This window comes from Papio anubis, chromosome 1 (genome assembly GCF_008728515.1).
Source record: "Papio anubis isolate 15944 chromosome 1, Panubis1.0, whole genome shotgun sequence".
NCBI lineage: Eukaryota > Metazoa > Chordata > Mammalia > Primates > Cercopithecidae > Papio > Papio anubis.
In genome coordinates, this window is record NC_044976.1 from 43,299,091 (window position 1) to 43,819,538 (window position 520,448).

Consider the following 520,448-nt stretch of genomic DNA (forward strand, 5'->3'; position numbering starts at 1 on the left):
GCTGTGGTACATTGAAAACTAACCCATCCTGAGCTCTCTGATTCCCCCTTGGTGGTGGTGGGGGTGCTCCAAGCTAGAGGATAAGACATACACTAATGGGGAGGGGGCTGTCTCACGCTGGATCAGTGACCTGCTCCGATCCTGCTCCCAGGGTGGAGATCTGCCCAGTGTGGAAGAGGTAGAGGTGCCTGCTCCACCCTTGCTGCTGCAGTGGGTCAAGACGGACCAGGCTCTCCTCATGCTGTTTAGTGATGGCACTGTCCAGGTAAGAGCCTATCCAGGAGTTTCGGGGAAGGTCTGGGAGGCCCAGGGTGCTGGGGAGGAAGCTGGGTCTGGAGCCTAGGTCCTGACCACTGTCATGCTCCTGTGTGCAGGTGAACTTCTACGGGGATCACACCAAGCTGATTCTCAGTGGCTGGGAGCCCCTCCTTGTGACTTTTGTAGCCCGAAATCGTAGTGCTTGTACTTACCTCGCTTCCCACCTTCGGCAGCTGGGCTGCTCTCCAGACCTGCGGCAGCGACTCCGCTATGCTCTGCGCCTGCTCCGGGACCGCAGCCCAGCCTAGGACCCAAGCCCTGAGGCCTGAGGCCTGTGCCTGTAAGGCTCTGGCCCTTGCCTTTGTGGCCCTCCCCCTTCCTTTGGTGCCTCACTGGGGGCTTTGGGCCGAATCCCCCAGGGAATCAGGGACCAGCTTTACTGGAGTTGGGGGCGGCTTGTCTTCGCTGGCTCCTACCCCCTCTCCAAGATAAGCCTGAGCCTTAGCTCCCAGCTAGGGGGCGTTATTTATGGACCACTTTTATTTATTGTCAGACACTTATTTATTGTTATGAGCCCCAGGGGGGCCTCCTCCTAGGATAATAAACAATTTTGCAGAATTGGACTCCCCCTCACTCGCAGTAGAGCCCGTGGACCGTGGCCACCGCGAAGAGCGAGGTGTTGGTATAAGAGACCGAGGCCAGCCCATCGCGCGCCACGTCCCAGAGTGCGCGGCTGACCACGTGAATGCCCTGGCCCGCTCGCGGCCCCAGCACCACGCTGCACACCAGCTTGTACCGCGGCGGGCTAAGCTCGCGCAGGCGAACGTGCACCTGCTCGCAGAGCTCCTTCACCAGCCTCGCGGCCTCAGCACTGGAGTAGCACGCGTCGCGCAGCCCTGCGGACAGTGCCGCCTCCAGGGCACGCTGTGCGCGCGCAGCCTCCCAGCGCTCCCCGGGCACCGGCTCCGTGCGGTAGGAGGGCGCCACCTGACGGGCGGGCGCCAGAGGCAACCCTGAGAAGCTGACCCGTGAGCCCAGAGGGGGCACCGGGCCCAGGGATGGCCGCCGACCCCCAGGACCCGCGCCTGGCCCGGCCAGCGAGTTACGACGGGAGAAGGACGTGGCCAGGCCCAGCATGGAGCCCCGGCGAGAGGCCGGGCCAGGACCTGGACCTGCCGGTCGCTCCTCATCAATGCTGGGCAGGCGGCCTCGGGGCCGCACTGGTGAGGGTTTCGGCCCGTAGTCTTTGGCATTCTCCTCCTCCTGGCGTCCCGGCGGCAGAGGCCTGCTGGCCATGGACCTGCTGGCTAGAGGACCCACACTCAGGGTGGCCTTCCCTGGGCATCTGTCTACCCACCCCAGCCTCCTGCTCAGTGATGTCAAGGGTTTTTACCTTCTACTCCCTTCTTACCTGTGTTTTAGAACAAGTGGATCATATAGTCCCAGGCTGCCTGGGTTCCTAGGTGCTGAGAAGGTTAAAGGTTGTTAGACACATGAGCAAGGGACAGGAGGCTGCTGGGACTGGGATCCTGGGCTAGTCCCTGCCTGCTGAGCTCCTTCTCTGGGCACTATGGAGGTTAGCCAGGTACGCTCAGAGTCTTAGAGACTGCCAGTTCTCCCTTCCACCCTACTTCTCTGGAAGGAGAAGCAGGCCTCTGCCTCAGCCTGGACCATGGAGGCAGTGCCTCCAACCCCTAACCAGGAAAGACTGACAGATCACCTCTTTCAACCCCACAGATCCTTCCAGCCCTGGGGGTGTTGAATCCAGTCATCTTCCACCCAGATCTACTCTAGGGTGGCTGGCACAAAGGTCTCCCCTACACCTGGCCCAGGCTGAGGGCAGACGACTTGTGAAGCCCCTTCCACCTTCTGCCTTTGGCCTCTGATCCCACTTCCTCCAGAATCAGTTCTGGGATGGCTGCCCTCTGCTCCCGAAACTCCCTCAGGCACCTGAGTCACCTGCAGGCTTTGGCTTCTGAGTTCTGTCAGGCTCCACAGCCCTGGCCCCACTGGCCTGAAGGGCAAGTGGGAGGGGAAGGACCTGTGTTGTGGAGTTGCCATGGGTTGCTGGAGCAAACACTCCTCCCTCTAAGGATCCCTCCCTCCAGTCCGGCTCTGGCTTAACCTGAGAGCCCTGTTAACGATGAGCATGTGCTGCGCGTGGGGTCATCAGGGAGAGCGGCCGACAGGGTCTTGCAGCTCAGTGGCAAACTTCCTAAGCGCAGGCGACAGAGGGGCAGATGTAGAGGGAGGCTGTGGTCAGAAAGGCTTCGTCCTACCCCAGGGCGCTTGAGCCAGGGCCCGTTTTCTCCCCTTGTGGAGACTGGCCATTATGAACAAGTCACAGAGGCCTAGGATAGGGGGAGATCTTGAGGCTGCGGGGGCGGTGGCTCAGGAATCCAGAGTCTGGGCCCACAGGAAGGAACACGTCATGGCTCTGTTGACTCCCCGTCAGTCAGCCTCGACAAGGACAAACATTTCCGCTCCCGGCGCACAGTTAGGGTGGGGCTTGGATGACTTCCTCAGTTCAGGGCTATGTGCGGGGGAGGGGAGGTCCATTGGCTCAGCTGGTAGGAACCAGGCCTTACAAAGTGGCAGTGACTCGGCGGTGAACACCGAGTCCAGCCTCGTGACCCTTGCTGACCCAAGTGTCCTGGGGCTTGTCCCTAGCTGGCTACACCTCTTGTGTGCCCTAGTACCTAGATTTCCCCAGAGGCTGTGACACCTCTGCCAGAGCTGACAACTCATGTGACTCCCCCTCTGGCGGGGACGGGACTGTCCCCTCCCAAACAAGCCAGGTCTGGGCCCTGACCCATCTATGGGGGCGAGGATTTTCCCTGTTGAGTGGGGGATTCCCAGGCCTGGCTAAGCAGATCCTGACCCTGTGTGCCTGTGGAGGAGGGAAGGGTTATGAGGGTAAGGAGTTTGAACTCTGAACCTAGGGCAGGCTCGGCTTCGGGGGCTAAGACCCTCCTACGGCGCTTAGTGCCCCCTAAGGGCTGAAGTTTTCCTTGGGCCTGCCCGGGAGATGGGTGGAGTCTCTTCTCAGGCCCGCTCCAGTTTCCATGGAAACCCACAGGCTTCCCACCCCGCGGCTGCCTGGGCAGACTCCCAGCCAGGGCCTCTTTCGCTGCCGCCAGCCAGCCAGCCTCTTCCCAGGACCATAGGCCACTCCAGCCTCAGCTTCTCCCGGTCCCCTCCCTGTGTCTGTTCCTGTCCCTGAGCCTCTGGCCCCTGATGCCTTCAGTAGTTTGGGCCCCTCCTGCTCCACTCCTAAACTTCAGCTTCTCAGCAAACAGGCCTCCCAAGTCCCTGCTTCTCCCTCTCGGGCCTTGCTAGCCTCACCAGCTCTAGGACCTGGCCAGGCCTCCTAGGCTCCCTCCTCCACCCCCACCCCTTCTCACCATGGAGCCCCTGGGACTGGTCGTGCATGGGAAAGCTGAACCTTTTTCCGCAGCACTCCGAAGCCTCGTCAACAACCCACGATACAGGTGAGGGGTGGGCCCTGCCTGCGGGTTTTCCTTAGCTGGCTCTGAGGGCCCCAGGACTCTAAGGAGGCCCTGGTGAGAAGAGGCTGGGAATTAGAACTTGGCCGTCCTCCCTGGTGAACTCACGCTGTGGGGAGGTCAAATGTGGAACATGGCTGCTGGTCACTCAGTGTCTGTGAGACCCTGAGGGCCAGAGGCAAGGCTGGCAGGGTCCTGGGGGCTAGAGCCTGGAGCTGCTGTGTGAGCTCAGGCAAAGCCCTTCCTTCTTTGGACTTTGAGCTCCTGGCAGAAGAGAATGATTCTCAGCCCCTGGGATCCTGAGAGATGGTGGGTCATGATTCCCCTCCTCCCTCCACTCACTCAGCTTGGTGTTGAGGCCTCCCTGCTTGAAGAAAAGGAACAGATGACCTGTTCTGGGAACTGAGGCTTCACAGGAAGAACAGAGCTCGAGGAATTGAGCCATAGTCCCTGACAGGAAGCCTCGGGAGTGCTGGCTGCTCCCTGCTGGCCAGGATGCCAGTGGTGTCTGAAACCAGGGGTAGAGTTTACAGGAGGCCGGGCTGCTCAGGAGAGCTAGAATGAAGCTCTCTGTCCTCATGGTCTCAGATCTGAGCTCTTCCCCAAAGGGTGGTGACTTCCATCACCCTGCTTCTTTGGGGTCACAGTCTGGTCTGGGTAATGTGAACGCCTCAGGCTTTGGACCTGGGACTAAGAGGCTCTAGGAGGCTCCAGCCTCATCTGCCTCCTATCCCCTGCCTTGTTTAGAGGCCCAGAGCTGGGGCCGGAAGTGATCATGAAGATGGAAACTGTGGTCTGGCTCATGATGGTGCATCACTGCTGTGTCTGTTTGCAGTCAGTGCGCACTCTGTGCCCCACACCCCCACACCCGCCTGTCTGGAGGAGGGCTGAAAAAAGCTGAGTTTGCAGCTGGTGGAGGAGGAGCCAAAAGAAGCTTCCCTTCCCCCAAGACTCAGGCTGGGGATGAGACGGAAAGGTGGGATCAACCGTGCTTCTGTTCGTCCAGATGCCCCTCAGTAATCAAGCATAGTCACCTCCTCTGCGACCTGAGGTTTAGGATTATTGTCCCATTTCATGGGTGAGAAACCTGAGATTCAAAGATAGGAAGTCACCAGGTGGAGCTGGGACTAGAACTCAGGGCTTTGGGTCCCAGACCTTCTGCTGGAGGGACCAAGCCCTGTCTCTTACATTCTGGATAGGAAACTAAGACCCAGAGTGGGCAAAGGCACAGCCCAAGTTGCACTCCAGGTGCTGGCCTCCTCTCCGCTGGCTCTCTGCCTCTCTCCCACAGTGATGTTTGCTTCGTGGTCGGTCAAGAACGGCAGGAGGTATTTGCCCATCGGTGCTTGTTGGCCTGTAGATGCAACTTCTTCCAGCGACTTCTGGGCACAGAGCCAGGCCCCGGGGTGCCTAGTCCTGTGGTGCTAAGCACTGTGCCAACTGAGGCCTTCCTGGCAGTGCTGGAGTTCCTATATACCAACAGTGTCAAGCTTCACCGTCACTCTGTGAGCCCGCTGACCAGGGTCCTGGGTGGGAGAGGCGGGGGGTGCCAGAGGCAAGAGTTTGCCCATTACACTGTGGGCATAGGGCAGGGGAAACTCCCTTCCACTCCCCCCACCACCCACTCTACAGGTGCTAGAAGTGCTGACAGCGGCTGTGGAATATGGGCTGGAGGAACTGAGAGAGGTGGGTTTGTGTGCCAGGTCCATGTCTCATTTCCCTTGCTTCTCACCGGCTCACTTCCCGCCCTGCCTCACACACACTCTGGCCTAGAGAGGAACGTGTGCCCACACAGAGAGAAGTATGTATGTCTCTCCCGTGTAAGTAGGGCATGTATGTGTGCCTGTGTGCAAAAGGATCCATGCATGCCTGCCCTGTGTGTGCTGTGGCCAAGAGGGGGTGATTATGGCTAGTGCTGTAGATACAAAGATGTCAGCCTTGATCCCTGTTCTCCAGAGAGGGAGAGGAGACAGACACATGAAAACTCTTATCTGGGTGGCATAAGAAGTGTGATAGAGGCTGGGTGCGGTGGCGCATGCCTGTAATCACAGCACTTTGGGAGGCTGAAGCGGGTGGATCACTTGAGCCCAGAAGCTCCAGACCAGCCTGGGCAACATGGTGACACCCCGTCTCTACTAAAGGCACAAAAATTAGCCAGGTGTGGTGGCGTACACCTGTAATTCCAGCTACTTGGGAGGCTGAGGCACAAGAATCGCTTGAACCTGGGAGGCAGAGGTTGCAGTAAGCTGAGATCGCACCACTGCACTCCAGCCTGGGTGACAGATCGAGAGTTGCTCTCAAAAAAAAAAAAAAAAAAAAAGTGACAGAGAAGGGTGAATGGTGCCAAGACTGTATGGGGGACCTCTCCAGTCCCACCACTAGGGAGAGGAGAAGACTTCCTGGAGGAGGAAACATATGCGTTGGATCTGGTAGAACAAATAGGATTTTGTTCCTAGGGGAAGTGGGAAGATGGCATTCTAGTCACAAAGGCACCAAAGGAGCCAGTGAGACATTTGGTGTGTCTGTGTCTGGACTGTGAGGAGAGGGCAAGATGAGACTGCAGAGGACGCCAGGGCCTGATTCATGTAGGGCCCTCAAGCTTTTGGACTTCTTTTAAGCAGAGGGCAGTGGAGATTCACTGAAGGTTTCCGATAAGGGAGTGAAGAACTGGAAGCTCAGGGGAGAAGGGATTGGAAGAGGTGGAGAGGACTTGCTAGTCCATTCAGGAGGCGAGTGTAGCAGTCAAGAGATAAGAGATGTCACGGATGAAATTCAAGTTTCTGCTAAAAATAGAAGTATCCTTGAGTCAGGAAGGGAACAAGTGGAGGAAGATAAGCATCCTGAAAGAAGGAGAGAATTTTGCATGGCTTTTATCTGGTCTTGCTTAGTGGCAAATGTGCTAGAAGGTGGGTGGCTGGGCTTGGTTTTGCTAGTCTCCAGTTCCTGTGAGCCTGCTCTCTCAGGCTCTAGCAATTCCCTGCCTCCCTTGGCCTGGGAGGTCAGGATGGGGTCTGGGGCTGCTGGGTGACTCACCAATCCAAGCCTGCTCACTGCTTCTGGGGTGGAACTAGTGTCTTGGAGCAGGGACACCGCCACACAACCCACATTCATTTCTGTTCCCAGCTGTGCCTGCAGTTTGTGGTGAAGGTGCTGGATGTGGAGTTGGTTTGTGAGGCCCTGCAGGTGGGTGCTGCTGGACAGGCATGGGAGGAGTCTGGCTGTGTGTGTGGAAATGGGCTCCCAGGTGCTGGGAGCCTGGGCCTGCTGTGTCTGGCCTTGAAATAACTTGGGTACATGGTGGTGGTGGCGGTGCTCCAAGGAGGTTTACAGGATGAATTCTGTGCCTAGATATGTGGGATCCTGGGTATATCAGCAGGGTCAGGTGCAGGAGCAGGTGTTGAAGGGGCTGGAGGTCTTTGCTGGTCTTCTCTCTATCAGCGCTGGGGAATGGTTCTCAGCTGGACTTGAGGTAGGGGGAAGGGTGGCTGTAGACTTTAGAAGCCAAGTTGGGTCAGGCACGATGGCTCACACCTGTAATCCCGGCACTTTGGGAGGCCGAGGCGGGCGAATCAAGAGGTCAGAAGATTGAGACCATCCTGGCTAAAACGGTGAAACTCCCATCTCTATTAAATATACAAAAAATTAGCTGGATGTGGTGGCATGCTCCCAGCTACTCTGGAGCCTGAGGCAGGAGAACTGCTTGAACCCGGGAGGCAGAGGTTGCAGTGAGCTGAGATCGCACCCACACTCCAGCCTGGGCGACAGAGGGAGACTCCATCTCAAAAAAAAAAAAAAAAAAAAAAAAAAAGCCAAGCCTAGGCCCCAGGTGGGGTTTGAAGGCCATGGCGTGGTCTCCTCTAGGGAAGAGCAGGTTGTACAGTGAGTCCACGTATGTGTATGTGTGTGTGTGTGTGTACCAGGCTTTCACTGGGTCCAGTTTCCTGGAAGGCCGAGGGCCCTGTCAGCCTCCCCAGCTAGGGCTAGGGTCAGGCTTGCAGTGGTGGGTCCCAGTGAGCAGGTTGGGCTACACGGCCTCTCCAGTCTCCAACCTGATCTCCCTCATTGTGCTCGCAGGTGGCCGTAACCTTTGGCCTGGGGCCGCTGCAGGAGCGCTGCGTGGCTTTCATAGAGGCCCACAGCCAGGTACTGCTCCCTTCATACTCCTCACCCCACGCACCGCATTCTGCTCCTCCCTGACCCATTTGCCGGCTTGCAGGAGGCCCTCAGGTCCCAAGGCTTCCTGGAGCTGTCAGCGGCCGCGCTGCTGCCCCTGCTCCGCAGCGACAAGCTCTGCGTGGACGAGGCTGAACTGGTCCGCGCGGCCAGGAGCTGGGCGCGCGTGGGCGCGGTGAGTGGGGCTGGGGGAGCGCAAGGGCACGGAAGGAGGTGCGGGCCACAAGCCCAGCGAGCGGGTGGCAGGACAAGTGCCTGACTCAGGGCTGGCGTTCGCAGGCGGTGCTGGAGAGGCCGGTGGCCGAGGTGGCGGCCCCGGTGGTGAAAGAGCTGAGACTAGCCTTGCTGGCCCCGGCGGAGCTGAGCGCCCTGGAAGAGCAGAACCGGCAGGAACCACTCATCCCGGTGCGGACGCGGGGAACCGGCCCAGCTCCACTCAGCAGGGGGTACAGGGCGCTGGGAGGGGGCAGGAGCGGCCCGGCCACGGTCCTCGGGGCGAGGGGCCACCGCGGGACTGCGCACTGACTGGCCTTGCTGTGCAGGCGGAGCAGATTGTGGAGGCGTGGAAATGCCATGCCCTGCGGAGAGGGGATGAGGCCCGGGGCGCCCCGTGTCGCCGCCGGAGAGGCACCCTGCCCCGGGAGCATCACCGCTTTCTGGACCTGTCCTTTAAATGATCCAACGCCGGGACTCACGGGGAGCCTTGGACCCGCCCAGTTGAGCCTGCCCCAAACTACAGCTCCCGAAGTGCTCGGCGTTCGGAGCGGGCTTCCGTTCCCAGCATGCCCAGTAAGCCGGGCGCCGGAAGAACCGTTGTCTGCCACGCGCAGCCTCTTGTGCGGGGTCAAACCCGAGTGGGCGAGGTGGGTCGGGGCTGGGTCGGGCAGGGCTTGGGCTGGGCCTCCCTGCGGGGGCGAAACTCGAAAACGAGGATTTCCGTCGCTCCACGCCCTCACTCTACACCCTGCCCCTGGGGGCATTGTCGTCTACTAGTCTGTTCTGATGACTCCCACATATCTATCTGTTCAGCTCAACTCTTTCTCTCTCTCTTTTCTTTCTTTCTTTCTTTCTTTCTTTCTTTCTTTCTTTCTTTCTTTCTTTCTTTCTTTCTTTCTTTCTTTCTTTCTTTCTTTCTTTCTTTCTCTTTCTTTTTCTTTCTTTCTTTCCTTCCTTCCTTCCTTCCTTCCTTCCTTCCTTCTTTTCTTTCTTCCTTTCTTTCCTTTCTTTCTTTCCTTTCTCTCTCTGTCTTTTTTTCTTTCTTTTTCTTTCTCGCTCGCTCTCTCTTTCTTTCTTTCTTTTTTCTTTTTCTTTTTTTGAGATAGTCTTGCTCTGTTGCCGATGCTGGAGTGTAGTGGTGCGATTTCGGCTCACTTCAACCTCTACCTCCCTGATTCAAGCGATTCTTGTGCCTCAGCCTCCTGAGTAGCTGGGATTACAGACATGCACCACCACGCCCCGCTGATTTTTGTATTTTTAGTAGAGACGGGGTTTCACCATGTTGGCCAGCTGGTCTGGAACTCCTGACTTCATGTAATCCGCTGGCCTCAGCCTCCCAAAGTGCTAGGATTACAGGTGTGAGCCACCGCGCCCGGCTTCAGCTCCTTCTTTCATTACATTCCTGCCCCCCTGGAGATCGCTCCCGGAATGCCCCTCAGACACCACAGGCTCAGTGTGAAATTGATCTCCCCAGCTTTCCCTTATCGTGTTTCTCATTTCCGTGGGTGCAAACGCCAGAAATCTGGATCTCATCCTTGCCTTATCCCTCTTCCTCACACCTGCCTTAGGTCTCTTTTACCTTGTAGGACACCTTTCCAGTTGGTTCAGTTCTCACAGCCCCAGGTTCAACCTGTCGCGTCTGACACATCTCACAGCCTTCCTGCTTTCACTCCAGCGCCCCCTCAGTCCATTTCCCACAGTGCAACCAGACCGGTCTTCGATTGTCAGTCCTATGGGACTTAAGTCCTGGAACATCCCATTGACCTCCAGGACAAAATTCAATCTATTTCACTTTCAGGGCACTCAAAACTACTAGTGAGTGGTTCCTCACCTCTTCTCTCAAATACGATCTTTGCATAAATTCACTTATCCTGGAGGTATTAGTCCTCTAGCTCCATACTTACTCAGTTACTGCAGACCCGTCTGCCACCTCCTTCATTCACCATACATCTTGTTTTCCCGAGGATGTGAATCTCCCTCAAGAAAGATCCCTGGGGCCTGGAGTGGTGTCTTACTGGTTTTTGCTTCCTCAGTCTCTGTCAGATAATCAGTGTTATGTAAATGTTAAGTAAATGACTTTATTTATTTATTTATTTATTTATTTATTTATGACGCAACCTTATTCTCACCCAGGCTAGAGTGCAGTGGTGCGATCTCAGCTTACTGCAGCCTCAGCCTCCCTGGCTCAAGCAATCCTCCCACTTCAGCCTGCCTAACAGCTGGGACTACAGGCATGTTTGATCACATTCGGCTAATTTTTTTTTTTCTTTTTGTAGAGATGAGGTCTCCCTATGTTGTCCAGGCTGGTCTCAAACTCCTGGGCTCAAGCAGTCGTCCCACTCTGTCCTCCCAAAGTGCTGGGATTACATGAAGCACCACCACACCTGGCCTATTTCCTCATTTAAATGCCACTTTATTCCATAAAAGAGTTTTAAAGGTGCTGCAAAGCAAGATACTATCAATCTAAAATGAGAGACAGTTGACTATTTAGAAGAAGATAAAGTTAGATTTCTGTCTCAGGGACTTCATATGAAAATATGCTGTACAGGAGGAGGCCAGGCACTGTGGCTGGCACCTGTAATCCTAGAACTTTGGGAGGCTGAGGTGGGTGGATCGCCTGAGCTCAGGAGTTTGGGATCAGCCTGGGCAACATGGCAAAACCCTGTCTCTAAAATACAAAAAACTAGCCAGGTGTGGTGGCACATGCCTGTAATTCCAGCTACTTGGGAGGCTGAGGCACGAGAATTGCTTGAATCTGGGAGGCGGAGGTTGCAGTGAGCTGAGATTGTGCCACTGCACTCAGCCTGGGCAACAGAGTGAGACTCTGTCTCAAAAAAAAAAAAAAAAAAAAAAATATATATATATATATATATACATACACACACACACACTCAAAAAAAATATATACACACACACACATGTGTGTGTATATATATTGCACAGGGATTAAAAATAGTTATTTAGCATTATCTCTCAAGACAGAAAATGTGCTTAGTAGTACCATGTCATGACAGCATTGGTTGGATAGTAGAAATTGAAAATCATCTATATGTCCATTACCAGAGGACTGGTAATATTAACTATGGTATATTCCTATAATATTTTAAAAATCCATGATCTTTGGTGAAAAAAAGCACAGAATAGACCAATTACAGCATGATTCCTCTTGTTAAAAGAAAAAAGGTAGCATAGTGATTAAGAGCGTGTCTCCTGGAGCCAGAATGCTTGCCTATGAATCCCAGCTCCGCCACATATTGTCTTTGTGATTAACCTTTCTTTGCCTCAGTTTCCTTGTTTATAAAATGGAGGTAATGGAACCTATTTAGTGGAGTTTTTAAGAAGATGAAATTAATTTTATAAAATACTTAGAATTGTAGTGTTACAGATTAAATTCTGTATGTGTGTTTAGAAACATATTCATTCATTTGTTCCCCAACTATTCACTGAGTGCCCACACACTAGACATTGATTTAGGGTCATGGAATAAATACATCAGAGAACAAGTCAAATCTTTGCCTCATGGAGCTAACATTCTAAGAGGAGAAACATGCAGTAAACAAGTAAAGAAATATATGATCTGTTCAGGGAGTAGTTTGTGCTATGAAGAAAAGCACCTGTTTTGGTTAAAAAAATAGCTATGTGGTGGGAGTGGGACTATTTTGTACAGGGCAGTGATTGTAGACCTCTGATGAGATAACATTTGACGAGAGATCTGCAGGGAGCCATGTGTCATGGGGAAAGGCATTGGAGGGTTTTGTGCAGGACAGTGATGTGTGATCAGATTTACTTTAAAAGAATAATTTGGGCTGGACATGGTGGCTCCTGCCTGTAATCCCAGCACTTTGGGAGGGTGAGGTGGGCGAATCACTTGAGTCCGGGAGTTTGATACCAGCTTGGGCAACATGGCGAAATCCCGTCTCTACAAAAAATACAAAAATAGGCCGGGCGCGGTGGCTCAAGCCTGTAATCCCAGCACTTTGGGAGGCCGAGACGGGCGGATCACGAGGTCAGGAGATCCAGACCATCCTGGCTAACACGGTGAAACCCCGTCTCTACTAAAAAAATACAAAAAAAAAAAAAACTAGCCGGGCGAAGTGGCGGGCGCCTGTGGTCCCAGCTACTCGGGAGGCTGAGGCAGGAGAATGGCGTGAACCCGGGAGGCGGAGTTTGCAGTGAGCTGAGATCCGGCCACCGCACTCCAGCCTGGGCGACAGAGCCAGACTCAGTCTCAAAAAAAAAAACAAAAATTAGCCAGTGTGGTGGCATGCGCCTGCAGTCCCAGCTACTTGGGAGGCTGAGGTGGGAGAATTGCTTGAATCTGGGAGGTGGAGGTTGCAGTGAACTGATATTATGCCACTGCACTCCAGCAAGACCCTGTCAGAGAAGAAAAAAAAAAAAAGTTTGGCTGTTATGTGGAGGACTGGGATAGAGAAGGGCAAGAGCGAGATAGAAGAGTGGTCTAGGGAGAACGGTTAGGGGCTATTGCAATTATCCAGCAAGAGATCTTGGACCAGGATGGCAGCAGTGGAGGTGGTAAAATATGGTTGGATGAAACATACGCTTTGAAGAGGACCAGCTGATGGAAGGGAGTCAACAGGACCAGCTGATGGCTGTAAACTAGGGGGTCACTAGCTATCAGATGGCATTTACTTAAAGCCATGGAAGTAGATGAGCTCCCTTATGGAGAGGGAATAGGAAGGAGGTAGACCATTCTATCAAAATTCTCTTTCTACAGGGCACTTCTCACTGAGATATTATTCATCTGGGATTTATGTTATTTATTCAATTTGTTTTGTGTTTGGTTCCATTAGAAAAGCTCCATAGGGGCCGGGCGCGTTGGCTTATGCCTGTAATCTCAACACTTCGGAAGGCCGAGGTGGGCGGATTACCTGAGGTCAGGAGTTTGAGACTAGCCTGGCCAAAATGGTGAAACACCGTCTCTACTAAAAATACAAAAATTAGTTGGGTGTGGTGGTGCACGCTTGTAGTCCCAGGTACTCGGGAGGCTGAGGCAGGAGAATCGCTTGAATCCGGGAGGCGGAGGTTGTAGTAAGCCGAGATTGTGCCACTGCACTCCAGCCTGGGTGACAGAGACTATATCTCACAAAAAAAAAAAAAAAAAACCAGCTCCTATCTCGGGATAGAACAAGGAGTTTGGTTGGCGAGATATACCGTTCCTGAACCTCTAGCCACACTAAGGCTTAATTAATGACCCGACGACTTGAAAGTGCCTTCCACTGTTTATCTCTTAAATCTGCAACGAAATGCAACAAAAACGCGAGAAATAAAAGAAGCCAGTCTTACTACACACTGCAGAAACCAATAAACCCCAAATGCAGCTCAAAACCAGGTGTCACGCAAACTTCTGTTTTTATCCTTTTATTTGAGACGGAGTCTCTGTCGCCCTGGCGGGAGTGCAAGTGGTGTGATCTCAGATCACTGCAACCTCCGTTCCGGGGTTCAAGAGACTCTACTGCAGTAGCTTCTTGAGCAACTAAGGTTACAGACGTGCACTACCACACGCGACTAATCTTTCAGATATGTTGTGAAAACGAGATTTTATTAAATTGGTAACAATAATCTAACTTTTAACACTTAAAATTTAGCCTCGTGAAACACGAGGCCTCAAAAAATTTTTTAAAGACTCAAAATTGTTTTCCTCCACGGAAATCTTTAGTAAAAGGCGAAAGATTTGTACGATTTGAAGGAAAACTAGAGTATACTAGTAACTATAGCTTCGAACCTCGGGGGGAGAGCTAACACTTAACACAGTTATGGTTGTTGGGTGCTTGCGTGGTACACACTCCCTGCATGTAGTTTATGCATAAAGATGCTGTAAGAGGCATCATGCCCTAAAATAGTGCAGAAACGCCCGCACGGAGGGAGTGCAAGCATCGTGAGTGTATCTTTTCGTGGTGCACCATGGGTATGCAAATCACAGCCGGCTCCGGGCTGTTCCGCGCCGCCGGGGCTGGGTCCCCGGGGCGGGACCCCGGGGACCCGTGGATCACTGGTCTCCTTTGCTCTCCTATTCTCCTGTCTGCTGGCCCTCCTGGGACCCGCACCCCGTGGGTGCCGAGTCCTTTGCGGAGCTGGTGTTTGTCCCAGGGGTTAAGGTCCTGTCCCGCCGTCCTTACCCGCAGTAAGCCTCCGGGCTTAGGGAGAGGGACGGGGAAACAGACGGGCATAGACACTCAGGGGCAGTGGGAACTCACAGGAGGCACGACATTACCTCTCCTGGAGGAGATGGCATCCGATCCAATTCACCTCGAAGGGTGATATGGAGTCACGTCAAGGGGATGTGGGAAAGTGTTCTAGGCAGAGGGAATGGCGTATGAGAAATTACGGACCCAAAGACCAGTTCAGCCTGTCCAGACAGTGGCGCTCCGTGTGTCTGATGAAGGGGTACTGGGGTGGGAGGTACAGGCTAGATCTCGGGCCTGGGAAGATGAAGATGAGGAGGCTTAGTGAGGCTGGCTAACTTGCCCAGGGTTACTCCGCTGGTAAGTGGCACAGAGGGCTGACCCCCTTTGCACTATTCTAACCTGGTGAGCTCTCTCTGCTCCACCTAGAAGGCCCTCCTTGGTGACCCAAACACTGCTGGACCCAAATCCAGCCTCCCTCCCTTGGGCCTGCTGGTTGCACCCCCTACTCTAGGTTCTCTGCCAACTACCCACTTCTCTTGAGCTTTTTAGGCATGTTGGTGTGAATTCAATTGCAATAGGCGTTTCCTTTTTTTTGTTTCTTTTTTTGTATCTTTTGGTCAGAACATGATTTCCTGGCCTTTGTCCAGGTGGGGTGGGATGTGAGAAGGCATTTTTGGTGGGGTGGGATCATTCCTGGTGAGTGGGTGATTGGAGCCCAGGGTCTGTGTGAACTAGACCATGGGTCCTAAGCTATGGCTGGGAAAGGGCAGTTGCAAACCTCCCCACGCCTCTGGGTGAGGCTCTGTGCTCTATTCCAGGGCTGTGGCCACTCTTCAAGGCCTGTGCTCAGTGGGGCTGTTCAACCTTCACAGAACAAACAGCTTAAATTGTGTCCTCACTAGCTGCTAGCACTTTCGTTTCTGGGCAGTTCCTGCAACTGATCCACTGGCTGACTGGCCAAAGATGCCTCTCGACTGTCAGGCCAACCACCAACTTGCAGAGGCCTTTGCCTTGGAGGTTGCTCTGGGAACTGGCTCCTTTCCCTTGGTCCACAAACCTCCTGAGAAGCTCCCCAGACCCTGTTGCCCTCTCTCTGCTTCAACTGACCACTTTCCTGATCTGCCTCCACCTCACCTTCCAGCTGCTGCATGGCCTTGCCCCTCCGCCTTGCCATTTCCCGTGTGGGTGAAGCAGGTAGGTGGAGGTGAGTCTGGAGAGGTGGGCGGGCTGGAATATGGTGGCTTGGAAAGCCACACAGTGTGGCTTTTTTTTTTTTCTGCTCCCGATCTCCAGATTGAACCCAGTAGGATTTCACACCAACAAAATTTGTTATTGTTTTGTATACTAAGCATTTAATCCAGATGATGTTACCAAGTATGAGACAAAAATCCAGAATCTGGGGTCTTTTCCACCCAGAACTAGAGAAGCTAATACCTCAGGTCCTGGCACCAAAGCCCCTTCCAATAGCGAATGTTCACTTGCAAACTCCCCACTCTGTCCAAAAAAAAAAAAAGCACTGAAGTCATTTGAGATGAGTTCACATAGAATATATTTCATTCTTTAAAAAATAAAACTTTCAACATAGCTAACATCTATGTACACTACAAAAATAGACATTTTCATATAAATAATGGACATGGTAGGAGGTGGGCAGGGATATGAAGAGCCTGCCCAGGAGTCACCAGGCGGTGGGGCCAGGACTGAGGAAGGGTGCTGGAGGGTCTCTCAGGCTTGGTCAGCTGAGCGGGCAGCGGTGTGGGGTGGGAAGGGGGACAGGGCTGCACTGCAGCCTGAAGTGCTGGCTTTCACTCTCAAGTGACACAGACAGAGGTTCACACAGGCCTGGGTGTGCAAGGCGCTGGCTGTTCTGTATGGATATCAGGGAGGCCCATGATGGCTGGGTCGGGAGAGGGGGTGCAGCAGCAGCAGGGCCCTCCAGGGGTCCATCCTGCGTCTAACACCTGACCCAGTGCTTCCCAGTGACCCCACGTGGCCCACACATGGTCTCTGTGCTTCAGCTGCTCTTTTCACCCAGTGGCTGGACCTGGTCCCCTGGAACTGAGGTGGTAGCAGGGGACCAAGGATGCTCATCAGAGGCTGGATGGACATAGGCACCAGGTAGGGGGGGTGGGTGGATGGCCACGGTCATGGAGGTAGTCACTCTGGCAAAGCTCTGGGGCAGGGAGGGGGATGCCCCCCACCTAAGCCCGCCTCCCTGTGGAGCTGGTGGACTCAGGACCTCTGGGCTTTCCTTGTACATCTGTATCACCTGTGGGGAGACACCAGCCACAGTAAGCCCACGGGCCCCTGGGGCTCCCGTCCCCTTCAGCATCTCCCTGGGGATCACCATGACTGTTGGGAAGCTGGGGTCCTTGTTCGTCTCCAGCAGGATATGAGAGCTGGCAGGTAACAGGATGTTGAGGCCTGGGGCAAACTCTGCACCTTGCTCTGGATCCTAAAAGGCTAAGGTGGGTCCCATGAAGAAACCAGGAGGGCTGAGGGGCAGGAATATGGTGTCTGGGGAAAGAAGGAGGCTGCCACCTTCAGCTCGTGGCACCTGTTGGGGAGGTACCTGTCTGTGGACCACACGGCTCTGTCCCTTCCCTTGCCTATCCCTACCCCATCCCCTGGGCTGGGAGCAGAGGGATGGAGCCGAGGGTGTGGTCACCTCTGGTGGCGGGCCCAGGATGGACAGCAGCACAGGCAGCAGCACAAGTCCATGGAGGAGGCCCAGGAGCGTGAGCACCGTCAGCGCCGCAAAGAAGTACCTGGGGGCGGGGGGAGTCAGCTCAGGCCTGCCCTGAGCCCTGCCTCCCCGCCCCCGAGCCCTCCCTACCTTACAATGAAGTCAAAGTGGGAACCAGCAAGCATGAGCAGACCCAGCAATGTGGAGATGGCCCCATCAGTCACAGGGGCAAATGTGTGCTCAAGGGCACGGGCGGCCCGCAGGTTCCGGCTGCCCTGGGTGGTCAGAAAGCCCTGGGAAAATAGAGTGGTCCTGGAGCTGCTCCTCTGCCAGTCATGGCCAGCTCAGCCATGTCCCCAGCTGTAATTGTCTTCAGAGCTCAACAATACCTTGGCCCACCGAAGGCCAGGTGAACTAAGTTCATGGAAACTGTACAGGGAGCATGCGTGAGTCCTTTTAGGTAACACCGTATGGATGGGTTTGGTGAGCTTAGACACAGAGACGTGTAGAAAATAGGGTACAGCCTGGGTAACAGAGTGAGACCGTGTCTTTTTCTAAAAACAAACAAGGCTGGGCGTGGTGGCTTATGCCTGTTATCCCAGGCCGAGGTGGGTGGATCACCTGAGGTTGGGAGTTCGAGACCAGCCTGGGAAACATGGTGAAACCGTGTCTCTATAACAAATACAAAAATTATCTGGGTGTGGTTGTTTGCGCCTGTAGTCTCAGCTACTTAGGAGGCTGAGGTGGGAGGATCGCTTGGCTAGGGAGGTGGAGGTCACAGTGAACCGAGATTGCACTGCTACACTCCAGCCTGCACAACAGAGTGAAACTGTTTCAAACAAACAAACAACAAAAATAGGTTGGGCAGACTACAGCCTGTTACTTGTGTTGTAAATGAAATTTTGTTGAAACAGCCATACCCATTGGTTAATGTATTGTCTAGACAATTTTGTGTTTCTATGGCAGAGTTGCAGCAGAGACTCTATGGCCTACCAAGCCTGAAATGGTTACTATTTGGTCCTATAAATAGAAGAAGTTTGCCAACCACTAGTCCTTCTAGAAGAGGGATGCCAAAGTGATAACAGTTATTTCTCAGAGTAGTGTTTCAGAGGATTTCTAATTCTTCTTTTGTACCTTTCTGCATACTGACTTTGTTTTCAAGGACCATCTATTGTTCTTACAATCAGAATAATAATAGAGATATTTGGTGGGGGGAAGGGAGCTGTTTGTGGAGTCTGGCTAGTCTGTGGTTCCCCCCTTTCCTCTGTCAGAGAATATGCAGCCCTGGGTAAGGCCCTCCTTGGTTCTGGCATCTCTGTATCTCTGATATCTCTGTAGAACCCCTCCATGAAGCCCACATTGCCATCCGCTACCATCCCTTTTTTTTTTTTTTTTGAGACAGGATCTTACTGTGTTGCTCAGGCTGGAGTGCAGTGGTATAATCATGGCTCACTGCAACCTCAAACTCTGAGGTTCAAGTGATCCTCCCGCCTCAACCTCCCAAGTGGCTGGGACTACAGGCACGTGCCACCATGCCCAGCTAATTATTTACTTTTTTTTTTTTTGAGACAGAGTCCTGCTCTGTTGCCCAGGTTGGAGTGCAGTGGCGTGGTCTTGGCTCATGGCAACCTCCGCCCTCCCGGGTTCAAGTGATTCTCCTGCCTCAGCCTCCCCAAGTAGCTGGGATTACAGGCGCTCACCCCCACACCCAGCTAATTTTCGTATTTTTAGTAGAGACGGGGTTTCACCATGTCGGCCAGGCTGGTCTTGAACCCCTGACTTCAAGTGATGTGCCCACCTCGGCATCCCAAAGTGCTAGGATTACAGGCATGAGCCACCACACCCAGCCCTTATTGTCTATCTCTATCCCTAGAATATAAGTTCCTTGGAGGTAAAAAACTGTATTGCTATTATATCCCTTATTCTTTTTTATTTTTATTTTCCAAATTCTTTTCCTTTTTGAGATTGAATCTTGCTCTTTTGCCCAGGCTGGAGTGCAGTGATGCGATTTGGCTCACTGTAACCTCCGCCTCCTGGGTTCAAGTGATTTTCCTGCCTCAGCCTCCTGAGTAGCTAGGATTACAGGCATGTACCACCACGCCCGGCTAAATTTTGTATTTTCAGTAGAGATGGGATTTTGCCATGTTGGCCAGCTAGTCTTGAACTCCTGACTTCAGGGGATCCTCCTGCCTTGGCCTCCCAAAATGCCCCAGCATCATCCCAATTACAGGCATGAGCCACTGTGCCCAGCCCAAATTCTTCTTCTTCTTCTTCTTTTTTTGAGACGGAGAGTTTCACTCTTGTTGCCCAGGCTGGAGTGCAGTGGCTCGATCTCAGCTCACTGCAACCTCTGCCTCCCAGGTTCAAGCAAGTCTCCTGCCTCAGTCTCCAAAGTAGCTGGGATTACTGGCATGTGCCACCACGCCTGGCTAATTTTTTGTATTTTTAGTAGAGACGGGGTTTTACCATGTTGGCCGGACTGGTTTCAAACTTCTGACCTCAGGTGATCCACCTGCCTTGGCCTCCCAAAGTGCTGGGATTACAGGCGTGAGCCACCATGTCCAGCCAGCCCAAATTTTTTTTTTTTTGAGATGGAGTCTCGCTCTGTCGCCCGGGCTGGAGTGCAGTGGCGCGATCTTGACTCACTGCAAGCTCCGCCTCCTGGGTTCACACCATTCTCCTGCCTCAGCCTCCCAAGTAGCTGGGACTACAGGTGCCCAACACCATGCTCGGCTAATTTTTTGTATTTTTAGTAGAGACGAGGTTTCACCGTGTTAGCCAGGATGGTCTTGATCTCCTGACCTCGTGATCTGCCTGCCTTGGCCTCCCAAAGTGCTGGGATTACAGGCGTGAGCCACCGCGCCTGGCCCCAAATCCTTAAACAGTACCCAGCACATAGTAGGGGCTTGAACAATATGCGTTGAATACTGAATCAGCTGACTGGTCCCTCCCCAGGGTGCCTGTGCTCACCAGAGCCATGTGGACTGTGAACTCAACACCGATGCCTACAGAGGCCACGAGGATCACCACGGGGATGGCGCTCAGCTTGATGCCCAGGAAACCCATGATACCAAAGAGCTCCACCGTCATCATCGCCAGGACCAGCACCTGGGGGAGACAAGGCTCACGGAGGGCTCCTGGCAGGAGGGAAGACAGGCTGGGCAGGGAAGGGTTCGGGTGCCGCTGGGTCTCTCTGTCCCCACTCCTGCAAGCACTCACTATGAGGCCAGCCGTCCAGGGGTTGAGGAGCAGCAGGGCACAGACGAGGAATGTGCACACCAGCAGGATGCAGACTGCCAGAAGGAAGCAGCGTCGCAGGCCCAGATACTGCTCCCAGAAGAGGAAGGGGGAGCCGCTGGGGTAGGCGTGCACCCCAGCCTGGCCGGCCTCTGCACATGCTGCCCGGGCCCCCTCGATGGCCTCCACAAAGTCTGCAGTCTTCTGGAGGCCACGCAGCAGGAAGGGGAACTGGGCAAACTCCAAGGGCTGAGCTGGCGGGACTGCGGAGGGGAGGGAAAGGGAGAAGAGGGAGAGGGACGGGGCAGTGAGCACGGGGCAGAGCGGGCAGGGCCTCAGGCTCAGGGCTTGTGTGGGTGAGGCTGAGGCTCTTGCTGAGCTCCCCCCAGGACTCACTGCGAAGGTTCTCCCCCGTGGTGTCGTATTTGTCGTGCAGCCATTCAGGAGGTGGGGGGTAGAAGTTGGCCTGTGAGGCTGCCAGACCCAGGGGGTCACTGCTCACCCACACGGTCAGCCCCATGTAGAAGAGCTCGGGTGGAATCAGTCCCTCCCTGTCTACCAGCTTCCTTGTGGTCAGCTGCAGAGGCAGAGAGGGCTGAAGGCCTGGGCCCAGGAGGCCTGCAGCCCCTGTGCTACTCCACCCCTCCAGCCCTCTCCCAACCTGGCTGAAATCCAGAGGCTCCTGGGCGTCTCCAGTCTGGATGAGCAGCTTGTAGGCCAGGGCCCCATCCTCAGAGCCATTGCGGTACGAGTGGCGGGTGATGCGCCCAGAAGCCCAGTCCTGGTCAAAGGCAGCCTGGATTCCTAGGGGAGACCAGGATAGAGTTCTCTTGGCTAGTGGCCCCAGGGCATTTCTCCCTGCAGCACCCCTCCCTGCCAGTTTTCTCGCCTCTCACCCTGTAGCCAGCTGCGGTAATAGTGCAGCCAGGTGCGGGGTGCCTGGGTGGCCGGTGGGGGCAGCACTGCCTTGAGGGAACTGAAGCGCTGGTGCAGATCAAAGAGGGCGCGTTGGGAGTGGGCGTAGTCAAAGCCACCCTGGGTCACCAGGGCCACCTCGTACAGGGAGAAGTACCTGAGCTGGGCGCTCAGGAAGGCATGCTCCTTGGTGCCCCGGGGCACCACATCCGTCAGGGCCAGGCCGTCTTGCACCAAGGTGGCTCCGTAGAGGCTCAGGCCCAGAAGAGCGCCAAAGAGCACCAGCACAATGGCCTGTGGGAAGTGGCAACTAAGCTGGAGGCCCCAGGGCTGCCCCCAGCTCCTCAGGGGTGGACTGAGCCCTCTGCCCTTCTGGACCCACAGATGCTAAGTCTCTGCCCTGCTCGGCCCAGTCTTACCTTGGCATGTGACTGCAGCAGCAAGGGGGCAAACTGGTAGCGGGCAAAATGGGCAAGATTCCAGCGGGCACAGGGCAGGGACTTGCAGGCTGCCTTCTGCCTTGTCTCCTCCTCCTGGCCTAGAAGGTCCCGTGTGGACCCTCCAGGGCTGAAGACCTCAGAGCCCAGTGGGTCAGAAGGTGGGGGCACCAGGTGGGCTTGGGGAGGCAGGATGGTGACCACATGCTGGCTGCTGGCTTCACAGTGTGTAAAGGCTTGAACTGTGGCAGTGAGGTGGGCAATGCCCACTGGAACCGTCTCGTCCTTCAGCTCCTGGGGCAGGATCTGAATCACCCGAGCAGAGCAGGGACTGGAAGAAGTAGAGAGTGGATGACAGGTCTGTGCCTTGAAATGCTGGTGAGGGGACAGGCTGGCGTGGGTCACGGGAGGAAGGGGCTGGGGTGCAGGCAGTACCTGGAGAAGCAGCAGAGCACATCGAGGCGCTGGCAGTGGCGCCGCCGTAGGTCCAGGCTGAGGATGGCTGGGAAGACAAGCATCACGGCTACAAAGGTGCAGCCAACCACTATGGCCGCCTGGGGGACGGACAGGAGGGGCATGAAGGCTGGATGAAGCTTGGCCTCAGCCCCACACCCACCCTGAGTTCGCCGCCCATGTAAGAAGCCTCACCTGTAGGGAGAAGGCTCGCAGCGCGGGGATGGGAACGAGGGCAGCCATGAGGAAGGCGGCCATGTTGTTGATGGATGTGAGTACAACACTGGTGCCCGTGCGCTGCAGACACTCGCCCATGCGCTCCTGCCAGGACAGAGTGGGGACCTGCCCTCAGGTCACAAAGGAGGGGCTGTGTCAAGGTGGAGTGAAGGGGAGGCTCAGGAACTTGGGGTGCAGAGGTGGGGCAGTCATAACACAGCAGCTAGCATTTACTGGGTACCATGTACGTGTGGTGGGCTGTTCTAAGCATTCAGCTTGAGTTACCTCACTGATCCAAACACAACTTAGGACACAGTATTATTATTTCCCCTGTTTACAGATGGGGACAAGAGGCACTGAGGTTCATTAGCAGCCCAGGGTCACTTGAACCAAGAGGCTCTTAACCAGTAAGCTGAGCTGCCTCAGATGAGCCCTGGGGGACAAGGCCCCACCTGGAGAGGGGTGCCAGGCAGAGCCTCTGTGAAGGCGTGCGCCAGCAGGAATACGTCATCCACGCCGATTCCCAGAGCCAAGAAGGGCAGCACCTAGAGGGGCAGAGGAGCGGGCAGCTGAGGACCCGTGAAGCCTGGTGACTGGCACTGAATCTGCCCTGCAGTCCAGGCGTACCTGGGTAGTGGCAGCATTGAAGGTGATGCCGAGCAGGGCACAGAGCCCAAGGCCTGAGGCCACCGCCAGGGCCACCAGCAGTACCCCGGCAAGGCCCACAGCACCCTGGGACTGGGCACAGTCCCACCGTAGCATTGTCACACAGGCATAGGCCAGCTGTGGGGAGAAAGGGCAGTCTCAGACAGGGGCTCCCAGGGTGGGCACTGGCTGGAGGTGGAGTGGGGCAAGGTGCCAGGTGCAAAACCCACCATGAGCAGATAGCCTCCCACCACACGGGCAGCGCTGACTTCAGAGAACGCATGCAGGATGTCGTCCAGGGTGGTGGAGGAGAAGGCGTGGATCTGCTGGGAAGCGTTCTCAGGCAGGGCCTCCTGGGCCAGCTGGAGAAACAGGGTAGATTGGAGGGGGCAGGAGGAGGGAGTGGCCTCAGGGCACCCACCTTGTCCTTGTCCATACCGACCTGCACAAAGCGCCGCTGCCAGGCTTGTAGCACTGTGCCAGCCTGCTCCTCACTCCAGCCAATGTCATGCGTCTGATAGTCACCCCGGAAATGCTCGTACAGTTGGCGGGGACTCATCAGCAAGAAGGTGCTCTGCAGGGCCTCTGCCCTGGTGGGGGTGCGGGAGAACCAGGGGTCAGAGCTGGCCCAAACACCTGGTGAGGGATGTGCAGGGCCTTTTGCCAGAGCTGCCTGGCATTACAGTATGGGTTCTCATGCACGGAGTCCCCTCATCACCTCCCAGAGGAGACCCTACCTCAGCAGCTGTCCCTGGGGGTCTCTGGCCATGCCTCCCAGCAGCAATTCCTCCTGCCAGTGCATGAATTTGTGGGAGAAGCCATGGCAGCCCCCACTCAGCTCGTGAGCCACGTTGGGAGCCTGGAGGGGAATAGGAGGGGTTAATGCTCAAGGCCCTGGCTGCGGATAACTGAGTGTCCCTGGGCTTCCACCTCCAGGAACCAAGCCACTATGGAGCTCCGTGGGCCTGGAGTGTAGGTAACTATTCTGAGCCTCTTGACTGCTCTGCAGAAGTGAACAGCTAGTATCCCGAAGACAGGAAGCCCGAAGGGGGAGCAGAGGCCTGGAAGTAGGCTTCTGGGAGGAGTTGGTGTAACTGGCGGATTCGGGGAAAAGTACCACATTGGCAGGACCATAAAGAAACCAGGGAGACCAGGTATGATATTCATGCTTACCTACTGTGTTCTTAGTTTCCCTGTATTAGTCTATTTTGACAGAAAGTCCAGCCTTGGCCAGCGCAGTGGCTCACGCCTGTAATCCCAGCCCTTGGGGTGGGCTAACAAAAATTAGCCAGGCATGGTGGTGGGCACCTGTAATCCCAGCTACTCAGGAGGCTGAGGCAGGAGAATTGCTTGAACCAAGATCCAGCTACTGTACTCCAGCCTGGACGACAGAGTGAGACTCAAAAAAAAAATAAATAAATAAAATTTTAAAAAGTCCAGCCTTATCTAGGCTCAGAAAAGGAAAAAGGGATTCATATACCACTTGAGGGCTCCGTAGGATAACTGAATGGGAATGGAACACTGGGGGCCTGGCACTGCGGGAGCAGGGTAATGCCAGGAAGTGAGGGTCAGGGCACAGAGCAGTCAGCTTCCCCGGAACATAGGAGTGTATGAGGGAAGGAAAACAGTCTTTCTCTGGCAGACCTGGTTGGAACCCACCTGCCTGCTGTGATGGTTGGGGGCACTAGGTGGGCAGTGGAGGTCATCAGGGTGTAGACAGGGCCGCCCCACGTAGGCCTGGCCCACCTGTGCCTTGTCTAGCAGCTCCCGGAAGCCCTCAAGGGAGGCAAAGGGACCCAGCTCCTCCAGCAGCTGCTCTGGATCCAGGTTGGTCCACTGGATATCCGGACGGCCACTGAGGGAAGAGCCCATAGTTGGTGAGGGTCAGAGATGAAAACCCAGGCTCCAAACTGCTGCTGGGGCCCCATGCTGTACCCCACCCTCCTCTTATCTGCCCATTTGTCCCTCCATATGGAGGGTGTGCAAGCCTCAGCTTCTCAGAACTGCCAGGCAGCATGGGCCCACCAGGGTGCCTCAGTGAGCGGTAGATGAGTACAAGGGGCTGAGACGGATATCAGGGCAGGGTTACCTAATACACAGAAAGGGCCTAGAAAGGCCCCACTGAGTTCCTTACCAAGCTGTGTGCTTGGTTCTAATATATAACCAGCAGGCACACGCCTGTAGCAGGTTTTCTTTCTGGCCTGGGCAACAGCTTAGCAAACACCTAGGTAATTCCCCCCAACAAAGCCTCTTTCTGGGGATCTTTTTCTCCTTTGCTCAGATCTTACAGATCTTTGTGTTTAGTTTTGTGTAAATAAGTCAGGTCTTCCTTCCTTCAGAGGGAAGGAGAAGGGGGATGTTGAGAGAGCCCTGGGGAAGCCCGTGCTCTCTGTTGCTGGCCTGGGAGCACTTAGGACCTTGGTAAGGTTTTGATCATCCTCATTCCCCCAACCCCTCCTTTCTGCTGGGAAGAGTCCCCAGCGGGAGATGAAGCAGGGCCCCAGGAGTGGCACTCACGGCAGGTAGGCGGAGCCCCCTTGGAGTTTGGCTCCCTCCCAGAAGCAGTCGAGGGGAGTGAGGATCACGCACGGAAACAGCTTCTCAATCATCTGCCAGGGATACCCCGGGCCACATCAGTCCTGCCCCACAACCTTTGTAGGATGCCCTCTGCAATCCCCCTCCTTAGTTTTAAGGGGGCGGATTGCAGGCTGTGGAGCTTGCTCGGTCTCTCTGAGTCCTTCCACGCCACAGAAAAGGTTCTGCCTCTACTCCCTCTTAGGACACTTACCCGCTCAATCATTCCATTTTCAATAAGGGGAACTCCTGACTTGTAGCAGATTTTGTTCAAATCCCAGGACCTGCAATAGCCAGGGGCATAGGAGATCAGCAGAAGAGGGGGATTTCCACTCCAGAACCCCCACAGCAAGCCTCAACCCCAGCTGCTCAGGGGCTCAGCCAGACTCACTTCCCATAGAGTGATACTTGGACTTTACTGGCAGTGAGGGCTGCCTGGAGGTGGAGGCCAAGTGCTTCGGGCGTGAGGATGTTCTCTCCCTCCTGCCGTGCGGTCTGTATCAGCATCTGAGAGGTGTATGCAGCCTCCTCCCCCAGCTTCTCCTTGGTGTAATGCAGCTCCTGGCTCACCCGGCTGCCCACTGCAGGAGCAAAGAGAGAAAGCTGGGGGGAAAGGGCCTAGGTGCATCAGAACTTGGGAAGGGGGCTTCTAACTCTGAGGCCTCCCCAGACAAGTGGGAGAGGTGGAGCAGAGAGGAGCCCTTGCCTTATCCCTGAGGGCCTGGTCATGGCCCAGGCTGACTCCCCAGGCTTCTGGGTCCTGGAGCTCTGCCAGGGAAGTGGAGAGGCCTCGGTTGTGTGGCTCTGTGGATTTCCTGTGTGGTCTAGGGCTTAAGCATGAACCAGGTTGGCTGGGTTTTGGGCATAAACTTAAAAATGACAATCAGCATGAGCTGGCCGTGGGCTGCGGGGGTTGTAGAGGCATCTTGGTAAGGGAACCCTCAGTCCCTCTGTGCTCTGGTAGGGAGGACAAGGAGGGCCAATGGGGCCAATAGGGAGGCTGCTGCTGGGAGGGTTTCCTGAAAGAACAGGTGTAGGGCTGGGGCTGGTTCTTAGTTCAGGTTGCTCTGGGCAGTGATTTATATCCACACACCTTTCTGCAAAGTGTCCTGGGGAGAGGGCAGGGATAGGAGTGTCTGGTAATAATGGGTGATAATAGTGGGCCCTGTGTTGGTGTGGGGAAGGTGGGGGATGGGACAGTCATTCAGTGTGCTGCTTCTGCTCAGGCAGGAAGTGCATGGAATCAGCTCACAAACCCTGGCAGGGGTGAAATCAAAGTGAGCCCAGGGGAGGAAGGTGTCCAGATCCCTTTCACCGCCCTCACTGTCCAGACCACAGGGAGTCCCGGCGCCAGGTCTGCCTTAGTGTCCTGGATCTTAGCGCCCCTCCAGTCCTGCGTTATGCTGGCCACAGGCTCCTGCTGTGTAACTGGGACCTGGGGGAGGTGGGGACATTGTGAGGGGATATCACTTAACTATGATGTGGGGGAGAATGGGGGCCAAATTTACCTCTGGAGGCTTTGTGGATTTGGTCCAATCTCAGACCCTGCGCTGTTTCCATCTGTCTGGGGGTCTCCTCCTGTTAGTCTTTGCTGCCTGCTGGGACCCACACATACTGCTTCTCTGAGACTCAAGTCCCATCTGAGATCGTCATGTTTCCCAATCTCTTTTCCTTTTTCTCTTTTTTTCTTTCTTTCTTTTTTTTAGACAGGGTCTTGCTCTGTTGCCCAGGCTGGAGTGCAGTGGCCTGATCACAGCTCACTATAGCTTTGACTTCCTGGGCTCAGGTGATCTTCCCACCTCAGCCTCCCGAGTGGCTGGGACCACAGGCGCCCGCCACCGTGCCTGGCTAATTTTTAAATTTTTTGTAGAGAGAAGGTCTCATCACTATGTTGCCCAAGCTGGTCTTTTTTTTGGCTCACTGCAACGTTCTGCCTCAGCCTTTCAAGTAGCTGGGATTACAGGCGCCCATCACTATGCCTAGCTAATTTTTTGCATTTTTAGTAGAGACGGGGTTTCACTATGTTGGCCAGGCTGGTCTCGAACTCCTGACCTCCCTTTTGGGAGGCCCTCCTCGGCCTCCCAAAGTGCTGGGATTACAGGCATGAGCCACCGCTCCCGGCCCCAAGCTGGTCTTAAATTCCTGGGCTCAAGTGATCCTCCCACCCCAGCCTCCTAAAGTGCTAGGATTACAGGCGTGAGTCACTGCGCCTGGCCCTCCAATCTCTTTTTCAAACCCATGTAATCTTCTCACTCACAAAAGCCCCAAATCCTTGGTAGCCCCCAACACATACTTACCCATATGCTCACATGTGCCCTCGTGCCCCAAAAGTCACATTCCTGGCCTTCACCTCACGAAAACAGTCTTCCTGTCCTGCTCCCCACACTGCCAGTTCCTTCTCTTTTTTTTTTGAGACAGAGTTTCACTCTTGTTGCCCAGGCTGGAGTGCAATAGTGCAATCTTGGCTCACTGCAACCTCTGCCTCCCGGGTTCAAGTGATTCTTCTGCCTCAGCCTCCCGAGTAGCTGGGATTACAGGTGCCTGCCACTATGCCCAGCTAATTTTTGTATTATTAGTAGAGATGGGGTTTCACCCTGTTGGCCAGGCTGATCTTGAACTCCTGACCTGAGGTGATCCGCCAGCCTCGGCCTCCCAAAATGCTGGGATTACAGGCGTGAGCCACCATGCCTGGCCTCTCCTTCTCTGACTCTTCCCTACTCCCCACTCCTTTGCCAGGCCTATACTGCAGTGTTTATTTCACCAGGATTAGGCCGAAGACTGCCGCATGGAGGGGAAGAGGAGGACAGAGATAAGCTTTCCATAGTAAGTGGGTTTGCTAAGAGGAAGGAGGCATGGGAGGAGGAAGGAACCCAGAGAGATCTGACGAGAAACCAAGAGAAAGAAACATGGATAACTTAAAATGAAGCATCAAAGACAATAAAGACTCCTCAGGGGAGAAAATGGGGAAGAGAAAAAGATAAACCTTAGTTGACAAAGATAGATATGGACAGATGAACTGGGATGCATTGTGGTGCAGGAAGGAAGAGACGATAATGCTTAGTCTGTTCCTTGGGCTAATTACTTATTCTCTCTGGGTCTCCAGCTCCTCATCTGTCAAATGGAAACAGTGACTACCTTGGTAGAATTAGCATCAGTGCAGGCAAAGTACTTAGGAAATTGCATGGCACACAGTAGGTACAGATGTGGAGTTATTTTTCAATGGTTGCTGGTAGAGAAATGATGTGACAGAAAAATGAGAAGGAACTGAAGGAAAGAAAGACTGCAGGTGACAGGGGAGGAAATAGGACAGAGGAGGGAGAATATCAAGATTGATACGTTAGGCCGGGCGCGGTGTTTCACGCCTGTAATCCTAGCACTTTGGGAACCCGAGGCGGGTGGATCATGAGGTCAGGAGTTCACGACCAGCTTGGCAAACATGGTGAAACCCCGTCTCTACTAAAAGAAAATACAAAAAATTAGCCAGGCGTGGTGGCGGGTGCCTGTAGTCTCAGCTACTTGGGAGGCTGAGGCAGGACAATGGCATGAACCCAGGAGGTGGAGCTTGCAGTGAGCTGAGATTGCGCCACTGCACTCCAGCCTGGGCGACGAAGCGAGACTCCGTCTCAAAAATAAATAAATAAATAAATAAATAAATAAATAAATAAAAGATTGATACATTAAAAAAAACTCGTCCCTTTTTTTTTTTGAGACAGGGTCTTGCTTTGTCACCCAGGCTGGAGTGCAGTGGTGCGATCACAGCTCACTGTAGCCTTGACCTCTTGGCTCAAACAATCCTCCCAGGTCGCTGGAACTACAGGTGTGTGCCACCATGCCCAGCTAATGTTTGTATTTTTTGTAGAGACAGGGTCTCCCTATGTTGCCCAGGCTATTCTCGAACTCCTGGGCTCAAGTGATCCTCCCGCCTCAGCCTCTGAAAGGGCTGGGATTACAGGTGTGAGTCACTGTGCTCGGCCATACTTTTATGTCTTTTTTTTTTTTTTTTTATTTTTTTATTTTTTGAGACTGAGTCTGGCTCTGTCGCCCAGGCTGGAGTGCGGTGGCCGGATCTCAGCTCACTGCAAGCTCCGCCTCCCGGGTTCACGCCATTCTCCTGCCTCAGCCTCCCGAGTAGCTGGGACCACAGGCGCCCGCCACTTCGCCCGGCTAGTTTTTTGTATTTTTTAGTAGAGACGGGGTTTCACCGTGTTAGCCAGGATGGTCTCGATCTCCTGACCTCATGATCCGCCCGTCTCGGCCTCCCAAAGTGCTGGGATTACAGGCTTGAGCCACCGCGCCCGGCCACTTTTATGTCTTTACCAATGAGAAAATATAACTGGTTAACCAATATGGAAAAAGAGTCTACCTTATAAGTAATCCTCTAAATGCAAATAAAAACATCAATAAGTTACTATCTAACAATTTAGCAAAAATTTTAAAATTGATAGCACTCATTGCTGGTTTACAGGAGTACACTCTAACCCACTATGGGAGTGTAACATGGCATACTCTTTGGGGGAAAGCAACATTGCAATATGTAGATTCCATAATATTTGGTCCAGAAGTTTCATGTGTAAGGGCCTATATACCATGGTAGGGACTTAAGCTTTCTCTGGGTGAAATGGGAGTCATGGGAGATTTTGGGCAGAGAGGATCTGACGTTTTCATCACTTAACAGTGTATTTTTGTGAATACACGGTTGTAAGAGGTGCCCACGAGAAGAAGTCAGGAAAGGTGTCCTGGACCAAGTGTGTGCAGGGAACTGTCAAAGACTCCATGTTTCGGTACTGCTAAGAGTGAGCCAGGGAGGAGCCAGCGGCAATGCTGGAGAAGCAACCAAGTCCAATTATGGAGGGCCTAGAGTGTGTGCTATGGAGTTTATATTTGATTTTACAGAATCTGGTGGAAATCGGTGGAAGGGCACTAAGAAGGGGACTGACTTGGCCAGATGGAGATTGGCCACAGGGTGGTGCTGTGGAGGCAGATTTGAAGGTGAGGCTGTCAGCACCTTCCTCCTTTCTAACAGACCCTGATTTCCGTGGCCATCCTCAGAAAGGCCTAGCGATTAAGGACAGCTGGGCTCCTCCCCAGCATCAGAAGGTGAAACTTGATTAGTTTAAGAAGCCGGGCCAGGCGCGGTGGCTCAAGCCTGTAATCCCAGCACTTTGGGAGGCCAAGACGGGTGGATCACAAGGTCAGGAGATCGAGACCATCCTGGCTAGCACGGTGAAACCCCATCTCTACTAAAAAGTACAAAAAAAAACTGCTGGGCGAGGTGGCGGCGCCTGTAGTCCCAGCTACTCGGGAGGCTGAGGCAGGAGAATGGCATAAACCCGGGAGGCGGAGCTTGCAGTGAGCTAAGATCCGGCCACTGCACTCCAGCCTGGGCGACAGAGTGAGACTCTGTCTCAAAAAAAAAAAAAAAAAAAAAAAAGCCAATCAGTAATTCCATTGCCTTTGCCACGTGAAGGATTTCGGCATAGGATGCTACACAGTTCTTGCTAAAGAGAACAAATGAGAAGTTGGCTGGGAGGCTACTAATAAATTTTTCCTCACTTTCAAAAACAGATGCAAGATCAGGCATGGTGGCTCATGCCTGTAATCCCAGCACTTCAGGAGGCCAAGGCAGGAGGATCGCTTGAGACCAGGAGTTCAAGACCAGCCTAAGGGCCGGCTGGGTGCGATGGCTCATACCTGTAATCCCAGCACTTTGGGAGGCCGAGGTGGGTGGATCACGAGGTCAGGAGGTTGAGACTAGCTTGGCCAACATGGTGAAACCCTGTCTTTACTAAAAATACAAAAACTAGTCAGGCATGGTGCGTACCTGTAATCCCAGCTACTGAGGCGGCTGAGGCAGAAGAATCGCTTGAACCTGGGAGGCAGAGGTTATAGTGCGCTGAGATTGATCCACTGCACTCCAGCCTGGGTGACAGAGCAAGACTTCATCTCAGGGGATGGAAAAAAAAAAAAAAAGAAAGAAAAAAAAGACCAGTCTGGGCAACATAGTGGGACTGTGTCTCTACAAAAAACAAACAAACAAAAAAATTAGCTGCACATGGTGACATGTGCCTGTAGTCCCAGATACTATGGAGAAAGAGGCAGGAGGACTGTGTGAACCTAGGAGTTTGAGGCTGCAGTGAGATGTGATTGTGTCACTGCACTCCAGCCTGGGTGAAAGAGTGAGATCCTGTCTCTATAAAACAAAACAAAACAAAACCAAAAAGACGTGCGAGACAAGAATGACTTCTTTTTCCTGACACTGCAGCAGCTACTTTGAGATAAGCCTGAGGACAAAAGTCCAACATGTTGAAGATGGCAGAGGAGAAAGAAAGAAACTGGGTGTTTGCTAATGTCCTTGGGCTGCTGAATTAACAAAATCAACCAGGCTTCCTGTTACAGAGAATAATAAATCAATCTTCTTTCTTCCTTCTTCCCTCCTTCCTTTCCTTTTTTTTCTCTTTCATGTTGCTAAAAGCAATTCTATTATTTTATTTTATTTATTTATATATATTTTTGAGACAGAGTCTTGCTGTTACCCAGCCTGGAGTGCAGTGATGCGATCTCTGCTCACTGCAACCTCCGCCTCCCAGGTTCAAGTGATTCTCCTGCTTCAGCCTCCCAAGTAGCTGGGATTACAGGCACATGCCATCACGCCTGGCCAAATTTTGTATTTAATCAGGAGTGTATTGCCAGGGATGGAACAAGACCTCAACTAGAGCAGTAACCACAAGGAAGAAAGGATGGGTCTGTTATGAGAGAGGTTAAGAAGCAAGGATTTACTAGTTTACTAAACAAGTGGGTGAACGGGCCGGGTGCGGTGGCTCACGCCTGTAATCCCAGCACTTGGGAGGCCCAGGCAGGTGGATCACGAGGTCAGGAGATTGAGACCATCCTGGCTAACACGGTGAAACCTCGTCTGTATTAAAGATACAAAAAATTAGCCGGGCGTGGTGGCAGGCGCCTGTAGTCCTAGCAACTCGGGAGGCTGAGGCAGGAGAATGGCGTGAACACAGGAGGCAGAGCTTGCAATGAGCCAAGATTGTGCCACTGCACTCCAGCCTGGGCAACAGAGCAAGACGCCGTCTCAAAAATAAATAAATAAAACAATTGGGTAAACAAGAACTGAGGATGACTCCTAAGGTTTTAGCTTTAGATATTTAAGTGGGTGGTGATTCTACCAACATAAGGCCATCCTCTGTCTTCTACACAGAATGGCAGCTCTTGTTGCGCAGGCTGGAGTACAATGGCGCGATCTCGGCTCACTGCAACTTCTGCCTCCCAGATTCAAGTGATTCTCCTGCCTCAGTCTCCTGAGTAGCTGGGATTACAGGCATGCACCACTCCTCCTGGCTAATTTTGTATTTGGAGTAGAAGCAGTGTTTCAACATGTTGGTCAGGCTTGTCTCAAACTCTTGACCTCAGGTGCTCCACCCACTTCGACCTCCCAAAGTGGTAGGATTACAGGCGTTAGCCTCCATGCCCGGCCTTTGTAATTTTCATTTTAGAGAACAATCTACCTCTGAACCCTTGACTTTACAGTTGGCCAGGAAAGACAAACCAGTCACATTCCAAGTCTCACCGTGGCAAAGTTAAGGAGGTCTGGAACACTGGTCTGGAACACTGAGAGCCAATGTTTGCTTTCTTCCTCTGCTTTCTGTTTCTGTTTCTGTTTCTCCTTCTCCTTCTCCTTTCCTTTTCTTTTCTCTCTCTCTTTTTTTTTTTTTTTTTTTTTGAGATAAAGTCTCGCTCTGTCGCCAGGCTGGAGTGCAGTGGTGCAATCTTGGCTCACTGCAACCTCCGCCTCCTGGGTTCAAGCGATTCTCCTGCCTCGGCCTCCGGAGTAGCTGGGACTACAGGCGCAAATCACTGCACTTGGATAATTTTTGTATTTTTAGTAGAGATGGAGTTTTACCAAGTGAGCCAGGCTGGTGTTGAACTCCTGACCTCAGGTGATCCACCCACTTCGGCCTCCTAAAGTGCTGGGATTACAGATGTGAGCCACTGCACCCTGTCTGCTTACTCTTTCTTTGAGAGTGGGTCTCATAGTGAGACTCCATCTCTATGAAAAAAAAGACTGGCCAGGCGCGGTGGCTCAGACCCGTAATCCCAGCACTTTGCGGGGCTGAGGCGGGCGGATCACAAGGTCAGGAGATCAAGACCAGCACGGCCAACATGATGACACCTGGTCTCTACTAAAAATACAAAAACATTAGCGGGGTATGGTGGCGCAGGCCTATAGTGTCAGCTACTCTGGAGGCTCAGGCAGGAGAATTGCTTGAACCCGGGAGGCAGAAGTTGCAGTGAGCCGAGATCGCGTCATTGCACTATAGCCTGGGCAACAGAGCAAGACTCATTCTCAAAAAAAAAAAAAAAAGAAAGAAAAAAATGATCACTGCTTTTACCTCACCCCCAGCCATTACAGGACAAGAATGATATTCTGAAATAAAGGAAAAAAGCCTAGGAATTGGCTACCATCCTCTTATAAAACCTTCCCCCAAACAACAGCAAAAAACTGCTGGGGTCTAGCCTATCCTATGCTGGAGTGTAGGAGAGATGAGGAAACATGGAGGTTCAAACAGTGCTTAGATGGGGAAAATGTGGGGAATGGAGAGGGAGGAAGGGAAGGGAGACTGCCTCTGCTGTGGCAGGAAATCCAAGAGTCATCTGGGACCACCCAGGCAGCAGTGGTGTGGGTGGGGGTACGTGTATGTGCATGTATGCACATCTGTGTCCTGGGGCTGGGGGCAGGCAGGCAGAGCGAAACATCTGCTCTGGACCCCAGCGCTGGCCTAGAGTGTGTATGGATGTGAGAGTCTGCAGGGCTGTGGGTAGATAGGGTGGGGACAGCGTGTGGGAGCCCAACAGGCAGGCAAGCTCTGAGAAACATCTGCTCTGGATCCTAGGACTTGCCAGTATTTGAAATAACTCAAGGGTGTGAGACTCCAACGTGGGCTCTGCCTTTGGGTATGGGCCAGGGCTGAGGGAGCCTACAAAATGCAAACTTCCCAGGGAAAAACAGACTGGAGTTTGACTCCTATCAAAGGGCTGCCATATGAAACCAGCCCTCAGTAAAGAAGAGTCATGCTGAAAAAAAATTTTTTAATTAAAAAAAAAATTCTTTTGTTGGGACAGAGTGTCCCTCTGTCGCCCAGGCTGGAATGCAGTGGCGCAATCTCGGCTCACTGCAACCTCCACCTCCCAGGTTCCAGCGATTCTCCTGCCTCAGCCTCCCAAGTAGCTGGGACTATAGGCGCTTGCCACCACATCTGGCTAATTTTTGTATTTTTAGTAGAGATGAGGTTTCACTATGTTGGTCAGGGTGGTCTTGAACTCCTGACCTTGTGATCTGCCCGCCTCGATCTCCCAAAGTGCTGGGATTACAGGCGGGAGCCACCACGCCCGGCCTGCTGAAATTATTAATAAGAAATCATTCTGGCCAGGCACAGTGGCTCACACCTGTAATCCCAGCACTTTGGGAGACTGAGGTGAGCAGATTACTTGAGGCCAGGAGTTTAAGACCAGTCTGGCCTACATGGTGAAACCTGGTCTCTACTAATAATACAAAAATTAGCAGAGCATGGTGGCGCCCACCTGTAATCCCAGCTACTTGGGAGGCTGAGGCACGAAAATCACTTGAATCCAGGAAGCAGAGGTTGTAGTGATCTAGGATCGTGCCACTGCACTCCAGCCTGAGCAACAGAGTGAGACTCCATCTCAAAACAAAACAAAACAAAAAATAAAACTGCCCCCTGCCCCGCAAAAAAAAAAATCCCAAGAAAATCATTCTTTTATGCTTCCTTAAGAAAGCGAGGATTTGATCCCATCTGACCCTGGCTGTTGCCTCAAAGTGTGGATTCTGTATTGCTTTTCCATTAAATGGGCCTGGGTGCCTAAGCCCTCTCCCTGGAGGCTTGGCCAGATGATTTACTCAGTTTCCCCAGCCTTCTAGTTCTAACTTTTCTGATACTCCTGGTCATAAGTGATTTCTCCCTGCTTTCTCTTATACAACATAATCACAGGATGCTCTGTATTGTATTTTAGTTATTCCAGCACATATTTTACTTTCCTTGCTACTGAAAAATGAATCTTGTTTTAGCTGCTTTTGTAAACCCTGATGCATTGTCAAAAACACACATAGAAAGTTAACAATAAATGCTAAATAAACACATACAAAATCACAGACAAATATTCTATACAGCCAATTCACAGGGTCTACCATCTGCAGATGTCCATTTATGGTTGTGGGAGGGAACAGTGTTCCTAGATGCCCAGGTGTACAGACTCTGACCAGCAAGAGCCCCTCCAGCCCCAGGGCCAGGCCTACTAGAGCTCGGTAGCCAAGCTCCTCACCCGGTTCTTGTCTTGGGCTCACCATACCTGAGCAGCTATGGCCAGTGGCCACAACTTACCTTCTACCCAGAGCTGTTCCAAGTTTGTCTCAATAATGGCCACGCGGAGACCTAATGCCAGGGCCCCAAAGGCCAACAGTCCCAGAAAGAGCACTTTGCCACAGTGTCTCTGGATCCCGCAGCCCAGAGAAAAGAGCAGGCCCTGGAAGTAAGCACGAAGCCAGAGTGGAGCCTTCAGGCTCCCAGCTAGGATCTGGGATGGAAAGAGAAGGGTCAGCTAGGCATCACTGCAACAATGCATGAAATCCTTCCCTTCTCACCCTGTATATCTGCTGCCCAGCCCTAGCTTCTTGATTTCTGGATGTGGGACAGGGAGCACCAACGCAGACACAGGCCCACACTTGGAAGATGTAACACCCACCACCTCCAGCACACACCTGAGGAAGGCATAGGCCTATTTTCTTTTTTTCCGTTTTCTCTCTTTTTTTTTTTTTTTTTTAAGATGGAGTCTCGCTCTGTAGCCCTGGCTGGAGTGCAGTGGTGTAATCTCGGCTGACTGCAACCTCCGCCTCCCTGGTTCAAGAGATTCTCCTGCCTCAGCCTCCCAAGTAGATGGGACTACAGGCGCCCGCCACCACGCCCTGCTGATTTTTTATTTTTAGTAGAGACAGGGTTTCACCATGTTGGCCTGGCTGGTCTCGAACTCCTGACCTCAGGTGATCTGCCCGCCTCAGCCTCCCAGTGTTGGGATTACAGGTGTGAGCTACCGCGCCCGGCCGGCATAGGCCCATTTTCTGAGAGCAGGATACATATGTACACACACCTGTCGTCGGGTGCACAGAGGTGAACCCACAGACATTTATTCTCACTGGCCAGACGAGGGGGAGACACAAGCACAGACACACCGACACACACGCACAACTTGCTTGCCGTGCTAGCTCTCGCTAGTGTCAGACACCCAATGACACTCGGCACTTGAAGACATCACAAACCTTGCAGAGGCCCGAGTGACAGACCTGGCCCCGCTTTTCCTTCTTCCAGCTCCCCCTCTACTCACCTGGGGTGCTGCGGTTCGAGCTGGGGGTGTGTAACTCGGGGGCAGCTCTCTGAGGGGCGGCGATCGAGTCATGCTGGCGGGGATGGGGGGCGTGGGCGCCCCCAACCCGCGTTATCTGGGCGCTCCCATAGGCTAGCCCGGTCTCCCAGTACCGCTGGGCCCCGCGTGGGGATTCAGTGGGGCCGCCAAGGCGCGGGCGTGGGAGAGACTGTGGGGTGCCGGTGTTAAGGCGGCTGCGAGGGAGGAGTGCAGGGAGCTGCGGGCCCGGGGCGCGGCGCCGGGGTTCACCCGCTCTGTGGGCCGTGGGCCGCGGCGGCTGGAGGAGGAATGGGTTCCGCGCGCAGACGGAATTGCTGGCCCGAGACGCACAGCAGGGTTCGAGGTGGCGACTGCAGTGCCCGGGAGGCGGCTGGAGCTCCAGAAAAGGGAGCTGGCGGGGGCGACGCCCTCCCATTGGCTGAGGGGCCCGCAAATTACACTAGCCGCGCGGCCGGGCCCGCTGCTAGGTAACGGCGCCGCAGGGGGCGGGGCAGGAGACCACCCAGGCTGGGCCACCCTGCGCCTCCCTCCCGCCCGCGGGACCACAGGGAGGAGGAGGGAGGGAGATCCCGGGGAGGCGCAGCGCTGCCAAGTGTAAGTCCAGAGGCTGACGCTAAGAAAGGGCGTTTGCGGGCTCTGTTAGGGCTACACTTTTTTTTTTTTTTTTTTTTTTAAGACGGGGTCTCACTCTGTCACCTAAGCTGGAGTGCCGTGGCTCCATCTCGGCTTGCAGCCTCCGCCTTCCAGGCTCAAGCCATCCTCCCACCTCAGCCTCCCGAGTAGCTAGGACCACAGGCATGCACCACCACGCCCGGCTTTTTGTATTTTTGGTGGAGAACGGGTTTCCGCCATGTTGCCCGGGCTGGTCTCAGACTCCCGAGCTCAGGCTATCAGCCCACCTCAGCCTCCCGAAGTGCTGGGATGACAAGCGTGAGCCACCGCGCCTGGCCTAGGACCACACTTTCTTTTTCTTTCTTTTTTCTTCAGGCTTAATTCACTTTATTTTTCTTGTATAAAAACACTGTGTTGTAGCCACAGCTGGAGCCTGGATCCTCTGCACGGAGACTCTGGTGTGGGTCTTGACGAGGTGGTCAGTGAATCGTGATAGAGAGTCTTGGTGAATACAGTCTCCTTCCAGAGGTCCGGGGTCAGGTAGCTGTAGGTCTTAGAGATGGCATCAAAGCGGGTAGGGCCACACTTTCTTTCCGACCCAATCAAAGCCCAAGATTTCTGTTCACTCTTCCCGGCCTCCATTCTTGCCCTCTTCAGTCCACTCTCTCCACTGAGACCAGAGTCATTTCTCTAACATACAAATCTGATAGCTCCAAAGCACAAGGCCCACTTGGAGCACAGGGCCCTGTGTGATCTAGCTAGCTAAAGCCTCCTCTCCCATAGTTCCCTCACATCAGTGTTCCCGCCTTCCTACCTTTGCACATGTTTTGGCCCTTTTGTCTTGGCAGATAATCTTCAAAAAACTGAACTTGAATCACTGCTCCCCTCCCCCACCCTTTTTTTTCTGAGGCAGGATCTCCCTCTGTTGCCCAGGTAGGAGTGCAGTGGTGCCTTCACAGCACACTGCAGCCTTGAGCTCCCAGTCTCAAGGGATCCTCCCATCTCAACCTCCCAAACGGCTGGGACTATAGGTGTGCACCACCACACCCGGCTAATTTTTGTAATTTTGTATAGACAGGGTTTCGCCATGTTGCCCAGGTTGGTCTCGAACTCCTGGGCTCACGTCATTTTCCCACCTGGGCCTTCCAAAGTGCTGGAATTATAGGCGTGAGCCACTGTACCCAGCCTACACCCTCTTTGAAACCTTCCTTGATTCATGTCTCTCTCCTGGCAGATAATTGCTTATTTGTGCTCTCTATAACAACTCAATTTATATATGTATAATTGCATTTATGACAAAATAACTTATGTACTTGAAAGTCTGCCTTCTTCACCAGACAATAAATAGGTGCTTAATAATTGTTGAGTGAGTCACTAAGAGTTGCAGAATTCAGGGTGTAAAGGATTGGAAAAAGGGAAGAATAGAGGCAATAGTCCCTCTATTAAACTTTCAACTATCCTACTTGAGTGTGCTGTTTCTATTGGGTTCCTGACTGATAAACCCCAAGTGGCAGAGTTGGGTAAAATCAATATTCCAATATGTAAAGTTTGGGAAAGAGAAAAATAATCTACAATAAGCTTATTTTTCTAACACAACTACTATTATCTCTGGCCAATTTCTTGGTCAGTTCTTCCAGACTTTAAAAAAAAATCATTACATCATAAATATTTCATGGCGTGAACCCGGGAGGCTGGAGTGCAGTGGCCGGGTCTCAGCTCACTGCAAGCTCCGCCTCCTAGGTTTATGCCATTCTCCTGCCTCAGCCTCCCAAGTAACTGGGACTACAGGGGCCCGCCACCTCGCCCAACTAGTTTTTTGTATTTTTTTTAGTAGAGATGGGGTTTCACCGTGTTAGCCAGGATGGTCTTGATCTCCTGACCTCGTGATCCGCCTGTCTCGGCCTCCCAAAGTGCTGGGATTACAGGCTTGAGCCACCACGCCCGGCCACTACATAGTTTTTATAATCAATCATTTGGAGAATATCCTCAGGACAGATTCCCAGAAGTGGGGTTGTTTGGGTCAAAGAGTATGTACATTTTTATGGCTCTTGCTACATACTGCTCAACTGATTTTTGAAAGCTTATGCTAGTTAACATCATCTCTAGCACCTCAGTCCTGGGGAAGAGGAACATTTAGGTTGAAGGGGTGAACACCTAAGGGGTTTGCCATTTCCATTTGTCCATTCACCCAGAAAAATGCCTATGGAGGAACTAATATATGTATGGTGCTATTGGCCAAATAGTAACTATACATGAAAAGCAGCCTACCTGAATAGTACTTTCTTCTCCCTGTTATACAGTGTGTCCTGCTGAGGATAAATTGGCATGGTAGCTCACGCTTGTAATCCCAGCACTTTGGGAGGCTGAGGCGGGAGGATTGCTTGAGGCCAGGAGTTCAAGCCCTGGCAACATAGTGAGACCTCATCTCTACAAAAAAAAAAAAAAAATTAGCTGGGTGTGGTGGCGCACACCTGTAGTCCCAGCTACTTGGGAGGCTCAGGCAGGAGGGTTGATTGAATCCAGAAGGTAGAGGCTGCAGCGAGCTGTGATTGTGCCATTGCACTCCAGCCTGGGCGACAGAGTGAGACCCTGCCTCAAAAAACAATAATAATGATAACATAAAAAATTTAAGGTTAAAAAAAAAGTGTATCCCTAGCAAGTCTCTGAAATAGAAACAGCTAGAAAGAGCCTAGCAAGTCTCTGAAATAGAAACTAAACAGACACTTAGTCTGTATGGGCTCCTAGTTTGCTCTTGGGCTCTTGGGGCAACAGCTGAAGACAGGGAGAAGCCTGGAATCAGCACTGGTTGTCATCAGGAGTGCAACTCCTGATGCTATGCTTTAAGTAGCTCTTGATCTCCTTCCTTTTTTACCAGACTCTGCAAGACATAAGGTCCTTGGAGAAATAGATTTGTAACCACTTGGGCCTTGGGACTGTTTTCATCATAGGCCCATCACTGCTAACAATTGTGGCAAAGTCGATCATTCTATGGATGCTTCCAAGGCAAAGTCTGTTATTAAGGAAACCTCTTGCCTTATAGTTGAAAGACAAGGGTGGGAGAAATGGGTCTACAGTTTCCAGCCTTTCCAACCTAAGGCCTAGTGCTGTCTGGCTGCTCCAAGCTACAAAATGACTTCTCTTCTCCCAAACAAAATGGTTTCCTGAGCCCAGCTAAGCCTAAACTAGAGATATTCTCCAAATAACAGGAGAAAAGCAATCTAATTAAATCTCATTACTGACTCATGAGACAAACGTGTCTTGGGATCTCTTTTTAAAATTTTTTTTTTTTTTTTTTTTTTGAGACGGAGTCTCACTCTGCCGCCCAGGCTGGAGTGCAGTGGCCGGATCTCAGCTCACTGCAAGCTCTGCCTCCCGGGTTCATGCCATTCTCCTGCCTCAGCCTCCCGAGTAGCTGGGACTACAGGCGCCCGCCACCTCGCCCGGCTAGTTTTTTGTATTTTTTAGTACAGACGGGGTTTCACTGTGTCAGCCAGGATGGTCTCGATCTCCTGACCTCGTGATCCACCCGTCTCGGCCTCCCAAAGTGCTGGGATTACAGGCTTGAGCCACCGCGCCCGGCCTTAAAATTTTTTTAATGAGACAGGGTCTCACTCTGTCACCCAGGCTGCAGTGCAGTGGCACAATCTTGGTGCATTGCCACCTCCACCACCCAGGCTCAAGTGATCCTCCCATCTCAGCCTCCCAAGTAGCTGGGACCACAGGCACGTGACACCATGCCTAGCTAATTTTTTATATTTTAGTAGAGACAGAGTTTCACCGTTTTGCCCAAGCTGGTCTTGAACTCTGAGCTCAGGCAATTCGCCCGCCTCGGCCTCCCAAAGTGCTGGGATTACAGGCGTGAGCCACCGCGCCCAGCCTTGGGATCTCTTGTGTGTCCATTCCTTTGCTGGGTTCTGGTGTTGCAGGGTACCTGCTTTTGGGCGGGTCACCGGCTCTGTCGCCAGGCTGGAGTGCAGTGGCGGGATCTCAGCTCACTGCAAGCTCCGCTTCCCTCCAGTTCTACGCCATTCTCCTGCCTCAGCCTCCCGAGTAGCTGGGACTACAGAGCGCCCGCCACCAGCCCGGCTAGTTTTTGTATTTTTAGTAAGAGCCGGGGTTTCACCGTGTCAACCAGGATGAGATCTCGATCTCCCGACCTCGTGATCCGCCCGTCTCGGCCTCCCAAAGTGCTGGGATTACAGGCTTGAGCCACCGCGCCCGGCCTGGGTACCTGCTTTAAAGTTCATAGCCTGAGGGGGAGCACAGAGACCACAGGGGAAACCACTGAGTTGGGGGTACTCAGGGATGTTTCCAGAAGTGAAAGGAACTGGATGGGGGAGGTGGGAGGATGACAGAGTCTAAAACGAAAAGGAATGGCTCATGGTCTGGATCTTTTGTTTGCTGGTTGTGAGATCTTGGGGAAGTCACATAATCTCTGACATTAACATAAGGATTAAATGAGATAATCCATATGGCTGAGGAACAGTGCCAGGAAAAGTGAGGTGGACCACACTCACACACACACAGTGCTGGGTAAAGTGACCAGTCTGGCTTCAGGGGTGGGTTCATGTGGGAGTTAATTCATGGTGGACGCAAGGCAGGCTTTCTTTCTCTGGCATTCCTCTAGGATTCTCACTCACCAGCTTTTGACGGCTTCTGTTATCTAGGCCAAGCAGAGTCAATGACCCTGAGATGTGGAGGAGGGAAGTGGGGGTCCTGGGCAGCCCCATCACCACCTGTTACATTTAGGGGCCAAGCCTGGGTGTGTATGCTCCTTCCCTGTGGGCAGGCTGAGGCCAGTAGCATCTATCAAGTTATTTGTGTGTCTGAGATGGATTTTGCTCTTGTTGCCCAGGCTGGAGTGCAGTGGTGTGATCTTGGCTCACTGTAACCTTCACCTCCTGGGTTCAAGCGATTCTCCTGCCTCAGCCTCCTGAATAGCTGGGATTACAGGCGCCTGTCACCATGTCAGGTTAATTTTTTGTATTTTTAGTAGAGATAGGGTTTCATCATGTTGGCCAGGCTGGTCTTGAACTCCTGACCTCAGGTGATCTACCCGCTTTGGCGTCCCAAAGTGCAGGGACTACAGGCGTAAGCCACTGTGCCTGTCGCACTTATCAAGTATTTGGTACCAGGGCTGCAAGCAGAGATTAGGGAATGGTCCTTCACTTTAAGTGTGGGGGAAGGAGAGAGGCTAAGAACAAATGCAGCCTCTCTCCATTTATCCATGGCAGAAAGCCCCCTAATGCAATCATCCTGGGTAGTGGCAGATGGCTCAGGCCAAGGACAGGTCATACTGGCTTCCAATAGAATGTGTTCTCCTGCCCAGTCTCTCCCTCCGTGTCAGCTTCATTAGAGCAGAGCTTTCTAGACTTTCTGTCCGGGTGGTCCTTTCCATGGGCCTCCCCCTTCTTCAGACATATTTAACTACTTAGAAAGCTGCATACAAAGGCCTGGTTTATGTACCTCCTTAGGAGTAGGGATAGCTATGGATAAAGAAAGTGTATCCCCTGCAATTCTCTGGAAATAGAAACAACTTCTCAACTAGGCCATGAAGGCCCTAGATACCTGTTGGGGCTTCAGCTAAACACAATTTCCCTCCCTCCATTGGTTATGGAAGTGGGATGGTAATAATAATGTAGTAATAGTAATGTAGTTAAGAACTGGGAAGAAGTTTGACCTTTGGCCTTGGGAAACAGCTTGGAGGGCAATCTTGGCACTCTTATAGGCTCACAGGAGCTTATGGCCCCTCACTTCAAGTATGGGGAAAGGAAAGAGGCTAAGAACCAATGCAGCAGCTCCCCATTTATCCATGGCAGAAGGCCCCTGATGTAATCATCCTGGGTAGTAGTAGTCTTCTCAGCTCAAGGAACTCTTGCCAGCAGGGAAGGATGAGTTGTAACTGGGGGATGGATTCCTGGAATAGCAGCTGTCAAGTTATGTCTGAGACGGCAAGCTCCTGGAACTCTGTTTCTCAGCACATCCCCAGGGCCCTCCCTGATTCAGCATTCGAGGTCCCATTTCTCCTCTTGCTCCACTCCCCTCACTGAGCATCACTGGGAGGGGCAGGGCAGGCTCTATTAACTCTTCTGCCTGCCTGGCTTTTCTGATTTCTATCCATAGAGAGGTGGCCGGCCAGTGGACATTCAGTTGCTCATTATGTTTCGGACATACTCAACCCCTCTGTAGCTGCTACCAAAAGAAAACAAAAACTGTCCCTGCCTTCTGGCAGACAAACAGAGCAAAGAGAAGAAAAATCGAAGCATCTTGGGCACCCAGCCAGTCCTGAAACTGTCAGACAATAGCAGCAGTGTCCTGAGCTGGGGGCTGCTCCCAGCTGGGACTCAAACTCAACAACACCTTCCTCTGGGAAAGCTTTTACCTTTTGTTTTCTCCAGCTCCTTCCTTTCCTTGATGCAGAGGCCGTTCGATGGACTTGTGCAAAGGGAAGGCACAGGAGAGGTTTTTCCTCTGTCTCACTGTCAGGGGTTCTAAGGCCTCCATGGGGAAGGACAGGAAAGAGTGTATAGGAGGGCTCTGAGACAGTTTAATCAATGCCCTTTACTCCTCCACCCCACTTTCCCTCCCAACCCTTTTCTGTGGTCAAGGGCTTCTTGGGAGACCCAGGCCCTAAGGGGAAGAAAGTTCAGGGAAAGAGGACAAAACCTGAGAACCAGAAGGGCCTTTAACAGTCAAGCAGTCTAACTTTCTCATTTTGCAGATGGAAACACTCAAGGTCAGAGAGGAGAGAGTGATTTGACCCAAACCAAACAACATTACAGAGGACAGATTTTCTTCCACCCAGGCCAGGACTCTGTCTCCAGCACCATCTAGGCCCCACCAATTTAATTTTTGTTCCAAAGGGGACCATGCTGGGCACCACCACAGCTCTTTATTCCCACATCCCCCTCAGCCCTAGTGGTTTCAACCACTTCTGCCGGGCCATTTCAGCTCCTGCCTGATGAGGGCAAACTTTCAGGAGCCTTGTTCTGACCAGTGGGAGGAATGTGGAGCTCCAGGGCTCTCAAGAAGGCTGACAGAGGTGGAGATCCCCCAGGGTCGAAATACTCATCGAGTCTCTCACAAGTTCTGTGACTAAGATAGGCAAGATTACTCAAGTAAACTTGAGAGCCTTGAGGTTTTTGAAGCAATGCAGAAACCAGTATTTCAAATAATTCTTTCTAATTACTGCCACCCACAGTGAAGACATCAAGAGAAATCTTTACTTTGATAATTCTAGGAGGTGAAATCTCACCCCAGGAACCACTTTTATCTTCCACCAAACACCTGCACATTGTAAAAGCAATGCAGGGAGAGAGCAGAGTGAATGTGTTTGGAAGCAGGGGTGGTGGAGGGAAGGTGGATATGCCTCTAGAAGGGCTGTGAATATGGAAATTTCATTCCTCAATTATCTGAAGCAGGAGAGTCTGCAGAATTAGGATATAAAGGAGTGCAGGTGGAGGACAGTCAGAAGGAATTTCAAGTCATGATACAGGTTTCTGGCTCTTCCTTCCCAGGTTGGGCAAACCTCAGTGAGGTGAGGTGCAGCGGGGTCTGACTTGGCTCAAACCATGGCTCTTCATGTTATCTCTACTAAAACCTGTGGGAATAGACTTGTTGGCTAGGCAGGGGCTGCCCCTGCTTCTGTTCAGAGTCTTCAAGGGATATTAGTTGAACTGGGGAAAATGGCTAGAGGCTGGGAGGTGAGGGAGTGAATGGTGAGCATGGAGGGTGGGGCTGTGGGTGAGGTGGGGGAAGGGGCTGGGAATCTGTATGGCAGGTATGGGAGCAGAGTCTTGGGCTGATGCTTAGCGTTGGCACTGCCAGCAGCTAGGCCTATGGGTCTAGAAAGGCTGATTAGGATAAGGGACTGAAGTACTCCCAGGTCCTTTTAGGTGGGGGATACTTTCAGGACTGGGCTGGGTCAGCCGGTCAGAAAGCAGCCTTCCTAGCAGCTTTACATCGGACAGCTGCTGCCCCCACCTGATGCACCTTGGCACATAAGAGTTAGGCCACTGTGTCTGTCCTGTCACATACCCTTGCTCCAGATGATCTTTACCATCTGACTCATGAACATAAACACTGTGTACACCCGGAGCCCACCTGACGTGGAGCTTCGGACTGCTCCACAAGTCTCCAGCATGCTTTTGGAAGCCCTTCTTTATTAGGAAATAAATACAGAGTGAAACATGTGGGCCACATGTGATTTTGGAGGCCAAAAGGAAGGCGGCTGACTTGCTCAGAACTCAGATCTCCATGAGCTGGTCACTCCCCACGATCACCTCGTTCACTCGTTTAGCTACAAAACAAAAGGGAAAACGTTTCCTGAGAACTGGCAGCAAGATGACATTTCAAACCCAAACCCAACTGCTTTTTTTTTTTTTTCTTGGGTACAGTTTCACTCTTGTCACCCAGGCTGGAGTGCGAAGGCGCAATCTCTGCTCACTGCATCCTCCATCTCCCAGGTTCATGCGATTCCCCTGCTTCAGCCTCCCGAGTAGCTGGGATTACAGGCACCCACCACCAGGCCTGGCTAATTTTTGTACTTTTAGTAGAGATAGGGTTTCATCATGTTGGCCAGGCTGGTCTCGAACTCCTGACCTCAGGTGATCTGCCAGCCTCAGCCTCCCAAAGTGCTGGGATTACAGGTGTGAGCCACCAAGCCCAGCCAAACCCAACTGCTTCTAATTCTGTGTTCACAAAAATTTATTTCTCTACTATTGTGGCTCTGTTCCTGAGAAACTCTTGGGAATAGGGGTATGAGAGAGGGAGCACCTTCCTATGCAGGAGGATGGGACCAACTTTCTACATACCTGGCTATTAATAGGAGAGCTTTAAATAGGAGAACTGAAACTGGGTCTTAAAGGGTGAACAGTTTCTCCAGGCAGTGAGGGAAAGGAAGATATTCTAGGCTGTGAGAACAGCAAGGGCAAAGACAGTGAGATGGGAGAAAAGGGACCATGAAGTACTGTGGTGTGGCCAGAGGATAGGAAACGAGGGGATAAGAGTAAGAAATGAGGCTAGGCCGGGCGCGGTGGCTCAAGCCTGTAATCCCAGCACTTTGGGAGGCCGAGACGGGCGGATCACAAGGTCAGGAGATCGAGACCATCCTGGTTAACACGGTGAAACCCCGTCTCTACTAAAAAATACAAAAAACTAGCCGGGCGAGGTGGCAGGCGCCTGTAGTCCCAGCTACTCGGGAGGCTGAGCCAGGAGAATGGTGTAAACCCGGGAGGCGGAGCTTGTAGTGAGCTGAGATCTGGCCACTGCACTCCAGCCTGGGCGACAGAGCTAGACTCCGTCTCAAAAAAAAAAAAAAAAAGAAATGAGGCTAAAAGGATAAATGGAGATAGTCAAAGAAAGGGCAATACCTTATATATAATACGGAAATAATGACACCTACTGCATAGGGTTGTTGTGAGAATTAAATTAGTTAAAGGTAAGTGAATGCTCAATAAGTTGTGGCTATTACTATTTCTATAAAGGTCAAATCCATAAGGCCCTCCATGACATCTTTGCCTACCTCTCCAGCTTCATTTCCCACTGTTCTCCATTTTATTCTCCATTTTACCAATAAGCCATACTGTTTTAATATGCCCCCCTCCTTTTTTTTGAGACAGGGTTTTGCTTTGTCACCTAGGCTGGAGTGCAGTGGGACGATCTTGGCTCACTGCAACCTCTGCCTCCTGGGTTCAAGTGATTCTCCCACCTCATCCTCTCCAGTAGCTGGGACTACAGGCATATGATGCGACACGTGGCTAATTTTGTTTGTTTTTTTTTGCGTGTGTGTGTGTTTTTAGTAGAGACGGGGTTTCACCATGTTGGCCAGGCTGGTCTTGGAACTCCTGGGCTCAAGTGATCCGCCCCGTCTCGGCCTCCCAAAGTGCTGGGATTACAGGTGTGAGCCACTGCGCTTGGCCCTGTTTTATGCCTTTGAACTTTGGCACATGCTGTTGCCTCTGCCTAGAATGCTTCCTCCTCCATTTTTTCCCATTGCACTCTTATTACCCTGTGTGCCCTAATGTAGTACCTGTAATATGTGATGCCTTCCCTTTTGAACTGTCCATTTCCTACTTTGTGAAACCACTGTACCTAATACAGTGGTTAATACAGGTACCTAATACCTAATACCTAATCTCTATTCCTACATCATTATACCATTCTCCTCTACTTCACTATAAGAACATTGAGGGTGCCAGGCATGGAGACTCACGCCTCTAATCCCAGCACTTTGGGAGGCTGAAGGGGGCGAATTACCTGAGGTCGGGAGTTCAAGACCAGCCTGGCCAACATGATGAAACCCTGTCTCTACTAAAAATACAAAATTGGCTGGGCATGGTGGTGCATGCTTGTAATCCCAGCTTCTCGGGAGGCTGAGGCAGGAGAATTGCTTGAACCCATGAGGCGGAGGTTGCGGTGAGCCGAGATGGCACCATTATACTCCAGCCTGGGCAACAAGAGTGAAACTGTCTCAAAACAAACAAACAAACAAACAAACAAACAAACAAACAAACAAACCAAGAACGTTGAGAGGAGAGATGGAACAGTGTAGTTATGATTATATCCCCAATGTATAGCATAGCTACTGCCCCATGATGATTTTAGAGGTTTTGGGTAATGACAAAGATAGGATATGGTCATGTAAGTGGAGAGCTAAAGCTGAATGGAGACGAAGGTTGGTAGAGAAGTTCAGGGAATCATGAAGCTGGAGAGCTGATGAATACATTTAAGTTGTCCAAGATGTTGTGACAAGTGAGGGAGAGGAGAGGAAGACTGCGAACCATAGGCTAAAGCTCTTAATAAATGTAGGGAATTACCCTGGAAGCTGACCAATGACAGGGTGAAAGGTAAGAAGAGTTATAGAAAACTTTCAAGGAAAAATAACTATAGAAAGGAGGCAGTGAGCCAATGACCTGGAAGGGGCAGGGGGAGCTAGGGAACAGACTATATCTGGCATGTTGGGGTTGATGTATTTTCACAGAGATTCAGTAAGCTGGAGGAAACCTGTAGGGGCACAACAAGCAGAACGAGGCCAGGTGCGGTGGCTCACTCCTGCAATCCCAGCACTTTGGGAGGCCAAGGTGGGTGGACTGCCTAAGCCCAGGAGTTTGAGACCAGCCTGGGCAAGACACCACCTCTACAAAAAATAAAAATATTAACTGGATGTGGTGGCACATGCTTGGGGTCTCAGCTACTCAGGGGCCGGGGTGGGAGGTCGCTTGAGCCCAGGAGGTCAAGGCTACAGTGAGCTGTGACTGTGCCACCTACACTTCAGCCTGGTGACAGAGCAAGACCCTGTCTCAAAAAAACAAAAAACTAAGCAAAGCTAGTGATGTTTGGTCAGGGATGGGAGTAGGCTCCAGTAAATACACTGGAAAATCTCTGGGCTGGAATCAGGTTGGGAAAGATCCCAAGGGGAAAAATACAAGGGAGGATGATAAGTTGGGAAAATAGCAATGGGATAGAAGGGAAAAACGTCACAAATAAAAAGTGCACTGTTGGGAAACTGGGAAGGCTTCCTGCTGGCCAGGAGGATTTGACCTATGTCAAGTATACGTCAACCCCCTGACCTATACCAGGTCTACCTTCATGGTCAAAGAACTGATCACTCTGGCCACAGGGAAGAGATCCCAGTTCTCTCACTGACTGTAAGAAGAGACTCAGATGAAACATGCTTTTAGCAGTTAGTGGATTTTTTTTTTTTTTTTGAGATGGAGTCTTGCTCTTTCACCCAGGCTGGAGTGCAGTGGTGTGATCTGCGCTCACTACAACCTCTACCTCCCAGGTTCAAGTGATTCTCCTGCCTCAGCCTCCCAAGTAGCTGGGACTACAAGTGTGTGCCATCATGAACAGCTGATTTTTGTATGTTTAGTAGAGATGAGGTTTCACCATATTGGCTGGGCTGGTCTCGAACTCCTGACCTCAAGTGATCCAATTCTTCCAGTTGCCACATAAAATGGTTTCAGACCCAGTCTGGGTTCTCTCAGCTGTGTCAAGGTTTGGGGGCTGCCATGCATTATCCTTGGGTCCTGCATTCTCTGTGCTTTGACCGCTGGTTAAGGTCCTAGCTTTGATGGCCACCTTGCTGCTTTTCCTGGTGGTTTGACAGGCTATAAGAAGACCTAACTGACCGGGCGCGGTGGCTCATGCCTGTAATCCCAACACTTTGGGAGGCTGAGGTGGGCGAATCACCTGACGTCGGGAGTTCGCAACCAGCCTGACCAACATGGAGAAACCCCGTCTCTACTAAAAACACAAAAAATTAGCCGGGTGTGGTGGCACATGCCTGTAATTCCAGCTACTCAGGAGACTGAGGCAGGAGAATTGCTTGAACCTGGGAGGCGGAGGTTTTGGTGAGCTGAGATTGCACCACTGCACTCCAGCCTGGCCAACAAGAGTGAAACTCTGAATAAAAAAAAAAAAAAAAAAAAAAAAAATTGACAGTGATGTCAACTGCTCTCTAAAGATGTCTTTATCAATTTATGTTCTCGCCCGCAGTGTATGTATGTGCTTGTTTCCCACATTCTCACCAGCCTTTGGCATTATCGGTGCTGGTGTGAGAAGTAAAAATGGAATCTGTGATTGTAATCTGGTTTACCTTTGGCTTCAATCCTCTGGCCACTTCCAATCAAGCAGTCCTTGATGTCTGCACCCTTCTCGATCACAGCATTGTTGCAGATGACACTGCCTTGGATGTTGCTTCTGTAACACAGTAGCCAAGTTAGGGAGGACCCAGGGCTTGCATCACCATCCTCATTACTACTGGTTGGGGGTTCTGGCTCCTCCCTAGGCCAGGAACAGCTGGGCAGTCTAGTTAATAGCTACCTACCTCAAGTTATGAGTGAAAGACAGAATGGTAAGCCAAGGGAGGACCTGGCTTCAGAGAAATCCAGATTTGGGACTATGCTCGTAACGATCTTTCTCTAAGGCCTGAAAAGATATTCTGACTTCAGTTCCTTTTTTTTTTTTTTGAGACAGAGTTTCACTGTGTCACTGGGGCTGGAGTGCAGTGGTGTGATCATAGCTCACTGCAGCCTCTAAAACTTCTGGGTTCAAGTGATCCTCCCACCTCAGTCTGTAGCTAGGACTACAGGTGCACACCACCATGCCTGGCCAATTACTTCAGTTCTAGGATCCCAGAACCTAGAGGTCTAAATTCCATCCAACCTCTTCTTTGGTCTGGGGCTGGTCCTTAGGCTGACCCATCACTGCTACTTCTCATCTGAGAATATATACCAAATTTCATTTGAAGCTCAGAAATCGCAAATCCTCCTAGGAGATCATCTCTGGAAACAATGGGCTCCCTGCCGGGCACGGTGGCTCACGCCTGTAATCCCAGCACTTTGGGAGGCCGAGGCGGGTGGATCACAAGGTCAGGAGATCGAGACCACGGTGAAACCCCATCTCTACTAAAAATACAAAAAATTAGCCGGGCGTAGTGGCGGGCACTTGTAGTCCCAGCTACTCGGGAGGCTGAGGGAGGAGAATGGCGTGAACCCAGGAGGCGGAGCTTGCAGTAAGCCGAGATCGCGCCACTGCACTCCAGCCTGGGCGACAGAGCAAGACTCTGTCTCAAAAAAACAAACGAACAAAAAAAAACAATGGGCTCCCCACACTCTCACCACAGACTCTGGTTAAGCAAAGCAATACTCATTCAAAAAAAAATTTTTTAGGCCAGGTGCAGTGGCTCATGCCTGTAATCCCAGCACTTTGGGAGGCCGAGACGGGCGGATCACGAGGTCGGGAGATTGAGACCATCCCAGCTAACACAGTGAAACTCCATCTCTACTAAAAATATAAAAAAATTAGCCGGGCGTGGTGGCGGGCGCCTATAGTCCCAGCTACTCGGGAGGCTGAGGCAGGAGAATGGGGTGAACCCGGGAGGCGGAACTTGCAGTGAGCTGAGATCAAGCCACTGCACTCCAGCCTGGGTGACAGAGGGAGACTTTGTCTCAAAAAAAAAAAAAAAATTTTTTTTTCTTTGAGATATGGTCTCAGTCTATTGCCTAGGCTGGAATGCAGTGGCGTGATCTTGGCTTACTACAGCCTCCACCTCGTGGGTTCAAGCAATTCTGCCTCAGCCTCCCAAGTAGCTGGGACTACAGGGCCACCACACCCGGCTAATTTTTATATTTTTAGTACAGATAGGGTTTCACCATGTTGGCCAGGATGGTCTTGAACTCCTGGCCTCAAGTGATCCACCTGCCTCGGCCTCCCAGTGGGCTGGGATTATAGGGGTGAGCCACCGTGCCTGGCCTAAACAATTTTTTAAGAGATAAGGTATCATTATGTTGCCCAGGCTGGCCTCGAATTCGAGCTCAAGCAATTCTCCTACCTCAGCCTCCCAAGTCTCTGGGACTACAGGTGTCCATCACTATGCCTGGCTAAAAAGGATTTTTTAAAAACCAACTCCATTCCACATAAAAGACTACTCCAGATCCTAAAGCATACCCCAAGAGCAGCACCACTTGCTCATAGCATTTAAATGTATTTAAAAAGTATCCTCCTAGGCCAGGTGTTGTGGCTCACCCCTGTAATACCAGCACTTTGGGAGGCTGAGGTGGAAGGATCACTTGGGCCCAGGAGTTCAAGACCAGGTTGGGCAGCATTATGAGACTCTCTACAAAAAATAAAAAAGCTAACTGCATGGTGGTGCATGCCTGTAGTACCAGTTATTCAGGAGGCTGAGGCAGGAGGATTGCTTGAGCGCAGGAGGTAGAGGCTACGGTGAGCTGTGATCGCACCACCGCACTCTAGCTTAGGTGATAGAGGGATATCTTGTCACAAACGGAGCATCTTCTTGGCTCTTAAAGACTGCCAGGTTGGAGGAAGGGTCCTTTTGAAAATTATGACTAACGTGGCTGGGTGTGGTGGCTTATACCTGTAATCCCAGCACTTTGGGAGGCCGAGGTAGGTAATCACCTGAGGTCAGGAGTTCGAGACCAGCCATGGCCAACATGGTGAAACCCCACCTCTACTAAAAATACAAAAATTAGCCAGGCATGGTGGTGCGCACCTGCGATCCCAGCAACTCAGCAGGCTGAGGCAGGACAATCAACTGAACCCGGGAGGTGGAGGTTGCAGTGAGCTGAGATTGCAACATTGCACTCCAGCCTGGGCAACAAGAGCGAAACTCCATCTCAAAAAAAAAAAAAGAAATTTATGACTAACCTTTATTGCACATCTACTCTATGCCAGGTATTGTGCTAAATAAATACTCTCTGTACATTATAGGAGTGACTTTTACAAATCTAGTAATTTCTTTTTTGAGACAGAGTCTTGCTCTGTCGCGCAGGCTGGAGTGCAATGGTGCAATCTCAGTTCACTGCAACCTCTTGTGTCCCAGGTTCAAGCAATTCTTCTGCCTCAGCCTCACCAAGTAGCTGGGATTACAGGTGCCCGACACCACGCCTTGCTAATTTTTTGTATTTTTAGTAGAGGCAGGGTTTTGTCATGTTGACCAGGCTAGACTCAAACTCCTGACTTGAGGTGATCCAGCCTTTTTTTTTTTTTTCTTTTGAGACAGAGTCTTGCTCTGTCTCCCAGACTGGAGTGCAGTGGCATGATCTGCCTCACGTAAACCTCAAGTGATCTGCCTGCCTCAGCCTCCCAAAGTGTTGGGATTACAGACATGAGCTACTGTGCCTGCCTGGCCACAAATCTAATAATTTCTTTTATTTGAGACAAGGTCTCACTTTGTCACCCAGGCTGGAGTGCAGTGGCGTGATCTCGACTCACTGCAGCCTCCATCTCCTGGGCTCAAGTGATCCTCCTGCTTCAGCCCCCCAAGTAGCTGAGACTCTATAGGCACATCCCATCATGCCTGGCTAACAAATCTAGTAATTTCATCTGAAAATCACCTGAGCAGTGTAAAAAATAACAAATAAAGCCACCCTCAGTGACCTGGCCCCCATCAATTATTTTGGTAGCTCTTGGATAGGTATTTAACTAGAAGAAAACCCGGCTGGGTGTGGTGGCTCACGCCTGTAATCCCAGCACTTTGGGAGGCTGAGGCGGGCGGATCATGAGGTCAGGAGATCGAGACCATCCTGGCTAACATGATGAAACCCCATCTCTACTAAACACATACACACACACACACACACACACACACACACAATTAGCCAGGTGTGGTGGCAGGTGCCTGTAGTCCCAGCTAGTCAGGAGGCTGAGGCAGGAGAATGGAGTGAACCTGGGAGGTGGAGCATGCAGTAAGCAGAGATTGAGCCACTACACTCCAGCCTGGGTGATAAAGCAAGATTCTGTCTCAAAAAAAAAAAAAAAAAAAAAAAAAGAAAACCCCTCCTAGATGATTCTGGGAGTACTATTTTTATCTCTGATGCAGTAAAAAAGAGCAGCTACATTTTGCAGATGAGGTAACAGATTCAGAGAAGTTAAACCATTCACCCAAAACCATATAATGGCTAGTAACAGATTTCAAATCTAGGTTTGCCTGACTTCAGAATCCATAATTTAATCATAATGCAATAGAAAGAAATTAAGAAAATACTAGAGGAGACCTAGAACTGTCTTATTCTGAGCTGATAAGGCTCAGTGGAAGAAGCACTTTCCTAACAAGGGAATCATCAGTACCCCTGAGTCAGAAATGGGAAGAGAAAAAATGGGCAGCTGGAGGGGAGAAGGAGGAGGATAGAGAGGGTGTAAGTACTCTTTTTAACAAAACAAAACTAAGGAAAAATTCCGAACCCAAGAGGCCTGAGGGGGTTGGAAAGAGGACATTCCAAGGACTAAAAACACTGATACACAGACCATTAAAAAAGATTCTTCCCAAATGCCAAAACTTAGTAAAATGCATAAAGAAATACTAGCACTTTATGGCATTTCAGAGTCTTCTTTATCTCTGTTCTCCTAGGAGGTTAAAGCCTTTTGGAAAGTAACAAAAGGCCAAAACCACAGCACCTCTGTGGTGTAGGCTAGAGATGGGCAGAGACAGCACTAGTTTGCCCTTTGGCAGACTTGGGATACACTCAGTGGGTGGGCTTTAAGAGAGCTTCCATAACTTTCCAACTTGCCCAACTTGCAAAGCAGTCCAGTAAGCAGTTAGGGTGGTTCCTGCTTTTTGGGGAAAATTCCTCCAAAAGGGGTAATAAGGAAGTACAGAAAGCTTTAGATACAGAGGCTCCTGGGACAGAGCTGCCTTTCAGTTGGCTACTAGTTTATCATGGAAAAGTCTTATTTCTTTTTCCAAGGTGGTAGTAGGGGTATGCTTCCTACTTAGTCATGAGAGCCAAAGAATGTATGCTCTGAAGCTGGGCAAGAGGTAAACATAGTCAGCAGACAAGAAACAGCCAAGAGGAACTCAAGCAGCCATAATTAGAGACAGTTAAATGTCTATTTTGGAATCTGGGATATAAGTGGGAGAGATTTCTGGAAGGAAGAGACAAGAATAACTGAGGTCAGATTTCCACAGCAATAAACAGCCTGGTTTTCCTTAGGCTCAGTGGATCTGACTGGGGTCTTCAGGAACCTCCCATATTGTCTGTCTCATCCAGTTTATGTGTAACTCTTTCTGAGACACATAAACCACTGCTGTGGAGCCTGCAGATATGATAGGGAAAGTGGGGTGACCAATGGAAAACTGTGGACTCTCCTGAAGCTCCTGGTAAGTGGATCGATGGAAGGCTTTGAGATGAATACCTGACAACAGCTTACTGGGTGTGAAGCTCTTTTGTGACCATATGTATCCTCAATTGTTCCCCAGTATTATTGTGCAGCCAAAATCACCTCCAATGGCAAGGCTGAGGTATTTTGGAAAAATTTCAACCCAACACAGTTTCTCCCCATCCAAGAAGAAACTCCAGAATCAAGGACTTTACTGGGAGTGTATCTGTTCATGCTACAGGGAATGGAAAGATAGGACTATATCAAACAAGCCCTCTCCAGGTTGCCAATTGGCAGCAAGGACTCTGTCTTTTTTGTTTAGTGCCTAAGGAGAGAGAAGAGGTGAGTTCTATAGTCCAACAAAAGAACTTGCTTCAGACTAGAACTACAGCTTCTGCATCCTAGTTTTAACTCTCAGGTTGGCACGAAGCACTCCTCCGTGCTAATGTCTAGCTGTGTTCTCTAAGACGCTGCTCAGTGATGGCTAAGACTAATGGAGACTTGGTCCTCATTTCTCCTTGGTGGGTTCAAATTTCAAGCACAGATGCAGGTTTTGCAAAATTACTCCAAAAATTGTAATGCTTCACTGGAAAGGAGGCCATGAGAAAAACAGAGTTCTATAGTAAGATCACTGCTTGGCCAGCCACACCACACTATACTATGTGGTGGCGTATCACATATGAGGAAGAAGGCTTACTGGGAAGCAAGACTGCCTCCAATTTCTTGCTCCTCTTCTGGCTTTAGGTAGGACTTTTCTTCAGTTCTTTCAAGGGAGGAAAGGGAACTCCCATATATGTAATGTCTAATACATCTCAGTCATTATATACAGCACTTTGCACCAATTTTGTTTTATTTATTTATTATTATTATTATTATTATTTTTTTTTTTTGAGACGGGAGTCTCGCACTGTTGCCCGGACTGGAGTGCAGTGGCGCAATCTCGGCTCACTGCGATTCTCCTGCCTCAGCCTCCCAAGTAGCTGGGATTACAGGCATCTGCCACCATGCCTGGCTAATTTTTTGTATTTTTAGTAGAGATGCGGTTTCACTATGTTGATCAGGCTGGTCTCAAACACCTGACCCACCCACCTTGGCCTCCCAAAGTGCTGGGATTACAGGCATGAGCCACCACACCCGGCCTACACTCATTTTATAACTGAATCCTTTCAGCAAACTTGTAGGGATGGTGGCATTTATTCCAATTTTTACAGAGAAAATTGAGACTCACAGATATCAGGCAATGTGCCCAGGCCTAAAGTGACAGTCCACTGTATCACAGGTTCCTACCTCAGATATTGACTTAGAGAACATTCGGCAAAGAGCCATGAAACTTCTCAGTAACTCTGAGGATGGGTAGGTTCTTTTCTTTTTTGAGGATTAGTTGGCAGGCTTTCTAAACTACTCATGACCCTGGGGGAAAGGGAATAAAACTGAAGATACGTGTAGCTTTTCCAGGCCTGTGACTAAGGTCTGCTTTAGGCCAACTCAACACTTGGGCCCAAAGATTATGGCTGAGTCACCTATATCTCTCTAGGTACTGGGAGCCTCCTAACCTAAGCCCTTCTAAGCTGGTCCAAGAATCTCTCTACAGGAAGAGCCATGTGTTATTTTTATTAAAAATTATTTTTTATTATTTATAATTTAAAACTTTTTTTTTTTTTGGGAGAGATGGAATCTTGCTATGTTGCCCAGGCTGGTCTCAAACTCCTGGCCTCAAGTGATTCTTCTGTCTCAGCCTTCAAAGTGTTGGGATTACATGTGTGAGCCACTGCATCCGGCAACTATGTATTATTATTATTATTATTTTTTGAGATGGAGTCTTGCTCTGTCGCCCAGGCTGGAGTGCAGTGGCCGGATCTCAGTTCACTGCAAGCTCCGCCTCCCAGGTTTACGCCATTCTCCTGCCTCAGCCTCCCGAGAAGCTGGGACTATAGGCGCCTGCCACCTCGCCCGGCTAGTTTTTTTTATTTTTTTTATTTTTTTTTAGTAGAGATGGGGTTTCATCGTGTTAGCCAGATGGTCTCGATCTTCTGACCTTGTGATCCGCCCGTCTCGGCCTCCCAAAGTGCTGGGATTACAGGCTTGAGCCACCGTGTCCGGCTAACTATGTATTATTTTTAATGAAATATTTTACGTATAGAAAAAAGCCTAGAGAATAATATCAAGAACACTTGTGCATCCACCAAACAGCTTAAGAAACCAACAATCCAACTTGCTAAGCGTCTTTCTTTCATCCCATTTCCTTCCTTCTTCCACCAGGGTATCCATTGTTTGACTGTGGTGTTTATTGTTCCTAAGCATTTTTACTACATATGTTAAACATACAATATTGTTTTGAATGTTTTAAAATTGTACATACATGTTACCATTCTCTGTGTATCCTTCTGCAACTTGCTTTCTCCAACATCATATTTGAGATTTATCCAGGTTAATTGAGATAATGAGATATAATACTTGAAGAAATGATCGTACCTTTTCCCTGTTTTCTGGTCACTCTTGCTCTTGAGTCCTCTAGATTAAAATGTACTGGCTCCAGTGAGCAGGCTAAAAATTTCTTCCTTTTAGTTCTGTATGCCCCCCCTTCACTATACAAGGTTTAGTGGTGAGAAATGGCTCCCTCCTAAGAAATCTAAGTCCTTATATTCCGTAAGCAGAGGCTAGGGAGCTTAGGGGAAATCAAAGTAAAGATGTAACAGCCTTAAAGAGTTAAGCTGCAGAATTCTTCATCTAAGAAGATGGGTTTAGTGCAAATGGTTCAAAGGTAGGGAATGAACTAAAAGCCATTAGGAGTCCCTTTAATCCAGGGGATCTTCCCAAAGTGTCATAATTTGGTGTCTTCAAGAGTATGACAGAAGTGCTGGGCGTGGTGGCTCATCTTGTAATCCCAGCATTTTGGGAGGTTGAGGCAGACGGATCACCTGTGGTCAGGAGTTCAAGACCAGCCTGGCCAACACAGCAAAACTCCATCTACTAAAAATACAAAAATTAGCCTGGTGTGGTGGTGTGTGCCTGTAGTCCCAGCTACTCAGAAAGCTGAGGTGGGAGGATAGCTCGAACCCAGGAGGCAGAGGTTGCAATGAGCCAAGATTATGCCACTGCACTCCAGCCTGGGTGACACAGCGAGACTCTGTCTCCAAAAAAAATTCTTTTAACAATTATGTTCTTTTCTTCAACTCTAATTACCTCTAATTAGACTTATATTTAAGAGGATTCACTTTTATACCTTAAACTATCCATTTTCATTTCTTCCTTGGCTATACTATGCCTTCAAGTAGAGTTTTCCGGAGGGTTCTTGGGTGACACATGTCCTGAGCCCTGGAATACTTTTGATGCTTTTACTTAGCAACCATAACTGGCTACAGGATGCTTTTGTGTTTTCTTTCCTTGTAGGGATGAAATATGGAAGGTTATAAGATTCTTAGGTCACAAACGTTTCCCTTCTAAATTCTCTAAATGTTGTTTCACTGTCTTCTGGCCTGAAATATTATCATAGAAAACTCTGAAGCCAGGCTGGGTGTGGTGGCTCATGCCTGTAATCCCAGCACTTTGGGAGGCCAAGGCAGGCGGATCACTTGAGGTCAAGAGTTCGAGACCAGGCTGGTCCAACATGGTGAAAACCCGTCTCTACTAAAAATACAAAAATTAGCTGGGTGTGGTGGTGCACACCTATAATCCCAGCTGCTTGGGAGGCTGAGGCAGGAGAATTGCTTGAACCTGGGAGGCGGAGGTTGCAGTGAGCTGAAATTGTCACTGCACTCCAGCCTGGGTGACAGAGTGAGACTCTGTTTAAAAAAAAAAAAAAAAAAGAAATGTGTGAGGCCAGCCTGATTTTCTCCCTTCTATGTGGCCTAACGTTTTTTTCTTTCAGTTCTGCATGCCTCGGTATTCTGAAAAAATGATGTTTGATGTTTTTTCTTTGGTTCACCCATGTTCCCATTCCTTCTCCTTATGTTGAATCTTGGTGTTCTCTTTGGGTTTAATCTAAATTTCATTGTATCTGGCAGATATTCTGTAGTCAGTGCACAGGTATGTGTAGGTTATTTCATTTTATTATAGATGAGGCTTCCTTCTGTGGTTTTGTTTTTTAAATTTGGTGAGCTTTAAGGAATGAAGCACTCATCCACAAATTTTTTTCTATATTTGTGACATTCTTACCAACTTTTTTTTTGAGATGGAGTTTTGCTCCTATTGCCCAGGCTGGAGTGCAATGGCATGAACTGGGCTCACTGCAACCTCCACCTTCTGGGTTCAAGAGATTCTCCTGCCTCAGCCAACCGAGTATCTGGGATTACAGACCTGTCCCACCACACCCGACTAATTTTGTATGGGGGTTTCTCCATGTTGGTCAGGCTGGTCTCAAACTCCTGACCTCAGGTGATCTACGTGCTTTGGCCTCCCAAAGTGCTGGGATTACAGGCATGAGCCACTGAGCTCGGCCATCACTGGTACCAACTTTTAAAATTTTTATTTATTTATTTTCTTTTTCTCCCTCTCTATAATCATGTGCAATATTTTTTTTCTAGAAGCAGAGAGGGATCTCTTAACAGATATTTAGCCAGTTATAGTAGAGGGGTTAAATCAGAGATCTCCATTTTTCATTCAGTAAATGCTTATAAGATATCTACTATGTAAAAAATGCAGTATTAAGAAGTTAGGGGAGGCCGGGCACGGTGGCTCAAGCCTGTAATCCCAGCACTTTGGGAGGCCGAGACGGGCGGATCACGAGGTCAGGAGATCGAGACCATCCTGGCTAACACAGTGAAACCCCGTCTCTACTAAAAAATACAAAAAAAATAGCCGGGCGAGGTGGCGGGCGCCTGTAGTCCCAGCTATAGGGAGGCTGAGGCAGGAGAATGGCGTAAACCTGGGAGGCGGAGCTTGCAGTGAGCTGAGATCCGGCCACTGCACTCCAGCCTGGGTGACAGTGCGAGACTCCCTCTCAAAAAAAAAAAAAAAAAAAAGAAGTTAGGGGATATAAAGACATATAAAATTATTTCTATATTTAGCCAGGCACGGTGGCTCATGCCTGTAATCCCAGCACTTTGGGAGGCTGAGGTGGGCGGATAATGAGGTCAGGAATTTGAGACCAGCGTGGCTAGCATGGAGAAACCCCATCTCTATTAAAAATCCAAAAAATTAGCTGGGCATGGTAGTGCACGCCAATAGTCCCAGCTACTTGGGAGGCTGAGGCAGGAGAACTGCTTAAATCTGGCAGGTGGAGGTTGCAGTGAGCCCAGTTCGTGCCACTGCACTCCAGCTGGGGTGACAGAGTGAGATTCCCTCAAAAAAAAAAAAAAAAAAATATATATATATATATATATATATATATATATTCAAGGAATTTATAGTCTAGTTGAAGAGGGAAGAAAGATGCAGTAAGTGCCACAGTACCACGTGAGCATGAATAAAGTGTTATGGGTGCACAGGGAGCACAGAGGTGGGGGAAACAGTTTATGGCTATGACAATTTTTTTTTGAGATGGAGTCTTGCTCTGTCATCCAGTCTGGAGTCCAGCAGTGCAATCTCGGGTCACCACAACCTCTGCCTCCCAAGTTTAAGTGATTCTCCTGCCTCAGCCTACTGAGTAGCTAGAATTACAGGCATGCACCACCAGGCCCAGTTAATTTTTGTATTTTTAGTAGAGACGGGGTTTCACCATGTTGGCCAGGATGGTCTCGAACTCCTGACCTCAGACGATTGGCCCACCTTGGCCTCTCAAAGTGCTGGGATTACAGGTGTGAACCACCATGCCTGGCCGGCTATGACATCTTAAGAAAGCTGCATGCAAGAGTTGGAATATGCATTGGATCTTGCAAGATGGGTAGGATTTTTACAGGAAAGAGCTCCAAAGAGAGGCAATTCAGGCAGAGTGAATGTCAGAAATAAAGGGAAGTAGGAATGGGCAGGGCAGTCAGTCAGTTGAGTTGAAGGGTACACTCAGGGTAATGATGAGAAGTAGTAATTTCTTACCTGGCGCTGAGGGCTACATTTGGTAACTGCAAAGAGCATCTAAAACCTAGGTGAGAACCTGGCTTTCTAGCCGGCCAGCATGTGAAGATGCACTCTAGACTGCTGCTTGAGTCATGTGCCTTGGATTAGGGGGAAATGCAGGAGAGGTTGCTTGGGACCAGGGGACCAAAGATGCAGAACACAGGGCTGACACTCAAGCCTTGACAATGAAGTGTTCACTACACTGCAGATTCCTGAGCATCAGCTGTCATATAAAATGCCAGAACATGAGAAAGATGGGCAGGAGCTTTCTCTGAATAGTCTCGCCTACACCTTCTCCAAGGTGGTCCTATTAGCATCCCTCAAACCCTGAAGACCTTGGGCAGGTGTCCAGAAAACCTCAGCAAGCTTTCAAGCCTCAGCAGCCCACCACTGTTGGCAGAGACAAGCACACAACGAATATGAGAAACTCCCTTCTGAACAATTTTATGCTCCTACTCTGCCACTTAGCCAAGATGTAATAGCAGCAAGGTAATCAAGTCTCACTTGACTGCAATTTAATTACCTTTCCCAGATTTACCATAAGTAATTAAAACGAAGTGACCCCAAAATAATGGGACAAAGTTCGTATGGGATGTAGGATGTCTGATCTTATCAGCAGGAGCTCATTCGCAGGATTGGGTAATTGTTAATGGCCTTCCCAGTCATTAGCCTTGCGTGGGCTGCCTATAGCTTTACCTCAACTTTTTTATTTAAAAAAAAAAGAAGTAGCCAGCCTAGGCAACATAGAGACTCTGTCTCTAAAAAAAAAAAAAGAAAAGAAAAAGAAAAAAAATTAGCCATGTAGTGGCACACGCCCGTAATCCCAGCTACTTGGGAGGCTGAGGTGGGAAGATCACTTGAGCCCAGGAGGTTGAGGCTTACAGTGAGCCATGATTGCGCCATTGCACTCTAGCCTGGGTGACAGAATGAGAACTTGTCTCCTCCAAGACAGCAAATGACTATGAGATATGCTAGGCCTTTTCTCTGAACTTCTTTTCTCACACAGAAAGCTGTAGTGTCTTAGGGAGTCATGGTTTCCTCACCAAGTCTCTTCATGTCAATTAGGACACTAACACTAACACTGGACTTTTTTTTTTTTTTGAAACAGGGTTTTGCCATGTTTCCCAGACTGTCTTGAACTCCTGAGCTCAGGCAATCTGCCTGCCTCAGCCTCCCAAAGTGCTGGGATTACAGGTTGCAGGTGTGACCCACTGTGCCTGGCCCTGCCCACCCACAGAAGGGCAGGGAAAGGTTGCTAATTAGAACATATGGGGAAATTTATGCCATTGTCTTCCTTGGAAGGTCTGAGAGAATGGAAGCCACAAAGCCTCATGAGTTACTTGGAATCAGGTGATCAAATGGATGAAGGCAAGTGTAGTTCTGGTTTAGAGAATGGTGATGTCTGTCAGTCCTATCCAGGAGTCTGGAAGAGGACGTGGTGTAGCACGGGTGCAACAAGAAAAATGTCTGGAATGCTACATTTATTCATCTATAAAAATTCAGGAGTTCAGCTGGATGACTTCTAAGGCCTCATCTCACACTAGCATTCTAGACTCAGTACTGGAGCCAGACCATGAGAAATCATGAAGTTCCGATTTCTTTTAAAGGTAAGAGGGAGCTTTCAAAAGGTTTTTAACAGAACAAGGATGTGATCAGAGATATTCTTTAGAAAGACAATGTTGGCAACATGCCATCCTTGTGAAATGGGATAAAGTAGTAATATAATAACAACAACAATAATAAATAAATAAAAACAGCAACTAACTATCCTAAATGCTTTGTATGACAGGGCACAGTGGCTTAGGCCTGTAATCCCAGCACTTTGGGAGGCTGAGACAGGCAGATCACTTGAGGTCAGGAGTTCGTGACCAGCGTGGCCAACATGGTGAAACCCTGTCTCTACTAAAAATACAAAAACTAGCCAGGTGTGGGGGTGCGCACCTGTAATCCCAGCTACTTGGGAGGTTGAGGCAGGAGAATTGCTTGAACCTGGGAGGCGGAGGTTGCAGCGAGCTGAGATCATGCCATTGCACTCCAGGCTGGGCGACAGAGTGAGACTGTCTGGGGGGGGGAAAAAAAAAAGCTTTATATTTACTAACTAATTTAGTATTCCCAATAAACCTACACGGTAGTTCACTTTTACCCCATTTTATAATGAGAAAATCAGGCACAAAGAGGTAAGGCCATTTTTTTTTTTTTTGAGATGGAGTCTCGCTCTGTCACCCAGGCTGGAGTGCAGTGGCATGATCTCAGCTCACTGCAACCTCTGCCTGCCAGGTTCGAGCAATTCTTCTGCCTCAGCCTCCTGAGTAGCTGGGACTACAGGCGTGCGCCACCACACCCAGCTAATTTGGCCAATTCTTTAAGAGGTGAATAAGTGACAGACCTAGGATTCAGTTTGTCAGTCTGACTCAAAGCTCATGTTCTAATTCATAAGAACAACGGGGGAAGGGTAAATATAGAAGACAAAGAATGATGAAGACAGGAAAAATAAGTTAGAGAACACCACAATGTAGTGGTGTAGTGGCTCATGCCTATAATCTCAGCATTTTAGGAGGCACTCAGGAATTCAAGCCTGAGCAACATAGTGAGACCTGGTCTCTACTAAAAATAGAGTGGCGCATGCCTGTGGTCCCAGCTACTCAGGAAGCTGAGGTGAGAGGATCATCTGAGCCCAGGGTGTCGAGGCTGCAGTGAGCCATGATCACATCACTGCACTCCAGCCTGGGGGACAAAGAGAGACCCCATCTCGAGAGAGAGAGAGAGAGAGAGAGAGAATATCACAAGAATGATTCGGGAAGGAGACAAAGACTTTATCTCTGGGTCTGACCTCTTCTCCTGAGCTCTAACCACAAACTGAATACCAGACATCTCCACATACCTGATGCCCTACAGGAACTTCCAACCTCTTGTGCCCTACACAGACCTTGTCTCCCATAAATCTGTCCCTCCTTCCTCATCTCAGTTGAGTACACCACCATCCACTCTTTCCCTAACTGGAAACCTGGGCTTCACCTGTCATCTCTCCTCTTCCTTACCCCACATGTCCCCTCCTTGCTCATTCCTTGTCAGTCTCCTTAGATTCCTTTTCTTATGTCTAAAATTGCTTGCTGTTAGTTCCCATTCCCCAAGGTTTTGTTTTGGTTTATTTTCTTTTCATGTCACACACTCTCCCTGGGTGATTTCATCTACTCTACTCCCATGGCTTCAGCTATCAGTTCTTTTTTTTTTTTTTTTGAGACCGAGTCTTGCTCTGTCACCCAGGCTGGAGTGCAGTGGTGCAAACTCTGCTCACTGCAACCTCCACCTCCAGGGTTCAAGTGATCCTCCTGCCTTAGCCACCCGAGTAGCTGGTGTTACAGGCGTGTGCCACCACACCCAGCTAATTTTTGTATTTTTGGTAGAGATGGGGTTTCGCCACGTTGCCCAGGCTGGTTTCGAACTCCTGGGCTCATCCGCCCACCTCAGCCTCCCAAAGTGCTGGGACTACAGGCATGAGCCACCATGTCCAGCCTTCAGTTATCACTTCTGTGCCTGCCACTTCCAAATTTGTACCTCAAGCACAAGCTTCTTTCCTAAGCTCCAGCCCTGTAGATCAAGGCCTCCTGCACACCACGATGCATTCAACTTGTCCCAGATGGAATTTATACTTTCCCCACCTCCCAGCCTGCCAATCTTGCTCTTCCTCTACTAATTTCTATCTTGAATAGCACACCAGAAATCTTATTGCTCAAGCAACAAATCTGTTTTTTTCCTTAATTTCTCTTTGACCTCATATATCTAGGCAGACACATGTTTTATAGTTTTTAATCACCTTATTGTCTGTCGTCTTCATCTCTACTGCTATTTATTGCCTTAGTTTAGGAGCTCTTCTGTTTTACCAGAATTATTTCAATGGCCTTTCTGCCTCCATGTTTACCCTCTTCAGGCCAACCTTCCTAATGTAGCCCAAATAATCTTCCTGAAATGCTGATTTAATCATGCTGTTCTTTTGCTTTCAGCTCTTAAATTACCATTACGTATCAAACTCCTCAGGGAATAATCCATTACTTGGCCCTTGTCCATCTGCATGTATAGCCTTCTCTCTTGTATCCATCCCTCTCTGAATTATATTCTGGACATGGTGAATTGTTTATCATTCTTTCATATAACAAATACATTTACTGAGTTCCTGTAGGCCCTCAGGATATAAAAGTGAATAAGAGAGATAAGGTACTTACATTCTGAAACTAATATTTTACTTGTGAGAGACAAGTAAAGATAGGACTAGATAGTGATGGTGTTATGAAGGAAATAAAACAGGTTGATGTGATGGCGGTCAGTGGGACAGATTATTTCTAACAGGGTAGTTGGGGAAGGTTCCTCTGAAGAGGTGACATTTGAGTTAAGATCAAAATAAGGAGATGTTTCTGGAATAAGATATACTCTTTCATAATTCACAATCTTTTTTTTTTTTTTTTTTTGACAGGGTCTCACTGCAACCTCTACTTCCTGGGCTCAGTTGATCCTCCCACCTCAGGGGTTATAGGTGCACACCACCATGCTCAACTAATTCTTGCATATATATGTATTTTAAGACAGGCTCTCAGTCTGTTACCCAGGCTGCAGTATAGTAGCACAATCTTGGCTCACTGCAGCCTTGACATACTAGACTCGGTGGATCCTCCCACCTCAGCCTTCCAAGTAGCTGGGACTACTGACGTATGCCACCACTCCTGGCTAATTTTTTTTTTTTTTTTTTTTTTTTTGAGACTGAGTCTGGCTCTGTCGCCCAGGCTGGAGTGCAGTGGCCGGATCTCAGCTCACTGCAAGCTCCGCCTCCCGGGTTCACGCCATTCTCCTGCCTCAGCCTCCCGAGTAGCTGGGACTACAGGCGCCCGCCACCTCGCCCGGCTAGTTTTTTGTATTTTTTAGTAGAGACGGGGTTTCACCGTGTTAGCCAGGATGGTCTCGATCTCCTGACCTCGTGATCCGCCCGTCTCGGCCTCCCAAAGTGCTGGGATTACAGGCTTGAGCCACCGCGCCCGGCCTCCTGGCTAATTTTTATAGTTTTTGTAGAGATGTGGTTTCGTCATGTTGCTCAGGCTGGTCTCAAACTCTTGGGCTGAAGTAATCTGCCCACCTTGACCTTCCAAAGTGCCGGGACTATAGGTATGAGTCACCGTGGCTGGCCACTTCACTTTTTATGTATCTAGAATACCCTTGGCCAGGTGCAGTGGCTCATGCCTGTAATCCCAGCACTTTGGGAGGCTTCAGACCAGGAGTTCAAGACTAGCCTGGGCAACAGAGTGAGATCCCTATCTCTATAAAAATTTTTTTAAAAATTAGCTGGGCCTGGTGGTGTGCGCCTGTAGTCCTAGCTACTCGGGAAGCTGAGGCAGGAGGATTGCTGGAGCTCAGGAGTTTGAGGTTGTAGTGAGCTGTGATCATGCCACTGTACTTCAGCCTGGGCAAGAGAGGGAAACCTTGTCTTGAAAAAAAAAACAAAAAACAAAACAAAAAAACACCACCTCCAAAACCACTCCTTTCTCCAGCTCAGGTGGCTCTACTCATTGTCTAAGATTCAGCTCAAGGGTCATTTCCTTAAGTCTTTCCTGACCCTTTCCTCCCTTCTGACCTTACAGATCTTTACCACAGCACCTATCACTTCTTACTGCACATAGTATAAATTCCTTGAGGGAAGAGATTAAGCCTTATGTCGTTTTGTTTCTTTCATTGCCTAGCACAATCTTAATCATAGAGTGGGTCTGTTAGTATCTGATAAATCAGTGAAATGCTTGAGATGGGTCTCTATTAGTGGTGTGCTGAAGCTGGCTTGTTTCAGCTTGGGAGAGGCAATTATTAGCATCTCTTCTCAACTCAGCGTTCAGTGATATCATTGGCTATAGTGGAATAATTTACACCACAGAAATTAGCAAATGTTTCGAATTACGTCACTTATTTTTTCCTTTGGAGAGCTGGTTGTCAACAATTTATCAGCACACCACTGGTAGCAGCGTACCACAAAACTCTGGATATTTTTGGCCAATTGATGTTAGCAGTTTAAGGCAAATACTTCTGAAGGTTTTGTTACGAAAAATAGCAGTCCCCTGCAACTCCTATTCATTTCTCTCTTCCCAGAGGCAACTCTTTTAATTCTTTCTGCTGAGTATTTTGGTATTACTTCCATGCCTCTAGGTATTAACATAATTGTATTACTAGTTCTTTATTTTTTCAGCTTTAGGCATTATCAATTGACTTTCTACAATGAAAAATGAGAATTTAGCTCTCCTTTCTCCCTTACCCCCATTTCCCTTTCCATCTTTCATCCTTTCAACAGAGTTATAGCATAACTTTGGCCAGTAGTCAGGTTTACTTTATTATGACTATGTAAATTCTATTCTGTAGCTGATCCACAGCAAACTATGGTCTTTTCATTTCTTATACAGGTTATGTATCCCTTATCTGAAATACTTGGGACCAGAAGTGTTTTATTTATTTATTTATTTATTTATTTATTTATTTATTTATTTATCTGAGACAGAGTCTTGCTCTGTCACCCAGGCTGGAGTGCAGTGGTGCAATCTTGGCTCATTGCAACCTCTGCCTCCCGGGTTCAAGCCATTCTCCTGCCTCAGCCTCCTGAGTAGCTGGGACTACAGGTGCACACCACCACACCTGGCTACTTTTTTTTTTTGTATTATTTTTAGTAGAGATGAGGTTGGCCAGGCTAATCTTGAACTCCCGACCTCAGGTGATCCACCTGCCTCAGCCTCCCAAAGTGCTGGGATTACAAGCGTGAGCCACTGCGCCAGGCCAGAAGTGTTTTAGATTTTGGATTTTCCTTTTTTTGGATTTTGGAATATTTGCATTATACTTACCATTTCAGCATCCCTAATTCAAAAATTGGAACTTTCAAATGTTCCAATGAGAATTTCCTTTGAGTGTCAAGTTGGTGCTCAAAAAGTTTCGGATTTTGGAGCATTTGATTTTGGGTTTTTGGATTAGGGACATTCAATTTGTACAACTTCTTCATTTTCCCAGAGTTAATAACTGTCTTGTTTTTGTTAGTGTTGTTTTTTCTATGTTATCCCCAATTCAACTTCAAACTTTTAGCCAGTTGTCTAAATTGCCTTTCAAATGTTTGTATGTATCTGGTATTTTATCAGTTGCATCTTGCTGAATAGATCTTTTCTGGATTCTTGGGTTTTGTTCCACTTTGGATTAACTAATCCCTTTATGCCCCATTTAAAGCTGACATTCTTATCTCTGTTCACTGTTATCCCATGGATTCTTTTTGCCTTTTTTCTGAGTTGAATCTCTTGTTTCTGATCTTTCTCTTTTTGGTTTATTTTCCATTTTGGAGGAATAAATTTCCTAGTAAAGTTGAGACTTTTCATATCTGAAAATGTTTTTATTCTATTGCCCTCCTGATTAGCACTTTGCCTGGGTATACACTTTTCGGTTAAAATGAACTTTCCTTCAGAATTTTGAAGGCATTTTTCCATTATCTTTGCCTCAAGTGGGTACATGGGGAAACATACCCTTCCTCCACAGTGACTGAGTTCATGAGAAGGCAATTGGTAATAGTCACTCTATCTTTTATGAGACAGGATGAACCAATGACTGAGCGCTTAATGGATGACTTCTCTCCAATCTGTGTCTCTGGCCCGATGAGGCTGTCAACTCCAACCTGTAAAAGGCAAAATATAAAACTCTGTCCATCCATCTCAACCAACTGCAAACCACCCTCCAGATCTTTCAAGCTGCGATCTAATGGGATCTTTCCATAGAGACACTTCAGTAAGAGGGGCCATCATCAGTATTTCTCAGGGCCACAAGGTCATACAACACCTCTGAGACCAACTCAAAACTAACTGAAGCATGGGCCCTCCTCCCTTGCCAAGAAAACAAAACAAAACAAAACAACAGACACACATACACACTCATGCATTTGTGTGTACAGATGTGCTCTCTTAAAGAGAGTGCTCAAATCAGAATTAGAAGGGGGACAGATTGAGAGCTCCTGTGTCTGAGTCCCAGCACTATAATGGACCCTTCCTTACAACGTCATTACTTGCCCAGGCAGTCTTGTTGAGTGAGATTTTATTCTTAGAACCCAGCTGTGATTTCCCTGGGGCTAACGAGGTTCAGGACTTGAAGGCCTCAATCCGGCTTCTCAAGGACAAGTCTCAGTGCTCCCAAAGAACATCCCACCCCTGCTCTGGCCACACTAGCACTTACCAGGTGTTTGCTGACAATCTGGGCTGATGAATGGACCAGTGGTTCTTCTGGACAGAGAGCAGACAGCAATTTGGGCACCTTAAGGACAGAGATTTGGTCACCAAAGATCAGAAAACACCTTAGGTAGAACCCAGGGCTCAATCAGAGATATGGGGAGTTCTCAGCCATAGCTTCCTGTCTGAGTGAGGGAGAGCAGGAGGCTGCTGCATTCCCCCTAGGATGAAGATAATTCATGCTGCAGCTTCTAGATGGCCTTATTGTCAGTCTCTTAGCTGTGAATGCTCCTCCTTGAAAGTAATGCCATGTCCCTTGGCTGGGAGGCACTGAGACCAAGTCTTTGAGTTACCCACGTAGCACCTCTTGGAAAAGGAGTCCTGATCAGGTTAAGGAACACCCTGAATCCTGATCACAGGCATCCTGGGTTCCGGGTCACCTCCTGGACCACTGTGACCATGCATGAGGTAAGGATGAGATCCATTTTAGACAAATTCCAAAATAAGGAAAGACCCTGAGAAGGCATCCATCCACCAGCCAAAAGAAAACATGAAGGGGAAGTTCACACTATTCCCTCTCCAGTGTGAGAAACCTGGAAAGGTTAGAGGAATGGGGGGCTTTGGCTACTAGTCCATTAGGAAGGCACAGGTAGTGTGCCTGTCTGTGATTCTCCAGCACAGACAGAATGCTGGTCAGAGCACTGTGCGTGGCAGCCACACTAGCTGACGGAGGCCTTGTCAGCATGGCTACACTGGAATGTGAAGGTTAATTCTGAGTCCCCAGCCCTAGGATCTCTTCTTCCACACTCCACCCAAGGCCCTTCAGGCCTGTCTGCTGCATAGCCCCTGTTGGCACTTCAGGGGATACTTTTCCCAGCATGCTCACTCGAGAGCAGGGCCCCTCTTTCATGATGTGGACACAGCAGTGATCTGGACAAGTCTTCCCACTCAGGTTATCCATGAACATCTTTCCAGACCAGCCTGAAAGACTCTAGTCATGGCTAAATGTGGGACTAGCTATGATTTCTCATAAGCTTTCTGGCTTGGGATTCCCTTGGATCTGTAACCAATCCAGGTTGAGGCTCACCTGAGCTTTTATCTGGTGTGGGTCCTACAGATTCCTGAGCCAGGTTTTCTTCAGGGACTCAATCCCAATTTTCTTTTTCTTTTTTTTGAGACAGAGTCTCACTCTGTTGCCCAGGCTGGAGTGCAGGGGCACAATCTCGGCTCACTGCAACCTCCACCTCCCAGGTTCAAGCGATTCTCCCTGCCTCAGCCTCCGGAGAAGCTGGGATTACAGGCGTGTGCCACCATGCTTGGCTAATTTTTGTATTTTTAGTAGAGACAGGGTTTCACCATGTTGGCCAGGCTAGTCTCGAACTCCTGACCTCAGGTGATTCACCTGCCTCGGCCTCCCAAAGTGCTGGGATTATAGGCGTGAGCCACTGCGCCTGGCCTCAATCCCAATTTTCAACAATTTATTTTATATTATTCTGCGCCCCACTGCCACCCCGGTCTGCACCTGCAATTATACTTTCATAGGGTTCTACCAGGTGCAATGTAAATACCTAATCTTTTCATTATGTCACCTCTGTTATCCTTGAATGCCACCGCAATGTAGTTCCCTCAATTATTTATCTTTTCCTATCCTCTTTTTTTTTTTTTTTTTTTTTAAATACAGAGTCCCACTCTGTTGCTTAGGCTGGAGTGCTGTGGTGTGATCTCAGCTCACTGCAGCCTCCACATCCCAGGCTCAGGTGATCCTCCCACCTTAGCCTTCCAAGTAGCTGGGACGACAGCCACATGCCACCACTTGGCTAATTTTTGTAGTATTTTTGTAGAGACAGGATTTTCTCCATGTTGCCCAGGCTGATCTCGAACTCCTGGGCTCAAGCGATCCACCCGCCTCGGCCTCCCAAATTGCGAGGATTACAGGCGTAAGTCACTGTGCCCGGATGCTTTTCTTATTCTCATCTAAACCATCTGCTGCTCTGCATTTCCTTTTCCTAGTCTCATTATCCCTCCCTCCAAAAACCTTCCTCCTGGGCCTACTATACAATACAGAGTTCCTCTACATCTTCAGCCTCTTTACTGTACCCCTCTCCACCCTCTGCCTTCATTAAGTCCTGGCTTATCTTTGAGGACACTGCTTCTCCTTCAGTGGAAGCTATTTGTTCCCTGTATCTCACAAACTTTAAGGTTAAAAGGAGGGGCTAGCAAGAGACTCCTCATTAATGCTGTTTGCAGATAATTCTCTCTCATAGTCATTCCTTTCCTGAGGCTTTGCCATCTGGCCACTCTACACTCTGCTCCTTCACCTTCTCAGGGAAGCCTCCTCCATATGCCTATGTTTACTTCATCAGAGTAATGATTACAGAGTATTTACCTGCTTATTATGAAGTAAGTACCGCAGATATCCCCATGTTGAACAGAATAGGAGGAACCTGCTGACCCAGAGTCCAGAAGTTAGCCTTCCTGAAGATCTTAGCCTTTCCCTGGAGCCACAGAGGCCCTGACTATGGACCAGGCCCCCTGCTTCCTTTTTTGCTGCACCTGAGTACCCTAGTAGTCTCCCTTGACATGCCAGGTCTTGCTCAACCTTGGGAATGACAGGGATTCTTAACAAGTTACTATGTACCTAATGAAGAAACAGACAAATGGCTCAGTCGGTTTCTAGGACAAGAGCCCCACGATTTTCTTTCTAAACTTATGCTCTCACCTGTCTGTTTGCTTCCATGTAGAGTCCCAGTGTGCTCACTCGAGAGCAGAGCCCCTCTTTCATGATGTGGACATAGCAGCGCACCTGTGATCTGGACAAGTCTTCCCACCTGTCTCCTCGACAGGCATTCCAGCAGGCATCATAGGGAGCCAGGTTCAGTGTATTGGTTTCTTTTATAAAACTGTAAATATCTTCAGAACAAACACCCACACCAAGGAAATAAATGAGAGAGAGGTAACAGAACAGATATAGACTCAGTCAAGTTGTTTTTTGGTTTTTTAAGAGACAAGGTCTTGCTATGTTGCCTAGGCTGGTCTCAAACTCCCAGACCCAAGCGATCCTCCCACCTCAGCCTCCTGAGCAGCTGGGACTACAGGTGTGCACCACTATGCTTGGCTCTGAGTTAAGTTTTAAAAGAGGTTACAGCTCACACTTCTCCCTTTGGAACTCACCCACAAAACATGAGCCCTGAGGAAATCCCACTAAAATCTGTAAGAGAAAGTCAAACTAAAAGAGGCAATGTACTTCCCTAAAATATCATATGATATAAAAATGCTTAATATGAGGTCCTAAAAGCATGTGACCAGTAATCAAGACCACTAGGGAAAATAAAACAGATGGCCCTTGTAAATCATGAAATAACACAAGCCAGCATCGAGGCTTTAGTGGCCAGCCAGATTGACTTTGTGCTGCTAGTCTCTATTGCCATATCTGGTAGCTGTGCTATGACAGAAAGCACAGAACTTGGAGCCCACTGTACCAAGGCTCTAGTTTTTCAGCTCTCACAACGACTCTTTGAGATCTTTTACTTTCTGATTAAAAAACTGGGGCTCAGAGAACTGAGTAACCTGCCTTAAGACACAATGCTAGTAAGAAGGCAGTCAGATTTCAAATCCAGAACTGTCTGATGCCCAGTTCTACAATCCTAATCATCATGCTGTACTGTCAGTTTATTAATTTGAGAAATACTTTTTCAGAACATCTACTATGAGCCTACGACTGGGCCAGGGATTAGGGATATGAGAGCATACGAGACAGCTCCGATCTTCAGATCCTGGCATGGAGACACCTGGGCTGGCCTGCGGTTGGACTGCAGTTGTACATTCTTTCACCTTCCTTCCCTTGATAAAACAGGCTGAGTTTAATCAGGAACAGGGCTGCCTAGAGCCTAGAGAACAGGGGAACTAAGAAGTGGCAGGTGGAGTTTAAAGGCAAAATGGTCTAGTGAGGAACACAGCCAAACCAGAGCTATGAATCAGAGAATGGGGCTAGAGGCACGATTAGCCTGTTGCTGAGAGCATAGTGGCAGGATCTGCCTGAGCAAGCTTACCCAGAGCTCAGGGAGTGGGTTGGCAAGCCTGTCTTGCCTAGTAGGCTAGAAAATAGTCTGCTGCCTTGAGACAGGCATCTTGGGCTGGGCTAAGCTGCCAAATCACTCTTTCCAAAGGTGCTGCTACCCTTGCCCCTCTTACTGAACCAACCCAAGAACTGACCTAAGGACTTCAGCTCCTTTTTCTTTAGATCCTCTTCTTTTTCTTCTTGTCCCTGTTGTGAGGAAGCTGAGGAAAACTGTTTTCTCACTAGATACGGAATCAGTTCACTCCGGATAGAAGTGATTGACCTAGGAAGAAAGAATGGCCAAATATGAGAAACCTGACTGTCTGGAACATACCGGGATCAAAAGCTCTGTGCATACAAGGAAAAACCAAGTCCTTTCCTGTCATGGCACCTTGGGACTGTCAGAGATCAAATGTGGCATCGACTTGGAAGTTCGGAGAAGGAGAGTGCTTCCTGGTGGGTACTGAGACAGGATGTTGGTTCTAAATGACCAGGAATCTGTACCAGGGGAAGAAGGGACCTGATCTTTAGTATAGCATGTGTTTTTTATTTATGTTTTTATTCATACTTAGCAATGGAAAGCAGAGAGGTGAGAGACTAGTACATGTTTTCCAGTGTTCTCTCACACTATGACCTTATTAGAATTTTATATTGCTAATTAATTTATGTAGCATTTACCAAGCATGTGCCAGTTACTGCGCTAGGCCTTGGAAATATATCAGTTTTGATCTCAAGGAATTCATAATCCAATGGACAGTAGCCTGCATGAGTTTAAGAGGAAAGGCAGAAGGAGATGAAACTAATCAGGTGGGGCCAGATCATGAAAGCTTTCTGTGGTGAAACCACCTTTGCAAAAATAACAGTGACAAAATTATGACTGAAAGAGATCTGACCTAATCAACTCCATCTTGCTGTTAACCTCCAAACTGCTCTTGCTCATTCCTGGGCATCGGCTGAGCTAACTTTGGAAGAAAGCTTTTTTTTTTTTTTTTTCCTGAGACAGGGTCTCACTCTGTCACCCAGGCTGGAGTACAGTGGTGCGATTTCAGCTTGCTGCAACCTTCACCTCCCAGGTTCAAGCGATTCTCTCACCTCAGCCTCCTGAGTAGCTACGAAGCTGGGATTACAGTTGTGAGAGCCACTATGCCCAGCTAATTTTTTTTTTTTTTTTGAGACAGTCTTGCTCTATCGCCCACGCTGGAGTGCAGTGGCATGATCTCAGCTCACCGCAACCTCTGCCTCCTGGGTTTAAGTGATTCTTGTGCTCCAGTCTCCCAAGTAGCTGGGACTACAGACACATGCCACAATGCCTGGCTAATATTTTTGTATTTTTTGGTAGAGATGGGATTTTGCCATGTTGGCCAGGCTGGTCTTTAACTCCTGGCATCAAGTGATCCGCCTGCTTCAGCCTCTTGAAGTGCTTGGATTACAGGCATGAGCCACTGTGCCCCACGTTTTTTTTTTTGAGATGCAGTCTCGCTCCGTGGCCCAGGCTGGAGTGTGGTGGTGCGATCTTGGCTTACCGCAACCTCCACCTCCCAGTTCAAGTGACTCTCCTGCCTCAGCCACCCAAGTAGCTGGGATTACAGGTGCCGGCCACCATGCCTGACTAATTTTTGTATTTTTAGTAGAGATGGTGTCTCGCCATGTTGACCATGCTGGTCTTGAACTCCTGACCTCAGGTGATCCACCTGCTCTGGCCTCTCAAAGTGCTGAGATTATAGGTGTGAGCCACCATGCCTGGCGAGAAATTTATTACAGTTTATAGTTTAAATGATAGTCCTTCTCAAAATGAAACCACCTTTATAAAACTAATAAAAGGGCACAAGTTTAGGATTACAAGAGGGGCCTGAATTCTTATGATTACCAGTCATTGTTGCAAAGGTCACAAGATTTGCAACTTCCCCAGTTACTCCTGTAAATAACATCACTATTGTGGAACCTAAGATTGGCTTTTTAGGATGTCTTTTCTGACTTTTGCATTTCTGATGACTGGATGACTCCACTGGGACCACTGACCCCTCTGTGGCCCCCACCCAGAACTGGACTCAGCGGAGGACTGTCTTCCACACCCCTGTGATTGCATCCCCAACCAATCAGCAGCACCCATTCCCTACCCTGCCTACCAAACTATCCTTGAAAAGCCCTAGCCTCAGAATTTTGGGGGAGGCTGATTTGAGTAATAATAAAATTCTGGTTTCCCATTTAGCTGCCACTATGTGTATTAAACTCTTTATTGCAATTGTCCCATCTTGATAAATCGTCTCTATCTCGGCAGCAGGTAAGATGAACCCACTGGGGAGTTACAGTGGCAGTCTAGAAAGTCTGGACTGAAAAGCCAGTGGTAATTTTTTCTTTTTAGACAGGGTCTCGCTCTGCTGCCCAGGCTAGAGTGCAGTGGTGCAATCACAACTCACTGCAGTCTTGACCACCTGGGCTCAAGTGATCCTCCTGCCCTGGCCTCCCAAGTAGCTGGGACCACAGGCATGTGCCACCATGCCCAGCTAATTTTTTTATTATTTGTAGAGGCAAAGTCTCACTGTGTTGCCCAGGCTGGTCTCAAACTCCTGGACTCAAGCAATCCTCCCACCTTGCACTCCCAAAGTGCTGGGATTACAGGTGTGAGCCACAGCACCCGGCTGCCAGTGGTAGTTTTTTTTTTATTTTTTATTTTTGAGATGGAGTCTCGCTCTGTCGCCCAGGCTGGAGTGTAGTGGCCGGATCTCAGCTCACTGCAAGCTCCGCCTCCCGAGTTCACGCCATTCTCCTGCCTCAGCCTCCCGAGTAGCTGGGACTACAGGCGCCCGCCACCTCGCCCGGCTAGTTTTTTGTATTTTTGGTAGAGATGGGGTTTCACAGTGTTAGCCAGGATGGTCTCGATCTCCCGACCTTGTGATCCGCCCGTCTCGGCCTCCCAAAGTACTGGGATTACAGGCTTGAGCCACTGCGCCCAGCCGACAGTGGTAGTTTTTAAGTAAGAAAGTGACCTGATCAGTTTTCTCTCTTAGTAAGGTAATTCTGGTAGCAGTGTGGAAGAAAGCCTGGAATAAGGAAACTGAAGAAAGGGAGACCAGTTACAATATTCTGAGAGATGAGATAATGAGGCCTGAGAGAGGGGTTAAAGTATGGGCAGCTCTATAAACCCGACTTGCTGAATACTTCCCACCACCTCTCCCAGCCCCCATTCAAAGAAGCTCTGCATGCTGACACAGGACCACACAGATGGAGTGTAGGTAGGAAGGCAAGACAGAGGCAGAGGCTGAGGAGGATAAGGAAAATTATGAACCCTGGAGCTATACAGTTCACGGTTTTTGTAATTTTTAAAGGATCAAGTCAAATATCTTTGAAAAATTCTGTGTTAAGCTATGAGCTCTTGTGTTGAATTTCAATGTGATTTTTCTTCTGATCCTTTGATGGAGATTTAAAAATTTCCATGTGAATGCGAAGAATGAAACAACACTTACTCTTAGCTCTTTTTCTCCCCTTTTAATGCTTCAAACTAGTGTGGGCAGCAAATGTTCCTCTTCCATTGGAAAACAAGTCAGTTCCCTTTGAAGAAATGACAAAGCACGGACAGCTGGGGGATTTCAGGGCCATGATATTTACATTATGGACCAAAAAGAACTGTCACTGCAAGACGCAAGCAGACAAGCCTTGGCACGTGGCCCCATCAGGCAGAGCCATTTGAGAGGATCTGTGATTTTGAAGAGAGGCTATGAAACAGCCCTGCCAAGTCCCACCCACCTCTGCTGAAGCTCAACATTAGGTCAATCCCCATAATGCAGTTGGCTTAGAAGCATAATAAAGGAAACAATTACTCTTCCTGCTTCCTAAAGTGGAGGCAGCTCAGAGCTGTGCCAAGAAATGTTACAAAGCTACAGTGAACCATTGTGAACATCCTGGGCCTAAAGGCCACAAGCTGGATACAGTGCCCTGGGTCAACCTTACTTTCTCCTTTCCCTCTGATACACAGCCTTCCTAGAAACACCTGTTTTATCTTATGAAATCATAAGCTCTTCTCAAGCAATCACAAAGGAGAACAATAGACTTGACTACTAGCCGTAAACAAACAATCCCACCAAATAAAAAGATAAAATAATTGCTATGAATAGGGCAAAGAATATTCTTAATAAGCAGATATAAATGTTCAAAAAACACATAAAATATTTTCAAAGAAGTAAAAAACTAAAATAAGATGCAGTTTCTCCTCCAACTAAATTAACTGATTTAAAACAATTTTCATTACTGATAAGAGTGCTTTGAGAACAGTTACTGTCACATAATGGGAGTTGAAGTATAAAGTGATAAAATCTCTGAAAAATAATTGGCAACACTATAGCAAAAGACTTTAAAATATTCATATAATTTCACCCAAGTCTATCCTCAGAAAAATACATTACTCAGTAAATATTTGCTGAATAGATGAAATCATCAGATTATAAATAAGAATCTTTCAAAAAAAGGTATTCCCCTGTTATTTATAAAAATGGAGAACAATAAAATATTCAACAATGAAAGATCAAAATACTTCTATAACAGAATGTCATATAGGCAAAACTGTGACTGTAAAGAATTTTTTTTTTTTTTTTTTTAAGACGGAGTCTTGCTTGGAGTGCAATGGCATGATCTTGGCTCACTGCAACCTCTGCCTCCCGGGTTCAAGTGATTCTCCTGCTTCAGCCTCCTGAGTAGCTGGGATTACAGGCGCCTGACACCACGCTTGGCTAATTTTTTTTTTTTTTTGTATTTTTAGTAGAGATGGGGTTTCACCAGGTTGGTCAGGCTGGTCTCAAACTCCTGACCTCGTGATCCGCCCACCTTGGACTCCCAAAGTGCTGGGATTACAGGCATGAGCCACGGTGCTCAGCCAAGAATTTTTTTTTTTTTTTTTTTTTTCAGACGGAGTCTCGCTCTGTCGCCCAGGCTGGAGTGCAGTGGCCGGATCTCAGCTCACTGCAAGCTCTGCCTCCTGGGTTCACGCCATTCTCCTGCCTCAGCTTCCCGAGTAGCTGGGACTACAGGCGCCCGCCACCTCGCCCGTCAGCCAAGAATTTTTTAATGGTAGAAAAAAAAATGCTTATAATACTCAATGAAAAAAGCGAATTATTTTTTTAGACGGAGTCTCACTAGAGTGCAGTGGCGTGGTCTCGGCCCACTGCAACCTCTGCCTCCTGGGTTCAAGCGATTCTCCTGTCTCAGCCTCCCGAGTAGCTGGGATTACAGGCACCTGCCACCACACTGGGCTAATTTTTTGTATTTTTAGTAGAGATGGGGTTTCACTATGTTGGCCAGGCTGGTCTCAAACTCCTGACCTCATGATTCGACCTGCTTCAGCTTCCCAAAGTGATGGGATTACAGGCGTGAGCCACTGCACCTGATCCAGATTATTTTTAAAGTGTGACTTCAAGCATGTATTCTCACTATATATGAAAATAAAACAATGGAAATACACTAAAATGTTCACAATAGTTATCTCACAGTAGTGAAATTATGAATGTTAAAGCAAACTAAATATGGCCTGAGAAGGACTTTGTACTTCTATATTTGAGTGCTTGTGGACAAACTGCATCCTAACTTAATAGGTAGACGAGACTGAAAACCTAATTTAGGAGGATGTGCCTATACCAACAGCTGAGAATTGGCCAATCCCAGCAGCCATACTTCAACCACCCATACACTGCTGAGTGTTCAAACTGTGTTCAAATAACGCAAATGCTGAGCTGTAACCAATCCAGTTGTTTCTGTATCTCACTTCTGATTTCTGTACATCACTTCATTTTTTTGTCTAAAAATTGTCAAATGCCTCTGACCATGAGGCATCCTTGGAGTCTTTCTGAATTTGCTGTGCTTCTGGGGGCTTCCTGATTCATGAGTCATTAATAGATCAAATAAACTCCTTTAAACTTAATTTGGCTTGAGTTTTTCTTTTAACAGATGGTGTCAGAAGTGGGATCTGAAGTAGAGCTTTAATGACCCCCAGGAGCTGAGGGAACAAGCAAGGTACCTGCAAGGACCCACTTATGTCCACTGATCTCTCAGAGTGACCGGGGATTGTGGGTAAGCTCTCTCTCTCAGATTTCAGAGCTCCAAGGATTTGTGTTTTGAGTTATCCAAGTTTATTTGAGCAAATTTCTTGATCCAAACTGGGTCCAGGATTGGATTTGATCCAGTAATTAGCTGGCTTGGATCCAGTTAGAAGCTTCTTACATCTGACTGGGTCAGAAAGAAACTGGTTGTAAATGGTAATATTATAGGGGTTGTAAAATTTGGCTCTTAAAAATTCACAGGGATGTTTGTGTTCTACCCCTTTGTTTCATTTTTCTTGTGTGCTTAGGTAGGAAAAATCATTGGCTAAATTCATCAAGGGAACCTGAGAGCAAAGTGAATATTTTAGGTAAAAACGGGATCCTTAATTTCTGGAAAACTGAATTCCTTCCAGCTTATACATTAGCTGGTAAGCAGTGAAGTCTTACAGAAATGGCGAAATCTTACGAAAGATAACTTACAGTAGAACGTTCCAAATGAACAATGCACTGAAGTGCATCGAGACTCATCTAGTGATGCTTATTGATATGCAGACACTTCTAAAAATATTTCAATATTTTTATTTAAAGACTTTACGAAGGCTGGGCACGGTGGCTCACGTCTGTAATCCCAGCACTTTGGGAGGCCAAGGCAGGTGGATCACTTGAGGTCAGGAGTTCAAGACCAGTCTGGTCAACATGGTTAAACCCCATCTCTACTAAAAGTACAAAAAGTAGCCAGACATGATGGTGCAGGCCTGTAATCCCAGCTACTCGGGAGGCTGAGGCATGCTTGAATTCAGGAGGCGGAGGTTGCAGTGATCTGAGATCGCACTACTGTACTCACTCCAGCCTGGGTGACAGAGCCAGACTGTCCCCCCCCCCCCAAAAAAAGAGGCACCTAAATGATTGATTACAAAATTAGATTTGCTAATCTTTTAGCTTAGTTACTATATGATCCAAAGGAAACAGACTGCAGCACCAATTGGCTGACTTTGGATATGTAATGGGGGTACACCTTACATGAGTAAAGGATGGGACTGGGTGAGAGGCCCTCCCCTCAATAAAGTCCCTCTTGGTTAAAAATGGATAAAGATGACAGGGCCCAACCGGGGGCAAGTTTGGGCCTTGCCATTTCAATATTGGGTGCTAAGCATCCATATGGTGGCTAATGTCTATGTTTTGTCACATGTGTTTTGCTATGTCCAGAATGGAAAATATTAGAATTCAGGTCCACCATGCAGCTGTTTGGGTGGCAACTTGCAAAATTGAAAGGAATTTGTCTGTGGTTCCATGATTTTCCTTTGTGATGCAGCTTGGCCCCCAGAGCGATGCTGTGGCAAGCAGTGTTGCTAGGGCTGCTCAGGGAAGGGGAACCCAGAAACAGGACATGCTGGCAAAGGGGTAAAAATTTCTTACCAGTGAGACTTCTGGCCTCTCTCTCTGCAAATTGGCTGATGAATAGTAAAAATCACTGTTTATCTCCTCTGTAAAGTTTTGATTAATGAGAAAAAGAATTCTAAGGCTAGTAATTAAGTCATAATGAATCTAATGTATTTTGTGCTATGAATTTGTCTGTGTTGTTCTGTCATGAAGAGGGGTACCTTAGGATAGAACAGGGGCTTAGGACCCCATAAACTGCTCAAGATGGCCAGCAAGCTGGTCAGTAATAAACTTTGCTGCAGGTCCTTGAAACAAACAAAAAAACTGGGTGAGGTCTCCATTTTGTTCTATGTCCTTGGGAACTTGACCTTGTAACCATGTGGCCATACTTTCTCTCAGTCTCTTCCTTCCAGGGAATAGGAATTCTGGGATTCATGTCATAGCTACCTCTAAAAATTATCTTGAGTAGTTAAAAGCCTTTGCAAGCACAAAATTAACTACTCTAGGCTCTTTCTGGGAAGAGCGGGAAGAGCAATGAAAACTCCTAGTGCTGTAGCTCAGCAGCTAAGGCTTTGACTTTTCACAGTGATGCCCTGGGTTCAATTCCTGGCTTAGGGAATGAGTCCTTTCTGGTTTGACATGTGCGTGACCTTTACCATTAGTTGATTATCTTCCCCTCCACAAACCATCTTGAATTCTCCTTTCCCTAAGCACCTGTGAAGTTACCTTTGGTCAAGTTCAAAAGCCAGAAATATTGTCAGTGTGGCCTGGCTAGAGTCGGGTAATAAGAAATTTAAAAGGGCTTTTTAAAAGAGGCTTATAGCTGGGAGTGGTGGCTCACGCCTGTAATCCCAGCACTCTGGGAGGCCAAAGCGGGTGGATCACTTGAGGTCAGGAGTTCAAGACTAGCCTGGTCAATATGGTGAAATGGCATCTCTACTAAAAATACAAAACACTAGCCGGATGTGGTGGCGCATGCCTGTAATCCCTGCTACTCAAGCTGAGGCAGTAGAATTGCTGGAACCTGGGAGGTGGAGGTTGCAGTGAGCTGAGATTGTGTCACTGTACTCCAGCCTGGGTGACAGAGCGAGGCTCCATCTTAAAAAAGGAAAAGAAAAAAAAAAAAGAAATTAAGCTGACTTTTAACCATAGTGCTTTTATTTTTATTTATTTTATTTTTTATCTTTTTTTTTGAAACGGAGTCTTGCTCTGTTCCAGGGATTCTCCTGCCTCAGCCTCCTGAGTAGCTGGGATTACAGGCACATGCCACCACGCCTGGATACTTTTTATATTTTTAGTAGAGATGGGGTTTCACCATGTTGCCCAGGCTGGTCTCAAACTCCTGACCTCCAGTGATCGACCTGCCTTGGCCTCCCAAAGTGCTGGGATTACAGGTGTGAGCCACTGCACCTGGCCAGTCAGCTTAATTAAAAGTGGATATTCAAGCTCTAACAGACTGGGACTCCTTGCAAAAAACAGAGCAGGTGTCACAGACCTCATTGTGGGAAAAAACTCTGTTTTCCTCATGAAACCCCAGGAATGGGTGGTGGATAGATTCCTCCGAAAATCTAAGGCTAAATATACTTTTAACAATGGCTAATGGCAGTTATTAGGGAATATGTGGCTCTTTGCACATTTACATCAGAGAAGCATGCTCTTGGCCACCTAGAAGTTATGGAAATGTCCCCACTCCCCACTGAGAGATAAGACTTCCATGGGAGCTGGGCTGATTCCCTCTTTTTGGGATCCAGGATCTGGTATAAAAATGGGACCCATAATTTTTGGGGGTCTGTTTTTGTCTTTCAGCTGTGCCTGCTTATTAGGCCCTAGAAACTGCATGTTTTCCTAGCCCTGTTTCTTGAAGGGCTCTACCATGAGGCCAGTAATCCAATTAAGAAACTGACAAATGAAAAATCTTACAACTACCAGATCTTCTTCTGTCTGTCTGTGTAGTTTATATATGTGTTATGTGTGTGATATTTATGTAAAAGAGCTCTAATTAATTGGCATAAAGAAAAATAAGTGCTTAAATATTTTGAAAGAAAAATAAAAACTGTAATGCCTTTTAGTTTATGTAACTTTAGTAATCTTTGGGAAATAAAAAATGTTAAAGATTATCGGTAAAACAAAGACATTTGGTCTAAATTAGGCAGGTCAGATATTAGGTTTGCTAAATGCCTTAAGGTCACAAACTGCTTTGATTTTTGAAAATTCCTTCCAAAGCATATGTTTTTTTCCCCAAGGTATAGGCTCTGGGTCTGGGGGGTTGCAGTATGGAGATCTACCTGTCTTGCACCCACCCAAGATCACGATTCTGTCTATAAGTTGCCCTAATAATGGCCAAAATAATGAAACCCCGTTTCTACTAAAAATACAAAAATTAGCTGGGCATGGTAGCACATGCCTGTAGTCCCACATACTCGGGAGGCTGAGACAGGAGAATTGCTTGAACCTGGGAGGTGGAGGTTGCAGTGAGCAGAGATTGCTCCACTGCACTCCAGCCTGGTGACAGAGTGAGGCTCTGTCTCAACAAAAAAAAAAAAAAAAATTCCAATACTTGAAAAAACACATGATTATTAGTTCTAGTCAAACCTGATACTTCCATTATTTTGCCTTGATCTGAGATCAGGCCCTCCTTGTGACCACAAGATTCCAGATGCCTAAAAGTGATGTCCATGGCAAAAGAAAAAGTTTGGCTACTTTTGCATTCTGGCTTTTCTGTCTTTGTAAGCAAATCAAAAGAGACTAAGAATTGCCCAAATGTCTCACTTCAACTCAGTCCTTCAAAGAATTAGGAAGGAGGGAGAACAGAAAACCTACTTTTATAGGGCCTGGAACTCAAGTCAGCCAAGCAGAGGACTAAAAACTTGGGTTTTCTTGCCTCTTCTCTCAGTGGAGCTATAATTGGGAAGAAAAGGCAATTGCTGAGTTAACCCTGTGCTTTGTTCTCAGTTTTTTTTTTTTTCCTCCAAAGAAAGCTGGAAAGTAAACACGAAATTATCTTAAAGGGTCCTGATTTAAAAGCTAGATATTTGGTATACAGTTCTGTGATACCCTTTTTTCCTTGTTGACAAAATACTGACGTCTTCCATAAGAATAAAATTTCAATGCTGGTGCACAGGACTTGAGAAAGAAAAATATGTTCAAATCCTACTCCTACTGGCTGGAGAGGTCAAATCAATAAACTTTTTTTTTTTTTTTGAGACAGCCTTTTGCTCTGTTACCCAGGCTTAAGTGCAGTGGCGTGATCACAGCCTCAAATTCTCTCCTAGGCTCAAGTGATCCTCCCACCTCACAGCTTCCAGAGTAGCTGAACTATAGGCACATGCCACCACACCTGACTAATTTTTCTATTTCCTATTTTCTGTAGAGACGGGGTCTCACTTTGTTGTCCAGGCTGGTTTCAAACTCCTGGGCCCAAGTGAGTCACCCACCTCAGCCTCCCAGAGTGCTGGGATTACAGGTGTGAGCCACCTCACCTGGCCAATCAACATTCTATTTATTCAGTTTATTCACAGAGCGCCCAAAATGTGCCAGGCACTCTTCTAGACAGTAGGACTACAACAATGAAACAAAACAGGCAAATCCATGGCCTCAGATGCACTTGACAGTTTGGTTGCCTTTATATTTACTGAGCATCTATTAGTGTGTCACAAGATGAATCAGGGATGAAGTCTGTCCTCAAGGACTTCAAAAAGATGGAAAAGACAGACATGTAAATACAATTTAATGGGATGCATGTAATAATTAAAGACTATACAAGATCAGAAGAGGGAATGGTTAATTATGCCTGATGGAGACAAGCAGAGAATATTATTATGGTAGCACAGTAAGGATATCCAATCTAAGTGGTAGTAAAAGGGGAAAAAATTGAGAGACACTTCCTACAGGAATAACATCTAGGGATGTTTCAACAAATATTTAGGAATGTGCCAGAGAACAAAGATAGATGGAAAGGACATCAATTAACCATTATACTTACAGGGAGATTATTCTTAAATCTTCATCAAACCAAACATACCTTTCCCTCTGGTTTTAGATTTTCTGGCTCCATGATGATGCTTCTTTGTGGGAGTGCTTTAATTATATATATTCTTCCAGTTTTTAAGTCCTCTTTAAAAAGGTTGTCTTTCCTACCATAGGCTGACCCATGATACCCTCAGATAGCACAGGCTAGCTCAACTGGGGACTCTTTATTTATAAGTCAATACAATGTGCTGTGCTGCTAGAACTTTGTCCCTTCCCCAGCAGCTGATGATTTCTAGAAGTCCCAGAGATAAAAATGAATGCAACTAAGAAGTTCAAAGAGACTACCTTGATTTATTCTTGGTAGCACCTGCATCTTCAGATATCAGTATGCAGTCACCCAATAACAGCCCTGTTGAGAAGGTGTGTAAGTCACATACTCTTAGCTTAATCTTGTTGTTATTGAAGTAAAGGACACATCATGAAACCTCTGGGACATCTAAGGACATGTAAGGAAACCAAGTACAGCCAAATTAATGGATGCCCGAACTGAACAGTAAGAAATCAAGACTAGGCCGGGCGCGGTGGCTCACGCCTGTAATCCCAGCACTTTGGGAGGCCGAGGCGGGCGGATCACAAGGTCAGGAGATCGAGACCACAGTGAAACCCCGTCTCTACTAAAAATACAAAAAATTAGCCGGGCGCGGTGGTGGGCGCCTGTAGTCCCAGCTACTCAGGAGGCTGAGGCAGGAGAATGGCGTGAACCCGGGAGGCGGAGCTTGCAGTGAGCCGAGATCGCGCCACTGCACTCCAGCCTGGGCCACAGCGCGAGACTCCGTCTCAAAAAAAAAAAAAAAAAAAAAAAAAAGAAATCAAGACTACTACTGTCTACCTCTCATGGCACTATCTGGTCCCTCATCTCTGCTTCTTACCTCCACTCTGCTGTCTTGTGCTTACTCGTGGCTTTCTAGCTATTCCACACTTTTATCTTTTTAAATTTTTAACTTTTTTTAGAGACAGGGTCTCTTTGTGTCTACCAGGCTGGAGTGCAGTGTGCCATCATATATAGCTCACTGTAGCATCAACCTCATGGGCTCAAGTGCTCCTCCTACCTCAGCCTCCTGAGTAGGTGAGACTAGAGGTATATGCCATCATGCCCAGCTAACATAACTTCATTTTGTGTGTGGCTTTAATTATTACCATGATTCTGACCTTACCATGGCTGCCTATCCACAACTCTTGACTTCACTTTGTGGGTCCTATCCTTACTTCTCTGCATCCCGACATAGCTGAGGCAAGGAAGTTGTGACTGCTCTGTTATTCTTCCAAGTGTGAGTCATGTGCATGTGCGCATAAGCATGTTAGCAATGGAGATACCCAACATCTGTGGTGGACGTTGCTGGCAATCAATTAAATAGTGATGGATTTTGTTGAGGCTGTGGCTGCATGACATTGAGCAAATGACTTTTGAGCATTTTCTTCCTCTATAATATAATACCTAATGAAAGAACTATTGTAAGAAGTGAATATATGTGAAAAGCACCCAGCATAGGGCCTGGTACACGATAGGTGCTGTTAAATCTTTTTCTTTCCTCTCTCTTCCTGCTCTGAAGGTCCAGCCCCAAGACTATAAGCACTGCACGGCAATATCAGATTCTAACACTATAAGAGGGTGACTGTAACCGTGGATACTTCTGGACAAGAAGGAAGTAATCAGTCTCAATTCTCCCTGTTAAGGAGACTAACCTTTAAGTCTCTTAAAGAGAGAAAGATAAATTTGCGGGGGGGGTGCGGTTGGGAGAGGTTCTGTACTAAAAGAAAATCAAGACTAATCCTGGTATATATTGCCTGGCATATATTGCCCATGGCTTTAGCTCACAAAGTTGGCATACTGGCATATTGCTTGAGGCCTTCATAGGGTCAGTGCCAATCTAGGGCCCTGACTCAGGTCTAGGAGCAACTCCTACTAAGGCAAGCAAAGAGCTGGGCCAATACCTGGGCTTCTAGATCTCCTAAGAGATCAGCTTCTTTAGGCTTAATCCAGCTGACATTGTAAAAGAGGGAGGAACACTCAGTTATCAAGAGGTATTGGCTGGGCGCGGTGGCTCAAGCCTGTAATCCCAGCACTTTGGGAGGCCGAGACGGGCGGATCACGAGGTCAGGAGATCGAGACCATCCTGGCTGACACGGTGAAACCCCGTCTCTACTAAAAAATACAAAAAAAAAACTTAGCCGGGCGAGGTGGCGGGCGCCTGTAGTCCCAGCTACTCGGGAGGCTGAGGCAGGAGAATGGCGTAAACCCAGGAGGTGGAGCTTGCAGTGAGCTGAGATCCGGCCACTGCACTCCAGCCTGGGCGACAGAGCGAGACGCCGTCACAAAAAAAAAAAAAAAAAAAAAAAAAAAGAGGTATCACAGTCACAATACTCAGACTAAGCTCTGCTTTGGCCCTGGACATAGAATCCAACACATTTTGAATTAAAATGTTCAACAGATTCTGTGGAACATTCATCTATCATACCACATTCAGAAGTGGATAAAAAACTTGTAAAGTGTGTATAGTTACTAACTTCTCATCAAAGAGAGTACAGATTTTCTTCTCTCTGCAGTTCTCCTTATAGCTTTTCTGCTTAGTCAACTGTGGAAACCCACTTCTCTTCTTTCATTATTATTAATACTAAATTGCTTCTGTTACCTGTCACTACATCTCCTTTCCCCCATTCACCAAGTATATAGTGAATGCCTTACAAATCCAGGTAGCTATCCATTCTCAAAGAATTTGAGTGGAAAATGTTAACATGTAAACAACTAACAAAACCTAAGTGTGACTTTGTAGAAAACATGAAGCTTTCCTACATAAAGAACACAGGGTAGAATATGTTAACTCTCAGAGGTGAAATATAACAAAGGATTGCTATAGCAGTCCTTTCTTGAAGCTGGGTCTCCTAGGTTTACTCTTTCCATTAAAAGGAGTCATCATTTGATGACCAGATGATTATAAATGCCTCCTACTTATCTTGAAGAAATCTCTTTCCCATGCAGAATGGTTTATGTTCACTTGCCAGGTTGCATCATTGCTTATTTCCTTTAAGACTATTCTGTTTAAAGATTTGTACTCCCTGCTCAGCTTTCAAGACCTTCTACATGCTGCTATCTACCACCAACCAATTCAATCCCATCTCCCACAACTTTTCAAAGACCTTCACTATTCCAGCCAGGAACAAAGACTCTCCCTCAAGTAACATTCCAATTTGCCCTGCTGTGCCTTTTTACTTTTTCCAATATATTGAAATATATCAATTTTCAGTATATGCTTTTTGATTGCAGCAATTCTGAGAGGTGAAGGTAGATGTGGGGAGGAAAGAGATAAGGGTCTCCTAAACAGATCTGGAGGTGGGGAAACAGTATGTGCTGAGGCTCTGTATCATTCTCTACTGCAGGAGGTTCTGGGAAAGTCCCATTTGGCAGAGCTTCTGGCCAGGACCTATAGCCGTATCACCAACTTCAGGTTTGTCCTCACCATTGCACTACACTTGCCAGGTGTGGGAATAACTAACTGGTACTGGCCAAATGAGCTACAAATAAGCCATAACAACCAGGATGAGATGACTAGGTTTGCTGTAAAACTGCCTGCATATACAGACACTGAAAGCCACAATCCTCTTTGATAGTATTAAGAAAATATTGTCAGTTTTTTGTAGGTGTGATAATGATATTAAGGTATTTATTAAAAAAAAAAAGAGCCTCTCTCTCTCTCTCTATATATATATATGTATACGTAAAATATATATCTATTTTAAATATCATCTTTATCCTGGAAGGGTCCTTTCATGCTGAAATATATTTACAGATGAAATTATGTCAAAATATTTACAGATGAAATTATATCAAAATGCCTTGCTTTAAAACAATTTACGGTAATGGGGGGAGAGAAATGGTGGCATATATAAAACAAAATTGACAATGAGTTGATAATTGTTGAAACTGTGTGAAGGATACATGGGAGTTCATTATTTTCTTTACTTTTGCATTTATGTGAAATTTTCCACAGCAAATCATTTTTTAAAAAGTCATCCTTTCTAACACAGTTGTGTCCCCTCTGCCCATCAAGGTCTAGGCTCATTTCGTATGGCTTCATTTTTATTTGAGAGTGAAAAATAAACTCTTCAATGGCCAAGAGTTAATTTCATTTTTGGAATACAAACAGCCCAGACTGGTCACTGAGAAATAGGTCTTGGATCACCCTCTAAACTTGGCAACAAGTTACCCTGCTATCTAAAAAGCAAGGTCTCCACGTTCCACCATGGAGCTCAGGCTGTAATTTCTATGAGGGCAGGGCCATATCTGTTTATTTATCATTGATCCCATGGTTGATTTAGCACAATGCCTGCCTCATAATGAGTGCTTAATAAGTATGCGTTGATGGAATGAAAACATTTTTCAGAGGTCAGAAGGGAGCAGGGCAACAGTGTCCTTGGTAGGGGAAACAGAGATATAACAATCCTTGGGAAAGCTTTCTAAAAGTCCAAATGATTTGTTTTACCATTGGCTCTACATGGGCCTCCCCATAGGAACTTAGCAAGTGTTGTGGGAGGTGGGGGGTGAGGGGTAGGACACCGCAAGAAAGATCATACTGGGCAGGGGAACAATCCTCCTTCCTCTTAATATTCTGATATATATTCAAGTCCATCAGCCAAAGGCAGAGCTAGCATTTAAACTCAGGTTCTCAAATTCTTTTCTCCAGATGGTCTGAGATACCTCTTCCTACTGTGGTATCTGTTCACCTAGATAAGTTTCTGCCTTGAATAGCACTGGTGAACTTTCCAAACTTATCCAGCAGTCATCAAGGGAAGCTAGCTGCTCCTATTCTTAACCATGCAGTTATTAAATCTTTTCCCACCTGTTCCTTTGAGGACTGTAGCTGCTTTTCTTAAAAAAAATCCTTGAGATCAACTGCAAAAGGGGTTTTCTCTTTGAAAACTCAAGTCCAGTGATCTGCCAACCACAATCTCTGGAAACTATTTAAGTCCTACAATTCTGTTCTCAAAAAAAAAAAAAAAAAAAAAAAAAAATCAGAAAGTGTGCCACATTTTGTTTCTCTGCACTCATTGAAGTGGACTTCTTTTCTAAAATTGGGGAGAAACTTGCTCTTCTTCTTCTCTTCTGTGGTTAAGTCTCTAGCTCTTTGCTAAGAGGGCCCATCTATAGTATAACTGCCTAGGAGAAGAACATGTAATTAGAGACAAATAGCATAAGGGCTGTGGAGCTCGATCCTGTTGAAGGAGGGAAGAAGAGCCTGGAACTGGGCAGAAAGAGGCACCATGGGTTACTACAAGTGTTACAAAATATTTTGTTGACGTATTATAACACACGCTGCAAAAATACAAGCAGGGGACTCTGTGGTACAGATAAAACAACACTATGTTGATGACATAATTTCATTTCTAAAACAAAAATGAGAACTGTGCTATTGTGCTATTTTTAGAAACTGGTTATCTAAATTATGAAGGTTTAAAACTTAAGGAATTCACAAAGTAGCTAGTTAAGCACTGTAGGTTTGACTCTACCACCCTTTTTCTTACCCATTTTCCATTAGGAAATCCACGACGTATTTTTTTAAACAGTAGAGGTGGGCATCCACAAGATCCGTGTGGAAACGTATTCTAGGGTACCTGCCAAAAAAAATAAGAAGAAGAAGAAGAAAGAAGAGGCTCACAATCAGGTAACATGGTCTCCATTCTATTATTAGGTAGTAGGCACTGGTAAGTTTATGAGGGTCACAGCTATGCTGCCTACACCCCTTTCTGGGGAGACCAGGACAGTGGACCCCAGCCCTGATTCTACCACATAAAAGGTCTTTTCCCTAGAAACCCTATGGCATACTTTCTGAGGCTTTTAGGATTCTAAAGAAATCTGGTGAGATATCATATCATGATAATCTACCTTCTTCTATTCGATCATTAACATTTTTTTTTTTGAGACAGTCTTGCTCTGTTGCCCAGGCTGGAGTTCAGTGGTGTGATCTCGGCTCACTGCAACCTCTGTCTCCCAGGTTCAAGCAATTCTTGTGCCTCAGCCTACCAAGTAGCTGAAACTATAGTTGTGCACCACCATGCCCAATTTTTGTATTTTAGTAGAGATGGGGTTTCACCGTGTTGGCCAGGCTGGTCTTGAACTCCTGGTCTCAAGTGATCCACCCACCTCAGCCTCCCAGAGTGGTGAGATTCACAGGTGTGACCCACTGCACCTGGCCTCTATTATAAATTCTTATACACAATTCTTGTAACAAACATTTTCCCGCTTCTTACCCTAATTATCCTACTTTCCCCAGACCATACCTTAGCCATGCTTTCTTTTGCCTCCATGATTTGGTATGTATTCTCCATCTTTGCAGAAGATGGAGTAAAATTATATGAACAATCCTAACTTCCTACTCCTACTTATTTCTCAGGACTCACCCCAGGATACACTTCCTCTAGGAATCCTTCACTGACAACAGTGAAGTCTGTGCTCCCTCAACACTTGGTATCTACCTCGATTGGATAACTTAACATACAGTAAAGAAACAGACTATTTACTTTCTCTCTCTCCCACTAGACTGAATTTCAGTAGAGCAGAGATTTATCTTCACATCCTTAGCACTTAGCATTATGCCTGACACAGACTAAATGTCCAATAAATAGTTGTTGAATAAACAAATAAATGAATAAATTAGGTCAAATTAAGGCATCTGCCTAGGTGTAAAAAATGCCACGCTGGTAACGTCTGGGGTCACTTTATTTAATAAAAATAAACACCCAGGGAAGAGAAGGGGAGTATGGTTAAAAAAAAAAAAAAGATTCCAGTCATAGATGCCTGGTTGTCGTTTTTCTTCTAACTCTGTGTTGCTTTGCTTTGACTGCCTTGTAGGTTTTTATTTTTATTTTTAGAGACAGGGTCTTGCTGTGGCTGGAGACAGCCACTTGTCTAGGCTGGAGTGCAGTGGTGCAATCATTGCTCACTGTAGCCTCTATCTCCTGGGCTCAAGTGATCTTCCTGCCTCAGCCTCCTGTAGCTGGGACTGCAGGCATGCACCACTATACCTGGCTAATTTTTTTTTTTTTTTTAATTTTTAGTAGAGACAAGATCCCACTATGTTGCTCAGGCTGGTCTTGGACTCCTGAGCTCAAGCAATCCCCCTGCCTTGGCCTCCCAAAGTGCTGGGATTACAGGTATGAGTCACCACACCTGGCTGCCTTATAGTTTTAAGGAAAATTATTATCATGGGATCTAGATACCCCAGAAGCAATTTATCCAATAAGTCATGGTGTACCAATCTGGGCTTCTATTCTTCTGCGAAAAGTGCAATATGAGTCAGAGACTTGGGAATCCCACACCCATACCATACACAAGCTAATTAATGTATACAATGAGGATGAAGAAGCAAGTAAAAGGTACTTTCATGGTTTAACTTTCTGAAATTCTCAAGTTCTACGAAAGTCCTCAAGGAATAGATTGTAGCAAATGTGGGTGTGACTGTAGCAAATACGATTTGTGGTACCAGTGTTTCACTTGAACTCTACATCTTAATATTTCTTTCTTTTGATCTAACCAATTTGAAGAGTTGCAATCTCCTGTTCATTCCCTTGGTTTATAAATTCCTTTCATCATTCATACACTCCATATTATTTAATCTTCACAACTACCTTCTGAGGTAGATGTACTACTCTAATGTTTATAGTTGAGTCAACTTGTACTGATCGAGCCAGGATACAAATAACTTAAAAGTCTGAATAAGTATCTTCTAAACTGTTACCAATCCCTAGTATATATATGGCATAAAATCTATATGGTATTTTATAAATGCTTTTTCAGTTTTAAAAAACTCTCGTTCTTCCATTTTTTTTTTTTTTTTTTTTTTTTGGGGCAGGTCTGGCTCTGTAAGCCCAGGCTGGAGTGCAGTGGCCGGATCTCCATCACTACAACCTCGCCTCCCGGGTTCACCTTCTCCTGCTAAACCTCGGGAGTAGCTGGGACTACAGGCGCCACCACTAAGCCGGCTAGTTTTCTGTATTTTTAGTAGAGCGGGGTTTCACCGTGTGTCAGCCAGGATGGTCGATCTCTGACCTGCGTGATCGCCCGTCTCAGCCTCCCAAAGTGCTGGGATTACAGGCTTGAGCCACCGCGCCCGGCCTTCCATTTTTTATAAGACAAAATGTTCCAAAAATGTAACTGATATACTTAAGGATAGAGATGTAACTAGCTACCAAGCTGGAATATGATGCAGGAACAGAAATGGATGATTTGGAATTTTTTTTTTTTCCTTTCAGGTTAAATGTGTAGTGAATATAAATCTTGGCACTGGGACATTAATGACATTTAAGTTGCCAAAAAGGAGGTTGCCTTATTTCATTTTATTGTTTTTAGAATTATATTAGAAATAAAGATTGATATTTTAAAACAAAACCAAAAACCTCAAAGAGGTACCAATGAAATGTGAATAACTGGCTTATGGCTCTGGGCCAGGACGATGTTTTGAGTCTATATATAATACAGAAAGAAATCAATAAATGGAAGTAAATAAGATATTTATAAATAGTTTTTTTTTTTTTTTTTTTGAGACAGAGTCTTGCTCTGTTGCCGAGATGGAGTACAGTGGCATGATCTCAGCTCACTACAAGCTCTGCCTCTGGGGTTCACACCATTCTCCTGCCTCAGCCTCCCGAGTAGCTGGGACTACAGGCGCCAGCCACCAGGCCCAGCTAATTTTTTGTATTTTTTTTTTAGTAGTCGGGGTTTCACCATGTTAGCCAGGATGGTCTCAATCTCCTGACCTCATGATCCGCCCGCCTCGGCCTCCCAAAGTGCTGGGATTACAGGCGTGAGCCACTGCGCCTGGCCAATTTTATGTTTTAAAAAAGAAAATATGGCCGGGTGCAGTGGCTCATGCCTGTAATCCCAACACTTTGGGAGGCCGAGGCAGAAGGATCGCTTGAGCTCAGGAGTTCAAGACCAGCCTGAGCAACATGGTGAAACCCAATCTCTATAAAAAATACAAATAGCCAGGTGTGGTGGCATGACATGTATCTGTAGTCCCAGCTACTAAGCAGGCTGAGGCGGGAAGATTGTTTGAGCCTGAGAGATTGAAGCTGTGGTGAGCCATGATCATGCCACTGCACTCCAGCCTAGAGGACAACAAAGTAAGACCCCTTTGTTTTGTCTCAAAACAAAACAAAAAACAAAACAAAAGACCATCATTTGCCAACCATAGAAAAAGTCCATTGCAAATCACTTAAACCAGGAGCTGGAGGTTGCAGTGAGCCGAGATCGTGCCACTGCACTCCAGCCTGGTGACAGAACAAGAACTCATCCTAAAAAAAAATAAATCCACCGCAATTTTAAAAAGTCCATTGCAATAAAAAATTTATCGGAATCCTTTCGATGAATAAATAAAAGTGAGAAATTATATAAAAATTTAACCTTCATGATCTGCCCGCCTCGGCCTCCCAGAGTGCTGGGATTACAGGCATGAGCCACTGCGCCTGGCCAATTTTGTGTTTTAAAAAAGAAAACATGGCCGGGTGCAGTGGCTCACGCCTGTAAAGTCTATAAGACCTCTGAAGAACCACACATTTTTTCTTCTCTTCACCTAACTCTTTAAATTAAAAAAATGATTTTTATTTTTAACTTTTTCTTTTGGAGATGGAGTCTCATTCCATTGCACAGGCTGGAGTGCAGTGGTGTGATATCGGCTCACTGAAACCTCCGCCTCCCGGGTTCAAGCAATTCTCCTGCCTCAGCCTCCTGAGTAGCTGGGATTACAGGTGTGCACCACCACGCTGGCTAATTTTTGTATTTTTAGTAGAGACGGGGTTTCACCATGTTGTCCAGGCTGGTCTTGAACTTCTGACCTCAGGTGATCCATCCATTTCAGCCTCTCAGAGTGCAGGGATTACAGGCGTGAGCCACTACGCCTGGCCTGAGCACAATTCTAAAAGTGTTACTCTGTGTGTGTGTGTATTTGTGTGTGACATGGTTTGGCTCTGTGTCCCCACACAAATCTCATCTTGAACTGTAATCCCCACGTGTGGAGGGAGGGAAGTGATTGGATCATGGGGGCGTTTTCCCCCCATGCTGTTGTCATGATAGTGAGTGAATGCTCACAAGATCTGATGGTTTTATTTATTTTTTGAGATGGAGTCTTGCTCTGTCGCCCAGGCTGGAGTACAGTGGTGTGATCGCAGCTCACTGCAACCTCTGCCTCCCAGGTTCAAGTGATTCTCCTGCCTCAGCCCCCAAGTAGCTGGGATTACAGGTGCCCACCACCATGCCGGCTAATTTCTTTTGTATTTTTAGTAGAGACGGGGTTTTACCATGTTGGCCAGGCTGGTCTCGAACTCCTGACCTCAAGTGATCTGCCTGCCTCGGCCTCCCAAAGTGTTGGGAATACAGGTGCGTGCCACCATGGTTGGCTAATTTATTTTTTATTATTTTATTTTTAGTATAGATGGGGTTTTGCCATGTTGGCCAGGCTGGTCTCCAACTCCTGACCCCAGGTGATCGACCGCTTGGGCTTCCCAAAGTGCTGGGATGACAGGTACGAGCCACTGCACCTGGCTGAACTCAGAATTTCCGCTGTCAATTTCACCTTATCCAAAATTCTCTCCAAATTCTTTTTCTTTTTTTTTGAGACAGAGTTTCACTCTGTCACCCATGCTGGAGTGCAGTGGCGCCATCTCGGCTCACTGCAAACTCTGCCTCCTGCGTTCACGACATTCTCCTGCCTCAGCCTCCCAAGTCGCTGGGACTACAGGTGCCCGCCACCACTCCTGGCTAATATTTTGTAATTTTAGTAGGGATGGGGTTTCACCATGTTAGCCAGGATGGTCTCGATCTCCTGACTTCGCGATCTACCCGCCTCGGCCTCCCAAAGTGCTGAGATTACAGGGGTGAGCCACCGCACCCGGCCTGTACTTGTGATTTGATTATCTTCATTTGTTCAAAAGTTATCCTTTCTAGCCAGGTGCCTTGGCATTGCACCTATAGTCCCAGCCACTTGGCAGGCTGGGGGTGGGAAGATCACTTGAGCCTGGGAGTTTGAGGCCAGCCAACACAGTGAGACCTTGTTTTTTTGTTTGTTTATTTGTTTTTAAAAAGTAGGCCAGGCATGGTAGCCCTCACCTATAATCTAAGCACTGTGGGAAGCCAAGGCAGGAAGAATGCTTTGGCTCAGGAGTTCAAGACCACCTGGGCAACATGGAAAGGCCCTGTCTCTACTAAAAATTTAAAAATTAGCTGGGTGTGGTAGTGTACACTTGTGGTTCCAACTACATGGGACGCTGAGGCAGGAGGATCACTTGAGCCTGGGAGGTCGAGGTTGCAGTGAGCCATGACTGCGCCACTACACTCCAGTCTGGGCGCCAGAGGGAGACCCTGTCTCAAAAGAAAAGAAAAAAAAAGTACATAATGCAGTACTATAATGCAGTGTAATTGTAATAGGGAAGATGAAATTACTTCTGAAAAATGATTTTTGGAATTAAACACTCCTATGAATCTACCACTGCAGACTGGGTATGATGGCTCACACCTGTAATCCCAGCACTTTGGGAGGCTGAGGCGGGCAGATCACTTGAGGTCAGGAGTTTGAGACCAGCCTGCCCAATATGGTGAAACCCTGTCTCTACTAAAAATACAAAAAATAGCCAAGTGTGGTAGCATATGCTTGTAGTCCTAGCTACTCGGGAGGCTGAGGTGGGAGGACTACTTGAACCCAGGAGGTGGAGGTTGCAGTGAGTTGAGAGTTTGCCACCACACTCCAGCCTGGGCAACAAGTGAGACTGTCTAAAAAAAAAAACAAAAAAAACCTAGATGCAGTTGTTCACACCTGTAATCCCAGCACTTTGGGACGCCGAGGCAGATGGATCATCTGAGGTTGGGAGTTCGAGACCAGCCTGGAGTTCGCCAACATGGTGAAACCCCGTCTCTACTAAAAACACAAAAATTAGCCAGGTATGGTGGCGCACGCGTATAATCCCAGCTACTCATGAGGCTGAGGTAGGAGAATCACTTGAACTTGGGAGGTGGACGTTGCAGTGAGCTGAGATTGTACCACTGCACTCCAGCCTGGGCGACAGAGTCAGACTCTTTCTCAAAAAAGAGGAATCATACAGTATTTATCCTTTTGTGACTGGCTTATTTCATTTAGCATAATGTTGTCAAGGTTTATCTGTGTTGCAACATGTGTCAAAATTTCCTTCCTTTTTAAGGCTGAATACATTCCCTTGTATGTATAGACCACATTTTGTTTATCCATTCATCTGTTGATGAACATTGGGTTTCTTCCACCTTTTGGCCATTGTGAGTAATGCTATAAACATGGGTGTACAAATATTTATTCAAGTCTCTGCTTTGACACATACACTTCTTAAAAAAATTTTTTTAAGGAAATAAAATTTCGAATATACATAAAATTCAGGATAAATTCTCATATATCCATCAATCAGGTTAAATAATTTTCAACATTTTGCCAATCTTTTTTATTTTTATTTTTGCTATAGTACTTATCATGAGTTGAATTGTGTTCTCCACAAAAGATATTGAAGTCGTAACCCTCCAGTGCCTGTAAATGTGATCATATTTGGAAACAGAGTCTTTGCAGATGATCGAGTTAAGATGAAGTCTTTTTTTTTTTTTTTTGGGGGGGGGGCCATCAATCCAATATAGGTAGTGTCCTTATAGAAAGGGAAATTTGGACACAGAGACAGATATGTAGAGGGAAGACGAGGTAGAGATATGGGGAGAATGTCATCTATAAGCCAAAGATGCCTGAGGCTACTAGAAGATAGGAAAGAGGCATGAACAGATTCTCCCTTACCACCCTCAGAAGGAACCACCTGCTGACACCTTGGAATTTGGACTTCTGCCCTCCAGAACTGTAAGACAATAAATTTCTGCTGTTCTAAGTCACCCAATTTATGTACTTTGTTATGGCAATCCTGGCAAACTATACAGTATTTTAAAGCAAATGCCAGATATTGTGTCATTTTACCTATAAATATTTCAGTATGTGTAGTATATATTTCTAATTGCTAAGAACTTTACAATATAATTTTGATGTCATTATCAATGATATAATAATGTCATCTAGTATCCTATCTGTATTGATTTGTCTTTTTCCATCTGGTTTATCTGATTTGAGATCCATTAAAGTTCTCACATTACATTTGCTTATTTTATTTTATTTTTTTTTGAGACGGAGTCTCGCTCTGCCGCCCAGGCTGGAGTGCAGTGGCTGGATCTCAGCTCACTGCAAGCTCCGCCTCCTGGGTTCACGCCATTCTCCTGCCTCAGCCTCCCGAGTAACTGGGACTACAGGCGCCTGCCACCGCGCCCGGCTAGTTTTTTTGTATTTTTTAGGAGAGACGGGGTTTCACCGTGTTAGCCAGGATGGTCTCGATCTCCTGACCTCGTGATCCGCCCGTCTCGGCCTCCCAAAGTGCTGGGATTACAGGCTTAAGCCACCGCGCCCAGCCTGCTTATTTTATTTTTTTGAGATGGAGTCTTGCTCTGTGACCCAGGCTGGAGTGCAGTGGCGTGATCTTGGCTCACTGCAACCTCTGCCTCCCAGGTTCAAGCGATTCTCCTACCTCAGCCTCCAGAGTAGCTGGGGTTACAGGCATGCACCACTACACCTGGCTAATTTTTGTATTTTTGGTAGAGATGGGGTATTACCATACTGGCCATGCTGGTCTCGAACTCCTGGCCTCAAGTGATCCGCCTGCCTCAACCTCCCAAAGTGCTGGGATTACAGGCATGAGCCACCGTGCCTGGCCACATTTGCTTATTTCATTTTTAAAAATTCCAGCTGGGTGAGGTGGAGCATGCCTGTAGTTCCAGTTATGGGGAAGGCTAGTCTGGGCCTGTCTCTCTCTTTCTTTCTCTCTCTCTCTCTCTCTGTGTGTGTGTGTGTTTGTGTGTGTGTGTGTGTGTGTGTGTGAGAGAGAGAGAGAGAGAGAGAGAGACAGGGTGCTCTGTCGCCCAGGCTGGAGTGGAGTGGAGCAATCACAGCTCACTGTAGCCTTGAACTCCTCAGCTCAAGCTATTCTCCTGCCTCAACCTTCTGAGTAGCTAGGACTACAGGCACGCGTCACCATGCCCAGTTAACTTTTCAGATTATTTGTAGACAGGGTCTCACTATGTTGTCCAGGCTGGTCTTGAACTCCTGGGCTCAAGGGATCCTCCTGTCTTGGCCTTCCAAAATGTTAGGATGACAGGCATGGGCCACCATGCCTGGCTGAGACCTTGACTCTTAAAAAAAAAAAAAATTTCCCTTTCTTATTTCCCCATGAAGCCATTAATCTGTTAGATTGGGTCACCTGTCTTATAGAACATTCATGTTCTGAATTTGGCTGATTGCTTTATTTTAGTGTCTTCTAGCTTTATTTATTTACTTATTTATTTATTTAGAGCTGGGATCTTACTCTGTCACCCAGGCTGGAATGCAGTGGCACTATCTTAGTTTACTGCAGCTTCCAACTCTTCAGTTCAAGCAATCCCCCTACCTCAGCCTCCCAAGTAGCTAGGACCATAGGTGCAAGCTGCCACACCTGGCTAATTTTGTATTTTTCTATGGGGCTTCACTATGTTGTCCAGGCTAATCTTGAGCTCCCAGCCTCAAGTGATACTCCTACCTTGGCCTCTCAAAGCGCTGGGATTACGGGCATGAACCACTGCACCCAGCCTATGTCTTAAACAAAACAAAACAAAACAAAACAAAACAAAACAAAAACAGCTTTATGGAAGTATAATTTACATACCATAAAATTCACCTGTTTTAGACATACAATTTAATGATTTTTAGAAAATGTACAGAGCTATGAAACTATCACTACAATCCAGTTACAGAACATTTACTCAAACGATATCACATGACTGTTTATAATCAAACATTCCCCTTTCCACCTCATTAAAGACCTTCTGCACAGCAAAAGAAACTAGCAACAGAGTAAACAGACAACCCACAGAATGGGAGGAAATATTCTCAAACTATGCAACTGACAAAGGTGTAATATCCAGCATCTATAAGGAACTTAAATCAACAAGCAAAAAACAAGCCCATTAAAAAGTGGGCAAAGGACATGAACAGACACTTCTCAAAAGAAGACATACAGGCAGACAACAAACACATGAAAAAATGAGGTGGACTCTTAGTTCTGTTCCATAGATCTGTATGTCTGTCCTCAATATCACTAATCATCAGAGAAATACAAATCAAAGCCACAATGCGATACCACCTCATGCCAGTCAGAATGGCTACTATTAAAAAGTCAAACAACAACAACAACAGATGCTGGTGAGACTGTGGAGAAAAAGAAATGTTTATACACTGTTGGTGGGAATGTAAACCAGTTCAGCCACTATGGAAAGCAGTTTGGAGATATTTCAAAGCACTAAAAATAGAACTACCATTCAACCCAGCAATCCATTACTGGGCATATATCCAAATGAAAAGACATTGTTCTACCAAAAAGACAAGTGCCCTGGTATGTTCATCACAGTACTAGTCACAATAGCAAAGACATGGATTCAACCTAGGTGCCCATCAACAGTGGACTGGATAAAGAAAATGTAGTGCAATATGTATCATGAAATACTATGCAGCTATAAAAAAGAACAAAATCATGTCCTTTGCAGCAACATGGATGTAGCTGGAGGCCATTATCCTAAGCAAAGTAATGTAGAAACAGAAAACCAGGTATCACATGGTCTCACTTATAAGTGGGAGCTAAACATTGGATACACATAGACATTAAGATGGGAACAATAGGCTGGGCGCAGTGCCTCATGCTTGTAATCCCAGAACTTTGGGAGGCCAAGGCGTGTGGATCACTTGAGGTTAGGAGTTTGAGACCAGCCTGGCCAAAACGTGGTGAAACCCCATCTCTACTAAAAATACAAAAATTAGCCAGGCATGCTGGCAGATACCTGTAATCCCAGCTACTCAGGAGGTTGAGGCAGGAGAATTGCTTGCACCCGGGAGGTGGAGGCTGCTGTTAGCTGATATCATGCCAGTGCACTCCAGCCTGGGCAACAGAGTGAGAATCATCTCAAAAAAAAACACAAAAAAACAAAACAAAAAAAAACGGGAACAATAGACATTGAGGATACATAATGCGGGGGAGGGAGGAGAGCAAGAGTTGAAAAAACACCTGTTTTGTTCTACGCTCACTACCTGGGTGATGGGTTCAATCACACCCAAATCTCACCATCATACAATATACCATGTAACATACTTGCACATCTAAGTAACAGTTGAAATAATAATTAAAAAAAAAATCCCCTTTCTTGTCACATCTCAGGCAATCACTAATCTGCCTCCTGTCTCTATAGATTTATAGATTTGCTTTTTCTGTCACTTAAAAAAAAACTGTAGCCATTCTATTGGGTGTGAAGTGGTATCATCAAGGTTTTGGTTTGCATTTCCCTATGACATGATGTTGAGGATCTTTTCATGTGCTTGTCAGCCATTTGTGTATCTTCTTTGGTGAAATGTTCATTCAAGTCTTTTGCCTATTTGGAAATTAGGTTGTTAGTGATTTTTTTGAGTTGGAAGAGTTCTTATCTTTTCATTTCCTTATTTTCTTTCTTTTCTCAGAGACAGGGTCTTGCTCCATCACCCAGACATGATCAAAACTGCAGTCTAGAACTCCTGGGCTCAACTGATCCTAATGCCTCAGTTTCCCAAGGAGGTGGGACTACAGGCTCATGCCATGCCTGGCTAATTAAAAAAAAAATTTTTTTTTGACATGCAGTTTCACTCTTATTGCCCAGGCTGGAGGGCAATGGTGTGATCTCAGCTCACTGCAACCCCTGCCTCCCAGGTTTAAGCAATTCTCCCGCCTCAGCCTCCTGAGGAGCTGAGATTACAGGCGTACACCACCACAACTGACTTATTTTTGTATTTTCAGTAGAGATGCGGTTTCGCCACGTTGGCCAGGCTGGTCTCAAACTCCTGACCTCAGGTGATCCACCCGCCTTGGCCTCCCAAAGCGCTAAGATTACAGGTGTGAGCCACTACGCCCGGCCCCTTTAAGATTTTTTATAGAGATAGGGTCTCACTTTGTTGCCCAGGCTTTTCTCACACTCCCAGCTCCAAATGATCCTCCTGCCTCAGATTCCCAAAGTGCTGGGATTACAGGCATGAGCCACTGGGCCTGGCCTCTTTTTTTTCTTCTTGAGACAGAGTCTCATTCTGTCATCCAGGCTGGAGTGCTGTGGCGTGATCACAGCTTACTGCCCCCTCAACCTCCCTGAGCTCAGGTGATCCTCCCTCCTCAGCCTCCTGAGTAGCTAGGACTATAGGTGCATGACACCACACCTGGCTAATTTTTGCGTTTTCTTTGTAGAGACGTGTTTTGCCATGTTCTCCAGGCTGGTCTTGAACTCCTGGTTCAAGCGATCCACTTGGTTTGGCCTCCCAAAATGCTGGGATTACCTGCATGAGCCACTGTACCTGACTCTCATTTTCTTAATGGTGTCTTTGGGGTTCAAAATCTTTAATTTTTAAGAAATAAAATTTATAAAACTCTTACAGTTTTAGCTCTCATGTTAGGTCTGTAATCCAAGTAAGGATCAAACTGCTCTAGCACAATTTGTGTAAAAATCTATCCTTTTCCTGTTGAGTTGCCTGGAGATCTCAGGTGAAAATCAATGACCATAAACCTAAGGGTTTATTTTTGGACTCTTAGTTCTGTTCCACAGATCTGTATGTCTGTCCTTATGCCAGTACCATACTTGTTTTTTTTTTTTTGAGACAGAGTCTCGCTCTGTCGCCCAGGCTGGAGTGCAGTGGCACAATCTTGGCTCACTGCAAGCTCTGCCTCCCGGGTTCACACCATTCTCCTGCCTCAGCCTCCCGAGTAGCTGGGACTACAGGCGCCTGCCACCACGCCCAGCTAATTTTTTTGTATTTTTAGTAGAGACGGGGTTTCACTGTGTTAGCCAGGATGGTCTCAATCTCCTGACCTCGTGATCCACCCGCCTCGGCCTCCCAAAGTGCTGGGATTATAGGCATGAGCCACCGAGCCCGGCCTTGACATCATACTTGTCTTGACTACCATAGCTTTATAGTAAGTTTTGAGCTTGGGAAGTATAAGTTCTTCAACTTTTTTGTTGTTTTTCAACATTGTTCTGGATATTCTGTGTTCTTTGTATTTCCATATAACTTTTTTTTTTTTTTTTTTTTTTTTTTTTTTTTTTTTTTTTGAGGCCGGTCTCCGCTGTCGCCAGGCCTGGAGTGCAGTGGCGTGGTCTCGACTCACTGCAAGCTCTCCTGGGTTCCGCCATTCTCCTGCCTCCCAGCCTCCTGAGTAGCTGGGACTACAAGGCGCCCACCACAGCGCCCGGCTAATTTTTTTTTTTTTTTTTTGAGGCGGGGTCTCACATCACCAGGCTGGAGTGCAGTGGCGGATCTCAGCTCACTGCAAGCTCATGCCTCCGGGTTCCGCCATTCTCCTGCCTCCAGCCTCCCAGCTGGAGTACAGGCGCCCGCCGCTTCGCCTGGCCTAGTTTTTGTATTTTTTAGTAAGGCGAGTTCCCGTGTCAGCCAGGATGGTGATCTCTCCTGACCTCGTGATCCCGCCCGTCTGACCCTTCCCAAAGTGCTGGGATTACAGGCTTGAGCCACGGCGCCCGGCCCGACTAATTTTTTGTATTTTTTAGTAGAACAGGGTTTCACTGTGGTCTCGATCTCCCTGACCTTGATCCGTAGCCTGGGCCTCCCAAAGTGCTGGGATTACAGGCATGAGCCGCAGCCTTGACCCCCATATAACTTTTAAGATGAGCTTGTCAATTTCAGCAAAAAAATCCAACTGAGATTCTAATTCGGTTTGTGATAATCCTATAGATCGGTGAGAGCTGCCCTCTTAGATCACTTGGGCCCAGGAAGTCGAGGCTGCAGTGAGCTATGATTGCACTACTGCACCCCAGCACCTGAGTGACTAAGCAAGACCCTGTCTCAAAATAATTTAAAAAAAAAAAAAGAAAGAAAAAAAAAAAAAGAAATGTTCCCAGTCGGGCACAGTGGCTCATGCATGTAATCTCAACACTTTGGGAAGCCAACGTGGGAGGACTGCTCAAGCTCAGGAGTTCAAGACCAGCCTGGGCAATATAAGGAGACCTCGTCTCCACAAAAAATAAAGAAATAAAAATCAGCCAGGCATGGTGGCATATGCCTGAGGTCCCAGCTACTTTGGCGTCTAAGGTGGGAGGACTGTTTGAGCCCAGGAGCTTGAGGCTGCTGTGAGGCATGAATGTGCCACTGCACTCCAGCTTGGGCAACAGAAAAGAGACCCTCTCTTAAAATAAAATAAAATAAAATAAAATAAAATAAAATAAAATAAAATAAAATAGATCCCAAAGAAGCAGCCGCCTGCTTTGGGCAGATTACTTTTAAATTTCAAGGAGTTCAAGAACCAAGCTGTACCTGTGTTTCAATATTTATTTACCCAAGTTTGTTCCAAATATTAACAACACATACTGTATGTCAGGGACAAAGCTTTAGGATTTCTAGGGAAGCTGTAAGAAAGACTAACACACAGCCACTGGTCTATGAGATCATGCAGGACTGCATACTTTGAACTCTTCTGAGATTTGCTTTAATTTAAAGAAAACTGAACACAAAGATGTATATACCATGAACATTGTACAAAACATCTGTGAACTATAGAGCTAGGGAATAAAAAAAGCAGTTCAGAAAGGTAGCCTTGAAAGAAGGAAATATGTCCATGAAAGACAAAATTAGTACTTCAAATGTCCAAAGCTCTTAGTGACTCTAAAAAAAGGTCTTTAGTTAACAACAAGATCTTTAATTTTCCCCCAAAAGATCTCCAGGGATTTTCAGATCCTGATTCCCTTCAAATCTACAAAGGTCCCTAGGCTCAGGGCAATGCCAAATGTTCTTGAGGTCTGCTCCCTTCTTCCCCGTTCCCAGCATCATCATGTGTGTGGGAGGAACTGAGTTGTTTTTATCCTGCTCACTGCATAAGTACAGCAGAAGCCAACTGGGAGTTCTATTCCCCAATATGCTCATTGTACAATGCTTAGCTCCTAGAAGGGTGGGTAGAAAAGAGCTGACAGGCAAAGAAGCAGTTTATAGTAGCTGCATGTTTAAAAACTGAAATTCATCTAGACACCCTGTGTGAACACATTTAGATTTTCGGCACTGCTGTGAATGAGATCGTAAGAATTTCTAGCCTAGTGCGAGAAATGGTGTGCATGTTGATATAGTCCACAGTGACTCAGTGAGGAAGGAAAGCCATCATTAATTTAAACTGAGTGTGTTGGCTAGGTGTAATGGCTCATGCCATAATCCCAGCACTTTGGGAGGCCGAGGTGGATGGATCACCCGAGGTCAGGAGTTTGAGACCAGCCTCCCAACATGGCAAAACCCCACCTCTACTAAAACTACAAAAAATTAGCCAGGTGTGGAGGCACGCACCTGTAATCTCAGCTACTCAGGAGGCCGAGGCAGGAGACTCACTTGAACCTGGGAGGTGGAGGTTGCAGTGAGCTAAGATTATGCCACTGTACTCCAGCCTGGGAGACAGAGCAGACTCTGTTTCAAAAAAAAAGGAAAAAATAAAAAACAAAAAAACCCAAAAACTGAGTGTGTCTTGCCAGCTTATATGGCTGCACAGAATGACTTTTTCCAAACCAAGCTAAGTTCAAAGTTTGGGAACCAGAGAAAGGTATTGGGTGAGAACAGAATGAAGAAAACCCAGTTGCACAAAAAAATGTCAAATACAAGAGAAACTTAGTTTTATCACAGGCTTCTCTTTGCCTAAATATGAATGTTAACAGAAAGGAAGTGTCATGGATGGCTTCTGAATTCAGATGCCAGTGGAACTGGAGCTTGAAACTAGAGACAACAATTCGGATGAGGATAAAAGCTTCCTACAGTAACTTAACTATCTTGCAGTGTTCAATGCAACAACATAACTCCTCTATTTGAAGACCTTCAGATAATCACCTTCTACTTTATTTGGCAATCTTTTTTTTTTCTTTTTTTTAACTGAGATGGAGTCTTGTTCTGTCACCCAGGATGGAGTGCAGTGGCACGATCGCGGCTCACTGCAAGCTCTGCCTTCTGGGTTCACACCATTCTCCTGCCTCAGCCTCCTGAGTAGCTGGGACTACAGGCGCCTGCCCCCACACCCGGCTAATTTTTTTGTATTTTTAGTAGAGACAGGGGTTTCACCATGTTAGCCAGGATGGTCTCGATCTCCTGACCTTGTGATCTGCCCACCTCGGCCTCCCAAAGTGCTGGGATTACAGGCGTGAGCCACTGCGCCCAGCCAGATTTGGCAATCTTAAACATGTTCCAACAAAGAAGTGTCTTCTCTCCCACTAAAAGAATCAGAGCTAATTCACTGCTTCCTAATCACTGCAATTTAGAAGAAACTAGAGACCAAGATATGCTTGAAATAATCAAGTATGCTCAGAACTAGGGAAAAGGGAATGACCTACGGCTACTACTTACTAGCTACCTTTAATTTTAACAAGAGATGCTGGGGCAAGCACCTGTGGTGTGGCTATCTGGTATTTGCTATATAGGAAGGCACTAGCCATACCATCCCAATGCCTGATCTTGGTCTCACTGTAAGTGGTAGGAATAACAGATTCTTGATTGTTAGGAGTGCATATGGAGTTATCAAACTAGACGTCTGCCTGTTCAGCAGGGTAGGCTATCTCACCATAGCCCTGAGGTGCTCAGGCCCTCTCAAAAAAAAAGCAGTTGTGTTGAGGTGAAAACCCTGGACTCAAAGCAGCAGAGTCTGCCAACAGTGGAAGGATTCTTAAGAGTTCCAAGTGCTGCTCCAGGTCCAGTTTTTAGGTGACCTTGTGCGTTTGTTCTTGTTCTTGTCCACATCCAGCTTTCCTTTCTGACTGATGGCCCGGCTGACTGATAGTGATTTCAGGCTCAACACTAGACACAGAAACAACAGCATACATACACTACTCTATGAGCTTCCATTAATTGTGTAATAAATTCTTTATTTTCTATGACTCACAGCATTTCTGTTTCTCTGATATAAAAATTGCTACTAGAAGTGGTCCTGGGGAAAAGAAAAAAAAAAAACCAGAATCTTGAAGATGGGTTTGCTGAACTTGTTCTGTGTTATTTGGAATTGGTTCTCTGATTTGATTAGATTTAAAGGCCTATCAACTAATTGGATGAGGCCCACCCAGATTAGCCAAGATAATCTCTCTTACTTAAAATCAATGGATTGTTGCTATTAATTACATACAAAAATACCTTCATAACAACACCTAGATTAGTGTTTGACGGAATAAATGGATACTACAGACTAGCAAAATTGATACATAAAACTAACCATCACACAGACTAATGAGAGCCACATGTCTAATAAGTAACACAGGAATTGGCAAAGCCTTCCTAGGCAGAATCACACTGCTGTTCACCCTCACCCATCTCAACTCAGCGTGCAAGAACCTGCTGAGATCTAGAAGTCTCTCACTCCCCAAGAGGTGCTCAAGAAAGCACTCTGCACAGCACCACTGACAAGAAGCTTCTACTCAAAGATAAGCCCAAGAGTGTTATGTCTCTCAAGTTATCCCTCAAAGCTGCCTGGCCCATACAACACTGGGTGAAAACTGACACATTCATTTGCACTCCACTCTAGTCTCACTGGTCTAGCCAATATGACATTTCAGCAGGTCATGCCCATCATGAGGTAGAGTCTGTTTTCTCATCTCATGAATCTAGGCTGGCCTTGTGACAGCCTTGACCAGAATTCTCCCAAGTACACTAAGCAATATTCCTACTGTCTTCAGGCCTGGTTCTAAGCTGGTTGTGTAGGAGATGGTCATGGCAAAGGTTCATTGAAGGATCACTCAAGAGTTCATGCCTCAAAGCTTTGTTTCAGCTTCTGCATGGCTAGAGTTATACTAAATTTAAATATATATACATTTGAGATGGAGTTTTACTCTTGTTGCCCAGGCTGGAGGGCAGTGGCACGATCTCGGCTCACTGCAACCTCTGCTTCTCAGGTTCAAGCGATTCTCCTGCCTCAGCCTCCCAAGTAGCTGGGATTACAGGCATGCGCCACCACACCCGGCTCATTTCTTGTATTTAGTAGAGACAGGGTTTCATTATGTTGGTCAGGCTGGTCTTGAACTCCTGACCTCAGGTGATCCACCCACCTCGGCCTCCCAAAGTGCTGGGATTACAGGCATGAGACACCGTGCCCGGGATAAAAGATATTATAAAACAACCTAGCTCAGACATTCCCCACCCTTGAGGTTCAACAGCTGGGTAAGTAACTTTCTCCTAAGTACCAGGTATGTACAAGACACTAAGTTGACATCTATATATTAATGCTTACAAATTTATATCTGAAGCATAGTCCTATCCTCGGAGCACTGAGTCTATACATGACCTCCTCCTGTTTACCTGGATCCCCAAATGAACTTTGGATTTCCCTGCTACAAACCCAGTGCTCCCTATCTCATTACTATCCTGCTGCTCAAACCTGAAATGTGAGTCTTTTTTGACACCACTCCACTTCTCAACCCCAAGGTTCAAACACCAAGTCCTCAGATTTTACCTGCTAAATCCTTCTCTAATTTATCTACTTTTCTCCAACTCTTCTGTCAATACCCTAGTTCAAATACCATTACTTCTCCCTGGATTACTACAATACCCTCCTTTACTTGGTCTCTCTGCATCCTCTCTTACCCAACTCCAATCCCTTCTCCATATCGCATCCAGAGTTATCTTTCGAAGGCAAATTTGATTGTGTCATTCCCTAATAAAATGCTTTGGTAGTAGCTGGGCGCGGTGGCTCATGCCTGTAATCCCAGCACTTTGGGAGGCCAAGGTGGGCGGATCACGAGGCCAGGAGATGGAGACCACCCTGGCCAACATGGTGAAACCCTATCTCTACTAAAAATACAAAAATTAGCTGGGTGTGGTGGGGCATGCCTGTAATCCCAGCTACTTGGGAGGCTGAGGCAGGAGAATCGCTTGAATCAGGGAGTTGGAGGTGGCAGTGAGCCAAGATTGCGCCATTGCACTCCAGCCTGGCGGCAGAGTGAAGCTCCGTCTCAAAAATAAACAAAAAATGCTTCGGTAGTTGGGACTATAGTAGATTGTTTTAAAAATGGTCACAGCTGGGCGCGGTGGCTCACACCTGTAATCCCAGCACTTTGGGAGGCTGAGGTGGGCGAATCACCTGAGGTTGGGAGTTCGAGACCAGTCTAACCAACATGGAGAAACCCTGTCTCTACTAAAAATACAAAATTAGCCGGGCATGGTGGCGCATGACAGCTACTCAGGTGGTTGAGGCAGCAGAATTGCTTGAACCTGGTAGGCGGAGGTTGCGGTGAGCCGAGATCGTGCCACTGCACTCCAGCCTGGGCAACAAGAGCAAAACTCCATATCAAAAAAAAGAAAAAAAAAAAGGTGACCACAATTATTCCCCTCTCTGTACCCGTATCCTTTTGTAAAGTGACTTTGCAGCTCCTCCCATCATGAGGTAGAGTCTATTTTGTTATCTCATGACTCTGGGCTGGGCTTGTGACTGCTCTGATCCAAAGAATGTGGTGCAAATGATGCTGTTCCAGCCCTTTCTCCAATACACAAGGTTAAGAAGTCTCATCTCTGCCCACAAAGACTCTGTTGCCAGAGCACATTCAAACACAAGATGACACTCTGGCTCCATTAATGTCCTCTTTCAACAAATTTACTAGGATTCTACTATATGTCAGGCCATGTATTAGACCTTAGGTCTACAAAGACAAAATACAACCACTATCCTTATGTAACTTATAATCCAGAGCAATACAGGGTTATAGATGTTACCACAGAACTTTCCTCAGGATATAGGGGAGCACAAAGGAAGAAGGACAGTTCTGCCTATAACAGGAAAGATTAGAAAAATCTTCACAGAAAAATGATACTTGAGCTGAGTCTTGAAAGAAAAATGGGTACTTAGCCAGGGAGAGAAGAGTAACTTTGGCTGAAGGATTACCAGGAATGGTGAAAAGTAAAAGGACAGAGGCATTAAAAGGAATGCAGAAGTTAAGAGAACTATAAGCAATTTTTCATAGCTACTGATAGAATGTTGAGAATGGGGTTGTGGTAGAGAAAGATATAAGGCTGGAGGGGTAAGCATGATTAGATAACTGAGGGCTTTAGGAATTTGTGCTTTATTCTATAAGCAATGTATTTATAGGTTTGGGGTAAAGAGATAGCAGAAAGCAAAGTTGAAAATTCTGGAGAGTGTTGAAAAATCTAATGGCGAAAAGGTTCCAGGAGTGGCAGAAGAAAGGGGGTAAAAGGCATAAATTGAAGGGACTGGCCCCAAACTTCTTCCAATGCTGGAGGAAAGGAATCGAAGGTGGGTCTGAATAAAGGCAAAGTCATGGATGGGGTAGCTGGGGAAATCAGCAGGCCTGTGTTTTGACAGGAGAGTGGTGATGGCAGAGAACAGCTTCTGAGAGGAGTGAAAAGCTGGCCCAGGACAAATGGAACAATGCAGAGTGATTCTGAGGGTTCAGCTAAGATAGGAGCCATGAATTTATAGTGCTGCCAATTTATATCCGTACATAATATTTCTCCTAAAGACTTTGGACTTGGAGAGAAATGCCTGAAGGCACAGGACCTAGACTGGATGAAGAAGGAAATGAAGGAAGAGAGAGAGAGAGAGAGAGGGAGAGAAAAAAGAGAGGGTAGGAGTGGTAGTAGTAAGGGACTAGAAAGATTTGAGGCTGAAATGAAGGAAACAGGATTCTGAGTAAAGATGGCAGATTAAACACAAGTGTTAACTCATCCTCCTTCTGAAAACTCATTGAAGTGTCAGTACAGAATTTTTTTTTAAGACATAAACCCACAAGGACAAAGACCACAAGAAGAGATGATGACAAAATTTCGGAAGCTGGAAAACCAAAGGATGGTGGTGGTAACAGATTCAGCATATCCAAGAAAGCTGAATCCTAAACCATCTATAAGCAAAGCTAAGAAGCAACTTGATTTGTATCTCAGGAGCCCTGAAATGATCACGAATTGGCAGCACAGCTTTTACCCACCCAGGCAGGAGATTGGAAGATTGTTCTCTGAAGTCTATACAGCCAGCTCCAAAGAAAAGACTTAAAGATATTGACGTGGGTTCTCTTATAGCCATATCATTTTATAGAAGTAAATTAAAAGTACAGAAGAGTAACAATACACTGGACAAGATACCTTGGGAAAGGTTTGTGATCCTAATTTCCACAAGCCCCTTTCCCCGCCTATACTTGCCCCCACCCCAAACTGCAAATCAGAGATGTATTTTGGGAATTAGGGCTGGTTAGTAGCAGTGGAGGTACTAATTTACATAAATAGTATTTCAAGACTTCCACACCACTGGGAAAATAATCAAGGGTTTAAACCATTTCTCACCATCTGTAGTCCCAGAAATACATATCTGGCCATGATCTTTGAGGTCTTGACTGAAGTCCTTGACTCCCCAGATATAAATGTCTAAACCTTCCAAGATGACCTTGTGAACATTTTATTCCATTTTAAAGATATCCTTTAGGAGCTTGTTTTAATATTTTCATTACTCTTCCAGTAAAAAGACTTGACAACTATTCAAAAGAAAACAATGTAACATTGGGGAAAAGCTACATGATTTTCTTATTAAATATTTGGCACAAATATCTTTTACTTAATGAACTATTAAAAACATATGTCTGTCAGAAATAAAGCAGGAATTTTAGAGCTGGTGGGGGGGGGGTTTCTTTAAAGACCAACTAAGCCAATTTCAGCCGGGAAAAACTGAGGCTTAGAAAAATAAAGTTATTTGCTCAAGGTCACACAGCTGGTTTTCTCCAGCCTAGATTGCAAATTCTCTGAACTTGAATTTTCAATATCAAGCTCTTTCTACCAGTAACATTGTTTCCCACTACATGTAATGCCTCTCCAAGTCAGAAAGGCATCAATCAGACATGTAGGAAAGGTGTTGTGCTTTGTTTAAATCCAATGAGGCCCTTTGGAGTAAAGTTACTAGTACTGACTGATGACTAAATAGCTTGCTGCGGGGGCTGCCTCTGCATCTGACCATATTCTAACAAGTGTCTTTGAAATCAAGCAAACATTTTATCCCTCCCTGCCCCCCAGTAATGCTTTTTTTTCTTTCTATTTTTTTAAGAGAGAAATGGGTCTTGCTATGTTGCCGAGGCGGGTCTGAAACTTCTGGGTTCAAGCAATCCTCCCACCTCAGTCTCCTAAAGTGCTGGGATTACAGGTGTGAGCCACCACACCCAGCCTCTCTCTCAGAAAGAGAGAAAACTGACAATGACATTCTATCATTGTCCTTTCCTCTCTTTTTTTAAATTTTTAAAAAAAATTTTCATAGGTTTTGGTGGTATTTCGTTACGTGAGTAAGTTATTCAGCGGTAATTTGTGAGATTTTGGCGCACCCATCTCCTGAGCAGTATACACTGAACCCAATTTACAAAAGTTAAAAAAACTTTACAAGAAGTTTCTGATTTTCCTATACACATGAAGGCCTTATCCATGATAACTGGTGTTTGCCCACTAGGAACTAGCCTCCATCTTTAGAAATTCAGCTTTTTAAAAAAGATAAAAGACAGCAGGAAGTACTGTATTCTTATAATCAGAAAGTGCTTGAAAATTTGAATCTAATTAGCTTTTAACCAGCATCTCACTGAGGCAGGAGGAGCACAACACCCCAGAGGGTCATAGGAAGGAGAGAACATTTTTATGCGTATTTATCCAGCCAGCAACCCTTTTATAACTACACACCAAAGATCCTGAATCACTGGGGTGTGGATTACAAATTAAAATAACAAGGAAAACAATCTGCCAACAAATAAAAATGCAACCTACTCTTAGGAAACTGACAGAAGATCTATCTGGTCTCAGTGACTCCAGTGCTTAGTCAAGGCCCTGAGCTTGACATCTATGAAGGAAAAAGACACATCCACCTGCTTTTCATTATCACCTCACCTCTGACTATGTCCATCTTCTTTGCTGCCATCATGCCCAAGCCTTGCTCTTGTTGTCGAATATAATTACAATTAAGGCATTTACTAACACTCCATTGTATGGAGCCATAAACTAGTTCCCAGGGAGGTTAAACAGAAAGCAGAAAACAACCTCCACCAACCCTTTAGTTGTAACCAGAGAAACAGATGACTCTTGCTTTTAAGAACTTAATGTCTAAGGCTGCTATCTCTAATACAGAACAAAGCATAAACATCAGTGCTTGATGGATGCATGTGAGTCAGGTCCTCATTTCACATAATAATTGCTAATCACAATTAGTTTTCCTTTCTGTATTCCAAAGGACATAATTCCTTGAGAGTCTTGAATTTAGCAATGTAACACTGTGATACTTTTCAAGTCTTATACCTTAAATCTATCCTACACACTTCTGTCAGATTATTTTTTTTCAGAATCCTATATTTGAATAATCATTTCCTTCCTCAAAAGTCTTTAATAATTCCCTGGTATTCAAGGCCCTCTATTTTTAGACCAACCTAACATCTCAGCCAAGTTTCCCAACATGAACCTTCCATTCAGGTCAAATTGTCCTTCCCCACCTTTGCTCATGGCATTCTCTGTATATAGGATTCAGCTAGCTTCCCATGTCCCTTTCCATATCTGGACCAAATCAATCTTTCAAGTCCGAATTATTCTATTCGGTTTCCCTGACCACCTCAGCCCCTAGGATTAGATACCTCCTTTGAATTCTTAGAATACTGTCTGTTGGCCATAACTGTTCAGTATCTGATATTCCTTGCTATTGTTTGTTAACCTTTTACATGCATAATTCTATCTTCCACCAAGGCTGATGAGCTATTTGAGATAAAGTCCCCTGCCTCAAGGAGAAAGTCTTCTGCCTTAAATACCAAAACAGTGGTTTGACCAGATTTGAAGGATGTGTGCCTGAAAAGTAGAATGTCCTCATGAATAAGGACCAGTTCTGTCCCTAACTGGAGATGACACTGAACAAAACCCCTTCTTCCTCGCTTTCAGAATCACTGCCTGAAATATAGAAGACTGGACTAACTAAATGACCTTCCAGCTGTGGCAGTTTATAATTCTAGAAATATTACTTTGGGGCAAAAGCAATTGCGTTTTTTTAAATGGCAAAAACTGCAACTACTTTTGCACCAACCCAATAGCTACAAATAAGATCATATTTTTTAATACATTAAGAGATATTTATTGTTTAATTGCATCTTGTGGCGAGCTTTTCTGAAATACAAAAAAACTCCCTCTGCTTCCTACGTTTTGATTTTGATAAATGGATTTAGGAAAAAAAAAATCCAAAACAAAACCCTTACTTCTTTCTTCACAGAATTCCAGAGCTAGTCAGCTATTTCCTGACCACTGTAAGAAACAAGCTGTGCTCACAAGGCTCCATCACAGATATTCTTTATGGAGAAAAAAAAGAACCTGAGTGGGGTCAGCAAACTACAGCCTGCCAGTTAAATGGCCCTATTGCCTGTTTTAATGGGAAAAAAAAAAAAATTCTTGTACAGATAGGGTCTCGCTCTGTCACCCAGGCTGGAGTGGAGGGGCATGAAAAAAGTTCACTGTAGCCTTAAATTCCTGAGTGCAAGGGATCCTCCCGTCTCTGCCCCCAAATAGCTGGGACTACAGGCACGCGTCACCATGCCCAGCTAATTTTTCAAAAACTTTTTGTAGAGATGGGGGTCACAGGATGTTGCCCAGGCTGGTCTCAAACTCCTGGCCTCAAGTGATCCTCTTGTCTCGGTCTCCCAAAGTGGACATCAGAGGTGTGAGCCACCACACTCAACCTTACTTGCTTTTAAAACTTTTTAAATTAGGAATTTTTTCTTTTTTTTTTTTTAGACAGAGTTTCGCTTTTGTTGCTCAAGCTGGAGTGCAATGGCGCGATCTCGGCTCACTGCAACCTCCGCCTCCCGGGTTCAAGTGATTCTCCAGCTTCAGCCTCCCAAGTAGCTATAGGTGTGAGCCACCATGCCTGGGTAACTTTTTGTCTTTTTAGTAGAAATGGGTTTCACTATGTTAGCCAGGCTGGTCTCGCACTCCTTACCTCAGGTGATCCACCCACCTCGGCCTCCCAAAGTGTTGGGATTATAGGTGTGAGCCACCGTGCCCAGCCGGAGTTTTTAAAATACAGAAAAGTATAAAGAAAAAAATAATAATCATCAATACTTCCACATTCCAGAATTGTTACTATCTCAGCTAAATGTTGTTTTTAAAAAAGAAACATCACATTTATTTTATGAAAAAGGATGTACTTATCTTACAGAATTCAAGGACTTTAGAGAATTACTAAGAGTTTAAAAAATTCTCCCTCCCTCCCTCCCTTCCTTCCATTTATTTTTTTGAGACGGAGTCTCGCTCTGTCACCCAGGCTGGAGTGCAGTGGTGCGATCTCGGCTCACTGCCAGCTCCGCCTCCCAGCTTCATGCCATTCTCCTGCCTCAGCCTCCCAAGTGGCTGGGACTACAGGCACCCGCCACCATGCCCGGCTAATTTTTTGTATTTTTAGTAGAGATGAGGTTTCACCGTGTTAGTCAGGATGGTCTCAATCTCCTGACCTTGTGATCCGCCCGCCTTGGCCTCCCAAAGTGCTGGGATTACAGGCGTGAGTTAATGTGCCTGGCCCATTATTTATTTTAAAATTTTATATATATTTTTTGGCCAGGTGCGGTGCCTCATACCTGTAATCCCAGCAGTTTGGGAGGCTGAGGCAGGTGGATCATTTGAGGACAGGAGTTCAAGACTAGCCTGGCCAACATGGTGAAATCCTGTCTCTACTAAAAATACAAAAATTAGCTGGGTGGTAGTGGCGCATGCCTGTAATCCCAGCTACTCGGGAGGCTGAGGCAGGAGAATCGTTTGAGCCTGGGAGGCGGAGATTGTGGTGAGCAGAGATTGCACCACTGCACTCCAGTCTGGGCGACAGAGTGAGACCGTGTCTCAAAAAAAAAAAAAAAAAAAAAAAAATTTTTATTTTTTGAGATAGGGTCTCGCTCTGTCGCCCAGGCTGGAATGTAATAGCATGATCACAACGCACTGCAGCCTCGACCTCCCAGGTACTTTCTCTCAAGAATGATGAAAATTCACTGCAGCCTTGACCTCTCAGGCTCAAGCAATCCTCCTGCCTCAGCCACCTCAGCAGCTGGGATTAGAGGCACGTGCCACCGTGCTCAGTGAATTAAAAAAAATAATTTGTAGAGATGAGGTCCTGCTATGTTGCCCAGGCTGGTCTTGAAATCCTGGGCAAAAGTGATTCTCCAGCTTAGGTCTCCCAAAGTGCTGGGATTACAGGAGTGAGCCATTGTGCCTGGCTTTAATTCTCATTACCCAGGAGTAATAATCATTATAGACACTTCTTTATGTACATATACAAATAGATAGATGTACTGTTATAAAAAACAAAATGCTATTTTAAAAATTTTATTTTATTTTAGGCCGGGCGCGGTGGCTCAAGCCTGTAATCCCAGCACTTTGGGAGGCCGAGACGGGCGGATCACGAGGTCAGGAGATCGAGACCATCCTGGCTAACACGGTGAACCCCGCCTCTATTAAGAGCAAAAACTAGCCAGGCGAGGTGGCGGGCGCCTGTAGTCCCAGCTACTCGGGAGGCTGAGGCCGGAGAATGGCTGAACCCGGGAGGCGGAGCTTGCAGTGAGCTGAGATCCGCCACTGCACTCCAGCCTGGGCGACAGAGCCGGTGACTCCGCCTCAAAAAAAAAAAAAAAATTTATTTTATTTTAATATAAAAGCATCACCATGCTGTGGCTCACGCCTGTAATTCCAGCACTTTGGGAGGCCGAGGCGGGCGGATCAGGAGATCGAGACCATCCTGGCTAACACGGTGAAACCCCGTCTCTACTAAAAATACGAAAAATTAGCCGGGCGTGGTGGTGCGCGCCTGTAGTCCCAGCTACTCGGAGGCTGAAGCAGGAGAATGGCGTGAACCCGGGAGGCGGAGCTTGCAGTGAGCCGAGATCGCGCCACTGCACTCCAGCCTGGGCGGCAGAGCGAGACTCCATCTCAAAAAAAAAAAAGTATTCAATTTTAGTGGTATTTAACAAAAGAAAAAGTAAAAATGAAGGAAAAAGTAAACTTAATATATCTTCACCATTAAAGATACTATTTCTTAGAAGATCTCGTGCCTAAAAACAGATTAAGAACAAAAGATTAAGAGGCTGGAATTATTATGGTATTTTTTTTTTTTTTTTTGAGACGGAGTCTCACGCTGTCGCCCAGGCTGAAGTGCAGTGGCCGGATCTCAGCTCACTGCAAGCTCCGCCTCCCGGGTTTGCGCCATTCTCCTGCCTCAGCCTCCCAAGTAGCTCGGACCACAGGCGCCCGCCACTTCGCCCGGCTATTTTTTGTATTTTTTAGTAGAGACGGGGTTTCACTGTGTTAGCCAGGATGGTCTCGATCTCCTGACCTCGTGATCCACCCGTCTCGGCCTCCCAAAGTGCTGGGATTACAGGCTTGAGCCACCGCGCCCGGCCCTATGGTATTTTTTTAGGTTTGTTAATTTTTTCTAACTTCCTACTATGAAAGATGATGTTGTTAACATTCAGCAATGTTTTTCTTTTTTTTCTTTTCTTTTTTTTTTGAGACGAGTCTCGCCTGTAGCCCAGGCTAGAGTGCAGTGGCCGGATCTCAGCTCACTGCAAGCTCGGGCCTCCGGTTCACATCTTCCGCCCTCAGCCTCCTGAGTAGCTGGGACGACAGGCCACCACCCCGCCCGGCTAGTTTTTTTGTATTTAGTAGAGATCGGGTTTCACCGGCTAGCCAGTGGGAGATGGTCTCGATCTCCTGACTGATCTCACCCGCTCGCCTCCCAAAGTGCTGGGATTACAGGTTTCTGAGCCACCGCCACCGCAGCAATGTTTTTTCTTCCCACACTTTTATCTCTTGATTTTGGCAGTTTGTTTATATATATATATATATATATATATCTTTTTTTTTTTTTTTTTTTTTTTTGAACGGAATTGCTGTTACTCCAGGCTGAGTGCAGTGGCGATCTGGCTCACTGCAAGCCCGGCCTCGGTTCACACTTATTCTCCTGCCTCTAAATCGAGTAGCTGGGATTACAGGTGTCCGCCACCACGCCTGGCTAATTTTTTGTATTTTTAGTAGAGACGGGGTTTCACTGTGTTAGCCAGGATGATCTCGATCTCCTGACCTCAAGATCCACCCGCCTCAGCCTCCCAAAGTGCTGGGATTACAGGCGTGAGCCACCATGCCCGGCAATGGCAGTTATATTTTTATGTTGTCCAGGTTCAAGATATTTAAATTACATTCTGCAACCATAATTCCTATAGTTGTTGTGTGTCAGTTCTACATATAAATGGGCTAAATGTTAACGACCATGGTTTCTCTATTACCATATTCTTTATTTTGACTCAATTCTTGGCATTTTATTTTATTTTAATTTTGAGACAGGGTCTCTCTCTGTCGCCTAGGCTAGAGTGCAGTGGCGTGATCTTGGCTCACTGCAGCCTCTGCCTCCTGTGCTCAAGCAATCCTCTCACCTTGGCCTCCGGAGTAGCTGGGACTACAGGGATATGCCACTGCACTTGGCAATTTTTGTTTGTTTGTTTGTTTGTTTCATAGAGATGAGATCTCACCATATTGCCAGGCTTATCTTGAACTCCAGGGCTCAAGTGATCCGCCTACCTTGGCCTCTAAAAGTGCTAGGATTACAGGCTGGTTGAAGTTTTATTTTCAAGAAGGGCTCAGGCCTGGCATGGTGGCTCCCTCCTGTAATCCCAACACTTTGGGAGGCCAAGGTGGGAGCATCACTTGAGCCCAGGGGTTTGAGACTAGCCTGGGCAATATGAGACTTTATCTCAACAAAAAGCAAACAAAAGTTAGCCAAGTGTGGTGGTGCACACCTGGCTCTTTTAGTGGTGGCTACTCAGGAGGCTGAGGTAGGAGGATTGATTGAGCCCAGGAGGCAGAGGCTGCAGTGAGCTGAGATCACGCCACTGTACTCCAGTCTTGAAGAAGAGCAAGATTCTGTCTAAAAAAAAAAAAAAAAAAAGAGCTCAGGGCTCATATGTCACAAGTCTTTTCATGCCTGAGAATGTCTTCCTACTGCTTTCATATTTGAATAAAATCTTCATTGTTTATAATATTCTTTTTTTTCTGGTTATCTATCAATCTGCATACTCAGTTTATAATATTCTTGAGTTCCACTTTCTTTCCCTGAAAAGTCTGTGGACAGGATATTGTTCCTCTTGTATTAAATGTTGGGAATAACTCAGAGGTAAGCCTAATTTTTTCCTCCATGTAAATGATTTGCTTTTTGCCTCTGGATACTTGAAGAATTCTTTCTTTATCCCCAAAGCTTAATAAGTACATAAGGATATATCTGGCCAAATTATCTTAGAACACACTATACTCTTAAAATCTGCAGATTTGCCAGGCATGATGGCTCACGCCTGTAATCCCAGCACTTTGGGAGGCTGAGGTGGGCTGATCACTTGAGGTCAGCAGTTTGAGACCAGCCTGACCAACATGGTGAAATCCCATCTCTACCAAAAATACAAAATTAGCCAGGCATAGTGGCACATGCCTGTAATCCCAGCTACTCGGGTGGCTCAGGTAGAGAATTGCTTGAACCCGGGAGGCGGAGGTTGCGGTGAGCCAAGATCGCGCCATTATACTCCAGCCTGGGCAACAACAGCAAAAACTCCATCTCAAAAACAAACAAACAAACAAACAACAAAAAAAAACTGTAGATTTTACTTGATTCAGAAATTTTTAATGTATTATACCTTGTTCTTATTTTTAAAAATTAAAATTGAAGTTACATATGCACATAAAACGGCAAGTCGTTTCTCAAGCTTTTAAGGAAAAAACTGACCATCTATTCCCTTTCCTGCCCATTTTATGTTCCCCAGATATGCCCATTTTTAACTCTTTTAGCAGATCCACTTAGTATTTATTTTTCCACCAATAACACTTTTTTTTTTTTCTTTTTTTTTTGAGATGGAGTCTTGCTCTGTCTTCCAAGTCCAGGTTGGAGTGCAGTGCAGTGGCACAATCTTGGCTCCACTGTAACCTCCGCCTCCCAAGTTCAAGCGATTCTCCTGCCTCAGCCTCCCGAGTAACTGGGATTACAGGTATTTGTCACCACACTCAAATAATTTTTCTAATTTGAGTAGAGAGGATTTCACCATGTTGACCAGGCTGGTCTCGAACTCCTGACCTCAAGTGATCTGGCCATCTTGGCCTCCCAAAGTGCTGGGATTATAGGAGTGAGCCTCTGTGCCCAGCAATAGCATAGTTGCTTTTTTTTTTTTTTTTTAAAGACAGAATTTCACTCTTGCTGCCCAAGCGGGAGTGCAATGGCGCCAGCTTGGTTCACTGTAACCTCTGCCTCCCAGGTTCAAGCAATTCTCCTGCCTCAGCCTCCCGAGTAGCTGAGACTATAGGTATGCGCCACCAAACTTGGCCAATTTTCTGTATTTTTAGTAGAAACGGGGTTTCACCAAGTTAGACAGGCTGGTCTCAAACTCCTGACCTCAGGTGATCCGCCTGCCTCTGCCTCCCAAAGTGCTGCCAATAGCATTCTTATACTGGTATTTCTTGGGTTTTCCATTTCAGGAATAATCTGATTTTCCATTGTGGAAAACAGGACTTAACTTATTTTCATCATCAACCCTGCTCCCATCATATACACCCATACTTCCTTATGCCTTTTACCTTCCCAATAATTGTTATATTATTTTGGTCAGCTCAATAATCGATGCTTAAATTATTATGACTTCAGCTCCATGTATTAGCTACTAACTATAGAAGAGGACGATTTCACTCTTCCCTCATGTGTCCAACATACTAACCTCCTCTCATCATTCCAAAGTAATTAAATCATAATTTGGGTTAGACTGTATCAGTGATTGCATTAGCATGCATATTTAAATATTAGTTACAGGCCAGGCTTGGTGGCTTAGGCCTGTAATCTTAGCATTTTGGGAGGCTGAGGTGGGTGGATCACTTGAGGTCAGGAGTTCGAAACCAGCCTGGCCAACATGGTGAAACTCCATCTCTGTTAAAAATACAAAAAAAATTAGCCAGGCGTGGTGGTGCATCCTGTAATCCCAACTACTTGGGAGGCTGAGGCAGGAGAATCACTTGAACCCAGGAGGCAGAGGCTGCAGTGAGCTGAGATCAGCCACTGCACTCCAGCCTGGGCAACAGAGTGAGACTCTGTCTCAAAAAAAAAGAAAAAAAAAAAAAACAACTAGTTACAGCTGAACCATGCAGTCGCTAAGAATTTTTTCACCTGCACATTTTTGTAGTTTGCCTTGGTGTGAATAATCGCTTTCTTGATTTTCTAGGTGCTTACCAATACAACTCCAAACTAACTACTAAGTGCTCCAAATCATCTCAAAATGTTGAAACACATCACATTGTGTCATTTTCATCAGAAGAAATATGATCATCTTGAATAAATCATTCCCAAGTTTTCTGACCTATTCCAGTCTGGTCTGGTTGCCATTTACACTGGGTGTACATGTGTTAGCCTGGAATCTCCCTTCATCATCATCGTGGGGATTCATTTTATCTTAATTGAATGTCTTTTTTTTTTTTTTTGAGACGGAGGCTCACTCTGTCGCCAGGCTGGAGGGCAGTGGTGCAATCTTGGCTCACTGCAATCTCCGCCTCCCAGATTCAAGTGATTCTCCTGCCTCAGCCTCCTGAGTAGCTGGGATTACAGGCATGCACCACCATGCCCGGCAAATTTTTTTTTTTTTTGTATTTTTAGAAGAGATGGGGTTTCTCCATGTTGGCCAGGATGGTCTTGATCTCCTGACCTCGTGATCTGCCCACCTTGGCCTCCCAAAGTGCTGGGATTACAGGCATGAACCACCACACCCGGCCTGAATGTCCTTTTTCCTTCCTTTCCTTCCCTTCCTTTCCTTCCTTCCCTCCCTCCCTCCCTCCCTTCCTTCACACCCAGCCTGAATGTCCTTTGTCCCTCCTTTTTTTCCTTTTTTCCTTTCTTCCTTCCTTCCTTCCTCCCTCCCTCCCTCCCCCCCTCCCCTCCCCTCTCCTTCCTTCCTTCCCTCCCTCTATCCCTCCCTCTCTTTCTTCTCTTTCTTTCTTCTCTCTCTCTCTCTCTTTTTTTTTGAGCAGAGTCTCCCTCTGTCGCTCAGGCTGGAGTGCAATGATGCGATCTAGGCTCACTGCAACCTCTGCCTCCCAGGTTCAAGCATGAATGCCCTTTTTCTTATATCCTGTGTCTTCCTCTTTCTTAGTTTATGCTAAGGTTTTGGTGTTACATAAACTCTAGCAGCTTTCCTTTTTTGATTTAATTTTTAATTTTTGTGGATACATGCTAGATACATATACTGATGGGTTACATGAGATATTTTGATACAGGCATACAATATGTAATAATCACATCGGGGTAAACAGAGGTATCCATTACCTCAAGCATTTATCCCTTGAGTGACAAACAATCCCATTATACTCTCGTAGTTATTTTAAAATGTACAATTAAATTGTTTTTGATTATAGTTACCCTGTTGCACCAGCAAATATTAGGTTTTATTCATTCTTTCTAACTAATTTTTTGTACCCATTAACCATTCCCCCCTCCCCCCACGCCCCCACACTCTCTACCCTTTCCAGCCTCTGGTAGCCAACCTTCTACTCTCTATCTCCATGAGTTGCATTGATTTTTAGCTCACACAAGCAAGTAAGTGAAAACATGTAGTTTGTCTTTCCGTGCCTGGTTTATTTCACTTAACATAATGACCTCCAGTTCCATCCATGTTGTAGCAAATGACAGGATCTCATTCTTTTTTATGTCTGAATAGTACTCAATAGTGTATTTGTACCACGTTTTCTTTATCCATTCATCTGTTGATGGACACTTAGGTTGCTTCCAGATCTTGGCTATTGTGAATAGTGCTGCAATAAACATGGGAACGCAAATATCTCTTCAATATACTGATTTCCTTTCTTGTGGGTATATACCTAGGAGTGGGATTGCTGGATTGTATGGTAGCTCCATTTTTCATTTTTTGAGGCGCCTTCAAACTGTTACTCATAGTGGCTGTACTAATTTACATTCCCATCAACAGCATATGAGAGTTCCCCTTTCTCCACAACCTTGCCAGGATTTGCTACTGCCTCACTTTGGGATAAAAGGCATTTTAACTAAGGTGAGATGACATCTCATTGTTTTTATTTGCATTTCTCTGATGATCAATGATGTTGAGCACCTTTTCATATATCTGCTTGGCATTTATTTGTATGACTTCTTTTGAGAAATGTCTATTCAGATCTTTTGCCCATTTAAAAGCCCAGATTAGGTTTTTTCCTATAGAGTTGTTTGAGTTCCTTCTATATTTTGGTTATTAATGCCTTGTCAGATGGGTAGTTTGCAAATATTTTCTCTCATTCTGTGGGTTGTCTCTTCACTTTATTGATTGTTTCCTTTGCTATGCAAAAGCTTTTTAACTTGATATGATCCCATTTGTCCATTTTTGCTTTGGCTGCCTATGCTTGTGGGGTATTACTCTAGAAATCTTTGCTCAGACTAATGTCCTGGAGACTTTCCTCAATGGTTTCTTGTAGTAGCTTCAAAGTTTGAGGTCTTAGATTTAGGTCTTTAACCATTTTGATTTGATTTTTGTATATGGAAAGAGACAGGGGTCTAGTTTCATTCTTTTGCATATGGATATCCAGTTTTCCTAGCACCATTTATTGAAGAGATTGTCCTTTCCCCAACGTATATTCTTGGCACCTTTGTCAAAAATGAGTTCACTGAAGGTGTATGGATTTATCTCTGGTTCTTTATTCTGTTCCACTGACCTATACGTCTGTTTTTATGCCAGTACCATGCTGTTTTGGTTACCAAAGCTCTGTAGTATAATTTGAAGTCAGGTAATATGATTCCTGTAGTTTTGTTCTTTTTGCTTAGGATAGCTTTGGCTATTCTGGGTCTTCTGTAATTCCATGTAATTTTTTTTTTTTTTTTTTTGAGATGGAGTCTTGCTCTGTTGCCCAGGCTGGAGTGCAATGGCACAGTCTCAGCTCACTGCAACCTCCGTCTCATGTGATTCTCCCACCTCAGTCTCCCAAGTAGCTGGGATCACAGGTGCCCACCACCACGCTCAGCTAATTTTTGTATTTTTAGTAGAGATGGGGTTTCACCACATTGGCCAGGCTGGTCTCGAACTCCTGACCTCAAATGATTCACCTGCCTTGGCCTCCCAAAGTGCTGGGATTACAGGCATGAGCCACCATGCCCAGCCAATTTCATATAAATTTTAGGATTGCTTTTTCTATTTCTGTGAAGCATGTTATTGGTATTTTGATAGGGATTGCATAAAATCTGTAGATTGCAGCCAGGCGTGGTGGCTCATGCCTGTAATCTCAGCACTTTGGGAGGCTGAGGTGGGTGGGTCACGTGAGGTCAAGAGTTCGAGACCAGCCTGGGCAACATGGTGAAACCCCGTCTCCACTAAAAATACAAAAATTAGCTGGGCGTGGTGGTGGGCGCCTGTAATCCCAGCGACTTGGGCAGCTGAGGCAGGAGAATCGTTTGAGCCTGGGAGGTGGAAGGTGCAGTGAGCTGAGATCATGCCACTGCACTCTAACCTGGGATATAGAGCAAGATGCTCTCTCAAGAAAAAAAAAAAAAATCTGTAGATTGCTTTGAGGAGTAATTGTAACAACTACATTGTAATAATACTGATTTTTTTCAATCCATGAACATGGAATATCTTCCCATTTTTTGTGTCCTCTTCAAATTATTGCATCAATATTTTATAATGTTCATTGTAGACATCTTTTGCTTCTTTGGTTAAGTTAATCCCCAGGTATTTTATTTTATTTGTAGCTATTATAATAGAATTTTCTTGATTTCTTTTTCAGATTCTTTTTTTTTTTTGAGACTGAGTCTTGCTCTGTTGCCCAGGCTGGAGTGCAGCGGCACCATCTTGGCTCACTGCAAGCTCCGCCTCCCAGCTTCAAGCACTACTCATGTGTCAGCCTCCCAAGTAGCTGGGACTACAGGCACATGCCACCATGCCCGGCTAATTCTTTTTCAGATTCTTTGCTGTTAGCACATAGAAATACTACTGATTTTCATATGTTGATTTTGTATCCTGGAACTTTACTGTATTTATCAGTTCTAATAGTTTTTCATGGAGTCTTTAGGTTTTTCCAAATATAAAATTATATCATCTGCAAACACAGATAATTTGACTTCTTCCTTTCCAATTTAGATGCCCTTTATTTCCTTCTCTTGTTTGACTGCTTTAGCTAGGACTTCCAGTTCTATGTTGGGTAACAGCAGTAAAAGTGTGCATCCTTGTCTAGTAGCTTTCTGAAAACAGATGCATGGAAAGCAAATGTCTAAAAAGTTCTCATGACGAGTTGATGGGTGCAGCACACCAACAAGGCACAAGTATACATATGTAACAAACCTGCACGTTATGCACATGTACCCTACAACTTACAGTATAATAATAATAAATTAAAAAAAAAAAGTTCTCATTCTACTCTCATATTTGATCGATAGTTTGATTAGATAGAAATAAGAATGTTAAAGGCATTGTTTATAGTTGCCAGTGTTGCTGTTAGGAAGTTCAAAGCTATTTTAATTCCTTTGTATATGATATCCTCTCTCCTCTCCGGGAGCTTGTAAGGTCTCTTTGTTAGCAGTTATAAAATTTCACAATGATAAACTTGGTATGTTTCTTTTCTCCATTTTACTGGGAACTCAGTTTCCTTTCAGTCTAGAAATCCAGCTCCTTTTATCCTAAGAAAAATTAAAAAATAATTTCACTGATGTTTTCTTCCCCCTTCATTTCTTTCTTTCTAGAAATCCATGTTCTAATTCAGAGGCATTACTTCATTAATTACATTTAATCACCTTTGTATTTCATTTCTATGAGATTCTAATTTCTTTCTTTTCTTTCATTCCCTCCTTTCCTCCCTCCCTCCCTTCTTCTCTTTCTCCCTCCCTTTCTTTCATTTTTTGAGACAGGGTCTTGCTCTGTCACCCAGCCTGGAGTACAGTAGTACAACCATGGCTCACTGCAGCCTCAACCTGTTAGACTCAAGCGATCCTCCAACCTCAGAGATTCCAATTTCTTTTTTTTTTTTTTTTTTTTTTTTTTTTGAGACGGAGTCTCGCTCTGCCGCCCAGGCTGGAGTGCTGTGGCTGGATCTCAGCTCACTGCAAGCTCCGCCTCCCGGGTTCACGCCATTCTCCTGCCTCAGCCTCCCGAGTAGTTGGGACTACAGGCGCCCACCACCGCGCCCGGCTAGTTTTTTGTATTTTTTAGTAGAGACAGGGTTTCACCGTGTTAGCCAGGATGGTCTCGATCTCCTGACCTCGTGATCCGCCCGTCTCGGCCTCCCAAAGTGCTGGGATTACAGGCTTGAGCCACCGCGCCCGGCCAGAGATTCCAATTTCTTAAACGATTTTCTTTTTTACCTAGATCACTCATATCTGAAACCATTCCTTTTTTCCAACAATTTGATTTTCAGTGGTGTTTATTCCATTCTTTTGCTATTTTAAAATGTATTAACTCTGTAATTATTTAAATCTGGTTTTGTTTTTTTTTTGAGACCGAGTCTCACTCTGTCACCCAGGCTGGAGTGCAATGGCACGAGATTGGCTCACTGCAACCTCTGCCTCCCCAGTTCAAGTGATTCTCCTGCCTCAGCCTCCCAAGTACCTGGGACTACAGGCACATGCCACCACGCCCGGCTAATTTTTGTATTTTTAGTAGAGACGGGGTTTCACTGTGTTAGCCAGGATGGTCTCCATCTCCTGACCTTGTGATCCACCCGCCTCTGCCTCCCAAAGTGCTGGGATTATAGGCATGAGCCATTGCAACCGGCCAATCCTCTTTTTTTTTAGTTCTATAATATCCTCTTTTTTATCATCTCATTGCTGAACTTTTATTTATTAAATTCATGTTTTAATAAGTAGTTTTATGGTTATGCAGTTGCATAGTTTTAAGAAAATTTCTTTTATTTCATGAGCTATATTCTTTTCAGGATAGCTTCTTTGTCTTTTACAGGATATTTTTCTTGCTTTCATTGTGTTTTCTGTAGCATATTTGTACAGCTGACATTCTGATTCTTTTGATCTTATTCATGCTTGAGTCACGGCTCTGCCTGGATGTTTTATTTGTTTTGATATAACACAAATGAATTGTCTCTTTTCCTTCTGTATCTGATATCAGTTACCATGTAAGTACTGGTGTGGAGAAACTGGGGATCTTAATCCCACTTGGTGGGATTATAAAACAGTGAAAATGCCATGGAAACAGTATGTAGCTTCCTCAAAAAATTAAACATCATAGTTCTCTATCATATGATCCAGTAATCTCACTTCTAAATATATATCCAAAAGAACTGAAAGCAAGGTCTTGAAGAGATGTCTGTACACCCACGTTCACTGCAGCACTATTCACAACAGTCAAGAGGTGGCAGCAACTCAAATGTCTGTCAGAAGATAAATGGATGACAAAATGTGGTACATACATACAATGGAATATTATTCAGTCTTAAAAAAAAGGAAATCCAGTTATATGCTACAACATGGACAACATGGACATTATGCTAAGTAAAATAGGTAAATAAGTAAAATAAAAAGACAGTCACAAAAAGACAAATATTGTATGATTTCACTTACATGAGACATTTAAAGTAGAATCATAGGTAGCAAGGACTTGTGGGGAGGAAAAAAATGAGGAGTTGTTGTTTGATGGGTATAGAATTTCAGATTTGCAAGATGAAAGTTCTCGAGATCTGTTTCACCACAATTTGAACACATTTAACACTACTGAACTGTTCACTTAAAAATAGCCAGTTAGGGCCGGGTGTGGTGGCTCATGCCTGTAATCCCAGCACTTTGGGAGACTGAGGCGGGTGGACTACGGGTCAGGAGTTCAAGACCAGCCCGGTCAATATGATGAAACCCCGTATCTACTAAAAATACAAAAATTAGCTGGGTGTGGTGGTGGGTGCCTGTAGTCCCAGCTGCTTGGGAGGCTGAGGCAGGAGAATCGCTTGAATCTGGGAGGCAGAGGTTGCAGTGAGCCCAGATTGCACCATTGCATTCCAGCCTGGGCAATAGAGCAAGACTCCATCTAAAAAAAAAAGTCCACTTAGAATGGGCCGGGCATGGTGGCTCATGCCTGTAATCTCAGCACTTTGGGAGGCCAAGGTAGGTAGATCACTTGAGGTCAGGAGTTCGCGACCAGCCTGGCCAACATGGCGAAACTCCATCTCTACTAAAAATACAAAAAAATAGCTGGGCATGGTGGTGCATACCTGTAATCCCAGCTACTCAGGAGGCTGAGGCAGGAGAATCACTTGAACCCAGGAAGCAGAGGTCGCAGTGAGCCAAGATTATACCACTGCACTCTAGCCTGGGTGACAGAGTGAGACTCCATCTCAAACAACGAAAAACAAAAACAAAAAACAAACCAAAACAAACCAAAAAAACAAAACAAAACAAAACAAAAACAAACAAAAAGCCAAAGGTTAGAATGGTACATTTTATGTTGTGTTTTTTTCACCGCTTTTTTTTTTTAAAGGGGGTTTTATAACATTGTCAGAAAGACAGTCTTGTTCTTCTCACAGCTGCTTTGCCTGACTCTTATGCAGGATTTGGCTCTACCTTGGCAAGAAAAGACAGAGAAACAGGCTTATGCAGTGAAGAAAAGCCTTCATCTTGTCTCATGGGAAAAATATTCACATACTTTTGTCAATTTCACACAGTATAGTCTAGTTTTCATTCCCTTTCCCACCCACTGGGTGGTTTTATTTTGTTTTAAGACAAGGATAATTGCCAGAAGAAAACACCCTAGGGCTTACTTCTGTAGGATGGATCCCTTAATGACCAGCTCTTCATCCAAGTCTGCTTCATTAGCCATGAAGAGCAGCCTCTTTCCTGTGCTGTCCACTCCAATGAAGTCACGCTGCTCCACTGAATCATACAAAAGAAAAAAAAAAAAAAGTCAAATAAAGCCATTTGCCCTGCCTGCATGAATAAGCCAGGGAACACAGTATCTGCTCAGTGGTCTTGGAACCAACACAGGATTGAAGGATGGGTGCAGTGGCTCACGCCTGTAATCCCAATACTTTGGGAGGCCGAGGTGGGTGGATCACCTGGGGTCAGGAGTTTGAGACCAGCCTGGGCAACATGGTGAAACACTGTCTCTACTAAAAATACAAAAATTAGCCGAGTGTGGTAGTATGCCCTGTAGTCCCAGCTGCTTGGGAGGCTGAGGCAGAATTACTTGAACCTGGGAGGTGGAGGTTGCAGTGAGCTGAGATCGTGCCACTGTAGTACACTCCAGCGTGGGTGACAGAGTGAGATTCCATCTCAAAAAAAACAAAAACAAACAAAAAAAACCCCACAGGATTGAGATGAGAGAGGAGCCATAATAAGTGTGTTAGGCCATTCTGCGTTACCATAAAGAATCTGTGACTAGGTAATTTACAAAGAAATACTTATAATTTATAATTGTCTCATGGTTCTGCAGGGTATACAGGAAGCATACAGGAGGTTTCTGCGGAAGCCTCAGGGAACTTTTTACTCATGGTAGAAGGTAAAGTGAGAGCAGAATAGTCACATGGCAAGAGAGGGGAATAAGAGAGAGCTGGGGGCAAGATGCCACATACCTTTAAACGAGAACTCACTCACTATCACAAGAACAGCACCAAGCCATGAGAGATCCGCACCCATGACCCAAACACCTCCCCCGAGGCCCTATCTCCAAAACTGGGGATTACATTTCAATATGAGATTTGGGGGAACATGCAAACTATACCAATGAGTGTCCTATAGCACATGTCATGGTATTTAAAACATGGGTGATCAAATTTGTTTTGTACTGCTCTAAAGGATATTATCAAGTTAATTGGTGAAGTTTAAATAAAGTCTGTATATTGAAGTATGGTACCAACGTAATTTCCTGTTTTTAGAGACTATCATTTTTGGAGGAGATGGAGGAAATACATATCGACATATTTAAAGACAAAGGAAAATCATATCTGCAACTTATTCTCAGATAGCTCAGAAGATAATTATATATATTATATTATGTATGCCTTATATATATATATAGAATATATATTACAAAGAAAGAGAGATGCTGGGCAGTGGTTCATGCCTGTAATTCCAGCACTTACAGGCATGAACCAGGAGGCTGAGGCAGAAGCATCATTTAAGCCCAGGAATTCGAGATCAGCCTGGGCAACACTGCAAGACCTCATCTCTACAAATAATTAAAAAATTAGCTGGGCATGGTGGCACGTACCTATAGTGAGGAAGCTGAGACAGGGGGATCCCTTTAGCCTGGGAGGCTAAGGCTGCAGTGAGCCATGACTGCTGTAGTACACTCCAGCTTGGATGACAGACCAAGACCTTCTCTCAAAAATAAATAAATAGGCCGGGCATGGTGGCTCACGCCTGTAATCCCAGCACTTTGGGAGGCCAAGGCAGGTGGATCACCTGAGGTCAGGAGTTCCAGCCCAGCCTGGCCAACATGGTGAAACCCGTCTCTACTGAAAATAAAAAAATCAGCTGCTGAGTGTGGTGGCGGGCGCCTGTAATCCCAGCTACTTGGGAGACTGAGGCAGGAGACTCACTTGAACCCAGGAGGCAGAGGCTGCACTGAGCTGAGATCACGCCACTGCACTCCAGCCTGGGCAACAGAGCGAGAGTCCATCTCAGTAAATAAATAAATAAATAAGTAAGTAATGTTACTTTATTTATTTAGGGCACTTCATTTTTTTTTTTTTAAAGAATTTTCTCTCTGCAAATAATAACCCAGGTCTTCTTACTGTGAAAATGGGAATAATATTATTTAAAGTCATTCACATTCAATCAACATTAACTACAGGCAGTAGATTCTATGCTATGTATAAGGCATTTAAAAAAGTGTATATTTTATTATGTGTGAATGGTTCTTGGTAGACAGTGATCTTACAGGCTGCTATATTATTGCTATTTTCTATGTCATACTTCTCTTCCCCAACTAGATTATAAACTTTTCAAAGGCAGGCTTCTGATTCTTTTATATCTCCCATAACATCTAGTACAGTGTTACATACTTAATAATATGTGCTACTAAACTGTACAGTATCTATACCTTACAGAAACATTTTCACATAGTGACAAAATAGCAGAATGATTAAGAACAGAAGTTCTGGAGCCAGAACACCTGGGTATGAATCCCAGCTTAGCCAATTATCAGTTTATGTTACAGCAATTTACTTAACTTCTCTGTTCCTCAGTTTCATCTATAAAATGGGGATAATAATAGTGTTTGTCTCATGGGTTTATTATGCAGATTAAGTGAATTAATATTTGTAAAACATTTACAATAGTGTTATTAACTAAAACATTAAATAAAATGTTAAGTTTAAAAATTAAACAAAATACACCTTCTAATTCTCACAACAACCAAATAAAGCAATGCCTCAATACCTCTTTATAAAGGAGAAACAGAAAGTTTAGCTCTAGAAAAAATGAGATCTGTAAAGATGAATTTGCTTCCTACTGACAGACAATGGCTGCTAAATAACAGAATATGTTTCACTGTTGGCTAAAGCTGCCTGTATACCTATAACCAAATATACTATTCAATTGTGCAATATGTTTAGTTCAGGTACTTGAAAGTATTTAAAGTCACCAATCAGATGGTGTCTGGTCATCTTATATGCAGTGTTTGAATATAAATGAGGAAAAACAATTATAAAAAAAATATATGTTAGGGTTTTTTGTTCAATAACCAAATGAGGCCGGGCGCGGTGGCTCAAGCCTGTAATCCCAGCACTTTGGGAGGCCGAGACGGGCGGATCACGAGGTCAGGAGATCGAGACCATCCTGGCTGACACGGTGAAACCCCGTCTCTACTAAAAAATACGAAAACTTAGCCGGGCGAGGTGGCGGGCGCCTGTAGTCCCAGCTACTCGGGAGGCTGAGGCAGGAGAATGGCGTAAACCCGGGAGGTGGAGCTTGCAGTGAGCTGAGATCCGGCCACTGGACTCCAGCCTGGGTGACAGAGCGAGACTCCGTCTAAAAAAAAAAAAAAAAAAACCAAATGAAATCCAAAAAAGGAAGAGCAAATGCTGCCAATTTGAAGCTAAATTTTGCAGAGAATTTCAAATGCCACATAGCAGCTTAGACATATATCAATTTATACATTACATGGAAACTTGAGAATGTAACAAAGTCTGTAAGGGTCTCATTATGAGTCAGCCATTTAAAAAAGAAACACGGAGATGTTATTTTTGGATATAATTTGGAATGCTTTCCCTACCCAAGTCCTAAGGCTCACAGAAACCTTGAATCACTGATGTCCTGGGAGCAATAATTTCCAGCCAGCCAATTTTTCAGCTATGTTGCACTTTAGTCCCTTTTCTCTCCCTCTCAGACCCTCCACCTTGTATTGCTTCTTTACAGCTATCATAGTAACTGGGACTTCAGAATGTGATACAAATTATAGAAACTTGGAAAGGTTTCTTTCTGTTCTGCTTTAGCAAAATATGAATTTCACTTTGGGAGCAGAGCAGGTAATTGTAGAATGTCTTCCTAAGAAGAAAGGCTACACAAACTTAAGAAAGCAGATAAAACTGAACTTCTATTAAAAAAAAAAAAAATCTGTCATATTCAAGTATTCACGTTTTTTCCCCTAGTTGACTTTTACTTCTCTGACTGATTCTTCTGTCTCATCTACAGGCATTTTGCTTATCCATTCATTCATTGATTCATTCATTCTACCAATAAATATCTTTGTACACCTACCCTATGGCAGGTGCTATGTCTAGAGCTGGGAATTCCAACTCATTTTATAAGGCCAGCATGATCCTGATGCCAAAACCAGGCAAGGATATCATGAGAAAGGAAAAGGCAAATTTACTCATTAGCAAGTCAAAATAGTATGTCAAGAAGATTAAAAAGGCTCACAAACTTGTTGGAGCTCCTCCTATCCAAAAGTAAGGTTAGTTCCTTATCCTTTATATCTGGGCTTGCTCAGTAACTAGCTTTGAACTAACAGAGTGCAGCTGAAGTGACAGTGTGTGTTCTGAGTTTAGGCTTCAAGAGACTTTGTAGCTTCTGCAGTCATGCTTAGAACCTGCTGCTGCTACCTTGTAAACAAGCCTGGGCTAACCCCCTGGATGGTAAGAGACTAGTCGAAAAGAATATCCAGCTGTCAAGGCTGAGGCTCTCTATGTATATTTTTCTTTTTTTTTGGAGGTGCGGTCTTGCTCTGTCGCCCAGGTTGGAGTGCAGTGGCACGACCTTGGCTCACTGCAACCTCCGCCTCTTGGGTTCAAGCAATTCTCCTGCCTCAACCTCCCAAGTAGCTGGGACCACAGGCATGTGCTACCATGTCCAGCTAACTTTTGTATTTTTAGTAGAGATGGGGTTTTGCCATGCTGGCCAGGCTGGTCTCGAACTCCTGACCTCAGGTGATCCACCCACCTCCCAAAGTGCTGGGATTACAGGTGTGAGCCACTGGGTCCAGCCAAGGCTCCATACATATTAATGAGCCCAGTTACGGGAGACTAAGATAAGAATGATAGTTGCCTCCTGGTATTCACATCCTTGTATATCCCTTCTTGAATGTGGGCTGGCCTAGTGACTTGCTTCTAACCAACAGAACGTGGCAAAGGTAATAAAATGTTACTTCTATAATTAGGTTACACAAGATTGTGACTTCTGTCTTTCTAGAAGAGTTTTTCCCTTGCTGGCTTTGATGAAGTAAGTTTCCATGCTGGAAAGGCCCAAGTGATAAAGAAAGGAAGGTAGCTTCTGGCTAATAGCTTGGTGGAAACTGAGGCTCAGTCCAACAGTCCTGAGGGAAATGAAATTCTCCCAATAACCAAGTAAGCTTGGAACCAAATCTCTTCCCAGTTGAGCCTTCAGATGAGACTCCAGCCCTAGCTGATATCTTGACTGCAGCCTTCTGAAAGACTCTGGTGGACCCAGCTAAGCCATGCCTGGATTCTTGGCTCACAGTATTGTTTTAAACCGTTAAATGTGTGGCAACTTTTATAAGTAATTGTTAATACACGAGCTGATATCACTTGAACAGAGATGAGCCATCTCAGCTACACTTAGGCCAAACTGCCAACCTACAGACTCATAAGCAAGTAAATGTTTGTTGTTTTAAGCCACTAGAGTTTAGGAACGTTTGTTATGTAGTAAAAATTAATACAATGTGTAAAAGGATAATAAGCCATGACCAAGTTGGGTTTATCCCAGGTATCATCATCATATCATCAGAGAAAAACCATATAACCACTTGATAGATGCAGAAAAAGCATCTGATAAAATTTATATACTTAGGCCAAGAAACTCCCAATAAATCAGAACTTAGAAAGGAACTTTCTCAATCTGATGAGAAGTACCTATAAAAATGTATAATAGGCTGGGCATGGTGGCTCATGCCTATAATCCCAGCACTTTGGGAGGCCAAGGCAGGTGGATCATTTGAGGCTAGGAGTTGGAGATCAGCCTGGCTAACATGGTAAAATCTCATCTCTACCAAAAACACAAGTATTAGCTGGGCGTGGTGGCACATGCCTGTAATCCCAGCTACTTGGGAGGCTGAGGCAGTAGAATCGCTTGAACCCAGGAGGCGGAGGTTGCAGTGAGCCAAGACTGTGCCGCTGCACTCTAGCCTGGATGACAGAGAGAGACTGTCTCAAAACAAACACACACAACTATAGTAATAAACATCATTTTAACTGGAGGGATGTTGAAAATATTCCTTTTAAAATCAGGAATGAGAAAAGGGTGCCAACTAGCATCATTTGTACTCACAATTTTATTGGAGGTCCTGGCCAGCACAGTAAGACAAGAAAAAGAAACTAGAAACTTAGACTATGGGGTGGGGGTGGGGGGGTCTACAGCCATATCACCCTGAAGGCATCTGATCTCATCAGATCTATGCTGGGTCAGGCCTAGTTAGTACTTGCATGGAAGTCTGCTTGGGAATACCATGTGATAAAAAAACAAACAAACAAACAAAGAAAAAACTATTGTGAGATCTTTGTCAAAGAATACAAAATTTCACTTAGATAGGAGGAATAAGTTCATGAAGAGACCTAACACAACCTGGTGACTAGTAAGTAACAATGTATTGTATTCTTGAAAATTCCTAAGAGAGTAGATTTTAAGTGTTTACACTTGAAGCACTTTGGAAACAAAAAGATCCTATAAGCTCCCCCTCCCATCCCAAGAAAAAGAGAGGAAAACAATGTTTCATGCAAATAATCAAGAATCAGAATGATGTTGGGCTTCTTAATAGAAAAGCTAGAAGAGAGTAAAACAAAACAAAACAAACAAAAACCTTCAAAATTCTGAGGGGATATGATTTCCAAGAGAAGTTTATATCCAGCCAAAATATCAAACAACTATGTGGGCAGAATAAAGACATTTTCAGGGATGCAAAAGCTCAAAAATTTACTTCTTACAATCTCTATCTCAGGAGGCTTCCAGGGGATATGTCCTACAGAAAATGTGGGTATAGAGTAAGAAAGAAGAAAACATGAGGTTCAAGACAGTGAAGGCTGAACCTAAAATGACAGCTCTACAGCAGGGCAACTAACTCAGATTAGAAAAGCTTTAGGAGAGGTACCTTGAAGAATTTGAAATTGAGAGGACATCTAGTGTGTTGCAATGTAAGGAGAGCAAATTCACACAACTGGAGCTTGGGTTGAATTAGTAATATATACAAAGAAAATAAGCAAATGAAAAAGCAATACAATCTTTAGGAAAACAAGGGGAGGAAAGAGAAAAGTAATCATATACTACAAGGCTCAACTGTGAATACTATTTATATAGTCATGATAATATAAACATAAAATATTCAGTTAATTAACAATACAATATGAATAATTATATTAGGAAATTGGGCCGAACACAACGTTGCATACACGTATCGGGGGCAGAGCATGTGGTAAAACAGAACCAAATCTTTACATTCTACAGTAAGAAGTGAACAGATAATTCTTAAAGCTAAAAAAATTAAGATACAGCAAATAAAAGCAGGTTATTTGGAGATATGGAGTTAAATGCCAAAAAATTAGCTAAAAACGTTGAAAGTGGCATCTCTAAGTAGGGTGAGGATAGATAGGGTGAGGGGCTGCTACTTATTAATTAGATACTCTTTAAATTTTGGGCATATAAAACTTTGATAAAGACAAAAACTAAATTCAAAAAAGAAATAGAAAACACAGGTTATGAAATCAGAAGGCATGAGTTTGAGTTCTGGCTCTTACCACTTACCACTGATGCTATCTTGAGCAACTGTCCACATAATGCTGTTAGGCCATAAATAGGTTAAAAAACAAAACAAAAACTTGGTAAATTAGAAAATTATGGCCGGGTGTGGTGGCTCACGCATGTAATCCCAGCACTTTGGGAGGCCGAGGCGGGTGGATCACCTGAGGTTGGGAGTTTGAGACCAGCCTGACCAACATGGAGACACCCCGTCTCTACTAAAAATACAAAATTAGCTGGTCATGGTGGCACATGCCTGTAATCCCAGCTACTTGGGAGGCTGAGGCAAGAGAATCACTTGAACTCAGGAGGCAGAGGTTGCAGTGAGCCAAGATCGTGCCATTGCACTCCTTCCTGGGCAACAAGAGTGAAACAGGCCGGGCGTGGTGGCTCATGCCTGTAATCCCAGCATTTTGGGAGGCTGAGGCTGGTGGATCATGAGACCAGCCTGGCCAAGACGGTGACACCCCGTCTCTACTAAAAAATACAAAAAATTAGCTGGGTGCGGTGGCAGGCGCCTGTAATCCCAGCTAGTTGGGAGGCTAAGGCAGGAGACTCGCTTGAACTTGGAGGGCAGAGGTTGCAGTGAGCCAAGATTGCGCCACTGCACTCCAGCCTGGGCAACAGAGTGAGACTCTGTCTCAAAAGAAAAAAAAAAAAAATTGAGTATGTGGGAATTTCAAGTCACTTCATTCTTATTTTTTAAATTTTTTATTATTTTTTCTTTTCTTTTTCTTTTTCTTTTTTTTTTTTTTTGAGAAGGAGTTTTGTTCTTGTTGCCCAGGCTGGAGTGCAGTAGTGATCCCAGCTCACTACAACCTCTGCCTCCCAGGTTCAAGCGATTCTCCTGCTTCAGCCTCCTGAATAGCTGGGATTACAGGCACCCACCTCCACGCCCAGCTAATTTTTGAATTTTTAGTAGAGACAGGGTTTCACCAAGTTGGCCAGACTGGTCTTGAACTCCTGACCTCAGGCGATCCACCCGCCTCAGCCTCCCAAAGTGCTGGGATTACAGGCGTGAGCCACCGTGCCCGGCCCACTTTAAGTTTTTTTTTTAATGGGGTGGGATTTGGAAGACTGAGAGGAGAAAATAGTTAACACAGAAGCCCAAACAGGTTTTTTTTTTTGGTAGTACAGCTTCAAGAGAAATAAAGAAAGCTGTAGCAAAAGAAATACTGTACTGGCTCAGAACTGCCTGCCAACATCTGTTAGTGCAGAGGGAGCTAAGCTGATCAAGAGGTGACAGCCAAGTAAGAGTTTTCACTCATGGTTCTGAAGTACATTAACATGTACTGATTCCAGTCTGGGCCAAGGCTATATAACTCTGAGAAGTGAGGAGTTTGGGAAATACTACAGTGAATTGGATTGGTTAAATAAAGTAGTTTCCTAGAACATTTTCTTTTCTTTTTTTTGAGACGGAGTCTCGCTCTGTCGCCCAGGCTGGAATGCAGTGGCGTGATCTCGGCTCACTGCAAAGTCCGCCCCCCAGGTTCACACCATTCTCCTGCCTCAGCCTCGCGTGTAGCTGGGACCACAGGCGCCCGCCACCACGCCCGGCTATTTTTTTTGTGTGTGTGTATTTTTAGTAGAGACGGGGTTTCACCGTGTTAGCCAGGGTGGTCTCAATCTCCTGACCTCGTGATCCACCCGTCTCAGCCTCCCAAAGTGCTGGGATTACAGGAGTGAGCCACCGCACCCGGCCCCTAGAACATTTTCTATTTCAAGTATTCCAAGAGATACAGTGGGACTATAGAGACAATAGTCAATAATTTGTGTCATTAAATCATAATAGTATTAAACAATTACATAGAGGAATGTACAGGGAAAAAAGCCCCCTAACAAACATATTATCTGCAATAAAGCAATATAAATATATTATCTTCTCACTGAAATTGAGAAAAGGAAAGTTAAGTTTCTAACAAGGGATGGAAAACAAATTATTTTTACATATTATTGCAACTTTAAGACATACATGTATATATGGTATCACTGAAATTCTCTTCATATGTGTTGCCTTTACTGTTTGAGAATGTAAACAATTACAGACGTGAGGCTTTTATAAATTCTTTTTTGGTTTTTTGGAGACGGGAGTTTTGCTCTGTTGCTCAGGGTGGAGTGCAGTGGCGCAATCTCGGCTCACAGAAACCTCTGCCTCCCGGGTTCAAGTAATTCTCCTGCCTCAGCCTCCTGAGTAGCTGAGACTATAGGCATGCGCCACCATGCCCAGCTAATTTTTTTGTATTTTTCGTAGAGATAGGGTTTCACCATATTGATCAGACTGGTCTCGAACTACTGACCTCAAATGATCCTCCTGCCTTGGCCTCCCAAACTGCTGGGATTACAGGCGTGAGCCAGTGCGCCCAGCCTGTAAATTCTTTTAAAAACACAATAGCTAATCTAATTTTCCCCATCAGGTTCCAAGTTTCTTAAAATGCCCTATGATTGGGGAGAGTACAATGAACACTTGTTTGTGTCTCCTTGAGGGGAGGGATATTGTGGCATTTTGGGCTTTTTTTCCATTTCTATAGCCTTGGTGCCTAGTTCAAGAGTTGGCATAACACATACCCAGTAACTGTGGTAGGCTGATCTCTTCACCCTTTCACTCAGGAAGTAGTATCAAGCAATGGTGAAACAGTGGCTGAATAATAATGGTATCTACTGCTGAAAAAAAAGGAAATGAGGTTTCTCAGAGTTTAGAACCCCATTTCCCAGCATGGCCTTAGCTGGGTTTCTGGGTCTTGCTTACACTTCTAACTTGTCCATTTTTTTCCTGAGAAAAAAAATTTTTTTTCCCAAAAGTTGGTACCTTCTAGAAAATGCTAGAAACACAGGGCTGTTTGAATCACTAGAAAAGTTACATGTGGGCCAGGTGCGGTGGTTCACGGCTGTAATCCTAGCACTTTGGGAGGCTGAGGCGGGTGGATCACTTGAGGTCAGGAGGTCAAAACCAGCCTGGCCAACATAGTGAAACCCTGTCTCTACTAAAAATAAAAAAAATAAAAATAAAAAAAAAATTAGCTGGGCATGGTGGTGGACGCGTATAATCCCACCTACTCGGGAGGCAGAGGCAGGAGAATTGTTTGAACCCGGGAGGTGGAGGTTGCAGTGAGCCAAGATCCCGCCATTGCATTCCAGCCTGGGCAACAGAGCAAGACTCTGTCTCAAAAAAAAAGTTACATGTGAGCCTTCCAAAGAGGCTTGTCTAGACATTTGCCACTATGAGTTTCCCTTCAAACTTACAAGCTATTATGGTAAAAATGCAAACAAAAACACTCTGATATTCTGTGGCTTTTAAAGCACTGCCATTTTACATGAAATAAATATGTGATATAAAATGTTTACAAAGTTATTAAATGAGATTTGTTAAGTTTCAGTACCAAATTACAACAGCGATTACAAATTATTAAGCATCTACTATCTTTCAGGTAATGAATGGGCCACATGCCTTATAACCATGATACTTAATTCTCACAAAAATCCTGAAAGGATTCAGGCTCACTTTATAACAGAAGAAAATGAAATTCATGAAGATCAAAGTAATTTGCCCAAAATCCCACAGCTTTTGAGTACTGAAACCCAGTCTGAACTCTAGACCTTGTGCTCTTAACAATCATGGTACAGTGCTAGGTATTTATTTAAAAATCTTGAAACCATTTCTAAACACAAAATTAATAGACAATGTAGTTAGTCTGCTAGATCCATATTGCTAAAAGCATTACAAGCTCACACACTCTTATAATTATCTACTCATGAATTCAACTACAGCTCAGATTAACATCTTTAGGATTTTAAACTGCTAGTGCTCAGGTCTACCTTCACTTACCTGGGTGGGGGCGGGGGGGGGGGCAAGAAGAGCTGCCTTTATAAGCAGGCCATTCAATAATATTTATTGATTGCTCACCATGGGCCATAACTGGGCCAGGTGCTGGGAATAAAATAAACAAAAGAGATACGATCCCTTCCCTTATGGAGCTTATAGTCCAGTAGGGGAAAGAGTAAATAAGAGAGCAAGCTGCTATATGTAGGCCAACAAAAGGATATAATTTATATTAAAAGGTCAGGAAAGGTCTTTCTCAGAAAATAACTTGAAGGCTAAGCTGGATTTGGAATATACGTGTTGGGAGGAGATAGGGGCTAGAGAGCATTTCAGGCAAGGAAGCTGTGTAAAGACCTGTAGCAGGAATGAAATACTCTAAAAAGTCTAAACATGAATTTGATCCTGCCCTCTTTAGTATTTACATCTCCTATAAATCTTCTGAGAAGAAAGTGGCAAGGGGAAGAAAGGTGGCTCCAGAAACATCTAGACATTAGTCATTCTCCTATAAGTCAGTAAGAACACCATTTGAGGAAATTGGGTAGAAGATCTAGACTATTAAACCGTATCTGGGAATCAGTGGACTGCAGGCTGTTCTGGCACACAACAGCAGCCAAGAGGCATGCCAAATACATAATCTGAAAAACTTAGGATCCTTTAAAAAATGCTTGTGATGGAAATGCATAGCATGCTATGGGAGGAATTTAAAACTCAGTTATTTAGGTGAATCTTAGCCTTCAAATGTAACAAAATATAGGTATTGAGGAGTTTAAAATTTCATGTTAAGAATGAAAATTTGAGCCAGAAGTGATGGCTGGTACCTGTAATATCAGCTACTTGGCAGGCTGAGGTGGGAGGACTGCTTGAGGTCAAGAGTTTGAGACCAGCCTGGGCAATATAATGAGACCTAATTTCTCTCTCTCTTTTTTTTTTGTTTGTTTGTTTGTGACAGAGTGAGGCTCTGGAGTGCAGTGGCATGATCATGGCTCACTGTAGCCTCGACATCCCAGGCTCTAGTGATCCTCCCACCTCAGCCTCCCAGGTAGCTGGGACTAGAGGCTCACATGCCACCATGTCCAGCTAATTTTTAAAACATTGTTTGTTGAGATGGGGTTTCACCATGTTACCCAGGCTGGTCTCAAACTCCTGGGCTCAAGCCATCTGTCTGCCTCAGCTTCCCAAAGTGCTAGGATTATAGTCCTGAGCCATGGTGCCCCCTGTCTCTTTAAAAAAAGAAAGAAAGAAAGAAAGAGGCCAAGTGTGGTGACTCATGCCTGTAATCCCAGTACTTTGGGAGGCTGAGGCAGGGAGATCACTTTTGAGCTCAGGAGTTTGAGGCCAGCCTGGACATTGTGAAACCCCGTCCCTACAAAAAATACAAAAAGTTAGCCAGGCATGGTGGCGCGTGCCTATAGTCCCAGCTACTCGGGAGGCTGAGGTGGGAGGATTGCTTGAGCCCGGGAAGCGGAGGTTGCAGCAAGCCAAGATTGAGCCACTGCACTCCAGCCTTAGCAACAGAGTAAGACCTTTCTCAAAAAAAAAAAAAAAAAAAGAAGAAGAAAAAGAAAAAAAGAAAGAAAAGGAAAGAAAAATCTTCTTAAAACATTAATCTAATCTAATTATGACATTACTTTGTTTACTTCAACAACTCCCCCACTGTTTTGGGCAAGAATTCAAACTCTTTCATCTGATATCTGGCTCTTCTCTAGTCCTATCTGCTTCTCTGCCTCCTATACTCAGACTCCAGCTATAGAAAGTTACCAATGTACATCACACTTTTTCAAAGAGGATAAAGGATCCAGCTTAAAGGAACTTTCACTGGCCAAACTGACAATTTAAGCATGAAAACATTTTTAAATGAATGGTAGGTAGCTAATAGTTAGTTAATTTAAAATAGAATTACATTGTAAATATAGTTAACAATAGAGTATTGTACATTTCAAAATTGCTAAGAGGGTAAATTTCAAATGTTCTCACCATGAAAAATGTTAAGTATTTGAAGGATGGATATGTTAACTTGTTTGATTTAATTATTCCACATTGTATACATAAATTATAACATCGCTTTGTTTCCCATAAATTTATACAATTATAAATTGTTAATTTACAATAAAAGAAAGGGAACTGTGAAAATCTGTGCATTTATAATGATACTTAGATAAAAACTATATATAAAGTGTATTAAAAAGTTCTATCAATGCCTATGAAAAGGGAGAAAATTTAAAGAAAAGTTCTAATGACAAGAATAAGGATAAGTTTATTTTTTAATTGATTTTTATAAATAAGAGTACAGACAAAGGAAACAAAAAAAATTCATTATAAAACATTTATCTGTTTATAAAATCTGGTTATATATTTATTTCTATCTGTGTAGGCAGAAAAGAATGAATACAGGGAATTGTAAGTAAACCAGAGCTTGCAAAAGCAGAAACCATATGAAGAACAAAAAGACTGATCAGCATGAGTACCATTACATAACAATAATGTAGAAAAAGTATCCAACAACTAATCTGCACCAGTGATCATCTGAACACAAAAAGCAACTAGAAACAAGTTTCAACGTTATACTGGAAAATTATAATTTAACCAAACATCCTAAAAAGGAGAGCTAAAAATATTAACTAGAGTATTCAAATCCTAAGTATGAAGGTTCTAAGTGGCTCTATTTATTAATAATAGTAAGAAGTTAATAAGCTATACATAGTCTAATAATTGTAACAAAATATGCCAATATATAATAATGACAAAATAGTGGGTTACATAATGCTGGCAAAGCAAAACCTAATTCCAGAGGCAAACTTCAAGGAAAAAAACACATCATTCAGGAAAAATTCAAACTCATAAAAGGACTACTAGAATCCTCGGCAAATAAATATCAAAATAAGTATGTTATAATTAAAATAAGTATGTTATAATCCTAGGAAGATAAGCATGATCAACAACTATCGGCCGGGCACGGTGGTTCATGCCTGTAATCCTAGCACTTTGGGAGGCAGAGGCGGGTGGATCACGAGGTCAAGAGATAAGAGACCATCCTGGCCAACATGGTGAAACCCCATCTCTACTAAAAATACAAAAATTAGCTGGGTGTGGTGGCGTGTGCCTGTAGTCCCAGCTACTCGAGAGGCTGAGGCAGGAGAATCACTTGAACCCGGGAGGTGGAGACTGGACTGAGCTGAGATCTTGCCACTGCACTCCAGCCTGGCAACAGAGTGAGACTCCATCTCAAAACAAAAACAAAAACAAAAACAAAAACACAAAAAGAAAAAGAAAGAACTATCACATTTATTAGTCATTCAGGGTGACTGAAACGGTGAAAAGAACCAGCCACACTAAATTTGTGATAGTAACTTTAATTCTTTTCCTCCCAGCCGAGACAGAGTCTTGCTCTGCTGCCTAGGCTGGAGTGCAGTGGCATGATCTTGGCTTACTGCAACCTCCCCATCCTGGGTTCAAGTGATTCTCCTGCCTCAGCCTCCTGAGTAACTGGGATTACAGGCACATGCCACCATGCCCAGCTAATTTTTGTATTTTTAGTAGAGACGGGGTTTCACCATGCTGGCCAGGCTGGTCTCAAACTCTTGACCTTGTGATCCACCCTCAGTCTCGGCCTCCCAAAGTGCTGGGATCACAGGTGTGAGCCACTGCACCTGGCCTATTTTTAAAAGTTAATTTTAAATTAGATTTGTCTTTGTTTGTTTCTTAGATACATGCATTCAATTATTTGAGTCTTAAATACAATGCAAATAGTTCTGAATGCTCCCCTCTGCATACGAAAGGACATTAAAGAATCTAATCAATAGTTATAAGCATTTTCCATTCAGGGACTGTGTCTTATTTGACTTTATGTCATCAACTCCTAGCACAGCATCTGTGGTGCAGAGTAGATTCTTAATAAATATTTTTTCAGGGAAAGCATGAATGACAATACTAATTATGAAAACCCAACAAACAAAACAAACCCCAATCTTCTTACCTGCTTTTTTTTTCCCCTTTTGACCAGGAACAGGTTCTAAGCTATCTTGGCCTTTTCTCATCAACATAGCAAGTGATGCATCATAAGCTCTAAACAGGTCCACAACCTCATGTAAAGCAACATCTGTTATCAGATCACAGCTCAGGACCAGCACATCTGTCTGTTAAATGGAGATGGGAAAAGTCAATATCATAAACGACGATGGATTACACAAATCATCACAAAACAAAATTATGATGGCTTAAAAACACACAAATCAGAGGCCGGGCGCGGTGGCTCAAGCCTGTAATCCCAGCACTTTGGGAGGCCGAGGCGGGTGGATCACGAGGTCAGGAGATCGAGACCATCCTGGCTAACATGGTGAAACCCCGTCTCTACTAAAAATACAAAAAACTAGCCGGGCGTGGTGGCGGGCGCCTGTAGTCCCAGCTACTCGGAGGCTGAGGCGGGAGAATGGCGTGAACCCGGGAGGTGGAGCTTGCAGTGAGCCGAGATCGCGCCACTGCACTGCAGCCTGGGCGACAGAGCGAGACTCCGTCTCAAAAAAAAAAAAAAAACACACACACAAATCAGACAATACTCTTCAAACATTTTTCATAGCCAAACAAGTGAAATAAATGGGGTTGTTCTCATTGAATTGTGCTGGTATAGGGTCTGGAATCTCTACCTCTCCCTTGTGTACCTCAGGAACTGTGTGGGCAGTCCCTGAGACACCTCTGGAACCCTAGGTTCTAAGAAACAGTCTGAAAACCACCACATTGTCTATTTCTATGACTATGGAATATATGATCTTATATTTATACATCTCTTTATAGTTTAAAAAAGCATTTTCGCATAGTTTGATGATTTAGTATGGCAAAGAACAATCACTTTACTACAGTACTAGGAAATAACAGAATGAACACAATACAATGCCTCATTCTCAGGAACTTAATATTCTATAGTAAATAATTACAATATAACCTCAGGTATGTATAAGGCATCCATTCAATCTTATAATAGGGTAAGAATGACAGAAAGGCACTGTTATTATTAACATTACTGGCCTCTATTTTTATAGATGAGAAAAATAAGGCCTATTACCAGTGTCTGACACACAGTAGGCATTTAATAAGTGTTTAACAAATGAATGAAAAAATCAATGAAGAAAAGGTTTTCTCATAGTGGTGGGCTTTCTGTGTGTGTGTGTATATATATATATATATATATATTTTTTTTTTTTTTCCAGACAGGGTCTTACTCTGTCACCTAGGCTGGAATGCAGTGGTGCAGTCACAGCTCACTGCAGCCTTGACCTTCCAGGCTCAAGTGATCCTCCTGCCTCAGCCTCCCAATTAGCTGGAACTACAGGTGTGTGCCACCACTCTTGGCTAATTTTTACATTTTTTGTAGAGATGGTGTCTCCCTATGTTGCCTAGGCTAGTGACAAACTCCTAGGCTCAAGGGATCCACTCACCTCGGCCTCCCAAAGTGCTGGGATTACAGGCATGAGCTACCATGCCTGATTATAATTCTAATAACTAAGATTAATCATAATAAAAACTAATAATGATAACTAATGTTTACTGAATGCTTACTATTGGCCAGGAATTGTGATAACACTTTGCAAACATTATTTCTTTTATTATTTTTTATTTTAATTTTATTTTTAAATTAAAAAAATAGAGAGAGGGTCTCACTGTTTCTCACTATGTTGCCCAGGTTGGTCTTGAACTGGTGGGCTCAAACAATCCTACAATCCTTCTGTCTCAGCCTCCCAAAGTGCTGAGATTACAGGCGTGAGCCACCGTGCCTGGCGGAAAACATTTCAATCTTCACAACAACCATATGCAGTAAGAACTATATATACACACATATACACATACATATACATATATACACATACATATATATGTGTGTATATGTATATGCACATATATATATATATATATATATATATATATATATATATTTTTTTTTTTTTTTCCTGAGACAGGGTCTTGCTCTGTCACCCAGGCTGGAGTACAGTGGCATGATCATGGCTTATAGGAGCCTCAACTTCCTGGGCTCAAGTGATCCTCCCACCTCAGCCTCCCTAGTAGCTGGGACTACAGGCATGCACTACCACACCTGGCTAATTTTTATTTTTATTTTTAGTAGAGACAGGGTCTTCCTATGTTTCCCAGGCTGACTCAACCCTGGGCTCAAGCACCCAGCTCATGGTTCTTTCCAAAGTGCTAGGATTACAGGCGTGAGCCACCGTGCCTAGCCCAGAACTGTTATTATTAGTACTTTACCAACGAAGAAACAGATTTATAGTAGTTATGTAACTAAGATTTAACAATTAGTAATGGCTATTTGTATAACTGAAGAATCTGTATTACTGAATAGTATTAAAGAAATATAGTTTAGGCTGGGCACAGTGGCTCACGCCTGTATCCTAGCACTTTGGGATGCCAAGGTAGGCGGAGTACCCGAGTTCACGAGTTTGAGACCAGTCCGAGCAATATAGTGAAACCCCATCTCTACTAAAATACAAAAATTAGCCAGGCATGGTGGCACATGCCTATAGTCCCAGCTACTCGGGAGGCTGAGGCAGGAGAATTGCCTGAACCCAGGAGGCGGAAACTGCAGTGGGCCAAGATAGCACCACTGCACTCCAGCCTGGGTGACAGAGCAAGACTCCATCTCCAAAGAAAGAAAAAAAGAAATATAGTTTAGGGCCAGGCACAGTAGCACATGCCTGTAATCCCAGAGGTGCCTCAGGCAAAGGCAGGTTCTGATTTGCCCTTTGTGAATCAACCAGGGCAGCTCCTCTTTTATTAATTTTATTTTCTAGGCTTCTGGATAAGCTTTGTCTTGGAAAACCAATTCTGCTACTTTAAAAAAGTCTAGGCTAGACAGAGTGGCTTACACCTGTAATCCTAGTGTTTTGGGAAGCCAAGGCAGGAGGACTGCATGAGCCCAGGAGTTCAAGGTTAGAGTGAGCTAAGATCACATCACTGCACTTCTGCCTGGGTGACAGTGCAAGATGCTATCTCAAAAAAAAAAAAAAAGGCCTGGCACAGTGTCTTGCACCTGTGAGCCAAGCTACTCTGGAGGCTGAGGCAGGAGCATCACTTAAGGCCAGGAGTTTGAGGCCAGCCTGAACAACATAGTAAGACTCCATCTCTAAAAATATATCAAACATTTTTTAAATTAGCAAATAAAATTTTTTAAAAGTTAGCCAGGTGTGGTGGCACGCACTTATAGTACCAGATACTTGGGAGGCTGAGGCGGGTGGATCATGAGGTCAGGAGATCGAGACCATCCTGGCTACCACAGTGAAACCTTGTCTCTACTAAAAATACAAAAAATTAGCTGGACATGGTGGCGGGCGCCTGTAGTCCCAGCTACTCAGGAGGCTGAGGCAGGAGAATGGCACTAACCCAGGGGTGGAGCTTGCAGTGAGCCAAGATCACGCCACTGCACTCCAGCCTGGGCAACAGTGCAAGACTCCGTCTCAAAAAGAAAAAAATAAGTTCCCATAAACATCTCTTTAGGAAAAAAAAAAAAAACCCTACACCTGCAACTCCCCATGCTAACAGCAAACATGAACAAATCAGACCACATACATAAAACTAAAGAAGACACAGCCTGAAGAATCCTACTTAGAACAATGCTTAGAAAGACAAGGAGACAAATCATTACTAAAGACATCCACAGAGTTGTCATTACCACAATACAGAAGTTGCCCCATTTCATCAGAATGAAAATGACAATTTGCTGAGGGAAAAAAATCTCCTTTCTATTTTTCTAAGTTTCTCTAAAAAGATGGCTGTTTTTTTGCAAGTTGACTGATCTACAATAAATTGAACTATTAAGTGTACTCCAAAATCAAGAAAATGACTCTAATGCAAATGCCTCAGAAGTGGTAACAATGTTGTCTTGGCAAATAAATGCTGTTATCATTCAATAGCTGCAAAACTGTTTAAATCTGTCAGTACAATGAATGCCAAACAAGTCCTGCATAATTGTGAACAGGCTGTAGGCTCATTTCTCTCTTTGCCTTTTGATGACTTTTTGCTAAACTGAATGCGAAATCCCCAAGGATTGCAAGGAACAGACCCCTCCACTAAATGTCTGGTTGCCATCTGTTCTTAGTGTGAAAAGAAAGGCGTGGGTCTGAAAGAACAGGGCCTAGCATACAGATGGAGGTGCTGTTCCATCAGTCCCTCTCCTGCCTCTGTTCCCAGAGAATGCACCAAGTGAGAGTCACTTGAGACCAAACACATCTCATCCTCTTTGCAACTCCACCACTTCCAAAGGAAAGTGTTTGTTGTCTGATAAATTTCCAAAGCTGGAAATCTCAGAAGAAGAAAGAAAGGAAAGCTAAATCATACTTATACCTTCATAATACCATTTTTTTTTTGAGACCGGGTCTCAGTCTGTTGCCCAGGCTGGAGTGCAGAGGTATGATCATAGCTCATTGTAACCTCAAATTCTTGGACTCAAGCATCCTACCACCTCAGCTTCCTAAGTAGCTGGGACTACAAGCATCATATGCCACTATGCCTGCTAATTTTATTTTATTTTATTTTTTTAATTTTTTAAAAAAATTTTTGTAGAGATGGGGTCTCACTATGTTGCCAGGGCTGGTCTCGAACCCTTAGGCTGAAGTGATCCTTCTGTCTCAGCCTCCCAAAGTGCTGGAATTACAGGCATAAGCCACTGCGCCTGGCCTATGATTTTATAAAAGCTGTAATAGAAAGAAATGATCATTGTTTTTATTTTTACTCTAAAATGTAAAGCCCATTCTAGGAATGCAAATGGACTTCTAGTAACTAGAGCCCAGAGAGAGAAAGTAGAAAAACTGATAAGACCCAGATAAGTATTTTTGATCATGTGTGACCACAAGCCATGAACAAACATGGACTGTTTGGGCTGTGAAGCAACTGTATGTCAGAAATGCAGTTACTCTGAAAGTTCCCTGAACATGTCAACACTCAGCTGCCTGCGTTTCATGGACCCACTTCTTTTCTAATGCCAACAGTATGCCTCTTTTGCAGAGACCAACTGGCCTCTCCAAAGACCTCCCTACCCACTATTCCAACAGTCCTTGGTATGCCTCATCCCAAGCCTGCTCCTCTAGAGAAGCCAGGGCAATGTCAAGGGCAGAAAGCACAACTCAGAAGGAAAGCAGATGTGTGCACTGTTGACAATATAGAAACACGCAAGGTTTCAAGGGAAGGCAGCAGTTTAGTGTTTAAAGTGTCCAAGACACCCAGGAATTCAAAATCCAAACTGCCGCCAGTTAGTCTTGACTAAAGTAAACAAATTAAGCTCAGAAAACCCAATTACCAAGCCATGGCAAAGCCCAGAAATCTCTCATTACAAGAACATTTTCAATCAAGTCAAAACCACTGAGTAAAATTAGCTGGGAAAAAAAAAAGTTAAATCAGAACACCGGATGTGTGTGTGTGTGGCTGTAGTGGTGGGGTGGGAGGTGAGGAGAGCTACTGGGAATAGCCTCTTTTCTTTTCCTGGCAGCTGTTCCATGACAGATTGTTATAAATAACACAGTCTGGCAACTGATTTCTTATGACAAGGAGAAAGAAAAACACATTTACTCCCTTGGAAAAAAACTGTCAGGGCAAGGTAACTACCATACTTCTACTCACCCAGTGCTTCCACAAATAATGGCTATGATCCAAATCACCAGCCTGCATGCCACCCCTGCCCATATGGAACTCATCAATTCAGCTACTTGGTGTGACTACGAAGGTTACGATTTACATTTTCCTACGTGGTCCAATCCCAATCAAATCCCCAAGAGTAGTTTGTGTGTTTTTTCTTTTCTTTTCTTTTAGACAGGGGGTCTCCCTGTATTGCCCAGGCTGGTCTCAAACTCCTGGGCTCAAGGAATCCTCCTGCCTCAGCCTCCCAAAGTGTTGGGATTACATGCATGAGTCACTGCCCTGGCATAGTTTGTGTACTTTAATAAACACCAAAGGTTAACTGCAATGGAGACCTCAGTTTTGGTTTAAAATGCTTGGAAAAGATTCTAGTCTATAGTCCTCAAAGTGCAAGGCCAAGGGCCAACTGCCACATTGTTTTCACTGAAGCTGGGGTAGTAGGTCTAGGAAAGGAAACGACCAACTCAGTCAGTAAGAAAGAAATGTGATAATCCTTGGGCTCACAGCTAAATATTCTTACCATATTCCTTAGTTTAATCATGGTGTTGCTACCATCCAGAATTGATGCCAGAAATCCGCGCATAGTCCAGGACGGAAGTCCTCCCTCTCCTGCCTGTCCCCTACTCTTCCCCTATTGCACTGCCTTAGTTCAGCTCTCAAAATCTTTTTCCAGTCTCTTGGCTGGTGTCTCTCTTGCTCCAGTTTTCCTTATTCTAATCCATACTCTAATTTCTACTGCATATGTCATTTTCCTGCTTAAAGACACCCTAAAACGGTGTTTCCCAAACAATAAGTTGAACTTATTGACACTTACTTTAAAATTTTTAAAAAAATATACAGATCTAGCCCGGCGCGGTGGCTCACGCCTGTAATCCCAGCACTTTGGGAGGCTGAGACAGGCGGATCACGAGGTCAGGAGATCGAGACCATCCTGGCTAACACGGTGAAACCCTGTCTCTACTAAAAATACAAAAATTAGCCGGGCGCGGTGGTGTGCGCCTGTAGTCCCAGCTACACAGGAGGCTGAGGCAGGAGAATGGCGTGAACCTGGGAGGTGGAGTTTGCAGTGAGTGGAGATCGCGCCACTGCACTCCAGCCTGGGCAACAGAGCGACACTTCGTCTCAAAAAAAAAAAATACAGATCACTATATGATATGCTCTTCATATAATATATATGTAAAGATAGATATTTAAAAAGGAAGAAATAAAACATTTAAAAACTAGAAATTCTAATATTTTCCTCTAGTACTTAATTCTGTCCACCACCTATTTTGGAGATTGCTGCTCAATAAGATTAAGTTGGAATTCCTTAGTATGACATTAAGGGTCTTCAAAATATGACTCCACCTACCTAATTCAGTCTTCCCTCACACAATTCCCCTCCACAGAGCCAATGTTAACTTTTTTTTTTTTGAGACAGAGTCTCGCTCTATTGCCCAGGTTGGAGTAAAATGGCATGATCATGGCTCACTGCAACCTCTGCCCCACAGGTTCAAGCAATTCTTGTGCCTCAGCCTCCTGAGTAGCTGGGATTACAGGTGCGTGCCACCATGCCCAGCTAATTAGTACAGACAGTATTTCGCCATGTTGGCCAGGCTGGTTCTCAGACTCCTGACCTCAAGTGATCCTCCTGCCTTGGCTTCCCCAGGTGCTGGGATTACAGGCATGAGCCAACGCACCTGGCCGCCAGTGTTACTTTGATAGAGTCGACTGCCAATAATGCATTTCCTAGTCTGTCTTCCTACTCTATTATATATTTATCCATCAAAATTCAGGTATTATCACAGTTACTAGAAAGGACAATTATCTTCCCTAGAGATGATGCATTTTCTGATCCATTACAGACCTTAAATCACTAATTGGATTACATACATATTTTTTTCCATCTAGACTTTGCCCTCCATAAGGAGCCCTTTTATCTTTGTATACCCAGAGTTCAACCCAGTGCTGGCAAACACGCATGAGTAAATGTCAGTACTTTTCCTGTTATCTCCTTCTCTTTAATTTGACTCAAATATTAAAACATCTGATTTTAAATGTTTAGAAACAGTATACATTCTGACAGAGGTGAGTGCTCCCTTTGTAGAGACTGACTATTCAGAGTTAGGACAGGGGCCACAGAGACAACTTTGCAGTTCCCCAACGCAAGAAGGTAGGAAATGAACCTGCTACTTCCCAAGAAGCAAAAGGCAGAGATGTCTAAGGAAAGAAATCAAAAGCAGCTGTCCTGGAGGGCACGGCTGAAGAATGACGATATGCTTGCTAGGATTTACAACTTAAAATGAAGGCTCAACATTTATGGTTCTAATATTCATAATTCATTCATATCCTCAAAGGAAATTTTCCTCTTCAGATTAAGAACAAATAGAGGAATTGTATTCTTCCTTCCTGTGTGAAGCTAGGAAAGAAGCACCTAAGAATATATTAATTTTTAATTCTGTTCAAATGAGTTCCCTATAAAAATGCCTGTCACTTCTCTTCCAGGATTTAGATTTATGCAATTTAATTTTCATCTCTAAATGCACTGACTTGGAATAGAAAAAAACAAGAGTTTTTTTTGTTCTCCCAAATGAAACTTTCACTCTAAAGGGAAGTTCATTAACAATGAGAAAAATACAACTAATACATCTTTTTAAAACTTAGGGTTGGCTGAGCATGGTGGCTCACGCCTGTAATCCCAGCATTTTGGGAGGCGAAGGTGGGAGAAGTGTTTGAGGCCAGGAGTTTGAAACCAGCCTGGGCAACATAGCGAGACCTTATCTCTACAAACAATTTTAAAAATTAGCCAGGCATGGTGGTGCAAGCCTGTAGTCCCAGCTATTTGAGAGGTTGAGACAGGAGGATCATTTGAGCCCAGGTTTCAGACTGCAGTGAGCTATGACGGTGCCACTGCACTCCAGCACCCGTGACAGAGTGAGATCCTGTTTCTAAAAAATAAACAAACAAAAATTCAAAACATAACAATGTAAGCATGTTATTTAGCGACATACAGATAAAAAACAAAGTAGCTAAAAGAAGAGAACCTTTAGGGTTAGGGATATGGGGTGGGGGTGGTCAGGGGACTATATTTTTAGGAACAAAGCTTGAATTACTGAATTATTTAAATTATTAAATTATTAATTTATTAAATTATATTGAATTATTTAAGTGATATGTACATATAACTTCAATAAGTATAAGGTGTTTATTTACTTATTTATTTTTGAGACAAGATCTTTGCTCTATTGCCCAGACTGGAGTGCAATGGTGCAATCTCAGCTCACTGCAACCTCCACTTCTGGGGTTCAAGAGATTCTCGTGCCTCAGCCTCCAGAGTAGCTAGGATTACATGCATGTGCCACCGTGCCTGGCTGATTTTTGTATTTTTAGTAGAGACAGGATTATGCCATGTTGGCCAGGCTGGTTTTGAACTCCTGGCCTCAAGTAATCCACCCACCTCGGCCTCCCAAAGTGTTGGGATTATAGGCATAAGCCACTGCACCTGGCCAGTATGAGTTTTTAAAAAAAGATATTAGGACTATTTTCTTATCTCTCTTTTTAAAAAAAATTACTTCAGTGACTTTAACATCCTGTCGCCTAGGCTAGAGTGCCATGGCACGATCTCGCCTTACTGCAGCCTCCATCCCCTGAGCTCAAGTGATCTTCCTACCTCAGCCTCCACGTAGGCACACGTCACCACATCTGGCTAATTTTTTTTCTTTTTTGTAGAGACAGAGTCTTGATGTTGCCTAGACTAGCTAGTCTCGAACTCATGAGCTCAAGTAATCCTCACACCTTGGGTCTCTCAAGGTGCTAGGATTACAGGCATGAGCCACCACTCCCAGCCTTGTTTTTATATTTATGTAGTCAAATTTAATAATCTTCAATTCATCTGGATTTTGAATAATAGTTAGAAAGTTTCTTCCCACATTTAGGTCATAGAGAAACCTACTTTTGTTTCCTTCTAGTACTTGTATAGTTTCACTTTTTTACATTTAGGTCTCTGATCCATTTGACGTTTGTCTTGTGTACCGTATGAACAGTGGATCTAATTTTATCCTTTTTCCAAATACTTATTCAGTTTCCCATCACCATTTATTAAAATATTCATTTTGCCCTTGTTATTTAAGTTTCATGATTATCATATACTAAATTCCCAACCCAAGTCAATTTATATACACACATATATACATATACGTATATATAGCCATAAAATCTTATTGATCATATTGTTAAATTTTCTATATCCACTTTTATTTTTTATCCACTTCATCTGTCTTTTACTAATAGTAGTGTGTTAAAGCTCCCTATTATTAGTGTTTTCTATTTTTTTTTTTTTAATACTTTAAGTTGCAGGTTTGTTATATAGGAATACATGTGCCATGGTGGTTTGCTGCACCCATCAACCTACATCTACCTTAGGTATTTCTCATAATGCTATCCCTCTCCTAGTCCCCCCACCCCCGACGGGCTCTGGTGACTGAGAACATGCAGTGTTTGGTTTTCTGCTCCTGTGTTAGTTTGGTGAGAATAATGGTTTCCATCTTCATCCATGTCTCTGCAGAGGACGTGAACGCATCCTTTTTTTATGATTGCATAGTATTTCATGGTGTATGTGTGCCACATTTTCTTTATCTAATCTGTCATCGATGGGCATTTGGGTTGGTTCCAAGTCTTAGCTATTGTGAACAGTGCTGCAATAAACATACATGTGCATGTGTCTTTACAGTAGAATGATTTATAATCCTTTGGGTATATACCCCATAATGGGATTGCTGGGTCAAATGGTATATTTCTGGTTCTAGATCCTTGAGGAATCACCACAGTTGAACTGATTTACACTGCCACCAACAGTGTAAAAGCGTTCCTGTTTCTCCACCTCCTCTCCAGCATCTGGTTGTTTCCTGACTTTTTAATGATCGCCATTCTAACTGACATGAGATGGCATCTCATTGTGGTTTTGATTTGGATTTTTCTAATGACCAGTGATGATGACCTTTTTTTCATATGTTTGTTGGTCACATAAATGTCTTTTGAGAGGTGTCTGTTCATATCATTTGCCCACTTTTTGATGGGGTTGTTGAATTTATTGAAGGCCTTTTCTGCATCTATTAAGATAGTCATGTGGTTTTTGTTATTGCTTCTGTTTATGTAAAGGATTACGTTTATTGATTTGCATATGTTGAACCAGCCTTGCATCCCAAGGATGAAGCTGATTTGATTGTGCTGGCTGGAGGCATCATGCTACCTGACTTCAAACTATACTACAAGGCTACAGTAACCAAAACAGTACGGTACTGGTACCAAAACAGATATATAGACCAGTGGAACAGAGGCCTCAGAAATAACACTACACATCTACAACCATCTGATCTTTAACAAACCTGACAAAAACAAGAAATGCGGAAAGGATTCCCTATTTAATAAATGGTGTTGGGAAAACTGGCTAGTCATATGCAGAAAACTGAAACCGGACCCCTTCCTTACACCTTATACAAAAATTAAATCAAGATGGATTAAAGACTTAAACATAAGTCCCAAAACCATAAAAACCCTAGAAGAAAACCTAGGCAATACCATTCAGGAGATAGGCATGGGCAAAGACTCTATGACTAAAACACCAAAAGCAATGGCAATAAAAGCCAAAATTGACAAATGGGATCTAATTAAAGAGCTTCTGCATAGCAAAAGAAACTATCATCAGAGTGAACAGGTAACCTACAGAATGGGAGAAAATTTTGCAATCTATCCATCTGACAAAGGACTAATATCCAGAATCTACAAGGAACTTAAACAAATTTTTTTTCCTTATGGCTGAAACTCCATGACTTCATCATTTTTAATTATTTTTTTCTCCTTCTCACCTTAGTCACTCAACCACTTTGTTATACCCTACTCCTTGGCATTACCAATAACTGCACCAACTCCAAAATCCTTAGGCTCACATAAACATGCATCTATTTATTTTTTAGAGATGAGTTTCTCACTTTATTGGCCAGGTTGGAGAGCAGTGCAGCAGTCACAGCTCACTGCTGCCTAAAATTCTTGGGCTCAGGGGATCCTCCCTCTTCGGTTTCCCAAGTAGCTGGGACTACTGGTGCACGCCACTGCGCCTGGCTAATCTAAAAAATATTTTGTAGTGATGAGGGAGTCTCACCATCTTGCCCAGGTTGGCCTCAAACTCCTGGGCTCAAGTGATCCTCCTGCCTTGGCCTCCCAAAGTGCTGGGATTACAGGTGTGAGCCACTGTACCTGACCTAAACATGCACGTCTATATTAAGGGAGTAAGGAACTTAAGGAACTTATTTTAAATGTTTACAAAGAACTTGCTTCCAGCTGTCATTCAATCATTCATTCATTCATTCAGCAAATAATATTGGACAAACTCTTTGTGCCAGGCCCAGATACAGTTCTTGCCTCACAGTATAGCAACAATATGACAGATATTTTTTAATCCCTATGTAAGTACAGAAAAATGACACCGGATCCAATCTTTAAAAACCAGACAGCTGGGCACAGTGGCTCATGCCTGTAATCCCAACATTCTGGGAGGCCGAGGTGAGCAGGCTGCTTGAGCCCAGGAGTTTGAGCCTGGGCACCACAGCAAAACCCTGTCTCTTCAAAAAATTAGATAGGCATGGTGGTACACACTTGTAGCCCCAGCTACTGGGAAGGCTGAGGTGACAGGTTCACCTGATCCCAGCAAGCTGAGGTTGCAGTGGGTCGAGATTGTGCCACTGTACTCCAGCCTGGGCAAGAGTGAGATCCTGTCTCAAAAAACAAACAAACAAAAAAAAAAAAACAGAAAACCAGGGAGGAAGTTTTGTTTTTTGTTTTTTTTTTTTGAGACAGAGTCTCGCTCTGTCTCCCAGGCTGGAGTACAGTGGCTGATCTCAGCTCACTGTAACCTCCATCTCTCAGGCTCAGGTGATCCTCCCACCTCAGACTCCTGAGTAGCTGGGACTACAGGCACATGCCATCACACCTGGCTAATTGTTACATTTTTTGTAGAGACAGGGTTTTGCCACGTTGTCCAGGCTAGTCTCAAACTCCTGGGCTCAACCAATTCACCCGCCTCAGCCTCCCAAAGTGCTGGGATTGCAGGCATGAGCCACTGTGCCTGGCCAACCAGGGAAGTCTTGGTGGTGCAGATGATGCCTAAGTTAAGAGCCTATGTAGCTACAGGCTACTTCAAATGAACTCCCTGGTCATGGTGACAGAATGCTTACTGACTTCCCATAAATTGTACTGCACCATTCCACTACTCGGGCTGTAGTGTTACTTTATGATTCAGAGTAGAATAAGTGGCCCTACTAAGAGCTTCCAAAAATCTAAGTCATGCGGGCTGCTTATTATCCAATGATAGAGTAAGTTTGTGATGACAGTCTGTGTTATCACAATTGCTAGCTAGTACCTTTTCTCTCTACCCTATAGCCCTTCATCCCCTGACAGGGTCCTAAAGGAAGGAAAATGACTCAAAAGAATCAGGCTCAAACACAGGGCTTGTAAGTTTTTTGGCTGTCAAATTAAGTACAGGGCTACAGAAGTCCTATCCCACAGATCAGAGTTCCAACAAGTAACAGTCTGTGAGAAAGTAAGATGAAAACATTTCAGTGTTGTAGATACATATACTAGGTTAGTAAAGTCAAAAGAAAAGCTCCACTGAGATTTCTTGGCCAAAAAAAAAAAAAAAAAAAAGGCTCTAAAATTTCTACATCCAACTTGTTTCTGCCAGTAAGGCTGGGCTTTTCACTGTGCCACCAGTAAACTCAAGGAAGGCTTCATCAGGATTACACTGAGGTTGTCCTAAGCAACCACAGCCCACCAAAGCAGTCTTAAGGAATGTTGCCACTTAATAAAGTCTTTAAGCAAGTTGGGACCAAGTTCTCAGATCTTCCCTTGACCAACTGTATTTACTCTTTTCAAGCTGATAGAAATCTGACAAACAAAAATCCCTGGGAAAAATGAAAGGTTCCAGGAAAGAATGACAGAGATTCGTAATTTGATAAAGACATCAAACACTCAACTGAAAATAACTTGCATTTAGCTTTTTGAACATCTAAAAATAGTACATATGCTCATTCTTTCTAATAAGCTGTCTCCAGCATGGGGATTTCATTGGCATAGTTTGTTCTTTGTTGTAACATGTTAGCTGTTTCTTAAGACATAACAATAGTCCTTTTTCTACATCAAAGGACTTAAGTAACTATACCTCTAACAACTAGTGTGTTGGTATCATTATCCCTACTTTCTTGGTTGTGAAACTGAGGCCCAGGGTAAATGAGGCTTGCTTGAGGCCAAAGATTCCTGTCTAGATTAAATAGAGAATTATCAACGCTGGAATTTCTAAATTAAAAGAAGCAATGAGACCAGCAATATAAAACAAATGTTTTAAACATAGGCTACAGAATTCTATTATAGATTTAGTCTGCTTGAAGCCTCTAAAATACACCTCACGAACTTGTTCTCGAAACACTGAGGAATAATCACAGTCTGTTTCTAAAGCACACAAAAACAGCACCAATGGCTGATTACCCCAGAGAGAGCAACAGCTCTAATATGGGTCAGGATCCATGTCCAAGGAGTCAGTCAGCTTTGTTTTACGTGCTGATCACAGACCGTACCTTTACTGAACAACACTTCTTGTTCACATGGCTCTAGACATAGGACAAAAATTTCTCCTATAAGACTGGAATTCCCTCCACTTAAGAGAAAGAGATCAACAAGCAATCGCTGCACACCTGCAAGACAAGGATACTACATGAGTCCTGTTAGGAGATTTGTTCATTTTTAAGTATGTTTTACACAAAAATAATTAAGAGTTTATACCTATTAAGAACCACCGAATTGTACACTTTAAAAGAGTTCTGGGCCGGGCGCGGTGGCTCAAGCCTGTAATCCCAGCACTTTGGGAGGCCGAGACGGGCGGATCACGAGGTCAGGAGATCGAGATCATCGTGGCGAACACGGTGAAACCCCGTCTCTACTAAAAAATACAAAAAACTAGCCGGGCGAGGCGGCGGGCGCCTGTAGTCCCAGCTACTCGGGAGGCTGAGGCAGGAGAATGGCGTAAACCTGGGAGGCGGAGCTTGCAGTGAGCTGAGATCCGGCCACTGCACTCCAGCCCGGGCGACAGAGCCAGACTCCGTCTCAAAAAAAAAAAAAAAAAAAAAAAAAAGAGTTCTGTACATACATACAACTATCTAATCTACATATAAAATTCTACATAACTGAATGCCACAGAAAAGAACACTACTCAAAAAAAGAAATTTTGAAAATACCAGACCAAGTAAACCTGGTAGAATCTTTAGAACAGGTTTAGAGGCTGAGGTGGGAGGATCGCTTGAACCCAGGAGGCAGAGGTTAGAGTGCACCGAGATGGTGCCACTGGACTCTAGCCTTGGTGACAGAGTGAGACTCTCTCTCAAAAAAAAAAACAACAAAAAAATGCTAGGTGCGGTAGCCTAGCCTGTAATCCCAGCACTTTGGGAGGCTGAGGTGGGCAGATCACTTGAGGCCAGGAGTTTGAGATCAGCCTGACTGACATGGCAAAACCCCATTGCTACTAAAAATACAAAAAAATTAGCCGGGCATGGTGGCACACCCCTGTAATCCCAGCTACTCGGACGGCTGCGGCAGGAGAATCACTTGAACCCAAGAGGTGGAGGTTGCAGTGAGCCGAGATTGCGCTACTGCACTCCAGCCTGAGTGACAGAGCAAGACTCTGTCTCAAAGAAACAAAAACAAAAACAAGCAAACAAAAAAACCACAGTTGTGTTCTAACTGTGGCTCAGCAATTAACCGGCGTGGGAGTTGGGGCAGCTTAGTTAAATTTTCTGAGTATCAGGTTTGTCATTTGCAAAACAGAATAATACCATCTACCTTTCAATGTGGCTGTTAGATTAGAAATCCAGACACACATAATACGTATGAAAGATCTTCCTGGTGATCTTCAGAGCCAATGTTCCAGGCAACCCCAAGGAAAACAAAAATTACATCCCCATAATCATAATCAGTTAATAAGTTAACTCCCTACCTTCCAGTGGTCTCTGAGAAGAGAAACCAAGGTTCTAAAGTAACAAATGAATTTCTCAAATGTATTCATTATAAAGCTTTAGCAAATTTAATTATCATCAGAAATGCTCAGTAGGCTATAAACAGATATCTTGTGTGAATAATCAGTTGTTACTACTATTACTGCAAAGCAGAGTTTCTGCTGCTTCTCAGTACCTTTCATTTTCCACCTGCCTTTCTGTGATCCCTAAAGAGTTCAACTCAAAATCAAATTAAACCTTAAATGTATATAATTCCACCTGCCACCAGAAAGAAAATAAACAATCATCCCTCCTCAGCCTCCCAAGTAGCCAGGACTATAGGTACACACCACCACACCCGGCTAATTTTTTTTTCCCCAGCTAATTTTTACAATTTTTTTTGTAGAGACAAGGTCTCACTATGTTACACAGACTGGTCTCAAACTCCTGGGCTCAAGCAATCCTCTTGTCAAGGCCTCCCTAAGTGCTGGGATTACAAGCATGAGCCACCATGCCCAGGCCTGACCCACCATGCCCAGGTCTGACCCATGTAAAAGTTTTAGAGGTATATGCTTACTTACATTGAGTGAGGTCTTCATTTCACACAATTTGGAGCTAAAAACATACCTGCATATTTCAGCTTTGTAGTAATTCCTCAACTGTTAAAGTATAGGATTTTCATGCTTTCTCAGGAGTTATTCTATCCTAGTACTATTAGGAATGTCTATCCCTGCTCATGTCCCCATCATCACAAATTCTTATTCTTCCTACAAGACTCAATTTGAATGTCACATTCATGAGGTGTTCCTTTTTCTTCAACAAGCACATTCAAGCAGTGTTTCCTGATGTTCCTCTAGAGGACACAGAGTACTGTCCTAATTCCTCTTTGCTATGTCCCTAACCTACTCCACTACTGCATCTCAAATAAAAATTCAATTTTGAGACACGTGTCATCTGGCTGTACCTAGCAGAAATCATCCTTTTAATTCTCTGGTTACTCAATGCATTTACTGAGACTTTGGCACCTAATACATAATATTTCTTTCCGCTCGAACTTTAGGCAAGTCACTCAAGTTCCTCGAGACCTACTTTCCCCATTTTTTGAAAATTTATTTTTATTTTTATTTTTAGACAGAGTCTCCCTCTGTCGCCCAGGCTGGAGTGCGGTGGCACAATTTCAGCTCACTGCAACCTTCGCCTCCCAGGTTCAAGCGATTCTCCTGCCTCAGTCTCCTGAGTAGCTGGGACTACAGGCGCCTGCCACCACGCCCGGCTAATTTTTATATTTTTAGTAGAGATGGAGTTTTGCAATGTTGGTCAGGCTGGTCTCGAACTCCTGGCCTCAGGTGATCCACCTGCCTCAGCCTCCCAAAGTACTGGGATTACAGGCATGAGCCACCTCTCCCGGCCTACTTTCACATTTTTAAGATGGGGACAAAGACAGTTTCTATCTCAGAGTGTCGCTGGGGATTAAATGAAATAATGCACACAAGCACATAGCATGTAGGTTTCTGGTGTTGGAAAACTGGTGGGTTAAGACAACCCAAAAATTCTGTCACAAACATCTAAAAATTTTGAGTAAGACATAACAAAAAATTATTTCAAATACATATCTGAACTTATAAGAAAGAAAGAGAAAATTGATGAGGGAAGTTAAAACAGGAGAACTTCAGCTGCCCTAACTGGGAATTTTAAGGGGTACACTGGGCCAAAAGATGTGGGTCTGGCTGGGCATGGTGGCTCACGCATGCAATCCCAGCACTTTGGGAGGACAAGGCAGGCAGATTACCTGAGGTTAGGAGTTCGAGACCAGCCTGGCCAACATGGTGAAACCCCATCTCTACTAAAAACACAAAAATTAGCCGGGCGTGGTGGCACGTGCCCAGCTACTCAGGAGGTTGAGGCAGGAGAAATGCTTGAACCAGGAGATGGAAGTTGTAGTAAGCTGGGATTGCACCACCGTACTCCAACCTGGGTGACAGAGTAAGACTCCGTCTCAAAACAAAAACAAAAATGTAAAGTGGCTGGTCTAACCATTTACTATCCCTTAGGTTCTGTCATCTGAAACAAGAAAAATTTTCCTTCAGACTCTAACTCCATCCCAATCTATCAAGATATAGGAAATATAAAGGGGAAACAGATAAGTAATAGCAATTCCAATAAAAGTATTATATTAAAATGCTATGCAATAAGTATAGAGGTGGCCATGCGCATGGCTCACGCCTGTAATCCCACCACTTTGGGAGGCCCAGACTGGTGGATCACCTGAGGTCAGGAGTTTGAGATCAGCCTGGCCAACATGGCGACACCCTGTCTCTACTAAAAATACAAAAAATTAGCAGGGTGTGGTGATGCAGGCCTGTAGTCCCAGCTACTCAGGAGGCTGAGGCAGGAGAATCGCTTGAGCTCAGAAGGCAGAGGTTGCAAGGAACCGAGATCCCACCACTGCACTCCAGCCTGGGAGACAGAGCGAGACTCCGTCTCAAAATAAATAAATAAATAAATAAATAATAAAAAAGAAGTATGGAGGTGTATAGGGAATAATTAAGAAGGGCAATTAACCCAGACCTGGAGGCTAAGGAAGGCTTCCAGAGGTAATGAAATTTTAGCTAAATCTTGAAAGACAATGAATAAGAAGACATGTCTTGTGCCCCACCTCACATTCTGTGGGCCCAACTCTTTATTCCAGCCATTGCTCTGGCAATCATCTGTGTAACCTGATAGCATTTCACTTTGTGTACTGGTCATCTCTTATTTTTTGTCTTCAGACTTCTAGTAACCACATTTGGAATACCTACAGGAACCTATTCGGCCATTCTGGCGCACATACAAACCTTGAAGTGTGAGGAAATTTATACCCATGGGGCAACCTTTGACCAATGGGGAAAGGAAGATAGTGAATAAATACTTTTCTTTTCTGATCTTTAGCATCTCTGAGGCACAGTCTACAAAGCGCCTTAGAGGGTCTCCGGTGGAACTGAGCCTCAGTTGCCCACAGGAGTAACAAAGTCAATAACACACCCTCAGACACTCAGACTGGTCTTCCCTCTTTCCCTGTTTTCCTCTTTCCAAATCCCACTCATATTACTAATTGTACAAATACCCTTATCTCAGGCTCTGCTTTGGGGGGAAACCGAGGTTAAGACAGATTACCAGGAATTCATTATTTATATAGGAATGGAGGGAACTGAGAGTGTACCAGGTAGATATGCAAGTATCCAAATGTGTAGAATTGCAAATGCATACTACGTTTAGTAAAGTTAACTGCAGTTACCCATATGATTATTGCTACAAATTTATTCCTTGTCCTGTGGCCTCTAAATTTTGAATGCCACCACTATCCATCTAGTTGCTCTTGCTGGAAACCTGGACATCATGTTTGACCCCTCCCTCTCTTTATCCTTCCACATCTAATTAATTAGTCACAAAGTTTTCCTAAATACTCTTCAATTTTTCCCTATCTCTCTATTACTATTGCCATTGCCTTGTTTTGCTCTTTCATTTTTTCTTGCCAGGATTATTGCAATAACCATTCACTGGTGACTGATTCTCTTCATTTATGTAGTGAATATTTATAAATATTAACCTGTTAGTAATCTTTCAATCTGTCCCTATAGGATATAAAGATATAAGATATATACTTTTTTTGTTTGTTTGTTTATCTTTTTTTGGAGACAGGGTCTCACTTTATCACCCAGGCTGGAGTGCAGTGACGTGATCTTGGCTCACTGCAGCCTCAATCTCCCAAACTCAAACGATCCTCCCACCTCAGGCTCCCAAGTAGCTGGGACTACAGGCACACACCACCATGCCTGGCTAATTTTTTATGTTTTTGGTAGAAATGAGATTTTTGCCATGTTGCCTAGGCTGGTCTAGAACTCCTGAGCTCAAACGATACGCCTGCCTCAGCCTCCCCAAGTGCTGGGACTAAAAGTGTGAGAGACCACGCCTGCCTCAGACTCCCAAAGTGCTGGGATTGAAGATGTGAGCCACCGTGCCTGGCCAAAAGTGTATACTGTATTCTGACTTCTCTCCTAGACTGTAAAGCATAGTTAAGAGCATAGGCTTTGAAGTAAGAGAACCGGTTCAATTACTAATTCTTCCATTAAACTCTCTGAAGACTCAGTCCCCTTATCTATTCACGGTAAGATATGAAAGGGCTAGAGCAGTCTTAGCCCTATGAACTCTCAAAACTAATAAACCAACACTCTCTTTAAAAATGAAGGCCGGGTGCAGTGGCTCAAGCCTGTAATTCCAGCACTTTGGGAGGCCAAGGCGGGCAGATCACAAGGTCAGGAGATCGAGACCATCCTGGTTAACACAGTGAAATCCCGTCTCTACTAAAAACACAAAAAATTGGCCAGGTGTGTGGCGGGCACCTGTAGTCCCAGCTACTTGGGAGGCTGAGGCAGGAGAATGGTGTGAACCCGGGAGGCGGAGCTTGCCGTGAGCCAAGATCATGCCACTGCACTCCAGCCTGGGCGACATATCAAGACTCCATCTCAAAAAAAAAAAAAAAAAAAAAAAGGAAGAAGCGTAGCACTAAATAGAAATTGCCAGGAGTATAATCCAAATTAAGGAAGACAAAGACAATCCTCAGAGCACAGGAACCAGAAAAGCCAGATAAAATGGAGATAAAGGAGCAGTGGAGGAAGATCTTAAAGGAGGGGGATCTAGAGCTGTGAAGCTAAAAAAGCAATTCTGACTCACCCTTCTTTTCTAAAAATGTAAAAAGACCAACTTCAGATAAAAATTAGAAACAAAACGATTACAGTCAAATCCCATACAAAGTTATTCTCAAAAAAGATAATAAAGATTAAAATAACATTCCTATAATGAAAGCACATGTAAGAACGACATGCCCACAAAACAGATGAAATCCATAACCTAATATTCCTGGGTTTTTTTTGAGACAGAGTCTCACTCTGTCACCAGGCTGGAATGCAATGGCACGACCTCAGCTCACTGCAACCTCAGCTCACTGCAACCTCCACATCCTGGGTTCAAGCCATTCTCCTGCCTCAGCCTCCCGAGTAGTTAGGACTACAGGCGCATGCCACTACTATGCTCAGCTAATTTTTGTATTTTTAGTAGAGACAGGGTTTCACCATGTTGGCCAGGATGGTCTCGATCTCCTGACCTCGTGATCCGCCTGCCTCGGCCTCCCAGGGTGCTGGGATTACAGGCGTGAGCCACCACGCCCGGCCCTCCATAGCCTAATATTTCAAAATAAGCTAAAGTAAGAAAATGATAAATGTGGCCAGGCGCGGTGGCTCACACTTGTAATCCCAGCACTTTGGGAGGCCGAGGCAGGCAGATCACTTGAGGTCAGGAGTTCGAGACCAGCCTGGCCAATATGGTGAAGCCCCATCTCTAATAAAAATACAAAAATTAGCTGGGCGTGGTAGCGCACACCTGTAGTCCCAGCTACTTGAGGGGCTGAGGCAGGGGAATCACTTGAACCCAGGAGGCAGAGGTTGCGATGAGCCAAGATCACACCACTGCACTCTAGCCTGGACAACAGAGCAAGACGCTGTCTCAAAAAAAAAAAAAAAAAATAGGCCAGGTGTGGTGGCTTATGCCTGTAATCCCAGCACTTTGGGAGGTGGAGGCAGAGGCGGGTGGATCACAAGGTCAGGAGTTTAAGACCATCCTGGCTAACATGGTGAAACCCTGTCTCTACTAAAAATACAAAAAATTAGCCGGGCGTGGTGGCACACGCTTGTAGTCCCAGCTTCTTGGGAGGATGAGGCAGGAGAATCGCTTGAACCCGGGAGGCAGAGGTTGCAGTGAGCCAAGATTGTGCCATTGCACTCCAGCCTGGTGACAGAGTGAGATGCCGTCTCCAAAAAAAAAAAAAAAAAAAAAAAAAAAAAGGCCAGGCACAGTGGCTCACACCTGTAATCCCAGCACTTTGGGAGGCCGAGGTGGGCAGATCACAAGGTCAGGAATTTGAGACCAGCCTGACCAACAGGGTGAAACCCTGTCTCCACTAAAAGTACAAAAATTAGCCAGGTGGGGTGGCGCATGCCTGTAATCCCAGCTACTCAGGGGGCTGAGACAGGAGAATCGCTTGAACCTGGGAGGTGAAAGTTGTGGTGAGCCGAGATTGTGCCACTGCACTCCAGCCTGGGCGACAGAGTGAGACTCCATTTTGAAAATAAATAAATAAATAAATAATAAAAAAATAAAAGAAAAGGCCTCGTGCAGTGACTCTTGCCTCTAAATCCCATCACTTTGGGAAGCTGAGGCAGGCAGATCACTTGAGCCCAGGAGTGTGAGACCAGCCTAGGTAACAAGGCAAAACCCTGTCTCTGCAAAAAAGAAGAAGAAATTAGCTGGGTGTGGTGGCATGTACCTGTAGTCCCAGTCACTTAGGAGGCTGTGATGGGAGGGTGGCTTGAGCCCAGGAGGTCAGGGCTGAAGTGAGTCATGTTTGGCAGCACTCCAGCCTGGGCAACAGAGTGACACCCTGTCTCTTAAAAAAAGAAAAAAGAAAAAAAGACAGAAACTTCACATGAAAAGAACTCACTACATATCTAAAAAATATGATCCAGAACAATCAATAAGATATGTTATACAGAAAAACCACAAGATATTAAAGAAAAATAAAAACTCCTTTGGGAATCCAGACAAAAGGACCAAGTCACTCATAAGGGAAAGAAAAACAGATTTTATCTGGACTGTTTTGACAACAACACTGTATGTCAAAAGACAATGAAAGAATACATTTAGGCTGGGTGTGGTGGCTCACACCTGTAATCCCAGCACTTTGGGAGGCCAAGGCGGGTGGATCATGAGGTCAGGAGTTCGAGGCCAGCCTGGCCAACATGGTGAAGCCCTGTCTCTACTGAAAATACAAAAATTAGCTGGGCATGGTGGCGGGTGCCTATAATCCCAGCTACTTGGAAGGCTAAGGCAGGAGATCGCTTGAACCTGGGAGGCAGAGGTTACAGTGAGCTGAGATTGTGCCACTGCACTCTAGCCTAGGCAACAAGAGCAAAACTCCATCTCAAAAAAAAACATTTAATATATTCAAGGAATACATGTGAGTCACGGATTCTATATCCAAATAAATTGGCTGTGAAACATAAAGGCAACAGATAACTTATTGAACATTACCATGCACCCTCCTTTAGGAATCTATTAGAAATAAGCTTCAGATAAATGACTGGAGACACAAGGAATAAGGACTGGTATGCAATGATCATCAACAGCTGCTAATATCATAAAATGAAAGACAACCAGATAATCATGTGCCTTCAGATGGAAGAACACACCACTACCTTGCCAAAAATTCAAACCTAAACCTAATCAAGCCTCAAGTTCAACTGCCAATTTATAGAATATACATACAAGAAACACTCATTAGCCGGGCGTGGTGGCTCAAGCCTGTAATCCCAGCACTTTGGGAGGCCGAGACGGGCGGATCACGAGGTCAGGAGATCGAGACCATCCTGGCTAACCCGGTGAAACTCCGTCTCTACTAAAAAATACAAAAAACTAGCCGGGCGAGGTGGCGGGCGCCTGTAGTCCCAGTTACTTGGGAGGCTGAGGCAGGAGAATGGCATAAACCCAGGAGGCGGAGCTTGCAGTGAGCTGAGATCCGGCCACTGCACTCCAGGCCGGGCGACAGAGCGAGACTCCGTCTCAATAAAAAACAAAACAAAACAAAAAAAAAAAAAAACACTCATTAAATCAACAAAATGCAGACTGTGGGAAAACTACACCAAAAACCCAGTTTCTTCAACAATTAAATTACAAGGGGAAAAAAAAGAAATGGAGGGAAAATCTATATGTTAAGAGACTTAAAAAACATTTCAACCAATTATAATGTGTAATCCTTATTCACTTCCTAAGTTAAATAAACACATTTGAAAAAACATGCTGAAATTATATTTATGAGGCAACTGAAAACTCAAACACTGATTAAATACTTAATGATACCAAAGAATTCTTATTGATTTGGTTTTTTACTGTTTTTTAGAAGTGATAGTGGTATTTTTAAAAAGTGCCTTTATCTTTACAATATATTCTAAAATATTTACACATAAAGTTACATGTCTAAGATTTGCTTCAAAAGAACATAGGAGGCCGGGCGCGGTGGCTCAAGCCTGTAATCCCAGCACTTTGGGAGGCCGAGGCAGGCGGATCACGAGGTCAGGAGATCGAGACCATCCTGGCTAATAGGGTGAAACCCCGTCTCTACTAAAAATACAAAAAACTAGCCGGGCGAGGTGGTGGACGCCTGTAGTCCCAGCTACTCGGGAGGCTAAGGCAGGAGAATGGCGTAAACCCGGGAGGCGGAGCTTGCAGTGAGCTGAGATCCGGCCACTGCACTCCAGCCTGGGCGACAGAGCGAGACTCCGTCTCAAAAAAAAAAAAAAAAAAAAGAACATAGGAGAAAGCAAGTTGGGTAAAATATAGATAAAATAAGATTTGCTGTAGGTTGTTAACTGTTGATGCTGGGTGACAGATACGTGGGCAATGTTGTTTACTTTTGTACATGTTTTAAAATTTCCACATAAGGAGTTAAAATATTAACTATGTCTGGTCTACAACTTGTGTGTTTAACAAACGGCAATTATCATTATTATTAGTTAACTCTGAATATTTACTAAATGAATGAGTTTAGACATAGATAGGAATGAATGATTTATCAACAAATATGAAACATTATTATGGAGAAAATATGAAATCTAAGAGCATTCATGTCATCAATGTCAGTTGTAAGAGTGGAGCTCACTCACCCAGGGCCTGGGAGAATGAATGAACCAATAATCTCTCTTGATAAGTCAGGGAAAGAGGTTTGGGTAGCTGAAATAAAAAGTGAGAACCAGTAAATCAGTAAAATTGTGGGGTTAGATAAAGCAAAATGAAGTAGAAAATGGTGCCAGAAATTATAAAGCCAAATGAAATATGTGTCCTTTAAGTGAAAAAACATAACTTAGCAAATATGGTATCCAACTTCAATATCCTATAAGCACATATGATGGAGGTTTCCACATTTAAGCAGGACTGCAATACATTTAGCAAATGTAAGGTAAAGGAAAAAGATTATAAGTTAAAAATTATTTAAACAAAAAAAAGCCAAATAAAGTGAATGTACTACTCTGGCCTTTCTCTGAGAACAGAAGTCAAACACAAAGACCTCACAAAAATAGCTGGGAAACTCAATCTGGAGGAAGTGGGTAAAGATAAAACCAAAAGCTAATAAACCCCAAACTTGCAGGGAATGTTCTTATCTTACCTAAAATCTTATTGGAAACAGACCAAAAGAGCCTCTTAATGTTTAGGAGCTCTTTTGTGGGCACAGGGGAAGAAAAAACATGGGCTTAAAGGGTCACTGTGCCACGCATGGCACAGTTGCTCAGTACAACTTTCTCCTTGAGAGAGATAACCGACATCCCTTAGCAAACACTGACAACTTCCTTCTTACGCTGTCTCACTTTCTTCAACCATTTATATGCCCTTCCACTGCCTTTTCTACAAGTTTATGTTAATTCTAATCAGTTAATTCTGAATTTTGGCTTAGCTCAGTTCCTAACAGCTATTTGGGAGTCTATTTACGTTCTTCCAACAGTTAGCCTTGTTGCCTTCTACTCCCGGTTGGAAGGCAAGCTGATATGAAGCCAGGATTTCAGGAGCTACTGTAGTAAGAAAAAACCAAGTAAAGATAGCAAAGACTTGCTGGCCAAAGTCACAGCTTGGAAGATGGCTCAGAGGTAGGATTATATGTAAGAGATGCTGTGTAAATGATACAGGGGAAACAGGTAAGGGAGGAAAAGAAATTAGACTGCAGAAGGACTTAGTAAAGATTCTGATTTTAGGTGCAAGGGGAAGCCCTAAAATAAGGAGTAAAAGATCAAAGTCATGGCCATGCACGGTGGCTCATGCCTGTAATCCCAGCACTTTGGGGGGCCGAGGCCGGCAGATCATGAAGTCAGGAGATCTAGACCTTCCTGGCTAACACGGTGAGACCCTGTCTCTACTAAAAATACAAAAAAATTAGCCAGGTGTGATGGTGGGCGCCTGTAGTCCCAGCTACTCAGGAGGCTGAGGCAGGAGAATGGCGTGAACCTGGGAGGCAGAGCTTGCAGCGAGCCGAGACTGCGCCACTGCACTCCAGTCTGGGCGACAGAGCGAGACTCCGTTTCTGAAAAAAACAAAAAAACAAAAAAAACAAAAAACAAAAAAACAAAGTCATAAGAAAAGGCAGTAACTTGGAGAGTAAAGTACCCCCTTGGTGGTTACTTTCCTTCTCATGCCTTCTCTCCTAATAGTTGACACTATTACTTCTCAAGCCTCCAAGTGTTAGAGGAACTTATTTGCATGGGACTTCCAAGATTTCTAATTCTAAGCTGGGCCAAAAATAACTTTTCTAAAATTCAGAGATTATAGAGCAAAGAAAGTTTACACATCCATTCTAAACTTTTAGATGGTAGCTAATACAGCCCTGCAAAGACCATCAAAAATCCCAAGCTCTTTGCAAATCAAAACTACAGTAAGATACTAACTCATGCTTATTGGGATGACTATTAAGAAAAAAATATGCTGGGCGTGGTGGCTCATGCCTGTAATCCCAGCACATTGGGAGGCTGAGGTGGGTGGATCACGAGGTCAGGAGTTCGAGACCAGCCTGGCCAACATGGTGAAACCCTGTCTCGATACTAAAAATACAAAAATTAGCTGGGTGTGGTGGTATGCACCTGTAATCCTAGCTACTCAGGAGGCTGAGGCAGGAGAATCACTTGAACCTGGGAGGAGAGGTTGCAGTAAGCTGAGATTGCGTCATTGCACTCCAGCCTGGGCAACAGAGCAAGACTCCTTCTCAAAAACAAAAAACAAACAAACAAAAATAAGCAGAAAATACGTATCGGGAAGGAAGTGGAGAAACTGGAACTATAGACTAGGCATGGTGGCTCACCCTTGTAAATCCAGCACTTTGAGAGGCCAAGGTAGAGGATCACTTGAGCCCAGCAGTTCGAGACCAGACTGAGCAACATAGTGAGACTCTGTCTCTTAAAAAAAAAAAGAAAAAAAATATACACACACACACACACACACATATACACACACACATACATATATCTATATATGTAGCCATGCACGGTGGCTCATGCCTGTAATCCCAGCACTTTGGGAGGCCAAGGTGGGTGGATCATCTGAGATCAGGAGTTTGAGACCAGCCTGATCAACATGGAGAAACCCCATCTCTACTAAAAACACAAAATTATTGTATGTGTATAAAAAAATATATATATACACACACACACACGTTTATTTTAATTTATTTATATATATATTTTGAGACAGAATTTCCCTCTGTTGCCGAGGCTAGAGTGCAGTGGTACGATCTCAGCTCACTGCAACCTTCACCTCTTGGGCGCAAGCAATCCTCACACCTCAGCCTCCTGAGTACCTGGGACTACAGGTGTGTGCCACCATGCCTGGCTAATTTTTGTATTTTGGGAGCAATATAGTGAGACCTCCTCATCTCAACAAAAAATAAAAAGTTAGCTGGGTGTGGCAATGTATGACCATGGTTCCAGCTACTCAGGAGGCTGAGATAGGAGCATCACTTGACCATAGAAGGTCAGTGCTGCAGTGAGCCATGATCACACCATGGCACTCCAGCCTGGGTGTCAGAACGAAATCCTGTCTCACAAACAAAACAAGTAAAGAAAGAAAGAGGTTGGAGCCCTTGTACACTGTTGGTGGGAATGTAAAATGGTATAGCCACTGCAGAAAATAGTATGGCAGTTCGTTAAAAAATTAAACACAGAAATAGCATATAATCCAGCAACTACACTTCTCAGTATAAACCCAAAGAACTGAAAGAGGGTCTCAAAGAAATATTTGTACATCCATATTCACAGCTGCACTATTCACAACAGCTAAAATGTGGAGGCAACCCAAGTGTCCATGGATGGATGAATGGCTAAGCAAAATGTGGTATATCCATAAAATAGAATATTCCTCAGTCTTAAAAAGGAAGTAAATTCTGCAGAATGCTGCGATGTGGATGAACCTTGAGGATGTTATGCTAAGTAAGCCAATCATGAAAAGATAAATACTGGAGGTGGAGGCGGGCAGATCACTTGAGGCCAGAAGTTCAAGACTAGCCTGGCCAACATGGTGAAACCCCATTTCTACCAAAAATACAAAAACTAGCTGGGTGTAGTGGCATGCACCTGTAGTCCCCGCTACTCATGAGGCTGAGGCACAAGACATGCTTGAACCCAGGAGGCAGAGGCTGCAGTGAGCTGAGATCATGCCGCTGTACCCCAGCCAGGGTGATAGAGCGAGACTGTATCAAAAAAAAAAAAAAAAAAGACAAATACTGTATGATTCCACTTACATGAGGTACTTAGAGGTAGTCAAAATCATAGAAACAGAAAGTAGAATGGTAGCTGCCACGGGCTAGGAGGAGGGGGACGTTAGTATTTAATGGTAATAGGGTTTCAGTTTTACAAGATAAAGGTTATAGAGATGGAGGGTGGTAATGGTTGCACAACATTATAAATGTGCTTAATACCACTGAACTGTACACTTGATCCAAATTTTCTTCCCATTACCCTAATGGAATTTCCCATCTATTCTCTAAACAAATAAGCAGCTGTACCCCACAAAGCAACACACCCAACATTATTTTATTGGAAGCCCCCACCCTAATCAGAAGCACCCAAAATCCACTTGAGAGAAAATACAGAAAAGTAGGAAAGGAAGGCCAAAAGTGAATGGAAATGCATATATACACTGTACTGGAGGTCCTGGCCAGGGCAATGAGATAATTTTTTTTTTCTTTTTTTCTTTTTTTAAAGAGTCGGGCATGGTGGCTCACGCCTGTAATCACAACATTTTGAGAGGGCAAGGTTGGGGGTATCACTTCTGTCCAAGGAGTTCTAGACCAGGCCTAGGCAATATAGTGAGATCCTGTCTCTATACAAAAAAAAAAAAAAGTCCAGGTGTGGTGGTGCATGCCTGTAGTCTCAGCTGCTTGGGAGGCTTAAGGAGAATCACCTGAGCCTGGGGAGGTCGAGGTTACAGTGAGCTGTGATTGAGTCTCTGCACTCCAGCCTGGACAACAAAGTGAGACTCTGCCTAAAAAAAAAAAAAAGAAAAAAAGAAAGTAGCCGGGCATGGTGGCACATGCCTGTAGTCCTAGTTACTTAGTTACTTGGGAGCCTGAGGTGGGAGGACTGCTTGAGCCCAGGAGTTTGGGGTTACAGTGAGCTATGACCACACAACTGCACACAAGCCTCGGTGACAGAGTGAGACTGTCTCCAAAAATAAAATTAATGTAATTTAATTTTTAAAAAGAATAAAGATTAGAAGGAAAATATAATACTGTTTTTATTTACAGGCAATATGATGATAAGGTCCTAATCAAATTTATAATTTAAAAGATTACAGCACATAATGCCAAAATACAAAAATCAATTGTGTTTCTATACACATGCAATAAACAATGAAAACAGAAAAACTACCAATTACAATATCATTAAAAATATTTACCTAGGAATAAATTTATCAAGACATGTTCAAAATCTCTACATTGGGCTGGGTGTGGTGGCCCATGCCTATTATCCCAGCACTTTAGGAGACTGAAGTGGGAGGACAGCTTGAGCCCAGGAGTTTGAAACTAGCCTGAGCAACATAGTGAGACATCTCTACTAAAATAAAAATTTAAAAAATTAGCTGGGCATGGTGGCATATGCCTGTAGTCCCACCTCCTCGGGAGGCTGATGTGGAGATCACTTGAGTCCAGGAGGTTGAGGCTGCAGTGAGCTTTGATCATACCACTGCACTCCAGCCTGGACGACAGAGTAAGACTGTCTCAAGAAAAAAAAAAATCATCACTGAAAATTACAAAACTCAGTTGAGAGAAACTAAGGGAAACTTAAATAAATACATACACAATTATGTGTTAATGACAGCGATATGTTCTGAGAAATGCATTGTTAGGTGACTTCCTTGTGCAAACATCATAGAATGTACTTACACAAACCTAGATAGTATAGCCTACTACATACCTAGGCTATATGGTATAGTCTATTGCTCCTAGGCTACAAACCTGTATAACATGTTATTACATACCATAGGTAATTGTAACACAATGGTATTTGTGTACTTAAACATATCTAAACATAGAAAAGGTACAGTAAAAATATGGTATTACAATCTTATGGGACCACATATGCAGCCAGTCATTGACCAGAAATCGTTATGTGGCACATGACTATATATACCATGTTCAAGGATCAAAAGATTCAATATTAAGATGTCAAATCTGTAATCCCAGCACTTTGGGAGGCCGAGACGGGCGGATCACCAGGTCAGGAGATCGAGACCATCCTGGCGAACCCGGTGAAACCCCGTCTCTACTAAAAAAATACAAAAAACTAGCCGGGCGAGGTGGCGGGCGCCTGTAGTCCCAGCTACTCGGGAGGCTGAGGCAGGAGAATGGCGTGAACCCGGGAGGCGGAGCTTGCAGTGAGCTGAGATCCGGCCACTGCACTACAGCCTGGGTGACAGAGCGAGACTCCGTCTCAAAAAAAAAAAAAAAAAAAAGATGTCAAATCTGAGCTGGGTGAGGTGGCTCATGCATGTAATCCTAGCACTTTGGGAGGCCAAGGTGGGTGGATCGCTTGAACCCGGGAGTTCAAGACCAGCCTGGCCAACATGGTGAAACCCTGTCTCTATAAACTACAAAAATTAGCCAGGTGTGGTGGCACACACCTGTAATCCTAGCTACTTGGGAGGCTGAGGCACGAGAATCAGTTGAACCTGCGAGGTGGAGGCTGCAGTGAGGTGGTGCAGTGAGAAGGTGCAGTGGAAGTGGAGATTGCACCACTGCACTCAGCCTGGGTGACAGAGCAAGACTCTGTCTCAAAAAGAATACAAAACAAAGACAAAACCATAAACAAACATCTACACAAAGGTCAGATGGGCAGAGATTTCTTAGACTGGACACAAAAAGCAATAACCATAAAAGACAAAATCAGTAATTTGGATTTCATCGACATTAAAAACTTTTCTCCAAGAGACACCATTAAATAAAAAGACAAGCCACAGACTGGTGGAAAATATTCACAACACATATCTCACAAAAGACTTGAATCTAGACTATATTAAGAATTCCTATAATCAATAATGGAAAGGCAAACAACTCAATTAAAAAAATTGACAAAGGCTTTGAGCAGACACTTCATGAACATATATAAATGGCCAATAAACATATGAAAAGGTTTTCAGCATCATTACCATCAGGGAAATGTAAATTAAAACCACAATGAGATACCACTACATACATACCTACTAGAATGGTTAAAATGAAAAAGACTGACAACACCAAGGGTTGATGAAGACGTGAAGCAAACACAACTCTTACAAACTGTTTCATAAAATGGTACAACCACTTTAGAAAACTGGTAGTTTCTAATAAAGTAAACCCTACAGCCGAGAATATTTTCACAAAAAGACCTGCAGAAAAATACTCATAATAGCTTTATGCAAGATAGCCAAAAATTAGAAACAACCCAAATAACTGTCAATAGGACAGATAAATAAATAGTAGTATATTCATTCAATGGAATACTACTCAGCCTAAAAAGCAACAGATTAGTTATACTTTCAATAACATGAATGAATCTGAAAAATATGTTGAACAAAAGAAGCCAGAACAAAACTGTATGATTCCATTTATATGAAGTTTATAAACAAATAAAATTAATATGTAGTGATAGAAACAGAAGAGTAGTTGACTCTGAAGATCGAATACTTACTAGAAAGAAGCACAAAGGAACTTTCAGAGGTGATGGAATTGTTCTAGATTCAGATAATGGTAATCTAGGTGTATATTTAGTATCTGTGCATTTTACTGTGTATAAATTATTCCCCAATAAAAGGGGTGAAAAAGCCGTGTATTTGCATTAATTTTTTGTTTTATAGTACAAAAGTCAGTTGAAAATAACACATCCTTTTAATCACCAGAAATAACAGAAGAAAGTTTGTCTCCCATTTCAAGTAATATGGCAACATCACGATTGAATTTTTTCCAAAGAAAAACAATTTTAGAACAATCTACGTGGATCTTTCTCAGCTTTTGGGCCACCAACCATTGGGGAGACTATGTTCTCGTATCGACATGCTCCTTAGTTTCTTAACCAAAGGTGACTAAAATTCAAATATTACATGGGAAGTCTATGAATTTTTTAACGTTCCTTCGTGCTTCTTTCCAATCAATTCTCAACTGCAGAGTCAACTGCTTCTCTGATTTATATATTAACATTTCTTGTTCATGAACTTCATATAAATATAATCTTTTGAAGCACATTTAGAGTATATCTTTCTTTTTTTTGAGATGGGGTCTCGTTCTGTTGCCCAGGCTGGAGTGCAGTGGTGTGATCTCGGCTCACTGCAACCTCCACCTCCTGGGTTCAAGCAAATCTCCTGCCTCAGCCTCCCCAGTAGCTAGGATTACAGATGTGCGCTACCACGCCCAGCTAATTTTTGTCTTTTTAGTAGAGACAGGGTCTCACCACATTGGCCAGGCTGGTCTCAAAACTCCTGACCTCAAGTGATCCACCCGCCTTGGCCTCCCAAAGGGATTACAGGCATGAGCCACTATGCCTGGCCTAGAGTATGTCTTTTTTTTTTTTAAATAAAAATGTACCATTACTCAAAAACATAGGAAACCAGTGACTAGGACAAATGAATATCTAAATCTTTCCTAGTAACCAAATCAAAGAGCAACTAAAGAGTACATGGCTAACAAAGTATGTAATGTAAAAATATATTAGAAATAAAGTTTTGTAAACTATAATGCACTGGGGGCCAGGCATGATGGCTCACGCCTGTAATTCCAGCACTTTGGGAGGCTGAGGTAGGCAGATCACCTGAGGTCAGGAGTTCGAGACTAGCCTGGTCAACATGGCGAAATCTCGTCTATACTAAAAATACAAAATCAGTCAGGCATGGTGGCGTGCGCCTGTAATCCCAGCTACTTCGGAGGCTGAGGCAGGAGAATTGCTTGAACCTGGGAGGTGGAGGTTGCAGTGAACTGAGATCACATTACTGCACTGTAGCCTGGGTGACAGAGCCTTGCTCTGTCAAAACAAAACAAAACTATAATGCATGTATTGGATATTATTTATCTTCAATAAACAAGAAGAGTCAAAAAATCGCTTTTCACCTTAAGTTTTGGATATATGTAGCGCAAAGAATCTGCAGTTCCCATGTCAGCATCATCAGGAATACACACAATATCTGGCTTCATTTTCATCTTGAATTCTGCACATAGAGCCTTTTGAACATCCCTGGTTGTAACCACAATGACTTCTATAGGACAAAAGAAAAAAAGAAAGAAAAGCAAAAACTTATTCATGTAGACAGTGGTTTCACTATTTCAATTAGATTTGGTCTATTTCTAGGTATAATAACAACTGCTAATATTATAGTGCCTTTTCAATGTGTTTTACCTGCATTCCCCCAATTAATTCTTTTTTTTTTTTTTTTAACAGACAGGGTCTTAGCCACTCAGGCTGGAGTGCAGTGGCACTATCACAGCTCACTGCAGCCTCAACCTCCCGAGGTCAGGCAATCCTCCCACCTCAGCCTCCCAAGTAGCTGAGACTACAGGCATGTGCCACCATGCTTGGCTAATTTTTGTACATTCTGTAGAAATGAGGTTTTACTCTGTTGCCCAGGCTGGTCTCCAACTCCTGGGCTCAAAGGATCCACCAGCCTTGGCCTCCCAAAGGGTTGCAATTACAGGCGTGAACCACTGTGTCTGGCCTCCCCTAATTAATTCTTACAGCAGTCTCATCTTATAAATAAGGTATCTTGGATTAAAAGACATGCTGGCTGGGCGCAGTGGCTCATGCTTGTAAATCCCAGCACTTTGGGAGGCCGAGGGAGGCGGATCACTTGAGCCCGGGAGTTCAAGACCAGCCTGGGCAACATGGCAAAACCTTGTCTCTACAAAAAACTTCAAAAAACCGGAGGTTTAGGTGGGAGGATTGCTTGAGTCTGGGAGGCAGAGGTTTCAGTGGGCCAAGATCACCCCACTGCACTCCAGCCTGGGCAACAGTGTGAGTCTCTCTCAAAAAAAAAAAACAAACAAACAAAAAATCAGGTCTATATGAATGGTGCCCACACTTTAATATATTATATGCTACTTCTCCTTGATATGAAGAATTCAGAAGAACGTTCATCAAATATACAAATGGGAAGAAATACAAAAAACACTTTGGGAAGCCAAGGCGGGTGGATAACTTCAGCCCAGGAACTCAAGACCAGCCTGGGTAACATGGCGAAACCCTGTCTCTGCCAAAAAAAAAAAGAAAAAAAAGAAAAATTATCCAGACGTGGTGGCGTGCATGTAGTCGCAGCTACTAAGAGGCTAAGATATGGCCGGGCACGGTGGCTCAAGCCTGTAATCCCAGCACTTTGGGAGGCTGAGATGGGCGGATCATGAGGTCAGGAGATCGAGACCATCCTGACTAACACGGTGAAACCCCGTCTCTACTAAAAAATACAAAAAACTAGCCGGGCGAGGTGGCGGGTGCCTGTAGTCCCAGCTACTCGGGAGGCTGAGGCAGGAGAATGGCGTGAACCCGGGAGGCAGAGCTTGCAGTGAGCTGAGATCCGGCCACTGCACTCCAGCCTGGGCGACAGAGCGAGACTCCGTCTCAAAAAAAAAAAAAAAAAAAAGAGGCTAAGATGGGAGGATCGCTTGAGCCCAGGAGGCAGAGGTTGCAATGAGCTGAAATCATGCCACTGTACTCCACCCTTGGGCAAAAGAGTAAGACCCTATATCAAAAAATCAAAAAACCCAAATGGGGCCATGCGTGGTGGCTCACGCCTGTAATTCCAACACTTTGGAAGGCCGAGACAGGCAGATCACTTGAGGTCAGAAGTTCAAGACCAGCCTGGACAACATGGTGAAACCCTGTCTCTATCAAAAATAAAAAAAAAATTAGCTGGGAGTGGTGGTGCACGCCTGTAGTCCCAGGTACTTGGGAGACTGAGGCAGGAGAATTGCTTAAATCAGGGAGGTGGAGGCTGCAGTGAGCTGAGATCACATCACTGCACTCCAGCCTGGGCGACAGAGTGAGACTCCAACATTTTAAATCTTCATTCAATACAAAGAGAGAGCTATTAAGCTACCACCCCTTCCTATTGGAGGCAACTCTAATAATGGAACGAACACTGGATCACAAGACTGGGCCTCAGGCTTTGGCACCCTGATTTATTATATTTAAATATAGGACACCTCAAACTCAGTGTGACCAAAGCTGAACTCATTATTTTAATGAAGACAAAATTCATTAAAACCTTTTCCTGGCCAGGCACAGTGGCTCACACCTGTAATCCTGGCACTTTGGGAGGCCGAAGTGGGTGGATCACAAGGTCACAAGATCGAGACCATCCTAGCTAACATGGTGTAACCCCGTCTCTACTAAAAATACAAAAAATTAGCCAGGCGTGGTGGCACATGCCTGTAGTCCCAGCTACTCAGGAGGCCAAAGCAGGAGAATCGCTTGAACCTGGGAGAGGTTGAACCCTGGCAGAGGTTGCAGTGAGCCGAGATCATGCCATTGCACTCCAGCCTGGGTGACAGAGCAAGACTCTGTCTCAGAAAAAAAAAAAACAACAAAACTGTTCCTTCTCTCCTATTCCTTTTCCTACTTAATGGCATAACTATCTACCTAGTAATGGCATGACTATCTACGTAGTTACCCAAGCAAAAAGTAGAGAGGATCACTAGACTTTAAGGTTCTGGAAGTCAGGGCCTGAGCTGTCTTTTCAATTCTGTACCTCCATGCTTAATACAGAACCTAGTACTTACATCAAAACACAATTTAAAACATATATATATTATGTATCAGATAATACAAATATTACCTGGTACATAATAGACTCTAAGTACTGACTATGAGGCATTTAAGGTCTCAATCTGCTCTTTCTGATATCCTTACAGGGTTCGTCTTGGATCACTGTGGACATGAGCTCCATAACGACAACACTTAGTGCTATCCTCTCAACCTTTTTCACACAGCAATAGAGTACTCCTACATTCCTTATTTTAAAAAGCCAGTCTTCAGCCAATGAGTTCTAGTCATCCTCTCTCACTCTCATAATGCTGACAAATCATGGGGATCAAATCCCCTAAAAGTTTTATGAGTTCACAGCTCACTTTGTCATAGCTCACCTTCAAATCCAACACGCTCAAGCAGGTTCAATGGGTACCAAATTAAAGGTTTGTTCCCAACTGGAAGCAGAGGTTTGGGAATGCTGGAAGTTAGGTCTGTCATCCGAGATCCTCCACCTACTGCCATCACTACTGCTTGAAATTCCATTTTTACAAACTGCAAGTACAGAAAAAACAATTAACAGAAAAAAGCCAATGTAACAAAAATCAAAGCACACACAATACTAGCCTATTTTTATTTAGGTTACTGATATCCACTATGTCAAATGCATAATTCCCAACTCTAGCAATCAGAGTAAGAAAAGCTTAGCTGCAGATAAACATTATGTCTACCAATATGTATTCTCAGTTCTATCCTTGGTAAAAGTGGGAGGATATGAATGAAGGGCCCTTGCCCTTGAGTTATTCACAATTAAGTGGAGAAGACAAATTCAGTAAATCGCAATATATGTCATTAGTGCCACAGCAGAAAAATATCCAAGATATAGTGGGCATACAATAAAAGGAACATCTAGTTGTCATTGAAAACACAGGGAAGGTTTTAGAGGAAGTGATGCTTGAGCTGACACTGAAGAAGTAAGAGTTTACCAAGTGGGCTTCTGATGTATGAATTTTTATTCTTTGAAAATATTAGGCTGGGTGAGGTGACTCACATCTATAATCCCAGCACTTTGGGAGGCTGAGGTGTGTGGATCACATGAGCTCAGGAGTTCGAGACCAGCCTGGGAAACATGGCGAGACGCCATCTCTACCAAAAATACAAAAAATTAGTCAGGCGTGATGGCTTGTGCCTATGGTTCCAGCTACTTGGGAAGCTGAAGTGGGAGGATCATTTGAGCCTGGGAGGCAGGTGTTGCAGTGAGCCGAGACTGGACCACTGCACTCCAACCTGTGTGACAGAGTGAGATCCTGTCACAAAAAAAAAAAAAAAAGAGAAAAAAAGAAAACATTAAAAGATGTCTGACTAGAATTAACAGCAGAAACACAAGCATGTTAGGATTCTGAATAGTATGAAATGACTTAAGACTCCAATAATTCAGCCATCGGCTCATCTTATTCCTCCAATTTTTAAAGATATCACTATAAACACAAACGTAGGCTTGTATCTGAACCTAGATTTACAGAACACAATTATAAAAACAAACCAAACGGTTAATTCCTTTTTTCAAACTCAAGGTAATAAACAAACCTATTTGACTTTGAAAAGAATCTCTTTACAGAAACTACCACAGAACAGAAACACAGTAAAAGGTCATAAATCTTTATTTATTTATTTATTTATTTTTGGAGATGGAGTTTCACACTTGTTGCCAGGCTGGAGTGAAATGGCGTGATCTCGGCTCACTGCAACCTCCACCTCCCAAGTTCAAGCGATTCACCTGCCTCAGCCTCCCAAGTAGCTGGGATCACAGGCATGGGCCACCATGCCCAGCTAATTTTGTATTTTTAGTAGAGATGGGGTTTCACCATGTTGGCCAGGCTGGTCCCAAACTCCTGACCTCAGGTGATCCACCCGAGTCGGCCTCCCAAAGTGCTGGGATTACAGGCGTGAGTCACCACGCCCAGCCTATTTACTTATTATTTATTCAGAGACAGAGTCTTGCTCCACTGCCCAGTCTGGAAGTGCAGTGGCAAGATCATGGCTCACTACAGCCTCAACCTCCTGCACCAAAGCAATCCTCCTGCCCCAGTCTCTGGAGTAGCTGGGACTACAGGTGGGTGCCACCATGCCTGTTTTTTTTGTTTGTTTGTTTGTTTCTTTTTGAGATGGAGTTTCTCTCTTGTTGCCCAGGCTGCAGTGCAATGGTGCAATCTCAGCTCACCGCAACCTCTGCCTCCTGGGTTCAAGCAATTCTCCTGCCTCAGCCTCCCAAGTAGCTGGGATTACAGGCATGCATCACCATGCCCAGCTAATTTTGTATTTTTAGTAGAGACGGGGTTTCTCCATGCTGGTCAGGCTGGTCTCGAACTCCCAACCTCAGGTCATCTGCCCGCCTCGGCCTCCCAAAGTGCTGGGATTACAAGTGTGAGCCACTGCACCTGGCTGCCTGGCTAATTCTTTTAATTAATTTTTTATAGCGACAGGGTTTCACTATGCTTCTCAGGCTGGTCTCAAACTCCTGGCCTCAAGCCTCCTGCCTGGGCCTCCCAAAGTGCTGAGATGAGAGGCATGAGCCACTGTGCCTGACCCATCTTTATTGATTTAAACTGAAACTACTTTCTCTGACTTACAACAATGATGTAATTTTAAATGTGTTAAAAGGTAACATTCAGAAGAAACAATGTATTCAACATCAAATTGCCAAATAACTTGTTGCAACTTTACTATAATTATTACTACTCCTGGGCCCAGGGACATCAACATCTAAAGTGCAGCGCTTAATACCTACTATACTCAAGGCACAAAGTGAAGCCTCTTGCATAACATTCACAATGTAAAGATATGGTCATTTAGATTCTAGCAAGCATTGCCTCAGACTGGAATTTAATTTAATTTTGGCATTATATAACATCCACCACATCTAATGTTATTATGAAAAGAGCACTGGATGCTTAAGAGACAAAAGATGGGCTGGGCGTGGTGGCTCACACCTGTAATCTCAGCACTTTGGGAGGCCTAGGTAGGTGGATCACCTGAGGTCAGGAGTTCAAGAGCAGCCTGGCCAACTTGGTGAAACCATGTCTCTACTAAAAATAATTTTAAAAGTAGCCAAACATGGTGTCAGGTGCCTGTAATCCCAGCTACTCGGGTGGCTGAGGCAGGAGAATCACTTGAACCTGGGAGGCAGAGGTTGCGTGAGCTAAGATCACACCAGTCGCACTCCAGCGTGGGCGACAGAGCGAGACTGTCTCAAAACAAATAAAAATAAAAAAGAGCCAAAAGATGGCCGGGCACAGTGGCTCATGCTCCCAGCACTTTGGGAGGCCAAGATGGGAGGATTGCTTGAGCCCAGGAATTCTAGAACAGCCTTGGGCAACATGGTGAGACCCCATCTCTATAAAAAATTAGCCAGGTGTGGTGGTGCATGCATGTAGTCCCAGATACTCGGGAGACTGAGGTGGGAGAATCACCTAAGCCTGGGAGGTTAAGGCTGCACACCACTGCACTCCAGTCTTGGCAACAGAATGAGACCCTGTCTCAAAAAAAAAAAGAGTCAAAAGATGAGTTTGAGTCACGATTCTGTCACTCATAGGTGGTGTGATCAGGGGCCTGACATTTAAAACTCTCAGTGTCCTCAGCTTCCAGAAGGAAGCCTGGTGGTTAGGTTCACAGACCATAGAGTCAGAATGCCTAGGTTTGAATTCTAGATCTACTATTTATTATTAGCTGTGTGAACTAGGGCAAACTAAACTTTTCTATGCCTGTTTTTGCATTTTATGATGGGGATAATTACAGTTTTACTTCACAGAGTTGTTGTTAAGATTAAATGTTATTCTACGTAAAGTAGACAAAATAATGTCCATCCCATGAGAAGCACTGTATTTGTATTTGCTTTATTAGACAGAGACTAGATCAGGGAAAACCTTCCTACTAACTGAACATGCTGCTTCATAATTCTGGTCTCTACACTGCTACTGTTGCTTCCTTGTCTGCCTTCTCTTGCATCTAGCAATCACCTATTAAACTCTGAAGACAGCTCAAGAATCCTCTTGCCTACAAAGCCATTCCTAACCATTCCCATCCCTCCAGAAGTGATTCCTTTCCCCGAAGTGCTTCCACTTTGCCATGTGCAGATTATCTTAGCCTTTACAGGGTTTCATTGCACATGTGTTTAAATGTCTACTTAAGTATAATATTAATGTCTCTTAAATGTCTATATAAGAGTCTAAAAGTGACTTTCTTGGACTGTGTGTGCATCATCACTGTATTCCCAGTCAGACGTCAGAAATCAGAGTGGAATGAGGACCTGTGAACTTCACAACTGTGTAAGAGTCAAACTCAAACATGTGCACAAGGGCATTAGAATCCAGGTCACTAGGAACTGAGGTTCCAGCTCTCAAGGAGGCTCTGGGTGAAGAAAGGCAACCTAGGAAGCATGAATAGTTACCAAGAACATAACTAATCATGTTACCAGGCAGACTGTCAAATGCTCATGTCACTGCCACGACTATGGGTGACGGGAATCCTGGCAACGAGTCTCGCTGCCTCCCAAGCTTTAGAGAGGGTGCTCGCCGCATCTCAGACTTGCCTGCATCGTAGCACTCATGCCTTTTCCAGTTGTAAATAGATACGAAAACTGTAACAGAATTGGTCTGTCATTCCACGTGTGCTGCCTGAAGGCAGAGACCTTGCTGCATTCCTCCTTGTATTTCACTGCCCTGCATCCAAACAACTAAAGGAAGGCTGAATAAACGAATGAAGGGCTGGGGCGAAAGAGTGCAGGCACAGTGCTAAAGGCGTCTGGTGCCTGTCTGGTGCTCGCTCGCTAGCTGTGACTTCAAGCAGAACCTCCCCTCCTCGAAACTTCCTTTCTTTCTTTTCTTTTTTTTTTCTTTCTTTTTTTTTTGAAACGAAGAGTCTCACTATGTTGCCCAGGTTGGAGTGCAATGGCGGGAATTCGGCTCACTGCAACAAACGATTCTCCCGCCTCAGACTCTCGAGTAGCTGAGATTAGAAACTTAGTTTCTCCATCTGTTGCATAAGGTAGTTGGCTCGGATTCTCCCCCAACCTCCCTTCTACTTCGGACACAGCTACACGGTCGGGTCGAGCAGGGAGTCGAGCTGGCAACTTCGAGGCTCAGCACCCCCTCCTACCCCTTGGGGTCCACCTCGGCCCAGTTCGACATGCCCGCCTCCCTCAGATGAGTGGCCCCACCGCGCTGCTCACCCGGGTCAGCCAGCTCGTGCGCGGCCTGGCAGGGCAGAAGTCACAGCTATACCTCAGCTCCCCGCACGCCACAACCGCTCCCAGCGCTCTCCACGCCGCCTCTGACTGACAGCCCAATGGCGCAGGCGCGCGATGGCCGAGAAACTCGATGGAACGCTCTGAGCAGACCCACGGAGAAGGGACGAGCGCCGAGCGATGGATGACGGAGGGGACGCAATCGCCGCAGAGAGGAGGGGGCGGGGCCGGAGGGGGCGGGGCCACCGAGGAGCATTCGACACTTGTCCCACATTACCAACGCCTTTTGAGTATTCCAGCGCAGGGTGCCAGGAACCCAGACGGAGCAACTCAGCCTTTTTCCTCAGGGAGTAAGTCTAGGACTTGGCTCCAAGTACATTCAGTGAAAGAAAGCTCATTGGGATCCGCAATTTTGGCTAGCTAGTGAAAAAAAATCACCGAATGCTCCTGCAGGGGTTGCCAGGGCTTCCTATTTGTGAGACGTATAACAAGGCCACTCACATTAACTTTAGTCATCAAAACTGGGGGCGGCTGGGCATGGTGGCTCATGCCTGTAATTGCAATTTGGGAAGCCGAGGTGAGAGGACTGCTTGAAACCGGGAGTTCAAGACCAGCCTGTGCGAGAGAGACTCCAGTCTCTATAAAAATAAAAATTAGCTGGGTAGTGTGTGCCTGTAGCCCCCGCTGCTCGGGAGGCTGAGGTGGGAGAATCGCTTGAGCCCAGGAGTTCGAGGCTGCAGGGAACTATGATCGGGCCACTGCACTCCTCCTGCCTAGATGACAGAGACAGACCCTGGTTTTTTTGTTTGTTTGTTTGTTTAATTTAGTTTTTATTTCATAATCATAAACTGAATTCTGCAATCCAGTTAGGCATGGAAAGGAACAAGGAAAACGTGGAACCCAAAGGGAACTGCAGCGAGAGCACAAAGATAAGATACTGCGAGCAGGCCGGGTGTGGTGGCTCACGTCTGTAATCCTAGCACTTTGGGAGGCCGAGGTGGGCGGATTGCCTGAGCTCAGGAGTTCAAGATCAGCCTGGGCAACATGATGAAACCCCATCTCCACTAAAAAAAAAAAAAAAAAATTAGCCAGGCGTGGCAGCATGTGCCTGTAGTCCCAGCAACTCGGGAGGCCGAGGAAAGAGAATTGCTTGAACCCGGGAGGTGGAGGTTACCGTGAACCGAGATCGTGCCACTGCACTCCAGCCTGGGAAAGGGCAACAGGGCGAAACTCCGTCTCAAAAAAAAAATACTGCAAGCAAATGAGGTGAAGGGGGTGCTCTCCTGAGCTACAAAAGGAATGGTCTAGCGGTTAAGATAAAACACAAGCCAAACTTGTTAGAGTTGTCCACAGTCAGCAATGGTGATCTTCTTGCTGGTCTTGCCATTCCCGGACCCAAAGTGCCCCATGGCCTCCACAATATTCATGTCTTCTTTCACCTTGCCAAAGACCACATGCTTGCCATCCAACCACTCAGTCTCGGCAGTGCAGATGAAAAACTGGGAACTGTTTGTGTTGGGTCCAGCATTTGCCATGGACAAGATGCCAGAAGCTGTATGCTTTAGGACGAAGCTCTAGTCATCAAATTTCTCTCCGTAGGTAGACTTGCCACCAGTACCATTATTTTGGCGTGTGAGGTCACAACCCTGACACATAAACCCTGAAATAATTCTGTGAAAGCAGGAACATTTATAACCACATCTTTTCTCTACATTGCTCAGAGCACGAAAGTTTTCTGCTGTCTTTGGAACCTTGTCTGCAAATGGCTTGAAGGAGACACAGCCCAAGGGCTTGCCGTGGGCGATGTGGAACACGGTGGGGTTAACCATGGCTGATAGTACAGAGCTCCCGGCGGCGGCTGCTTCTGCAAAGCCAAGACCCTGTTTTTAACAAAACAGTAATTGGCCAGGTGCAGTGGCTCAGGCTTATAATCCTAGCACTTTGGGAAGCGAGGCGGATGGATCCCTTGGGCCCAGGAGTTCGAGACCAGCCTGGGCAACATAGTGAAACACCCTCTCTACTAAAAATACAAAAATTAGCCAGGTGTGGTGGCGCATTGTGGGGTCCCAGCTACTTGGAAGGTAGGAGGATCTCTGGATCCCAAGAGGCAGAGGTAGCAGTGAGCCAAGATGGTATCACTGCACTTCAACCTGGGTAACAAAGAGATGGGATCTCTAAGTAAATGAAATAAATATTTAAAAATGACGAATAGATAATAAAATAATTGCTGTTCTAAGCTCTATGTTTTGGAGTGGTTTATCAAGTTGCACTAGATAACAGGACCAATGGCCATTCTCTTTTTCCCATGCATTCCTGCAATTTCATAATTTTTTTTCAGACGGAGTCTTACTCTGTCACCAGGCTGAAGTTCAGAGGCACGATCTCGGCTCACTGCAACCTCTGCCTCCTGGGTTCAAGCGATTCTCCTGCCTCAGCCTCCCGAGTAGCTGGGACTACAGGCGTGCGGCACCATGCCTGGGTAATTTTTGTATTTTTAGTAGGGATGGGGTTTCGTCAGATTGGCCAGGATGATCTTGAACTCCTGACCTAGTGATCTGCCTGCCTCAGCCTCCCAAAGTGGTAGGATTACAGGCGTGAGCCACTGTGCCAGGTCTGATTCATCTCTTAAATCTTGAGTTGCTTTACCTCCCTGCCAGCTAAAAGGTAGAGTATGATTTCTGTAATAAAAATAAAGGAGCTTGACTTCATTCAACAATATTTATTCATTTATTTTTAGAAATGAGGTCAGCTTATGCTGCCCAGGCTGGACTCAAACTCCTGGGTTCAATGATCCTCTTGCCTCAGCTTCCCAAGTAGCTAGGACTACAGGTATGTGCCATGGAGGAATGACTTCAACAATATCTATTGAGTGCCTAATATATGCCAAGCAGTGTCTTAGATGCTTGGTGTTGCAGATACAGCAGTCAGTGATTAGGACTTGTCGTTTTTTCCAGAAGGAGTTCTGCTTAGACCCTGAGAAAAAAAAAAAAAAAAGGGACTCATATCCTAAAACTAGCCTATCTTTGCCTTGCCATGAACTGATTGATCTGGCCACAGGAGGCCTGAAGTCTGACTACCCCTCTATGGAAACATAGAGATATTCTCTCTTTGGTATTACCTCAACCAAGCTTTGGAAATTACAGCATGGTTTTGAGGTAAGAACTAATTATAAATAAGAAATTATAAGTAAGAACAGCAGTCAGCCCCGTATCTGCCATCCATTTCATATCCTTATGTTTAAACTAGCGAATGTTTTTCAAGGAACTAGAGGGCTTTCTCTTCTATTGTGGAAAGTAGTTGAGAGATTGCTTCAATTTAAACTCACTTTAAATTATTCCCTGAGGGCAATAATTCTCAAATTTTTTCATCTCTGGACTCTTTATACTTAAAAATTACTGAGGACCCCAGAAAGCTTTTGTTTATATGGATTGTATTTATCAATATTTACCATATCAAAAATTCTTTTTTTTTTTTTTTTGAGATGGAGTTTCGCTCTTGTTGCCCAGGCTGGAGTGCAACGGCACGATGTCAGTTCACTGAGACCTCTGCCCCCTGGGTTCAAGTGATTCTCCTGTCTCAGCCTCCAAGTAACTGGAATTTACAGGCATGCGCCACCACGCCCAGCTGATTTTGTCTCTGTAGTAAAGACGGGGTTTCTCCATGTTGGTCAGGCTAGTCTCAAACTCCTGACCTCAGGTGATCTGCCTGCCTTGACCTCCCAAGTGCTGGGATTACATGCGTGAGCCATTGTGCCAGGCCAACTACATTTTCAAAACAAAAAGTTTAGTGAGATGAATGCCATTGTTTCACCTTTTTGAAGTCTCTTTAGTGACTGGCTTAACAGAAAACAGCTTGATTTTTCCATTACTGTGATATATTATTTTGGTTTAATTTTATCATAAAAATGTGACTTCACATAGATACGTAGTTGGTAAGAGAGCTTTTAATAACCTTTTCAGATAATTTTAGATATTCTTTGATACTATACCAAAATTCAACAAGTGGTAGTTTGTTAAAGGTTTGTTGCAATGTAGAATCGGAAATTATATCAATGAACATTTTGTACTTTGTTACAATACTTGCACTTTGAATGGACATTTTCCCCATGCATGACCTTGCAACTTGGTATACTAATAATATGTAAAATATTGGTTCACAGAGTTATGCAGATCTTCCTAACACTGACTCATTATACAATATTTTAAAATCACATTTGTTAATATTACTAACAATCTCATCAGAAAAATTCTTAAATATTGGAAAGCTGGGAAGCTGATGATGACAGATACAAGTTTTATAAAATTCTAATTTTTGGCCAGGCGTGGTGGTTCAAGCCTGTACTCCCAGCACTTTGGGAGGCCGAGGCAGGTGGATCACGAGGTCAGGAGATCGAGACCATCCTGGATAACACAGTGAAACCCCGTCTCCACTAAAAATACAAAATTAGCTGGACATGGTGGCGGGCGCCTGTAGTCCCAGCTACTCGGGAGCCTGAGTCAGAAGAATGGCATGAACCTGGGAGGCGGAGCTTACAGTGAGCTGAGATTGTGCCACTGCATTCCAGCCTGGGTGACAGAGCAAGACTCCATCTCAAAAACAAAACAAAACAAAAAAACAACAAAAAACAAATAAACAAACAATTCTAATTTTCTCTTCAAAGCTCAAATATTATCATTGGCAGCAAATACTGTTAGTGGTTTCCCTTGAAGTAGCTGGCTCACTTTGTTTATACATTGGCAGGCATAGTTGGTCAGTTGTTCTTCTTTCTTTTTTTTTTAAATGAAAAACCATAATATGCCCTTCATTTGCTTTTAGCTATTTCATAAACACCACAAACTGGACACAGTTTGCGATGAAACTTAGAAAAAATTCTTTTTCCATAACATAAACATGTCAATCTTTCCCTTTAGCTCCTTCTTCCACTCTCCCTCCACTGTGCTGAAGAGATATTAAGTTCTTCCAGATTTTTGCTTAACTGGGTGGCTTCCAAACTCAATGGACTCTCCAGGTAGGTAATTCCTGCACAGGGCTTTCCTGTCACTGGATCTATGATTTTTCCAACTTTGACAACAATCTCAGCCAGTTCATGTTTCACATGCTTTGTTTGTGGAACAGGTAAAGCTCTGAGAAGCACAATATCCCCAACTGTGCACTGCTGAAGGGCATCACGAGCAAAGTAGGTTTTCCGCTTATTATAATACTCTAATAAATAGGCATCCAGAACAAGCCTGGTCACTCTCACTTTAGCAGTCTTTTGCACTTTTGTCCCAATCACCTTCTCCACCATCCATTTGGCATGGATGGATGCATGAACTACGGACATTATGTGGCTTTGGTCACCTCTGCCATGACCGTGCAGCCACCTCCACTTGTTCTTTCGATTAAATATAGTGCTCCATGAAAAAGCAGTAGTTCAACTTGCAGCTCAAACTATCACAAAACTGTTTCTCTTGGAGACAACAATCATACTTCTTTTGTATGCACAGAAGGGCTAAATGTGTACTTCCCACCTCATTATACAGAGTATTAAAAAGACACGTACTCAGTAAACTAGGATATTTGGTAGCCAAAAAAAAGAGAGAGAGAGACATGGGCTGGGCATGGTAGCTCATGCCTGTAATCCCAGCACTTTGGGAGGCCGAGGCGGGTGGATCACGAGGTCAGGAGTTCAAGACCAGCCTGGCCAATATAGTGGAACCCTGTCTCTACTAAAAATACAAAAATTAGCTGGGCGTGGTGGCGTGTGCCTGTATTCCCAGTTATTTGGGAGGCTGAGGCAGGAGAATCACTTGAACCCGGGAGGTGGAGGTCTCAGTGAGCTGAGATCGTGCCACTGCACTCCAACTTGGGCAACAGAGTGAGATTTCATCTCAAAAAAAAAAAAAAAAAGACATGTACTCAGGCCAATGTTTAATAAAATTAATATAGCTTACTGCTTAATCAAAGACTTTCTTAAGTGTAACTGACTTTGTTTAATTTTTTTTCTTTTTTCTTTTTTTTTTTTTTCTTTTGAGACGGAGTCTCACTCTTTCGCCCAGGCTGGACGGAGTGCAGTGGCGCGATCTCGGCTCACTGCAAGCTCTGCCTCGCAGGTTCACGCCATTCTCCTGCCTCAGCCTCCCTAGTAGCTGGGATTACAGGCATGCACCACCCTGCTAATTTTTGTATTTTTAGTGGAGATGGGGCTTCACCACATTGGCCAGGCTGGTGTCAAACTCCTGACCTTAAGTGATCTATTCGTCTCGGCCTCCCAAAGTGCTAGGATTACAGGTGTGAGCCACTGTGCCTGGCCAATTTTTTTTTCTTTAAGACAGGGTCTCGCTCTGTTGACCAGGCTAGAGTAGAGTGGCATGATCTTGGCACCTCTGCCTCCTTGGCTCAAGGGATCCTCCCACCTCAGCCTCCCAAAGTGCTAGGATTACAGGGGTAAGCCACTGTGCCTGGCCTTAATGTTTATTCTTACTTTTATTGCAAGTGTATGGGACTAAAAAATAAAATGACTATTGTACAGTTTGGTGCCAATGCTTCGATTCATGCTCAGTAAAGCACCAGAAGTTTTACCCACCATTGCTTTGGCACCATCAATGCAAATATCAATACGATGAAAACCGTAAATATATTTTAGTATTATTATGAAAATAGTTCTGACCTGACAGATCCCCTGAAAGGGTCTTAGGGATTCTCAGGAACCCATGGAGCACATTTGAAAAACTACTGCCTTATGGATTCCTCCTGGCTCTTACTGCTTCTAGGACTTACATTATGGCACTCACCATAAAGGACTGTCATCCTCTTTTCCATGTCTTTATCACACTAGGAGCGCCTTGAAGATAAGTGCTATATCTTATTTGTTCCCGTCTCCCCGGGACCTAGCATAGAACCTGGGACATGCTCAGTGAATAATATTGGATGAATTGAAATCTTACGATTTTCCCTTGACATCCCATTTGGTGGTGGGAAAACTGGGCTGAGAGCCAGGTTGCTGACAGCATCTCTTCTTCTGAACTTTCCTCCTCACTGTCAATTCATATTATTATCCATGCCTAGCCCCATGCTTATTTATTATTATTATTTATTAAGTACACAGGTGATACTTAATAAATGCTTATTAAATACAGGGTATTCCCTGAAATGTTTGTTTCATCTTGACCTCAATTATCCTCATTTCTTCCCTAAGGGATATTTGTGTGTATATATGTGTGTGTGTGTTTGTGTGTTCATATGTGGTGGGGGAATAACTTAACAAGGGCAAGCTCTCTAAACTGTGGAAGACAAAAGAAACCTTTCAAAATTTGGGCCTTGGCTCACAAACTCTCTTCCCACGGTCTGCTAGAGATCTCGCTGGGAATTTGCTGGCCACCTCACAATATCCATCTACTCCATTTGGCCAGAGACTTGTCAGTGGGGCGGGGAATTATTGTTTTTAGAGTAGTGAATGAAAGATAAAAATGAAAAAAGAAATTCCACTTTGGCAAACAATTGCAGGTCCTAAAATATTTGCATTTTGTTGATTGATTGAGACAGGGTCTTGCTCTGTCACCCAGGCTGAAGCGCAGTGGCACGATCACAGCTCACTGCAGCCTTGACCTGCTGGGCTTAAGCGATCTTCCCACCTCAGCCGCCAGAGTAGCTGTGACTACAGGTGCCTGCCACCATGCCTCATTAATTAAAATTTTTGTTTTTAGTAGAGACAAGTTCTGACTATGTTGCTAAGGCTGGTCTTGAACTCCTGGGCTCAAGATATTCCCCCGCCTCAGCCTCCTAAAGAACTAGGATTACAGGCGTGACCACTGAACCCAGCCTTGTGCTGTATTTTTGTACATAAGCCCAGTAATTGCCCAATAGATCCATGATAAGTTAGAGATAAAATGATGCTACAGTATTTAACAAAAGGAACTTGGAAACAGTTTTCATTAATTAGAACTTTAGTATTTCTTTTCAAGCACACAGAATTTTCTTCATTGGTGGTTTTAAAGGTCAGAATCTGGGCATTCATGTTCTAAAATGGTGAGTAACTTTTAAAAAATAAGTGATTTAATCAATTTGGTGATTTTTTTCTCCTTTATGGAAAACGACTTTTCAACTGGCTGATTTTTCCCCTTGTTTTTAAATTGGAGCCTAGCACAGTGGCTCACACCTGAAATCCCAGCACTTCAGGAGGCTGAGGTCAGAGGATGGCTTAAGCCCAGGAGATTGAGGTTGCAGTGAGCCAAGATGGTGCCACTGCACTCTAGCCTGGGCAATAGAATGAGACCTTTCCTCAACAAGCAAACAAATAAACAAGCAAAACCCAAAAACCATAACACTAAAAAAGAATTACCTTATGATCCAGCAATACCACGTCTGGGTATATATCCAAAGAAATTGAAATCAGAATGTTGAAGAGATATCTGCACTCCCATGTTCATTTCAGCATTATTCACAATAGCCAAAATAAGGAAGTAACCTCAGTGTGTATCAGTAGATAAACAGTACACACACACGCACACATCCACACACACATACATACACACATACACAGGAATATTGTACAGCCTTTAAAAAGAAATATCTTCTGTCATTCATAACAGCATGGGTGGAACTGGAGAACATTATGCTAAGTGAAATAAGCCAGGCACACACACACAAAAAAAAACAAAAATCACTGTATGATCTCGCTTATATGTGGAATCTAAAAAAAAAGTTCATTTTGGCCCAGAACCTGGGAGGTGGAGGTTGCGGTGAGTGGAGATCGTGCCATTGCACTCCAGCCTGGGCAACAAGAGCGAAACTCCGTCTCAAAAAATAAGTAAATAAATTTAAAGGTGGAATCTGAGGCACAGGAAGGTTAAGCAACTTGCCCATGGTCAATAGCTAGTATGTGGCATAGCCAGAATATGGATATAGTCAAGCTGACTCCAAAGAATGTGCTCTTAACTAGTACACAACAGTATATTGCCTCCCCATGGTATATATCCAATATAGGTTTTCCATAAAGAAAAAATTTTGAGCTCATAAACATGTTGAGGTCTAAAAATCAAAACAATTGAACCCATAGAGATAGAGAAGGATGGTTACCAGAGGCTGGGAAGGGGAGTGGGGGGATTAGGGGGAGATAAAGATGGTTAACGAGTACAAAAAAGAGTCTGAATGAGTAATGCCTTGTGTCTGACAGCACAACAGGTTGACTATAGTCAATAATAATTTAACTGCACACTTTAAAACAGCTAAAAGAGGCCAGGCACGGTGGTTCACATCTGTAATCCCAGCACTTCGGGAGGCTGAGGTGGGCGGATCGCCTGAGGTCAGGAGTTCAAGACCAGCCTGGCCAACATGGTGAAACCCCCATCTCTACTAAAAATACAAAAATTAGCCAGGCATGGTGGCTGGCACCTGTAGGCCCAGCTACTTGGGAGGCTGAGGTGGGATAATCGCTTGAACCCGGGAGGTGGAGGTTGTAGTGAGCCGAGATTGCACCACTGCACTCCAGCCTGCAGAGCAAGACTCTCTCAAAAAACGAAACCAAACCAAACCAACTAAAATGGTATAAACGGATTGTTTGCAACACAAAGGATAAATGCTTGAGGGGATGAATACCCCCATTTACCCTGATGTGACTATAACACATTGCATGCCTGTATCAAAACATCTCACGTACCCCATAAATATATAAACCTACTATGTACCCACAAAAATTAAAAATAAAAAATTATTGGCCAGGCGTGGTGGCTCATGCCTGTAATCCTAGCACTTTGGGAGGCTGAGGCGGGCCGATTGCTTGAGCCCAGGAGTTCAAGACCAGCCTAGGCAACATGCTGAGACCCTGGCTCTACAAAAAAAAAAAAAGAAAGAAAGAAAAAAAAGTTGGCTGGGTGTGGTGGTGCATGCCTGTAGTCTCAGCTACTTGGGAGGCTGAGGTGGGAGGATCGCCTGGCCTGGAGGTGGAGGTTGCAGTGAGCCAAGCTTATGCCACTATAGTCCAGCCTGGGGGACAGAGTGACCCTGTCTAAAATAAAATCATAACAAAAATAAATAAATAAAAAAATCTGGCTGGGCGAAGTGGCTCATGCCCCTAATCCCAGCACTTACTTTTTTTTTTTTTTTTTTTTTTTGAGACGGAATCTTGCTCTGTTCCCCCAAGCTGGAGTGCAGTGGCGCCATCTTGGCTCACTGCAAGCTCCGCCTCCCGGGTTCATGCCATTCTCCTGCCTCAGCCTCCTGAGTAGCTGGGACTACAGGCGCCCGCCACCTCGCCCGGCTTATTTTTTGTATTTTTAGTAGAAACGGGGTTTCACCGTGGTCTCGATCTCCTGACCTTGTGATCCGCCCGCCTCGGCCTCCCAAAGTGCTGGGATTATAGGCGTGAGCCACCGTGCCCAGCCTATAATCCCAGCACTTTGGGAGGCCGAGGCGAGCTGATCACCTGAGGTCGGGAGTTCCAGACCAGCCTGACCAATGTGGGGAAACCCCGTCTCTACTAAAAATACAAAATTAGCCAGGCATGGTGGCACATGCCTATAATCCTAGCTACTAAGGAGGCTGAGGCAGGAAAATTGCTTGAACCCAGCAGGCGGAGGTTGTGATGAGCAGAGATCGTGCCATGGCACTCCAGCCTGGGCAACAACAGCGAAACTCCATCTCAAAAAAAAAATTATTAAAAAAATTTTGAACTTTTTACATTAGAAAAGAACATACATGGAATTAAAAGGCAAAGGACAGACTATGAAAACATTTGCAACATCTGACATGACAGACAAAGGGGTTAGGATATAACACCTTAGTGACTTGAGTCAGTAGGCTTTGGAGCTGGCAGACTACCATCCTAATCTCCATCACTTAACCACTTATCCTGGGCAAGTAATTTAATTCCTCGTTGCTCTAGGTTTCTCATCTGGAAAGGGGCATAATAATAGTACTTACTTCACGGAGTTGTTGAAAAGATAAAACAAGACAGTGAATGTATGTTACACAGCACAGTGCTTTGCTAAGAGGATGATCAGCAACTACGAAGCTTTTATTATTTTAGTACCACGCAAAGGTTGCTAAAAATCATTAAGAAAAATATAATGAAAACAACAGAAAAATGGACAAAAATATACGAAGGTAGCTCATAAAGAAGAAAAATAATGACTCCATATACTAAACAAAGCAATGCAAATAAAACATAACAATTTTACCATTTCCCAGCACACTGAATTGACAGAAAACATTTTTAAGTGTGGTGAGATTTTAGGAAATCGACATTAGAGGGAATGAAATCGATTCATTCTTTTTACAGGGCAGTTTTGCAGTTTGATGATTTTAAGAAGTTACTCTAGGCTGGGCATGGTGGCTCACGCCGGTAATCCCAGCACTTTGGGAGGCCAAGGCAGGCGGATCACAAGGTCAGGAGATCAAGACCATCCTGGCTAACACGGTGAAATCCCATCTCTACTAAAAATACAAAAAAATCAGCTGGGCGTGGTGGCGGGCGCCTGTAGTCCCAGCTACTCGGGAGGCTGAGTCAGGAGAATGGTGTGAACCCAAGAGGCAGAGCTTGCAGTGAGCCAAGATCATGCCACTGCACTCCAGCCTGGGAGACAGAGGGAGACTCCGTCTCAAAAAAAAAGAAGTTATTCTAAGGAAATAAATAGATATTGCAACGGTATATGCATGAGGATGTTTATTGCAACATCTGTAGTTTCTGGTGTTGAAAATTTGGGGACAATCTTAATGTCCATCTGTAGAGGTTTTAAAATAAATACAAATTATGAAAGTTCCTTACAATGTAATACAATTGCCACCTATAAAAATAATGGTCAGGCAGGCACACTGGCTCACGCCTGTAATCCCAGCACTTTGGGAGGCTGAGGCAGGCACATCACATGAGGTCAGGAGTTCGAGACCAGCCTGGCCAACATGGTGAAACCCCATCTCTACTAAAAATACAAAATTTAGCTGGGCATGGTGGCAGGCGCCTGTAATCCCAGCTACTCGGGAGGCTGGGGCAGGAGAATAATTTGAACCCGGGAGGCGGAAGTTGCAGTGAGCCGAGATCGCACCACTGCACTCCAACCTGGGTGATGGTGAGACTCGGTATTAATAATAATAATAATAATAATTATTATGGTTAAAATGAGTGCCCCCTTGTCCCAGTCGTCATCATTTCCTGCTTTGATTAATCCCTGCCACCTGTCTCCTTCTCAACCCATTCTCTACACAGCCACCAAGGCAAATATAGTTATGTCACTTTCTTGCTTAACGCCCTCAGGGCTGCTCACTATAAAATCCTAAAACTGGCCTTATAAGGCTGGAGTCTCATTTCTCTCCTCCCTTTACACTCCACAGGCTCAACAGGCTTCTCAGTTGACCTTTGTGTTCATTTACATGCCTTGGGAGTTTCACATTTCTTTTTTTTTTTTTTTTTTTTTTTTTTGAGACGGAGTCTCGCTCTGTCACCCAGGCTGGAGTGCAGTGGCCGGATCTCAGCTCACTGCAAGCTCCGCCTCCCGGGTTTACGCCATTCTCCTGCCTCAGCCTCCCGAGTAGCTGGGACTACAGGCGCCCGCCACCTCGCCCGGCTAAGTTTTTGTATTTTTAGTAGAGACGGGGTTTCACTGTGTTAGCCAGGATGGTCTCGATCTCCTGACCTCGTGATCCGCCCATCTCGGCCTCCCAAAGTGCTGGGATTACAGGCTTGAGCCACCGCGCCCGGCCGGGAGTTTCACATTTCATTGAGCTGCATTGGTTAGAACGATTCTGTTTTGGCCCCTAACAATTTTCACTTCTTTGTAGTTTTTACAAAAATGTTAAGTGTTGTTTATGGAACTCTTTGTTTATATATGTCTCTCCCATTAGAGTTTAAATCCCATGAGAGTAACAATTATCACTGCTTTAGCCACTATTTTATCCATTCACCTAGTGTAGTGCCTGACCTAGGTGCTTGATGCCTATTAGTTTATTGAATGGATGAATGAATGGTTAAATGAAATGCAGGCTACGAAATATACAGTGTGAGTAAAAGAGGAACTAAAGACTTCACGTGACCATACCAGGCACAGAAACTGGCTACTTCCTATAGGTGCATGTGGCCTGGGCCCTTTCCTGAAGGGAGAGAAGGAAGAGGTGCACCTCTGACCTGGGAAAAGCACAGCTGGGTGGGAGTGGTGGCCTTGGGGGTTCCCATGCCTTCTGCTCCCTGGGAGGGAAGGGGGTTCACCACCCAAGGTGCAGGGGGCCAGGGGAGGCGGTGGCAGCCAAAAGACTGAGCTATTAAGTTCTGTGTTTTGGGACAGGCCTCAGGGTGTACCCAGTGCAGGCAGAGATCAACCTCTTGCACAGTAAGTTTCCCAACTAGGGCAGTGTCAGGGCGCGCCCTAGAGGACAGGAAGGGGAAGAGTTGCCAGGGCGAGACTCCGCGCAAGCCACTTCTCTGGGCAATCAGCCACCACAAGGTCTCACATTGTACCTGGACTCTGATATGACTGGGACCCTGGGGCTGTGCTTGAGGGTGTGACTGGCCACTGTGGGGGTGTAGGGGGGCTGTTCATACACAGGGTTCTCCCAGATATTCCTTTTCTTTTCTTTTTTGAGATGGAGTCTCACTGTGTAGCCCAGGCTGGAGTGCGGTGGCACAATCTTGGCTCACTGCAAGCTCTGCATCCCGGGTTTACGCCATTCTCCTGCCTCAGCCTCCCGAGTAGCTGGGACTACAGGCGCCTGCCACCATGCCCGGCTGATTTTTTTTGTATTTTTAGTAGAGACGGGGTTTCACCATGTTAGCCAGGATGGTCTCGATCTCCTGACCTCGTGATCCGCCCACCTCGGCCTCCCAAAGTGCTGGGATTACAGACATGAGCCACAGCGCCCGACCTTTTTTTTGTTTTTTTGATACATGGTCTCACTCTGTTGCCCAGGCTGGAGTGCAGTGGCATGATTGGCTCACTGCAACCTCCACCTCCCGGGCTCAAGCGATCCTCCCACCTCAGTCTCCCAAGTAACTGGCACCACAGACACGCACCAAGCCCTGCTCATTTTTGTATTTTTAATAGAGACAGGGTTTCACCATGTTGGCCAGGCTGGTCTCCAACTCCTGGGCTCAAGTGATCTGCCCACCTCAGCCTCCCAAAGTGCTGGAATTCCAGGTGTGAGTCACTGTGTCTGGCCCCAGGTACTTGTTCTTGAAGACTACTCAGGCCTATAATCCTAGCACTCTGGGAGGCTGAGGTGGGAGGAATGCCTGAGGCCAGGAGTTCAAGAACCACCTGCTCAACATAGGGAGACCCCCCATCTCTGCAAAAAATTACCTGGAAGCGGTGGCATACCTGTGGGCCCGGCTACTCAGGAGGCTGAGGTGGGAGGATCACTGGAGCCCAGGAGGCCCAGGCTGGAGTGAGCCGTGATTCCACCACTGCACACGAGCCTAGGCAACAGAGACCCAAACAAACAAACAAACAAAAAACAAAAAGACTGCACGGGGTTGGGGGCAGGGTAATAAAGACGCTACTGCCTCCACTTCTGTCAACAACCCTGACCTGGCTGGTCTGTCAGCCCTCCCGGGTCTCTGTCTTCTATGATGTCAAATTCTTCTGCTTGCTTGGTTCCAGAAGTGGACTCCCTTCCTCCAAATCACCATATCCGTGCCAGAAAATGCCAGGCCAGCCTGTTTGCTTGTTTTCTCTTTTCTGGGCAGTGGGGCCCTTACGTCCCAGGTCCCTGCTCAGCCCCAGATGTGTAACTGTGCAACGTTTGTCACTGAGAAGCCTCTACTTGCACTTCACATTCATCTTCTTGGCTCCAAGCAGGGCACTAAAGTCGATTTCTCTTTGTGATCCCTGTGCCTAAGCCCAGGGCCCAATAAACACATTCTGAAGGAATGAACTCATCCATTTATTCAACTTTCCGGTATGCAAGAACTTCTTTTCATGGAGTGTCACGGAGGCCCTGAGGGAGGAATGGTAAAAGGGGAGGGGTGTGCATAGCTCTAGGAACAGGTTTAAGGTCTAGGCTTTAGAGTTGGGGAAAGGGGAGCTATTACAGATTTCAAAAAGGTCATAACTGGCCTTAACCTGTGCAAAATCTTGGGGGTGAAAGGGCAGACAGGGAGTCAGGCCGGAGGCGATGCAGAAGTGAGGAACATGGGGAGGTCTTGGTAGTGAAGAGTTCACATTGAGTGGATGTGGGTTCTGAGTTAGGGAAGCTGGTGGCACTTTGTGTGTTGAGACTGGGTTGGAAGAACAGAGCTCACCACATCTCTGGTATGGAGGGAGAGGAGGAAAAGAGCAGTATGCGAGGGCAGGTGGCTCAGCTACTGCTTCCTTCTTGGAGCAGGTGACCAAGGAGTTTGGCTATCACTCCCTGCCCATCCCAGGCTTCTTGCTTGGGGAGGGGCCTCCACCAACCTCCAGTGTTTTATGTTTTGAGTCATGGCTGAAGAAAGCCAGAGAGAAAATAGAAGAAAAAAGGTGGAGCTGAAAATGGAGGCAAAGTCCATGAGTTGGGGACCTACATGGCCCCCTTCAAGTAGCTCAGGCCTGGCAGCTTGTGCTGGGCTTGTGGAAGATTCCCTCTTAAGAGGTGAAATACCTCAGGAAGCAAGCCCCAGCACGGGTAGGGCTTGTGGGTCTGCGGGGCTGGGCCACTAGTGTTCACCTGACCACGCCAGCTGCCCGCACGCCAACTGCACACAGGAGCGGGCCACACGGGGTTTTGCTGAGCACGTCAGCCAAACCAGGGCAGGGAAGGTGTCTTCGCCCTGGGCAAGGCCAAGAGGGACACGTGCTGTCCTGACGGTCCTGCAGCCTGCGCACACCTCACTCCTCCCAAGGGCTCATGTCGGTGTCGATGGCCACGCAGTTGTAGGCCGCATAGCGGAGCTTCTCCTCGCATACCTTAGCGCTGTGGGAATGGGGACTTGGTCAGATCCATCCATCACTACCAGGGGTGATGGGGCTCCCCTGGGCCCCAACTTGAGCCTAGGAAAAAACCCACCTGGCATAGTGTGGCAGGAAGAGGGTGCTGGAGCAGGTGGAAGACTCGGGCAGCGCGTCTGTGGTCTCGTAGCTAGGGGCATTGAGGGACCATAGGTCAGGAAGATGTGTTGGGGCACATGTATGTGTGTGGGGAGGGAGGACAGCAAGTGGCCGTGGCACCTTCGGGCCTCCCTCCAGCACTCACCCCAACTTGTCTGGATAGATGTAGATTCGTGCTGGCAGGCGGCTGCGGCCTGTGACAAAGCGCAGGAAGCGGCTCCGGTCCTCTGGAGGGAGAAGGAAATCAGTGCCCGCGTGGATGGTGAGGGAGGGTCTACAACTTCTACCCTGCCTCTGCATCCCAGCAACAGAGTCCAAACCCAGGCGTCACCCTGCCCTCCTCCACTGACCGTTGGTGAAGTTGTTCAGTGCCTCCCAGAAATACTGCACCCGCGAGTCAGATGGCTCGAAGTCCTCAAACCGGGCTGGTGGAGACAAGGCCAGCACTCATTCTTGGGTCTCATCTTGCCCAGTCCTTGAGCCCCAACCCCTGTGCTGTGCTGTGCTGTGCTGCCGTGCCCTGCCTTGCCTTGGGGAACTCACTGAGCTTGCGCAGAGCATCCACAGTGACCTCTGGATCCCCACACACTTTCTTCTCCAACTCTTGCCAGGTCAGCAAGTCCAGCACAGCCTGTGGCACCACCTTCAGCAGACCTGCCTGCATAGCTGCCACCTGGAGAGTGGGTAAAAGGCTTGGCTGGGGAAGAGGTCACACCTCCTGCCTTACACTGAGGGGCATCACTGTAGCCTCTGAGCAGCACAAAGGTGGCACCGAGGAATGCTGGGGGCCAGAGTTCTTGGAGTATTGGTGGCCTACAGGCTGCACTCTGGGTCCCAGGAGCTGGGGCTCAGAAGGGGCCAAAGCTCTCTGTTCTACTGGCCTCTGGGTACTACCTGCTCCTTGCTCTCCTCTAGCCGTGCCTTCTGGACCAGCTGGATGAAACGAGAACGGTCTCCATATCCCACGATGATGCCTGCGCCCCCAGGGATCAGCTCCACCACCTGCTGGTCACTCAGTACAGTGGTGAATGTTAGTTCCTTCCCAAACTTGAACTCAAATGTCTCCTTGTCCATTCCTTCCATCACTTCCAGGAGCTTCACCTAGGGGTTGGAGAGAGGCAGGGAAGTAACCTTTTCACTGTGGAGACAGTCCCTGTCTTTTCACAAGATGCTCACAGGGAAGCAGAGACAGCCAGGCAAGGCAGTCACCATGCAGGCAGCAGGGAATGAGGGTGTCAGTACAAGAGCTGTAAAAGCATCAAGACAACACCTAATCAGCCTTGGAGGCCAGAGGAGGCATCCTGTGGGAAATGGCGTCTCAGCTGAGACCCAGATAATGGCTGGGCTATAAGGGAAGTTAGGGGAGAGAACATCTTGGAGAAAGCTGGAAAGAGCAAAAGGCCTAAGGAAACTATTTGGCTGGAGCCTGAATGTGAACCAAGTGCCTGGAGATATAGAGTTCATGTAAGGCCTTTACAGCTTCTGCATTCTATCCTAAGCCCAGGGCCGAGCCACCAATGAGTTTAAATAAGGAAAGTGAAATGAATTACTCTGGCTGCATGGAGACCAAATGGGTAAGAACGGAGACAGGGACACCAGCTTTTCACTAAGTGATTAGCTCAGGAGGAAAGGTGTCCTCAACCAGGCAGGGAGATAGTAGTGAGATAGGAAAAGCAGACAGATTACAGAGACAGACTTAAGAATGTGGGGGTGAGGGAGAAGAAGGGGTGAAGGATGGCCCTGTGGGCTTTGGGATGGGGAGGAGTGGGACATGGTGTCCTTTTGAGGCAGGAGCCCTAGAGGGGAGCAGTCTTGGGAGAAGATAAAGAATACATTGAGCCTGAGATGTGACCTTGGGGCAAACGTTGAGGGTGCAGATACATATATGGCCCCAGGCTTAGGAGAGGCTGGGGCTAGAGGTCAGGATTTTAGGGGTCACAAGTCTACAGACAGTAGTTGAAGCCATGGGAGTGGATGGATTGAAGAGGGATCTTGTGTGTGGCAAAAGAACACGGTACAGAACAGCCTTAGGGAGGACCAACCTTTAGGGGCTAGGCAGAGGAACCACTGGTTCCAGGCCCTACTCACCAGCACAGAGTCCACAGCTGGGAAGTCCTTGCTCCAGCTCACCTCCTCGCCAGAAAGCTGCTTCCACACAAAACCAGGCAGGGCCAGGACCTGTGTGACAAATACTCCCTACTGTCTTCTCACCCTGAGCTGCCCAGATTTGGCTGGCCTTTCCTCCCAGGGGCCAGGGCTGATCAGATGGGGGTGTGGATAAGGCTACTCACCAGGAACTCCTTGCCCCGAAGGGCAGCCCCCATCAGCTGTCCAATCCATTCATACTTGGCAAAGTCTCGGCAGGAGGGGTTGGGCACATACATGTCCCGGGCCTCACCAGTGCCATTGCCCTGCCCCAGAGACAGAGCTGTCAGTGTGGCATGAGACATACCCTACTTTCCTGGCCCGAAGACTTCCCTGAACATTTTCCACTGGGAACATTTTCCACTAAATGATCCCTTCAAATGTACAGTGGCTCCTCCTCTCCCTGTCCGCCCAGATGTTGCCCTGAGCAACTCAGTCCCTCCTCTGCCCCATTTCTATTTTTTTTTTTTGAGACAGAGTCTCACTGTGTCACCCAGGCTGGAGTGCAGTGGTACGATCTCGGCTCACTGTAACCTCCACCTCCCAGGTTCAAGCGAGTCGCCTGCCTTAGCCTCCCAAGTAGCTGGAACTACAGGCACGTACCACCACACCCGGCTAATTTTTTTTGTATTTTTAGTAGAGATGGGGTTTCACTACATCGGCCAGGCTGATCTTGAACTCATGACCTTGTGATCTGCCCGCCTTGGCCTCCCAAAGTGCTAGGATTACAGGTGTGAGCCACCACGCCCGGCCCCCTCCTCTGCCCCCTTTCTAGCTCAAGCTGGCACCTGGGAGGTCTGCAGAGATGGAAACGGAGATTACCTGGTTGGCCGTGCGTACAAAGAAGGGCAGAGGCACGGGGGTATCCGCTGAGCTAGGGCACAGCTCTTCTGACATATCTGCCAGGCTGTCCCGGAAACCACCGCCTGAAATGACAGATGTCCTCAGCTGGGCACTCAAGAGCCCAGCTCCCATAATGGGGTAATGAATAGGTCCCCCATCATCATTAGCTTGTGAAAAGCCTCTACCACTTTAATAGGACAGCAAGAAGGATCCTTGGGATCCTCCCTCAGGGCCTCACCTTGGTCAATGATGCCTTCTGCAATGAATTTACACTCCCACCACTGGTCATAGCGCATGGGCCACCTGCAAAAAACGTGGGCAGATTTGTCATCGTGCGGGGCCAGGTGCAGCACAATTCATCAGCCCAGAGAGCACCTAGGAAAAGCAGTCATGGCGAGGGATGCCTCGAGGAGTTGTGTGTGCACACAGGTGTCCCGAGTAAGTCCCTCACTCTCATGCCATACCTGTAGTCCAGGGGCTTTTCATATTTGTCAGAGGGCTTGAGGCCTTCATATACCTGGGGGCAAGGAGGAAAGGAGTCACAGGAAAGCAAGACCTGGCCCCATACTCGCCCCAAGAACTTGTTCAGGTTCCTCTTGGCCTAGTCCCCTTGGCCCTTCACTGATCCTATCTCAGCCTGACCCTAGGTGGTGCAGACCTGTGTGAAGACTGCATTCTTGCAGGCAGGGTCTCGAGAGGGGCAGGCACGGTGTTCCATGGCAAGGCGGCGGTTGATGTATAGGCGTGGCATGAAGCTGGGCTTGCTGCTCTCTGAGTCACGCAGGCACTGAGCCACCAGGCCAGGCCGCTGGCGGGACAGCAGTAGGAACTGCTTCACTTGCTAGTGAGGAGAAGTGGCCAGAGCAGGAATGAGTGGGCAGTCAGCCTCTGTCCAGGTCCTGGAACTTTCCTCTCTGCCTGTATCCAATTCCACCATTTTAGTCCAAGTCTAGTCCATTCCTGTCCTTGTCTCCAGTCCCTTCCTTAGTTCAGCCACCAGGGAGAGCTTTCTAAAACAAAAAAATTCTAATACTGTCATTACCTTACTTACTTTTCCAATAGCTCCACTATCCTGGGACAAAGTCCTTGCTTCACAGCCTGGCCCACAGGGCCCTCTGCAACCAGGGCCTGCCTCCTGCCCACATCCTCCCACCCTCATCCCTCTGTCATACTCACACCTACCTGTACACTTTTCTCAAGTCATCTTGAGCTGCTGTTAACTCCCGGTATGTACCTTTCACGCAACCTGCCCTGCCTGTGCTGTCAATAGCCCTTGGGTATTCCACACACTCATCTGGGCAGCAGCCTCCCAAACACTAAATTTGGACCATCTGTTCTGGCTTTCTTCCTGTGTTCCCAGACCCAGCAAAGGTCTTGCCCTAGAGCAGGTTTCAGGAACTCTGCTAAGGCATGAACAACTACATGAGCAGGAAGGGGGAACGCACGGCCGAGATCAGCACTGGGTGGGACGGCTCACCTTAATCTCACTGAAGGTGCCCAGTGTGTGGTCCCAGGCAGGTACCAGGTGGTGCAAGACACTATCGAGGATCTTGATGAATCTGGCATGGGTGGGTAAAGACTGACTGCAGCTAAAGAGTTTGGCATACATTTAAGACCCCCAACTCCCCAACATACAGGGACAGGAGAAGGCAGGACCTGGGGGCTTCTCTGACCCTTGAACAGCTTATACTATGAGACCTTGGGAACCTCCTCCATGCAGACACACAAGGCTCAATGCTGGGGGAAGGGAAGGGCCCACAGGTCCAGGACCACAGCCACCTCTGCAGGAGGACAGCTCTGCGGTACAGTACTTCAGGGTCGGTGCCTTCCAGGCGTGGGTATCGCACCAGACTAGTCGGCTGGAACAGGTCTGCATTCAACCCTAGTTCCCGCTGTCTAGAGGACTTGATCTTGACCCCTCGGAGACGAACATCAATCCCATCATCTGGGGAAAGGGGTCAGAGTGAGGTCATTTACGGCACCTGCTGGCTCCTCGGCCCTCACACCTGGGAATGGCTCCTTGAACGCTCAGCCTTTTGTCACCCTTAACCCTAGAAACTTGGGACCTTCGGGATCACCTTCTATCACCTGACTCTGATTTATCTATTCCTGCTGATTCCTCTGTCTTCCACTATAATGCTGGCATGCCTGAGGGTCCCAACTCAGTTCCTTTTCCAGGTGAGCCCAACCACCTGTATGGCTTTAAGGCAGGCCTATACCTGGCACATCCCAGCTGCTCAGGCCCCAAAGCTCCAAATCTCGGAGTTAGTTCAGCATCACCTTCACCCCAACTCCAAGCCTATCCTCTTCTCTCCACACTCACTATCTGTCTGCCCCATCTCCACATCAGGCTCTCTTTCCCTCCTTAGAGCCTTAAGCCTCACCTCGGCACTCCACGATGCGGATCTCGATGATCGGGAGGTGGACAGTCATGTCCTCCAGGACACAGACATCACCAATCAAGGTCCTGAGGAGACGAGTGTGAGGCACTTCGGATACCTCCTGCCTCAGGCCTTCAGAGACTGCTGGAGTCTCACTCAAACTTAGGCTTCCAAGCTGGGCTAGGCTTGGAACACACCCTACTTCCCTCCCGAGGCCAGTGTGCTCACTCGTCAATGCTCACGTCACTCAGCTTCTTCAGGTTGTCCCCTTCGCCCCCATAGACCACCACCCGCTTTGGCATAAAGTTGTCATCTGTGGTATCTACTGTAAGTAGCAGCTTCCTGAAAGGTCAGAGTGTGAACATGAGTCTTTGTGAACCCACAGGAATGTGGCTCACCCATTCTGTCCTGCCCAGAGCCTACTTACTTGACAATGGTGCCCTTCTTCATGGTAAGCCGTACCCAGTGCTGGCACTGGGACCCGTCGCTCTCCCAGTAGGTATCGGCATTGCTGTCTGTCAGGCAGGATACATTGAACTCCTCCTGGGGAGGGGCAGAGAGGTGGAGTCAGTAGTTACCCTCCCTCCCTGAGCTGGGCTTGTGCTCTGGACCAGGAGGACCAGAGAGAAAGCAGAGTGAAGCTGGGCTAACGGGCAACTGGTATGGGATAGGGGGCCGCTGGGTATGTAGGGGTTCCTACAGACTTCCAAGATGGGGAGCTGAAGTGAGTGTGGCCCGTGGGGACCCTGTTTTGGTCTTGGCCTGGAGGTGGGAGTTCTTTCTGGATCTAGCCTTGAGGGGTGTGACTATATCTTGCCTGGGGTGGGAGGAGCCCCAGCACCCACCGTGTAGGAGGAAACGTCTATGCTCTCCACATACTGCTTCACGCTACCCAGGTTCTCATCCTCCTTGCCCAGGTGGTCATACAAGAAGTGGATCAGGTCCTCGTCGCACTCGTAGGTCCATGTCGGGGGTACATAGCTAAGCAACCCCAAGCCCCTAATTAGACTGGACCCAGACGCAGAGCTCCTTCCTCCCCACCCCATTTCTGCTCACTCACAGTAGCCTTTGTACAGCTTCTGCGTATGCCTCTGCCGGCTGAGGTCTCGATCCCAGGCGATGTGAGTATGTCAGGTCCACCACCTGTTCCCACCTGTGGGCACAGAGTAGGGAGTGGGAAAGGGAGACATCAGCGGGCAGCAGGACACGACCTCCATGCCGTGTAGCCTTCTCTTGGGCTCTATCTCCCGGTCTCCAGACGCCCCACCCGAGCCCCCTTCATGTCTCGCCCCTTCCTGTTCTTAACCCTGCCTCTGCTCCAGTATCCCACCCACCCCAGGGTGTGGCTGAAGCGTTCCCAAGCCCTCCTGGCCTGGCCTTCGGACAGCAAGCCCCGCTCCTTCAAGTGCAGGACCTGAGCACCGGCCGATAATCCACGCCAAAGAGCTGCTGCTGCCGCTGGAGGTGGTTGGGAGTGTCGATGGGTACCAGGCGGGCTCCGCCCTCCGCCGGGCGGCACACCAGCAGCCAGCCTTCCTGCAGCCCGCAGTCGCCCAGGTGCTCTGCCAGCTGCTCCTGCCGGGACGCGCCGGATGGGGACAGCCGTCAGGGAACTGCCCAGCCGCCTGTCCTACCCAGCCCAGGGCAAAGGGCACCGAACGCAATGCCAACTCAATACAGGGGAGGAAAGGGAAACAGCCAGAGGTTTCTCTGGCCCCGGGGGTCTTTTACCTGGTCCTGGGCGGGGAAGAGCTCACCTTTGTCAGCTTCACCCAGAGCCCGTGGCCGTTGCACAGCTCCTCGCCCGTGGTGCGCACGCAGGCGCCGCGCCGGAGCTCGATGCTGTCGCGGGCGGCGCGGAGGGGCCCGGAGCCGGTACCGGGGGCTGGGCCTGCGGCGCCCACACGCAACCCCAGGCCCTCTGCCTCCCACACGGGCAGGAGCACGCGCGACGGTCCCGCCGGGTCCTTGTAAAGCTTGTAGAGCACCTCTTGCGGCACGAAAGCTAGCGCTGCCGGCAGCGGCCGCCCAGCGCGGAGGCTCCGCGCTGCCTCCGCCAAGAAGCGCACGCGGCCCAGCAGCTGCCGCGGGGACTCCAGCACTGCGCCCGGGCCAGGACCCGCCATGGCTAAGTGGCGGAGGTGAGCGCCTAAGGGCGATCCTACCCCGTGAACAGCTGGCGCGACCGCGGACGGAGCTTCCCACCACGCCCTGCCCCGCCTTTGGCCAGCCTTCGCCGTATGTTCTGGACTAAGCGCACCCCCAGCACTCACCGTATTGCACTGTGTACTCCTACACTCGAACATATTACCTACCTCTGTGCCACCCTAACCCAGCCGACCAAACCCAAGATTGGTGATTTCTACCTGATCAATCTCCTTCTCTCCATTTCCTTGCTACTACCATTTTATCTCTACTGCTACTACCCTCATTCAATAACCGTTCTATCTGGCCTGGATCATTGCCAAAATTTTTCTGGTTCTTCGGCCTTCTCTTTTTCCTCCCACTCCCAACGAATTTGCTGGACTCCCTATCCTATAGGTGGTGTGACTAAAATGTTTGAGACAATGGCTCCTTCCCCTGCCACTGACAGGAGTCTTGAGTCATTCGGGTTCTGTTTGTCACTCCTAATCCCAAGGACACTGGTAATCGTTATTCATTTTAATGTGATTACTGATTTCTGTTTTCCCAGTCTTATAGCTTCTTAAACACCGGGACTGTCTTGAGCAGAGCTAACCACTACACCTACTGTAGGTCCAGGCTCTTAGTAGGTAATATAAGTATATGACGATTTCAGTTTCCTGTGCAGCCTGGTTCCATCATCCTCAGTATGCCTGGCTGAATAAGACTATTAGAATCATGAGTGGGACTTGAGCTAAGCCTCCGGATACCCAGACCGTCAGATGAGAACAAATTCCTCATGTCACCGTAACATACAGTTACAGCGGAGTTCTCTTTTGAGCGTTTGTTGTTGCGTCGCTACAGCGGACTTTACGGTGAAAAAAGGTAGGGGTCCTACGGGCAGCAGCCAGGGCAGCCCTGGAGCTGTCGCGGGAGTCTGATCATGTGATCTTCAACATGGCGACGCCCTTGATTCCCTACAGAAAGGGGCGGAGCCTGGACGGGGTGGGGGCAGGCTCACATTCAGGTTAAGTTGCGGATTGAGCTCGCAGTTACAGACAGCTGACCATGGAAGCGAACGGGTTGGGGTGAGTTCTCTAGAGCACGCGGTGTGGCTAGTTGAGCTTCTGAGTCTTCCAACTCAGGACGCTATCCCTGTACTCCCCTTTCCCCACCTTGGAGATCTCCCAACCTGGACTCTGTTAGCTGGGATCCTGAATCCTAAAACCATGGATTTTTGAGACGTTCATCCCAGGGGCCTTAATTCAAGGGATGCCTCAGGATTTCCAACCAGGATCTCTATTCTGGGACCATCAACTCTCATCCCTCTTTATCCCCCAGCCTGGGGATCTCTCAGCCTCTGAACCAGCCCAGTGACATTCCCGTTTCTGAGACTCCGTAGTCCGAAGACCCCCAAACTATCCTTCCTGGGCCTCCATTCCCTCCCCCTAGTCCCTCTAGTTGCTTCGAGCTTGGGAGAGTAGGGACTAAGTGGAGGGAAGAGGCCCCAGGGCGGGCCCTTCTAGAGTTTGTGCACCACCTGATAGGCAGAGAGGAGGCGGAACGGGCGGAAAGCCAGGGTTTGGGAGCTGGCCTGGAGGAGGTAGATAGCGGTCCTCGACTAAATCAGCCTTATGAATCCGCACTTTACCCAACCTCCAGCCTAGCATACTGACACCTACCCCTACCCCCACCTGATCGCCAGACCTCAGGGTTTTCCGGAGCTGAAGAATGACACATTCCTGCGAGCAGCCTGGGGAGAGGAAACAGACTACACTCCCGTTTGGTGCATGCGCCAGGCAGGCCGTTACTTACCAGGTAAGAGTCAGGCCCTGGAAATCTAGATAAAACTCCGGAAGGCGAAAAGTTTTCAAGGGGCAGGGGAGGGCTCTGGAGGGCCTCAAGGCTGAGCCCCGTCTTCCCTCTGTATGCAGAGTTTAGGGAAACCCGGGCTGCCCAGGACTTTTTCAGCACTTGTCGCTCTCCTGAGGCCTGCTGTGAACTGACTCTGCAGGTGAGGGGTGCACAAAAGAGGGAAAGATTTATGCCTTCAGTCTGCCACCTAGCAACCCGTCTCCTGTTTCCTACAGCCACTGCGTCGCTTCCCTCTGGATGCTGCCATCATTTTCTCTGACATCCTTGTTGTACCCCAGGTACCTACTCAAATCTGATCCTGGAATATAATCCAAGGACCCCTTGAAAATCCTTCTATCAGTCCAGTCAAGGTTTACAATAAGCACTTATCCTAACTGGATCGAGGGAAAAACTAAGGTTGAAAGAGATGGAGTTTGGCAGTTTTATTCTCCTTTTCCTTCCTTCTGGAATGAGCTGAACAGAACCTTTCCTCCTGGATTCCATTTTGGGAACCCAGATGTTTTCTCCCCCTCCAGGCACTGGGCATGGAGGTGACCATGGTACCTGGCAAAGGACCCAGCTTCCCAGAGCCACTAAGAGAAGAGCAGGACCTAGAACGCCTACGGGATCCAGCAGTGGTAGCCTCTGAGCTAGGCTATGTGTTCCAAGCCATCACCCTTACCCGACAACGACTGGCTGGACGTGTGCCGCTGATTGGCTTTGCTGGTGCCCCAGTAATGTGGGACAGGGCAGGGACTGGCGGCGTGGGAAAATCACTCTGGCAGGTCTGGGGTAGACAAAGGAAGGGTCAGTCTGGCTTCTGTACATGTGACACTATCTTTCTATCCTTCTGTAGTGGACCCTGATGACATACATGGTTGAGGGTGGTGGCTCAAGCACCATGGCTCAGGCCAAGCGCTGGCTCTATCAGAGACCTCAGGCTAGTCACCAGCTGCTTTGCATCCTCACTGATGCTCTGGTCCCATATCTGGTAGGACAAGTGGCGGCTGGTGCCCAGGTGAGTCCAGAGAGAGAGAGAAATAGGCTGAGATTTGGTCTGTAAGGACGAGAAGCAAGTGTCCTAAACCTGAGAGGGCAGGGGTCTTAATGCCAGGGATGAAAGAACCTTGGCCTCCAGTGATCTAGCTGAGCAGCCAAGCCCATCCTGACACTGGCAGTGGGGCTTAATGCTCTTGAGTATTCAGAGACCAAAGCTAGTGCTGGGATCTGGAGAAAGTAAAACTTTTTTTTTTTTTTTAATTACTGGATTTATAGGGTCAGGCAGTATCAGGGATTGAAGTCATTTGGGGAAAATTGAGGTGGATTTTGTATGTGGGGGGAGCTTCCTCTTTGTTACATGTTTGTCTTCACCATACCCTAACTAGGCATTGCAGCTGTTTGAGTCCCATGCAGGGCATCTTGGCCCACAGCTCTTCAACAAGTTTGCACTGCCCTACATCCGTGATGTGGCCAAGCGAGTGAAGGCCAGGTTGCGGGAGGCAGGCCTGGCACCAGTGCCCATGGTGAGGATTGGGATGGGTTGAGTGAAGGTGGGCCTGTGGAGCTTTCAGGCTAAGTCCTGCATGGACTGGAGTGACCACTGGAGGGCAGCAGAAGTACAGTCAAGAAAGATTAGCAAGGCCCTCTGTAGCCTAAGATCTGCTTTTTTTCCAGATCATCTTTGCTAAGGATGGGCATTTTGCCCTGGAGGAGCTGTCCCAAGCTGGCTATGAGGTGGTTGGGCTTGACTGGACAGTGGCCCCAAAGAAAGCCCGGTAAGCTATGGAAGGGTGAGGCCTTGAGGTTGAGGTGGGGGTGTGGAGCTGCCATGTATGCAGTTACCAGAACGTGGCGCTGGCTTTGCTTCCAGGGAGTGTGTGGGGAAGACGGTGACATTGCAGGGCAACCTGGACCCCTGTGCCCTGTATGCATCTGAGGTAACAGACAGGGCCCCTCTGTGTATCTGTTACTGTGCACTCCTGTGGCTGTGGTTGTATTATTCTGTGTGCTTTTCTTTTTTAAATGTCTGTCTGTCCTTCTCTTCTACTCTGTATGTACAACATAAGCCCTAGGAAGACCGGACTTTTTCTTGCTGTTGTTCATTTGTGTTTATGCTTCATGTCCAGACTAGGGATCTGATAAATTTTATTGAATGACTGAATGAGTTAACACTGAGTAGAAGCATACCTACATATGTGTTTGTCACTAGTATATGTAGGGAGGACAGAAGCTTGCTGGTCCTCCTGTAGCCAGTGCCCTGTTGGTCCCCCAGGAGGAGATTGGGCAGCTGGTGAAGCAGATGCTGGATGACTTTGGGCCACAGCGCTACATTGCCAACCTGGGCCATGGGCTTTATCCTGACATGGACCCAGAACATGTGGGTGCCTTTGTGGATGCTGTGCATAAACACTCACGTCTGCTTCGACAGAACTGAGTGTACACCTTTACCCTCAAGTACCACTAACAGATGATTGATCATTTCCAGGACAATAAAAGTTTCAGAGTTGAACTGTTGTGTAGTTTTGTTTGTGAAAGATGTGTGCCCATATCCTCAGTTCTTCTTAGCTTCTGCTCCTTCCCTGGGAACCCTCTCTATGTCCTCTTCACAAGTCATAAGGGTTAGGTATCACTGAATATGTACCAGAGCACTTAAGGATTCTCACTCCTATCTTACTCTTAGATACCTAAGTCCCAGAACTACATGGGGTAGGGTAGAGCTTTCGTAGCAGTTCAGGTTGTGACATTTGCAGAAAAATGGGTGGGGTCCTCACAGTATACAAAGGCTAAATTGATAGGGCTTTATGTCTGGGGAGGAAGGGAAGTATAATACATCAAAAAGGGGCACAGAAGGGGTTAGAATACTTCAGAGAGGCATGGGGAAGAAGATGGAGTCTAGGTGAGCAAGGAGAAGCTGAGGGACCCTCAGCTTTGACACCAAAATATAGGGAGGACATCAAAGCTCAGAGCTAGGTTGCTTAGGATTAGAGCTTTAGGCAAGTCCATCATCAAGGCAAGAAGTCCTCTGAAACCAAAAGACCCTCTGGCACTCAAGGTTGCTTTATATTATTTTCTGAGCATCCCCTTTAATTTTCTCAAGATCTTGGTGTTTCCACCCTTCCTGGTGGTACCTGCTTCCCAGGACAAGGCTATGAGGTGTCTGTAAGGTCTGGAGAAGGGTCTGGTATGGCAAGAAATTCTTTATCTGTCATTCTGCATCTCCTTGGACCACTAGGAGCCCACTGTGCTGTAGGCTGAACCAGCTCCCCGGCCCAGCCAGGGCAATGCAGAAGGTAGAGATGGGTTTCATTTAATGAAGGAACACAATTTCTGCTTTTAGAAAAATGATCGTTTATGTGATCCATGATTTATTCATAGGAAAGCACTGTGAATTCACACACTTGCTAAAAAAGGGCAACTGTGATACAGAATGAGAGTGGCTTCTCTCTTTTTTTTAACCAACCCATTGGGCTGAGACGTAGGGGCCCTTGGCTGGACAGTAAGACTTGAGTAGCCACAAACGGCAAATACAACTTCTTCGTCAGTTTGGAGTAAAAAAAGTGACAGTTTGTCAAAGAAAAAGTAAAGCAGATGGAGAAGTTCTTAGTTCACATTCTAGCTATACCACCCCTTCCCTATCACACCCCACCCCTAACTCAGGAACTAAGATATGAAACAGTAAACACCAGACACTGGTATCCAACTGACTCTTCTGAATGCCTTTGCTACCTCCTGTAACAATTCCAGGCCGAGCATAGAGGTCAGGAAGGTAGCAGGAACATGATACACTGTGGAGGTCAGCCAGGGCTAAGACAGGGCTGCCCACTAGGGCTAGAAATTAGGAAGGGAGAGGCTAAGAGCAGACCAGCCCTAGCCTCCAAGTCAGCGAGCAATGAGACTGTGACAAAAGCAGGCAGAGGAAGCTTGAGGTAGAAAGGCAGGGGAAGAAAGCAAGTATGGGGTGAGAAGAGAACTGTGGAGCTAAAGCAGCCAATCTGATGGCAGAGGGAGATTGGTGCTTAGAAGCTTGTTTGGTGAGAGAATGAATAGAGGAGGCACAGAGATGGGGAACAAACGTTTAGCTGGTGAGAGAGATTTAAGAGGAACAGGAAAGAGAAATTTGGCAAAAAGGAAGGACACATTCATGCAGATCCTCAAACATGAATACACAGACATCCCTACATGTAGAAATACGCTCGGTTACACATATAAAGACACAGGCGCATGGATAACAAGCATACACACAGATACAAACATGTTTATACACATGCACTCATGTGTGCCCAGATACACATACACACTAAATATGCACAGTGCATTTGCACATAGATGTGCATCCTCACATGTATGCAAAATGTGTATATCCTCAGGTAGAAACCCAGTCCAGTGTGCACATATTCACACAGGTACACAGCCATAGAACTGACACATACACATAAATATATATGTGCACATACAGACAGGCATGCACAGATATATCTATGCACATAGACACATGTACTTAGCCATACAGATACACACACACGATTATAGATGAAACCACACACTCTCTAACACAAAGGTGACCACAGTAGATGAATATTATGAACTCAGCAGCTTCCCAGACCTTCATCTTCTCCCTGCACTTGTTTCTCAGGCGTTCAGCAGGCTCCTGAAGAAGCTGTGTGAGGCAGGAGCTTCAATGTCCTCATAGTTTTGTGAGGCAAAAGTCTAAGTCCAGTCCTGGCCTCTGTCCCTCACTCACCACTGGGCTATAAATGCCCTGTCTGTAGGTGGGGGATTCTGCATAGACTAGACTTGGGATTGATTCTAACTGGTCATTTTTCTCCTTGGCACCCCCACTCTTCCACTGCTACCAGCATACACTCTGCAAGGGAAACCTGAGAAATGGTTGTGAGTCTCCTCAGAAAATAAGCATATCCTCCTACCCACAGCTACTTCAAGTGCCCATCAAATCAAAACCACAATTATAAATAGTTGTAAGTTTACAATAATTAGCAACACATATACTATAGTATTTACAGTCCCATAGATGTGTTTGTTTCTCTGGTTAAGCAATCCCTGAGACGGAACAGTGTTCTGTGTTTGCCAAGGGAGACAGGGCCAATGCTCAGGACACGCTGGATACAGGGGCATGAGGTGGCATGTTGTGGGGTTTCTGGTCGATCTGCAGGGCCCAGCTCCTCCATGAACAGTAGGCTGTAGTGAGAAGCTTGCCAAGGTAGGCATATCAACTAGAGTTAGACCTTCCCCATCCTTAGCCCTGTGGTCCTTTGGCCTCAGCCACAGGTGCTCAGAGTCCTCTCAGGGTGGACAAATGTTTCAGTGTCCTTGGCCTGACGTGATACTACCTGGGAACCCAGGCTGCCCTGGCGGTGAGCTATCTGCTCTCTCAGCCAAAGCGCTCTCGCACCAGCAGCATCAGTTTTTTCTTGCCTTTGTAGATCTGTTTGAGGTTGTCGATGAACTGGGCAAATTGCAGGTGGCCATCCTGGGGCAGCAGGAAGGTCTCCCGAGCCTTGCTTAGAAACTCAATGAACTCTCCATAGTGGCGAGGGCTGATGTGTGTTAGGCGTGAGTGTGTAGTGTTGATATAGGCATTGATGGTGGCATCCAACAACTGGCGCAATGGAGCTTTGTCAGTGGACATGAGCTTTCCAGAGCTGCGGCGGCCTGGGATGCCGGCCAGGCCAGGTGCAGTCACTGTGCAGCGTCGTAAGATGTCTGAAAGCACTGTGGCACAGTGCACACTCTTCACCACCAGGGGGATGAGAGCTGCCAGCTCATTCTTGCCCAGAGAGTGGCTGAGAGCACAAGCCCAGAGCACATCATTGATGGCGGGATGAGTATCCTGGTTGTAGGCCAGGTTAAGATGGCTCATGGCCAGTGAGGCCAGCTTGAAGGCACGGAGCGGGTAGCCACGGAGCTCCATGTAGCGGGCGATGGTGAACAGCTGCGAATGGGTCATGCCACCAGCAGCAGCATCAATGGCAATCTGATAGGCTGCCTCAAAGGCGATGTGGTCTTTCTCACAGAGGGTAAGGGCTGACAGGGCACAGCTCTGTGGATCCTTCATAGCACACTGTAGGGCCAGCGTGCGAGCACAGCTAGCCAGTTCCTCCCGCTGTGGATAGTCAAGACTGAGGCGCAGGATAGTGGTGTGGGATACGGCTGTGGCAGCTACAATACTAGTAGCCTCAGTAGGGGTGAAGAGTGTGTACCAGCTCTGCAAGATGCTCACCAGGGCCCGCACACCTGTCAGGGAGAGCCTGAGCTCAGCCGTGGCCATCTGGGTCCTGATTCAGGTCTACCGAGATTACCATTTGGGGTTTGAACTTGGCCTGCAGCGATGAGTTCTCCCTCCTCAGCAACCCTGAGATGATATGAGGCAAACCAGGGCAAGGGGAGCATCCCAGATGGCCAGACCCTGTTTGGGGTCTCTTTCTATCCCTTCTTTCCCCAGGTTAGAGGGTTGAAGGTTTCTGCAGGTGCTCTTGACCCCTCACAAGGACGGGACAGTACAGCCTGGGGTTTGCTTGCCCTGAGGCATGGGTTGCAGATCTGCCAGGGGTTCTAGCTGAAGTGGGGCCTCTCAGGGTAGAGTCTTGTGCTGGGGCTTTGGGCTTTAGAAAGGGTCCTGAGCCTCCAAGTTGTCTGGGGTTTTTCACAAGCATGGACAGGGATGGGGACCAAACCACTGGGCCCACTACCTCCCAAGGGAGCACTTGAGTAACAACTGAAAATTCATTCTCTTAGACATGTCTCTGATGAGAGAATCAAGCGCTGCTGACATCAGGATATGGTTCAAGCAATGAGGACAGGACTTGGGCTGGCTGAACAGAGGCCACTTTCTCCTACCAGCAGCCCCATCCTTTCTTAGGCCATCAGGAATAGGAATATGAGAGCTCTAAGGATTCACTGTCCTGTCCCAAGAGTAGGGCCTAGAAACCCCTTTCCGCTGGGAGTAGAGGGAGGTGGGAGACTCACCCACTTCTGTAGCACAGGTCACCAACCATCGTACCATCTCCCTGCGTCTCCAGTTAAGGGTTGATAAGGTCATCCGCATCACCTGGGCACAAAAGAGGCCTTTCCAGTGGGCTATGCCTAACTGTTGTGACCTCTCCCTCCCCTTGCCATTCATTTATGCAACAAATATTTTCTGGTGCTTTAAACAGTGGTCTCTCCCTTGATAAATATAAAATACAGTTTAATTTCTTTCCTAGCTCTCCCACCAATCAGATAGGAGGCTTCTCTGATGATGTGCAGCAAAGTCCTTATTATCATACCTTACTTGACTTGCAGAAATGGGGAGGTAGACAGAAGACAGGGACCCCATGGAGCCTAAAGCTGTATCTTGCTTCTGGCCTTAACCTGAAAGTGGAGCCCAATTTATGAAATCCTTGCCTTTTCCCTTGTCTAGAACTTGTGTTCTGGGCACAAAGAAAGAGCCAGACTTGGCCTATGCCCAGTCTCCCAGAGATCTTACCTTCTCCCAAGTGTCACTAGGCCAGAAGTCTAAACTGAGGATGGCCCACTCTTCTTCCATACCTGTAACCCAAGTTCCAGGGCAACGTTGAGCAGGGTGCTGTCAGTACTACTGTCAGTGGGAGTAGCAATCTTGAATGCATCTTGGGCCAGTTTGAAGATGAGGGAGGAAGAATGAATGTGCTTCTGTATTGCTTCCAGAATTGTTCGGAGTCTCAAAGTGTCTCCTATAGATGCCAAGAGCAGGGGCAGGGTCTATTTTAATGTTTTACTAAACAGTCAGCTGATTGCAACAGGTAGTTCAACAGGTGGTTGAAATGGCTGCTATTAATTCATTGAATGCTTCTGAATGCTACCGCCCCTTCTGGGTTATCAAGCTGTCTCCACTAAACACATTTGAGGCTCCTCCCTTCCCCAGACCCCATGTGAGTCCTATTCTCTCCACCTTTTCATCTGTCTCTACTGAATACCCTCTGCCCTCAGGATCTTTAAGTACCAGAAATAATTTTCTTGAACACTTGAATTTCCAGAGCTATACAGTAGACAGAAAGCCACATTACTGCCAAAAAAGAATGCCAGTCCCACTGTCGACTTCTCACTACAGCTCCCTGGAGCAAAAAGGAGCAGGGCCACCACTTCTTATTCAATAGGCAGGGATTCTATACGAAGCACAAAGAGTTAAGGAATATAACATCATATGAAGTGAAGGTTGCTGGATGAAGGCAGTAGTGTATGAAAGACTGCTACATCTTATAAAGGACAAACATGTTAAGTAAAGATAGAACAAAAAGTAGGCCTTATGTTTTGCTTTGTAACTGCTGATAAAGTCAAAGAGGAGGAATGGCGGTATGACTATAGGCTTTGGAATAAAACACACTGGGGACTGAACCTGGTTCAGCCATTTAAGAGTTTAATGACTTCAGGTTGGGCGCAGTGGCTCTTGCCTGTAATCCCAGCACTTTGTGAGGCTGAGGTGGGTGAATCACTTGAGGTCAGGAGTTCGAGACCAGCCTGGCCAAATGGTGAAACCCTGTCTCTACTAAAAAAAATACAAAAATTAGTCAGGCATGGTGGCATGCGCCTGTAGTCCCAGCTACTCAGGAGGCTGAGGCAGGAGAATGACTTGAACCTGGGAGGTGGAGGTTGCAGTGAGCCAAGATTGGGCCACTGCACTCCAGCCTGGGTGACACAGTGAGACTCTGTCTCAAAAAAAAAAAAAAAAAAAAGGAAAGAGTTCAATAACTTCATCTATAAAATGGAAACAATAACCTTTAGGATTGTTGTGAGAATTATAAATAATTTATAATATTCTATGATTCTATTTTTATAAAAAAGATACATAGTGTGTGTAAATATATATGAATAGAAAATCTCCAGGAATATTTATGCAAATGTCTTTTTTTTTTTTGAGATGGAGTCTTGCTCTGTCGCCCAGGCTGGAGTGCAGTGGCTGGATCTCAGCTCACTGCAAGCTCTGCCTCTCGGGTTCACGCCATTCTCCTGCCTCAGCCTCCCAAGTAGCTGGGACTACAGGCCCCCGCCACCTTGCCCAGCTAGTTTTTTGTATTTTTTTTTTTTTTTGAGATGGAGTCTGGCTCTGTCGCCCAGGCTGGAGTGCAGTGGCCGGATCTCAGCTCACTGCAAGCACCGCCTCCCAGGTTTACGCCATTCTCCTGCCTCAGCCTCCCGAGTAGCTGGGACTACAGGTGCCCGCCACCTCGCCCGGCTAGTTTTTTTGTATTTTTTAGTAGAGACGGGGTTTCACCGTGTTAGCCAGGATGGTCTCGATCTCCTGACCTCGTGATCCGCCCGTCTCGGCCTCCCAAAGTGCTGGGATTACAGGCTTGAGCCACCGCGCCCGGCCACAAATGTCTTATTCATAGTTGTTTTTGGGTGCCAGGATTATGCAAGAGATTTCCTTTATTCTTCTATCATCTTTAAAAAGTTTTTTAAGTTAATAGACTACGTCTTTAGAGCAGTTTCAGGTTTACAGGAAATTGATCAGATAGTACAGAGAATTCCCATATATCCCCTATTATTAACATCTTATATTAATGTGGTATATTTGGTAAACCAATATTAATACAGTAATCCCTCCGCACCTGTGGGAGATTGGTTCCATGACTTCCCTTGGATACCAAAATCTGAGGATGCTCAAGTCTCTCATAACCTATCATCATATCCTCCCCTATACTTTAAATCACCTCTAGATTATTTATAATATCTAATACAATGTCTATACATCATTACATGTGGATTCAACATAGTGCTTTGTGCCCAGCAAATTAAAGTTTTGCTTTCTGGAGCTTTGACGAGTTTTTTTCCCTGAATATTTTTGATCCACGGTTGGTTGAATCCACAGATGCAGAACCCACAGATACAGAGGGCTGACTGTACATTATTATTAGTGTGGTACATTTGATGAACCAATATGCATATATTATTAACTCAAGTTTACAGTTTACATTAGGGTTCACTCTGTGTTATACAGTTGTATGGGTTTTGACAAATGTGTGTTATTAATCTGCTATTACAGTGTCATATAAAATAGTTTCACTTCTCTACAAAATCTCCTGTGTTCTATCTGTTCATCCCTTTCTCCATTCCCTCTAAGTCCCTGGCAACTATTGATCTTTTTACTGTTTTCATAGTTTTGCCTTTTCCAGAATATCATATACTTGGAAGCATACAGTAAGTAGCCTTTTCAGACTGGCTTTTTTCTTTTTTTTTTTTTTAAACTTAAAGGCTAGTGTGATAATACAGATTGGCTTCTTACAACATGCAATACACATTTAAGGTTCCTCCATATCTTTGTTTCCCTCAGAGTTTACACCCAAAACTTCCATCTTTTTTTTTTTTTTTTTTTTTGAGTGTGTGTGGCTTGAGAAGCCATGTCTTTTTATTTAGAAATAATAATCAATTCTATGGATATACGACAATTTATTTATCCATCCACCTTTTGAAGAACATCTTGGTTACTTCCAGTTTGGAGCAATTATAAATAAAGATGCTTCAAACATTCATGTGCAGGCTAACTGCGACCTCCGCCTCCTGGGTTAAAGATATTCTCCTGGTCTCAGCCTCCTGAGTAGCTTGGATTACAGGTGCGTGACACCACGCCCAGCTAATTTTTATATTTTTAGTAGAGACAGGGTTTCACCATGTTGGCCAGGCTGGTCTTGAACTCCTGACCTCAGATGATCCACCTGCCTCAGCCTCCCAAAGTGCTGGGATTGCAGGCATGAGCCACTGCGCCTGGCCATCCTCTAGACATTTTATAGTTTTGTGTTTTACTTTTAGGTCTATGATCCATTTTGAGTTAATTTTTGTGAAAGGTCTAAGGTCAGTGTCTATATTAATTTCTTTTTGCATGTGAATGTCCAGATTTTCTAGCACCATTTGTTGAAAAGACAATCTTTTGGTCCTTTCTCAATATCAGTTGACTATATTTGTGTGAGTCTATTTCTGAGCTTTTAATTTTGTTCCATTGATCTATTTGTCAGTTTTTCAACAGTACCACACTGTCTTGATTAATATTACAGTAAGTGTTTCCACTGGGTAGTATCAGGCCTCTGACTTGTTCTTCAATATTATGTTGGCTATTCTAGGTCTTTTGTTTTTCAACATAAAGTTTAGAAAGGGTTTGTTGATATGCACAAAATAAATTGCTGGGATTTTGATTGGGATTGTGTTAAATCTATAAATCAAGTTGGGAAGAACTGACCTAATATACATTCTTTTTATCCATGAACATGGGCCATTTCTATTTATTTAAATCATCTTTGATTTTTTTCATCCAAGTTTTACAGTATTCCTCATATCGATCTTATACATATTTTGTTAGATTTATTCCTAAGTACTTCATTTTTGGGGTGCTAATGTAAATAGTACTGTGTTTTAAATTTCAAAGTCCAATTGTTCTTTGCTGGCATATAGGAAAGCAATTGAATTTTGCATATTAACCTTATATACTGCAAACTTGCTATAATTACTTGTTAGTTCCAGTTTTTAAAAAAATTGATTCTTTGGGATTCATACATAGTCAATCATGTCATTTGTGAACAAAGACAGATTTATTTCTTCCTTTCCAATTGGCTTACAATGATTTCACTTAAGAATTTTTGATCCTTATGATGGGTTTATTGGGACATAACCCTGTCATTAGTCAGGGAGCATCTGTGTATCATTTATTTCCTTTTCCTCTCTTATTGTATTAGTTAGGAACTTCTAGTATGATGCTGAATAGAGGTGGCAAGAGGGAACATCCTTGTCTTATTCCTGATCTTAAAGGGAAAGCATCTAGTTTCTCACCATTAAGTGTAATGGTAATTATAGCTGTAGGTTTTAATTTTTTGTCTTTAAGCTCTTTTGCCCAGACTGGAGTGCAGTACACAATCATGGTTCACTGCAGCCTTGACTTCCCAGGCTCAAGTGATCCTCTTGCCTCAGCCTCCCAAGTAGCTGGAACTACAGGAGTGTGCCCACCACAACTGGTTATTTTTTATTTTTTAGTAGTGATGAGGTCTTGCTATGTTGTCCAGGCTGGTCTTGAACTCCCAGGCTCAAGCAATTCTCTCATCTTGGCCTCCCAAAGTGCTAGGATTACAAGTGTGAGCCACCACACCCAGACGGTAACTGTAGGTTTTTTGGTAGAAGTTCTTTATCGAGTTGAGGCAGTTCTCCTCTATTCCTAGTTTGCTAAGCGTTTTTTAAAATTATGAATGGGTGTCAGTTATGCTTTTCCTGCATTTAATGATGAATGACTTTTCTTCTTTGCCTGTGGAAAGAATAAATTCCATTAATGGAATTAATGGATTCCATTAATTGATTTTCAAGCATTGAGACAACTAACATACCTGAAATAAATCCTACTTATGGTTCATTCTTTTTATACACTATTGGGTTTGATTTGCTAAAATTTGTTCAGGATTTCTGCATTTATGCTCATGAGTCATACTGATCTGTACTTTTCCTTTCTTGTAATGTCTTTATTTAGTTTTGTTTTAGAGTAATGCTGGCCTCATAGAATAAGCAAGTATTTCCTCTGCTTCTATTTTCTGGAAGAGACTTTAGACAATCAGTACCATTTATTCCTTAAATATTTGGTAGAACTCACCAGTGAAATAATCTGAGCCTGGTGTTTTCTGTTTTGGAAGGTTATTATTAATTCAATTTCTCTAACAAATATGGGCCTATTCAGATTATTTATTTCTCCTTCTGTGAGTTTTTGTAGTGTTTTTCAAGAAATTGGTCCATCTAATTATCTAAGTTATCAAATTGGTGGGCATAGAGTTCAAAAAATTTTTTATTATCCTTTTAATGTCCATGGGATCAGTACTGATGGCCCCTCTTTCATTTATAATATTAGTAATTTATATCTCCTCTCTTTTTTCTTGGTTAGCCTAAAGGTTTATCAATTTTATTGGTCTTTTCAAAGAATTACTCTTGCTTTTATTGATTTTTGCCTGCTGTTTTTCTACTTTCAATTTCACTGATTTCTGCTCTAATTTTTGTTATTTATTTTCTTCCACTAACTTTAGATTTACATTGCTCTTCTTTCACTATTTGCCCAATGTGGAAGCTTAACTTATAAACTGATTGTTATTCTTTCTCTATTTTACTAATGTGCAAGCTTAGATTATTTATTTTATAATTATTTTTATTAAAAAAATTTTTTTTTTTTTGAGGCAGAGTCTCGCTCTGTTGCCCAGGCTGGAGTGCAGTAGCATGATCTCAGCTCACTGCAACCTCTGCCTCCTGGTTCAAGTGATTCTTCTGCTTCAGCCTCCTGAGTAGCTGGGATTACAGGCACCTGCCACCATGCCTGGCTAATTTTTGTATTTTTGTAGAGACAGGGTTTGTCCATGTTGGTCAGTCTGGTCTCAAACTCCTAACCTCACGTGATTGCCTCGGCCTCTCAAAGTGCTGGGATTACAGGCATGAACCACTTCACCCGGCCTATTTTTTGAGAAAAGGTCTTACTCTTGCCTAGGCTGCAGTGTAGTCGTGTGATCATGGTTCACTTCAGCCTTGACCTCCCAGGCTCAAGTGATCCTCCCAAACCACTGGGATTATGGGTGTGAATCACCATATCTCGCTCTTTCTTTTCTTTCTTTCTCTGTCTTTTTTTTTTTTTTGGTGGAGTTTCACTCTGTCGCCCAGGCTGGAATGCAGTGGCATGATCTCGGCTCACTGCAACCTCTGCCTCCAGGTTCAAGTGATTCTCCTGCCTCAGCCTCCCAAGTAGCTGGGACTACAGGCATGCGCTACCACATCTAGCTAATTTTTGTATTTTTAGTACACGTGGGGTTTCGCCATGTTGGCCAGGCTGGTCTTGAACTCCTGACCTCAGGTGATCCGCCCACCTCGGCCTTCCAAAGTGCTGGGATTACAGGCGTTAAGCCACCATGCCTGGCTGCTCTTTTCACTTTCTTGATAATGCTCTTTGATGCACACAAGATTTAAATTTTGATGAAATCTAATTTACCTATCTATATATATTTTTTTGTTGCTCATGCTTTTGATGTCATAGCTAAGAATCCATTGGCTTACCCAAGGTCATGAAGACTTATTCCTATGTTTTCATGTAAGAGTTTTAAGGCTTTAGCTCTTACATTTAGGTTACTGGTTCCATCTCTACTTTTAATCTATCTGTGTCTTTAGAGTGGGTTTCTTATAGACAACATATAGTTGAATTTTAAAAAGGTTTCTCCACACCTTTGTCAACATAATTTTTTATCAAAAATTCTCCTTGCTGTCCAGGAATGGTGGCTCATGCCTGTAATCCCAGCACTTTGGGAGGCCAAGGTGGGTGGATCACCTGAGGTCAGGAGTTCAAGACCAGCCTGGCCATCATGGCAAAACCCTATCTCTACTAAAAATACAAAAATTAGCTGGGCGTGGTGGTGGGCGCTTGTAGTCCCAGCTTCTTGGGAGGCTGAGGCATGAGAATCATTTGAACCCAGGAGGCGGAGGTTGCAGTGAGCCGAGATCACGTCACTGCATTCCAGCCTGGGTGACAGAGCGAGACTCTGTCTCAAAAAATAAAAATAAATAAATAAAAATAATAATTTTTCCTTGGCTAAGTGTGGTGGCTCACACCTGTAATCCCAGCATTTTGGGAGCTCAAGGTGGGAGGATTACTTGAGGCCAGGGGTTCAAGGCCAGCTAGGGTAACATAGCAAGACCTCGTCTCTACTAAAAAATAAAATTTAAAACAAATCCTTTAGTTTGAAATAATTTTACGTAAAGAAAAGTTTGAAGAATAGAACAGAAATGTTTTTTTCTTCTCTCTGAACCATTTGAAAATAAGTGACTTGATGCCCCACCACTCCTATCGTGGTGTGTATTTCCTACAAAGACACTCTTCTACACCCGCAAGACAACCATCAAAAGCAGCAAATTAACAGATACATTCCTACCATCTACCACCAACCACATTCAAGTTCCACCAATTGTCCCCAAAATGTCTTTTATAGCAAAAAGATTTTATACAAGTTCACGTGTTGCACTTAGTTTGTCATGTGTCTTAAGTCTTCAATTTGGAAAAATGTCCCCATCTTTCCTTGACATTCACAACCTTGACACTTTTGCAGGCTAGTTATTTTGTAGCATGTCCTTTATTTGGTATTCCTGATGTTTCCTTATTAGATGTACATTTGCACTTTTGGCTGTAACATCACAGAAGCGATGCTGAGTTCTTATTGTTTCCTATCAGGTAATCTATGTTTTTTTTTTTTTTTTTTTTTTTTTTTTTTGAGACAGAGTCTTGCTCTGTCACCCAGGCTGGAGTGCAGTGGCGCAAGTCTCCGCTCACTGCAAGCTCCACCTCCTGGGTTTACGCCATTCTCCTGCCTCAGCCTCCCGAGTAGCTGGGACTACAGGCGCCTGCCACCTCACTCGGCTAGTTTTTTTGGTATTTTTAGTAGAGACGGGGTTTCACTGGGTTAGCCAGGATGGTCTCGATCTCCTGACCTCGTGATCCACCCGCCTTGGCCTCCCAAAGTGCTGGGATTACAGGCTTGAGCCACCGTGCCCGGCTAATCTATGTTTTTGACTTCATCCATTTCTGATGATATTAACTGTGACTAGTTGATTAAAGTGGTGTTGGCCAGGTTTCCCAATTTGTAAAGTTACACATTTTTCCTCTATAATTGATAAGTATTTTGTGAAGAGATACTTTGAGACTATATGAATATCCTGTTCTTCAAATGTTCATGCACTAGCTTTGAATCCATTGATATTTCCTGACTGCAGCTATTTTAGGTATCTCATATAAGTCAAATCATACAATATTTATCCTTTTGTGTCTGGTTTATTTCACTTAGCATGTTCTCAAGGTTCACTCATGTTGTAGCATGTATCAGACTTTCATTTCTTTTATGGCTCAATAATATTCCATTTTCTATATATACCACATTTTGTTTATCCATTCACCTGTTGATGAACATTTGGCTATAATGAATAATGTTACTATAAACACTTGTACAACTATCTGTTTGAGTTCCTGCTTGCAATTCTTTTGGACATATAGCTGGTTCATTTTTTTTTGACTTACCTACCTGTTTATAGTTATGTTTTTAGAGACAGGGTCTCACTTTCTCATCCAGGCAGTGGCACGATAGCTCACTGTAACCTCAAACTCCTGGGCTCAAGCAATTGTCTTGCTTTAGCCTCTTGAGTAGCTGGGACTACAGGTGGGTGCCACCATGCCCAGCTAGTTTTTAAATTTCTTGCAGAGAGAAGGTCTCACTATGTTACCCAGGCTGGTCTCTAACTCCTGTCCTCTAACTGATTTTCCCACCTCAGCCTCCCAAAGTGTTAGGATTACAGGTGTGAGTCACTTTGGCCTTTAATGATTGATTGATTGATTGATTGAGATGGAGTCTCGCTCTGTTGCCCAGGCTGGAGTGCAGTGGCATGATCTCGGGGCTCACTGCAACCTCTGCCTCCCAGTTCAAGCGATTCTTGTGCCTCAGCCTCCTAAGTAGCTGGGGTTACAGGCATGTGCCACCATGCCCGGCTAATTTTTTTTTTCCTTTTTTTTTTTTTTGAGACGGAGTCTTGTTCTGTCACTCAGGCTGGAGCGCAGTGGCGCAATCTCGGCACACCGCAAGCTCCGCCTCCCAGGTTCACGCCATTCTCCTGCCTCAGCCTTCCGAGTAGCTGGGACTACAGGCATGCGCCACCACGCCTGGCTAATTTTTTTGTATTTTTAGTAGAGATGGGGTTTCACCATGTTAGCCAGGATGATCTCGATCTCCTGACCTCGTGATCCGCCCGCCTCGGCCTCCCAAAGTGCTGGGATTACAGGCGTGAGCCACCGCAGCCGGCCCATGCCCAGCTAATTTTTGTATTTTTAGTAGAGACAGGGTTTTGCCGTGTTGGCCAGGCTGGTCTTGAACTCCTTACTTCAGGTTATCCACCCGCCTCGGCCTCCCAAAGTGCTGGGATTACAGGTGTGAGCCTGGCCCTGGCTTTTATTTATTCTTAAGCAAAGTTTGACAGTTTTGTTTTCGAAGGAGTTAGTCCATTTCATCTGTGTTGTTGAATTTACTGGCATAAAGCTGTTTGTAATATTCTCCTATTACCATTTTGATATCTTTAGAATCTGTAGTGATATCACCTTTCTCATTCCTGATGTTGGTCATTTCTGCCTTTTATCTCCTTTTTTCTTGATCAGTCTAGATAGGGATTTCAATTGATTTATGTTTTCATTCATTCTTTTTTTTTTTTTTTTTTTGAGATAGAGCCTTACTCTGTCCTCCAGGATGGAGTGTAGTGGCGTGATTTCGGCTCATTGCAATCTCTGCCTCCCTGGTTCAAGCAATTCTCCCTGCCTCGGCCTCCTGAGTAGCTGGGATCACAGGCGCCCACCACCATGCCCAGCTAATTTTTGTATTTTTTAGGACAGACAGGGTTTCGCCATTGGGCCAGCCTTGTCTCGAACTCCTGATCTCAAGCAATCCACCTGCCTCGGCTCCCAGAGTGTTGGGATTACAGGCGTGAGCCACCGTGCCCAGCCTTAATTGATCTTTTCAAAGAATCAGCTTTTGGTTTCATTGATTATTCTCTATTTCATTGGTTTTTGCTCTGGTTTTTTTTTTTTTTTTGAGACAGAGTCTTACTCTGTTGCCCAGGATGGAGTGCATTGGTGTGATCTTGGCTCACTGCAGCCTCCAACTCCTGTGTTCAGATGATTACAGTACCTCAGCCTCCCGAGTAGCTAGGATTATAGGTGTGTGCCACCATGCCCACTTAATTTTTTTTTTTTTTTGGTAGAGATGGAGTTTTGCCATGTTAGCCAGGCTGGTCTTGAACTCTTGGCTTCAAGTCATCTGCCTTCCTTGGCCTCCCAAAGTGGTGGGATTACAGGCATGAGCCACTGCACCTGTCTGCTCTGATCTTTATTATTTCCTTTCCTATGCTTACTTTGGGTTTTATTTTTCTGACTTCTTAAAGTAAAATCTGGGCTGGGTGCAGCAGCTCACGCCTGTAATCCCAGCACTTTGGGAGGCTGAGGCGGGCGGATCATGAGGTCAAGAGATCAAGACCATCCTGGCAGACACTATTGAAACCTGTCTCTACTAAAGCCAAAAAGTGGCGGGGCATGGTGGCGGTACCTGGTCCAACTACTCAGGAAATTCAGAGCCGGGAGGTAAGCATGAATCTCGCGGTGGTGGAGCTTACAGTGAGCAGTTCCTGCTCAAGCCTGGGAAGCAGAGCGAGACTCCGTCTCAAAAAGTGTGAAATCTGAGGATCACTGGGTTTGGAAAGCAGTTTTACATTATTTACTAAAATGTGTAAGAAAACCTTAGCTACATTCCACTAATTTTGACTTGTGCTTTCATTTTCATATAGTCAAAAGATTTTCTAATTTTCTTGTGATTTTTTTTCTTTGCTCCATGAGTAATATACATGTACGTGGTTTAATTTCCACAAACTTAAGATATTTTCTAAATATTTTTATCATTGATTTTTAATTGTACTGTGGTTGTCTGAAAAAGATTTTCAGTTCCTCTCTCTCTCTGTCTCTTTTTTTTAAGAGTCAGGGTCTTGCTCTGTCACCCAGGTTGGAGTGCAGTGTCATGATGGTAGCTTACTGCAGTTTCTAACTCCTGCGCTCATGCAGTTCTTCTACCTTAGCCTCCTCAGTAGCTGGGACTACGGGTGCTTGCCAGTACATGTGGCTAATTTTTAAAATTTTTTTGTAAAGACAGGATCTTGCTATGTTGCCCAGGCTAGTCTCAAACTCCTGGTCTCAAGTGATCCTTCTGCCTTGGCCTCCTGAAGTGCTGGGATTACAGGTGTGAGCCACTGCACCTGGCTTCATCTTTGTTTCTGAAATATATTTTCATTGGTATAAAATTCTACTTTGATAGTTTTTGGTTTTGTTTTGAGATGGAGTCTCACTTTGTCACCCAGGCAGGAGTGCAGTGGTGAGATCTCGGCTCACCGCAACCTCTGCCTCCCAGGTTCAAGCGATTCTCGTGCCTCAGCCTCCTGAGTAGCTGGGACTACAGGTGTGCACTATGATGCCCAGCTAATTTTTGTATTTTTAGTAGAGATGGGGTTCTCAAACTCCTGACCTCAAGTGATCTGCCCGCCTTGGCCTCCCAAAGTGCTGGGATTATAGGCGTGAGCCACCATGCTTGGCCTGATGATTTTTTTAAAAAAAGCACTTTCAGGGATTTTTTTTTCCCACTGTTTTCTGGCTTACATTGTTTCTAATGATAAATCTGTTCTCATACTTGTTTTTTTGTCCTTTGTCTGTAATGTATCTTTTTTACTCTGATTGCTAAGTAGATTTTCTCTTCTATTATTGGTTTTAAGCATTTTGGTTATGATGTGCCTTGATAGAGTTTTCTTCATGTTTATTATGCTTATCATTCATTTATTTCCTTAGATCTGTAGTCCTCCTCCTTATCCTGCTTGGAATCTGAAACTCCATGCAGGCTACCATCACTCCCCACTTGGCACTCCTCACATGAATGCACATTATCAAATTTGTTGATTTTTGCCAATAAGATCAGTAAAAAATGTTATCTCAGGCTAATTTTAATTTGTATTTCTAATGTGATACCAGACATTTTAGTTGTCTAAAAACCACTTGTATCTCCTTTCCTGTGAACTGTCTGATCATATCCTTTGTTCTATTTTTGTATTTGTTTGCTGATCATTTTTATATTAATTTGTATGTAACTTTTACCTTTTCTGTAATGAGCGGTGTTTTTGGGGGGACAATAAGAAGATACCACATAAACTTATTTTTAATTTTAAAAAATCTTCAAAATCCATGTAGCTTCCTGGTCCAAAATATTCAGGAGCTCATGGTGGCTAGCATTTTATCATAGCTCCTTCTTATGTAGCAGCTTACTTTCACTTCTGTTTGTGGTGAAACCTGCATAGCTAACAGGATGTATGTGAGCTTAAAGGCCTGAGAATCACTTTGGACTGCCTATCTTTTACTAGGGCACTGAAAAAAAACCACAAACTCTTCTATCTGTAAGAAGTTCAGCTCTATCTTAGTCATCACTTCATTAGATCTTCCAGTGGCCCTGGGAGGCTGACAGGTCATTGACAATGATTCCCATTTTATAGATTTGAAACTGAGGCTTAGAAAGGTGAAGTGATTTTATCAAACAGAAGGTTAGATTTAAAAGTAACTTAAAGATGAATTAATTTTAAATATTCGGGATCCTACAATTAGTTACTAGGGTAAAGTTTTGGCTTGGATCCAGGTGCTCTTTCTTTTTTGCTTTTTTTTTTTTTTTTTGAGACGGAGTCTCGCTCTGCCGTCTAGGCTGGAGTGCAGTGGCCGGATCTCAGCTCACTGCAAGCTCCGCCTCCCGGGTTCACGCCATTCTCCTGCCTCAGCCTCCCGAGTAGCTGGGACTACAGGCGCCCGCCACCTCGCCCGGCTAGTTTTTTTGTATTTAATAGAGACGGGGTTTCATCGTGTTAGCCAGGATGGTCTCGATCTCCTGACCTCGTGATCTGCCCGTCTCGGCCTCCCAAAGTGCTGGGATTACAGACTTGAGCCACCGCGCCCAGCCCAGGTGCTCTTTCTAATGGCAGCAAAGTGAGGATCACTATCACTCTAAATGGTCAAGGAGCTTCTCTTCCTCAGGAGACTGCAGGCCAAGCCTTTGACAGGCCATGCTGGGCAGGCAGATGGGTGATGCTGGAGCTTAAGGTCTATCTATGCTCACCTTTGGCAGCAGTCAGCATGGTGGAGGCCAGTTCACACTGCTGTGATTCCAAGTGTCCAAGCGTGAACCAGCGAGGATAACGGCTGGGCACCACAGACACCGTATGGTGAGGGTGGGCTGTGTCGCCTGCAGAAGCTGAGTTTTCTAAAACAGGTAACCTGGAAGACCCAGGAAGAATCATCAGCCACCATCCAGACCCTGGGCTTCTGAACCACCTTAGAGAAGCTTGCTCTTTGCTGGGGAGGAACTGGGGAGAGGAAAGGATTAACTAAGAGCTTTGAAGGTTTTTACACCTGTGGTACTATACACTATATGAGGTGAGTGCCTTGGTACTTAAGAGAACTCAACGCTGAATAGTTTCCACTACAAATGGATGCGAAAGGCAGTTTAAGAGCTACCGGGTTGAGTAGTATGATATACTGTAAGAAGAGAGAAAAGTTAATACATTTTAAAAAAGAATCATAGGGTTGTTTATTTTATTTATTTTTGAGACAATGTCTCTATCACATAGGCTGGAGTGTAGTGGCGCAATCACAGCTCACTGCAGCCCTGAACTCCTGGGCTCAAGCAATCCTCCCACCTCAGCCTCTTGAGTAGCTGGGACTTCAGGTATGCACCACCACGCCTGGCTAATTTTTGTATTTTTTGTTTTTGTAGAGACGGAGTTTCACCATGCTGCCCAGGCTGGTCTCAAACTCCTAGGCTCAAGCAATCTACCTGCCTCAGCCTCCCAAAGTGCTAGGACTACAGGCTTGAGCCACTGTACCCAGCCTGGTTATTTCTAAAAGTATAAGAAATACGTGCCAAGGAATTTCCTGTTTTAGCTAACGTATTGTCCAAGCCTTACAGTCCGACTAAAATTGTTCTTCTGTATAGTCTGCTACATCACAGAGTTAAGTTTAACTGCCTAAACCAAGGATCTTATTCTAGCTTGGAAACAAAATGCCCATAGCTCATTGTTCTCAAGTCTTGGGGTAAATATATTTACCTCTACTTCCCCCAGCTGCTTCTGGGGACCTGTGCTGGGGAACCTTGATTCAGCTGAACTATAGAAGGGCTCAGACCCCTTCTCAGCTTGCCAGACTAACCACTGAACAGGAAGACTCAGGTCTTAAGTACTCCTTATTTATTAACATCTCAGGGGCTTCCTCAAACAATCAACCATGAGTACTGCCAGGGAACCAAGTCACCAACAAGGAATCCAGATATGAATCCTAGATCATATAAAAATATCTGAACTATTTTAAGGTACACTTGGTAGCAGGTCCAACAGAATGACAAAGAGGGACAGAAAAGAAAGTGAAATAAGCAAAGAAAAAGAACACTGGACACTTCTGCTTTGATGGAGGCAACTGGACTGGGAAAGGGCTACCCACCTCATGGCACGTAAAGCTAATTTATAGGACAAGTCTGGATCATGAGGCAGCAGAGCTGAGAACAAATACTTGGCAAAGGTATGCATGGGAACACTCTCTCGGTGGATGACTTCTCCCAGACTGCTGAAAGGGCCCCCTGGAGGAAGATAAGTCAGCCAGTTATTTATCTGTATGCTTCCATTTGCCAGTCTGGACTTGAGCCCCAATATCTCATGCATGTTTGCTAATCATGGGAACCTTCACTACATTTTAATGTCATAAATATTCCTGTACTTGTACTCTATTGAAGAGGGGAGCTCAGGGTCATGGGTCAAAGACACCATGACAAGAGACTCTTTTCTACTTACCTTCCAGCAGTAAGATGCATTGCTTTTGCAGTGTTTGCACTAGCTCATCGTCCAGCTGCAGCTCTTGGAGTTGGCTCAGGAGCTGTTCCTCATTACGGCATACCTTGTCCTGTGCGTAGAGGCCTTCAGGCATTACCCTCTGTTGACCCAGGCCCATCAGTGCAACTTCCAAGGCCAATGACAGGTAGGACTCACTGCTGTTTGGGGAGCCTGCAGCCACAGGTACATGCTGGTACACAGGGGGTCTGCTTTCATTCATATCTGAGGGCAACAGGGCACCAAATTCTTTAGGTCAGGCTTGCTAGAGTCTTCTTTCTTTCTTTTTTTTTTCTTTAGGAGACAGAATCTTGCTCTGTTGTCCAGGCTGGAGTGCAGTGGTGCGATCTCAGCTCATTGCAGCCTCCGCCTCCCAGGTTCAAGCGATTTTCCTGCCTCAGCCTCCCAAGTAGCTGGGATTACAGGAGCATGCCACAACATCTGTCTAATTTTTGTATTTTTAGTAGAGGGGGGTTTCATCATGTTGGCTAGGATGGACTCAAACTCCTGACCTCAGGTGATCTGCCTACCTCAGTCTCCCAAAGTGCTGGGATTACAGGTGTGAGCCACCGTGTCTGTCCTAGTCTACTGTCTTTCCCTCCCATCTTTGGGATACAGCTTGGTCAACAGCTATCACAGGGAAGCTGAATCAGAACCCCAGAATAGTAAGGAAAATATACTGAAAAGAAGGTTACACAGAGCCACAAAGATTCCCACTTCTGTCTTTTTTTATTTTTTTGGAGACAGAGTCTTGCTCGGTTGCTAAGGCTGGAGTGTAGTGGTGCAATCATGGCTCACTGATGCAGCCTCAACCTCTTGGGCTCAAGCAACCCTCCCACCTCAGCTTCCTGAGTAGCTGGGACTACAGGCACATGCCACCATGCCCAGATACTTTTTATATTTTTTTTGTAGAGATAGGGTCTCATTATGATGCCCAGAGATATAGTCTCAAACTCCTGGGCTCAAGTGATTCTCCCACCTTGGCCTCCCAAAATGCTGGGATTATAGGCATAAGCCACCATGCCCAGCCCCACCTCTTTTTTTTGTTTGTTTGTTTTTTGAGATAGAGTCTCGCTCTGTTTCCCAGGCTGGAGAGCAGTGGTACGATATCGGCTTACTGCAACCTCCGCCTCCACGGTTCAAGCAATTCGTCTGCCTCAGCCTCCCAAGTAGCTGGGATTACAGGCGCACACCACCACACCCAGTTAATTTTTATATTTTTAGCAGAGACGGGGTTTCACCATGTTGGCCAGGCTGGTCTCGAACTCCTGACCTCAGGTGATCTGCCTGTCTTGGCTTCCCAAAGTGCTGGGATTACAGGTCACAGCTACCGCGCCCGGCCCACCTCCTTCTCAATATATGAACTGGCTAAGCCAGTTAGGGAAGTATAAAATCTTATCTTTTGCTAGCACATTATGTAATGTTGTAATTGTCTGTTTTTGTTTCTGTCTCTTTCATAGAATGTGAACACCTTAAAGGGATTAGACCATCTTGTTGTTCTAGGTATTGCTATGTGTTAGTGGTGAATGAATAAACCCAAGTGCAAACTCAGGTTTCCAAGATGTAAATGTCACTGTACAGATGAAACAGACCAAAGATGATGATTCACTTTGCAAGGGGTCAGAGGGAAGACAAGGAGCAGTCCTCACTTGACTTGGGGCCATCCCTTATATCTCTACCCAGAGAAATCTGAATCCATACAGTTAAACTCTTACTTTTGTAACATGTGCAACCTTTATTTACTATTATCTCACATGCTCCACCACTGGATGCATAATTTCAGGAAGTAAGCACAGTTTAAAAGTCAAAGTCTTGGTTTCTTTTCTTTTCTCCCTCATCTATCCAATAAGTATTTATGAAAGATTGTTAAATGTCAGGTCCTCCACTAAGTGCTAGGAACACAAAGATAAAGAAGTCATAATTTCTGTTTTTAAGTAGCTGACAGTCTAGTAAAAGAGAACTATTTGTAAATAAATTGTAATGTAGCATGCTAAATACTAAAGTAGATATATGTATACAGTAAGTGAAGGCATAAAAGAAAAAAGAATCAATTTTGTATCTATTCTTGGCTACTCTTTTTTTTTTTTTTTTTTTTGAGACGGAGTCTCGCTGTGTCGCTGTGTCGCCCAGGCTGGAGTGCAGTGGCGGGATCTCGGCTCACTGCAAGCTCCGCCTCCCGGGTTCACGCCATTCTCCCGCCTCAGCCTCCGAGTAGCTGGGACTACAGGCGCCCGCCACCACGCCCGGCTAGTTTTTTGTATTTTTAGTAGAGACAGGGTTTCACCATGTTAGCCAGGATGGTCTCGATCTCCTGACCTCGTGATCCACCCGCCTCGGCCTCCCAAAGTGCTGGGATTACAGGCTTGAGCCACCGCGCCCGGCCGTATTCTTGGCTACTCTTAATAAGGTCTTGAGACTCTATTAAATTATTCTCCTCTAGTTCTTATTTGTAAAATTGATACAAAACCATCATTTAAAAGAAAGTTCAAAGGAAACTAGAAAATATTATTATGCAATTGCAAGGGATACACGGATTCTTGATGGAAGTTCTTTCCCACTTTCAGACTGCTCTAGCTTCTCGCCTCTGACTGCTGAAATTTCTCTATTACTTGTTATTCTTCTTGGATTACATTCTTTAGGCATTTATGATAGGGAAATAAAAGGAACAAGGAAGGCTGGCAAGGTAAAATGTGAAATCAGGACAAGGCCAGACCACAGGGTAGGAAAGGAAGGTGGGAAATGGGCAAGTATGAAGAAACCTCTTAGGGTGCTCTAGTTTGGACAAGAGGGGGACAAAAACTTCAAAAGGAGGTAGAACAGAGTCTGGAAGGGAGAAAAGGGCTGACAAGGGCAGTCTTTTTTTTTTTTTTTTAATGAAACAGGGTCTCACTTTGTCACCCAGATTGCAGTGCAGTGGTGCAATCTTGACTCACTGCAGCCTCGATCTCCTGGGATCAAGTGATCCTAGTGCCTCAGCCCCCAAGTAGCTGGGACTACAGGTGACTGCCATCACACCTGGCTAATATTTTGTAGAGACAGGGTTTTGCCATGTTGCCCAGGCTGGTCTTGAACTCCTGAACTCAAGTAATCCACCAACTTGGCCTCCCAAAATGCTAGGATTACAGATGTAAGCCACTATTCTAGCCAACAAGGGCAGTCTTGGTTTGCCTCAGGCTGACCCCTGTACCTGACATCTCCAGATAGCCATCATCATTCAGGCGGCAGGCCTCAGTCAAAGTGAGAAACAGGCAGCCAATGGGATCCAGGGGGTGGCCCACCCAGCCCTCCAGGTTTGTGATGGTTGTGGTTCCTCTCTGCAACAGTTCTGGAAACAAGCAAGTTAAAATTTTAGACAGTGATAGAGACAAACTGCTATCTGTCCCTGCCTGGGTCTTCTTATCAGTCTCTCCAGCCTTGACCCTGAGAGTCAAATAAAAGCTTCTTTATTGTCTTGCTTTGGGTTGACAGGGCTGGCCTCAAACATACCAGCCAGCTATAAGGTCATGTGGTCTGCATTTGGGTTGCCTGCTGGTAGTGCATACATGGATACAGCTTTACAGGTTTTTGTTTTAAGAGACACCTGAGTCTTCTGAATAGCTGGTACTACAGGCACATGCCACCATGCTCTGCTAATTTTATTTTATTTAAAAATTTATTTTTGAGACAGAGTCTCACTCTATTGCCCAGGCTGGAGTGCAGTGGCGTGATCTTGGCTCATTGCAACCTCTGCCTCCTGGGTTCAAATGATTCTCGTGCCTCAGCCTCCAGAGTAGCTGGGACTACAGGCATGTGCCACCATGCCTGACAAATTTTTGTATTTTTGGTAGAACTGGGGTTTGCTATGTTGGCCAGGCTGGTTTCGACCTCCTGGCCTAAGTGAGCCACCTGCCTCAGCCTCCCAAAGTCCTGGGATTACAGGTGTGAGCCACTGTGCCTGGCATATTTAGTTTAATTTAATTAATTAATTATTTATTTTGAGATGGAGTTCTGCTCTTGTTGCCCAGGCTGAAGTGGAATGGTGTGATCTTGGCTTACTGCAACCTCTGCCTCTCAGGTTCAAGCAATTCTTCTGCCTCAGCCTCCCGAGCAGCTGGGATTACAGGCATGCACCACCATGCCTGGCTAATTTTTTGTATTTTTAGTAGAGATGGGGTTTCTCCATGTTGGTTAGGCTGGTCTTGAACTCCCGACCTCAGGTGATCACCTGCCTCGGCCTCCCAAAGTGCTGGGATTACAGGGCTAAGCCACTGTGCCCAGCCTTTATTTTATTTTTGTAAAGACAGGGTCTCACCATGTTGCCCAGCCTGGTCTCAAACTCCTGGCCTCAAGCAATCCTCCTACCTGGGCCTCCCAGAGTGCTGGGATTATAGGTGTGAGTCACCATGCCTCTCTACAGCTTTACAGTTTAAAAATGGTCTTCTCATACAAGATCTTAATGAGCCTTCTAACTGCCTTATGAGGGAGGCAAACAGGTATTATTCCCAAATTAACAGATGAGAAAACTGAGATTCATAAAGTGAAGCATTCCACACAGCAAGGAGAATGACCTGGAATTCTCTAGCTCTTCCGGGCCTTGTATCCTCCGAGGATCCTCATCAGCTTTGGGCCTAAGGGGGTTAGATGGCTCCTAATTACTATACCTTTCTTCTGATGCTTGTAGATTTCCAGTTGCCGCTGCTGCTGCAACCTCAGAGTATTAATAATGGCCACTGTGAGTCTGAGGGCCTCTTTTGGATAACCATGGGAACGTAGGGCATCAACCCGAGCACAGGCTGTAGGCACATGCTCTACCAAATAAGAAGAAGATATTTTGGTCTAGTTAAAATTTCAAATCAGGAAAATTTACACCTGACAAAGAGGGTTTGTATTCAGTCCAGTCCCTCAAATTCAACCTGACATCTACTATATACCAGAAACTGTGTCTTTATCTTTGAAGATATAAAAAGTTGAATAAATCACAGGTGATATCTTGAAAGAGCTACCTTGCAGCCTCAGCGTGGTCTATGGTGTTGAAAGGGACACACAAGTAGGATAATAAAATGTAGTTTCTCTCTTTGCAAACATATATTATACTATGGGAAACCAATGGAGGTAGCAACTAACTGCCTAATGGGAAAAGTCTCATTCATTTAATTAATCCTACATTTCCTGAAAACCTATTATATGCCACGGAGTATGCTTGGCAAAGGAAGTACATAGATGAATAAGAAATGGTCATTGCTCTCAAAGAGCTCACAAATGATACATAAACGTAATTATAAAGCAGCTAAAAAGAAGTAACATAGGAATATATATAGAGAAAATAATATTTGAGCTGTGCTTTGAAGGACAAGTAAGATTTCAAACAGGTAGACAAACAGGGAAAGACATTCCTGACAAAGCAAACATAAGCAGGGGCATATTGTAAAAGCATAAAAATTATTCAATATATTAATAGCATCCATCTTCAGAGTATGGCAAATAGTTCCATGTAGTTAAGAATTATGTTATGTGGCTTAAGTAGCCTGGAAAAGGTAGAGTCTGGAATATAAACAGCTTTGAATGCCATTCTATGGAGTTTGAATTTACCTTAGGGATAATGGAAGACTACCAAACCAAAGACTTACAAATAGGTGAGTAATTATAACAAGCTTTATGGTTTATTTTGTGCTTTTTTCTTAAAGATAAAATTAAAAATTACAGAAGTAATTGCAGAAAATTTGAAAATACTTATAAAGAAATATAAAATAAAAATCAGAAATAATCACTCTTTCCAGTGTCATGTATATTTACTCACACTTTTCTATTAATTTTTTTTTTTAGATGGAGTTTCACTCTGTCACCCAGACTGGAGTACAGTGGTGTGATCTTGGCTCACTGCAACCTCCGGCATCCAGGTTCAGGCAATTCTCCTGCCTCAGCCTCCTGAGTAGCTGGTATTACAGATGTGTGCCACCACACCCGGATAATTTCTGTACTTTTACTAGAGACAGGGTTTCACCATGTTGGCCAGGCTGGTCTCAAACTCCTGACCTCAGGTGATCCGCCCACCTCAGTCTCTCAAAGTGCTGGGATTACAGGTGTGAACCACTGCGCCCAGTCTAGTAAGTTTTTACTAAAAATGGGATGGTATTAACACTTACTGTTTTGTAACTGGCCTTCCACTTAATAATACATTGTAAATATTTTTCCATGTTATCAAATATACATCTATAACATTAAAAATGATTACATATCATTCTGGTGAATACATGTATATCTATTGAGCTAATCAATCCCCTATTGTTGGACATTTATATGGTTTCCATTTTTTCTCATCTACCTTATTTTTGTACATGCTGTAATGAACCCCTTAGCTATATGCATATCCTTAGTTAATTATGGCTCAGGATAAATTCCTACAGGTAGAATTCCTGGATCACATGGTATGAACATATTTTAAAAGCTTTTGATAAGAAGAAATACCCTTCAGAAAGACTGTAAGTATTTACACTCCTATAAGTAGTGGTAACCTATCTCCATGCAACTTCTCCCACACCAGAAACTAATTATCTTAATTAAAAACGCCTGACCATTTGAAAATCAAAAAATGCTAACTCAGTGTTGTTTTAATTTGCATCTTTGTTAATGAGGTGTATATTCTTTCACATGCTTATTAGATTTATGTTTTAGAAGTGCTGGATCACAGAAGAAAGATGATCAGAGGGAACTTCAGGTGGTGACTCAGTGTGTCTGGCTATTGCTTTCAAGAGAGAGACGGGCATATCTAGATTCAGCAAAATCTTGAGAAAGACAAAGATATGGTTTGAGAGATGGAGGTAGGTAATTGCGAGAAGACAATGAAAATGTATGTCATTGCTGTAAGACTCGGAAAATGAATATTTTTAAAAAAGAATGTCTCTTTTGAAATGGGTATCCTGTGATAAAGTCAGGGACAGGCTGATTGAGGGAAAGCCAGGAAACTATTTCAGAGGAGGGTTTAAACTCACAATGAAACAGCTCTATCCTGTTATCATGAAGGAAGGTAGGAAGGTGGGAAGGAGAAAAGGAAGACTGCTTGGTGACAAATGTAGATTATGTCCTATTTACTAGCATAGGAGACTAAAAAAAAATTCAAATTCAAATTAGTGCTTTTTTTAGCAAAACATGTAATTTTAGAGTAGACTATAATGTTGCTCAATAACTACTGAGTAGACTATTGTTGCTTAATAACTCAGAGAAGCTGTGAACTGAGGCCTAATTGCTTTGTTAGTGCTCTTTGAGATGCATTAACTCCTTTCACCCCTGCCAAAGCTTAGAGGACAGGATGCAAATTCTTATTTGAGGTTGCTGTATCGCAACTGAGTATACATGCAAATGGCTTAGGCTTCACATAAATATCCCTAATAAAAGCCCCAAAAGATCTGTGTGAAAACTGTCCAAATTGTAGTTTGAGTTGTAGGTACGTATGAAGATGGCTCATTTGGGCCTGGCATGAAGTGAGGGTGGCTTTCAAGTTCTTAGAGGAGGGCTAGACTTACCAAGCCACAGTGGCTGGCCTTGGGAATTAAAGAGTAGTCTTTCACTTTCCCGCTGGCAGGCAGGAGCTGTATAAACATCACTGCTGATTATTCGCTGTAGGTGGCTATCCTGCCAATGTAATTCACGGCCCTCAATGGCTCTAGTGAACACTGTTCGTCTTGGTCTGGATAAGGAGTCTGGAGAAAGAAGAACATGCAGCAGTACAGTGACAGGCAATTTGAAGTTTTAAGCCCTGGGTCTTCTTCAGGGTGGGAGGTTGGCTGAATAATAGTATTTTAAAAGAATAACTCTGGCAGCAGTATTGAGAACAGGTTATAAGGTGGAAGGGCAATGAGAGCAGCCACTTGCGATCTCTGAGTATCTGTTGTGTTGCCTCCTTCTTGGATAAGCTTTTAGTGTGTGTGTGCTCTTTATAGGAATAACCTTCCCACAGAGATCTATGGCTTCCTTCCTCCTCCTACAGAAGACTAATTTCTCCTGAGATCCAGAAGCTACATGAAATACAAGAGGAGTAGTGGTGCTTAGCCACTCAATCATGAAGATATAAACTGCTTCTATCGAGGTCAAAGGTAGAGAGAAGCAGCTAGGCAATATCCTTGGCCAATCTGTAACTTGTTTCATACCAAGTTTCCCTTATCAGACCAAGGACTTTCATGAAATTCATATTAAGAGTTGAAAGAGAGCTGAAGTTACAGTGGCTTCTGCTGTAATCCCAGAACTTTGGGGGGCTAAAGTGGGAGGATCACTTGAGGCCAGGAGTTCAAGACCAGCCTGGGCAACATAGCAAGACACTGTCTCTACAAAAAATAAAAAATTTAAAAATTAGCCAGGCATGGTGGCACATGCCTGTAGTCCTAGCTACTTGGGAGGCTAAGGCAGGAGGATCACTTGAACTCAGGAGGTAGACGCTGCAGTGAGCCAAGATTACACCACTGCACTCTAGCCTGGGTGACAGAGCAAAACCCCATTTCAAAAAAAAAAAAAGAGAAAGAGCTGAAGCTCTGTATATTCAGGTACCTTTATTACACTGATATCTGCGGCTTACAGTCTTGTTCCCCAATAAGAAAAAACTGATGAGGCCAGGTGTGATGACTCGCACTTGTTATCCCAGCACTTTGGGAGGCTGAGGCTGGCGGATTGCTTGAGTCTAGGAGTTTGAGACCAGTCTGGGGAATGTGGTGAAACCCTGTCTCTACAAAAAATATAAAAATTAGCCGGGCATGGTGGCGTGGGCCTGTAGTCCCAGCTATTCAGGGGCTGAGTCAGGAGGATCACTTGAGCCCAGGAGGTTAAGGCCACAGTGAGCCAAGATCGTGCCACTGGTCTCCAGCCTAGGTAACAAAGCGAGATCATGCCTCAGAAAAAAGAAAAAGAAAAAACTGGCTAATAAAAGACAAACTTGTTTTCTCACTGGAGGCTTATCATGCCATCTCTCTTCAGGAAAAGGGCTGCAGGGAAACCAAAACTGCAGATAAAAATGTAGGCTCAACTCTTAAGGGTGGTATGTAGGAGGACCAAATGAAGATATCTTGCCATAAACCATGGACTTAGGGAGGATCATGGAAATGATATTTAAGGTAATAAGAAACCATGAGGGAGTCACTTAACTGATGCTTTGCCAGATTAATGGCAATTTAAACTATTTTGGGATCAAGAACTGACGTATTGTACCGTACGGACATTTACAGAGATGCCCAAATGAGGTGTGTACCTACTGATTCTGTGCAAAAAAATTATGAGGGAATGTCAGATAATTCATACTGAATATGAAACAACCTAACATATTCAACCATTCAGGAAAAGTCCTTGGAATCTGGTCATTTCTTTCGAATTTAATATATCCCATTGGGTACAGGCTCAGATGGTTGAAGGATATTATCATTCAAGTAGCACTGACAGTATTTACTGAAATTGCTTCTCCTTCATGTTGTCCTCACTGAAAGCACAATGACTCTTCTACTGGCTGGAATCTAAGCTCATCTATTGCTGAACTGAGAATCCACTGGTCTGCTCAACCCACAGTGGACACTGGGCTCCCAATATATTTTTAAATTGATTAAATCAGCGAATAATTACTGCCTACTATACAGTAGGTACTGTTCTTAGTGCTTAGGACATACAAAGTCCCTGTCTTTATGGACCTTTACATTCAATTGGGGAGAGACAGTTAAGTAAATATATAGTGTATCAGATATATCATACAGTTATAAGTGCTATGAAAAAGTCTAAAGCAGAGTTAGGGAGAAAAGCAAGCTGGGGTTAGGCAGGGGGTTATTGTTCTATTCATATATAGAATGATCTCCAGGCAAAAGGAACAGCAAGTACTAAGTCCTAAGGCAGAAGTATATTTGGAGTGTTTGAGAACAGTGAGGAGGGCTAGTATAGTTGGATGGAATGAGCAAGCAGGAGAATCACAGGAGATTAAGTCAGAGACATATTAGAGAACTCGATCATGGAGGGCCAATGTAGGCCATGAGAAAAAGATGACTTTGGGTTTTTGAGAAAGATGAGAGGCTACTGAAGAGCTCTGAGCTGTGAAGGTATATGATGGGACTTGCATTTTAAAGGATAACTCTGGCAGCAGTATTGAGAACAGGTTATAAGGTGGAAGGGCAGAAGAAGGGGGAGCAATCAGGTGGGCACTACAATAATTTGTGAGAGATGATGGTAGCTGGCAGAGAAATAAAGAGTGGAGATGATGAGCAGTAGTTGGATTCTGCATATATTTCAAATTGGATTTGCTCATGGATTAGAGCTGGGGTGAGAGAGAGTAAAGAATTAAGAATGACTCCAAGGTTTTTAAGAGAGTTGCCATATATGGAGACAGGAAGACTGCAAGAGGAGCAGGTTTGGGTGGGGCTTGAGGGGTAGGAATCCTACTGAGATGCCTGTTAATAGATAAATGGGGTATCAAAAAGGCAGTCTGAATATCAAATATACATGTCTGGAGTTGAGAGGAAAGGTCTGGGCAAGATCTATATATACGAGTTGTTAGTATTTAGATGATTACTAAAACAATGCAACCAACGAAGTAGTATAGAAAGAGGGTGGTGGCCAGGCGCGGTGGCTCACTCCTGTAATTCCAGCACTTTGAGAGGCAGAGGTAGGCGGATCACAAGGTCAGGAGTTCGAGACCAGCCAGGCTAACATAGTGAAACCCCGTCTCTACTAAAAATACAAAAATTATCAAGCGTGGTGGCGGGCACCTGTAATCCTAGCTACTCAGGAGGCTGAGGCAGGAGAACCACTTGAACCTGGGAGGCGGAGGTTGTGGTGAGCCGAGACCACACCAGTGCACTCCAGCCTGGGCAACAGAGCAAGACTCCGTCTCAAACAAAAAAAAAAAAAAAAGAAAGAGAGGTGGTCTGATGACAGATCCCTGGGCACTATGGCATTTTAGGTTGGGAACTGGGGAAGAGACAGTAGAGACTTAGAAGGAATGGCCAATGAAGTAAGGAGAACCAAGAGAGAATGGTTTCTTGGAAGTCAAATGACAAAGAAGTTTCAAGGAGAGTGTGACCAATGTGTCAAACAGTGCTGATAGGTCAAGTAAGGTTATGACTGAGAACAACTAGTAGATTTAGCAACAGTTAGCATTAGTAACTGATACAAGAGCTGCTTCAGTAGTGGTAGGGATTGAAAGCCTGACTTGGAGTGAATTCAGGGAGATTAAGAACAGAAGAAATGGAGATGGAAAATCTGTACTATTCTTTTTAACTGATTTTTCCTAATTCTACCACCTATTTCTACCACCCAGAGATGCACGTGGAGTCACAAGAGTGTTTTCTGTTTTGTTTTGGTAAACAAAACAAAAACCTGTAAAACCCTGTCTTACACAGTAAGACAAAATTCCTACTGGGTCAAAGAATTACTAAAATTGGGATACTAAAGAAAAGCTAGCAAGAATGATGGTGGTAACTGGTGATGCATGAAGAGGGTGTAGTTTTTGGTAATGTCAAGGTTTAGGGTATGATTTTGGGGTTGAATGGCTAAGTTATGGTGGAGGATGAGACTACCGGAAAAGAGGAGATCAAATAATTGAGAGGCCAGGGTACTGAAAGGGTCATCTATGTGGCTACTGAAGTCATCAAGAATTATGATGGGAATCAGTGTGGTGGCTCATGCCTATAATCCCAGCACTTGGGGAGGCCAAGGCAGGAGGACTGCTTGAGCTCAGGAGTTCGAGACTAGCCTGCGCAACATGACGAAACCATCTCTACAAAAAATACACACACACACAAATTTGGCTGTGAGTGGTGGCTCACGGCGGTAGTCCCAACTACTCGGCAGGCTGAGATAGGAGGATCACTGAAGTCTGGGAGACGGAAGTTGCAGTGAGATGAGAACACGCCACTTCACTCTAGCATGGGTGACAGAGTGAGACCCAGTCTCAAAAAAAAAAAAAATTAAACAAAAAGAATTACGATAGGAACAGTGATAGAAAGTAGTATTAGTAAGCCAATAGCTAAAAATCTTCAATGAATGAGAGGGATTGACCCAGAGGTCTACAGATGACAAAAACCAGCAGGGTGGCAGACAGTATAGTTTGATGGCATAAACTTAAACCTGAGGTATTTTAAGAAGGTAGGAAGGAGAATTATGTAGAAATGACCTTGAAGAATAGGCAGGAATCAACTGCTTCTCCAGCCCCAAAGGTAAAGGGATGTGAGAGAGGTATCAATCACAACCTGAGAAGGCTTTAGAAGAAGCAACATCTTCAAAGGAGAGCTAACAACAACAAAGAACCAATATATTATGACAGGAAGAAACTGCCAGACCAGGCTGGGTGCGGTGGCTCACGCTTGTAATACTAGCACTTTGGGAGGCCAAGATGGGCAGATCACTTGAGGAGTTTGACACAAGCCTGGCCAATATGGTGAAACCCTGTATCTACCAAATATACAAAAATTAGCCAGGTGTGGTGGCCCGCGCCTGTAGTACCAACTACTCAGGAAGCTGAGGCAGGAGAATTGCTTGAACCTGGAAGGTGGAGGTTGCAGTGAGCTGAGATCACACTACTGCACTCCAGCCTGGGCAACAGAACAAGGCATGTGTTTGTATGCATTTGACCCTCTCTATGCTATCCAAAGCCACTATCAAAGAGATGGCTTCCTGTGTTGTGGAAGCTAGATGAGTGCCAGGAAAGGGTAAATAAGTGGCAAAATTGTAGCCTTTTCATCTTCCATTACCTTAGTTGTCTTAAATATACTAACAACTAATTATGGTACAGAAGAAGACCAAACAAAAACAATAATTTTCGTGATTTCCTTCTTGAGACTGAAAATACCAAAGGAGTTATTTAAAATAAAAGGAACTGCCAGGCGCAGTGACTCATGGCTGTAATCCCAGCACTTTGAGAGGTTGAGGTGGGTGGATCACCTGAGGTCAGGAGTTCGAGACCACGCTGGCCAACATGGCAAAACCCTGTCTCTACTAAAAATACAAAAATTAGCCAGGTGTGGTGGCTGTCACACCTGCAATCTCAGCTACTCGGGAGGCTGAGGCATGAGAATCGCTTGAACCCTGGAGGCAGAGGTTGCAGTGAGCCAAGATCGCACCACTGTACTCCAGCCTGGGGGATAGAGCAAGACCTTGTCTCCAAATAAAATAAAATAAAATAAAATAAAATAAAAGGAACCAATTGTAAAATCAGTGTCTGATAAAATCTTCTACCAATAAAGGCTCTCAATAGGCTAAAGAATAATCAATTGACAACATCAAATAGATCAATTGACAACATCAAATAGACTGAATTAGTTGAACTAAAACTGATACAAATGCTGATGTCAAGTGATATCTGCAGGCCAGTGGGCTCAAAAGGTGGAGTGTATGGTATCACTGTACTGGAAGTGTCTTAAAATGGGGCAGGAATCCTACCAATAATATGGGAGGATGATCCCACCCAGCTATTTGCTGTATAAAAATTTGAGGAAAACAGAAGTAAGAAAAGTTTTTAAAAGTTTTTAAAAGTTTTTAAAACTGCTTTTTATAGGTCTTTTGTTCCTCCCCTAAGTTAGGTCTGAGCTAAACCAACCCCAACTGAAGCCAAGACATTTAATACATTAGACAGGAAGAACCTGAAGAGTAGACCAGGAGTCATGCAGAGGGCTCTAGGACATTATGCTAGGCACTGTAAGGACACTAGATGTGGAAAAGGATAGCAACTCAATGTCAAAGATAAAAGCTTATCCTTACTTAAGGTTCGGCATTTCAAGATGAATAAAAACACAGGCTTTTCTTATTTAGAATGGCAATTCTGACAGCCAAAAGGCTATCCAGCTACGTTTTAGATTTACCCTCCCACCTTTCGAAGTTCCAGGTACAAAGAGCCTAAAAGGACACTTGGCTCACCTGGGCTGTGAATGGCATTCTGGGGAAGTGCATTGGTGATGTTGGGCAGCTCATGTCCATAGTTTCCATCCTCCAGGGGACAGACATCCAGGTCGCTCCACTTCTGCAGCTGCTGCAGCCAGCAGGATTTCTCCTCCAGTTTGCAGTGTGGATTTAAAATTATGCACACCCATAAAGCCCCTGGAAAATAAAGCAACCCATATTCTTAACATCTCTCCTTTGATGTAAGCCTTAATGTTTCAGTTTCATTTTTAGATGGTAGAGAAACTTTCCAAAGCATTAACTTTTCTTAATGTAAAAAATTCGCTAAGATTTTTAGAACTGGCTTGTTTTTCCTTCCCAACACTTCCTTAAAGTAGAGTGACTGTCTTATTTGAATCTGTGTGCCTGTGATATAAAGACGGACTTAGGCTTGAACTCTGAGCTCAGATCTGCAGTGTAATAAATATTTATTAAGAGCCTTCTATGTTAAGGCTCTGTGCTGGTGAATAAAACCGACACTGTTCCTACCCTTGAGGAACTGTCTAGTGAGGGAGACAGATAAATAAACATAATTCCATTTGAATATGATAAGTATTAAGATAAAGATACGTTCAGGGTATGAAAGCATATGCATAGAGGAAGGGCATTTAGTACAAGGACATGGTTGGAAGCGAGGAAGTCAGAAAAAGTTTTATTTTTTTGCTTAGCTGAACTTCCTGAGCTTCATCAAATCATTCAATTGTAAAACTGAGATCATAAAAATACCTACTTTGTAGGGCTATTGTGAGAATTAAATGAGATAACCTTTGTCAAGGGTCTAGCATATTACCATAGCACATAGTAGAATCTTAGTATTTGCTTATTCAAAAAAAATAAAGTATTTGGACTTGGATTTTCAAACTGCTGATAACTTGTGATGCCTTAAAACTATTCCTTTCTTGGGATTTTTTTTTTCCTTTTTTTTTTTTTTGAAACGAAGTCTCGCTCTTGTCCCTCCAAGCTGGAGTGTGATGGGGCGATCTTGGCTTATTGCAACCTCCGCCTCCTGAGTTCAAGGGATTCTCCTGCCTCGGTGCCCCAACCCCACGCCCCCCACCCCAAGTAGCTGGGATTACAGGCGCCTGCCACCACGCCTGGCTAATTTTTGTATTTTGTTGCCCAGGCTGGAGTGCAGCGGCGCGATGTCAGCTCACTGCAAGCTCCGACTCCCGGGTTCACGCCATTCTCCTGCCTCAGCCTCCCAAGTAGCTGGGACTACAGCCACCTGCCACCAAGCCTGGCTAATTTTTTTGTATTTGTAGTAGAGACGGGGTTTCACCGTGTTAGCCAGGATGGTCTCGATCTCCTGATCTCATGATCTGCCCACCTTGGCCTCCCAAAGTGCTGGGATTACAGGCGGTGCAACTGGCTGCAGTGTGTCTTAATATAAACATCCTTTAGGATGTAGTTACATCCATGGATGGAAGTACATTTGGACACTATTTCAAAGCCAAATAGGAATGTTTTAAAAAGCCATATTAGCCTCAATTTCAGATATTAATTGAAGATGAAAATTAATTTCTGGCTGGGTGCTGTGGCTCACACTTATAAACCCAGTGCTTTGGCAGGCTGAGGAGGGCAGATCACTTGAGCTCAGGAGTTTCAGACCAGCCTGGGCAACATGGTGAAACGCTGTCTCTCCCAAAAATACAAAAAATTAGCTGGGCATGGTGGTGCGCACCCAGCTGGTCCCAGCTACTCAGGAGGCTGAGGTGAGAGGATTGTTTGAGCCCAGGAGGTGGAAGTTACAGTGAGCGGAGATCACACCACTGCACTCCAGCATGGGTGACTGGAAAAAAAAAAAGAAAAAAAAGAAAAAACCCTCATTTCTACTGTTTCAATTCAATTTTTTAAATGTACCATGAAAAAGAAACTATATGATGTGTTGGGTACAGTGGCTCACGCCTGTAATCCCAGCACTTTGGGAGGCGGAGGCGGGCTGATCACCTGAGATCGTGAGTTCAAGACCAGCCTGACCACCATGGAGAAACCCTATCTCTACTAAAAATACAAAAAATTAGCCAGGTGTGGTGGTGCATGCCTGTAATGCCAGCTACTTGGGAGGCTGTGGTAGGAGAATCGCTTGAACCTGGTAGGTACAGGTTGCAGTGAGACGAGATCCTGCCATTGCACTCCAGCCTGGGCAACAAGAGTGAAACTCCGTTTCAAAAAAAAAAGAAAAAGAAAAAAGGAACTAATACTTACAACAGTGACTCTTTAGGGGATTATAGTAACATTTATTTTACAGTTTAACAAGGGCTTTTCATCTATAGTGTAGAAACAGATTTTCGTATTTAATCTTCACAGGTAAAAAAGAGGACCAAAAAAGAAGCTACTAAATCTGGCAACTTTGCCGGGCGCGGTGGCTCAAGCCTGTAATCCCAGCACTTTGGGAGGCTGAGACGGGCGGATCACAAGGTCAGGAGATCGAGACCATCCTGGCTAACACGGTGAAACCCTGTCTCTACTAAAAAATACAAAAAACTAGCCGGGCGAGGTGGCGGGCGCCTGTGGTCCCAGCTACTCCGGAGGCTGAGGCAGGAGAATGGCGTGAACCCGGGAGGCGGAGCTTGCAGTGAGCTGAGATCCGGCCACTGCACTCCAGCCTGGGCGACAGAGCCAGACTCAGTCTCAAAAAAAAAAAAAAAAAAAAAAATCTGGCAACTTCAGAAGAACTCTGGTGATCTTAGGAATCGCAAAATCAATAGGATAATAGGAAGGGAAAACAGATTGGGTGAGATGAGAGGCTTAAGAGGTAAAGAAACAGGGTGCTAATTCTAGTCCTGGAGGAGTTCCTATTTCCTAGGCATTTTGATATTAAGAAGGGGATCCTGGCTGGGCGCGGTGGCTCATGCCTGTAATCCCAGCACTTTGGGAGGCGGAGGTGGCTGGATTGCTTGGGGTCAGGAGTTCGAGACCAGCCTGGCCAACATGGCGAAACCCCATCTCTACTAAAAATACAAAAAATTAGCCAGGCATCATGGTGTGTGCCTATAATCCCAGTTACTCAGGATGCCGAGGCAGGAGAATCTCTTGAGTCCAGGAGGCAAAGGTTGTAGTGAGTCAAGATTGAGCTATTGCACTCCAGCCTGGGCGACAGAGCGAGACTCTGTTTAAAAAAAAAAAAAAAAAAAATCCCTAGAAAGTGAGCACAAGTACTTTCACCTATAAGTTAAAAATGAGTTTTCTGTCTTGTTAATTACGTCCTTATAAATTTGTTTCAATACAATTACAACCCTGAGAAAGAGACAAAGCAAAAAATCCTACCAGTTGCCTGTATAAAACAGCACTCACAGGACTGTTATCAGTATCCAGAAGCATATTTTCCTACAACTTAAAAAAAAGTGGGCCAGGCGCGGTGGCTCAAGCCTGTAATCCCAGCACTTTGGGAGGCCGAGATGGGCGGATCACGAGGTCAGAAGATCGAGACCATCCTGGCTAACACGGTGAAACCCCGTCTATACTAAAAAATACAAAACATTAGCCGGGCGAGGTGGCGGGCGCCTGTAGTCCCAGCTACTCGGGAGGCTGAGGCAGGAGAATGGCGTAAACCCGGGAGGCAGAGCTTGCAGTGAGCTGAGATCCGGCCACTGCACTCCAGCCTGGGCAACAGAGCAAGACTCCGTCTCAAAAAAAAAAAAAAAAAAAAAAAGTGTTGGCTGGGTACAGTGTCTCATGCTTGTAATACCAGTGCTTGCGGAGGCTGAGGTGGGAGGATCACAAGGCCAGCAGTTTGAGATCAGCCTGGGCAACAGTGAGACTCTATCTCTACAACAAATTAGAATTGGCTGAATGTGGTAGCCTGTGCCTGTAATCCTAGCTACTTGGGAAGCTGAGGTGGAAGTATTTCTTGAGCCCAGGAGTTTGAGTTGCAGTGAGTTATGATCACACCACTGTATTCCAGCCTAGGGGACAGTGAGATCCTGTCTCAAAGTAAATCAATAAAAAGACATTTGGCTTGGGCTTGGTGGCTCATGTCTGTGGTCCCAGCACTTTGGGAGGCCGAGGCAGGTGGATCACTGGAGTTCAGGAGTTTGAGACCAGCCTTGCCAACATGGTGAAAGCCTGTCTCTACAAAAGTAGAAAAATTAGCTGGGCGTGGTGGTGCGCACCTGTAGTCCCAGCTACTTGGGAGGCTGAGGCAGGAAAATCAAGTGAACCGAGGAGGCAGAGGTTGCAGTGAGCTGAGACCACACCACTGCACTCCAGACTGGGCAACAGAGTGAGACTCTTTCTCAAAAAACAACAAAAAATTTTAAAAGCATCAAAAACTCTAAGCAAAGGTAGCTACTATGGAAATTAAAATTTTACATAATTATTAAATATTAAATATAATAATAAAATAATAGCTATCACTGATCTCTTTTTATCAGCTAGGGATTAAGGTGTTAAGCACTTTATCTCATTCAGTCCTCTAACTCTGAGGGTCAACAGGTCTTGATTTGGATGTAAAAGACAGAAAATAGGGAATCAAGGATAACCCTTAAATTTTCTTCTTGAGCAATGATGGAATCTTGCTCTGTCACCCAGGCTAAAGTGCAGTGGCATGATCTCAGCTCACTGAAATGTCTGCCTCCCAGGTTCAAGCAATTCTCCTGCCTCAGCCTCCTGAGTAACTGGGATTACAGGCACCCGCCACCATGCCCGGTTAATTTTTTTTTTTTAATTTTTTTTTTTTTTTTTTTAGATGGAGTCTCACTCTGTCACCCAGGCTGGAGTGGCATGGTCTCGGCTCACTGCAAGCTCCGCCTCCCGGGTTCACGCCATTCTCCTGCCTCAGCCTCCCGAGTAGCTGGGACTACAGGTGCCCACCACCACGCCTGGCTAATTTTTTGTATTTTTAGTAGAGACAGGGTTTCACCGTGTCAGCCAGGATGGTCTCAATCTTCTGACCTCGTCATCCACCCGCTTCAGCCTCCCAAAGTGCTGGGATTACAGGCGTGAGCCACCGCGCCTGGCCAATTTTTTGTATTTTTAGTAGAGACAGGGTTTCACCATGTTGGCCAGATTTGTCTTGAACTCCTGAACTCAGGCGATCTGCCCGCCTTGGCCTCCCAATGTGCGAGGATTACAGGCGTGATCCTAGCTCAATGGCGCCTGGCCATTGAGCAACAAGATAATACATCTTGATGCTATATATTGAGATGGCAATAACAAGTGGAAAATAAGGCTTTGGCAGAAAAATTAAGAGTTCTGTGATGTCTGTATTAAGTTGGAGATGTGATGGGCAGCTGGACACAGCCTGGAGCTCAGGGGAAAGATCAGGGCTAGAGACATACATTTGTGATTTACCTGCATCTGGGTAGTATTTAAAGCCATGGGACTGAATATATAATCATTTAGGTAAAGAATGTAAACAGGAAAGTGGATGCTAGGGGGCACTCAATATTTAGAAGGGTTAAGGAAAGGCAGAGAAGCCTGCAAAGGTGACTGAGTGAAAGTCACCAGGAACACAGTGGGGAAACCCAGTGGGTATGCAGTTATGGAGACCAAGAGAAGAGTGTTTCAAAAAGAGTATGGGCATGTGGCTCGTGCCTATAATCCCAGCACTTTGGGAGATGGAGGTGGTAGAATTGCTTGAGGCTAGGAGTTCAAGACCAGCCTGGGCAATATAGCGAGAGCCTGTTGCTACAAAAGGAAGGAAAAATAAAAGAATATGGTCAAGTTTAGTGAAAACCGCTAAGAATTTTGAAGTAAGATGAGAACAGAGAAGTGACTGTTGTATTTAGCAATATGGAAATTACTTGTGATTTCGAGAACAGCTACTTCAGGAGACTGGCAGCAATGGGCAATGGAAACCCAACTGGAGTGGGCTCAAGAAAGAACGGAGGGGAGCAAATGGAAAGAGTGACCACAGATAATTTTTTAAAGAAGTGTTGTTTCAAAGGGGAGAAGAGAAATGGGTTAATAGTTGGTGGGGACAGTTGGATCATCAAAAGAGTATTTTTTAAAATTTGAGATTAAAGATATTAGAGCAGGCGAGGCACGGTGGCTGACACCTGTAATCCCAACACTTTGGGAGGCCGAGGCAGGTGGATCACCTGAGGTCTGGAGTTTGAGACCTGCCCGGCCAACATGGCGAAACCCCATCTCTACTAAAAATACAAAAATTAGCCAGGCATGGTGGTACACGCCTGTAGTTCCAGCTACTCAGGGGGCTGAGGCAGAAGAATTGCTTCAATCCAGGAGGCAGAGGTTGCAGTGAGCCAAGACTGTGCCACTGTACTCCATCCTGCGTGACAGAGTGAGACTCTGTCTCAAAAAAAAAAAAAAAAAAAAAAAAAAGATACTAGAGCATATTTGTATGCTGATGGGAATGATCTTGTAGAGAAAGAAAAGTTAATAATGCCCAAGCAAAGAAATAATTGTAGCAGCAACATTCTTGAGAAAAGGAGATAGAACAGAACCCAGAGCAAACACGTAAGGGTTGGCCTTTCATGACAGCAGAGATACTTTATGGATTTTAACAAAGGAGAAGGCAAACCATATGGGCAGAGACATAGAAAGCATTAGTAGATTTGTAGATGGGGAGATGATGAAACTTCATGTCTGATTGGTCCCAATTTCTCTAGTTCAGAAACAGAAAGTAGTGAGCCATTTCTCTCTATATTTGTAGTTCCTACAAACCCTGCCTAGGTTCTCCATAGGTGTATAGGCCTTGTGATCTGTAAGGAGCCCTAAAAATAGCTAGGGGAGCCCTTAGAATACTTAGGGGAAGCATGAATGCACTGTTCTAGTGTCTAACCTAATAAGCCTTCTCTAAGTGCAGTGGTTCTCAAAGTGTGGTCTCTGGATCAGCAGCATCAGCATCCCCAGGGAATTTGTTAGAAATGCAAATTCTCAGGCTCCACTCCAAACCTACTGAAACAGAAACTCGGGATAGGGCCCAGTAATCTGTTTAAACAAGTACTCTCGGTGATTCTGAAAGGTTTGAGAACCACTGTCTTAACAGAATGCTGAAGGTTTCTCGGAAGGTTGATATAGTAATTTGTTAGATATGAAAATGCCAGAAGCAAGAGTTTTTCATAATGAACCCAAGTATATAACAAGAACTTTAAAAGCACCAGGAGCCAACTCTACTTACTTCCTCCCAACTACCTTTGTCCCAAAGGCAAAGCCCAAGTCCACAGCACAATCCTGTGGTACAGAAATTAAGACATTCAGGACTCAGATGAAACTGACTCTCCCAAGGCTAACTTCAAGTTCTTAAGGAATATGCACTTTGAAAAAATAAAAGGACTTAAGATAGAATTGAGGGAGATGTTACAGAGGGGGATGTCAGACAGATTGGGCTTCCAGTGTTAGAGCTAAAACTTACCAGTGTGTGACCCTGAGTTCAGGGTATGGAAGATTCTGAAAGCAGGGCGAGAAGTATTAGCATTGCAAAACTGGTCTTAGAGGAAGGGAATGCTAAAGAGAAATGATGGCCACAGAGAACTGCCTTGATAAGGGAGAAGCTAGAACAGTGAGGCCATTAGAAGGTCACAGTTCTAATCTAATCTAAAAGTTTCAAGGGGGAATGGACACTACATTGCATTTTAAAGGTTGAGAAATCAAAAAAAGTTGGTGACTGGATGTAGGGAATGAAAGAAAAATGAGTGCTTGGCAGTAAGTTTGGTAAAGTAAGGAATAGTGGTGCCAATAACAGTCACAAGAGCCTTTGTTTGTAAGAGAAAGCCTGAGTTCATTTTTGATTTCTCACTGGAAATGGTCAATGGACATCTACTCATGTGGGACTAAAACTCAGATGAGTAGAAAGAAGCTAAAGGTGAAATGACCATATAAGTAAGCTCTGAAGCTATGATATATATATATATATATATTTTTTTTTTTGAGACGGAGTCTTGCTCAGTCGCCCAGGCTGGAGTGCCGTGGCACGATCTTGACTCACTGCAAGCTCCGCCTCCCAGGTTCACACCATTCTCCTGCCTCAGCCTCCCGAGTAGCTGGGACTATAGGCGCCTGCCACTACGCCCGGCTAATTTTTTTGTATTTTTAGTAGAGACAGGGTTTCACTGTGTTAGCCAGGATGGTCTTGATCTCCTGACCTCGTGATCCGCCTGTCTCGGCCTCCCAAAGTGCTGGGATTACAGGCATGAGCCACCGTGCCTGGCCTGAAGCTATGATTTTTTTTTTTTTTTTTGAGATGGAGTCTCGCACTGTCGCCCAGGCTGGAGTGCAGTGGCGCAATCTCGGCTCACTGCAAGCTCCGCCTCCCAGGTTCACGCCATTCTCCTGCCTCAGCCTCCCGAGTAGCTGGGACTACAGGCGCCCGCCACTGTGCCCGGGTAATTTTTTGTATTTTTAGTAGAGATGGGGTTTCACCGTGGTCTCGATCTCCTGACCTTGTGATCCGCCTGCCTCGGCCTCCCAAAGTGCTGGGATTACAGGCGTGAGCCACCATGCCCGGCCGAAGCTATGATATTTTTTAAAAAGTTACCGAGGGAATATAGAGAAGGAAGAATAGAAGGTCAAGTCCAAGTACTGGAAATTGCCCTGTGTCTTAAAGGTCTGGCTGGGAGTGATACAGAAGAGCAGACTCGGGGAAGCAACAAAAGTGAGGCTGATAAGTATTTGGAGAGCCAGGCTACTGCCATGCAACAGAAGCCAAGCAAAGAGGTTTTCTCTCAACAAAGGTTTCCACCTTCATGGTAACATCTGGAACAGAATGCTTGATGCCAATAGCAAAGCACAATGCTGTGGAAAAAACAAAAGTGAGTTCAGTGTTACTCTGGGTGGCCCTTGTAGAGCCTAAGTCTTCTACCAGTTGGACTTAGCAAGATCCATGCAATGATTGATGGCAAGGGTTCATAAACACTGTTGCCACAGGGCAAGATGGAAGGACGAAGCACTTCTCTGAACGATGGGAACTTACCTAGCTCATCCCAGAGCTGCCTGCACTTGTCTGTCATGTTTGTTCCTTGCTGCCTCCAGAGCGTGAGTCGTGGGTCAGCCATAAACTGCTCAGTTATTAGTGTCAGCATCCTTGCTCCATTGGAATCTCTCATCCGCAGCATTTCTCGAACCTGACACATAAGAAGTGGCAAGGGATTGGTGATTGTGCATCACAAAAAAGTAGGAGGAGAAGGAAGTGGGGGAGGGGGAAGTGAAGATGAAGTATCTGAGTACACCATATCCAAAAGAGCCAGAAAGAAGGCCTCTTGTTCTGTAAGCAAGATCTCTGCATGTACCAAGAAAGCCTGATGTTCACAATGAGATACCATTTCACACCCACTAGGATGGCTGGAATTAAAAAGTCAGATAACAAGTGTTGGACAGGATGCAAAGAAATTGACACATCATACACTGTTGGTAGGAACGTAAAATGATACAGCCACCTTGGAAAACAGACTGGCAGTTCCTCAAATGATTAAGCATAGAGTTACTATATGACCCATCAATTCCACTCCAAGAAAGAAATGAAAATACATGTCCACATGTCCACATAGAACCTTATACAAGAATGTTTATAGCAGCACTATTCATAATAGCCAAAAGGTGGAAACAACTCAAATGTTCACTAACAGATGAATGGATAAACAAAACGTAGGCTATCCACATTTTGAACAATAAATCCACATTTATTGTTCAGCCGTAAAAAGGAATGAAGTACTGATTCATGCTATGACACCGATGAATCTTAAAAACATTATGCTGAGTGAAGGAAGCCAATCATAAAAGACTACATACTATATGAATGATTCCATTCATATGAAAGTCCAGAATAGGGAAATCTATAGAGACAGAAAGTAGATTAGTGGTTTCTTAGGGCTGGGGGAGGAAGACATAGAGGACAAGGGAGGGATAGGTAAGGGTATGGGTTTCTTTTTGAAGTGATGAAAATGTTCTTAAGTTGATTGTGGTGATGGCTGCATATAACTATGAATATACTAAAAAACACTGAACTGAACTTTAACACTTTAAATAGGTGAATTGTATAGTATATGAATTATATCTCACTGAAGGTATTAAGGGGGAAAAAAAAGAAAAGAAAAACAGCCTGCTGTGAGAGCCCCTAGTTTCAAAATACTAAGTGTCTTTAGGAACAGTGTTGAAACTCTAGTCTTCAAGCTTCATCAGGCAGCACTGAATTAAAAGCAGAGGGAAGATAGTTTCCTTGCTAAAATGCCCCAGCAATACTAACTCATTTACAGAGCAGAGCAGAAGGAACAGGACTACCAGGCTGCGGTGGTAGGACTCCCTGGAGGCAGCCTGCTCAAGTCTGGTCAGCCTCTCCCACTAGATTTCAAGTATTCAGTTCAGCTATGTCAAGTGAGCTAGGTATATTGCATGAAGCCTGAAGTGGTGTGCCCAGTCTAACTTAAGCTTCTTTTGTCAACAACAAAAGAAAAACACCTTTTCATATCTTACCTTGGCAAACATTGAGCTGAGTTGCTTTCCAGAGCCACAGTAACCGCCCTGGGAGAGAAAAAGCTTCACTTGTTCTTTCACCTGTTCTTCATCCAAATGCCAACAGTTTTCATCGTCAATGCTGGCCCCAGCTGTGGGGTCAGGGGCACCTATGAAGAATGGGAACAGTGAAATGAATCCCCAGAGTTCACATGCTACACATTCAGCTGGAGGGGCACTTTGTGAACATATTGAAATAGAGATGGGTCATTCTGCTTTAATACGGGTTTTGTCAACTATATAGTCCTAAACAAAATAAATAAATACATAAAATTAATTTTTCAAAAAGCCTAAATTAAAAGATCTAATGCTAGTTGCATGTTCACTTAAGTCTCAGTTATAGCTTCATCTAAGATCTACAGATACCACTGTAGGGGAAAAAAGGCCAGAAGAAATATACAATATGTAAATTGTGCATTTTTTCCCCCAGGAGAGTAACATTTTGTTTCTTCTTTTTGCTTTTCTATGAAGTTCAAATATGCCTTAATAGGCACGCATTATTTTAAAATACAAATACATTCTCTGAACATGAAAAATTCTTTTTGTTTGTTTGAGACAGGGTCTCACTCTGTCGCCCAGGCTGCTGGAGTGCAGTAGCATGATCATGGTTCACTGCAGCCTCAACCTCCCAGGCTCAATCAATGCTTCCACCTCAGCCTCCCAAGTAGCTGGCACCACAGGACAGGGCCACCACACCCAACTATTTTAAAACATTTTTTGTAGAGACAGGGTTTTGCCATGTTGCCCAGGCTGGTCTCAAATTCTTGGGCTCAAGCAATCCTCCCAACTCAAGTCTCCCAAAGTACTGGGATTACAGGCCAAAAAATTCTGTTTTTTAAAGTTCACTAGAAAACCGTCCCCTAAAGCATAGGTAGACTTGCATACAGGGTGATATGATTTTATAAATTTATACAAAATATATTTTCATAGTGGGCTCACCTTGACAAAACCACTTAAAACATAGTTACAGTTATTTACACATCCCTCTCTCCTAGTAGTCTGTTAACTCCTTACTCACAGTTGAATCCCCAGTTGAATCCAAAGCTGTATCACCTACAGCATAGTGCTGATCATGTGACAAGCACTCTGGAAATGTCTGTGAAATGAAAACTGAATCATCTTCTTTCACTCTGTTATAGACAGAGTGCTGTAACAATTTGGTTTTTTGTTTGTTTGTTTGTTTTAAATGTTAACTGACAAATAATTGTGTGTATATATGGGGTACAATGTAATGTTTTAATCTATGTATATATTTTTTTGAGACAGAGTCTCACTCTTTCATCCAGGTTGGAGTGCAGTGGCACGATTTTGGCTCACTGCAACCTCCACCTCCCAGGTTCAAGTGATTTTTGTGCCTCAGCCTCTCAAGTAGCTGGGATTTCAGGCATGTGCCACCACACCTGGATAATTCTTGTATTTCTGGCAGAGATGAGGTTTCGCCATGTTGGCCAGGCTGGTCTCAAACTCCTGGCCTTAAGTGATCTGCCTGCCTTGGCCTCCCAAAGTGCTGGGATTACAGGCGTGAGCCATTGCACCCGGCCTGACCTATGTATACATTATAGGAAGAGTTGATTGAGCCAATTAACATACCCATCACCTCACCAGTTTGTCTTTTTTTTTTTTTTTTGATGTGGTAAGAATGTTAAAAATCTATTTTAGTAATTTTGAAATATACATTATTGGTTGAGTGCAGTGGCTCATGCCTGTAATCCCAGCACTTTGGGAGGCTGAGGCATGTGGATCACTTGAGGCCAGGAGTTTGAGACTAGCCTGGCCAACATGGTGAAACCCGTCTCTACCAAAAGTACAAAAATTAGCTGGGTGTGGTGGCAAATGCCTGTAATTCCAGCCACTTGGGAGACTGAGGCATGAGAATTCCTTGAACCTGGGAGGTGGAGGTTGCAGTGAGCCAAGATCATGCCACTGCATTCCCGCCTGGGCAACAGAGTGAGACCCTGTCTCAAAAAACAAGAAAAACGACAACATTATTATTAACTGTGGTCACCATGTAGTGCAATACATTACTAAAACTTATTCTGTGACAAATTTTTAGAAACCTACCTCCAAGTGACAACAGGCCATAAATCAATACTCTATAGGTGTGGTCATGCAATAGGTTACAAATTCATGTCATGTTTAATCAGTTTGCCTTACTCCTTGTCTCCCTATGTCAGAACTCTGCTTACATAAAATTTGGGTCAGCATAACAAAGCTACTCCTCTGCTATGCTTTGTTGTAGTACATCTTATTCGCTAGGGAATTAGGAGGGCTCACATTATTCATTCATTCCACAAATACAAATTAACACATATGATCTGCCAGTTTATTGTATCTATTCTATGCTTCTTTTCTTCAAATGTTTTGTTCTATACACAGTTTTTTGTTGTTTGTTCTAGACAGGGTCTCATTCTGTTGCCCAGGCTGGAATGTAGTAGTGCGATCATGGCTAACTGCATCCTCAACCTCCTGTGCTCAAGTGATCCCACCACCTTAGCTTCCCAAGTAGCTGGGACTAAAGACATGCACCACTATGCCCAACTAATTTATTTTTTAATTTTTTTGTAGAGATGGGGTCTTGCTATATTGCCCAGGCTGGTCTCGAACTTCTGGGCTCAAGAGACCCTCCAAAGTGTTAGGATTATAGGCATAACCCACCATACCGGGCCAAGTTTTTGAAAAAATAATTTCAACTCTTATTTTAGATTCAGAGGATATATGTACAGGTTTGTTATATGGGTATACTGTGTGATGCTGAGATTTGGGGTAAAAATGATCCCATCACCCAGGTAGTGAGCATAGTACCCAACAGGTACTTTTTCAGATCTTGTCCCTTCCTTTTCTCTCCTCTCAAGTAGTTCCCAGTGTCTATTGTGCCCATCTTTATGACCATGTGTAACCAATGCTTAGCTTCCACTTATAAGTGAGAACATGTGGCATTTGGCTTCCTGTTTCTGAATTAATTTACTTAGGATAATGGCCTCCAGCTGCATCCACATTACTGCCGAGGAAATTATTTTGGTCTTTTTTTTTTTTTGGCTGCATTGAATTCCATGATGTATATGTACCACATCTTCTTTATCCAATCCACTGCTGTTGGGCATCTAGGTTGATTCCACATCTTTGCTGTTGTGAACATATGAGTGCCTGTATCTTTTCAGTAGAATGATTTATTCTCCTTTGGGCATATGCCCAGTAATGGGATTGCTGGGTGGCCTAGTAGTTCTGTTTTAAGTGCTTTGAGAACTCTCCAAATAAACATAGTTCTGATCATAATCACTTCCCCGATCAAAAATATTCAGTCATGCCCTATTCTTACTAAATTATGTCCAAATGCCCTAGAATGGCCTTCAAGGTCCTCTATGCTCAGGCCCTATCTTTCATTTTTCGTCTTGTCTTCCCCTACACTTATGATATGCTTCAGCCAGAAACAGTGTTCCCAGAACTCAACCACATTGGCTTATGACATACTTTTCCTCCTCCTTCCTCTAACCTGTTCTTTGACCAAAAAACCCAACAGTTCTCACTGTCAATATTATTTCGGTTCCAGAGTCAGGGCTGCAATGAGAAACAGAAACCATAGGCCGGGCGCGGTGGCTCACACCTGTAATCCCAGCACTTTGGGAGGCAGAGGCGGGCAGATCACGAGGTCAGGAGATGGAGACCATCCTGGCTAACGTGGTGAAACCCCGTCTCTACTAAAATACAAAAAATTAGCCGGGCGTGGTGGTGGGTGCATGTAGTCCCAGCTACTCAGAAGGCTGAGGCAGGAGAATGGCGTGAACCTGGAAGGTGGAGCTTGGAGTGAGCCGAGACCGTGCCACTGCACTCCAGCCTGGGTGACAGAGCGAGACTCCATCTCAAAAAAAAAAAAAAAAAAAAAAAAAAGACATCATAAAATTAGTGTATAGAGAGGCTAACACTGCTGAGGTTCATGTATTGCTAGTTTACCTGGCAATAGGAGCTTTCTTTTTTAACCTTCTCACTGAATTAGCCATATACTCCATTGCCACCTGACAAAAGTATGCCCATCTTATGCTCATGTGCTCGGCATATAAAGGCAGTAACACTATTTTTTGTATTTGTAGTCTCCTGATATTAATTCACTTACTAATTAACATTCTACATAGTACTTTATTATTGCGTTCATTAAATGTTCTTCATAGCACTTTATTACTTCTCTTGCACCTTGTTTTACATTAGAATTTTGCATTTCTCATATATTCCCAACTAAGTTGAAATTTTTAAAAAATAGGGATTCATTTTTCTACTTCATAGTGTCAGGCTCATTACAGCACTGAGTTAATATTTACAGAATGAATAAATATACATCTCACTGACCATCTAGATTTAAGCACCACACAGGCATATATTGTGTCCTATCCTTCTTTTATATCCCAAAAGTGGCAAAGCAAAACAAATATACTCCTTATCCTTAAATATTTGTAAGTAACAAGAATTTATTCAGTTTTTCCTATGCTAGAGGCACTTTTTATACATATACCCATTAGAATGTGTGCTCCTTGAGGGCAAAAGTTTTTGTTTGCTGGTATATTCACAACACATAGAAAAGTGCCTGGCATATAGTAGGTGCTCAATAAATATTTATTGAATAAATTCCAAGGAATGTTCATAACAACTCTATGAGGCCATATTATTCTCCTAATTTTAAAATGAAGAAACTAAAGTTTACACAGGGTAACTTAGATGTAAAGTATATCAGCCAGGATCTATATATTGGTCTCTCTCCAAAGCCTGTCTCTTTACTACAAGGCTATACTTTGGCCTTCGTCTCATGCTGCTGTGATTCACCAGTTGGTTTTAGGCCCCCTGAAGCTGTAACTGATGGTGTATCTGAAGATAGCCAAATCCCATCTTTCCTTGGCTTATTCTGCTACATAGAATATGGAATTAGTCAGAATAATGCATTTTTCCCACAGTGAGGATAACTAGAGTTCTCATCAGTACAGTGATTCTCAGATATTAATATACAAAATAATTACTTGGGGTTTATGTGAAAAATGCAGGTTATGGAGTCTAACTCCTAACAATTCTGGTTTTCAGGAGCTCCATAGAGATAAAACTGAGATAAACTAGGTCAATCCAAGAACTGGGTTGTTGAGTACCTTGGAGCTAAGGATTGGGGTTGGAATGAACAGCAATGGTGCTCCAGCAGCAGAGGGCAGAGATGGCGTGAATACCAATTCTGTCCCTCGGATGGTTAAGTTAGGATATGAAAAAGCAGGAACAGGATCTAGTCTTTTAGGGGAGTCGGCCTTAAACAACTGGCTGGAAGTATGGACTGATACCCTCTCCTCTAAGGGTTTGAAGGGGTATGGAAAAAAGTGGAGAACACTTGGCACCCAGGTGATAATAGTGGCAGTAGCTGGGGAAGAAATAAGGCACAGTTTATAAATACCTAGAGTGTATCTAAAGAAAACTGCTGGGATAGGGCTAGGATGAGTCAAAACCTTGAGAGTTACTAACAGTACAACTTCATCTAAAACTTCAAAAGGGTTTGTTTATTTTATAGGAGAGAAAGGAAAGTAAATTGTACAAATGTTTGCTGGTCTACAATGGACCCCAGGAGATAAGAAACTGAGCTGCTAAAATGGGTGACAGCAGCAAAAAAGGAAGTGAGTTAATATTTGGGGCATTGAGGTAACAAACTACAAGGAGTTTGTGTGATTGCTGAGGCAAGCAAAGTCATTTGGGAAGAGAACAAACTGGCAAGAGACCCGATGGAGAATTTTCCAAGACACTTTCATTTTCATTTCTAAGACATTTTCATTTATTCAGCCAATATTTATAGAGAGCCTCATATGTACAGAACCTGTGCCTGTGCCAAATACTGGATATATAACGGTAAACAAAGCAGATACAGAGCTTATAGTTGGGGAGAGAGACCTTAAGCAAATAATCACACATACATATTTTTGTGTGGAAAGGAAGAAGAGTCAAAGGCTTCTCTGAGAAAGTGACATTTAAGCTGACACTTGAAGAATAAACAGGAGTTAGCTTGGCAGAGAGTGGAAGAAATACTGTGTACTTTTTGTTAAAAAAAAGCATTACTTTGGTAATTAAATACAACTATAATAAGGGAGGGAGGACAGAAACAGGATGGGAAAGGAGGATATTCTCTCAAGGAGAGGGAATATTATGTGAAAATACAGGCAAAAACCAGATCATGCAAAGTTTTGCATGCCACAGAAATTTGGATTCGATCCTAACAGTAATAGGAGGCCACTGAAGGATTTTAAACAAGAAGTGATATGATAATACCTGCAGTTATAGAAAAGTTACTTTGGATGGTGGTATGAAGAATGGAATAGAGGGGATTAATAGTGGAAATTGAAAGATCAGTTAGATGGCTACTCTAACAATTTACGTGAGAGATTATAGTGGTTTGATTTAATAGGGAGAAGTAGAAAATTATGAAATATATTTCAGAGGTAAAATTAACAGATCTTGCAATGTATTGCATGTGGAATACACAAAAGACAAAGGTGTCAGGAGTAACTACAAGGTTTTCATCATGATTCCATGGCTAGATGGTGGTGCTATACGGTGAATACAGGAGGATAAATAAATTTGGGGAAGAAGATCATAAAATCACATTTGGATATGTTGATCTTGGGATGCCTTTATGACATTAAATAGTTGCATATAGAGTCTAACGCTCAATAGATATGGGCTGAAGAAATACATCTGTGAGGTTGGGCACAGTGGCTCATGCCTGTAATCCTAGCACTTTGGGAGGCCAAGGTGGGTGTGTTGCTTGAGCCCAAGAGCTCAAGACCAGCCTCCGCAACACAGTGAGACCCTGTCTCTACAAAAAATACAAAAATTAGCCAAGCATGGTGGCATGAGCCTGTGGTCCCAGCTACTTGGGAGGCTGACGTGGGAGGATCACCTGAGCCCAGGGAAACTGAGGCTGCAGTGAACTGTGATTGTGCCACTGCATTCCAGCCTAGGTGACAGAGTAATACCCTGCCTCAAAAAAAAAAAAAAAAAAAAAAAAAGAAAGAAAGAAATATATTTGTGAGTCATGGAATGTAGATAATATTTGAAGACAAGGATGTAACTGAGATTGCCTACAGGAATCATATAAAATAAGAAGAGGAGAAAATGTAAGATAATTTATAAGAAATGTCAATATTCAAAGGTCAAATAGTACAGTAGAGGACAGCATTAAGGAATAAACAAGGGCACAAACCATTTAACTAGATAAACTAGGTGTAGAGTTCACAAACTGGCTTCTTCAGCTGTCTTTCACTAACTCCTAGGCAGCATCTTTTCTAAAAATCCTTTCTTTACTTTAAAAATCAAATTAAATTAAAATGCCCTTATATGTTCACTGGTTAGAACATTTTAGTCTTTCCACAGAAAGAGATGAGTATGAAACCACTCATCTTTAGTAACAGTAAAGTAGGCCTAGTCAATGTAAATAATACTTTAACATTATACTCTGAATTTTTTCCTAAGGACTAATAACAGAAATGATGACAAGTGAAGATAAGATAGAAAGGATGTCTTTCATAAATAATTATGAAACAAACCATTGTGTGGGTTCAGCCTTCACGTAAGCATTGAAGCTTATATAATGAGATCTGTCCTGAGGGTGTTTTTAAGTCTAAGGATCCAATTTTTCTTTCATTCTTTTTTTTTTTTTTTTTTGAGATGGAGTCTCACTCTGCTGCCCAGGCTGGAGTGCAGTGGTGTGATCTCAGTTCACTGCAACCTCCGCCTCCAGGGTTCAAGCCATTCTCCTGCCTCAGCCTCCCAAATGGCTGGGATTACAGGTGGTGCACACTACCATGCCTGGCTAATTTTTGTATTTTTAGTAGAGATGGGATTTCACCATGTTGGCCAGGCTGGTCTTGAACTCCTGACCTTAGGTGATCTGTCTACTCCAGCCTCCCAAAGTGCTGGGATTACAGGTGTGAGCCACGGTGTCTGGCCAATAAATAGTAATTTAAAAATTTTAATGTAAGGTGAGCCAAAATCATGCCATTGCACTCCAGCCTGGGCAAAGAGAGCAAAGTCCCATCTCAAAAAAAAAAAAAAAAAAAAAAATTAATGTATTCCATTTTGTTGATCTTTTCCTACTAAAAAAAATTTTCTCTACCTCAAGGACATGAAGGTGTTCTCTTATCTTAGGTTTTACTCTTCTACTTTTCACATTTATATCTGCAATCCATCTGCAACTGATTTTTCTAAGTGTTATCAGGTAGAAATCAAGTTTCCAGTTGAAACTGGAATCTCATTATAGTTCTGATTTGCATTTCTTTGATAATCAGTGATGTTGAGCACCTTTTCATATGCCTGTTTGCCATTTGTATGTCTTCTTTCGGGAAATGTCTATTCAGACCTTTTGCCCATTTAAAAATAGGATTATTAGATTTTTTCTTATAGAGTTGTTTGAGCTCCTTTTATATTCAAGGATTATTAATCCCTTGTCAGAAGGATAGTTTGAAGGAATTTTCTCCTATTCTGTGGGTTGTTTCTTCACTTTGTTGATTATATCCTTTCTGTACAGAAGCTTTTTAACTTGATGTGATCCCATTTATCCACTTTTGCTTTGGTTGCCTGTGCTTGTGGGTTATTACTCAAGAAATCAAGTCCAGTGTCCTAGAGAGCTTCCCGAATGTTTTCTTGTAGTAGTTTCATAGTTTCAGGTCTTAGATGTAAGTCTTTAATCCATTTTTATCTGATTTTTGTATATGGTTAGAGATGGGGGTCAAGTTTCATTTCTTCTGCATATGGATATCCAGTTTCCCATCATCCATTTATTGAAAAAACTGTCTTTTCCTCAGTGTATGTTCTTGGCATCTTTGTAACAAATGAGTTCAGTGTAGGTGTGTGGATTTGTTTCTGGGTTTTCTATTCTGTTCCATTGGTCTATGTGTCTATTTTATGACAGTACCATGCTATTTTAGTTACTATAGCTCTGTAGTAAAATGTTAAGTCAAGTAATATGATAACTCCAGTTTTGTTCTTTTTGCTTAGGATAGCTTTGGTTATTCCAGGTCTTTGTGGTTTCATATAACAAAAAACAATTTTAGAATTGTTTTTTCTATTTCTGTTAATAATGTCATTGGTATTTTGATAGGGATTACATTGAATCTGTAGATTAAGTAGTATGAGTATTTTAACAATATTGATTTTTCCAATTCATGAACATGGAATATCTTTCCATTTTTTGGTGTCTTCTTCGATTTCTTTTATCAGTGTTTTATAGTTTTCATTATAGAGAACTTTCACTTCTTTGGTTAACTCCTAGGCATTTATTTGTGGCTACTGTAAATGGGATTACTTTTCAAATTTATTTTTTAGATGGTTCACCGTTTGCATATACAATTGCTACTGATTTTTTTTTTTTTTTTTTTAGGTGGAGTCTCACTGTTGTCGCCCTGGCTGGAGTTGCAGTGGCACGATCTTAGCTCACTGCAACCTCTGCCTCCTGGGTTCAAGCAATTTCCCTGCTTCAGCCACCTGAGTAGCTGAGATTACAGGTGCCCACCATCACGCCTGGGTAATTTTTGTATTTTTAGTAGGGGTAGAGTTTCACCATGTTGGCCAGGCTTGTCTCAAACTCCTGACCTTACATGATCCACCTGCCTTGGCCTCCCAAAGTGATGGGATAACAGACGTGAGCCACCGCGCCCGGCCTGCTGATTTTTTGTATGTTGATTTTGTATCCTGCAATTTTACTGAATTTATTCATCAATTCTAATAGTTTCTTGGTGGAGTCTTTAGGTGTTTCCAAATATAAGATCATATCATCTGCAAACGAGGATAATTTGACTTCTTCCTTTCCAATTTAAATGCCCCTTATTTCATTCTCTTGTTTGCTTGCTCTAGCTAGGACCTCCAGCATTATGTTGAATAACAGTGGTAACATGGGGCATCCTTGTCACGTTCCAGATCTTAGAGAAAAAGTTTTCAGTTTTTCCCCATTCAGTATATTAGCTGTGGGTCTGCCATATATGTCTTTTATTACGTTGAGGTATGTTCCTTCTATACCCATTTTAAAAGTGTTTTTATCATGAAGAGATGTTAGATTTTATCAAGTGCTTTTTCAGCATCAATTGAAATGATCATACGGTTTTTATCCTTTATTCTGCTGATATGATGTATCACATTGATTGATTTCCATATATTGAAACATCCTTGCATCCCAGGGATAAATCCCACTTGATCATGATGAATGATCTTTTTAATGTATTTTGAATTCAGTTTGCTAGTATTTTGTTGAGGATTTTTTGCATCAATATTCATCAGAGATATTGGCATGTAGTTTTATTTTTTTGATATGTCTTTGTCTGGTTTTGGTATCAGGGTAATACTTGCCTTGTAGAATGAGTTTGGAAGTATTTCTTCCTCCTCTATTTTCAGAATAGTTTTTTTTTTTTTTTTTTTGAGACGGAGTCTCGCTGTGCTCCCAGGCTGGAGTGCAGTGGCGTGATCTCGGCTCACTGCAAGCTCCGCCTCCCGGGTTCACGCCATTCTCCCGCCTCAGCCTCCCAAGTAGCTGAGACTACAGGCGCCCGCCACCACGCCCGGCTAGTTTTTTGTATTTTTAGTAGAGACGGGGTTTCACCATGTTAGCCAGGATAGTCTCGATCTCCTGACCTCGTGATCCACCCGCCTCGGCCTCCCAAAGTGCTGGGATTACAGGCTTGAGCCACCGCGCCCGGCCTGGAATAGTTTGAGTAAGATTGGTATTAATCCTTCTTTAAATGTTTGGTAGAATTCAGCTGGGTCTCAGGCTTTTCATTACTGGGTGACTTTTTATTACGGCTTTGATCTTGTTACTTTATTTGGTCTGTTCAAGTTTTGGATTTTTTCATGGTTCAGTCTTGATAGGTTATATGCATCTTGAAATTTGTCCATTGCTTTTAGATTTTCTGATTTATTGGCATATAGTTGTTCACAGTAACCACTAATGATCCTTTGAATTTCTGTGTTATCAGCTGTAATGTCTCCTTTTTCACCTCTGATTTTATTTATTTGGGTCATCTCTCTTTTTTTCTTAGTCTGGCTAAAGGTTTGTCAATTTTGTTTAACTTTTCAAAAAACCAACCTTTTGTTTTATTGATTTTTTGTATTGTTTTCTTCATTTCAATTTATTTCTGCTCTGATGTTTACTATTTCTTTTTTCTATCAATATTAATTTTGGGTTTGGCTTGCTCTTGCTTTTCTACTTCTTTAAAATACATCACTAGATTGTTTATTTGAAGTTTTTCTTCTTTTTGATCTAGGTACTTATAGCTATACATTTCCCTCTTAGTATCGGTTTTGCTGTATCCCATAGATTTTAGTATATTGTGTTTCCATTATCATTGGTTTTAAGAAATTTTTCAATTTCCTCTTAATTTCTTTATTGACCCACTGGTCATTCAGAAGCATATTGTTTAATTTCCATGTATTTGTATAGTTTCCAAAATTCCTCTTGTTATTAATTTCTAGTTTTATTCCATTGTGGTCAGAGAAGATGCTTATTTCAGTTTTTTGTTTGTTTGTTTGTTTACTGTTTTAAAACTTGTTTTGTAACCTAACATGTGGTTTATCTCTGAGAATAATCCATGTGCTGAGGAAAATAATGTGTATTCTGCAGTTGCTGGTTGAAATGTTCTGTAAATATCTATTAGTTGCATTTGGTCTATAGTGCAGATTAAATCCAATGTTTCTTTGTTGATTTTCTGTCTGGAAGATGTGTCCAATGCTAATAGTGGGATGTTGAAGTCTCCAGCTATTACTATACTGAAGTCTATCTCTCTATTTAGCTGTAATAGTGTTTGCTCTATATATTTGGGTGCTCCAGTGTTGGGTGTATATATATTTACAATTACTATATACTCTTACTGAACTAACCCCTTTATCATTATATTGTCACCTTCTTATAGTTTTTGTCTTGAAATCTATTTTGTCTGACAAAAGTATAGCTACTCCTGCTCCTTTTTGTTTTCATTGACATGAAATACCTTTTTCAATCCCTTTTCGGTCTATGTTTGTCTTTATAAGTGAAGTGTGTTTCTTGTAGGTAACAGATCATTGGGTCTAATTTTTTTTTAATCCATGCAGCCACTTTATGTCTTTTTATTGGAGAGCTTAGTCTATTTACATTCAGTGTTGTTATTGATAAGTAAGGACTTAGTCCTGTCATTTTGTTATTTGTTTTCTGGTTGTTTTGTGGTCTTCTCTTCCTTCTTTCCTTCCTGTTTTCCTTTAGTGAAGGTGATTTTCTCTGGTGATATGATTTAGTTTCTTACTTTTAACTTTTTGTGTATTTGTTGTATTGTTTTTGGCTTGAAGTTACCACGAAGCTTGCAAATACTATCTTATAACCCATTATTTTAAACTGATAAAAAACTTACACCACTTGAATAAGCAAACAAGCCAAAAGAAACCTAATAAAAACTCTACAACTTACCTTTGTCCCCCTGCTTTTTAACTTTTTGTTGTTTCTACTTGTATCTTATTATGCTATGTCTTGAAAGTTGTAGTTATTATTTGTGATTGGTTCATAGTTTAGTCTTTCTACTTAAGAGTAGTTTACACATCACAGTTAAAGCATTATAATATTTTGTGTTCTTCTGTCTACTTACTATTACCAGTGAGTTCTGTACCTTCATATGATTTTTTTCTTGTTCACTAACATCCTTTTTGTACTGATAGAAGTACTCCCTTTTAGCATTTCTTGTAGGCCACTTCTGGTGTTGATGAAATCCCTCAGTTTTTGTTTGTCTGGGGAAGTCTTTATTTCTCCTTCATGTTTGAAGGATATTTTTGCCAAACATACTATTTTAGGATAAAAGTTTTTTTTCCTTCACTTTAAACATGTCATGCCACTCTCTCCTGGCCCGTAAAGTTTCCACTGAAAAGTCTGCTGCCAGACTCCATTGTATGTTACTTTTTAATTTTCTCTTGCTGCTTTTAGGATCCTTTCTTTATCCTTGACCTTTGGGAGTTTGATTATTAAATGTCTTGAACTAGTCTTCTTTGGGTCAAATATGCTTGGTATTCTATAACCTACTTGTACTTGGATACTGATATATCTTCCTCTAGGTCTGGGAAGTTCTCTGACATAATCCCTTTGAATAAATTCTCTATCCCCAATCTCTTTCTCTATGTCCTCTTTAAGGCCAATAACTCTTAGATTTGCCCCTTGAAGCTATATTCTGGATCTTGCAGGTATGTATCACTCATTTTATTCTTTTTTTCTTTTATCTCCTCAGACTGTGAATTTTCAAATAGCCTGTCTTCAAGCTCACTAATTCCTTCTTCTGCTTGATGAATTCTGCTATTAAAAGACTCTGATGCATTCTTCTGTATGCTAATTGCATTTTTCAGCTCCAGAATTTCTGCTTCTTTTGAATTATTTCAATCTCTTTGTTAAATTTATCTGATAGAAGTCTAAATTCCTTCTTTGTGTTATCTTGAATTTCTTTGAGTTTCCTCAAAACAGCTATTTTGAATTCCTTCTGAAAGGTTACACATCTCTGTTTCTCCAGGATTGGTTTCTGGTACCTTTAGTTCATTTGATGAGGTCATGTTTTCCTGGATGATGTTGATGCTTGTAGATGTTTGTCAGTGTCCAGGCATTGAAGAGTTAGGTATTTGGTGTAGTCTTCTCAGCCTGGGCTTGTTTGTACCTGTCCTTCTTGGGAAGGCTTTCCAGATATGTGAAAGGAATTGGGTATTGTGATCTAAGCTGTATCTGCTTTAGTGGTCACCCCAACCCCAGTAATGCTGTGGTTCTTGCAGACCCATAGAGGTACCTCCTTGGTGGTCTAGAACAAGATCCAGAAGAATTCTCTGGGAAACCAGGCAGAGACTCTTGTTCTCTTCCCTTAGTTTCTTCCAAACAAATGGGATCTTTTTCTGTTCTGAGCTACCTGGAAGTGGTGTGACATAAGTACCCTTGTGGTCACCACCACTAGGACTGTGCTTGGTCAAATCTGAAGCCAGCACCAAATTAGGTCTCACCTAAGGTTTGCTGTAACCACTCCCTGGCTATTGTCTGTGTTCACTCAAGGCCCTGAGGCTCCACAATCAGCAGGTGGCAAAGCCAGCCTGGCCTGTGTCCTTCTCTTCAGGATGGTGGGTTCCTCCAGACTCTGGGTGTGTCCAGAGGTGCCATCCCGGAGCCAGGGACCGGAGTAAAAAAACCTTAGATGTTCACCTGCTGTTCCATTGTACTGTGGCTGAACTGGCACTCAAACCACAAAACATAGTCCTTCCTTTCAGGCCTCTGAGCCCAAGCTAAGCCATCGTATCCCCTGTGACCTGCATGTATGTAAGTCCAGATGGCCCAAAGCAAGTGAAGAATCACAAAAGAAGTGAAAATGGCCAGTTCCTGCCTTAACTGATGACATTCCACCACAAAAGAAGTGAAAATGGCTGGTCCCTGCCTTAACTGATGATATTACCTTGTGAAATTCCTTCTCTTGGCTCATCCTGGCTCAAAAGCTCCCCAACTGAGCACCTGGTGACCCCCACCCCTGTCAGCCAGAGAACAATCCCCTTTAATTGTAATTTTCCACTACCTACCCAAATCTTATCAAATGGCCCCACACCTATCTCCCTTCGCTGACTCTCTTTTCGGACTCAGCCTGCCTGCACCCAGGTGAAATAAGCAGTCTTGTTGCTCACACAAAGCCTGTTTGGTGGTCTCTTCACACGGACGCATGTGACAATTGGTGCTGAAGATCCAGGACAAGAAGACTCCTTTGGGAGACCAGTCCCCTGTCCTTGCCCTCACTCCGTGAGGAGATCCACCTACAACCTTGGGTCCTCAGACCAACTAGCCCAAGGAACATCTCACCAATTTCTTTTTCTTTTTTGGGGGGCGGGGGCGGGGATGGAGTTTCGCTCTTTTTGCCCAGGCTGGAGTGCAATGGCAGGACCTCAGCTCACTGCAAGCTCCACCTCCCAGGTTCAAGCGATTCTCCTATCTCAGCCTCCCAAGTAGCTGGGATTACAGGCACCTGCCACCACGCCAGGCTAATTTTTTTGTATTTTTAGTAGAGACGGGGTTTCACCATGTTGGCCAGGATGGTCTCGATCTCTTGCTCATGATCTGCCTGCCTTGGCCTCCCAAAGTGCTGGGATTACAGGCGTGAGCCACCGCACCTAGCCAACATCTCACCAATTTCAAATCAGGTAAGCAGTCTTTTCACTCTCTTCTCCAGCCTCTTTTGCTACCCTTCAATCTCCCTTTCTTGCTACCCTTCAATCTCCCCATCCTTCCAATTCCAGTTCTTTTTCCTCTCTAGTAGAGACAAAGGAGACACATTTTATCTGTGGACCTAAAACTCCGGTGCCAGTCACGGACTCAGGAAGACAGCCTTCCCTTGGTGTCTGACCACTGCAGGGATGCCTGCCTTGGTCATTCACCCACATTCCCTTGGTGGCAAGTCAACTGCGGGGACACCTGCTTTGGCTGGTCACCCACATTGCAGCCCTGGGCTGCTCACCCACCCCCTTCTCTGTGTCTCCACCTTTCTCTTTAAACTTACCTCCTTCACTATGGGCAAACTTCCACCCTCCCTTCCCCCTTCTTCTCCCTTAGCCTGTGTTCTTAAAAACCTAAAACCTCTTCAACTCACACCTGACCTAAAACCTAAACACCTTATTTTCTTCTGCAACACCGCCTGGCACCAATACAAACTTGATAATGACTCTAAATGGCCAGAAAACGGCACTTTTGATTTCTCCATCCTACAAGACCTTGATAATTTTTGTTGAAAAATGGGCAAACCCAATGTTCCTTGGCCAACTCCTTCCTTCCCAACTCCTTGGCCAACTCCTTCAGCTTAGCAGCTGAAGACTGACGCTGCCTGCTTGCCTCGGAAGCCCCCTGGACCATCATGGATGCTGAGCTTTGGGTAACTCTTACAGTGGAGAGGGTAAGTCCGTCCCCCATTTAATTGATACAGGGGCTAGCCACTCCACATTACCTTCTTTTCAAGGGCCTGTTTCCCTTGCCCCTGTAACTGTTGTGGGTATTGACGGCCAAGCTTCAAAACTCCTTAAAACTCCCCCACCCTGGTGCCAATTTGGACATTCTTTTATGCACTCTTTTTGAGTTATCCCCACCTGCCCAGTTCCCTTATTAGGCCGAGACATTTTAACCAAATTATTTGCTTCTCTGACTATTCCTGGACTACAGCCACATCTCACTGCCGCCCTTTTTCCTAACCCAAAGCCTCCTTTGCATCTTCCTCTCGTATACCCCCACCTTAACCCACCAGTATGGGACACCTCTACTCCCTCCCTGGCAACTGATCACATGCTCATTACTATCCCATTAAAACCTAATCACCCTTACCCCACTCAACGCCAATATCCCATCCTGCAGCAGGCTTTAAAAGGATTAAAGACTGTTATCACTCGCCTGCTACAGCATGGGCTTCTAAAACCTATAAACTCTCCTTACAATTCCCCCATTTTACCTGTCCAAAAATCAGATAAGTCTTACAGGTTAGTTCGGGATCTGCACCTTATCAACCAAATTGTTTTGCCTATCCACCCTATAGTGCCCAACCGTACACTCTTTTGTCCTCAATACCTTCCTCTACAACTCACTATTCCATTTTGTTCTTAAAGATGCTTTTTTTCACTATTCCCCTGCACCCCTCTTCCCAGCCTCTCTTTGCTTTTACCTGGACTGACCCTGACACCCATCAGTCCCAGCAGCTTACCTGGGATGTGATGCCTCAAGGTTTCAGGGGTAACCCTCATTACTTCAGCCAAGCTCTTTCTCATGATTTCCTTTCTTTCTACCCCTCTGCTTCTCACCTTATTCAATATATTGATGACCTTCTACTTTGTAGCCCCTCCTTTGAATCTTCTCAACAAGACACCCTCCTGCTCCTTCAACATTTATTCTCCAAAGGATATTGGGTATCCCCCTCCAAAGCTCAAATTTCTTCTCCATCTGTTACCTACCTCGGCATAATTCTTCGTAAAAACACACATGCTCTCCCTGACGATCATGTCCGACTGATCTCTCAAATCCCAACACCTTCTACAAAACAACAACTCCTTTCCTTCATCAGCATGGTTGGATACTTTCACCTCTGGACACTTGGTTTTGCCATCCTAACAAAACCATTATATAAACTCACAAAAGGAAACCTAGCTGACCCCATAGATCCTAAATCCTTTCCCCACTCCTCTTTCTATTCCTTGAAGACAGCTTTAGAGACTGCCACCACGCTAGCTCTCCCTGACTCATCCCAACCCTTTTCATTACACACAGCCGAAATGCAGGGCTGTGCAGTCAGAATTCTTACATGAGGACCGGGACCACGCCCTGTAGCCTTTTTGTCCAAACAACTTGACTTTACTGTTTTAGGCTGGCCATCATGTCTCTGTGCAGCAGCTGCCACCACCCTAATACTTCTAGAGGCCCTCAAAAATCACAAACTGTGCTCAACTCACTCTCTACAGCTCTCATAACTTCCAAAATAGATTTTCTTCCTCGCACCTGATGCATATACTTTCTGCTCCCCGGCTCCTTCAGCTATACTCACTCTTTGTTGAATCTCCCACACTTACCATTGTTCCTGGCCCAGACTTCAATCCAGCCTCCCACATTATTCCAGATACCACACCTGACTCCCATGACTGTATCTCTCTGTGATCGACCTGACATTCACCCTATTTCCCCATATTTCCTTCTTAACTATTCCTCACCCTGATCACATTTGGTTTATTGATGGTAGTTCCACCAGGCCTAATCACCACTCATCAGCAAAGGCAGGCTATGCTATAGTATCTTCCACATCTGTCTTTGAGGCCACCACTCTGCCCGCCTCCACTACCTCTCAGCAAGCCCAACTCATTGCCTTAACTCGGGCCCTCACTCTTGCAAAGGCACTACGTGTCAATATTTACACTGACTCTAAATATGCCTTCCATATCCTGCACAATCATGCTGTTATATGGGCAGAAAGAGGTTTCCTCACTACACAAGGGTCCTCTATCATTAATGCTTCTTTAACAAAAACTCTTCTCAAGGCCGCTTTACTTCCAAAGGAAGCTGGAGTCATTGACTGCAAGAGCCATCAAAAGGCATCAGATCCCATTGCTCTAGGCAACATTTATGCTGATAAGGTGGCTAAAGAAGCAGCTAGCATTCCAACTTCTGAACCTCATGGCCAGTTTTTCTCTTTCTCATCGGTCACTCCCACCTACTCCCCTGCCGAAACTACCACTTATCAATCTCTTCCCACACAAGCAAATGGTTCTTGGACCAAGGAAAATATTTCCTTCCAGCCTCACAGGCCCATTCTATTCTGTCATCATTTCATAACCTCTTCCATGTAGGTTACAAGCCGCTAGCCCATCTCTTAGAACCTCTCATTTCCTTCCCATCGTGGAAATCTATCCTCAAGGAAATCACTTCTCAGTGTTCCATCTGCTATTCTACTACCCCTCAGGGATTGTTCAGGCCCCCTCCCTTTCCTACACATCAAGTTCGGGGATTTGCCCCTGCCCAGGACTGGCAAATTGACTTTACTCACATATCCCGAGTCAGAAAACTAAAATACCTCTTGGTCTGGGTAGACACTTTCACTGGATGGGTAGAGACCTTTCCCACAGGGTCTGAGAAGGCCACCACAGTCATTTCTTCCCTTCTGTCAGACATAATTCCTCAGTTTGGCCTTCCCACCTCTATATGGTCTGATAATGGACAGGCCTTTACTAGTCAAATCACCCAAGCAGTTTCTCAGGCTCTTGGTATTCAGTGGAACCTTCATATCACTTACCATCCTCAATCTTCAGGAAAGGTAGAACGGATTAATAGTCTTAATTTTAAAGACACACCTCACCCAAGCTCAGCCTCCAACTTAAAAAGGACTGGACAGTACTTTTGCCTCTTGTCCTTCTTAGAATTAGAACCCGTCCTTGAGATGCTACAGGGTACAATCCATTTAAACTTTTATATGGACGCACTTTCTTGCTCGGTCCCAATGTCATCCCAGACACCAGCCCTCCAGGCGACTATCTTTCAGTCCTCCTGAAGGCTAGACAGGAAATTCACCAGGCTATTAATCTTCTCTTGCCTACTCCAGATTCTCAGCCATATGAAGACACCCTAGGTGGACGATCAGTTCTTGTTAAGAATCTGACCCCTCAAACTCTACAACCTCGATGGATCAGACCCTACTTAGTCATCTATAGTACCCCAACTGCCATCTGCCTGCAGGATCCTCCCCACTGGGTTCACCGTTCCAGGATAAAGCTGTGTCCGTTGGACAGCCAGCCTAATCTCTCCTCTTCCTCCTGGAAGTTGCAAGTATTCTCCCCTACTTCCCTTAAACTTACTCGCATTTCTGAAGAACAGTAATAACCCTTATGAGCCTAATACATCCCTTCATTCTATTAGGGCTGTTCATCCTTACCCTACTTTTTGCAACAGGGCTTTACGAAGTGACCCCCACTACTCGGACTGAGCCCCAAAAACTAGTCATCCCTACTATCTTCTGTCTAGTCACACTCCTATTCACCATTCTCAACTACTCATAAATGCCTTACTCTTGTTTACACTGCCGGTTTACAGTTTCTCCAAGCCATCATAGCTGATATCTCCTGGTGCTATCCCTAAACTGCCACTCTTAACTCCCTCTTAGAGTGGATAGATGATCTTTGCTGGCAGGGGACCCTCCAATACTTTCACCCTGATGAAGTTCTATTCTTTACTTTTATATTCACTTGTGTTCTCATTCCCACTCTTATGCCACCCTCTACCTCTCCCCAGCTATCTCTAACACACTATCAATCTTACCCACTCTCTCCTAGCCGTTTCTAATCACTCCTTAGCGAACAATTGCTGGCTTTGCATTTCCCTTTCTTCCAGCGCCTACACAGCTGTCCCCGCCTTACATACAGACAGGGCAACATCTCCTGTCTCCCTACACCTCCAAGCTTCCTTTAACCGCCCTCATCTTTACCCTCCTGAAGAACTCATTTACTTTCTAGGCAGGTCCAGCAAGACCTCCCCAGATATTTCACATCAGCAAGCTGCGGCCCTCCTCCGCACTTACTTAACAAACCTTCCTCCTTATATCAACTCTACTCCCCCCATATTTGGACCCCTCACAACACAAACTACTATTCCTGTGGCCGCTCCTTTATGCATCTCTCGGCAAAGACCCACTGGAATTCCCCTGGGTAACCTTTCAGCTTCTCGATGTTCCTTCACTCTTCATCTCCAAAGCCCAACTACATACATCACTGAAACAACTGGAGTCTTCCAGCTCCGCATTACAGATAAGCCCTCTATCAGTACTGGCAAACTTAAAAACATTAGCAGTAATTATTGCTCAGGAAGATACTTACTCTGTATTTCACTCCATCCTTGGCTACCTTCCCCTCGCTCGTCAGACTCTCCTCCCTGGCCCTCTTCTTGTTTACTTATACCCAGCCCCGTAAGTAACAGTGAAAGGTTGCTCGTAGACACTCAACGTTTTCTCATACATCATGAAAATAGAACCTCCCCCTCTACACAGTTACCCCATCAGTCCCCATGACAACCTCTGATGGTTGCCGCCCTAGCTGGATCCCTAGGAGTCTGGGTACATGACACCCCTTTCAGCACTCCTTCTCACCTTTTTACTTTGCATCTCTGGTTTTGCCTTGTACAAGGTTTCTTCTTCCTCTGTGGATCCTCTACCTATGTGTGTCTACCTGGTAATTGGACAGGCACATGCACACTAGTTTTCCTTACTCTCAAAATTCTATTTGCAAATGGGACTGAAGAGCTCCCTGTTCCCCTCATGACACCAACAGGACAAAAAAGAGTTATTCCACTAATTCCCTTGCTTGCTGGTTTAGGACTTTCTGCCTCCACTATTGCTCTCAGTACTGGAATAGCAGGCATTTCAACCTCTGTCACGACCTTCCGTAGCCTCTGTAATGACTTCTCTGCTAGCATCACAGACATATCACAAACGTTATCAGTCCTCCAGACCCACGTTGACTCTTTAGCTGCGGTTGTCCTCCAAAACCGCCAAGGCCTTGACTTACTCACTGCTGAAAAAGGAGGACTCTGTATATTTTTTTTTTTTTTTTTTTTTTTTTCAGACGGAGTCTCGCTCTGTCGCCCAGGCTGGAGTGCAGTGGCCGGATCTCAGCTCACTGCAAGCTCCGCCTCCCGGGTTCACGCCATTCTCCTGCCTCAGCCTCCCGAGTAGCTGGGACTACAGGCGCCCGCCACCTCGCCCGGCTAGTTTTTTTTGTATTTTTTTAGTAGAGACGGGGTTTCACCGTGTCAGCCAGGATGGTCTCGATCTCCTGACCTCGTGATCCGCCCGTCTCGGCCTCCCAAAGTGCTGGGATTACAGGCTTGAGCCACCGCGCCCGGCCGACTCTGTATATTTTTAAATGAAGAGTGTTGTTTTTACCTAAATCAGTCTGGCCTGGTACATGACAACATAAAAAAAACTCAAGGATAGAGCCCAAAAACTCGCCAACCAAGCAAGTAATTACGCTGAACCCCCTTGGGCACTCTCTAATTGGATGTCCTGGGTCCTCCCAATTCTTAGTCCTTTAATACCTATTTTCTCCTTCTTTTATTCAGACTGTGTATCTCCGTTTAGTTTCTCAATTCATCCAAAACTGTATCCAGGACATCACCCATCATTCTATACAACAAATGCTCCTTCTAACAACCCCACAATATCACCCCTTACCACAAAATCCTCCTTCAACTTCACCTCTCCCACTCTAGGTTCCCACGCCACCCCTAATCTCACTCAAAGCAGCCCTGAGAAACATCACCCATTATCTCTCCATGCCACCCCCCAAAAAATTTTTGCTGCTCCAACACTTCAATACTATTTTATGTTATTTTTCTTATTAATATAAGAAGGCAGGAATGTCAGGCCTCTGAGCCCAAGCTAAGCCATCGTATCCCCTGTGACCTGCAGGTATGTTCGGATGGCCCGAAGCAAGTGAAGAATCACAGAAGAATTGAAAATGGCCAGTTCCTGCCTTAACTGATGACATTCCACCACAAAAGAAGTGAAAATGGCTGGTCCCTGCCTTTACTGATGACATTACCATGTGAAATTCGTTCTCTTGGCTCATCGTGGCTCAAAAGCTCCCCCACTGAGCACGTTGTGACCCCCACCCCTGCCAGCCAGGGAACAACCCCCTTTGATTGTAATTTTCCACTACCTACTCAAATCTTATAAAACCTCCCCACCCCTCTCTCTCTTCATTGACTCTCTTTTTGGACTCAGCCCACCTGCACCCAAGTAAAATAAACAGCCTTTTTGCTCACACACAGTCTGTTTGGTGGTCTCTTCACACGGACACACGTGACACTTCCCACTCTTCCTGCCCCTTTCCAAAGGCAGAGGAGCCTCCCATGGTCGCCACTACCACAGGCCCATGAGGAGTACTGCTAGACTACCACTTAAGGCCCAAGGCCTCTCCAGTCAGCTTGTGGTGAATGCTGCCTGGCTTGGGACTCACCCTTCAGGGCAGTGCACTCTCCAATGGCCCTGGGCAGGTCTAGAAAAGCCATCCAAGAGCCAAGTCCTGGAATTGAGGACCCCAAGAGGCCACTTGGTGCTCTAGACCCTGTGGCTGAGCTGGTACCTAAGGTGCAAGACAAAGTCCCCTTTGTTTTTACTTCCATTTTTCTCAAGTGGAAGGCATCTTGTCCCATAGCCACCATAGCTGGGAATGTCCTGAGACTCACCTTAAGCCAGCAAGTTTCAGAGTCTCACCCAAAGTTCTCAATGTAGTACATGGGTATCACTGCTGGTTATTCAGGGTCCCCAGGGCTCTTCAGTTAGCAGGCAATGAATCCTGTCAGGACTAGTTCCTTCCCTTCAAAGGCAGCAGGTTCCTTTCTGGCCCAAGGTGTGTCAAGAAATGTAGTACAGGGAGCTAGGGCCTGGAAAGGGGGCTTCACGACTCTGACTGGTGCCCTATCCTGGTGTGGGTGAGCTGGTATCCAAGATACAAGACAAACTCATCCCCACTCTTCCGTCTCCTCTCCTCAAGCAAAGGGATGGGACCTCTTTTGGAGTTGTAAACTGAACTGCCTGGGGTTAAGGGAAGGGTGATGCCATCACTCCCTCAGCTACCCCAGCTGGTGTCTCAGTAGGTCACATGTCTCCCCACAGTCCACTGTCTCTGGGCCCAGTTCAGCATTGGGACTTGCCTAGGAGATGCAGTCCTTGCAGCCTAGACTGCCTTTCGAGTTTATTTAAGGCCCCAGAGCACTTTAGCCCACAGATGTGAGGCTTGCTGGAACTCAAGTTTGGACTGCTGGGACTGGTAATTCCTCTTTGGCTAGGGCCAATTTAAATGCTCCCTCTATGGGGAGGTGTCAGCTGAGTTTGGTCTGGTTTTGTTTTCTGTTATAATAGGGCAGCACTGAGTTTAATGCCTCAGAAATGCTGCAATTTATGTTTTCCCAATGCACCAAAATGCTTTCCACACCATGCTATGACTGCAGGGCGACTGGGGAGGTGTGGACTGGTGAGTCAAGACTTTTTCCTACTTCCTCAGTGCCTCTTTTAGCAATATGAAGTTAAAACCAGGTATTATGAGTGCTAACCTGATTTTTGGTTCTTATGTGGGTACTGCTTTTGTGTGTAGATGGTTCTTAGATTGGTGTCCTCATGTGAGGAGGTAGGGAACAAATGGTGTAGCCTTCTATTCTGCCATCTTGTTCTGCCTCCTTCCTCAATCTTTTCTTTTTGGATAAGAGAAACTGAAGTCCTGGCCAGGATGCTGTATTCCAGAGAATCCTGGGGTATGGAGTTACCAGAGCAAAACACAAATAGGGCATAGAGTAGTGCTAGAGGCAGAGCTGGAAGGATAGTCAAATCTGAGTAACCAATCCCAAAAAGATAAGGCAATGTCTAGCTACAAACACATATAGGGACTAATACAAGAAGTGGTTTCAGGGAAGTGGGGAGCAGAGCAAAGCTTGGATCTGTTCTTAAAATTCAAAGCAGGCAGCTAGCAGTTTTAGGAATTTTATTCCTGCTGTTTTAGGTTTGTTTTGGTGAGGAATGGGGTTAAAGAGAAAGGAGAAGGAAAATGTTCTAAGTGTTTAAAGATTTAGCAGGGAACAGAAATAGGATTTCAAACATCATTTTTATCTAAAATTTTTGATTCCAAAAATTCTGACTTTCTCCCTCAGTTCCAGGTCCATATATTTAACTGTTTATCAGAATTCTTTATCTAAATGTCCTAGAAGTATCTCAAACTTAAATTTATCTTCCTCCTAAATTCATTTATCCTCTTTTGTTCCCTAATGAATGGCAACATCATTATCAAAACCATCAATGCCATTCTAGCTAGACATTTTGGAATTCACTTTTACTTCTTCTTCTTCACTCCTCCCTCATCCAATACACTTGGGTTTTCAGTCTAGTCCATTTTACCTCTATGATATCTCCTTTTTGTATCATTGCTTATACCAGTACTGGTTAAGAAATAGATCAAGAAAGGGCCTGTAGAATACTATGGAACCTGTTGTAGAAAGCTAATATAAGTATGGGATAAACACGTATACAGAAGTAGTAGTTCCTGGGGAAGGTTGAGAATCACATCTCGAGTTGATTGTGGCAACTGCAGCCTAATTTCAGACAAAAATTAAGATATGGGAATGGGAAGCGTAATGAGGAATATAGGTTTCTTCAGCACAGTAGTAATGAGGGAAGAGGGTTGTTTTGGTGACAGTTGTGGTGAAAAAGACAGGCTAATACTGGTCCTGAACCAAGGCAGCCAGTTCAAGAGGCCAGAGAGCTTGGAAATAATTCTGGGGGAAAAGATAGTGGGAATGAGGCACAAAAGCAGGCCATAGCCCAGCTGTCAGGGTACAGAGCTATTCTTCCCTCTGGTGCTACAGGCCTGGGGGATGGGGGCAGAACTCAGGTCTCAAAAAGGAGGTCAGAGAAGTAGAACAGCCTCTCTGTGTGGGATAGGAAGAGATATAGAGAGCTACTCTTTGACAGTATCACTCAAATAGAGAGAGCTCACTTATTATATAAACACTGCAACTTTGAGTGTAAAGCACGTAACATTTTTGCTAGTTAGCAAGAGCTCCTGAAAGCCTGTCTAACTGTTCTTTCTTTATTCCTTTTAATTTTTTTTTTTTTTTTTTTTGAGACAGGGTCTTACTCTGTTGTCCATGCTGAGGACAGTAGCATGACACTGTTCATTGCAGCCTCGACATCCTGGGCTCAAGCAATTCTCCTGCATCAGCTTCCCAAGTAGCTGGGACCAAAAGCACACACCACCATGCACGGCTAATTTTTTTATTTTTTGTAGAGATGAGGTCTCACTATGTTGTTCAGGCTGTTCTCCTGGACTCCGGCAATCCTGTTGCCTTGACCTCCCAAAGTATTGGGATTACAGGCGTTGAGCCACCATGCCCAGCTCTGACTGTTCTTTCTGAGGTTGTTTGTAGGACTTGATTGGCTCTGTTGAACAACTGGGAAAGGGAGGTCCTTTGGCATGTGGACTACTCTATTACACAGGCCACCCACCCAGTCTCATTGCCTCTTCCACACTAGTAGTTAAGTTATTGTATTAGTCCGTTCTTGCACTGCTATAAAGAAATAACTGAAACTGGGTAATTTATAAAGAAAAGTTTAATTGGATCACGGTTCCACAGGATGTACAGGAAGCATGTCTGGGGAGGCCTCAGGAAACTTACAAGACAAAGGGGAAGCAGGCATGTCTTACATGGCTGGTGCAGAAGGAAGAGAGAGAAGTGGGAGGTGCTAAACACTTTTATTTATATTTATTTATTATTTTGAGACAAAGTCTGGTTCTATCACCAGGCTGGAGTGCAGTGGTGCAATTTTGGTTCACTGCAATCTCTGCCTCCTGGGCTCAAGCCATCCTCCCACCTCAGCCTCCCAAGTAGCTGGGACTACACGTACGCACCACAATGCCCAGCTAATTTTTGAATTTTTTGTGGAGACAGGGTTTTTCCATGTTTCCTGGGCTGGTCTCAAACTCTGGTGTGCAAGCAATCCACCCACCTTGGCTTCCCAAAGTGCTGGGATTACAGGTGTGAGCCTCTGCGCCCGGCCTACACACTTTTAAATAACCAGATCTCATGAGAACTCACTCACTATCATGAGAACAGCAAGGGGTAAATCCATCTCCATGATCCAATCACCTCCCATCATGCCCCTTCTCCAACAGTGGGGATTACAAATTCAATATGAGATTTGGGTAGCGACACAAATCCAAACCATATCATTCTGCCCCTGGCCCCTTCTAAATCTCATATCCTTCTTACATTGCAAAGTACAATCATCCCTTCTCAACAGTCCCCCAAGTCTTAACTCATTTCAGCATTAACTCAAAAGTCCACCGTCCAAAATCTCATCTGAGACAAGGCAAGTCCCTTCCACCTATGAGCCTGTAAAATCAAAAACAAGTTAGTTACTTCCAAGATACAATGGAAATATAAGCATTGGGTAAATACACCTGCCATTTCAAAAGGGAGAAATCAGCCAAAAGAGAGGGGCTATAGGCCCCAGGCAAGTCCATAACCCAGCAGGGCAGTCACTAAACCTTAAAGCTCCAAAATAATCCCCTTTGACTCCAAGTCTCACATCCAAGTCACAGTGATGCAATGGGTGGGCACCTAAGTCCTTGAGCAGCTCCACCCACTGAGAGCTCGGCTCCCATGGCTGCTTTCAAGGGCTAGTATTGAGTGCCTGTGGCTTTTTCAAGTGCACAGTATAAGCTATTGGTGGATATACCATCCTGGGATCTGGAGGACAGCAGCCCCCTTCTCACAGCTCCACTAGGCAGTGCTCCAGTGGGGAATCTGTGTGGGGGCTCCAACCCACATTTCCCCTCCACACTGCCCTAGTAGAGGCTCTCCATGAAGGCTTTGCCCCTGCAGCAGACTTGTGCCTGGACATCCAGGCGTTTTCATATATCCTCTGAAATCTAGGCAAAGGCTCTCAAGCCTCAACTCTTGACCTCTGCGCTTAACACCATGTGGAAGCCGCCAAGGCTTATGGCTTGCACCCTCTGGAGCAGTGGCCTAAGACCTATCTGGGGCCCTTTTAGCCACAGCTGGAGCTGGAGTGGCTGGGATGCAGGGAGCAGTGTCCTAAGGAGCAAGGTAGTGGAGCCTTGGGCCTGGCCTATGAAACAATTCTTCCCTCCTAGGTCTCTGGGCCTGTGATGGGAGGGGCTACCATGAAGGTGTCTGAAATGCTTTTGAGACATTTTCCTCATTGTCTTGTCTTTACTTAAGCAAATTTCTGCAGCCAGCTTGAATTCCTCCCCTGAAAGGGGGAATTCTTTTCTACCATATGGCCAGGCTGCAAATCTTCCAAACTTTTACACTCTGTTTCCCTTTTAAATATAATTTCTAGTTTTAGGTTAGTTTTTTTTTGTTTGTTTGTTTTTGTTTGTTTTTTTTTTTGCTCACGAATATGAGTTGAGGTTGCTAAAAGCAGTCAGGCTACATCTTCAACTCTGCTGCACAGAAATTTCTTCTGCCAGGTACCCCAAATCACCACTCTCAAGTTCAAAGTTCCACAGATCCCAAGGGCAGGGGCACAGTGCCTCAAACATCTTTGCTCCAGTTCCCAAAAAGCACCCCATATTCATCTGAGACCATCTCAGCCTGGACTTCACTGTCAATATCACTATCAGCATTTTGGTCACAACAATTTAACAAGTGTCTAGGAAGTTCCAAACTTTCCTTCATCCTCCTGTCTTCTTCTAAGCCCTCCACACTTTTCTAACCTCTGCCTGTTACCCAGTTCCAAAGCTGCTTTCACATTTGCAGGTATCTTTATGGCAATGCCTGACTTTCCACTACCAATTTTTTGTATTGGTACATTCTTGCACTGCTATAAAAAAATACCTGAGAATGGGTAATTTATTTTTAAAAAAGAAGTTTAAGTGGCTCATGGTTCTGCAGGCTGTACAGGAAGCATGGCTTGGGAAGCCTCAGGAAACTTAAAATCATGGTGGAAGGCAAAGGGGAAGCAGGCACATCTTACATGGCTGGAGCAGGAGGAAGAGAGAGAAGGGGCAGGTGCTTACACACTTTTCAATAACCGGATCTTGTAAAAACTCACTCATTATCAGGAGAACAGAAAGAGGGAAGGATATCTGCCCCCATGATCCATTCACCTCCCACAGGGCCCCTCCTCCAACGTGGGAGATTACAACTGGATATGACATTTGAGCAGGGACGCAAATCCAAACCGTATCAGTTATCGTCCAAAAGAGAAAGGTAGTTTAGGGAAACTCAAAAAACTTTAGAGAAATTCAAAAAATTATTATTATTATTATTATTTTTTTTGAGACGGAGTCTCGCTCTGTCGTCCAGGCTGGAGTGCAGTGGCTGGATCTCAGCTCACTGCAAGCTCCGCCTCCCGGGGTTTACGCCATTCTCCTGCCTCAGCCTCCCGAGTAGCTGGGACTACAGACGCCCGCCACCTTGCCTGGCTAGTTTTTTGTATTTTTTAGTAGAGAGAGGGTTTCACTGTGTTAGCCAGGATGGTCTCGATCTCCTGACCTCGTGATCCGCCCGTCTCGGCCTCCCAAAGTGCTGGGATTACAGGCTTGAGCCACCGTGTCCGGCCCTCAAAAAATTCTTAAGTCAAATGAACCTAGGTTATAAATAACTTCCTTATTCATAAAGTAGAAATTATTATACCCCACAAAGTAGTTTTGAAAGCTAAATGAATTAACATATATAAAGTCCTCTGTGGACAGAAAACCAAACACTGCATGTTCTCACTCATAGGTGGGAATTGAACGATGAGAACACTTGGACACAGGAAGGGGAACATCACACCTTGGGGCCTGTCGTGGGGTGCAGGGCAGGGGGAAGAATAGCATTAGGAGAAATACCTAATGTAAATGATGAGTTAACGGGTGCAGCAAAGCAACACGGCACATGTATACCTATGTAACAAACCTGCACATTGTGCACATGTACCCTAGAACTTAAAGTATAATAAAAAATAAAAATAAAAAATAAAGTGCTTTGCATGATGCTTGGAACACAGTGGGATCTAAAAAGCAAAATGAAAACTGGCTTATATAACTCTTCTTCTTAAAATTTTTCTTTTTCCTTTTTTTTTTTTTTTTTTTTTGAGACGGAGTCTCACTCTGTCATCCAGGCTGGAGTGCAGTGGCATGATCATCTCGGCTCACTGCAGCCTCCACCTCCCAGGTTCAAGCAATTCTCCCACCTCAGCCTCCAAAGTAGCTGGGATTACAGGCATGCACCACCATGCCTGGATGATTTTTGTATTTTTAGTAGAGACAGAGTTTCACCATGTTGGCCAGGCTGGTCTTGAACTCCTGACCTCAAGTGATCCACCCACCTTGACCTCCCAAAGTGCTAGGATCACAGGCGTGAGCCACCGTGCCTGGCCCCTTCTTTAAAATTGTCAATGGTTTTCTATGATTAGGCTTCTACAATCTGGTTTCATTATAAAAACAAGCATTTGTTTCAGACCTGTCTGTTGTTGCTACTAGGTTATAAGCTACTTTAAAAACCATGTCTGTTTTAGACCCTCAACAATCAGCACTACTCCCTGCACATGGTACTTAATAAATTTGTTGAATGAATGAGTGAACATAAACTCTTTCTCCATTAATGCACCCCCAATATATAGTTCATATGCACAATGCTAACACATGCTCCTTAGGATAACTCTTGATGCTAACGTAGGGTCCTGAAATATCAAGGGAATTCTCATATCCATCTCAATTCACTGAATGATACAAATTATTTTGTGCTTTCTTTCACTGTTTGAATACTTCAGGCTCCTAGGGACAGGGACTGCACTGACAAAGTCCATAAACTAGACCAATATATAATACTATCATTCTCTGTTCTTTTTCACCAAAATCTTTTTGAGATACACAGTTGGACTGCTTTAAGAAACCTAGAGTTAAACACAGTTGTTTGGATAGAATGAAATGATTAAAGTTAAGTAACTGCAACTGCAGAAATATCCCAATCTCCTAACATGCAATAAAGCAACAAAGTAGAGGTAAGAGGGTTGCTTTGGTGACAGTGGTGATGAATAAGACTTTTTTTTTTTCAATAAAAAAGTTGTACGATTACCGTTCACTTGGTTGATTTCTGAGTTGGAGGATAGAATCTCATCTGCCAGTTTCTGTGCAGTAGGAAGAACTTCAGTGTGGTGTGCCGTGATTAAATATTGAATAAACTTTTGTAGCTGGTCCCTATTCATCTGGAAAAGGGTTTCAGAGATAGGAAGACGCAATTTGACTTGGTCTGGTTTACGGATCCTGTAGAGTGAGAGCGCTACCACATGGGCACAGTAGAATATGTCCTTGTTCCCACAGCCACATGTTACTGAGGTGATTTTGCATCGATCAAAACTGATTGCAACTTTGTAAGTCACTGCTGGTTCAGAGGCAGTGGCCAGCTCAGTTACTGTGCCACTCAGATGAAAGCCTAAGGAAACAAAAAAGAAACTGTGTTTAGAGATTCTATAGTAATAAACTTAAGATTCTCACTTTACATGTGAATTCATCAATTCATAAATTATGTACTGGGTATCTCCTACACATGTACATGATAGGCTTTGCCACAGACACAGAGGTCAATGAAATTCAGTTACTGCTCTGAAGAAACACACAATATAGAAAGAGTCCCTACCCTGGAGTTCATGAACCTCCTGAACTCATACTGACATGAAAACTTTAGCTTGTATGTGTATACATTTTTCGGGGGGGGGGGGATAGTTCATAGCTATCATCATAGTCTCAGAAAGACTACGAAGGAATCCTAAATAACTTAAAGACTCCTGCAGTAGATTTTCAGCTCTAGGTGGTAGGCAAAGACAAGTCTACAAATAATATCTGTATTATCTAGAGTAAGGTAGATGTCACAAATGAAAGAGAATCCAAAATGCCAAGAGGAAGGACAGAAGGAAGATCAAAGAAGACTAAGGAAAATAATTCTTCTTTAAAACATAAAATTCCACGTGGAATACATAAAAGGCAAGAAATTTAAGACATGAAAGGCACAGCTAGGTGCAATGAAACTACGTAGTGTTACACCTCTACTCACTAGGCACACAGTGACAGTAATTTTGAAATGTAGGAGAATCCATTTTTTTTTTTTTTTTTTTTTGTTGAGACGGAGTCTTGCTCTGTCACCCAGGCTGGAGTGCAGTGGCCAGATCTCGGCTCACTGCAAGCTCCGCCTCCCGGATTTACGCCATTCTCCTGCCTCAGCCTCCCGAGTAGCTGGGACAACAGGCGCCGCCACCTCGCCCGGCTAGGTTTTTTTTTTATTTTTTTAGTAGAGACGGGGTTTCACCGTGTTAGCCAGGATGGTCTTGATCTCCTGACCTCGTGATCCGCCCGTCTCGGCCTCCCAAAGTGCTGGGATTACAGGCTTGAGCCACCGCGCCCGGCCTGAGAATCCATTTTTAACTTAACAAAATTAAAAGATAAAATCAATAGCAAATCAATTCTGTAATATTAATTGTTCCTTATTATTATTTTTATCTTTTAGCTCTGTCACCGAGGCTGGAGTGCAGTGGTGCAATCTCAGCTCACTTCAGCCTCTGTCTCCTGGGCTCAAGTGATCCTCCCACTCTCAGCCTCGAGTACAAAAATAGAGGAAAATAAAGGAAAGGCTAATGAAAAAACGAGCCAGGTGCAGTGGCTCATTTTCGTATTTTTAGTGCAGAGGGGGTTTTACCATGTTGCCCAGGCTGGTCTTGAACTCCAGGGCTCAAGCAATCCGCCTGACTCAGCCTCCCAAAGTGCTGGGATTACAGGCACGAGCCACCATGCTTGGCTATTCTTTACTTTAAATATGATTTTTCTTCTTTGAAAAGAATATGTATTCATCTAATCATTAAGTCATTCAACAAAAGTTTAAGGAGACCTTAAGTACTGAACTGCTAGGCCTAGGGATGCTAACAAAAAAAGAAGATATTTGTGAAGCATCTGCTATGTAGCAGAACTGTTTTGGGTACTTTTAATAATTTATCACAGCAACCTTATAAAATCAGTACTATTTTCCTTATTTTAAAGGTATGTAAACTGAGGTTCAGAAAGTTTAAGTAATTTGCCCAAGGCGCTAGCAAATGTGACAGACCTGAGATTTGGAACCAGGAGGTCTGACTGACTCCAATGTTAATTTTCTTTCCATTGTATGTCATTACCTCTAAAAGGCGCCACAACAAAGTTCTTTTCAAAACCCACAGACATGCTTAGTGTAGTGGCTCACATATGTAATCCCAACGGCTCAAGAGGTTCAGGTGAGAGGATTACTTGAGGCCAGGAGTTGGGAGACCAGCCTGGGCAACACAGTGAGACCCTGTCTCTACACAAAATTTTAAAAAGTAGCCGGTATGGTGGCACATGCCTGTAGTCCCAGCTACACATGTAAGTAAATGGTAACAATATGATGTGCCAAATGCTATAGCACAGACAGGAACAAAGGTGAGACTAATTTCAGAGACTTTCCTGTTTAACTGGACTATACACTGTGAACAGGAAAGCAATTTTAAATAATCTTATATCTGTTGGAGAAATATTTGTCAAGTAATAAAAGGTACATATGTAAGTTTCAGAGCTACCATTGTGACCTGGCAGAATTAACAAATGCAGAGAAAACTTTCCAAAATTCAAGTTTCAGACAGTTATAGTTAATTAAAATAAGACCCAAATTTACAAGTACACTCAAAACCTAGCCAAATTATCACATAAAGGTACATTTATGTCTAATCCAAAGAAAGGTACACATTACTGAAAACATTCAGATTAATTTCCAGAGCAAGAAAAAGATAAAAATAAACTCACTAACTTCATAGCCTCCAGGTTTGGTTAAACCCCAGAGAGGCTTTTTCTCAGCAAAACAAGCTGCAGGTTTAAAAATATTTACTGTCACTTGTTTAAAGCAAAGTCAAAAAGTTACATTCAAATTAATTATAGGTAAAGATTAATTATAGGTAAAGACTGCCTTCACTTAAAAACTAAGGAAGCTGGGCAACGTGGCTCAGATGCCAGCACTTTTGGAGGCCAAGGTGGGAGGATTGCTTGAGGCTAGGAGTTCAAGACCAGCCTCAGTAACATAGCAAAACCCCATATCTACAAAAAATCAAGCTGGGTGTGGTGGCATACACCTGTAGTCCCAGCTACTTCAGGACTGAGGTGGGAGGAATGCTTGGGTCCAGGAGTTTGAGGTTGCTAGACAGCTATGATGGTGCCACTGTACTCCAGCCTGGGATACAGAGTGAGATCCTGTCTCTTTAAGAAAAAGAAAAAGAAAAAGAAAAAGAAAAAGAAAAAGAAAAAAAGAACTAAAGAAGAGAGCTGTAGGGTTGGGAAGCAGCTCCTCTCCAGACCTATACCCACCAGACATTGCCAGCAGAGTAATATATAGCAAAGAGCACATTACACTAGGAATTAGGCCGCTAGAACCTGATATTTACTATGGAGTCTTGGGCCACACACTTTACAACTCTTGAGCCTTAGATATCTTCTAAGTAGTATAATAATACTTGCTCTGCTTACCTCTCAAAAGTACTCTGTAAAACTATAAAATGTCCTACGGATGTGTTACTAATGTTTTAATGCAATTATTAATGGCTCTCCATGTAAAGGGGATAAGAGACAACTTCCCCAATGGCCAAGTTTCACAGTGGTTGAAAACTAGGTACTAAGAAAGTACATTCTTAATTTCCCTTGCGCCATTCAGAAGTATTTAGTACACTGTTGAGAAATGACTTGAGTCCTGATACAAAGACCTCACAGAAGGGCTACATTAAAATTTCAAACAAAATAGTAATGTCAACGTGGAAAAGCCTAGTTACTAAGCCCCTGAGTCTAAAGGTGGCTCATGCCTGTAATCCCAGCACCGTGGGGGGACAAGACAGGAGGATCACTTGAGGCCAGGAGTTCAAGACCAGCCTGGGCAACATAGAAAGACCCTGTCTCTAAAAAAAAAAAAAAAAATTGCTACACGAGCCCAGGAGGTTGAGGCTGCAATGAGCCATGATGACACCACTGCGCTCCAGATTGAGTGACAGAGTAAGACTTTCTCAAAATAAAAACAAACAAACAAAAAACAACCAACCAACCAACCAACCAAATAAACAAAATGATACATAGAAACATTTCTGCTTTATCCGTTCAATGTTTTAGGCACACTTGGCTTGCAGCAGCACAGTCTCTGAGCCTAATTTCTCCTTCCCTTCCTGCGTGAAAACTGAGTAAGAATATTGGTTAGATTTGAGACTGAAATAGTCATCAATGGGTATCTTACTAGGACATAAGGCTCATGAGGTCAGGGCTTTCTCTGCGTATTGTTCATCACTAATATTAAAAAAAACCAACAAACTACCCTGGTTGTATATTTACAAAAACATTGGACCTCAGCTTCTACAGTTTTAAGATGAGAGGCTGGCCTAAATGATCTCCATGGTTTAATCCTGTGCAGATACATTATGATTCTATAGTGACTATCACTGAATTTCCCACAATGTTAGACACAGAACTTTGCATATTAAAGTTATTTAATAAATGGTGGCTGATCTTACAAAGCAAAGCTCTTTTACTTAGCCTTTATGAGGGCTTCCTATGTGTTAGGCTCCATTCTAAGTGCTTTATATGCATTAACACATTTAATTGTCACAGTTTTATGAATTTGATAGTAGGTATGATGGTAAGTTTTGTTTTGTTTTGTTTTGAGATGGAGTTTCACTCTGTCGCACAGGCAGGAGTGCAGTGGTCCGATCTCAGCTCACTGCAACCTTCACTCTCCGGGTTCAAGTGATTCTCCTGCCTCAGCCTACTGAGTAGCTGGGATTACAGGCGCCTGCCAACACGCCTGGCTAATTTTTGCATTTTTAGTAGAGACAGGGTTTCACCATCTTGGCCAGGCTGGTCTTGAATTCGTGACCTCGTGATCCACCCCCTCTCAGCCTTCCAAACTGCTAGAATTACAGGTGTGAGCCACCGTGCCTGGCCCGATGGTTAGTTTTATGTGTTAATTTGACTAGGCTATGGTACCCAGCTATTCAACCAAACACTAATCTAGGTGTTGCTGTGCAGGTAATTTGTAGATGTGGTTAATATTTACAATCAGTTGACTTTATCTAATGCAGATTATCCTCAATTATGTGGGTGGGCCTCATACAATCGACTGAAAAGTCTGACAAGCAAAAGTCTGAGGTTTCTCTGAGAAATAACAAATTCTGCCTCAAGATTGCAGCACCAGGTCCTGCCCCAAAATTTCCGGCCTGCTCTACAGATTTCATACTTCTCAGCTGCCCATATCACATAGGCCAATTCCTTGAAATAAATCCTATGTATGTATGTATGTATGTACGTATCTATCTATCTATCTATCTATCTATCTATCTATCTATCTATCTATCTATCTATCTATATCATCCATCACTGACTATTTCTCTGGAAAATTTTGATTACTATTACTACTCCCATATTTATGTATGAGAAAACATAAGCATAGAAAGCTTAAGTAACTCATTCAAAGGTCACTCTGCTAGGAAGTGACAAAGCTAGGATTCACACCTAGGCAGTCTGGTTCTAAAGCTCAAACTCTTAACTATCACACCATACTACATCTCTATAATATTGTACTATAGGCAATTAATACCACATTTAACTAATGGAATTACAAACTATAAAACAATATAACTAGAAATATTATTAGAAAATAATGGTCAGTTTATTAAAATTCTAAAATTTCAGTTTTTACAGCATTGGTATGGCTTGAAACCACTAGGTTAATCTAGAATTAGAGCTCAAGTATCAATTTAGATTACAGCTGTCTTCAAAATGGATCAATATTAAAACAACCGAGAAACTTTCTGCAAAATATTTTTCAAAGCATTGAAAAATACATGGCTCCCTAGAGGCTTTGGCTAGGGCTCATGATTGATGCTCTTGGGAACATGTTCATTTGAGCTGTGTAAATGTTTGGGCTCTGTCAGCTGTATTAACACTGGTATAGCTCATGCTTCGGACCTAGGCTCATCTGAAAGGCAGAAGGCCATGTAAGTTTCCTTGTTGGGAGTTTCTTTTTCCCCTCATATATCTTAGAATGTAAAAGGGAAGTCCCTTTCAAACATCTATACTCCTTGCCTTATTGTAACCTAGCAACATTTTTTAAAAAGTCTGATTACTCCTGAGAATAAAGCTAAGTAGACTAGGTTTAATGTAGTGTTTCTTTCCCATTGCCAACCTAACAGCCATAAACATGTCCATCAATAATCTATTAATTTAAGCAAACATGTAGAAGCTTTTTCTTTTTTTTTGAGACAGGGTCTTGCTCTGTTATCTAGGCTGGAGTGCAGTGGCGCGACCACGGCTTGCGGCGACCTTGACCTCCTGGGCTCAAGGAATTCTCCCAACTTAGTTTCCCAAGATGCCACTATGCCTGGCTAATTATTTTTTATTTTTTAATTTTTTTGAGACGAACTCTCACTCTGTCGCCAGGTTGGAGTGCAGTGGCGCGATTTCGGCTCACCGCAACCTCCAACTTTCTGGTTCAAGCGATTCTCCTGCCTCAGCCTCCTGAGTAGCTGGGATTACAGGCACGCACCACCACGCCCAGCTAATTTTTTATATTTTTAGTAGAGTTGGGTTTTCACCATGTTGGCCAGGATGGTCTTGATCTCCTCACTTTGTGATCCGCTTGCCTCAGCCTCCCAAAGTACTGGGATTACAGGCACAAGCACCGTGCCCGGCTGCCTGGCTAATTTTTTTGCATTTTTTTGTAGAGATGGGGTTTCACCATGTTGCCCAGGGTGATCTCAAACTCCGGGGCTCAGAAGGTTGGTTTTTAAAAATCTTTACCGGCTAGGTGTGGTGGCTCATGCCTGTAATTGCAGCACTTTGGGAGCCCAAGGTGGGAGGACTGCTTGAGCCCAGCAGTTCAAGACCAGCCTGGCAATCAAACAAAAAAGTACAGAGACAGGGCCAGGCGTGGCGGCTCACGCCTGTAATCTCAGAGCTTTGGGAGGCTGAGGCAGGTGGATCACTTGAGCTCAGGAGTTCAAGACCAGCCTGGCAATATGGCGAAACCCTGCCTCTATGGAAAGTACAAAAAATTAGCCAGGTGTGGTGGTGCACACCTGTAGTCCCATAGCCACAGTCCCAGCTACTTGGGGGGAGCTGGCTGAGGTGGGAAGATCACTGGAGCCTGGGAGATCGAGGTTACAGTGAGCCAAGATCATATCACTGTCCTCCAGAACAAGGCAAGCAAAAAAAAAAAAAAAAGGACAGAAACAGTAGTATGTTGAGTCCCCATGATGCATACATCACTTAACTTCAATAATTATCAACACAAAGACAAATTTCTTTAACCTACTGTTTACCAACTCCTTTCCTACCTCCTCCATAGATTACTTTGAAAGCAAATCTTGCAAATATCATTTCATTGGTAAACACCTCTGATATGAATCTCTAAAAGATAAGAAGTAAAATTAGCAATTCCTTAATATCAAATATTGAGTGTTCAGATTTCCATAATTAACTTTTCTTTTTCTTTTCTTTCTTTTTTTTTTTTTTGAGACAGGGTCTCTCTCTGTTACCTAAGCTAGAGTGCAGTGGTGTGATCATGGCTCACTGCAGCCTCAACCTCCTGGGCTCAAGTGAACCTCCCACCTCAGCCTCCTGAAAAGTTGGAACTTTTCAGGTGCTACCATTCCTAATTTTTTTATTTTTTGTAGAGATGGGGTCTCAATGTGTTGTCCAGGCTGGTCTTGAACTCCTAACCTCAACTGATCCTCCTGCCTCAGCCTCCCAAAGTCCTGGGATTATAGGCATGAACCACTGTGCCTGGTTCTTTATTTTTATTTTTCTTTAATATAGGATGTTTGTTCAAATCAAGATGCAAACAAGGTGCAGACATTTAATTTGGTTATTATGTCTCTTAAACTACAAGTTCTCTTCTTCCCCAACATCCTAATATTGAAAAATAATAGTGAGTTCTAGAGACTTGATAAGATTTGGGTTTTTTGCGGGAATTACTTCACAGGCTGTGTCGCATACTTTCTATTGCATCACATCGGGAGACATACAATGCCTGATTGTCTTTCTTTTCATGCTGTTAGAAATGATCAGTGGGTTTTGGTGTTTTTGACCTGATCTCTCTCTTACAAAGTTCCTTGTCAGCTTTTCACCTAATGGTTTTAACAGTCATTGATGATGTTGCCTTGACTTATTATTTCATTAGGGGTGACTTAATTTTTTATTTAAAGTTTTGACTGCCTTTCTTTGATTCTTAACACTCTTATCTGTAAAATAAAGAAAAAAACCACGTAAAGTGGTTAGGTCAGTGCCTGGAACCTGGTGGGCTCTTAACAAAAACAGTAACAGAAACAACCGCCACAAAAATTGCTTAGAAACTCATGGGAAAAACAACTACTTTATAGATGAAGTTTTCCTAAATATCATCTTTGTGATACTCCTTCATTCACATTTTCCTAAGATACAAAAAGAAAATACATACATTGTGAAGTTATTCTACTTACCAAATATTCAAATGCCCAAGAACTATATAGGCTTTTAAAACAGTCTATTTTATTAGTTATAGGTCTTCAACTGATTAGGATATGGATAAATTGTGGGGAGGAATAAGCAGGTGTAAAGAGAAGCAATATATAATGTTAGATTTGGTAGTGTACCACAGTTAAAACACATACACGTGCGCACACACACACACAAACACACACACACCCCTACCTGCTTTACTAGTGATTCCAGGGGGTCATAAAGGTAAAACATCCCTATTTTGTTCCTTCCTACAGTCTGTTTTTTGACACAAAGCAATCAGAGATGGTGGACCTGATAGATAACTCTGTGTGTGTGTGTGTGTGTGTGTGTGTGTGTGTGTGTGTGTGTAAGAAAATGGACAATCAGGCAGCTGCTTGCCTTGTGGCCCTATCACCTCATACACACACACACACACACACACACACACACACACAAAGCCCTTAAGTGCTTTAACACTGAGCAGGCCCTGCATAAAGCACCAAACATTTTCAAGGAGTTCTCGTTTAGTTTTACAACCAGTGCATTTACCCACCCCTTGCCCCTCGGATCACAAAGCAAGCCTTGCCCTGAGAAGAAGAGATGCTTCATGCCAACTTTCTGTTCTATGGCTTAGACAGCTTCCCTACCTGACCTGTAGACTGTTTAGAACTATAAGAATAAAACTCTACCACAGCTGCTTCTCCATTACATATCACACTGGCTGTGACATCTCCACTTCCAGAAAAATCACTAGCCTTCTATAAATACCTGCTATTATGAGAACCCCCACCAGCATGTCATCCTATAAATGAGCCATGCTTTCTTTGCCTTCAACGTGCTTCAAGTGCCACTTAGGCAAGATTTAAAAATGTATCAAAATGGCCTCACAGGCTCCTAACAACCAACTACTTTGCAGGTGGTCCTTGCAAGAGCTAGACATGCCTAAATGTGCAGCAAGAGCTCTGAGAACCACAAGATCAGTAAGAAACTTAAAAATCCATGGTTTAAAAGAGTTCTGATTCTCCTACCTTCTAAACTGAGGACATGGGAATTGACTGAAATTGTTCACTTAACAGTTTTCTTTCCCAGGATTAAGGCTGGGGAATCCCGGGCATGGGCTAGACTCCACCTTGGATTAAACAGAAAGTACTAAAGACCATTCTTCTGTTTGGACATGTGTGACAGACAGATACATACAAATTTCCCCTCTCCAAATAAGGAAATTCTATGTTCTTCATGGCTTAGCTCAAATATCACCTCTATATAAACTACTTGGTACCCCAATTGTTGAAATGAATCATATTAAGTGAAAAAGCCTTAACATTGATGGGTATGGAGCTTATATTCTAGTTTATATGAGTGAGATTTTACTCAAAATCAAGTAATAAAGGACTTGAGACATAATCATTTCATAGATGAGGAACAAGGTTCAGAGAAGTTATGTGATTTGCCCTAATCTTATTGCATGATTACAGTCATGGTAACATAAATTATTATAAAATGATCATAATTTCACATTCTGAAACAATGTTGGGCTTTAAAAACTAGGAAAAATAAATATACAGCATTTCTTTCAACTCAAGGTGCTTCCTTTTTTTTTTCAGACAAGGTCTCACTCTGTCACCCAGACTGGAGAGCAGTGGTGCGATCTCAGCTCACCGCAACCTCTGCCTCCCAGGCTCAAGCAATTCTCCTGCCTCAGTCTCCCAAGCAGCTGGGATTATACGCCCCTACCACCACACCCGGCTAGTTTTTGTATTTTTAGTGGAGACAGGGTTTCGCCATGTTGGTCAGGTTGGTCTCGAACTCTTGGCCTTAAGTGATTTGCCTGCCTCGGCCTCCCAAAGTGCTGGGATTACAGGCTTGAGCCAACGTGCCCAGCCAATATACTTCTTCTTCTTCTTCTTCTTTTTTTTTTTTTTTTTTAAGACGGAGTCTTGCTCTGTCACCCAGGCTGGAGTGCAGTGGCGTGATCTTGGCTCACTGCAACTTCTGCCTCCTGGGTTCAAGCCATTCTCCTGCCTCAGCCTCCCAGGTAGCTGAGACTACAGGGATGCGCCACCACCCCTGACTAATTTTTTTGCATTTTTAGTGGAGATGGGGTTTCACCATGCAGGCCAGACTGGTCTTGAACTCCTGACCTCAAGTGATCCACTCGCCTCGGCCTCCCAAAGTGCTGGGATTACAGACATGAGCCACCGTGCCCAGCCTATACTTCTTAAATATAGCTAATTATTTATTTTGATCAAAAAAGAAAAATAATTTTTAATCATTAACAGTTTTGGGCACTTACCACATACTAGGTACTAATTTCTTTTACATACTTTATATCATTTAACCCTCACCACAACATTATGTGTTTAATACTATTATTATCCCCATTTTTGTTGGTAAAGAAACTGAGACAAGAGCTAGGATTTAGGATTTGGACCTAGGAAGTTCGGCTTGAAAGTCTAACCTCCTAACAACCACATTTTAGTTCCATTATAAATTTCCAAAACATCAATCTTATTTTCCTAGATCCTCTTGAAAAAATTTAGATCAAGGTTCATTCATTCATTCAATTAAAAATTATTTAACATTTACTATATGTTAGGTTCCAAGGATACATCTGTTGAAAAGACCTAATGATCCTTGACCTTATGAGATTTATCTTCTAGTTGTGGAGAAAAATAATTATTGAATTCTAATTGTGTTAAGTACTATAAAGAAGTAGTATAAAATGATAGGGTAGTATATAATAGGGGGGAACCTGACCTGATTCAGGGACGGAGGTGGTAAGGGATGAGTTTTTGAGGAAATAACATTTTGTCCAGAATTCTATAGAATAAGTAGGAATTAATTAGGTGAAAGGATGGAGAATGGCAGAGTAGTGGTAAAGAAGACTCCAGGCAAGAAAGAGAGAGAGAGACAGAAAGAGAGAGAGAGAGACAGACAGATAGAAAGAGACAGAGACAGATATGCAGAAGTGCTGAGTCATAGAGGATCATGGAATGTTCAAAGAACAGAAAGAAGACCAGCGACAGGAAAGCCAACAGGAAGCGGTAAAGTGACAAGTGATGGAGCTGTAGAGTCAGGCAGGAGCCACTGATCTGGGGTTTATCCTTGGCTTCTCCTTCTGATTCATATACAAAAGGTCACTAAATCCTGTGGATTCTGCCTCCTAAATATTTCTCCATTCTAGTTCCTCCCCTTTAACTCCCCTAATACCACCTCAATTTGAGATCATAATAATCTCTTGCCTGAGTTAACTAATCTTCCTGCCTTTAAGTCTTATTTCCTCTACTCATCTTCCATAAACACAAGCAGAAGGTCTTTCCAATGGGGAAATAATATTATGTCATTCCTATAAAACTGTGAACTCAGCTCTGCACCAAGCAGACCTAACAGACATCTACAGAACTCTCCACCCCAAATCAACAGAATATACATTCTTCTTAGCACATCACACTTATTCCAAAATTGACCACATAATTGGAAGTAAAGCACTCCTCAGCAAATGTAAAAGAACAGAAATCACAACAAACTGTCTCTCAGACCGCAGTGCAATCAAATTAGAACTCAGGATTAAGAAACTCACTCAAAACCGCTCAACCACATGGAAACTGAACAACCTGCTCCTGAATGACTACTGGGTATATAACGAAATGAAGGCAGAAATAAAGATGTTCTTTGAAACCAATGAGAACAAAGACACAACATACCAGAATCTCTGGGACACATTTAAAGCAATGTGTAGAGGGAAATTTACAGCACTAAATGCCCACAAGAGAAAGCAGGGAAGATCTAAAATCGACACCCTAACATCACAATTAAAAAAACTAGAGAAGCAAGAGCAAACACATTCAAAAGCTAGCAGAAGGCAAGAAATGACTAAGATCAAAGCAGAACTGAAGGAGATAGAGACATAAAAAACCTTTCAAAAAATCCACGAATTCAGCAGCTGGTTTTTTATAAAGATCAACAAAATGGATAGACTGCTGGCAAGACTAATAAGAAACGAGAGAAGAATCAAATAGACACAATAAAAAATGATAAAAGGGATATTGCCACCAATCCCACAGAAATACAAACTACCATCAGAGAATATTATAAACACCTCTACGAAAATAAACTAGAAAACCTAGAAGAAATGGATAAATTCCTGGACACATACACCCTCCCAAGACTAAACCAGGAAGAAGTTGAATCTCTGAATAGACCAATAACAAGCTCTGAAATTGAGGCAATAATTAATAGCCTATCAACCAAAAAAAGTCTAGGACCAGATGGAATCACAACCAAATTCTACCAGAGGCACAAAGAGGAGCTGGTACCATTCCTTCTGAAACTATTCCAATCAATAGAAAAAGAGGGAATCCTCCCTAACTCATTTTATGAGGCCAGCATCATCCTGATACCAAAGCCTGGCAGAGACACACAAAAAAAGAGAATTTTAAACCAATATCCCTGATGAATATCAATGCGAAAATCCTCAACAAAATACTAGCAAGCTGATCCAGCAGCATATCAAAAAGCTTATCTACCATGATCAAGTCGGCTTCATCCCTGGGATGCAAGGCTGGTTCAACATACGCAAATCAATAAACGTGATCCATCACATAAACAGAACCAACAACAAAACCCACATGATTATCTCAATGGATGCAGAAAAGGCCTTCAATAAAATTCAACAGCCCTTCATGCTAAAAACTCTCAATAAACTAGGTATTGATGGAACATATCTCAAAATAATAAGAGCTATTTGTGACAAACCCACAGCCAATATCATACTGAATGGGCAAAAACTGGAAGCATTCCCTTTGAAAACCGGCATAAGACAGGGATGCCCTCTGTCACCACTCCTATTCAACACAGTATTGGAAGTTCTGGCCAGGGAAATCAGGCAAGAGAAAGAAATGAAGGGTATTCAATCAGGAAAAGAGGAAATCAAATGTCCCTGTTTGCAGATGACATGGGTGTATATTTAGAAAACTCCATTGTCGCAGCCCAAAATCTCCTTAAGCTGATAAGCAACGTCAGCAAAGTCTCAGGATACAAAATCAATGTGCAAAAAATCACAAGCATTCCTATACACCAATAACAGACAGAGAGCCAAATCATAAGTCAACTCCCATTCACAATTGCTTCAAAGAGAATAAAATACCTAGGAATCCAATTTACAAGGGATGTGAAGGACTTCTTCAAGGAGAACTACAAACCACTGCTCAACAAAATAAAAGAGAACACAAACAAATGGAAGAACATTCCATGCTCATGGATAGGAAGAATCAATATCACGAAAATGGGCATACTGCCCAAAGTAATTTATAGATTCAATGCCATCCACATCAAACTATGACTTTCTTCACAGAATTGGAAAAACCTACTTTAAAGTTCATATGGAACCAAAAAAGAGCCCGCATTGCCAAGACAATCCTAAGCAAAAAGAGCAAAGCTGGGACATCATGCTACCTGACTTCAAATTATACTACAAGGATACAGTAACCAAAACAATATGGTACTGGTACCAAAACAGAGATATAGACCAATGGAATGGAACAGAGCCCTCAGAAATAGTACCACATATCTACAACCATCTGATCTTTGACAAACCTGACAAAAACAAGAAATGGGAAAGGATTTCCTATTTAATAAATGGTGCTGGGAAAACTGGCTAGCCATACGTAGAAAGCCAAAACTGGATCCCTTCCTTACACCTTATATAAAAATTAATTCAAGATGGATTAAAGACTTAAATGTTAGACCTAAAACCATAAAAACCCTAGAAGAAAACCTAGGCAATACCATTCAGGACATAGGCACGGGCAAGGACTTCATGACTAAAATACCAAAGCAATGGCAACAAAAGCCAAAACAGACTAATGGGATCTAATTAAACTGAAGAGCTTCTGCACAGCAAAAGAAACTACCATCAGAGTGAACAGGCACCCTACAGAATGGGAGACAATTTTTGCAATCTACTCATCTGACAAAGGGCTAATATCCAGATTCTACAAAGAACTTAAACAAACTTTCAAGAAAAAAAAAAACCCCATCAAAAAGTGGGCAAAGGATATGAACAGACACTTCTCAAAAGAAGACATTTAGGCAGCCAACAGACACATGAAAAAATACTCATCATCACTGGTCATCAGAGAAATGCAAATCAAAACCACAATGAGATACCATCTCATACCAGTTAGAACGGCGATCATTAAAAAGTCAGGAAACAACAGATGTTGGAGAGGATGTGGAGAAATAAGAACGCTTTACACTGTTAGTGGGAGTTCAACCATTGTGGAAGATAGTGTGGCAATTCCTCAAGGATCTATAACTAGAAATACCATTTGACCCAGAGATTCCACTACTGAGTATATACCCAAAGGATTATAAATCATGCTACTATAAAGACATATGCACACGTTTATTTACTGTGGTACTATTCACAATAGCAAAGACTCGGAACCAACCGAAATATCCATCAATGGATAAGAAAATGTGGCACATATACACCATGGAATAGTATGCAGCCATAAAAAAGGATGAGTTAGTGTCCTTTGCAGGGACATGGATGCAGCTAGAAACCATCATTCTGAGCAAACTATCACAAGAACAGAAAACCAAACACTGCATGTTCTCACTCATAGGTGGGAACTGAACAATGAGAACACTTGGACACGGGGCAGGCAGGGAACATTACACCCCGGGGCCTGTCGTGGGGGTGGGGGGCAGGGGAAGGGATAGCATTAGCAGAAATACCTAATGTAAATGACGAGTTAATGAGTGCAGCAAACCAACATGACACAGATATACCTATGTAACAAACTTGCACATTGTGCACATGTACCCTAGAACTTAAATTAAAAAAACAGAACAAAACTGTGAACTATGTATTTTATATTTCTGCTTCCTAACAGTCTGGCATAGAATAAACATTTATAAAAGTGTTTGCTGAACTGAATTGCTTGATGGTTCTCCACTGATTACAAGATAAAGTTCAAACTTCTTACGATATGATTTCTTTCTATCTCTTTAGACTTGCTTCCTGTCACTCTCCCATATTCCAAACACACCAAACTGTTTGCAGATTCTTGACTATGCCGTTTTCTCCATTTTCTTATCCTTTATGCCTTTGCATGTGAAGTTCCCTATACCAGGCATGACCTTCTCATTTCCTTCTCATGCTAATTCTTGACTCAAATGAGTGCCTACTCTGGGAAGTCTTCCCTCATCTCTTTGGACAGCTAGTTAAGTGCTTCTTCCTGAGCGCTCATTTTTCATCAATCATATCTCCATTATAGTACTTGACATCAATGTAATTGTCTTCACATTTATCTTTTCCCTTTAGATTGTGAGCTCCTTGAATAAAGGAGTTATGTATATCTTTTTCATCTCTATATTTTCAACTCAGGCACATGGTAAAGGCTTAGTAACTGACTGTGTATGGATGAATGAATAAACGAACACTAAACTGAATCTTTTACATATTTATATCTACAATTCACATAGGATTAAGCATGTTTATAAAATTCCTGATTTTGTGATTAAAATAAGCCAGTAATTAAATAATTTTACTGAGCTGGTGAGCAAAGTAACAATAATTTGTATATTTGGTATAATATTGAAACACCAAGATTATTTTCCATAATGTATGTATATAGATTTTTTAATTAATTAATTATTTATTTATGTGGCTGGAGAACGGGGTCTTGCTTTGTAGCCTAGGTTGGAATGTACTGGCATGATTACGGCTCACTGCAACTTTGACCTCCAGGGTCAAGTGATCCTCTCACCTCAGCCTCCCAAGTAGCTGAGACCACAGGCATGTGGCACCATACCTGGCTAATTATTATTTTTTTAATGTTTGTAGAGCTGAGTCTTGCTATATTGCCTAGGCTGTTCTCAAACTCCTGGTCTCAAGTGATCTTCCTGCCTTGGCCTCCCAAAGTGCTGAGACTGGAGGTGTGAGCTGAGCCACCAGCCTGGCTCATAATTGATATTTATGCCTGTTATGCTTCTGCCAGTTTTTATAACCTATTTTCAAAAATATAAAATATAAGCAGTTTTTATCAGCCAACAATTACTAGATATACTTACTATATGACAGATAGTATTCTAAGTGCTTCCCATGTATTAACTAATTAATTAAATGCTCAAAGCAACCCTACAAAGTAGATTGTTATCTCCCTTTTTCAGATAAGAAAACTAGGATAAGAGAGATAGAAGAACTTGTCTAAGATCACACAACCTGTAAAATGTAAAGTTGGGATCTGAACACAGGTAGTCTGGCTCCAGAGCCTGTATTCTTAAGGACTACAATGTATTAAATATGACTCTGCAGTTTAAATTTGCATACAAAACTTTGTAAAGGTAATGAGTAAGTATAATTCTACAAAGACAGAGTCCTGCACTAATAACAAGTCAGTAAACTCTGACATTTGCCTGTTTTCCTGGGCATATGTTCACGGTAACTGAAACTGACAAGTGCTGTGATGCTCTCATAGTTGGAATGAAGGTGGGCTCATGAACTCATCTGTACAAGAAAATGCATCAGGACATGAGTGAATCAATCTGCTTAGAGTTCTAAAGGAAAGCACTTCTCAGTACAGCCCTTTGACACCATTCAAAGCCTTTTGTTTTTCTAAGTGCAAGAAAGGCTCTAGTAAAGCTTGGGCAATTAAAACCACTTTGCTCACTGCTCTTTTGATTCACCAGGCCCCTAGGCAGGTGTTAATGCATGAAAATGAATATCATTTCAGCCAAGAGCAGGGAAAAGAAGAGATGAGGTTTATGAAAAGAATATTTTTTCTTATAGTCAGTTAAAAAAGATATGCAAATATATAAACTAAGTAACTCCTTTGACTGACAATGCTTCCTCTTGAATAAATTTGGTTTTGATGAAACTGCATAGTATAAATGAGACCTTCTCACTTAATTCCTGTCTCCTGGAAGGCCATAGCAGTATACCAGCAGAAAGTAAAGCAGCCACTCTTTCTCTCCTTTTTGTCATTTAGCAAAACAGTAACCAGGAGAATTAGAACAATGAGAGTGACATCTATAAAATAATTTTCTTTCCAGAGAGCCTTTCTCAAAAGCTGGGTAACAACTGCCTAAACAAGAGCACTGGAATGGCTCTATATACTATTGATACAAAGAGATTAGGAATCAGAATGCTTGAGTTGTAATTCTAGTACCCCTCAATTCCTCTTTGCCTCAGTTTCCTAATTATACAAATAGATATAATACTGCTTATCTGCCTATCAGACTCATGTGAAAGTAATTTGTAAAGAACACAGTTCCCAAAGATATCATTCAACAGCAATCCCAACTGGCCCCTAGTAAGTTCACAAGAAGCAGATGGTGCCCAAACACTGGGTGAGGGTGTAAGAGATTGCAAAGTGAGGAGCAGTATTGTTATTTGGGAATAGAAACGATGCTGCCCCATTACCCTGAGAACTACTTGGTTTGTTTGTATTACAGAGGTCACCCTTAGCTTCTCAGAGCAGCTGAGTAAGTTAGAGGGCCCTTCTTGCAGCCATCTGCTCCCCTCCCAGACTCCTCTGGCAAATCAAGTGGTTTTCCTTGTGTTAACCTCCGAAGAACAGCCATTGGCCCCTCTCAGCACCAGCTTCAGCAGCCAGTGGTCTCTGTTCTCCATCTGTACCAGAAACCACAGTTCAAGAACAACGAGGCTTCCAAAGCACAGGCATTCACTTACAGCGATAACCTTGCATTTACCTAGTTTTTTAGTGTTCTTTCACTTATGCCTCTCCAAGGAAATTAGATGTATATTTTAAAAGACTGAGATCTTATTTTTGTTATTTTGGAAAAATTTCGTGTACAAAAAAAGGTAAAACAAGAGGAATCTGTCTGGAAAATTCATTTAAAAACCTAACATGCGTAAAACATAATTACTTTAAAAATAGTTATTCAGGCCAGGCGCGGTGGCTCATGCCTGTAATCCCAGCACTTTGGGAGGCTGAGGCGGGTGGATCACGAGGTCAGGCGATCGAGACCATCCTGGCTAACACGGTGAAATCCTGTCTCTTCTAAAGAAAATACAAAAAAATTAGCCGGGCGTGGTGGTGGGCGCCTGTAGTCCCAGCTATTTGGGAGGCTGAGGCAGGAGAATGGCGTGAACCCGGGAGGTGGAACTTGCAGTGAGCCGAGATCGCGCCACTGCACTCCAGCCTGGGCGACAGAGTGAGACTCCTTCTCAAAAAAAAAAAAAAAAATAGTGATTTAATTTTCCCCCAACAACTCGGTGGCACATAAGATTTACAGAACAAGCTACCTCATATAATGGTGGATAACCAATCAATTCAGAACTGCAGATCAGATGCCTCCTTTTCTTTCTTTTCTTTTACTTTTTTTTTTTTTTTTTTGAGACAGGGTCTTGCTATGTCGCTTATGCTGGAGTGCAGTAGCACAATCACAGCTTACTGCAGCCTTGATCTCCCTGGCTTGGCTTAAGTGATCCTCCCATCTCAGCCTCCCAAGTGGCTGGGACTACAGGCATGCATCACCCCATGCCCAGCTAATTTTTTACTTTTCGTAGAGATGGGATCTCACTATATTGCCCAGGCTGGCCTTGAACTCCTGAACTCAAGGGATCCTCCTGCCTCAGCCTCCCAAAGGGTTGGGATTAATTACAGGTGCGAGCCACTGTGCCAAGTCCAAATGCTTCCTTTTCAGCTCACAGATTTGAACACAGATTGGGAAAAATAAATCACCCTCCTCCAGCATTTCTTTGGAGAAATAATGCGCACATATATAAGGTACATATGTTGCCAAAATGGTGGTTAGAGGCTAATGTCTACCACCTGACTTACTGATTCAAACAGAGAAAAGGGCAACATATAATTGTACACTGATTTCAGAAATTACTCTGTTCCATTACATCAATGTTGGGGGGACAGTCGGGGAGGAGGCAGAATAAAAAGTAAACAATAAACTGATTTCAAAAGGAAAAGGACATAGGCAGCTATTTTTGACCAACCACAGTACCGCATGATCAACCGTTTATTTTTGAGAGCCTTCAAAATAGTTTTCAGATTTATTTTAAAGTATTAAAAAATTACTCATACCCTTTTCCAGAAAGAAAGAGATTTCCTGGCTACTTCTCTTGAGACTGAGAAGCCTTCTTCTGTGAGTTATATTCTGTGCACTGAATCAAGTCATCAAAATATACTGAAATTATATTTAAATGTGTTTTATATATAATATATATTACATATAATGCTCTTATAATAGTGTCTGGCATACCGTAAGCATTCAAAAAATATTATTATGTTAATGTTCTGCCTATAATTCCAGCTAGCTCCTTTATTCAAATACTTAAAAAACTCCTCATTTCAAGCAGAGTCAAACCTCAAATAATCTAAAGAAAAATGCCTATGCATAAATATCATATAAACTATAATCAAATTCTCACAGTAATCAAAAGACTAATTTTCAAGTGATCTTAATCCTCATCTTTTAAAAACTCCATGATATTTTATTTCCAACATGGCCTTTTTAATATGGAGATGAATGCATATTCCCCATTACGTTCTTTATTTAAAGATTTCATATGCTAGTAAGAATGCCATTCCAAACATTTACAGCATTTTGGTCAAGGCCCTCTAGCTCTAGTCTTTTGTTCCATCTTGCAACTTGACCTGTATGAAGCAGCAAGAATGTCAAAACAATTTCAATTAGGACAATGCTTATCATTTTGTTTAGGAACTGGAGCAAAACCATTTTTCCACATTCTACAGTAACCTGATTCCATATAAACACCAATCAGGCAGAAGACATTCTCATTAAGTCTTTACTCAGGGTTGTATATACATTCACATCACCCATGGGATCTAAGGTACAGTTATTCATAGGAAACACCTCTAGCGTCAGCAACTCTTGTGAATCAAAATTATATTGCTGTACAACCCCAATAATTGGCCGGCATCTCCTTGTGTTCTTATATGGCTTTTAACTACTTTGCTGCTCTAACCCAATGGCAGGGAACAAAATTGCTAAAAGAATGTTATTTCTGGGCGCTGTGGCTCATGCCTGTAATCACAGCACTTTGGGAGACTGAGGCAGGCAGATCCCAAGGTCAGGAGATCGAGACAAGCCCGCCCAACATGGTGAAACCTCGTCTCTACCAAAAATACAAAAAATTTGCTGGGCATGGTGGCATGCGCCTGTAGTCCCAGCTACTCAGGAGGCTGAGGCAGAACAATCACTTGAACCTGGGAGGCGGAGGTTGTAGTGAGCCAAGATCCAGCCTGGGCAACAGAGCTAGACTTCGTCTGAAAAAAAAAAAAAGAATGTTATTCCTCACATATACTATTTCTTTAGAAAGATTCCCTGAACATCTTTTTGAATACCTAAACTGTCAATTATGTATTTATGAATTCTCACACTCTATGTACTATAATTTATTTTTCCTTTTTTTTTTTTTAGATAAGGTCTCGCTTTGTTACACAGGCTAGAGTGCAGTGGCATGAAGACAGCTCACTGCACTCTCAATCTCCCAGGCTCAAGCGATCCTCCTGTCTCAGCCTCCCAACAAGTTGGGACCACAGATGTGCACCACCACACGCGGCTAATTTTTAATTTTTTTTTTTTTTTTTGCAGAGATGGGGTATCACTATGTTGCCCAGGCTGGTCTTGAACTTCTGGGCTCAAACAATCCTCCCACCTTGGCCTCCCAAAGTGCTGGGATTATAGATGTGAGCCACCACACCTGCCCTTGTATTTAAACGTTTAAATTTGTTTATATAACAGCCATGATCTGAGCTGAAGCTCAATTTACCCTGGTCTGTTCTCAGAATTAAAGCAGACTATAGCTCAGAAAGTATACAGACATCAAGAAAAAGAAAAGTTACCTTCTGTGAGTTGTGAGAATCAAACTCACTTGGGGAGTCTGTAGGAGAAACAAAAAATCTAGAGGAAGCCTTCTCCCATCTAATCCAGGTCTAGATTCAAGAGTTCATCTATAGTTCATGAAGAGGCTTCCAAGACTAAGAATGTTGGTGAAGAAGAGAGCTCTGGGATGTTTTTGCAAAAATGAATACGCAGAGTCCTGGAGGGTGAATGGAAATACTCTTACCTGCGAGGTAGCTGAAAGATAAAAATCTAAAGAATTCATGTAGATCAACAGCCAACTAAGTTTCTTTGGCTCAAAAGTCTTGGACCACACAGTAGAATCCTATTCCTTGTGCCAAAATATTATGCCAGGTAAAGTAGTTGATCTTTTCTCATGCAAAATTGATAAGAAAAAGAAAAATAACCAAGCAAGTCTCTATGGAAATAGTGCTAAAATTTAATAATCATTTGCGAGAATGAATGCTGAAAGGGATAAATCTCTGATCAGCAAGATGAGGACTCACATTTTTTTTACGGTGGCCACAGTGAGCTCTTTATCTTAATTTCTGTACCCTAATGGAGAAAAACATTGACTTTAAGCTCAGGATGAATGTAATATTCCAACAGCAATCCCAATACATCGATTTGGTGACTGACTGACTGATTTACTCATTCATCAAACATGTAAGCCCTTACAGTACACTAGGTACTAAGCTGGGTATACAGGATACTAAGATGAGAAGGAATGTTGTCTGGTGGGAGAGACAGACAAGTAAACATTTATAATTGGGGAAGTAAATGTTATAGCAAAACTCAGCAAGTGGTAGAACAAAGTAGGAACACTTGTCCAGTCTAGGGGGCTCAGGAAAATCTTCCAGGCAGTAGCAACATTTGAGTTAAACCCTGAAATGTGAGTAGGAAGGAGGCAGATAGTTGTTAAGATCTGCATTATTTGACATGCAATATGAGAATGACTACAGAGTACGTTAAAAACACAAAGGTGAACCAACCAATCCAGACTGAAGAGGGGGCCAGGAAAGGTTCTCCAGAAGTGGGTAAAGGAGACAGACTGTTATACGCAGAAACAAAACAGCAGTGGGAAGGCCTGGCAACAAGAAGCATAGTACAGTATGTGATGCGACGGAATATAGTGAGTGTATTAGTGTCCTGTTGCTGCTATAACAAATGACCACAAAGTTGGTGGATTAAAATAACACAAATATATTATTTTACAGTTCTGGAAATCAGAAGTCCAAAATGGGTCTCAATGGGCTAAAATCAAAGTGTTGGCAGGGCTGCATTCCTTCTGGAGGCTCTAGGGGAAAATCTGTTTCCTTGCCTTTCCAGCTTCTGGAGGTTGCCTGTATTCCTTGGCTCATAGCCCCTTCCTCCACGTTCAATGCTAGCAATGGCTGTATCTTACACTGTATCAATCCAACATTGAATCTCTTTCACTGATTTCCTCTTTCACTTATAAGGAAGTATGTGGTTGCATTGGGCCTGCCCAGATAATCCAGGAAAATATCTCTGTATCAAAGTCAGCTAATTAGTAAATTTATTCTCTCTGCAACCTTAACTCCCTCTTGCTATGTAATATTAACATATTCATAGGTTATGATGGCTTGTATGCTGACATCTTTGGAGAACTAGTATTCTGCCTAACATAATGATTGAAATTGCACATGCTGGAGTCATACTGCCTGGGTTCATATTATAGGATTTTTTTTAAAGCTGATTTATTAAGGTATAATTGACATACCATAATTGCACATATTTAAAGAGTACAATTTGTTAAGTTTTGACACATGTATGCACTCACAAAACTATCTTCGCAAACAAGACAGTGAACCTATCTATCACCCCCAAGGCTATCTTCATACCCCTGGCTCCCTGATCCCCATTCCAGACAACAACTGATCTGTTACTAAACATTAATTTTCATTTCTCAGAATTTTACATAAATGAAGTCACACAGTATGTAGTTATGTTTCTTTTACCCAGCATAGTTATTTTGAGATTCATCAAGTTCTGGCATTTTTATAATTAGTTTTGTGATCTTCGGCAAGTTACATAACTTCTCTGTGCCTGAAGTACAGATAAGTATACTTATCTGTAAAATGGAATAATAATAGTAACTACTTTATTTCATTGTCGTGAGAAATCAATGAGTTTATTTATGTATGTAGGTAAAGGGAAACTGTTTTATATGAGATTTTGACTTTTGATTCAATTTTTAACTATGTTCCCCTGAAAATCTGATAAAGATAAAATGTCGGCTATGTTCCTGAACAACATTATGATTACAAAGGACTCCTGATTGGTAAGAACTGGAAGAATTATAAATACCTAGCTGGAAGTCAAATCTGCGGGCTTCCCTAAGTGTAGTGACTCTTGTGATTTAGCATGACCCTTAAGGGGACTCTGACTACTATGCCTATGGAATTGCTACAAGAGATACTAGTTCCTGTGGAATGTGAAGATTTATACACAGGGCAACTCCTAAATCTATCCAGTGTGGATCTCATTGCTTTGTACCAGAGCATCACCCAGGGAAACAAAGGCAAAGAGTAGCTCATGGACAACTGTGTAGACAGTTCTACAAATTGCTACAAGGTCTCACTGAAGATGAATGTCTTGCTAGCAAGCTTTGGCTCCTGTCCTATGTACTTCTGAGTAGACTGATCTCAAGTGTGGCCTATTATAGGCTTGTAAGTCTGAATGTTTAATTCTAAGTAGATAACCCTCGTAGATGTGGAAAAGTGTAAAGCTCTTAAAAAGTGCTGCTACATGATAGGTGTTAAGTGTTAGCTATTTTCAATTACATATAAACCGTTTAGAGTAATGACGGGCACATTTCTAACACTTGTTGAAAAAATATTGCTATGATTAGTAGTATCAACACCACCTCTATCACCAGCACTGTAATGTGGTCTATATATGGAATTATAAATGGTCCTATATGGCTGAAGGTTAGATTACAAAAAAGAGAATGGCAGAGATGATATTGAAGAAGTAGGGAGGGATGGGATTATAAAGGAAACTGGTAAAGAGTCTTCATTCTCAAGACAAGGAAGAGTCATTTACATTTTATTTATTTATTTTTTAGAGACAGGGTCTTGCTGTGCTGCCTAGGCTGGCCTCAAACTCCTGGGCTCAAGCAATCCTCCCACCTCAGCCTCCAAAGTAACTGGGACTGCAGGTACATGCCAATGCACCAGGCTAAAAGGTTATTTTAAATAAGGAAATGTCATGATCAGATCTACGTTTTAGAAAGATCATTCTTTTAGAAATGTGGAGGATGGATTAAAAGAGAGAAACTGGAACAGAAGCAGAAAGATTAGTTAGGAGGCTGCCATGATTATTTACAGGAGATAAAATGATGGTAAGAATTAAGATAGCTTAAAATATGTCATTGATTGCTTTTTGCTGGTAATACCAAAAGAATATCTCCAGAAATCTAGGCGCCAGACCTCCATTTCCAACCGCCTGCTGGACATCCCCTCAAGAAGTCACTTCAAACTCAATTTGTCCCAAACTGAACTCATCATTGTTCTCCTAAAAATTATGCTCCTCCTGATTTCCCAGAATCTGTTGAAGAAACCATCCTGATCACTTAGTGTTGAACTTTGCTTAGTCTAATGTTCTACAACTTGTACTTTTCCTTGCCTTCCACATACATAGTTTATAAGTTCTCCCAAAATGATTTTAGAAACTACCTGTTCATTCACTCAGCCAACCATTCAAGCAAACAATCAAATAACATCTTTTGAAGAATGTGCTAAATATGAGCAGTGACAATACATAATTAAACACAATCCTTAAGTATAGTGTGCAAGTCCAAAATCAAGAAAGTTCAGGGGATCATGTGATGTCAGCTCCATGGAAGAAATCAACCTAAATAACTATCCTTCAGCATGGAAGGTTGGGGAGAAGATCATTCATGGGGGAAAAAAGCAACACAAGCATTATAAGGAGAGTATACTAGTTTGTCTGGTACAAATTGGACTTGTGTCTATTGTCTCAATATAATTATAAAGAAGCTAGTGTGGTTATATTAATATAAAATAAAATAAACTAAGACAAGGAATGTTACTAGAGATAAAGAAGGACATTTTATAATGATAAAAAGGATCAATAGGAAGAAAATAATTATCATAAATACACACATTTAATAACAGAGCTTCAAAATACATGAAGCAAAAACTAATAGAATTGAAAGAAGATATGGGTAAATTTGCTATTTTAGTGAAGACTTCAATACTTCCTTTTCCAATAATTGATAGGAAAAAACAGATAGTTCCGCTTTTTCAGATGACAGCTGGTCAAGTCTTGCAGACAGCATGTTTGTACTCTGTATCTTTTCCTTTTGTAGCCAAACATATTAATCAATCCTGTATCACTCTGTTCAACGAAATTCCAAAATTCCGTATATTACAGCAATGAGTTTCATTGCTTTCATAACTTATAAAATTAGAAATAAGGAACTGGTTGCAATTCCCCAGATTTTTCTCCCTAGAGAATATAGGAGATTTTAATCAGAACCTGAGCTATTGATATGGTTGTCAGTTTTTTTCATCTTGAGGAATGCTTCATGAGCAATCTCTTTTCTCCTCTTTCTAGCAAATGCTCCATTTATAACACAAGTACATTCTCTTTTCTCCTCCTTACTAGTAAATACCTCATTAATAAGACAAGTACAGAGTCTGAAGCTGGAAGTATAGACAGCAGACTGTGATTTTAAAAAACAAAACAATACCACTTTCTGCTCTATTTACATAGCTTCTTTTTAGTAATGTTAAACTGCAGAAGAAAGCCCTCCTATGAGGCTGGAGTACAACTGAAGGCACTAAGGTATGGTAGGAAAAATCAATGGCCAAATAGTATAACCTCCGAAAATGATAAGCAATTACCTTGAGGAATTAAAAAAATTATTTGACTACCTTCCAGTTTACTATCTAGGACTTTTTTTTTTTTTTTAAAGGATGATATTACTCAGTATGGTCAGCAAGGATATACCAACTGGCAACATAAAGAATTCCAAACGATAAGTTAGAAATTCAGGACACTATGCTATATTTGCTCCTCACCCCTGTCCATACCCACCTTGGATAAGAGAGGAAGAACACAGATAAAAAACACAAAAGAACTTTATTTTAAGTAACTATATTCAGGGTAGACTGTTTACAATAAGCCAAAGGTAACACACTTAGTCAAAACATTTTAAACTTTGAAGAATTCAAGTCATTTATTATGCAATAGTTGGGATCCACAACAGGAACCCACACAGAAGGCAGCCTATTTGTATGAGGGTGAAAGGAAGCTCAAAAGATAGAACAAAGGAATTTTTATAAGCTTGATAACTAAGACCCGAATCAGAAGGAGCAAGGTATAAAACAGTGGGGTGTTAGGGTGAAGGCAGAAGCAATGACTGAAGAGGAAATGTAGCAAGAGTGTTTGCATCCAGTCACTGGTTGAGAAACTCCTTCAACCGCTAGATAGAGAATTCTTATCAGATCATTCAGAATAGAGAGATCATATCCTATATAACTCTGCCTGGTTACATGGTTGACCAGTTAAATTCACTTCAAGAAAGTAACAGGCAGGCCAGTCACAGTGGCTCACACCTGTAATCCCAGAACGTTGGCAGGCCAAAGTGGGAGGACTGCTGGAGCCTAGAAGTTTGAGACCAGCCCTGGTAACACAGTGAAACCCTGCCTACTAAAAATAAAAAAATTAGCCAGGCATGATAGTACATACTTGTAGTCCCTGCTACCTGGGAGATGAGGTGGGAGGATGGCTTGAGCCTGGGAGATTGAGGCTGCAGTGAGCCATATCATGCCACTGCACTCTTGTCTGGGTAACAGAGAGAGACCTTGTTTCAAAAAAAAGTAACGAGGAGCTCATCCTCAATCATTTCCTACACTAGTTTAAACCAACAGGGTTGGGTTGTATGAAGTATAAAGTGGTACAGAGACTGGTTACTGTAACTTAAGTGGCCTTGTTTAAATTCAGCAAAAATGGCAGAAAATATTCAGTAGCTTTAATAAAAGAGAATGGCAAGTCAATCAGTTTGTATGAAAAAGCAGGTGTCAATCATTCAGGTCCAGATTATTCAAGGGTTGCATCTGAGAACAGGTCATATAGTGGTTTGGGTAGTTGTTCATGTGGAAGGTGGAGGTGTGAGAATCACTTGAACCGGGCAGGCAGAGCTTGCAGGGAGCTGAGATCATGCCACTGCACTCCAGCCTGGACAACAGAGCAAGATCTGTCTTAAAAACAACAACAACAAAAAAACTCTTGTTGTAAATCTATAACTACCACTTCAAATCAATATCCCTATCACGATACTCACATTTGAAGATTTGTACTTAAATGCTTTAAAGTACAACTAACCCCACAGGTATTGCCAGACAATCGTTAAGAAATAAACTGTAGTCCAAGATGGTTACTTTTTCTCATCGAAAACAGTAAGCAAAATGAGAAAGTTTAAATGTCTATCACATTGCTAAATGTAACAGTAATTTTCAGATGATGCAGAGAGCCACAAAAGTGAGGAATACTTAATCACTTAGTTTGACACTAAGACCCCGAGTACTAAGAAAAATAAACTCAGGTAAAGTTTTATTTTGGTGGGGTGAGGTGGCCCATGCCTGTAATCCCAGCACTTCGGGAAGCTGAGGCAGGCAGATTGTGTGAGTCCAGGAGTTTGAGATCAGCCTGGGCAACATGGTGAAACCCCATCTCTACAAAAAATACAAAAAATTAGCCAAGTGTGGTGATGCATGCTTGTAGTCCCAGCTACTCTGGAGGCTGAGGTGGGAAGATCACCTGAGCCTGGGAGGTGGAGGTTGCAGTGAGCTGAGATTAAGCCACTGCAGCCCAGCCTGGGCGACAGAGTGAAACCTATCTCAAAAAAAAAAAAAAAAAGAAAAGAAAAAGAAAAAAGTATTTTATTGGATGAATTAATCACTTATCAAATATTTATTGAGCACTACTATGTACTAGACAGTGTTTGAGGTACTGAAAATACAGTAGTAAATAAGAGAAACAGGGCCCTGTCTTCATGGAGCTTATATTATAATAGAGAGGGGCAGGCATTTAATGAATAGACAAAATAACTTCTTATGGTAGTACAATAAAATAATTAAAATGTGATGTACATTCAGGGGTGTAGAGAGGGGAGGAGAGCAGAGTGACCATTTCAGATGATATGGTTAAGAATGGCCTAAGGACATGATATTTTAACTGAAACTGGAAGAATAGCAGCAAACAGGTTCAACAGAAGCCCACCCAGGAATTTCAAACAGGGAAATGATATGATTCTCTAGCACTTACCATGATTTGAGAAAATCTTAATCTGGGCTTAAGGCCATTTTTCCCCCCATTCTTTTCCCCAAGTTTATATTCCTGCTTACCTCACTCTAGTTTCTCATCAGCATCCCAACCCCCTTGTTCTTATTCTAGACCTTCCTCACGCTGCAATAAAAGGTCATTGTATCACAGGAGTCTCTAACTGTGAAATAATTATAAAATCCACCCTTTATGCTACTGTATTTAAGCTCAGAAATACTCAGGCCCATCCCTTTAGACACTGCACTTTTCTAATGCTCTTTTCTGAGCATTAAAATTCAATTTCAAAACTTCCTTCTTTAAAGGTATCTAAGGTGACTATGCAACCTTATTTCAAGTGCTATTATCTTGCCGGGTAAGGATGGTCAACTAGTTGAGTTTCCTCAGGCCTTAGAAGCATACTAAAGAAATATTATAAACTTGTCAATGTATGCTGTTACAAATTAATGGTTTCCAATCTCAGTTTCTCTGAGAAACTCTGACTTTCTTTCACTCATCATCAGTAGCTGTCTTAAATTTTGTCACACTAACTATAAATTACCCAACAGTAGGAGTTTTGTCTTATTATTATTTACCTTTGTATCTCCAAACCTAGCACAGTCTGGTAGTAATCACTTCGAATTTCAAAACTTCTCATTCTCACATCTCTTCTGATGATCTCATCTTACACCTCCCAGAGAAATTAGAAGCTAACAGTCATTTCCCATTCTTCTACCCACAAAATTATCTTTATCACATCCACTCTCTTTTACTCACTTCAGCTCTACTTTGCACAACCGTCCTTTCATTTTACCCAATGGCAAAACCCTAATTCTAGATGAACCCAATTGCCTGTTCTTTCTAAATTCAACCACAGTTGCTGAACATTGCTATCAAAACCCATACAACAAGCCGGGGGCAGCTGCTCACACCTGTAATCCCAGCACTTTGGGAGGTCGAAGTGGACGGATCACTTGAGGTCAGGCATTCTAGACTAGCCAGGCCAACATGGCGACACCTCACTCCTACTGAAAATACAAAAATTAGCTGGGCGTGCTGGCACATGCCTGTAGTCTCAGCTACTCGAGAGGCTGAGGCAGGAGAATCACTTGAACCCGGGAGGGGGAGGTCACAGTGAGCTGAGATTGCACCACTGCACTCCAGCCTGGGTGACAGGGCGAAAAACAACAACAACAAAAACCACACAGCAGTGCAAATTGACACTAATACGTTAATTATAGCTATCAACCTCAAACACACTCTCAATTTCTCATATCATTCCAATGGTTTCCATATTCAGTTCTCTATCTTAGTCCACACAGGTTACTTCTTTCAAGGTATTGCTCTGTTGCCCAGGCTGGAGAGTGCAACGGTGTGACCATGGCTCAGTGCAGCCTTGACCTCCCGGGCTCAAGCAATCCTCCTGCCTCAGCATCCTTCTGAGTAGCTGGGACCACAGGTGCATGCTACCATACCTGGCTAGTTTTTCTTTCTTTTCTTCTTTTCTTTTCTTTCTTTTCTTCCTTTCTTCCTTTCCTTTCTTTCTTTCTTTTCTTTTTTTTTTTTTTTGACGTAGGGGTCTCCCTATGTTGCCCAGGCTAGTGTTGAACTCCTGGGCTCGAGTGATCCTCCTGCCTTGGCCTCTCAAAGTGCTGGGATTATAAGTGTGAGTCGCCATGCCCACCCCACAGGGGCTATTTCGTTCTCCACTACTCTCAAGCTTCCAACCTCCCCGACTTCCCATCTCACTTGTAACAAATGACATTACCTCATAGTTCACAGAGTAACAGAAGCAAGCCCCCAGCATTCTGCTTCTAAACCTATAAACTATTCTTCATCCCCAGCCCTCCTTTCATTTTTCTTCTTGTCAAAATAGATGCTTCCCTCTTAGTTAAGGCTAATTCTTCCACCTCTGCTCTGGATCCCATCACCTTTCGTCTTTTTTTTTTTTTTTCTTTTGAGACAGAGTCTCGCTCTGTCGCCCAGGCTGGAGTGCAGTGGCGCGATCTCGGCTCACTGCAAGCTCCGCCTCCCGGGTTCACGCCATTCTCCTGCCTCAGTCTCCCAAGTAGCTGGGACTACAGGTGCCCGCCACCATGCCTGGCTAATTTTTTGTATTTTTTTAGTAGAGACGGGGTTTCGCCATGTTAGCCAGGATGGTCTCAATCTCCCGACCTTGTGATCCGCCTGCCTCAGCCTCCCAAAGTGCTGGGATTACAGGCGTGAGCCACAGAGCCCAGCCCACCTTTCGTCTTAATTCAACTCTTTGGATTATTTTTTCTTATACAGTAGTCAGTTTTCCTTATTCATTGGCTTCTTCTCAACAGTCCCCTCTGAAGGCTCTTATTCCTCTGCCTATCACTTTAATATTCCTCAGGATTCTGTCTTAAATCGCTGTCTCCTTTTATCCTCTCTCATGATCCCATGGCTTCAGTAACCACAAGTCTAGTCCAAACCCATGTAACCAACTTCATTATCTCTTGGATTTTCCGCAGGGACTTAGACTTAATGTGTATAAAACTTGACTCTTCTTCTTTACCCTAAACCTCTTTCTTTATCCACTCATTTATAGATAGGAATCTTTTTTTTCTTTTTGAGACAGGGTCTTGCTGTTGCCCAGGCTGGAGTGCAGTGGCACAATCATAGCTCACTGTAGCCTTGAATTTCTGGGCTCAAACGAGCCTCCTGCCTCAGTCTCTCAAGTAGCTAGGACTATGGGTATGTGTCACCACACCCAGCTAATTTTTCCTTTGTAGAGACAGTGTCTCACTAGGTTGCCCAGTCTGGTCTAAATGACGGGGCTCAAGTGATCCCCTCACCTCAGCCTCTTAAAGTGCTGGGATTAGAGGCATGAGCCACCACACCTGGCCAAGAATCATTCTTGATGCTTCCTCTTCCTAATCCTTGTCTTTCTCTGTCTATCCAAATTCCATTAATCTCTCTTAAACAGTTCAAATCTCATGAACTCCAAGATATCTTCCTTGATGATCTGAAATTATACTGATTTCTCACTCTGCTAACCTGTTTGGCACCTATTATCTATAGTACACAATTAATCACATTCTGTCTTACTCATTAACTTATTTAATAGTTTTAAATAATATCAGTTTATTGAGGCTAATACCCAGAGAAACAGTATTATCAAGTGTTAAACAAAACAGGTTCTGGAATCAGACCTGGGTTCAAATGCTGACTCTGTCACTTAGCAGCTATATGTCTTGAGAAAGCTGCTTGACCTCTCAGGACCGTAGCTTCTTCATATGTAAAATGGTGACAAAAGTCTGCATTTCATGTCATTGTAAGGATTAAATAAACAAATGTATGCAAAATATTTAGACTAGTGCTTAACATATAGTAAACACTCAATGACAAGTAATGATAGTTAGAACTTACGTAACAGCCACTAGTAACTTCTTCTGGGAAGATGGAGTAGATATACTTTTTCCTATTCTTCCCATGAATACATCCAACAAACCCTGGAGATTATATACAAAACAAACATAAAAAGACTCTCTGAAAGGTGGAGGACAGAAGGCACACTGGTTAGGAACTTCAGGACCCGAGGAATGACACAGTGAGGATTTCCCTGGGTTTTCTTTGTTTCATGTATCTCAGACTTGGAGGTGTGAAGAAGTCTGCAACCAAGAAATGCCAACAGATGCAGACCAAAAAACACATAGAAAACCCCAAAAAATCTAACCCCAACAAAAAAGCCTGCTCTCTCTAGCTAAAGGGCAGCCTAGGAAGACAAAGGCACTTTTAGACAATAACAGTTCTACTCCAGACAAACAGCACAGAGAACACTGAAACCAAACCCCCACCAAGGCTGAGTGGGGAGCCTTCTATATCCGTCAGGCTATAACAAGGTGCCCCCTATGTCCTCCTCTCCCCGCTGCAGTGGTGTCAGATGAAGCCCAGTAGAAAATCAGGACTTTCACTACCCAGTGGTAACGAGGCCACCACCCTTCTACCCCTGGTGTCAGTAGAAGCCATGCAAGGAACAGTAATGAAGGATTCCTAATTCTCTAAGCATGGAGGGGGCTGAGTGGAGAACCAGACTTCTATCTCCACTTAGCAATAATGAGGCAGCTCCCTTCCTACCTCTGCCACAAGAGGTGTCAGAGGAAACCAGCTAAAATGGAAGTTTAAATAAAATCCAGAGTCTTATATATAATGCCCCAAATGTCCAGGTTTAAAATCACTCAATACACCAAGAACAAGGAAAATCTCAACTTGAATTAAAAAAAGACAATAAATAGATATCAACACCAAAGTGACAGGGATATTAGAATTTTGTAACAAAGATTTTAAAGTATCCATTATAAAAATACTTCAATGAGTAATGACAACTGCATGTGAAAGAAATGAAAAAACAGAATCTCTCAGCAGAGAAACAGAAGATGGCTGGGCGCGGTGGCTCAAGCCTGTAATCCCAGCACTTTGGGAGGCTGAGACGGGCGGATCACGAGGTCAGGAGATCGAGACCATCCTGGCTAACCTGGTGAAACCCCGTCTCTACTAAAAATTAAAAAAAAAACTAGGCGGGCGAGGCGGCAGGCGCCTGTAGTCCCAGCTACTCGGGAGGCTGAGGCAGGAGAATGGCGTGAACCCAGGAGGCAGAGCTTGCAGTGAGCTGAGATCCGGCCACTGCACTCCAGCCTGGGCGACAGAGTGAGACTCCGTCTCAAAAAAAAAAAAAAAGAAACAGAAGATATAAAGAACAACAAAGTGGAAATTTTAAAACTGAAAAATACAATAACTGGAAATAAAAAAATGTATGGACTCAACAGCAGATGGATGAAACAGAGAAAGAAATCAGTAAACTTGAAGACAGAACAACAGAAATTACCTAATCTGAAAAACCGAGAACAGACTAAAACAAAACAAAACAAAACAGAAAACACCAGATTATCAGGGACCTGTCAGACTATAACAAAAGATCTAATGTCACTGGAATCCCAAAGAGGGCAGAGCTGAAAAGATACTTGAAATAATGTCGGAAACTCCCCAAATTTGGCAAAATACATAAAGCTACAGATTCAAGAAGCTGAGTAAAACCCAAAGAGGATTATATCCAAAGAAATCCATGTCAAGATACATCATAGTCAAACTTCTGAAAACTAAGGACAAGACAACCAAACAAGTAAACAAAACCCCAGACCTTAAAAGCAGCAAGATAAATAACACCTTACCTACAGGAGAAAACAATTCTGATGAGCAGATTTCTCATCAGAAACCATGCAGGCCAGAAGTAACACAGTATTTTTCAAGTGTTGAAAGAAAAAAACTATAAACCCAAAATTCTATCTCCAGTAAAAACAAAAACAAAAACCCTTCAGAAATGAAGGCAAATCAAGACATTAAAACAAATCTGCTGTCTATCCTAAAACAGTAGCTAAAGGAAGTTCCCCAAACAGACAGGAAATGATAAAAGATATCTCAAAACACCAAGAAGAAAAAAGGCAGTAAACAAAAATATGAGTAAATTAAATAGGCTTTCCTTCTCCAATTGAGTTTTCTAAATTGTATTTGACACTTGGAAAAAAAATTATAACATTGTCTGATCTGCTTCTAAATGTATGTACAGAAAACATTTAAGCCAATTATAAAAGGAGAAAGTAAAGAGATGTAGAGAAAAGTAAGGTTTCTATACTTCACTTGAAGTGGTAAAATATCAACATCAAGTATATTACGATTAAATTATGTATACGGAACATAATACCTAGCATAGCTATTATATAAAAACTGTAAAAAGAGATACACTACAAATGCTATAGACAGATCAAAACTGAATTCTAAAAAATGTTCAAGTAACAACCCACAGAAAAAGAAAGGCAAAAGAAAATGGAAACAGAAATCGGCAATAAACAGAAAACAAAAAATAAAATGAAAGACATGTCAAAACATACATTAAATGAAAATAGTCTAAATATACCAACTAAAAGACAAGAGATTGGTAGAGCAGATATTTTAAAAACACAACCCAAGTATATCCTGTCTAGAAGGAGCTCACTTAAAATATAACAATACAGGTAAGATTGTAAAAGAAAGGAAAAAGATGTATCATGAAAACATTAATCAAAAGAAAGTAGGAGTAGTTATATTACCAGATGGACTTTAGAGCAAATAAAATTTTCAGAAAGTGAGGGACATTACATAATGATAGAGTCAATTAACCCAGAAGACACAGCAATCCTAAATTTGTATGAACCAACATGCTGCAAAACATGTGAAGCAAAATCTGACTGACCTGAAAAACGATACAGACAAATCCACAATACAGTTAATACCTCTCTCAACAACTGACAGAACAACTGTACAGAAAATCAACAAGGAACAAGTATATAGAACTCAACAGTGCCATCAACCAAGAGAATTCAATTGATATTTATAAAACATCTCCTCCAGCAACAGCAGAATAAACATTGTTTTTCACATACTTGTGAAACATATGCCAAAATAGACCATCTCCAGGTAATGAGGCAAATTTCAATGAATTTAAAAGAATGAGAATAATACAGAGTATTATCTGACCATATTTTTTTTAAACAATCAAATTAGAAGTCAATAACAGAAAGATAACAGGAAAATCACCCAACACTTGGAAACTAAACAGCATACTTCTAAATAGTCCATGGGTCAAAGAAGTCTCAAGGAAAATGAAGAACATATACTAAACTGAATAAAAATGAAAATATAACACACAAATATTTGTGGAATGCAGGTAGAGCAATGCTGAGAGGGGAATTTATAGCAGTAACTGCTTTACATTTAAAAAAAAAAAAAAGGCCACGCCTATAATCCCAGCACTTTGGGAGGCTGACGCTGAGGGCAATCACGAGGTCAGGAGTTTGAGACCAGCCTGGCTAACAGAGTGAAACCCTGTCTCTACTAAAAATACAAAAATTAGTCGGGCACGGTGGCAGGTGCCTGTAATCCCAGCTACTAGGGAGGCTGCGGCAGGAGAATCGCTTAATCCTGGGAGGCAGAGATTGCGTCAATGCACTCCAGCCTGGGTAACAAAAGCAAAACTCTGTCAAAAAAAAAAAAAAAAAAAAAGGAAGGCCGGCACAGTGACTCATGCCTACAATCCCAGCATTTTGGGAGGCCAAGGCAGGAGAATCACTTGAGGCTAGGAGCTTGAGATCAGCTTGGGCAGCATAGCAATATCCTATCTCTACAAAAAATTTTAAAAATTACCTGGGCGTGGTGGCAAGCGCTTGCACCCCTAGCTACTCTGGAGGCTGAGGTGGGAGGATCGCTCGAACCCAGGAGTTTGAGGTTACAGTGAGCCTTGATTGCACCACTGCACTCCACCTTGGGTGACAGAGTGAGACCTTGTTTCAAAAATAATTTAATTAATTAAATTTTTAAAAAGTTTAAAAGGAAAAAAAAAATCTCAAATTAATATAAGTTCCACCTGAAAAATCTAGAAAAATTGAAATAAACCAAGCAGAAAGGAGAAAATAATAAAGATAAAGAGAAGAAATCCATGAAAGTGAAAAAAAAAAAATCAATGAAACAAAAATCTGGTTCACTGAAAAGAATAAGTAAAATTGATAAACCTTTAGCAAGAATGACAAAGAAAAAAAGACACAATACCAACATGAGGAATGAAACAAGGAATATCACTACCAGCCCTACAGACCTCAAAAGAATAATAAGTAAATACTATGAACAACTCTATGCACAAACACATTTGAGGACACAGATGAAAAGGAAAAAAAAAACAATTCCTTAGAAAGCACAAACTACCAGAACTCATCCAATAAGAAACATTAACTGAAACAGCTCTAACACTATCAAGAAAATTGAATTCATAATTTTCAAAACTCCCAAGGGAAATCCTTGTGCCCAAATTATTTTACTGGGAAATCCTACCAAATGTTCAAAAATGAATTAATGCTGGGCACAGTGGCTCTCACACCTGCAATCCCAGCACTTAGGGAGGCAGAAGCAGGAGGATACCTTGAGCTCAGGAGTTCAACACCTACCTGGACAACATAGTGAAACTCCGTTCTCCATAAAAAGAAAAAAAAAAGACTTTATATCAATTCTACATAATCGCTTATAGAAATGTAAGAGAAGAGAACACTCCCCAAATCATTTTATTAAAACAACAACAACTTGTTTTAAGAGGTGGGGTCTCACTCTGTCAACTATCCTGGAGGGAAATGGCACAATCACAGCTCACTCCGGCCTGGAACTCCTAGGCTCAAGCAGCCCTACCACTTCATTCTCCCAAGCAGGTGGGATTACAGGCACAAGACACTGTGACCAGCTGCCAAATCATTTTATTAAGCTACCTTTACCCTGATACCAAAACCAAAGACAGTACCACGTAAGAAAACTAAGGATAAATATCCCTCATAAATATGACACAAAAATCCTTAACAAAACATAAGCACTCAGAAGTCAACGATATATAAAAAGAATAGTATACCATGACCAAGTAGAATTCATTCCAGGGATGCAAGGTTGATACAATATTTGAAAATCAATCAATGCAATCCATCATATTAACAGGCTAAAAAAAAATCACCCAGTAATCACAGAATCATATCAGTTGACACAGAAAAAGTATTTGGACAAAATTTAATACACATTAAATTCCTCAATTTGATACAGAGCATCTACAAACATACTTAATGGTGAAAGATTAAATGCTTTACCCTAAGATAGGGAACAAGGCAAGATTCTGCTCTCACTTTTTTTTTTTTAAAGAGACAGGGTCTCATTCTGTCACCTAGGCTGGAGTGCCGTGCTGCCATCATAGTTCACTGCATCCTTGAACTCCCAGGTTTAAGGGATCCTCCTGGGTAGCTGGGCCTACAGGTCCAGGGGCACACCACGATGCCAGGCTAATTAAAAAAAAATTTTTTTTTTTTAGAGATGGGTTCTTGCTTTGTTGCCCAGGCTGGTCTCAAACTCTTGGCCTCAAGTCATCCTTCCACCTCAGCCTCCTGAAGTGCTAGGATTGCAGGCTTGAGCCCTCACTACTCTTACTGTACAAAGCAGTGGTAAATCAGTGAGTTGTCAGATCACATGACATAAGATAAACACATTAAAAATAAACTATTTCTATATACTAGTAATGAACATATAGAAACCCAAATTAAATACTATTTAGAGTCACTGAAAAAAAAAGAAAAGATGAGGGAGGTATAAATCTAACAAAACATATACAGAACTTTTATGCTGGAAACTATAAAATACTGGTGAAAGAAAACACAGATCTAAATAAATGAAGAGACATTCCATGTTCATACATTAGAAGACTCAATATAGTAAAGATGCCAATTTTTTCTAAATCCAATTAACGTAATTCCATCAAAATTCTAGAAAGACTTTTTTTGCAGACATAGACAACATAGACAAGATTATTCTAAAATTTATATGGAAAGTCAAAGGTATTTAAATACAGAAAAAGAAGAATAAGGTAGAAAGAAATAGTCTACACTCTTTCTTTCTCTCTCTCTCTCTTTGGCACCATCTTACTCTGTCATCACAGCTCACTGTGGCCTCAACCCCCTGGGCTCAAGCAATCCTCCCACCTCCAGCCTCCCAAATAGCTGTGACTACAGGCACACACCATGCCCAGCTAGTTTTTTGTTTGTTTAATTTTTGTAGAAACAGGGTCTCACTATGTTGCCCAGGCTGGTCTTGAACTCCTGGCCTCAAGCAATCCTCCCGCCTTGGCCTCCCAAAGTGCTGGGATTACAGGTGTGTGCCACCACGCCTGGCCCACTATTTTAAGAGTTGTTACAGAGGTACAGTAATTAAAACTATGTAGCACTGGAGGGAGAGGCACATAAATCAATGGAATAGGGAATCCAAAAATAGACTCACATAAATGTGCCATAAACAAATACTTGTTTTAAAGTACATTTGTTAATATTAGGGTCCATTCTTTATGTTGTATAGATCTAAGAGTTTGATAAATGCATAATGTCATGTATCTACTATTACAGTATCATACAGAATAGTTTCACTGCCCCAAATATCCCTAGTGCTCCACTTACTCATCCTTTCCCTGCTACTACTCCCCAAACCTCTGGCAACCACTAGGTTTTTTTTCTTTTTTTTTTTACTGTCTAAAGTTTTACCTTTTCCCAAATATCATATACTTGGAATCATACAGTATGTAGCCTTTCTATACTGATTTCTTTCACTTAACAATATGCATTCAAAGTTCCTCCATGTCTTCTCATGGCTTGACAGCTCTTTTTAGCACCTAAAAATATTCCATTGTCTGGAAATACCACAGATTAGCTACCCATTCACCTACTGACATCTTAATAATACTGAGTCTTCCTATCCATGATCATTAAACATCTTTCCCCTTATTTAGGTCTTCTTTGATTTCTTTCATCAGACTTTTATACTTTTCCTCATATAGAGCTTGCTTTTTTTTTTTTTTTTTTTGAGACGGAGTCTCCCTCTGTTGCCCAGGCTGAAGTGCAATGGCATGATCTCAGCTCACTGCAAGCTCCACCTCCTGGGTTCATGCCATTCTCCTGCCTCACCCTCACGAGTAGCTGGGACTACAGGCGCCCACCACCACACCCAGCTAATTTTTTGTATTTTAATAGAGACGGGGTTTCACCGTGTTAACCAGGATGGTCTAGATCTCCTGACCTTGTGATCCACCTGCCTCGGCCTCCCAAAGTGCTGGGATTACAGGCGTGAGCCACCACGCCCGGCCAGATCTTGCCTTTTTTTTAAGATTTATGTATGTTTCTCTTTCTTTTTTTGGTGGGGAGAAGTGCTAATATAAATAGTGTTGTTTTAAATTTCAAATTCCAGTTGTTCATTGCTGACATACAGGAAAGCAACTGACTTTCATATATTTACCTGCTTCCTTCAATCTTGCTATAATCCTGATTTTTTACAAAGGTACAAAAGCAATATAATGGAGAGAAAATAAAGTCTTTTGAACAAATGATACAACTAAATGTCATAAATAGGCAAAAAATAATACAAGTAATACATAGGCAAAAAATAATAGAAGTAATAAACTTTGACTTAAACTTCACACCTTACACAAAAATGAACTCAAAATGAATCACAGATTAAATGTAAAGTTATAAAAGTTTTAGAAGAAATAAAAGAAAATCTTCAGGATCAAGGGCTAAGTAAAGAGTTCCTAGACTTGACACCAAAAACACAATCCATAAAAGGAAAATTTTTTCGTTTGTTTGTTTTTTGTTTTTTGAGAAGGAGTCCTGCTCTGTCACCCAGGCTGCAGTGCAGTGGCGTGATCTCAGCTCACTGCAACCTCTGCCTCCCAGGTTCAAGTGATTCTCCTGCCTCAGCCTCCTGAGTAGCTGGAATTACAGGAGCCTGTCACCATACCTGGCTAATTTTTTTATTTTTAGTAGAGACGGGGTTTCGCCATGTTGGCCAGGCCAGTCTCGAACTCCTGACCTCAAGTGATCCACACGCCTTGGCCTCCCAGAGTGTTGGGATTACAGGAGTGGGCCACCATGCCCAGCCTCATAAAAGGAAATACTGTAAACTGGAGTTCGTCAAAATTACAAACTCTTGCTCTATTAAAGAACCTATTAATGGGACGAAAGGACAAGCTACAGACTGGGAGAAAATATCTGCAAACTAATTATCAAACAAAGGAACACTATTTATAATATACAAAAAACACTTAAAATTCAAAAAAAACAAAAAAAAATGCAATTAGCGAATGGGCAAAAGACATGAAGAGACATCTCACTAAAAAGGATAGACAGATGGCAAATGAAAAAGACGTTCAATGTAACAGGCCATTAGGGAAAAACAAATTAAAACCACAATGAGATATATTACAACACACCTATCAGAATGGCTAAAATTAAAAAAAAAAAAAAAAAATAGCAACACCACCAAACATTGAAGAGAATGCAGAAAAACTGAATCACTTATAAGTTGTTGGTGGAAATGTAAATTGGTACAGTGAACTGGAAAACAGATTTAGAGTGTCTTAAAATATTAAACATACAACTAACAAATGACTTAGCAATTGCACTCCTGGGCATTCAGGAAAATTAAAACTGAACACATAAACCTGTTGAAAGTAGCTTTATTCATTATTCATATTCATATTCAGCTAAAAACTGGAAGTCATTCAGATGTCCTTCAGTGGGTGAACAGTTAAACTGTGTGTACATTCATACCATGGAATACTACTCAACAATAAAAAAACATGCAACTGATAACACATAACAGCACCATGCAACTTAAAATCTCCAGAGAATTATGCTGAGTGAAAAGAGACAATCCCCCAAAGCTACATTATACCATTCCATCTACGTAACATTTACATTTTTGAAACGGTAAAATTATAGGAGAATTTGAAACCAGCCTCGTCAACATGGCGAAACGCAGTCTCTACTAAAAATACAAAAAATTAGCTGGGCACGGTGGTGTGTACCTGTAGTCCCAGCTACTTGGGAGGCTGAGGCACGAGAATTACTTAAACGCAAGAGGTGGAGGTTGCAGTGAGCCAAGACTGGGCCACCAAACTCCAGCCTGGGAGACAAAGCAAGACTCTATCTCAAAAAAAAAATCACTATCACAATTAATCAACAATGACAGTAGCTACGAAAAGGTAGTACTATTATTACTGTTATTATTTTATGGATGACCAAACAGAAGTATAGAGCTGTTTGGTGACTTCTTACAATTAGTAGCTAACAAGTGACATAAAAGTTATATACAGTGTATGGAGAGAACATAAAGATGGGAGCAACCAATTCATGTGCTAGGGTGGGGGGGGCAGTTGACACAAAATTTCACTGAATAACTGAATCTTGACGATACTAAGGAGTTGATCAGGTATTCTAAGCAGAAAGATCAAAAAATTTTATAATTTTATAATAAATTATATATAATTTTATAAAAATTTTATAATTTCACTATGCATGTATGTAATTGCATATCACTATATATGTATATATGTACTTGTATATCAAAACATCATGTTGTATACATTAAATTTATACAACAAAAAATAAGAAAAAAACATGCAAATTTCACTGATGTGTGGTGAGAAGATGCTACTAAAAGAGACGTCATTTATAATAGCTTCCCTGGCTCTCAGTTTTCTCCCTCATAAAATAAGCAGTTAAGATAATTTTATCTCTGAAGTCCCTTCTAGTTCATACAGTCTATGATTCTATGCTGGTAGCATTGAAAGCTGAACAAATTCCTGGGACACTGCAGGCACAGTACTTTTCTCTATGCAATACTAGAATAACTCATGGGAAATGTGTCCCTGTGCCCTAAAAACGAGGATATAGCTACTGTCACTTATAAATTAAATAGCACTGTGATTCAAGTTAAAAAAGACTTAGGAGTTTAAGACATTGAACCACCATTTATAATGTGTCTATGGGAAAATAACTTTTTTTTTCTTTAAGATGAAAAGTTTATTTTGCTTTTTGCCTAGAAGCAAAAGTAGTGAAAATAAAACTATAAAAATAAATACAATTTACATTAATGTAAATAAATAACTTTTAAACTAAATATGGCATATAAAGCAATTGTTTAAAAACTATCCATACTCTGCTCAAATGTATTCTAAAATGTTTGTTTAGGAGAAAGGAAAAAGATGAGTCCTTTAAAAATATTAGACTCAGGCTTGGAAGGGGCTGTAAGTCTTGACAAGAAAAGTTAATGAATAATCTTTTGTGTCTGATGCCAATTAGTGTTTATAACAGTTTCAAGGCTTCAAAGGACAGGAAGTGGTAGAGCAGAGTTCAAGAGAAAATTTCCATCCAGACTGGAAAAAGCAGCAGAGGGTAATCCCAGGAAAACAGTGCATATGTAAACAGAATCATTTCCTTTCTTTTTGGTTTAGACTGGAAAAAAGCATAATGCTGAAAGATAGTGGAAGGCAAGCAAAACCTGAGCTGGGAAGAAAAACAGAACAGAAATAGCTTCTAGTAGACAGGTGCAGTGGCTCACGCCTGTAATGGCCAACCACTTTTATGTGAGATACTTCATATGAACAGAATCATACAATATTTGTCCTTTAGTGGTTGGCTATTTCACTTAGCACAATGTCCTCAAGGTTCATCCACGTTGTAGCATATGACAGGAATTCTTTCTTTTTAAAGCCTCTATTATACATCATTGTATGTATATAACACCTTTTCTCCATTCATTCATCAGTGGACATTTGGGTTGTGTCTACCTCTTGTCTATTGTGAATAATGCTACAATGAACACGGGATTATTTTAAGATTCTGCTTTGAATTCTTTTGGATATATACTCAGAAATGGGATTGCGAGATCATATGGTAATTCTGTTTTTAGTTTTTTTGTTTTTTTGAGGAACCTTCATACTGTTTCCATAATGTAAAAATGCTATTTTACATTCCCACTCACAGTGCATGTGGGTTCCAATTTTTCTGCATCAGTCATAGAAACAGAAAGCATAAAAGGGGTTGCTAACAGAAGAGGTAGGGGGAGAGGAAATTAGTGTTTAATGGGTATAGAGTTTCTGTTTTGCAAGATGAAAAAGTTCTAGAGAACTGTTGCATGACAATGTGAATATACTTAACACTACTGAACTTAAAAATGGTTAAGATGATAAACTTAATGCTATGTGTTTTCTCTTAAAAAACAGATTATGTCACACTGAAATTTTCTAACGGTTTAGCTTTATATAAACAACTGACTGCAATTATTGGTCAAATCTTCATTATCTACGCTTATGGGATGTCTTAACAGCTTGAACTGTGTGATTTACAGCCTCCAATTATACTCTGACATTTCTTGATTACTTTTGAAAAAGTGTCTTTTATTTTCAAAGAGACACATGTCTACTAAGATTTAAAATTAGTGAATTTAATAATCCTGATAAGAAAACTGAAAATAAGACTATAAGCCATTTTTTATTTGACTTTTCATCTTCCATTATCAGAACAAACCAATTCTCATTGTCCCCTGGATACATCTACTCCTCCCATTCACCTACTTCCTAATGGTAGAAAATTTTCAGGATTTTTTAGTTGTACAGCTGTCCAACTTAGAACGACTTCTCAATGTGTGAAGTTTTTTTTTTTTTTTTTTTTTTTTTTTTTTTGAGATGGTGTCTCACTCTGTCACCCAGGCTGCAGTGCAGTGGCGTGACGTAGGCTCACTGCAACCTCCACCTCACAGACTCAAGTGATCCTCCCACCTCAGCCTCCCGAGTAGCTAGGACCACAGGCATGCTCCATCACGCCTGGCTAATTTTTCTATTTTTGGTAGAGATGGGGTTTCTCCACGTTGTCCAGGCTGGTCTCGAACTCCTGAGCTCAAAGGATCCACCTGCCTCAGCCTCCCAAAGTGCTAGGATTACAGGCATGAGCCAACATGCCCAGCCTCAATTTGTGAAGTCTTAGTAGGGCTTTTTATTATTTAAAAACCTTGAAATATTAAAGTTCACAACGGATCATTAAAAACTAACACTTCCTTTCAGCCATCTACATTAATCTTAAATCCATAATTTATTTCATATATTAAATAATACATCAAATTCATAATACATAAAATATAATTTATCATGGTTGCAAAATTTCATAGTGAAAATAAAAGCAACTGGGAATACAAGTGTGAGCCACCGCACCCGGCCAATTTGGGTTTTCTTTAACTTTTTATCCCTTTTTTTTGCTCCTACTACAGACGTGGAGGGTCTTCTTTAATGACTTTAACGTATACATCTGATAAGTACAATATCTGGATTTCCTGGGCCTGTTTCTCTTGTCTTTTTTTGTTTTCCCTCTTGGTGTTTAGTCAAATCTTGTCAGTTTGCATAACTGGTTATTTTATACTGAGTTTCAGTTATAGTATATGGAAAACTGTAGAAATAAACTGAGGCTCTGGAACATGTACCTTCCTTCAGAAATTTACTTTTCTTATTTGACAGGTAATTAAGCTAAAGGAAGATTGTTTTAAGCAGGATCAAGATGATAAAAACTAGGTTTCAGCCCTTTTGAATACTAGTCTATTTTTGGCTCACCCTTACTGCTAGGGTATAATTCTTCAGGGTTCCAATAAAAAGCCTGGGGTGTTTACCAGGGCCTCTCCTCCTTAAAGCTCTCTGCACTTTGCCTTTCTAGCTCCACAAGACTGCTGAAAGCCCTATTCAGTTTCTCAGCCTCTTATCCTTGCTAATTTTGTAAACAGCAATCACCTTGAGTGGTCCTAAATGTTGGGCTCACCTCTCTTAGCTTTTCCCTTCTACCAGATCTTAGCCTCACAAATTCTCATTGCCTTGGTATTTTCTGATGCCTTCAGATTTTTTTATTTTTTAGACACAGGGTCTCACTGTGTCGGCCAGGCTAGAGTGCAAAGGTGCAATCATAGCTCACTGGGGCCAAGTGATTCCCCTGCCTCAGCCTCCCAAGTAGCTGGAACTCCAGACATACACCACCATGCCCAGCTAATTTTTTTTATTTTTTGAAAAGAGAGGGTCTTGCTATGTTGCCCAGGCTGGTTTTGAACTCCTGGCTTCAAGTGATCCTCCTGCCGTGGCCTCCCAAAGCATTGGGATTGCAGGCATAAGCCACAGCACCTAATGCATACAGATTTTTAAAAATATTTATCCAGCCCTTGTGGACCTTCTATTTTAGTAGAAGAAAGGCGATAAACAAAAAATAAGTAAATTGCAGTATATTAGAAGACAAGTGCTATAGAAAAAAAAAGTAGATCAAGGTTGGGTATAAAGGGCTGGAAGGTAAATTGTAATTTTAAATATGGTGGACAGGGTAGGCCTTCTTCATGAGAAGGTAATAACTAAGCAAAAACTTGAAGAAGATGAGGGATTTGCCCATGTGAGTATCTGAGTCAAAAACTTTACAAGCTGAGGCAATAGACAATATAAAGATCCAAAGACAGGAACATGCCTGGCATGTTCAAAGAATAGCAAGGAGGACATTATGATTGGTGCAGGATGAGCTAGTGGGACAGTAAAAGAGAAGTTAGAGAAGTAACGCAGGGAAGGGTGACAGATTAGTTGGAGTCTTGTAAACTACTGTATGGAATTTGGCTTTTACTCTAAGTTAAATGAGGAACCTTTGCAGCATTTTAAGCAGACTACTAACACCCTGGCTGCTGTGTTGAGAATATACTGTACTGAGGCAAGGGTAGGAACAGGGAGGCCAGTTACATGGCTATTGTAAATAATTCAAGGGAGAGATCACATTGGCCTGAATTAGGGTGGTAACGGTGGAAAGTGTTGGAAGCAGTTCCTCGAACACTGGGGGTTTACTTTCTTACCAATCTCATTACTATGAAACTGCCAAAATACGTATCTCCACAAACAGGAAACATGCACAAGGGACCCCTAACAACATGGGATTGAACAACATGGGTCAACTTATACAAGGATTTTTTTTCAACCAAACATAAATAGAAAATACAGTATTCATGAAAATTTTTAAAAAATGAAAAGAAAGGCTGGGTGCGGGGGTTCACACCTGTAATCCCAGCACTTTGGGAGGCCGAGGTGGGTGGATCACCTGAGGTCAGGAGTTCAAGACCAGCCTGGCCAACATGGTGAAACCCCCATCTCTACTAAAAATACAAAAATTAGCCGGGTATGGTGGTGTGTGCCTGTAGTCCCAGTTACTCCGGAGGCTGAGGCAGGAGAATCGCGTGAACCTAGGAGAAGGAGGTTACAGTGAGCCGAGACCACGCCATTGCACTCCAGCCTGGGCGACAAGAGTGAAACTCCATCTAAAAAAAAAAAAAAAAAAGGAAAAGGAAAGAGAAAAGAAAATACAGTATTCATGAGACTTGCAATCCACACATATGGGAGGTCAACTTTTCAAATAAGCAGGTTCCACAGGGCTGACCATGGGACATGAGGATAGAGGCTTCATTATACAGCCATGATTGATTAAATCATTGGCCACTGGTGATTAGCTCAAAACACAATGCCTCTCCCCTCCCCAGGGAGGTCAGGGAGTTGGGTGGAGTGAAGGTTCCAAACCACTAATCTCATGAGTGATTAACCTGGCAACCAGCTCCTATCCTCACTAACATTAACTCACATGTAGATGACAAGGGCTTATTATGAAAAGCTGAAATAATTCATCAATAGCAGAAATTTCTTTTCTCCGTTTTTTTGTTTTTTTTGTTTTTTGAGACTGAGTCTTGCTCTATTGCCCAGGCTGGAGTGCAGTGGAACAATCTCAGCTCACTGCAACCTCCGCCTCCTGGGTTTATGCGATTCTCCTGCCTCAGCCTCTCGAGTAGCTGGGATTACAAGCACCTGCCACCATGCCCGGCTAATTTTTGTATTTTTTAGTAGAGACGGGGTTTCACCACACTGCTCTCAAATTCCTGACCTCAAATGGTCCACCTGCCTCAGCCTCCCAAAGTGCTGGGATTACAGGTGTGAGCCACTGCACTGGCCCTTTTTCCTTTTTTTTAAGAGACACAGTCTCACTCTGTTACCCAGGCTGTGGTGCCATGGCACAATCACGGTACATAGCAGCCTTGACCTCTGGGTTCAAGTGTTCTTCCCACCTCAGCCTCCCTACTAGCTGGGACTACAGACGCATGCTACCATGGCGGCTAATTTCTTTTTCTTTTCTTTTCTTTTCTTTTCTTCCCTTTCCCCTCCTTTCCTTTCATTTCCTTTCTTTCTCTCTCTCTTTCTCTTTCTCTCTCTCCTTCTCTCCCTCCCTCCCCTCTCCCTCCCTCTCTTTCTCTCTCTCTTTTTTTTTTTTGTAGAGACAGAGTCTCAAGCAATCTTCCCATCTTGGCCACCCAAAGTGCTGGGATTACGGCATGAGCCACCATGCCCAGCTTCAAACTCCTGAGGTCAAGAAATTCCCCCTCCTGCCTGAGCCTCCTGAGTAGCTGAGACTACAGGTATATGCCACCATGCCCAGCTAATCTTTTCTTTTCTTTTTCTTTCTTTCTTTTCTTTTCTTTCCTTCTTTTGCTTTCTTCCTTTTTTTTTTTTTTTTTTTTTGGTAGAGACAGGGTCTTGCTTTGTTGCCCAGTTTGGTCTCAAACTCCTGAACTCAAGTGATCCTCCCACCTCAGCCTCCCAAAATTCTAGGATTACAGGTGTGAGACATCCTGCCTGGCAATAGCAAAAATTTTAAATGAAGTCCTTCAGGCGGAAGGAAATAATACCAAATGAAAAATATGCATTTGCACGTAAAAATGAAGAACAGTGCAAACAGTAGCAATGTAGATAAATTCAAATGACTTCATTTATTATTTAAATCTCCTGAAAACACAACTATTAAAAGAAAAACAATAACAATGTATTTTAAGGTTTACATTTTGTATAAAAGTAAATGTGTGAAAACATTAGCACAAAGGCTGGTAGAGAAGAAATGGAAGTATGCTGTGATAAGGTACTAATACTATTAGTGAAATAGTACAGTATCACTTGAAAGTAGATGTTGCTAAAGGTACAACCAAAGGTTGGCAAACTACAGCCTGCAGGCCAGATCTGATTTGCCACCTGTTTCTGTAAATAAAGTTTTATTGGGATACAGCCACGGTTATTCATTTATCTATTGTCTATGGCTGCTTTTGTGCAACAATGGCAGAATTGTAGTTGCAACAGATAGTGTGATCTACAAAACCTGTAACATTTAGGCTATCTGGACATTTATAGAAAAAGTTTGCTGACCTCTGGTATATACTATACACTCTCAAATAAGCACAAAAAGATACAGCTAATATGCCAACAAAGGAGATAAAACGGAATCATGGAAGATAATGAAAAAGGAGGCAGAAAAATAAAAAGAAGAGAACAAAGAGCAGATGACAAACAGAAAACAAATAGCAAGATGGTAGATTTAAACACAACCATATCAACAACCATGTTAAATGTAGGCAGACTAAACAGCCTAATAAAAAAGGCAGAGATTATTACATTGGATAAAAAGGCAAGATCTGATCACACACTGCCTACAACAAGCTCGCTTAAAATATAAAGACATAAATAGGTTAAAAAGATTAGGCTTCTAGAGATTGATAAGATGGAGTAAGCACACTTTACTCTCTCTCTCCCACAGAAGACAGCTTTCAAACCTGGAAAGAATATACGGAGTAGTATTTGAAGATGCTGAAAAGTCATTAGTAGTAGACAGACTGGGAAAGGAGACCAGAATCTGAAGTACCACTAAACCAGCAGTGAGTTTATCCTTTTTTTTCCCTCTAGTATACCCAGCCTGAATTTAACACATTCAAAAACCCAGTAGTGATCACTGGGTGCATACAGAGAGAAATCCAGGAAAAGCCTCTCAAAGAATGGGAAAGAGAACTCCTCATACTCAGAGAGTGTGAAAAATCTCCCATTTTTTCCACTTTCTTTTCTCCATTTTCTCATACCCCAACCTCCGGGCAATCCTATAGTGATGGCAGTGAAAGCAGCAGCAGCAGCAGCTGCACCAGTAGCAACGGGAATCATCAGAAGTCAAAATTCTGAAAAAGGGAGACTTTCTTCTCTTTTGGTGAAGCAGTAGTTTTAAGAGGATGAGGCCAATTCTCACTTTATCTTTTTCCGACCTAGATATGCAAGTATACATCAGAAAGGGGTAACTGTTCTAAGTTCCTGGTGAGAGAACAGAAAAGGATTCTGTTCCTCAGGGAACCAGAAAGTACTAGGGAAATCAAGACGATGAAGAACAGAGATGAAGAACTCAGGAGAGCAAGCCCATAAACTGGTTTATGAACTTCTGGCCCCAGCCCAAGTAGAGAAATGTAAATCTGTCCAATTCAGCATATAATAAACAGAAGTGACATTCACTGGAATTGTAGGCTATAGCAGCCAGGTTGAAACTTGGGGTCTGAACCCAACCAGACAGACTGCCTACTAAACAACAACTATCAATATACTCCATAAGATTTATCAAAAACCAGCTGACTACAAAAAACTCACTTCAAATATAATGATATAGGTAGACCAAAACGATTAAATGTTTACACATGGAAAATGTATGTACCATGTAAACACTAATCAAAACAAAACTGGAATGTTTATAGTAATATGAGACAAAGTAGACTCTGAACACACAAAAAAACAACACAGATAAAGAAGAATATCATGTAACAATAAAAGGGTCAGGCAGTAATCCCACAGTGGCTGGGATTTTGTCTCATATTACTATATGAGAGGTGGGTGTATTGCTTGAGCCCAGGAGTTCTAGACCAGCCAAGGCAACATGGTGAAACCTCATCTCTACAAAAACTACAAAAATTAGCCAGCCATGGTTGTGCATGTCCGTGGTCCCAGCTACTCAGGAGAACAAAGTAAGAGGATCACTTGAGCCCATGCAAGTTGAGGCTGCAGTGAGCCGAGATCGCACCACTGCACTCCAGCCTAGGTGACAAAGTGAGACCCTGTCTCAAAAAAATTAATAAATAAAAAGAATTATTAGAGATAACTACACATACAAATTGGACAACTTTAATGAAATGAACTGATTTTTCACAAACTCAAACTACCAACATTTACCAAAGATTAAACAGATATCTGAATAGTCTTTTTGTTTTTTGTTGTTGTTTTGAGATAAGGTCTTACTCTGTCACCCAGGCTAGAGAATACAGTGGCACAATCATGGCTCACTGCAGTCTTGACATCCCAGGCTAAGAAGATCCTCCCAACTTGGTCTCCTAGCAGCTTGGACCACAGGTGCATGCCACCATGCCTGGCTAATTTTTTGTATTTTTTGTAGAGATGGAGTTTTGCCACGTTGCCCAGGCTGGTCTCAAACTCCTGGACTCAAGCAACTGGGATTACAGGTAGGAGCCATGGTGCCTGGCCAATAGTTCTATATTTACAAGAGAAATTGAATATGTGGCCAAAAACTTTCTGAAAAATAAATCTCCAGTGACAGATGGTTTCACAGGCAAATTCCTCCAAATATTTAAAGAAAAAATATACCAATTTTATAAAATTTCATCCAGAAAAAAGAAAGAGGAATACATCCAAACTCGTTTCATGATCCCAACACTACTCTATACTAAAACCAGACAATAACAGTATTAAAAAAAAAAAAAAAAAAAAGACAAGGAAGAAAACTACAGACTGCTGGACACAGTGGCTCAAATCTATAATCCCAGCACTTCGGGAGGCCGAGGTGGGCGGGTCATACAAGCCCAGGAGTTTGAGACCAGCCTGGGCAATATGGTGAAACCCTGACTCTACCAAAAAAAAAAAAAAAAAAAAAATTAGCTGGGTGTGGTGCATGCCTATGGTCCCAGCTACTTGGGAGGCTGAAGTGGGAGAACTGCTTACACCTGGGAGGCAGAGGTTACAATGAGCTGAGATTGCACTACTGCACTCCAGCCTGGGCAATAGAGTGAGACTTTGTCTCAAAATAAAAAAAAATTAAAAAAAGGAGAAGAAAAGAAAACACAGACCAATATTTTTCATGAACATAGACACAAAAATTCTCAACAAAATATCAGCATACCAACTCCAGAAACATATATAAAAAATAATATACCAAAACAAAGTGGGCTTTCTTTTGTGAATGCAAAGCTGGTTCAATATTTGAAAAGCAATTTATGTAATCTACCATATTAACAGTCTAAAGAAGAAAAAACATATGATCATACAATTTGACACAGAAAAAAGGATTTGACAAAATACAACATCTGCTCATGACTAAAAACAACAGCACCATCAAAACTCTTAGCAAACCTAGAATGGAAGTAAATTTCTTCAACCTGATAAAGGGTATCTACAAAAATCCTCCATCGTACAAAATATTAAATGTTGAAAGGCTCAATGCCTTCTTCCTAATATCAGGAATAAGGCAATGATGTACATTCTCCCCATTCCTATTCAACATTGTACTGAAAATCTTAGCTGGTGCAACACAGGAAAAAAATGTAATAAAAATATACGGATTGGAAAGGAAGATATAAAACTGTCCTTATTCAAAAATAACATGATTGTCTACCTAGAAACTCCCAAGGAATCTACTAAAAAGTACATTTAGCAAGGACTCAGTTACAAGATCATCATACAAAAACCAAACATATTTCTTTATGCTAGCAATATACAAAAACATACATAAAATTTTTAAAACCAATTACAATAACTTCAAAAAGTAAAATATTTAGGTATAAGTCTAACAAAACATGTAGGCATCTATAGACTGAAAACTATAAAACAGTGATGAAAGAAATCCAGGAAGACCTAAATAAATAGCGAGATATACTGTGTTCACAGATTGAGGACTCAATATAGTGAAGATTTCAATTTTCCTAAAATTGATATATAGGTTTAATATAATATCAGTCAAAATCTCAGATTTCTTAAAATACAGACAAGCTGATTTTAAAATTTATACAGAAAGGCAAAGGAACTGGAAGAGCTAAAATAATTCTGAAAGGGAAGAATAAAGTTAGAGGAATCACATGAACTTTAAGAAATACTATAAAGCAGCCAGGCATGGTGGTTTAAGCCTGTAATCCCAGCACTTTGGGAGGCTGAGGCAGGAGGATCATTTGAGACCAGGAGTTCGAGAACAGCAAGGGCAGTATCACGAAATCTTGTCTCTAGAAAAAAAAAAAGAAAAAATTGCCGGCCATGATGGTGCACAACTGTTGTGTCCCAGCTCCTTGGGAGGTTGAGACAGGAGGTTTGCTTGAACCCAGGAGTTTGAGGCTGCAAGTGAGTTATGATCGTGCCACTGGACTCCAGCCTGGGCAACAGCGTGAGACCCTATCTCCACACAAATATGGCCAATCGATTTTGAAAAAGAAAGAAAATCAATTCAATGAAGAGTGGACAGTCTTTTTAATATATAGGATTGGACACTGAACACTAAACATTGAACATCAATATACAAAATGAATAAACAAATCTCAATCTAAACCTCACATTTTGTACAAAAACGTATAAAATTTTTAGAATAAAACACAGCAGAATATCTTTGTGACCTGGGATTAGGCAAAGAGTTTTTATACACGTCACCAAAAGCAGAATCCATAAAAGAAGAAACTGGTAAGTTGGACTTCATTAATATCAAAAACTCTTGCTCTAGCAAAAACGCTATTAAAATATCGAAGAAACAAGCCACAGACTGGGAGAAAATATTTGCAAGACACATATCCAATAAAGGACTTGCATCTAGGATATATAACAAACTCTAAAAACTAAAAATAAGAATATGAACAAGTCAATTTAAAAATAGGCAAAAGATGTGGGTACTACTCTGAAGAGAATATACAAATGGCAAATAAGTACATGAAAAAATGTTCGGCATCATTAGCTCTTAGAAAAATGCAAATTAAAATCATTATGAATATTACTACATACCTATGAAAATGAGTAAAATAAAAAATATTGACAATACCAAGTGCTGATGAAGATGCAGAACCAGAACTGTCACGCTTTGCTGGCGTGAATGCAAAATGGTACAGGCACTCTGGAAAAGCATTTGTCAGTTTCTTAAATATACACTTACTTACCATATTACCCAGCAATCCCACTCCTGGGATTTCTCCCTAGAGAAATGAAAACTTCTGTTAACAAACAAACAAACAAACAAACAAAAACTGGTTATCAACATTTATGGCAGCTCTATTCATAACTGCCAAAAATTAGAAACAACCCAAATATCCTTTAACAGGATAAACAATTTGTAGTACATTTATATAACAGAATACTACCCAGCAAAAAGAAAGAACAAACCATAGATACAGGCAACAACTTAGAGGAATATATCAAAGGCGTTATGCTGAGTAAAAGAAGCCATCTAGAAAGGTAACACACTACATATTTCCATTTATATAACGTTCTTTAAAAAACCCAAAACTATAGTGATGGAGAACAGATCAGTGGCTGCGCCAAGTGTTAAGGCTGTAACTATAATGGAGTGAGTTTTTTGGGGTGATGGAACTGTTCAAATCCTGGCTATGGTATAGGTTACAAAAATGTATACATCTGTTAAAATTCACAGAACTGTACATCGAAAGAAAAAAGTCACCTTTATTGTGTGATATTTTTTAAAATACTATTTATTTTTAGATTTTAAGGAAAAAAGAGAACAGGAAGAGCGAGCAAAGGAGACTGAGATGGAGCTGCTAACAAGGTAGGAGAAAAACTAGGACAGTGTGGTACTCTAAGAGCCTCATGAAGAAAATGAATCAAGGATGACAGTGAACAACTATACCAAAAACTGCTGATATTCAAGTAAGAAAAGGACTGAGAAATGACAACTGGCAATGCAGAGGTGGCTCTGATGAGAATGGATCTGGCATAGTAAACACTGGTTGAAACAGATTTAAGAGAAAATGATTTAAGACAGAAATTGGAGTTAACAAGTATAGCTAACTCTTTAAGTATTGCTACAAAAGACAGTAAAGATATAGGACAATAGCTGGTAGAAGTAGAGTTAAGAGAAGATTTTTACTAAGAAATAGAAGTATGTTTTTATGCCAGTGGGAATATCCAATAGAGAATAAAAAGTTGATGATGTAGTCCAGCTTTTTTCAGCACTTAGAACTATTCATTTATACATATACCTACCATGTTACCACGTTGTAACCATAGTCTGGAAACATAAGCAAATATCATGTCATCAAAAACTTAACTGATTTGAAAAAAAAAAAAGTATAAAATAGAAATGTCTGTTTCTAGACTTTTTTTTTTTTTTGAGACAGGGTCTCACTCTCACCCAGGCTGGAGTGCAGTGGTGCAATCTTGGCTCACTGCAACCTCCGCTTCTCCGGTTCAGGTAATTCTCATGCCTCAGCCTCCTGAGTAGCTGGGATTACAGGTGTACGTCACCACGCCTGGCTAATTTTTGTATTTTTAGTAGAGACAGGGTTTCATCATGCTGGCCAGGTTGGTCTCAAACTCCTGGCCTCAAGGGATCCACCCGCCTCAGCATTCCAAAGTTGTTTCCAGACTTTATAGATTATACACACACATGCAATTGCATACATACATACTCATATTGACTACAAGCTCCATTGGCCAGCTCTATAAATCATCTTACTTTCCTATGAATATGCTTTATAGTACAGTCAAAGTAACTCCCTGATTTCCCAGTCCACTCCTGACTCACTACATGACCATACTTGGTCCTACACTACCCACATTTCTGTTATTAACTATGAACCTAACTGAATTCTAAGTTTTCAAGGCTGAGAAATACAGTTCTGTCATTATAAATGTTCTATGGTTTCCCCATGTCCCAATGGACAAAAATGGTATGTTTTGAATAACAAGTGACATCATCTTTAATAAACGAAAAGATTAGCATTATCAACTTTTTTTTTTATTTTAAAAACAGAGTCTCACTCTGTTGCCCAGGCTGGAGTGCAGTGGTACAATCTTGGCTCACTGCAACCTCTGCCTCTCAGGCTCAGGAGATCTCCTGCCTCAACTTCCTAAGTAGCTGGGACCAACAGGCATTAACCATCATGCCCGGCGAGCATTATCAACTTTCAAAAGGGCTAAACATTATACCTAAACATCTAAATCTTGAAAGTGAGAAATTCTAAATCAAAACATGGCTAAACTTCTATATAGACACTAGTTTAAATAAAATGTCATACTAATTCAAGAGACAACTTTCTAAAAATTTCCCTCCAATTACCACAAAGGAAAAGAGATAGACAGATAGATGTATTTATCAACTTGCCAGCTTCACTTGTAAGTGTAGAATTACCATATAGAAAACGTTTTCTGCTTTGCAGAACACAATTGTGCATTCAAATACAGTTCTAAGAAAGACCTCTTAATCTGTTCCATTGTTAGTTAAGTGGTTATACATGCAGAAAAAAAGGAAGAAACCAGTTGGACATAAATAATATGGAAAGAAAAAAATGGGGATAGGAGAAATAATCTCAACATTTCTTACTTTTCTCCTTTCTAAAAACCCCTTCTTCTTACTCTTCCCTTTTCTCATCACTCACACCCCCAAAAAACACAAGATCCATGCCAAACCCCACAAAAGCTCTTAGGCCTCTCTCAAACATGCAAATGTAATTTTCTACCCAGACAACACACTTCCTTTTTAATGAACTCTAAAAACAATCTGTGAATGCCCACAGAAAAGAGGAAAATTGCAATAAAAAAAAAATAAAAACAGAGAGATGTGGGGGAGGGTCAAGATGGATACGGCAAATCCAGAGTTTAAATAGACATAAAAGATAATGAAGGTGAAAGGAATGTAATCAAACAAAATGGTCTGCAATCTGTCATTTCATATAAATGAGACTCAGAGAAATATATGAATATTCACTTGAATCAAAATCATTCATTACAGGAGTGGTCCTTCAAGTGAAAGGATCTCTGTCAAGGCCCAATGTGGCTGTCATTCTTTTTTCCATTTTGTAATTTAAAAACACAAAAAAATCGTATATGGATAAAAAGAGAAAAAATAATGTTACATATGCACAAACCCATAAAGCCATCAAGAGAGGGAACACATTTATTCATGATATAACCAAATACTACTAATCAAAATTAGACCTTCAAAGAGTGTTCATAAATGATGAGACACTTCAGTCAGTCACATGATTCAGGATCCCTCCAGATGCACATTATGATTCAGATTTGAACACTAAATAGAGTAGGCCAAAGGGTAGGGTGGGAGGACTTGAAGAAAAACATAATGCAAAAAAGGTCATCAAAATGAAAAGTGTCTTCTTGCCACACAATTTGAAGAGAAGTTTCATTAAAAAAAAAATAGCTGTAAACCAATTTAGGCCGAAATAATTGCTACATTTTATAATTTAACCTCTTAATAGTGAATAGAATTCTTCTCCCTGCTTAAGGATCAAATTGGTTGGGCTCTGCACTTGTCTGGCACCATGCTGTGGGCTATTTCCTTTAATATATAACCAATCAAAGATGTATTCAGGCTTTTGTGAGATCCAAAGCTTTGTAACTAACGGCATATTCTAGAGCATCATGAAGTTTCTCTAAAAGGAGCAGACAAAGCTATACACAGTGATAGCTTCCTCGAATAGTTAATATTCATTTCTCAAAGGTAGACACTGAACCCTTTATAATATACCAAATACAGACACTTTTTCTTATAGTACTTGTCCTGTAATATTTATACTAATTTTTTTCTTCCTTCAATTTGTATCAACACACCATAAGATCACAGCTGCTTAAGGAAATAACAACAACAAAACTCTTCAAAATACATATTAATAATTGTGGCTGGGCATGGCGGCTCATGCCTTGTAAGCCCAGCACTTTAGGAGGCCAAGACACCAGGACTTCTTGAGGCCAGGAGTCTGAGACCAGCCTGGGCAATATAGTAAGACTCTATCTCTACAAAAAAAAAAATTTTTTTTTTTTTTTTTAATTAGCAGGGTATGGTGGCACATCTATAGTCCTAACTGAGACTGATGCAGGAGGGTTACTTGAGTCTAGGAGTTTGAGGCTGCAGTGGGCTAGGATCGTACCACATCAAGCTAGCCTGGTCAACAGAGCAAGACCTTGTCTCTAAAACTAAAAGAAAAACAAAAACATGATTGTTACATGTACAAACACAGTAAAATAATCTACCAATAGTAAGTACCAACTGAAAATCATACTGCGTTTTCAGGCTTCATGATAAATGTCATCAACTGAATATATAATTTAGCACAAATCTTTACGGAATGATTATGCTCACATAAGGCATACAGAAACACTATATCATTGTTAAATTTATACCTGATGGATGAAAGTAATTTCACATATTGGCATACATGTTACAAAACACTAACAAGAGACTGATCTATAGCTTTTTAAAACCTTCCTAACAAAATACATTAAGGTAACCAAATTAAATCATGGAGTTAAGGATGAAAGAACATATATAACTGTAGCATATGAGTTAAATCTTCCTTTCATTTATCTATAATAGGCTCATTACCCATTGCATCCACATGGGAATACAGAACACAGAGTTAAATATTTGTTTATATTGAAAAATAACATCTATCTTCATAATAAATCTATTTCAAGTTTATCACATTCTTTATAAAATAATACTTTGTTCATTTTTCCATATAAATTATGCTGAAACAAAAATTAATCCATCAACTTTTAAACTACCATATAAAAGGGACTAGAAGGAACATATAGTCTGAGCATGGTGGCTCACACCTATAACCCCAGCTTTGGGAGGCCAAACTGGGAGGACCACTTGAGGCCAGGGTTTAAAGATCAGCCCAGGAAACATAGCAAGACCACATCTCTACAAAAAAATTCAAATATTAGCTGGACATGGTGGTGTACACCTGTAATCCCAGCTACTCAGGAGGCTAAGGCAGGAGGATTGTTGGAGCCCAGGAGTTCAAGGCTGCAATGAGCTCTGATCACACTACCGTACTCCAGCCTGGGCAACAAAGTGAGACCCTATCTCCTAAAAAAAAAAAAAAAAAAAAAAAAAGATACACGAACGGGCAGTAACCATTTTGAAAAGATAGTTACATCAATCATTAAGAAAATGCAGGCTGGGCGCGGTGGCTCAAGCCTGTAATCCCAGCACTTTGGGAGGCCGAGATGGGCGGATCATGAGGTCAGGAGATCGAGACCATCTTGGCTAACACGGTGAAACCCTGTCTCTACTAAAAAATACAAAAAACTAGGCGGGCGAGGTGGTGGGTGCCTGTAGTCCCAGCTACTCGGGAGGCTGAGGCAGGAGAACGGCGTAAACCCGGGAGGCAGAGCTTGCAGTGAGCTGAGATCTGGCCACTGCATCCAGCCTGGGTGACAGAGACAGACTCCATCTCAAAAAAAAAAAAAAAAAAAAGAGAAAATGCAAATAACCACAATGAGATACCATTTCACACCCACTAGGATGGCTATAATAAAAACACCAGAAACTATCAAGGATTGACGAGGATCAGGAGAAATAGGAACCCTTGTAACATCGCTAGTAAGTATGTAAAATGGTACAGCTACTGTGGAAAACAGTTTGCCAGTTCCTTAAAATGTTGAACACAATTACCATATGACCCAGCCATTCTACTCCTAGGTATGTAACCAAGAGAAATGAAAACACATGACTACTCAGAAATGTGTAATAGCCAAAAGACGGAAACAACCCACTGTCCATCAACTGATGAATGGATAAACAAATTGTGGCATATTTACACAATGGAATATTATCCAGTCATAAAAAGGAATAAACTGCTGATGCATGCTAGAACTTTGATAAACCTCAAAAACATTACGCTAAGAGGAAGAAACCAGACATAAAAGATCACATATTGTTAAGATTCCTTTTACATGAAATATCCAGAATAAGCAAATCCACAGAGACGGAAAGTAGATTAGAGGTTGCCAAGGGATGCATGAAGAGGGAAATGGGGAATAATTACTTAATGGGTATAGGATATTCTCCTGGGATGATGAAAAAGTTTTGAGAGAGGTGGTGGTTGCATAACATTTTGAATGCACCAAATGCCACTAAACTTTAAAATGGCTGTGTTGCGTGAATTTATTCTTAATAAAAAACAAAGGAAAAGCTTCTATATTTTTTCAAATTAGAACTTAAAAGTAGTGTATTAATATCATATATGTTCTGTGAAGAAAAAAAAGAAAGTGTAAAGTAAAAAAAGATCATTAACTATGGTAAAGGTAATAGTGTGATTCAAAGGATACCACTTAAAATGGACAAACCACATAGTAAAACATTAAGTTAAAGAAAAGGTCATTGTGGGCATGATAAAAGGCATAAATAGGCCAGGAGCGGTGGCTCACACCTGTAATCCCAGCACTTTGGGAGGCTGAGGTGGGTGCATCACTTGAGCTCAGGAGTTCAAGATCAGCCTAGGCAACATGACAAAACTTCACCTCTACTAAAAATACAAAAAAAATAGCCAGCGTGATGGCACACGCCTGTGGTTCCAGCTACTAGGGAGGCTGAGGTTGAAGGATCGCTTGAATCTAGGGGGCAGTGGTTGCAATGAGTGGTGGCTCATGCTTGTAATCCCAGCACTTTGGGTGGCCGAGGTGGGTGGATCACCTGAGGTAAGGAGTTTGAGACCAGCCTGGCCAAATGATGAAATCCCGTCTCTACTAAAAATATAAAAATTAGCTGGGTGTGATGGTGTGTGCCTGTAGTCCTAGCTACTCAGGAGGCTGAGGCAGGAGGACAGCTTGAACCCAGGTGGCAGAGGTTGCAGTAAGCTGAGAAGATGCTACTGCACTCCAGTCTGGGCAACAGAGTGAGACTCCGTCTCAAAAACAAAAACAAAAACAAAAACAAAAAAAAAAGGAAACTAACAAGTACTAGTAGAAAACATAGAAAAGTTTCTCTACAACCTAGATGTGGGGAGAAGTTTTCTAATTATTATGCAAAATCCAGATGAATTAAAGAAAAGATTGTTATATTTGGCTATATAAAAATGGTAACAAAAACAAAAATTCTTCTATGGCTCCAAATAACAAAGTCAAAAGACAACAAATTGCTACTTAACTTATAAAAATCAAGAGGACAAATAACAAAAATGGAAGTTCCTTTTAAAAACTGAGAGAAAAAAACAAGATTCCTTCTAAAATGTGAGGCAAAACCCCTCACAAATCCCTTTTAAATACTGAAAGAAAACAATAGGGGAAAGACATGAACAGATAATTTACAAGGAAAGATATTAAAATGCATTCAATTTTTAAATGGTCCTTACACATATGAAAAGATGTTCAACCACACTCATAATAAGAAACTGCAGGCCAGGTGAGGTGGCTTACACCTGTAATCCCAGCACTTTAGAAGGCCAAGGTGGGAGGATCATTTGAGGCCAGGAGTTCAAGGCCAGCCTGAGCAACATACGAAGACCCTGTCTCTACCAAAAAAAATTAGCCAAGAATGGTGGTGTGTGCCTGTAGTCCCAACTACTCGGCAGACTGAGGTGGGAGGACTGCCTGAACCTGGGAGGTTGAGGCTGCAGTGAGCTATCATTGTGCCAGCCTGCTAATCAGTAGTCCACTGTATGAATCTATCATAGTTTGTTTAAGTATTCCCCTAATGATGATATTTCCAATTTATGCTACTATACATGGTTTTTCTGTGGACATGTTTCATGTCTTTTTTTTTTTTTTTGAGACAGAGTTTCACTCTGTCACCCAGGCTGCCAGGCTGGAATGCAGTGGTGCAATCTCAGCTTACTGTAAGCTCTGCCTCCCGGGTTCAAGCCATTCTCCTGCCTCAGACTCCCAAGTAGCTGGGATTACAGGCACCTACCACCACGCCAGGCTAACTTTTGTATTTTTAGTAGAGACAGGGTTTTACCATGTTGACCAGGCTGGTCTCAAACTCCTGACCTCAAGTGATCTGCCCACCTTGGCCTCCCAAAGTGCTGGGATTACAGGGATGAGCCACCATGCCTGGCCAACATGTTTTATTTCTACTGATAAATACCTACGAGTGGAAGTGCTGGGTCATATGTAGTTGCATATGTTGTTTCATAAGAAACTGCCAGACCTTTTTCCAAAGTGGTTTGGACCATTTCCACTACGAAGGTACGAGAGGAGAGGTCTAGTTGCTCCACATCCTCACATTTGTTGTTGGCATCTCTATACTATTCTTACAACTTTGCTATATGTTTTAAATTATATTAAAACAAATACAGTCACGTGCTGCATAACAACAATTTGGTCAACAGGGGTCGCATGTATAATGGTGGTCCTGTATGATTATAATGAAGCTGAAAAATTCCTGTCACTTAGTGACATCATAGCTGTCATAACATCATGGTGTAAAGCTTCATGTGCTTGTGGTAATGCTAGTATAAACAGACCTACTAAACTACCAGTCACACATAAGTATAGCACATACAATTATGTATAGTACATAACACTTGATAATTATAATGAACAACTATGTTACTAGATTAGGTATTTACTCTGTACTATACTTTTTAATCATTATTTTTGAGTGTACTGCTAGTTATATTTTAAAAGTTAACTGTAAAACAATATCGAGCAGGTTCTTCAAAAAGCATTTCAGAGGAAGGAATTGTTACCCTACATGACAGCTCCATGCATGTTATTGTCCCTGAAGACCTTCCAATGGGACAGGATAAAGAGGCGGAAGACAGTGATATTGATCCTGACCCTGTGTAGGCCTAGGCTAATGTGTATCTTTGTGTCTTCATTTTTAACAAAAAAGTGTACAAAGTAAAAATTTTTAAAAATAAAAATAGAAAAAAGCTTACAGAATAAAGACGAAGAAGGAAATTTTTTTAGACCTGTACAATGTATTTGTGCTTCAAGCTAAGTGTTATTACAAAAGGGCGAAAAGTTAAAAACAAATTTTAAAGGTTAAAGTAAGCTAAAGTTAATTTATTATTAAAGAAAGAAAAATGTTTTTAAAACCCTAATCAATTGGAGTACTAAGAGAATATACTTGTCTATGGAGTCATCTTCATTTAAAAAGACCTTACTGGCCTTGCCAAAAGATGGAGTAGTGAAATTTTGCTGTGTAGGGACCAGTAGCATCAGACAATGGGGATAAGTGTTTGACATCTGTACACCTGGCAACAAAGAACAGCAATAGCAGACTGTGAGTCACCAACCAAGATTCTTCCTTACTTAGAAGCAGAAATCAGATACACCTTCTGTCTGGAATGAACAAACTCTCTGAAGTTTTCAGACAATACAGGGGAAAGGAAAATGACTGTATTACAGATAATACATAGGAAAGGATAATACTGATCTCTGCTAAATATAGTATATAGGGATTGGGGTGGTTTAATTTAAATTAGAAAAATAAGAGATAGATTGCATTTTCACTCTGAATGTTGTGAGGCAGATCATACCAGTTGCATGATCATGTATGTAAAACATCTACACGGTATTATTACAATTAATCAGTAAGTGGTAATCATTGTCATTACTATTTGAGAGAGAGAGAAGATGGTTATAAGGTTCATAGTTTGTCTATATGGGAGAATGATTATATATAGGGAAATAGGGAGAAAGATCTGAGTTTGTCAAAAATCTGAGGCTTCAGACATGCTGAGTTTGAGGCAGAAGAAAGGTATCCAAATAAAGATGTTCATTTGCTTAGAATGCATTTACTATGATTTCTGCTTGCTGAAATTTTATCTTTCCTCTATCCACCTTCCATCTCCCCTTTCTGCCCCTATACCCTTAACTCTTTGCAATTATTCTTGCCTTCTGTGATCCTTTAGCACATTTACATTTCTACTACTACTTTTATTACATTGTTTTATATCATAATTATTTTTCTATACATTTGTCTTGCTGACCAGATAGTGAGTTCCTTGAAAGGAGGAAGAAAATGAAGTCTGGTATATTACTTTCATTTATCCCACAAGATCTTGCCCATGATCAGTACTTAATAAATCTATCAACAATAACCCAGGGAAAGACCCCGACCTTTATATAACTTAGATAACATCACCTAAACTTCCACATCGCCATTTGCAAGATGAACAGAAGGAACCCAGGATTCTGTGTAATCCTAGCATGACTCCTGATCTTCCCTTTGCTCAACACTCACAACTTCACTATGCCTTGAGACTTTCAGAACTAATTTCATAATGTCTTCTATGCCCTGTCACTCCAAGGAGTCCAGAGCTTCCAGGTCATCCCTCAGTGCCCAGGTTCTAATCCACATATGTCTCTATGGGCAATGAGACAAATTCTCCACATGCCTCAGCACTACTTAGTTCCCCCACTTCTCTGCTTTATTTTTCACCATAGTATTTACTACCATCTGATTATTGAGTCAATATATATACTTAAAAGTTATATATTTCATATATACTTAAAAATGGTCTATGTCAACCTTTAAGTATAAGTTCCATGAGGGCTGAGATAAAAGTTGTTTTATTCATTGTGGTAACTCCAGAACCTACAGTAGTACCTGGTTCATGGTACGACTTGACAGATGTTTGCAGAATAAATAAATGAATATATATTTCATTTGTTAATTCAGCCGACAAATATTAAGTGCCTATAATATATCCCTAGGATGTATCAGTGAAGAAGAAAGGCATGTTTTCTATAATTATGAAGGATTATAAGGGAAGAGAAGACATTAAACATTACATAAGTATATATAATTATTATATATAATAATGACAAATGTTCTCAAGGAAAGTATAGGATATACAATAGGGATACCTAACCTACTGGGATTAGGAAGGCTGATTCTGAACCAGAACTAAGGAAATACACTGAAGCAAAGACTGAAGGATAAGCAGAAATTAGGTAAGCAAAGAAGGGTAAAAAAGGCAAGATAAGGGGGCGGAGCAAGATGGCCAAATAGGAACAGCTCCAGTCTCCAGCTCCCAGCGCGAGCGACATAGAAGGCAGGTGATTTCTGCATTATCAACTGAGGTACTGGGTTCATCTCACTGGGGAGTGCCGGACAATCGGTGCTGGTCAGCTGTTGCAGCCCGACCAGTGAGAGCTGAAGCAGGGCGAGGCATCGCCTCACCTGGGAAGCGCAAGGGGGAAGGGAATCCCTTTTCCTAGCCAGGGGAACTGAGACACACACACCTGGAAAATCGGGTAACTCCCACCCCAATACTGCGCTTTAAGCAAATGGGCACACCAGGAGATTATATCCCACACCTGGCTGGGAGGGTCCCACGCCCACGGGGCCTTCCTCATGGCTAGCACACCAGTCTGCGATCTAACTGCAAGGCAGCAGCGAGGCTGGGGGAAGGGTGCCCGCCATTGCTGAAGCTTAAGTAGGTAAACAAAGCCCTGGGAAGATCGAACTGGGTGGAGCTCACAGCAGCTCAAGGAGGCCTGCCTGTCTCTGTAGACTCCACCTTGGGGACAGGGCACAGCTAAACAACAACAACAACAACAACAACAACAACAACAAAAAGTAGCAGAAACCTCTGCAGATGCAAGCGACTCTGTCTGACAGCTTTGAAGAGTGCAGTGGATCTCCCAACACGGAGGTTGAGATCTGAGAACGGACAGACTGCCTGCTCAAGTGGGTCCCTGACCCCTGAGTAGCCTAACTCGGAGACATCCTCCACTAGGGGCAGACCGACACCCCACACCTCACACGGTGGGGTACACCCCTCAGAGGAAGCTTCCAAAGCAAGAATCAGCCAGGTACACTCGCTGTTCAGCAGTATTCTATCTTCTGCAGCCTCTGCTGCTGACACCCAGGCAAACAGGGTCTGGAGTGGACCTCAAGCAATCTCCAACAGACCTACAGCTGAGGGTCCTGACTGTTAGAAGGAAAACTAACAAACAGGAAGGACACCCACACCAAAACCCCATCAGTACGTCACCATCATCAAAGACCAGAGGCAGATAAAACCACAAAGATGGGGAAAAAGCAGGGCAGAAAAGCTGGAAATTCAAAAAATAAGAGCGCATCTTCCCCTCCAAAGGAACGCAGCTCATCGCCAGCAACGGATCAAAGCTGGACGGAGAATGACTTTGACGAGATGAGAGAAGGCGGCTTCAGTCCATCAAAATTCTCAGAGCTAAAGGAGGAATTACGTACCCAGCCCAAAGAAACTAAAAATCTTGAAAAAAGAGTGGAAGAATTGATAACCAGAATAATTAATGCAGAGAAGGCCATAAACGAACGGACAGAGATGAAAACCATGACACGAGAAATACGTGACAAATGCACAAGCTTCAGTAACCAACTCGATCAACTGGAAGAAAGAGTATCAGCGATTGAGGATCAAATGAATGAAATGAAGCGAGAAGAGAAATCTAAAGAAAAAAGAAGAAAAAGAAATGAACAAAGCCTGCAAGAAGTATGGGATTATGTAAAAAGACCAAATCTATGTCTGACTGGGGTGCCTGAAAGTGAGGGGGAAAATGGAACCAAGTTGGAAAACACTCTTCAGGATATCATCCAGGAGAACTTCCCCAACCTAGCAGGGCAGGCCAACATTCAAATTCAGGAAATACAGAGAACACCACATACTCCTCGAGAAGAGCAACTCCAAGACACATAATTGCCAGATTCACCAAAGTTGAAATGAAGGAAAAAAACTTAAGGGCAGCCAGAGAGAAAGGTCGGGTTACCCACAAAGGGAAGCCCATCAGACTAATGGCAGATCTCTTGGCAGAAACTCTACAAGCCAGAAGAGAGTGGGGGCCAATATTCAACATTCTTAAAGAAAAGAATTTTAAACCCAGAATTTCATATCCAGCCAAACTAAGTTTCACAATGAAGGAGAAATAAAATCCTTTACAGATAAGCAAATGCTTAGAGATTTTGTCACCACCAGGCCTGCCTTACAAGAGACCCTGAAGGAAGCACTAAACATGGAAAGGAACAACCAGTACCAGCCATTGCAAAAACATGCCAAAATGTAAAGACCATCGAGGCTAGGAAGAAACTGCATCAACTAACGAGCAAAATAACCAGTTAATATCATAATGGCAGGATCAAGTTCACACATAACAATATTAACCTTAAATGTAAATGGACTAAATGCGCCAATTAAAAGAAACAGACTGGCATACTGGATAAAGAGTCAAGACCCATCAGTCTGCTGTATTCAGGAGACCCATCTCACATGCAGAGACATACATAGGCTCAAAATAAAGGGATGGAGGAAGATCTACCAAGCAAATGGAGAACAAAAAAAAGCAGGGGTTGCAATACTAGTCTCTGATAAAACAGACTTTAAACCATCAAAGATCAAAAGAGACAAAGAAGGCCATTACATCATGGTAAAGGGATCAATTCAACAGGAAGAGCTAACTATCCTAAATATATATGCACCCAATACAGGAGCACCCAGATTCATAAAGCAAGTCCTTGGAGACTTACAAAGAGACTTAGACTCCCATACAATAATAATGGGAGACTTCAACACCCCACTGTCAACATTAGACAGATCAACGAGACAGAAAGTTAACAAGGATATCCAGGAATTGAACTCATCTCTGCAGCAAGCAGAACTAATAGACATCTACAGAACTCTCCACCCCAAATCAACAGAATATACATGCTTCTCAGCACCACATCACACTTATTCCAAAATTGACCACATAATTGGAAGTGAAGCACTCCTCAGCAAATGTACAAGAACAGAAATTATAACAAACTGTCTCTCAGACCACAGTGCAATCAAATTAGAACTCACGACTAAGAAACTCAATCAAAACCGCTCAACTACATGGAAACTGAATAACCTGCTCCTGAATGACTACTGGGTACACAACGAAATGAAGGCAGAAATAAAGATGTTCTTTGAAACCAATGAGAACAAAGACACAACATACCAGAATCTCTGGGATACATTTAAAGCAGTGTGTAGAGGGAAATTTATAGCACTAAATGCCCACAAGAGAAAGCTGGAAATATAATTGACACTCTAACATCACAATTAAAAGAACTAGAGAAGCAAGAACAAACACATTCAAAAGCTAGCAGAAGGCAAGAAATAACTAAGATCAGAGCAGAACTGAAGGAGATAGAGACACAAAAAACCCTCCAAAAAATCAATGAATCCAGGAGTTGGTTTTTTGAAAAGATCAACAAAATTGGTAGACTGCTAGCAAGACAAATAAAGAAGAAAAGAGAGAAGAATCAAATAGACGCAATAAAAAAGGATAAGGGGGATATTACCACCGACCCCACAGAAATATAAACTACCATCAGAGAATACTATAAACACCTCTACGCAAATAAACTAGAAAACCTAGAAGAAATGGATAATTTCCTGGACACCTACACTCTCCCAAGACTAAACCAGGAAGAAGCTGAATCCCTGAATAGACCAATAGCAGGCTCTGAAATTGAGGCAATAATTAATAGCCTACCAACCAAAAAAAGTCCAGGACCAGATGGATTCACAGCCAAATTCTACCAGAGGTACAAGGAGGAGCTGGTACCATTCCTTCTGAAACTATTCCAATCAATAGAAAAAGAGGGAATCCTCCCTAACTCATTTTATGAGGCCAACATCATCCTGATACCAAAGCCTGGCAGAGACACAACAAAAAAAGAGAATTTTAGACCAATATCCTTGATGAATATTGATGCAAAAATCCTCAATAAAATACTGGCAAACCGGATCCAGCAGCACATCAAAAAGCTTATCCACCATGATCAAGTGGGCTTCATCCCTGAGATGCAAGGCTGGTTCAACATACGCAAATCAATAAACGTAATCCACATATAAACAGAACCAAAGACAAAAACCACATGTTATCTCAATAGATGCAGAAAAGGCCTTTGACAAAATTCAACAGCCCTTCATGCTAAAAACTCTCAATAAATTTGGTATTGATGGAACGTATCTCAAAATAATAAGAGCTATTTATGACAAACCCACAGCCAATATCATACTGAATGGGCAAAAACTGGAAAAATTCCCTTTGAAAACTGGCACAAGACAGGGATGCCCTCTCTCACCACTCCTATTCAACATAGTGTTGGAAGTTCCGGCTAGGGCAATCAGGCAAGAGAAAGAAATAAAGGGTATTCAGTTAGGAAAAGAAGAAGTCAAATTGTCCCTGTTTTCAGATGGCATGATTGTATATTTAGAAAACCCCATTGTCTCAGCCCCAAATCTCCTTAAGCTGATAAGAAACTTCAGCAAAGTCTCAGGATACAAAATCAATGTGCAAAAATCACAAGCATTCTTATACACCAGTAACAGACAAACAGAAAGCCAAATCATGAGTGAACTCCCATTCACAATTGCTTCAAAGAGAATAAAAAACTAGGAATCCAACTTACAAGGGATGTAAAGGACCTCTTCAAGGAGAACTACAAACCACTGCTCAGTGAAATAAAAGAGGACACAAACAAATGGAAGAACATACCATGCTCATGGATAGGAAGAATCAATATCATGAAAATGGCCATACTGCCCAAGGTAATTTATAGATTCAATGCCATCCCCATCAAGCTATCAATGAGTTTCTTCACAGAATTGGAAAAAACTGCTTTAAAGTTCATATGGAACCAAAAAAGAGCCCGCATTGCCAAGACAATCCTAAGTCAAAAGAACAAAGCTGGAGGCATCACGATACCTGACTTCAAACTATATTACAAGGCTACAGTAACCAAAACAGCATGGTACTGGTACCAAAACAGAAATATAGACCAATGGAACAGAACAGAGTCCTCAGAAATAATACCACACATCTACAGCCATCTAATATTTGATAAACCTGAGAAAAACAAGAAATGGGGAAAGGATTCCCTATTTAATAAATGGTGCTGGGAAAATTGGCTAGCCATAAGTAGAAAGCTGAACCTGGATCCTTTCCTTACTCCTTATACGAAAATTAATTCAAGATGGATTAGAGACTTAAATGTTAGACCTAATACCATAAAAACCCTAGAAGAAAACCTATAATACCATTCAGGACATAGGCATGGGCAAGGACTTCATGTCTAAAACACCAAAAGCAACAGCAACAAAAGCCAAAATTGACAAATGGGATCTAATTAAACTAAAGAGCTTCTGCACAGCAAAAGAAACTACCATCAGAGTGAACAGGCAACCTACAGAATGGGAGAACATTTTTGCAATCTACTCATCAGACAAAGGGCTAATATCCAGAACCTACAAAGAACTCAAACAAATTTACAAGAAAAAAACAAACAACCCCATCAAAAAGTGGGCAAAGGATATGAACAGACACTTCTCAAAAGAAGACATTCATACAGCCAACAGACTCATGAAAAAATGCTCACCATCACTCACCATCAGAGAAATGCAAATCAAAGCCACAATGAGATACCATCTCACACCAGTTAGAATGGCAATCATTACAAAATCAGGAAACAACAGCTGCTGGAGAGGATGTGGAGAAATAGGAACACTTTTATACTGTTGGTGGGATTGTAAACTAGTTCAACCATTATGGAAAACAGTATGGCGATTCCTCAAGGATCTAGAACTAGAAGTACCATATGACCCAGCCATCCCATTACTGGGGATATATCCAAAGGATTATAAATCATGCTGCTATAAAGACACATGCACACGTATGTTTACTGCGGCACTATTCACAATAGCAAAGACTTGGAATCAACTCAAATGTCCATCAGTGACAGACTGGATTAAGAAAATGTGGCACATATACACCATGGAATACTATGCAGCCATAAAAAAGGATGAGTTTGTGTCCTTTGTAGGGACATGGATGCAGCTGGAAACCATCATTCTCAGTAAACTATTGCAAGAACAGAAAACCAAACACCACATATTCTCACTCATAGGTGGGAACTGAACAATGAGATCACTTGGACTCGGGAAGGGGAACATCACACATCGGGGCCTATTATGGGGAGGGGGGAGGGGGGAGGGATTGCACTGGGAGTTATACCTGATGTAAATGACGAGTTGATGGGTGCAGCACACCAACATGGCACAAGTATACATATGTAACAAACCTGCACGTTATGCACATGTACCCTAGAACTTAAAGTATAATTAAAAAAAAAAAAGGCAAGATAAAAAAAATGTGCCAAGACTCGAAAAAGGAACATGTTTTTTGTTTAACAGTTTCACTGAGAAAAAACTGACATGCAATAAATTGTACCTATTTAAATCATATAATTTGTTAAGTTTTGACATGTGTTAAGTTTGACATAAGTTTTGACATACATGAAACCATCACCACTATCCAGAAAATGAACATATCCATCTCCATCTTGGCACACAATTTTTATTTACTCGACTGATATTTATTGGTATCTACCATGTGTCAGGTCTTGAGTATGCATTGGTGTATGATCCCTGCCCTTTTACAGTTCAACAGATGTCTAATTCAAGGAAGCAAGAGAAGGGCAGGGCAACAATGTCTGGGGAGGTAGGCAAGGGCTATATTCTGCTGGTCCATGTATACTATACTTGGGATTTTTATACAAAGACCAATGAGAGGCAAGCAGGCCCAAGACATGCTGAACTTGAACAGGACGTCATTAGAATGTGTTCAGTAGGGCAGTGATATAATCACATTTGTCTTTTCGGAAAGATCTCACTGACAACAACAACAACAAAAAGTGAAGAACAGAGAAGAGAAAGTCAAGAGTGGTTTCTGGGGGAACCAGTTAGGCAAGTGCAATAATCCTGGCAAGAGACGATGGTAGTTTGGCCAAGGTGGTGGTGGCAGATAAATTTTACACTGATTCAAGAGATAATTAGAAAGCAGAACCATCAGGAGTTGGTGATGGGTTAAATATGATGAGTAAAGAAAATGGAGCACATCTATAGCCATCTGATCTTTGACAAAGCTAACAAAAATAAGCAATGGGGAAAGGACTCCCTATTCAATAAATGGTGCTGGGTAGCTGGTTAGAGATATGCAGAAAAATGAAACTGGACCACTACCTTTCACCATATACAAAAATAAATCAAGATGGATTAAAGACTTAAATATAAGATCTCAAACTGTAAGAATCATCTATAAGAAAACCCAGAAAACACCATTCTGGACGCTGGCCTTGCAAAAGAATTTATGACTAGGTCCTCAAAAATATTTGCAGCAAAAACAAAAATTGAGACAAGTGAGACCTAATTAAGCTAGAGGGCTTTTACACAGCAAAAGAAACTATCAACAGAATAAACAGACAACCTACAGAATGGGAGAAAATATTCTCAATCTATGCATCTGACAAAGGGCTAATATCCAGAATCTATAAAGAACTTAAACAATTCAACAAACAAAAAACAAACAACCTCATTAAAAATGGGCAAAAATGCAAACAGGCACTTCTCAAAAGAAGACATACAAACAGCTAGCAAACATGAAAAAATACTCAACATCACTAATCATCAGAGAAATGCAAACCAAAACTACAACGAGGTGCCATTTCACACCAATCAGAATGGCTACTATTAAAAAGTTTAAAAAAAAAAAAAAAAAAAAGATGCTGGTGAGACTGCAGAGAAAACAAACAAACAAAAAAACCACTTGCACACTATTGGTAATTTAATTCAGCCACATGGAAAACAGCTTGGAGACTTCTCAAATAATTAAAAATAGAGGCCAGGCACAGTGGTTTACACCTGTAATCCCAGCACTTTGGGAGGCTGAGGTGGGCAGATTACCTGAAGTCAGGAGTTGGAGACCAGCCTGGCCAACATGGTGAAAAATATAAAAATTAGCCAGATGTGGTGGTGCGTGCCTGTAGTCACCACTACTTGGGAGGCTGAGGCACAAGAATCACTTGAACCTGGGAGGCGGAGGTTGTGGTGAGCCAAAATTGTGCCACTGCACTCCAATCTGGGCGACAGAGCGAGACTCTGTCTCCAAAAAAAAAAAAAAAAAAAAAAAAAAGAATTAAAAATAGAATTACTATTAGACTCCCCAACATTACCAGGTATATATCCAAAAGAAAGTAAATCATTCCACCAAAAACACACATGCACTCATCATGTTTATTGCAGCACTATTCACAATAGCAAAGACATGGGATCAATCTAGGTATTCATCAACAGTGGACTGGATAAAGAAAACGTGTATTGGTAGTCATAGTATTGGAAGTCCTAGCCAGAGTAATCAGACGAGAGAAAGAAATAAAGCGTATCTAAATTGGTAAAGAAGTAGTCAAACTGTCACTGTTTGCATCTGATGATATGACTGTATACCTAGAAAACCCTAACGACTCTTCCAAAAAGCTCCTAGAACTGATTAATGAATTCAGCAAAGATTTAGGATACAAAATTAATGTACACAAATCAATAGCTCTACTATACAACAAGAGCAACCAAGCTGAGAATCAAATCAAGAACTCAACCCCTTTTACAATAGCTGCGAAAACAATAAAATACTTAGGAATATACCTAACCAAAGAGGTGAAAGACCTCTACAAGGAAAACTACAAAACACTGCTGAAAGAAATCATAGACGACACAAACAAACGGAAACACATCCCGTGTTCATGGATGGGTAGAATCAGTATTGTGAAAATGACCATACTGCCAAAAGCAATCTATAAATTCAATGCAATTCCCATCAAAATACCACCATCATTCTTCACAAAACTAGAAAAAAAAATCCTAAAATTCATATGGAACCAAAAAAGAGCCCACATAGCCAAAGCTGGACTAAGCAAAAAGTACAAATCTGGAGGCATCACACTACCTGATTTCAAACTATAAGGTCACAGTCACCAAAACATCATTGTACTGATATAAAAATAGGCACAAAGACTATGGAACAGAATAGAGAACCCATAAATAAACCCAAATACTTACAGCCAACTGATCTTCGACAAAGCAAACAAAAACATAAAATGGGGAAAGGACACCCTATTCAACAAATGGTGCTGGGATAATTGGCAAGCCACATGTAGGAGAATGAAACTGGATCCTCATCTCCCACCTTACGCAAAAGTCAGCTCAAGACTGGCCGGGTGTGGTGGCTCACGCCTGTAATCCCAACACTTTGGGAGACCGAGGTGGGCAGATCACCTGAGATCAGGAGTTCGAGACCAGCCTGGCCAACAATGGTGAAACCCCATCTCTACTAAAAATAAAAAATTAGCCAGGCATGGTGGCAGGCACCTGTAATTTCAGCTACTCAGGAGGCTGAGGCAGGAGAATCACTTGTACACCGGAGGGGGAGGCTGCAGTGAACCAAGATTGTGCCATTGCACTCCAGCCTGAGTGACAAGAGTGAAACTCCATCTAAAGAAAAAAATCTCAAGATGGATCAAGGACTTAAATCTAAGACTTGAAATAAAAATTCTAGAAGATAACATTGGAAAAACCCTTCCAGGCAAAGATTTCATGACCAACAACCCAAAAGCAAATGCAACAAAAACAAAAGATAAATAGGTGGAACTTAAACTAAAGAGCTTCTGCACAGCAAAAGAAACAGCAGAGTAAACAGACAACCCACAGAGTGGAAGAAAATCTTCACGATCTATACATCCTACAAAGGACTAATATCCAGAGTCTACAAGGAACTCAAACAAATTAGCAAGAAAAAAAAAAGCAATCCCATCAAAAAGTGGGCTAAGGACATGAATAGACAATTCTCAAAAGAAGATATACAAATGGCAAACAAACATGAAAAAATGCTCATAATAAATGACCAGAAAAACGCAAATCAAAACCACAGTGCAATACCACCTTACTCCTGCAAGAATGGCCATTATCAAAATATAATTTGTAAAAATGTTGGCATCAATGAGGTGAAAAGAGAACACGTCTACATTGCTGGGGGGAATGTAAACTAGTACAGCCACTATGAAAAACAGTGTGAAGATTCCTTAAAGAACAAAAGTAGAACTACCATTTGATCCAGCAATCCCACTGCTGGGTATCTACCCAGAGGAAAAGAAGTCATTATACAAAAAAGAAACTTGCACATGCATGTTTACAGCAGCACTATAAACATGCAACTGCAAAAATGTGGAACCAGCCCAAATGCCCTGCCCATCAATCAATGACTGGATAAAGAAACTGTGGTATATACATAAGATGGAATACACTCAGCCATAAAAAGGAATGAATTAATGGCATTCACAGCAACTTGGATGGGATTGGACACTATCATTCTAACCAAAGTAACTCAGGAATGGAAAATCAAACATCGTATGTTCTCACTCACAAGCAGGAGCTAAGTTATGAGGATGCAAAGGCATAAGAAGGATTCAATGAACTTTGAGGACTCGGGGGGAAAGAGTGGGAAGTGGGTGAGGAATACAAGACTACAAATTGGGTTCAGCATATACTGCTCAGGTGATGGGTGCACCAACATCTCACAAATCACCACCAAGGAACTTACGCATGTAATCAAATACCACCTGTTCCCCAAAAACCTATGGAAATAAAAATTTGTTAAAAAAAAAAGGAAAAAAAAATTAAAACTCAGAAAAAAAGAAAACATGGTATATATACACCATGGAATACTACACAGCCATAAAAAAAGAATGATACCATGGATGCACACGGAGACCACTATCCTAAGTGAATTAATGCAGAAACAGAAAATCAAATACCACATGTTCTCACTTATAAGTGGGAGCTAAACACTGGATACACATGGACGCAAAGATGGCAATAATAGACACTGGGGATTACCAGAGAGAAAGGAGGGAGGGGGCAAAGACTGAAAAACTAACTATTGAGTACTATCCTCACTATCTGGGTGACAGGATCAATCACACCCAAACATCAGCATCTCACAATATACCCATGTAACAAGTCTACATATGTACCCCTGAATCTAAAATAAAAGTTGAAATTATTTTTAAAAAAAAAGAAAGAAAGAAAATGGAGAAGTCAAAGATAATTCTCAGTTTTCTGGCTGTACAATTAGTTGAATGTGATGTCATTTCCAACACAAGGGACTCTGGAGGAGGAGGACTTTGATGGGAAAAGAGTTCAGTCTTGGACATACTGAGTTTGATGGGCTAAAAAGATACGTAAGTGGACATACCCAGAAGGCACTTAACTATACCTAAGTTGGGTAGAGTAGGAAGATACTGCATACATCGGGGTAGTGTGGGAAGTTAAAAAAAAAAAAAAAAAAAAAAAAAGAACACACGGCAAAGGTAATTGAGAAAGGCCAATTGAGCAAATAAAACAAATGGCATGTAGACCAGAAAGTAAACTATTCTCTCTATTCACAGATAGTATGATCTTGTATGTAGAAAATCTTTTTTTTTTTTTTTTTTTTTTGAGACGAGTCTCTCAAGGGGCTGTCGCCCCAGGCTGGGAGGTAGTGGCGCCGGGAGCCTCCGGCTCACTCGCAAGCCTCCGGGCCCCGGCGCTTCCTTCAGTCCTGCCTCAGCCTCCTGAGTAGCTGGGGACTACAGGCTTCTACCCACCGCCTGCTAATTTTTGTATTTTTAGTAGAGACGGGGTTTCACTGTGGTCTCGATCTCCTGACCTTGTGATCCGCCCGCCTCGGCCTCCCAAAGTGCTGGGATTACAGGCGTGAGCCACCGCGCCCGGCCGTATGTAGAAAATCTTAAAGAATCTACACAAACACTAACAGAGACAATAAGAGAGTTCAGCAAAGTTAAAGCCTCAAAGCACAACCTCAACTGAACTTTACACACTTCCAATGAACAATCCAAAACTGCAAATAAGAAAATAATAAAAATAGAACCTTATCATTATCCCAGAAAGTTCCCTCATGCTCTTACTTGTCAATCCCCATTGTTCTCATTTTTTTAACCATTAACTAATTTTGCCTATTTTAGAACTTCATATAATGAAATTATACAATATGTAGTTTTGATGTAGTTTTGAGTAAGGTTTCTTTTTTCACTCAGCATATTATTATTGTTATGATTACTTTTGAGACAGGGTCTTCCTCTATTGCCCAGGCTAAAGTGCAGTCGCATGGCTCACTGCAGCCTCGACCTCCTGCGCTCAGGTGATCCTCCTGCCTCAGCCTCCCAAGTAGCTGGGACTACAGGCACATGCCACCACATCTGGCTAATTTTTGTTGTTGTTGTTGTTGGTAGAGACAAGGTCTCCTTATGTTGTCCAGGCTGGTTTCGAACTCCTGGGCTCAAGTGATCCTCCCACCTTGGCCTCCCAAAGTTCTGGGATTATAGGCATGAGCCACCATGCCTGGCCAACGTATTATTTTTGAGATACATTCATGTTCTTTTTATGTATCAATAGTTTATTTTTATTGCTGAATAGTAGTCCATTGTATGAATATGTCAGTTTGTTTAGTCATTCACCTATCCATGTACAACTGGGATGTTTCCAGCTTGGGACTATTATGACCAAAACTGCTTTGAATATTTTTATACAAGGTTTTTTTGTTGACATTGTTGAAATGCACTTTCATTTGGCTTGCATAAATACTTAGGAGAATTTCTGGGTCACAGGGTAAGTGTATGTATAGACCTTTTTCCAAAGTGGTTATACCATTTTATATTCCCAACAACAATGTATGTCTGAGACTTCTGATTGCTCTATGTCTTTATCAACATTTGGCTTTTGAATTTTAGTCATTATGGTGGGAATGTAGTATTATCTCATTGTGGTTTTAATTTACATTTCCCTGATGACTAATGATTGTTTTTTCATGTGTTTATTATCCATTTGTACATAACCTTTTGTGATGTGTTTGCTCACATCTTTTGTCCATATCTCACTGGGTTTTCTTTTCATAATTGAGTTGTAAGCATTCTGTAGATATCTTAAATACCAATTTCTGTCAACTATAAGTTTGGTGACCATCATCTCCCAAAGGACAAGTATTTATTGACTGAACTACATATATTTTGTATGTATACTACTATACATATATTTTTTAATTTATTTTTTAATTTTGAGACAGTCTTGCTCTGTCACCCAGGCTGGAGTGCTGTGGCATGATCTCGGTTTGCTCACTGCAACCTCCACCTCCCAGGTTTAAGCAATTATTATGCCTCGGCCTCCAGAGTAGCTAGGATTACAGGTGTGTGCCACCATAACTGGCTAATTTTTGTATTTTTAGTAGAGACAGGGTTTTCCCATGTTGCCCAGGCTGGTCTCAAACTCCTGGCCTCAAGTGATCCACCCGCCTTGGCCTCCCAAAGTGCTGGGATTACAGATGTGAGCCACCGTGCCTGGTCTGAGCTACTTACAGATTTTAAGTAATGTTACAGAACTCCTCTATTTATTTATTTATTTGTTTATTTTTTTATTATACTTTTAAGTTCTAGGGTACATGTGCACAACGTGCAAGTTTGTTACATATGTATACATGTGCCATGTGGGTGTGCTACAACCATTAACTTGTCATTTACATTAGGTATATCTCCTAATGCTATCCCTCCCCACCCCCTCCCCACAATAGGACCCGGTGTGTGATGTTCCCCTTCCTGTGTCCAAGTGATCTCATTGTTCAATTCCCACCTATGAGTGAGAACATGTGGTATTTGGTTTTCTGTTCTTGTGATAGTTTGCTGAGAATGATGGTTTCTAGCTGCATCCATGTCCCTACAAAGGACACAAACTCATCCTTTTTTATGGCTGCATAGTATTCCATGGTGTATATGTGCCACATTTTCTTAACCCAGTCTGTCACTGATGGACATTTGGGTTGATTCCAAGTCTTTGCTATTGTGAATAGTGCCGCAGTAAACATACGTGTGCATGTGTCTTTATAGCAGCATGATTTATAATCCTTTGGGTATATACCCAGTAATGGGATGGCTGGGTCAAATGGTATTTCTAGCTCTAGATCCTTGAGGAATCGCCACAGTGTTTTCCACAATGGTTGAACTAGTTTACAGTCCCACCAACAGTGTAAACGTGTTCCTGTTTCTCCACATCCTCTCCAGCAGCTGTTGTTTCCTGATTTTGTAATGATTGCCATTCTAACTGGTGTGAGATGGTATCTCATTGTGGTTTTGATTTGCATTTCTCTGATGGTGAGTGATGATGAGCATTTTTTCATGTGTCTGTTGGCTGTATGAATGTCTTCTTTTGAGAAGTGTCTGTTCATATCCTTTGCCCACTTTTTGATGGGGTTGTTTGTTTTTTTCTTGTAAATTTGATTGATCTCTTTATAGGTTCTAGATATTAGCCCTTTGTCAGATGAGTAGATTGCAAAAATTTACTCTGATGGCAGTTTCTTTTGCTGTGCAGAAGCTCTTTAGTTTAACTAGATCCCATTTGTCAATTTTGGCTTTTGTTGCCATTGCTTTTGGTGTTTTAGTCATGAAGTCCTTGCCCATGCCTATGTCCTGAATGGTATTACCTAGGTTTTCTTCTAGGGTTTTTATCGTTTAAGGTCTAACATTTAAGTCTCTAATCCATCTTGAATTAATTTTCGTATAAGGAGTAAGGAAAGGATCCAGGTTCAGCTTTCTACTTATGGCTAGCCAGTTTTCCCAGCACCATTTATTAAATAGGGAATCCTTTCCCCGTTTCTTGTTTTTGTCAGGTTTGTCAAAGATCAGATGGTTGTAGATGTGTGGTATTATTTCTGAGGGCTCTGTTCTGTTTCATTGGTCTGTATCTCTGTTTTGGTACCAGTACCATGCTGTTTTGGTTACTGTAGCCTTGTAGTATAGTTTGAAGTCAGGTAGCATGATGCCTCCTGCTTTGTTCTTTTTGCTTAGGATTGTCTTGGCAATGCGGGCTCTTTTTTGGTTCCATATGAACTTTAAAGCAGTTTTTTCCAATTCTGTAAAGAAAGTCATTGGTAGCTTAATGGGGATAGCATTGAATCTATAAATTACCTTGGGCAGTATGGCCATTTTCATGATATTGATTCTTCCTATCCATGAGCATGGTATGTTCTTCCATTTGTTTGCGTCCTCTTTTATTTCACTGAGCAGTGGTTTGTAGTTCTCCTTGAAGAGGTCCTTCACATCCCTTGTAAGTTGGATTCCTAGGTATTTTATTCTCTTTGAAGCTATTGTGAATGAGAGTTCACTTATGATTTGGCTCTCTGTTTGTCTGTTACTAGTGTATAAGAATGCTTGTGATTTTTGCACATTGATTTTGTATCCTGAGACTTTGCTGACGTTGCTTATCAGCTTAAGGAGATTTGGGGCTGAGACAATGGGGTTTTCTAAATATACAATCATGTCATCTGCAAACAGGGATAATTTGACTTCTTCTTTTCCTAACTGAATACCCTTTATTTCTTTCTCTTGCCTGATTGCCCTGGCCAGAACTTCCAACACTATGTTGAATAGGAGTGGTGAGAGAGGGCACCCCTGTCTTGTGCCAGTTTTCAAAGGGAATGCTTCCAGTTTTTGCCCATTCAGTATGATATTGGCTGTGGGTTTGTCATAAATAGCTCTTATTATTTTGAGATACGTCCCATCAATACCTAATTTATTGAGAGTTTTTAGCATGAAGGGCTGTTGAATTTTGTCAAAGGCCTTTTCTGCATCTATTGAGATAATCACGTGGTTTTTGTCTTTGGTTCTGTTTATATGCTGGATTACGTTTATTGATTTGCATATGTTGAACCAGCCTTGCTTCCCAGGGATGAAGCCCACTTGATCATGCTGGATAAGCTTTTTGATGTGCTGCTGGATCCGGTTTGCCAGTATTTTATTGAGGATTTTTGCATCGATATTCATCAAGGATATTGGTCTAAAATTCTCTCTTTTTGTTGTATCTCTGTCAGGCTTTGGTATCAGGATGATGCTGGCCTCATAAAATGAGTTAGGGAGGATTCCCTCTTTTTCTATTGATTGGAATAGTTTCAGAAGGAATGGTACCAGCTCCTCCTTGCACCTCTGGTAGAATTCGGCTGTGAATCCATCTGGTCCTGGACTTTTTTTGGTTGGTAGGCCATTAATTATTGCCTCAATTTCAGAGCCTGCTATTGGTCTATTCAGGGATTCAACTTCTTCCTGGTTTAGTCTTGGGGGAGTGTAAGTGTCCAGGAAATTATCCATTTCTTTTAGGTTTTCTAGTTTATTTGTGTAGAGGTGTTTATAGTATTCTCTGATGGTAGAACTCCTCTCTTTAAAATGAAATAGCCTTGGATTTAAAACCTGGCTCTGCATATAACTAGCTGTAACAATTTGGGCATGTTATTTAACTTCTCTAGGCACCTTTCTGCATCTGTAAAATAGATATAATAATTACCTTTATAGGGTTGTTGTGATGATTTAGACAATGAATTTCAACATGTCTGGTATATAAAAGATCCTTAATAAATGTCAGTTTTATAATGCGGCAGTTGCTGCCTTAAATAGCTGAACTGCAAATCTTAGACTGCAAAAGTCTAAAAATTTAAATTTTCACAATATTACAAATCATTACAATAGAGAAGATATAAAGATTTAGGGCTCCTGGGAACAGATTAATGTGTCTTTCTTTTATTCTAGTTCGCTAACATATGCAAACTAAGGCTAAATCTAAAAATACTCAAATCAAATGAAATTCAGCTGGAGGTGAAATTGTAAAGAAAAAGGTGAATAATTTATATTAGGCTACCATTTATCTCCTATAGCTTAGTGGAAAAGTTAAATGACATGCTACTGCAAATACAACTGTACTGAATCCTATCTACACCAGAATTAGTTGTATTTCACCTCCTACAGAGATTCACATTTTAAAAAGTTTAACCTAAAAGCATTTTTAAGACAATAACTTCAGCATGTTAATATTTTAAGTAACTAAGTTATACTAATAATTTCATATAAGTTAGTGTAAGTTATAGTAATTATTATAAATAAGAGCTATATTACATAATACACAACTTGCTTTAATTGCTTTCTGTTCCCGTATTTATTTATTGCTATAAAAATTTCAAGTTCTGGATCCAAATTCTGCCCACTTAACTAGTCAAGTTAATTAGTTCTTCTAAATGTCACTTCTTTCATTTGTAAAATGGGGATAATAATATTATCTTATATCACTATAATGAGGATTAAATAAGCTTATAAACCCCTTACTTAACATAGAATACTTTTAGCATACAGTAAGTACCAAGTAAATATTATTTATTATTGTTGTTAAAGAATGTTAATCAAAGTTTTTTAAATTTTCTATGACTAGTTTGGGCTTCATATTTTCCAGTCTGGAGAGGTAACTGAGATATGATTATGATTCAATTTTTTTTTTTTTTTTTAAGACAGAGTCTTGCTCTGTCAGGCTCTGTTCAGCCAGGCTGGAGTGCAGTGGCACAATCTCGGCTCACTGCAACCTTTGCCTCCCGGGTTCAAGTGATTATCCTGCCTCAGCCTCCTGAGTAGCTGGGATTACAGGCACCCGATACCACACCCAGCTAATTTTTGTATTTTTAGTAGAGACAGGGTTTCACCATGTTAGCCAGGCTAGTCTTGAACTCTTGACCTCAAGTGATCTGCTCACCTTGGCCTCCCAAAGTGCTGGGATTACAGGCGTGAGCCACCATGCCCGGCCCCTCAATTGTTAAACTGACTAAAAATCACTGATAGAAAGAATATACTTTGCAACTTTCAGATCTCAGTTTAAATGTCACTTTCTTGATGAACTCTACTCTCTAAAGGCCCTTCATTTAAGTTTTAATTTCTAATATAGTAAATATTAATAGGTGTGACTCAAATAAATACTCTTTAGGGGTCTGCTATAATTTTTAAAAATAGAAAAGAGTCCTGAAACCAAAGTATTTTAGACTGATAATAAGGCATTGATTAGAAAATATAATTTTTTTTGTTGATCCAAAATATTTTACATATTTATTGGGTACATGTGAGTATCTGTCACATGCACAGAATGTGTAATGATCAAGTCAGGGTATTTGAGGTGTTCATCATCCTGAGTATTTATCATTTCTATGTGTTGGTAACATTTCAAGTCCTCTCTTATAGCTAATTTGAAATATACAATACATTGTTGCTAACTATCATCACCCCACTCTGCTATGTAATATTGAGGTTTATTTCTTCTATCATCAACCTCTCTTTATCCCACCTTCCTACTCATGTACTCTTCCCAACCTTTGGTATCCATCATTTTACTATTTCCATGAGATCAACTTTTTTAGCTTTCACCTTTGAGTGAGAACATGTGGTATCTGTCTTTCTGTGCCTGGCTTATCTTGCTTAATATAATGACCTCCAGCTGCACCCATGTTGCTGCAAGTGACAAAATTTCATTCACTGTTATGGCCGAATAGTATTTCATTGTGTATATATGTACCACTTTTTTTTTTTTTTTTTTTAAGAAGTAGTTTCATTCTTGTTGCCCAGGCTGGAGGGTAATGGCATGATCTCAGCTCACTGCAACCTCTGCTTCCCAGGGTTCAAGCGATTCTCCTCCTGCCTCAGGCTCCTGAGTAGCTGGGACTACAGGTACACTCCACCATGCCTGGCTAATTTTTTTTTTTTTTTTTTTTTTAGATGGAGTCTCGCTTTGTTGCCCAGGCTGAAGTGGAGCGGCGCGATCTCGGTTCACTGCAAGCTCCGCCTTCCGGGTTCACACCATTCAGCCTCCAAAGTAGCTAGGCCTACAGGCGCCTGCACCACGCCAGGCTAATTTTTTTTTTTTTGTATTTTTAGCAGAGACAGCGTTTCACCATGTTGGCCAGGCTGGTCAACCCCTGACCTCAGGTGATCCTCCTGCCTTGGCCTCCCAAAGTGCTGGGATTACAAGCGTAAGCCACCGTGCCTGGCCTATATACCACATTTTAAAAATCCATTTGTCTGTAGATGGACACTTAGGTTGATTCCAAATTTTTGCTATTATAAATAGTGCTATGATAAACATGCAAGTGCAGGATCCCTTTGATACAGAGATTTACTTTCCTATGGATAAACACCTAGTAGTGAGACTGCTGTATCAAATGGTAGTTCTATTTTAGTTTTTTGAGAAATCTCCATATTGTTTTCAATAGCGGTTGTACTAATTTACATTCCCACCATTAGTGTGTAAGAGTTCCCTCCTCTCTGCATCCTTGCAAGCATCTGTTATTTTTTGTATTTTTAATAATAGCCATTCTATGTGGGGTAAGATTGTATCTCACTGTGGATTTGATGTGCATTTGCCTAATGATTGGTGATGTTGAACACTTGGAAAATATGCATTCTCTTGATTCAAAGTATACTATGGTCTGTCAAACTTCTGGGTGAGTTGTTCCCTCCCCCCACCTTTTTTTGGCTAGATTGATTTTGAGTGGTAACTAAGAAGTGTGCACATTCACTTTTCCCTATTGTAGTTATAATTACAATAAAGTTGCAAAGTCTAACTACGACTTCAGGCTTTTCTTTCTATTTCTTTTTACCATGAACTAGAATTTCATCAACTCAATAAGGGTCACACTAGTTACCTTATGCCTATAGGAACTTACAACTGACAATTAAATTTTTATGGTAATAATGATTACTAATAAACACAGCTTACTTGTAAGATAAAAATATTTCCAAACAGTAAATCCACACTGCCCCATGAAAGTGAAAGTATTAGGAATCACTGCACTGAAAGTATCTATTCAATCCATCTCCCACTTCTAGCTCTAATGCCACTTTTAGGTTAGTCACTCCTCTTCTCTCACTTTTTCTATTACAACAGCCATCCTATGTTCATCCTTTAATTTCCACATTGAGACCAGTATGATGTAGATGAAAATTAAATCTGGCAAATCATGTCACTATACAAGATGAAAGCTGGGCATGGTGGCCCACGCCTGTAATTCCAGCACTTTGGGAGGAGGCCAAGACAGGTGGATCACCTGATGTCAGGAGTTCGAGACCAGCCTGGCCAACACGGTGAAATGCCACCTCTGCTAAAAATTCAAAAATTGGAAGAGGAGGTTCTAAGATGGCTGAATGGGAACAGCTCCAGTCTTTAGCTCCCAATGTGAGCAACACAAAGACGAGTGGTATCTACATTTCCAACTGAGGTACTGGGTTCATCTCATTGGGGCTTGTCGGACAGTGGGTGCAGGAAAGTGGGTGCAGCCTACGGACCATGAGCCAAAGCAAAGTGAGGCATCGTCTCACCCGGGAAGCACAAGGGATCCAGGAATTCCCTTTCCTAGCCAAGGGAAGTTGTGACAGACGGCACCTGGAAAATTGGGTCACTCCCACCCTAATACTGTGCTTTTCCAGTGGTCTTAGCAAATGGCACACCAGGAGATTATATCCTGCGCCTGGCTCAGAGGGTCCCATGCCCATGGAACCTTGCTTACTGCTAGCACAGCACTCTTTGATCGAACTGCAAGGTGGCAGCAAGGCTGGGGGAAGGGCACCCACCATTGCTGAGGCTTGAGTAGGTAAACAAAGTGGCAGGGAAGCTCGAACTGGATGGAGCCCACCCCAGCTCAAGGAGGCCTGCCTGCCTCTGTAGACTCCACCTCTGGGGGCAGGGCATAGCTAAACAAAGGGCAGCAGAAACTTCTGCAGACTTAAATGTCCCTGTCTGACAGCTCTGAAGACAGTAGTGGTTCTCCCAGCACCGAGATGGAGATCTGAGAACGGACAGACTGCCTCCTCAAGTGGGTCCCTGACCCCCAAGTAGCCTAACTGGCAGGCACCTCCCAGTAGGGGCCGACTGACACCTCGTACGGCCAGGTGCCCCACTCTGAGACAAAGCTTCCAGAGGAACAATCAGGCAGCAACATTTGCCATTCTGCAATATTTGCAGTTCTGCAGCCTCCGCTGGTGATACCCAGGCAAATAGGGTCTGGAGTGGACCTCCAGCAAACTCCAACAGACCTGCAGCTTAGGGTCCTGACTGTTAGAAGGAAAACTAACAAACAGAAAGGACATCCACACCAAAACCCCATCTGTATGCCACCATCATTAAAGACCAAAGGTAGATAAAACCACAAAGATGAGGGGAAACCAGAACAGAAAAGCCAAAAATTCTAAAAATCAGAGTGCCTCTTCTCCTCCAAAGGAACACAGCTCCTTGCCAGCAACGGAACAAAGCTGGACGGAGAATGACATTGACGAGTTGAGACAAGGTTTCAGAAGATCGGTAATAAATTTCTCTGAGCTAAAGGAGGATGTTCAAACCCATCGCAAAGAAGCTAAAAACCTTGAAAAAAGATTGGATGAATGGCTAACTAGAATAAACAGTGTAGAGAAGATCTTAAATGGCCTGGTGGAGCTGAAAACCATGGCACAAGAACTACATGACGTATGCACAAGCTTCAGTAGCCGATTCAATCAACTGGAAGAAAGAGTATCAGTGACTGAAGATCAAATGAATGAAATGAAGCGAGAAGAGAAGTTTAGAGAAAAAGAGTGAAAAGAAATGAACAAAGCCTCCGAGAAATACGGGACTGTATGAAAAGACCAAGTCTACACCTGGTTGGTGTACCTGAAAGTGACAGGGAGAATGGAACCAAGTTAGAAAACACACTTCAGGATATTATCCAGGAGAACTTTTCCAACCTAACAAGGCAGGCCAACATTCAAATTCAGGAAATACAGAGAACGCCACAAAGATACTCCTTAAGAAAAGCAACCCAAAGACACATAATTGTCAGATTCACCAAAGTTGAAATGAAGGAAAAAATGTTAAGGGCAGCCTTTGTGGGTCGGGTTACCCACAAAGGGAAGCCCATCAGACTAACAGCGGATCTCTCGGCAGAAACTCTACAAGCCAGAAGAGAGTGGGGGCCAATATTCAACATTCTTAAAGAAAAGAATTTTAAACCCAGAATTTCATATCCAGCCAAACTAAGCTTCGTAAGTGAAGGAGAAATAAAATCCTTTACAGACAAGCAAATGCTGAGAGATTTTGTCACCACCAGGCCTGCCCTACAAGAGCTCCTGATGGAAGCACTAACATGGAGAGGAACAACCAGTATCAGCCACTGCAAAAACAGTAAAGACCATCAATCACAGGAAGACACTGCATCAATTAACGAGCAAAATAACCAGATAACATCATAATGACAAGATCATATTCACACATAACAATATTAACCTCAAATGTAAATGGGCTAAATGCTCCAATTAAAAGACACAGACTGGCAAATTGGATAAAGAGTCAAGACCCATCAAGTGTGCTGTATTCAGGAGACCCATCTCACGTGCAGACACACATAAGCTCAAAATAAAGGGATGGAGGAAGATCTACCAAGCAAATGGAAAACAAAAAAAAAGCAGGAGTTGCAATACTAGTCTCTATAAAACAGACTTTAAACCAACAAAATCAGAAGAGACAAAGAAGACCATTACCTAATGGTAAAGGGATCAATTCAACAAGAAGAGCTAACTATCCTAAATACATATGCACCCAATACAGGAGCACCTAGATTCATAAAGCAAGTCCTTGGAGACCTACAAAGAGACTTAGACCCCCACACAATAATAATCGGAGACTTTAACACCCCACTGTCAACATTAGACAGATCAACAAGACAGAAAGTTAACAAGGATATCCAGGAATTGAACTCAGCTCTGCACCAAGTGGACCTAATAGACATCTACAGAACTCTCCACCCCAAATCAACAGAACATACATTCTTCTCAGTGCCACATCACATTTATTCCAAAACTGACCACATAGTTGGAAGTAAAGCACTCCTCAGCAAATGTAAAAGAATAGAAACTATAACAAACTGTCTCTCAGACCACAGTGCAATCAAATTAGAACTCAGGATTAAGAAACTCACTCAAAACCACTCAACCACATGGAAACTGAACAACTTGCTCCTGAACGACTACTGGGTACATAACGAAATAAGGCAGAAATAAAGATGTTCTTTGAAACCAATGAGAACAAAGACACGATACACCAGAATCTCTGGGACGCATTTAAAGCAGTGTGTAGAGGGAAATTTATAGCACTAAATGCCCACAAGAGAAAGCAGGAAAGATCTAAAATAGACACCCTAACATCACAATTAAAAGAACTAGAGAAGCAAGAGCAAACACATTCAAAAACTAGCAGAAGGCAAGAAATAACTAAGATCAGAGCAGAACTGAAGGAGATAGAGACACAAAAAACCCTTCAAAAAAATCAATGAATCCAGCAGCTGATTTTTTGAAACGATCAACAAAATAGATAGACCGCTAGCAAGACTAATAAAGAAGAAAAGAGAGAAGAATCAAATAGATGCAATAAAACATGATAAAAGGGATATCACCACCAATCCCACAGAGATACAAACTACCATCAGAGAATACTATAAACACCTATACACAAACTAGAAAATCTAGAAAAAATTGATAAATTCCTGGACACATACACCCTCCCAAGACTAAACCAGGAAGAAGCAGAATCCCTGAATAGACCAATAGCAGGCTCTGAAATTGAGGCAATAATTAATAGTCTACCAACCAAAAAAAGTCCAGGACGAGACAGATTCACCGCCGAATTCTACCAGAGGTACAAAGAGGAGCTGGTACCATTCCTTCTGAAACTATTCCAATCAATAGAAAAAGAGGGAATCCTCCCTAACTCATTTTAGAGGCCAGCATCATCCTGATACCAAAGCCTGGCAGAGATACAACAAAAAAAGAGAATTTTAGGCCAATATCCCTGATGAACATCGATGCAAAAATTCTCAATAAAATACTGGCAAACCGAATCCAGCAGCACATCAAAAAGCTTATCCAGCATGATCAAGTGGGCTTCATCCCTGGGAAGCAAGGCTGGTTCAACATATGCAAATCAATAAACGTAATCCAGCATATAAACAGAACCAAAGACAAAAACCACGTGATTATCTCAATAGATGCAGAAAAGGCCTTTGACAAAATTCAACAGCCCTTCATGCTAAAAACTTTCAAAAAATTAGGTATTGATGGGACGTATCTCAAAATAATAAGAGCTATTTATGACAAACCCACAGCCAATATCATACTGAATGGGCAAAACAGGAAGCATTCCTTTGGAAAACTGGCACAAGATAGGGATGCCCTCTCTCTTGACTCCTATTCAACATAGGGTTGGAAGTTCTGGCCAGGGCAATCAGGCAAGAGAAAGAAATAAAGCATATTCAATTAGGAAAAGAGGAAATCAAATTATCCCTGTTTGCAGATGACATGATTGTATATTTAGAAAACCCCATTGTCTCAGCCCCAAATCTCCTTAAGCTGATAAGCAACGTCAGCAAAGTCTCAGGATACAAAATCAATGTGCAAAAATCACAAGCATTCTTATACACCAATAACAGACAAACAGAGAGCCAAATCATGAGTGAACTCCCATTCACAATTGCTTCAAAGAGAATAAAATACCTAGGAATCCAACTTACAAGGGATGTGAAGGACCTTTTCAAGGAGAATTACAAACCACTGATCAATGAAATAAAAGAGGACACAAACAAATGGAAGAACATTCCATGCTCATGGATAGGAAGAATCAATATCATGAAAATGGCCATACTGCCCAAAGTAATTTATAGATTCAATGCCATCCCCATTAAGCTACCAATGAGTTTCTTCACAGAATTGGAAAAAACTGCTTTAAAGTTCATATGGAACCAAAAAAGAGCCCGCATTGCCAAGACAATCCTAAGCAAAAAGAACAAAGCAGGAGGCATCATGCTACCTGACTTCAAACTATACTACAAGGCTACAGTAACCAAAACAATATGGTACTGGTACCAAAACAGAGATAAAGACCAATGGAACAGAACAGAGCCCTCAGAAATAATACCACACATCTACAACCATCTGATCTTTGACAAACCTGACAAAAACAAGAGATGGGGAAAAGATCCCCTATTTAATAAACGGTGTTGGGAAAACTGGCTAGCCATATGTAGAAAGCTGAAACTGGATCCCTTCTTTACACCTTATATAAAAACTAATTCAAGGTGGATTAAAGACTTAAATGTTAGACCTAATACCATAAAAACCCTAGAACAAAACCTAGGCAATACCATTTGGGAGATAGGCATGGGCAAGGACTTCATGACTAAAACACCAAAAGCAACGGCAACAAAAGCCAAAATTGACAAATAGGATCTAATTAAACTAAAGAGCTTCTGCACAGCAAAAGACACTACCATTAGAGTGAACAGGCAACCTACAGAATGGGAGAAAATTTTTGCAATCTACCCATCTGACAAAGGGCTAATATTCAGAATCTATAAAGAACTTAAACAAATTTACAAGCAAAAACCAAACAACTCCATCAAAAAGTGGGCAAAGGGTATGAACAGAAACTTCTCAAAAGAAGACATTTATGCAGCCAACAGACACATGAAAAAATGCTCATCATCACTGGCCATCAGAGAAATGCAAATCAAAACCACAATGAGATACCATCTCACACCAGTTAGAATGGCAATCATTAAAAAGTCAGGAAACAATAGGTGCTGGAGAGGATGTGGAGAAATAGGAACACGTTTACACTGTTGGTGGGACTGTAAACTAGTTCAACCATTGTGGAAAACAGTGTGGCGATTCCTCAAGGATCTAGAACTAGAAATACCATTTGACCCAGCCATCCCATTACTGGGTATATACCCAAAGGATTATAAATCATGCTGCTATAAAGACACATGCAAACGTATGTTTATTTTGGCACTATTCACAATAGCAAAGACTTGGAACAAACCCAAATGTCCATCAATGATAGACTAGATTAAGAAAATGTGGCACATATACACCATGGAATACTCTGCAGCCATAAAAATGGATGAGTTCATGTCCTTTGTAAGGACATGGATGAAGCTGGAAACCATCATTCTGAGCAAACTATCACAACGACAGAAACCAGACACCGCATGTTCTCACTCATAGGTGGGAATTGAACAATGAGAACACTTGGACACAGGGTGGGGAACACCACACATCGGGGCCTGTCGTGCGGTGGGGGGAGGGGGAGGGATAGCATTAGGAGATATACCTAACGTAAATGACGAGTTATGCATACCAACATGGCACATGTATACATGGCACATGTATACATACCTGCACGTTGTGCACATGTACCCTAGAACTTAAAATATTATATATATATATCTATTTTTTTAAATACAAAAATTAGCTGGGTGAGGTAGCATACATCTGTAATCCCAGCTACTCGGGAGGCTGAGGCAGGACAATCGCTTGAACCCAGAAGACAGAAGTTGCAGTGAGCTGAGATTGTGCCACTGCACTCCAGCCTGGGTGACAGTGAGACTGCATCTCAAAAAAAAAAAAAAAAAAAAAAAAAAAAGAATAAATACTGAATTTTTTTTCCTACATGGGTGTTTTTAATTTTTAAAGTTAGTTTTGAAAATAGGAAAATTTCACATTTAAAAATACTTGCTTTCACTTTTAAAAATTAGAAAATTTGGCAACACTGGGCCCAAATTTCCACATAGCAAAACTCAGCTAGAACAGAGGAAAGGACATCTAGGTAAAATGGTATATGTGATTCGCAATTTTCAATTTATCACAGTCCTTATCAAGTCCAATTCATTCATTTTATCTTACCTGCGTGGTTCCCCATAAACAACTGAATTTGTGCTATCTGCTTTACAAAGTAAAACCCAAACTCTTCAGAAAGATACACAAAACTCTTGATATTCTGGCTCAAGCTAACTTTCCACTATCAATGCCCATCTCTTACACACTCATAAACAGGCTCATCTTTCTTCCAACACACCATGTTCCTTTATACGTTGTTTTACACTTCCAACATGTATATCTAGTTTCTTCTGCTTGGAATGCCCTCTCACATTCATTTCCCTACATATCCAAGCATCTGAAGAACTCTTCTAATCCCTCCTCCTTTAAAACTCAACCATACCAAAAGGTGGGAAAACAGACAATCTTATATAAATGAGATAATGCATGTAAACATTGAGCACAGAGACTGGCATACAGTAAGTTCTCATTAAATGTCTTTACAACAACTCTAAGAGGTAGGAATTATTACACCATAAAAGAGATACAGATATCGCTACTTAAAAAAGACATGTAACTTAATCAAGACTAACTTAATCAAGACCAAGGAGCTAGTGATACAGTTGGAATATGAATCCTAAACTCTCTAATTCTAAAGCCCATGTAATCATCATCAGACCATACTGTCTCTTCTTATTCCAATTTAAATGACATAGAACTGCCAGATTAAATTTCCTAATATATTTCATCATGTCACTTTTCTATTCAGGTACCTCCAACAGTTGCCTACTGGAAGCAAATCCAAACCATTCTACCTTTGTATCCCTAACTCAGCAATACAAGCTTAATATATACTCTCAACTAATTCAACTCATATTATTAAATGAACAAATAAATAAGAAAACTTCCATTGTACCAGTGTTCTGCATTAGGTGGTAGAATCTGAATACTTTCTTTAGCATTTCTTACATCACTTAATGCACAGCATTGCACCAAAAAAAAAGTATAGAAGTATTAAAACCTATATTATACACACATACACTAGTTATGAAACATCATCCTCCTTTTAAAAAAAATTTCCACACAGTTAACATCTCACCTCTAAGCTAGTGAAATACTAAAACTCAGCAACATTTCTGTGCGTGTGTGTGTGTGTGTGTGTGTGTGTAAATTGCTATTTTATTTCATTTTAAAGAAAAGTTGCAAAACATTTTAAAAGTTGCAGAATAATGCCTTATTATAGCCTATTTATATAACACTGGATGGCTACACCACTGTACTTATATACTGAAAAAGCCATCTGAAAGCTAGAACAACGTCCAGCTGGACTTTTACCTTTTTTCTCTGAATTTTTATATATTGTTTGATTTATAAATAAGTATGTAATTTTTGAAAAACAATAAAGCTATTTAAACAACTTTAAGAAACAATTATTTTGAATCCTCAACAGTAACGAGATATTCCCTCCCACCTTACTCAAAAACATACTGAGTCACACTGGCAAAGTAAATATTAAAGCCCTAAGAAGAGGTAACTACATAAATTAGAAGACAATTTTAATTTTAGAAAGACATGCTACACAAATGAAGGCTATGAAGTAACTTTTTTTTTATTTTGGAAACAGGATCTTGCTCTGTCACCCCAGGTGGAGTGTGGTGGCAGGATCATGACTCACTCACTGCAGCTTTGAACTTTTGGGTTCAAGCGATCCTCCTGCCTCATACCACCATGCCTGGCTAATTTTTTTACTTTCCTTTTGTAGAGACAGAGTCTTACTATGTTGACTAGGCTGGCTTTGAACTCCTTGCCTCAAGCGATCCTCTTGCCTTGGCCTCCCAAAGTGCTGGGATTACAGGTGCACAGGTGTACACCTGTAAATTTTAAATTAACGACGTTAATTTAAAAATTATTGGTTTCGGCCGGGCGCGGTGGCTCAAGCCTGTAATCCCAGCACTTTGGGAGGCCGAGACGGGCGGATCACGAGGTCAGGAGATCGAGACCATCCTGGCTAACACGGTGAAACCCCGTCTCTATTAAGAAATACAAAAAACTAGCCGGGCGAGGTGGCGGGCGCCTGTAGTCCCAGCTACTCGGGAGGCTGAGGCCGGAGAATGGCGTAAACCCGGGAGGCGGAGCTTGCAGTGAGCTGAGATCCGGCCACTGCACTCCAGCCTGGGTGACAGAGCGAGACTCCGTCTCAAAAAAAAAAAAATTATTGGTTTCTGTTGAGATGGGGTCTTTCTTTGTTGCCCAGGCTGCCAGGCTGGTCTCAAACTCTTGGCCTCAAGTGATCCTCTGGCCTCAGCCTCCCAAAGGGCTGGGAATATAGGCATGAGGCACCACACCTGGCTGAAATGACTTTTTATTAAATCAAAAATGACTAGAATATTAACAATATTTGGCACAACACTGAATTTACAATATTTCACATGATTATTGAAAAGTAATTACATTTATTTCACAATGCAGAAATCTTTTTAAAAATAAATCATATATTTTCACATCTACTTTAGAAGATGCAAATTTTGGAAAAATGACATTTAACAGTGCAGAACTAAGAAAATTCAACATGAGGATTTATACAAATAATTAACTGCCTTATCAGTTACCGAAAAATTCTACCACTGGAATAACTACTCTTTGTTGGTTTCCAGAATAGCCCATATTCCTCCATGTACATTTTCAATTCTCTAAAATCAAGCTTATTTCAAAAAAGTAACACAAACGCCAAATACATTCCTCTGTTGTCTCTTCAACAAGTTCTAGCACTATACCACAGCAACTAAGACTCAAAAAATTAATTTTATATTAAAAAAACTAGTGTATGGTATTTCTTTGTTATAAGGTCAGAAAATCAATTGAATTTGAATTACCTACAGTGGCAGGTATCTGACAAAGATTAATCTAAAACAGATATTGTCCCTGAAATGGAAGTCTACTAACCGTTTTACAGCCTATCAAAATCATGTGAAAGATTCTTGCTACAGCTCTGTTAGTATACTTCTTTCAGCTATAGTTCAGCCTATTTTCGTAAGATAGAACATCATATTATTATAATTCCATAAACCTCATCAGAACCACAAAAGTGCAAAGGTATAATTATAAAGACATAAAGCACTATCAAAGGGGCTTTCTAAGAGTGAACATTAACCAATACTATCAAAAAAATGCTGAGGGAATACTGTAGAGAACATTACATCACCATAACCAATTTTTACTAAAAATGAATAACTCAACAAATACACTTTAACAGAAATTTAACCAACTTACCACAAGTTATTTAAATTTAACCAACTCACCAGAAGTTTTTTTAGCAAAATTTTTACACAATTATTTGGAACTACAATTGTTTCTATAACATAAAAAGTGTAACAAAATTTGAGATTTAAATGAGGCTATTCAAGTAATACTTCATATTTATTCACTCTCTGCTTTAAAGAATCATAAGTTCATTATATGAATTTTTCAGCCCCAATTTTTTCCCTAAAATCTTCTCAAATTCATAGTCCAAAATGCAGAGGAAAATCTATTAATATTATAAGAATGCTCAGTGGTGTGAACTCAGATGTAATGTTCAAAAAAAAAAAGGAAAGATGATCCATTTAGTGTTAGAACCAAAATGTGACTCATGCTTGTGAAACTAAACAAATATGATTCTGGTTGGGGGCTTCCCTATACTTTGTTTTGACCATATTTGTTGAGCAAATATTAATAGTTGTACTCGTCTCTCAAAAAGTTAACTTGTCCAAAAAGGAAGATAAAATATCAACTTCAGTTGGTAATAAATAGCAAATATATTGGTTAAAGGCAATATTATCATAACTGAAGAACCCAGAACCAAATTAGCAGTACAGATATATTCTTAGTGAAGTGAAGTGAAATGAACAAAATTTTCTGGCCGGGCACAGTGGCTCAACCCTGTAATCCCAGCACTTTGGGAGGCCGAGGCAGGCGGATCACGAGGTCAGGAGGTCGAGACCATCCTGGCTAACATGGTGAAACCCCGTCTCTACTAAAAAAAAAAAATACAAAAAACTAGCCGGGCAAGGTGGCGGGCGCCTGTAGTCCCAGCTACTTGGGAGGCTGAGGCAGGAGAATGGCGTAAACCTGGGAGGCGGAACATGCAGTGAGCTGAGATCCGGCCACTGCATTCCAGCCTGGGCGACAGAGCGAGACTCCGTCTCAAAAAATAAAAATAAAAAAAAGAAATGAACAAAATTTTCTTAAAATATTTTATTTTAAAATAATTTATTTCTTAAAAATATTTTACTAAGCAAAATAGCTGAAAAAGTGCTACTTTGTATTTTTGAACTGTTTATTTTCCAACATGATAAAGAATGGCTGTTATAATTGGTAGTTCTGCAGCAAACAAGCTACTTAAGACCTTAGACAAGACACTAATACCAACAATACAGAGCTTTACATTTTAATAGGTACTTCAGATACACTACCTCTTGCAGCTGAACTCTTTGGAGAAAAATATCCTCCCACAAAAGGAACTACAAAGATTGCTACATATCTTTTTCTCCCACAGTATGTCCTTGTCCTACAGGATCCCAGTTTAGAGCAGTTAAACAAAGGAATCATATATATAGTTTTAAAGCATTATGCAAATCATTCTTAAAATCACTCTTCAGAATGTTGTGCCTCTTTTCTTCCTTTGTTAAACCTTACTGCTGCTGGGCATTGTGCTCATGCCTATGATCCCAAAGCTTTCGGAAGCCAAGGTGGGAAGATTGCTTGAGACCAGGGATTTGAGGCCAACCTGGGCAACACAGTGAGATCCAGTCTCTACAAAAAATAAAAAAATTAGCCGGGCATGGTGGCATGTGCCTGTGGTCCCAACTTCTTGGGAGGCTGAGGCAGGAGGACTGCTTAAGCTCAGGAGCTCAAGGCTGCAGTGCACTATGATCACACCACTGTACTCCAGCCTGGGTGATGTAGCAAGACCTTGTCTCAAAAATTATAACCATCACCAATTTAAACAATTTGGTACCACTAGAGAAAATGTTACTTTTGCATGAATACATAATAGGTCCACAATATATGAACTGAATATATTAGTCTCAATAATGGAGTTACTGCTCTGGTACAGCGCCAACTAAGTAATTTCTTTTTAAGTCTGTACATTAAAAGTATGATATTACATAAAAGGCAAGAATGGATGTTACTAAGGCAATAAATATTAGTGTCACACACCAAACACAAAACCTATGTCTGAATTTTCTTATTTATAGACAGAAAAGGAAACAATTTCAGTATATAATTGCTAAATTTAACAGTGTTTTTTTCATTCTTTTCAAACTCTATAGGACTTAAGTTACCCATTTATTTTTCCCTGTGCATAATTGAACAGTGATTAAGATCTTGAACACAGGAGCCGGGCTCTAACCCCAGTTCTCCCACATAGCCATATAAATTTGGACTAGTTTCTTATCAGAGTCTCACTTCCTCATGTGTAAAATTGGCATAATAACAACAGTACATACCTCAAAAGAATATTATATGGATTAAATAAATTATAACACATTAAATACTTGGCAAAGCGCCCAGCACTTTGTGTTAGCTTTTAATATTATTGTTGTTATTATTGTTATGCAAATAAAAAGTGAAACTATATTAAGTGGCAATATTTACACAGTTTTAAAATTTAAAAGGCTGTAAATTTATATAACCAATAAAGACATAATTGCTTAAAAAAACTTTAGCTTGTAATCTGAGTAAGAACCAAATATCATTTAAAACAAAATTAGATGAGTTGTATATGTTTGCACTGATTATAATTTAACCTTTAAAATGAATTTATGAAGGCTGGGTGCGGTGGCTCATGACTGTAATCCCAGCACTTTGGGAGGCCAAAGTGGATCACTTGAGGTTAGGAGTTTGAGACCAGCCTGGCCAACAAGGTGAAACCTCATCTCAACAAAAAATACAAAAATTAGCCAAGAGTGGTGGCATACATCTGTATTCCCAGCTACTCAGGAGACCGAGGCAGGAGAATTGCTTGAACCCGGAGGCAGAGGTTGCAGTGAGCCAAGATTGGGCCACCGCATTCCAGCCTGGGCAAGAAAGTGAGAGCCTGTCTCAAAAAAAAATAATAAAATAAAATAAAACTAAAACATTCAAAAGTGATCTTTTTATAAAAATAATTGGAGATTTTTAATGTAAGCTAAGAAGACCATATTCTCTTAAACAATTCAAAATAAATAGGTAATTGGAGGAGTACTCACTATTAATCAAAGTTCATTCAAGTTGATTATCAGCTGGGTACAGTGACTCACACCTGTAATCCCAGCACTCTGGGAAGCTGAGGTGGGTGGATCACTTGAGGCCAGGAGTTTGAGACCAGCCGGGCCAACACGGTGAAACCCTGTCTCTACTTAAAAAAAAAAAGAAAAAATTAGCTGGGCAGGACATATTAGTGTCACACACCCAATACAAAATACTCTCCTACTCGGGGAGCTGGGGCAGGAGAATTGCCTGAACCCGGGAAGTGGAGTTTGCAGTGAGTTGAGATTGCACCGCTGCACTCCAGCCTGGGCCACAGAGCGAGATTCTGTCTCCAAAAGAAAGAAAGAGATTATTATATTTACCCCTTTTTACTTTGAAACAATCTCAAACTTACAAAGAAGTTGCAAGTACAGTTCAAATAATTTTTAACATTGGAGAGTAAGTTGTCAACATACTGCCTCATTACCCCAGAATACTTTTTTTGTGTATTTCCTTCAAACAAAGATATTCTTCTACAGAACTATAAAAATCATGATAATCAGAAATCAATACCATAACATTATCATATAATGCACAGACCCCATTCAACTGTTGCCAATTGTCCCAAAAATGTCCCGATAAGGATCCAGTCCAAAGTCATACGATGCATTTAGTTTTTATGTCTCCCTATTCTCCTTCAATCTGCAAGGAGTCCTGTAGTCTTTTCTTAACTTTCTGACTTCTGACACTTTTGAAGACTTCAGGCTAGCTATTTTGAAAAATGTCCCTCAGTAGTGCCTGTTATTTCATCATGATTAGATTCAAGTTATGCATCTTTGGCAGAAATATCATAGAAGAGGAGCCATGTTCTTATTGTTTCCTATCAAATGGCACTCAATTTTTGATTTCTCCCATCACTGGTGAGCTTAACTTTGCTCATTTGATCACAGTAGTGTTTGCCTGGCTTCCTCATTTTAAAGTTACCTTTTTCCCCTTATAAAGTATCTCATGGGAACCATATTGCGTATACCAATATACTCATCAAACTTTCAACTTACTCTTTTTAAAAATATTTTATTTTGGAGACAGGGTTTCATTCTGTCACCCAGGCTGCAGTGCAGTAGAGCAATCCCAGCTCACTGCAGCCTTGACCTTCTGGGCCTAAGCGATCCTCCCACTTCAGCCTCCTAAAGTAGCTGAGACCACAGGTATACACCACCATGCCTGGCTAATGTTTTTAAATTTTTGTAGAGATAGGGTTTTGTCATGTTGCCCAGACTGGTCTCAAACTCCTAGGCTCATGTGATCTTCCCTCCTCAGCCTCTCAAAGTGCTGGGATTATAGGCATGAGCCATGGCACCTGGCCTTTAAAAAAAAAAAAAAAATTATTAACACGACCTCATGGGTTTCTATTTCATTCAATGGTTGGTTATATCCATTACTATCATTATTTTGACACTCAATTCATCCCATATTTGGCTAATGGGAATCCCTTCAAAGCTGGCTTTTGTGTCCTTTTTGATATGTTGCTATAATTCTTTAAGAACCTCCCTGCTTTCTGGCACAAGAACATGTTCAAGGCTCATTTGATACTTTCTCTGCCTCAGCCCTAAATTCAGCCATTTCTCTAAGGAGACTTTGTTGTTTTTATTGGAGAAAAGTACTTGGAAACCAAGATATGGACATTAGGTGTGCTTATTGCTATTGGGATATTACTGCTCTAACGCCCTCTCAGTGAACAGAATACCATATATATATTCCAATACATACTAAAAACCATAAGTTCACATGGGTATCTCCAATTATAATCCAATATCCAGAGTTCATTCACGTTTTCTCCCTGGTCTTTATCTTATCGTCTCTTATCTTACCTTATCTAATCTTTCAGACGGAGTCTTGCTCTGTTGCCCAGGCTGGAGTGCAGTGGCGTGATCTCTGCTCACTGCAACCCCCACCTTCCGGGTTCAAGTGATTCTCCTGCCTCAGTCTCCTGAGTAGCTGAGACTACAGATGCACGCCACCACACCCAGCTAATTTTTGTATTTTTAGTAGAGACGGAGTTTCGTCATGTTGGTTAGGCTGGTCTTGAACTCGTGACCTCAGGTGATCCACTCACCTCGGCCTCCCAACATGCTGGGATTACAGGCGTGAGCCACTGCGCCCAGCTGGTCTATATTTTAGCTACCTTTTCTGATAGTGAGAAATTTGGCTCCTGTTATCCTTAATTGATTTACTTAGTTGATCAATATCTATAAATAACCATTCTTTCATTGCCGCCACAGCTCCTCCCTGCCAGTAAGGACACTCTTCTCACTCTGCTCATGTTCAAAAAATCTGCATCTACTGCTGCCACCCCCTGCTATGCCATCCTCACCCCAGTTGAACACTGACACCCTATGGCTCTATGCTCCCCTTCACCCCTATAAAAAAGTCATCCTCAACCCTTTCAGACTCTGACATCTCAAATTATATCCCCCTTCATGTGGATACCCTCCTCACCCCACTTCAGCTCTAGCACTCCATGCTAGGCCACTGCTCCAGCTGGGCTCCAATACACCCTTTCAGGCCACTGCTACTATCCCTTCTTCCCGTCTCACTTCCTTTTCTCTTGCTTCTCCCAGGTTTGGACTAAAGTTTCCAGGAAGGGAAGTCAGAAGAAAAGGGAATGATTAAGGATTCGGGAACTAGAGAGAGGAGGGAATAGAAGAGCAGTATCATTGTATGATACCTTACAATTAGTTACTTTGCTATACAATGATTCTTTATGTTTCTAAAACATATGCAGAAAATAAGGAATAAACACTAAAGAACATAATAGGAAAGAAGAAAAGAATATGATACTGAAAAAGAAAAAAAATTTATTAAATGTACTGAATATTTGTTCTTATTTATTTTACACTTCCAATCAGTAAGAGTTGTTATAGACTATAACAAGGCTATGAACTATGGCCAACCCCCTTTTCCACCTTGGAATTGAAAAACCTATACCATATACACAGGGAATTTACGGTACTTAAGTTTGTAGGTTATACAGAGTGGTAACAGCAATAGAGCAATTCCTACAATTCCTACAACCCAAACTGTGAAATCAATAATGGTGAAAGAGTTGTCTCAAAAACAAAACAAAAAAAAGTTAGACAAATGCTACATTAATGTTTGGGTGGTCAGATTCTACTTTGAAATCTGAAGTTTGCAGATATGCCTATAGATTTTTGGAGTTTACCATTTTCTTATTCTGTATCATTAATATAATATTTTAAGTTACTATATATTCTACCATTTTTCTGTATTTAGCAAGAAATTTGCATTTTTTATTTGATATAATAAAAGTTTTAATGTAATTTATATTAGATTTTGCATTTTTTTCATTACTGTTATATTTTTACCTGACTAAATGGCTGATCTAATTGTATTAGTATTGTGAACAATCATGTGGAATGTTTTGAGACAGAGTACTATATTTGTGAATATAATTTTATGGCTTTTTTCACTTAGTAAGAACCTATCAGTGTGGAAAACTAAGAAAATTGCTCTCTGCTGTATAATCTGGCATTCATTGTAGATTAAAGCTTATTTTTCTTTTTTTTTTTCTTTTTGAGACAGAGTCTCGCTCTGTTGCCCAGGCTGGAGTGCAGTGGCGCAATCTCGGCTCACTGCAAGCTCTGCCTCCCGGGTTCACGCCATTCTCCTGCCTCAGCCTCCCGAGTAGCTGGGACTACAGGCGCCCGCCACCACACCCGGCTAATTTTTTGTATGTTTAGTAGAGATGGGGTTTCACTGTGTTAGCCAGGATGGTCTCAATCTCCTGACCTCGTGATCCACCTGCCTCGGGCTTCTAAAGTGCTGGGATTACAGGCGTAAGATATATAGATATATAGATTATATCTATATACACTAGCAACGAACAATTCAAAAATGAAATAAAGGAAACAATTCCATTTATGATAGCATGAAAAAGAATAAAATACATTAGGAGTAAATCTAACCAAGGAAAACAAGTCATTCTACCAAAAAGACACATACACGCACCTGAATGTTCATTACAGCACTATTCAAAATAGCAAAAACATAGAATCAGCTCAGGTGCCAAACAACAGTGGACTGAATAAAGAAAATGAGGTACATCCCATGGTACATATATACCATGGAATACTACACAGCCATGTACTTCACAACAACATGGATGCAGCTGGAAACTACAGTTTCCAGCTATGTTAATTAGCAGAATGTTAGCAGCTATGTTAATTAATGCAGAAACAGAAATTCAAAGACCAAGTGTGGGAGTGGGGTGAGGGATAAAAGACTATACACTGGGTACAGTGTACACTGTTCAGGTGATGGGTGCACCAAAATCTCAGAAATCACCACTAAAGAACTTACTCATGTAACCAACCACCACCTGTTCCCCAAAAACCTATTGAAGTAAAAAAATTTAAAAAAAAGAAAAAAGAAAAAAAGTTCAAAGACTAAATGTTCTCACTTATAAGAAGGTGCTGAACACTAGGTATATGTAGTTGTAAAAATGGGAACAACAGACACTGATGAATACAAGACAGGGAAGGGAGAGGGTTAGGGTTGGAAAAAAAAAATACCTATTGGGTACTATGCTCACTACCTGGGTAACAGATTCATTTGTACTCCAAACTTCAGCACCATGAAATATTCCTTTGTAGCAAACCTGCCCGTGCCTCCCTAGTTCTAAAATAAAAGTTGAAAAAAGATAAAATAAAATAAAAGTTCAATAAAACATTGTTGAAATAAATTAAGATCCAACAAATGGGGAGACATCCCATGTTCACGGATCAGAAGATGAGATGTTGTTAAGATGGCATGGTAAACAGAATAATGCTCCTCACCAAATATGTCCACACCCTAACATCCAGAACCTGACAAAACAGACTTTACAGATGTGATTAAGATTCTTCAGATGTAGCGATTATCCTAGATTATCTGAGTGGGTTCAATGTAATCACACAGTCCTTATAAGAGGGAGGCAAAAGGCTTAAAGTCAGAGACAGGAAACGTGACAATGGAAGCAGAGGTTAAAATGGTATGGTATAAATAAGAAGGAAGGGGCTGTGAGCCACAAAATGCAGGTAGCTTCTAGAAACTGGAAAAAGACATGGAAAGAGATTCTTTCCAAGAAAAGCCTCTAGATGGAATACAGCTCTGCTAACAACTTGGTTTTATTTATTATTTATTTATTTTTGAGACAGTGTCTTGCTTGGTCACCGAGGCTAGAGTGCAGTGGCATGATCTCAGCTCACTGCAACCTCTGCCTCTCAGGTGCTTCAGCCACCCAAGTAGCTGGGAATACAGGCGTGCACCACCATGCCTGGCTAAATTTTTGTATTTTTAGTAGAGACCGGGTTTTGCCATGTTGGCCAGGCTGGTCTCGAACTCCTGGCTTCAAGGGACCCACCTGCCTCAGGCTCCCAAAGTGTTGGGATTACAGATGTGAGCCATCACACCTGCCCTCAATAACTTGATTTTAGCCCAGAAAACCCCCAGACCTGTAAAATATTAAATATGTGTTGTTTTAAATCACTAAGTTTGTGGTAATTTGTTATAGTAGTAGTTTCCTTACAGAACACTAATAGAGATGCCAAAACTTCCAAACTGATCTACAGATTCGATACAATAGCTTTCAAAATCCCAACTAGATTTTTTTTGCAAAAAATAAACTGATACTAAAATTCATAGGGAAATTCAAGGGAATGAGAATAGCCAAAACAATCTTGAAAAAGAAGAATAAAGTTGGAGGACTCACACTTTGCAATTTCAAAACTTACTAGAGCAAGAGTAATAAAGACAATGTGGTACTAACGTAAGGATAGACGTAAAGATCAATGGAACAGAACTGAGAGTCCTGAAATAAACTCATTTATGGTTAACTGGCTTTCAACAGCATGTCAAGATCATTCAATGGAGAAAGACTAGTCATTTCACCAAATAATGCTGGAACAAATGGATATTCATATAAAAAAAAAGTTGAAGCCCCTTCTGACATCACAAAAATCAACTCAAAATGAAACAAACCAAAATATAAGAGCTAAAACTAGAAAACACTTAGACATGGCAGTAAATCTTCTTGATCATGGGTTAGGCAATGGTTTCTTAGCTATACTTTATCAAAAGAAAGAAAGAAAAAAGCAACTAAAAAAAAGATAAATTGTACTCCATCAAAATTTAACACTTTTGTGCTTCAAAGGACACTATCAAGAAAGTTAAGACACCTCACAAAATGGGAAAATGTATTTGCAAATCATGTATCTGATAAGGGACTAGTATCTAGAATGAATAAGGAACTCTCACAACTTAACAATAAAAAGACAACCCAATTAAAAAATGGGCAAAGGATCCGAATAAACATTTTTTCCAAAGAAGTTATACAAATGACCAACACATACATGAAAAGATGCTCAACATCATTAGTCACCAGAGAAATGCAAATCCAAACCAACCACAATGAGATACTACTTCCGGGCCTCCACCAGGATGGATATAATAAAAAAGATAGACAATAACAGGCATTGGCAAAGATGTGGAGAAACTGAAACACTCATACATTGATAGCAGAATTATAAAGTGATGCACTTTGCAAAATAGTTTGGCAGTTCCTCAAAATGTTATACATAGTTACTGCATGATCCAACAATTCTACTCCTAGATGTATACCCAAGAGAAATGAAAACATGTATCCACACAAAAGCTAGTATGCAAATGTTCACAGCAGCATTAGTCACAATAACCAAAAGGAAAACAACCCAAACATGCAACAACCAATTAATGGATAAACAAAATGTAGTATATCCATACAATGTAATATTATTCACCATTAAAAAAGAATAAAGTACAGATACATGTTACACATTTATGGACCTTGAAAACATTATGCTAAGTGAAAGAAGCCAGTCACGAAAGACTACATATTCTTACTCAATTTATATAAAATGGCTAGAATAAGCAAATCCATAGAGACAGAAAGTAGACTGGTAGTTGCTTAGGACCATATGGGATTGGATTGGGGAGTGATAGCTAAAGGATACAGGGTCTTTTGGGGTAAGGAAAATCTTCTAAAATTGATTGTGGTGAAGGCAGCCCCTACCTGTGAATATAGTAAAAGCCACTGAATTGTATACTTTAAATGGATGAGTTGTACAGTACATGAAGTATATCTCACTAAAGACATTAGCGGGGGAAAACCTGCTGTAAGGTCCCCTCATTCCAGACTACAAAGTCTTCAGGGATACTGCTGGAGACTGGTTTTCAAGGCCTCATTAGGCAGCCTAGACGTCAAAACAGAGGGAAGATAGCCTCTTTAATAAAAACAAAACAAACAAAAACCCTAGCAAGGCTAACCTGTCTTGATGGTCTGCTAGAAGGCATATTTATCACACGGATATATGACTGAGGAAAGTTAAAATCCACCTCCTCAATTCTAATCTCCAAGTGAATAGATAAAAGGGAGTAGGTACTGAAAAACCATTCACTACTAAATGAAGTTCTAAATAAAACTATACTAACATACTGGATAACATTTTGGTTGAGTGACTTTTGTGGCTAATTACCTTGATGCCATATTAATAATATTTGCAAGGGACCGAGCACAATGGTTCACACCTGTAATCCCAGAAATTTTGGGAGGTTGAGGCAGGCAGATCACCTGAAGTCAGGAGTTCAAGACCAGCCTGGCCAACATGGCAAAACTCTGTCTCTACTAATAATACAAAAATTAGCCAGGGATGGTGGTGCACACCTACAATCCCAGCTACTTGGGAGGCTGAGGCAGGAGAATCACTTCAACCCAGGAGGCAGAGGCTACAGTGAGCTGAGATCATGCCACTGCACTCTAGCCTGGTCAACAGACAGAGACTCTGTCTCAAAGAAAATAATAATAATAATAATAACAATAATATTTGCAAGGGACAATATATAATCTGAAAACTTTCGCAATCAGTACTTTAAAAACATATCAAAGAACTATTAATAAAGCATATTCAATGATACTATATTTGATCTTTAAAACCTACATAATAGGCTGGGCTGGTGACTCACATCTGCAATCCTAGCACTTTGGGAGGCCGAGGTGGGTGGATCGCTTGAGCCCAGGAGTTCAGGACCAGCGGGGCAACATAGCAAAACCTTATCTCTACAAAAAATTAGCCAGGCATGGTGGCATGTACCTGCAGTCCCAGCCACTCAGGAGGCTGAGGTGAGGGAATTACCTGAGCCTAGAAGGTAGGGGCTGCAGTAAGCCATGATCTTGTCGCTGCATTCCAGCCTGGGTGACAGAGCTGGACCTTGTCTCAAACAAAACAAAACAAAACAAAACAAAACAAAACAAAACAAAAACAACCTAATTACCTGATTTTAATGTCACATAATGTGCTACCTCAGCAACAGATGGTGTTTATGAAATAAAGCAGATTTACCAGTACAAAGAAAAGTAACATCAGGGAGTAGAGGACATTTAGCATCTAATTTACCACTGGGGCATCTCTTGATACTTCCCTGCCCAATGTTGACAGTAAATGAACAAACGCAGTGGGCAAGGCCTGAGAAACGTCACAGTAACTAGGCTCAGGCTTTTCTATAAAACAGTTGCTGGGTACAGTGGCTCACACCTGTAATCCCAGCATTGTGGGAGGCTGAAGCAGGCAGACTGCTTGAGCTCAGGAGTTCGAGACCAGCTTGGGCAACATGGCAAAACCCTGTCTCCACAAAAAAATATAAAAATTAGCCAAATTAGCCAGGCATGGTGGTACATGCCTATAGTCCCAGCTACTCGGGAGGCTGAAGTAGGAGGATCACCTGGGCCAGGAAGGTGGAGGTTGCAGTGAGCTGAGATCATACCACTGTATTCCAGCCTGGGTGACAGAGCCAGACACCGCCTCAAAAAAAAAAAAACCAAAAAAACAAAAAAAACAGTCACTACCCATTCCCAGGTAAAACACTCAGACCAGCAGAGATTCTGGCTAAGAATCCATAATAGAGTTTAGAGGAGGGGGACAAGATCAGCTGTGTTCTAGGGACTACTTTCAGTGACAGAAGTTGTGATTTGCCTCCTAATTTTACTCTTGTTAAGTATCCCCAGAAAAAGAGACCAAACAATCCTGGAGGGGCTGTTCCCTTATAGGGTGAATTTACTCTACGAAAAGAATCCAAGAGTCAGAGGAAATGCAGCGCTCAGATCCTTCCTTCAGGACCAAGGCATTTATTCCTCTAACTGCCAGGAGAGTTGGCTGCTGAGAGGTTACAGCTATGTCCTCCTCCACAAGCTGCCCGCAACCAAAGTATAACAGGTTGAATTCTCTGAAAGGAAACACCAAGATAGAATGAGAAATGCAAGACACTTACTAGGGATCGACATCTGTGAAAGAACAGCAACAGAAGCAGGACTGGGAAGAGGAAGAAATCAAAATGTAATGCAGGCCTGACAAAAGCTCAGTCAACGAGGTATGGCTCTCTGGAGCAGGTATTGCCTGTCGAAGGGTTCCATGTTTGGCTGAAATAGCTGGATCTTTACGCTCCTACCTTGCTCAGTCATTTGTAAGCTGCCCCTAGAAAAGTATGACCTCAGATGAAGCAGATCTCTGCTGCTGAGACAGACCGTGAATCAGCTGACAGTTGGAAGCTGTCTGATGAAAGCACTTCCTGCAGCTGGGCAGCAAGTAGTTCCCTGAAGAGAAACAGTGTAGTTCACCTTCATCTCTACCACATAAAGAAAAATGCCCCACCCAGGGTTATGCCTCTTCTCCCTCAGGTCAGCCCACATCTATTTTCAGATAACTGTCAAGTGCCATCCCAGCTGCAGAGCTCCCCATAGGACTGACTGAAGTCTCCATTGTGACTGCATCAGTTCAACTTCTTTGCCCACCTAATTGGGCTTTCCTCACTCCTTTATAAGTGTCCTGAAAGTACATAGGGAATTGAGGCTCAGAGAAGTTAAGTAACTTGTCCAAGGTTACACAGCTAGAAAGTGGCAGAACTGGGATTTGGGCCCAGGTCTCCAAACACAGCACTTAGGAATTTAGACTTCATTCTCTACGAAACAGAATGTTTGAAGGTTTTCCTTTCCTTTTTGTTTTATTGGAATATTTGCTTTTCTAATGATAGCTTTATTATGTAATTCATACATAATAGAGCTCACCCTTGAGAGGTACACAACTGTGAAAAGTACACAATTTGGTGTTATTTAGTATATTCAAAGATTTGTGCAACCATTGCCACTATCTAATTTTGGAACATTTTCACCCCAAAAGGAAATCCCATACTCATTAGTAATCACTCCCCTTACTCACAGGCCCTACAAACCACTAACCTACTACTTTCTGTCTCCAGGATTTGCCTATTCTGGACATTTTGGACAAATAAAATAATATATGTGGCTTTTAACTTTTTTATTGTGGTAAAATATATATAAGATTTATCATTTTTAAATGGACAGTTCAGTGGTATTAAGTACATTCACACTGTTGTGCAATCATCACTCCTACCTATCTCCAGAATTTTTCATCCTCGCATACTAAAATTCTAGTTCAACAGAACAATAACTCTTCACTTCTCTCTCCTCTCAGCCCCTGGCAACCACTAAATTCTACTTCTATCTCTATGAATTTGCCTACCTAAATACTGCATATAAGTGGAATCATAATAATGTTTGTCCTTTGGTGTCTGGCTTATTCACTTAGCATAATCTTTAACATTCATCCACGTTGTAGCATGTATCAGGATTTCCTTCCTTTTTAGGGCTAAATAACATTTCCTGTAGGTAGACAGAAAGACAGAGGAAGGAAGGAAAGAAGGAAGGGAGGGAGGGAGGGAGGGAGGGAGGGAGGGAAGGAAGGAAAATAGACCACCTTTTGTTTATCCATTCATCTGTCGATGGACACTTGGGTTGTTTTCATCTTCTGCCTATTGTGAATAATCCTGCTGTAAAACACGGTTGTATAAATATCTATTCAATTCCCTGCTTTCGATTATTTTGGTTATACACCCAGAAGCAGAATTTCTGGCTCATATGGTTATTCTATGTTTAATTTTTTGAGGAACTGCCATACTGTTTTCTACAGCAGCTACACCATTTTATATTTCCAAATGGTTCCAACTTCTCCACATCCTTGCCAACATTTGTTATTTTCTGGCTTTTTAAAAAAATAATATCCATCCTAACGGGTGTGAAGTAGTATTTCATTGTAGTTTTGATTTTCATTACTCTAATAATGAGTGCTGTTGAGCATCTTTTCTTGTGCTTATTGGTCATCTGTACATTGTCTCTGGAGAAATGTTTATTCAAGTCCTTTGCCATTTTTGAATTAGGTTGTTTCTTGTGGCTGAGTTGTAGCTTAATATATTCTGGATATTAATCCCCTTATCAAGCAGTTTGGTTTTGAGTGGCTAGTAAGATATCCATTTAGAAATATCTGGCAGGCAAATATATATGCTGATCTTTGGATTATTTGGAAGTGCTTCAGAGTTTCAAAGAGAAGAAGTAGCTGGCCATGCTGATGAAGTTCTAGGCTCCATCGCAATCCCCAACACAGCTCAGATTTTATCTGCTGCAAAAGCTGGAATTCCAGCTTAAGACTTCATTTGAAAGTGAGCGTACAGTTGCTTTAAACAAATTTTAAACCATTACATTATATCATGCTATCTTATGTTCATAAAATTGTAGTTGAAACTGTAGAAATAAATTAGATTCTAAATTGGAAGACTTGATATAAGAAGGAACATCCTACTTTTGTGGGGTAAGAGAATAAAAGAAAATAGAAAGCCAGAATAATGAAGTAAAACAGAAATCTAGGAAGAAGCATTTCAAGAGAAATGTACAGTAGACTACAGAAAATTCTATACAGAGGTCATGAAGAATGAGGACTAGAAAAAAGATACTGTGTTTGGCAATCATGAGGTCACTAGCGACCTTTAAGAGATCAATTTTAATTCAGTGACTGAAAGCATAAGTCAGACTACAAAACCTTTAGAAGGTGGAATGAAGGTTGAGGGAGGAAAGGTAACCAATACAGAATACTCTCAATTTTGGTACAGGCTGTAATAATAATAGTGAATATTTACATAGCACTTAATATGTGTTCAGCCTCATTATAAATGCTTTACATATTAACTAATTTAATCCTCAAAACAACCTATGAAGTAGGTACCATCATTTTGCCCTTTTACAGTTGAAAAAACTGAGACTTTGAAGGAGCCAGAATTGCATATTTGTGATAGTATGTATGTGTACATATGTGTATATATACACACACACATGGTAGATATATACAAATACGTGTGATGGTAAAGACTACAATAATATAATATTGAGTGAGACAAAACATAAAGAGTTTTTCCCAATAGGGAGCCATAATGTGGGGAAGGATTTTATATTACCAATAACATCAATGTATGTTGGTGATGTTGGCTAGTCATGTCAGTTAGCAGGTATTGATAGATTTAAACAAAATAAGAACAAGCTGGCTTTTCCAGAAGCTATCAGTGCTACAGGCCTCTATTCAATAAAACCATGAATGAATAGGGGGGAAAATGTAATTATCTCCAAGGCTTTCAAAGACACAATACATTTTCTTGTTGCTCACAGACCAAAAGATAATGGAGGGACAAAAAGCTATTTTGCTGATTAGTTCCATTGTATGTTTATGCCTAAAAGAAGCAAAAATTTTTTTTGAACAAAAAAGGAAAGGATTATCTGAAGATAACAAAAAGCTATTCTAAAGCCAGAAATCTGTAGTTTACTCTGAGAAAAAAGGATTCGTATTTGGCAACATTCTGTCATCTTCCTTCCTACTAGTATTATCCCTTTGGATCAACTATGCACTAAAGTATTAGAGGGCATACAAAATGTTAATACAGAAAGAATTTTATTAAAGGTTAATCTAACTTGTAAGCAGCAAAGTGTTTTCGATCTTTATTGCAATATTAGACATAATTCTAAAATTTCTTACAATTGTAATTATATTAAAATAGAGCAATGTATCCAGTAGTACCCACTTCCCAAGTTAATCACTTCCTACTCTCTGCCCCCATAGTAACTTCTTCTATTATTACAAAACACTGTGGTAAATGCCATTTTATTTATTCAGACCCTTAACTGATTTAATAGAAAATTTTTAAATGCCATTTTTATATGTACATTCCATAGTAAACTGTGTGCCTCTTAAATATAGAAATTATGTTGTTTTGCACAGAACATACTAAAAAATTAAAAGTTTTTTTTGTTGTTGTTGTTTTTGAGACAGGGTCTTGCTCTGTTGCCCAGGCTGGAGTACAATGGCCTGTGATCACAGCTCACTGTAGCCCCAACTTTCCAGGCTCAAGCATTCCTCCCACCTCAGCTCCCCAAGTAGTTGGGACTACAAGTGTGTGCCAACATGCCTGGCTAATTTTTTAATAGGGACAGGGACTCCCTATGTTGCCCAGGCTGTTCTTGAACTTCTGGGGTCAAGTGATCCTCCCACCTAAGCATCCCAAAGTGCTGGGATCCCAAGTGTGAGCCACTGTGCTCAGCTAAAAAAAATTAGGTTTTATAAATAAATAAATGGGTGAACAAACACGAAGAAAATTATAGCTTGGCATTACATTAAACACAAACGTCTTTTGATGACAGTAACAATGACACTTTTTACTTTGGAATAAGACCTCTCCAAAATACAGAGAGAAACATTCTTTGAGTAGTTAAGAGAATGATTTTCCTTCACATCCATTAATAAAGATAGGTGAAACAATAAATAGAAAATAAAGTTGATATGGTCCATAGCATTTGTAGAATGAAAATTACATAATGTTTTGACTGCCAACAATAGGTTCAGAAACAATGATAATACTAATAAAGGTGTTCATTTTTCTTTTCCTTTTTTTTTTTAAAAGACAGGGTCTCACTCTGTCACCTAGGCTGGAGAGCAGTGACGCCATCATGGCTTACTGCAGCCTCAACCTCTTGGGCTCAAGCGATCCTCCCATCTCAGCCTCCCAAGTAGCCGGGACTATAGGTGAGCACCACTACGCCCAGCTAATTTTTTTTTAAAGATGAGGTCTCACTATGCTGCCCAGGCTGGTCTCAAACCCCTGGGCTCAAGTGATCCTCCTGTCTCGCCTCCCAAAGCACTGGGATTTCAGGTGTGAGCCACCATGCCAGGCCAGGTGATCATTTTTCTACAACGGCATTTCTGAACCTTAGCTGCATATAAAATTACCTGGGAGCTTTTTAACAATTCTGAAATTTGGTCCTAATTCTCAGCAGATTCTGATGTGATTAATTTGGAGTGAGTCTCAGGTACCTTTTTTTTTTTTTTTTAAATCTCCCCAGGTGATTTTAATGTGAAACCAAGATGGAAGCCCACAATTCTTTTCTTTAAAATCAAATCTTTGAGGTAGAATTTACATTCAGTAAAATTTGCCAATTTAAGCATACAATTTAATAACTTTTGACAAATGAATATAGTCATGTAACCACTACAGTCATTAACATTTCCATCACCCAAAAGTTTTCTCACATCTACGAACCTGAGCCAATCCCTCAAGATGAATTCTGAGTGGCTAACTGGGCCTACATTTAAAATAGAGCCAAACAGCCATTTACTGACTAGAAGTTACACACTTATCTGAGTTCCTGGAAAACTCACACCTCTGCTTAACTTTGGGACTTTCATAGCTGACTATGCCTATTCACATTGCCCAAAACAACCAATAGGCTGTCGCTTGCATACTACAAATATTCAAGTACAAGTATTTATATGAACATATGAGGGTCTTCAAAAAGTTTGTGGAAAATGAGTATTATAAAAAAACTACACATGGATTTCACTTTTTTTTTTTTTTGCACTGAAATATACTAACTTGCTATAACATATCTGGATAGGATCTAGTTTAAGGCACAAAAAAGGACAAGACGTAAGTTTGAAAAGAGCCCCTATCAGAGAAACATGAATTCTGCTAAAATTAAAGCAAGAACAAACACCAAATTTATGGTGAAGCTTGGGAGGAAGAATGGTGAAACCACTGATGCTTTATAAAATGTATATGGGCAATGCCCCCAAAGAAATCAGCAGTTTACAAATGGATAACTTATTTTAAAAGGGTGAGACAATGCTGAACATGAAGCCTGCAGCAGCAGACCATCCACATCAATTTGTGAGGAAAAACATTCATCTTGTTTGTGCTCTAATCAAGGAGGACAGACAATTAACAGCAGAAACAACAGACAATACCATAGACATCTCAATTGGTACAGCTTACATAATTCTGCTGAGAAATTAAAGTTGAACAAACCTTCCACTTAACAGGTGCCAAAACCACTGCATCCAGATCAGCTAATAAGAGCAGGGCTTTCACTGGAAATTCTAAACAAGCAGGATCAAGACCCTGAGGCATTTCATTGAAGAACTGTGACAGGAGATGAAACATGACTTTACCAGTATGATCCTGAAGACAAAGCACAATTAAAGCAACGGCTACCAAGAGGCAGGAGTGGTCCAATCAAAGCAAGACCAGACTGATCAAGAGCAAAGGTCATGGCAACAGTTTTTTAGGATATTCAAGTCATTTTACTTGCTGACTTTTGGAGGGACAAAGAATGGTAACATTTGATTTATTATGTGAGTGTTTTCAGAAAGTTAGCCAAAGCATTAGCAGAAAAATGCCCAGGAAAGCTTTACCAGAGTTTTTCTCCACCACAACAATGTTCCTGCTTATTCCTCTCATCAAACAAGGGCAATTCTATGAGAGTTTTGATGAGAAATCATTAGGCATCCACCTTACAGTCCTGATTTGGCTCCTTCTGACTTCTTTTTGTTCCCTAATCTTTAAAAAAATCTTCAGAAGGCACCAATTTTTCTTCAGTCAATAATGTAAAAAAGACTGCATTGACATGGCTGAATTCCTAGGACCGTCATTTCTTTAGGGATGAGCTAAGTGACTTGTATCATTACTTATAAAAGTTCTTGAACTTGATGGAGTTTATGTTGAAAAATAAAGTTTATACTTCTAATTTTTATCCTTTAATTCCATTTTTCCATGAGCTTTTGAAATCCCCTTATATGTTTTCATTTCTCTCAGGTAAATACCTAAGAGTAGGATTGCTGAATCTTTTGTTTAAGTATATGATTAGCTACAATAGGACATTGTTTTCCATGTAGCTGCACCATTTTGCATTCATACCATACTTTACATACCAGCAATGTATGAGAGTTCCAGTTACTCCATATACTTGTCAGCTCTTGGTACAGTCTTTTTTTTTTCTTTAACCATTTTAGTGTGTGTGTAATGTAGGTATTTCCTTGAATTTTAATTTGTATTTCTCTAAGGACTAAATTATACAAAGTATACAAACAACTGTTGTGAAGGCAAGAAAACCACTAGGCAGAAGGGTACTTCAGCTTTTGCTTCAGTAGTCTTTTTTTTTTTTTGAGGCAGAGTCTCACTCTGTCGCCCAGGCTAGAGTGCAGTGGCACGATCTTGGCTCACTGCAACCTCTGCCTCCTGGGTTCCAGCAATTTTCCTGCCTCAGACTCCGGAGTAGCTGGGACTACAGGCGTACGCCACCACGCTTGGCTAATATTTTTGTATTTTTAGTAGAGACAGGGTTTCCCCATGTTGGCCAGGATGATCTTGATCTCCTGAACTCGTGATCCACCCGCTTCAGCCTCCCAAAGTGCTGGGAGTGAGCTACCACGCCTGGCCTCAACAGTCTACTTTTAAAGAAGGTAACTATGTTATACTCCCCTAAATACCACATTCATCACTCCATTATAAAGAACAGGCAAATGATCAAAAAACACGTATGCAAGGAACTTTTCAAAAACCGGTTTCAGAAACTCTCAGAGTCAAATATTCACTCAGTTTATAACTTCCTCCCTACATAAGGAAGGCAACGTAATGTAGTCCTTAGAAGTTTAGGCTTTGATGCCCAACCTAACTTTGCATTCTAAGATAGGAAAATGCAAAGTATTACAGAAAGACTTCCACCAAAAACAAGTAAACAATTATTTACTGAGCCTTACACATAATAAGTGACTAAATGCTAATTCAAGGAATGAATCAAGAACAAGTTAATAATAAGCTTCAAGGATAATTTTTATCTGTGTAATGCTTTAAAAATCAGAAGCATCCAGAAATTGAGCCACAAAATGCCAGTATATCTTTTAGGCTTTAGTCACATATAAAGCAATTAAGAGAGATGTCATACTACACAAATATAAAAAATGACATGACAATTTACTCATTCATTCAATAAACATTTTCTGAGCATCAACTTAGGACAAACCACATTATATATCCTAAGGGGGAGAACAATTACACTGAAAACCAAAAATTAATCAGTTGACTATATATGATTACAAAAACTATCACAGAGTAATTTAGCATATAATCACATAATACTACAGCTAATATTTAAATAAGTATGATTTTCTTAGTCTACTAGCTCCATGATAGGCTAAAAGTGTCCAAGAAGCATGCTGCCCATATTAGAAAGAAATATGCCTATAAATAAACCACAAGGTAAAAAAATTCACATAAAAGTTATCTGGAATAAATTATTATCTATTTCTAATACCAAACACTAATTCTAAACCATAGTAATTTAGGGTTTGGAAACAGACATTAAAACACTGTTCATAGGCTTTCAAGGTTATCCATTTCTAAAGCTGAGTTATAAATGGTGTGCATGAAAAAAACCCATAGTAATCTATTCATTCATATATGTATACCCTGAGTGCTATATCACACAGTCATCATTTTTTATCAAGAATGATAATTTTAACCTTTAAATAACCACTTATTTGTCAAAAACATTCCACATGTATTAAGATTAAATAATCAATCATGCAAATTGAATCAAGCAAGTCTAAATAATGCTTACCTAATAAAATTAATATGGTGATTTCCTAACTTAAGCCATACTTAATGTAATAAAGTTTAAAATTCACATGAAACTCAGATATGCAACAAGAAACAAGTATGAGAAGCTGTTAAGGGCTGAATTATGTCGCCCCCCAAAAAAATATGCTGAAGTCCTAATCCCCAATACCTCAGAACATAACCTCAATCCCTCATGATATGACCTTGGAAATAGGGTTGTTGCAAATGTGATTAGTTGAGATAAGGTCATACTGAAGTAGGGTGAGCCCCTAATCCAATATGACCGGTGTCCTTGTAAGAAGGCTATGTGAAAACAGACACACACAGGGAGAATGCCACATGACCACAAAAGCAGACACTGGAATTTTGCAGCTACAAGTCAAAGAATGCCAAAGACAGCCAACAAACCACCAGAGCTAGCAAGAGGCAACAAGGGATTCCCCTGTAGGTTGCAGAAGGAGCATAGCACTGCCAACACCTTGATTTTGGATTTCTAGCCTCCAGAACTCTGAGACAATACATTTCTGTGGTTTTAAGCCAATTCAGTTTGTGATACTTTGTTACAGCAGCCATAGGAAACTAATACAGCATGTATATGTTTCTCTTATACATTATATTAATGCACTGATTTTTTAAAATTTTATTTTCTATGGTATCATACAGTAAACTTGACTTTTTTGGTGTATAGTTCCATACATTTTAACACATGTATATATTCATATAACCTTCATCATAATAGATTACTGACAGTTAATGTCTTGTTTTTTAATTGCCATTAGTGAAACAAGAGAAATAAAATTGTTTCCCATAGGCATAAATTTCCAGCCTTTTCATTAATATATTTTTAAAATTCCTAAAATAAAGATAACCTCTAAAATAAAATTCACTATCTTTAGTTTATCCATCATCTTTAAAATCCAAAGCTGTATCCTGGAGAAAGTCACCTTTAGAAAAATTCATTTAAAGCTTTCATTTGAAGAAATTGATAAATCACCATTCTTCACACAAAACAGATGGTCAAAGACAGAAGATTCACCTAAGTTGTAACACTCATGCTACTTAATGCTATCAGTTTATTATATGCACAAGTCTGGAGTTTTCCCCATATATTCCAATACCACTCATTCTCAAAATTCATGTCTCTCTGTTTTACAACACTGAGAAATCCATTCTTAATATTCAGTCATTCAACAAGCACTTATTGAACATTAAAATGTGTGCATATGTGATGTGTTAGGGTGGAGGGAGAGAACTCATTGCTCAAAAAAAAAGAAGATAATGTGATTTAAAACTTGAAAAATTTCTATGCTAAAAAGCACACCCGCTTAAAGGAATGCAGCTGCCTTCTGTGATGGAATATCTTAAATATAAATAAAGTCATTTTTCTCCACATGAAATTTTATTATAATTTTATTCATTCTAACTTACATATGATGCTATAGTTTTCTCAATGTAGATATCTTTTATCCCCCAAACAATATAGATTAAAGGAAATTACATATAAAAATCAACAACCGTAATACTTGTTACTGACAAATTTCACAAAAGTTGTACTACAGAAAAATTTCACAGACCTGTTTATTGATGATATACAAGTGTACACAATTTAAAACTTACTACTTGATGTTTAAGTTATAGATAACTTCCTGAAATAGGCCACTTTTTATATTTCCATTATTGACTTTATAATTGTACCTCTTCCACATAAGGTAATACTTAGCATTCTGGTTCCAGTCTAGAAGACTTCAAGAATAAATCATGTACTTATTTTAAAATGTGTGGACTAAAACTACGGGGTTTTGTTGAAGTCACCTGTCAAAATCTACTTAAAATTTCTGGATAAATATGTATATAACTCAGATGTACCAGGTGCAGAAGGCCCCTGCATTCCTTTACCCAATTTTTAAAACTAAATATCCAAGTAATTATAATATTTCTGTGTTTAAGTGAGAAAAATTGTTAATGCTTTTTTCCTTCAATCAATTCAGATTTTCCTGAGAAACAGCAAAGCTTCTTTAAGTTTTAACAAACACAAAGAAATCAATTTAAAATACAGTGGACAGCAAAAGGGTCAAAATGTTACAACCATTAGTAAATTATAGTTGTCTTATTCTTAAGCCATCTGCAGACTTCTGAATAAGTATTTTCCCAAGGTTTATACTACTACTATACCCATGGGCTTCTGAAACAAGTTAAAAATGCCGACGCTGAAACATATGAATTCTATTATCTTTACAATACTGAGATCAGACTGTAAGTCTATTTACATAGCTTCAAACTTACAGACATCCATGAAGAAACTAACTTGCAATTTCCCCCTTTTAAAGGGAATACCACTTCTGATGCAGTACTTACATAAAAGAAATGTATCCTTTGAGCATAGCTGGAAAAGTTTTAGTTTTGATTTAAAATCTGAAGTATCCAATTTTTAACCGGAATTCATGACTTTCTATTACCAGATTACAGAATTTAGTCTACCTACTATTTCTACAAGTTTTTGTTTGTTTTTAATTTATTTGCCTTGAAGGCTTTTTTGTTTGTGCTTTCTTTTTTCATTTAAATTCCCTTTTTCATTAAATTTCCTTATGACTCTTTTTCCTAAAAGGATGTTGTCACAGAAGTACCCCAACTTTCTGTTCTTCCTAAAGCATCGGCCTTCAGTAACTTCCCAAATCTGAGGTTCTATTGTTTAGAAACAGTAAGGAAATATGTAGAATTCTTAATTAGCATCACTTAGTAATATTGAGTTTGAAGTGCACTTATAAACTGAAGAACACGATTACTATCTTGGTATATACAAATCACTTCCTTCCTCATCTCTTGGCAATACTTTAGAAAGCTTACTTTCTAGATTAAGTAATTTACTTATAATTTTAAGTTTAGGAGACGGGGGATATGTCTCTATTAAAGGTGGTTCATACCAAAATACAGAACTCAAAAAGATGCAAAACAGGCTATCCTTCTCTCCTATACTTACTAACCTAAATTAAGGTCAGAATAATAAAAATTACACAGCTCATGGTTCTCAAGTAGCATAAACTTAAAGGGATAACTTTATTCACCGGTCTTCGTCTTTGAAATCCAAAGGCAATCACAAAACATGTTTGTTTATATGTCTTTTCTCAAGATCCCTGAAACTATAATATGAGAGCCTATAACTCCAGAACCACATTAACTTTCATATTATAAAGGGGAAATATCTGATTTAAACATGATCTAGATTAACAAAAATATCCGATTTCATTTGCAACGTGACACTTCAGTTACTTTAAAAATAGACACTTCTTTAAAACTCTTCCTCTCTTTCATTTGCTCCCTCAAGTTTGAAAACTCTTCCTTATCCCTCTTACTACAAAACGACCACTTAAATTGACCCTTTTCAATTTAAAATATTTGAAACAAGAATCTTAAAAGTTAAATGATCTAAACTCAGAAAAATTAAAATTTACAGACTAATAGGAAAATGCATTTATTTTCATGTTTTCAGTGTTTCAGTATTAAAGCTGTACACCTTAATTACATGTTTATTCAAGTCACTCTTTCAAAAATATACACAAATAAACAAAGGACTAACCTCTTTCAAATAAACAAAACTTGCTCAAGCCACTGTCACTATATTCTGGCACAGGATAAATTTATATTTCACATTTGCAAAATAAATTGTGGTATGCTGTTGTTTTGGTTAGAAACACAGGAATCAATGATTCTCAATAACCAGAAGCAGATTACTTTATATCAAACAGCACGATTCAAAGAAAAACATTTTTCAAATATGTTGGTTTTACCTGGAGAGCTAGATGTCTGGGGTTTGTGTCTCTCTGTGCTTAATTCTAAAAACGACCTCCCTCCAACTCCTTTCAAAAATCAGTATTTTCTTCGATTTATATGAGCATATAGTGTACAACAAAACAAGATCTAGATTAACATAAAGTACATAAAGATATGTACTTCCAGAAGGCTATAATAATCCAAATAGAAAATTAATTCCACATGTTTTAATTTTCCACATAGCAAAGTCAATGTTAATCAATGTCATTTTTTTCTCTTTCTCCTTAACCATTCCACAAATCAGAAGCACTGTATTTATATATTTAATAAGATTAACAAACTGACTAGAAGCTCCGGAGGAGTAAAGGAAGAAATCACTTGTATATTTTCCCATAACAAAAAGATAAAAGCAAGTACGACTTGTTAAATGAGAAGCTTTTGAAAAACCCAGCGTGATCAGCTTTTGATTTACCCCAGTCTGACAAGGAAGAGACCCCACCCCCACTCCAGATTGTATGGCTTTTTTTTTTTTTTTTTCCTTGGGTGGGGGTGTGGAGGAGAAGCTGTCACATTTCCATCTTCGGTTATTGTTAGTCCGCAGCCTAGATTCCCAAGCATCACTGATCCAGGGGAAAAATCCTAACGCAGACAATTAAAACTGTCTGAAATATGCAGGATTTTGTTGGGGCTCTTTTCCCAGTGTTAAAGTTAATTTCATCGAGGCTTAATCGGCTAGGGCTATTGATTGCCTCTGACAGTCTGTCCCTCAAACGCTCCCTCTAAAACCGCTTGTTCCAGATTTACTAACAATCCTCCCCTCTCCAAACTTAAATTGGGACAATGCATTTGTGAAATTATTACATCCAAAAAGGCATACCTCCCCATTCTCTTTGCCTTGGTGTGGGGAGTAGAAAGAGTGAAGAAGAGAGATCTATTCGCCCTTCAAACAAAAAGAAATGGGGGTAGAGGATCAGTGGAGGAAAAGAGCAGTGGTGGACCTGAGTGAAAGGTTGAAAAAAGTTTTTGTGACTTGTTCGTCCTTCGGCAGGGGTACAGGAGTTGGGCAGAAGGCGGGGTCTCGGCCCCAGGGCTCAGGCAAAGAGGCACCTGCGGAAGAGGAGGCTGAGCACCCGAGAGCGCCCGGGCGAGCACCTACCGACTTGCAGCACGTTCTCCACGGAGCCGCTGTCCAGCAGACGGATGCCCCGGCGGAAAGGGAGCCCCTCGCCACCGCAGCCGGCCGCGCCGGCCCCAGCGCCCAGTCCGGTGGATGCCCCAGCCGCGACGCCCCCGGGGGCGGAGCCGGCCGGAGCGGCGGCCCCGGGGGGTGGCGGCGGCCCCTCCTCGGCCGGTGAAGCCCCCGCGGCGCCGCCAGCCGCGCTGGCGCCGGGGCCGCCCCGGTACTGGAAGCTGGAGTACATGCAGATCTCCCGCTCATTCCGCGGGAAGGACCAGTAGACGATGCGGCGCTGCACGGGCTCCGGGATCCGCTCGAAGCGCTCCTCCACCCGTTCGTACGCCCACTTTTCCGCTACCGTCTTGGCGGCGCAGTCCAGTAAGGACTCCGGCTGCAGGTGGGGGCGGGCCCCGAGGACCAGGCAGCTGCTGCCGACGCCCCCTGCCCCTCCGCCGGCTGCCCCGGGTGAACCGCGAGGGTGGTGAGCCTGCGGGCTGGGCCACGAACACAGCCGCTTGGCCGGAGAGACCGGTGACGGGGAGAGCAGCTCCTCTTGCTCACCTCCGTCCGCCATTGCTGGGGACTGACTGACTGACTGAGGCGGCGGCAGCGGCTCGGGCTGCGGTGGAGACCCCGGCCACGGCCACGCGCCCCGCGCAAGCGCCCAGCGGCGGCGCCGAGGGGGGCGGGGCGAGAGAACCCGCGAGCCCGCCGGCCCGAGTGGGGAACCTGGGCCGGGCCCGGGCGCGCGCCGCGAGGGCAGACGCTGGCGGCCTGCGGAGTAGCGTGAGGCGGCGCGCGCTGTCCGTGCCTCCGCGGACGTGAAGACAGGCGGGAGCGAGCGCGGGCCCGCGGCGCGCTTCAGGCGCAAACAGCCCAGAACGCGAGCCGAGCGCTCGCGCGGATCCGGCGGCCGCGGAGGGGAGAGGAGCACCGGGCGCTCTCGCACGCCCGCCCGCGCACCCCCAACCCACCTGCCGCCGGCCAGACAGGAATGGACTGTGTGACCGAATGAAATGGCGGGGCCATAAGCCATCCAAGGAGCTGCCTCCGTGAAGTTATAGGCTCGCGGGGCACAAGGAGAAAAAACCAATCCAGCTCCAACGGTACTGATGTGACGGGAGGCTGTCACAGCCGAGCGGAAGATCTGGCAGAAAGACCCTGGGAAAGAAGACACTAGGGGAAAAAAATCAGAAAGTTCGAGTGATGAAAACTCGCCTTACGCTACAACAATGTAGGATAAAGCTGGCGGTCACCCCACCCCACCCCAGAATGGGACAAAGTCGCACCACCCCTTGACAATGGGGCACCAAGATCTTATCGCCACAGCGGCTGCATCTTTGTGGGGTCTTTTGGAGGGTTTAGCACCTTGCATCCTAGGATACAAAACACTTTGTGTGTGTTTTTTTGGTAGAATTCTCTGATCCCCTACCTCCAATCTGATTTAGGTCTTTCATGTTTTCCTCACCTGGCTCAGTCTTCTACACCTTTACACAGTTGTATTTTTATATATTTGTTTAATGTCTGACTGTCAACTCCATGAGAGTGAGAATCATGTCTGTTTCCTTCACTATAATTTATCCTCTGCCTGGCATTTAGTGGGTCCTCAAGAATGGCAACTTCATCACTAACTCCATAAACAACACGCAATTGTATGTGACTCTCTTGCTCGGTCAAGAAAACTCAGATTATTTCAGAATTTGCTGACAAACTGATCTCTACAACTTTAAAACATTCCAAGAATTGTATTAAAAGAGTTTCTATAGTTGAGTTTGCCTTTCAAAATGAGCAAGATTTAGAGTGTAGGATAAAGTAAGAGTAAGAAGAGAGTAAATGATTGGAGACAGGCTGGAGCCACGGTTTGGTTTTGCTGTAATCTCAGAATTAAAGAGCACAGGCTATAGAGTCAGAATTGGGTGTGAATCACACTTGCTGTGTGTGATGTTATTCATGATTCAGTTACATCATTTGTAAAAGGGAGCTAGTAATAATGCTTCTACACATAAATGTTGTAAGAATTAGAAATAATTCACTTTAAAAAGTTTTTTTAGAGACAGGATCTCACTCTGATGTCCAGTCCCGAGTGCAGTGGGGTGATCACTACAATCTCAAACTCTTGGGCTCAAACCATCCTCCCACCTCAGCCTCCAGAATGACTAGGATTACAGATGCACAGCACCACACCCAGTTAATTCTTTAAATTTTTTGTAGAGAGTAGGTCTCCCTATGTTGCCCCGGCTAGCTGGGATTAGAAGTACTTCACATTGTGTGCTTATTCAGTGTAGTGGGTACTCAATAAGTATCTGTTTAGGCCAGATGCAGTGGCGCATGCCTGTAATCCCAAGGCTTTGGGAGACCAAAGTGGGAGGATCCCTTGAGGCCAGGAGTTCTAGACCAGCCTGGGCAACAGAGCTGACTGGAGACCCCATCTCTACACAAGAGATAAAAAAAATAGCAGGGATTGGTGGCCTACACCCTGTAGTCCTAGCTACCCTGAAGGCTGATGGAGGAGGATTGCTTGAGCCCAGGAGTTCAAGGTTACAGTAAGCTATGATCATGCCACTGCACTCTAGCCTGGGCAACAGAGCAAGAACCTCTCTCAAAAAAAAGAAAAAGAAATCTGTTTATATTGGTAAATGGATTTATATCTGTAAATATCTATAAATAGATCACTGCAAAATAGCATAATCCCTACTCCACCTTGAATCTGGTACCACATTTACAGGCTTCCATAATGCACATTATTTTCCCTCCTATAATTTATCAGTTTTTTGGGAGAATGAATATTCCTTTAATGCCTGTCTCCCTAACTAGACTATGAGCTATGGAAGGGCAGGAACCATTTCCATGTAAGGGCCTATTTCTACAACCTGCCAAAATGCCTACACATAGAAGATGTTCAGAAAATATTTGCACTTTGAATCAATAAATATGTTACTCTGATTTAATCAGTTACTGCCTTTTTTTTTTTTTTTTTTGAGATGCAGTCTCACTCTGTCACACCCAGGTTGGAGTGCAGTGGCACAAGCTTGGCTCACTGCAACTTCCGCCTCCTGGGTTCAAACGATTCTCTTGCCTCAGCCTCCTAAGTAGCTGGGACTACAGGCGCATATGCCAGCATGCCCAGCTAATTTTTGTATTTTTAGTAGAGATGGGGTTTTACCATATTGACCAGGCTGGTCTCAAACTCTGGCTTCAAGTGATCTGCCCGCTTCAGCCTCCCAAAGTGCTGGGATTACAAGTGTGAGCCATGGCGCCTAGCCTATATTTATGTGTTTATTTGCTTAATGTCTGTTTCCCAAAATAGACTATAAGCTCCGTGTTAGGTGGGCGTGGTGGCTCATACCTGTAATTCCAGCACTTTGGGAGGCTGAGGTGGGTGGATCACTTGAGGCCAGGAATTCAAGACCAGCCTGGTCAACATGGTGAAACTCCATCTCTACCAAAAATACCAAAATTAGCTGGGCATGATGGCGGACATCTGTAATCCCAGCTACTCAGGAGGCTGAGGCAGGAGAATTGCTTGAACCTAGGAGGCGGAGGTTGCACTGAGCCAAGATTGTGCCACTGCCAGCCTGGGAGACACAGCGAGACCGCATCTCAAAAAATAAATAAATAAAAAATTTGAAAAATAAGCACATAAATATATAAATACAGATGGTAATAACATGGCAAATAAGACATTTGGGAATATGCAATATGTGGTTGGGAATAACAAGAATGATAGATTAATTGGACTATAAGTTCCTGGTAAGAAATAGTGGGAAAAGACTGCAAGAGAGACAGGAGACATTGTGAAAAGATTTTAAAAGCGTTGTAAAATGCTAACTTGAGGAATCTGCATTTTCTTAAGTTGGTAGAGGGAAGCTAATAAAAGTATTTTGAGCAGGAGAGTTATATGATAAAAGGCAGTGTTTTAGGAATATTAATCAGACAGAAATATGTAGGATGAATCAGGAGAAAGATAAAGTCTGGAGGCAAAGGAAGAGTTTGGAGATAAACCAACAGTGTGGGAAGGAGGTAATAAAGGCTTGTAGAAGGCATTGGATGAAAAGATATGTAGACATCAGGCAAAAAGGGGCTGAAATCTGGCCTGCACTCCATTTGCCCATTGCTGCACCAACCAGGTTGCATCTGGGTGCCTCTTTCATTCTCACCAAGTAACCATATGGGCTAGCAATGGTTCTGGGCCTGTGTTACCTCTCTCTCTGTTTGATCCCTCTTCTCTGATGAGAAAATTGACATGTTTCAAGGAGACTGTGGGAGTGTAAGGATACTTCTTTTACAGCATTGCAATCTCCAGGGTGAAAACACAAATACCAAAAATCAATGACCAGGAAGAATACATCACATCTTAAGACAACTCTTTTGATGTCAGCAAAATTTTGATCCAACCTTAGAAATAAATCTTTAAATTTGCATTTGTGAAACATCCTCAACCCCTCTGCATGGAACGAAATGTTGAGATGAATGTGAGAGATAGAGTGAGGCTCAGAGATGAGGATTTAGGTATCATTTGACAAGCAAACTTATGCAACCGAGTGATTTATTTAATAAAATTTATTTTGGCTTCTATTTCAAACTGTAGAAGATAGACACCTGTGCTTCCTGATAACACTTTGTTTGGGTATATAATAAACACTGAATGAAGTGGGATTGAGAAACATTTAGGAGCTAGAAAGGAAGACCATGATTTTTGTTTTCATTTTTTCTTTTTTTTCAGACGGGGTCTGGCTCTGTTTTTCAGGCTGGAGTGCGGAGGTGCAATCTTGGCTCACTGAAACCTCTGCTTCCTAGGCTTAAGCGATCCTACCACCTCAGCCTTCCAAGTAGCTGGAACCACAGGCATTCGCTACACACTTGTAGAGACAAGGTCTTCCTATATTGCCCAGGCTGGTCTGAAACTCCTGGGCTCAAGCAGTCCTCCCATCTTGACCTCCCAAAGTGCTGGGATTACCGATATGAGCTACCACACCTGACTGGAAGACCATGATTTGAATTGATTGGACCTATTACCCAACTGAGCTTTTTTTTTTTGATACAGAGTTTCACTGTTGTTGCCCCGGCTGTGCAATGATACGATCTCAGCTCACTGCAACCCCCACCACTCGAGTTCAAGCGATTCTCCTGCCTTAGCCTCCTGAGTAGCTGGGATTACAGGTGCCTGCCACCATGCCTGGCTAATTTTTGTATTTTTAGTAGAGACAGGGTTTCACCATGTTGGCCAGGCTGGTCTTGAACTCCAGATCTCGGGTGATCCACCCACTTCAGCCTCCCAAAGTGTTGGGATTACAGGCGTGAGCCACCGCACCCAGTCAACTCTGCTATTTTTCTTGTGGTAGACTTTGTGGTTATCTTCCTTCAGTTATGGAGCAGCCATAAAATTAGAGGACTTTAGCTCCAAAGGTAAACGCTAACTTGTCTGATCAACTGGCATAATTCCATATCTCATTCTAAAGTGATTCATTCAGGGATAGGCAGAGATAAGTCAATCAATGTATGGCATTTCCCTGGTCATAGGGATTGGTTCAGGAATGAGCATAACCTATTGGGCCAATAAGATATGTGATTTGCTAGCAACTTCCAGGAAAGAAGAAAGTTCTTACTCTTTTAAGACAGCTTACAAAAGCAATTCTCTTAGTGCTTTGACCCAGAAAAGGAGGTTGTTGTTAGCATGCTGTGAATACAAAAGTCAGTCAGCCTTGGGTTGAAGCTGACATACCAAAAGACTTACGGGAAAGATGAAAAAAAAATGAGATTTCTGATGGCATTGCTAAACAGCTGAATCAAACCTACCTGAAGCCCTCTAAGTCTATCGACATCCAGTTACATGAACCAATAAATCCCCTTTATTATTTTTTCAGTACTTTATTGAGGCGGAATTTTCGTGCATTAAAATGCACAAATCGCTGGGCGAGGTGGCTCACACCTGTAATCCCAGCACTTTGGGAGGCTGAGGTGGGCGGATCATGAGGTCAGGAGTTCAAGATCAGCCTGGCTAACATGGTGAAACCCCATCTCTACTAAAAATACAAAAGTTAGCCGGGCATGGTGGCATGCACCTGTAATCCCAGCTACTCAGGAGGCTGAGGCAGGAGAATCGCTTGAACCTGGGAGGCAGAAGTTACAGTGAGCCAAGATCGTGCCACTGCACTTCAGCCTGGGTGACAGAGCAAGACTCTGTCTCAAAAAACAAAGAAAAAAAAGCACCAATCTTTTTTTTTTTTTTTTTTTTGAGTACTTTCAATTAAAAGGCACAGATGTCAGGTGTACAGCTTGATGGCTTTTCCCCCCTGAGTCTGCTTTCTAGGAAGACCTTTTACAAATGTATACACTCATGAGGTCTTTACATAGAAAAAAAATGTAGAAGTTTCTGTCATTCCAGACAGTTCCCTTATGTCCCTTTCAGCTTGATACCCACCTCCCAGAGATACCAATTATTCATTTAAATGGGCTAATATAGCATAAATAATTTTATGTCTGGTTTTATTATTAAGCATAATAATAACTGAGAGTCACCTATGTTATTCTCATGGCAGTTTGTTCTGTTTTTATACTTAGTAGTATTCCACTATATAAATGTACCACATGTTGTTTGTCTATTCTCTCTCTAATGGACATTTAGGGTGTGAATTAGTCAAAATGGGATTAGATGTGCAAGAGATTTATTAGACGTTATGCTTAATAGGGAACATGGAGAAGAAGCTAGGAGCTAGGGAAGACTGTAAGAGTTGTCAGATCTCAATGCAGATGAAAGAGAAAAGAAAGGAAGGAAGGTTGAGTGGGAGGGTCTTAGAGTGCAGTACAGTTCTAAGAAACTTAGGCAAGACCAAATGTGCCCATCAGAGGAATCCTGCACCTTCTAGGAATGGGCCTGTCTTAGTACTACTTCTCGTTGTACCAAATCACTGGGTGGCAGCAGCCTGTGGAAGGCATTCATCCAGAGGTAAATGCAGGGATAGATTCTGGAGCACAGCAGCTAAAGTGGTCAGTAAAGTATGCCCCCCACAGCTAGAAATCTGAGAAGAGCATTTTCATGGCTGCCACAGTTCACCTCTTGTACCTCACCAATTTACCTCTTCATGCAAAATCAGGGAGCAGATCTTCCATGGTTCTCTTCCTGAGGGGAAACTCAGAAGGGGATAGTTAATGGGATGAGCTATATTCCCTATTGTTACAATGATCTTGGGGCTACAACTAGAACTCATCTTTTTCTTCTTCCACCATCCATTCTGAATTCGCCTCACCCTCAGTTATCACCTCAGCGGGTCTTGGAGCTTGCTTAGAGAAATGATCCAAGCCCTCAGTCCTTAGAGTTCTGAGCTCTCAGCAATCATAATTGTATAGGCCAGGATTATTCCATGTGTCTGTTCACAGTTACAGTGGGGCAGGGAGGCAATCAGGAAGATCTGTTCAGTTCTACATGTATTCCTTCCTGCTTGCACTGTATAAGAGGAATACCGCCTCCTGCTTACAGGTCAATGACTCCTGCCAGTATGCTAACTCCTTTTCTCACCTGCTAGACCCAAGGAGTCTCTGATGCCCTGGCAGCAGCCATAACTTAGGGTGCAATGGATTTGAATCTTTAGTCCTGTAGAACCTACAGTTGTGGGGACAGAAAGCACAGAATCTTCCAGAAGTTCATTGTAAATGATAAATAATGAGGCCCACTCTTGCTTCTACTCCTTGGTTTCTAAACCTATGTCTCATTTCTGTTGGAGCCACAGCACTATATAGAGGTGCCTAATTTATTGCATACTCATCATCTTGAAGGATGCCACCCCATCCCTTCAAAATGTGGTCTCTGAAGTAGGCATATCAAATGTGTCTATAGAAGGACATTTGAGCATTCTATAAGGCTGGCTGCTTCTATGCCTGTAGAAGGTCTTCCCAGTACTTTATGAGGCTGGCTGGATAATGTGCTATATGATATGACTGGGGTATTCAATGGTCATGCCAGATGTCTTAGGCCACTTTGTGCTGCAATAACAGAATACTACAGACTGGGTAATTTACAAAGAATATAAGTTTATTTAATACATGATTTGGAGGCTGGGAATTCCAAGAGCATGGCACCAACATCTAGTGAGGGCCTTTGTGCTGTGCTTTCCCACAATGGAAGAAATTGAGCCTGTGAGACAGAAAGAGGATGGGGGCCAAACTTCATCCTTTTATCAGGAATCCACTCCTGTGATAACTAACCTACTCTCCTGATAATGATGGCAGGGTCCTCATGACCTAATCACCTCTTAAAGGTCCTGACTCTCAATGCTGTTATAATGGCAATTAAATTTCAACATGAGTTTTAGAAGGGACATTCACACTATAGTGCCAGATGACTCTCAAACACCGGTTGCTGTGAAGTGGGTTCCCTGGTTGGATGCTATTCCATGTTGAATTCTATGCCTGTGGATAAGGCATTTCATAAGCCCTTGGGTACTGGTGCTATTTGAGGTCTGTAGGCAGGAAAGGGAAACTCATATGCAGGTATCTCTCCCTTTGAAATCAAACTCTTGACCCTTTTAGAATGAAAGGGACTGGTATGCTACATCTGCCACCAGAGACCAGTTGGCCTGTATCAGCAACAGTGCTATATCAGGAGGTTAGTTGTTCATTTTGGTTGCCAACAGGTTAGACATTTAAGGCAGCAATGCCTAGATAAATCTTGATAGGTGGGAATGCCTGCTGTTGAGCCTATATATAATTTCCACTTATGCCACCATGAGTTATCTGTCATGTCCCTGTCATACCAGTCCTGGGGCAGCCAACTAATTAGCTCCAGGCTAGTTAGCAATACCTGGCCAAGTCATTTTTGTCTGCTTGACTGTTCAATGCCTCTTTCATGTTGGATGCTTTTAAGTGGCCATTAATATGTGACACAAAAATCCTTTCCCTTCCAGGTCCCTGGCCAGAGGGCTCAAGCCCTCTGGTCACTGCCTTCTGGTCACTACCCAGGATTCTATATATATATTCACCTCTCTAGCCACTTTTCACCTGCTCACAAAGCAGTTAGCCAGATGCAGTGCTCCTAGCTCTACTCATTTGGAAGGGTTTTCCTTTCCACCATTTTTCAGGGCCACTGCTGAAGATGACTATAATGCCATTACTAGCCACATTCCAAACAGGCCTACCCATAAACCAAGCTCAGGCCTTTTCTTCCTTTCTCAGCTCTCCTATCAGACTTACCTTCTCTCATATAGACATAAGCGCAAGCTTAGAGAAGAGCAATAATGCAACTATAGCAGGTGGTATAGGAGGCCTAGACTTCCTGCTCATGCTCTCTGTTCCTCCTAAGGCTCCTATAGTCCTGGATGTAATGTCTTTATCTAATGACAGATGCTGGTATGGCTGAATTTATGACTTGGCAGGTCTAACAGAACCCAGCTCATAATGGAAAGTTTCATACTCAAAGTAACTTGGTGCCCCAGAGTCAAGTGTCCTATCTCTACCAGGGCCCAGTAAGGCACCAGGAGCTATTTCTCTTGGGGTGTATAATCCTCTTCTGTGACTAACATGACCTTGTTCCAAATTCCCAGGACCTGCACTGTGATTCTTCCACTGGGGCTTCCCATAAACTCCACATTGCATCTTTTCCCACCACAGATACCTTCAACTGGGCCTGTTGGCTTATACGGCCCAAGCATCAAGGCTGCTTCCCCTACTGCTTGGCCCTGCTTCAGAGCCCCTTCCCACTCCAAGCACCATAAAGGATGATAGCATTCTGTGTTACCTCAGTATAGGGGCTAGAACAGTATTCCTAGGTGTGAAATATCTTACCTTCAGAACCTGAAGAGGCCTATCTGGCACTGTGCTTCTTTCAATGTACTTGGGATGCAAGATGAAACAATTTTTTCTTTCACTTTGGAGGGGATATCCTAGCATGCCCTGAAACTGGGCCCCTAAGCGTTTTACCAAAATGACATGTCTCCAGTTCACTGCAGTTTTTCTCCCACCCTGCACAGCACGTATGTGTCTTAATAAGGCCACCAGCATCCTAGCAAACTTTTGCTTATGCTGTTCAGTCAACTTGATGTCATCAATGTAATGAATCAACATGATATTCTTTGAGATGGTCCGGATCATACTACATTATGACAAAGGGCAGGAAATGTAATATAGTCCCAGGGCAAAACTATAAATAACTGCAGTGGTTAATTTTATGTGTCAACTTGACTAGGCCACGAGATGCCCAGATATTTGGTCAAACATTATTCTAGGTGTTTCTCTGAGGGTATTTTTGAATGAAATTAGCATTTAAATCAGTAGATGGAGTTAAGCAGATTGCCCTCCTGGATGTGGGTGGGCCTCATCCAACTAGTTGAAGGTCTGAATAGAACAAAAAGGCTGACCTTCCCCTTACTGAAATAGAGTTTTTTCCTGCTTGACTGCCTTTGAACTGGGACATCAGCTTTTTTCCTGCCTTCAGACTCAAACTGAAATATGGTTTTTCCTGGGTCTCAAGCCTGGCATAATTCAGACCGGAACTATACTCTCAGTTTTCCCAGTTCTTACACCTTCCGACTCAGACTAGAACTAAGCCATTGGCTCCTGGGTCTCCAGGCAAGGTAAGCTTGCCCACTTACCTTATAGATCTTCCCTGGAAAACCCTGACTAATATAATAACTGTGTTTCATGTGAATGTATGTCATTCTGATTCTTTCTTGATTAGGACAGAAAAGAAATGCATTTGTCAACAAAATGGTTACATACTATATACCTGAGGTCATATTAATCTAATCTAGTGATGGTACCATGCCATACAATCAAGGCTGCTACTTGGTTGAGATTGCGGTAATCTACAGGCATCATGTGGAAACTTTCTAGATTCTGCAGGGGCCATACTGGCAAGTTAAATGGGGGTTACAGTAGAGATCACAACCCCTTGCATCCTCTCAATCTTTAAACATGGCACTAATCTCCTCCACTGTCCCCACCCCAACTCTGAGGGTTCACAGGGATGGGGCATTTTCAGAGGCATGGTGGGGTCAGACAGGCAGAATGGCCAGACCATGGTGCCAACCTTTCAAGGTCTTTGCAGCTGAATAGAGGTCTTCAGGGCAAAGATTTCCCATTAAAGGAGTCCTGCATTAAGCACAAATGGCAAGGCACATGTACAGTCATTGGCTAGAGCCTCCCTGAGAAAAGCATGCCTTCAGCTCACAAACTGAGGTAGACCCTGGTGACACTAACAGCTGGAAACTATTAGCTAAACACATTCCTTGCAGTGGAACAAATAAAGGGGATATCAGTGACACAGTTGAGTGTCTGCCATTTTTTCCTTTCTTCCTATATACCCACCCTTATCAACTTTTCCAGGCACCTGTTATCTCCAAGCCCTGAGTTTTTCTAAGGTTTGTAATATAAACAAACCTTCTTTGTGGATTCCACCCCCTGAAGATTTCCGGGTTTCTTCTTACTCCATTCAGCAAAGACAATTTGTCCATCTGCTTTTCATCTTCCAGATTTTTAAAAAATGTTGATCCTCTGTTGTTATCTCATTTGTTCTTTCCAAGGGTTTATACTTTTCTCATTCTCTTTTTGCCATCTAGATCAGGGGTTGGCAAAACTTTTTCTATATAGAGCCAGATGGTATATCTTTTAGGCTTAATAGGCCATGCAAAAAAACAGGCTGTGGCTGTAGTTTTGGGTTCACGGATAAAATGTGTCTCCTTTGTCTCTACCAGAAAAGGAAAGGAACTGAAATTAAGAGAAGGGAGAGATTGAAGTGTGGCGCCAAGATTGAAAGGAGAAAGAGGTTGAGGGGTAGTGAGAAAGGTTGGAGAAGAGAGTAAGAAGAGGCCGCTTACCGGATTTACTCACAGAGCAAAGAGCAGGAGGACAGGGGATTGATCTCCCAAGGGAGGTCCCCTGATCCGAGTCACGGCACCAAATTTCACACGCATCCGTGTGAAGAGACCACCAAACAGGCTTTGTGTGAGCAATAAAGCTTTTTAATCACCTGGATGCAGGTGGCTGAGTCCGAAAAGAGAGTCAGTGAAGGGAGATAGGGGTGGGCTGTTTTATAGGATTTGGGTAGGTAAAGGAAAATTACAGTCAAAGGGGTTGTTCTCTGGCAGGCAGGGGTGGGGGTCACAAGGTGCTCAGTGGAGGAGTTTTTGAGCCAGGATGAGCCAGGAGAAGGAATTTCACTAGGTAATGTCATCAGTTAAGGCAAGGACTGGCCATTTTCACTTCTTTCCTGGTGGAATGTCATCAGTTAAGGCAAGAACAGGCCATTTGAATTTCCCTTCTTTTGTGATTCTTCAGTTACTTCAGGCCATCTGAATGTATATGTGCAGGTCACAGGGGATATGATGGCTTAGCTTGGGCTCAGAGGCCTGACACTGGCCCCATTTAAACTCTTGTAACTAATTTGCTTTTGTGCTTAATCTTATATTCATAATTGTGTTCCTTTCCTTAAAGAGAGCACTTAGATTGCATAGGCTCCTGGTCCCACAAAACTTGGACCTGCCTCAATTTCTGAAAAGTAATAAGGGCCAGGCGCGGTGGCTCAAGCCTGTAATCCCAGCACTTTGGGAGGCCGAGACAGGCAGATCACAAGGTCAGGAGATCGAGACCATCCTGGCTAACACGATGAAACCCCGTCTCTACTAAAAAGTACAAAAAACTAGCCGGGTGTGGTGGCGGGCCCCTGTAGTCCCAGTTACTCGGGAGGCTGAGGCAGGAGAATGGCGTAAACCTGGGAGGCGGAGCTTGCGGTGAGCTGAGATCTGGCCACTGCACTCCAGCCTGGGTGACAGAGCGAGACTCCGTCTCAAAAAAAAAAAAAAGAAAAGTAATAAGGAATAATTACCAGAATCATATATAAGAAGAGAACGACCGGGTGCAGTGGCTCACGCCTGTAATCCCAGCACTTTGGGAGGCCAAGGCGGGTGGATCACAAGGTCAAGAGTTCAAGACCAGCCTGGCCAAGATGGTGAAACCCCATCTCTACTAAAAACAACAAAAATTAGCCCAGCGTGGTGGCAGTCGCCTATAGTCCCAGCTACTCGGGAGGCTGAGACAGGAGAATCACTTGAAATGGGTGGCAGAGGTTGCAATGAGCCAAGATCGTGCCACTGCACTCCAGCCTGGGCAACAGAGCAAGACTCCATATCAAAAAAAAAAAAAAAAAACAAAGCAAAACAAAACTCTGAATGCATTATCCTCAGAAGACGAGTTACCCACTTATTCTACAAAAAATGATATAGGCCATTGCACTGACTTCTTCCTTTCCTTCTCTAAAGATCACAGCATCCTGCCTTCTTTTTATCCTGCCTCCTACCAAATTTAAGCTCTTTGCCTATGCCCTCCAACTTACCTTCTCTGGGTCCTTCAGGATCTTCCTGTCATAATTAGGCCCTGTTTTTCAGACCTTCTCAGTTTCTGTCTCTCCACTGGGGATTTTCACTTTCCCTTCCAATATGTACAAACTCTCTTATTCTGAGAGGAAAAGAGTATCTGTTTGACCCCTCGGTTCTCTCTGACTTGTGTTATATTTCACACTCTCTTTTCATTGTCATACTTGAATAAGCAGTCTAGATGTAAACGTCTCTATGTCTTTACCACTATCTCCTTAATGCCCAAACATTAATAAAATCTGGCAGTATCAATTACTTCTGAAACTAAGGATGAAGGAGAGTGGCTAAAACGAGGATTGGGTAAAAGCTATTTGAGTAGTGATTACTTTCCTACATCTCCTCCCCCATTTCCCTATGGCTACATGACCGTCCCTCTCCCACTACAGTAGAAGTTTGGAGGCTGATTTTCTGGGGAAGGTATGATGAATACCTCTGGACTGGGGGTGCCAGGTTTAGTTAAAGGGTTGGATACCTTGTAAAAACAGGGAAATCAGATGACAATACACATAGTAAATGCTGAGACCCTCTTAGTTCATCTCCCACACCACTCCCAGAACACTGACTGCAGCTGGACCTCTGCAGGCAGGAAATGCAAGACTCTCACCAGGGAGTCTGACCATCCCAAAAGAAAGACCTAAAAATACTGACATTAGGGGTTTTTCCAACAAATGGCTCATGTTGATCTGTTCACAGAGAGACTCAAAATGAACAAGCCCCACCTCATGCTCAAGCTTCCAATCAGCTCTTTAACTTGTAATCATGAGCAGATAACCAAGAATTTTTATATCTTTGAAGACAGTCTCTCACACAAAAGACATATATCAAAATAACCAAACAACAAATGGAAAAAAACTCTTTGGGAAAATAAAGCATCTGCCAGGAGAAGAAAATTCCACAGAGAGGAGAGAAAATAACACATGCATAAAACAAGAATAAGGTGTCATATAGGGTGTCATCAACAACGAATTAATAAAAGGAGCATTTAGAGGACAAATGAAAAAGAATTTTGGAAATTAAATACATAATAGCAGAAATTCACATATTAATAAAGTTGAAGAAATCTCTTTAAAGTAGTGCAAAATGAGTTAGAAATGGAAAATAGGAGAGAAAAGATGAGAAAATTAGATGACCAGTTCAAAATGTACCACATCAGAATAATAGCAGTCCCCAAAAAAAATCAGAGGGGAGGGAATCATCAATGAAATAATTTAAGCTGGGCAAAGTGGCTCATGCCTGTAATCCCAGCACTTTGGAAGGTCAAGGCAGGAAGTTTGCTTGAGGCCAGGAGTTTGGGAACAGTCTGGGCAACACAGTGGGACCCCACCTCTACAAAAAAAATTTTAAAAACTTAGCCAGGCTTGGTGGCACATGCCTGTAGTTCTAACTACTGAGGAGGATAAGGTGAGAGGATCTCTTGAGTTCAGGAATTTGAGGTTACAGTGAGCTACGATCACACAACTACACTCCAGCCTGAGTTACAGAGCAAGACCCTATCTCTAAAAAAAGAAAAAGGAAAGGAAGAACTCAAGAAAATTTCCCAGAATTGAGGCACACAAATTTCTAGATTTGAAAGAGCTATGGCAAAAAGTTGGAAATGACTGGAACGTGAGGAGGTTAGTGACGCCTGCTGAAGGACCCTTTATGCCATTCCAAGGAGCTTACATTTTATCCTGTAAGCACTTAGGAGCCAGCAGAGATTTTTAAGAGGGAACGACCAGATTAAATTGTATACAAAGAGGAGGTAGAAATGTGACAGGAGAATGAAAATGGTGTGGAGAGGACAGAAAATAATGGCAATGAGAATGGTTCCATGGATATTTCAATGGGTTAGGAGAAGAATGTTAAAGCAGATTTAAGAACTATTTGGGAGGTGGACTAAGCAGACCTGGAGCGATAAAGAAGTTTTGATGAGAAATAAAGAAAGAAGCAAGTGGTTTCAAATGTTTAACTTGAACTATGTAGTAAAAGTTGAAGTCAATAACCAAAATAGAAAATTCAGGAGTAGCAGACTTCAAGGAAAGAATGATGAGTTCACTTTTGGGACATTTTAGGCTTGAGGTACTTGTGAGAAATCCAAGTGTAAATTGGTCTGAAGCCTAGGAGAATAGCTTAGGACAAAGAAGAATTTGGTAAGGGTTAGGGTAAGAGCTGGGATCTTATAGAAAAAGTTGAGGTCACCCAGAACAAGTATATAGAGTTGAGGGGTGGGGAGGGAGGGAGGAACTAGAATGAAACCAAGTGACCACTAACAATTGAGGGGTAGACACATAGAAAGAAGCAACAAAAGAGACTGAGTTATACAAGAAGTGTAGAGTGTGGTCATACAAGCCCAGTGAGGAATGGAATTTAAGAAGGAAAAGCAAAACAAGGAAACAAGGAAAGAACAAAAGCCTTAGAAGAGCCCCACTACTAAGCTAAGACTCAGACCTCTTTGGAGAGGGAGTAGCTGCCTCAGGAACAAGATGCCTTCAGGTGATGAAGGAACTCGTCAAACGTTGCAGACCAGAGCTGGCTCATAGGACTGACTCACCAGAGGGCGGAAAAACTTGCCAGACTATGCAGGTAGCTGGATCTGTTTAGGAGCACCCCACTGGCTGATGGAAAAACTTGCTGAAGGGCACAGGTTGGCGGTAGCTGGTCAGTAAAGCAACCTGCTAGGTAGCAGAGGCAAAAGGATGCAGGGCAAAGCTGGCTGCTGAGGTGAGCAATACCAGGCCTCCTTCATGATGTCAAAAACCAGCTCAGTGGAACCAGGAAAGGAAGTATCTTTCTTCTTCTATGGCCTTGCAGTGTTTCTCCAGAACTCCCTATTGACAAGACTAATATCAAGAAGCTGACAAAGTAAACCTGTTTACAGGGTCCATCTCCAATACTAACTAGCAGGGCAAAGAAGGGTACATTTGGATCTGAGAAGCAATAAATTAATACATGGTACAGTTCATCCCTTTGGCTTCCATATGCACCCATTTACATACATTCAAACTTCCATACAACAATAAAACGACTCTATGTTTCCACCTAAAAAGATTCAGCTCAGATGATGATGCCTTTCATGTCCACATTCAAAATACCTGTTTCAGCTGAGCACAGTGGCTCATGCCTGTAATTCCAGCATTTTGGGAGGCCGAGCCAGGCAGATTACTTGAGGTCAGGAGTTTGAGACCAGCCGAACCAACATGGTGAAACCCCATCTCTACCAAAAATGCAAAAATTAACCGGGCATGGTGGCACATGCCTGTAATGCCAGCTACTCGGGAGACTGAGACAGGAGAATCACTTGAACCCAGGAGGCGGAGGTTACAGTGAGCTGAGATGTGCTATTGCACTCCAGCCTGGGAGACAAAGTGAGACTCCGTCTCCAAACAAAACAAAACAAAACAAACAAACAAAAACACCTGTTGGGCCTCTACAGAGACTGGATGGGTCTTAGAGAATGACTATAGATGATCAGGTCACAAGACAACACCATGAAAGGATGGGATTTTGTCTTACAGCATTCAGTGTATGCTTTGAATCAGATATCATTATATGGCACTGTCTCTTCTATAATCTGGATCATGGAGGCAGATTTCCCCTTGCTGTTCTCATGATATTGAGTGAGTTCTTATGAGATCTGGTTGTTTAACCAGATCTCTCCCCCTTTCTCTCTCTTCCTCCTGCTCTGGCCATGTAAGATGTTCCTGCTTCCCCTTCCATCATGATTGAAAGTTTCCTGAGGCCTCCCCAGTCATGCTTCCTGTACAGCCTGCAGAACTGTAAGCCAATTAAATGTCTTCTCTTTATCAATTACCAAGTTTCAGGGATTTCTTTATAGCAGTGCAAGAATGGACTAATAACAATATCCAACTCCCTAGAGCAGACTGAGATTGGATCCTACTTATGATTCTAGTGGCAACCAAGTGTGATTGTAGTGATTCTTGAGGAGGATGCACATCCCTTTGCAAAACTATCCCAGTTAGGTTGTTACCAGTTTTCAACCAAAGCAAGGCTAGTGTACGCAAACACAGGAAGACAAGCTACTTTCTTTGGCAAGGGAGGTTCATGGTGTCTTGGTTTGAGACAAAATTTTGTTTTGTATTTTTTTACAAAAACCCAGGGCTGAAATGGTTATTTGTTGGAGGCAGACACCCAGGCTTCTTTTATTTTGTTATTCAGGGATCCTCTACATGCGGTTTGCATCTTGTCCAAGATGCACCCTCAATTAAGTCTGGTAAGAAGGGCAACTATAGGCCGGGCGCGGTGGCTCAAGCCTGTAATCCCAGCACTTTGGGAGGCCGAGACGGGTGGATCACGAGGTCAGGAGATCGAGAGCATCCTGGCTAACACGGTGAAACCCCGTCTCTACTAAAAAAAAAATACAAAAAAACTAGCCGGGCGAGGTGGCTGGCGCCTGTAGTCCCAGCTACTCGGAGGCTGAGGCAGGAGAAGGGTGTGAACCCGGGACGCGGAGCTTGTAGTGAGCCGAGATCGCGCCACTGCACTCCAGCCTGGGCGACAGAGCGAGACTCCGTCTCAAAAAAAAAAAAAAAAAAAAAGAGGGGCAATTATTGTGTAGATGGTAAGAGGGGCAATTATTGTGTAGATCATGCCCCTTCCTTTAAAGCTACCACTCTGAAGACACACATGTCACTTTCACCCACATTCCGCTGGCCAGAACTTAATCATACAGTCGCAACTATCTAAAAGAAAGACCAAAAACAAAAGAATAAAGAAAAATTTTGTCTTTGTTCTGAGTACCCATGTGCCCAGTACAGATTTGGGGATAGTAATACCAAAGGAAGACAGAAAGAATAAATCCTGGGACTGAACAATCAGCAGCTTCTGCCACAAGTGTTAGGTTGTAAAAGAAAATCACATCAAATACGTTTTGGAAATTATGTGTTAAACAAATGGGACCTTATCTTTTTCTTGACAGCAGAATATATGGTTATGCCGATTGTGAGTCACCAAGACTTCTTTGGCCATGAACGTTTTTTTTCAGACTACTTTAAAGGACTAGTGTCTCACAAAATACATTTTGCCAAATACTACACGTATCAATAAATACAAACGATTTTGAAAAAAAACTCAAGAAAAGGCACAAGATTCATCTATTAATAATTTTAAAGGTGAATTATTTCAAGACATAAATAAACATACAATTTCAATATTCTTTAAAATTTTCCAGACCAAGAAAAAGGAGAAAATGTTCATGATTTATTTTACAATGCTACCATAACCCCAATTCAGAGACCTGACAAATACAGCACAGAAAAAAAGTTACAGACAAACCTCACTTGACCAAAATTCATAAATAAAACTTTAGCACACGCATTCAGCAGAATATTAAAGAGTTATTCACCACAACTATGTAAGATTTGTTCCAGGAACGTAAGAATGGTTCAATATTAGGAAATCTATTAATACAACCTATCACATACATTTTCAAGGTAGAAAAACTATACGAACACCTTAAAAGGTGCCAAAAGGTTGAACATGATCTTAAAAAAAGATGCCAAAGGCATTTAAGAATGTATAGCATATATTCCTTATGATTTAAAGATGTTTTAGTAATACAGGAAAGAAGAAAGAATACCTCTCTAACATTAAAAAAAAAAAAAACTATATCAAACCACCAACAAATGTTGTATATTAATGTTGACACTCCAGGAATGTTCCTACAAAACTCAAAAACAAAGATTATCTGCTAACAATCCTATATGTTAACAATAGTTACCCTATTGTACTAGCAAAATAAACAGAGCCTTAACACTGACCATGGGTGAGAATATGGGGAAATAGACACTTTCATCCACCTTTCTGGAGACCAAGTTGACAACCTGTATCAAAAAGTTAAGAATTATTCGTACACCTTCAACTGAGCAATTTTCAGCTGTAGATATATATTACAAAGGAATAATCAGACAAGTTCACCTGTGCACGAACATGTATTGTAGCACTGGTAGGTCGTGAAATGAGAAAACCCGGGAAAAATCCAAATGTGCAATCTTAGAGGATTAGTTGAGGCATAGTTGTATTTGGTCAGGGCTTCATTGCCTTAACTTTGCCCACTCCTCTACCAGAGAAAGAGGGAGATTTGTGGGAGGTTTACCACTGCTCAGAAAGTTCTTCCTTGATCCTTCCTTCTAGGGTGTTGCTGCCACCTGGAACAGGTAGGCAGGAAGCAGCCTCTCACTGTCTCACTATAACCAACACATACCACCTACTCTTGCCAGTTGCCCCCGAGTGTAACCTGAGTGTTAGATCACACTTTCCTAAGTCAATATGAATTTTTTAAATGCAGAAAACATACCAAGACATAGAGTTTATTTGACAAGATGAAACCTAGTAAGCTTTTATTTATCTTAGTTACCCCATTTAGAAAGAATACAGATTTAGGAGTAATGAAGCCTAAAATTTTGGAGAGAGGGGTTTTAAGAAAAGGCAACTCTTGGCCAGGCATGGTGGCTCACGCCTGTAATCCCAGCACTTTGGGAGGCTGAGGCAGGCGGATCACCTGAGGTCAGGAGTTCAAGACCATCCTGACCAACATGGAGAAACCTGTCTCTACTAAAAATACAAAATTAGCCGGGCATGGTGTATGCCTGTAATCCCAGCTGCTCGGGAGGCTGAGGCAGGAGAATGGCGTGAACCCGGGAGGCGGAGCTTGCAGTGAGCCAAGATTGTGCCACTGCACTCCAGCCTGGGCGACAGAGCGAGACTCTGTCTAAAAAAAAAAAAGAAAAAAGAAAAAACAGCTCTTAAGATCATTGGGAATGATCCTTGATGATAAATAGTGGGTGCCTTAGGTCCAAATAGCATGGCGAAACAATGCTATTTGGCAGCATGGGGAAAGCAGCATTAGAAACATAATTGAGGCTGGGTGTGGTGGCTCATGTCTGTAATCCCAGCACTTTGGGAGGCCATGGTGGGTGGATCACTTGAGGTCAGGAGTTTGAGACCAGCCTGGCCAACATGTGAAACTCCATCTCTGCTAAAAATACAAAAATTGGCCAGGTGTCGTGGCGCCCGTCTGTAATCCCAGCTACTTGGGAGGCTGAGGTAGGAGAATTGCTTGAATCCAGGAGACAGATGTTGCAGTGAGCCGAGATCGTGTGACTGCACTCCAGCCTGGGCGACAGAAACAAACAAAACCCATCATCGAGTCATATCAAATCATGTGAAATTTCTAGGAATGATCATATATTTACTGGAAGCTTCTTCTTCTTGGGCTGAAATGAGAGATCTGAAGAAGAAAAAATAGACAAGTAACGTAGTCATCAGAGAATATATAAAATTTTGAGGGAGAATGAAAAGTGCATCTGTGAATTGAATATGTTTATACCTTCTTTTGGTTACACTAAAACATTACATCTAATGTCATGCTCTCTAATTTGTACATTAGATGATACATCTTTTCTGGGCCTCTAAACCATACTGTTCAGTCTCCCACATCCATCCACGGGAAAATTATGAACTAGCTATGCTTCTTAAGTTCAAACCATAACTCTCTCATTTTAACCCAACAAATATTATTTCAACACGTTACTCATATGGTGAGTGGAGTCCTGGCCACGAGGACATCGGGACTCCTCACTAGAAAATATGTCTAGCCAGGAGAATGGCGTACACCTGGGAGGCGGAACTTGCAGTGAGCCGAAATCTGGCCACTGCACTCCAGCCTGGGCAACAGAGCGAGACTCCGTCTCAAAAAAAAAAAAAAAAAGAAAGAAAGAAAATATGCCTAGCCACCTAATTATTAGATTGGTGCAAAAGTAATTGTGGTTTTCCATTAAAAGTAATGGCGGCCGGGCGCGGTGGCTCAAGCCTGTAATCCCAGCACTTTGGGAGGCCGAGACGGGCGGATCACGAGGTCAGGAGATCGAGACCATCCTGGCTAATAGGGTGAAACCCCGCCTCTACTAAAAAATACAAAAAACTAGCCGGGCGAGGAGGCGGGCGCCTGTAGTCCCAGCTACACAGGAGGCTGAGGCAGGAGAATGGCGTAAACCCGGGAGGTGGAGCTTGCAGTGAGCTGAGATCGTGCCACTGCACTCCAGCCCGGGCGACAGAGTGAGACTCCGTCTCAAAAAAAAAAAAAAAAAAAAAAAAAAAGTAATGGCAAAAACCGCAATTACTTTTGCACCAACCTAATACTTTGTATTTATATTAAATTCACTTGTTTTTTATGCCACAAGTTCTATGGGAATCAGTATTTTTTAATATATAAAATTTGTTGATTGATGGCATATTCAGACCTAGAAAAAAAATCACAATATCTTTCCTCCCAGGAACAAAAGCTAAGAGCAGGTAAGAACCCAGAAAGTTACTCATCAGTGCAGAAGAATAGGCTTAGGGTCTTTCCTTTGCTGCCAGAGTAGTGCTGATTTCAGCATAAAGACATCCTTCAGTTGAGAGGCCTTGCCACTGATCAGTGATGTTCACTTTGGTTAATTAGAAATACTAAACTAACGTGGGAATAATTCTGTTAGCCTAAAAGAGCATGAATAAATTATATAAAAGCCACAAGGAAACAGAACATTCACATTAGCTTTTCTTTTCTTCTTTTTTTTTTTTTTTTTTCTGAAATGGAGTCTGGCTCTGTAGCCCAGGTTGGAATGCAATGGTGCGATCTCGGTTCACTGCAACCTCTGCCTCCCGGGTTCAACCGATCCTCCCGCCTCAACCTCCTGAGTAGCTGGGATTACAGGTGCCCACCACTGTGCCTGGCTAGTTTTTTGTATTTTTAGTAGAGACAGGGTTTTACTATGTTGGTCAAGCTGGTCTCGAACTCCTGACCTCGTGATCTGCCCACCTCAGCCTTCCAAAGTGTTGGGATTACAGGAGTGAGCCACTGCACCCGGCCCACATTAGCTTTTCATAATGGTTCCCATCTCAACTTCACAGACTTGAAAAGGCTCCAAAGTTCAATGTGATGGAAAGTCAGAATAAGACTCAACCGGGCTCATTCACACTTCAGGTACATAACTAGCTCTTGTGCAACAGACAACATGGTGCAGGGGTAAGGAATCAGTTTCCCTGAAATGTATTTTTGCCATGCTTTCATGTGTACTTAAATAGAAATAACGGGTAAATTTTTGGTCAAGGATGCAGTTATGATAAGTTACTTTCCTATGATGATCCATTTCAGAGGCTTTGGTGAGATTGGGGGAAATATGGTGAACTACCTTTCTGTCAGGTCCCAGAAGGATAGAGTAGTGGTTCTTGCCAGAATGAATGTTCTCACAAAGAGGAGAACAGAACTCTCCTGATATGCTCTTTCTCTCCTCCCCTAGGGGGGACAACCACACACCTGGTTAGGGCTGCCCCTAAAAAGTAAAGGGTACTGGAAAAAATTTTTCTAGGGCCCCTACCCATATAAACAGTTTAATTCACCCCAAGTCAGCATGTCAGCACCATTTTGGTAGTTCAATTTCATGCAGTTCTATGAAATAAATGCCTTGTTGGGTAGGGAGTATCCAATCTCCAGGCCACCTTTCTGGAACTGGGACCCAGCCATGGAAGCCTGGAATTACCCCATAGCATGAGTCAGACAGTTCCTCAGAATATCTGATCAACTTCATAAATGAGGTATAAATAAATAATTGAAAAATGAGATTTAAAATAATTCAATTTTTGGCCAGGCACAGTGGCTCACACCTGTAATCCCAATACTTTGGGAGTCCGAGGCAGGTGGATCACCTGAGGTCAGGAGTTTGAGATCAGCCTGGCCAACATGGTGAAACCCAGTCTCTACTAAAAATACAAAAATTAGCCGGACATGGTGGCATGTGCCTATAATCCTGGCTACTTGGGAGGCTGAGGCTAGAGAATCACTTGAACCCGAGAGGCAGAGGTCACAGTGAGCTGAGATTGTGCCACTGCACTCCAACCTGGGTGACACAGGGAGACTTAGTCTCAAAAAAAAAAAAAAGAATTCAATTTTCAATAGCATCAAAAAACATGAAATACTTAGGTATAAATTTAACAAAGTATGTGAAAAATCTGTACACTGAAAACTACAAAACAGTTGTAAGAGATATATCAAAAGATCTATATAAATGGAGAAATACACCAGGTTCATGGATCAGAAGACTCTATCTTGTTAAGGTGTCAATTCTCCCGAAATTTATCTGTAGATTCAATCAGGTTACTCTACCAAAAAAAATTTTTTTTTAAGTAGAAATTGACAAGTAGTTTTTTAAATGTATATGGGAACGCAAAGGACCTAGAATCTAAATGCAAAGGACTAAACAACCCTGAAAGGGAAACAAGCTAGAGGACTCATACTACCTGACTTCAAGACCTGTTATAAAACTATAGCATTAAGACTGTATGGGCTAAATGGGATCTAATTAAACTGAAGAGCTTCTGCACAGCAAAAGAAACTACCATCAGAGTGAACAGGCAACCTACAGAATGGGAGAAAATTTTTGCAATCTACCCATCTGACAAAGGACTAATATCCAGAACCTACAAAGAACTCAAACAAATTTACAAGAAAAAACCAAACAACCCCATCAAAAAGTGGGCAAAGGATATGAACAGACATTTCTCAAAAGAAGACATTCATACAGCCACTAGACACATGAAAAAATGCTCATCATCACTGGCCATCAGAGAAATGCAAATCAAAACCACAATGAGATACCATCTCACACCAGTTAGAATGGCAATCATTAAAAAGTCAGGAAACAACAGGTGCTGGAGAGGATGTGGAGAAACAGGAACACTTTTACACTGTTGGTGGGATTGTAAACTAGTTCAACCATTATGGAAAACAGTATGGCGATTCCTCAAGGATCTAGAACTAGAAGTACCATATGACCCAGCCATCCCATTACTGGGGATATACCCAAAGGATTATAAGTCATGCTGCTATAAAGACACATGCACACGTATGTTTATTGCGGCACTATTCACAATAGCAAAGACTTGGAATCAACCCAAATGTCCATCAGTGACAGACTGGATTAAGAAAATGTGGCACATATACACCATGGAATACTGTGCAGCCATAGAAAAGGATGAGTTTGTGTCCTTTGAAGGGACATGGATGCAGCTGGAAACCATCATTCTCAGCAAACTATCGCAAGAACAGAAAACCAAACACCGCATGTTCTCACTCATAGGTGGGAACTGAACAATGAGATCACTTGGACTCGGGAAGGGGAACATCACACACCGGGGCCTATCACGGGGAGGGGGGAGGGGGGAGGGATTGCATTGGGAGTTATACCTGATGTAAATGACGAGTTGATGGGTGCTGACGAGTTGATGGGTGCAGCACACCAACATGGCACAAGTATACATATGTAACAAACCTGCACGTTATGCACATGTACCCTAGAACTTAAAGTATAATTAAAAAAAAAAAAAAAAAAAGACTGTATGGGCTAGGCTTAGTGGCTCATGTCTGTAATTCCAGCACTTTGAGAAGCCAAGGTGGGTGAATCATTTGAGCCCAGGAATTTGAGACCAGCCTGGGTAACATGGCAGAACCCCATCTCTACAAAAAAAAAATACAAAAATTAGCTGGGCATGGTGGCACACGCCTGTTATACCAGCTACTCAGGGGACTGAGGCAGAAGGATTGCTTGAGCCCAGGAGGTCAAGGCTACAGTAAGCCATGATTGCACCACTGTACTCCAGCTTGGGAGACAAAGTGAGACCCTGTCTCAAAAAAACAAAGACAAAAAAACAAAACTTATGGTGGCATAAAAGATAGACATATGGACCATTGGAACTGAATAGAGAACCCATAAATAAACTCACATATATATGATGAGTCAAAGGCATGAATATAGTTTCGATGTTTGTCCCCTCCAAATCTCATGTTGAAATAAAATCCCCAAGGTTGAAGGTAGGGCCTGGTGGAAGGTATTTAGATCACGGGGGAAAGATCTCTTATGAATAGCTTGGTGCCATTCTCATGGTAATGAGTGAATTCAAACAAGATCTGGTTGTTTAAAAGAATGTGGCACCTCTTCCCTCTCTCTCTCTTGCTCCCAATCTTGACATGTGACATGCTGGTTCCCTGTCACCTTCTACCATGATTGTAAGTTTCCTGAGGCCCTCACCAGGAGCAGATGCCAGTGGCATGCTTCCTGTAAAGCCTGCAGAACTGTAAGCCAACAAAACCTCTTTTCTTCATAAATTACCCAGCCTCAGGTATTTATAGCAATGCAAAAAATGGCCTAATATAGAAAATTGGTACTGAGAGTGGGGTATTGCTATAAAGATACCTGAAAATGTTCAAGTGGCTTTGGAACTGGGTAATGAGCAGAGGTTGGAAGTTTGCAGGGCTCAGAAGAAGACAGGAAGATGAGAGGAAGTTGGAACTTCATACAGTCTGGTTATGTAGTTGTGACCAAAATGTTGATAGAGATAGAGAGAGTTGGCCAGGCCTGGTGGTTCACATCTGTAATCCCAGCACTTTGGGAGGCCAAGGCAGGCAGATCACAAGGTCAGGAGTTCAAGACCAGCCTGACCAACATGATGAAAACCCTGTCTCTACTAAAAATACAAAAAAATTAGCTGGGCGTGGTGGGGTGCACCTGTAATCCCAGTTACTTGGGGGGCTGAGGCAGGAGAATAGCTTGAACTCGGGAGGCGGAGGCTGCAGTGAGCTGAGATTGTGCCATTGCACTCCAGCCTGAGTGACAGAGCGAGACTCCATCTCAAAAAAAAAAAAAAAAAAAAAAAAAAAACAGAGACAGTGAAGGCCAGGCTGACGAAATCTCAGATGGAAATTGAGAAGTTATTAGGAACTGGATTAAAGTTCACCCATGCTAAGCCCTACCAAAGAGCTTGGCTGCCTTGTGTCCACATCCTAGAGATCTATGGAAGGTTGAGCTTAAGAGTGACAGCTTAGGGTATCTTGCAGAAGAAACATTTAAGTGGCAAGGTATTCAAGAATTAGTGTGACTGCTTCTAACACCTACAATCAGATGCAGGAGCAAAGGAATGACTTAAAGTTGGAACTTATACTTAAAAGGGAAGCATAGTGTAAAAGTTTGGAAAATTTGCCACCTGGCCAAGTGGGAGAGAAAGAAGTCAAGCAGGCTGTAGAGCAACCAATTGCTAGAGAGATTTGCATCACCAAAAGGGAACCAGGTGCCGATAGCCAAGACAATGGGAAAAGGGCCTTGAAGGCATTTCAGAGATCTGTGAGCAGCTCCTCCCATCACAGGCCCAGAGGCCTAGGAGGAAAGAATAGCTTCATGGGCCAGGCCTGGAGCACCAAAGCACTGAACCACCTCCCTTCATCCTTGCTGCTCCAGCTACAGCCACAGCTCAAATGGACCCAAGTACTGCTTGGACCACCACTTTGGAAAGCACAAGCTTTGGTGGCTTCCACATGGTGTTAAGTCTGTGGACACATGGAATGCAAGAGTGAAGGAGGCTTGGCAGCTTCCACCTAGATTTCAGGGGGTGTATGAGAAACCCTGCATGCCCATGCAGAAGCCTGCCTTAGGGGTGGAGCACTCACAGATAACTTCTATTAGGACAATGCTGAGGGTAAATGTGGGGTTGGAGCCCCTACACAGAGCCATCATCAGGGAACTGACTTGGACAGCTGTGGAAAGGGGGCCATGCCCTCTAGACCCAAGAATGGTAGAGCACCAGCAAGCTTGCAACCTCAGTATGGGAAAGCTACAGGCACTCAACTCCAGCTGTGAGAGCAGCCACAGAGGCTGCATCCTGCAAAACCACAGGGGCAGAGCTGCCCAAGACTTGAGAGCCCACCTCTGGCACCAGTGCACCCTGGATACAGAACATGGGGTCAAAGGAGATTATTTTGGAGCTTTAAGTTTTAATAACTGCCCTTCTGGGTTTAGGACTTCCATGGTGCCTGTTGCCCCTTTCTTTTAGTCTATTACTCTCTTTAGAAATAGGAATGCTCACCCAATGACTATACCACCATTTTATCTTGGAAATAAATAACTTGTTTAATTTCATAGGATTATAGGTGGAAGGAGATGAGTCTCAAATGAGACTTAGGACTTTGGACTTGATGTTGGAATGAGTTAAGACTTTGGGGGACTGTTGGGAAAAGTTGATTGCATTTTACAATGTGAGAAGGACAGGAGATTTGGAGGGTCAGGGGTGGAATGATATGGTTTGGATATTTGTCCCCTCCAAATCTCATGTTGAAATGTGATTTTCAGGGTTGGAGGTGGGACCTGGTGGGAGGTATTTGTATCATGGAGGCAGATCCCTCCTGAACAGCTTCACACCATCCCCTTGGTGATGACAGTTCTCACTCGTTAGTTCGGGCAAGAGCTGGTTATTTGAAAGCATGTGGCACACCCCCACTCTCTCTTTTGCTCCAACTCTCACCATGTGACATGCTTTCTCTCCCTTTGCCTTCCACCATGTTTATAAGCTTCCTGAGGCCCTCACCAGGAACAGATGCTGGAGTCATGCTTGAGCATGTGTTGCTATAAATAAATATCTGGGATTTGATAATTTATAAAGTTCTGCAGGCTCTGGCAGAACTGTGAGACAATTAATCCTCTTTTCTTTATAAACTATCCAGCCTCAGATATTTATTTATAGCTACACAAGGATAAGTTCACAGAAAATCAAAGCAATCTAACAGAAAAGGGAAATCCTTTTAACAAATAGTGCTAGAATAGATGAATATCCATATAAAAAAATGCACCTCAACTCCTACCTCACATCATATACAAAAATTAATTCATGACACCTAAATGTAAAACCTAAAACTAAAACCTTTGGCAGGGAAAAAAGGAGGCTTGGGAGTAGACAAATTTTCTTAAATATGACATGGAAAGCAATAATAATTTTTTAAGTAATAAGTTAGACTTCATCAAAATCTTCTATTCATCAAAAAATATCATTAAGAAAATAATAGGAGGTCAGGTAGAATTGTTGATGCCCATAATCCCAGCATTTTGGGAGGCCAACATGGGAGGATCACTTGAGTCCAGGAATTTAAGATCAGCCTGGGCAACAAACCAAGACCCCGTCTCTACAATGGAATACTATTTAACCTTAAAAAGAATAAAATCATGTTATTTTTAGCAACATAGATGGAACTTGGGGTCATTATGTTAGATGAAATAAGCCAGGCACAGAAAGATAAATGTTGCATGTTTTTACTCATATGTGGAATCTAAAAAAGTTGATCTCATGGAGGTAAAGTAGCATGAGAGTTACCAGAGACTGGGAAGAGTGTGTGAAGCAAGGGAGATGAAGAGAGGTGGGTTAATAGGTGTAAACATATAGCTAGGCAGAAATAAAAAGTTATAATGTTCAATAGCAGAGTAGGGTGACTATGGTTAATAATGTATTGTATATTTCAAATTAGCTAGAAGAGAGGATTTGAAATGTTCCCAATGCAAATAAATGATACGTGCTCAAGGTGATGATAGCCTAAATATGCTGACTTGATTATTACACATTCCTATGCATGTGTCAAAGTACCCTATGTATCCCATAAATATGTACAAATATTATGTATTAATTTTTAAAACACCAAAAAAAAACCAGTGATTTATCTTCTTTCAGAAGAATTATAAATAATACATATAGATATTCTCACTTGAACCCGGGAGGCAGAGGTTGCAGTGAGCCAACATCATGCCACTGCACTCCAGCCTGGGTGACAAAACGAGACTCCATCTCAAAAACAAACAAGCAAACAAACAAACAAACAGATGAACCATATATGGTACCTACCCTCAGGAACTTACAGTCTAGTGAGGAAGACTGAATGTGGCTAGATGTCTTGAAGTTTACAAAGATAAAATGTTGGGCTGAATCTTGAAGGATAAGAAGATAGTGGGCAGACAGAGGTGAAAGAGGGAACTCTTCCAGACAAGGTAATAGCCTGAACAAAAACACAGAGGCATAAACCACAGGGTATGCTCAATGAACCACAGGTCATTTGGTGCTTATGAGGGTAGAGAACAAGCCCAGGAATGGTAAAAGTTGAAACCAAAGAGGGAAATAGAAGTCTTGAGAGAGGATTTAATATTTTAGACATGGCAGTGGTGATATAGACAGACTTAATGTTTTAGAAAGATCACTCAGGTTGTAAGGCGGAGGGTGGGTTTTTGGCTCAGGTAAATGGATAGATTTGGTTCCATTTACTGAGCTAGAGAACACTGGAGGAGAAGATGTGGGTCATGCAGAGATTGATGGAGGGGACACAAAAAGTTCAGCTTAGGGTACATTGAACTTGAAGTGTCTCCGAAACTTCACAGGGGAAATATTTTATAGGAGATTGAATACATTAAGTAGCCAACCTCCCACAGCCTGATGAGCTCTTGCCTGCTGCCCAGAAAAGCCAATGCACTGAGAATAGCAGATAATGCTGAAAAGAAAGAGTTTAATATCACAGGACCAGCCAAGCAGGACAGGAGGCATTTCTCAAATTCATGTCCCCAACAATTTGGAGGCTAGGGTTTTTAAGGGCATTTTGGCAGACAGGGGTCTAGGGAACTGAAACAATTGATTGGCTGGGGATAAAATCACAGGAGTGTTTAAATTGTCTTTGCACAGTCTAATCAGTTCCTGGGAGCGGGGCGTCTCAGGACCAGGTAGCATCTCTTGCGCTGCCAAAATGCTAAATCTGAAAAATATCTCAAAGACTAGTTCTTTAGGTTTTACAAATAGTGATGTTAATCCATTTGAGTAGTTGGGGAAGTTACAAATCTTGTGACCCCCAGTTACATGACTCTGGGACAGCAAGCAACTTATAGAAAAGCAAGCTTGTGTCAATTTTTGATCTTTCCTGCTTTCTCTTGTGGGCATTTAGTGCTATAAATTTCCCTCTGCACACTGCTTTAAATGTGTCCCAGGGTTATGTTGTATCTTTGTTCTGGTGGTTTCAAAAGAGAACATCTTTTGTTCCTGCCTTCATTTCGTTAGCCAGCAGTAGTCATTCGAGGCAGGTTGTTCAGTTTCCATGTAGTTGGCTTGGTTTTGAAGTTGAAGTTTCTTAGTCCTGAGTTCTGGTTTGTTCGCGAGGTCACAGAGACAGTTTGTTATAATTTCTGTTCTTACATACATTTGCTGAGGTGCTTTGCATGCAGTGTATAGTTGAATTTTGGAGTAAATTACGATGTAGTGCTGAGAATGTATATTCTGTTGATTTGGGGGTGGAGAGTTCATATATAGATGTCATTAGGTCTGCTTGCTGCAGAGATGAGTTCAATTCCTGGACATCCTTGTTAGCTTTCTGTGATTTGATCTGTCTAATGTTGACAGTGGAGTGTTGAAGTCTCATTATTATTGTATGGGAGTCTAAGTCTCTTTGTAAAGTCTCCTAAGGACTTGCTTTATATGAATCTAGATTATCTCCTGTATTGGGTGCATATATATTTAGGATAGTTAGCTCTTCCTGTTGAATTGATCCCTTATTCACCATTATAAATGGCCTTCTTTGTCTCTTTTGATCTTTGATGGTTTAAAGTCTGTTTTATCAGAGACTAGGATTTACCTTCCCCTGCTTTTTTTGTTCTCCATTTGCTTGAGTAAATCTTCCTCCATCCCTTTATTTTTAGGCCTATGTATGTCTCTGCGTGTGAGATGGGTCTCCTGAATACAGCAGACTGATGGGTCTTGACTCTTTATCAGTTTACTTCTGTGTGTCTTTCATTGGAGCACAGTCCATTTCATAAGGTTAAGATTGGCATGTGTGAACCCAGTCCTGCCATTATGATATTAACTGAGTTTGTTTTATCGTTAGTTGATGCAGTTTCTTCCTAGCCACCGATGGTCTTTTACATTTTGGCATGTTTTGCAATGGCTGGTACCGAGTTGTTCCTTTCCATGTTGAGTGCTTCCTTCAGGGTCTCTTGTAAGGCAGGCCTAATTGAACAAAATCTCTGCATTTGCTTGTCTGTAAAGGGGAGAACTAGAGAAGCAAGAGCAAACACATTCAAAGAAAGCTAGCAGAAGGCAAAAAGAAATAACTAAGATCAAGAGCAGAACTAGCAGAAGGAGATAGAGACACAAAAACCCTCCAAAAATCAATGAATCCAGAGGAGTTGGTTTTAGAAAAGATCAACAAAAATTGACAGACCTAGCAAGACTAATAAAAAGAAAGAAAGAGAAAAAGGTAAAATCGTATGAATTAAAATGATAAAAGGGATATCACCACCGACCCCACAGAAATACAAATACCATCAGGGAATACTATAAACACCTCTCATAAAATAAACTGGAAAACCTAGAAGAAATGGATAATTTCCTGGACACTTACACTCTTCCAAGACTAAACCAGGAAGAAGTTGAATCCCTGAATAGACCAATAGTAGGCTCTGAAATTGAGGCAATAATTAATAGCCTACCAACCAAAAAGTCCAGGACCAGATGGATTCACAGCTGAATTCACCAGAGAGGTATAAGGAGAGTTGGTACCATTCCTTCTGAAACTATTCCAATCAATAGAAAAGAGGGAATCCTCCTAACTCATTTTATGAGGCCAGCATCATCTGATGCAAAGCCTGGCAGAGACACAACAAAAAAAGAAATTTTAGATATCCTGATGAGGAACATCGATGCAAAAATCCTCCAATAAAATACTGGCAAACCCAGTTCAACAACACATCAAAAAGCTTATCACCATGATCAGTGGGCTTCATCCCTGGGATGCAAGGCTGAAAGTTCAACATAATACCGTCCTTCGGCTTATAATCCAGCATATAAACAGAACCAAGACGGGAACCACATGATTATCTCAATAGATCGCAGAAAGAAAGGCTTTTGATAAAATTCAACAACCCTTCATGTCTTCGCGGCTCAATAAATTCCGATTATTGATGGGCGATACCTCAAAATAATAAAGCTATTTATGACAAACCCAGCCAATATCATACTGAATAAAACAAAAACTGGAAAAATTCGAAAACTGGCACAAGATAGGGATGCCCTCTCTCACCACTCCTATTCAACATAGTGTTGTTGGAAGTTCTGGCTAGGGCAATTAGGCAAGAGAAATCAGGGGTATTCAGTTAGGAAAAGAAAAGTCAAATTGTCCCTGTTTAGATGATGACATGATTGTATATTTAGAAACCCCATTGTCTCAGCCCAAAATCTCCTTAGCTGATAAGCAACTTCAACAAAATCTCCAGAGATTTTAAAATTAATGTGCAAAAATACAAGCATTCTTATACACCAATAACAAGGTGAAACACAGAGAGCCAAATCATGAATGAACTTCCATTCACAATTGCTTCAAAGAGAATCAAATACCTAGGAATCAACTTACAAGGGATGTAAAAGGACCTCTTCAAGGAGAACTACAAAACCACTGCTCAGTGAAATAAAAGGGACACAAATAAATGGAAGAACATACCAGCCTCATGGACAAGGAAGAAGAATCAATATCGTGAAAATGGCCATACTGCCAAAGGTAATTTATAGATTCAATGCCATCCCATCAAAGCCACCAATGAGTTTCTTCTAGAATTGGAAAAACTGCTTTAAAGTTCATATGGAGACAAAAAAAGAGCCCGCATCTCCAAGACAATCCCTAAGTCAAAGAACAAAGAAGCTGGAGGCATCAGCTACCTGACAAACTACAAGGCTACAGTAGCAAAAACAGCATGGTACTAGGTACAAAAACAGAGATATAGACCAATGGAACAAGAACAGAGTCCTCAGAAATAATACCACATACAATACATCTGATCTTTGAAATAAAACCCTAGAAAAACAAAATGGGATTCCTATTTAATAAATGGTGCTGGGGAAAAGGTGGCTAGCCATCAGTAGAAAGCTGAAACTGGATCCTTTCGCCTCATATACGAAATTAATTCAAAGATGGTTCGAGGGCACCATGTTAGACCATTACCATAAAATCCTAGAGGAAGGGAAACCTAGGTAATTACCATTCAGGACATAGAGGCATGGGCAAAAGACTTCATGTCTAAAACACCAAAACAACGGCAGCAAAGCTAAAAATTGACAAATGGGATCCTAATTAAACTAAAGGCTTCTGCACAGCAAAAGGAAACTACCATCAAATTGAACAGGCAGCCTACAGAATGGGAGAGAAAAATTTTTGCAATCTATCATCTGACAAAGGGGCTAATATCCAGAACCTACAAGAACTCAGCAATTTACAAGAAAAAACAAACAACCCACATCAAAAAGAGTGGGCAAAGGATATGAACAGACATTTCTCAAAGGACATTCATACAGCCAACAGACATATGAAAAATGCTCATCATCACTGGCCATTGAAATGCAAATCAAAACCACAATGAGATACCATCTCACACGCAGTTAGAATGGCGATCATTAAAGAAGTCAGGAAACAACAGGTGCTGGAGAGGATGTGGAGAAATAGGAACACTTTTACCTGTTGGTGGGATTGTAAACTAGTTCAACCATTATGGGGAGGAAAACAGTATGAAAAGCGATTCCCCTCAAGGATCTAGAACTAAGGTGCTTACCATATGACCCAGCCATCCCATTACTGGGGATATGCCAAAGGATTATGATGTATGCTGCTATAAAAAGACACGAAATGCACCGTGTTTATTGCAGCACTATTCTAATAACAAAGCTTGGGAATCAACCCAAATGTCAAAATCAGTGACAAGATTGGATTAAGAAAAATGGCACATACACCATGGAATACTATGCAGCCATAAAAAGGACGAGTTGCGATCGCTGTAGGGACATGGATGCAGCTGGAAACAAAATCATTCTTAAGCAAACTATCACAGAACAGAAAACCAAACGCATGTTCTCACTTATAGGTGGGAACTGAACAACGGACTCAGGAAGGGGAACATCACACAGAAGACTGGCCTATCATGGGGAGGGAGGAGGGATTGCATTAGGAGTTATACCTGATGTAAATGACGAGTTGATGGGTGCAGCAGACTAACATGGCACAAGAGTATACATATGTAATACATATTATGCATGTACCCTACAACTTAAAGTATAATAAATAAATTAAAAAAGAAACAAGCTTGTCTGGGCACAGTGGCTCACATCTGTAATCCCAGCTGCTGGGAGGCTGAGGGTCAGTGGGGTTTGAGCCAGCCTAGCCAACATGGTAAAATCCCATCTCTACCAAAAATACAAAGTTAGCCGGGTGTGGTGGTGCATGCCTGTAATCCCAGCTACTCGGGAGGCCAAGGCAGGAGAATTTCTTGAACCTGGGAGGCAGAGGTTGCAGTGAGCCAAGACTGTGCCACTGCACTCCAGCCTGGGCAACAAGAGCAAAACTCTGTCTCAAAAAGAAAAGAAGAGGAGAGTAGAGGAGAGGAGAGGAGAAAAGAAAGCTAAACAATGACAGGTTATTGTTTAACTATGCCTATTCTTTAGCAAAGTTCAAGTCCCTACCGTGATTCTAATCTTGTTTTATGAAAGCATCTTCAATCTCCAAACATGGAATAGGGTCAGTTTTCCTTGCCTCAAAGTTTAACTATAAACTAAATTCCTCTCATAGTTATCTTGGCCTCCATACCAGAGTAAGCAAAAAGCAATTTAGCCTGTGAGATTAGAAGCGAGATGCAATCGGTCATGTTAGATTTGTCTCTCATTACTGGCCTGGCGTGATGGCTCATGCCTGTAATCCCAGCACTTTGGGAAGCTGAGGCAGGCAGATCACTTGAGGTCAGGAGTTTGAGACCAGCCTAGCCAACATGGCGAAACCCTGTCTCTACTTCAAAAAAAAAAATACAAAAATTAGCTGGGCATGGTGGCGTGCAACTGTAATCCCAGCTACTTGGGACACTGAGGCAGGAGAATTGCTTGAACACGGGGGGCAGAGGTCGCAGTGAACCAAGATTGCACCACTGCACTCTAGCCTGGGTGACAGAGCAAGACCCTGTCTCACAAAAAAAAAAAGAAAAGAAAAGAAAAGATTTATCTCTCGTTACTTATAATTCTGCAAGGGTGGTTTCAGATCCAGGGAGTGATCAGGACCTGGGAAGATTTATGAGTCATCAACTTATAGATGGTAGTTAAAACCAAGGGAAGTGATAAGGCCAAATATGCTCAGACACTAAAATATTAATGGATAAAAAGTAATGCCAATTTCTTTATGACAAAATTCTGGTGAATAGTGAATAACCTAAGTTCCAGTAACATAATTTCCCCCCATGGTATTTTTTTTTGGCGGGCTGGAATGTAGGGTTTCACTCGTATCACCCAGGCTGGAGTACAGTGACATGATGTTGGCTCACTGCAACAACCTCTGCCTCCCAGGCTCCAGTGATCCTCCCACCTCAGCCTCCCAAGTATCTGGGACTACAGGTACCCGCCACTGTACCTAGTTAATTTTTGTTTTTGTAGAGACAGGGTTTTGCCATGTTGCCCAGGATGGGATTTAACTCCTGAGCTCGAGTGATCCACCTGCCTCGGCATCCCAAAGTGCTGGGAATATAGGCATGAGCCATCGCTCCTGCACATCCCCCATGGTATTTAATAAAGCTTCATTTAGTTTTCCATTTCATTTTTTATTCCATTTAAAAACTTTTAAATGCAACAAGAAAGGAGCAGTGGGGGACAACTATATAGTAAGGAAACCTGTCAAATACTAACTCAGCTTGTTTATCAAGGTTAACACCATCACTGACAGGTCATGTGATGTGGTTTGGATCTGTGTCCTGGCCCAAATCTCATGCTGAATTGTAATCCCCAATGTTGGAGGTGGTGCCTGGTGGGAGGTGATTATATGATGGGGGTGAACTTCTTGTGAATGGTTTGGCACCATCATTTTGGTGCTATCCTCATAATAGCGAGTGAGTTCTTGTGAGACCTGGTCATTTAAAAGTGTGTGGCACCTCCTTCCCCTCTCTTTCTTGCTCCTGCTTTCACCATGTGACATGCCTGCTCTCCCTTTGCCTTCCACCATAATTGGAAGCTTTCTGAGGTCTCCCAAGAAGCTGCTATGCTTCCTGTACAGCCTGCAGAACCATGAGCCAATTAAACCTCCTTTCTTTATAAATTACCCAGTCTCAGGTATTTCTTTATAGCAGTGCAAGAACAGACTAATACAGAAAATTGGTATCAAGGAATGGGGCATTGCTATAAAGACACCTTAAAATGTGGAAACAACTTTGGAACAGGCAGGGTAACAGGCAGAGGCTGGAAGAGTGTGGAGGGCTCAGAAGAAGAAAAGATAATGAGGGAAAATTTGGAATGTTCTAGAGACTTGTTGAATAGTTGTGACCAAAATGCTGATAGTGACATGGACAGAGATTGGACAGGCTGAGGAGGTCTCAGATGGAAATGTGGAACTTATTGGGAACTGGAGCAAAGGTCACTTTTGCTATTCTTTAGCAAAGAGCTTGGTTGGATTGTGCCCCTGCCCTAGGGATCTATGGAATTTTGAACTTGAAAGAGATGATTTAGGATATCTGGTGGAAGAAATTTCTAAGCACAAAAGTGTTCAAGACGTGGCCTGGCTGCTTATAATAACCTATAGCTCATATGTATGAACAAAGAAATGACCTAAAACTAAAACTTATATTTAAAGGGGAAGCAGAGCATTAAAGTTTGGAAAATTTGCAGCCTGGCCATGTGGTAGAAAAGAAAGGCCCATTTTCAGGAAAGAAATTCAAGCAGGCTGCAGAAATTTTCATAAGTAAAGAGGAGCCAAGTGATAACATCCAAGACAATGGGGGAAGAGCTTCAAAGGCATTTCAGAGACCTTCAAGGCATCCCCTCCCATCACAGGCCTGGAGGTCTAGGAGGACAAAATGGTTTGTGGGCCAGGCACAGGGCAGCCTTGGGACACTTCTCCCTGTGTCCCAGTCACTGTAGCTCCAGCTGTGGCTCAAAAGGGCCCAAGTACAGCTTGGGCCATTGCTTCAGAGAGTGCAAGTCATAAGTCTTGACAGTTTGCATATGGTGTTAAGCCTACAGGTGCACAGAATACACAAGTTGAGGCTTGGAAGCCTCTGCCTAGATTTCAGAGGATGTATGGAAAACCCTGTATGTCCACGCAGAAGCCTGCTGCAGGAGTGAAGCCCCCAGGGAGAACCTCTTTTAGGGTGATGCAGAGGGAAAATGTGAGGTTGGACCCCATACAGAGTCCCCACTGGGGTACTGCCTAGTGGAGCTGTAAGAACCAGACCCTGGAATGGTAGATCCACTGGCAGCTTGCACCCTGTGCCTGGAAAGCCATAGGCACTCAATGCCAGCCCCTGAGAGCCACTGTTCTGGGGGCTGAACCAGCAAAGCCACAGGTGCAGAGCTGCCCAAGGCCTTGGGAGCCCCTTCCCTTGCATCAGAGTGCCCTGGATGTGAGACATGAATTCAAAAGAGATTATTTTGGAGTTTTAAGATTTAATGGTTGCCCTGCTGGGTTTTGGTCTTGCGTGGTGCCTGTAGCCCCTTTCTTTTGGCTGATTTCTCCCTTTTGAAATAGGAGTATCTACCCCAGGGGTGTTCAATCTTTTGGTTCCCTGAGCCACAGTGGAAGAAGAATTGTCTTGGTCCACACATAAAATACACTGACACTAACAAGAGCTGATAAACTAAAAAAAAGTTGCAAAATATATCTCATAGTTCTTTAAGAAATTTGTGCTGAGCCACATCCAAAGCTGTCCTGGGCTACGTGTGGCTCATGGGCCATGGGTTGGACAAGCTTGATTTACACAACAGCTATACCCCCACTGTATCTGGAAGTAACTAACTTGTTTTTGATTTTATAGACTCATAGGTGGAAGAGACTTCCCGTTTCAGATGAGACTTTGGACTTTGGACTTTGGACTTTGGGTTAATGCTAGAATAAGTTAAAATTTTGGGGGACTCTTGGGAATGCACGGGGTTGTTCTTTGAAATGTGAAAATGACATGAGATTTGGGAGGAGCTGGGGGTAGAATGACATGGTTTGGATCTGTGTTCCTGTCCAAATCTTATGTCAAATCGTAATCCCCAATGTTGGGGCCTGGTGGAAGGTAATTGAATCATGAGAGTGTTTCTCATGGATGGCTTAACACCATAACCCTGGTTGCTGTTCTCATGATAGTGAGTGAGATCTCATGAGATCTGGTTGTTTAAAAGTGTGTAGCACCTTCCCCCTCTCTCTCTTCCTCTTGCTCTGGCCATGTGAGATGCCTCACTTCCCCTTCACCTTCCACCATGATTATAAGTTTCCTGAGCCCTCTCCAGAAGCTGCCATGCTTCCTATACAGTCTGCAGAACCATCAGCCAATTAAACCGCATTTCTTTATAAATTACCCAGTCTCTGGTATTTCTTCATAGCAGTGCGAGAGAAGACTAATACCTCATGTTAATGGCAATGTACCCTTGATATTGAAACTGAGGACTAACCTGATTAGGCCCACCAAATTTAACGTACCTTGCTTGTCTTTATTAATTTGCTTTTAGTTGATTTTAAAACCTATATAGCTAAAAGTCACATTGCTAAGTAATACATAACTAAATGTCCACTAGCTTTCTTGTAGATAACATCTCTGATGTTTAGGTCACCATGGTAATTGTTGCTTAAGTTGTTTTTCAGGAACTTAGAGAGTCAGTTCTTGTCCAGTTCAAGTCAGCCGAGACCACCAAACTTTCAACTGGGCCTGTGTGAGCATCTGATGGGTCACCTTTTGATGTCAGAGGGCCAAAAACTCCACCCTCAGATCATGCTAATGCTGTAATTTTCTGAACATATATTCTACGAAGAGCCATGAAGTCTGATCGTGCTTGCACAGATGACCAATTACCTCACTTTTCCTTACTACAATCACCTTTCTCCATGCTTTGGACCATCTTGCTCCTCTATTCTATACATATCCCTAAATTCCATCTTCAGGGAGGCAGATTTGAGATCTGTTTTCCCATATCCTTGTTTGGCTGCCTCATGAATAAACTCTCTGCTGCAAAACTAATCATCTCAGTGATTGACATACTGCCTGACAGGAAGAAGAAGCCTGGTTCAGTAACAACATCATGGAATGAAAATGGTATTTCACCTCTGTGATTTTTTTCAAAACCTATGACCCCAGTCTAACCATGAGAAAAACACTAGACAAACACAAATTGAGGGACATTTGCAAAAACAAACAAACAAACAAACCCTGGCCAGTGCTTCTCAAAACTGTGAATGTCATCAAGGACAACAAAGTAAGAGAAACTATCAGACCAGAAGAGGCTAGGGAGACATGATGACAGAATGTAACGTGGTGTCATGAAGAGGATCCTCAAACAGCAAAAGGACTTTGGGGAGAAAACTGGTGAAATGCCAATAAAATGTTTAATTTATAGTCATGTACCAACGTTGATTTCTTAGTTGTGATATATGTCGCATGGTAATATAGGATGTTAACAATAGGAGAAACTGATTACCTTTGGCGGTTCCAAAATGGTCAAATAGGAACAGCTCCAGTCTACAGCTCCCAGCATGAGCGACGCAGAAGACGGGTGATTTCTGCATTTCCAACAGAGGTACCAGGTTCATCTCACTGGGGCTTGTCAGACAGTGGGTGCAGGACAGTGGGTGCAGTGCACCGAGTGTGAGCCAAAGAAGGGTGAGGCATCGCCTCACCAGGGAAGCGCAAGAGGTCTGGGAATTACCTTTCCTACCCAAGCGAAGTTGTGACAGTTGGCACCTAAAATGTGTGTCACTCCCACCCTAATACTGCGCTTTTCCAATGGTCTTAGCAAACAGCACACCAGGAGATTATATCCCACACCTGGCTTGGAGGGTCCCATGCCCATGGAGCCTCGCTCACTGGTAGCACAGCACTCTGAGATCGAACTGCAAGGTGGCAGCAAGGCTGGGGGAGGGGCGCCCACCATTGCTGAGGCTTGAGTAGGTAAACAAAGCAGTCAGGAAGTTCAAACTGGGTGGAGCCCACCGCAGCTCAAGGAGGCCTGCCTGCCTCTGTAGACTCCTTCTGGGGACAGGCATAGCCGAACAAAAGGCAGCAGAAACCTCTGCAGACTTAAATGTCTCTGTCTGACAGCTTTGAAGAGAGTAGTGGTTCTCCCAGCATAGAGTTTGAGATCTGAGAAAGGACAGACTGCCTCCCTAAGAGGGTCCCTGACCCCCGAGTAGCCTAACTAGGAGGCACCCTCCAGTAGGGGCAGACTCACACCTCATACAGCCAGGTACCCCTCTGAGATGAAACTTCCAGAGGAACAATCAGGCAGCAACATTTGCTGTTCAGCAATATTCACTGTTCTGTAGCCTCCGCTGGTGATACCCAGTCAAACAGCATCTGGAGTGGACCTCCAGCAAACTCCAACAGACCTGCAGCTGAGGATCCTGACTGTTAGAAGGAAAACTAACAGAAAGGACATCCACACCAAAACCTCATCTGTACGTCACCATCATCAAAGACCAAAGGTAGATAAAACCACAAAGATGGGGAAAAAACAGAGCAGAAAAGCTGAAAATTCTAAAAATCAGCACCTCTCCCCCTCCAAAGGAATGCAGCTCCTTGCCAGCAATGGAACAAAGCCAGACGGAGAATGACTTTGACAAGCTGAGAGAAGAAGGCTTCAGATGATCAAACTTCTCTGAGCTAAAGGAGGAAGTTCGAACCCATCGCAAAGAAGCTAAAAACCTTGAAAAAAGATTAGACAAATGGCTAACTAGAATAACCAGTGTAGAGAAGTCCTTAAATGACCTGATGGAGCTGAAAACCATGGCACGAGAACTATGTGACGAATGCACAAGCTTCAGTAGCCGATTCGATCAAGTGGAAGAAAGGGTATCAGTGATTGAAGATCAAATGAATGAAATGAAGCGAGAAGGGAGGTTTGGAGAAAAAGAGTAAAAAGAAACAAACAAAGCCTCCAAGAAATATGGGACTATGTGAAAAGACCAAATCTACGTCTGATTGGTGTACCTGAAAGTGATGGGAAGAATGGAACCAAGTTGGAAAACACTCTTCAGGATATTATCCTCCAGCCAGGCACCATGGCTCACACCTGCAATCCCAGCACTTTGGGAGGCTGAGGTGGGCAGATCACCTGAGGTCAGGAGTTTGAGACCAGCCTGGTCAACGTGGTGAGATCCCATCTCTACTAAAAATACAAAAATTAGCCAGGCGTGGTGACGCATGCCTATAATCCCAGCTACTCAGGAGGCTGAGGCAGGAGAATCACTGGAACCTGGGAGGTGGAGGCTGTAGTGAGCCGAGATCATTCCACTGCACTCCAGCCTGGGTGACAGAACAAGACTCTGTCTCAAAGAAAAACAAACAAACAAAAAATTAACTCCATGTCAAAGACTTGAATGTGAAAAACAAAAAAACCTATATAAATCATTTAGGAGAAATTATAGTAGAATTTTTTTTACCTCAGGATAAAGATTTCTTAAACAAGATTCCGTATCTTCTAACTACAAAATAAAAGATTAATGAACATTAAAATTACAATGCAAATTAAAACAACAGTGAAATACACTAACTGATACCATCAAATTGGCTAGGATTTAAGAGTCTAAAATAGCGGCCTTCGAGGTGCTTTAGGCGGCTTGCCTTGGTCTCAGAATCGCTGCCGCCATGGCTAGTCAGTCGCAGGGGATTCAGCAGCTGCTGTGCAGGCCGAGAAGCGGGCAGCCGAGGTGTCTCCGAGGCCCGTAAAAGAAAGAACCGGAGGCTGAAGCAGGCTGTAGAAGCAGCTCAGGCTGAAATTGAACAGTACCGCCTGCAGAGGGAGAAAGAATTCAAGGCCAAGGAAGCTGCGGCACTGGGATCCCATGGCAGTTGTAGCACTGAAGTGGAGAAGGAGACCCAGGAGAAGATGACCATCCTCCAGGCCTACTTCCAGCAGAACAGGGATGAAGTCTTGGATAACCTCTTGGCTTGTTGTCTGTGACATTCAGCCAGAAATCCATGAAAACTACCGCATAAATGGATAGAAGAAGAGAGAACACCTGTTCTGTGGAGTGGCATTTTAGATGCCCTCATGAATATGAAGCTTTAGCACAGCTCTAGTTATATTCTTATGAAATGGCATTAAATTATTTCCATATATTATATAGTAGGTCCTTCCACTTTTTGGACAGTAGCAAATCTAGCTTTTTTGTACAGACTTAGAAATTAAAGATTTCATCTTTTTACCTCATATTTCTTAGGAATTTAATGGGTATATGTTGTCTTTTTTTCCTATGCCTTTTGGCTCAAGCAACATGTATATCACTGTTGACTTTTCTTTCTTAGATCTAGTTTTAAAAAAAACACCACATAACCATTCTTTGAAGAAAGGAAGGGATTAAATATTTTTTTTCCCTAACACTTTCTTGAAGGTCAGGGGCTTTATCTATGAAAAAGTAATAAATAGTTCTTTGTAACCTGTGTGAAGCAGCAGCCAGCCTTAACGTAGTCCATTCTTGCTAATGGTTAGAACAGTGAATACTAGTGGAATTATCTGGGGCTGCTTTTAGTTTCTCTTAATCAAAATCACTAGATGATAGAATTCAAGAACTTGTTACATGTTATTACTTGGTGTATCAGTAATCATTTAAAAGTAAAGACTCTGTCATGCAAAAAAAAAAAAAAAAGTCTAGCAATAGCAAGATTCGGAGATGTGGAAAAACTGGAACTCTCATACATTGCTGAAGAAATGGAGGCGTTGCCCTTAGCCCAGCCCAGAGGGCACCTGCGGCTTCTGAGAACAGTGGATGCCATATACCTCTAACACCTGCATCTCTTGGCTTGAAGGCTTTATCTGGTTGCAGGAGGAGTCTTGGCTTATGTGAGCGGGAGGCTGAGGTACTAGAGAATTAGCACCCTCAGGAGCAATTCTTAATCAATGTGGGGTGGGAGTTGGTGGAAAATGCCCCAGCCTCCTTACTTCTTGGTAGGATAATTCCGAGGTGTGCTTCTACCCATTCCCTTGGAGGGTACCCAGCAGGATGGAGCCCCAGTTGCTCCCAGCTGTAACCCTCTCGTTAATGGCTTTCTTCCCTGTTCTATCTCACTTTCCTACTCCATCATCATATTTCTTGGGATCACCCTCAAGTAAGGAACGTGTGCTTATCTCATTATCTCAGTCTGTTTAGATGAACTCTGAGACAGAGGTCCTATGCAGCTTCAGCAAAGCCTTCTCTCAAGCCCCAGGCACAGTTCTTGCTACCTCCTCTATACTCCCTTTGCTCCAGCTCCTCAGCAGCCTTTGTCATACTATCCTGGAGCCTTCCCAACTCCAGGTCTGACTGACTCACTTTGAACAGTTCAAAGGTGATGCCCTGTTATTTGTCTCCCTTGCTCCCAACATACCACAACTGCTCACCGAATGCCTGCTAAATGGGCTGAATTGTTTAAAGTTCTTCTTACATTTTAAGTGATAAATCATTACCTCCCAAGAAACCTTGTACTACCCTTAGGTTGAGAACTATTTACAGGTGCTAAAATCAGGACACATAAAGGTTGTGACAAAGTCAGAATAAGTTTGTCCTCAGTTCAAACCAGAAATCAGCTAGGGAAAAAAAAATCCAGTAATTTGTTAGATTTATGTATTAATTCTGACGGTTTGCCTTTTTAAAATTGTTTAATTATGTTAGGTGCTTTTAGGGTGTATAGATGAACTGAGGTAATTATTAATCCATTTCTGCTTATTAATAAAATGCAGCTGGGCACGGTCGCTCATGCCTGTAATCCCAGCACTTTGGGAGGCTGAGGCAGGCAGATCGCTAGAGGTCAGGAGTTCAAGACCAACCCAGCCAACATGGTGAAACCCCATCTCTACTAAAAATACAAAAATTAGCCAGGTATAGTGGCGTGCAGGGGAATCGCTTGAACCAGGGAGGCAGAGGTTGCGGTGAGCCAAGATGGCACCACTTATGTTCAATTTTCACCTCCACCACTCACCAGCTATATGACTTTGAGCAAGTCATTTAGCCTCTCTGCACCTCGGTTTCCTCATGGAGATGAAAATATCCACCTAAAAGCTTTTAAGAAGAAATAGATAAAATGATACATGAAAGCTCCACAACAACGTGAAGGCTGGAACTGTGCCAGTTTGTTCATTATTGTGGTCCAATGCCTGGCACAGAGTATGCCCTCAATAAATATCTATTATAATTGAATGAATGAGTAGGTACCTAACAAATTGTAACCAGGTATCTTTTTGTCCAGGCAGATGTTTAGTAAGGATTTGTGCTGATGGTAATGACACTTTGCCTTGACATAGTCAGAAAAACAATCACTACATCAAATCCAGGGATAGTGGCACACTAACCTAACATGCTGGGGTATTTGTGAAATGAACATTTCAATAGCATTGCTTGAGTTTAACATGGTGCTTCTCAAACTTTAATGTGCCTCTGAATCACCTGGGGATCTTATTTAAATGCAAGTTCTGATTTAGTAGTTCCAGGTGAAGGCCTGACAACTCAGATGATGCTGAGACTGCAGGCTTGTGGACCTTCTTTTGAGCATCAAGGATCTAGGCAAAGGGTCAACAGTTTCCTGTAAGGAGCCAGGTAGTAAATATTGTAGTCTTTGTGAACTGTATAATCTCTGTTGCAACTTGCTCAACTCTGCCATTCTAGAACAAATGAGGCCCTCGACAATACACAAATAAATGAGCATGGTTGTGTTCTAATGAAACCATGTTTGCAAAAACAGGAGCAGACTGGATCTGGCCTGTGGGCCATAGTTTGTCTCTTCCTGGTCTAATATATTTAAAATCAGTATACTATTCTTGTAATAGATATCCATGAACTTGTCTCCTGAGCTCCTAATAATTCCCTCGTACAGTATATGGTAATTTCCCCTATCTACAGCCACCTTCCCCTACCCATAATCTATGTGGTTCCAGGAGCACAGCACCCATTGCCAAGTTCCTATGCGGAACTCGGACTCCAGACTCCAGCTGATTGGTGCCCAAGGGGCATCAATCACATTCCCTTCTGTAAAATATGCACCAGGGGCACTCTTTCATAGAAAACAAGATGAATGGCATCCTTTAGAGTTGTGTAGCTTGGCTGAACTGGGCACCAGACTGAAGCTGGGTTACTCATGGACTTTCCTTAACACTCTGGAATTGAGTCTGGGAGATTCCTGCCTCAGTCTACGTGTCTATTCTTTTATTTTTGTTTATTTATTTATTTTTGAGACTTGGTCTTGCTCTTTCACTCAGGCTGGAATGCAGTGGCATGATCATAGCTCACTGCAGCCTCGATCCCCTGGGCTCCAGCAATTTTCCCACATCAGCCTCCTGAGTAGCTGGGACCACAGGCGTACACTACCATGCCCAGCTAATTTTTGTATTTTTTGTAGAGACAGAGGTCTCACCATGTTATCCAGGCTGGTCTCTAACTCCTGGGCTCAAGTGATCTGCCTGCCTCAGCCTTCCAAAGTGCTGGGATTATAGGTGTGAGCCACCATGTCTGGCCTGGAGGCCTTTAAAACAAACAAACAAACAAAAAAAAAAACCCCAGTGGATTAGGATACAGAGAACGTTAGTGTCAGGTTCACAACTACGCCAATTGTCATGCTGGGGTCCGAGGGGAGTGGGTAGATGAGCAGAAAGAACACCCAGGGGGACCGTAAGCAGGTGAAAGATGATTTTATTCAGCAGCAGCTCTCATCAACAGCTCTCTCCAACAGCTCTCTCACACTGTCCGCCCTGTCTCGGCTGCTCTCGGCTGCTTAGTCCAGCGGCTCCCACACACAGCTGCATGGCTGGCTCTCCCTTGCCTTCAGGGTCAGCAGCTAAACTCTTTCTCTGTCTTGGCACGAGCAAGCCAAGCTGTGTCCTGGCTCCCCTCTGTCTGTCTGCAAAGATGGACTGCTTTGACTCTCTTTCTCTTTCTCTGGGCTCCATCATGCCTGTACATTGTTATCAGGGCAATTATACCTTTTACAGACAGTAGTGGCTTAGAGCCAAGGGATGGCCTTCCCATGTTATGGCTACACGGCTGTGATAACAAGTGGAGTTATACGCCTGTGCTCTAAACTCGCTGATCCACTCGGGATGTTTACAGTGGCCTATCCTTGACCAAAGCACAGCCATATTCCTTACAGTGAGTAATGAGAAAGAATGAAGGAGATACACAGAGAGAAAGAGTGAGAGCTGGCAAGAGGGCTTCCTAAGTTCTCTACAACACTGTAATCCTTGGCTCCAGGTTCTTCCTGAGGTTCTACCACTTCCTAGCCCTGGAGTTTCATGAGATGACCTGTATTCTTATATAAATTTATTTTTATCTTGCTTAAATCTAGTATAATTCTGTTGCATGCAAACCACAGTCCTAATGGCACTAGAGAACAATAAAAGAACATTTCAATAGAATTTAAATTTGGTAGGATTTTTTGAAAATTCAATTTGTAGAATGTTACAGGAGCATATATTTTTGTTTGAAGCTGGATGTCCCTGACAATAGAGTATGTGAAATTTCATAAATATTAAATTACATCTGTATTCTAATAATCTACATAGTAATAAATCATGTCAGTTGTATAGGACTTCCTAGTCCCTTGTTTTTTGGTTAGGTTTCAGTGGCAGAGGGAAAAAAATTACTACTCCTTTGTACAGAAATGGATTTACTGTAGCCAGGCACAGTGGCTCACACCTGTAGTCTCAGCACTTTAGGAGGCCGAGGTGGGTGGATTGCCTGAGGTCAGGAGTTTGAGACCAGCCTGGCCAACACAGTGAAAACCCGTCTCTACTGAAAACATAACAAATTAGCTGGGCGTGGTGGTGGGCACCTGTAATCCCAGCTACTCAGGAGGCTGAGGCAGGAGAATCGCTTGAACCCCAGGAGACGGAGGTTGCAGTGAGCTGAGATCACACCATTGCACTCCAGCCTGGGCACAAGGGCAAAATTCCTTCTCAAAAAAAAAAAAAAGACATGGATTTAATGCAAGATATTAAATGGCTTACAATATGATTCGATGGGCTGGGGAAACTGTAGGCCAGCCTTCCAGAAACAACTCTCAAAGCCACACTCTAGAGCTGAGCTGTAAAGGAAGCTGCTGCTCCCACTAAGAATAGGAAACTACCAGCTGAATCAGGGATTAACACCTAGTAGCCACCAGCTCTCTGAAATCATGCCACTTCTTCCACTTCAGGAAGCTCCTGCCAAATTAGGGAGCCATCACTTGCACTTCCAGGTCCAGACCAAACAGCTCTATGACCATTGGGACCAGAAAGATGGATTCCTAAAACTCTTTCTCCCCTGGAACCATATAGAAGGTGAGTCTGCAGGTAGGGGAAATTACCATATACTGTATGAGGGAATTATTAGGAGCTCAGTTCCTTTTCAGGTCCCATGTGAATGCATTTGATTGAAGGAACCTAAGTCTCATTTAGAACTCTAACAGCAAAGGAACCTGGGAAACATAGTTTAAGCTTTTCAGTCTCTGCATTCCAGGAAGACACACCATAATGACATTGGAACAGATGATGAATGAGCTGGTCACAGAATAAGCCACACCCTAATTTACCACACAGTTGTAAAACAAAAATTATACTTTTGTGAACAAAATGTAAACATGAGCAAACAAGCAATAATACAGTAGTTCACTGTACTTGTCAGATTAATGCTGCATAATTTAGACTTCCTCTGTTTCTACCAGTGTTAGTTATACATCCATTCCTACTTAGGCAACTGGAATGGAATTTAACATCTGAATGATTATGATAAGTAAAGAGATTTATTCACTCACTTGTTTATTCAATAATATTTTTGGGTGTCTGCTGTGTGTGTATCAGGCATTACTTCTGTGCTGGGTTACAACAGGGAATAATGAATATTACATCTTACCGGGTCAAGTGATATGGTTTGGCTGTGTCCCCACCTAGATCTCGATTTGAATTGTATCTCCCAGAATTCCCACATGTTGTGGGAGGAACCCAGGGGAGGTAATTGAATCATGGGGGCCAGTCTTTCCCGTGCTATTCCCGTGATAGTGAATAAGTCTAACGAGATCTGATGGGTTTATCAGCGGTTTCTGCTTTTCCTTCTTCCTCATTTTCTCTTGCTGTTGCCATGTAAGACGTGCCTTTCACCTCCCACCGTGATTCTGAGGCCTCCCCAACCATGTGGAACTGTAAGTCCAATTAAACCTCTTTTTCTTCGCAGTCTCGGGTATGTCTTTATCAGCAGCATGAAAACAGACTAATACAGTACATTGGTACCAGTAGAGTGGGGTGTTACTGAAAAGATACCTGAAAATGTGGAAGCGACTTTGGAACTGGGTAGCAGGCAGAGATTGGAACAGTTTGAAGGGCTCAGAAGAAGACAGGAAAATGTGGGAAAGTTTGGAACTCCCTAGAGACCTGTTGAATGGCTTTGTCCAAAATGCTGATTATGATATGGACAATAAAATCCAGGCTAAGGTGGTCTCAGATGGAGATGAGGAACTTGTTGGGAACTGGAGCAAAGACGACTCTTGTTATGTTTTAGCAGAGAGACTGGTGACATTTTGCCCCTGCCCTAGAGATTTGTGGAACTTTGAACTTGACAGAGATGATTTAGAGTACCTGGTGGAAGAAATTTCTATTTGTTTTATTTTGTTTTTTTGAGACAGAGTCTAGCTTTGTCGCCTAGGCTGGAGTGCAGTAGTGCAATTTCAGCTCACAGCAACCTCCACCTCCCAGGTTCAAACGATTCTCTTGCCTCAGCCTCCAGAGTAGCTGGGATTAGACACCTGCCACCACACCCAGCTAATTTTTTTTTTTTTTTTTGTATTTTTAGTAAAGACAGGGTTTCACCATGTTGGTCACGCTGGTCTTGAACTCCTAACCTCAAGTGATCCATCCGCCTCGGCCTCCGAAAGTGCTGGGATTACAGGTGTAAGCCACACGCTGGGCCAGGCAGAAGAAATTTATAAGAAGCAAAGCCTTCAAGAGGTGACTTGGGTGTGTTAAAGGCATCCAGTTTTGTAAGGGAAACAAAGCATAAGAGTTTGGAAAATTTGCAACCTGACTATGCGATAGAAAAGAAAAATCCATTTTCTGGGGAGAACTTCAAACCAGCTGCAGAAATTTGCATAAGTAGCAAGGATCCTAATGTTAATCCCGAAGACTGTGGGGAAAATGTCTCCAGACCATGTCAGAGAGCTTCATGGCAGCCCTGCCAACACAGGCCCAGAGACCACTCAGGAGGAAAAAGTGGTTTCAGGACAAGGCCCAGGGTCCTAGTGCTGTGTGCAGTCTAGGGACTTGGTGCCTGTGTCCCAGCCACTCCAGCCATGGCTGAAAGGGGCCAATGTATGGCTTGAGCCGTGGCTTCAGAGGGTAAAATCCCCAAGCCTCGGCAGCTTCCATGTGGTGTTGAGCCTGCGGGTGCACGGAAGTTAAGAACTGAGGTTTGGGAACCTCCACCTAGATTTCAGAAGATGTATGGAAACACCCGGATGCCCAGGCAAACGTTTGCTGCAGGGGTGGGGCCCTCATGGAGAACTTCTGCTAGGGCAGTGCAGAAGGGAAATGTGGGGTCGGAGCCCCCATACACAGTCCCTACTGGGGACACTGCCTAGTGGAGCTGTGTGAAGAGGGCCACCATCCTCCAGATCCCAGAATGGTAGATCCACTGGCAGCTTTCACGGTGCATCTGGAAAAGCCGCAGATACTCAATGCCAGCCCATGAGAGCAGCTTGGAGAGAGGCTGTACCCTGCAAAACCACAGGGGCAGAGCTGCCCAAGACCATGGGAACACACCTCTTGCATCCGTGTGACTTGGATGTGAGACATGGAGTCAAAGGAGATCATTTTGGGACTTTAAGATTTGACTGCCCTGACTGGGTGCTGTGGCTCACGCCTCTAATCCCAGCACTTTGGGAGGCTGAGGCAGGCAGACCATGAGGTCAGGAGATCGAGATCATCCTGGCTAACACCGTGAAACCCCATCTCTACTAAAAAAATACAAAAAGATTAGCTGGGCATGGTGGCAGGCACCTGTAGTCCCAGCTACTCGGGAGGCTGAGGCAGGAGAATGGTGTGAACCTGGGAGGCGGAGCTTGCAGTGAGCTGAGATCGCGCCACTGCACTCCAACCTGGATGACAGAGCGAGACTCTGTCTCAAAAAAAAAAAAAAAAAAGATTTGACTGCCCTGCTGGATTTTGGACTTGCATGGACCCTGTAACCCCTTTGTTTTGGCTAAGTTCTCCCATTTGGAACAGCTGTATTTACATAATACCTGTACCCCCATTGTATCTAGGAAGTAATTAGTTTGCTTTTGATTTTACAGGCTCATAGGCGGAAGGACTTGCCTTGTCTCAGATGCAACTTTGGACTGTGGACTTTTAGGTTAATGCTGAAATGAGTTAAGACTTTGGGGGACTGCTGGGAAGGCATGATTGGTTTTGTAACATGAACACGTGAGATTTGGAGGGGCCAGGGTTGGAATGATAAGATTTTGCTGTGTCCCCACCCAAATTTTGACTTGAATTGTATTTCTTAGAATTCCCACATGTTGGGGGAGGGACCCAGGGGAGGTAACTGAATCGTAGGGCTTGGCCTTTTCCGTGCTATTCTCATGATAGTGAATAAGTCTCACAAGATCTGATAGGTTTATCAGGGGTTTCCACTTTTGCTTCTTCCTCATTTTCTCTTGCCGCCACTGTATAAAGAAGTGCCTTTTGCCTCCCGCCATGATTCTGAGGCCTCCCCTGCCATGTGGAACTATAAGTCCAATTAAACCTCTTTTTCCTCCCAGCCTTATGTCTTCATCAGCAGCATAAAAACAGACTAATACATCAAGATTCCTTATGAAAATTCTCTTTATCCCTTATAAGGCTGAAATGATTCAGAGGGTTCTGTTGACAGAGACAAAAACAAAGCAGCTGCAGTGGTTGATTACCCTTAAATATTTGGCTTTTTTTTTTGAGACGGAGTCTCACTCTGTCGCCCAGGCTGGAGTGCAGTGGCCAGATCTCAGCTCACTGCAAGCTCCGCCTCCCGGGTTTACGCCATTCTCCTGCCTCAGCCTCCCGAGTAACTGGGACTACAGGCACCTGCCACCTCGCCCGGCTAGTTTTTTGTATTTTTTAGTAGAGACAGGGTTTCACCGTGTTAGCCAGGATGGTCTCGATCTCCTGACCTCGTGATCCACCCATCTCGGTCTCCCAAAGTGCTGGGATTACAGGCTTGAGTCACCACGCCCAGCAAATATTTGGCTTTTTTAACCCAAAGAGTACAAACTTTTGGTCAAAGCATATAATAAAATGTAAATCAACTATTGCCTTAAAGATTGGGTAAAAATCTACATTTAAGATTTAAAAAAAAAAAAACCTTCCTTGACCAAAATTTCATCGTGATTTCATGACCCATAAGCATTGTGCCTTGTATGCCAACTAATCTCTGGCAGTGGATAGTGGAAGTACATGTATAATTAATCTTTCCTCACACTGAAATCACTCAACCAACACAGTCTTTCAAGGATTAGATATCTGTGCTATCTTGTTTGTGTTTTTACTCCAATTTGTATGGATGAGAAAGTCCATAAAGCACAGAGAAAATGTAAAAGAAACTTTCAGGCACCTGTTGGAATTATTACTAATGTAATTCCTGATTTATTTCTGCTATGGTTTCAATGTGTCCCCCAAAGTTCATGTGTTATAAAATTAATCTTTAAGGCCAGGCACAGTGGCTCATGCCTGTAATCCCAGTGCTTTGGGAGGCCGAGGAGGGAGGATCACCTGAGGTCAGGAGTTTGAGACAAGCCTGACCAATATGATGAAACTATGTCTCTATTAAAAATACAAAAATTAGCTGGGCATGGTGGCAGGCACCTGTAATCCCAGCTACTCGGGAGGCTGAGACAGAAGAATTGCTTGAACCTGGGCGGCAGAGGTCGCAGTGAGCCGAGATCACGCCATTGCACTCCAGCCTGGGCAGTGAGAGTAAAACTCTGTCTCAAAAATTAAAAATTAATCTTTAAGGCAACAGTCTTGGGAAGTGGGGCTTGATAAGAGGTGGTTAGGTTCTGAGGGCTCTGCTGTCATCAATGGATTAATGTTGTTATCGCAGGAGCAGGTTAGTTATCATGATAGTGGGTTGTTATAAAAGCGAGTTCGGCCACCTCTTGCTCTCTTGCTCTCACATGCCCTCTCTTGCCTTTCCACTTTTCACCATGAGATGTTGCAGCAAAAAGGCCCTCACCAGAGGCAGACTCTCAATGTTGGACTTCACAGCCTCCAGAACTGTAAGAAATAAATTTCTGTTCTTTTAAAATTACCCAGTCTGGGCATGGTGTCTCACACCTGTAATCCCAGCACTTTGCAAGACTGAGGCTGGTAGATTGCTTGAACCCAGGAGTTCAAGACCAGCCTGGGCAACATGGCAAAACTCCATCTCTACAAAAAGTACAAAAATCAGCCAGGTGTGGTGGTATGTACCTGTGGATCCAGCTACTTGGGAGGCTGAGGTGGGAGGATCACTTGAGCCCAGGAGGTCGAGGCTGCAGTGAGCTGTGATCATGCCACTGTATTCCAGCCTGGGCAACAGAATGAGACCCTGTCTCAAATAAAATAAAATAAAATAAAATAACCCAGTCAGTGGTATTCTGTGATAACAACACAAAATGCATGAAGACAATGCCAAACCAAAAGAAAAGAAAAAATTGTTCATGAATATGCTGATTTGTTTATTCAGTATTCATCACAAAACTAACTATTTTGTGGTTAGCTATCCATTGCTACATAACAAATTATCCCAGAACTTAGAGGCTTAAGACAACAATCTTTTTTTTTTTTTTTTTTTTTTTGAGACGGAGTCTCGCTCTGTTGCCCAGGTTGGAGTGCAGTGGCCGGATCTCAGCTCACTGCAAGCTCCACCTCCCGGGTTCAGGCCATTCTCCTGCCTCAGCCTCCTGAGTAGCTGGGACTACAGGTGCCCACCACCATGCCCGGCTAAATTTTTTGTATTTTTAGTAGAGACGGGGTTTCACCATGTTAGCCAGGATGGTCTCAATCTCCTGACCTCGTGATCCGCCCGTTTCGGCCTCCCAAAGTGCTGGGATTACAGGCTTGAGCCACCACGCCCAGCCAACAACAATCATTTATTATCTCTCACAGGATATAAGTTGGTGTGGTGGTTCTGGCTGAGAATCCCTTGTGAGGTTACAGTTCAGATGTCAGCCAGAACTGCAGCTATCTGAAAGCTTGACTGGGGCTGGAGGATCCACTTTCAAGGTAGCTTTCTCCCATCGCTGGCAAGTGGGTGCTGGTATCACCTAGAGAGGAATTGAGGCCTCCCACAGAATCTGGCTAATTCTTAGCCAGAGCCACCATACCAAGTTATATGCTGTGAGAGATAGTAAATGATTATCGTTGTTTTAAGCCTCTAAGTTCTGGGGAAATTTGTTATGTAGCAATAGACGAATAATAATACAATAATTGGCCGGGCGCGGTGGCTCAAGCCTGTAATCCTAGCACTTTGGGAGGCCGAGACGGGCGGATCACGAGGTCAGAAGATCGAGACCATCCTGGCTAACACGGTGAAACCCCGTCTCTACTAAAAAATACAAAAAACTAGCCGGGCAAGGTGGCGGGCGCCTGTAGTCCCAGCTACTCGGAAGGCTGAGGCAGGAGAATGGCGTAAACCCGGGAGGCGGAGCTTGCAGTGAGCTGAGATCCGGCCACTGCACTCCAGCCCGGGCGACAGAGCCAGACTCCGTCTCAAAAAAAAAAGAAAAAAAAAAATACAATAATTTTGCGATGAATGCTGAGTGAATGAATTAGCATATTTATGAGCAATTTTTTGTTTGTTTTCTTTTGATTTGGCATTGACTTAATCCATTTTGTGTTGCTATGACATAATACCACAGGGGTGTTCTGGTTTTCCTCAGTGACCTCCCAGTATGGTGTGACTTCCCCTGAATGAGTGATCCAAGAGTGAGAAAATGCAGGGAGGAAGCTGTATCTTCTTTAACCTAGCCTCAGAAGTCACACACAGTCACTTCCACCACAGTCTATTTGTTAGAAGGAAGTCACTAAGTCTGGCCTTACATTCACGAGGAGGAGAAAAAAAGAGTGTTGGGCCAGGCACAGTGATTCACGCCTGTATCTCAGCACTTTGGGAGGCTGAGGTGGATGGATCATGAGGTCAAGAGTTCGAGACCAGTCTGGCCAACATAGTGAAACCCCATCTCTACTAAAAATGCAAAAAAAAAAAAAAAAAAAAAAAACCCAGACATGGTGGCAGGCACCTGTAATCCCAGCTACTTGGGAGGCTGAGGCAAGGAGAATCTCCTGAACCCGAGAGGTGGAGGCTGCAGTGAGCCGAGATGGTACCACTGTACTCCAGCCCCAGAGACAGTGCGAGACTCTGTCTCAAACAAAACAAAACAAAACAAGAGTGTTAAAACATTTGTGGACTCTTTTTTTTTTTTTTTTTTGAGACAGGGTCTCACTCTGTTGCCTGGACTGGAGTGCAGTGTGGCACAATACAAAAATTAGCCAGGCCTGAGAGCATGCACCATGAGGCTCACTGCTGCCTCAACTTCCTGGGCTCAAGTGATTATCCTAACCCAACCTTTTGGGTAGCTGGGACTACAAGCATGTACCACCATACCTGGCTAATTTTTGTATTTTTTTGTAGAGATGAGGGTCTCACTATGTTGCCTAAGCTGGTCTTGAACTCCTAGGCTCAAGCAATCCTCCTGCCTTAGCGTCCCAAAGTGCTGGGATTACAAGTATGGGCCACTGTGCCTGGCCTGTGGATATTTTTTTGCTACCACAACTATTTTGTGTAAGTACTGGGATAAATGCTGGGAGACCCGGTTTATAAAACAGGCATGGTCCTTCTGAAACTTACAGACAAGAAAGAGGAGAGAGGCTTTAATCAAATGAACACACAAATAAATGTAAAATTACAACTGTGATAAGTTCTTGAAGGAATGATACACAATGTGATGAGAGAGAATGATGGGGGATCTAGGGTATATCCAAAGAAGTGATGTTTTAGTCAAGATCCGAAGGAAGACTAAGGGCATCCCAGGCAGAAAGAAGGGCACGTGCCTCCTATGGTAAGGAAGAACATGGCATGATGGAGGGTCTAAAAGGAGGTTATTGTGTCTGGAGCAGAGTGCAATGAAGACTGGAGAGGGAGGCAGGGACCCCCCACAAACTGGGCTCTGGGTCTGAGTGACCATGTGATGCTGGGACAGATGCTCCAGGCCACCTAACACCCTCTTTTTATATTGCACCCACATATGAAGCTGCAGGAGCCCAGTACCCTGTTATTACCAAATCACTAGAGAAAGGCTCTCAACCACACTTGGCCTGTGTGTACCTCTTTCACCAAGGAATGCTTAAGATGAATTCCACCCAAAGGTGTCACCTTACCTTTCTAACTCTCCTTGTAACTCTCTACCTGTTCTATACATTCTCTCAACTGACCCAGCCTCCTTCTTTGCTTTGGTCCCCAATCACTCCTCTGTATCCTCTTGAATTTCCACTCTAAGACCTACAAACTCCCTCAGATACCTACATCACCAAGGTTTTCTTAGAGTGGAACCTGCACTTCTATCTAAACAAAAATCTGGAGATGATTCTGGGCAGTTGGCAGAGTAGGAAGAACCAAGAATGTATCTCCCCACCTAGACAACAATTGCACTGTCAGATTCTGTCTAAAGTAACTATTTTGGAACTCCAGGGTCTACTGAAGGCTTGCAACTTCCAGGGGAAGACTTGGTGATAAACTGTAGTTAATTTCAGTAAATTTCAACTGTTAGCACAGGAGCAGCTACCTATCTCCCACCCCCAAGGAGAATGATACGATGTGTTCCTGGAGCAACCTGCACATAGTTTGTGGGAACCAGGATGGCTCTATTCTCCAAATGTCAGGGATCTGTGCTCTGATTGCTCATTACTGCTTCTGGTCACAGATGTGCAGACAGAGTCACAGAGCCATTGTTGTTGCACCTCCCTCCATTGCCACAAGTCCCTCCTCTACAGTTGAAGTGACTTCCTAGAGATTTAAAGGCCCAGGATCCTTTTCTTCTCTCTTTCAATTTTTTTCTCCTTTTGGGAGCCAGACACTGAAGACTAGGACATTAAAAAACAATTGTGTATACATTGGTTTTTATATGTTAAAATATATAAATCAAAATTTAAAAGCGTGCATGCCTACGAAAAGGTGCAGTTTCAGAAAAGACCCGGGAAGACCTTAAGTTTTCATCTCAGGCTGATCTTTGGCACAAAGACTGCCTGCGAAATTAAATAAATAAATAAACAAAAACAATAACAAACCCCAGCAAACCCTGAGGAGAATCTGATTTCCAGAGTTTCCACATTAGACGCAAATGTCTAGTTTTCAACAAAATCACAAAACATTTTTGAAAAGCCAGGAAAATATGGCCCAAAGGAAAAAATAAATCAACAGAAACTATCCCTGAAAAAGACTTGATGGGTGATGTACTAGAGAAAGACTTTGTTTTATTTTATTAGAGATAGGGTTTCATGCTCTGTCACCCAGACCAGAGTGCAGTGGCCTTTATTTATTTATTTATTTATTTATTTATTTATTTATTGTGGAGACAGAGTCTTGCTATGTTGCCCAGGCTGGTCTCAAACTCCTGGCCTCAAGTGATCCTCCTGCCTCAGCTCCCAAGGTGCTAAGATTATAGGCACGAGCCACAGCACCCCACCTGCAGTGGATCTTCACAGTTGTGATCACAATGCGCTACAGCCTTGAACTCCTGGGCTCAAGTGATCCTCCCTTCTCAGCCTCCTGAGTAGCTTGAATTACAAGCATGAGTCACTGTGCTGGCAAGAAAAACTTTAAAACAACAGTTTTAAATATGTTCAAAGAACGAAAGGAAGATGTGGAGAAAGCCAAGAAAACAATGTATGAACAAAATAGAAATATAAATAAAGAGATTTTTTAAAATCTACAAAAAGTAAATTATGAAGCTTAAAAGTGCAATAACTGAAATGAAAAACTCATTGGAGGGATTCGAAGGCAGATTTAAGCAGGCAGAAGAGTCAATGAACTGAAGGTGGGACAATGAAAATTAGTGAGTCTAGAGAACAGGAAAAAAAGAGAAAAGTTGAAGGAAAGTGAACAAAGCCTAAGGGACCTTTGGGACACCATGAAGCTGACCAACATACATATTGTGGGATTCTCAGAAGGAAAAGAAGAGAGACAAAGGGGGAAGGAGAGAATATTTGAATAAATAATGACAAAAAACATCCCAAATTTGATTAAAGATATGAATGTAAACATCGAAGAAGCTCAATGATATCCTAGTAACATGCATTCAAGGAGACCCACACTGAGACATCATAATAAAAATTTCAACAGCCAAATACAAAATGAGAGAAACAGCAAGAAACAGCTCATCACATACAGGGGATCCTCAATAAGGTTATCAGCACATATTTCATCAGAAGCTTCGGAGGCCAGAAGGCAGTGGGCTGATATATTCAAAGTGCTAAAAGAAAAGAACTGTACACCAAGAATTCTATATCTGTCAAAACTGTCCTTCAGCCAAGTGTGGTGGCTCATGCTTGTAATCTTAACACTTTGGGAGGCTGAGGTGGGCGGATCACCTGAGGTCAGGAGTTCGAGACTAGCATGGCCAACATGGTGAAACCCCATCTCTACTAAAAATACAAAAATTAGCTGGGTGTGGTAGTAGATGCCTATAATCCCAGCTACTCGAGAGGCTGAGACGGGAGAATCGCTTGAACCTGTGGGGCAGAGGTTGCAGCAAGCTGAAATCATGCCCCTTCACTCCAGCCTGGGCAAAAGAGCAAAACTCCATCTCAAAACAAACAAACAAACAAAATGTCCTTCAAAAGTGAGGGAGAAATTAAGATATTCCTAGATGAACAAAAGCTGAGGGAGTTAATTACCACTAGACCAGCTTTGCAAGAAATGCTTAAGGGAGTCCTGCAAGGTGAAATGAAGAAACACTAGACAATAACTTGAAGGTATATGAATAAATAAATACCTCATTAAAAGTAAATATGTAGGCAATTATAACAAGTTAGTATTATTGTAACAATAGTTCAGAAGTCCACTTTTTGTTTTCTTTATTTTATTTTTTAAATTAAAGATAAGGTTTCTCTCTGTTGTCCAGGCTGGAGTGCAGTAGTGTGATCACAGCTCACTGCAGTCTTGACCTCGTAGGTTCAAGTCAACCTCCCATCTCAGCCTTTCAAGTAGCTAGGACTACAAGTATGTGCCATCATACCCAACTAATTTTTATTTGTTATTTTTTAGTAGAGATAAGACATCACTATGTTGCCCAGGCTGGTCTCAAACTCCTGGACTCAAGCAATTCTCCCACCTTGGCCTCCCAAAGTACTGGGATTACAGGTGTAAGTGACTGCACCTGGCCAAACTTTTTGTTTCCTACACACTTTAAGAAATTAATACACTAAAAAACAATTAGTCAAGGCCAGGCATGGTGGCTCATGTCTGTAATCCCAGCACTTTGGGAGGCCAAGGCGGGTGGATCACTTGAGGTCAGGAGTTCAAGACCAGCCTGGCCAATATAGTGAAACCCTGTCTCTACTTAAAAAAAAAATTAGCTGGGCATGGTAGCATATGCCTGTAGTTCCAGCTACTTGGGAGGCTGAGGCAGGAGAATCACTTGAACTTGGGAGGTGGAGGTTGCAGTGAGCAGAGATCACAGCATTGCACTCTAGCCTAGGCAACAGAGTGAGACTCCATCTCAAAAAATAATAATAATAATTAGTCTAAAGGCTAGTATTATTGTAGTTTTGGTTTCTAACTCTACATTTTGTTTTCTACATAATTTAAGAGATAAATGAACTTTTAAAAATGATTAGTTTGTTTTGTGGCATAAGGATATAAAGATATAATTTTGTGAAATCAGTAACTGAAAAGAGTGGGGAAAAAGCTGTAAAGGAGCAGAGTTTTTGTGTGCTATTGAGGCTAGGCTAATGCAAAATCAAATTAGAGTGTTATTACATTAAGATGTTAAATATAATCCCCATGGTAAGAAAAAAGTCATAGAATATACAGAAAAGCAGGCCAGGTGTGGCGGCTCATGCTTGTAATCCCAATGACTTGGAAGACTGAGGCAAGAGGATCACTTGAGCCCAGGAGTTTGAGGTTACAGTGAGCTATGACCATGCCACTGCTCTCCAGCCTGAGTGACAGAGCAACACTCTGTTTCTAAAACAAAATAAAACAAAACAAAATAATTAAAAACCACATGATTCAACTATATGCTGTCTACAAGAAACTCACTTTAGATTCAAAGACACATACAAATGAAAAGTGAAAGGATGGAAAAGATATTCCATGCAAATAGTAACCAAAAGAGACAAAACAAATACCAGACAATATAGACTTTATTATTAATACTATTATTAGTTTGAGACAGTATCTTGCTCTGTCACCTGAGGTTGGAGTACAGTGGCATGATCATAACTCACTGTAACCTCAAACTCTAGGTTCAAGTGCTCCTCCTACCTCAGCCTCTCTAATAGCTAGGACAGGTGCATGCCACCATGCCTGGCTAAATTTTTAAAAACATTTTGTCTCTACAAAAACAACAACAACAACAAAAATTAGCCAGGCATGGTAGCATGTGCCTGTAGTTCCAGCTATTTGGGAGGCTGAAGTGGGAGGATGGCTGGAGCTCGGGAAGCAGAGGTTGCAGTGAGCCAAGATGGGGCCACTACATTACAGAGGGGCAACAGAGTGAGACCCTGTCGAAAGAAAGAAAGAAAGAAAGAAAGAAAGAAAGAAAGAAAGAAAGAAAGAGAGAGAGAGAGAGAGAGAGAGAGAGAGAGAGAGGGAGGGAGGGAGGGAGGGAGGGAGGGAGGGAGGGAGAGAGAGAGAGAGAGAGAAAAAAAGAAAGAAAGAAGGAAAGAAAGAAAGAAAGAAAGAAAGAAAGAAAGAGAGAGAGAGAGAAAGAAAGAAAGAGAGAAAGAAAGAAAGAGGGGAAATCCCTAGATATAATGGCTTCACTGGTTAATTCTACCACACATTTAAAGAAGAACTAATATCAGTGCTTCTCAAACTTTCATTAAAAATTCAGGATGAAGGAATACTTCCTAACTCATCCTATGAGGCCAGCATTACTCAGATACCAAAATTAGACAAAGACATCACACACACACACAAAAAAAAAAAATTCCACAGACCAATATCCCATATGAACATTGACACAGAAATTCTCAACAAAATACCAGCAAACCAAATTCAGCCACATATTAAAAGGATTATGTAACACAAACAAATGGAATTTATTCCTGGAATGCTAGGATGGTTCAACATATGAAAATTGAAAAATGTTATATACCACACTAACAGAATGAAGGGAAGTAAAATACATGACCTTCTCAATTGATGCAGAAAAAGAACAGACAAAATTCGATACCCTTTCACGATAAAAAGCACTTGAAAAACTAAGAATAAAGGAAAACTACATCAACATAATAAAAACCATATGTGAAAAACTCAAAGGAAACAACATACTCAATGGAAAAAGACTGAAAGCTTTTCCCCTAAGATCAGGAACAAGACAGGATTCCCACTTTTTTTTTTATTTTCCAGATCTGCAGCAGGAAGGGATGCCAACTTTCACCATGTCTGTTTCACCGCTTCTTTTCAGCATAATGGTGGAAGTTCTAGCCAGAGCAATTAGGCAAGCAAAAGAAAAAGCATCCAAATTGGACAAGAGGAGTAAAATTATCTGTTTGCAGATCATGTGATTTTATATGTAGAAAACCCTAAAGATTTCACAAATAAACTATTTAATAAATGAATCAGCAAAGTAGCAGGATATACAGTCAATATGCAAAAGCAGTTGCATTTCTTGTTTTGAGACAGAGTTTTGCTCTTGTTGCCCAGGCTGGAGTAAAATGGCATGATCTTGGCTCACTGCAACCTCCACCTCCCAGGTTCAAGCGATTCTCCTGCCTCAATCTCCTGAGTAGCTGGGATTACAGGCGCATACCACCACACCTGGCTAATTTTTGTATTTTTAGTAGAGACAGGGTTTCACCATGTTGGCCAGGCTGGTCTCAAACTCCTGACCTCAGTTGATCCACCTGCCTCAGCCTCCCAAAGTGCTGGGATTATGGGCGTGAGCCACCGCACCTGGCAGCAGTTGCATTTCTTTACACTAACAGTGAATAATCTGAAAAGGAAACTGTGAAAATAATTCCATTTACAATGCTTAGGAACTAAGTTAACCAAAGGAGTGAAAGATTTATACAATGAAAACAGCAAAACATTGCTGAAAGAGATTAAAGAAGTTATAAATGGAAACACATCACTTGTTCATGTATTGGAAGACTTCATATTGTTAAAATTTCCATACTACCCAAAGCAATCTACAGATTCAATGCAGTCCTTATCAAAATCCCAATGACATTTTTAAATAGAAAAATCAATTTTAAAACTGATACAGGGGCTGGGTACAGTGGCTCATTCCTGTAATCACAGCACTTCGGAAGGCCAAGCGGGGAGAACCTCTTGAGGTGAGGAATTTGAGACTGCAGTGAGCTGTGATTGTGCTGCTGCATTCCAACCTGGGTGTAGTGGCACAATCGTAGCTTACTGCAGCCTCAAAGTGGCACAGCCATTGTATCTAGGGATTTTCTTTCTTCCTTTTCTTTTTTTTTTCTTTTCTTTTCTTTTTTTTTTTTTTTTTTTTTGTTGTTGTTGTTGCTATTGTTGTTTGAGACAGGGTCTCACCCTGTCACACATTCTGGAGTGCAGTGACACCATCCTGGCTCACTGCAACCTCCACTTCCCAGGCTCAAGCCATCCTCCCACGTCTGTCTCTTAAGTAGCTTGCAGCAGAGCAAGACTCTGTCCATGAAAAAATAAATAAATGGCTGGGCACGGTGGCTCACGCCTGTAATCCCAGCACTTTGGGAGGCAAGGAGGGTGGACCACCTGAGGTCAGGAGTTCAAGACCAGCCTGGCTAATGGGGCGAAACTCCATCTCTACTAAAACTACAAAAATTGGCCAGGTGTGGTGGTGTGCACCTGTAGTCCCAGCTACTCAGGAGGCTGAAACAGGAGAATCACTGAACCCAGGAGGCGGAGGTTGCAGCGAGCCGAAATCATGCCACTGCATCCCAGCCTGGGTGACAGAGTGAGACTCAGCCTCAAAAAAAAATAAAATTAAATAAATAAATAAAAATTTTTAAAAATTGAGGCCATAAGTGATGGCTTACACCTGTAATCACAGCACTTTGGGAAGCTGAGGTGGGAGGATCACTGGAGGCCAGGAATTCAAGACCAGACTGGGCAACATAATGAGACCCTATCTCCACAAAAAAGCAAATACAAAATTAGCTTGGCATGGTGGTGGGGGTCTGTAGTCCCAGCTACTCTGGAGGTTGCAGTAGTAGGATCACTTGAGCCCAGGAGTTTGAGACTGCAGTGAGCCATGATTATGCTACTGCACTCCTGCTTGTGTGACAAAGCGAGACACAGTGACAAAAAAAATAAAAATAAAAAATAAATTACTCAGGCCCTGCCCCACACAATGTGGAAGTCTGTGCCAAAAAACTTTGTGTTTTGTATATTCCTTGGAAAAATCTCATGTACCCCTTATCTCTGCTTCTCCTGTTCTCCAGCTCATGACTTCTCTATTTGGCTCAAGGTTCTTCCTTGGACCTTCCCATCTTCTCATTTATTCTCCTCACTGACCCACTCTCTCCAAGTTTCTCAATACTATTCCCCCAGGCTGCCCCAAACTCCAAATTCCTCTCACTTCTTACTTTCTTGAGCAGAGCAATTCTGCTCTCTTTATCTCATACCTCCCCCTCCATTCCTCACCCCTCCCAAGAATCATTGGCTGTTTCCTCAAAAAAAAAGAACCACCTGGCTGGGCGCAGTGGCTCACCCCTGTAATCCCAACACTTTGGGAGGCTGAGGTGGGTGGATCATTTGAGGTCAGGAGTTCAAGATCAGCCTGACCAATATGGTGAAACTCCATCTCTACTAAAAATACAAAATTATCTGGGCGTGGTGGCGCATGCCTGTAATCCCAGCTACTCGGGAGGCTGAGGCAGGAGAATAGCTTGAACCCTGGAGGCGGAGGTTGCATTGAGCTGAGATCATGCCAGGCTAGAGCCTGGGCAACAAGAGCGAAAAAGCAAGCAAAAAAAAGAACCACCTATGTGTGCCATTAATGTTGTCCCTTCCCTGGAAGTGATAATAAGCCAGGAATTATCTTTCTGAAAAGCAACATTTTTCCTTCCCACTATTAAATAGAGAAAATCATTCCTTTACCATCATCTGCCCCTCCTCTGTGCCTCTGCATATACTGTTCCCTCTGCCTGGAACACCCCACACACTCCCCAACACCCTCGTTTGGCCCATCCATCCTACAAAACTTTAAGTCTCACTGAAACATTACCATCCCCAGCACCTCTTATATTTGCCAACTGAATAAATAATGTGTTCTCAACCCTCAAATACAAACAGCATTCATCTCTGCAAAAAATCTTCAGCAAAAATAAAGCAAAATTGGCTCAAATTTAATCTCATGGGCCTGAAATTCTGAGCTACCATTACCAGTAGTTTCTCCTCCTGTTGCTTTATTTCTAGAATTGTTATTAGCTCCTCCAAGGTGAAAGTTAGCCAAGACTGGATCACACTTCCCTTTCCTTCCTCATGTTCATTAACTCCTTTAATTTCTGTATTTCCAGGATGGAGCACGCTGCTTGTCAGAAACCCAGCTGTTTTCCTGTGGTCTCTGTACCATTTTGTAAGACCTTTTTGGCATTTTGGCATTTGCTCAACATTTGTGGGTTTGCTTTCCTTCCTCTGCAAGTGAAATAGCTTCAATAGTAGCTAATAGCTAACAACACAATTCTTCTGATTTCTTAAAATTCTCCTCTAGATCATTTGGAAAAGAGCTGGTTTCACATCGTAAGTAAGTAGTAAATTTAGGGAAAGGAATGCTCACATTTATCGAGATTCGGTTTTAAGGTAAAAACAGGTAACTATACACTATGGCACTAATACTTTAATAATTACTTGTGTTGTTGACTCTAATGCTAGTTTCCCATAGCATTCCCATATACATTGCAGGTTAGCAAAGCAAATATTTCATCAGCCCCAATCTTCCAGAAAATGTCATATGTTTAACCCCTAACATATTGGTCATTTTTGTTGTTTCTTTTTCAGTACTTTATTAAAAACATTTTGAGCCGGGCGCGGTGGCTCAAGCCTGTAATCCTAGCACTTTGGGAGGCCGAGATGGGCGGATCACGAGGTCAGGAGATCGAGACCTTCCTGGCTAACACGATGAAACCCCATCTCTACTAAAAAAATACAAAAAACTAGCCGGGCAACGTGGCGGGCGCCTGTAGTCCCAGCTACTCAGAGGCTGAGGCAGGAGAATGGCGTGAACCCGGGAGGCGGAGCTTGCAGTGAGCTGATATCTGGCCACTGCACTCCAGCCTGGGCGACAGAGCGAGACTCTGTCTCAAAAAAAAAAAAAAAAAAAAATTTTTTTGAAGTGTTTTCACAAAGTTTATGGTTTCCTTTTTCTTTTCTTTCTTTCCTTTTCTTTTTTCTTTCTCTTTCTTCTTTCTTTCTCTTTCCTTCCTTCTTCTTTCTTCCTTCTTTCTTTTTTCTTTTCTTTTTTCTTTCTTTCCTTTCTTTCTTTCTTTTATTTCTTTTCTTTCTTTCTTCTTTCTCTTTCTTTCTGTTTTTGCTTTTGAGACAGGGTTTCCCTCTGTTACCCAAGCTAGAGTGCAGCGATCATAGCTCACTGCAACCTCGAACTCCTGGGCTCTAGTGATCCTCCTGCCTCAGTCTCTTGAGTAGTTAGGACTACAGGCACATGCCACCACATCTGACTAATTTTTAAAATTTTTTGTAGAGGCCAGGCATGGTGGCTCACGCCTGTAATCACAACACTTTGGGAGGCCTATGCAGGCAGATCACTTGAGGTCAGGAGTTTGAGACCAGCCTGGCCAACATGGTAAAACCCTGTCTCTAGTAAAAATACAAAAATTAGCTGGGCGTGGTAATGTGTGCCTGTAATCCCAGCTATATGGGAGGCTGAGGCAGGAGAATCTCTTGAATCTGGGAGGTGGAGGTTGTAGTGAGCTGAGATGGTGCCACTGTACTCCAGCCTCAGCAACAGAGCGAGACTGCATTTAAAAAAACATATATATATATGGTTTTTATAGAGACAGGGTCTCACTATGTTGCCCAAGTTGGTCTCAAACTCCTGGCTTCAAGCGATCTTCCCACCTCAGCCTCCCAAAGTTCTGGGACTATAGGCAAGAGCCACTGTGCCGAGACTCCTTTGCCCATTTTTAAATTTAGTTATTTGTTTTCTCACTATTAAGTTGTACGAGTACATGTTCTTTAATTTTTTTCCCTTGCAAATCAACACAGAATGAATTGAATAAACACCAATGGGCATCCAAATGAGAAGGGAGTCAGCACTTTCAGCATAACTTAATGGTGGCCACTGGATCTCAATTGTAATAAATTTATAAAACATACATTTTTGTCACCACTATCAGCAACTTCATTTTTCCATTTCCCACTTATTTATTAATTATTATTTATTTTTTTTTTTTGAGATACAGTCTCACTCTGTCGCCCAGGCTGGAATGCAGAGGCACGAGCTCGGCTCACTGCAAGCTCCGCCTCCCGGGTTCACGTCATTCTCCTGCCTCAGCCTCCCGATTAGCTGGGACTACAGGCGCCCGCCACCACATCTGGCTAATTTTTTGTATTTTTAGTAGAGACGGGGTTTCACCATGTTAGCCAGGATGGTCTTGATCTCCTGACCTTGTGATCCGCCCACCTCAGCGTCTCAAAGTGCTGGGATTACAGGCATGAGCCACCGTGCCCGGCCTTCCCACTTATTTATATAAAATACCAGTAAAATGCACAAAAAATTCAAATAGCTGTACAAATTGTCTTGTACTGACAAAGCTGGCAAAATCAGACTGTTGCTTGGCACAGTGTGAGATAAAAATGTTCAGTTATCAGCAAATGTGCAAACATTCAACATGCTTTATTCAGGCCAGGCGCGGTGGCTCACGCCTGTAATCTCAGCACTTTGGGAGGCCGAGGCGGGTGGATCACGAGGTCAGGAGATCGAGACCATCCTGGCTAAAACAGTGAAACCTCGTCTCTACTAAAAAAAATACAAAAAAATTAGCCCGGTGTGTTGGTGGGCGCCTGTAGTCCCAGCTACTTGGGAGGCTGAGGCAGGAGAATGCTGTGAACCTGGGAGGTGGAGCTTGTAGTGAGCAGAAATCATGCCACTGCATTCCAGCCTGGGCAACAGAGCCAGATTCCGTCTCAAAAAAAAAAAGAAAAAGAAAGAAAGAAAGAAAGCGTGCTTTATTTAGAGATATCAAAGTGTAATGCACAAAAGTACAGGTTGTAATTAAGAACTACCCCTACTTCTCTTTTGACAATCTTTTTTAAAGTTAATGACACTAATAGTTTTTTGCAACAATTGTTCATCCGAGGATATTAAATGGACAGTTCTTTTTAATGATGCAGAAGTGAGGGAGCTAAAGACACGTCTGGGCCCAGAATGTTCGGAATAGCTTCCTTAAGGGAAATCCATGTTGCTGAGCCCATGCAGTCTTCACCCTCACAATAGCCACTTTGTTCATGGGTCCATTAAACAAGCATTGGAGTGGCTGATGAAAGGGCATAGATTTGCTCCAAAATCTTAGAAGTCTGTACTGTGATCCTCCTACTGGTGCTTGCCAAAGGTTTTTTTGTTTGTTTGGTTTTGGTTTTTGTTTTTGTTTTTTTCACTTTTATTTTAGGTTCAAGGGTACATGTGCAGGTTTGTTATATCGGTAAACTCATGTCACAGAGGCTTGTTGTACAGATTATTTTGTCACCCAGGTATTAAGCCCAGTACCCAATAGTTATTTTTTCTGATCCTCTCCCTCCTCCTACCCTTCACCCCCAAGTGGACCCCAGTGTCTTGTTCCCCTCCAAGTGTCCATGTGTTCTCATCATTTAGCTCTCACTTGTAAGTGAGAACACGTGGTATTTGGTTTTCTGTTCCACTTTAGTTTGTTAAGGATAATCACCTCCAACTCTATGCACATTCCCACAAAAGACATGATCTCATTATTTTCCATGGCTGCATAGTATTCCATGTTGTATATGTACCACCTTTTCTTTATCTAATATCATTGATGGGCATTTAGATTGACTCCATGTATTTGCTGTTGTGAATAGTGCTGCAATGAACATTCGAGTGCATGTGTCTTTATGGTAGAATGATTTATATTCCTTTGGGTATATACCCAGTAATGGGATTGCTGGGTCAAATGGTTGTTCTGTTTTTAGCTTTTAGAGGAATCATCACACAACTTTCCACAACGGTTGACCTAATTTACACTCCCACCAACAGTGTATAAGCGTTCTCTTTTCTCCACAACCTCGTCAGCATCTGTTATTTGTTGACTTTTTTTTCTCTCTCTCTTTTGAGACTGAGTCTCACTGTGTTGCCTGACTGAAGTGCAGTGCCACTATTTCGGCTCACTGTAACCTGTGCCTCCCAGGTTCAAGTGATTCTCCTGCCTCAGCCTCCTGAATAGCTGGGACTACAGGTGCGCACCACCACGTCCACATGATTTTTGTATTTTTAGTAGAGACAGGGTTTCACCATGTTGGCCAGGATGGTCTCAATCTCTTGACCTCATGATCCACCCACCTCAGCCTCCCAAAGTGCTGGGATTACAAGCATGAGCCACCACACCCGGTTATTTGTTGACTTTTTAATAGTAGCCATTCTGACTGGTATGAGATGGTATCTCATTGTGGTTTTGATTTGCACTTCTCTAATGATCAGTGATATTGAGCTTTTTTTCATATGTTTGCTGGCCGCATATATGTCTTCTTTTGAAAAGTGTCTGCTCATGTCCTTTGTTCCTATTTAATAGCGTTGTTTGTTTTTTCCTTATAAATTTGTTTAAGTTCCTTATAGATGCTGAATATTAGACCTTTGTCAGGTGCATAGTTTGCAAATATCCCATTCTGTATGTTGTCTGTTTACTCTGTTGATAGTTTATTCTGTTGTGCAAAAGCTCTTAAGTTCAGTTAGATCCCATTTGTCAATTTTTGTGATTTTCTTTTGGCATCTTCAGCAGGAAATCTTTTGGCTTTTCTTGTGATTGCTTTTGGCATCTTCAGCATGAAATCTTTGCCCATTCCTATGTCCAGAATGATATTGCCTAGGTTGTCTTCCAGGGTTTTTATAGTTTGGGGTTTTACATTTAAGTCTTTAATCCATCTTTAATTGATTTTTGTATATGGTGTAAGGAAGGGGTCCAGTTTCAATCTTCTGCATATGGCTAGCCAGTTATTCTAGTACCATTTATTGAATAGGGAGCCCTTTCCCCATTGCCTGTTTTTGTCAGCTTTGTCAAAGATCAGATGGTTGTAGTTGTGTGGCCTTATTTCTGGGCTCTCTATTCTGTTCCATTGATTTGTGTGTCTGTTTTTATACCAGTACCATGCTGTTTTGGTTATTGTAGCCCTGTAGCATAGTTTGGAGTTGGATAATGTGATGCCTCCAGCTTTGTTCTTTTTGCTTAGGATTACCTTGGTTATTTTTCAGGCTCTTTTTTGGTTCCATATGAGTGTGTGTGTGTGTGTGTGTGTGTGTGTTTGAGTGGAGTACAGTGGAATAATATTGGCTCACTGTAACCTCTGCCACCCGTTCAAGTGAATCTCATGCCTCAGCCACCTGAGTAGCCAAGACTACAGATGTGTGCCCACGATGCCCTGCTAATTTTTGTATTTTTAATAGAGAATTTTTGTATTTTTAAAAGAGACAGGGTTTTGCCATGTTGGTCAGGCTGGTCTCAAACTCCTGGCTTCAAGCGATCTGCCTGCCTTAGCCTCCCAAATTTCTGGGATTATAGGCATGAGCTGCTATGCCTGGCCCCATATGAATTTGTAAATAGTTTTCTCTAGTTGTGTGAAGAATGTTATTGGTAGTATGATAGGAATAGTATTGAATCTGTTAATTGCTTTGGGCAGTATGGCCATTTTAATCTTCCTATGCACGAGGATGGAATGTTTTTCCATTTGTTTGTGTTATCTTTAATTTCTTTGAGCAGTGTTTTGTAATTCTCATTGTGGAGATCTTTCACCTCCCTGGTTAACTGTATTCCTAGGTATTTTATTCTTTTTGTGGCAATTGTGAGTGAGATTGCATTCCTGATTTGGCCCTCTGCTTGGCTGTTGGTGGATAAGAATGCTAGTGATTTTTGTACCTTGATTTTGTTTCCTGAAACCTTGCTGAAGTTGTTTATCAGTTGAAGGAGCTTTTGGGTGAGACTATGGGGTTTTCTCGATATAGAATCATGTCTGCAAACAGGATTGAATATTCTTTATTTCTTTCTCTTGCCTGATTGCTCTGGCTAGGACTTCCAGTCCTGTGTTGAATAGGAGTGGCAAGAGAGGGCATCCTTGTCTTGTGCTGGTTTTCAAGGGGAATGCTTCCAGCTTTTCCCCATTCAGTATGATGTTTTGCCAAAGGTTTTATTGACCATCTACATTTGATACACACTCTTGAGTATTGCTGGATCTGCTGGATCATAAGGACCAAGTAGAATAGCATCTTACTCTATAGCCTAGACATATTACAGAGCCTTTTGTTGCTCTGATCCCCATTTGAAATTAGCAGCCTTATGTGTGACTCCTTAGAAGGTCTAAGCTAAAAATGTGTTTGCCTCCAAAATCCAACACTGTCTACCAAGTGTTTAATCATGGTAGATGGTACATCAACTTCTGTCACTTTAGAAAGGTTATCTTAACAAGGGCCAGACCACTGAATCCTCAGAAACTTCTCTGAGGTGGCTGAGATGGCAGGCCCCTCAGGCTTATCTCACATTCTCTGGTTTGCTTATATATTACTAAGACTTCCAAATTGATTGCTGCTTTCTGTTCATCAGATCTAGCAAGCATAAGGTCAATGTAATGGACAGGAGTCATGTTTTGTGTAATGTCAAGACAATCAGGATTTCTGCTCACTGTAATATGGCAGAGAGCTTGAGAGCTGATACAGAAGCATCGAGACAAGACAGTGAATGTGTACTGTTGACCTTGCTAGGTAAAAATAAACTGCTTCTGTTAGTCCTTGCAACTTGGTATGGAGAGAAAAGCATTAGTCAGATCAACAGCTGCATAACAAATGCTAGAGATTCTGCTGATTTGCTTTAGTAAAGATACTAATTTATAATAGAAGTTGCAATTGGAGTCACACCTGAACTAAGTTTTCTGAAATCCACAACCATTTCCCAATAACCATTCTGCTTTTGCCCAAGCCAAAGAGGGGAATTAAATGGGTACATGATAGATATTCCCATGTTTCAAGTATTTGATGTGATGACACTACTCTCTGTAATTCCCCTAGGAATGCAGCATTGCTTCTGGTTTGCTATGTTGGTAAGAAGGGGAAAGTTCCAGGCGGACTTCCTCTTAACTCTTTCTGCCATAATGACCCTGATCCCATGGATTTAGAGAGCCAATGCAGGAATTCTGCCTCTGGTCAAGGATGTCTGTTCCAATTATTCTTTCAGGAACTGGGGAAATAACTACAGGATAAGCCCATAGACCAACTGGTTCCATATTTGGTAGGCCACAGTGGCATTTTTGGGCCCCCAAGAGTTATATCAATCCAGACATAGTGTCTAGTCACCTCCCAAAGGCCTAGATCTCTAGTTAATGGCATTCGGTCTCATTTAAGAAGACTCAGAGGGACATTTAATCATATATTATAGCAATTCTGCAGGCTTGTGTTTTGTTTTGCTTTGTTTTGTTTTGTTTTGTGGCAGGGTCTCACTGTTGCCAAAGCTAGAGAGCAGTGGGGTGATCATGGCTCACGGTGGCCTTGACCTCCCCAGGCTCAGGTGATCCTCCCACCTCAGCTTCTCAAGTACCTGGGACTACAAACACGCACCACCACACCCAGCTAATTTTTCTGCTTTATGTAGAGATGGGTTTTCACCACGTTGTCCAGGCTTACAGGGTTGTTTTTTAAAGGGACTCAGCCTCCCCTTTAATCTAGGGGCTTTGGGTCTGAAAACTGGCTTACTTCTGGAAACTGAGTGAATGTCCATGATTCTTTACTCTGTTGACTCAAGTTAGAATTTTGTCTCCCAGTCCTACCATCCAGTATGACAAAGCAGGGCAAAAAATGATGACTCTAGAGCTATGAAGCAATACATTAATATTTGGCACTTTCTTCTTCTTCTTCAATATTTTGATTAAGCATCCATCCATTCATCTGTTCATTTTTTTACCCAGCATTTATTGAGTAATGGGCCAAGAATGATGTAGGCACTGGGGATATAAAGTGGAATAGAAAGTAATCTTTGGGCCAGGCTTGGTGACTCACACCTGTAATCCCAGGACTTTGGGAGGCCGAAGCAGATGACGACTTGAGGTCAGGAGTCTCAAGACCAGCCTGGCCAACACAGCAAAACCCTGTCTCTACTAAAAATATAGATATTAGCCAGGCGTGCTGGCGCATAAGGAGCTACTGGGTGACAGAGCGAGACTCCACCTCAAAAAAAAAAAAAAAAAAAAAAAAAAGGAAAGTATGATGGCTCACACCTGTAATCCTAGCACTTTGGGTGGCCAAGGCAGGCAGATCACTTGAACCTAGGAGTTCAAGACCAGCCTGGGCAACATGGTAAAACCCAGTCTCTACAAAAAAACACAAAAATGTTCCGGGCATGGTGGCAAGCTTCTGTAGTCCCAGCTACTTGGGAGACGGAAGCGGAAGGATTGCTTGAACTTGGGAGGTCAAGGCTACGGTGAGCCATGATCGTGCCACTGCACTCCAGCCTGGGCAACAGAGAGAGACTCTGTCTCCAAGAAAAAAAGAAAGTGATTTTTGTTCTTACACCATATGGTGTAATAAACACCTTTTTTCTTCAGGAATGATTGGATGTTCATAGAAATGCCCACTTAAAGTCCTAGAGGCTGGGCGCGGTGGCTCACACCTTTAATCCCAGCACTTTGGGAGACCAAGTCCTGCAGATTACCTGAGGTCAGGAGTCCGAGACCAGGCTGGCCAACATAGTGAAACCTGTCTCTACTAAAAATACAAAAATTAGCTGGGTGTGGTGGTGCACGCCTGTAATCCCAGCTACTTGGGAGGCTGAGGAACGAGAATTGCTTGAACCCAGGAGGCAGATGCTGCAGTGAGCCAAGATTGCAAACTCTACTCCAGCCTGGATGACAGAGCAAGGCTGTGTCTCAAAAAAAAAAAGAAAAAAAGAAAAAAAGAAAAAAAAAAGTTCCTGGAACTCTAGGCTGAGTAGGCAGAAAGGCGGGGGCATGTTTATTTATTAGGGATTGTAGTTGGTGAGTAGTAATAGAGATTTAACTATGATGGCTTGTACAAATTTATTCTCACACATAAGAGAATTCCAGAGGCAGGCAGTCTAAGACTGGTATGCTCTAGAAAGTCACCTAGGATTCTATTTTTGTGCTTCACCATTCTTTATGCAGCTTCTATCTTCAAGGTTAAAATGTGGCTGCTGGCACTCTAGCCATCATATCATAGTTCTGGGCAGGGAGATGAAAGTAAGAGAATTTCAGTGAAAGGGCTTCTCTGGAAGCCCTACTGCTTACAGCTTATTGGCCACCCTATCTAAAAGAGAGGTTAGGATGTAAAATTTTTCCTCTAGACATGTGGCCCCTAAATTTTTCCTAACGAAGAAGGGAAAAAATGAATATTAGATACGCAATTAATCATCTGTAGATCAGAAGAAACAAAACATGGCCTGGCACAGTGTGTGTGTGTGTGTGTGTGTGTATACATATGTGTGTGTGTATATATGTGTATATATATACTGTGTGTGTGTATATACACACAGAGAGAGAGAGAGAGAGTACAATGAGATTTATTATAAGGAAATGACTCATACAGTTATGGAGGCTGCAAAGTCCTGTGATCTGTTATCTGCAGGCTGGAGACCCAGGAAAGCCAGTGATACAGATTTCAGCTTCAGTCCAAAGGCCTGAGAACCAGAAGCACTGATGGTGTAAGTCCCAGTCTAAGGGCCAGAGAAGACCAACATCTCAGCTCAAGCCATTAGGCAGCCCCAGCAAACTAATATAGCCCCATTTAATCCTCCCACCGACCCTGCAAAGTCAATTCATTAGCTCAATTTTATAGGTAAGAAAACTGAGACCTTGCCTGCGCCCGCCTGGAGCCAGCGGTTCTCCAAGCACCCAGCATCCAGCGAGACACGTCACGCACCGACAGAGGGGACATGGGCAGAGCAATGGTGACCAGGCTTGGGCTGGGGCTGCTGCTGCTGGGACTGCTCCTACCCACGCAGATTTATTCCAATCAAACAACTGTTGTAACAGTTTCAAGTAACTCCTCCCAGAGTACTTCGACGGCCCCAAATCCAGCTGATGCCACCACCAAGGCGGTTGGTGGTGCCCTGCAGTCAACAGCCAGTCTCTTCGTGGTCTCACTCTCTCTTCTACATCTCTACTGTCAAAAGACTCAGGCCAAGAAACATCTAAACTTCCCCATCTTCTACACCCAATCCACATGGCGTCTGGAAGTCCAATGTGGCAAGGAAAAACAGGCTTCGTCGAATCTACTAATTCCACACCTTTTATAGACACAGAAAATGTTGAGAATCCCAAATTTGATTGGTTTACAGAACATGTGAGAGGTTTGACTAGATGATGGATGCCAATATTAAATCTGCTGGAGTTTCATATGCAAGATGAAGGAGAGGCAACATCCAAAATAGCTAAGACATGATTTCCTTGAATGTGGCTTAAGAAATATGGACACTTAATACTATCTTGAAAATAAGAATAGAAATAAAGGATGTGATTGTGGAATGGAAGAAAAAAAAAAAAAAGAAAACTGAAACACAGAGAAGTGACATGACTTTCCTCCTCCTCCAGCTCATAAATGGCAGGCTAGGGATGACAGCCCAGGTTTGCTTGACATAGAGACCTCTGGGCTACTCAGAGATTTGACAGAAATGTGGTATACTCCCACTCACCTCCCCTTTCTCCTTGACCTTTGTGAGTTCTCTTGACCTCTTTCTCCGAGTACCCCAGCCCAACCCCAGGCATTGTCAATGACTCCCTGGCACAATTAGCTCTTTGCTTTCACTCAGTTAATTCAGAAATCTTCTGTGCCCTTGTAGAGATGCCCTTCCCTGAAATCCTCACATTTTAGAACCTATATCACCCCAACATCTCCCGCTAGTGTTAATTGGGAGGGATCTCTCCACCACTGTCCCCCTCTAGAGAGCTAGCCAGGGGCCAGGACAACTAGGCAAGCAGGCACTGTACCAGCTGCCCTCACAGCAGTTCACACGTGACATTCTGTTTAATCCTCACAACAAACCTGTGAGTTAGGCATTATTATATCTTCATTTTACAGATGAGAAAACGGAGGCACCACGCAGTAAAGAAACTTCCCTGTGCCAGGCACAGTGGCTCACACCTGTATTCCCAACACCTTGGGAGGCCAAGGCAGGAGCATCTCTTGAGCCCAGGAGTTCAAGGCTGCAGTGAGTCACGATCGCGTCATTGCACTCCAGCCTAAGCGACAGAGGAAGGCCCCTGTCTCCTTAAATAAATAAATAAAAGAAACTTTCCTAATGCCACATAGTTAGTGATACTTGACCTAGACTATGGTCAGAGAAAGCTTCCTTGAGAAGCTTTGAGCTGAAGGAGTAGAAAATAGAAGAATATTGCTATGGTCTGAATGTTTGTGTCCCTTAAGTTTCATACGTTAAAATTTTAACTCCCGAGGTGAAAGGTATTGGGTAGGGGACCTTTGGGAGAGAAACAGATCACGAGGGTTCCTCATGAATGGGATTAGTGCTCATATTGAAGAAGCTCAAGGGAGCTTGTTTGCCCTCCCAGTATGTGAGGACACAGCAAGAAGGCGCCATCTGTGAACAGGAAGAGGGCCCTCACCAGACACCAAATTTGCCAGCACCCTGATCTTGGAGTTCCCAGCCTCTAGAACTGTGAGAAATAAAGTTCTTTTGTTCTATAAGCTACCCGGTCTATGGAATTTTGTTATAGCAGCCCAAATGGACTAAGATGAGTATCATGTGCAAAGGTCCTGCACCAGGAGGGAGCCTGTGTGTTTGAGAGAAGATCATGTGGCTGAAGCAGGGTATGAAGAGAGCTGAGCAAGATGGGGCAGAGGCCAGGCTAGACAAGGCCTTGAAGGCCTCCCTGAAGTTTTAGATCTCTGTTGTAAGAGCAACAGGAAGCCATCAGCTGGTTTTAAACAGAGAAATAATGAGGTGAAGCCATCAGTAGGTTTTAAGCAGTTGGAAAAGATTCTTCTGGGACAGTGTAGATAAATGACTGCATGGAGAGTGAAATGCAGGGAGACCACTAGGGTCCATGGTGGTAATCCAAGCAAGAGACGCTGGTAATGCGGATTAGGACAACAGCAGTAGAGATAGAAGTGAAAATGTAAAGAAGTGGATGCTTTCTTTTTTTTTTTTTTTTTTTGAGACGGAGTCTTGCTCTGTTGCCCAAGCTGGAGTGCAGTGGCGCGATCCTGGCTCACTGCAAGCTCCACCTCCCGGGTTCATGCCATTCTCCTGCCCCAGCCTCCCGAGTAGCTGGGATTACAGGCGCCCGCCACCTCGCCCGGCTCATTTTTTGTATTTTTAGTAGAGACAGGGTTTCACCGTGGTCTCGATCTCCTGACCTTGTGATTCGCCTGCCTCGGCCTCCCAAAGTGCTGGGATTACAGGCGTGAGCCACCGCGCCCGGCCATGAAGTGGATGCTTTCAAGAGCCATGTAAGAGAGAAAATTGGCAGCACTTGGTGACTGGATATGGCTACGGGGTGAGGGAGAGGTTGAGGTCCAGGTTTCTGGCTGGTGCAACTAGCTGGGTGGTACATATTTCACTCAGACAGGGGATGCTGGGCAAAGAAAAGATTTGGGGGAAAGCGTGTTCAGCTTGAGACATGTTGGATTTGAGTAAGACACCAAAGGGGAATTATCCAAAAGACAGTTGGACATGGGAGCTCGAAAGTCAAAACAGAGGTGTGGGCTGGAGGTACGTATTTGGGAGCTGTAACCAGGACCAGCCCATCCACTAAGCACAGTAGAGACATGAGTGCCCTAGTACTTTTAGGGCTGACAAAAATGCTTTAATTCCTGATATGGTTTGGATGTTTGTCCCCACCCAAATCTCATGTCAAATTGCAATCCCCAGTGTTAGAGGTGGGACCTGGTAGCAGGTGATTGGATCATGGGGGTGAACTTCTCATGAATGGTTTGGCACCATCCTCTTGGTGCTATCCTCACAATAGTGAGTGAGTTCTTGCAAGATCTGGTCATTTAAAGGGGTGTGGCACCTCCCCTGCCCTGCCCCGCCCTCTTGCTTCTGCTTTCACCATGTGATAGGCCTGCTCTCCCTTCACCTTCCACCATGATTGGAAGCTTCCCGAGGCCTCCCCAGAAGCAGATACCACTACATTTCCTGTACAGCCTGCAGAAACATGAGCCAATTAAACCTCTTCTCTATTTCTTTTTCATTTTTTTAAAATAATTGAGATGGGATCTTGCCATGTTGCCCAGGCTGGTCTCAAACTCCTGGGCTCAAGTGATCCTCTTGCCTCAGCCTCCCAAAGTACTAGGATTACAGGCATGAGCCACTGTGCCCAGCCAAAACTTCTTTCTTATAAATTACCCAGTCTCAGGTGTTTCTTTCTTCTTTCTTTCTTTCTTTTTTTTTTTTTCTTTGAGACAGGATTTTGCTCTGTCGCCCAGGCTGGAGTGCAGTGGAACAATCTCAGCTCACTGCAACCTCTGCCTCCTGGGTTCAAGCAATCTTCCCATCTCAGCCTCCCCAGTAGCTGAGACTACAGGCACACACCACCACAACAGGCTAATTTTTTATTTTTCTGTAATTTTAGGTAGAGATGAGGTTTCTCTATGTTGCCCAGGCTGGAGGAATTTCTTTCTAGCAGTACAAGAACACTCTAATACAATTCCCTTTAAATCAGAAGAAAAAACAAACTTTTAAGTCAAAGGATTTTTGGCTTGTTTTTGAGACAGAGTCTCGCTTTGTCACCCCCGCTGGAGTGCAGTGGCATGATCCTGGCTCACTGCAATCTCCACCTCCTGTATTCAAGCGATTCTCCTGCCTCAGCCTCCCGAGTAGCTGGAATTACAGGTGCACACCATCACACCCAGCTAATTTTTGTATTTTTAGTAGAGACGGGGTTTCACCATGTTGGCCAGGCTGGTCTCGAACTCCTGACCTCAAGTGATCTACCCGCCTCGGCCTCCCAAAGTGCTGGGATTATAGGCGTGAGCCACTGCACACAGCCTGCTTAAGAGACAGAGTTGCTCTGTCGGCCAGGCTGGGGTGCAGTGGCCTGATAGTAGCTCACTGCAGCCTCAAACTCCTGGGCTTGAGTGACCCTCCTGCCTCAGCCTCCCAAGTAGCTGGGACTACAGGCTTGACTGCGCCTGGCAAAGATGTTTTAATAAATAATATTAATATAATTTATTTTGTGCTAATGCAGTCATAAAATATAATGTTAAAAAAATGTTTACAGGCCGGGCGCAGTGGCTCACGCCTGTAATCCCAGCACTTTGAGAGGCCAAGGCGGGAGAATCACGAGGTCAGGAGTTCAAGACCAGTCTGGCCAACATAGTGAAACTCCATCTCTACTAAAAATACAAAAATTAGCCGGGCATGGTAGCGCGTGCCCATAGTCCCAGCTAATCGGGAGGCTGAGGCAGGAGAATCGCTTGAACCCAGGAGGTGGAGGTTGTGGTAAGCAGAGATCACGCCACTGCACTCCAGCCTGGACGACAGAGTGAGACTCTGTCTCTAAAAAAAAAAAAAAAAAAGTTTACATAGGAAGGGGCCCACAAAAGTCTTAATGCTGCTCTGTTTGTAACAATAAACATGCTTTCTGCTATAACAGAAACCCACTGGCAATGGCTCCAACAGTGACAATGTTTTAATTTCCCTTGTGTAAGGAAGTTCAGCATTAGTGTGGCCTTCAGGGTTGGCAGATCGAGTGCCCTAAAGGTCAAAGACTCCTTCCAGCTCTCCGCTCTGCCATCTTTACAGATGGCTCCATCCTCAGGTGTTAGCAAAACAGCTGCAGCAGTTCCAGGACACCCTCAGACTTGACAACATTCCCAGGAAAAAGAGATACTGCTGTTTACATCGCTCTCACCTAGCAGTGAGGAAACCTTTCCCAGAAGGCCTTCACCAAATGTCCTTGTTATGGAATAAATGTTTGTGTCCTCCAACATTCTTACGTTGAAATCCTAACCCCCATGGTATGTATTAGGAGATGGGGCCTTTGGGGGGCAATTAGGTCAGGTGATTAGGTGTTGGATGACCTTACAAAAGAGACCCCCAAAGAGCTCTCTTATCATCTTATTTTATTTTTATTTTTTTAGAGACAGGGTCTTGCTCTGTCACCCAGGCTGCAGTGCAGTGGCATGATCATAGCTTACTGCTGCCTTGAGCTCCTGGCCTCAAGCGATGGTCTTGCCTCAGCCCCCAAGTAGCTGGACCTACAGGTTCTCACTATGTTGCCCAGGTTGGTCTTGAATTCCTGGCCTCAAGCAATCCTCCTGCGTTGGTCTCCCAAAATGTTGGTATTACAGGTGTGAGCCACAGTGCCCGGCCCCCAGAGAACTCTCTAGCCCTCTTTCTGCCAAGTGAGGTCACAGCAAGAAGACAGTCAATGAACCAGGAAGCAGGCCCTCACCAGACACCGAATCTTCCCATCCTTTGATCTTGGTCCCCAGACTTCAGAACTGTAAGAAATACATGTATATTATTTAAATCATCCAGTCGATGGTATTCTGTTATAGCAGCCTGAACTGACTAAGATGGTCCTTCTCATCTCACTGAGCAGGACTGGAACATATCTTCATTCCTAAACCAACTACTGGCTAGAAGGATGGAATGAATGTGATGGGCTGAGATCAATCATGTGGGGTGGAAGAGTGCTTAGGGAGTCAACCCTATGCCTTCTCTAGAAGTCTTCCTCTGGGAGGTGGGAATTGAAGCTGAAAGCATGGATGAGCTCACCCAGAGAGTATTCAGAGGAAAAGAAGCACAGAGGACCTAGGAGCTTCAGCATCTCCAGCTCAATTGGAAGGTTACAGAGGCAGAGACTGAATCAGTTACGGCTCCTGCTGCAGAAGGGCTTCCTGTCTGATGGAAGAGACCACCATCAAATACAGTTACAGATGGACCCAAAGTGTAGTTGGGTCAGCCTGTGACAGTAAACTGGATTGGAGTCTCAGTTGTGTATTAATAACTGTGTGACTTTGGGCAGGTTACTTAAGCTCAATGAATCAGTTTCTTCCTCTGTAAGCACCCTATACATAGTAAATATCAAATACAGTTATTATTGTCCACATGATTATCATATTTAGGTGATGGGAGGCCAATGGATGGGATCTAAGCAGGAAAGCGTCCTGGTTAGCTTTGCGTCTCAATCAGGTAGCTTGGGCAGCCTGTGTTCTGTCCCCGCTCAGAGGTACCTCTTCCCTTCACTGAGTTTCCATCCAGCTTCCCCCAGAACTGAGCCCCACCAGACCCTTTCAGGCCCCAGCAGCATCTCCACAAAATCTCTCTGTTGAATTTAGCTGTGCTTCTGTGCCTCAGAATCAGGATGAGTTACTGTCCCTCATTTCACCTCTGCCCACTTGCATTGTTGCCACTCCAAGAAATTAATCAGGTTTATTAAGCATGACCTCTCTTTTGTGAGCCCTGCTCCTGGCCTGCTGATCTGTACCTGTCTGCTGCTCTCCTGGCTCAGCTCAATTGGAGAGGCCTCAGCCTTCATTACTGCCTTGGTGGGGGCAGGGATAAGTGGCCGGGTGACCACATCTTTTGTTTGCAGAGACTGACGCACCAGGCTGGATCAGAGACAAAGGCAGGACGCTCTGCTAGAGTGAGCACAAGGCCCTTTGTTGCCATGGCTGTGGAAAAATAGGAACAAAAAGGATAAACGTTGCATCCAAATATGCTAATAATTAACACTTAGCACCATGGATATAAAAAGCACTTAATGCTAAATTATAATGATCATAATAACTAGTCTTTATTCAGCCCTACTCCACATGGCACCATGGCTTGGTAGCTAAGTATGTGTGAGCTGGAGCCTAAGTGCTTGGGTCCAAATCCTGGCTCTGCTATTTACTAGCTCTGTGACCTCGGGCAAGTTACTCAAGCTCTCCCATCTCAATCTTTGCACCTGTAAAGCACAGATAATGAAAGTACACAGCTCATAGGGTATACAAGTTCACATTATGCTTAGAAAGCACTTCAACACGGCCTGCCACATGATAAGCACTCAATGAAGATTTTATTTTTATATACATTTTTATAGACATTGATCAGCAAATTTAGACCTCAAAACAAACTTGTGACATAGATATTATTATTCCTATTTACCAGTTTAGGAACTCAAGACTCGGAGAGGTTGAGTAACTTTCCCGAGGTCACCCACCAAGAAAATAGCAGAACCCAGTTCTGTCTGACTATAAAGTCCTACGCTTTCCACCGCACCAGGTGACTGTCTTCCATGAGCTTCTGGCAAGAAGCCCCAGGTCAGTGTAAGGGTACATTGTTGATGACTGCCTCACAGTTCCCTCTTCCCTTTAGTCACAGTTGGAAGGCATTGGGTGTTTTCAGAATGAAGGACAGAGGAGTCCCGAGTACAAGGCAGCTTCATCAATCATTTCTGTCCACTCCAGCCCTGCATTATGCTCAGCCTGCCCTAGATGTGCAAGGCCTAGTTCTCTGGTAGAAGATGGAAGCTTGAGGACTTGCTCAAGCTCCATCACCTATCTGATGATGTGGCTGGCTGAGTGGAGCCACAGGGCAGAAATTGGCCACAGGGCAACAGGTCACACCAGGCACAGGTGCTGGGTAGGTCTGGGGCCAAGGTGGCCTTGGCAGATTTTTGCACCCTAAGACTCTTGGACAGAGTCAAGGAAATGCAGTGAACCTGCACAGCCTAAAGCCCATTGCATTTGAATAGCAGCTCCCTGCCAGGGAACTTAAGATTCCTGAAGGATGTATTTTGTTTTTTAATATGAAGGAATCCCAGAGTCTGGCTTATTACACCTCCTGTGGAGGGGACATCTGGCTGCCAGACCACTGCCTATCACAACAAAAGCAACTTTTGTTCAATATTCAAAAGCAGCTCAATTCCTAAGTGACTGCCTGGGCAAAATAAAACTCAGCCTTACAATGTCCCTGGGAAGGAGAGAAGCCTGGCTATACAATTAACTGCAACCATTCACTGAGCATGACCCTGGTCACAGCCCCCACCCAGCACTTGTCCTTCCAGTTTATGGCTAACTCCTGTGCTCTCCCATGTCCAGACGTCCCTTTGCAATCATATGGGAGTGGGCTAGGTCCATCCTTGACTCTGGGAAACATAGCCCTGGCTCCTCAATTAGGACCCAGCTTGGTGTCAGAATAAGGGCTCATGAAAGAGCCTCCCTGGATGTCCCCAGGCTATGTCCACATTTAGTTCAAGGTGGTAGAGCCCACTCATGAAAGGACAAGCAAGCTGTCAATGCCATGTGCCCATCCCCTTCCCCAAGCTCTGATCACAGGCCTCCTTCCTCAACTGCTTCCACCCACACCTGCCTCTTGCTTCCCATTCACATCCCTGGGTTTCCAAATGAAGATCAGAGCAGCAGAAAAATGGCCAGGCTGCAGGTTCAGGGAAAATCACAGGAGCTGTGTGGTTGGACAGACATGGGTTTGAATTTCACCACTTAACACCTGTGTGACTTGGGCTGGTCACTTAATCTCTGAGTCTCAGTTTTCTCATTTCTAAAAGGGGAGTAATATGTACTCTTAGGATTTCTATAAGGATTAGAAACAGTATGTGTAAGTGTGTTATACCCGGTGGCACTCACTAAATGGTAGCGATTGCCTGACAAAGGTTAGTCTCTTTATATTTATTTACAGTGTAAATACTGTTTCTCTCTTAATTCTTACAATTACCAGACTGCATGCAGGGTCTGCCCACCACAGATGTTGCTGTGAGGGGCTTGGCTGGGTTGAAGCTAAGCCCTCTTGCTGGGCCTAGACCTTGGTCCAGGGCAGATATGGGAGTTTTGGCTATTTTGTCCGTGGTTGGGTGACCAACTCTCCCAACTGCTTGGGATTATCCCAGTTTAGCACTGAAAATTCCTTGTCCTTGGAACACTGAAAGTTCAGTCCTGGGAAAACTGGGATGGTTGGTCATCCTATCAAGGCAGCTGGCCAAGACAGATGGAAAGGTATCAGACCTGTGGGAAGAAGCTGGGCTTTTCGACAACCTTCCTGGATGAACACACCAGGCTGGGGACCACTCAGCATAGACTGAGTTAAGCTGAGGCCAATGATGACATCTACAGGTCATGTGCAAAAACTGCAGCCTAGGAATCACCCACTTGGCCCATAAGTGGTTCGTTCATATATTTATTGTGGTTCATATATTCATATATGTATTGTGAATAAACATATTCATATATTTATTGTGCTCTCAACACTGGGCATAAGTCTCGGGGGTGTTGGAAGGCATCCACCGGCAAGTGAAATTTATGCTGAGGCTTGGTGATTCAAAAAGTGTTAGCCAGGTTAAGGTGGGAGGGAAAGAAAGAGTATTCCAGGATGGAGAGAACAGCAAAGAAAAAAGCCCTGAGTGTGAAGGAACAGAAAACCTTCAAAAAACAAATTACAGCATGGGGAAGGGGACAGTGGTAACCAAAAAAAGCTGGAGAGTTTGTACTAATCAGCCATGGAAAAGTTTCTGTCTTTACCCTAAGAGCAATCAGAACTTATTGAAAGGTTTTAAAAAGCAGGATAGTAACATAATTAGAGCTGCATTTCTCAAAGTTAACTCTGGCTGCAGGGTGGAGGCTGGTTTAAAGAGTAGCAAGCCTATCACTTCAAGCCGGGGGGTCAAGGCCACAGTGAACTGAGATCATGCCAGGGCACTCCAGCCTGGGGCACAAAGTGAGACCGTGTCTCAAAAAAAAAAAAAAAAAAAAAAAAGAGAGAGTAGCAAGCCAGAGAGGCAACTAGAATATCATTGCAGTGTCCAGGTGGTACAGAAGGTGGTGGGGACAAGGGGAGGAAAAGAAAGGTGACTGTTGGTAAAAAATAATGGAAAACTGGCTGGGTGCGGTAGCTTACACCTATAATCCCAGCACTTTGGGAGGCTGAGGCGGGTGGATCACGAGGTCAGGAGATCGAGACCATCCTGGCTAACACCATGAAACTCCGTCTCTACTAAAAATACAAAAAATCAGCTGGGCGTGGTGGCGGGCGCCTGTAGTCCCAGCTACTCAGGAGGCTGAGGCAAGAGAATGGCGTGAACCCGGGAGGTGGAGCTTGCAGTGAGCCAAGATCATGCCACTGCACTCCAGCCTGGGCAACAGAGCGAGACTCCATCTCAAAAAGAAAAAAAAAAAAAAGAAAGAATGGAAAATTAGCAAGGCATGGTGGTGTGTGACTGTGGTCCTAGCTTCTCAGGAGGCTGAGGCAGGAGGATCACTTACAGCCAGAGAGGCTGGGTTGCAGTGAGGCATGATTGCACCACTGCACTCCAGTCTGGGCAAAAGAGCGAGAATCTGCCTCAAAAGAAAAAAAAAGGGAAAGAGATTATGGAAATAGAATGGACAGGGCCATGGTGGATTGACGAATAGGGAGGTTCAAAAATGACCTGTAGGTTTCTGGCTAGGAGAGCAGTGGAACAGCTACTGAGATGGGAGCACGAGAAGGGGGAGGATAATGGTGGGTATGATTGATTTGAGGTCCCTGTGGGACATTCAACTCAAGATGACAAATAAGCAGTTGAATAAAGGTTAGCAAGGGAGACTTCACTGTGTGGACCAACTGCATATAGATGGTAACCAAAGCCCTGAGCAGCACTAACATTTCAGTGGGCAGAGGAAAGACAACATGGTCAGAGGAAAACCAGGCAAGTGTTCCTCCTCTGGCACAAGAATGTTTCAAAAAGGAGAGAATGGTCAACTGTATAAAGTCTTTTTGAGAAGCAGTGAAATGAGATCTGAAGATTGTCCATAGGATAACATGAAGATCATTGATGACCTTAGAGCCTTTGAAGGTGGAGTGATAGAGAGAAGTCAAATTAGAATGAGTTGTGGAGTGAGTAGGAGGTAAGGCGGTGGAGAAAGTGAGTGCAGACAATTTGAATAAATGTAGCTAAACAAGTCACCAACAGGAGGGTAAATAGGTAAAATCATAAATTAAACACACACATAGCTTTTACCCCAACAATTCTGCTTCCAAGAAATCAGCCTGCAAACATACTCTACATGTGCACAAAGACCCACAGAAAGGATGTTTACTACACCATTTTATAAACAGCTACAATGTTCATCAATAGAGGGCTGGTTAAATTAATATAACACATCCACATAACAGGGTGTGTGTTGGCCATTGGCTGTCATGAGAGTAGGCGGTGGCTCCAAACCTGTAATCCCAACACTTTGGGAGGCGAGGCGGATCTGAGGTCAGGAGGGTCGAGACCATCCTAGCTGCTGGGTAAGGCCCCGTGCACAAAAAAACTAAGCTGGTGAGGTGGTGAGCCTGTAGTCCCAGCTACTGGGAAACTAGAGGCAGGAGAATGCGTGGCGGGAACCAGGCTGAACACAGTGAGCTGAGATCAGCCCACAGCACTCCAGCCTGGGGCAGGCAAGACTCCGTCTCAAAAAAAAAAAAAAAAAAAATCATATGGTAGGCTGAGGCTGGTGGCTTTCCAAGCCACTGTAATCCCAACTTTGGGAGGCCGAGAACCAGGGTGGTCCTGAGGTCAGGAGGTCGAGACCATCCTGGCTAACATGGTAGAAACCCTGTCTCTAAAAAAATACAAAACTAGCGGTGAGGTGGGGCGGGGCACCTGTAGTCTAGCTACTCGGGAGGCTGAGGCAGGAGAATGGCGTGAACCCGGGAGGCGCAGCTTGCAGTGAGCCGAGATCTGGCCACTGCATTCCAGCCTGGGTGACAGAGCAAGACTCCGTCTCAAAAAAAAAAAAAAATATATCATGGTAGGTTGGGCACAGTGGCTGACACCTGTAATCCCAGCACTTTGGGAGGCCGAGGCAGGCGATCACCTGAGGTCAAGTGTTCAAGAACAGCATGGCCAACATGGCGAAACTCCGTCTCTACTAAAAATACAAAAATTAGCCGGGCGTGGTGACGAGTGCCTGTAATCCCAGCTATTCGGGAGGCTGAGCCAGGAGAATCACTTGAACCCCGGAGGCAGAGGTTGCAATGAGCCGAGATCGTGTCACTGCCTGGACACAGAGTGAGACTTCTGTTTCAGGAAAAAAAAAAAAAAAAAAAAAATTCATGGTAGGGCTGGGCACAGTGGCTCAGCCTGTAATCTCAGCACTTTGGGAGGCCAAGGGGGGCAGATCACCTGAGGTCAGGAGTTCCAGACCAGCCTGGCCAACATGGCAGAAACCCCCATCTCCACTAAAAATACAAAAATTAGCCCAGCGTGGTGGCGCACGCCTGTAATCCCAGCTACTTGAGTGGCTGAGACATGAGAATAGTTCGAACCCAGTGGTGTGCCACTGCACTCCAGTATGGGCAACAGAGCCAGACTCCATTAAAAAAAAAAAAAGTACATATGGTAAATATTATGTGTATTTTACCAAAACAATTTTTTATTTTTAAGGCAGTCTTGCCCTGTCGCCCCGTCTGGAGTGCAGTAGTGCGATCACAGCTCACTGCAGCCTTAACCTCCCCCAGCTCAGGAGATCCTCCCACCTCAGCCTCCCGAGTAGCTGGGACCACAGGCCTGCGCCACCACGCCCGGCTAATTTTTGTATTTTTGTAAAGACCATGTTGGCCAGGCGGGTCTCGAACTCGTGATCTCAAGTGATCCGCCCGCCTCGGTCTCCCAAAGCGCTGGGATTACAGGCGTCAGCCACCGTACCTAGCCGAAAAAGAATTTTTTAAAGTCACCATCTCTGCGAGGTTTTTCTGGACCATCCCCAGGTAAAATGTCAAGCCCTCCACAAGCCGGAAGAGAGTCGGAGTCCTGTGGGGGAGGCAGGGGCGTGTCCAGAAAGGCGGGAGCTTCCAAGCCGCCTCCACGGGAAGGGAAAGGGGCGGGAGCTTGGAGGGGGCGGGAGCTTGGAGGGGGCGGGTCCAGAACGGCTGGAGCTTCCGGGGCCGCCGCCTCTGGAAGGAAAAGGGGAGGGAGCCTAGAGGGGGCGGCACCAGGAAGGAGAGGGCTTGGGTTTTTGGGGTGTCAGCCGGCGCCCGCTGGGATAGGCAAGAGAGGGAAGGGCCGAGGCTTACGGTTTCGGAGTGAGGGGAGCTGCTCGGCAAGCCGCTGCGCCTGGGTTAAGAGTAGTAGGAGGAACGTGGCTTCACGACTTCGGCTCTTTGGCCATCCGCAGCCGGGCCTCCGCCTCTGCTGACCTGGCTGCTGTAGCAGGCAGAAGAGGCCTGAAGCCTGCAGCAGCAGCACCACCCTGCCCCGCGGCCCCGTGCGCCCTCCAGTGGCGTCATCCCGTTCGCTTTGGTCTCGACCGGCGCGCCTATCCTCCGCAGCAGCACCCCTTGGGAGGGCAATCGCGGCCAGGCTCCGAGGACCCATCTTGTGAAAGTTCCCCGTGGTCCTGACTTTAAGGGAAAAGGGGTCGTACGTGGGCCACGGCCGGAAGGGAGACCCAACATCCATGATGACGTCTGCCCGCCAGCCTCCCTCTTCAGAGCCCAGTCTGTGCCTTGCATCAAAGTCAAGCACAGGGCTCTTGTAGGGCACCGAGCCCCAGCCAAATCACCCTTTTCTTTCAGATACCCCCACTTACGCCCAGAAACCTTACTCTCTCCCTCTGGAGCAGGTGGGAAGTGAAAGGCCGGGGGGCTTGTTTCTGCTCCCTCTGTCTGTACCTGTGGCCCTTGAGTGAAAGCCCCAGCCATTGGACCAAAGACCTGAAGGTTCCAGGATTGCTCACTTGGGACCCTGACTATGAAGGGTCAAGATAGTCCATTCTGCCCCAGCACTCAGAACCTTATTACCAAGGCCCCTGCCCCAGGAATCCACCATCAAAACCAGGGCCCTGCCAGTGCCTTCCCAGTGTTCAGGCCTAGGGAAGAGTAGCCCCATTATGCCTGTTATTCCTGATCCTTCTGCAGTCTCTCTCTTTGTGACCCCATGGCCTTTGCTGCTATGGCTGCCCTGGCTCCACAGAGTGCCAGGTCAGAGCCACCCTGGCCTACATAGGTTCACAGGCTAAAACCTGGGCCTCCTGCCAGGCTGCAACTCCCAGCTGCACACCACAACCTGAGAAATCTCAGCACAGTCTAAGAAGTAGTAATGGGGTCGCTTCCGACTCGCTGGGGAAGGGAGATGAGGGCCTCTAGCTCTCCATGCCCAGTCTCTCATCAAAGTCATTTAAGGCCCCAGCGACCCCAGGGTTCAGCAGCATTCTGTTCATCATGAGCAGAGGGGTGACTGAATAGAATGGGAGGCAGGTGTGGCCTGAGCAGTTCCCAACTTGAATTTTCCTTTGAGCTTAGTGATTTGGGGCGGGGTTGGGGGGGCAGTTTGAGATATTTTCCCTTCACTTGTGGGAAATCTTCGGCCCCACAAATCACTAAGCTGAAAGGAAAAGTCAAGCTGGGAACTACTCAGGGCAAACCTGCCTCCCATTTGATTCAAAGTCACTCCTCTGCTCACTGAGATAGACACATACCTGATTGCCTCCTTTGGAGAGGCTGATCAGAAAACAAAATAATGCAACCATTTGTCTCTCACTTACCTGCAACCTGGAAGCCCCCTCCCCGGTTGGAGTTGTCCCCGCCTTTCTGGACGGAACCAACGTACCTCTTACGTATGTTGATTAATGTCTCATGTCTCCCTAAAATGTATGAAAACAAACTGTGCCCCGACCGCCTTGGGCACATGGCGTTGGGACTCCCTGAGGCTGTGTCACGGGCATACATCCTCAACCTTGGCAAAATAAAGTTTCTGAGTTAACTGAGACCTGTCTCAAATTTTCAGAGTTCACATTTTGGTAACCGTTGAGGGATTCTGAGTGGAGATGCCCCTGACTTTTGACAAATCTGTCAGTGCTTGGTACCAGCAGGAGCTAACTTTATGCCAAACCAATAAGACAATTTACTGAGGTCTGAGAGTACCCCCTCCAGAGAATCCCTGATCTCCCAAAATTTGGTCAAGAGCTAAAGTTTATTTTGCTGTACAGCTCCTCTTTTTCTAGAGTTTTACTTGCTTGCAACACAAGGAAGGCAGCTTTTTTCCTGCTTCCATGACAATAGAATGCAAATAACTCCTATGGAGTTTGAGCTTGCTTCTAACAGGGAAGGTGAGTTTGTTTCTTTTTTGTTTTTTGGTTTTTTCCTGCTTCTAGGATGGTAGAAAGCAACCTTCAGCCTGAGACTCATCCCTAGATAAGTAACTGAATTGGGGTTTCTCTTGGATAAAGTTAAGATTAACAACCAGCTGGTCTTAATTTCTCCTAACCATTAGAGCGCTCGGTGATCTTATTGTTGGTGTTTTGTTGTTATTTTTGTTCCGGTCTGAAGTTGTTGTTTAAGGATCCTAATTCTAGTTCAGTGATGCATTCTAAAGGGTCTTCTCTATTGCTTTTTCTCCCAAATTTAAACTTAATTCGGTTTGTCTGTGTGTATTTGCGTGAAGAAGTGAACTGTTGTTTTCATAAGTTAATGACAGTTTTCTCAGCTCCAAAGAGAAAGGGCATTTACTCCTCCCAGCTGGAAGCGCCCCTGGGTGACTGGAGGCCTCATGGGAGTCTCTGGGGGGTTGACCCCTTGCGACAGGCAGCGCCCTGAAGGGAAATCCCTAATAAAAATTATTTTTTAAAATGGCTCATCCAGGAAACGCATATAAGGGCTGATCACCCAGCCTTCTGAGCCCTCTCTGAGGTCATAAACCTCTGGAGAGAGAAACCCAGACATGTAAGAGGGTGGAAACGACTCAGCGATGACACACTGTAGCGTCCTGCCCACAAGCAGCACATATCAATCCACCACAAAAAAAAACCTGGGCCACAGCTCAGTTCCTCCTATTAAGACAAAAAAAAAAAAGTTGGAACCAATCTAAGAATGAGGAGGAAACAAGGAGAATGACCCCCTTTCGAGCACTCCATAGAGTTGATGGCACCTCTGCTTGCCAAAGTTTATGAAATAATATGGCCTTTGTGCACATTTACATTAAGGAAAAAGAGCCTTAAGATCGACCTGCAAATTATAGAATTCCTAAGTGCTCTTTTTCTCTATTTTTTTCTTTTCTGCCTGCTCTAAATCTGCTGTTATTTTTCTATTAAGATAAAAAGCACTGTATCCAACAAGTTCTTTTTGCAGGCTAGCGAATTTGTGTTTATCTCATGGCTAAAAGTTCTGAAGTAAAAGCTATAGGATATTTGTTTATGTGTGTATCTATGTGTGTGTATATATATATTTAAAAGACCTTTATAATTTCTACAATTTTATGCTTAATTGGCAATTAAATCTGTTTTAATTTCCCTCTAGCACACCAAACATTTTCTGTCTGACCTTATAATGTAATTTTTGCTATTTGACTTTCACCTGAGTTGTTTCTTTAATATGCAAATTTAAAGCTATTTACCTGAAAACTCCCCAGGGTTATGAAATAGGTCATCAAGAATCTGAAAGTCTGGCCAGGCTCAAGCCTGTAATCCCAGCACTTTGGGAGGCCGAGACGGCGGATCATGAGGTCAGGAGATGGAGACCATCCTGACTAACACGGTGAAACCCTGTCTCTACTAAAAAATACAAAAAAAAAAAACTAGCCAGGCGAGGTGTCCGGCACCTGTAGTCCCAGCTACTTGGGAGGCTGAGGCAGGAGAATGGCATAAACCCTGGAGGCGGAGCTTGCAGTGAGCTGAGATCCAGCCACTGCACTCCAGCCTGGGCGACAGAGCAAGACTCCGTCTCAAAAAAAAAAAAAAAAAAAAGAATCTGAAAGTCTAATATAGGGGAGAAAAAGGTTTTCATAAATCTGTAAAATGTACTTCTATCGGCATGCCTAATATGTCTATGTATTCATGTGTCGTGTACACAATGTTTCACTACTAAAAATATATAAAAGAGTGCTAATTAATTGGCTTAAAATAATGAAATAAAAGCGCTTAAATCATATACTACAAAAGAAAAGACTAGTGAAGTGCTCTTTCAAGTTTATGTAACTTAAGTAAAATCTTTAATAAATAAGCTAGCTTTAAAATTAATGGTAAGGTGATATTAGAAATGTCTTAAGAAGGCTGGGCGCAGTGGCTCAAGCCTGTAATCCCAGCACTTTGGGAGGCCGGGCGGATCACGAGGTCAGGAGATCGAGACCATCCTGGCTAACATGGTGAAACCCTGTCTCCACTAAAAAATACAAAAAAAAAACTAGCCGGGCGAGGTGGCGGGCGCCTGTAGTCCCAGCTACTCGGGAGGCTGAGGCAGGAGAATGGCGTAAACCCGGGAGGCGGAGCTTGCAGTGAGCTGAGATCTGGCCACTGCACTCCAGCCTGGGTGACAGAGCGAGACTCCGTCTCAAAAAAAAAAAAAGAAGAAATGTCTTAAGAATTGCCCACCTACATTTTTCGTTGCATGTATTAATGAAGCAATTTCATACTCATCCCTGCCAAATACTAAAAGGTGTCAAAATTTGGCATAGGGGTTACAAAACTATAAACGCAGCCCGAGACAGAATGATCTTGCTTGTGTAACCTTTAACAAATAAGATATTGATATTAGTTTAATGAACATAGTTACATCTTGAATTATTTAGTAAAATTACCGTAACTTCTAATCTTGTGTTTTTAGGCAGTCTAATCCACAGATGGTAAGTAGGTTTGTTTTGGGAAAGGACTGTTACCATTTTTGTTTCAAAGCTAAACTATGAACTAAGTTTCTCCCAAAGTCCAGGAATGAACAACGACAGCTTGGAGTTTAGAAGCAAGATGGGCCGGGCGCGGTGGCTCAAGCCTGTAATCCCAGCACTTTGGGAGGCCGAGACGGGCGGATCACGAGATCGGGAGATCAAGACCATCCTGGCTAACACGGTGAAACCCCGTCTCTACTAAAAAAAATACAAAAAAAGTAGCCGGGCGAGGTGGCTGGCGCCTGTAGTCCCAGCTACTCGGGAGGCTGAGGCAGGAGAATGGCCTGAACCCGGGAGGCGGAGCTTGCAGTGAGCTGAGATCCGGCCACTGCACTCCAGCCTGGGTGACAGAGCGAGACTCCGTCTCCAAAAAAAAAAAAAAAAAAAAAGAAGCAAGATGGAGTCAGTTAGGTCGTATCTTCCTCACTGTCTCAGTTGTAATTTTGCAATGGCAGTTTCATAACTTTATTTTATTTTATTTTATTTTGGAGATGGCGTCTCACTCTGTCACCCAGACTGGAGTGCAGTGGCACAATCTCGGCTCATTACAACCTCCACCTCCCGGGTTCAAGGGATTCTCTTGCCTCAGCCTCCCTAGTAGCTAGCATTACAGGCATCCGCCACCACATCCAGCTAATTTTTGTATTTTTAGGAGATATGGGATTTCACCATGTTGGCCAGACTGCTCTTGAACTCCTTACCTCAGATGATCTGCCCACTTCGGCCCCCCAACGTGCTGGATTACAGACGTGAGCCACCACGCCCAGCGGTTTCATAACTTTAAATCATGACTTTTGGGCCTGGGCGCAGTAGCTCACGCTTATAATCCCAGCACTTTGGGAGACCGAGGCAGGCAGATCACCTGAGGTCGAGAGTTCGAGACCAGCCTGACCACTATAGAGAAACCCGTCTCTACTAAAAATACAAAATTAGCTAGCTATAGTGGCATGTGCCTGTAATCCCAGCTACTCGGGAGGCTAAGGCAGGAGAATCACTTGAACCCGGGAGGCAGAGGTTTCAGTGAGCTGAGATCACACCATTGCACTCCAGCCTGGGCAACAAGAACAAAATTCCATCTCAAAAAAAAAAAAATCATGACTTGTGGTTTTCATAATCTAGGTAAACCATTAAAATAAAAATATTAGGTAAATATAATGGGATAAATACTTGTAGACAAACTTGTCTTAATTTATAATATAAAGTTAAATTAATAGATATTTCATTATTTGGGTATTTTCCAATAAAAGATATAATACAGGAAAACATTCTTGATTTTAGAAAGTGTGAACTTTCTTAAAAAAGGTGAACAAGTTTGTCTAATTCAAAGATTATTTTAAGGTTGTGAATAAAACAAGGTAAAAGAAACCAGGAAATAAAAAGAGAGATAAAGATAGAAAAAAAAAAAAAAAAAAAAAAAAAGGTTTTTTGTGGTAAGAAAGCTTAAACAGAAGTAATTTTATACAAGAAAGAATCTTGTATGATGGCTGGGAGCAGTGGCTTATGCCTGTAATCCCAGCACTTTGGGTGGCCAAATTGGGTGGATCATCTGAAGTAAAGAGTTCTGGACCGGCCTGACCAAAATGGTGAAACCCCATCTCTACCAAAAAAATGAAAATTAGCCAGGCATGGCAGCATGCGCCTGTAGTCCCAGCTACTCAGGAAGCTGAGACAGATAATTGCTTGAACCCAGGAGGTAGAGATTGCAGGAGCCGAGATTTCGCCACTGTACTCTAGCCTGGGCAACAGAGCAAGACTCTGTCTCCATCCTGAGTAGCTGGGATTATAGGCGCACGCCACCACACCCAGCTAATTTTTGTATTATTAGTAGAGACGGGAATTCACGATGTTGCTCAGGCTGGTCTCGAACTCCTGACCTCAAGTGATCCACCTGCCTTGGACTCCCAAAGTGCTGGGATTATAGGCATGAGCCACCAACGCCAGTCCAAAAATTTTTTTAATTGAGGTTATTATATCCGTGTATCTTCTTGTATGCACTTTTAAAGTCCTTGTGACCTTGAGTCACAGGGCTTTGACTCCTGTGTCAAAAAGGACATCAAGTCCTTCTAAATCTTAAACACTGACAGCAATTAAAGCCTCATCAGGCTCTGTAGAAGATGCCAGTCAAAATAAACTGCATTTCTGAGACACAGGACCAAAAATTAAAGCCGTTCAACTCCTTAAGGCCCAGGGACTATCATGGAAGAGGTGGGCACTTGAGATTCTAAGGGCTGATTTTGAAAGATAAAATAAGTTCAGTTTCTCTATACATTAATCACTGATGTCAAAGGCACTTGAATGTGCTGATGAAAGACCAGTATATGGGCTCCTGTGTCAGATTAAAAGCAATTCTCCTGCCTCTTGAAGCATTAACTGACTCCTTAAGAAAGGCTATAAAGGTTATAAAAGGCTTATGGAAGCTCTATCTTATGGTCAACATTAAAATTTTATAGATCACTTATAAAATTTTGAAAAACAAATTTAATTGGCTTCATGCTGTTTTTATTAAGGCTCCTTGCTTGGAAAATTAAGTTGCCTCTCTCAAAGAATGAAGGTTTTTTTAAAAAAAAATCATTGAGTTATCACTTTGGTTAAATGAATAACTTATTTGACAATGACCTGTGATCCTGTTTTGTGATATCAAGTGTTTTAAACCTTTCATGTTTGACAAGCTTTCTAAAACCAAATTGTAAGTTAGGTATTTTTCTGATGCAATTAATCCTTTGGGAGATTAGGTTCCCTAAAGTCCAAAAATGACATAATTTGGTTTATTTAGCATAAAAATGATACAGGTAGCATTGTCAAATATGAAATGGTGTCTCTTTTCTTTAGGCTGTATTTCTATAATTATGTTATTCATATGTGTTCCAAAATTATGGGAAACTCCTATAATTCTGATATAACTTAGTGTACATTATCAGTAATAATTATAATTGTTATATTAAATTATTGTATGCCACAGAGGTAAATTTCCTTGTCAATTTTGTCTTTGACTATGGCTGCCCTGAAACCTTTTGTCATCTACAAACAATTGTTGTCTTATTTTGGTCCTCTTTAGAAGATGGTTCTATAGTCAGCTATGGAACTCTAACAGTTGCTCTTGACTGCAGGTTTCTGATAACTTTGGGAAGTGTGACATCAGAATAGAAGAAAAACTTTCAGGACTCATGGAGAGCTAAAATGTTCATGAGTATTAGGCAGAACAGCAATTAACTGCATGGACTGAACTAATCTTTTTAACTTTTTGCTTAAAATGTTTGCTGAAGGCCGGGCACAGTGGCTCAAGCCTGTAATCCCAGCACTTTGGGAGGCCGAGACGGGCAGATCACGAGGTCAGGAGATCGAGACCATCCTGGCTAACACAGTGAAACCCCCGTCTCTACTAAAAAATACAAAAAACTAGCCAGGCAAGGTGGCAGGCGCCTGTAGTCCCAGCTACTCGGGAGGCTGAGGCAGGAGAATGGCCTCGGCCTTGCAAAGTTCTAGGATTACAGGTGTGAGCCATTGTGCCTGGCCAAACCTCTTTGTTTTTATAACTTGCTATCTTGTGTCATACACAAACCCGGGAGGCAGAGCTTGCAGTGAGCTGAGATCCAGCCACTGCACTCCAGCCTGGGTGACAGAGTGACTCCGTCTCAAAAAAATAAAAAAATGTTTGCTGAACGTTTGTTTTGTGTTTGAGAGTCTTTTCTTTTGAGCTATTGACAGCTTTTAACAATTTAATATACTCCTATGAAAAACTTTGGAGCATATTTGTTTCTCTCTACCTGATTTCTCCAGAAATTAGAAACTATTTGTGAGTATTCTTAACTCATGGCAAGACAGTTATTTGCAAAAGTGCAATAAGAATCTGTTTTCGGCCGCATATGGAGGCACATGCCTATAATCCCAGCACTTTGGAAGGCCAAGGCGGATGGATCACCTGAGGTCAGGAGCTGGAGACCGGCCTGACCAACATGGAGAAACCCCATCTCAACTAAAAATAGAAAAATTAGCTGGGCATGGTGGCGCGTGCCTGTAATCCCAGCTACTTGGGAGGCTGAGGCGGGAGAATCGCTTGAACCCAGGAGGCAAAGGTTGAAGTCAGCTGAGATCATGCCATTGCACTCCAGCCTGGGAGACAGAGTGAGACTCCGTCTAAAAAAACAAAAAAAGAATCCGTTTTCATTTGTAACAGGACACAATTGGAGAAACTGGTTATTTTACCAAGGCTCTGACTGGAACAGTGTGCTTTCCTTTGAGAAATCAAACCTGATTTATGGAGCCAATAAAAGCCTTGGGAAAACTGGCCTCATATTTTGTGTACACAGTCCCTGTCACATCAGGGTTTCTGATGTGTGGTAAGTAAATAACGTCACATTCTGACAGGCCCAGAGATCCCAGGTTTACCTTGGAACCTCAAGAGGCGAGGAAATTCACCCAAGTCATAGATATTTCATAGCATGAATCCATGGCTGGGCTCAGCTTTAAAAAAGTCTTATCTGAGATTCCTCCTATGTAACGAAGTTCCATCAAAGCCAATTTAAAAGCCTATGTAGGGTGGACACGGTGGGTCACACCTGTAATCCCAGCACTTTGGGAGGCTGAGGTGGATGGATCACCTGAGGTCAGGAGTTCAAGACCAGCCTGGCCAACTTAGTGAAACCCCATCTCTACTAAAAATACAAAAAAATTAGCCAAGCGTGGTGGTGGCCGCCTATAATCCCAGCTACTCAGGAGGCTGAGGGCGGAGAATCACTTGAACCTGGGAGGCAGAAGTTGCAATGAGCTGAGATCCTGCCATTATACTCTAGCTTGGCAACAAGAGCAAAACTCCATCTCAAAAAATAAAATTAAATAAATAAAAGCCTATGTAAAAAATAATTATTCTTGCTGCACTTTATACAAATGATTATGACAAGTATAATAAAGCAAACCAGTCCTACCATGATTTGTGTTTAGTAAAAATGGGAACCTAGAGAGAGAAAAATTATGTTTCGGAACTATAGTATACTTGTTGTTAGATTCTAGTCTTGCCTAATGTTTTTTTCAATTTTTATTTTCATTTTTCTTTTTTTTTGAGACAGAGTTTTGCTCTTGTTGCCCATGCTGGGGTACAATGGTGTGATCTCAGCTCACTGAAACCTCTGCCTCCTGGGTTCAAGAGATTCTCCTACCTCAGCCTCCTAAATAGCTGGGATTATAGGTATGTGCCACCACACCTGGCTAATCCTGTATTTTTAGTAGAGATGGGGTTTCTGCATTTTGGTCAGTCTGGTCTCAAACTCCCGACCTCAGGTGATCCTCCTACCTTAACCTCCCAAAGTGCTGGGATTACAGGTGTGAGCCACTGTGCCCAGCCCAATTTTCATTATTTTTTGCAATCTGGACCAAATTCTAATTTTTTTCTTGGCTACAAGTCTTCAAAATGATGTTTTTATTTTTTTCTCCTTCTTTCTTTCCCCCATTTTTCCTAATTTGGAGTCACTGAAAACTAAGCTGTGCTTTCTTAAAGCCCTATGAACTGAAGCTACTCAACTTAAATTTCAGACTCTTCATGACATGCTGGTTTGTCCTGAACATCTCTCCTTCTTAAACAACTAGTCATTTCCTCAAATGAAATTTCTCTTTCTCATATGAAATTACTTCTCCTTAAGCTTCCTGACAACAAAAAAACTATTTATTTATTTTTATTTTATTTATTTTTTAATTTTTGAGATGGAGTCCTGCTCTGTTGCCCAGGCTGGAGTGCAATGGTGCCATCTTGGCTCACTGCAACCTTCTCTTCCTGGGTTCAAGCGATTCTCCTGCCTCAGTCTCCCAAGTAGCTGGGATTACAGGTGTGCACCACCATGCCTGGCTAATTTTTGTATTTTTAGTAAAGACGGGGTTTCACCTTGTTGGTCAGGCTGGTCTTGAACTCCCAACTTCAGGTGATCCACACACCTCAGCCTCCTAAAGTGCTAGGATTACAGGCATGAGCCACTGCACCTGGCCTTATTTATTTATTTATTTATTTAGAGGCTGCACCTGGCCTTATTTATTTATTTATTTATTTAGAGACAGTGTCTCGCTCAGCCACCCAGGCTGGAGTGCAGTGGCATGATTTTGGCTTACTGCAAACACCATCTCCTGGATTCAAGCGATTCTCCCATCTCAGCCTCCCGAGTAGCTGTGATTACAGGCACCCACCATCATGCCCAGCTAATTTTTGTATTTTAGTAGAGACAGGGTTTCACCATGTTGGCCAGGCTGGTCTTGAACTCCTGACCTCAGGTGAACCACCTGCCTCGGCCTCGCAAAGTTCTAGGATTACAGGCGTGAGCCATTGTGCCTGGCCAAACCTCTTTGTTTTTGTAACTTTCTATCTTATGTCATACATAAATAATCTTTGAATTAGACAAAAATGATTCACCTTATTAAAGGTGAATTCACTTTTTTTAAGCAAGAATGTTTTCCTACAATATATATTTTATTTGAAAATACCCAAATAATGAAATATCTATTATTTAATATAACTTTAGATTCTGAATTATGACAAGTTTGTCTGCAAGTATTTATCACATTTCTTTTACCTATTTTATTTTAATCATTTACCTAGACTATTTGTGAAAATTGTGATAGTCATCATTTAAAGTTATGAAACTGCCATTCCAAAATTACAACTGAGCCAGCGAAAAAGATCTGCCCTAGGCCAGGCGCGGTGGCTCACGCCTGTAATCCCAGCACTTTGGGAGGCCAAGGTGGGCGGATCTCGAGGTCAGGAGATCAAGACCATCCTAGCTAACACAGTGAAACCCCGTCTCTACTAAAAACACAAAAATTAGCCGGGCATGGTGGCGTGTGCCTGTAGTCCCAACTGCTGGGAGGCTGCGGCAGGAGAATGGTGTGAACTCAGGAGGCGGAGCTTGCAGTGAGTTGAGATTCGGCCACTGCACTCCAGCCTGGTCCACAGAGTGGAGACTCCATCTCAAAAAAAAAAGAAAAAGAAAAAGAAAAAGATCTGCCCTGAGTCCATCTTGCTTCTCACCTCCAAGCTGTCCTTGTTCATTCCTGGGCATAGGCTCAACTAACTTTCGGAGGAACATAGTTTATAGGTTAGCTTTGAAACAAAAATGGTAAAAGTCCTTTCCCAAAGCAAATTTCCTTACTAAATTCAATAAAGCTGTTTTCAGTAAACAAATATCAATGGTTTATTTACTAAAGATTATATAAGTGGCCGGGTGCGGTGGCTCAAGCCTGTAATCCCAGCACTTTGGGAGGCCGAGACGGGCGGATCACCAGGTCAGGAGATCGAGACCATCCTAGCTAACAGGGCGAAACCCCATCTCTACTAAAAATACAAAAAACTAGCCGGGCGAGGTGGCGGGCACCTGTAGTCCCAGCTACTTGGGAGGCTGAGACAATAGAATGGGGTAAACCCGGGAGGCGGAACTTGCAGTGAGTTGAGATCGGGCCACTGCACTCCAGCCTGGGCGACAGAGCCAGACTCCGTCTCAAAAAAAAAAAAAGAAAGAAAGAAAGATTATATAAGCAAAGATCATTCTGTCTTGGGCTGGGTGTATAGTTTTGTAACCCCTATGCCAAATATTGATGCCTTACAGTATTTGGCAGGGACAAGTATGAAATAATTTTAAATGTTTTCTTTGAGTTTTGGTTCGCTCTCCTCAAGGAGTCTCTTGGCTTTCATTTTGAGCTTTACAAGTCAATCCAGAGCATCAATCAGTACCCTACCTACAACTCTTAACTCCAGCTATTGTGTTGTGTTGTGTTGCATTGCATTGTGTTGTTTGTATTGTATTGTGTTGTATTGTATTGTATTTTACTTTATTTTATTTTATTTTATTTTATTTTATTTTATTTTATTTTATTTTATTTTTGAGATGGAGTCTTGCTCACCATACTTGAAGGCTGGAATTACAGTGGCATGATCTGGGCTCCTGCAGCCTCCGCCTCCGGGTTCAAAGCGTTCTCCTGCAAACCAAAGTGCTGGGATTACAGGTGCACTCAGCCCAGCTTATTTATTATTTTACTTAAGTCATGTGAACTTGGAAAAGCTTTTGACTACTTGTTTTTCTTTAGTATCTGATTTAAGTGCCTCTTTTTAGCCAATTAATTAGAGCTCTTTTATGTATTTTTAGTAGTGAACCACTATATACACAACACATAAATTCATACACATATTAGGCATCCCAATAGATGTACATCTTATAGTTTCTTAGACTTTCAGATTATTGATAAATTGTTTCATAACCCTAGGCAACTGTCAACTAAATAGCCTCAAAATTTGCAGATTAAAGGAAACAAGTTGGGTAAAAATCAAATAACAAAATTTATATCATAAGCTACAAAGATAAAAAGTCTGGTGTGCTAGGGAAAATTAGAGATGGATGCTGGCCAGGTGCAGTGGCTCATGCCTTTCATCCCAGCACTTTGGGAGGCCAAGGCAGGCAGATCACCTGAGGTTGGGAGTCTGAGACCAGCCTGACCAACATGGAGAAACCCTGTCTCTACTAAAAATACAAAATTAGGCGTGGTCTCGCATGCCTATAATCCCAGCTGCTCAGGAGACTAAGGCAGGAGAATCACTTGAACCTGGGAGGCGGAGGTTGTGGTGAGCTGAGATCGTGCCATGGCACTCCAGCCTGGGCAACAGGAGTAAAACTCCGTCTCAATAAATAAATAAATAAATAAATAAATAAATAAATAAATAAATAAAGATGGATGCCAAATCAAGCATAAAATTATAAAAATTTTCAGGCGCAGTGGTTCACACCTGTAGTCCCAGCACTTTGGGAGGCTAAGGCGGGCAGATCACTTGAGGTCAGGAATTTCAGACCAGCCTGGCCAACATAGTGAAACCCCATCTCTACTAAAAATACAAAAATTAGCTAGGCATGGTGGTGCACGCCTGTAATCCTAAGTACTCACTCAGTGTCAGGCCTCTGAGCCCAAGCCTGTGTGTATACATCCAGATGGCCTGAGGGAACTGAAGAACCACAAAAGAAGTGAAGACGTCCAGTTCCTGCCTTAACTGATGACATTACCTTGTGAAATTCCTTCTCCTGGACAATGAGTCTGTGAAGCTCCCCCACCGAGCACCTTGTGACTCCCGCCCCTGCCCGCCAGAGAACAACCCCCTTTGGCTGTAATTTTCCACTACCTACCCAAATCCTGTAAAACTGCCCCACCCCTAGCTCTCTCTGCTGACTTCTTTTTGGGACTCAGTCCACCTGCACCCAGGTGATTAAAAAGCTTTATTGCTCACACAAAGTCTGTTTGGTGGCTTTGTGTGAGAAAAAAAAAATTATAAAAATCTATCATAGGATTGTATAAGAAGACCAATTTTATTTAGATATGGACTACCTTTTTTTTTTTGATGGAGTTTCACTCTTGTTGCCCAGGCTGGAGTGCAATGGCAAAATCTCAGCTCACTGCAACCTCCACTTCCCAAGTACAAGTGATTCTCCTGTCTCAGTCCAAGTAGCTCAGATTACAGGCATGCAGCACCATGCCCGGCTGATTTTTTTGTATTAAGTAGAGATGGGGTTTACACCATTTTAGTCAGGCTGGTCACGAACTCCTGACGTCAGGTGATCCACCCGCCTTGGCCTCCCAAAGTACTGGGATTACAGGTGTGAGCCACCGCGCCAGCCAGACTGCCTATCTTTTAACTGGCTCTCTGAGCTCTGGGCAGAGCCCACACTGAATCCTGTGTTTCCAAACTGGGAGAATTTTTCTGAGGTTAGACTATCTGATGTTTTTACAGTGCACTTAAAAAAAATTTTTTTAAACAAAAATATTTCTAAGTGTCTAAACTATATCCTTCTTAAAAAACCCAGAGTACCCTGTGTTGCAATAATTATTATAGTCAATATATCAGGTAACACAATAGAAAAGCAAGCAGTTTAAAGGCTGAGATGAACTTGTCTGTTTACACTTTTGAGGCTCTATAAGGAAAAACAAGTTTCTATCTACCCCAAAGGGAGTCTGGCAACTTCTCCGTTTTCTTTTTTTTTTTGAGACAGTGTCTTGCTCTGCCGCCCAGGCTGGAGTGCAGTGGCCCGATCTCAGCTCACTACGAGCTCCGCCTCCCGGATTCACGCCATTCTCCTGCCTCAGCCTCCCGAGTAGCTGGGACTACAGGCGCCCACCACCACGCCTGGCTAATTTTTTGTATTTCTAGTAGAGATGGGGTTTCACTGTGTTAGCCAGGATGGTCTCGATCTCCTGACCTTGTGATCCGCCCTCCTCAGCCTCCCAAAGGGCTGGGATTACAGGCGTGAGCCACCGCGCCAGGCCTTCTCCATTTTCTTAAAGGAACCCCAGGCTATTATAAACTATTTTAGCTCCCTCATGCAGCAGAGGGTACAAGAGAAAGGAGAGATTGGAGAAGAAAACAGAATTCAGTCAACTTAGAAGAAAACTTTTCTCAAAAATAAGGGACAAGGTCCTAGGAGAGAGAAAAAAATGACTGCCTTTAAATACAAACACACGGCCGGGCGCGGTGGCTCAAGCCTGTAATCCCAGCACTTTGGGAGGCCGAGACGGGAGGATCACGAGGTCAGGAGATCGAGACCATCCTGGCTAACACGATGAAACCCCGTCTCTACTAAAAAATACAAAAAAATAGCCGGGCGAGGTGGCAGGCGCCTGTAGTCCCAGCTGAGAGGAGCCGGGCACATTTCCTCAGCCCCGGGCTCAAAACAAACAAGCCCAGTACAAACACATCCCATCCTCCCATCCCACCACATATCTCTCAAACTTCCTGAGCCCAGTACAAACACCACCTGGAAGGTCTCCGATAAGGAGACAGCCGTTCAAGGTTTTACTGAAAGCGTGGGAACCGAAAGAATTCCTTTGTTCCCCTGTAACTTTCGGGCTATAAAAAAGCAAGCACTCGCATTGTTCGGGGCCTTCTTGTATGCTGTGTAATGGAGGGACCAGGTTCGAACTTGTCATAAAGATCCTTGCCGCTTGGCTTTGACTCTGGACTCTGGTGGTCTTCTTTGGGGAACAGAGGGTCTGGGCATAACACAGCTACTCGGGAGGCTGAGGCAGGAGAATGGCGTAAACCCGGGAGGTGGAGCTTGCAGTGAGCTGATATTCGGCCACTGCACTCCAGCCTGGGCGACAGAGCAAGACTCCGTCTCAAAAAAAAAAAAAAAAAAAAAAAATACAAACACACACATATGCACACGTACACACACCCATCTTGGATGCTAGTTTTTAATTAAGCTGACTTTAACCATGGAGCTCCTTTTTAAAAATGTTTTTAAATTTCATTACCATATTTCAGCTGGGACAAATTGTTGCCATTTCCGAAGTACAGCCACTGCTCTTTCAGTTTGGCCTGGCTAGCAAAAAGGTGGCCTTATTATGTAAATAAAGCCCCTAAAGGGGCTAACGTAGTCAAAATCAAAAATCTGTCCTCTTTTTTTTCCTTTTGCAGGCCGTTTTTCTGCCTCACCACACCACCTTTCTTTTTTTTTAATTCAACCATTTGAGAGGCTTTGTTCCACATAATTTGGAACTTTCCTCTGGATTTGATCAAGTCAGATCGAGTTGGTCAAAACCAATAGGAAAAAGACCGAAACAACAACAAAAACAAGCAAACAACAACAACAACAAAACATTTAAGCAAAACAAATGATCGCACAACTTATATGATTACCGAGTGCTCTAATGTTAAGGAGAAACTAAGAACAGCTGGTTGTTAACTTTAGCCAAGAAAAAAACCAATTCAGATACCCAGGAATGAGTCTCAGGCTATTCTATTCTGTACCATCCTAGAAGCAGGAAAAAAACTTGATCTTTCTTGTTGGAAGCAAGCTCAACCCCCATGAAGGACTTACCTGCATTCCATCATTATGGAAATAGGAAAACTTGCCTGCCTTATGTTGGAAGCAAGTAAAACTCCAAAAAAAAAAAGTGGGGGAATTGTACAGCAAAACAAACTTTGATCTTGACCAAACTTGAGGAAATCAGGGATTCTCTGGAGGGCATGCTCCCAGACCTCAGCAAATTGTCCTTTTGGGGGCCAAGCACAGTGGCTCACGCCTGTAATCCCAGCACTTTGTGAGGCTGAGGTGGACAGATCACTTGAGGTCAAGAGTTCCAGACCAGCCTGACCAACATGGTGAAACCCCATCTCTACTAAAAATACAAAAATTAGCTGGGCATAGTGGCATGCACCTATATAGTCCCAGCTACTCAGGAGGCTGAGGCAGGAAAATCGTTTGAACCTGGGAGGCAGACATTGCAGTGAGCCCAAACTGCGCCACTGTATTCCAGCATGGGCGACAGAGCAAAACTCCATCCATTTTACTCGCTTGCACGTGAAGAGACCACCAAACAGGCTTTGTGTGAGCAACAAGGCTGTTTATTTCACCTGGGTCCAGGTGGGCTGAGTCCGAAAAGAGAGTCAGCAAAGGGAGGTAAGAGTGGGGCCATTTTATAGGATTTGGGTAGGTAAAGGAAAATTACTCAAAGGGGGTTGTTCTCTGGCTGGCAGGGGTGGAGGTCACAAGGTGCTCAGTGGGGGAGGTTTTGAGTCAGGATGAGCCAGGAGAAGGAATTTCACAAGGTAATGTCATCAGTTAAGGCAGGAATAGGCCGTTTTCACTTCTTTTGTGATTCTTCAGTTACTTCAGGCCATCTGGACTATTTGTGCAGGTCACAGGGGATATGATGGCTTAGCTTGGGCTCAGAGGCCTGACAGTCCTATTTTCTTGAGCCATAAAGTTAGCTCGTGCTGGTACCAAGCACTGGTAGGAGATTTGTCAAAGGTCGGGAGCACCTCCACTGAGAATCCCTCTGTGGTTACCAAAATGTGAACACCGCAAATTTGAGACAGGTCTTAGTTAATTTAGAAAGTTTATTTTGCCAAGGTTGAGATCACATGCCAGTGACACAGCCTCAGGTGGTACTGACAGCAAGTGCCCAAGGTTGTCAGAGCACAGTTTTGTTTTATACATTCTAGAGACATGAGACATCGATCAACATATGCAAGATGGACATTTGTTCAGTCTGGAAAGGTGGGACAACTCGAATCAAACTTGGGAAGACTGGAAGTGGGAGGGGGCTTCCAGGTCACAGGTAGGTGAGACACAAGTGCCTTTGTGAAAAGAAAATAAATCCCCCCCCAAATCACTAAAGCTAAAGGGAAAAGACAAGCTGGAAACTGCTGAGGGGCTATCTATGTCCCATCCTATTCAAATTCATCCCTCTGCTCACTGAGATAGATGCATATTGGATTGCCTCCTTTAGAGAGGCTAATCAGAAACTCAAAGGAATGCAACCATTTGTCACTTACCTACTTGTGACTTGGAAGCCCCCTCCCCACTTCGAGTTGTTCCCACCATTCTGGATGGAACATATGTACTTCTTACATGTATTGATTGATGTCTCATGTCTCCCTGAAATGTATAAAACCAAGCCACATCCCAACCACCTTGGGCACATGTCATCAGGACTTCCTGAGCCTGTGTCACGGGGCTGTGTCCTCAACCTTGGCAAAATAAACTTTCTCAATTAACTGAGACCTGTCTCAAATTTTGGGGGTCCACACACATTTCCTCCCCCGACTTTTTTTTTTTGAGATGGAGTCTCCTTCTATTACCCAGGCTGGAGTGCAGTGGTGCAATCTCAGCTCACTGCAACCTCTGCCTCCTGCGTTCAAGTGATTCTCCTGCCTCAGCTTCCCGAGTAGCTGGGACTACAGGCGTGTGCCACCATGCCTGGCTAGATTTTTGGATTTTTAGTAGAGATGGGGTTTCACCATATTGGCCAGGCTGGTCTTGAACTCCTGACTTCATGATCCACCTGCCTTGGCCTCCCAAAGTGTGGGCCCTCGCTTTTAAAAAATCTTTGAGAGAAAGCATTTTACAACAAAATGAGTCTCTGGTCTCACGTTTCATCTAATCTCTCATGGCTGGAGGGTTTATTCTTACACAGGCAGGTCCTGAGATATTAGGATAGCTCATTTTTAGCAGGTTGTGAAGTCTCATGTCCTGTGAAGGAAAATGGGGGAGGAAGGGAGAAAAACAACAACAAACATAAGAACAATCCTGGAGGCTGGGCGCGGTGGCTCACACCTGTAATTCCAGCACTTTAGGAAGCCGAGGCAGGCGGATCACGAGGTCAGGAGATGGAGACCATCCTGGCTAAAACCGTGAAAACCTGTCTCTACTAAAAAATACAAAAAATTAGCCGGGCGTGGTGGCGGGCGCCTATAGTCCCAGCTACACGGGAGGCTGAGGCAGGAGAATGGTGTGAACCTGGAAGGCGGAGCTTGCAGTGAGTGGAGATCGCGCCACTGCACTCCAGCCTGGGCGACAGAGCCAGACTCCGTCTCAAAAAAAAAAAAAAACAAAAACAATTCTGGAAAATCGATATAGGCCACTTTACTCTGAAGTCTGTACATCAGTAAGCAAGTATGAAAGTGGCTTATGTATATAAATAGGTTGCTGGTATTTTTTTCTGAAATTTAAGTTGTCTAGCTTACTCCAGATTAGGAAAAATGGGGGAAAAAAGAAGAAAAAAATTTAAAACATTATTTGGAAGACTTGTAGCCTAGAAAAATCAGAACTTGGTCCAAACTGTAGAAAATAATGAAAGTGGAAAAACATTAGGCAAGACTAAAATGTAACAACAGGTTTACTATAGTTTTTGAAACATAATTTTTTTCTCTCCAGTTTCCTATTTTTACTTAAGATGAATCATGCTAGGACTGGTTTGCTTTATTATGCTTGGCCAAATTATTGGTATACAGTGGAGCAAGAATATTTTCTTACATAGACTTTGAAATTGGCTTTGATGGAACTTGTTCCTTAGAAGGAATCTCAGATAAGATTCTTTTTTTTTTTTTTGAGATGGAGTTTCGCTCTTGTTGCCCAGGCTAGAGTGTAGTGGTGCAATCTCGGCTCACCGAAACCTCTGTCTCCCAGGTTCAGCAGTTCTCTTGCCTCAGCCTGCCAAGTAGCTGGGATTACAGGTGTGCGCCAGCACGTCTGGCTAATTTTGTATTTTTAGTAGAGACAGGGTTTCTCCATGTTGGTCAGGCTGGTCTCGAACTGCCAACCTCAGATGATCCGCCCGCCTCGGCCTCCCAAAGTGCTGGGATTATAGGCTGGAGCCATTGTGCCTGGCCATTCAGATAAGATTTTTTTTTTGAAGCTAAGCCCAGTCATGAGTTTGTGCCGTCAAATACCCATGAGTTGGATGATCCTCTCCTCTTGAGGTTCTAAGATAAACTTGGGACTCCTGGGCCTGCCAGAAAGTGACAGTCTTTACTTGCCATGGGTCAGGAACCCTGTACAGGGACTGTGTAGACAAAGATATGAGGCAAGTTTTGAGTCTCCTGACCTCAGATCACGAGGTCAGGAGATCGAGACCATCCTGGCTAACCCGGTGAAACCCCGTTTCTACTAAAAATACAAAACAAAGAAACTCTATCTCAGACACAAAAAAGAACACCTGCTAGAGTTCTATAGGTGATTATAAAACCACCTTCTAAAGAGGATCAAAACAAGACAATTGTCCGTGGATGACAAAAGGTTTTAGGGAAGCTGTAGTCAAAGACACAGTTGACAAGGAAATTTGTTACCCCTGTGGCACAGAATAATTTAACATAACAATTACAATTATTACTGATAATGTACACTACATCATATCAGAACTATAGGAGTTTCCCATGATTTTGGAACACATACCAATAACATATTTGTACAAATACAGCCTAAGGAAAACCAAACATCATTTCATATTTGACAATGTTTCCTGTATAATTTTATACCAAATAAGCAAAATTATGTCATTTTTGGATTTTTAGGGACCCAATATCTTTTTTTTTTTTTTTTTTTTGAGACGGAGTCTCGCTCTGTCACCCAGACTGGAGTGCAGTGGAGCGATCTCGGCTCACTGCAAGCTCCACTTCCCAGGTTCACGCCATTCTCCTGCCTCAGCCTCCCGAGTAGCTGGGACTACAGGCGCCGCCACCACGCCCGGCTCATTTTTTGTATTTTTTAGTAGAGACGAGGTTTCACTGTGTTAGCCAGGATGGTCTCGATCTCCTGACCTCGTGATCCGCCCGTCTCGGCCTCCCAAAGTGCTGGGATTACAGGCTTGAGCCACCGCGCCCGGCGGGACCCTAATATCTTAAAGGATTAATTAGATCAGAAAAAGACATAATTTATCATTTGATTTTGGAAAGTTTCTCAAATATAAAAGGTTTAAAACACTTGATATGAAAGTTCATTGTAAAATAAGTCATTCATTTAACCGAAGTGATAACTCAAGGATTTTTTTAAAAAAGGGCAAATCCTTCATTCCTTGAGAGGAGACTGAATTTTCTAAGCAAGAAGCCCTAATAAAAACAGCCTGAAGGAATTAAATTTGTTTTTCCAAATTATTTTTATTTATTTATTTATTTATTTGAGACAGAGTCTCCCTCTTGATGCCCAGACTGGAGTGTAGTGGTGTGATCTCGGCTCACTGCCAACCTCCGCCTCCCGGGTTCAAGCAATTCTTCTGCCTCAGCCTCCTGAGTAGCTGGGATTACAGGCTCTCACCACCACACCCAGCTAATTTTTGTATTTTTAGTAGAGACAGGGTTTCAGTATGTTGGCCAGGCTGATCTCGAACTCCTGACCTCAGGTGATTCTCCCACCTCAGCCTCCCAAAGTCCTGGGATTACAGGCGTGAGCCACCTCGCCCAGACCCATTTTTCCAAATTTTATAAACAATCTAAAAAAAATTTTTTTTTTTTTTTTGAGATGGAGTCTCGCTCTGTCGCCCAGGCTGGAGTGCAGTAGCGCGATCTCGGCTCACTGCAAGCTCTGCCTCGGTTCACGCCATTCTCCTGCCTCAGCCTCCCGAGTAGCTGGGAGTACAGGCGCCCGCCACCTCGCCCAGCTAGTTTTTTGTATTTTTTAGTAGAGACGGGGTTTCACCGTGTTAGCCAGGATGGTCTCGATCTCCTGACCTCGTGATCCGCCCGTCTTAGGCCTCCCAAAGTGCTGGGATTACAGGCTTGAGCCACCGCGCCCGGCCAACAATCTATAAAATTTTAATCTTGATCATAAGGTATAACTTCCATAAGCCTTTATAACCTTTATAATTTTTATTTAGCAGTCAGATAATGCTTCAAGAATACCTTTTTAAGGCCAGGCGTGGTGGCTTACGCCTGTAATCCCAGCACTTTGGGAGGCTGAAGCAGGTGGATCACGAGGTCAGGAGTTCGGGACCAGCCTGGCCAACATAGTGAAACCCCATGTCTACTAAAAATACAAAAAATTAGCTGGGCATGGTGGTGGGGACCTGTAATCCCAGCTACTTGGGAGGCTGAGGCAGGAGAATTGCTAGAATCCAGGAGGTGGAGGTTTCAGTGAGCTGAGATGGAGCCATTGCACTCCAGCCCAGGCGACAATGTGAGGCTCCGTCTCAAAAAGAAAAAAACAAAAAAAACCCCACCTTTTTAATATGACACAGTGGCCTATATGATGGCCTTTCATCAGTGTACCTTTGACATTAATAATTAATTTATAGAGAAACTAAACTTATTTTATCATTCAAATTGGCCCTTACAATCTCATGCTCCCACCTCTTCCATGATAGTCCCTGGGCCTTGCAGTATTGAATGGGTTTAATTTTCGGCCCTGTGTCTCAGGAATGCAGTTTATTTTGATTGGCATCTTCTTCCAGACCTAAAGATGGGGCTTTAATTGCTGTCAGTGTTTAAGATTTAGCAGGACTTGGTGTCCTTTTCAGACCCAGGACTCCAAGTCCTGTAACTCAATGTCACAAGTACTTTTTTTTTTGAGACAGAGTCTCACTCTGTCATCTGGGCAGGAGTACAGCGATCTAGCCTCACTGCAACCTCCGCCTCCCAGGTTCAAGTGATTCTCCTGCTTCAGTGTCCCAAGTAGCTATGATTACAGGTGTGCACCACCATGCCCAGCTAATTTTTTTTTGAGATGGAGTCTTGCTCTGTTGCCCAGGCTGGAGTGCAGTGGCACAATCTCAACTCACTACAACTTCCACCTCCCAGGTCAAGTGATTCTCCTGTCTCAGCCTCCCGAGTAGCTGGGATTACAGGCACCTACCACCACATTTGGCTAATTTTTGCTTGTTTGTTTGTTTTGTTTTGTTTTGTTTTGTTTTTGAGATAGAGTCTTGCTCTGTTGCCCAGGCTGGAGTGCAGTGGTACAATCTCAGCAGTGAGCAGCCTCCGCCTCCCAGGTTCAAATGATTCTCCTGCCTCAATCTCCCAAGTAGTTACGATTACAGGTGCATGCCACCATGCCCTGCTACTTTTTGTATTTTTAGTAGAGACGAGGTTTCGCCGTGTTGGCCAGACAGGTCTTGGAAACCCTGAGCTCAGGTGATCCATCCGCCTCAGCCTCCCAGCTGGGATTACAGGCATAAGCCACCACGCCTGGCCTAATTTTGTATTTTTAGTAGGGTTTCACCATATTAGCCAGGCTGGTCTTGAACTTCTGACCTCAAGTGCTCCACCCACCTCGACCTCCCAAAGTGCTGCAATTACAGGCATGAGCCACTGCACTTGGCCTCAATGTCACAAGTACTTTAAAAGCACATACAGAGAGATACACAGATGTCATAACCTTAATTTTTTTAAAAAATTATGTTTTTTCCTTAGCAAACCAAAAGTTAGTAATAATGTGATGACTTGATTATATAAAAGTTTTTTTTTTTTGAGACAGAGTCTCGCCCTGTTGCCCAGGCTGGAGTGCAGTGGTGCAATCTCGGCTCACTGCAAGCTCCGCCTCCTGGGTTCATGCCACTCTACTGCCTCAGCCTCCTGAGTAGCTGGGACTACAGGCGCCGGCCACCGCTCCCAGCTAATTTTCCTAGTCCTGTTCTTAAAGGGCCTCACCTGAAAACCAATAATCCAATTGGGAAATCGGCAGAAAAAAAAAAATCTTGTAACTACTGAATCTTCTTCTGGTTGTCTGTGTGGCTATATATGTGTTATGTGTGCAATGTCTATTAAAAGAGCTCTACTTAATTGCCATAAGAAAAATAAGCTCTTAAATAAAATATTTTTAAGGGAAAAGTAAAAGCTGTAGGACCTTTCAGTTCATGTGACTTTAAAACTTACTGGTATAGTGAAATTAGAAATGTCTTAAGAGCTGCCAGCAAACATTTTTGTTTGCCTTTATTGGTCAAGCAATTTCATACTTATCTCTGCCAAATACTATAAGGTGTCAAAATTTGGCAACAAGGCTAAAACTGTAACTCAGCCCAAACAGAATAAGCTTTGCTTGTGTAATAAATGAAACATTAATATTAGTTTAATAAAGATAGCTGCATCTTGAACTATTTAGTGAAATGTCCTAACTTCTAATCTTGTGGCCTTAGGCAGTCTAATACACGTGAAGGAAGTTTGTTTTGGGAAAGGACTGGTATAATCTTTGATATTAAAGAAGAGAATTTATTTTATTTATTTATTTATTTATTTTTTTTTTTGAGGCCCAGATTAAGCTCTGTCTGGGCTGGAGTGCAGTGGCCAGATCTCAGCTCACTGCAAGCTCCGCCTCCCGGGTTCCAGCCATTCTCCTGCCTCCAGCCTCCCAGTAGCTGGGACCACAGGCGCCGCCACCTCGCCCGGCTAGTTTTTGTATTTTTTGGTAGTAGAGGCGGGGGTTTCACGTGTTAGCCAGGATGGTCACCCTGATCTCTGACCTGCGTGATCCGCCCGATCTACGGCCTCCCAAAGTGCTGGGATTACAGGCGTGAGCCACCTTTTGACCTGAAATTTATATAAAAAGAATCTTATATGGTAAATTCTTGCTCTAAAGTAAATTAACAGGTTGTTTAAAGAGAGGGATGTTTACAACAAGTCAGAAAGCCAAGGCATGTCAGAAATTGTCAGCGTAAATCGTGAAAAAAATTTATAAAAGGGAATTTATACAAGAAATGTTGTACAATTAAAAAGTGATTAGGCCTGCCAAATGCTTTATAAAACACCCCTGTAACTCTTAGCTGTACAGCTTGCCTGCTTTGCAGCTGGTAAGATGTGGGACACATGGAGTAAATGCTGGGACAACTCAGACCCTCTCTGCACTCTGTCTAGGTCCCAGGCTCTACACCTAGTACATAAATAAAATCCCAAACTTACCAACAAAAGTAAAAATTGCTAAAAGGTAACAGCGTAACATGTATTTAAGACTACTGAAAAAACAGTTTACATATACTTTTGGTAAAAAGATTATAAGGAGGCATGAGAATGTGGGTTTTTACCTAGATTAAAAAGTTGAAGAATTGCTTTGAAGGTTTAAGCAAGTTTTGAAAGGTTAATTGTAAAGGAAATTCTGTGTGTAAACCTATGGGCTAAAACTGAAAGGGTATCATCCAGCTTTTCTGTAAATTGAGCATTAAAATAAAAGTGCAATGGGTTTCTCTTAAACCACTAATCTGCTCTTTTTTTTTTTTTTTTTGAGACGGAGTATAGTGGCATGATCTCGGCTCACTGCAAGCTCCGCCTCCCGGATTCACACCATTCTTCTGCCTCAGCCTCCCGAGTAGCTGGGACTACAGGCTTCTGCCACCACGCCTGGCTAATTGTTTGTATTTTTAGTAGAGACGGGGTTTCCCCATGTTGGCCAGGATGGTCTCGATCTCCTGACCTCCTGATCCGCCCGCCTTGGCCTCCCAAAGTGCTGGGATTATAGGCGTGAGCCACCGTGCCCGGTTAATCTGCTCTTTAACAAAAATTATAATGGGTTAAAAAGGGTCTATTAAAATTTTACCTTACGGTCAAACATTAAAGTTGGATAAATATATTTACAAGGTTTTATTAAAATTGAGTTTAACATTAATAGTACACTAATATAAAGACAAAATTTGGCTTATTTGTTATAAAATAATACAGGAAGCATTGTCAAATATAAAATGGTGTTGTTAGAGCTATTATTTGTATAAATATATTATTGGTATGTGTTCCAAAGTTATAGGAGACTCCTATAATTCTGATATATCTTAGTGTACATTATCAGTAATAATTATAATTGTTAGGTTGAAATTATTGTGTGCCACAAAGGTGACAGAAATCCTTGTCAACTGTAACTTTATGACTACCCTAAAACTTTTTGTCATCCATGAACAACTGTTGTCTTGTTTTGGTCCTCTTTAGAAGGTGGTTTTATAATCAGCTATAAAGCCCTAACAGGTGCTCTTGAATGCAGGTTTCTGATAACTTTGGAGATTATTACATCAGAATGGAGGAAAAATGTTCAGGACTCTTGAAGAGCTAAAGTGTTCATTAAGGCCAGGTGCGGTGGCTCATTCCTGCAATCCCAGCACTTTAAGAGGCCAAGGCGGGCACATCACCTGAGGTCAGGAGTTCGAGACCAGCCTGTCCAACATGGTGACACCCTGTATCTACTGAAAATACAAAAAATTAGCCAGGCATGGTGGTGCGCACCTGTAGTCCCAGCTGCTTGGGAGGCTGAGGCATGAGACTCACTCGAACCGGGGAAGTGGAGGTTGCAGTGAACCGAGATTGCACCATTGCACTCCAGCCTGGGTAACAGAGCGAGACTCTTTCTCAAAAAAATAAAATAAAATAAAAGTAAATTAATATCAAACAGGACATAAATTAACTGCATGAACTAAACTAATAGGAGACTGGGGTGATCTTTTTAACGTTTTGCTTAAAATACTGCTAATCCTTTGTTTTGCTTTTCAAAGTCAAACTTTTCTTTTGAGCTATTGACAGCTTTTAACAATTTAGTATACTGCCGTGAATGAAATTGGGAGCATACTTGTTTCCCAAATTCAGGTAGAGCCTGATTTTCTCCAGAATTTGGAAATTATCTGTGAGTGTTCTTAAGTTATGGCAATATAGTTATTTGCATAAAAGTAATAAGAATCTGTTTTCTTTTTAATAGAAAAGAAATGGGAGAAACTGGTTATTTTTCCATGGCTTTGACTGGAACGGTGTGCTTTCCTTTGAGGAATCAAACTTGACTTATGAAGCCAATAAAGCCCTTGGGAAATGGGCCTCATAATTTGGGTGCACAGTCTCTGTGTAGGGTTTCTGATCTGCGGTAAATAAAGAATGTCACTTTCTAGCAGGCCGGGAACCCAACTTATCTAGGAACCTCAAGAGGAGAGGAATTCACCCAACTCATAGGTATTTGGTGGTACAAATCCATGGCTGGGCTTGGCTTTAAAAAGGTGTTATCTTAGATTCCTTCTACGGAACAAGACAATTTAAAAGGCCTATTTAACAAATAATTATTCTTGCTGCACTGTATGCAAATAATTAAGCCAAGTATAATAAAGCAAACCAGTCCTACCATAAATTGTCTTTTAATAAAAATGGGAAACTGGAGAGAGAAAATTATGTTTCAAAAACTATAGCACACCTGTTGTTAAATTCTAGTGTTGCCTAATGTTTTTCAATTTTTATTATTTGTACTGTTTAAATTAAATTCTAATTTTTCTGGCTACAAGTTTCCAAAATAAGCTGTGTTTTCTTAAAGCCCTATAAATTGAAAACTAGATATTTCAGCAGGTGCTGCCTCTAAGCTCCCTGACTCTCACAGGAGGAAATAAAGAAATAGGAAATCTTAAGCTGAAAAATCATAAAAAGATAAGTAACTGAGAACTACTCATCTTACCCGGTCTCACCCTTACCTCACTAAATACTTCTGTTGTTCCTACCTTGCCTTCTAAGCCAAATATTAAAACTTTTAATGAAAATTATGTACTATGCCACCCCTGTGGGAATTGCTTTACTCACTCTGCTATTTGCAGTAGGAGTATATGCTGTAGCACCCTCAGGGTGGAATATCGGACAGAGAATCTCAATTACTGTAGCATTTTGGTTAATTATTATTCTCATCGCAGGAATAATGGTTATAACAGAAAATGACACATAGGTCTTTCCAAACATGCACCTCTGCCTCTCATTGGGTGAGGAATATTGTTTCTATCTCAACCAATCAGGCCTAGTAAGAGACACTGCTGAAAAACTTGAAGAAAGGACTAAAAAGCTAAGGGAATACCAAAACAACCAAATAGATTCTTGGTTTGGGAATAAAATTATATCATGAGTCATCCCCATTTCTGGGCCTTCTCCTAATAACATGCCCAGGACTAATTTTCTTACCCTGCCTAATTAACTTGTTTCAAGGATTTTTAACTGACAGGATCATGGCCATTTCACAGACAACTACCCCAAAACATCCACAGATGGTGTTACTCCTACAGTCAATCTGAGACCAGAAAACTCTCCATCCCCTTCAGCAGGAAGTAGGCAGAAAGAACATGCCGCCCCTCTTTTATTTTTTTTTTTGAAACAGAATCTCACTCTGTCACCCAGGCTAGAGTGCAGTAGCATGATCTCTGCTCACTACAACCTGAGCCTACTGGGTTC

At 43.3% G+C, this 520,448-nt stretch overlaps 9 protein-coding genes, 1 non-coding gene and 2 pseudogenes across 27 annotated transcripts in view; 5 read left to right on the forward strand and 7 right to left on the reverse strand.

Moving 5' to 3' along the window:
• Nucleotides 1–876, forward strand: part of PLK3 (polo like kinase 3) — a 5,412-nt gene extending 4,536 nt beyond the window's left edge. The window contains exons 14-15 of one of the 2 annotated variants that reach the window (XM_003891771.4): nt 152–265; nt 375–876. In XM_003891771.4, coding sequence (XP_003891820.1) covers nt 152–265; nt 375–566 — 306 coding nt within the window. In that variant the 3' untranslated portion in view covers nt 567–876. Of the gene's footprint in view, nt 1–126; nt 266–374 lie in introns of those variants that run through there. The other variant, XM_021940844.2, reaches the window with a different exon arrangement.
• TCTEX1D4 (Tctex1 domain containing 4) lies at nt 801–2,498 on the reverse strand. 2 transcript variants are annotated; one of them, XM_021940851.2, is made up of 3 exons: nt 2,384–2,498; nt 1,670–1,724; nt 801–1,565 (listed from the first exon to the last, which is right to left on the reverse strand). In XM_021940851.2, the coding sequence occupies exon 3, from the start codon at nt 1,552–1,554 to the stop codon at nt 889–891; it is 666 nt and encodes a 221-aa protein (XP_021796543.1). In that variant the 5' UTR covers nt 1,555–1,565; nt 1,670–1,724; nt 2,384–2,498; the 3' UTR covers nt 801–888. The 2 variants fall into 2 exon arrangements, with proteins under 2 accessions (XP_021796543.1, XP_017816477.1); XM_017960988.3 differs by having other exon boundaries at nt 801–1,561; nt 2,384–2,492.
• Nucleotides 2,499–3,290: 792 nt separating this feature from the next.
• On the forward strand, nt 3,291–20,041 carry BTBD19 (BTB domain containing 19). Of its 3 annotated transcripts, XM_017960972.3 has the most exons (9): nt 3,291–3,749; nt 5,056–5,269; nt 5,397–5,450; nt 6,888–6,947; nt 7,839–7,907; nt 7,981–8,112; nt 8,217–8,342; nt 8,480–8,800; nt 19,941–20,041. In XM_017960972.3, the coding sequence occupies exons 1-8, from the start codon at nt 3,664–3,666 to the stop codon at nt 8,612–8,614; spliced, it is 876 nt and encodes a 291-aa protein (XP_017816461.1). In that variant the 5' UTR covers nt 3,291–3,663; the 3' UTR covers nt 8,615–8,800; nt 19,941–20,041. The 3 variants fall into 3 exon arrangements, with proteins under 3 accessions (XP_017816461.1, XP_009205592.1, XP_031523845.1); XM_009207328.4 differs by lacking the exon at nt 6,888–6,947 and having other exon boundaries at nt 3,629–3,749; XM_031667985.1 differs by lacking the exons at nt 5,397–5,450; nt 6,888–6,947 and having other exon boundaries at nt 3,629–3,749.
• LOC116271913 lies at nt 13,758–13,874 on the reverse strand. Its single transcript, XR_004180651.1, has one exon. It is a non-coding gene; the product is annotated as a U5 spliceosomal RNA (small nuclear RNA).
• On the reverse strand, nt 15,832–37,542 carry PTCH2 (patched 2). Of its 5 annotated transcripts, none has more exons than XM_021940840.2 (22): nt 36,866–37,261; nt 35,869–36,061; nt 25,854–26,043; nt 25,677–25,746; nt 25,406–25,497; nt 24,548–24,743; nt 23,626–23,747; nt 23,331–23,478; nt 23,119–23,250; nt 22,871–23,026; nt 22,696–22,788; nt 22,223–22,348; nt 22,010–22,128; nt 21,557–21,905; nt 21,119–21,431; nt 20,884–21,026; nt 20,619–20,799; nt 20,205–20,485; nt 19,956–20,093; nt 17,136–17,278; nt 16,968–17,067; nt 15,832–16,568 (listed from the first exon to the last, which is right to left on the reverse strand). In XM_021940840.2, exons 1-22 carry the CDS (start codon nt 36,935–36,937, stop codon nt 16,314–16,316), a joined length of 3,612 nt encoding a protein of 1,203 aa, XP_021796532.1. In that variant the 5' UTR covers nt 36,938–37,261; the 3' UTR covers nt 15,832–16,313. The 5 variants fall into 5 exon arrangements, with proteins under 5 accessions (XP_021796532.1, XP_021796531.1, XP_031523823.1 ...); XM_021940839.2 differs by having other exon boundaries at nt 22,223–22,369; XM_031667963.1 differs by lacking the exon at nt 35,869–36,061 and having other exon boundaries at nt 22,223–22,369; nt 36,866–37,539.
• Nucleotides 37,543–45,658: 8,116 nt separating this feature from the next.
• On the reverse strand, nt 45,659–184,970 carry EIF2B3 (eukaryotic translation initiation factor 2B subunit gamma). The gene is made up of 12 exons (XM_017960993.3): nt 184,597–184,970; nt 179,768–179,924; nt 176,747–176,892; nt 143,883–144,042; nt 128,667–128,778; nt 90,355–90,444; nt 73,558–73,685; nt 72,065–72,255; nt 69,353–69,430; nt 68,653–68,801; nt 50,115–50,218; nt 45,659–45,815 (listed from the first exon to the last, which is right to left on the reverse strand). Exons 2-12 carry the CDS (start codon nt 179,913–179,915, stop codon nt 45,763–45,765), a joined length of 1,359 nt encoding a protein of 452 aa, XP_017816482.1. The 5' UTR covers nt 179,916–179,924; nt 184,597–184,970; the 3' UTR covers nt 45,659–45,762.
• A 4,547-nt stretch (nt 184,971–189,517) lies between these two features.
• LOC101024487 lies at nt 189,518–190,251 on the reverse strand (annotated as a pseudogene).
• A 9,189-nt stretch (nt 190,252–199,440) lies between these two features.
• HECTD3 (HECT domain E3 ubiquitin protein ligase 3) lies at nt 199,441–208,503 on the reverse strand. Of its 2 annotated transcripts, XM_003891778.5 has the most exons (21): nt 207,727–208,503; nt 207,384–207,544; nt 207,030–207,122; nt 206,815–206,950; nt 206,397–206,512; nt 206,198–206,311; nt 205,973–206,055; nt 205,368–205,533; nt 205,066–205,147; nt 204,247–204,429; nt 204,053–204,105; nt 203,827–203,891; nt 203,568–203,671; nt 202,892–203,011; nt 202,689–202,778; nt 201,495–201,701; nt 201,144–201,273; nt 200,951–201,025; nt 200,746–200,827; nt 200,560–200,631; nt 199,441–200,466 (listed from the first exon to the last, which is right to left on the reverse strand). In XM_003891778.5, exons 1-21 carry the CDS (start codon nt 208,273–208,275, stop codon nt 200,382–200,384), a joined length of 2,766 nt encoding a protein of 921 aa, XP_003891827.1. In that variant the 5' UTR covers nt 208,276–208,503; the 3' UTR covers nt 199,441–200,381. The 2 variants fall into 2 exon arrangements, with proteins under 2 accessions (XP_003891827.1, XP_021796570.1); XM_021940878.2 differs by lacking the exons at nt 207,384–207,544; nt 207,727–208,503 and adding an exon at nt 207,304–207,373.
• A 519-nt stretch (nt 208,504–209,022) lies between these two features.
• Nucleotides 209,023–212,453, forward strand: UROD (uroporphyrinogen decarboxylase). Of its 4 annotated transcripts, none has more exons than XM_003891779.3 (10): nt 209,023–209,178; nt 209,796–209,908; nt 210,025–210,104; nt 210,181–210,243; nt 210,481–210,678; nt 210,801–210,962; nt 211,330–211,467; nt 211,619–211,719; nt 211,815–211,881; nt 212,217–212,453. In XM_003891779.3, exons 1-10 carry the CDS (start codon nt 209,159–209,161, stop codon nt 212,376–212,378), a joined length of 1,104 nt encoding a protein of 367 aa, XP_003891828.1. In that variant the 5' UTR covers nt 209,023–209,158; the 3' UTR covers nt 212,379–212,453. The 4 variants fall into 4 exon arrangements, with proteins under 4 accessions (XP_003891828.1, XP_009205732.1, XP_017816487.1 ...); XM_009207469.3 differs by having other exon boundaries at nt 209,147–209,178; nt 210,462–210,678; XM_009207468.3 differs by lacking the exon at nt 211,815–211,881.
• Nucleotides 212,454–213,275: 822 nt separating this feature from the next.
• ZSWIM5 (zinc finger SWIM-type containing 5) lies at nt 213,276–406,822 on the reverse strand. Of its 5 annotated transcripts, none has more exons than XM_009207478.3 (14): nt 405,956–406,822; nt 286,791–287,147; nt 256,640–256,788; nt 255,144–255,294; nt 246,248–246,427; nt 239,896–240,072; nt 237,037–237,183; nt 235,584–235,721; nt 232,361–232,621; nt 232,014–232,149; nt 230,638–230,795; nt 217,490–217,653; nt 216,929–217,010; nt 213,276–216,196 (listed from the first exon to the last, which is right to left on the reverse strand). In XM_009207478.3, the coding sequence occupies exons 1-14, from the start codon at nt 406,548–406,550 to the stop codon at nt 215,334–215,336; spliced, it is 3,558 nt and encodes a 1,185-aa protein (XP_009205742.2). In that variant the 5' UTR covers nt 406,551–406,822; the 3' UTR covers nt 213,276–215,333. The 5 variants fall into 5 exon arrangements, with proteins under 5 accessions (XP_009205742.2, XP_017816483.1, XP_031523858.1 ...); XM_017960994.3 differs by lacking the exon at nt 405,956–406,822 and adding an exon at nt 392,518–393,986; XM_031667998.1 differs by lacking the exon at nt 239,896–240,072.
• A 40,650-nt stretch (nt 406,823–447,472) lies between these two features.
• LOC100997132 lies at nt 447,473–448,783 on the forward strand (annotated as a pseudogene). Its single transcript, XR_163766.5, has one exon. The product of XR_163766.5 is annotated as a V-type proton ATPase subunit G 1 pseudogene (transcript).
• A 30,439-nt stretch (nt 448,784–479,222) lies between these two features.
• On the forward strand, nt 479,223–480,030 carry LOC100997481 (signal transducer CD24-like). Its single transcript, XM_003919300.5, has one exon. The coding sequence runs from the start codon at nt 479,419–479,421 to the stop codon at nt 479,779–479,781; it is 363 nt and encodes a 120-aa protein (XP_003919349.2). The 5' UTR covers nt 479,223–479,418; the 3' UTR covers nt 479,782–480,030.
• The last annotated feature ends 40,418 nt before the right edge of the window (nt 480,031–520,448 follow it).

Excerpts from the sequence above, each read along its gene's own strand:
- TCTEX1D4 (XM_021940851.2), bottom strand. The coding sequence starts at position 1,554 with ATGGCCAGCAGGCCTCTGCCGCCGGGACGCCAGGAGGAGGAGAATGCC.
- BTBD19 (XM_017960972.3), top strand. The coding sequence starts at position 3,664 with ATGGAGCCCCTGGGACTGGTCGTGCATGGGAAAGCTGAACCTTTTTCC. Across the intron at positions 5,270-5,396 it reads TCAAGCTTCACCGTCACTCT|GTGCTAGAAGTGCTGACAGC; the intron begins GTGAGCCCGCTG and ends CCCACTCTACAG. Across the intron at positions 6,948-7,838 it reads TGGTTTGTGAGGCCCTGCAG|GTGGCCGTAACCTTTGGCCT; the intron begins GTGGGTGCTGCT and ends TTGTGCTCGCAG.
- PTCH2 (XM_031667963.1), bottom strand. The coding sequence starts at position 37,319 with ATGGGAGGGCGTCGCCCCCGCCAGCTCCCTTTTCTGGAGCTCCAGCCG. Across the intron at positions 21,432-21,556 it reads TGCTGCAGTCACATGCCAAG|GCCATTGTGCTGGTGCTCTT; the intron begins GTAAGACTGGGC and ends CACTTCCCACAG. Across the intron at positions 20,486-20,618 it reads CACGGGGGAGAACCTTCGCA|TCCCGCCAGCTCAGCCCTTG; the intron begins GTGAGTCCTGGG and ends TCCCCTCCGCAG.
- EIF2B3 (XM_017960993.3), bottom strand. The coding sequence starts at position 179,915 with ATGGAATTTCAAGCAGTAGTGATGGCAGTAGGTGGAGGATCTCGGATG. Across the intron at positions 69,431-72,064 it reads ACATGGAAGCAAACAGACAG|GTGCCCAAATTGCTGTCTGC; the intron begins GTGAGAGCATAA and ends TCTGTCCTTAAG. Across the intron at positions 50,219-68,652 it reads TCAGTCACTGTGGAGGAAGG|AAGCAACATCCAAGGCAGTG; the intron begins GTATGTTTCCCC and ends ACTGTGTTACAG.
- HECTD3 (XM_003891778.5), bottom strand. The coding sequence starts at position 208,275 with ATGTTCGAGTGTAGGAGTACACAGTGCAATACGGTGAGTGCTGGGGGT. Across the intron at positions 204,430-205,065 it reads GCACCTTCAGTGAGATTAAG|CAAGTGAAGCAGTTCCTACT; the intron begins GTGAGCCGTCCC and ends TCTCCTCACTAG. Across the intron at positions 200,828-200,950 it reads ACTGAACAACTTCACCAACG|AGGACCGGAGCCGCTTCCTG; the intron begins GTCAGTGGAGGA and ends TTCTCCCTCCAG.
- UROD (XM_003891779.3), top strand. The coding sequence starts at position 209,159 with ATGGAAGCGAACGGGTTGGG. Across the intron at positions 210,105-210,180 it reads GCTGTGAACTGACTCTGCAG|CCACTGCGTCGCTTCCCTCT; the intron begins GTGAGGGGTGCA and ends TGTTTCCTACAG. Across the intron at positions 210,963-211,329 it reads AAGTGGCGGCTGGTGCCCAG|GCATTGCAGCTGTTTGAGTC; the intron begins GTGAGTCCAGAG and ends TACCCTAACTAG.
- ZSWIM5 (XM_009207478.3), bottom strand. The coding sequence starts at position 406,550 with ATGGCGGACGGAGGTGAGCAAGAGGAGCTGCTCTCCCCGTCACCGGTC. Across the intron at positions 287,148-405,955 it reads GGAGAACGTGCTGCAAGTCG|GCTTTCATCTGAGTGGCACA; the intron begins GTAGGTGCTCGC and ends TTGTTTCCTTAG. Across the intron at positions 246,428-255,143 it reads GCAGCTCTGGGATGAGCTAG|GGGCTTTATGGGTGTGCATA; the intron begins GTAAGTTCCCAT and ends TTTATTTTCCAG.
- LOC100997481 (XM_003919300.5), top strand. The coding sequence starts at position 479,419 with ATGGGCAGAGCAATGGTGACCAGGCTTGGGCTGGGGCTGCTGCTGCTG.